Here is a 497,514-nt window from a genome sequence, read left to right as displayed (position 1 = left end):
ATGGATGGATGTGAGATAGATATGGCATAGATAGATATGAGATAGATAGATAGATAGGTGTGAGATAGATAGATATGAGATGAGAGAGATAGATAGATAGATACATAGATAGATATGAGATAGATAGATAGATAGATAGATATGGGATAGATAGATATGGGATAGATAGATAGATATGAGATAGATAGATAGATAGATATGGGATAGATAGATAGATAGATATGAGATAGATAGATATTAGATATGGGATAGATAGATAGATATGAGATAGATAGATATTAGATATGGGATAGATAGATAGATAGATAGATAGATAGATAGATATTAGATAGATAGATATTAGATATGGGATAGATAGATATTAGATATGGGATAGATAGATAGATAGATGAGAGATATATATATATACATATAAAGACGAAAGCCCTCACTGACTCACTCACTCAATGACTCACTCAATGACTCACTCAATGACTGACTGACTGACTCGCCAAAAGTTCTCCAACTTCCCGATGTCGTAGAAACATGAAATTTGGCAGAAGCATAGATTATCTCCGAAATAGGAAAAGTAATTGGGTACCAACCCGATTATTCAATTCTAGCGCTAAAAAATTAGCGTCAAAATTTAACGTACATAATCTAAATCTCTCACTTCCCAATGTCATAGAAACGTGAAATTTGGCACGAGCATTGATTATGTCAGAAATAGGAAAAGCTAATGGGTCCCAACTCGATTGTTCAATTCTATGCGCAAAAGAATTAGCGTCCAAATTTTACGTACGGAATGTAATTTTCTCACTTTCCGGTGTCATAGAAATGTGAAATTTGGCACGAGCATTGATTATGTCATAAATGGGAAAAGTTAATGGGTCCCAACTCCATTATTCAATTCTATGCGCAAAAGAATTAGCGTCCAAATTTTACGTGCGGAATGTAATTTCTTCACTTTCCGGTGTCATAGAAACAGGAAATTTGGCACGAGCATTCATTATGTCATAAATAGGAAAAGCTAATGGGTCCCAACTCGATTGTTCAATTCTATGCGCAAAAGAATTAGCATCCAAATTTTACGTACAGAATGTAATTTTCTCACTTTCCGGTGTCATAGAAACGTGACATTTGGCACGAGCATTGATTATGTCATAAATGGGAAAAGCTAATGGGTCCCAACTCCATTATTCAATTCTATGCGCAAAAGAATTAGCGTCCATATTTTACGTGCGGAATGTAATTTCTTCACTTTCCGGTGTCATAGAAACAGGAAATTTGGCACGAGCATTGATTATGTCATAAATAAGAAAAGCTAATGGGTCCCAACTCGATTATTCAATTCTATGCGCAAAAGAATTGGCGTTGAAATTTTACGTACATAATCTAAATCTCTTACTTCCCAATGTCATAGAAATGTGAAATTTGGCACGAGCATTGATTATGTCATAAATGGGAAAAGCTAATGGGTCCCAACTCCATTATTCAATTCTATGCGCAAAAGAATTAGCGTCCAAATTTTACGTGCGGAATGTAATTTCTTCACTTTCCGGTGTCATAGAAACAGGAAATTTGGCACGAGCATTGATTATGTCATAAATAGGAAAAGCTAATGGGTCCCAACTCTATTATTCAATTCTATGCGCAAAAGAATTGGCATCCAAATTTTACGTGCGGAATGTAATTTTCTCACTTTCCGGTGTCATAGAAACGGGAAATTTGGCACGAGCATTGATTATGTCATAAATAGGGAAAGCTAATGGGTCCCAACTCCATTATTCAATTGTATGCGCAAAAGAATTAGCGTCCAAATTTTACGTACATAATCTAAATCTCTCACTTCCCAATGTCATAGAAACATGAAATTTGGCACAAGCATTGATTGTCATAAATATGAAAAGCTAATGGGTCCCAACTCGATCATTCAATTTTTAGCGCAAAAGAATTATTGTCCAAATTTTATGTATGTAATCTAATTCTCTCACTTCCTGATGTCATTTTATATAAAGGAAACGTCGCATGGTTACCTCCCCGTGGTGTTTCCTGGGTAACGCAGAGAACTATGCAAAATGGTAAACATATGTTTTTCCTCAGTATCTCTAAAGTAACCACGACTTCATAAGATTTTCCGTGTGAACACCAGATAAATACCAGTACCAAATTAACTCGGGCGAAGGTGGGTATATCAGCTAGTATGTGTATATATAGATAGATAGATAGATATGGGATAGATAGATAGATAGATAGATAGATAGATAGATAGATAGATAGATAGATAGATAGATAGATATGGGATAGCTAGATATGAGATAGATAGATACATAGATATGAGATAGATAGATAGATAGATAGAGAGATATGGTTGGTATAGTTCGTCTGTGTCTTCTGTCCTCCTAGCTAGGGCGAGGGCGGCCTTTATTAGTACTTCCTTTCTTATTCTTACAGGCTGCGTACTTATTTGCCATAGAAACTCCCCAATAAATATGAAAGAGGGACCTAAAAATGGGTTTTATAGTTTTGCCTGTATGGTAAACAGATAGATAGATTACAGTACTTATCACCTCCTCAGGTCTCCTCCGCTCAACAACACTGCTGGCGTGTGATTGGTCAGTGCACCGCTGGCTACACCAATCACAGCTGCAGTCTCTCAGTGGAAGGGGGGGGGGGAACAGGGGGAGGGTGCAAGCCTGTAATTGGCTGGGTTACAGACCTCCCCTCCCCCGGCGTCACCCACAACTAGCCCTTGGGCCGCAAGGGGAGACTGTATCTGGCAAGGGGCCTGTGGGTCCACATTTGCTTATGGGCCGGGTTACAATTGCGACTCCTAGCGGTACTCCAGTGACCCTCTGTTATTGAATGCTGGAGGACTGATGACATCACAGAGGGAGGTCAATCTCGTTGTTAACTGCTTAAATACCACACTCAACATTAATAGCAACATGAAAGGGTTTAGCGGTGGGCATTGGCACTCTCTTCCATCCCCATCGTTGATTATTTTATTTAGCCTAGTGCCATTTTCAGCTATTTTCCCACTAGTCATGTATGTAGTCCTTCTAGTCCTGCTTGTTGAGGACGGCATCCCGTGTGGCGTTGTAGTAGCAGGATGTTTTCTGTTTTTCACAGTCCTGCTGACTTCTATTGTCTTGCTTATATAGCCAAAAGGTCCCTTACATGGGCCAGGGATTGGGCATGAACGTTTGGGTGAATATTCGCTTGCCCGATCTTATGACCATCTGAATATGCCACCGATCAGCTGATTGACAAGCAAACACTTGTTCCTCAACTATTTGGATTGTTAGTTGTCAGCATCAGATCTCTGTTCTGCAGGCAACTCACATCCGTGGGACCAACAATCGTATTAACAATCGTTGGCTTCGCTACTACCTAATCTCTCCTTCATGTGACTGGTAGTACTGATCGCCCGTCGACGTGCTTGTTATAACAGAGTGCACTGCGCAAAAGGGCCCTAAGAGCGCGTCTACCAAGTACCGGGTGCTGCACCTCCATAGACCTCTGGCTGCATGCAGACACATGGGATGTATGGTCACATACTCTGTATAATCGTAGGCTGTGCCATCAGACCTGGCGTGCATGGAACGCTGTGTCCTACAAGCTTTGTTTCCAGCGGGAAGCCTCACACATCCAGGCTCTGCTCTGCGCCTCTGCAAATGTTTAACTGAATAGTCTACTGATTTCCTTAGATTTGGTTAAACATGCTCCTTGTGGCCGACCTTAAACCCTCAATGCAAATACTTGTAATGGAGCCGTTTGCACTTAATGATGTGGAAGTAATGGGGCAGTTTGGAAAATGCTTGGCTTGTTCTCCGTTAGTAGTAACATATCTTTTTTTTTAATTGCAGTTAGAGAACTGGCTTTTAGATGGGGCCGTGTAGGCTTGTAATGAATGTGCTGGGGACATATGTAGGTGTGCAAACTAGCAAGTAAATCGCACATCTTGCACACGGACGGTTTTTCCATCCGATTTTTGGACCAAAAAAATCTTTCAGAAAATCAGACAGAAATAGAACCCATTCATTTTGTGCGCGGACGGTCAGTCAGAGGAAAAAATAAAGAAATAAACAAAATCGCCAAAGGTTCCATTCTGGTCCGATTTTCAAGAGATTAGCACATGTCAATGTGCGGTGTCCGGAGAGTCTCGGACACAACTTTTAAACTGCCTGTGTGCAAGCAGCCTTAATGTAAGCGATAACCTTCAATCTAACAAATCCATCATGTACTTATTTGTAGTGTTTGTGATATTTTTCGAGTAGTCTTAATTTAGTCCTTATTCACACGGGCTACAAAATCACGTGATTGTGGCGCTATAAAAATGCATGTATATGAAGCCTGTGGTTTCCAACGGGTTCGTTCACATGAGATGTTTTGTAGCCTGAAAGAACCCGTTGGAATCCATCAGCTTCACATACATGTGTTTTTGTTGCGCTACAAAGTCGTGCAAATTTGTAGCCCGTGTGAATAAGGCCTTTATAAAGAAAATGTTCCTTGAATCTCTCCTAGAATTCTTTGTAGAAACAAGAATCCGCATGAGCGCGTCACATACAGAACGGCCTGAGACACTCAGGGTGCTTTCACACGGGCAGTTTGGCCGAAAGATACTGTTACATTCGTGTGGGCAACTAAGCACCAGGCCACATGGACGTGACCCGAAGACATGGGTTAGGGACAACTGACGGGAGATGACTTGGCCCTACCTATAAGCAGAGCAATCGCCTCATTAAAGGCGGCCCCATGCTGAAACCTCGGCCCCACTCTCCCTGAAAGGGTGACACACTCAACCCGGCGGAACTAACACATTAAATGCACAAACTCACTTGTCACACAACCTCGCACACTAAAGCAGATGGTAAAGCTGAATATAAAATCAAAGGGATTAGTTCGTACATTGGTCAATGAACTTAAGCTGCAAGGCCACGACAAGGCTTCTCTTGTCTTGCAGTCTCTACTCTAGAAAGACACAAAACAGGCAGCACAAGACACTACACACCCAGCAAGCTGCAAGCTGACCATACACTATACGCACAGCAGACAAGACTGAGGAAATGCAGTTTCCTCATTGCAGAGGGGCTGGTGTATATATCTACACCCAGACCACGGGCATTGGCTGACCTGAACAACCACACACAGCCAGCTCAATTAACCCTCACCCATGCAGGTGTGCTCCTGGAACCCTGTAGAACAACAAACTCCAGCAGCACAATCTAACAGATACACAGCAACATGTGGAAATTTCTGTACCAAAATCAGCCGATCTTGACATATAATTAAAAATAGCTTAGTTCTGCCAGCAATTCCATATCAAAATCTGCATTTAGACATATGAGATTTGGTGCAGAGTTCTGCAGGAGTGGATTCAGCTGCATGTTGTGGTCGAATTCCACCAGTATGAAGGACGGAATATCCCACAACAGTATAGCAGAATATGCCGTCCTGGGACTGCATGCCAGAATCTGCATAGCTAAGGCCAGGCTCACACGAGCGGGTCAGCTTGAGCATGCGGACATTCACAGTAGAATACATGCGAATGATTGTGGAAATGAATTGTGTATAGTTATATATGCATGCGGTTTTCCAAAGGTCCTGATGATCCTGATGATGATGCTTGCCAATCAGAGCTTGCCAGCGCTGATTGGCTGAGACAGTCAATGAAGGGCTGTGATTGGGCATCGAGCAAGCACCGACAACCAATCACAGCACTCTATTGCCGGAGGCGGGGTTCTCAAGCCTGGCCTAGGGCAATAGACTTGTGAATGCAGGGGAAGCCCGGATCAGCGGCAGAGACCAGCGGCCGTGACCCGGACTGCAGCGGCTAGGTGAGTATTAACTTTCTTTTTTTCTCTCTACCTAGCTGGGGCAGATTTTCGGGGTAGGGCTTCTATTACAAGCCCTCACCCCGAAAATCGGCGAGCGGTTAACGCTGCCAAAAACGCGGCACCAAGTGTTGCCGCGTTTTCAGCAGTGCTAAAACCGCTGCCCATTCATTTCAATGGGCGACGCAGGGCTGAAAACGCCCCAAAATAGAACATGCATCGCTGTCAAAGCGCAGCGTTGCAAGGCGCTGCGTTTTCAGCCCTGTGTGAGCAGCCCCATTGAAATGAATGGGAGTGTTGTACAGCGTTTAGCGCTGGGCTGAAAAGGCAGCGCTAAACGCTGTATAAAACGCCCTGTGTGAGGGAGGCCTAAATCTCCCCTGATACGACCTTTAACTGTACAGACTGAATGTGTTCAGTAACTCCTTTCAGGCCGCCGTTTTCCTCATTTCGTTTTTGTTCTCGGTTCTAGGAGAGGAACAATGAGTGCCTATAGATATATTTATTTTATTGCCTCAGACAAACTTCAAAAATACTGTGTGCTTTAATCTAATGAAAGCCTACGGCATAATGGCGACTGCCGCTGCAACAGGAGTCACATGACCAAAGATCGCAGTGTAGTCCTGCGACCTCACAATCCCGTTGAGGTCAATGGTGTTTTGGTGCAACTCTGTGACCTACTGATCGCCACAACCTGCAAGTTGCACTGCGGCACCACTGACCCCAAGGAGAATGCAAGGTTGCCGGGCTACACAATGATGTTTGATAGCCGCAGTCAGAAGAATTCCAACACTTGAACCGTAGATCAATTATGCAGGGATGTCCTGATTCTAGCCTACACGTCCCTGACAGCACCCTTATCCTTGGTCATGACTAAGTGCTGCTAGAAACACGTCCCTTCACAGTATAGATTAAGTAAGAAAAACTAAATGTTACTGTAATTCATTAAAATACACCCCATAGGGCGCACCAAACAAACATGTGCAGCCCTCCAGGACTAGGTGGGGATGTTATTCCCCCATTCTAATCAGTAGGCCGCCATGATGTATATTAGTGGAGCGAGATCAATTATGTTCCAACACCCCACTTAATGCTGATTACTGGTTATTAAGCAATCGGGTAACCTCCCATCACTCATACCAATTCTTCATGAACGTGGATAGTGGATGTTATCCTTCATAGATACCTGCCACTATTCTCCCATGGGTGCTGCTGATATAGCTTATTGTCTCACCAAACAACAGTCTGGACTTCGTGTCTCACTTCATATATATCTTCTGTATATCGTATCAAACTCCATATATACCTTCAACGCGTTTCCCCGCTAGTTACGCAGTTCATCAGGAAGTATATTTACTCCCTTATAGACGGGTTTAGGAAATAAACACAGAATATATCTCTAATAGATAGTATCTTCTTAATCGACACATTTAGGTCGTTCTGCTCAATCGACCATAAGATGAATCATGCCCAATATTCCACTTAATCCCTTAAATGTTATTGGGGGTGGTATAATGCCTCATTTGGTAATGTGGCTCGTCAGGAGGAGGGGGTTTATATAGTGTAAAGGTGGACCATGGATAAACTAATGTCGTGTATGACTGATTAGTCTCCAACTGGTCAAACCTAGGACATATTTGTGGCTTTTATCGCTTAAACCACTCAGTTCACCAATATCCCCAATTAATAGGTCTCGGCTCCTCTGGTTTTGGTGTGAGCTCCGTATTACTGTGTTGCTGTAGTGTAACCTTATTCGTATGGATTCCTCAGAGGGGATGATATACAATAGGAGGGATCAATAAGTTTCACTATGCCTATTGGAGAAGTGGTTTATTAAAATATTATCCCTGCCCTAAGATGTTGGAATCAGGGAATCCTCAGCAGAGTGGATGCTGTAACCAGAGGATAAAGCCACCCGGCAGGATGGTGGATAATATCCCCCCAGAGGTGGTTACAAGAGGATGTTCTGTGTGAATTCTTAGCGTATATCTTGTATTGTTTGGCTTTATGATGCAAGTCCCTACATTGAGGTAAAGCCCAATCTCCGATCACTAGGGCTACATATATGAGGCTACGTAATTCACTCTTTACTAAACAGTCCTGGATTTTGCTGGCTGTGTAGAACATATTGTCCCCTTCTCCAGCAAAGGTTCCCCCCATAAGCAAACAGATAGAAGGTTAAAGAAAAAGCTGGCAGCTCATAGCCTTGATGGTAGGTTACAGTATATATATATATAGACGGCAGCTCATAGCCTTGATGGTAGGCTAGGCTATATATGAGGCTCCCATGCATTCTCAAGCTTTATATAGCTACCTCAGGACCACCCATGGGTTGGGCTTAATGCCCATTGTCCAATCATAGGTTGTCCTGCAATTTACATGTGTTTCACGACAATCCTTTTGCCCAACTAATCGCCACTTATTATGCCCCCAGTTTGGTTTATATAGGTTAAAATGCAGTAAACTACTGCTATAAATGTCAGCTGGGTCGCCTTATATCCACCGCGTGTCATTATTCATCTGGGTGAACGCTGCTGTAGTTTACTGTTACCATGGTAACACATGGGGCAGGGTTAACTTATCCACTTCTTCCTTCACAGCGGTCACGTGATCGGAGTCTACCTGCCCTTGTGACCCGGTCACAGGACTGGAGATTGGGGACAGGGTGCCATCTTGGAAACTGGCAATAATGGCATGAGGAGATTATTTTCCTTTATCGCTTAACTAAGTAGCAAAACGGATGTACTCCAGTATGTAAATCATTCATTATAATTCCTACCAGGAGATATTTATGGGCGATCTTTATGCACATTGTAGGCAGTTGGGAACATGTTTATATACTGAGGTTATAATTATCTGTATTTAGAATAGTGGCAGGTATCTATGAAGGAGAAAATCTACTTCTTCTTAAAAAGGAAAACCACTCTCCCCGTTTATGAAGAATTGGTATGAGTGATGGGAGGTTACCCCATCGCTTAATAACCAGGAACCAGTAGAACGTTCCCAGAAGTGGGGTGTTGGAACATAATTGATCTTGCGCCACTAATCTACATCAGGGTGGCCTACTGATTACAGTTTTTTCTCCTCATGCACTGAATGGGGGAATAACATCCCCACGTAGTCCTGGAGGGCTCCATATGTTAGTACGTTTGTTTGGTGCTCCCTATGGGTTGTATTTTAATGAATTACAATAACATGTAGTTTTAATGATTTAATCTATGCTGTGAGGGGCCTTAGTACTTGAATCGATTTTGCCTCTGTGATTAATTACTGTTAGAAACACGTGGGGTACCCTTAAGCTTGGCACCCGTGGGACTCTCACCATGCTGCATGTGATCGGGCGGAGGGGCGCACTCTTGGCCAATGTCATCATGTAGCACCAGGCCTATGGTTTACTTGAATGGCCTGCTGGCACAAACAGCTGATCATACAGCTCCCAGCTAGAACAGCAATCAGGGATTGGTTAGTGATGCCCCCAAATAAGGCGGCAGCAGTGAAGCTATAGAGTTATTTTAAAGTATTTCTAAACCTCCAGCTGCTTGTAGAGTGAACTCATTAACGTGTTGTGTGCGTGTTTAGGGACAATTTCATACTCCGTTAACCTTGTAAAGCTGGAAGGAACCTACTGTCAACCGGCCGTTAAGGACCATATAAAACATGTAGCACTTCAGTAAATGACTTTTGCCGATCACTTTCTCATTAAGGTTAATAGCCTTGACATATTAAACTAATTGCTGCTTGTAATGATTGCGGTGAGGTTTATGTGCGCTCACGCCCGCTCCTAATGTACAGTATATGCGCCCAGTGTAACGCAGTAGGAGTCCTTGCGGACACATACGGTATTTTGATGGATCCCGTTCTTTATTAGCTTTCATGGTTTTTGTTCCGGCTCCGTCAGGAACTATTTTTTTCTTCATATAAGATTCCTTCAGGCCAGTTTTACCACCTGGGGAATTATACTAAAGCACGGCAGTTCCAACTACAGACTTGGTGCGACTTACCCCGCTGCATCGGATACATGAACAGCTGCAGGCCTCCTCATATATTTAGCGCATCCCAGCAGGTCCAGGCGTCTTTTCAGAAAGGACCAGGTGTGTGGCGCTGCAGAGTCATGCCACCTTGTAGCCCTCTTTTGCTGGGATTTTTCAGGGGGAAATGAGGGGGGGGGGGAGGGGGGGCTTGAAATATAAGCCCTACCCTGAAAATGTGCCCTAACAGGCGCTGTCCGCTCCGCCGCCTATCTCCTTTGCAGCTCCAGCAGACTTGCTTGTAGTTTTCCCTCAGCGCTTCCTAGTTTAAAATTGGTGATTAGTTCATCGAGTACTGCAGTGATTGGCTGAGCCACGGTGCTTGGGAACCAATCACAGCCATTGCATTGAATGGTGATGTGTATTTTTTATTTTTTAACGCAGCTAGGGCTGGTATTAGTGTTTCTTGACACCACCAGTAAGTCCTGGTGGAGTCAAGATTGACAGTGGGGTCACGCCCCCTGTCAGTGATTGGCTGCTTATCTGCTTGGCCTGTAGGTTTTGGAAGGCCACTAAGCATTCCACCGGGATGGCAGCCGGGACATAGCAGAGAGGAGTCGGCGGGCGGCCGGCTGTCCCGCTGCTGGAGCAGCACATTTGTGCCCAGCGGCAACGTTGTCACTGGATGAGAGGGGAAGCGTGCGGCTGTGATAACAGAGACTGTGGCCGCAGCCGGAACGCAGCAGTGAGGGGGCGGGTGGCCGGCTCTTCAGGCGACGCAGCATGGGTGGCGCGTACTTTTGCAGTGGTGAGGAGGTGGGTCAGCCGTCAGGGGACAGAGAGCCGGGGGCGGCTGCCAGGACAAAGCGGTCAGCTGCCGGCCGCCCATCCCGCCGGCGGAACAGATGCGCGGCCAGCGGCAACATCGCGGCGAGTGGCTGTCATGGAGCAGCACTGGGTGGCAGCTGCCTGGGAGCTGGGGGAGCGTCTGTCATGGAGCAGCACTGAGGCGGCGGCCGCCTGGAAGACGGGGACGGCCGCTCCACTGACAATGGTCGCTGCAGCGTGTACATTGATGACCGGCTGCTCTGCTGCCTTAGCCTAACGGTTGCTTCTCATTATTACATGTTAATGCTGGCAGCTTACACCAGTAACATTGAAGTAAGCGTCAGCCTAAGGCACCAAGCCAGCCAATCATCAATGTACACTGTGCTGCTAGGACCTTTGTGTCTTGACCCTGTCGGGAGCTGGGGGTGTGACAGGGGCGTTTCTCCTGTCAAACCACTAGCTTCTGGTGGCGTCAAGATACTCTAATACCGCTAGGGCTTTACAGTAGTACTTCCTATTGTAAAAGTTGCATCGCACCATACGAAAAACGCATTTTCTTGTGATGCAACAGAAAGGAAGGCTCCATAGGAAAACATGGCCTACAAAACATTGCAAATCGCAGCTGTATACAGCGTTCAGCAATTTTGTTTTCTCACAAAGTAGCAGCCTACAAAATGTCACTCGTGAAGGAACCCATTGCAAAGTATGGGCTTCACATACATGCGATTTGTAGCGCTGTTGCATCGCAAGAAAATCACACAATTTTGTTGCCTGGGTGAAACCGGCCTAAAGTTACAGAAACTGAGCAGAAGACCAAAATATGTTAATCGCACTAACCTGCAGGAAACCGTTCCCATGAACGCACAACGCCAGAAGTAGCGGCTTTTATCACCAAGTCCCCACAAGTTCTACACCAAAGTGTCACCAATAAACTACAGCTGGTAAAACAAGAAGCCTCATGGCCCCGGCGAAGGAGAACCGACCCGTGTGAGCGCAGCCTCAGGCCGGCTTCAGGTGAGTAGACTGTATATGACAACCGGATGGCATCTGCATCGCATCGGTTTTTGCCTCTGTATATTTTATTTTCTGCTGACAAATACGGATCCGCACTTACCAACAGGAGATAATAGCAATAAGCAGGAAAAACTGACAAAAAAAAAATGGATCATGCTGTGTTTAAAAAAAACAACTAAAGTCTGTGAAAATCATGGCCATGTGAATAGATGCATAGACTTATATTGGCTCCGTGTTATGGTCCACAAGCATGGATCTACTGCAGAGAGAAGATGTTGCAAAGTGGCCTTAAAGGGGTTTTCCGACCACCTAATCTGACCAGGACATGTGACTGTAGCAGCCAATCAGTGGCTGTAGGAGGTCACTGCTGTGGTTAGTGATTGGCTGTGGTAGTCACATGTCCTGGTCAGCAGCAACCAGGAAGGACAGAGCGGCTGTGGAGCAATGGGAAAACCTCTTTAACCCCTTAACACTCCAGGACATACATTTATGTCCTGCAGCGTTGGGGTATGTATGAAGAGAGATCGCAGGATGACCAGTGTGCTACTTGTGCAATGTATGCGGTCCTTGATCAGCCGATCAAGTACCGGCAAAATTAATATAAAGAACAAAAACAACGGTATAAATTGTATGGCAACGAATGCAAGAAGTCTGATTAGCAAAGTGGGTGAGCTTGAAGCGAGAATGGCTGATGAAAACTACGATATAGTGGGAATAACTATCTTACCCAACTGGTGCAGGAGCCAACTAGAGGGAAGGCCACTCTGGACTTAGTACTAACAAACCAGACCGAATAATGGGGGTGCAGGTGGAGGGGCACTTGGGGAACAGTGACCACAATATAATTAACTTCCAGCTGTCATTCATTAGGAAGCCTTATCAGGGAGCGACAAAGAAACTAAACTTCAGTAAAGCAAAATCTGATCAGCTCAGAACTACTATCGGTAACATTAATTGGGACAACATCCTCAAAAATATCAGTACAGAGGACAAATGGGAGGAGTTTAAAAGGATCCTAATCACCTCATATGAGCTGGTCATTCCCTTTAAAAATAAAAGAACTTCAAGTAAAAGGAAACCAATGTGGCTTGGCAAGACTGTAAGGGGGGCAATAAGCGAAAAAAAGAAAGCGTTTAAACTACTAAAGCAAGAAGGCAGCGAAGAAGCGCTAAAATCATACAGGGAAAAAACAAAATATATAAAGGAAATATCCAAATTGCTAAGGAGGAAGCAGAAAGACGGATCGCCAAAGAGAGCAGAAACAACCCGAAACTATACTTCAATTATATTAACAGATTTGCACTGAGAGCACTGGCCCTTTAACAAATAATGCAGGAGAAATCATAGACGATGGGAGGAAGGCAAACCTAATAAATGGTTTCTTTTTCAGGTATATTCACGAATGAAAAGGAAATGTCACATGAGATGCAGGGGAATAAAATGAACCCCTCACAAAATATTGCATACCTAACACAGAAAAAAAGTGCAGAGTCGGTGAAAGAGGATTAAAATTTGTAAATCGCCAGGTCCAGATGGAATACACTCCAGGGTTCTAAGGGAACTAAGTGATGTGATAGCTAGACCGCTATTTCTTATATTTATAGACACTATCAAGACCGAGGTTATGCCATTGGATTGGTGCATTGCCAATGTAGTTCCAATATACAAAAAAGTGCTCCAAAAGAGAGCCTGGTAACTACAGGCCAGTAAGTCTCACTTCAGTAACTGGAAAAATATTTGAGGGGTTTCTGAGAGACGCCATCGATGAGTACCTCAAGGAGAACAAGGGAATAACTCCTCACCAGCATGGGTTCATGAAGGGTCGCTCATGTCAGACCAATCTGATCAGCTTCTACGATGAAGTAAGCTCTAGGCTGGACCTGAGAGAGTCTATTGATCTCGTATATCTGGACTTCTCTAAAGCATTTGACACCGTGATGCATAATAGGCTGATATATAAAATAAGACAGCTTGGATTGCGTGAAAACGTGTGTAATTGGGTAAAGAACTGGCTCAGAGGTAGAAAGCAGAGGGTGGTAATAAATGGTTCGTACTCTGATTGGACCACAGTCGCTAGCGGGGTGCCACAGGGTTCAGTATTAGGCCCCATTCTGTTCAATATATTTATCAACGACCTGATAGAGGGGCTGCACAGCAAAATATCAATATTTACAGATGACACAAAATTATACAATAAAATCAATACAACGGAGGACAATGTGCGGCTACAAATGGACCGAGATAAGCCGGGGGCTTGGGAAGAAAAATGGGGAATGAAGTTCAGTGTTCATTGCCCACATGACGTAACGTTATGTCCTGTCACATTAAGTACCATGCTGCCATAACGTAACCTTACATCCTGTGGCGTTAAGGGGTTAAAAGGCATCACATGACATTTGCATGTCGCTTTCAGGAAGGTCTGCTAATTGTGCAAGAAAAAGGTCAGCTGCAGCTGCTGACCCCAAGTGCCGAGCTGTCACCGCGAGAGACCACCGGAGAGAACAGACCGACCGCCAGTGTGGATACTCCGGTTTCAGTATTGCCATCACACAGGCTCCTCGCCACGAAAACAGATTCTCTTGACTCCCTCACTGTACAGCCTCCCCAAAGGTCCTGCGCTCATAATTTGCACAGTGGACCATGATTGCAGCTTTCAGTTAGCGGATTTAGTCATTTGGTTAACCCAAGTTGCTCCAAGCCTAAGTCACTTCAGGGGAGACCCGTACTTTCAACCACCATAGGGCATATTTGCCGCTGTCCGGGGTAAACCATCGATTGACTGATGGTTCATAGGATACAGACCGCGTTATATCGTTACTCGGAAGCTGTATGCGTGGCACCGAAATAGCACTGCTGTATGTTAATGCCGTATTGTCAGGGGCATGAACTGACTAACAGATTCTTACATGCGCTCCGCAGGAGGGACTTCACTGTTACATATGGCGTTACATTGGACTGGCAAGGCGCTTCACCCTCGCGGATCTAAACATGGAACATCCCCTCATCACATAACTTCTCCATGGCCCATAGTGCCCCCATGAAGCACTTTGCAGACCCCTCCATCCTTTGCGGTACATCAGTACCCCGCATACCCACTACAGCATATTGACCTAATGTATAATCAATACGAACAAGCAGTTAACCCCCACATAACCATTTTCCTTTTTTAACCACATATGTCCATCATAGTCCAACAGTCCGTTAAGTGTCGCACATTTACTCATTGTAGGCTGGCCTCACATCTGGCAGCTTTTGATGGCCGGATCCATTTTGCCTGCCTCTACTTCTGGACCCAGCCCTTGTGGGAAGGGAGTCTCCTTCTTCCACGCGGTCTGTGTCGTTGTAGCGCTATCCCTTTACGATATTGTTTATTGGACGCTCTGTAAAACTTTATTTGCCCAGCTGAGCTGGTGGGAAGCCTCCACCACCGGTGGTTAGTCCTGGGCTGCCTTGGGTGTGTTGGCCTCCCTCCCTGCCGACAGCTCAGTATCCCCGATTAGTATGTATGCGCAGATCCTGGGCCGTCAGTGTACACTGCGCAAATAAGCTTCTACCGCAGATACTTTTGGTCAACTTTTGTCTCCCTTGTTATGGACGGTGTTAGATACTGTTTTATCATTTCCTATTATTTACTGTTGATTGTTCGCCTTAATCAGTTGAATAGATTGAATCATTCTTTCTCATTTTCAGTTGTCGGGCTGAACCTGCAAGCGCTGGTGCGGCCCAACAATCAGCACTGTTAATGGCGCTTTGGGTGTTTGGTTTGCTTAGACCACATTCAGTGATGATATAGATTTTCTCTTGACTATGCAGTGACTATAAGTGTTGGCTTGCTAGGTGACAGTTTTTCATGATATTTTTAGGTGTATACTCCTTTCTTCTGTATCACTCTATTATTATTGTTGCCCTTGTATTTGATTCTTTTACAGTTAGATATTGTCCCTTCAGTATATTATTATCCCCCGAGGATGATGATGGTTGTTACATCCTGACACTTGTTCTGTTAGTGACTTGGATATTTATGTATTTACTTAATAATTAGGTAATGTATTTCTTGGTCTGATTTATTATTTTATCTCTGCATAGATTTGTGTGGCCAACCGTATCTGTATGACCGTATTGATTTGGTAATTTTACCCTCGTCCCCACGACAGCACATCAGAGATCGCTGCCTCCTGATCGGGCAGGAACACAGAGGTTTTTAGCTCCCCCTCTTCCTGCCCTACTCAGTGGTTTCGGTCCTGCCAGGAGTCACCAGGTATTATTGTATCTTGTCATCACCGCCAGCTCGGGGTTTGACAGGGCTTCCATGGAGGAATGGCCCAGTCACACCCCTAGCTCCCGATTCGTAGACGTATTTCAGGTCCTGGAAGGTCCTAGCAGCGTGGTGATCTTCACCCCGCTGCTCCACAGTTCACACTCACCCCTTCCTGCTATCGTCGATGTGCTCCACTGGCTTGCCCCCTTCCCGTGGCTGTTTACCAGCGCTCTTCCGTCTCCCTGGCAATAGTCCATGTGCAACGTGGCTTCCCTCTCCTCCATCACCCCGGCCATCTGGATTGTGCTGCGCTGCTGCCCAGCTGTGAATGAGCGTTGCCACCAGCTCTCAACCTTGCTCGGCAGTTAGAGAGGATGCGGCTGCTGTCGGCTACCCCGCTCCCCTGCCTCCTCTCCCTTCAGCATGTGTCAGAGGCGCCGCTGCTGAGAGGCGGCTGGGGAGTGGAGTAGCCCTCAGTGCCCGCATCTCAGCGATACAGCACGGGGTACAGCAGCGGCGTCGGGGTGTATGTTACCCAGCTGCAAAACTGTGTTCCTGGCTGGCCACCCTGCTGCACAGTATTCTTTGCACTACACCATAGGGGAGCACAGCGTCTGTACTGATTGTAGCATGCCCTGGAGGGTTAGGGATTAGTATTCCAGTTAGGCTTGCATTATAAACTGTAAATGCTTCCATATTAGCGCTGTAACATGAAAGCATTTACAGCACATACTCTAAGCTTAACTGGAATACTAATTCCTAACCCCGACCCTCCAGGACATTCTACAATATATACCGACGCTGGTAGGACGTTAAAAATGTTTACCAATCAGGAGCTAGGGTTGTGACAGGGGTGTTTCTCCATGAAAGCCCTGTCAAACCCCGATCTTCCTGGTGGCGACAAGATACAATAATACCGAGGCACTAGAGGTGCTGGGAGCTCTCAGGAGTTCCTGGCATGAAGATACAACATACTTACCGGATCAGAGGCAGCAGGCGCTGTTCTCCCTTCCTGAGGATCGTCTCCCAGGTCTCTGCAGGGGCAGTTATCCCAGGCCGGGTTCCAAGGTGGTTCTAGGTGAGGGATGTGTGGCATCTTCTTCTCCTCTGGCGCTGCTGGTCCGTTTGGCTCATTGGTCCTGCTGTAGGAGTAGTCGCTTTGATGCGCTGTTATGCAGTACTGATGCTGGGGTCGGGGCCTGTAGACCCATGTGACTGGCATGATGACGTGATCACATCAGAGGGGCAAATTCAAAAGGCTAAAAAGCAATCCTAGAGAAGACAAGAAGCTTATGTATAGGTCCTAGTCTCCGTACAGCATCCTGTCCATGTGACTGCAGTGCTAAGCACTCCAGTGTCAGAATTTCCTGAACCGGCTGCTACCTTTGGTGTTGTAAGTAGCCTGTTGGGTACCTCATACAGACAAATGTATTTGTGTATATACATTTATATTCTCTTCCCTGTTAATTTACCAGGGGGATAAAAATGTGGCAGGATCTACAAAACCCAAAAGGAAAAAAAAAGCGTGACTTGCATGAAAAAAATGACCACTAGCATATCCTAAGCCGTTATGCAAATTATGCATAGCCCAGATCATTAAGGAGGAATCTGGAGACTTTATGGAGGATATTAGGCTATTGGTTAGAGACTAGGTTCCCTCAGCCCTAGCGTTCCAGGATGCACCACCATCTACGTCCTCTGTTCAGAGACAGGAGAAGAGGTCAAGTAGATCGGGTGTTTATTCCGACTCTGAAAAAAGTATAATATTTTCAGAGGTTGAAGAAGATGTAAATTCAAATTTAGTTCTCAGACGACAATGAGGATTATAAAAATGTTCTCTTCAATCCAGTGGACATAAGTGAGCTAATAAAAGCAGTCAGGGCTGCCATCAATATGGAAGAGTACAGGAAGCTCAGAACCATACAGGGCGAAATGTTTGGAGGGCTAGGCAAGAGACGCAGACATACATCCCTCGTCCGTGGTAATATCCAGAAATTGATACTGAAACAATGAAGCAAACATGAAGCAGGCTATTTTGTCTCCAAGAGTATTAAAAGGCACCACCCCTTCTCAGGGGAAGAGTGCGCTGACTAAGAGGCGATGCCCAAGGTAAACGTACCAGTAATGAAATCACAGGAGGCAGCCTCAAGCCTTCTCAGACCTGGTGTGGCAGCCACTTGCGTAGCCAGAATGCTCAATGTTTATCTGGGTCAACAGGAAATGCGCATTCAGAATAAAACCCCACAAGAACAAATTTTTGACTCGCTACTGGTCCTGAATATGGCAACTAGCTTCTTAGCGGAAGCTTCTGCTGCATCTGTTAGACTGTCTGATCACACAGCAGCTCTATATAACTCCACTTGCAGATTCTTATGGCTTAAATTCTGGTCGGGAGACAAGGCCTTCAAGAATAAGTTGTGCGACTTACCCTTTTACGGACAATTCTTGTTTGGAGAAGACTTATACAAAATTCTGGACAAGACCGCAGATAAGAAGGGTTTTACTGAAGAAAGACCGCCAAGAAAAAGACCCTTTTCTCATGCCTCTGATCAGCAAACAGAGTTGTTTAGAGGCATGGGGAAGACAGGCCGCTAGAGCTACGCAAAGGGAGGCAGAGTAAGAAGTGCCTATTTTAACTCCAATCAGGGAAAACCTCATGAATCAAAACCATAACGCCATTCCAGTGGGCGCAAGATTGTACGCCTTTTCAGAGATATAGGCACAACTCTGCAAGAAGACCTGGTTCCCCAAATTTTAAAAGAAGGTTATCAGAATTTCTCTCTTGCCCCGTACAGATCTTTCTGATAACCTCAGGTGCGAAAACCCCAATTGCATCTTCTTCAACAGGGGGTGCGGGACCTGTTGCAGTTACAAGCAGTAACTCCAGTTGCCTTGGTCGAGCAAAATACGGGCCATTATTCCTTGTTATTTCTAATTACAAAAAAAAAAACGGCAAAAACCACATGATCATAAATCTAAAACCCCTAAACACTGCAATAAAATACTGGAGTTTCAAAATGGAGACCATAAACTCCGATTCCCAGAGGTTCCTCAGATTTGCGTTACCAATGGGAGAGAAGATACGTCACTTCCAATTCACGTGTCTACCATTCGGAATATCTTCGGAGCTCGGTGTCTTCACAAAGATTATGGAGGATCTGAGAACCAATCTAAGGCAAAGATCAATTCTAATAGTCCCATCCCCAAACGACATCTCAGTGGTAGCCAAAACCAGAGAACTCTTGAGGGACAACCTAGCTACAACCATCCAGCTTTTGCAACATCTAGGCAGGACCTACAATTTCAAATCTGGCGGTTCCAGAGGCAGAGGGTCTGTTCCATCCAGTTGGCTATGTCTCTACTAGAGAAATTAACCTTTTGTATCCCAACAGTAGCCTGAGCCCAGTCCCACACAAGTACTTCCGGAAACAATTCTCTCAGTCTGGGACAAAAAGCACTCCACTCTGGGTGAGGCCCAGCCTGAGCAGAGTAAAAGGGGAAATTGTTACCTATGGTCTTAGATGTTAGCTAAATTATTGGTTATGGGTGTGGCAGGGGGGGGCTCCACTCTCGAGCCATACACTCAGGTCCGAAGAGAAGCGGAACTGGTTCCATATTATCCATGTAGTAAAGCACTTGTCGTGTCTCATTTCATCCTTGGCGCAGAGCTCTTCCACATATTTTAGGTGATCTAGTGCTTCTAGCCACATCAATCTCGAGGGTGGTGTTGTAGATCTCCACCTCCTGGGGATTATCTGGCGCTTGGCCAATATGAAAGATCTGAGCAGAGAACCCTTAGGGCTCCCACCCACTGGCGTTTTTTTCTCCACTGTGCTGCGAGAGTAAAGGAAAAGTCTTGCGTCGCAGTGCAAGAAAAAAACTGGCATCACGCCGGGATATCGTCAGTCTGTTCAATGGGGCTAGCGGCAGCAGCGTTAGCCCATTGAAAAGAGATGGAGAATGTTGCGGACTTCTGCCACAGCTACAGCAGCACAGCTGTGGCAGAAGTCCGCGGCATGCTATCCCATTGCTTTCAATGGGATCGGCACTGCTGCCGATCCCATTGAAAGCACTGCTTTCTGGCAAACCCCGCAGTATGATTATTGGGGAAGGGCTTGAAATATAGGCCTTTCCCCGATAATCATCAATAAGTGGTAAAAAAAAAAAAAAAAAAAAAATTACTCATCTCTCCACCTCCTGAAAGGGCTGTGCTGATTGGCTGAGGGCTCAGCCAATAGCAGCTAGTGCTTAGCTATTGGCTGAGCGCTCAGCCAATGACAGATAGCCCTTAGCTATTCATTCATGAATAGCAATATCTTAGCTCCACCAACATCCAATACAATATTGATATCTTATGTTGGTTTGTGGGGGTTGAGACACATATCTTCTTAAAGGGGTTGATAGGGCGTCTCATCTGTTGTATATCCCCTAAGGACCTGATATAGTGGCATAGCTACAAGTACTGAAACCACGCTCTGGCTGGGGATCTCCGTTCCTCAAGTATCTCGCACATCTGTTTAAGTCCGTCATTTGAGATCAAGTCTCGAACCATGAGGATTGTGTTTGAAATATTGTCCGTCAAGGGGGAACCCCTTAGAAAGGTGGGAGCATTCTGATTTCCTACCAGAGGAGTACGTGGGTCCGGCCTTGAGATCATTCCCACTTTAGTTGTGGGACCTATCCAAGCCGTCACCAAGTCCTCCAGGAATGGAGATAGAAGCACAGAGGTCTAGGGCTATCTGCCTGGTAACCATATGAGACCCAGACATTTAAAGAGAGCTGAGTCTTGCTCTATCTCCACCCAGGACTTCCCACCCCACCCTCACCCTAGAAGCCGGGTGTACAACACGTCCACATGGATGCTATCGATGGCGTCGCGAAACCATGCGGACGCCGTCCAGGGCAGTCCTGTGTACCAACACACACCAGCTACAGCAGCACAGGATGTCTGATTAATACCTGTGTGAGGACATCTACATTATAGGGGTAAGATTTGCTAAGATTTGCTGAGATTCTTTTCCAAGAATTCTCCTATAAATTGAAAAATAACACCCACGTAGGGGAGTGACTAAACGGACCAGCCTCTCCCCCTCCCCTCCCTCTCCTCTCCCCCCGCCCCCCTCCTTCCTGTCCTTCCACCCTCTTTTCCTCTTCATTTGTATGTTAACTATAAATAGAGACAACTTGTAATCTGCTCACTATGCTTGAGAAAGGCTTGGCATAAGCCGAAACGCTTCGCAGCATTGTCAATTCGTTTTAAACATGTTAAATTTGATCTATAAGAACACGTTCTTCTCAGCTGGGCTTTTCTGCTTCTCTGGATGCGAGGGGTGCCAGGAGATCGGGCACCCCCTAACAAGTAAGATCCTGATGTACATCGATACAGATTAACGGAGCGCGAAAGTTTTTTCTTTATTCTGATTCCACCCAGGACTTCCGTGATCTGCCATGGAACAGGTCCAGGATCCGTCTTGTTAGTGATGCTCTGTAGTATGGGGACATATTTGGAATACTCATGCCCCCTGACTCTCTAGGGCCAGTAAGGGCTTTCCAGTTGCGCCTGGGCCTGCAACCCCCCCTAAACAAAACTCATTACAGATTTTCTGGTACGTGACAGAAATGTCCTGGGCACAGTCTGGAGTATATATAGGAACCTTGGCAAAGCATTCTTCTTTACTGTGCTGATCCTGCCAAACCAGGACAGGGTGACAACTCTCTACTTATTAAGGTCCACTTCCAATGCGGTTAGGAGTGGTTTATAATTTTTCATGAAAAGTTTACCCATGTCTTTGGTGATCACCATGCCTAAGTATTTGAGCTCCTCTGTTTTCCATCTACATGGAAGCAGAGGCGTAACTTGAAGCTTCTAGGCCCCAATGCAAAACCTGTAATGGGGCCCCCAACTATAATGCTTTATTCATAGTACTGGGCTTCCTATATGGATTTGTGATATATATTAATAAGTCGTCTGCATACAGGGCTACTTTATGTTTGTTTTCGCCTATCTTAACCCCGCGTATATTGATGTTTGCCTGAAGGGTGTTCGCCAGGGTCTCCATCACCAGTATATACAGGGAGGGAGACAAGGGGCACCCCTGCCAACGTGCCATTGCATATTCGTATTGGGTGAGATAGTTGACCATTGATTTGGAGACCATGCAGAGGGGTCTTGATACAAGGCCATTATCCAGTTCCTGAATTTGGGACAAAAGCCCACTCATCATTTATACCCAAGGTAGCATCATCCTACCATAGATCCAAGGATATAATAATCCCCTCCTTTGGTAACAACCCAAAAAGCAACCAAGAGCAGAAGTTTTATTGCCTTGACGTCCGGAAAGCTGTTCCGCAGTACATCAGTTTCACAAGTCAGTGGAGGCTGGACAGCAATCTGTTCATCCAGTTCTTTGGCCCCAATAAGGGAAGAAGGCAGCTCAAAGCTCTATCGCTAGCTGGATCCGCCTAGCCATCATGGAAGCCTACGGAACGCTAGATAAAACAGCCCTAAAGGGACTTAAAGCCCACTCTACTAGGGCAATATCCACTTTGTGGGCAGAACAGGCCTCTGCTTTCATAGAGCAGATATATAAAGCAGTGATATGGAAGAATCCGCTCACCAGTAACCGGTTTTTAAGGAAGTTTTGCTGACAGCACTCCTACATTCCCCCTCCAAATACTTGACTTCAGTTTTTCAAAGCATAGCGTTATAGGTAGTTGTTTTAGTTAGGCTCCTACACTTGTCTGTCGTAAATTACCGAGGAGGGTGGCAAAGGGGAGGAGCTTTAAACCTCTGTTCCTGTCCTATCAGAAGGAGGTGATCTCAGGTGTGCTGTCATGGGGACTTCCTGAAATACCGATTACCGGTAAGTCTTATCTACCCTTGTCATTCCATTTTTTTCTCAACCTTTCGCTTTTTATATTCATGCTAATTGTATTGGTGTTCAGTCCAGCATGTCTGAGGTGCAAGCCTTGAAATAAGGCTTATTGGTTCATAAGAGAGAAGTCAGGTTTACAATTTGACTCTATGGTTTCCTCTTTAAAATCACTGAAAAGGGAAATATAAAAACAGACAAAAAGATCCCATAAATCCACCAAGTACCTACTGATCTACTGATACAAGAGGGCAGGTATAACCCCACATCCCAAGCATGCAGCCAGCCCGACTGCTGTACGGAGGAGCCACCGCACTGATCATTAACCACTCACACACCGTCCTTAAACTGAGGAGGGCGCTTCTCAGTACTAGACCTGCACACAGGATGCCAGGCCGCATGGTATGGATGGTCCACCATGCAGGCTTACCACGTATTAGTAGGTGGTCCAGCGGACGGCTCTGCACCTCATAGGTGAACCACACCGCCCCTTCCCCCCTGGGCTCACCCAGTGTTCACAGCCGCACTGCATGTCACTGATAAATATGAGGTATTGGTTGATATTTTGGCCAATGTCAGGGGTCTTCGTTCTGTTGTTCATCAGTATCCTCAGCTGTGTGGTGGCGCCTCCATGTAGCAGTATGGCTGTCTGCATGCTGAGGGTTGTGATGCTTCTGCCTGCCCTCTTGTATCAGTGAGTATATGGACACGTTTTCATGGTTTTCTCTTTGGTCTCTACCATCTGAATTCACGCTGTGAAAGCTTCTGCATAAGGTTACCTCCATGCGGACCGCTATAACTATGCCCTTTATACAAAGCCGGCAAGAAGCAGATTCATGCTACAACTTCTAATGCTTCAGTATGGTTGTATGACCATCCAATACTCTCTCCTTGGCCTGCCTCCATACTCCCTAACTGTAACCTTCACAACTCTTCATCCCAATGTACATCTTGGCATGGGGTCAAGCTGTGTAATATTTGACTCCCTTTGTTTGACAAGTTATCAAGTTATTTGCCATATTATCTGATAAGTTCAGTTTCTATCTAAATTCTGAGAATCTATAGCTTGCTCTATATTTGTGCAGCAAACAGAAGTCAACATCCGTCGCTCGAGTGGGTCCGCTAACCTCAGTTTGGTCACGGTGGTGGTTATGTTGTCTAAGATGGTGACTCGTGCCACAGGCGGATTGCAATTGAATTTGTGCCAATAACTATTAACAGTTCAGGTATTGTCCAATGTGATGCCATAGACATTGAATGAGTTTGGATGACAAAAAATGTAGGCCCTATATGGGACCCAATAGGAATGGGCATAAACCCACTAGTGTGGTTTTTCTGGGACAGTGGCAACCGGCTTCTCCAACCCCTTCTCCTGATTGTCTCTTTCAGGGCCTCGGAACACAAAAGAAAAATTAAGGTTGGGGTACATGACAACATAGGGCCTCCAATTTTCAACTACGGCCTCAAGGGCCTCCATCTTATCCTCATTGATGAGGATCCCGGAGGGTACCGGGAGAGAACAGGTCCGGTTGGAGTGGCATACGGGACATGTTTCTTGTTTACAGGGACCCTGGAATGAGCAACGGGGTCCGTCTGCACCATGATGGGAGCTGTGGACTCAACCTGGAATGGAGCACTTGTTGCGCCCGCTTTCGTGGGAGCAGCAGCCGCCTGTGGAGTTATCAGGGGGGCCTACGCCATGGGAGAAGTTCCTTACCCCCCTCTGATGGTAGTAGGGTAACAGCAGATTGCATCAGCCATAGTCTGGGCATTGGCGTAGTCTGCCTATGGGTGGTAGCATCTGGAGAACTCCTTGCGGGAACGGCACCAGCATCCCCAACTTCCTCTGCGGCGAATGGCACTGTAGCAGGTTCTGTTGGAGCTGGCAGCAGTGCTAAACATCCAGCTTGTCCCCGAAGTACCAGTGGGAACACCCTTTGTTGCCATTACAGGACTGGGGGCTATAGCACAGCCCTGCTACCTCTTCGGCTCCTCACTCTTCTCCTGCTCTCTGCACTCCCTCACTTGCGAGGCGCTCTCCGGAGACTCTGCCAAGGGGCGAGTCCTCGCTGACCTCTCACAGTCCACTCAGGTGGGGAGGTCATGTCTCCTACTTTTTCCATCCTGGCAACAAGAATTTGCAGGCTTTTGAGGCAGCGCTAGTGAAGACAAATAAGCACCATCTTGGTGCATCATAAAGTTGCTTGCTGTCCACCGCCATCTTGTAATGTCAAATCACCAAACAATATCACACGATCCTCCTTCAACATATACAGCATTTTAGCACACATTTCCATGGGGGAAATCACTCAACTCTGTGGATTGTCCATGAAAGTCTTCATCTGTGGAACATTTCCTTTGTACATACAAGCCACACCAATCAGACAGTTTGCGTGCCTCAGAGTGAGAGGTTCCCTTTATGCCTTCAAAATGTTACAGTGCTTATTTTTGAGCCTTGTTATGTAATAGTTCCTCTCTTTTGCCCCCCATTATATAATAGTGCCCCTTTTTTCTGCCATAATGTGATAATCTCCGCTTGTACTCCTAGAATATAGAAGTACCCACACAATGGAACAGTATCCTCTTTGTGCCACCATAAGATAATATTGCCCAATGTATGCTTTCATGAGGTAATACTGCCCTCTTTATGCACCTATGAGAGCTACACCGCTGCCACACTAGTGAGGTTTACTGATGCTCACCTTGCTTCACATGGATGTACAGATTGATTTCTTTGCACAACACACAGAACTCACAAATACTTTAATCCAGTATTTCCAACAGGTTAATTTTTGTGGGCATTTTTCCTCTTGTAATCATAATGTGAGACAGAAAAACTGCAGAACTTGTTACAGTCCTGGGTATATTAGATGATAAGAGAGATCTCTGTACTGACCCCTGATATATTATACATAGTTATTAGAGCTCCCTCTTGTTACAGTCCTGGGTATAATAGATGATGGGAGAGATCTCTGTACTGACCCCTGATATATTATACATAGTTATTAGAGCACCCCCTTGTTACAGTCCTGGGTATAATAGATGATGGGAGAGATCTCTGTACTGACCCCTGATATATTATACATAGTTATTAGAGCTCCCCCTTGTTACAGTCCTGGGTATAATAGATGATGGGAGAGATCTCTGTACTGACCCCTGATATATTATACATAGTTATTAGAGCTCCCCCTTGTTACAGTCCTAGGTATAATAGATGATGGGAGAGATCTCTGTACTGACCCCTAATATATCTATACATAGTTATTAGAGCGCCCTCATGTCACAGTCCTGGGTATAATAGATGATGGGAGAGATCTCTGTATTGTCCCATGATATATTATACATGGTTATTAGAGCGCCCTCTTGTTACAGTCCTGGGTATAATAGATGATGGGAGAGATCTCTGTACTGACCCCAGATATATTATACATAGTTATTAGAGCGCCCCCTTGTTACAGTCCTGGGTATAATAGATGATGGGAGAGATCTCAGTATTGTCCCATGATATATCTATATGTAGTTATTAGAGCGCCTTTCAGTTAAATATTGGCCACAATACAGGGGTTGCAGCGGAAGCTGCTGCTCCAACCCCCGTGTAGTGGCCAATATTTAACTGAAAGCGCAGCTTTTTTTGAGATGGAAAAAAAAATGAAAATACTTTCTTCCTGAACCTTATTTATATGTTTTGACATATTTAAGTTTTGGTCATGTCCCTTTTTTTCCTCCAGACTATACAAATTAAGTTCTTTAGGTCTTTAGAGTTTTGTACTTGAGACCTTCCACCATTTTTGTAACTCATCTTTGAACTTGTTCTGTTTTTATCAATGCCTTTCTGTAGGTGAGGTTTCCAGAATTGAACACTGTGTTCTAGGAAGATGCAACAATATCTCTTCAGCGCCACCTATTGGATGGCAGCAATCCTTTAAATCAAGTCAGACATTGCTGCCATCCAATATGTGGCGCTGCAGAGGTATTGTTCCATCTCCCTTATTGGCATATATTTCCCAGAATGATGATACCCCTCCCGACCCACGGCACAGGCCTCTCACTAGCCAGAAACCTACTGCACACTGAGGGGCAAAACCCCAAAACAGCCAATCATAATCAGCTCTTTGAGCAGGAGGGGATTTTAAATCCCCGCCTGCTGACAGATCAGCACTAGAGAGCCAGGGACAGCAGAGAGAAGACCTGGCTGAACCCCAGCAGCTGAAGGGAGGTCAGTATTTTTTTTTTTAACACTATTTTTTCTGGATTTTCAGGGAAGAGCTTATATTTAAAGCCCTTCCCTGAAATCCAATGACGGTGTGCCGGCAGCATGATCCTCTACAGCAGATGTCATGTGTGACAGCTGTGGTAGGGAATTGAAGAATTCCTCTGCTGCATCTGTCACAGGTGTGGCAGGGAATTCTTCTTACTAGCGGGATGAAGGAAACATCTGCTGCATGCGGCAGATGTGTTCTTCATCCCCGCGGGGGTCACAGCAGCGGCGGAGAGGTAAGTTTTTTAAATTTATTTACTTTTTACACTAATCCTTGTTTTTCAGGGAAGGGCTTATATGTAAAGCCCTTCCCTGAAGAAGAATGCAGGGGTGACGGCAGAGCATTGGTTTCAATGCAGCCGCCGTCAGCAGCCGCGGCTCCATTAAAGGCAATGCACAGACCAACATTCACGCATGTTTTTGCATGTACATGGGTGCGCACTTATGTACACGCAAAACCCCCATGTGAAGCCACCCAAAACAGAGGGAAAATGCTTATTTTGTTTTGCCTCCCAAAAGACTCAATAAAAGTGATCAAAAAAGCCATATGAATCCCAAAATAGTAGCAATAAAAGCAGTCCCCGCAAGGATGAAGGAATCGCCTGCCATAGCTGTCACAGATGTGTCAGGGGAGCACAATGTACTCCCTATGTTTTCAATGGGGCTGGCGCTGCTGCAACTGGCCACTTTGAAAACAATGGGCGATAGTGCAGATTTTTCTTTGCCCTGCGAGGCTTCAGTGAAAACATCGTAAATGAGAATAAAACCATTGAAAATCATTGGTTTCATTATCATGCGCTTTCACTCAGTCTCGCATCGCAGGAAAGTCTATCGCCAGTGGGGAAGAGCATTTACTCACAAGAAAAAAATTAATAAAAGTTTTACAATCTATATATATATATAAAGACGAAAGCCCTCACTGACTGACTCACTCCCTGACTCACTCCCTGACTCACTCCCTGACTCACTCCCTGACTGACTCCCTGACTGACTCCCTGACTGACTGACTCCCTGACTCACTGACTGACTCCCTGACTCACTGACTGACTCCCTGACTCACTGACTCCCTGACTGACTGACTCACTGACTCACTGACTGACTCACTGACTGACTCACTCACTCACTGACTCACTCACTCACTCACTCACTGACTCACTGACTGACTCACTGACTGACTCACTGACTGACTCACTGACTGACTCACTGACTGACTCGCCCCTAATTCTCCAACTTCCCAATGTCATAGAAACATGAAATTTGGTACAAGCATTGATTATGTCATAAATAGGAAAAGGAAAATAGGATTGCGTACTAAATATTGGAAATTTAAAGGGTTGCAACTTGATTATTGAATGCTATGCATAAAAGTAAGTGACCCCCTATGTAATGTAACTAATAACACATCTGTCAGGACAGTGTCCGGGATATGGGGGTTCCTGAGATATCCCGCAACCCCTGTCCCTGCCTTCTTGCCCCCCTGGGCTAACCCCCAGGGTGACAACTGGGCGGCGGTCCCTACCCTCACTAGGGAAGCGGGACACGGGAAGACAAACAGACACTGAAGACAAACAAACGGTAGAATGGTCAGGCAATCCGGGTCGGCAACAGGAGGGTACGCAGTACAGAGGGGAAGGCAAAACGTAGTCAAGTCCAGAAGCAGAAGTCAGAAAAGCTGGGGTCACAAACAGGAGTCAAAACAATACGCGGGTGCAGCTGGAAGACCAAACTAACACTGGCAAGGGCTGAAAGGAAAACACACATATTTAAATGCTGTCAGCGCTCCCGCCCCTGAAGCTGATTGGGGCGGGAAGCCTGACAGCAGCAGGGCTAATCAGGGAGGTGCTGGGGACACGCCCCCAGTCTGCTGCACAGACAGTTACTAGGGAAGCCAGCCTGGTAGTCAAGTGACTAGAGAAGCACCTGCTGCCTCCCTAGCAACCCGGCGGCGACCAGTCTTACAGCGGCCCGGGGAGATCACAAGAACCGGGGCTCCCCTATGCCGCACTCCTGTAACCCGGGTGGCAGGACCGGTGGTGTGGGCACGGCGGCCCCAAGAGTTGCAGGTTCTGACAGTACCCCCCCTTCTACGGGGGGACACTGGACCCCCATGGCCAGGAGCGGGCTTAAGCGGGAAAGCCCTGTGGAATGACTGGACTAGGCGTGGCGCATGAACATCCCTGGCAGGGACCCACGTCCTATCCTCAGGGCCAAAACCTCTCCAGTGGACCAGGTACTGCAGCACACCTCTAACCCGTCGGGCATCAACAAGCCTTTCTACTTCATACTCCAGTTCCCCCTGTACCAGAGAAGGAGGGGGCGGGTTCTGGGTGGGTAGAACTGGAGTCACATACTTCTTAAGCAAGCTTTTGTGAAAAACCTTGTGGACCTTCCAGGAGTCAGGAAGTGACAACTTATATGACACCGGGTTGATAACCTGCGAAACAGTAAATGGGCCAATGAACCGAGGAGCAAGTTTCAGGGAGGGAACCTTAAGTCTCAGATTCTTGGATGACAATAAAACTTGCTCCTCGACCACAAAAGGTGCCGAGATAGTACATCTTTTATTTGAGTATTTACGCAGTTTCTCTTGGGAACCCTGAAGGTTCTTCCGAACCTGGGCCCAAACTGTGCACAGTTCCTCAGAGGATATGTCAGCGGCCGGATTGTTCGAGACAAAAGGAGTAGAAAGCGAGAACCGGGGATGGAACCCATAGTTACAAAAAAAAGGTGACAATTGGGTCGACGAGTTAACATGGTTGTTAATAGCAAATTCGGCGAGAGGTAAGTAGTAGGCCCACTGATACTGGTTATCAGAGACAAAAAGTCGCAGGTACTGGATAAGTTCTTGATTCATCCGTTCCGTTTGTCCGTTACTCTCGGGATGGAAAGCAGAGGAAAAAGACAAATTAACATTTAGATTTTTACAGAAAGCTCGCCAGAAGCGAGCGACGAACTGAACCCCTCTATCTGACACAATATCCTCGGGGATTCCATGTAGCCGAACAATCTCCTTGATGAACATTTCAGACAGAAGTTTGGCGTTAGGCAACTTGCAAAGCGGAACAAAATGTGACATTTTAGAGAAACGGTCAACTATTACCCAAATGACCGTATTCCCCAGCGAGGATGGCAGATCCGTAATAAAATCCATGGACAAATGGGACCATGGCCTGGACGGAATGGGCAAGGGAAGAAGAGGACCCTCAGGACGTCTCCTGAGATTCTTCCCCCTTGCGCAAACCGGGCACGCGGACACAAATAACCGTACATCCTTGGCCATATGCGGCCACCAATAGAGTCTGGATACTAACTCTAGAGTACCCCTGATGCCGGGGTGTCCCGCTAGGACTGAAGCATGTGTCTCCTCTAACACTTTCAATCTCAGTGACAACGGGACAAATAATTTGCCTTCCGGAAGGGCTTCAGGAGCTGATTGTTGAGCGGCGTGTATGAGAGGTGAAAGGTCGGAGGAGACAGCAGCGAGGACCACCCCAGGGGAGAGAATGCTCTCAGGCTCAGACTCGGAAGGTTCCGGAGAACCAAAACTCCTAGACAGGGCATCAGCCTTGACATTCTTAGAACCGGGTCTATAGGTAACAACAAAATTGAACCGAGAGAAAAACAAGGCCCAGCGGGCTTGCCGAGCATTTAACCTCTTAGCAGAATCTAAATAGGTGAGGTTTTTATGGTCTGTGAGTACCGTGATCTGGTGACGAGCTCCTTCCAAAAAATGCCTCCACTCTTTGAAAGCCCACTTAATAGCCAGCAATTCCCGGTTGCCTATATCGTAGTTCCGTTCAGTGGAAGAGAACTTTCTAGAAAAATAGGCACACGGTCTAAGGTTAGTGAGTGTGGAGGGACCTTGGGATAGTACCGCTCCCACACCAAACTCTGAGGCATCTACCTCCACCACAAAAGGGCAGGACAGATCCGGTTGTACTAGGACGGGCGCAGAAGAGAACGCCGCCTTTAGGGTATCGAAGGCCCTCAGAGCCTCAGAAGACCAGGTACTCACATCTGCTCCCTTTCTGGTGAGATCCGTTAGAGGTTTAGCCACCACGGAGAAGTCTTTAATGAACTTGCGATAGTAGTTGGCGAAGCCGAGGAAGCGTTGAAGGGCTTTCAAGGAACCTGGCTGGGCCCACTCCGTGATGGCTTTCACCTTCCCAGGATCCATCTGGAAGTCGCATGGCGTGATGATATACCCTAAGAATGATATCTTTTGTACCCCGAAAACACATTTCTCGAGTTTAGCAAACAGCTTGTTATGTCTGAGTCGAGCTAGCACGGTCTGAACATGAGTACGGTGACTCGGCAAGTCGGAGGAAAAAATCAGAATGTCGTCTAGATATACAACAACGAACACCCCCATGATATCCTGAAACACTGAATTCATGTACCCCTGAAAAATGGCGGGGGCGTTACACAATCCAAAAGGCATAACTAGGTATTCAAAATGACCGAGGGGCGTATTGAAGGCGGTTTTCCACTCATCCCCCTCCCGAATGCGAATGAGGTTGTATGCTCCCCTGAGATCAAGTTTAGAAAACCATTTGGCCCCAGCGACCTGGTTGAGGAGGTCAGGAATGAGTGGAAGAGCATACTGGTTTCTGACTGTGATTTTATTTAGCTCTCTATAGTCAATACAGGGCCGGAGACCCCCATCCTTTTTCTCGACGAAGAAAAACCCGGCACCCACCGGGGATTCTGAGGGCCGGATGTGCCCCTTGGCCAAGCTGTCCTGGATATAGTCCCTCATGGATTCTCTCTCTGGAACCGTAACATTATAAATGCGGCCCTTAGGAAGTTTGGCCCCAGGAATCAAATCGATTTTACAGTCCCATTCCCTATGAGGGGGCAGAGCTTCAGATAATTGCTTGGAGAACACGTCTGAAAACTCGGAGAGGTAATCTGCTAGGGGAATCCCCTCGCAGGTGGAGATTCCCACCTCCACTGGACAAAGGTGGTTGGCACAGCGGGGACCCCACTCTACCAGTTCCAACGTGTCCCAATTTACTACCGGGTTGTGCTCCCGGAGCCAGGGGAGACCTAGGACGACGTCCACAGACAAATCTCTCATCACCAGAAATGTGCAGGTTTCAACGTGTAGGGCTCCTATAGTAAACCTTACTTCAGGGGTAACCAGATTAACAACCCCTGCTTGCAATGGAGTGGAGTCCACTCCTGAGACAAAAATCGGAGTCTCTAAACGTAGCAAAACCCTGGACAGATGAGCAACGAAATTAAAGTTAACAAAATTAGCAGCAGCCCCAGAATCAACGAAGGCTTGCCCAGTACGGTGGAAAGAATGGAATTCTAGGGTGCAGGGCAATAACATTTTGGACAATACAGGGAGTACCTTGGCTCCTAGACAGTCCTCCCGACAACTGCCTAGGAGCGGAAGTTTTCCTGCCGTGGCTTCTTAGCGCAGGTTGCAATGCGGTGACCCGGCTCCCCACAGTAGAAGCAGAGATTCTTCTTCAGGCGATATTCCCGTCGTTGCTTGGGGTTCATGGCTCCCAGCTCCATGGGCTCGGTGGTGGGAGGTGAGAAAGTCAGGTCAGTAGAAGAAGTGAGCGTGGGGAGTGGAGTGGTCCGAGCGGCGTGTCTGGCCCTCAAACGTCGGTCGGCCCGAATAGCAAGCGTCATGGCTTGCTCCAGGGTTCTCGGCTCTGGGTGGGCCACGAGTAGGTCCTTAAGACCCTCAGACAGACCGGTTAAAAATAGGTCTTTTAGGGCGGCATCATTCCACCCGGATTCCGTACAATGTTGGCGGAATTGGGAACAGTAGTCCTCCGCCATCTTGCAACCCTGGCGCAGGGCCAGAAGCTTGGAGACTGCGTAGCCAGCCCGGTCGGGTTCGTCATAAATTTGACCCAAGGCGGAAAAAAAGGCGTCAAGGGATAGTCGGGCGGGAGAGCCAGCTGGTAACGAGAAAGCCCAATTTTGGGGATCTCCCCTCAGGCGGGTAATTACAATTCCCACTTTCTGGTATTCAGTACCAGAGGAGTGGGGTCGGAGATCAAAGTAGAGCTTGCAGCTCTCTCGAAATGCAAAGAACTGACCTCTCTCTCCGGAGAAGCAATCCGGAAGCGTGGCTCGGGGTTCTGACATTGTTCCTGGAGCGGAAGGGGGCTGCATGGGACCTGCAGCCGCCACTTGTTCCTGTAGCTGCATGCGGGCGGTTAGGTCTTGGACAAGGTTTGTAAGGACCTGGACCTGGTTCGCTAAAGCAGCCACGGCCTCCATCGAGGGATTTAACGTTGCCGGGCGGATGCACGGGTCTGACCTGCCTTCGGCCAGTGTTACTGTCAGGACAGTGTCCGGGATATGGGGGGTCCCTGAGATATCCCGCAACCCCTGTCCCTGCCTACTTGCCCCCCTGGGCTAACCCCCAGGGCGACAACTGGGCGGCGGTCCCTACCCTCACTAGGGAAGCGGGACACGGGAAGACAGACACTGAAGACAAACAAACGGTAGAATGGTCAGGCAATCCGGGTCGGCAACAGGAGGGTACGCAGTACAGAGGGGAAGGCAAAACGTAGTCAAGTCCAGAAGCAGAAGTCAGAAAAGCCGGGGTCACAAACAGGAGTCAAAACAATACGCGGGTGCAGCTGGAAGACCAAACTAACACTGGCAAGGGCTGAAAGGAAAACACACATATTTAAATGCTGTCAGCGCTCCTGCCCCTGAAGCTGATTGGGGCGGGGAGCCTGACAGCAGCAGGGCTAATCAGGGAGGTGCTGGGGACACGCCCCCAGTCTGCTGCACAGACAGTTACTAAGGAAGCCAGCCTGGTAGTCAAGTGACTAGAGAAGCACCTGCTGCCTCCCTAGCAACCCGGCGGCGACCAGTCTTACAGCGGCCCGGGGAGATCACAAGAACCGGGGCTCCCCTATGCCGCACTCCTGTAACCCGGGTGGCAGGACCGGTGGTGTGGGCACGGCGGCCCCAAGAGTTGCAGGTTCTGACAACATCTGTACTGCACAAACTTGAAATTTGGCTTGACCATTCCTATGTTATGTAACTAATAACATATCTGTACCTGCAATATATGAGACAGTTATCTTCTCAGCAAAACAAAACGCATTTAGAAATATGAGTATTTAGTGACTGGAATAAAACTGACTGCCATATGTATTGAAAGGCTGTAAAGTACAAAAGGAAGTGGACATGGACTGCTGGAATGGAGTATGCCTTTAAGTATAACAAGGGGCTGCAAACTTCAGTCTGGGTAGGAAATTTGAATAAAAAGGGGTGTTACCTTTCAGGGTAAAAATGAGAGTGTGTGTGAGGTGGACATTCTGTGGGGTGACATTATCACATACAGTCTGAGATAAATCTCCTATCTGCCTATACACTGAGAGGAATCTATATGAACTGTGTGTAATGAGCAGAGTGTGTGAGGTGGACATTCTGTGGGGTGACATTATCACATACAGTCTGAGATAAATCTCCTATCTGCCTATACACTGAAAGGAATCTATCTGATATGTGTGTTATGAGCAGAGTGTGTGAGGTGGACATTCTGTGGGGTGACATTATCACATACAGTCTGAGATAAATCTCTCTCCTATCTGCCTATACATTAAGAGGAATCTATCTGATCTGTGTGTTATGAGCAGTGTTTGTGAGGTGGACATTCTGTGGGGTGACATTATCACATACAGTCTGAGATAAATCTCTCCCCTATCTACCTATACACGGAGAGGAATCCATCTGACCTGTGCGTTATGAGCAGCGTGTGAGGTGGACATTCTATGGGGTGACATTATCACATACAGTCTGAGATAAATCTCTCTCTTATCTTCCTATACACTGAGTGGAATCTATCTGAGCTGTGTGTTATGAGCAGCATGTGAGGTGGCACATTCTGTGGGGTGACATTATCACATACAGTCTGAGATAAATCTCCTATATGCCTATACACTGAGAGGAATCGATCTGATCTGTGTGTTATGAGCAGCTTGTGTGAGGTGGACATTCTGTGGGGTGATATTATCACATACAGTCTGAGATAAATCTCTCTTTTATCTTCCTATACACTGAGTGGAATCTATCTGAGCTGTGTGTTATGAGCAGCATGTGAGGTGGCACATTCTGTGGGGTGACATTATCACATACAGTCTGAGATAAATCTCCTATCTGCCTATACACTGAGAGGAATCTATCTGATCTGTCTGTTATGAGCAGCCTGTGAGGTGGACTTTCTGTGGGGTGACATTTTCACATACAGTCTGAGATAAATCTCTCTGCTATCTGCCTATACACTGAGAGGAATCTATCTGATCTGTGTGTTATGAGCAGCGTGTGTAAGGTGGACATTCTGTGGGGTGACATTTTCACATATAGTCTGAGATAAATCTCTCTCCTATCTGCCTATACACTGAGTGGAATCTATCTGATCTGTGTGTTATGAGCAGCGTGTGTGAGGTGGACATTCTGTGGGGTGGCATTTACATATACAGAACAAGCCCACATATGGCTACGTCAACAGAAAAATTGGTTATGGCTTCTGAAAAGTGGAGATGAAAATCCCCCAAAAGTCGTTGCGTTCTTTTGGCCAAAATAGGCCACGTCACTAAAGGGTTAAACTTCAGAGGTAAACAAATCTATATATATAAAATTGAATGTATGCGTGTATGTCTGTCTGTCTGTATGCGTGTATGTCTGTCTGTCTGTGTGTCTGTTTGTGTGTTTGTCCTTTATGCGCTACTACACCATTCATCCGATCACCATGAAACTTTGGGAAGTTGTTGAGTACACTCCTGGGAAGATTATAGGCATAGTAAAACTATCCTACGATGAATGGCGCGAGTGCGAGCGTCGTTGACAGTTGCGCCCCCCCCCAAGTAGATCGTTTAATTTCCATCACTGCCACTAATTCTCTCACTTCGCGATGTCATAGAAACTTGAAATTTGGCACGAGCATTGATTATGTCATAAATAGGAAAAGGTAATGGGTCCCAACTCGATTATTCAATTCTATGCGCCAAAGAATTAGCGTCCAAATTTTACGTACGGAATCTAATTTTCCCGCTTCCCAATGTCATAGAAACTTGAAATTTGGCACGAGCATTGATTATGTCATAAATAGGAAAAGTTAATGGGTCCCAACTCGATTATTCAATTGTAAGCGCCAAAGAATTAGCGTCCAAATTTTACGTACGGAATGTAATTTTCTCACATAGAAACTTGAAATTTGGCACGGGCATTGAATATGACATAAATAGAAAACGCTAATGGGTCCCAACTTGATTATTCAATTCTATGCGCCAAAAAATTAGCGTCCAAATTTTACGTACGGAATATAATTTTCTCACATTAAAACTTGAAATTTGGCACAAGCATTGAATATGTCATAAATAGGAAACGCTAATGGGTCCCAACTCGATTATTCGATTCTATGCGCCAAAGAATTAGCGTCCAAATTTTACGTACGGAATGTAATTTTCTCACATAGAAACTTGAAATTTGGCACAGGCATTGAATATGTCATAAATAGGAAAAGCTAATGGGTCCCAACTCCATTATTCAATTCTATGCGCAAAAGAATTAGCGTCCAAATTTTTTGTACGGAATGTAATTTTCTCACATAGAAACTTGAAATTTGGCACGAGCATTGATTATGTCATAAATAGGAAAAGCTAATGGGTCCCAACTCGATTATTCAATTCTATGCGCAAAAGAATTAGCGTCCAAATTTTACGTACGGAATCTAATTCTCTCACTTCCTGATATATATAGATGAATGTCTGTCTGTCTGTCTGTCCTTTATGCATTACTACACCATTCATCCAATCACCATGAGACTTTGGGAAGTTGCTGAGTACACTCCTGGGAAGATTACTGGCATAGTACATCTATCCTACGATAGGTGCCGCGCGTACGAGCATTATCAACAGTTATGCCCCCCAGACAAAGATCGTTTGATTTCCATCTCAAGCACGAAAGCAAAAGGCATTACGAGCAACGGGATGGGTGTTCAACCAGAAAATGATGCATCCGCCGAACGTTTCGCAAGACAATTGCTGGATATTGAGAATGCTGAGGTAAAATGAAAGCTGTGCTGTGATTGGTTGCTATTTCTTATACTGCTGAGGTAACATGAAAGCTGTGCTGTGATTGGTGGCTACTTCTTATACTGCTGAGGTAACATGAAAGCTGTGCTGTGATTGATGGCTACTTCTTATACTACTGAGGTTGCATGAAAGCTGTGCTGTGATTGGTTGTTATATATTATACTGAGGTAACATGAAAGCTGTGCTGTGATTGGTTGTTATATAGTATACTGCTAAGGTAACATGAAAGCTGCGCTGTGATTGGTTGTTATCTAGATATATAAAAACGAATGAATGTATGTCTGTCTGTCTTCGCAGCAACGCGCGACGGGTAAGCTAGTATATAATAAAAGGTAAGGTGAACACACGTCCCGATTTAGGTGAGACAGTCTCGCTTTGGCGGTACAACAGGTACTAGAGCCTCCATGCTCACCTGTATCACATCTTGTATCCAAGCTAGAGGAGATACAACAGGGTACTAGAGCCTCCATGCCTGCCCATATCACATCTTGTATCCAAGCTAGGGACAGTACAACAGGTTACTAGTGCCTCCATGCTCCCCGTATCACATCTTGTATCCAAGCTAGAGGTGGTACAACAGGGTACTAGAGCCTCCGTTCAAGGGGTCAGTTTTCCAGAATAATTAATCCTTTTGCTCTGATATTGGAATTACTTATATCAATGTTACAATCACACAAAGTGTCATGCACTTCTGACAACTTCTAGTGGAGGGATTTAAAAAAAAAAGGTTGCATATTACAAGATTGATGATACACAGGCTCATAAATAAATGAGCATAATGTGTATGTAAGTTAGGTGCGCTTTAAACGCAGAGAGAATCCCATCAGCGCATCCAGTAAGGGACCCTACGTAATGCACTCTGCTCTCCACTAGGGCATCTTAAATATCGAGGATATCAGTAACTTTTTATTGCAGTAATACGGGGAAAATCGCATTGCCAAAGTCTGAAGACAAACTTAAAATGCAGAGATTGTATAAAGATAAATGTGGATTAGAATAGAAGATACAGAATCCTGAGCAAATTAAAGCTAAATCTGTTAAGAACAAGAAAATATGGAGAAAGACAAAAATCACAAAGGAAATCTGTCTAATCCAAGGATTCCACATCGAGGAGAAATGATGCAAATTGTTATTACGGAGGCCAAAAAGCTTTTCATAAACCCAGTGCTCAGAGACCAAATGTATTAGGGCGCCGACATAGGGGGACAAGGGAGACTTCCAGTTCCTAGGCAGTAAAAGCTTGGCGCTAAGGAAAGTATGGTATATCAATTTTCTAAACGTGGGTGGCAATAAACTGGTGTCAAGTGATAACGAGGCAACGATAACGATAGACTTCATAGGGAAAATGGTGCCAGTAATCTTTTGGATGAGAAGAAACACAATCCTCAAGAAGGGGGTCAAGATAGGACAGTCCCAAAAGATATGGCATATGGAGCCAGTATAACCACAATTTCTCCAAAAAAGGGCGTTAGACCCTGGGAAACATTTGACCAACCTAAGAGGGACGAAGTACTATCTAGTCTATAACTTCTAGTAGACTGCAAAGTGTAGAAAGGTTAAAGGTCGTGATCCATTGTTTAACCCCTTGAGTGGCACGCCCGGAAAATTTCCGGGACGAGCTCCACTGCTCATAGCAACATAGCCCGGAAGATTTCCGGGCTATGTATCACTATGGGAGCTGCAGAGCACAATGCCACAAGCTGTGGCAGTGTGCTCTGCTTGCACAGACCCACAGAAAACAAAGCAAGGGCTTTGAAAAACCAGCAGAAGATATTGCCGATACGCCGCAATCTCCTGCTTTGTTTACAGGTTGCCATAGAGACCATCGACTTGTCAGAAGCAAGTCGATGATCTCTGTGGCAGGGAGAGCTGGTTGTTAGCTGTCAGAGGACAGCTAGGTACTAGCTCTTACAGCAGAGATCAGAGAAAACCTCCGATCTCTGCTGTGTTAATCCTTTACATGCGGCAGTCTATGTGACTGCAGCATGTAAAGGGCTGTCACTGCAGCATGTAAAGGGCTGTCACCATCGGACAGGGGGTTCTGTGATCAGGGGGTCCTGATGGGTCCCTGTGGAAGTCCCCTAAAGGGACAAAAATAAAAAATAAAAAAAAAGTTAAAAAAATGATAAAAAAAATAATAAAAACACTTGTCTCCCTTTACTTTGTAAAAAAATCAAAAATACAATCACACATGTGGTATCCATGCGTCGTAATGACCCAGAGAAGGAAGTTAATACATTATTTAACCCCTTAATGACGTGGCCTCTTTTTTTCTTTTTTCCCCATTTCTGTTTTTCCTCCCTCCTGTTTAAAAAATCACAACTTGTCCCGTAAAAAACAAGCCCTTATATGGCCATGTCAATGGAAAAATGAAAAAGTTATGGCTCTTGAGACGCAACTGCAAAATTAGTTGAAATTCAATGATTAGACCATTTTAAAAAACCTGCCCTGGTGGGCACGACAGGGTGGTAGGAAACCCGCCACTCAAGGGGTTAAGGGAGATTCTAACATTGAAGTCTTTCTCCCAGTTAAGAAGATGGGCCTTTTTGGAGTCTCTAAAATCTCCTGTAAATGCATTGTAAAACATGCAAACAGCTGACTTCGAGAAAGGCTGAGCATTAAACAGTACCATATGTAAAGAGAGGACTAGAACCTCATGGACATGAGATGACTTAATGCAGGAGCAAATCTGAGAATATTTAGAGATATCTTTATTTAAGATTCCAAACAAGATGTAGCAATTGTTTTTGAAACTTGTCTATAGTTGAATAAAGAGATGGAACGAGTAAGGTGTGGAAATAATGCAACGTTTTTGGTAACATCAACATCTTAACCCCTTAAGGACATGGCCCACTTTTTTCCATTTTTCATTTTTTCTCCCCCCTTTTAAAAAATCATAGCTCTTTTATTTATCCATTAACATAGATGTCTGAGGGCTGCTTTTTGCCCCACAGCTTGTCCAATCTAAACGGGCAATTAGGGAATGTGGTGGATCTGAAAGTGTCAATAAGATAATCCAATTGTCTGTTGTTGTAAGCCGGCTGAACCACCCCTGATACTTAGATTTCTCATGATTTGTTCTGCAAGAGATTCAATCACCAAAGTAAAGAGCAATAGGGATAAGAGGTATCCCTGACATGCTTCATTTGTGATGAGCAACGAGTTGGAAAGAACCCCATCAACAATAACTGAAACAAGGGAGCGCTACATAGAGCTTGTATGGCGTTGAAAATGTTGTCCTGGAACCTAAATTGTGATTTCAAATTTGCAACCCTTCAGAAATTCAATCTATCAAATGCCTTCTCCTCATCAAAAGTAAGAAGCAGAAGAGGCATTCAAGAGACTCCCATCTTCATAATAAGACTTAGCACTCATCTAGTTCTGTCATTGGCCTGTCTTTCCATCATAAAACCAACCTGATCACTATGAATAATGTTGGGGAGAACTGTAAGACGTCTTTGGTCTAGAAGAGTAGATTTTTGTGTCACAGTTAAGGTAATTGGGCTCCAGTTGGCTGAGGTATTAAAAGTTTTACCCGATCTGGGTATCAGGACAATAGTAGCTTGGAGCAGCCCATCTGACAAATAGCCACATGACATTGTTTTGTTAAATCTCGTAGATAAATGAGGGGATAGCATAGAAGCAAAAATATTGTTGTATTTGATAGCAAAGCCACCTGGGCCCGGAGTTTTATGAGATCTAAGGGAGTTGATTACTTGTATAACTTTAGACGGATGAACCAAAGAGTTGAGACAGTTAGGCTCTGGTAATGAAAGCTAAGGGAGATGAAATCCCCAAAGAAACTAACTGAGCATTGATAGAGAAGGCTGGGGGTTGTAGAGCTGTAGAGGTAAGAGCTAAATTCATCCGCTATGTTTTTAGGGTAAAGCATATTTGTATGTGGATTATCAGATTTCATTATATAGGGGATTTTTGCTTTAGGTTGGTGTTTAACTTTTTTGGCCATTAATCTCGTAGCTTTGTCAGACGTAGAGTAAAACATGCACTGGTTTTAGACTCTTATCCCAATCCTCTAGATGCAGAAGCTGTAGCTCATGTCTTGATTCTAAATAGTTCTTTATGAAGAGAATCTGAAGGAGAAGAATGGAGTAATAGCTCTGATTTGTGTGAGGAGGTCGTCAACACTTAAGAGCTTTTCTCTTTTGTGTTATGAGTTTAGTTTAATGAGAACCCCTAGGATGAAGGCCTTATGTGCCTTCCAGATTGAGAAAGAATCTGTTCAGGGATCGCATTCATTGATAAATATTCCTTTAGAAATAAAGTCTTTATGAAGTGGTATTTTCATGAGAAATTTGTCTTCTCCAAGGGCTGGCGTGGCTCATGGGAGGGTTCAGTGACACATTCAATATTATAGGGCAGTGTACTTTGAGCACTGTTGCCACTTTTTGGTTTCTGCTTGCAGTATGTTGTGGCTGTGGTTTAACGTTCACCTATAGATTTCTAGTTGGGAAGTGCAGACTTATTTCTTTTTTTGATCCTATGACAAGTTTTGTAATGGAAGTGAATGACACCAACTTGTTGTGCATTCCTGCCCATCTACCCCCTGTCCCTTTTAATTGGACCATATAAATTCGGTATCCTACTTTCCTTGGTTTTATTTGTAGGTTTAGGCCCAAGAGAGATGCATTCTTAAGGTAGGTACCCATCTTTCCCAGGCTAAGATTAAACCACCTGGTATTAGTGTTAGGACCCTTCTGAAAGCTTGGTTACCTGGATGTTAGTGGATGGGCCAATATACTTTGATCCAGTTATATACTAAGAATAGAGATGAGCGAGCGTACTCGGAAAAGCACTACTCGCTTGAGTAATTTGCTTTATCCGAGTATCGCTGTGCTCGTCCCTGAAGATTCGGGTGCCGGCACGGAGCGGGGAGCTGCAGGGGAGAGCGGGGAGGAACGGAGGGGAGATCTTTCTCTCCCTCTCTCCCGCCCGCTCTCCCCTGCTCCCCGCTGCGACTCACCTGTCAGACGCAGCGACACCCGAATCTTCAGGGACGAGCACAGCGATACTCGGATAAAGCAAATTACTCGAGCGAGTGGTGCTTATCCGAGTACGCTCGCTCATCTCTAACTAAGAACCTTGCATTATTTTATGTGGTTAATGTATACATCGTAATTATGTATTTTTCTAATAAATTGTATCTTGAGTGCTGTTGCCACTTCTTGGTTTCTGCTTGAACAGTATGTTGCGGACGCGGTTTAATGTGCACCTATAGATTTCTGTTTGGAAAGGGCTGATTTATTTCTTTTTTTTTACTTACAACAAGTATTATAGGGGAGTGGTCAGACCACGTGGCTGTACCTTTCTGAGAATACATAGTATTGGAGAGAGTCCATCTACCCTCTAAAAATAAGTCGAGCAGAGGTAGCTGGAGTGGGTGGTTTTAGTTTACACTTGGTCACAGTGGCAGCTTCTCTGACAAATATGGCGCAGGCGGTTGGTAAGATTCTGTGTGGTTTAGGTAGTGACTGCTGATATCTGTATGTGACGCCAGTGCCTTTATATGAGAAAAACCTTACTTATTGTAATGAAAGAACCAGACCAGTCCAATTGGATGCCAGTAAACTGAAGGCCTGCAGTTTTATTATGTGATGTCTGGTCATAGAGACAGTTCACTCTTGTGGATTTGGGAGCAATGATAACAACAGTTACATTTGTATCCACATTGACAGGGTCAGATTTCTTACTTCTCTACAATAAGGCCCCCTGTCCACGGCTGTTGCAGAATATCGCCAGTGATATTCCGCCACAGGGGACGAGGGCGGAGTGCTACCAGGTCTCAGAAGTGAGCCTATTTGACAGAGTTTTAAGGCATCTTTCCAAACAAAAGATCTCTTAAAAGGAAAGTTAAGCCCGCTTGTGTTAAAACGCAAAATTTTAAGTGACATAAGAAATAAGGAAAAAGCAACATACGTTGTGGTAACTTTAGTCACGGCCTACAACAGAAGAAAAATAACACACAGAATAATGAACAATATAAAACAGTGCAATTCTCCCTGGGTGGATAGGGGATAAGACAGGCTACACACCCAGGGCCCCGAGACCTTAAAGGGGTTGTCCCGCGAAAGCAAGTGGGGGTATACACTTCTGTATGGCCATATTAATGCACTTTGTAATATACATTGTGCATTAATTATGAGCCATACAGAAGTTATTCACTTACCTGTTCCGTTGCTAGCGTCCCCGTCTCCATGGTGCCGTCTAATTTCAGTGTCTAATCTCCCGATTAGACGCACTTGCGCAGTCCGGTCTTCTCCCTTCTGAATGGGGCCGCTCGTGCCGGAGAGCTGCTCCTCGTAGCTCCGCCCCGTCACGTGTGCCGATTCCAGCCAATCAGGAGGCTGGAATCGGCAATGGAACGCACAGAGCCCACGGTGCACCATGGGAGAAGACCTGCGGTCCACCGTGGGTGAAGATCCCGGCGGCCATCTTCGCAAGGTAAGTAAGAAGTCACCGGAGCGCGGGGATTCGGGTAAGTACTATCCGTTTTTTTTTTTTTAAACCCCTGCATCGGGTTTGTCTCGCGCCGAATGGGGAGGCTATTGAAAAAAAAACAAACCCGTTTTGGCGTGGGACAACCCCTTTAACATATAGAATTAAGAAAAGGACACAAGTCCTGGTAGGAAAAAATGCCTGCATGAGGTGTGTGGGGGGGGAGTTTGTCTGACACTGAAGAGGTTCCTCCCTAACATAATAATATAATAATCTTTATATAGCGCCAACGTATTGCGCAGTGCTTGCAAAAACAGGGGGATACATTGATGCATGATGGTTATTACCGTAATGGGAAGAAGTCTTGTGAGTCCATTCCTGGGTCACTTTTGCTGATCTTCTTGCAGAGGAGCTTTGTGGTTGATCAAACATTTATAGGCCCCAGAAGTTCAACAAATTAGGACTGTTCTCTGGTTTGGATAGGATATGGGAACAACAAACTTTCTGAATTATTTACTTGATAGGGAAACCCCATTTGTATGGGATTTTAGCTTGATGTAAAGCACAGGTGACACCAAAGAAGACCCTTCTTGCTTGAAGATAAATCCGGATAGCTGGATATCTGTATAAAGACTTGGAAGAGGGTTAGTTTTGAGAGCTGAAAACCGTGTATCTTGGCAGTGACGTTGCGGGGAGTATTTTCAGATAGGTACTTCAGTTTAGGAAGCCTGTGAGCTCTGCCAATAAGGAGCTCATGGTGAGTTAGGAGGCAGCAGAGCTTTCATCAGCAGAAGTAATCTTTTAGCTGTGATGTGGAAATCCTTTTCCGAAATGCCTCAGAATTTCACATATTCCTCTCACTCCTATCCTCAAGGTCCGCCATCTTACTTTTCATAAAATTGATGTCCTTGACCAGTGAATAGTGGGTGTCAATCAGATCGTTGTGAGATTTCGTCAGTTCGCTCATTTTATTTTCCGTATTGCTAGCTCTGTCTCCAAGATTGTTTATAGAAACATTAAAAGTGGATGACATGTGATATAACATTTTGAATTGACCCTCTCAGTGCCATCACCATTTCTTTAATAAATATTTCAGTAGCAGGTTGGCCGGAGGACTGGACTTTATATAGAGGATCTCCAGAATCTGCTATTGGGGGCTACTGAGGGCTGATTGGTTCCAATCTGGGTTTCTCTGGGCTAGCTGTAGGGAACACAGCATGATCCTCAGGAGCACGGCATTATGCATCACTCACTTCTCAAGATGTACTTCTAAGACTCTTCTTTGCTCTTGGTGCTAGTGGAACCAGAAGGGATCTCTCTTTCATAGAACCACTGGCTGAGGAGGAGGAAAAGGCTTCTGCTTCAGATGTACGCCGAGCATGGAGAAGAATTCAGTGAGGCATTTCGGCTGCGCCTTAGAAGCTCTCCTGCAAGTCATGGCCGCAGCCGCCAGGCTGAAGAGGAGTTCCTCGACTGAGCATCCCACTATGGGAATCGCTGGGGAGCCTCTGCACGAAGAATATACCGAGAGGAGCTTGCTAGCAAGCGGCTGTCTCGGCACCCGGTTAGTCCATGCGCTTCATCCCCCAAAACTTACATTCTCTTGATCACATGTTATTGTTTAACCTATCATAATCTACACTTAATCACTTGGCACAGCCATTCATTCCCTAACCCCAATAAAGGAAATAGATTTGCAAATGAGAATCAAACCCATTTATCTCCTCCTTAGGCCACTCACACATGCCGCCAGCAAAATGTCGTTTTGCCACATTTTTACCACCAGGTTACTGCCTCTGATAGCGGGTTTTAGCGCACCCCATCATTCTGATGAGTCATGAGGTGCATTAATCACGGTAAAATAGAGCAGACAGCACTTGAAAATCGCAGCGTTAGAAATTGTCGCAATCAAGTACATGTCTGCGAAGCTCCATTGAAATCATTGGGAATTTCGTACCGTGATTACCGCGGTGTTCAAAATTCCATGGTAAAAGCAGTAAAAAAACGGATGTGTGAGAGCCGCCTTAAAGTTCTCTAAACACTAATGAATTGGTGCGGACTGTCTTCTCACTATGGGGATACTCACACACGGCAGAACCCCACAGATGAGGAACCCACAGCAGCATCTGGCGCAGACCCTGACAAACAAACGCAGTCATCCCACCCGCAAATAGACTAAGCTGATAGAACAAAATCCTCCACAGAACAACACCAAAATCTGCATGAAACGTGGTGGACCCTGACGCCACAAACCACAGCAAACCCGTCAAGTGGGAACATGCCCCCAAAAAGGAGATATTCTAGGCCACTTCATTCCTTGTTTTCTGCTACTGTCATGGGTTTGCCTCTAATCCTCACTGCGCTCCTAATTCATAATCCTCACTGCGCTCCTAATTCATAATCCTCACTGCGCTCCTAATTCACTACAAAGATTCTACTGTTGGAAAATGACAGGTTTCTGATTCACAACGTGAGTCACCCTTCATATTACAATTTTTGAAGCCTCATGGGAAATGAAACTAGTAATCTGTAACGGCCTTTTATTCCTACATCCTTACGGACACAGCATCCCTTATGGAAACATTCCACTCAATGTGAACTGCACAGCCCAGGCTGTGGGCCCCACAAACAGCCGTTTCATGAGGATCTTGAGTGGTGGACACCAGCCGATCAACTATTGATGATCTATGCTGAAGACAGGTCATCATTAGAAAAGTCCGGGGCGATGACTTTAATCTGATGTGTATGACCAGCTTTATAGCCCTTTTTACACGGGATGATAATTTTTCAGATTCTGCGCTCCCGCAGGAATTTGCATGATGATCATTTCATGTAAACTCGCTGTCTGGCATTACTTGCCTACAGCTGGCCCCATGTAAAAGGGAGCCTCTATTGAACTTGGCTCCTTTGATTGCTGGAATATTCCATCACTGATTGGTCAGGGTTTGACGTCTACTATGAAAGAGTTGCACAACCCCTTCACATGGATATTACCCGGCAAGCTGCTGAACTGCGCAGCACAGTTCATCTCCGTTATGTTGTGTAACATGGTCATGCTGTAATCCTTCATCTCAGCCCATTTACTTGAACGTTAGTCAGGATGTATACAGATTAGATTATTGATTTATTAGATTATCTGCACAGGCACTTTTATGTCATTAACAGTGACCAATCAGATACTAGAATGAACAGATATGTATGTAGACCATGTTATATGCATAAAATATAAAGCAGCAATGTATATTTATAGTATATTAATGGGTTCCTCCACCCAAGACTAAACCTGGCACTGTGCTCCATTAGTCTCTCACCTGTTCCTAGAAATTTATATTATAGATAAGTTTATACAGACTTACGGCCCTTTTACACACAATCATTATGGCTCAAAATTCGCTCAAAAGCCATCTTTTGAGTGATAACCGTTGCGTGTAAATGTGCCCATCTTTCACTTTTCTGCCGAATGATGATTTTATGTTTGCCATAAAATCCATCATTCAGCAGAAGAGCTGATAGCAGGGACTTCACACTGTGTTCTTCCTGGGGAGCGCTGATAATATTGTCTCAGCTGTCAGACCTGTGCAGAACAAAGGGAATGTATTCAGAGAACAGACCACCCGCTGTTCTCTGAATATAGTTCCTGGCGGCTCACATGGATTAATAAGCTACTAATTGGCATTAGAACTAATTAGTAGTTTATGCAAATGTTCGCTCAAAAGCCATCTTTTAAGCAGTCATCTTTGTGTGTAAATGGGCCCTAAGACTCCCTTCATATCTGGGGGTTCAAACAGTTATTTGGAATTCCATAGTTACCAAGATAAAGTGGAAAGTTAATATACCCTACAGTCAATTCAAACAGATTCAGAGAAATTGCTCTTCTATCTATATCTATAAAGAACAGCCTGAGATCGTCAAATCCCATTTCAGAGAGAGGATATCCTCCAAGTCTTATTGAGTCCGTATGTAACATAGTCTTGAATGAAGGCAGTTTTTTTGTTTTAGTAAGAAAACAACAAAAAGTAATGATTTTCTGCACAAAACTCTTTTTACAACATCTTCAGTCTGTCATTGTGATGGAAAATCCTTCTTAGCAAAACATTGGGAAATCCTTAGGAGGGGCTAAAATTCCAGAAAAACCATTACAAGTGTTCTGTAGAGCAAAAACTATCCTTGCCCCTTCTTGCCCACGCCTTACGTCGCCTGCTAAGTTTGTAAGTACAGCGGTAGGTGCATTTAAGGTGCCTATAAATGTGCCACAAGAAAATGTAAATGTTGTTCAAGTTACAGCATGGGAGAAAAGGGATTTCCATGGATTTGGGCCAAGATCCACTTCTACACTGTGGACCAACCAACGAGATCTATTGGCCGTACTGCCTACACAGAACCAGAATCGATGAACACCACTGTAATAGTGTGTACAACTGCTCTAAACCAAGCGTCTCCAAGCCTTAGGGCTTTACCACAACATCCTCGTCTCTTGAACGTAACACCCTTTAGATAAAACCACTACAGGTACATCTACACGCCTTAGGAATATAGAAATGTCCTGGATGTTTTGATCCCCTATGGGCTCAATGAGGTTTTAGAAACAATAATGAATATATTTTAATCCTCATTATGAGAAGCTTTTAATGATCTGCTATAATTCCTCCAGTGTCTTCATTATATGGTCTTTTCGGTGGGGGGGATTGTCATGTGGACCCTTCTTGATGTGTGGCATTGCTATTCAGAATGTTCCACTGCATGTGACTTTACTTTACATATACTGATACACTATTAACACTCTCCACCCTTTAATATATCTTCTTCACTGTTTGTCTTATAAAGGTATTTCATTATATTGTAGAAATATTTAATAAAACAAATTTAGTTCTAACAGATATATAAAGAATGTTATATTCACCATTGTATGTGCATCGGCAATAACTAATCCTATAATAATATATATACTTTGTTTCACACTGTTTATTACTGAGCGCCCACCGATTCGTCATCAATGTTCTGCATAGCCCCTCCTTCATATATGAATTCTTGCAGATTCGATCTGTGCCCGTATTCCTTTGTTATCCGCTCATTGTGTATGTGTAACCTGCATTCTATTTCTTGTAACTAGATGGACCTGATCTTCGCTACACGAACATAAAATAATAGGAAAAATACTTGTAAATGTTTTAAGAAATGTTTATTTTAATTGGCAAGGACTTCAGGATAAACTACATGGTCAGGGGACCGACTTCCATCTGCGCGTCCGTTTTGAATCGAATCAGGGTATACTTTGACTTTTAAGTTCTGTTTCTTGGTGACTCTCATAAATGCTACATGCAGCATTCCATGAAGGAGCCCAGGGCGCGGAAGGTAAATGCCAACATTGTTGAAAGTCTGTCCCTGAGATTTGTGGATTTTTGAATTGGATGAGCTCCGCTAATTCATAAATGCCGCCTGCACGACACGCGGGTTACGATTGGTTCATTGGTTGAATTATCACTTCAGCACCGCCACTGTCCCTGCATCACCGCCCGCTCTCCCTTCAGCACCAACCCTCTCCTTCAGCGCCGCCTCCTGTCCTTTTAGCGGTGCCTGCTGTCCCTCCAGTACTGCCCCTCTCCTTCAGCGCCACCCACTGTCCCTTCAGCACCACCTGCTCTTCTTCAGCACCGCCCGTCCCTTTCACACCGCCCACTCTCCTTCTGCGCCGCCCGCTATCCTTCAACTCCACCCGCTCTTCTTTAGGGCTGCCCCCTGTCTCTTCTGTGCTGCCCCACTGTCTTTCAGCGCCATCTGCTGTCCTTCAGCGCCGCCCCCTCCTGCTCTTCAGTATCGGCCACCCCCCTTCAGCACCGGGCGCTCTGCTTCAGTACCGCCCGCTCACGCTCGCTTAGCAACAGTTCACTGTCCCCAGGCACGCACCCATAGACATAACATGAGAAGTTTGGGCTGCACTCACAGGTCACTCGATGTACCAATCTCCAATTTTAGGATTGTGCGGCGCCTGTGAGGATGTCACTAATCTAATGACACCAAAATCGTCCACCAAAGGTCAGACAAAGGGGTCAAAGTGTGGTGCAGGAAGAAGTCTGTAGGCTTACTTATATTAGATTATCTATCCCTTATCCCTATCTCTAATGATGTCTATTACAGATCCCAACTGTCATGTGCATCATACATGAGTTTAATAAAGCTTACCCTATCAAATGGTGGGCGTGTCACCGACCGCTCTCCATCACTGTGGCAAACACCGCCAACCCGTAAGGTCTGGCTGACCAACTGTGTCTGAACCACGCCTACCCACAGCAACCAATGGCCGCCTGATTTGTCATTAAATCGAGTAGCCATTAGTCACTATAGGCGGGGTGGCTTGGCCGCATATAGCAGTCGCACTGTGTGGACTTGGCCTTAGGCTAATTTCACACAACTGAGCACGATATCAGGCCGTGACACTCGGCTCATGCGATGGCTTTATGGATGGAAGGCGGTTACTTCAGTACAGGAGCTGCTTCACTCCCCGCACCACCATGGGGGAAACAAACTGCTCATGCGTATGACTCAAAAGAATGGGGACCATATTCATGCGAGATTTGTGCGTCTCACAACACCCAAATGTCGCATGATTTTTCTCAGCGGCCTAAGACTTCAGTCAGGTGGCTGTATACCAGCTGTGGGGAAGAATGAGGAGTGCAGCTCGTATGGGACGTGTGCGCTGTCGGCGGACGTCGGACGTCCTGCTCTCATCCATAATGCGATGCAATGACATTCCTCACAGACCATTGGTCCACACGAAAGAGAACTTGTGAATAACCTCAAAGGCTATAATGGAGCCGCGTGCTGGCCGTGAATCACAGCCAAGAAGATAAGCTATGACGGTTTGAATGAGGCCTCATGCTCTCACCTAGTTTTGCTAAAGGTACAACTCCCAGCATCCTCTGAATGTCTGCAACTGTCAGAGCATGCTGGGACTTGTGGTTCTACCAAAATGTGTGTCTTCCATTTGCTGAGCTTTTGACTTAACTGTGAGTTCCAGCACGCAGTTGCAGACTGATGACATGCTGGGAGTTGTAGTGGGCAGAGCCTCAGAGGCAAATGCTTGCAGAAGCCATTCCCCAGACTACATGAAGCTCTGATGGGAAACTCACCACTGCCTCCTGACCACCTCGCCGGGTGCCATGGAAACAGCCGAGGCGGCAGCCTTGCACTCTTTAGGTAGCTGCCATTGAAAAGTATAGTCGTTGAAGCGCACAGGTAGGAAGACGCCTTCAGTCTATGGCTGAAAGACATAAAGAAACAAACCCCATGCAAGTAGCGAATACAAATGCCTGCAAGAAGGGTTCAGGGCTGAAGACCTATGGAGTCGGGGCCACAGCACTTTACGTGACGCTGGTTGAGGGGAGGAATCCGCTAGTCTGCCTACAAGTGACATCATCGCGCTGGGTGCAGCTAGGGGTGTGGTCACAAACTGCTGATATTGTGGACAGAAGACGGGTAGATTGTGGCACTCCCAACTGTCAGCAGCGGTAAGCCTTCGGAGGAGGTGAGTGGGAGCGCCACATGGCATGGAATCAGCTGCGGAAACGCGCCTGAATTCAAGTCACTATCTGCACCAATGTGGACGATTCTGGTTAATTATCCAAATGGCTCTGCATGTTCACAGAACCTGCTTCTTGTTTTTCTCTCCCACGTGCTTCCCGGGTGTCGATCCAGATAGGCAAATTTCCCTTTTTCTTTCTGTATCCACCCTAAAATTTATAAATAAAGAATTTCTACAAAAAAAAATCCCCACCAACGGTTCAGATTGTGACTGTTTTGGATGCAGAAATGCTGCAGAATTTGCAGCAGACATTTCTGTTGTGGGCACTCCGCAGTATTTCTGCCACGTGTAAACATACCCTAAGTAAGCTAGAGGTACGCTGCCACATGTGCAGTGGCCTCAGTAGTAATATTGTCCCCTATATCGTCCCTAGTAGTAATAGTGACCCCCACAGTGGCTCCAGTAGTAATGGGGACCCCCACAGTGGCCCCAGTAGTAATGTGGACCCCCACAGTGGCCCCAGTAGTAATGGGGACCCATACAGTGGCCCCAGTAGTAATATGGGACCCCCACAGTGGCCCCAGTATTAATAATGAACCCCATAGTGGCCTCAGTAGTAATAGTTTCCCCCACAGTGGCCCCACTAGTAATGCTGACCCCCACAGTGGCCCCACTAGTAATGCTGACCCCCACAGTAGCCTCAGTAGTAATAGTGACCCCCCCACCACCACCACTGTGACCTCGGTACTAATACTAGTACTACTGGGGCTGATATAGGGGACACTATTACAAATAGCGTCCCGTATATAGATCCCAGTAGTAACAGTGACCCCCCACAGTAGCCACAGTAGTAATAGAGCCCCACATACACTTACCTTCTCCTCATCTTCAGAATGCCACCGCTCCTCTTCCTAGCGCTACTGCGGGCAGAACTGTGTACACCCACCGCAGTGGCTCCTCCCTTCTCCTCTCCCCATATGGAACTAGGGAAAAGAGGTAGGGAGAGGAGGGGAAGACGATCCTGGATGCACACACTGCCATCAGTGTGTCCATACAGCAGAGTGATTACCAACCGGGAAGCTGTGGCACCGCAGCTGGTAATCACTTTAATGATGGCCCCGTGTCCCCAAGGTGGGGCACAGGTGGGACAAACCTTTAAGAAGCACAACAAATGGCTGTTCCTGGGGGAAAGCAGGACACAGGGTACTAAAGCGGGACTGTCATGCCTAATTGGGGATGTCTGGTCAGCTTACTTTTTATCATCCGTTTGTGTTACAGTAGCTCTTGTAGGATTGGAGCAGACGCGCTAGTCTGTGATCCCATAGATGGCCATGAACCTTGGAAGCCCATGACCTTGTCACTGGACTGGTTGCCTTTCCTCTGACCACTTTAGATGGGTACTAACTACAGCATACCAAAAACACAAGACCTGCAGTTTTAGAGTCAGTTATGCAAGATTTTGTTGTTTTGAAATGAAGAGGTGAATCGGAATGGATTTTTTCCACAGATTCCAAGAAGGACCTTCAACATTCCGCATCACGTCAGGTTTTTCACAAATCACGAAAATGTGAAAATTACAAAAAAATTAAATTTTTTAATGACATTCATTTATGTGACAACACATTTAACGTTTGTAACATGTAAGAATGCAAACATACCCAATATTTACCACTTGGCTCGCCTTGAAGTTTCCTTTTTTCGGATTTCTTCGGTGTTCGTCCGTCCCCTTTCCCTGATATTCCTTTTCCATCACTTTAACGCCTTAACGCCACAGCGCGTAACTGTACGTCCTGGCAGGGTGGTACTTCGTGCAACAGGTTGTATCCTTACGCCCTGTAGATAGTGCGGGATCTCTTCTGATCTTGCGCTATCTGGCAGTGGGAGTCGGCTGTCACTGATAGCCGGCCTCCTGCTGCAACAGTGGGGGTGCATTAGGAGAGCGACCCCTGCTGTTAACCCCCTACACGCCACGATCTATGTTGATCGCGGCATGTAAAAAGTTTACAGAGTGAGCGTGCTCCCTCTGTGACGTCATCGGACTCTCGTGATGTAATCGCAGAGACCCCGACAGGTTCTTATGGCATTAAGACGCCTGATAGAGCATCCTGCATAGCCAGTGCCTATGATCACTATAATAAGTGATAAGGCATTGCAGGACGTAAAAAGTAAAAAATAGACATTAAATTTTTTCTTAATTATTTTCTGCTGCCATCTTCTGCACTCAATAACTTTTTTATTTTCCCGTCCTCATAGTTGTGCGGGGCTCATTTCTTGTGAGATGTCCTGTAGTTTGTGTTGCTACCATTTTGGATATGTGCAACTTTTTGATCACTTTTTATTGCATTTTTTTCTTGAAGACAGAATGACCAAAAAAGTGCATTTCCGGCGTTCTTAATTTTTTTCGGATGGCGTTCACAATGTGGGGTAAATAATGCGCTACTTTGATAGATCGGACTGTCATGGACGCAGTGATACCAAACATGTATTTTTGTTTTATGAGTTTGACTCTTATTTAGTCTAACCAATGACCTGTAAACACAGATCATTAATGACAACTTACTGGCGGATGATCCGCAGTGTTTATGCCATGTGGAAACATACCCTATATGTTACATAAACCTACCCTTATAGTGTTCAGTCAGCGCGGTGTGTAACAGTGATTGTGAAATAGTTGCGCATTCGCTTTTGTTATTCTTTTTATTAAGCAGGTTAATGGCGAGCCGACTGGATGAGATTGTAGAGGCAGATTTCCAAAAAATACGATACAACTGCAACTGGTTTATATTCTTCCGCATAACTGGAAAACCTTGCGTGGCAGAAAAAAATGGATCTCATATTTGAATTCAGCGCACTGAAGTTACTATAAATCACCGATCTACTTATGTTACAGATATTATGTTGCACAGTGTAATCGTTGCGTCTTAATGCACCTTAGCTCATCAGTACACTTCTAGCAGTTGAGGTCCGGCACCTTACAATATGTTGTTCAGCATCACTCCAGTATCATGAAAATTTAATCTAAAAGCTTCCTTTTTATTTCAACACATTTGACTGATGAGGCTGGAAGTACAATAAACTGGAATATTACAGGAGTGATTTCTTTCTCTTTACAGTTTTCCACATATCCCACAAGGTGACTACTGTGGTGCCGGAGAGCTGTCTTCTGATTGTGCTTGGTCTGCTGCTGGGCGGTGTAGTCTGGGCTGCTGACCACATCGCTTCCTTCACCCTGACACCAACTGTATTCTTCTTTTACTTATTGCCGCCGATTGTGTTGGATGCTGGGTACTTCATGCCAAACCGGCTGTTCTTTGGAAATCTGGGCACCATTCTCCTGTATGCAGTTGTTGGAACAGTATGGAATGCTGCCACAACAGGTCTATCGCTATATGGAGTTTACCTAACTGGAATAATGGGTAAGGCCTCTTTTATGAATTATATTGCTGAAAAAACATTTGTAGAAATAATGATAATATGTTAATATAGTGGCCCAGAGTTAACAGGGCCCCTCCATAATGTTAAGTGTTTCTCCTGTGCAATGGTATTGTCAGTGTCTTCTGTGTTGTATGCATTTGATGTGCATTGCACCTCTGCAGCACTGAATGGGTTAACGTCTGGGTTATGTCTGAAAATGTATCATGTTGTATGTCATGTGACCATGTTAGATATATGCGTTTGCAAGGGGAATGCAAGACAGTCTGTGAGGCAGTCCAAGATAGAAGACCCTCTGTTGCATAAACTAGTCTGTCTTCTTGCAAAAGAGAGTGTGGAGTCTGCTTCTAGTCAGTGAGTGAGCCGCACAGACACCCATCGGTCGGTGTGTGAGTGTGAAGAATGGAGGAAGCTGAGCTATTCCCTACTGCTTGTCCTGGGACTGTGCTGCCTGGGATGTATCGGCGCTACCACTCAATACTGAGTGAGGAAGGAATCATTGCTTGGAGAAGATAGGCACAGGAAACGTGAGTGTGTACCGGTAGAGAGTTGGAGAGAGAGAGAAAGAGAGTCACCGGGAGCGGGATCACACAGATAACTGCCACTGTGAATTGTCGGGATTGCCCCGAGTAACCTCCCTGTCACACCACCCTCTCTTCTTGTATCTGTGCCAAATACACTGTTGAACGGTTATCAAGCTACAGTAAACGGACATTACCGCCCGTTCCTGGTTTGTCCATAAAGTTATCCCTGTGTGTGGACTAAGTTATTTCCTACAATGAGTTTCACTGCAGAGGATGGGACGGTGACGTCACGAAAGACAGAAAGATTCAAGGTAACCGCTAGTTGCCCTTTTCCTGTGACCTCCCAGCAGTAACTTAAACGGGTCCTGAGCTACTCTCAGGGGAGGAGATGATAGAGCCACCCATGACAGAAATCCCTTATCTATCCCGCCATCTCATTGGCTTTGAGCCGGCTCCTCGGAAGCTGCACCAAAACCTAAAATGATTTAAAGGGGTTGTCTCGCGAAAGCAAGTGGAGTTCAGCACTTCTGTATGACCATATTAATGTACTTTGTAATATACATCGTGCATTAAATATGAGCCATACAGAAGTTATTCACTTACCTTCCCTGCGCTGGCGTCCCCGTCTCCATGGCTCCGTCTAACTTCAGCGTCTAATCGCCCGATTAGACGCGCTTGCGCAGAAGGGTCTTCTGCCTTCGGCTCGGTTCGGCAGCAGTGGCGTTCTGGCTCTGCCCCCTTCTACGCGTCTTCGCGTAGCTCCGCCCCGTCACGTGTGCCGATTCCAGCCAATCAGGAGGCTGAACCCCACTTGCTTTCGCGAGACAACCCCTGTAATAACAAATCACTCAATAATGTCATACCTCTCAACAGTATATAATCCAACATTATACATATGTCCCACATTGCAGTATAGACTTGGCCTCACAGTACATTTTTCTTTCCCTCCAACAGTATATTTGGAAAGTCTTGAGACCTTTTCAATTTTTTAACATGTTGTTGTGGCCTTGTGCAAATTGAAAAAAAGTGTTTCCCATCATTCTGCACTCAGTACCCCGCAATGACAAAACAGTGAAAACAGAATTTTAGAATTCTTTGTAAATTAAAAAAAATGGAAAACTAACTTTTGACATAAGTATTCATATCCAGTATTTAGTTGAATCACCTTTGGCAGCTATTCCAGTCTCCAGTCTTCTTGAGTATAATACCACAAGGTCTGCACCCCTGGATTTGTAGATATTTTGCTCTCTGTCAGGTTGGATGGGGGTCGTCTGTGGGCAGCCATTTTTAAGTCTCTCCAGAGATGTTCCTTTGGGTTCCTGTCAGGCTTCCGGCTGGACCACTCGGGGACATTCCCAGAGTTGTTGCTAAGCCACTTCTGTATTGTCTTGGCTGTGTGCTTAGGGTCATTGTGAGAGTGGCGGGAGATAACTTTGATTATGCTGGTTATCACCAACACTTTCCTCCACCAGTAGCACCTGCAGTGGGCGAAATGCGGGTTTATGCTATTTGCAATAAATGATAATGGTGATGCCAGTGCTGGGCAACACAATGATGGAATTAATAGCTATAATGCAGAAGGAGAGGAAGGTGGAATCAGTAGGGGTCATGTTTACTGACACTTGTAGATATCCACTGAATTACAACCTTCATAATGCATTGGGATTGAAACTGGTAAATATTTGTGTACAAACAGAAGTGATGGAAGATGGCAGACTGTGGGAGATTTAGTAGGAATCCACTGGCTGAACTGACTGTGAGCCCAATTGGATTTCTTAGATAGCGCAGAGCGGTGTTTAACTGTAGAAATGGCCTTAGTGCTCGGAACAGACCTGTGAGGGGTTCTCCAGCTCTGTTACTAAGGCCTCGTTCACACGGGCGACACACCATCACTGCAAGAAAGTCGCAACAATATCACATCGCTCGTCCGTGCAATATCACTGCGGTTCCTCACAGTGATACCGCGACTTTGTAGTTCTACAAAGTCGTGCGACTTTGTAGCACCACATGCAAGGATTTTCGGTGAGGGGAGGCTTGTAATATAAGCCCTACCCCAAAAATAAGCCATAGCTGACGAAAAACTTTTAAAAATAGTATACATCACGTAGAAGCGTTGTCCGTGGCTCACCTGCAGCTTCTTCCTGCTCCCCGGAACTGGTCTCCTTCTCTTCTGGCCAGGTATTGAAAAATCCACGCCTTCTGGAAGTGCTGGCTGTGATTGGCTGACACTTAGCCAATCACAGCCTGCACTCTATGAATTGCTGTGATTGGTTCATCGAGTGCTGGCTGTGATTGGCTGATGCTTAGCCAATCACCAAATTTTTGGTTATATTTATGTCTTGTTCATTCGCTGTGCTTTAAGCTGTTGACAAATTATATCTGCTGCTTCCTTCGCTATCCCAGGATGTCATTTATCTGACCTTGAGACTTGAATAGCTAAGTGTTCCCTCACCATCTCTCTGCGTATAGATAGCCTACATTATTTTATTCCCCCAATAGCACAGGGAAGATCAGTTGATGTTACATCTACTTTCTGAGAGAAAACAGATACAAAATAGGAATCTAAAGTTCAACCTTCTCAACATCATTCTTAACCAAGTCACCATATTCATCCTGGAAGCATCCAATAGAATCTTTGACTTTTCTTTTGCTTTTTACCCCACACCCCAAACCCTTTTTTATTGCTTTTGGCCTCTAACAAGCCTCAATTCACTATTGGCTTTAGCTTTTCTGACACTTGCCCTACAGTTTCTGCAGACCCCATTATATTCTTTTTTAGCTATTCCCCCTCTTTCCATTTGATAAACATATTTTCTTCCTTTATAACATGTGTACAAGTTCTTTGTTCATCCATCCTGGTCTCTTTAAATGCTTCCCATTCTTCCTTCTTTTAGTGATTGTTAATGATTGTGCTTTGAGAATCTCATTTCACAATATTTCCCAACCATCTTGGACATTTCTGTCCTTAAGAACATCCAGCCATTGGATTCTTCCTACGCTCTATTTGAGTCCATTAAAATCTGCCTTTCTGAAATCCAACCTTGAGGTCTGAGTCTTCTCAGGTCTTCCTCCCCTTGTTATGCAACATCCAAGGATATCATGATCACTGCCTCCTAAGGTCCCAGCCACCCTTACTTCCTCAACTATTTCCTCCCTGTGGGTAAGAATTAGGTCCAAGATAGCAGATCCCCTTGTTTTCTCTTCGACCTTCTGGAAGATAAAGTTGTCAGCAAGAGCAGATAAGAATTTGTTGGACCCACAATTCGGGGCTTGTACCAGAGCACTTTACCTTTACTTGTAAGGTGCAACCCATCTATAGCAAGCAGTCCATCATATAGGTAATTCACTCCATGGTCTAGAAATCCAAATCTTTGCTGACGGCACCATTAACGTAGCCAGTTGTTCACTACTAGAATCCTGTTCCATCTTCTTATTCCATGGCCATCCACTGGGAGGATGGATGATAAGATCACCTGTGCTCCTAGTTCCTTCACCTTCTTTCCAAGGTATTCAGACTCTCTGCAGATAGTTGCAAAGTCCTTCTTTGCAGTATTTGTTGCTACATGTATTAGTAGAAATGGGTAGTATAGGGGCCCGAAGTCTATATTTCTGGCCCCTCCATAATTGTTATAAATGTCATGTCTTCAATGTGGATGAACTGTGCAAATGTTATGTGTATTGTACAGCTGCAGCACGTGAGAGGTTAATGTCTAAATGTGGCTGGGATATGTCTAGAAAAATATCAATTTATGTCCTGTCACGAGTCTGCCATGCAGAGCTGCTTGCATATACTGAGTGAGTGTCTGTGGAGTGTTCCTACCCTCCTCCTCCTCCGGAGTGTTCCCCTTCCAGGAGTGGTACCTTAGAGATAACGTGGCCTGTAGGACCGGTGTCATCATGTGTCTCTTCTCTGACCTCACAGTCTTTACTGAACTGGCATGTGTAACGTTGTACTCTGACAAGCTTCCAGTAAAGTTTTCCGGTTACTGCCCATTCCCAGTGACTTAGGTATTCAAGTTTCAACTGTGTGTGTGGACTCTCTTTATTTATCTGTCGGGTGCAAGCTACGGTGAGAAGTAACAGTGGCGTCACACGTGACAATCTCAAGTCTACCACATGTATACAGGTAACCGCTGTCCCACCGTTGCCTGGAAGAGGCCTAGCGGTACTTGAGCCGAATTTTTATGCATCCCTCTGAGGAGAAGTCTGGTAGAGCCACCGTGACAAGTGCCAACTCTACCATGCCAGCTCCTCAGTGTGGGCCTCATGTCTAGGTGGCCGCTGCAGTAGTGTTCTGTAGGACTGAAGAGTCTTGACAGCCTATCAGACACATCTTTGATTTGTGCACCTGGGAGACAGCAGCCCTCTCGTGAGGTGTCAGGTCTGCAGACAGCGGCCTCAATTCCTCTTGGTAGGGAATCCCTATCTTCCTAATGAGATATATATATAATATCCCCTCCTCACAGTATATACCACTTCCTGCCCATAGTATATTTCTTCCACAACAGTATAAATCCCTCCACAGATTAAATCTCTCTCACAACAGTATATATATATTTCCTCCTCCCCACTGTATATACAGTACCGATACTATATCTCAACTATATATCACTCACCCACAATATATCTTTGTTCCACCTCACAGTATATACCCTACCAAACATAATTGGACTCCTGAGCAAGAATCAAAAACAGTTTTTATTTCCATTGGTTAATACTTAGTAGAGTTTCTTTGGCCCTAATGACATCCGATATTCTCTGTGGAATGCTTTCTACCAGCATCTGCTTTACTTCAGCTGGTATTTCCCTCTATTTATCCTGCAAATATCTGACAAAGTCTCTCAAAGAAGATCCGGTTCCAGTTTGTCCCACAGATGTTCAGTCGGGCTCAGGTAGGGACTCTAAGCAGGCCGAAGCACTCATGGAACATCCATATCCTCAAACTTATGTAAAGTAGTGTTGGATTTGCGAGAAGGCACATTGTCTTGTTGGAAGTATGGCTGACCATTCCTAGAGTATTGCCACATTATCACCAACTAACAAATCGAGACTGTGCCACATAAAACATCCCCAGACCATAGAGGGACCTCTGCAGTACTCAACTGTTGGCACAACACATCAATAATGCTTGGAGTGGTCAGCGGCAGAAGATGTCCTGGCTGCCAAAGAATGCGCTGGCTTGATACTATCACACAGTGGCTTAACTATAGGGGATCCGGGGGATTCCGTTGCACACGGGCCCATAAGACCTCTTCTCTCCATATAGGAAGCCCAGTACTATGAATAAAGCATTATAGTTGAGGGCTCTGTTATAGGTTTTGCATTGGGGCCCCGGAGCTTCACTTTACGCCGCTGGTATCACAGCCGACCATAACAAGCAAATGATCGAACTGAAAGAAGGCATACAAACCAAATCCACGTGGAGAGAGCTGATCCATAAATGGTCCGAGAATCGGCCCGACTAAACATATATAGATAGATTGGAAGCAGTAAAAAAGGTCTTTCTGACAATAACTTAAGCAGCTTTTTCACTTGACTTGTCTCATTTGTATTTTTCTATGGATGCATTTGTAGCTTTTTGTTTCTCTTACAGGGGATCTGTCGATTGGTGTGTTGGAGTTTCTGCTTTTTGGAAGCCTCATTGCTGCTGTTGACCCAGTCGCTGTTCTTGCTGTATTCGAGGAGGTCCATGTCAATGAAGTCTTATTTATCATTGTTTTTGGCGAATCTCTCCTGAATGATGCCGTTACTGTGGTAAATTCATTTTTACTGTTTAATCACACATTACATATAAATATATTTTGATTATCGACACTTTATAGCAGTGGTCTACAACCTGTGGCCCTCCAGCTGTTGGGAAAGATCTCTCAGAAGCAGAATCATGATTTACAATACTACAGGAATATTTACTACAACACATTTCAGATCCTCCATGGCCCTAAAGATCTGCAGAATTAAAAACATTACAAGATGAGGATCTAAGAGGAGTTTCCTGGGTAAAATGGATTGGTGGTTGATCCATTCCACTGTCTTCACCGCCAGTTACATGACAATGAGACTTTCGCATCCGTGCAGAGTCCGAGCACACGCTCAGCACGATCGGGCGGTGGTGATAACCACAATAGTACGGACCGTGAGACACCAGAATACACCACACCGCACGGTGACACGGAATGTACAAAAGGTGGAAAAACCGTAAATGCCGTAATGCGGGATGGTGGCACCAACTCCAGGGGAGGAAGGAAGCCTGGCCTTAACTAGCTGAGAGGGTGACAGGTCCCTACCTAAAGCGAAAAAGACGTCCCAGCGGTCTTCTTTCTGGGGCCTGAATGTCCCTATAAGAACCCCTGGAGAAACGCACTGACACGCAAAGTTAACAGAATAGACAAACAACAAAAGAAACTGAAGGACCCAGCAACTACTTATCTGCAGTTGCGGAACACCCGACACAGTAAAGCTCCAACTCCATGTACTCCACTGTGTATGAAAATAAGCAGCACTGATAACCAGGAGGGCAGAGAATAAATAGCTACTCCACACCTGAAACCATGGCAGAGTGAATAGAGAACCACACCTCCACACTACTTTCAGGCATGGCTTATCCAACAGCAATAGCCGATACTGCACATGATGCATTAACCTTTGGCCTGCTTAACCAGGCAACCATGCCACGACGTTGTCGTGACTGACAAGCCGTGACAGACTCTGTTCTTCAGCTTTGGGAGGATAAAGTGGGTGGTTCACCGAGCGATTTTTCAGTCTTCTCATGAACTTCTCCTCTGGGTCTTTCCGTGTCAGTTCAACCAACGCTCCCGGTCGACCATCTCAGATTTCAATGAAACTTTGCACAAAGATAGAACCTTACCCTAAACTAAGATAGCCAGAATATTAGGCTTCAAAGTGCTTTGGTTCACGAGCTACAGGTCTTAATCTAGGGGGTTGTCATGTGATTACAGCGCGCAACCTGAAAAAAGTTGCGATTTCAATCCATTGCCAAGCCAGTTCCAATGACTCTAGAGCAATGAAACTTCACACACTAGGAGAACTTTTGGTGCTGAATCCAGCTAAGCTACTCAGACTGCCACTCTTATCATCATTCTGCCACCATTGCATGTCAAAGTAGCTGAAAAATTCTATCGCGCAAAATAAAACTCATATTTTAAGCAGTAATAACTCATAATCAATGCGATCCAACTCAGCTCTGAATGTATCAATGTGTACTCCATAGAAATGTTTCTCATTATTCCCATTATGGACCGAAAAGGATGCATAGCTCTTAAGATACAATGAGTCAAAAATGGCAAAAAACACTTTTTTGCTAATTCTTCCCTTTTTCAAAGGCGAAAATCGGAATGTACTCCATTTTTTTTTTTCATTTTTGTTCTATTTGGAAGAGAATTTTTTGCTCTACAAGATTCTATTTTTTTCATTTTGTTCCCAGACCTTCTAGATGGGAAAATATCAATGCCTGTGAAGGTCCTATGCACTCGTGGAGGTCAAATATCAATGCCTGTGAAGGTCCTATGCACTCGCGGAGGTCAAATAATAAAATAAGTGTAAGTTTTGCATGGATGTATAATTAGTTTAGAAATCATGAGAAGGTAAATTATTTTTGGAATGAGACAACTTTTTGTGCTCAAGAAACTTATGTGATCAAAAATTGCATGGCGAGTTCAGGTGAGCCACAAGCTTTGGCCTAAGATGGTCAGAATATCATTGAGTGTTGCATAATGATTGTGGTATATTACAGTGATCACTGGGCTTATTTAGCACTCTATCCATATTGGATACTAAGATTATCTAAGGCTAGCATTTGTGTAATAAATAACATTTATTACTAGAGATGAGCGAACACCAAAATGTTCGGGTGTTCGTTATTCGGAACGAACTTCCCGCGATGCTCGAGGGTTCGTTTCGAACAACGAACCCCATTGAAGTCAATGGGCGACCAGAGCATTTTTGTATTTCGCCGATGCTCGCTAAGGTTTTCATGTGTGAAAATCTGGGCAATTCAAGAAAGTGATGGGAACGACACAGCAACGGATAGGGCAGGCGAGGGGCTACATGTTGGGCTGCATCTCAAGTTCACAGGTCCCACTATTAAGCCACAATACCGGCAAGAGTGGGCCCCCCCCCCTCCCAACAACTTTTACTTCTGAAAAGCCCTCATTAGCATGGCATACCTTTGCTAAGCACCACACTAGCTACAACAAAGCACAATCACTGCCTGGATGACACTCCACTGCCACTTCTCCTGGGTTACATGCTGCCCAACCGCCCCCCCTCCCCCCCCCACAGCGCACACCAAAGTGTCCCTGGGCAGCCTTCAGCTGCCCTCATGCCACACCACGCTCATGTCTATTTAGAATTGCGTCTACCATGACGAGGGACCGCAGGCACACACTGCAGAGGTTGGCACGGCTAGGCAGCGACCCTCTTTAAAAGTGGCGGAGCGATAGCCCACAATGCTGTACAGAAGCAATGAGAAATAGAATCCTGTGCCACCGCCATCAGGAGCTGCACACGTGGGCATAGCAATGGGGAACCTATGTGCCACACACTATTCATTCTGTCAAGGTGTCTGCATGCCCCAGTCAGACCGGGCTTTTTAATTCATAGACACAGGCAGGTACAACTCCCTATTGTGAAGTCCCTGTCGACCCACAGCATGGGTGGCTCCCTGGAACCCACCGGCGGTACACAGAAATATCCCATTGCATTGCCCAACACAGCTGAGGTAGTAATGTTGTGCTTAACCCTTTCCAATCCAATTTGTATATGGTTTTCCTAGGGGGCTTACTCTTTTTCTGCTGTTATACAACGGCGCTATATGCTGGCTAAAGCCAGTACTGCATGAGCTGACACGTAGGATAGGCTCCGACAGCAGAGAGGCTGGCAATATACAGTAAGAGAACCCCGACGGACGTCTACCAACAACGGAGCTGTACAGCCTTAAACCCTAATGTCTTCACAGGTCACACAGTGGACTGGAAAGGGTTAATGCAGGTGGGTTTCGGCCCACACTGCATGCCCCAGTCAGACTGGGGTTCTTTACAAGTGGACACATGTAGGTTAAACTCCCTGTGGACCCACTGCCTGGGTGGGTGCCAGGAAGCCACCGGCGGTACATAGAAATATCCCATTGCATTGCCCAACACAGCTGAGGTAGTAATGTCGTGCGTAATACAGGTGGGCTTCGGCCCACACTGCATGGCCCAGTCAGACGGGTTCTTTAGAAGTGTACAGATGTATTAAAAACTCAGTGTGCACCTACAGCATGGGTGGCTCCCTGGAACCCACCGGCGGTACATAAAAATATCCCATTGCATTGCCCAACACAGCTGAGGTAACGTCAGCTGTAATGCAGGTGGGCTAAAAATTAATTTGATTACACTGTAGGCGAGGGCCCACAAAAATTGCTGTATCAACAGTACTAATGTACATCCCAAAAATTGGCCATGGCCAGCCAAGAGGGCAGGTGAAACCCATTAATCGCTTTGGTTAATGTGGCTTAAGTGGTAACTAGGCCTGGAGGCAGCCCAGTGTAACGAAAAATTGGTTCAAGTTAAAGTTCCAATGCTTTTAAGCGCATTGAAACTTATAAAAATTGTTCTGAAAAATTATTTGAGTGAGCCTTGTGGCCCTAAGAAAAATTGCCCGTTCAGCGTGATTACGTGAGGTTTCAGGAGGAGGAGCAGGAGGAGGAGGAGGAGGAATATTAGACACAGATTGATGAAGCAGAAATGTCCCCGTTTTGGATGGTGAGAGAGAACGTAGCTTCCATCCGCGGGTGCAGCCTACGTATTGCTTACGTATCGCTGCTGTCCGCTGGTGGAGAACAGAAGTCTGGGGAAATCCAGCCTTTGTTCATCTTGATGAGTGTTAGCCTGTCGGCACTGTCGGTTGACAAGCGGCTACGCTTATCTGTGATGATTCCCCCAGCTGCACTAAACACCCTCTCCGACAAGACGCTAGCCGCAGGACAAGCAAGCACCTCCAGGGCATACAGCGCTAGTTCAGGCCACATGTCCAGCTTCGACACCCAGTAGTTGTAGGGGGCAGAGGCGTCACCAAGGATGGTCGTGCGATCCGCTACGTACTCCCTCACCATCCTTTTACAGTGCTCCCGCCGACTCAGCCGTGACTGGGGAGCGGTGACACAGTCTTGGTGGGGAGCCATAAAGCTGGCCAGGCCCTTAAAGACTGTTGCACTGCCTGGGATGTACATGCTGCTCGATCTACGCACATCCCCTGCTACCTTGCCCTCGGTACTGCGCCTTCTGCCACTAGCGCTGTCGGCTGGGAATTTTACCATCAGCTTGTCCGCAAGGGTCCTGTGGTATAGCAACACTCTCGAACCCCTTTCCTCTTCGGGAATCAGAGTGGGCAGGTTCTCCTTATACCGTGGATCGAGCAGTGTGTACACCCAGTAATCCGTCGTGGCCAGAATGCGTGCAACGCGAGGGTCACGAGAAAGGCATCCTAACATGAAGTCAGCCATGTGTGCCAGGGTACCTGTACGCAACACATGGCTGTCTTCACTAGGAAGATCACTATCAGGATCCTCCTCCTCCTCCTCCTCAGGCCATACACGCTGAAAGGATGACAGGCAATCAGCCGGTGTACCGTCAGCAGCGGGCCAAGCTGTCTCTTCCCCCTCCTCCTCATCCTCCTCATGCTCCTCCTCCTCCTCCTGTACGCGCTGAGAAATAGACAGGAGGGTGCCCTGACTATCCAGCGGCATACTGTCTTCCCCCGCCCCCGTTTCCGAGCGCAAAGCAGCTGCCTTTATGGTTTGCAGGGAATTTCTCAAGATGCATAGCAGAGGAATGGTGACGCTAATGATTGTAGCATCGCCGCTCACCACCTGGGTAGACTCCTCAAAATTACCAAGGACATGGCAGATGTCTGCCAACCAGGCCCACTCTTCTGAAAGGAATTGAGGAGGCTGACTCCCACTGCGCCGCCCATGTTGGAGTTGGTATTCGACTATAGCTCTACGTTGTTCATAGAGCCTGGCCAACATGTGGAGCGTAGAGTTCCACCGTGTGGGCACGTCGCACAGCAGTCGGTGCACTGGCAGCTTAAAGTGATGTTGCAGGGTGCGCAGGGTGGCAGCGTCCGTGTGGGACTTGCGGAAATGTGCGCAGAGCCGGCGCGCCTTTACGAGCAGGTCTGACAAGCGTGGGTAGCTTTTCAGAAACCGCTGAACCACCAAATTAAAGACGTGGGCCAGGCATGGCACGTGCGTGAGGCTGCCGAGCTGCAGAGCTGCCACCAGGTTACGGCCGTTGTCACACACGACCATGCCCGGTTGGAGGCTCAGCGGCGCAAGCCAGCGGTCGGTCTGCTCTGTCAGACCCTGCAGCAGTTCGTGGGCCGTGTGCCTCTTATCGCCTAAGCTGAGTAGTTTCAGCACGGCCTGCTGACGCTTGCCCACCGCTGTGCTGCCACACCGCGCGTCACCGACTGCTGGCGACATGCTGCTGCTAACACATCTTGATTGCGAGACAGAGGAGGAGGAGGAGGAGGAGGGTGCTTTAGTGGAGGAAGCATACACCTCCGCAGATACCAGCACCGAGCTGGGGCCCGCAATTCTGGGGGTGGGTAGGACGTGAGCGGTCCCAGGCTCTGACTCTGTCCCAGCCTCCACTAAATTCACCCAATGTGCCGTCAGGGAGATGTAGTGGCCCTGCCCGCCTGTGCTTGTCCACGTGTCCGTAGTTAAGTGGACCGTGGCAGTAACCGCGTTGGTGAGGGCGCGCACAATGTTGCGGGAGACGTGGTCGTGCAGGGCTGGGACGGCACATCGGGAAAAGTAGTGGCGACTGGGAACTGAGTAGCGCGGGGCCGCCGCCTCCATGATACTTTTGAAGGACTCAGTTTCCACAACCCTATACGGCAGCATCTCAAGGCTGATGAATTTTGCTATGCGGACGGTTAACGTTTGAGCGTGCGGGTGCGTGGCGGCGTACTTGCGCTTGCGCTCGAACACTTGCGCAAGCGACGGCTGAACGGTGCGCTGAACTACACTGCTGGATGGGGCCGAGGACAGCGGAGATGAGGGTGTGGGTGCAGGCCATGAGGCGGTAGTGCCTGTGTCCTGAGAGGGGGGTTGCATCTCAGTGGCAGGTTGGGGCACAGGGGGAGAGGCAGGGGTGCAAACCGGAGGCGGTGAACGGCCTTCGTCCCACCTTGAGGGGTGCTTGGCCATCATAAGTCTGCGCATGGTGGTGGTGGTGAGGCTGTTGGTGTTGGCTCCCCGGCTGAGCTTTGCGCAACAAAGGTTGCACACCACTGTTCGTCGGTCGTCAGGCGTCTCTGTGAAAAACTGCCAGACCTTAGAGCACCTCGGCCTCTGCAGGGTGGCATGGCGCGAGGGGGCGCTTTGGGAAACACTTGGTGGATTATTCGGTCTGGCCCTGCCTCTACCCCTGGCCACCGCACTGCCTCTTGCAACCTACCCTGCTGATGCCCTTGACTCCCCCTCTGAAGACCTGTCCTCCTGAGTAAGCGTTGCACACCAGGTGGGGTCAGTCACCTCATCGTCCTGCTGCTCTTCCTCCGAATCCTCTGTGCGCTGCTCCCTCGGACTTACTGCCCTTACTACTACCTCACTGCAAGACAACTGTTTCTGATCGTCATCGTCCTCCTCACCCACAGAAAGTTGTTGAGACAGTTGGCGGAAGTCCCCAGCCTCTTCCCCCGGACCCCGGGAACTTTCGAATGGTTGGGCATCAGTGACGATAAACTCCTCTGGTGGGAGAGGAACCGCTGCTGCCCAATCTAAGCAGGGGCCCGAGAACAGTTCCTGGGAGTGTTCCCGCTCCTGAGCAGGTGTTATTGTAGTGGAGTGAGGAGGCTGGGAGGAAGGAGGAGCAGCAGACAGAGGATTCGGATTGGCAGCAGTGGACGGCGCAGAACTGCGGGTAGACGATAGGTTGCTCGAAGCACTTTCTGCCATCCAGGACAGGACCTGCTCACACTGCTCATTTTCTAATAACCGTCTCCCGCGTGGACCCATTAATTGGGCGATGAATGTGGGGACGCCAGAAACGTGCCTCTCTCCTAATCACGCAGCAGTCGGCTGCGACACACCAGGATCAGGAGCTCGGGCTGTGCCCACACCCTGACTTGGCCCTCCGCGTCCTCGGCCGCGTCCACGTCCTCTAGGCCTACCCCTACCCCTCAGCATGCTGTATTACCAGTGATTTGATTTCACAGGCAGGAAATAAATTGGCGCAAGACTGCAGGCCAAATATAATTTTTGCCCTTTTTGGAAAACGAAAGGCCCCACTGCCTCTAGTGAATGAATTATCTAAGTTTAATAACTGTGCTGTGTCCCTGCTAATGTGTCACAGAACATGAGGGTAGCAGAGTTATTAACTCTGGCAGAGCAGGTATTTTTTTCCCAATTAAGGAAAGCAAATGGCGAAGCCAGCAGTAAAGCGTAGCTGGGTGCGTCTGATTTAGCAATGTTGTTCACGCAGCTCACACGTGTCCACCGCCCTTAGGACGGACAGAGGCTGGACAAATAGATTTGTTTTCAGTTTTTTTCCACCAAAAGGCAGCACTGCGTATATTCAATGAACATGAGAAGTTTAATAACTGTGCTGTGTCCCTGCTTATGTGTCACAGAACGTGAGGGTAGCAGAGTTATTAACTCTGGCAGAGCAGGTATTTTTTTCCCAATTAAGGAAAGCAAATGGCGAAGCCAGCAGTAAAGCGTAGCTGGGTGCGTCTGATTTAGCAATGTTGTTCACGCAGCTCACACGTGTCCACCGCCCTTAGGACGGACAGAGGCTGGACAAATAGATTTGTTTTCAGTTTTTTTCCACCAAAAGGCAGCACTGCGTATATTCAATGAACATGAGAAGTTTAATAACTGTGCTGTGTCCCTGCTTATGTGTCACAGAACGTGAGGGTAGCAGAGTTATTATAACTCTTGGAGAGCAGGTATTTTTTTCCCAATTAAGGAAAGCAAATGGCGAAGCCAGCAGTAAAGCGTAGCTGGGTGCGTCTGATTTAGCAATGTTGTTCACGCAGCTCACACGTCTCCACCGCCCTTAGGACGGACAGAGGCTGGACAAATAGATTTGTTTTCAGTTTTTTTCCACCAAAAGGCAGCACTGCGTATATTCAATGAACATGAGAAGTTTAATAACTGTGCTGTGTCCCTGCTTATGTGTCACAGAACGTGAGGGTAGCAGAGTTATTAACTCTGGCAGAGCAGGTATTTTTTTCCCAATTAAGGAAAGCAAATGGCGAAGCCAGCAGTAAAGCGTAGCTGGGTGCGTCTGATTTAGCAATGTTGTTCACGCAGCTCACACGTGTCCACCGCCCTTAGGACGGACAGAGGCTGGACAAATAGATTTGTTTTCAGTTTTTTTCCACCAAAAGGCAGCACTGCGTATATTCAATGAACATGAGAAGTTTAATAACTGTGCTGTGTCCCTGCTTATGTGTCACAGAACGTGAGGGTAGCAGAGTTATTATAACTCTTGGAGAGCAGGTATTTTTTTCCCAATTAAGGAAAGCAAATGGCGAAGCCAGCAGTAAAGCGTAGCTGGGTGCGTCTGATTTAGCAATGTTGTTCACGCAGCTCACACGTGTCCACAGCCCTTAGGACGGACAGAGGCTGGACAAATAGATTTGTTTTCAGTTTTTTGGCACCAAAAGGCAGCACTGCGTATATTCAATGAATAACAACTGTGTTGTCGCCCTGCCTATACAATTCTTTCCCTGCAGTATCAATGGAGGGTGCAATGGTCTGCAGAGGCGATTTTGAGAAGCAAAAAAAAATGCAGCACAGCTAACAGCAGCCTGGACAGTACTGCACACGGATAAATATGGCCCTAGAAAGGACCGTTGAGGTTCTTGAAGGCTACACTCACTCCTAACACTCTCCCTGCCTATGCAGCACTTCTGTCCCTAATGCCAGGTGCAACGGTCTGCAGAGGCGATTTTGAGAAAAAAAAATTTGCCACTGCTAACAGCAGCCAACACACAGCTATCAGTGGCCCTAATAAGGACCTTTGGGGGGTCTTGAAGCCTACACTAACTACCAATTCTTTCCCTACAGCAGCTCCGGTACAAACAGCACTGTCCCTCAGCTAACTCACACCGCATCTGAGGCGAACCGCGGGAGGGGCCGACTTTTATGTTCGGGTGACACCTGATCTTCCCAGCCACTCACAGCAGGGGGGTGGTATAGGGCTTGAACGTCACAGGGGGAAGTTGTAATGCCTTCCCTGTCTTTCAATTGGCCAGAAAAGCGCGCTAACGTCTCAGGGAAGGAAGTGAAAATAACCAGAACACCGCATGGTGTTCGTTACGAATAACGAACATCCCGAACACCCTAATATTCGCACGAATATCAAGCTCGGAAGAACACGTTCGCTCATCTCTATTTATTACACAAATAACTAGAAATAACGATTTCTAAACTAATTATACATCCATGCAAAACTTACACTTATTTTATTATTTGACCTCCGCGAGTGCATAGGACCTTCACAGATATTGATATTTTCCCATCTAGAAGGTCTAGGAACAAAATGAAAAACATCGAATCTTGTAGAGCAAAAAATTCTCTTCCAAATAGAACAAAAATGAAAAAAAAAAAATGGAGTACATTCCGATTTTCGCCTTTTCAAAAAGGGAGAAATTAGCAAAAAAGTGATTTTTGCCATTTTTGACTCATTGTATCTTAAGAGCTATGCATCCTTTTCGGTTCATAATGTGAATAATGAGAAACATTTCTATGGAGTACACATTGATAAATTCATAGCTGAGTTGGATTGCATTGATTAGGAGTTATTACTGCTTAAAATATGAGTTTTATTTTGCGCAATAGAATTTTTCAGCTACTTTGACATGCAATGGTGGCAGAATGATGATAAGAGTGGCAGTCTGAGTAGCTTAGCTGGATGCAGCACCAAAAGTTCTCCTAGTGTGTGAAGTTTCATTGCTCTAGAGTCATTGGAACTGGCTTGGCAATGGATTGAAATCGCCACTTTTTTCAGGTTGCGCGCTGCAATCACATGACAACCCCCTAGATTAAGACCTGTAGCTTGTGAACCAAAGCACTTTGAAGCCTAATATTCTGGCTATCTTAGTTTAGGGTCAGGTTCTATCTTTGTGCAAAGTTTCATTGCAATCTGAGATGGTCGACCGGGAGCGTTGGTTGAACTGACACGGAATGACCCCTCTTCTTCCACACAGCCCTTTCCTTCTCTCAATCTATGCAGCACAGCCTATACCCCTCCTCGCAATGCCTGACCCAGGAGGGAAGCTAGGAGGACATGAAAGGATGCTGTATTTCGGTCACATGCCATTGTGACAGGCCAACCACTGTAGGCATGTTTAGTTCAGTGACATAGGAAACACTTAGGCTGGCTTCACATGGGGTGGGTGAGGTCTGGATTCCGCATGTGGGAAGCCTGCAGTGGATTCCAGCTGTGAGCCAGTCTGGCTGTCCGGCTGGCGAACCTGCGTACCTGTGATTTTTGTAATATTGATGACAGTGGCGGCTCACCGTCCATCATGTGCAGTACAGTTTGTTTTTTTAATGTGTGTATTTCCTGCGCTGTTGCTTGGCGATGATGCGAGTATTCACAGCCTGTGCGCAATTTTAATTGCATATGGGCTGCAGGTCAGATGGACTCCATTGACTTCAATCAGTGTAGTGTTAGTGTAGTGTAATCATTATATTACAATAGTTGGTAAAGTGTGATCAGTCAGTGTAGTGTTAGTGCAGTGTGATCAGTATATTAGTGTAGTTAGTGTAGTGTGATCAGTCAGTGTAGTGTGATCAGTATATTAGTGTAGTGTGATCCGTCATTGTAGTGTTAGTGTAGTGAGGTCAGTCAGTGTAGTGTTAGTGTAGTGTGGTCAGTCAGTGTAGTGTGATCAGTATATTAGTGTAGTTAGTGTAGTGTGATCAGTCAGTGTAGTGTTAGATCAGTGTAGTGTTAGTGTAGTGTGGTCAGTCAGTGTAGTTTTAGTGTAGTGGGATCAGTATATTAGTGTAGTTAGTGTAGTGTGATCAGTCAGTGTAGTGTTAGTGTAGTGTGATCAGTATATTAGTGTAGTTAGTACAATGTGATCAGTCAGTGTAGTGTTAGTGTAGTGTGATCAGTCAGTGTACTGTTAGTGTAGTGTGATCAGTCAGTGTAGTGTTAGTGTAGTGTGATCCGTATATTAGTGTAGTGTTAATGTAGTGTGATCAGTCAGTGTAGTATTGGTGTAGTAAAATCAGTCAGTGTAGTGTTAGTGTAGTAAGATCAGTCAGTGTAGTGTTAGTGTAGTGTGATCAGTCAGTGTTGTGTTAGTGTAGTGTGATCAGTCAGTGTAGTGTTAGTGTAGTGTGATCAGTATATTAGTGTAGTTAGTACAATGTGATCAGTCAGTGTAGTGTTAGTGTAGTGTGATCAGTCAGTGTAGTGTTAGTGTAGTGTGATCACTCAGTGTAGTGCTAGTGTAGTGTGATCAGTATATTAGTGTAGTGTGATCAGTCAGTGTAGTGTGATCAGTCAGTGTAGTGTTAGTGTAGTGTGATCAGTATATTAGTGTGGTTAGTGTAGTGTGATCCGTATATTAGTGTAGTATTAATGTAGTGTCATCATTCAGTGTAGTGTTGGTGTAGTAAGATCAGTCAGTGTTGTGTTAGTGTAGTGTGATCAGTATATTAGTGTAGTGTGATCAGTCAGTGTAGTGTTAGTGTAGTATGATCAGTCTGTGTAGTGTTAGTGTAGTGTGATCAGAATATAAGTGTAGTGTGATCAGTCAGTGTAGTGTTAGTGTAGTGTGATCAGTATATTAGTGTAGTTAGTACAGTGTGTTCAGTCAGTGTAGTGTGATCAGTATATTAGTGTAGAGTTAGTGTAGTGTGATCAGTCATTGTAGTGTTAGTGTAGTGTGATCAGTATATTAGTGTAGTTAGTGTAGTGTGATCAGTCAGTATAGTGCTAGTGTAGTGTGATCAGTATATTAGTGTAGTGTTAGTGTAGTGTGATCAGTCAGTGTAGTGTTAGTGTAGTATGATCAGTTAGTGTAGTATAATCAGTCAGTGTAGTGTTAGTGTAGTGTGATCAGTATATTAGTGTAGTTAGTATGGTGTGATCAGTCAGTGTAGTGTTAGTGTAGTGTGATCAGTATATTAGTTTGGTTAGTGTATTGTGATCCGTATATTAGTGTAGTGTTAATGTAGTGTGATCAGTCCGTGTAGTGTTGGTGTAGTAAGATCAGTCAGTGTAGTGTTGGTGTAGTGTGATCAGTCAGTGTAGTGCTAGTGTAGTGTGATCAGTATATTAGTGTGGTTAGTGTAGCTTGATCCGTATATTAGTGTAGTGTGATCAGAATATAAGTGTAGTGTGATCAGTCAGTGTAGTGTTAGTGTAGTGTGATCAGTATATTAGTGTAGTTAGTACAGCGTGTTCAGTCAGTGTAGAGTAAGTGTAGTGTGATCAGTATATTAGTATAGTGTGATCAGTCCGTGTAGTGTTTTGTGTGATCAGTCAGTGTAGTGTTAGTGTAGTGTGGTCAGTCAGTGTAGTGTTAGTGTAGTGGGATCAGTATATTAGTGTAGTGTGGGTGTAGTGTGATCAGTATATTAGTGTAGTTAGTGTAGTGTGATCAGTCAGTGTAGTGTTAGTTTAGTGTGATCAGTTAGTGCAGTGTTAGTGTAGTATGATCAGTCAGTGTAGTGTTAGTGTCGTGTGATCAGTATGTTAGTGTAGTTAGTATAGTGTGATCAGTCAGTGTAGTGTTAGGGTAGTGTGCTCAGTCAGTGTAGTGTAAGTGTAGTGTGATCAGTATGTTAGTGTAGTTAGTATAGTGTGATCAGTCAGTGTAGTGTTAGTGTAGTGTGATCAGTATATTAGTGCAGTTAGTACAGTGTGTTCAGTCAGTGTAGTGTTACTGTAGTGTGATCAGTATATTAGTGTAGTTAGTGTAGTGTGATCAGTGTATTAGTGTAGTGTTAGTGTAGTGTGATCAGTCAGTGTTGTGTTAGTGTAGTATGATCAGTCAGTGTAGTGTTAGTGTAGTGTGATCAGAATATAAGTGTAGTTAGTATAGTGTGATCAGTCAGTGTAGTGTTACTGTAGTGTGATCAGTATATTAATTCAGTTAGTGTGGTATGATCAGTCAGTGTAGTGTTAGTGTAGTGTGATCAGTATATTAGTGTAGTTAGTATAGTGTGATCAGTCAGTGTAGTGTTACTGTAGTGTGATCAGTATATTAGTGTAGTTAGTACAGTGTGATCAGTCAGTGTAGTGTTACTGTAGTGTGATCAGTATATTAGTGTAGTTAGTGTAGTGTGATCAGTCTATTACTGTAGTGTTAGTGTAGTGTGATCAGTCAGTGTAGTGTTAGTGTAGTATGATCAGTCAGTGTAGTGTTAGTGTAGTGTGATCAGAATATAAGTGTAGTGTGATCAGTCAGTGTAGTGTTAGTGTAGTGTGATCAGTATATTAGTGTAGTTAGTACAAAGTGTTCAGTCAGTGTAGTGTGATCAGTTTATTAGTGTATTTAGTGTTGTGTGATCAGTCAGTGTAGTGAAGTTAGTGTAGTGTGATCCGTCAGTGTAGTGTTAGTGTAGTGTTATGAGTCAGTGTAGTGTTAGTGTAGAGTGATCAGTTTATTAGTGTACTTAGTGTAGTGTGATCAGTCAGTGCAGTGTGATCATTATATTAGTGTAGTTAGTGTATTGTGATCAGTCAGTGTAGTGTTAGTGTAGTGTGATCAGTCAGTCTAGTGTTAGTGTAGTGTGATCAGTATATTAGTGTAGTTAGTATAGTGTGTTCAGTCAGTGTAGTGTTAGTGTAGTGTGATCAGTATATTAGTGTAGTTAGTGTAGTGTGATCAGTCAGTGTAGTGTGATCCGTATATTAGTGTAGTGTTAGTGTATTATGATCAGTCAGTGTAGTGTTAGTGTAGTGTGATCAGTCAGTGTAGTGGTAGTGTAGTGTTGCCAGTATATTAGTGTAGTGTGTTCAGTCAGTGTAGTGTTAGTGTAGTGTGATCAGTCAGTGTAGTGTCAGTGTAGTGTGATCAGTCAGTGTAGTGTCAGTGTAGTGTGATCAGTATAATAGTGTAGTTAGTACAGTGTGATCAGTCAGTGTAGTGTTAGTGTAGTGTGATCAGTATATTAGTGTAGTGTTAGTGTAGTGTGATCAGTATATTAGTATTGTTAGTGTAGTGTGATCAGTCAGTCTAGTGTTAGTATAGTGTGATCAGTATATTAGTGTAGTTAGTATAGTGTGATCAGTCAGTGTAGTGTTAGTGTAGTGTGATCAGTATATTAGTGTAGTTAGTACAGTGTGTTCAGTCAGTGTAGTGTTAGTGTAGTGTGATCAGTATATTAATTCAGTTAGTGTGGTGTGATCAGTCAGTGTAGTGTTAGTGTAGTGTCATCAGTATATTAGTGTAGTTAGTATAGTGTGATCAGTCAGTGTAGTGTTCCTGTAGTGTGATCAGTATATTAGTGTAGTTAGTACAGTGTGATCAGTCAGTGTAGTGTTAGTGTAGTGTGATCAGTATATTACTGTGGTTAGTGTAGTGTGATCCGTATATTAGTGTAGTGTTAGTGTAGTATGATCAGTCAGTGTAGTGTGATCAGAATATAAGTGTAGTGTGATCAGTCAGTGTAGTGTTAGTGTAGTGTGATCAGTATATTAGTGTAGTTAGTACAAAGTGTTCAGTCAGTGTAGTGTGATCAGTATATTAGTGTAGTTAGTACAAAGTGTTCAGTCAGTGTAGTGTGATCAGTTTATTAGTGTAGTTAGTGTTGTGTGATTAGTCAGTGTAGTGTAGTTAGTGTAGTGTGATCAGTCAGTGTAGTGTTAGTATAGTGTGATCAGTATATTAGTGTAGTGTGATCAGTATATTAGTGTAGTTAGTGTAGTATGATCAGTCAGTGTAGTGTTAGCATAGTGTGATCAGTATATTAGTGTAGTTAGTGTAGTGTGATCATTCATTGTGGTGTTAGTGTAGTGTGATCAGTCAGTGTATTGTTAGTGTAGTGTGGTCAGTCAGTGTAGTGTGATCATTATATTAGTGTAGTTAGTGTATTGTGATCAGTCAGTGTAGTGTTAGTGTAGTGTGATCAGTATATTATTGTGGTTAGTGTAGTGTGATCCGTATATTAGTGTAGTGTTAGTGGAGTGTGATCAGTCAGTGTAGTTTTAGTGTAGTGTGATCAGTATATTAGTGTAGTGTGATCAGTCAATGTATTGTTAGTGTGTTCCGTCAGTGTAGTGTTAGTGTAGTGTGATCAGTATATTAGTGTAGTGTTAGTGTAGTGTGATCAGTCAATGTAGTGTTAGTGTGATCAGTTAGTGTAGTGTTAGTGTAGAGTGATCAGTCTATTAGTGTAGTTAGTATAGTGTGATCAGTCAGTGTAGTGTTAGTGTAGTGTGATCCGTATATTAGTGTAGTGTTTGTGTAGCGTGATCAGTCAGTGTAGTGTTGACAGTATATTAGTGTAGTTAGTACATGGGATCTTACGCTTTATTAAAACCTTACCAAACTCTTGTAAATAACCGACACAGACACCAATATTGGATAAAGAAGGCCACGGTGTTTATTAACGGGGTTACAAACATTGGCGAGAAATAAAACCAATTATAACCATAACACTTGCTGTAAACTCTGTTACAGACCCAAGTTTATTAACCAATCAATAACCATAACAGTTCATGTAAACTCTGTCTTACAGACACGAGTTTACCACCACCAAACTCTCCCCAAGTTTACCTGCCCACCCGCCTAATGCGGGCGACAATCCCCCACCAGGCCATGGCATCCACTAATGACCTGGCCCCCCCAACACCCGCAGCCTCCTCAATCATCTACACAACTCGATAATAAAAATATCCAACACAATCTCTGACAAGTATACTATATCATTCCTATGGAAGCCTGGAACGAAACCTTCCATATCAGCATGCCTAAAAAGAAAACATCCACTCCTGGCGTGAGCTCTACCACCAGGTTACCCTTCTCCGAATTCTCTCGCTATATACAGACCTCGGCAATGACCCTAATAATCGAGGAACAATATTTGAAAAAACTATCACTGTATCTGAACCTTGTCTAATGCTCCACATCTCCCTTTCAATGTCCCATGACACATCAATGTGTTCTCTTCTATGTCATTAACCCCTAAGTGTAAAATCAAAACATCTGGACAGGGCCCACGTGATTCTCCAAACCCACGTGACCCTCCAAGCCCATGTGACTCTTTATACATCAGTTCCGCCATTAATCCACTCCACCTCCTACATCTGCAACCGCACCAAAAAATTTCAAACTGTGATATGTAGAATTCCAAATTTTCAGAACAACAGCTATCCGATGCCCTTCTCCAGCCCGGTACACAAAGGAGGGTCCAACAAACCACACAATACTTTTCTTAATTCCTAAAATGAAAAAAAGAATTAGTACACCATATTATTCAGGCGCCTGTACAACTTAAACTGAGATGAACCCCATCTGTTTACTTGTTCTCCAATAAAACCACACCTGTAAACAATTAAGCACCATTATATATTAAAAGCAAGATAATGACTGTCCATCATCCCTGTCTCCCCGAAAACAAGACAGGGTCTTCTACTAATTTTGCTCCACAAGATCTTACTTTTGCCATGTATAACTGCCTGCACACTATTTCCTTTTTTTTTTTTTTTTTAATTATTTAACTGCAACTATGGCTTAATTTTGGAATAGGGCTTAAAGTTCAAGCATCCTGAAAAATCCTGCTAGGGTTTATTTCAGGGTAGGTAGGTTTTATCACCGGAGAAACAGGGTACATGGATCAACAAAGAACCTGGTGCTTGCAGGCATAGCCACATAAACGCCTGCAAATTCCTAAGCAAGCATATATTCTCATGAAAATGAGCAAACCAGCAAATTCACACCCCTTTACCCATTTCGTTTTTTTTTCTTTTATTATTATTATTATTATAAAGCTCCCATGGTTGGACAAATCCTTAAGGCCCCAAAGTCACATCTAAACAGCCGTACCTCATATGCTGATCTACACACTTCAGGCAATACTTTCACCAACTTCCCTTGTAAGCTCAATGTGATAGCAGAACGTTGATCAACGGCATACACTACTGCCTTACAGCCCCTGATCAGCGGCATCAGCTACTGCCTTACAGCCCCTGATTAGCGGCATCAGCTACTGCCTTACAGCCCCTGATCAGCGGCATACACTACTGCCTTACAGCCCCTGATCAGCGGCATACACTATTGCCTTACAGCCCCTGATCAGCGGCATACACTACTGCCTTACAGCCCCTGATCCGCGGCGTACACTACTGCCTTACAGCCCCTGATCAGTGGCATACACTACTGCCTTACAGCCCCTGATCAGCGGCATACACTACTGCCTTACAGCCCCTGATCCGCGGCGTACACCACTGCCTTACAGCCGCTGATCAGTGGCGTACACTACTGCCTTACAGCCCCTGATCAGTGGCATACACTACTGCCTTACAGACCCTGATCCGCGGCGTACACCACTGCCTTACAGCCGCTGATCAGCGGCGTACACTACTGCCTTATAGCCCCTGATCAGCGGCGTACACTACTGCCTTACAGCCCCTGATCAGCGGCATACACCACTGCCTTACAGCCCCTGATCAATCGCTCTACCTGAAAAACAATTAATATGTACCAGATTATACCATCTTTGAAAAAAAAACCATACCCAACATTACCTTCCAAACTGAGCTATATGAGCCGCATCCTAAATGTTGGACTCTTCTTCCCTGAATTGCTGCATCCGCAAACCAGTCTATAAGATTGCAGCTGCATTAATCTCACACCGACCATCTCTAACCCTCAGTAAGAGGTTATATGTTAGACCTAATCTGATTAGCATACGAATTAACTGGTGCCGACCGGCTCTTACCAACAATCACTCCATAATCATTATCCACTGATGTCAGCACCTAATGATAACTCCTCCGCTTCCACAAGCTCCCATCACCAAGCTGACTGACCATTAAAGTCAAAGATACCAACCATACCACTAGATCCTGCTTCAGCTCCCTTGACATCTGCACATGCGATGTATGGGCCTTCCAACCACACATCACCACACAAAACCTGCCGGAATACCTGCAACCAATAATAATCACCTGTGAAGCCGAACAGGACCGACCTGCTAACCGCTGCAACTCCGTCCATGTAATCGTCCTTCATACGTAATGTCTGACTAATTAAACCCATAAACTATACACCCCTGACATTGGCAATTAGAAAAACCATCACAATGCTATCAATTATATACCTAAAAACTCCAACCGAGTACATGGCCATACAATTTTTTCCGTTTGCCAGCGGCACCCCAAAAATCCTCCATCCTGACCACATGCCCTCTAAAACTTGTGCATACCCTCATTACCCTGATGCCCCATAAACAACAATCATCTAAGTAGTGTATTACACCAACATCAGGGGATTCCTTCCTAACACCTACTCTAAAAATGAGGATAGTCCTAAATAATAGTAGGATGCCTTAGATCCCATCGGTAACACCAAACCGGAAACCCAAAGAATTAACACCCCAACCAATAAGAAGATATCCGAATAATGCATCACATGACCGAAGGGCCATAATAAAGCCAATGTAGTCACATGATGCATATCTTAATGCTCAGGAGCGCCTCAGCATTCAGAGACAACTGCTTGGGGTAAGATAGATGATAAATCACTGAGAGGAGATAGACTCTGTCTGTGGTATCACGCTTAAAGGGGACAACCTCAAAGGGGGGGATCAAAATGACCGGCAACTCTGCCCTCAGCTATGTGCTTAGCAGTTTAACTACCTCAGGATCATAAATAACTGAAATTAACTTATTAACCCCTTCACAGCTGAGTCCCTTTAACTCATGCACATGTAAGCCATACCGGGATCCTTCTTTAATGAGCCGGGCCTACTTCCAATACGAGAGCCTCACTGGAGTCTGGCCCTATTGCAGAAAATTCTCTATTTCCTGGATGCAAGGAATTTGTACTGATTTCTGACTATAACAACCATAAATGGATGAGAGCGGCCCAATATGAGCCCTCATGGCAGTACCCACAGCTCTTACCTCAGCACCCACTCTGTTCCTCCGGTCATCATTAGATTCTGATTCTTTTTATATGAAAGTAACCGTTATAAAATAACAAGTAATTATAAACCAAATCTGATTAACAGCAGCAGCCGTCTCAACCACAGACTGCGGGTAGTAGTTACCTCAGAGCTGATAGGTGACCAGTTATCTCACCGCTGACAGATACCAAGCAGTGGTTAGAGCTGACAGTCTGCATACAGTGGTTACCTCAGAATAGTCTCCTGCAGTGCTCAGTCACCTCAGAGCTCAGTCACCTCAGAGCTCAGTCACCTCAGAGCTCAGTCACCTCAGAGCTCAGCCACCTCAGAGCTCAGCCACCTCAGAGCTCAGCCACCTCAGAGCTCAGCCACCTCAGAGCTCAGCCACCTCAGCGCAGCGCTCAGTCACCTCAGAGCTCAGTCACCTCAGAGCTCAGTCACCTCAGAGCTCAGTCACCACAGAGCTCAGTCACCCCAGAGCTCAGTCACCCCAGAGCTCAGTCACCCCAGAGCTCAGTCACCCCAGAGCTCAGTCACCCCAAAGCTCAGTCACCCTAGAGCTCAGTCACCCTAGAGCTCAGTCACCCTAGAGCTCAGTCACCCCAGAGCTCAGTCACCCCAGAGCTCAGTCACCCCAGAGCTCAGTCACCCCAAAGCTCAGTCACCCTAGAGCTCAGTCACCCTAGAGCTCAGTCACCCTAGAGCTCAGTCACCCCAGAGCTCAGTCACCTCTGTCTATAAACCACCTAACTAGTCAGACATGACACCATTAATAAAACACAATTGTTAAGCAGACATACCTTCCCCCTCATCCCCTGACTAAGCCCTCTCTTTACAGCCTAGTAAGGGTTAACACTAACACATTAAAACTGACAAATCTACCTTAGGGGGTGCTCACACGACGGCCCCGATGCCCAGCACCTTGTGAGCCAAAGCCAGGAGCAGAGAGGAAGCATAATGGAAAGATTTGCATGTCTCCCCTATAATGGACCCACTGCTGGCTCCGGCCCGCCAAATCCGAGCACAAAAACCGCCGTGCGAAATCGTTCCCAACTGGTACACAAGCTAAACCCATCTACACACAGGTGCCAGTAACTAGGAGTACCACCTGGTTACCGGGGGTCTCACCACTTGTAGAGCTTCACCTGCACCCTGCAAATGCAGCAGCACAGGACTTGGCAGAGGGGCCGTCGCCATCTTGTAGAGCTTCATCCGTACCCTGCACTCACAGCAGTACAGGACTTGGTGTTGGCATCTGGTGGCACTGTTCCTGCTGGTGTTGGCATCTGGTGGCACTGTTCCTGCTGGTGTTGGCATCTGCTGGGCACTGTTCCCGCTGCCAGGTTTCAGTCGCCTCCGATTGGATGAAGGTAACGGCAGCCCCTGCGTTCTCTTCGCTGGTGACAAGTCCTCCTCAGATACAAGCGTTCACACAATGTCCTCTGCAGCTCCTCCGGGCCGACGCTGCTGACAAGTCCTAAGCTGAAGTGCAGGGGATTCCAGAAATCTGTGAAACTGTTCCTCACTGACCACTTCATCCTCGCTGACGATCAGCCGCTGAAGAAAGTCCTTCATCTTCACAGAGGGTCTGAAGCTGTGACAGGAATTGTGAGGGGAACTGACAGGAATTGTGAGGGGAGCTGACAGGAACAGGGAGCTGTCACCTGGATGCTGCTTGCTGGTTCCTTTCCAGATGATGATGGCCCACATCTCTGCACCTCCATATCTCACTGCTGCTCCTCTCAGCTTGTTCCTCTGGACCAATCACCAGCCACTGTCAGGCCACCAGATTCTGCCTGACAACCACAGGCATTACCCGCCATTTTTCTTCAACCAATCATCTGCTGATGCCAACCAATCCATCACTGGGCAGAACTCAATCGGTGCCATCTCATCTGACTCAGTAATGACCTTTGTAACATATCTTGGTTAACCAGAAAACCTTCTCCATAGAAGGTGACACATCATCCATCCATCATGTACATAAAGCTCCCAGATCCCATGAGGCTTTCCCTCCTAACTGTCCCTCAAGCCTTACAGTGTGTTCAGTCAGTGTAGTGTTAGTGTAGTGTGATCAGTCAGTGTAGTGTTAGTGTAGTGTGATCAGTATATTAGTGTAGTTAGTGTAGTGTGATCAGTCAGTGTAGTGTTAGTGTAGTGTGATCAGTATATTAGTGTAGTTAATACAGTGTGATCAGTCAGTGTAGTGTTAGTGTAGTGTGATCAGTATACTAGTGTAGTTAGTACAGTGTGATCAGTCAGTGTACTGTTAGTGTAGTGTGATCAGTATATTAGTGTAGTGTTAGTGTAGTGTGATAAGTATATTAGTGTAGTGTTAGTGTAGTGTGATCAGTATATTAGTGTAGTGTTAGTGTAGTGTTAGTGTAGTGTGATCAGTCAGTGTAGTGTTAGTGTAGTGTGATTAGTCAGTGTAGTGTTAGTGTAGTGTGATCAGTCAGTGTAGTGTTAGTGTAGTGTGATCAGTATAATAGTGTAGTTAGTACAGTGTGATCAGTCAGTGTAGCGTTAGTGTAGTGTGATCAGTATATTAGTGTACTATGATCAGTCAGTGTAGTGTTGGTGTAGTAAGATCAGTCAGTGTAGTGTTAGTGTAGTGTGGTCAGTCAGTGTAGTGTTAGTGTAGTGTGATCAGTATATTAGTGTAGTGTTAGTGTAGTGTGATCAGTATATTAGTGTAGTGTTAGTGTAGTGTGATCAGTATATTAGTGTAGTGTTAGTGTAGTGTGATCAGTATATTAGTGTAGTGTTAGTGTAGTGTGATCAATATATTAGTGTAGTGTTAGTGTAGTGTGATCAGTATATTAGTTTAGTTTGTGTAGTGTGATCAGTATATTAGTGTAGTTTGTGTAGTGTAATCAGTATATTAGTGTAGTGTTGGTGTAGTGTGATCAGTATATTAGTGTAGTGTTGGTGTAGTGTGATCAGTCAGTGTAGTGTTAGTGTAGTATGATCAGTCAGTGTAGTGTTAGTGTAGTGTGATCAGTATATTAGTGTAGTTAGTATAGTGTAATCAGCCAGTGTAGTGTTAATGCAGTGTGATCAGTATATTAATTCAGTTAGTGTTGTGTGATCAGTCAGTGTAGTGTTGGTGTAGTGTGATCAGGATATTAATGTAGTTACTGAAGTCTGATCAGTATATTAGTGTAGTTAGTATAGTGTAATCAGTTAGTGTAGTGTTAGTGTAGTGTGATCAGTCAGTGTAGTGTTAGTGTAGTGTAATCAGTATATTAGTGTAGTGTGATCAGTCAGTGTAGTGTTAGTGTAGTGTGATCAGTATATTAGTGTAGTTAGTATAGTGTGATCAGTCAGTGTAGTGTGATCAGTTAGTGTGGTGTGATCAGTCAGTGTAGTGTTCTTGTTGTGTGATCAGTATATTAGTGTAGTTAATACAGTGTGATCAGTCAGTGTAGTGTTAGTGTAGTGTGATCAGTATATTAGTGTGGTTAGTGTAGTGTGATCCGTATATTAGTGTAGTGTTAGTGTAGTGTGATCAGTCAGTGTATTGTTAGTGTAGTATGATCAGTCAGTGTAGTGTTATTGTAGTGTGATCTGTATATTAGTGTAGTTAGTGTAGTGTGATCATTCATTGTGGTGTTAGTGTAGTGTGGTCAGTCAGTGTAGTGTTAGTGTAGAGTGATCAGTATATTAGTGTAGTATAGTGTGATCAGTCAGTGTAGTGTGATCATTCTATTAGTGTAGTTAGTGTATTGTGATCAGTCAGTGTCGTGTTAGTGTAGTGTGATCCGTATATTAGTGTAGTGTTAGTGTAGTGTGATCAGTCAGTGTAGTGTTAGTGTACTGTGGTCAGTCAGTGTAGTGTTAGTGTAGAGTGATCAGTATATTAGTGTAGTTAGTGTAGTGTGATCAGTCAGTGTAGTGTTAGTGTAGTGTGATCATTATATTAGTGTAGTTAGTGTACTATGATCAGTCAGTGTAGTGTTAGTGTAGTGTGATCAGTATATTAGTGTGGTTAGTGTAGTATGATCAGTATATTAGTGTAGTTAGTACAATGTGAGCAGTCAGTTTAGTGTTAATGTAGTGTGATCAGTCAGTGTAGTGTTAGTGTAGTGTGATCAGTCAGTGTTAGTGTAGTGTAATCAGTATATTAATGTGGTTAGTGTAGTGTGATCCGTATATTAGTGTAGTTTTGATGTAGTTCGATCAGTCACTGTAGTGTTAGTGTAGTGTGATCAATATTTTAGTGTAGTTAGTAGAGATGAGCGAGCACCAAAATGCTCGGGTGCTCGTTACTCAGGACGAAATTTTCGCGATGCTCGAGGGTTCGTTTCGAGTAACGAACCCCATTGACGTCAATGGGTGACTCGAGCATTTTTGTATATCGCCGATGCTCGCTAAGGTTTCCATTTGTGAAAATCAGGGCAATTCAAGAAAGTGATGGGAACGACACAGCAACGGATAGGGCAGGCGAGGGGCTACATGTTGGGCTGCATCTCAAGTTCCCAGGTCCCACTATTAAGCCACAATAGCGGCAAGAGTGGGCCCCGCCCCCCCTGGGCCCCGCCCCCCCTCTCCCAACAACTTTTACTTCTGAAAAGCCCTCATTAGCAATGCATACCTTAGCTAAGCACCACACTACCTCCAACAAAGCACAATCACTGCCAGCATGACACTCCGCTGCCACTTCTCCTGGGTTACATGCTGCCCCCTCCCCCCGCGCACGACGCAGTGTCCACAGCGCACACCAAAGTGTCCCTGCGCAGCCTTCAGCTGCACTCATGCCACACCACCCTCATGTCTATTTATAAGTGCGTCTGCCATGAGGAGGAACCGCAGGCACGCACTGCAGAGGGTTGGCACGGCTAGGCAGCGACTCTCTTTAAAAGGGGCGGGGCGATAGCCCACAATGCTGTACAGAGGCAATGAGAAATATAATCCTGTGCCACCGCCATCAGGAGCTGCACACGTGGGCATAGCAATGGGGAACCTATGTGCCACACACTATTCATTCTGTCAAGGTGTCTGCATGCCCCAGTCAGACCGCGGTTTTTTATAAATAGTCACAGGCAGGTACAACTCCGCAATGGGAATTCCGTGTGCACCCACAGCATGGGTGGCTCCCTGGAACCCACCGGCTGTACATAAATGTATCCCATTGCAGTGCCCATCACAGCTGAGGTAACGTCAGATTAAATGCAGGTGGTCTTCGGCCCACACTGCATGCCCCAGTCAGACTGGGGTTCTTTAGAAGTGTACACATGGAGTTACAACTCCCTGTGGACCGACAGCATGGGTGGGTGTCAGGAACCCACCGGCAGTACATAAATATATCCCATTGCATTGCCCATGACAGCTGAGGTAATGTCATGTTTAATGCAGGTGGGCTTCGGCCCACACTGCATGCCCCAGTCAGACTGGGGTTCTTTAGAAGTGGACACATGCAGTTACAACTCCCTGTGGACCCACAGGTGTAACGTCAGCTTTAATGCAGGTGGGCAAAAAATTAATTGGATTACACTGTAGGCGAGGGCCCCAAAAAATTGGTGTACCAACAGTACTAATGTACGTCAGAAAAATTGCCCATGCCCAACCAAGAGGGCAGGTGAAACCCATTAATCGCTTTGGTTAATGTAGCTTAATTGGTAACTAGGCCTGGAGGCAGCCCAGTTAAAATAAAAATTAGTTCAGGTGAAAGTTTCAACGCTTTAATGAGCATTGAAACGTATAAAAATTGTTTACAAAAATTATATGACTGAGCCTTGTGGGCCTAAGAAAAATTGGCCGTTCGGCGTGATTACGTGAGGTTTCAGGAGGAGGAGCAGGAGGAGGAGGATGAATAGAATACACAGATTGATGAAGCAAAAAGTTCCCCGTTTTTGATGGTGATAGAGAACGCTGCTTTCATCCGTGGGTGCAGCCTACGTATTGCTTAGGTATCGCTGCTGTCCGCTGGTGGAGAAGAGAAGTCTGGGGAAATCCAGGCTTTGTTCATCTTGATGAGTGTAAGCCTGTCGGCACTGTCGGTTGACAGGCGGGTACGCTTATCCGTGATGATTCCCCCAGCCGCACTAAACACCCTCTCTGACAAGACGCTAGCTGCAGGACAAGCAAGCACCTCCAGGGCATACAGCGCGAGTTCAGGCCACGTGTCCAGCTTCGACACCCAGTAGTTGTAGGGGGCAGAGGCGTCACCGAGGACGGTCGTGCGATCGGCTACGTACTCCCTCACCATCCTTTTACAGTGCTCCCGCCAACTCAGCCTTGAATGGGGAGCGGTGACACAGTCTTGCTGGGGAGCCATAAAGCTGGCAAAGGCCTTGGAGAATGTTCCCCTGCCTGCGCTGTACATGCTGCCTGATTTCTGCGCCTCCCCTGCTACCTGGCCCTCGGAACTGCACCTTCTGCCACTAGCGCTGTCGGATGGGAATGTTACCATCAGTTTGTCCGCCAGGGTCCTGTGGTATAGCATCACTCTCGAACCCCTTTCCTCTTCGGGTATGAGAGTGGAAAGGTTCTCCTTATACCGTGGGTCGAGCAGTGTGTACACCCAGTAATCCGTAGTGGCCAGAATGCGTGTAACGCGAGGGTCACGAGAAAGGCATCCTAACATGAAGTCAGCCATGTGTGCCAGTGTACCTGTACGCAACACATGGCTGTCCTCACTAGGAAGATCACTTTCAGGATCCTCCTCCTCCTCTCCCTCCTCTGGCCATACACGCTGAAAGGATGACAGGCAAGCAGCATGGGTACCCTCAGCAGTGGGCCACGCTGTCTCTTCCCCCTCCTCCTCATGCTCCTCCCCCTCCTCCTTAACGCGCTGAGATATAGACATGAGGGTGCTCTGACTATTCAGCGACATACTGTCTTCCCCCGCCTCCATTTCCGAACGGCCTTCGTCCCACCTTGTGGGGTGCTTGGCCATCATATGCCTGCGCATGCTGGTGGTGGTGGCTCCCCAGCTGATCTTGGCGCGACAAAGGTTGCACACCACTGTTCGTCGGTCGTCAGGCGTCTCTGTGAAAAACTGCCACGCCTTAGAGCACCTTAGCCTCTGCAGGGTGGCATGGCGCGAGGGGGCGCTTTGGGAAACAGTTTGTGGATTATTCAGTCTGGCCCTGCCTCTACCTCTGGCCACCGCACTGGCTCGGCCTGTTCCCACTCCCTGACTTGGGCCTCCGCGTCCTCGCCCGCGTCCACGTCCTCTAGGCCTACCCCTACCCCTCAGCATGCTGTATTACCAGTAGTGCAGAAACAGAACGCTGTAATTAAATGTGCCGCTTATTGGCCTGTGGTTGGAGGCTGACTTCGCTTACGGAACGCACAGCAGAGGCAGGAAAGAATTTTGCGCAAGCCTGCTGTAACACTTAGCTGGCTGTGTATGAATTAGGACAACTACCCCCAGCAGAGACCCAGTACACTTGTGGACAGGAATACAGCGGTGATGTAAGAGGCAACACAGAGGCAGGAAAGAATTTTGCGCAAGCCTGCTGTAACACTTAGCTGGCTGCGTATGAATTAGGACAACTACCCCCAGCAGAGACCCAGTACGCTTGTGGACAGGAATACAGCGGTGATGTAAGAGGCAACACAGATGCAGGAAAGAATTTTGCGCAAGCCTGCTGTAACACTTAGCTGGCTGCGTATGAATTAGGACAACTACCCCCAGCAGAGACCCAGTACACTTGTGGACAGGAATACAGTGGTGATGTAAGAGGCAACACAGAGGCAGGAAAGAATTTTGCGCAAGCCTGCTGTAACACTTAGCTGGCTGCGTATGAATTAGGACAACTACCCCCAGCAGAGACCCAGTACACTTGTGGACAGGAATACAGCGGTGATGTAAGAGGCAACACAGAGGCAGGAAAGAATTTTGCGCAAGCCTGCTGTAACACTTAGCTGGCTGCGTATGAATTAGGACAACTATCCCCAGCAGAGACCCAGTACACTTGTGGACAGGAATACAGTGGTGATGTAAGAGGCAACACAGAGGCAGGAAAGAATTTTGCGCAAGCCTGCTGTAACACTTAGCTGGCTGCGTATGAATTAGGACAACTACCCCCAGCAGAGACCCAGTACACTTGTGGACAGGAATACAGCGGTGATGTAAGAGGCAACACAGAGGCAGGAAAGAATTTTGTGCAAGCCTGCTGTAACACTTAGCTGACTGCGTATGAATTAGGACAACTACCCCCAGCAGAGACCCAGTACACTGAGGACGGTCACAGGCAGCCCAAATAGATTTTTTTCCCCAAATGTTTTTGGAAAGGCCCACTGCCTATATACACTAAATATGTCTTCTGTCCCTGCCTCACCACTACTGGCCCTGGACAATCTAAAATTACTGCAGGACGCAATGCTCTGCACGGCCGATATACAAAAAAAAAAAATGTTCAACACTGCAAAAAGCAGCCTCCACACTACTGCACACGGTTAGATGTGGCCCTAAGAAGGACCGTTGGAGTTCTTGAAGCCTAAAATAACTCCTAACGCTCTCCCTATAGCAGCTCCGGCACCAGCAGCACTGTCCCTGATCTCTGTCAGAATGCATCTGTGGCGAGCCGCGGGAGGGGCCGATTTATATACTCGGGCGACACCTGATCTCGCCAGCCATTCACTGCAGGGGGGTGGTATAGGGCTTGAACGTCGCAGGGGGAAGTTGTAATGCCTTCCCTGTCTTTCTATTGGCCAGAAAAGCGCGCTAACGTCTCAGAGATGAAAGTGAAAGTAACTCGAACATCGCGTGGTACTCGCCTCAAGTAACGAGCATCTCGAACACGCTAATACTCGAACGAGTATCAAGCTCGGACGACTACAATCGCTCATCTCTAGTAGTTAGTACAATGTGATTAGTCAGTGTAGTGTTAGTGTAGTGTGATCAGTATATCAGTATAGTGTTAGTGTAGTGTGATCAATCAGTGTAGTGTTAGTGTAGTGTGATCAATCAGTGTAGTGTTAGTGTAGTGTGATCAATCAGTGTAGTGTTAGTGTAGTATGATCAGTCAGTGTAGTGTTAGTGTAGTGTGATCAGTCAGTGTAGTGTTAGTGTAGTGTGATCAGTATAGTAGTGAAGTGTGATCAGTCAGTGTAGTGTTAGTGTAGTGTGATCAGTATATTAGTGTAGTTAGTACAATGTGATTAGTCAGTGTAGTGTTAGTGTAGTGTGATCAGTATATTAGTGTAGTTAGTGTAGTGTGATCAGTCAGTGTAGTGTTAGTGTAGTATGATCAGAATATTAGTGTGGTTAGTGTAGTGTGATCCATATATTAGTGTAGTGTTAGTCTAGTGTGATCAGTCAGTGTAGAGTTAGTGTAGTGTGATCAGTATATTAGTGTAGTGTTAGTGCAGTGTGATCAGTCAGTGTAGTGTTAGTTTAGTGTGATCAGTCAGTGTAGTGTTAGTGTAGTATGATCAGTCAGTGTAGTGTTAGTGTAGTGTGATCAGTATATTAGTGTAGTTAGTATAGTGTAATCAGCCAGTGTAGTGTTAGTGCAGTGTGATCAGTATATTAATTCAGTTAGTGTGGTGTGATCAGTCAGTGTAGTGTTGGTGTAGTGTGATCAGTATATTAATGTAGTTACTGTAGTGTGATCAGTATATTAGTGTAGTTAGTATAGTGTAATCAGTCAGTGTAGTGTTAGTGTATTGTGATCAGTATATTAGTGTAGTTAGTGTAGCATGATCAGTCAGTGTACTGTCAGTGTACCATGATCAGTCAGTGTACTGTTAGTGTAGTGTGTTCAGTCAGTGTAGTGTTAGTGTAGTGTGATCAGTATATTAGTGTAGTTAGTAAAGTGTGATCAGTCAGTGTAGTGTTAGTATAGTATGATCAGTCGGTGTAGTGTTAGTGTAGCAAGGTCAGTCAGTGTACTGTTAGTGTAGTGTGATCAGTCAGTGTACTGTTAGAGTAGTGTGATCAGTCAGTATATTAGTGTAGTTAGTGTAGTGTGATCAGTCAGTCCTGTGTTAGTGTAGTGTGATCAGTATATTAGTGTAGTTAGTGTAGTGTGATCAGTCAGTGTAGTGTTAGTGTCGTATGATCAGTATATTAGTGTGGTTAGTGTAGTGTGATGAGTCAGTGTAGAGTTTGTGCAGTGTGATCAGTATATTAGTGTAGTGTTGGTGTAGTGTGATCAGTCAGTGTAGTGTTAGTTTAGTGTGATCAGTCAGTGTAGTGTTAGTGTAGTATGATCAGTCAGTGTAGTGTTAGTGTAGTGTGATCAGTATATTAGTGTAGTTAGTATAGTGTAATCAGTCAGTGTAGTGTGATCATTATATTAGTGTAGTTAGTGTATTGTGATCAGTCAGTGTAGTGTTAGTGTAGTCAGATCATTATATTAGTGTGGTTAGTGTAGTGTGATCTGTATATTAGTGTAGTGTGATCAGTCAGTGTAATGTTAGTGTAGTGTGGTCAGTGTAGTGTTAGTGTAGAGTGATCAGTATATTAGTGTATTTAGTGTAGTGTGATCAGTCAGTGTAGTGTTAGTGTAGTGTGATCATTATATTAGTGTAGTTAGTGTAGTATGATCAGTCACTGTAGTGTTAGTATAGTGTGATCAGTATATTAGTGTGGTTAGTGTAGTGTGATCCGTATATTAGTGTAGTGTTAGTGTAGTGTGATGAGTCAGTGTAGTGTTAGTGTAGTGTGATCAGTCAGTGTAGTGTTAGTGTAGTATGATCAGTCAGTGTAGCGTTAGTGTAGTGTGATCAGTATATTAGTGTAGTGTGATCAGTCAGTGTAGTGTTATTGTAGTGTGATCAGTATATTAGTGTAGTTAGTACAGTGTGTTCATTCAGTGTAGTGGTGTAGTGTGATCAGTATATTAGTGTAGTTAGTGTAGTGTGATCAGTCAGTGTAGTGTTAGTATAGTGTGATCAGTATATTAGTGTAGTGTGATCAGTATATTAGTGTAGTGTGATCAGTCATTGTTGTATTAGTGTAGTGTGATCAGTCAGTGTAGTGTTAGTGTAGTATGGTCTGTCAGTGTGGTGTTAGTGTAGTTTGATCAATATATTAGTGTAGTTAGTACAATGTGATCAGTCAGTGTAGTGTTAATGTAGTGTGATCAGTCAGTGTACTGTTAGTGTAGTGTGATCAGTCAGTGTAGTGTCAATGTAGTGTGATCAGTATATTAGTGTAGTGTTAGTGTAGTGTGATCAGTCAGTGTAGTGTCAGTGTAGTGTGATCAGTTTAATAGTGTAGTTAGTACAGTGTGATCAGTCAGTGTAGTGTTAGTGTAGTGTGATCAGTATATTAGTGTAGTGTTAGTGTAGTGTGATCAGTATATTAGTGTAGTGTGATCAGTCAGTCTAGTGTTAGTGTAGTGTGATCAGTATATTAGTGTAGTTAGTATAGTGTGATCAGTCAGTGTAGTGTTAGTGTAGTGTGATCAGTATATTAGTGTAGTGTGATCAGTCAGTGTAGTGTTAGTGTAGTGTGTTCAGTATATTAGTGTAGTTTGTGTAGTGTAATCAGTATATTAGTGTAGCGTTGGTGTAGTGTGATCAGTATATCAGTGTAGTGTTAGTGTAGTGTGATCAGTCAGTGTAGTGTTAGTGTAGTGTGATCAGTCAGTGTAGTGTTAGTTTAGTGTGATCAGTCAGTGTAGTGTTAGTGTAGTATGATCAGTCAGTGTAGTGTTAGTGTAGTGTGATCAGTATATTAGTGTAGTTAGTACAGTGTGATCAGTCAGTGTAGTGTTAGTGTAGTGTGATCAGTATATTAATTCAGTTAGTGTGGTGTGATCAGTCAGTGTAGTGTTGGTGTAGTGTGATCAGCATATTAATGTAGTTACTGAAGTGTGATCAGTATATTAGTGTAGTTAGTATTCTGTAATCAGTCAGTGTAGTGTTAGTGTAGTGTGATCAGTCAGTGTAGTGTTAGTGTAGTGTAATCAGTATATTAGTGTAGTTAGTACAGTGTGATCAGTCCGTGTAGTGTTAGTGTAGTGTGATCACTATATTAGTGTAGTTAGTGTAGTGTGATCAGTCAGTGTACTGTTAGTGTAGTATGATCAGTCAGTGTAGCGTTAGTGTAGTGTGATCGGTATATTAGTGTAGTGTGATCAGTATATTAGTGTAGTTAGTATAGTGTGATCAGTCAGTGTAGTGTTAGTGTAGTGTGATCAGTATATTAGTGTAGTTAGTACAATGTGATTAGTCAGTGTAGTGTTAGTGTAGTGTGATCAGTATATTAGTGTAGTTAGTGTAGTGTGATCAGTCAGTGTAGTGTTAGTGTAGTATGATCAGAATATTAGTGTGGTTAGTGTAGTGTGATCCATATATTAGTGTAGTGTTAGTCTAGTGTGATCAGTCAGTGTAGAGTTAGTGTAGTGTGATCAGTATATTAGTGTAGTGTTAGTGCAGTGTGATCAGTCAGTGTAGTGTTAGTTTAGTGTGATCAGTCAGTGTAGTGTTAGTGTAGTATGATCAGTCAGTGTAGTGTTAGTGTAGTGTGATCAGTATATTAGTGTAGTTAGTATAGTGTAATCAGCCAGTGTAGTGTTAGTGCAGTGTGATCAGTATATTAATTCAGTTAGTGTGGTGTGATCAGTCAGTGTAGTGTTGGTGTAGTGTGATCAGTATATTAATGTAGTTACTGTAGTGTGATCAGTATATTAGTGTAGTTAGTATAGTGTAATCAGTCAGTGTAGTGTTAGTGTATTGTGATCAGTATATTAGTGTAGTTAGTGTAGCATGATCAGTCAGTGTACTGTCAGTGTACCATGATCAGTCAGTGTACTGTTAGTGTAGTGTGTTCAGTCAGTGTAGTGTTAGTGTAGTGTGATCAGTATATTAGTGTAGTTAGTAAAGTGTGATCAGTCAGTGTAGTGTTAGTATAGTATGATCAGTCGGTGTAGTGTTAGTGTAGCAAGGTCAGTCAGTGTACTGTTAGTGTAGTGTGATCAGTCAGTGTACTGTTAGAGTAGTGTGATCAGTCAGTATATTAGTGTAGTTAGTGTAGTGTGATCAGTCAGTCCTGTGTTAGTGTAGTGTGATCAGTATATTAGTGTAGTTAGTGTAGTGTGATCAGTCAGTGTAGTGTTAGTGTCGTATGATCAGTATATTAGTGTGGTTAGTGTAGTGTGATGAGTCAGTGTAGAGTTTGTGCAGTGTGATCAGTATATTAGTGTAGTGTTGGTGTAGTGTGATCAGTCAGTGTAGTGTTAGTTTAGTGTGATCAGTCAGTGTAGTGTTAGTGTAGTATGATCAGTAAGTGTAGTGTTAGTGTAGTGTGATCAGTATATTAGTGTAGTTAGTATAGTGTAATCAGTCAGTGTAGTGTGATCATTATATTAGTGTAGTTAGTGTATTGTGATCAGTCAGTGTAGTGTTAGTGTAGTCAGATCATTATATTAGTGTGGTTAGTGTAGTGTGATCTGTATATTAGTGTAGTGTGATCAGTCAGTGTAATGTTAGTGTAGTGTGGTCAGTGTAGTGTTAGTGTAGAGTGATCAGTATATTAGTGTATTTAGTGTAGTGTGATCAGTCAGTGTAGTGTTAGTGTAGTGTGATCATTATATTAGTGTAGTTAGTGTAGTATGATCAGTCACTGTAGTGTTAGTATAGTGTGATCAGTATATTAGTGTGGTTAGTGTAGTGTGATCCGTATATTAGTGTAGTGTTAGTGTAGTGTGATGAGTCAGTGTAGTGTTAGTGTAGTGTGATCAGTCAGTGTAGTGTTAGTGTAGTATGATCAGTCAGTGTAGCGTTAGTGTAGTGTGATCAGTATATTAGTGTAGTGTGATCAGTCAGTGTAGTGTTATTGTAGTGTGATCAGTATATTAGTGTAGTTAGTACAGTGTGTTCATTCAGTGTAGTGGTGTAGTGTGATCAGTATATTAGTGTAGTTAGTGTAGTGTGATCAGTCAGTGTAGTGTTAGTATAGTGTGATCAGTATATTAGTGTAGTGTGATCAGTATATTAGTGTAGTGTGATCAGTCATTGTTGTATTAGTGTAGTGTGATCAGTCAGTGTAGTGTTAGTGTAGTATGGTCTGTCAGTGTGGTGTTAGTGTAGTTTGATCAATATATTAGTGTAGTTAGTACAATGTGATCAGTCAGTGTAGTGTTAATGTAGTGTGATCAGTCAGTGTACTGTTAGTGTAGTGTGATCAGTCAGTGTAGTGTCAATGTAGTGTGATCAGTATATTAGTGTAGTGTTAGTGTAGTGTGATCAGTCAGTGTAGTGTCAGTGTAGTGTGATCAGTTTAATAGTGTAGTTAGTACAGTGTGATCAGTCAGTGTAGTGTTAGTGTAGTGTGATCAGTATATTAGTGTAGTGTTAGTGTAGTGTGATCAGTATATTAGTGTAGTGTGATCAGTCAGTCTAGTGTTAGTGTAGTGTGATCAGTATATTAGTGTAGTTAGTATAGTGTGATCAGTCAGTGTAGTGTTAGTGTAGTGTGATCAGTATATTAGTGTAGTGTGATCAGTCAGTGTAGTGTTAGTGTAGTGTGTTCAGTATATTAGTGTAGTTTGTGTAGTGTAATCAGTATATTAGTGTAGCGTTGGTGTAGTGTGATCAGTATATCAGTGTAGTGTTAGTGTAGTGTGATCAGTCAGTGTAGTGTTAGTGTAGTGTGATCAGTCAGTGTAGTGTTAGTTTAGTGTGATCAGTCAGTGTAGTGTTAGTGTAGTATGATCAGTCAGTGTAGTGTTAGTGTAGTGTGATCAGTATATTAGTGTAGTTAGTACAGTGTGATCAGTCAGTGTAGTGTTAGTGTAGTGTGATCAGTATATTAATTCAGTTAGTGTGGTGTGATCAGTCAGTGTAGTGTTGGTGTAGTGTGATCAGCATATTAATGTAGTTACTGAAGTGTGATCAGTATATTAGTGTAGTTAGTATTCTGTAATCAGTCAGTGTAGTGTTAGTGTAGTGTGATCAGTCAGTGTAGTGTTAGTGTAGTGTAATCAGTATATTAGTGTAGTTAGTACAGTGTGATCAGTCCGTGTAGTGTTAGTGTAGTGTGATCACTATATTAGTGTAGTTAGTGTAGTGTGATCAGTCAGTGGACTGTTAGTGTAGTATGATCAGTCAGTGTAGCGTTAGTGTAGTGTGATCGGTATATTAGTGTAGTGTGATCAGTATATTAGTGTAGTTAGTATAGTGTGATCAGTCAGTGTAGTGTTAGTGTAGTGTGATCAGTATATTAGTGTAGTTAGTACAGTGTGATCAGTCAGTGCAGTGTTAGTGTAGTGTGATCAGTATATTAGTGTAGTGTTAGTGTAGTGTGATCAGTCAGTGTAGTGTTAGTGTAGTGTGATCAGTATATTACTGTAGTTAGTGTAGTGTGATCAGTCAGTGTAGTGTTAGTGTAGTATGATCAGCCAGTGTAGTGTTAGTGCAGTGTGATCAGTATATTAATTCAGTTAGTGTGGTGTGATCAGTCAGTGTAGTGTTGGTGTAGTGTGATCAGCATATTACTGTAGTTAGTATTGTATAATCAGTCAGTGTAGTGTTAGTGTAGTGTGATCAGTCAGTGTAGTGTTAGTGTAGTGTAATCAGTATATTAGTGTAGTTAGTACAGTGTGATCAGTCAGTGTAGTATTAGTGTAGTGTGATCAGTATATTAGTGTAGTTAGTGTAGTGTGATCAGTCAGTGTAGTATTAGTGTAGTGTGATCAGTATATTAGTGTAGTTAGTACAGTGTGATCAGTCAGTGCAGTGTTAATGTAGTGTGATCAGTATATTAGTGTAGTGTGATCAGTCAGTGTAGTGTTAGTGTAGTGTGATCAGTATATTACTGTAGTTAGTGTAGTGTGATCAGTCATTGTAGTGTTAGTGTAGTGTGATCAGTATATTAGTGTAGTGTGATCAGTCAGTGTAGTGTTAGTGTAGTGTGATCAGTATATTTGTGTAGTATGATCAGTCAGTGTAGTGTTGGTTTAGTGTGATCAGTATATTAGTGTAGTTAGTATAGTGTAATCAGTCAGTGTAGTGTGATCATTATATTAGTGTAGTTAGTGTATTGTGATCAGTCAGTGTAGTGTTAGTGTAGTCAGATCATTATATTAGTGTGGTTAGTGTAGTGTGATCTGTATATTAGTGTAGTGTGATCAGTCAGTGTAATGTTAGTGTAGTGTGGTCAGTGTAGTGTTAGTGTAGAGTGATCAGTATATTAGTGTATTTAGTGTAGTGTGATCAGTCAGTGTAGTGTTAGTGTAGTGTGATCATTATATTAGTGTAGTTAGTGTAGTATGATCAGTCACTGTAGTGTTAGTATAGTGTGATCAGTATATTAGTGTGGTTAGTGTAGTGTGATCCGTATATTAGTGTAGTGTTAGTGTAGTGTGATGAGTCAGTGTAGTGTTAGTGTAGTGTGATCAGTCAGTGTAGCGTTAGCGTAGTGTGATCAGTATATTAGTGTAGTGTGATCAGTCAGTGTAGTGTTATTGTAGTGTGATCAGTATATTAGTGTAGTTAGTACAGTGTGTTCATTCAGTGTAGTGGTGTAGTGTGATCAGTATATTAGTGTAGTTAGTGTAGTGTGATCAGTCAGTGTAGTGTTAGTATAGTGTGATCAGTATATTAGTGTAGTGTGATCAGTATATTAGTGTAGTGTGATCAGTCATTGTTGTATTAGTGTAGTGTGATCAGTCAGTGTAGTGTTAGTGTAGTATGGTCTGTCAGTGTGGTGTTAGTGTAGTTTGATCAATATATTAGTGTAGTTAGTACAATGTGATCAGTCAGTGTAGTGTTAATGTAGTGTGATCAGTCAGTGTACTGTTAGTGTAGTGTGATCAGTCAGTGTAGTGTCAATGTAGTGTGATCAGTATATTAGTGTAGTGTTAGTGTAGTGTGATCAGTCAGTGTAGTGTCAGTGTAGTGTGATCAGTTTAATAGTGTAGTTAGTACAGTGTGATCAGTCAGTGTAGTGTTAGTGTAGTGTGATCAGTATATTAGTGTAGTGTTAGTGTAGTGTGATCAGTATATTAGTGTAGTGTGATCAGTCAGTCTAGTGTTAGTGTAGTGTGATCAGTATATTAGTGTAGTTAGTATAGTGTGAGCAGTCAGTGTAGTGTTAGTGTAGTGTGATCAGTATATTAGTGTAGTGTGATCAGTCAGTGTAGTGTTAGTGTAGTGTGTTCAGTATATTAGTGTAGTTTGTGTAGTGTAATCAGTATATTAGTGTAGTGTTGGTGTAGTGTGATCAGTATATCAGTGTAGTGTTAGTGTAGTGTGATCAGTCAGTGTAGTGTTAGTGTAGTGTGATCAGTCAGTGTAGTGTTAGTTTAGTGTGATCAGTCAGTGTAGTGTTAGTTTAGTGTGATCAGTCAGTGTAGTGTTAGTTTAGTGTGATCAGTCAGTGTAGTGTTAGTGTAGTATGATCAGTCAGTGTAGTGTTAGTGTAGTGTGATCAGTATATTAGTGTAGTTAGTACAGTGTGATCAGTCAGTGTAGTGTTAGTGTAGTGTGATCAGTATATTAATTCAGTTAGTGTGGTGTGATCAGTCAGTGTAGTGTTGGTGTAGTGTGATCAGCATATTAATGTAGTTACTGAAGTGTGATCCGTATATTAGTGTAGTTAGTATTCTGTAATCAGTCAGTGTAGTGTTAGTGTAGTGTGATCAGTCAGTGTAGTGTTAGTGTAGTGTAATCAGTATATTAGTGTAGTTAGTACAGTGTGATCAGTCCGTATAGTGTTAGTGTAGTGTGATCACTATATTAGTGTAGTTAGTGTAGTGTGATCAGTCAGTGGACTGTTAGTGTAGTATGATCAGTCAGTGTAGCGTTAGTGTAGTGTGATCGGTATATTAGTGTAGTGTGATCAGTATATTAGTGTAGTTAGTATAGTGTGATCAGTCAGTGTAGTGTTAGTGTAGTGTGATCAGTATATTAGTGTAGTTAGTACAGTGTGATCAGTCAGTGCAGTGTTAGTGTAGTGTGATCAGTATATTAGTGTAGTGTTAGTGTAGTGTGATCAGTCAGTGTAGTGTTAGTGTAGTGTGATCAGTATATTACTGTAGTTAGTGTAGTGTGATCAGTCAGTGTAGTGTTAGTGTAGTATGATCAGCCAGTGTAGTGTTAGTGCAGTGTGATCAGTATATTAATTCAGTTAGTGTGGTGTGATCAGTCAGTGTAGTGTTGGTGTAGTGTGATCAGCATATTACTGTAGTTACTGAAGTGTGATCAGTATATTAGTGTAGTTAGTATTGTGTAATCAGTCAGTGTAGTGTTAGTGTAGTGTGATCAGTCAGTGTAGTGTTAGTGTAGTGTAATCAGTATATTAGTGTAGTTAGTACAGTGTGATCAGTCAGTGTAGTATTAGTGTAGTGTGATCAGTATATTAGTGTAGTTAGTGTAGTGTGATCAGTCAGTGTAGTATTAGTGTAGTGTGATCAGTATATTAGTGTAGTTAGTACAGTGTGATCAGTCAGTGCAGTGTTAATGTAGTGTGATCAGTATATTAGTGTAGTGTTAGTGTAGTGTGATCAGTCAGTGTAGTGTTAGTGTAGTGTGATCAGTATATTACTGTAGTTAGTGTAGTGTGATCAGTCATTGTAGTGTTAGTGTAGTGTGATCAGTATATTAGTGTAGTGTGATCAGTCAGTGTAGTGTTAGTGTAGTGTGATCAGTATATTTGTGTAGTATGATCAGTCAGTGTAGTGTTGGTTTAGTGTGATCAGTATATTAGTGTAGTTAGTATAGTGTGATCAGTCAGTGTAGTGTTATTGTAGTGGGATCAGTATATTCGTGTAGTTAGTACAGTGTGATGAGTCACTGTAGTGGTAGTATAGTGTGATCAGTATATTAGTATAGTATATTAGTGTAGTGTGATCGGTATATTAGTGTAGTATAATCAGTTTATTAGAGCTCTTTCATATGAGCAGAAGCGCAACGTGTTTGCACAGTGCAAATTCTGTGCAGGCACCGCTACTTAACATGGGTTAGGTAATCGCTCCACTCTAATTTATCTGGCTTTTGGGTAAGTGGCCAATTTTGAGTCAAAATCTGCACCAATTGTGGATCTTGAATTTATTTTGGATGCAGAATGCTGTATAATCTTCAGTGGAATTTCCGCGCAGACATTCTACAGCAAATAGAATTTTATTTGAGGAAACCCAAGCTCCCCAAAACCCCACAAATGGCCCCTGTGGATGTATCAGAAATCACAAAATTGAGGCATTGTATTATGTATGACCATGGAACACTGATATTTCCTTCCCCATCCAATATTCTGCATGGTTATGGCAAGAATGCATTCTGAAGCAATCATAAACTTCCTGCATTATAATGAGAATACGCAGCGCCCACCCAGTGATGGCCACAACTAGGATGGCTTATATAAAATCAGGTTGGTAATAAACTATGCCAATGCTGTGTGGCCCCTGAGGAAAACATTTCTGTATATGAGTCCCTGGTGCATTTCAAGGGAGCCTTTGGTAGCGCCAGTACTTGCCCAGGAAGAGGGCACAGTATGGAGTGAAAATGTACAAGCCGTGCGAGAGCAAATCAGGGGACACCCATAAGTTCTGGATTTATGAAGAGAACGACACCAACATTGAGCTCCCACGTCCCCCCCCTTCTGGCAATTACAGGAAAAATTATATGGAAATTGGTGCCCCCACCACTGGACCCGGGTTCCCACCTATATCTGGATAAGCTTTACCCGAGTGTTCTCCTCTTTCAGAGCCTCACTTCCAGAAGAAATGTGGCATGTGGCACTGTTAGAAAAAATAGAACAGCCCCTTCCCTGCCCCAAGTTTCCGCTTGGGCAAACTCTCAGAAGGGGTGAGAGCCGGGCACTTTGCAGCGACAATATATTGTGTGTCAAATATAAGGACAAGAGGATGTCCTTATATTGAGCACAATACACACCAATAGCAGTACCCCATGCCCAGTAAGCGGTACCAGTACAGAGACCCCTAAGTCAAACTGTGTCATTGGTGACAATAGATACATGGGAGGAGTTGACCTGTTATCAAGTCCTCAGTCCATACGTTGCCATGCAAAAGACAAGGGTGTGGTATAAAAAACTGCCCATGCCCATCATACAGGTGGCACCTTATAATGCCTAGGTGCTGTTTCGATGTGCAGGCCAGAGGGGCAGCTTTCTTGAACTCCAGGAGATTGTCATCAAGGCCCTAATATTTGGGTACCAGGAAGGGGGACGTCCAGTACTTCTGGAAGCGAGCCCACACATAATGTACCTTGGTAACCCGTTCCTACTGGTAGGGAGGAAAGGACCCAAACTTGGTGCAGAGTCTGTTAAAAACAATTCATCACTCTAAACTTGCCCCACACAACCCGTCTGGGCATGAAAGATTGCTACTAATTATCCCACATGTCCTTGGAATTTTAATGACATTATTGCGTTAAACCGCTGCTGTATGATTGGACTCCACACAGGTTATACATAAAGCCAAGTGCCGCTCCTCCCTTCTGAGCCCTCTGTGTGTCCAAACAGCAGTTTATCTCCACATATGGGGCATCCGTGCTCGGGAGGAATTGGCTAACACTTTGTGGGGTACTTTTTCTCCTTTTGCCCCTGAAAGAAATTACAAATCTAGCGCTAAATCTACATATTACTGGAAATATTGGAACTTTTCATTTTCAAATCAAATCGTTAAAGTAACAAATCACCTGTGAGGTCAAAACGCTCAGCACACCCCTTGATGGATTCCCTGAGGGGTCTAGTTCCCAAAATAGTTAGTTCTTGGGGGTTTCAATTGTACTGGTACCGCAGGGGCTGCAAACACTACATGGGGGCTGAAAGTCATCCCAGCAAAATCTGCATTCCAAAAGCCAAATAACTCTCCTTTCCTTCTGCGCCCGGCCGTGTGCCCAAACAGCAGTTTACGTCCGCATGTAGGGCATTTCTGAAAACTGCAGGGTCCGGGTAATAAGTTCAGAGTTTGGTTTCCTGCTCTGTTATAGAAAAGTGGTTTTAAATTAAAAATTCTAAAAAAATGGACCTTTCTAATTTCTGATGCGCTTTTCTTTAATTCCTGTGAAACATCTAAAAGGGTTAATAAACTTCCTAAATGTCATTTTGAGGTGTGCCGTTTTTAAACGGGGTGAATCATGGGGGTTTCTGACACTTAGGCCATTAAAATCCAGAACTGAAATGATCCTTAAAATAATTTCCTTCTAAATGTGAAAAATTATTGCTAAACTTCCATACTTTGTGGAGTTCTAAAAAAAAAATAGTACTTAAAAATGATTTTGATCTAAAGTAGGCCCGTGGGAAACGTTAATTATTAACTATTTTGTGGTTTTTTACTATCTGTCTAAGGCCTTTTTTACACCAGCGTATATTGGCCACACGTGACAACGCCAGCCGAAATGCTACCATCTGAGCAGTTCCCCCTTCCTTCCCCCTCACCGTCTCTCTGCCTCTCTCTTCCACTCCAGTGTTTGCAATGGGATGGGGCGGGGGCGGAGCTAAGCTGCGCTCTGTTCCGCCCACTCCCACTGCTGGCTGAGGATAAGGGTCGGGGAGGAGGCAGGAGCTTAGCTCCACCACCATCCCGTCCCCTCACATTGCAAACAGCCGGAGGGGAGGAGAGAGGTAGAGAGCCGGTGGGGGGAGGGAAGGGGGGACTGCTCAGATCAAAGCCTATATTGGCTGGCTGTGAAAACGCCGTCCAATATACGCTCGTGTAAATAAGCCCTAACAGGGAGAAAAACTCAGTTTGAAAATTGGGAGTTTTTCAAAAGTAAATTTTGATATTTTTTTTATATCAATTAAAGCAATTTATTGATGAAAATTTACCACTAACAAACTTCAATGCGTCACACAGAATCACATCGATAAGTAAATCTGCGTCTTCCCAGACAGTTGTGTAATTGTAGGTGTGTGCACTGTGGGTGGCATTTACTAATACCAAACGTGCCAACTCCCTGGGAATGGGAGGGAAAGTCCTGGAGAAGGGGAAGGGCGGGGTCTCCGGGACTTCCAGAAGAACCTGCAAGTATCCTGGGTGCTGCATCCTTTTTGGCACATACTTACCTCTCACCGCACCTGAAGCCTCTTCACTGGCCACCATCTTGCACCAGGATGTTGTCTGCAGACTGTGTTGACATCAGGAACTAAAGAGGACCATACCGATACCCATACCCATACCTAAACTACACTGCGTACAGCTGCAAAACTAATTTCCATCCATGATCTGTCCCTTAGCGTAAGCTTTACAAACATGATTCATTTCCTGGACTACATGAAAATTTGTTTGTAGCCCCTTAGAACACGTTCAGACTACCGAGAAAATCGTGCAAGATTTGTGCGTTGCGAGATGCATACATCACGCACGAATATGAACCCCATTCTTTTGAATGCGATCATACACATGAGCGATCCCCCCCCCCCCCCACATCATGGTGTAGGAAAATATTGTGGCATGTCCTGTCTTTGGGTGTTCCCTTGGAACGCCTTGCGTCACCTATTGTTTTCAGTGGGGCCGGCACAGCATCACATGACGTAGAGGCGCACGCGAGAGCGGCGCAATGTTTCCCCCATTGAAAACAGTGGGAAACACTTGTCCCTCGCCGAAGTGATGCAAGTTGGTTTTAACACCAAAATGCCTTGCATCCGCGGAGACATTGCACATTGGCGAGTGCGGTATCGGGCTGAGTTTCACGACCCAATATTGCACTCGGCCGTGTGAAATTAGCCTTAGCTGGTCACGTTTTTTGTTGCATTTTTGAACCACAATTAAAATTACATCAAAAAAGCAGATAACTGCATTCACTAATAAAAACCGCATGTGGATTTAAACAATACATGCAGTTTTTTAATGCGTTTTTTAATTGTGTGTAAAGTGTGCAATTATATAGCGGAGAACCCCAGGTTATACCAGCCTGGTCTATGCACATATACATCTCCTTTATACAGTGATATCAACCATGTTCGTGTAAGATGGGTTTCACATCTGCGTCGGAACCTCTGGACGGAGATTCTGTCACATATCCGGCTCAAAAGACTGGTATATAGTGATATGGAGCATGCTGGTACAACCTGGGTATCTCCTGTATATAATTATATATGTACAGCTGGTATAAGTTATACATGCTGTATATAGTGATATGGACCATGCTGGTATAACCTGGGGATCTCCTGCATATAATTATATATGTACAGCTTGTATAAGTTATACATCCTGTATATAGTGATATGGAGCATGCTGGTATAAGCTGGGTATCTCTTTTGTATATAATTATATATGTACAGCTGGCATAACCTGGGTATATACGGTATATAATTATGCATGTACAGCTGGTATAAGCTAGACATCCTGTATATAGTGATATGGAGCATGCTGGTATAACCTGGGTATCTTCTGTATATAATTATATATGTACAGCTGGTATAAGTTATACATGCTGTATATAGTGATATGGACCATGCTGGTATAACCTGGGTATCTCCTGCATATAATTATATATGTACAGCTTGTATAAGTTATACATCCTGTATATAGTGATATGGAGCATGCTGGTATAAGCTGGGTATCTCTTTTGTATATAATTATATATGTACAGCTGGCATAACCTGGGTATATACGGTATATAATTATGCATGTACAGCTGGTATAAGCTAGACATCCTGTATATAGTGATATGGAGCATGCTGGTGTAACCTGGGTATCTCCTGTATATAATTATATATGTACAGCTGATATAAGTTATACATCCTGTATATACTGATATGGAGCATGCTGGTACAACGTGGGTATCTCCTGTATATAATTATATATGTACAGCTGGTATAAGTTATACATCTCCTGTATATAATTATATATGTACTGCTGGTATAAGTTATACACCCCCTGTATATAGTGATATGGAGCATGCTAGTATAACCTGGGTATCCCCTGTATATTATTATATATGTACAGCTGGTAGAAGTTATACATCTCCTGTATATAATTATATATGTACAGCTGGTATACGTTATACATCTCCTGTATATAGTGATATGGAACATGCTGGTATACCGTGGGTATTTCCTGTATATAATTATATATGTACAGCTGGTATAAGTTATACATCTCCTGTATATAGTGATATGGAGCATGCTGGTATAACCTGGGTATCTCCTTATATAATTATATATGTACAGCTGGTATAAGTTATACATCCTGTATATAGTGATATGGAGCATGCTGGTATAACCTGGGTGTCTCCTGTATATGATTATATATGAACAGCTTGTATAAGCTAGACATCCTGTATATAGTGTAGTAGTGCAGTACACAGAAGGGCCTGTAGAGGGCTGCAGACAGGACTTCTGGTGGGAGGGTTAACACAAAGGGGTGGAGCAGGAACTAGAAAAGGGCCAGTTCCTGCCAGAATCAAGTTAGAAGAGAGAGGACCAGTGCAGCAGAGCTGAGGTGCTGTAGGCGGGTGAGGGTGAGGGTGAGGGTGAGGGTGAGGGTCAGGGTCAGGGTCAGGGTCAGGGTCAGGGTGAGGGTCAGGGTCCAGGGTCCGACAATCCTGGACTCACACCCAAGGTGGGGTGCATATGGATGATATTGCTGTGTTTTGTGATTGCGTTGATGACAAATAAAGGCTGGCAGGAGCCAGATAAAGAAATCCACATCTTCTGGGCAGTTTCTACACGTGTGGTGTGCCATTTTCATGTGCAAGAGGTCAGCGATCCACAGGAAAGTGTACCCCAACTTGTGCTGGTGTAACCTGGGTATCTCCTGTATATAATTATATATGTACAGCTGGTATAAGTTATACACCCCCTGTATATAGTGATATGGAGCATGCTGGTATAACCTGGGTATCTCCTGTATATATTTTTATATATGTACAGCTGGTATAAGTTATACATCTCCTGTATATAGTGATATGGAGCATGCTGGTATAACCTGGGTATCTCCTGTATATAATTATATATGTACAGCTGGTATAAGTTATACATCTCCTGTATATAGTGATATAGAACATGCTGGTATACCGTGGGTATTTCCTGTATATAATTATATATGTACAGCTGGTATAAGTTTTACACATCCTGTATATAGTGATATGGAGCAGTGTACATATGGTGGAGGATGCGCTGGCAAGATCTGGAGTGGCGCACAAAGCTGCAGGAACTACACATGGATGTTCGCTGGGAGCAGAGCTGCCGTATGCAGAGTTTAAAGGGCCAGGAGGCTGAGTGTGCGGTTGTGCTGGATGCCGTTTAAAGGGCCAGGAGGCTGAGTGTGCGGTTGTGCTGGATGCCGTTTAAAGGGCCAGGAGGCTGAGTGTGCGGTTGTGCTGGATGCCGTTTAAAGGGCCAGGAGGCCGAAGTTTGCTGTTGCTGTGGGAGCACTAGAGGACCAGGCAGAGGAAGTCTGTGGGGCAAGTTAGTGAATTTGTTTGTGTATTATGGACTGTGCAGTCAAGATGGCGGGTGGTGCAGGAGGCAACCAGAAAGAGCCATGCTGGGTGTGTTTGCAGATGGACTTGCGTATGTTCGGATGTCCAGTGGCAAAATGGCCAGTAAAACACCACTGGTCTGTGTTGGAGGCTAACTGCAGAGCTTTGAGGGCACAGCAGGAGGTGTCCCCGCCAAAGGACTGTAACAGAGATCTGGAGAAGAATCCATGGAGTGGTGAGGCCACTAAAGAGACTGTGGGTTCTGGGTAGTATGGACTTGAGAGGGGAAGAATTGATGCCAATGTGGTTAAAATGCTGCATAACTGCAGTTTTCTCAGTACTCTCCGGCAAGGAAAACATTCTGTGTCTGCACTGGATGCAAAAAAGTTCAAAAACCGTACGGTACATAATGTGTTGCATGATACGTTTTCTGTGCACGATGATCCCATGAAAGCTGCACAGTGTGCACGGACATTTAAGGAAAATTTGTCTGAGAACTGTGTTGCTGACCGGGTGGTGCAAGAAAAGACCATTAACCCTGAAATGTCATGTGTGGGGGATGGTGGGATGTATTCTGTGCCTAATATGTGTAGATATGTTTCCCAAATAAAGCCAGGATGTGAACAGGGTGCAATGAGGAGTGCAGCCAACGCCCATGTGGGAGCCTGTGCAAGTATACCTCTAGTGTGAGGGGGAAGTAATAGTGAAGATAGGGGGTGTAAGACTAGAAATGCTGGAGTGAGTAGTACTATGCCTTTAGAGAGAAAGGATAGATTGTACTAAATCTGCAAAAAAGAGAAAAAAGAAGAAAAAGACTGCTGCTAGTGAGACAAGTGAGGTTGTCAGGGCAGATCCTGAGGTCTCGGGTGAGACAGCAAGAGAACGCTTGTTTAAAATTCAGGAGGGATTTGCACCAATGCAAGCTCAGGTGAAGTTTATTGAGGAAGCATTGCAAACTGCTATTGGAAATGATGGACTATCTTCCTATGATTCCTAAAAGGAAAGTATTCTCCAAGAAGCTGGGCAGCTGAAAACAGAGTGCAGCTCTCTTAAAGGGGAATGAGCATCTGGAGAGATTGCTAAGGAGGAAGCTGATCACCGGGTGTTGCTGGAACAGAAGAATGTTCAGTGTGAACAGAGCTTAGAAGAGATGAGAAGTGAGAAAAAGTATGAGGGATATCTTTCAACAGCCCATGAAGAGATACAAGACCTCAGAGATGTAACCAGAGATGAGGCTGATCGCAGAGTATGTCTGGAGGCACAATCTGTGCAGTATGAACAGGACTGTAAGAAACTGCAAATGAAAACCCAAGATATGGAGAGGACGTGTTGCGAGTTAGAAAGAGCCGAGGTGCTGCAGGCTGGTGGCGTAGCAGAGGCCAGAGTCCGTCAGGGTCGACAACCCTGTACTCACACCTAAGTGGGGTGCATATGGACGGTGTATATTGACGTTGGATGATATTGCTGTGTTTTGTGATTGCGGTGATGACAAATAAAGGCTGGCAGGAGCCAGATAAAGAAATCCACATCTCCTGGGCGGTTTCTACACATGTGGTGTGCCATTTTCATGTGCAAGAGGTTGGCGATCCGCAGGCAAGTGTACCCCAACTTGCTACAATAGTGATATGGAACATGCTGGTATAACCTGGGAATCTCCTGTATATTATATACTGTATGTACAACTGGTACAAGTTATATATCCTGTATATAGCGATATGGAGCATGCTGGTATAACCTGAGTGTCTCCTGTATATAATTATATATGAACAGCTTGTATAAGCTAGACATCCTGTATAGTGATATGGAGCATGCTGGTATAACCTGGAGATATCAAACTACTAACAACGACCTAATAATTACTAGTAATCTATATATATAAAGACGAAAGCCCTCACTGACTGACTGACTGACTCACCACTAATTCTCCAACTTCCAGATGTCGGAGAAACTTGAAATTTGGCACAAGCATAGATTATGTCCAAAATAGGAAAAGTAAAAAGGTCCCAACTCGATTATTCAATTCTAAGCACAAAAGAATTAGCATCCAAATTTTACGTACGAAATCTAATTCTCTCACTTCCCAATGTCATAGAAACATGCAATTTGCCATAAGCATTGAATATGTCATAAATAGGAAAAGCTAATGGGTCCCAACTCGATTATTCAATTCTAAGCGCAAAAGAATTAGCGTCCAAATTTTACGTACATAATCTAATGCTCTCACTTCCCGATGTCATAGAAACATGAAATTTGGCACGAGCATTGATTATGGACCTACTTAATATGTTGGGGATGTAACTGGCTCCACTCTTGGTGACATACAATTAGTTGGAGATATTACTGGTTGCACTCTGGGAGACATCTCATGCATTGGACATGTTACTGGCTGCACTTGCAGCGTCCAAGGAGTAGGCCCTCAAACCAGGAGACAGTGGGGTAGAGAAACAATCTTGTCACAGGGCTGTACTGTCTCCTCACTGTGGGTGGCTAAGAACCTGACCCCATTACTGACAAGGGGAGATCACAATTAGTTACCTGTTAGTCCTGTTTGTCACCGTGACACCAACGTTCTTTCTTCTGCGGCAGATCACCCAACTTAAATAAAGTAGTCCACACACAGATGGTATTTTCTGAGTGAAAACCGGAAGCCTTCAGTCCTGTCTGTTTACTCAAAGGCTGGGTTCACACGGAGCGGATTCCCGAAGCAAATCCCGCGGTTTGGCCGCAGAAAAAACTGAGATTTCCGCCGGGAGCACCGCCGCGGAAAAACCCGCGGCGGCTTTGAAGCAGCCCGGCCGCTCGCTCTTCTGCTGCGGCCGGCACTCCCATAGAGGAGAGCGCGGCCGCAGCGGAAAGAAAAAAAGAATGGACATGCTGCGGGTTGGCAAATCCGCGGCTGCGGTCAGCAAAGCCGCACCGCAGCGGTGGTTTCTGCCGGATTAGCCGCAGCGGATTTGCCATCCCATGTGGACGAGCTTTCTGAGAAATCTCGTCCACTTGGCTGGCTAATCCCGGGATTAGCGGCCGCATGCGGATTTGCTGTGGCGAAATTCCGCACGGAATTTCCCCGGCAAATCCGCTCTGTGTGAACCTAGCCTAACTCTTCATGAAGTAACAATAAAACGGTTCTTGCACAAAGCGACTTGTACATTGTAGAAGCAATGAGGATTCCCAGGGCATTATGCATGCACAGTCATAGTTATGTGTAGGCTTTTCCTCCTGGACCAACTCTCTCTGCTGCCAGACACTTACTATACTCGCACACTTGTGGCTTCTCTCTCTGGTTACATGCAGTCCCTGCGCTGTACCCCCACACGTTTCCATGGTGTCCAGCTTCTACACTCTGCAAAGGCAACCTCTAGAAGAAGGATTTCTGGCATGGCTACGCTCTGGCAGGACCATCATACCACCTCTCCTCTTCCTCCATTGCTCCCCGCCGACTCTCCTCAAGACCCCACTCTCTCTTCCCATCACGTGTACATAAACTCTGACACAGACACGTGACCTGACACACCTGGGAATAATGGAAACCTTGCTTGATAAGTGCGATTGGGCGGTAAATTTACAGGGCTGTAATCTCTTCAGAAGAGACCGTGGGAACCAGAAAGGGGAGGGGTATGTCTGTATGTTAAATCCTACGAGAAGATATAGGTGTAGGAGATGAACACGTGGAATCTCTGTGGATACAAATACAGGGAGAGAAAACAAACAAAATCCTGATAGGGGTTTTCTATAAGCCACCAAAAATAACATAAGAAACTGGAAAACTTATTATTAAAGGGGTTGTCCCGCGCCGAAACGGTTTTTTTTTTTTGTTTTTTCAACCCCCCCCCCCCCCCCGTTCGGCGCGAGACAACCCCGATGCAGGGGTTAAAAAAACAAACCGCTCAGCGCTTACCTGAATCCCGGCGGTCCGGCGTCTTCATACTTACCTGCTGAAGATGGCCGCCGGGGTCTGCTTCCTCCGTGGACCGCAGCTCTTCTGTGCGGTCCATTGCCGATTCCAGCCTCCTGATTGGCTGGAATCGGCACGTGACGGGGCGGAGCTACACGGAGCCGGCATTCTGCACGAGCGGCTCCATTGAAGAGAGCAGAAGACCCGGACTGCGCAAGCGCGGCTAATTTGGCCATCGGAGGGCGAAAATTAGTCGGCTCCATGGGAACGAGGACGCTAGCAACGGAGCAGGTAAGTAAAAAACTTCTTATAACTTCTGTATGGCTCATAATTAATGCACAATGTACATTACAAAGTGCATTATTATGGCCATACAGAAGTGTATAGACCCACTTGCTGCCGCGGGACAACCCCTTTAAGACAAATAGAAGAGGCGTCAAACCGCAACAAAGTAATTATCATGGGGGGCATTATTTCTCCGGATCTAATATGGGAAGACGAAAGCTACAAATTTCACAAGGGCAATAAGTTCTTGAGAACAATGAAAGAAACCTACCTTACCCAACTGGTGCAGGAGCCAACTAGAGGGAGGGCCAGTCTGGTCTAATTAATAACTAACAAACCAGAAAGAATCAAGGGGGTTCAAGGGCAGGGACACTTGGGAAACAGCAACCACAACATAATCAACTTCCAGCTGTCATTCATTAGGAAGCCTTATCAGGGAGCGACAAATAAACTAAACTTTTGTAAAGCAAAATTTGATCAGCTCAGAGTTACTATCAGTAACATTAATTGGGACAACATCCTCAGTACAGAGGACAAATAGTTAAAAGTTTAAAAACATCCTAATTACCTCATGTGAGCAGTTCATTCCCTTTTAAAAACAAAAGAACTACAAGTTAAAAAAAACATTGTGGACTAACAAGACGGTAAGAGGGGCAATAAACGATAAAAAGAAAGTGTTTAAACTACTTTAGCAAGAAGGCAGCAAAGAAGTACTAAAATCATACAGGGGAAAAAAACAAAATATGCAAAGAAAAGATCAAAATTGCTAAGGAGGAGGCAGAAAGACTGATCGCCAAAGAGAGTAAACATAACTAAACTATTCTTCAATTATATAAAACAGTAAAAGGATTTGCACTGAGAGCGCTGGCCCTTTAACAAATAATGCAGGAGAAATCATAGAAGATGATGGAGGGAAGGCAAACCTATTAAATAGTTGTTCTCAAGTTTATTTACGAATGAAAAAGAAATGTCACATGAAATGCAGGAAAATAAAACTAATCCTCCTGTGTTAGGTATGTATTTTGCGGGGGAAGTGCAGAGCCAATTAAAGAGAATTAAAATCGAAAAATCGCCCAGCCCACATGGAATACACCAAAGGGTTTTAAGGGAACTAAGTGATGTGATAGCTAGAAAGCTATTCCTTATATTTATGGACACTATCGAAACCAGGGTTGTACCACTGGATTGGCAAATTGCCAATGTGGTTCCAATATACAAAAAGGGGTCAAAAAAGAGCCTGGTAACTACAGGCCCGTAAGTCTCACTTCAGTAACGGGAAAAATTCAAGGGCTTTCTGAGAGATGCCATCCTACAATACCTCAAGAAGAACAACAGTATAATTCCTCACCAGTATGGGTTCATGAGGAGTCGATCATGTCAGACCAATCTGATCAGCTTCTACGATGAAGTAAGCTCTAGGCTGGACCTGGGGGAGTCTATTGATCTTGTATATCTGGACTTCTCTAAAGCATTTGACACCGTGCCGTGTAATAGGCTGATATATAAAATGAGACAGCTCGGATTGGGTGAAAACGTGTGTATCTAGGTAAAGAACTGGCTCAAAGATAGAAAGCAGGGTGTGGTAATAAATGGTTCATACTGATTGGGTCAACGTTACTAGTGGGGGGCCACAGGGTTCAGTACTAGGCCCCATTCTGTTCAACATATTTATCAAAGACCTGATAGAGGGGCTGCACAGTAAAATACCAATATTTGCAGATGATACAAAATTATACAAGATAATTAATACAACGGAGGACAATGTGCGGCTACAAACGGACCGAGATAAGCCGGGGGCTTGGGGAGAAAAATGGCAAATGAAGATCAATGTTGATAAATGTAAGGTTCTGCACATGGGCAGGAGAAACGGATGTCACCAATATACATTAACTGGGGTACTGCTAGGCAAAAGACCTGAGGGTACTAGTGGACTGTAGATCTAACTGGAGCAATCAATGCCAGTCAGCTGCTGCAAAAGCTAATAAAGTCTTGGGGTGCATTAAAAGAGGTATAGGGGCGAGGGACGAGAACATTATCCTTCCACTATATAAGGCACTTGTCAGACCTCACATGGAATACTGCGCACAGTTCTGGACACCGGTGCTCAGGAAAGCTGTTACAGTGCTGGAGGGGGTTCAAAGAAGGGCAACTAAACTAATACATGGAATGAAGGGACTGGAATACCCAGAGAGGCACCAAAACTGGGATTATTTACCCTGGAAAAAAGACAGTTAAGGGGCGACCAAATAACGCTGTATAAATACATGAGGGGACGATACAAGGATCTCTCCCGGGATCTGTTTATACCCAGGACTGCGACGGTAGCAAGAGGGCATTCTCTACGTCTAGAAGAAAGCAGGTTTCATCACCAACACAGAAGGGGGTTCTTTACTGTAAGAGCAGTGAGACTGTGGAACTCTCTGCCTGAGGACGTGGTGATGGCAAAATCCATAGAAGAGTTTAAGAGGGACTAGATGTCTCTCTAGAGCGCTACGATATTACAGGATATAGACAATAGGTGACCCGCAGGTTGTTGATCCGGGTCTTAGAGTCAGGCAGGAACTAAAATGTTGAATCCAGGGATTATTCTGACTGCCATATGGAGTCGGAAGGATTTTTTTGACCAAGAGGGGGTGGGGGTGGGGTTATAGCGGATGGACATTGTCTTCATTCAGGCTAACTTACTATGTTACCCCTTAATGTAAGGGAAACTATCACTTTTTTTAGGATGATATTTAATTCTCTTTATATCGATTTAAAACAAAATGTAATTTTGGGGATGGATGCTTTATAAATGTCCTTTACTGTCTATAGGGTTTAGAATTAATGAATCCACACAAAAGCAAATAAGTTTCTTTCAACATGCTAATTTATGCTACATGCTTTATTTCAGGTACTGTATAACGTGTTTGACTCTTTTGTTGCCATTGGTGGTGAAAATGTGACTGGTGTGGATTGTGTCAAAGGTGTCGGTATGTATGTTCATAATCCTAGAAATAAAGTTTCATTTAGTTTAAAAGTGCATTAAAGGAACATGGCAGCAGATGCATGCTGCCTGAACCACGGCTGGATGATCCCAGGAGAGCTTCGCACTGCCCCACTGCCCCATGTCATTTTGTAATGCTGTAGCGTTTCAGGATAAACACTTTTAGGCCTCATGTCCACGGGCAAAAGAAGAATTAAAATCCGCAGCGGATTTTAACTCTTCTCCTGCCCGCGGATCCGCACCCCATAGGGATGCATTGACCACCCGCGGGTAGATAAATACCCACTGATGGTCAATAAAAGTGATTTTAAAAAAATGGAGCATGAAAAAATCTGGACCATGCTCCATTTTCGTGCGGGTCTCCCGCGGGGACGGCTCCTGCAGGCTTCTATTGAAGCCTATGGAAGCCGTCCGGATCCGCGGGAGACAAAAATCGGAATTTACTCACCCGCTCCGGTTCTTGCCTTCGCTGCAGCGCCATCTTCTCTCCGTCGCGGCCGGATCTTTTTTTCTTCGGGCTGGCGCATGCGCAGGGCACGTCACCGAAGAAAGAAGATCCGGCCGCGACGCAGAGAAGATGACGCCGCGGCGAAGGGAAGAACCGGAGCGGGCGGGAGGTAAGTTTTATTCTTATTTTCAGCGCTCATGTCCGCGGGGCAGGAGGGACCCGCTACGGATTCTCCATGGAGAATCCGTAGCGGGCCTGATTTTCCCCGTGGACATGAGGCCTTAAGCTCTGAGTCCAAGAGCCGGCCGTGGCGCCCTCTCCCTTCCCGCAGTGTGTAGAGTCACAGCTCTGTATAGGGAGAGAGCTGTCAGTCACATGATCGGGGCAGAACAGCCAACCTCTTTGACTCGGAGTTTAACTTTGAAGTGTGTTTATTCTGACACGCCATTTCCGTACAGCACTTGCATGGAGGGGCTCTGTCCCGGGTTCATGCTGCCCAAGGAGGCAGGATGGATCTGCAGACAGGTTCTCTTTTTGCTAAAGCCAAATGTATTCTTTTCTTCATGATTTTGGAGTAAATGACAATAAGTTACCTTTAACCCCTTACTGACTGGACCAATTTAGGACCTAAAGCTCGACAATTTTTCAGTTTAATTCTCGTATTCCAAAAGCAGTAACGCTTTTTATTTTTCCATACAGATAGCCGTATGAAGGCTTGGTTCTTTGCTCTATTTTCTTAACAGCATCATTTTGGAATACATATAATATATTGTAGAACTTCGGTTTTGTTTTATTTTTTTGTGGGGGTGGGAGGTAGATGACATAAAAAATAGAAACTCTGCCATTGTGTTTTAAGTCTTGTTTTTATGGTGTTCACCATGCAGTTTGAATAACATGAAAGCATTATCCTCTGTGTCAGCATAGTTACAGCAGTAGCAGTACCAAGTTTATATAGGTTTTTTTCTTAGATTTTATGACTTTTGTACTGTGCACACTAAAACTGTGTGTGTGTGTGTATATATATATATAGCTATTTGTAGAGCGCCAACTTATTACGCAGCGCTTTCAGGTAATTTTTATTCATTACCCCCCCACACCAAACTGGGTTCTCATTTCACCGACCCCGGAAGGATGGAAGGCTGAAGTCAATCATGCGTCAGCTACCTGAACCATTCGGGGATTGAACTTGCTACCTTCAGGTTCTGAGCGAGAGCTTACACTCTGCGCCACACAAGGCTAATTATATATATATATATATATATATATATATATAATATATATATATATATATATATATATATATATATATATATATATATATATATATATATATATATATATATATATATATAGCCTGGTCAAACATTTTAGGATGCCTCAATCTTTCCAGTTAGTTTTTACATTAACTCAGTTCAAGTCTGGCAAAATGGTCGAATCATTCAAAAATAAATTAAAAACCTAAAAATATTATGTAATTTTAACCTGAAATGCAACAATAGTCTTAATTTATGATTTTTATAAAGCGCTTTTTTCAGGGCAGAAAGGAAATTGTGATTTAAAATTGGATGCAAACTATTCCTATAGGTGTCTCAACGTTTGTAGATTACTTCCAGACCCTGTGATTCTATATAAGCAGTGTTGGTACAGATGGCATTCCACCCTCTAGGGCAGGGCTTGGACAGTTGTGGTCTTCAGGACTGAGCATATTACTATCAGAATGGCAAGAGAAAGGCAATTCACCAAATAAGACAGGCAGACAATTATAACTCTTTTGAAGTGTAGATGTGATCTACAGAGACTATTTGTCACTGAAAGTGCCTGAAACTAAAATATAACCTTTATTAATATTAATGATAAACCATTACTGCTAAGGCAGGATGGTTCCGACCCAAACGGACACAAAATGACAGACAACCATACAAAACAACCACAAAATTAATTGCCTATGGGGTTAGCGCAATTTGCTTAAGTAATTAGAATGACTCAAATACAGAATTTTAATATATTATTTAAATTGATAATGATAAGAGGGGCTACCAGATAAGGTGGTGACCGTAGCGGGCCGTTATCAGGTATACAAGGGACCAGAAAGTGGTAGCGCCTACTGAGATAACTCCATGTTGTTATGCATTAATAAGAACATGCCTATTGATGGAAAGACACTGTTCCAAAACAACTAGAGAGCGTCACTCATAAAACCCTAAGTGGTGGATAATGACAATTAGATCATCCACACTAGACAAATATTATACTAGTACACTCGCTTATGGGAGCACTGTACTGAGTCCGTAACCTTATTTGTTACTAGACTTATTCACTTCCCCATAGGGTCATCGATCTGACAAGACCCAGTTCTTAAATTAGGTCAAAGTCTATATCATCGGAAACAGGCTAGAAGGCTGGACTTGTAATGACAATTAAGTCAGGAGAAGTCCAAGCTACTTATAATATATGTCAATTCGCAAAATTGCGACTTTGATGAACATATAAATAGTTAGCTGAAATCCAATGTGGACCAGGGCGAACAAGATCGTCCGTAATCGTCTAATCGTCAACGCGTTTCCGCAGCGCAAGACAGATTATTTGGCGCGATGCTTCATCAGGACGAAAATAAGACTGAATGATGCACAAAAATTGTGCGATGCCAATCAACTGCACACAATTCTTGTTGCAATGGGTTCGAATAGCAAACAGCAGTTGCACAAAAATTGCGCGTAAGAACTGGTTTTTTAATGCGCCGATGTAAGAAGGCTGGTAGATTAATTGCACATTATGTAAAAGCAAATAGAATGATTTTTAGTGTAGTGTAATTAATAACACTGCTTTACACTAAACAGACGACTGTGGAGGCTGATTTACACAAACAGATTGATTTGCGATTATAATGCAATCAATCTTGTTGCCTTACACTAGACAGTCGACCTGTAAAGGCAACCCGATTGGTTTGCAAATAGTGCAATTGACCATGCTGTTTTGTAATGAACAGACAGCTGACATAGCAATCCTTATGTTAGATAGGTCCATTAATTGAACACTATTCAACAAACATAGGTGCTAGTGATTAAACAGTCTGAACACCTGATACTTGGCGTTTGTTGTCCCAGACTGACAAAAGAGCCAGGGAGGTCAATTAGAAATTGTGATGATAAATTTGCTAACCTGGCTAAAGTACAATACGGTCCTAGATGGTGACCGCTATCTAAACTACACTACCAGCCCCTGGGAGGCATTACTTCAAACTGACAGACCTGAAACAAACAGACATTGCTAAGAAAGTCAAGGCAGTCAGTACAGTTTCCTATACCACTAATAGACGATTGGAAACTGGAGAAAACTCAGACTAGAAGAGATCTGGCAGACCAAAGGCCACTATAAAAATCAGATGACAAGTTTTCGAGATTCAACAGTTTGTCTGATCGGCAGCTCACAGCACAAAATCTTGAAGCGCAGCTTAATACAGCAAAAAAATAGACAAGTTCTTTTCATGGTTGGAAACTTGTATATCTGCAGGTTTGTCAGGTAGGGTAACAGTAAGAAAGCCACTGTTAAGATTACAAAATAAAGAAAAAGACTTGCCTGGGCCAAACAGCACATCCAGTAGACTACTGAAGAGTGGAAGAAGGTATTATGGACTGATGAATATACATCTTTGGTACATCATACAGTGTTTTTTGTACAGTGTTGAATATGTGAAAGGATGGTTCTGGTTTCCAGTGCTTCTGGGTTGTTGTTTTCCCAAGACAGCTCATGGCTGCTGCTCCTGCAGTCTCCTCTGTGGCAACCTATCTCCAGCCTGCACCTGCTCACATCCTTGGTTCCACTTCCTGCTTCGTACGACCTGTTCCTGTTGTAGTGCTATGGATTGGTGCTAATATACCTAATGAATATCTGCCCCCTTCCTGATTAAAAGGTTCAAGGCCTGACACCTGCGCATGTATGGAAGAATCACACGCTGACACACTTGCTGTTCAGCTGAATGACACTGCTTTATTCTAATCAAGCTGCATGGGGTTTTATAGAAAGTGTGCATAGTTAGTACGTCATGAAGTACTGATTAGTGATTGTCCTATATGAGTCTCTTCCTCCAAGTCCTGACGTCCTTATCTTGGAATTCCTGGATGAGGTAGTCGCCATATTGAGTGGACGATGGAAGGGGGTGAAGAGGGGGTTAGTCAGCACTTTCAGACAGGCAGCTGTGTTAGTAGTGAGGAAAATAAACACATATTTGCAATAGACATTTTACATAGTTTATTACAATCCATTACAGCAGGGCTTTGACGGGGTTATTTAGCTCCCAGGTTCCTGCTCGGGGCCGTCCTGGTCAGGACGATTTCTCCACTTACGTTTGGAAGGGATTTCCTATTTCTCACCAGCCCAGGGCTAGGTCAGTCCTAGTTTCTGTCTCATACCAAGCCACGCACTGAGAAGCGAGCATCTGTCCTCTGGGTCAGCTGTCGGTCCTGCCGATCATTGTCCACCTGCCCGAGGGCCGACATAATGGTTCCACACTAACATACGTAACAAAAAGGGAAGGGGTTGCAACTTCAATATTCAATTTTAAGTGTGAAAAATTCTGAAAATTTGGGATACATGACACAATTCTTGATACAGATTTGTATACTGAGGAGAATCTACCTCACCTCTATGTGTATATACTGAGGAGAATCTACCTTCCCTCTATGTGTATATACAGAGGAGAATCTACCTCACCTCTATGTGTATATACAGAGGAGAATCTACCTCACCTCTATGTGTATATACAGAGGAGAATCTACCTCACCTCTATGTGTATATACTGAGGAGAATCTACCTTCCCTCTATGTGTATATACAGAGGAGAATCTACCTCACCTCTATGTGTATATACTGAGGAGAATCTACCTCACCTCTATGTGTATATACTGAGGAGAATCTACCTCACCTCTATGTGTATATACTGAGGAGAATCTACCTCACCTCTATGTGTATATACAGAGGAGAATCTACCTCACCTCTGTGTGTATATACAGAGGAGAACCTACCTCACCTCTGTGTCTATACTGGGGAGAATCTACCTCCTCTCTGTGTCTATACTGGGGAGAATCTACCTCCTCTCTGTGTATATACTAAGGCAGAATCTAATGCCCCTCTATGTGCATATACTGAGGAGAATCTACCTCACCTCTATGTGTATATACTGAGGAGAATCTACCTCACCTCTCTGTGTATATACGGAGGAGAATCTACCTCACCTGTATGTGTATATACTGAGGAGAATCTACCTCACCTCTATGTATGTATATACTGAGGAGAATATAACTGACCTCTGTGTATATACTGAGGAGAATCTACCTCCCCTCTATGTGCATATACTGAGGAGAATCTACCTCACCTCTGTGTATATACGGAGAAGAATCTACCTCACTTCTACGTGTATATACTGGCGAGAATCTACCTCACCTCTAGGTGTATATACTGAGGAGAATCTAATGCCCCTCTATGTGTATATACTGAGGAGAATCTACCTCACCTTTGTGTATATACTGAGGAGAATCTAATGCTCCTCTGTGTATATAGTGAGGAGAATCTACCTCACCTCTATGTGTATATACTCAGGAGAAGCTAATGCACTCTATGTCTATATACTGAGGAGAATCTACCTCACCTCTATGTTTATAAACTGAGGATAATCTAATGCCCCTCTGTGTATATACTGAGAAGAATCTACCTCCCTTCCATGTGCATGTACTAGGGAGAATCTACCTCACGTCTATATGTATATACTGAGGAGAATCTAATGCCCCTCTATGTGTATATACTGAGGAGAAGCTAATGCCCCTCTGAGTATATACTGAGGAGAATCTACCTCACTTCTACGTGTATATACTGAGGAGAATCAAATGCCCCTCTATATGTATATACTGAGGAGAATTTATGCCCCTCTATATGTATATACTGTGGAGAATCTAATGCGCCTCTATGTGTATATACTGAGGAGAATCTAATGCGCCTCTGTGGAAATACTGAGGAGAATCTAATGCCCCTCTATGTGTATATACTGAGGAGAATCTAATGCCCCTCTATGTGTATATACTGAGGAGAATCTAATGCCCCTCTATGTGTATATACTGAGGAGAATCTAATGCCCCTCTATGTGTATATACTGAGGAGAATCTAATGCCCCTCTATGTGTATATACTGAGGAGAATCTAATACCCCTCTGTGTATATACTGAGGAGAATTTAATGCCCCTCTATGTGTATATACTGAGGAGGAGCTACCTCACCTCTGTGTATATACTGAGGGGAATCTACCTCAACTCTCTGTGTATATCCTGAGGAGAATATAACTGACCTCTATGTGTATCTATTGAAAGGCTGTAAAGTACACAAGGCAGCAGCCATGGACTGCACAGTGGAGCATGCCTTTAAGGCTTAGAAGGGGCTGCAGCCTCCAGTCTGGTGTTAAATTTGAATAAAAGGGGCATTACCTTTTAAGGGTAAAAGTGAGGAAAGAGGGAGGGGCTGCACATTCAGCAGAGGGACATTGGTACATGGAGTCTGAGGAGAATCTAACGCTCCTCTATGTGTATATGGATTTTATTCCTTGTTTCCTCTGAAGTAACCATGACTTCATGAAAATTTTCGTGCGAACAGATAAACAACTGAACCAAATTAACTCGGGCAAAGTCGGGTATATCAGCTAGTATGTGTGTGTAGGTGTATGTGTGCATATATATATTACGCACACATACGGTGACATGCCAACAATCATAGAATAGCAGAATGCAAATTTATGACGTGGCATTAGCTGAAGTGATGGCTTGGGACTGCCCACACCTGTATTAATTGTGAGGTGCTATCTACTGCGCGAGGTTGAACACTGGCAGCATGATCATGGAAGGGAGATGCGAGTTATCGGAATGTGAACGAGGCCTGATGGCAGGTGTCAGACAGATGGGACACTCCATTTGTGGGGCATTTAACATTTCTGGATCCACGATATCCCCTGTGTACTGGGAATATGTCAGAGAAGGCATTACTAACCACAGTAGACAGTGAAGTGGCCACCTATGGAATATCCATGTGATAATATTGTGCAAAATATTAGTTACCGTGCCATGACTGGATATACTGTATATAATATGACGAGTGCCTGCTTTATTTTTTGGGAACAATGAACTTCGTTTTAACAACTTCAGGCTTTTTTTTTTTTTACACTTTGTTGCAAAAATTTGGCATGTAGTTCCATCTCCGACGGATCTGTAAATGCTGATAGTTGTGGTAATTAGATGGACGGTCTTGTCACCGGAGGCCCTAAAAGTGGTTCCACCCATGGCCTATAGAGGCTCTTGGAGGCTCCTTGTGTGTAGTGACCTCTTCTTCCGCTTGTGTAGAGCTTGTTGACAACTAGTGCCTCTACAATGCAGTGAAGAGATTTCACCCCATTACCAGAGTCTGAGAGGGGCGCATTATTGGGATGTGAGATGCTGGATGGTCGTATTGATGAATTTCAGGCCACCTGGGCCATTGGGGTCAGACTGCTAGGAGGCATTGGGGCCACTGGATATGTGAGGGCACACAAGGCGACCGGGCTTAGGACGCCCCTGATAGACCACCAGTAGAGAGGATCATCTGACAAGCACCAGCAGCTCCAACTGTTCCATTGTCTGCCATCCAAAGAAGGTGGTGCATCATTAAACCCCTGTGTTTATCTGAACAGTTTGCAGGCGTTTGGCTGAAGGATATTTGTCTTATGGGCACTGACTAGGGCCATGTTCGTGTCTGGAGATCTAGCGTTGAGCGCCTCAATCCTACCTTTCCTGTGGAGTGACACACTGCCCCGATTGCTGGTGTGATGGTCTTGTCATATGACAATCACCCGTTTTGGTACGAGGGACAATGACAGCTCAGCTATATGTTTAGGACATCCAGCAGCCACATGTGTTCCTCTCATGGCGGCTTCCAGCAGGATAATGCTCAGCAGCACACACAAGGGGGTCACAGGAATGTCCCTACAGCATTGTCACACTTCAGTGGCCGGTCATCAGATTTATCACCAATAGAACATGTATGGGACCATCTGGGATAGCAACTTCGATAGAAGCTCAGTTACAGCAAATGTGGAGCAATATGCTGCAGGAAACCATATGGAACCTGTGTGCCTCTATCCTGCCTGTATCACATCTTGTATCCAAGCAAGAGGCAGCCCAACAAGGTACTAGAGCCTCCATGCCTGGGCGCATCACATCTTGCATTCATTGTAGAAACGGTACAACAAGGTATAAGAGCCTACATTCCCACTCGTATCACATTCTGTATCCAAGCTAGAGGTGGTACAACAGGGTACTAGATCCTATGTACCCACCAGTATTGCATCTTGTATCCAAGCCAGAGGCTGCCCAAAAGGGCACTAGAGCCTCCATGCCCACCCGTATCGCCTCTTATATCTATGTTAGAGGCAGTACAACAGGGTACTAGAGCCTTCATGCCCACCTGTATCACATCTTGTATCCAAGCCAGAGGCTGCCCAAAAGGGTACTAGAGCCTCCATGTCCACAGGTATCACATCTTGTATCCAAGCTAGAGACAGTACAACAGGGTACTAGAGCCAACATTCTCGCCCATATCACATCTTGTATCCAAGTTAGAGTCTGCCCAAAAGGGTACTAGAGCCTCCATTCCCACCCGTTTCACATCTTATATCTATGTTAGAGACAGTACAACAGGGTACTAGAGCCTCCATGTCTGCCTGTATCACATCTTGTATCCAAGCTAGAGGCAGTACCACAGGGTACTAGAGCCTCCATGTCTGCAGGTATCACATCTTGTCAAAACATCATGGTCAAATTTGTGGATCAAAAAAGAATTCTGAAACTCCATGCAAACAGTGTTATTTTTTTGCCTCGGTTTTTCACTTATTGGCTGTGTTTTGGGTCAGTGGTGTATTTTCAGTTGTAGCAAGCTATTGGTTTGGCATGGTTTCTGGGGTTTTGCTATAGATCTCTCCAAAGAAAGTCCGTCCCCCCCCCTCCCCCCTGGCAATGCGATCGGCGCCATTCGCATTAAAATGAAGAAAAAGTTTTTAAAAAGTTAGAGATTCAGCTGTCCTCATGGATCGGATCCATGGGGGCAGTTGAGATTACTCACCCCGGTCCTCCGTGCTGTCCCCTGCTGATCTGGGTGTAGTTTTTACAATGGGGTCATTTGTGGGGGTCTCCATCATTCTGACACCTATGAGCCTTTGCAATCTTGGCTTGGTGCAGGAAAACAAAGTGTTCCTCAAAATATTGATAATCAATGTTAAATTTGTACGGCTCCTAAATGGTTAAAAAACAAAACGAAAGCTTTTCAAATGTGCGTCCAGAATAAAGTAAACGGATGGAAATATATCTTAGCAAAAATTTGTACGGTATGTTTGTACATATTTGATTTATTACAATTGAAAATGTGAAAAAATGATCATTTTTTTAAAAAAATTTCCAATTTTGGTCCTTTTATAAATATACACAAATTCTATCAGTCTATCTTTACCAGATAAATAAAGTACAACATGTGGTGAAAAAACACTGTCAGAATCACTGGGATCTGCAAAACCTTTACGGAGTTATTCTATGTAAAAGAATGTCAGATTTCCAAAATTTGGCCTGGTCATTGAGGCACAAACAGGCTTGGTCACTAAGGGGTTAAAGGCCCCTGTTATCAGGCCTGAGTCGCTTAAACTACATTATGGGGCACGAAAGTGATGGAGCAGGGAGTCTGTGGAGGTGTGTTTCATACTTGGAGCTGAATGGGAGATGCGTACAGAGCCACACGGTGTGACTTCACAGGAACGCAGGACTGAAATGGGGCGGCTGCTGAATATACAACACAGCTCCTTAGGCTCCCCGGGTATTATTGTACCTTGTCACTACCAGAAGTGTGGGTGGTGACAAGATACAGGCTGCTTGACAGCCTGGGCACAACCCCAGTTTTTAATTGGCTGCAGGGCTGCCTCCCCCTGCTCGGGCTCTCAGGTCCTGGCAGTGACTGATAGTGGCTTCCCCTGCGGCACAGTGGCTTCTTCTTTTTTTTTTTATCTGGCGGTGACAGCGGCGTCCCTGATGGCCCCCGCCTGCACTGGCAGCATACGTGGGAGCAGAGAGAGGTGGCGGACAGTGAGGGAGCGGCATCGGGTAGTCTTACAGCAGTGTGCCCGCTCCCCTCCAGCTTTCCCCACATCTTCCCTGTCCCCATTCTCTGTGTACAGTGTCGAATGCCAAACCGCTGCCGCTTCCTCAGTGTCCGCTGCAGCTTCCCCGCCGACACAGCAGCTTTGTATCTGGTCGTGACAGCGCCTTCTGTGCTGGTCTTCCTGCACTTGCAGCACACCTAGGAGTAGAGAGCAGCGGCGGAGAGTGGGGGAGTGGCAGCACGGCATCGGGCTGTCATACTGCAGTGTCCCCACTCCCCTGCAGCCCTCCCGTCCCCTTCCTCACTGTCACCCTGCGCTTTCTGCAGGGGAAGCCGCTGTTAGGCACTGCCAGGACCTGAGAGCCCGAGCAGGGCGAGGCAGCCCTGCAGCCAATTAAAAACTGGGGTTGTGGCCAGGCTGTCAAGCAGCCAGTATCTTGTCACCAGCCACACTTCCGGTGGTGACAAGATACAATAATACTGGCTCCCTGTTCCCTCTGCTTTGAGCCCCATATTGTAGTTTATGGGGCTCAAACGTGATGACAGGAGAAGAATAAGACCTTCCTTTATATCTCCCATATCTCTTGAATCCACTTCTGGCCCTACGGATATATGCTGTGAGTTCAGGTCGATAGACTAATGATTGGAGTGGGACTTGTCCATGAGCGGTCTGCTAATCATGTCCTATGAAGAATGGTTAAAGATTCTGGGAATGTGTATAACGTGTAAGGACTGCACATTCCATAATTAAATGTGAAATCTAATAAATATGTATGTTACTTTATAAAATGTTAATTTATTGTTGGCCAGCCACACTTGGCTCTGAAAAGCTCAACCTAAACTATAGGCATGAGTCAGGCAATCAGGAGATAGACAGCCTGTAATTGGTAGATAGATCCTCTGCACGGGTTGGTTGAGAGTAGTTGGTATAAAATAGAGGGGTGTGGTAATCTAGGGAGTTCTAACAAGTCCAGAGAGAGTTCTATAGGAGGAGAGCAGCAAAGACCAGAGAAGGAGGATGGACCATCCTGTTCCCCTCCATAGATGTCATACATGTCTGTCTTATGTAGATGTACTGTGCAAAGCTTGTCCTGTTATATCCAGTGTGTGTGTTGCACAGCTGCAGCGCTTGAGAGGTTACAACATTTGTAAAGCAGCAAAAAAAGTCTCACCTCGTCTTATCCACTTCAGCTTGCAGCATATATTTCACATGTAGGAGTATACTCCCATACTTTATTAACCACTGGATCCGGAGGTATTTATATGTAAAGCAGAATCAAACAGGTGGGAACTTGAAGTGCCGTGAATAAAAACTCCTTTTATTGTAATCTTTTATTGTAATTTTATTGATCACCTCTTACAAATAACATTGCTAGCCTATTTAAATAGTGAAACTAGATAAAAACAACACCTGATTATTAACCCTTGGTTTCTTCTTTCAAAACACCTCTGACCCTGTTCCCTAAGGGTGGAAGTCATTTTGTTTGAAAAAAATCACTTAATCACAATTTTATGGATACACATAATGCACAATCTGTTAGAAAAGAGTTCTAGCCCAAAACACATGTCTATCAAAAAGATTATACTAGTATAGAACATTTGTCTTTATACAACAGTGGTAGATGGATTCCATATTATTCAATAGCATACTTGTTATAAACGGCAATGAATTATTATTACCTGTTATTCCAGCGAATACTTATCTTAAATAGCCAAAACATGATTTTTTGTCTGTATTCTAAAGTTAGACCCAAATACTTCATTTCATGCAAAATTCATCAATATAAAACTCATTTGATAATATATAGTATAAGGAATATCTGGGCATATAGGCATATATTCATAATACATTTAGCTTTTTATAACTATAGGCATATGTTCGTTCATATTTAGAGATGAGCGAACGTAGCCGTCCGAGCTTGATATTCGTTCGAGTATTAGCGTGTTCGGGATGCTCGTTACTCGTGACGAGTACCACGCGTTGTTCGGGTTACTTTCACTTTCCTCTCTGAGACGTTAGCGCGCTTTTCTGGCCAATTGAAAGACAGGGAAGGCATTACAACTTCCCCCTGTGACGTTCAAGCCCTATACCACCCCCCTGCAGTGAGTGGCTGGCGAGATCAGGTGTCACCCGAGTATAAAAATCGGCCCCTCCCACGGCTCGCCTCAGATGCGTTGTGAGATAGCTGAGGGACAGTGCTATCGTGTTGGAGCTGCTGTAGGGAGAGCGTTAGGAGTTAGTGTAGGCTTCAAGAACCCCAACGGTCCTTCTTAGGGCCACATCTAACAGTGTGCAGTAGTGTGGAGGCTGCTTTTAGCAGTGTTGCACATTTTTTTATTTTTGGTATATCGGCCGTGCAGAGCATTGCGCCCTGCAGTAATACTCCAGGGATAGAATTGTGTAGGCAGGGCCAGAAGACATATTAGATTGAATATACGCAGTGGTCCTTTAGAAAAAAATATTTGGAAAAAATCTATTTGGCCTGCCTGTCACTGTGCTCAGTGTTCTGGGTCTGTGTGTGCTGGGTGTAGTAGTTCTACAAATAAATACGCAGCCAGCTAAGTGTTAAAGCAGGCTTGCGCCAAATTATTTCCTGGCATTCCGTAAGCGAAGTCCGCCTCCAACCACAGGCCAATAAGCGGCACATTTAATTACAGCATTCTGTTTCTGCACTACTGCTAATACACCATGCTGAGGGGTAGGGGTAGGCCTATAGGACGTGGACGCGGGCGAGGACGCGGAGGCCCAAGTCAGGGTGTGGGCACAGGCCGAGCCACTGCGGTGGCCAGGGGTAGAGGCAGGGCCAGACCGAATAATCCACCAACTGGTTCCCAAAGCGCCCCCTCGCGCCATGCCACCCTGCAGAGGTCAAGGTGCTCTACGGTGTGGCAGTTTTTCACAGAGACGCCTGATGACCGACGAACAGTGGTGTGCAACCTTTGTCGCGCCAAGATCAGCTGGGGAGCCACCAGCCTCACCACCACCAGCATGCGCAGGCATATGATGGCCAAGCACCCCACAAGGTGGGACGATGCCCGTTCACCGCCTCTGGTTTGCACCACTGCCTCTCCCCCTGTGCCCCAACCTGCCACTGAGATCCAACCCCCCTCTGAGGACACAGGCAGTACCGTCTCCTGGCCTGCACCCACACCCTCACCTCCGCTGTCCTCGGCCCCATCCAGCAATGTCTCTCAGCGTAGCATCCAGACGTCGCTAGCGCCACAGTTTGAGCGCAAGCGCAAGTACGACGCCACGCACCCGCACGCTCAAGCGTTAAACGTGCACATTGCAAAATTGATCAGCCTAGAGATGCTGCCGTATAGGCTTGTGGAAACGGAGGCTTTCAAAAGCATGATGGCGGCGGCGGCGGCCCCGCGCTACTCGGTTCCCAGTCGCCACTACTTTTCCCAATGTGCCGTCCCAGGCCTGCACGACCACGTCTCCCGCAACATTGTACGCGCCCTCACCAACGCGGTTACTGCCAAGGTCCACTTAACAACAGACACGTGGACAAGCACAGGCGGGCAGGGCCACTATATCTCCCTGACGGCACATTGGGTGAATTTAGTGGAGGCTGGGACAGAGTCAGAGCCTAGGACCGCTCACGTCCTACCCACCCCCCGAATTGCGTGCCCCAGCTCGGTGGTGGTATCTGCAGGGGTGTATGCTTCCTCCACTAAAGCACCTTCCTCCTCCTCCTACGCAACCTCTGTCTCGCAATCAAGATGTGCCAGCAGCACGTCGCCAGCAGTCGGTGTCACGCGGCATGGCAGCACAGTGGTGGGCAAGCGTCAGCAGGCCGTGCTGAAACTACTCAGCTTAGGAGAGAAGAGGCACACGGCCCACGAACTGCTGCAGGGTCTGACAGAGCAGACCGACCGCTGGCTTGCGCCGCTGAGCCTCCAACCGGGCATGGTCGTGTGTGACAACGGCCGTAACCTGGTGGCGGCTCTGCAGCTCGGCAGCCTCACGCACGTGCCATGCCTGGCCCATGTCTTTAATTTGGTGGTTCAGCGCTTTCTGAAAAGCTACCCCCACTTGTCATACCTGCTCGGAAAGGTGCGCCAGCTCTGCGCACATTTCCGCAAATCCCACACGCACGCTGCCACCCTGCGGACCCTGCAACATCGGTTTAATCTGCCAGTGCACCGACTGCTGTGCGACGTGCCCACACAGTGGAACTCTACGCTCCACATGTTGGCCAGACTCTATGAGCAGCGTAGAGCTATAGTGGAATACCAACTCCAACTTGCGCGGCGCAGTGGGAGTCGGCCTCCTCAATTATTTACAGAAGAGTGGGCCTGGTTGGCAGCCATCTGCCAGGTCCTTGGAAAATTTGAGGAGTCTACCCAGATGGTGAGCGGGGATGCTGCAATCATTAGCGTCACCATTCCTCTGCTATGCCTCTTGACAAGTTCCCTGCAAAGCATAAAGGCAGACGCTTTGGAATCAGAAACGGAGGCGGGGGAAGACAGTATGTCGCTGGATAGTCAGAGCAACCTCATGTCTATATCTCAGTGCGTTGAGGAGGAGGGGGAGGAGCATGAGGAGGAGGGGGAAGAGACAGCTTGGCCCACTGCTGAGGGGACAGATGCTGCTTGCCTGTCATCCTTTCAGCGTGTATGGCCAGAGGAGGAGGATGAGGAGGAGGGGGAGGAGCATGAGGAGGAGGGGGAAGAGACAGCTTGGCCCACTGCTGAGGGTACAGATGCAGCTTGCCTGTCATCCTTTCAGCGTGTATGGCCAGAGGAGGAGGAGGAGGATCCTGAAAGTGATCTTCCGAGTGAGGACAGCCATGTGTTGCGTACAGGTACCATGGCACACATGCCTGACTTCATGTTAGGATGCCTTTCTCGTGACCCTCGCGTTACACGCATTCTGGCCACTACGGATTACTGGGTGTACACACTGCTCGATCCACGGTATAAGGAGAGCCTTTGCACTCTCATTCCCGAAGAGGAAAGGGGTTCGAGAATGATGCTATACCACAGGGCGCTGGTGGACAAACTGATGGTAAACTTCCCATCCGACAGCGCTAGTGGCCGAAGGCGCATTTCCGCGGCCCAGATAGCAGGGGAGGTGCAGAGATCAGGCAGCATGTACAGCACAGGCAGGCCAACACTCTCTAAGGCCTTTGACAGCTTTATGGCTCCCCAGCAAGACTGTGTCACCGGTCCCCAGTCAAGGCTGAGTTGGCGGGAGCACTGTAAAAGGATGGTGAGGGAGTACGTAGCCGATTGCAGCACCGTCCTCGGTGACGCCTCTGCCCCCTACAACTACTGGGTGTTGAAGCTGGACACGTGGCCTGAGCTCGCGCTGTATGCCCTGGAGGTGCTTGCTTGTCCTGCGGCTAGCGTCTTGTCAGAGAGTGTGTTTAGTGTGGCTGGGGGAATCATCACGGATAAGCATACCCACCTGTCAACCGACAGTGCCGACAGGCTTACACTCCTCAAGATGAACAAAGCCTGGATTTCACCAGACTTCTCTTCTCCACCAGCGGACAGCAGCGATACCTAAGCAATACGTAGGCTGCACCCGCGGATGGAAGCATCGTTCTCTATCACCATCCAAAACGGGGACCTTTTTGCTTCATCAATCTGTGTATAATATTCATCCTCCTCCTCCTGCTCCTCCTCCTGAAACCTCACGTAATCACGCCGAACGGGCAATTTTTCTTAGGCCCACAAGGCTCAGTCATATAATTTTTCTAAACAATTTTTATACGTTTCAATGCTCATTAAAGCGTTGAAACTTTCACCTCAACCAATTTTTATTTTAACTGGGCTGCCTCCAGGCCTAGTTACCAATTAAGCCACATTAACCAAAGCCATTAATGGGTTTCACCTGCCCTCTCGGTTGGGCATGGGCAATTTTTCTGACGTACATTAGTACTGTTGGTACACCAATTTTTGTGGGCCCTCGCCTACAGTGTAATCCAATAAATTTTTGGCCCACCTGCATTACAGCTGACATAACATCAGCTGTGATGGGCAATGCAATGGGATATTTTTATGTACCGCCGGTTGGTTCCAGGGAGCCACCCATGCTGTGGGTCCACAGGGAGTTGTAAATGCATCTGTTTCCACTTCTAAAGAACCCCAGTCTGACTGGGGCATGCAGTGTGGGCCGAAGCCCACCTGCATTAAGCACAACATTACTACCTCAGCTGTGATGGGCAATGCAATGGGATATATTTATGTACCGCCGGTGGGTTCCAGGGAGCCACCCATGCTGTGGGTCCACAGGGAGTTGTAAATGCATCTGTTTCCACTTCTAAAGAACCCCAGTCTGACTGGGGCATGCAGTGTGGGCCGAAGCCGACCTGCATTAAACATGACATTACCTCAGCTGTGATGGGCAATGCAATGGGATATTTTTATGTACCGCCGGTGGGTTCCAGGGAGCCACCCATGCTGTGGGTGCACACGGAATTCCCATTGCGGAGTTGTACCTGCCTGTGACTATATATAAAAAAACGCAGTCTGACTGGGGCATGCAGACACCTTGACAGAATGAATAGTGTGTGGCACATAGGTTCCCCATTGCTATGCCCACGTGTGCAGCTCCAGATGGAGGTGGCACAGGATTGGATTTCTCATTGCTTCTGTACAGCATTGTGGGCTATCGCCCCGCCACTTTTAAAGAGGGTCTCTGCCTAGCCGTGCCAACCCTCTGCAGTGTGTGCCTGCTTTTCCTGTGGCAGACGCACTTATTAATAGACATGAGGGTGGCGTGGCATGAGGGCAGCTGAAGGCTGGGCAGGGACAGTTTGGTGTGCGCTGTGGACACTGGGTCGTGGGGGAGGGGGGGATTTGGCAGCATGTAACCCAGGAGAAGTGGCAGCGGAGTGTCATGCAGGCAGTGATTGTGCTTTGTTGGAGGTAGTGTGGTGCTTAGCTAAGGTATGCATTGCTAATGAGGGCTTTTCAGATGTAAAAGTTGTTTGGGGGGGGGCACTCTTGCTGCTATTGTGGCTTAATAGTGGGACCTGTGAACTTGAGATGCAGCCCAACATGTAGCCCCTCGCCTGCCCTATCCGTTGCTGTGTCGTTCCCATCACTTTCTTGAATTGCCCAGATTTTCACAAATGAAAACCTTAGCGAGCATCGGCGATATACAAAAATGCTTGGGTCGCCCATTGACCTCAATGGGGTTCGTTACTCGAAATGAACCCTCGAGCATCGCGAAAATTTCGTCTTGAGTAAAGAGCACCCGAGCATTTTGGTGCTCGCTCATCTCTATTCATATTGCATTTTCACTTTGTGAGTGTATTTATCCAATACCAGAGGTTGTTATATTCCTATTAAACATATGAACCATAATATCTTGTTAAGTGCATAATCTCTTATAACTTTGAAATTAAACCAAATTTATTAAAAATAAATATTAATTCTAGTATATAGCGACAATCAGCCTGCAACAAAAAAAAAAAATTATTTTTTTTTATAGAGAAATATGCAACACAACCAAAACTGATATGTTACACATAGTTGCCTAATATGACAAAATAATTAATATATATACACAACAAATCAGCTTTGGAATTCAATCCCTTTGGATATCTGGTGTCCAGAGTTAGGATCCAGTAACCCTCCTGTTTTAGAACAGAAAACTTATCTACATGTTGTTTTCTTTTATTTTTACATTTAACCTTTTCAATGCCAAAGTAAGAGAAATTTGTCAGACTACCACCATGTTCTTCTAAAAAATGTCTTACAGCGCCAGAATGCTCGGCATTTTTATTTTTGATATTTCTGACATGCTCAGCTATTCGTGTTCTTAGTTTTCGTATTGTGCATCCGACGTAACATTTCTCACAAGCTGTACATTTGATGACATATATGATATTGGTGGAGTTACAATTAATGTATTCTTTTATTGGGAATTCTTTAGTTTTGGAACTATTCTCTAAGGGGTTACATTGTTTTGCCATATGGCAGGTGCTACATCTGGTGTGTCCACATTTTGCAAATCCCTTAAAGGGTAACCATTAGAGATGAGCGAACGTACTCGTCCGAGCTTGATGCTCGGGCGAATATTAGGGTGTTCGGGATGTTCGGGTTACTTTAACTTTCTTCCCTGAGAAATCTTTTCTATATGCGCTCAATGGGGCCGGCGGCAGCAGCGCCAACCCCATTGAGAACATATAGAAGACAAATCCTTCTTCTCTGCCACAGCTGTAACAGCTGTGACAGAGAAGAACGATGTTTGCCCATTGAGAGCTGCCTGAGCCAATCAGAGGCAGCCCTCACTCACCCATTCATGAATTCATGAATGGGTGTGAGTGAGGGCTGGCCTCTGATTGGTCAGGCTGTGACCATTCAGAGGCATCTTATTCAGCAGGCGGGGATTTTAAATCCCCGGCTGCTGAATACTACTCACAGCTGTTCAGAGCAGTTCAGGAGAACTGCAGCCTGCCGCGCTGAACTCCGTCTGCCGGCACCAGGTGAGTGTATATATATATTTTTTATTTTTACACATTTCTGGATGAATTGCAGGAAAGGGCTTATATATTTAACCCCTTTCCGGCAATTCATCCCGCGATCGCCGGCAGCCCATTGCATTCAGTGGAGTCGGCTGTATTGACGGCTCCATTGAATTCAATGGGCTAACATCGTTCTTCTCTGCCACAGCTGTTACAGCTGTGGCAGAGGAGAACTTGCTGTGTCGTTCCCATCATTTTCTTGAATTGCCAAGATTTTCACACATGAAAACCTTAGCGAGCATCGGCGAAATACAAAAATGTTCCGGTCGCCCATTGACTTCAATGGGGTTCGTTATTCGAAACGAACACCCGAACATCGCGGGAAGTTCGTTTCGAATAACGTGAACCCGAACATTTTGGTGTTCGCTCATCTTTAGTAACCATGTACCTTTATTTTCTGTATGTTCAAACGAGAAAAAACTTGGGCACAACATGTTCCCCAGATTCCTATTTTTCTGGCTACAACCTTTATACCTTTATCCAGAATATCACTTGTGGTTTTATCTTGGCAGAGAACAGGAATGTATTTCTTAAATATTCTTTTTATAGCATTAAATTCCCTACTGTAAGCAGTGGAGAAGACTAAAAAATCTGATCTTGAATGCTTCTCCTTTTTTCTGAATAATAATTCATCTCTGTCTATTTTACTAATATTTTTTGATACTTTATAGAGATAATTTTTATTCTACCCCCTTTCTGTGAGTCTATTGATAATTCCTTCTTCAGTTTCTTTATAATCTTTTTGTAGGGTACAAGCTCTGCGAGCTCGGATCATCTCACCAACCAGTATAGCTTTTTTTACATGGTTTGGATGTCCACTATCAGCGTGTAAGATAGTGTTGCCAGCTGTGGTTTTTCTATAGGACTTGAACTCTATTCTACCTGTCACATCATTGCCTTTTAGCACTAGATCTAAAAACGGAACCACATCAATCCTCCCTTCTCCTGTGAACCTTAATCCCATATCATTATTATTGATATATTGGAAGAATTCTTTGATTTTTTTTTTTTTTTTCTCTACTATCCATTATGGAATCCTTATTCCAAATTATCACTGTCCTCTATGTAACGTGCATACCACACCATGCGGCCCTCAAACGGATTATTATCACTAAAAATAAACAAAGACTCCCAATAACTCATAGTAAGATTTGCAATAGTGGGAGAAAAACGAGAGCCCATCGGGGCTCCCGATATCTGTAAAAAAAATTAATTATTAAATGTGAAAAAATTATGCTTTAATAAAAAATCAACTGCCAATAAAATAAACTCTTTTAGTTCCTTAGTATAATTACTGTAATTATTTAAATGAAATTTGACAGATGTCAGTGCCGCATGGTGTGGTATGCACGAATACAGATCTATTACATCACACAGAACCCAACTGTTATTATTGTTCCATGAAAATTCGCTCAACTGCTGCATGACAGATTTACTGCCTTGCAAAAACCCAGGAACCCTTTTGACCAACGGTTGCAGGGACCGATCCACCCATGCGCTAAGACGTTCACAGGGTGAATCGATCCCTGCAACTATGGGCCGAAAGGGCGGGGGAAATACATTTTTATGTAATTTGGGTAGCCCATGAAAAATAGCTAATGTAAGATTCTCTGGGCACAGGAACGCTGTCTCTTTCTTCTAAGACTCCTAATGTGAGTCCCATATTCAAAAGGTCTTTCAACTTTTTTAGACAGTCCTGTGTCGGATCATTAGGTAATTTCCTATAAATTTTTTCATTGGACAAGATGGAATTCATTTGTATTGCATAAAAATTTGCATCCATGGCAGTGATGTTTCCACCCTTGTCTGATTTTCTAATCACCAAATTTTTGTTAGATGATAATTTTTTGAGTTCCCTCATTTCTTTAAAGGCCGCATGGTGTGGTATGCACGTTACATAGAGGACAGTGATAATTTGGAATAATTATTCCATAATGGATAGTAGAGAAAAAAAAATCAAAGAATTCTTCCAATATATCAATAATAATGATATGGGATTAAGGTTCACAGGAGAAGGGAGGATTGATGAGGTTCCGTTTTTAGATCTAGTCCTAAAAGGCAATGATGTGACAGGTAGAATAGAGTTCAAGTCCTATAGAAAAACCACAGCTGGCAACACTATCTTACACGCTGATAGTGGACATCCAAACCATGTAAAAAAAGCTATACTGGTTGGTGAGATGATCCGAGCTCGCAGAGCTTGTACCCTACAAAAAGATTATAAAGAAACTGAAGAAGGAATTATCAATAGACTCACAGAAAGGGGGTATAATAAAAGTGATCTCTATAAAGTATCAAAATATTAGTAAAATAGACAGAGATGAATCAGAAAAAAGGAGAAGCACATAAGATCAGATTTTTTTAGTCTTCTCCACTGCTTACAGTAGGGAATTTAATGCTATAAAAAGAATATTTAAGAAATACATTCCTGTTCTCTGCCAAGATAAAACCACAAGTGATATTCTCGATAAAGGTATAAAGGTTGTAGCCAGAAAAAATAGGAATCTGGGGAACATGTTGTCCCTGAGTTTTTTCTTGTTAGAACAAACAGAAAATAAAGGTACATGGTTACCCTTTAAGGGATTTGCAAAATGTGGACACACCAGATGTAGCACCTGCCATATGGCAAAACAATGGAACCCCTTAGAGAATAGTTCCAAAACGAAAGAATTCCCAATAAAAGAATACATTAATTGTAACTCCACCAATATCATATATGTCATCAAATGTACAGCTTGAGAAATGTTACGTCGGATGCACAATACGAAAACTAAGAACACGAATAGCTGAGCATGTCAGAAATATCAAAAATAAAAATGCCGAGCATTCTGGCGCTGTAAGACATTTTTTAGAAGAACATGGTGGTAGTCTGACAAATTTCTCTTACTTTGGCATTGAAAAGGTTAAATGTAAAAATAAAAGAAAACAACATGTAGATAAGTTTTCTGTTCTAAAACAGGAGGGTTACTGGATCCTAACTCTGGACACCAGATATCCAAAGGGATTGAATTCCAAAGCTGATTTGTTGTGTATATATATTAATTATTTTGTCATATTAGGCAACTATGTGTAACATATCAGTTTTGGTTGTGTTGCATATTTCTCTATAAAAAAAAATAATTTTTTTTTTTTTTTGTTGCAGGCTGATTGTTATGTCGCTATATACTAGAATTAATATTTATTTTTAATAAATTTGCTTTAATTTCAAAGTTATAAGAGATTATGCACTTAACAAGATATTATGGTTCATATGTTTAATAGGAATATAACAACCTCTGGTATTGGATAAATACACTCACATAAAATGAAAATGCAATATGAACGAACATATGCCTATAGTTATAAAAAGCTAAATGTATTATGAATATATGCCTATATGCCCAGATATTCCTTATACTATATATTATCAAATGAGTTTTATATTGATGAATTTTGCATGAAATGAAGTATTTGGGTCTAACTTTAGAATACAGACAAAAAATCATGTTTTGGCTATTTAAGATAAGTATTCGCTGGAATAACAGGTAATAATAATTCATTGCCGTTTATAACAAGTATGCTATTGAATAATACGGAATCCATCTACCACTGTTGTATAAAGACAAATGTTCTATACTAGTATAATCTTTTTGATAGACATGTGTTTTGGGCTAGAACTCTTTTCTAACAGATTGTGCATTATGTGTATCCATAAAATTGTGATTAAGTGATTTTTTTCAAACAAAATGACTTCCACCCTTAGGGAACAGGGTCAGAGGTGTTTTGAAAGAAGAAACCAAGGGTTAATAATCAGGTGTTGTTTTTATCTAGTTTCACTATTTAAATAGGCTAGCAATGTTATTTGTAAGAGGTGATCAAGGCTCATGAGGAGCTGAAACTAGTCCTCTGGACCTGTGATTTTTATATGCACAGATATACAATAAAAGGAGTTTTTATTCACGGCACTTCAAGTTCCCACCTGTTTGATTCTGCTTGAGAGGTTAACAGTAATAAAATCATTGCCTGCATGTAAATGTGTCAAAAAATCACAGGTGAGAAAAAATGTTCAAAGACACAACTCACAGAAAAAGAGGCCCGATACAAGATATACACTACAGGAAATGCTCAAGCGCTGTTTGACCTGATAGCATGCAGCAAGCCAGATTGCTATATAGAGGAGCAAAAATGTTCAGGTACTTTGGATTGCCCTGCATTAAAAAGGTGTCCCACACAGGCATGCCAGCCTTTTTAATGCAGGGCAATCCACTGCTTTGTCAGTGCGGATTGTACCCCTGCATGTGTGGCCCACATATCTATGGCAGTCATCCTAGTATCAGTTTATAATGTGCGGGCTGGGTCTGTTGGCAGTCACCCCTCCCCTACGCTGAGTTGAGTTGACCTGCACCTGAACATTTTTGCTCCTCTATAAAGCAATCTGGCTTGCTGCATGCTATCAGGTCAAATGACGATTGAGCATTTCCTATAGTACATATCTTGTATCTGGCCTATTTTTCTGTGAGTCATGTAGATGTATCAGTTTGTCATGTCATGTGGTATGAGTAAAGGTATAAATGTGAGAGCTTGAGAGTGGGAAGAGGTCTTTCATCTTGTCTACTGAGAGAGTGCTAACACAAAGCCACATGGAAGCACCTTCTGCGTCCATGTAGGTGAAGATGGAGGAAGAGGAGCAATATCCCGTAGTATGTGAAGTTTGGATGTGAATGGAGTGAGTCCCAAGATCCTTGAGAGAGAGAGAGGGCACTTCTAATAGTTCTGTATAGAGGAGCCCATCGCACAGGTACCAATTCACACTACAGGTTTTTCCTGTCCGGACGTCCAAAGTTAGGATCACCGCACAGAGGTACGCTACTGAGTCACACTCGCACACCTGCCTTGTGGGGTGTTTATTGTTTAAGCCTTCCTTTAAATAATTGTCTGCTGGAGAGTCTGTGGAGTGACCACTACCCCCCTTCCTCCTCTGGAGTGTTCCCAATCCAGGAGCAGTGCCGTACAGATAACGTGGACTGTAGGACCGTTTTTATCCTGTGTATCTTTCCTGACCTTTGAGCTCTAGTCTATTTGCACTTAAGAGAATTGTACCTGCATTGCTCTGAATACCTGTGTTGTAAAAGTTTATCCTTTAAGTAAAAGTTATACCGGGCCCTAACCGTTCCTGGGGACCCGAGGTACTATACACAAGTCTCTGTGTTCTTTTCTCCACCACATAGCATACCGGTGAGTGGGAACAGTGGCATCACAAGTGATAACTGCTACTACCCCCATCATCCCGCTTATTAGCATTCCTTACCCTAGGGGTGTCGAAGGTGGCCTGAAGTCCTGCTCTGGCCTTGGCTACGTGTCATCCCTCAGGGACCAGAGCCTGGTAAGTGGCACTGTGACAAACCAACTCTTATCCCTCCCAGCTCTACACAGTAGTCAAGTTTCCGGGGAAATCCCTCTGGGGTGTTGCAGCAAGAAGGAGTAAGAGCTGAGAGACAGTGCGGTTGGAAGGTGGACAGAAAGTGTGAATACCCAAAGTTACGTAATATCTACAGAGAAAAGTAAAAAAAACTAAAGTTAACATAGGAGTTTCAGCAGCCTACTGGAGCATAGTCAAAGACGAAAGAAATCAACCAGGACCTAAGGTAACTGTAATGCACTAAAAGAGAATCTTGATACCTGAAAGAATAAAAGAATCAGCAAGGACCTAAAGTACCTATAATGTGCTAGAAAGGGGAGATCAATGAGTGGAACAGGTTGCCACAGGAGGTGGTGAGTTCTCCTTCTACGGAAGTCTTCAGAGGCCGGATAGACATCTGTCTGGGATGATTTAATGATCCTCCATTGAGCAGGGGGTTGGACCTAATGACCCCAGAGGACCCGATGACCCTTCCAACTCCACTGTTCTATGATTCTATGAATATGGGCCTCAAAAATGCACCTGTATCTCAACTGAAAAACGTGATCTTCAGGCAGTTTAGAGCCAAAATAAGACCTGTCAATTGAAAATGATATGAGAATCATAGGGCTAATTGTAATACACATGAAATGTATGGTGCATTCATGAGTCTTAGCCGCTTCTTATAAATGGTTCTCGAATCTTGATGTTACTTATGGTGTTCCTTTCTCCTTGCAGTGTCTTTTTTTGTGGTGAGCATTGGAGGAACCTTGGTGGGCATTGTTTTCGCGTACCTTCTTAGCCTGGTCACACGATTCACCAAGCATGTGAGAATAATTGAGCCTGGCTTTGTTTTCGTTATCTCCTATCTGTCCTACCTGACATCAGAGATGCTCTCCTTGTCTGCAATTCTGGCGTAAGTAGTTTGTTTTGGGAGGAAAAATTCAACAAATGTAACAATCTATTTCTTGGATAACACATCTGCTATATCCTTCCCAGTGTGATATTTAGAATGACAGACATATCCACTTGCTGTATGGATGTGTCCTTCCTTACTTTTTTATTGGCTAGATATATTTAGATGTGTGTCAGTGGTGGCTGTGGGGGGAGGGGAAAATTAGTACTCACCTCTTTACTGTTCCGCCACTCATATTCTCTGCCCTTTTCTTCACGTTTGCTGCAGCAGACAGGTGACCGCTACAGCCAATAGGAGGCGCCAAAACTGGTTGTTCTTAGTGACTTCCCATAACCACGCCAAAACCTGAGCTAAGAAGCCCATGAGCCTTGTTTATGGGTTGTCACCAGAGCCAGAAGACTCGGTGGTGTCACATGTCATGGCGCCCCACTCCAGCGCCACACGGAGTTAATTGGAAAGACTATTGTTTGGGGTGGGGAGAGGGTTAATATTTAAAAAAAGAAAGGTGAGAAAACTCCTTTGAATGCACTGATGGATTGTCCTTCTGGGCCTTACCATACTCTAATACATGCCTGAGTGGCCAGCCAGTGGTTGTGCTGTGTCGAGGGTTTTGCTACCATTTGATATTGTATTAAATTAGTTTAATAAGAAATAGACATTCTTGAAAGTTTGTACCAAGAGTATATTTTTTAATTTTGAATCACTGAATCAAAAACCCATAACTTTATTTTTCCATAAACAGAGGGGTGTACTGCCTTGTTTTTTATTGACAAGTTAATGTTTTTTTGGGGCCACTTTTGGCTTTTTGATCACGTTTATTGCATTTTCTGGGAGGTGCGATAAACAAGAGCATTTTGTTCTTCTTTTTTTTTTTTTTCTTTCTTTTTTTTAATAGTTTTTTCTGTGTAGGATAAAAGTGTTGTCAGTTTATTGTTCAGGTCGTTACAGATGTGGCAATAGTAATCCTATGTCATTTTGAAAATAAATTTAGTTTTTTAAACCAAACAGAAAAAAGTACAAAAAGGGGTTTTATTATTCAACGAGGATTTTTTAAAAAAATATCTGTATTTCTTTCACCTTTTTTATGACCCTTTAAGGGACTTGAACCTGCGACATTATTCTCATATAGCTCTACTGCAATATATTATTGTTATTCATTTATATTGATAGACATGGAGGCCACTGTTAAGCCTCTGGTTACCATGGCAACCCATCAATCCTCTGCGATTTCATGGCAGAGGACCGATGACATCATAGAGGAAGTTCCCTCTCTCTGTTAACGCTGTACATGCTGCAGTCAACAGTGATTGAGACATGTAAATGGTTACAGCGGGAATCCGTGTTCTTGCCAATCCCCACCATTGTAGTTTGATACTAGCTATCGGTCACAGCCAGCTGCGCCAACCACATATTGTAAATGCACAGTATCTTGTGGTAACCCGTTTCCACCTATGACATATATGTTATGGGGCAGGAAGGGGTTAATTGACATTCTTAGGGCGCCCACCCACTGGCGTTTTTTTGCCTGCAAAATTCGCAGCATTTTTTTCTCTGCAGGGGTCTATGGGACTTGTAATGTTAAAATCGCGATCGCGCAAAATCGCAATTTCGCGGTAAATTGCGATTTTGCGCGATCGCGATTTTAACATTACAAGTCCCATAGACCCCTGCAGAGAAAAAAATGCTGCGAATTTCGCAGGGAAAAAAAACGCCAGTGGGTGGGCGCCCTAAGTTTGGTTTAACTCTCTTAAATAAAATTAAAGACTAGACTTACTTTTACAACCAAATGCTTTATTGTTCCAGTGGAACATCCGGCAGGTTTGCAGGTTTCTGCTGCTGCTTGCTGATTTCCATGTTTGCGGGCTACCAGCAAACCTCCTGTAGCTTGATTCTGCATTCACACTAGCCCCCATCTGTCCTCTCCTGGCTACTAAGGCAGCGTTCACACAGGAAGCGACAGAATTAAAAATGTCCAAAATCTGCCCGCAATTCCAAATCAAGATCTGCATTTAGGCGTGTGGATTTCTGCAGTGGCCAATTCTGTCCGTGTGACAGAGCCCACATACATGTGGTAGGTCCACAAACCTTGAAGACGATATTCATGTATTTACGTGGTAACTTCAGTTGACAATGACTGCGGTAAGCTTCACCGGTATTACTGCAGCATGTGTCCACTGGAAAGCATTGCAATTTGGCATGTGCCAACGTAAGATCTTCAGTGAAGAACGGGCAAGAAGTAATGTCAAACATTGAGGAATCAAAAAGAAGCATTGGCATCTCAAGATAATAGAAATCGCCTTGCTTCCATTTGTTTCCTTCCTCGAGTGGCCGGGTAACAAAGTCTGTGACGTCTGCGCATTTTTCTGAGTATTTTGTTTTTTTCGTGGCCCCAACGGGACTCAATGTGGGCGTTTGTTCATTTAAAATCGCTTCCTTCAGCATGGATTGTGTTTGCTTCACTAATAAAGCTTCTGCCCAGAGATCCAGAACAGCTGAAGCCGCCTTTATGGAAAGAAGGAACACAACTCGTTTATCTGCGATGTAGCGCGGGTTTCACCACCAACGACAGCGTTTTTGGCAGACCTGAATTTTCTACATTTTGTACAGCAAAATCCTTCAGTCTTTCCCTCGGCCGGCACGATGCTTTGTTGCCGGATGAACAGCGATTGGTTCCCGGAAAGCATTGCTGCTGTTGCGGCTCAAGATGCGCCACAGAAAGGAGCAAGTTATGATGCTGGACAAACTACGTTGCTGATTCCTCCATAGCGATCCAACATACCGGGATCAACAGCCATAATCTGAGCAGTCAAACTGATCTCAAGCAGTAGCAGCGAGCAACCAATCACAGCTGAGCTCTCATTGTACCACCGACACATGTGGACACATGCTGTAGTACTACCGCTCGCCGATATTAGCTATGAGGATATGTGGGGGACATCTATTCCAGTGAATGTAAGCGGTCTTACGGGATCAGCAAATAGTACTTATCCTTTATAGAGCCAAAGCGTTTTCAGTATATTCTGTATTAATTTATTATTTTCAGGATCTCTGCTTGCAGTAATCTAGAAACCTTCATGTATCCGGCCAGTGCATGGCAATCTGTGCTCATGTCACAGATGTCCTGTACGAGCCAACCCTCCATAGCTATCCTCCCCTCTTCCTCGTGTGCAGGACTCCTGCGGCCGACCCCCGTCCGCTAATGTCTGTCGTCATAACCTTTCATCTTGCTTCTGTTATTCACACAGAATAAATAGTACTGCAAGCTGCGCTCTTTGTTCATTTAAAGGGGTTGTACCAGAAACACAAGTTATTCCCTATCCCCCACTATTATTCCCAGTCTCACCACTGTGACCCCCACCAATCCCGAGGAACCCATTCTCCTCGGTGTGGGCTTACTGGGCCCTCCGTGAATGGGGAGCTGGTTGTGCATGTGCGCTGCTGCGCCATTCACTTTTACTAGATTGACCCGATGTCACTACACGAACATAAAATGTTTCAGAAGTGATTGTGAACTTCTATATCTACTGGTTAGGGGATTATTTAGTGTCACTTTCTTTTTGGAGCAGATATCTAATATAAAAAACTCTCCTTTTGCCTCTCTTTCTCTCCCTTTCTATCTCTCTCTGTTTTTCTATCGCTCTTTCTCTGTCTGTTTCGCTCTGTGTCTCTATTGCTATCTTTCTCTGTCTCTCTACCGCTCTCTCTGTCTATCGGTCTCTGTCCCTCTAAGCTCTCTCTCTGTATTTCTCTGTCTATCGCTATCTCTGTCTCTCTATCACTCTGTCTCTCTCTATTCTCTCTGTCTCACTATCTTTCTGTCTATTTCTCTCTGTGTATATCACTCTTTCTCTCACTGTCGCTCTCTCTATCACTCCCTGTCTTTATGGCTCTCACTCTCCCTCTATCGCTGTCTCTCTCTCTGTTTCTCTATTGCTCTCTGTCTCTATCGCACCCTCACGCTGTGTCTCTATCGCACCCTCACGCTGTCTCTCTATCGCGCCCTCACGCTGTCTCTCTATCGCGCCCTCACGCTGTCTCTCTATCGCGCCCTCACGCTGTCTCTCTATCGCGCCCTCACGCTGTCTCTCTATCGCGCCCTCACGCTGTCTCTCTATCGCGCCCTCACGCTGTCTCTCTCTCGCGCCCTCACGCTGTCTCTCTCTCGCGCCCTCACGCTGTCTCTCTCTCGCGCCCTCACGCTGTCTCTCTCTCGCGCCCTCACGCTGTCTCTCTCTCGCGCCCTCACGCTGTCTCTCTCTCGCGCCCTCACGCTGTCTCTCTCTCGCGCCCTCACGCTGTCTCTCTCTCGCGCCCTCACGCTGTCTCTCTCTCGCGCCCTCACGCTGTCTCTCTCTCGCGCCCTCACGCTGTCTCTCTCTCGCGCCCTCACGCTGTCTCTCTCTCGCGCCCTCACGCTGTCTCTCTCTCGCGCCCTCACGCTGTCTCTCTCTCGCGCCCTCACGCTGTCTCTCTCTCGCGCCCTCACGCTGTCTCTCTCTCGCGCCCTCACGCTGTCTCTCTCTCGCGCCCTCACGCTGTCTCTCTCTCGCGCCCTCACGCTGTCTCTCTCTCGCGCCCTCACGCTGTCTCTCTCTCGCTCCCTCACGCTGGCTCTCTATCGCTCCCCAACCCAACTATTCTAGCAGTTGCTAAATGCTACTCACAAGCCCTGATTTGAGGATATTCTAGAGAGAGCACCTGCAACAAACTGTTACAGAAATATACACCTAAATCACACTGGATCTCAATGAACAAAAAGATTTAAGCTGAAAATCTTTACTGATATAAATTGCATAATGTAATGAGAAGCAAATTACGTATCAATGTTCAATAGAAGCCAAAATCATCAACCAGCTGAGGACTGGATTCAAAATGAATCAGAAAACCAATTTTTCTGTCAAATGCCAATCTAGCTGCCTGTTGCTGGACTGTGAGCGCAGGTCCTACTAAAGAGTCTGGGCCCTTATGGAGTCTGTTTCTGACAGTTTGGTTAGACACATGCAGACCAGATGCCCCTTGGAGGTAACGGTACAGGTTCTGGCAGAGAGTTCCACAGTCTCACTGCTCTTACAGTAGCGAACCCCTTCTGTGTTGGTGATGAAACCTGCTTTCTTCTTGATGTAGCAGATGCCCTCTTGTTACCGTCGTAGTCCTGGGTATACACAGATCATAGCAGAGATCCTTGTATCGTCCCCCCATGTATTTATACATGTTATTTGGTCGCCCCTTAGCCGTCTTTCTTCCGGGCTGAATAATCCCAGTTTTGATGCCTTTCTGGGTATTCCAGTCCCTTCATTCCATGTATTAGTTTAGTTGCCCTCCAGCACTGTAACCTCTTTCCTGAGCACCGGTGACCAGACCTGTGCGCAGTATTCCATGTGAGGCCTGACAAGTGCCTTATTTAGTGGAAGAATAATGTTCTCGTCCATCGCCCCTATCAAACTACTAAGGACCACTTGTCAGTTAGTATGCGAGTGCTTTTCCTGCTCCGCCCCTGGTGACATCATTGCAGGTCTTACAGGATATATAAAACAGAGAGCCTGATTGACAGAAGAACAACACAGTTAGGGCTCTTGGAAGGGCAGGACAAAAATAACAAACTGAGAATACAACTAAGCCGGTATTATATCAGACACAACTCAGCAGTCCTGACAGAAGACACCGACCTACCGCCACCACAGAGATCCGGTGGGCAGAAGGTCACTGCTGTGGGAGGAGCCATTGTGCAGCTTGGTAGAAAGTACTGTATACTGGATAAACCGACAGCAGCTATTACCAGGATCTGTAATGACATCACAGTCCATGTGATCACATGTGTGGGTGGAGTAAGAAATCACTTGACCAGGAGTGATCACAGTATCTAGGAGTCTGGTGATGTGTGGAATAGCAGAGCTGTGTGTGTGATGTGTGTGGTCAGGATGGATGTAAAAGGATGTACAATGTAGCAGAGCTATGTGTTGAATGTGTGGGGTCAGGATATATGTAGTGGAACTGTGTGTGTGATGTCTGGGGATCATAATGGATGTACCATGTAGTACAGCTGTGTGATGCATTGCTCCACCAGAAACGCTAGTATTAAAATGTCCTAATAATTACTAAAAATTAATGCACCCCAACACTTTATTAGCTTTGGCAGCAGCTGACTGGCATTGGTTGCTCCTGGTACGTCTACAATCCACTAGTACTCCCAGGTCTTTCTCCATATCACTTTTCCCTAGCAGTACCCCATTTAGTGTATATTGGTGACATCCGTTTCTCCTGCCCATATGCAGAACCTTCCATTTATCAATATTGAACTTCATTTGCCATTTTTCTGCCCAAGCCCCCGGCTTATCTCGGTCCGTTTGTATCCGCACGTTATCCTCCGTTGTATTAATTATCTTGTATAATTTTGTGTCATCTGCAAATATTGATATTTTACTGTGCAGACCCTCTATCAGGTCATAAATATATTGAACAGAATGGGGTCCAATACTGAACCCTGTGGCACCCCACTAGCGACTGTGGCCCAATCAGAGTACGAACCATTTATTACCCCCCTCTGCTTTCTATCTCTGAGCCAGTTCTTTACCCAGATACACACGTTTTTACCCAATCCGAGCTGTCTTATTTTATATATCAGCCTATTATGCGGCACGGTGTCAAATGCTTTAGAGAAGTCCAGATATACAAGATCAATAGACTCTCCCAGGTCCAGCCTAGAGCTTACTTCATTGTGGAAGCTGGTCACATAAGTCTGACATGATCGACCCCCTCATGAACCCATGTTAATGAGGAGTTACTCCATTGTTTCCTTGAGGTATTCCAGGATGGCGCCTCTCAGAAACCCCTTGAATATTTTTCCAATTATTCAAGTGAGACTTACCGGGCTGTAGTTACCTGGCTCCCTGTTAGACCTCTTTTTGTATACTGGAACCACATTGGCAATACCCCAATCCAGTGTTACAACCCCGGTCTCTATAGTGTCCATAAATATAAGAAATAGCGGTCTATCTATCATGTCACTTAGTTCCCTTAGAAATCTTGGGTGTATTCTATCTGGGCCTGACGATTTATTGATTTTCATGCTTTTTAACCAGCTCTGCACTTCCTCCTGTGTTAGGCAGGTGATTAGCGGGGGGTTCGTTTTTTTCCCCCTGTGTCTTGTGACATTTCTTTTTCCTTCATGAAAAACTATTTAATAGGTTTGCCTTCCCCCTTCATCTTCTATGATTTCTCCTGCATTATTTGTTAGAGGTCCAGTGCTCTCAGTGCAAATCCTTCTACCATTTATATAATTGAAAAATATTTTAGGGTTATTTTTGATCTCTTTGGCGATCAGTCTCTCTGCCTCCTTCTTGGCAGTTTTTATCTTTTTCTTACATAATTTGTTTTAATAATTTAAACGCATTCTTTTTTTCTTATTGCCCCCCCCCCCCCTTACAGTCTCGTTGAGCCACATTGGTTTCCTTCTACTTGTAGTTCTTCTGTTTTCAAAGTGTATGAACCGCTCATATGAGGAAGTTTTTAAACTTCTCACATTTATTGCCTGTACTGTTATTTATGAGGATGTTGTCCCAATTAATGTTACCGATAGTAGTTCTGAGCTGATCAAATTTTGCTTTACTAAAGTTTAGTTTTTTTGTCGCTCCCTGATAAGGCTTCCTAATGAATGACAGCTGGAAATGAATTATATTGTGGTCACTATTTCCCAAGTGCCCCTCAGTGTGCACCCCCATGATTCTGTCCAGTTTATTAGTTAATAATTAGACCAGAGTGGCCCTCGCTCTAATTGGCTCCCGCACAAGTTGGGTAAGGTAGTTATCTTTAATTGTTCTAAAAAAAAGTGTTGCCCTTGTGAGATTTGCAGGTTTCATCTTCCCATATTATATTCGGATAATTAAAGTCCCCCATAATAATTACTTCATTGCGGTTTGACGCCTCTTCTATTTGTCTTAATAATAAGTTTTCAGTTTCTTCTGTTATTTTTGGTGTCCTGTGGAAAACCCCTATCAGGATTTTGTGAGTTCTCTCCCTGTATTTGTACCCACAGAGATTCCACATGTTCATCTCCTGCACCTATATCTTCCCGTAGCCTCGGCATTAAGTTCCCACGGTCTCTTCTGATTGCAACCCTGTAAATTCACCACCAAATCAAACTTATCATCAAGCCATATTTCTGTTATTCCTACTATGTCAGACTTTTCTTCAGGCATTCTCGCTTCACGCTCCCCCCGCTTGACCCCCATTCCCAATACTTGGTCCCAGGTCGCTATCTACACTGTCTACCCCCTTGTTACTCTTTTTGCCCTCCTCCCAGTCCCTAGCTTAAACACTCCTCCAACCTTCTAGCCATCTTCTCCCCCGCACAGCTGCACCCTCCCCATTGAGATGCAGCCCATCCCTATGGTAGAGCCTGTAGCCGACAGCAAACTCAGCCTTTTTGTCCAGAAACCCAAACCCCTCCTTCTGGAGCCACTTGTTTACTTCCCTAATCTCCCACTGCCTTTGTAGTGTGTCTCGTGGTACATGCAGTATTTCCAAGAAAACTACCTTGTATGTCCTCGCCCTAAGCTTAGCTGCTAGATCCCTGAAATCATTTTTGAGGGCCCTCCATTGGCCTCTAACTTTCTCATTAGTGCCAATGTGCACCATGACCGCACATGTACGAAATGACTCGCGGGCCTCTGCCCGTGCGCGATGACTCGCGGGCCTCTGCCCGTGCGCGACGACTCGCGGGCCTCTGCCCGTGCGCGACGACTCGCGGGCCTCTGCCCGTGCGCGACGACTCGCGGGCCTCTGCCCGTGCGCGACGACTCGCGGGCCTCTGCCCGTGCGCGACGACTCGCGGGCCTCTGCCCGTGCGCGACGACTCGCGGGCCTCTGCCTCTTGCACACTCGCTTACTCTTACACTCCCTCACTTGCACACTCACTTACTCTTACACTCCCTCACTTGCACACTCACTTACTCTTACACTCCCTCACTTGCACACTCACTTACTCTTACACTCCCTCACTTGCACACTCACTTACACACCTTTACTTACACACGCAGATGGATGTGCCTTCTTGGAGGATTACATGTACAACTTAATGTCAGGTGGCACCTGCAACAAAATCATCAGTAGTGAGAAGAACACCAGTATCTTTCTGTTTGCCTGCACATGCTCTGTTCATATAGCTGTGTTTGCTATGTTTTGGGCATGCTCAGTTAATGCGGATAGAATTCAAGTGCCCGCACCTGTTCCATTGAACTAGCTGCATTTGCTATTTTCTAAGTCCTTAGGCACACTCAGTTGTTTTGATACAGAGGTACTGTGGGTGTCGTGGGTGCGGTGGGGTACTGTGGGTGCCGTGGGTGCGGTGGGGTACTGTGGGTGCCGTGGGTGCGGTGGGGTACTGTGGATGCCGTGGGTGCGGTGGGGTTACTGTGGATGCTGTGGGGTACTGTGGATGCTGTGAGGTACTGTGGATGCTGAGGGGTACTGTGGATGTTGTGTGTGTGCAGTGGGGTACTGTGGATGCGGTGGGGTACTGTGGATGTTGTGTGTCCAGTGGGGTACTGTGGATGCTGTAGGTGCGGTGGGGTACTGCGGATGCTATGGGTGCAGTGGGGCACTGCGGATGCTGTGGGGTACTGTGGATGCTTTGGGCATGGTGGGGTACTGTGGATGTTGTGGGTGCAGTGGGGTATTGTGGATGCTGTGGGGTACCGTGGAGTACTGTGGATGCCATGGGGTACTGTGGGAGCCGTGAGGTACTGTGGATGCTGCGGGTGTGGTGGGGTACTATGGATGCTGTGGGGTATTGTGGATGCTGTGTGTGCGGTGGAGTACTGTGGATGCCGTGGGTGCAGTGGGGTTCCTTTCGATGCTTTGGGGTACTGTGGATGCCGTGGGGTACTTTGGGTGCCGTGGCTTACTATGGATGTTGTGCGTGTGGTGGGGTACTGTGGGTGCGGTGGAAACTGTGGATGCTGTGGGTGGGTTGGGGTACTGTGGGTGCTGTGGGGTCCTGTGGATGCCGTGGGGTACTGTGGGTGCAGTGGGTGCGGTGGGGTACTGTCAGTACTGTGGGTGCAGTGGGTGCATTGGGGTACTGTGGATGCCATGGGTGCAGTGGATGCAGTGCGTGTGGTGGGGTACTGTGGATGCCGTGGGGTACTGTGGATGCCGTAGGGTACTGTGGGTGCCGTGGGGTACTGTGGGTGCCATGGGGTACTGTGGGTGCCATGGGGTACTGTCGGTATTGTGGGTGCTGTGGGGTACTGTGGATGCCATGGGTGCTGTGGGGTACTGTGGATGCCATGGGTGCAGTGGGGTACTGTGGATGCCATGGGGTACTGTGGATGCCGTGGGGTACTGTGGATGCCGTGGGTGCTGTGGATGCTGTGCGTGCGTCGGGGTACTGTGGGTGCCGTGGGGTATTTGAGTGCTGTGGGGGTACTGTGGGTGCTGTGGGGTACTGTGGGTGCCGTGGGGTACTATGGGGTACTGTGAGTGCCGTGGGGTACTGTGAGTGCTGTGGGGTACTGGGGGGTACTGTGAGTGCCGTGGGGTACTGGGGGTGTGGTGGGGTACTGTGGGTACGGTGGGGTACTATGGATGCTATGGGGTACTGTGGCTGCTGTAAGTGCGATGGGGTACTATGGGTATTGTGGGTGCTGTGTGGTACTGTGGATGCTGTGCATGCAGTGGGGGACTGTGGGTGCAGTGGGGTACTGTGGGTACTATCGGTACTGTGGGTGCAGTGGGTGCTTTGGGGTACTGTGGATGCCATGGGTTCTGTGGATGCCATGGGTGCAGTGGATGCAGTGCGTGCGGTGGGGTACTGTGGATGCTGTGCGTGCGGTGGGGTACTGTGGGTGCCGTGGGGTACTGTGGGTGTGGTGGGGTTCTGTGAGTGCCGTGGGATACTGTGGATGTTGTGGGTGCGGTGGGGTACTGTGAATGCTGTGGGTGCGGTGGGGTTCTGTGGGTGCGGTAGATGCCGTAGGGTACTGTGGGTGCCGTGGGGTACTGTGGATGTTCTGCATGCGGTGGGGTACTTTGGGTGCTCTGGGGTACTGTGGATGCCGTGGGTGCAGTGGGGTACTGTGGGTGCCATGGGGTACTGTCGGTATTGTGGGTGCAGTGGGGTACTGTGGATGCCATGGGTGCTGTGGGGTACTGTGGGTGCCGTGGGGTACTGTGAGTGCCGTGGGGTACTGTGGATACAGTGGGTGCTGTGGGGTACTGTGGATGCTGTGGGTGCCGTGGGGTGCTGTGGGTGCCGTGGGGTACTGTGAGTGCTGTGGGTGCCGTGGCTGCCGTGGGGTACTGTGGGTACTGTGGGTGATTGGGGTACTGTGAGTGTCATGGGGTACTGTGGGTGCCGTGGGTGCTGTGGGGTACTGGGGGTGTCGTGAGGTACTGTGGATGCCATGGGTGCAGTAGGTGCCGTGGGGTACTGTGGATGCCATGGGTGCAGTAGGTGCCGTGGGGTACTGTGGGTGCAGTAGGTGCCGTGGGGTACTGTGGGTGCCGTGGGGTACTGTGGGTGCCGTGGGGTACTGTGGATGCCATGGGTGCAGTAGGTGCCTTGGGGTACTGTGGATGCCATGGGTGCAGTAGGTGCCGTGGGGTACTGTGGGTGCCGTCGGTGCAGTGGGTGCCGTGGGGTACTGTGGGTGCCGTGGGGTACTGTGGGTGCCGTGGGGTACTGTGGATGCCATGGGTGCAGTAGGTGCCTTGGGGTACTGTGGATGCCATGGGTGCAGTAGGTGCCGTGGGGTACTGTGGGTGCCGTCGGTGCAGTAGGTGCCGTGGGGTACTGTGGGTGCCATGGGGTGTGTATTACATTTGCTGATTCTATTGTTTAACTTTCAAACAATTATTTTAATGTTCAAAATGCAAAGCGATATGAAGTGACTTTTCTGCCCTTCTGTGCTCTATTCCTCTATTACTTGTGTTAGGATTTATTGCATGACCAGATTTTCAAAATTAACTATTTATTTTTTCAGCATTACGTTTTGTGGAATTTTCTGCCAGAAATATGTAAAGGCGAACATTTCCGAACAATCTGCAACTACTGTGAGATACACGATGAAGATGTTGGCAAGTGGGGCAGAAACTATTGTCTTCATGTTCTTGGGCATCTCAGCTGTGGATCCGGACATCTGGGTGTGGAACACCCCCTTCATCCTCCTCACCCTCCTCTTCATCTCTGTCTATAGGATTATTGGTGAGTGAATCGTTGGGGCCGATTATATATTTGATATCATTTACAAGGAGTTTTAGAGGGAACCTGTCGGTGGTGTCATGCAGCCCGACCCACGCAGCGCACGGACCCGGACGGGTATGCCCTTTGCCCCATGTATGTGCTACAGCAGGTCAGAATAAACAGTTCTCTAAGCTTGACACGGATTGGAGCTCCGAGTCACAGACGCGGGCGGCGCGGCCTCTCCCGCAGCATGGAGAGTGGTCAGTCTACATACTGGAGGCGGGGACAGGGGGTTGTGGCCCGCCTCTTTGACTTCAAGTCAAACTTAAGTGTGTCTATTCCGAAAAGCTGTGTCAGGGGCAGTTGGCATACCCATCCGGGGTTCAGGCTGCCTGTGGGAAGGATGGCAGGACCAGTTCCCTTTAAAGGGGGATTTCCAGAAGTCATTTCCATCACCTATCCACAGAATAGTTGATAAATGGCTGATTGCTGGGGGTCCCACTTCTGGAGGTCCCAGCAGTCATGAGTACAGATGCTGCCTTGCCACCTCCCTGCGGCTCCAGTCCCCAGTCCACTCTTCACTTCATTCAACACTAAGGCCCCCTGCACACTGGCCATTTTCGAGCGATGCAAGAGCGAGTGAAAACGCAGATTAGGAAACCAATGATTTCCATTGGTTTCATTCTCATTTGCGATGTTTTCAGTCACGCGATGCTGCGATGTTTTTTATTTTGTTTAAATCACAACATGCCCTATCTTTCTGTGTGTTGCGTTTTTTTTTTTTAAATCGCCCATGTTTCTCTATGGAGCCTCCTTTTTATCGCACCGCAATGTATGAACAATTTTCGTGCGATGCGTTTTTAACATTAGAAATTGCTATTTACTTTCAAGCTAAATAATCCTGGTAAAAATCAGAAGCGGCAGCAAATTTTTTGCGAGAAAAAGCAGCGCTAATGCTCTAAAATCGCAGGAACAAAGACGTGCTTTTTCCCATTATTTGCTCATGGCGATATCACGGTCAGCAGTGTGAAGGAGCCCTTGGGGACTGATAAAAGTAAGCTTTGCACAGTGGCTAACTTCGGCAGTCCCGATTTGCATACTTGGCTGCTGTTCAACTCGAGTGCCACCCAAGGCCCAATATCCACAGGAGAACCTGATTTGCGGAATCCGCACGTGGCACCTGCGCGTGAGATCTGCAAATCAAGCTGCCCATAGGGAAGCATGGGGGGGGGGGGCAGACTTCATTTAACACCTGTGGATTTGTTTTTATTTGATTTGCGGATGCTACGCGTAGATTATAAATCACAGCACGCTCCATTTTACCGCGGATCACACGCGGATGTGCTCCATTCATCTCTATGGGAGCTTACGATCCACGGTGCATCCGGAAATACATTTGAGAATCACTGCGGATTGGAAGGTTAAAATCAATTAGGGAGGTGCGGAACAGGCTGGATGTGGGGTGGGGAACAGGCTGGATGTGGGGTGGGGAACAGGCTGGATGTGGGGTGGGGAACAGGCTGGATGTGGGGTGGGGAACAGGCTGGATGTGGGGTGGGGAACAGGCTGGATGTGGGGTGGGGAACAGGCTGGATGTGGGGTGGGGAACAGGCTGGATGGGGTGCGGAACAGGCTGGATGTGGAGTTGCGGATTCTTTCCGCACAGATAATCCACAGTGCATCCGTGCAGAAAAAAACGCAGTCCGCGATCTCCTGCAAGCAATAAAAAATCAATTTAATGATTACTTGCAGTGCATCGGCATGAACAATCTGCGTGTGCCGTGGACATGAGGCCTAACTGTAAGGAGTGTAGTGAGGAGCGCAGTGATGCACAGGATCCCCATTATTCTGGTCAGCGGGAATACCAACGGTGGGAGTCCCAGCAATCAGACATTCAGTCTGGAAATACTACTTTAATTTTATCCAGTTGTTTATCCTGGAAAGCATATGGCGCCTCCAGCCACGTATTTCACCTGCATCGCACGCCGCGCAGCATACGCTTTGCACATTTCTTGTGAGATCTTGTGTATTGAAAAGTAGGTAGTGTAACTACAGAGAAAAGGCCAAGCTGATGCAAATACTGCTAAACGTGTGCCAAAGGGACACTCACTTGGTATACAACATGGTGGACCCATTAGAGATGGGGAATATACACCGCAGCATGGGCCAACCTGTTCAGGTTCTGCAATACTGCCTAATCTTCAAATATTGTGACATTAGGGAATTAGTCACCACTTAGGACTGCCGCCATCTCCTCACAAAATGGTGCTGGGCCGTCACTCTCAGAAACTTCAACTCACAACCAGACATTTTTTTTATATCTGGGGTCTGTCTTCTTTTTCATCCCAACAAAGGATTACAGCACATCACATTTGACAGTAAACCAGTACATGAATAAACAGCTGGCCACCTAGCCTCTAGCTATACTAGCTATATAACTAGCTAACAGGCCTATTGCCTTAGGGCTCACACCCACTGGCGATAGATTTTTCTGCGATGCGAGAGCGAGTGAAAACGCATGATAATGAAACCAATGATTTTCAATGGTTTCGTTCTCATTTGCAATGTTTTCACTAAGCCTTGTAGGGCTAAGAAAAATCTGCTATATCGCCCATTGCCTTCAATGGGACCAGTGGCAGCAGTGCCAGCCCCATTGAAAACATAGGTAGTACATTACGCTCCCCTGACAACTGTGACAGCTATGGCAGGGGATTCCTTCATCCCCACAAGGACCACGCGGATAAAGGAATGCCCCGTCACTGCTGTGGTAGAGGTCCGCGATGCTATCCCATTGCCTTCAATGGGGCCGGCACTGCTGCAGCCCCATTGAAAGCAATGGAATGAAGGCCACCACCGCGGTGATGATTGAAATATAAGCCCCTCCCTCAAAAATCAGCCCTAGCTGTAAAAAAAAAAAAATTAGAAGAGCTCTTCTCTCTGGGCCCGGCAGTCGTCTCCTGTCTTCTGAAAGCCAGGGATTAAAAAAGTCCTCGCCCCCAGAAAGTGCTGCCTCTGATTGGCTGAGCGCTGTGACCAATCAGAGGCAGTGCCCAGCCATCATTCAATGACAGCTGAGCACTGCCTGTGATTGGTCAAAGCACTCAGCCAATCACAGCAGCTCTTCTAGGTGAGTTAATTCCTTTTTTTTTTTTTTTTTTTTTTTTTTTTTTACAGCTAGAGCTGATTTTCCCCGAAAAATCATCACCACAGTGATGGCATTTGTTCCATTGCTTTCAATGGGGCTGCAGCAGTGCCGGCCCCATTGAAAGCAATGGGATAGCATTGTGGACCTCTACCACAGCTGTGACACGGCATTTCTTCATCCCGCGAGAATGAAGGAATCCCGTGCCATAGCTGTCACAGCTGTGTCAGGGGAGTGCGATGTACTACCTATGTTTTCAATGGGGCTGGCGCTGCTGCCACTGGTCCCGTTGAAGGCAATGGGCGATATTGCTGATTTTTCTTAGCTCTGCGAGGCTTAGTGAAAACATCGCAAATGAGAATGAAACCATTGAAAATCATTGGTTTCATTATCATGCGTTTTCACTCAGTCTCGCATCGCAGAAAAATCTATCGCCAGTGGGGAAGTGGCCTTAACATATCACATCCACTTAAACCAAAGTTAATAACCATCTTGTTCTACAGTATGGACTTGGTCAATCCTGCCCCCTGCTGGTGTGATGGTCTGGGGGCCATCGCATACAACAGTCGGTCCCCCCTAGTAGTGGTACAAATGACAATGACCGCTCAGCGATATGTTCAGGACATCCTGCAGCCACATGTGTTCCTCTCATGGTGGCTTCCAAGAGGCAGCAGGATAATGCTCGGCCGCACACACAAGGGGGTCACAGGAGCCCCCACAACATTGTCACAGGAGCCCCCACAACATTGTCACACTTCCATGGCTGCCCGGTCGCCAGATGCATCGCCAATAGATACATGCCCACCCATATCACATCTTGTATTCACGCTAGAGGCGGTACAACAGGGTACTAGAGCCTCCATGCCCACCTGTATCACATCTTGTATTCAAGCTGGAGGCGGTACAACAGGGTACTAGAGCCTCCATGCCCACCTGTATCACATCTTGTATTCAAGCTGGAGGCGGTACAACAGGGTACTAGAGCCTCCATGCCCACCTGTATCACATCTTGTATTCAAGCTGGAGGCGGTACAACAGGGTACTAGAGCCTTCATGCCCCCGTATCACATTTTGTATCCAAGCTAGAGGTGGTACAACAGGGTACTAGAGTCTCCATGGCTTCCGTATCACATGTTGTATCCAAGATAGAGGCAATACAACAGGGTACTAGAGCCTGCATGCTCGCCTGTATCAGATCTTGTATCCAAACTAGAGGCGGTACAACGGGGTACTAGAGCCTCCATGCCCATCTGTATCACATGTTGTATCCAAGCTAGAGGCGGTACCACAGGGTACTAGAGCCTCCATGGCTTCTGTATCACATGTTGTATCCAAGCTAGAGGCAGTACAACAGGGTACTAGAGCCTCCATGCCCGCCCATATCACATGTTGTATCCAAGCTAGAGACTGTACAACAGGGTACTAGAGCCTCCATGCCTCCTGCATCACATGTTGTATCCAAGCTAGAGGTGGTACAACAGGGTACTAGAGCCTCCATGCTCGCCCGTATCAGATCTTGTATCCAAGCCAGAGGCGGTACAACCGGGTACTAGAGCCTCTATGCCCCCGTATCACATTTTGTATCCAAGCTAGAGGCGGTACAACAGAGTACTAGAGTCTCCATGGCTTCCGTATCACATGTTGTATCCAAGCTAGAGGCAGTACAACAGGGTACTAGAGCCTCCATGCTCGCCCATATCACATCTTGTATCCAAGCTAGAGGCGGTACAACAGGGTACTAGAGCCTCCATGCCTCCTGTATCACATCTTGTATCCAAGCTAGAGGCGGTACAACAGGGTACTAGAGTCTCCATGCCTCCTGTATCACATGTTGTATCCAAGATAGAGGCAGTACAACAGGGTACTAGAGCCTTCATTCCTGCCTGTATCAGATCTTGTATCTAAGCTAGAGGCAGTACAACAGGGTACTAGAGCCTCCATGCCTTCATTCCTGCCTGTATCAGATCTTGTATCCAAGCTAGAGGCGGTACAACAGGGTACTAGAGCATCCACGCCCACCTGTATCACATCTTGTATCCAAGCTAGAGGCGGTACAACAGGGTGCTAGAGCCTCCATGCCCACCTGTATCACATCTTGTATCCAAGCTAGAGGCGATACCACAGGGTACTACAGAGGATTCGCTCAATTTATTGCATATATGTAGGACGTAATGTAAGCCGAGGATAGATATATATGTGTATTTCACTCCTAATCAGGGTTTTCTTGTGACAAAAAATAATCAAGCCCCACAACATTTTAACTTCAGTCAAAAACTCTTCAACTTAACACCTTGTCTGTGCCCTCAATATTACCAGCCACCCCAAAGTCCGTCCTCTGCGGTGAGCACTCCTGTGTAGCTCTGTAATGGTCTGGTTGAAGACGTATGTTGCTTTGGGTAAAACCTGGACTGAACAGGAAGGAATGACAAGCTTCTCATGCAATCTGTCAGTCGTTCCACAAAATTCCAGTCTCCTTTCTAAATTTATACAGCAGGACTTTAGGGGAAAATGGCAACATTCTTTCACTTTCCTTGTCACGGTCTCACATCCCTGTACTGTTTGTTTGAACCTGTGTGGACAGACACCTCTGGCCACAAAACAGTCTGTCGTGGACCAAGCATGTGCATACCCCTGCAGATTAGATAAGGTGGGACTACTGTGTGGGACACTATTACTACTGATGCCACTGTGGGGGACACTATTACTACTGGGACCACTGCAAGGGGTCACTATTACTACTAGGGCCACTGCAAGGGGTCATTATTACTACTGGGGCCACTGTGCTGGTCACTATTACTACTGAGGCCGATATAGGGTATACTTACTACTGGAACGAAAATATGGGGCACTATTACTACTGAGGCCACTATGGGGGAACACTATTACTACTGGGACCACTGCAGGGGGTCACTACTACTGGGGCCACTGTGGGGGTCACTATTACTACCCAGACCACTGTGTTAGTCACTATTACTATTGGGGACACTGTGGGGGTCACTTTTACTACTGTAGCTACTGTGGGGGTCACTATTACTACTGAGGCCGATCTAGGGGACACTTACTCCTGGAACCTGAGACACTATAACAACTGAGGCCACTGTGCTGGTCACTATTATTACTACTGGGGCCACTGTGGAGTTCACTATTACTTTTGGGGCCACTGTGGGGGGCACTTTTGCTACTGAAGCCACTGTGGGGGTCACTATTACTACTGAGACAGATATAGGGGATACTTACTACTGAAACCTGGGACACTATTACAACTGAGGCCACTGTGCTGGTCACTATTACTATTGAGGCCACTGTTGGGCTCACTTACTACTGGAGCTTCTGTAGGGGTCATTATTATTACTGGGCCACTGTGTGGGTCACTTACTAATGAAGCCACTGTGGGGGTCGCTATTAGTATTAAAGCTACTGTCGGGGTCATTATTACTATGGGGGCTACTGTGAGGGTCCATATTACTACTGGGGCATATATTGGGGACACTGTTACCACTGAGGCCAATCTGCACGTGGCAGCATAACTCTAGCTGACTTAGGGGGACACTATTACTACTAAGGGCCACTGTGGGGGTCCCTATTAGTACTGGGGCTGATATTGGGGACACTATTACTACTGAGGCCAATCTGTACGTGGCAGCATAACTAGCTGACTTAGGGGGACACTTACTACTGGGGCCACTATGGGGGTCACTATTACAACTGAGGCCACTGTGCTGGTCATGATTACTACTGGGGCCACTGTGGAGTTCATAATTACTATTGAGGCCACTGTGGGGGTAACTTACTACTGGAGCTTCTGTGCTGGTCACTATTACTACTGGGGCCACTGTGTAGTTCACTATTACTACTGGAACCACTATGGGGGTCAGTATTACTACTGAGGCTGATATAGGGGACACTTACTACTGGAACCTGGGACACTATTACTACTCAGGCCACTGTAGGGGGTCACTATTACTAATGAAGCCACTGTGGGGATCACTTACTAATGAAGCCACTGTGGGGGTCACTATTACTATTAAAGCCACTGTGGGGGTCACTATTACTGAAGCTACTGTGAGGCACAATATTACTACTGAGGCCACTATGGCGGTCACTATTACTACTGGAGGTACTGTGGCCAACATAGGGGTCACTATTACTATGGAGGCCACTATGGGGGTCCATATTACTACTGGGTCATATATTGGGGACACTTAGTACTGAGGCCAATCTGCACGTAGCAGCATAACTCTAGCTGACTTAGGGAGACACTATCACTACTGAGGACACTGTGAGAGTCACTATTACTACTGAGGTTGATATAGGGGGCACTTCCTACTGGAACCTGGGACACTATTACAACTGAGGCCACTGTGGGGGGTCACTATTACTATTGAGGCCACTGTGGGGGGTCACGTACTACTGGAGCTTCTGTGGGGGTCACTATTACTACTGGGGTCACTGTAGGATCACTATTACTATTAAAGCCACTGTGAGGGTCACTGTTATTACTGAGGCCACTGTGGGGGACAATATTACTACTGAGGCCACTACGGCGGTCACTATTACTACTGGAGGTACTGTGGCCAACATAGGGCTCACTATTACTATGGGGGCCACTGTGGGGGTCCATATTACTACTGGGGCATATATTGGGGACACTGTTACTACTTAGGCCAATCTGGATGTGGCAGCATAACTCTAGCTGACTTCGGGGGACACTTATTACTGGGGCCACTGTGGGGGTCCCTAGTACTACTGGGGGTTAAAATTGGGGATACTGCTACTACTGAGGCCAATCTGCACGTGGCAGCATAACTCTAGCTGACATAGGGAGACACTATCACTATTTGGGCCACTGTGGGAGTCACTATTACTACTGGGGCTACTTTGGGGTCGCTATTACTACTGGGGCTACTGTGGGGTCACTATTACTACTGGGGCTACTGTGGGGGACCCTTACTACTGAGGGTCACTGTGGTTTACATGTGGCAGAAATGCCACGTAGTGTCTGCAGCCGAAATTTTCGTGGCAAATTCTGCAACCTTTCCGCATCCAAAAACCATTTTGACTGGAAATCTGCTGCATAACCGCAGCTGGTTTTATACTATGCGGCGCTCCCCCTTACCTCGTCCGTAGGCTTCCCGCTGTCAGCGCTACCCGTCTTTTACCTGAAGGTTTTCTTCCATCTGTATTTTCACTTGGAAAAACTCCTCTTCCTTCAGTCGTCTTTGTTTCAGAGACTCTCCATCGCCTTGTTGTGCTTTTGCCGCTCACTCTCAGGGCTTCTTCACATGGGCGTGATTTCACATAACGGGACGGAACAAAACCATTGATTTCATCAGTTAATACTACAGTAAGTGCGGGAAAGATAGGGCAGGGCTTGTCTTCCTGCTGTTCTTCTCAAACTCACGTGCTATAGCGCAGAGTTTGAAAAGTCAGAGATAAAAAAAAGCGGCGGTGTGTTTTTGCCCTCAGAGGTTTGTTTCCGTTGCAGGATTGCTCTTCCAGTAATTCTCTTTGCTCAGCTTCATCTTTGGCTAATCTTCTGAGGTGGTTCTTGTCGGCTACCTTCTTCATCAAGGTAATCTCAGCTTTGGTCTTCTACTGTTACATGGTTGACCATCCAGTGTAGATGAAATGTTCTTTTTATTCTGTGGGTCAATGTAATTACAATAATATAGGATTTATATGGGTTTTTATGTTATTATATTTCTACAATAGGAACACTTAAAAGTTGTATTTGCATCGCTGCATTCCAAGATCCGTAACCTTTTTATTTTCCGCCAGTGGAGCGGTGTGAGGCATTGATTTTTTCTGGATGAATTGTAGTTTCCATTGGTGCCGTTTTGGGATAACTGGAAATTTTTTATTGTTTTTATTGTGTTTTTTGCAAGACAGCTGAAGAACAGCAGTTCTGGCATTTTTTTTTTTGCACTTACCGTATAAATAATATGCTAGTCAATATAATTGTAGAAATACCAATTTATATAAATGTAGTTTGTCTTACTTTGTCACAATAAAAGTCATTTTTATAAAAGTGTTGGAGTCACGGGTGACTTTAGGGGCGTAGAGTACGAACCACGTGGCAGCTATTGTCTAAATAAATGATCTCATAAGTGCAGGTTTGAATTTAGTTTTTGAAACTTCATTTCTTAATTCTAACCAAATTTTAATCTTCCCAACAAAGTGGATGTACGATAGATTATAGTAAGAGATGTACGATGGGTCTGTGATATGGGAAGTATCATACATATAATAAGAGCTGCACGACGGGTCTGTGATATGGGAAGTACTATACATTTAATAAGAGATGTACGATGGGTCTGTAATATGAGAAGTATCATACATATAATAACAGCTGCACGACGGGTCTGTGATATGGGAAGTACTATACATTTAATAAGAGATGTACGATGGGTCTGCGATATGAGAAGTAACATACATATGGTAAGAGATGTATGACAGGTCTGCGATATGGGAAGTAACATACATATGGTAAGAGATGTACGATGGGTCTGTGATATGGGAAGTATCATACATATAATAAGAGATGTACGACGGGTCTGTAATATGGCAATTTCCAAGTGCGCAATACAAAAAGAGCCGGAACACGCCCACTCCGCCGGTTTGTCACAGCTTGGCTCCAACTAACTGTTTTACGATGGTACGCCCCCCCCCCCCCCCCCCGCGCACGCGTGCGCGCGGTGGGATCAGGGGAGCTGTGCAGGTGTCATGGCACCTGGGGACCTTCTGAAAGGCCCCAGGGCTGCCTTGAGAGACTGCCTATCAAGCCATCCCTGTGGGGTGGCTTGATAGGCTGCCTGTCAGAATGCAGTATGCCGTAATGCCGTAAGGCAACGGTGTGGTAGGAGCTCCTGAGCCCGCGGTAGGCGGTGGGACAGTGCGGCAGCTGAAGCGTGGAGGGCCATGGTCGGCATCGGAGGTGCACACCAGGGGCCGTCATAATTCCTCCAGCACAGTGGTGAGCAAGCGCGGCGCCCCGGGGGGCGGGGCACCGGCACGTGGCCACCAGGATGTAAGCGGAGCACTTCCGGGTTGCGGCCCGAGCTTTCGGGGCAAGTCACGCCCCCTCCGACCGCGGGAAGCTGAAAAGGAGTGGCCGGAGGACAGTATGGCCGCTCCTGTCAACGGCACTTGCTTTTTTTGGGCAGAAGCCAGCCCTGTGTTGTAGCACAGACCACCTTCCTGCAGCAGTATGACCTCCACCATCTTCCTGCTGCAGCACCGTTTATCGGCCACTACAGGTGTCAGAGGAGCCGGTGGAGGAAACCCCGGCTACAGTATCTTTTAAACGCCAGAAACGGCCACGACAGGTTTTCCCGGACAACCAAGATTTCACAGATGTTGTAGAGAAAGATTGGCAAAACCCAGACAAGAGGTTTAAGCACCCGGGAAAAACCTGGGAAGTCACATACCCGTTCCCAGGTAACCTTGTGAAAAAGTGGTCAGCACCCCCAGTGGTAGATCCACCAGTGTCGCGTCTGTCCAGGGGCACAGCGCTACCAGCAGCCGAGGTCGGGACATTAACGAACCCACAGGAAAGAAAGCTCGACACAGTAGCAAATTCGGCTTTTCAGTCAGCAGGCACGGCACTGCAACCCATTTTTGCGGCCGCATGGGTAAGCAAGGCTTCCGTGGCCTGGGCTCAACAACTTCGGAAGGATATCCTGGCAGGCGCCCCACCCAGCGAGCTGGTGGAGGCCAGGGATAACATTATACAGGCAGGCAAATTTGTGTGCGCGGCAGAATTTGACGCAGCAAGATTTGTGACCCGGGCGTCCGCCGCATCAATCGCGACATGGCAAACCCTCTGGTTAAAAGGGTGGTCGGTGGACGCAGCATCAAAGATGGTCCTCACGAAACTACCCTTCGAGGGCGACAGGCTCTTCGGAGCCAGGCTGGATGACTTAATCAAGGACGCCACAGGCGGCAAAAGTACTTACCTTCCACAAATACCTGTAAGAAGTGATAAAGCCCCATCGAAAAAAAGGCTGTTTTTTCGGTCCTTTCGACGGTTCACGTCCCGGCCTGTTACGGGTCAGTGGCCCCAACCCAGAAGGGCCCCAACGGATCAGGGGAAGGGCCCCGCCTTTAATTCAAGACCAACCTCGCGGTCCTGGTCAGGAACCACCAGGGGCTCTGGTCCAAAGAACACAGCATGAGTTGGTGGGGGGCAGGCTCTCCCTATTCCGGGAGATATGATGGAGCCGCGTGACCGATGCATGGGTACGGGAAATCGTGGCCGTCGGGTACTCGATCGAGTTCATGACTCTACTGCAAGATTCTTTCCTCAGGTCCAGGGTGCCGGCGACTCCGGAAGGAGCGGCCAAATTACAACTGGCGGTGGAGAACCTGCTGGCACAGGGGGTAGTGAAACCGGTGCCGACTGCGCAAAGAAAACTAGGTTTCTATTCAAACCTAGTGCCCAAAAAGAACGGCAGGGTCAGGCCAATACTAGACCTAAGACGACTGAACCGGTATGTCAGGACAAGGCATTTTCGGATTGAGTCCCTCAAGTCCGGATAGCCTCCATGAATTTTTGTCCTCAGTGGACATCAGGAACGCATATCTTCATATTCCCATCCAGGAAGCGCATCAGAAGTTTCTACACTTCGAGGCACAAGGAAGACACTTCCAGTTTATGGCCCTACCATTTGGCCTTTCGACATCTCCAAGAGTATTCACAAAAGTCCTGGCAGCGGTAATGGCACTTCTCCACACAAGGGGCATAGTGGCCATCCCATATTTAGACGATATACTGATAAAGGCGGCATCGCGGAACAGCAACCTCGAGAGTCTACAGATCACGATACAAACACTGGAGGAGTTCGGCTGGATAATAAATCGCGGCATATCCTGCTTAGTGCCAGCACAGTACATGGAGTTTCTGGGGATGGTGTTCAATACCAAACAGAACCGGATTCAGCTACCCCGGGCCAAGGGGGAAAAACTTCGCCGCAGCATCAGATTTCTGATGCAGGAAAGATCAGCAACCGTCAGGCAGTGCATTAGGGTACTAGGCCAGATGGTAGCAGCCTTCGAGGCCGTACCATTTGCACAATTCCGCTCAAGGGCCTTCCAACACCTGATCCTGTCACACTGGAACAGGTCCTTGTTGTCGCTGGAGCATCGAATTCGGGTGACCCCACCCCCCCACCCCCACCCCCCGAGTCTGAGATACACTAAACTGGTGGCTGAACCCCGGGAGGCTTCAGATGGGTCGAGCATTGGGCCCAAACCATTGGGTGATAGTGACTACGGACGCCAGCTCAGGCTGGGGCGGGACTCTGGGGAGCCAGTCCACTCAGGGACTACGGTCTCAGACAGAGGCAAAACTACCAATCAATGTCCTGGAACTACGAGCCATACGCCTGGCGCTCCGACATCTTGGAACAAGCCTCAAAGGGAAAGACGTGCGAATACAAACGGACAATGCAACAGCAGTAGCGTATGTCAATCACCAAGGGGGTACGCGAAGCACAGGGGCAATGAACGAGGCAGCCGGCATACTCAGTTGGGCAGAGAACCATCTATGATCCAGCTCAGCAGTATACATCCCGGGCCTCGACAACTGGGTGGCAGACTTTCTCAGTCGGGAGACTGTGGATCCCGGCAAGTGGGGATTACACCCAGACTTCTTCCAGGCGGTCTGTCAGAGATTGGGCACCCCGGGCGTAGACCTGATGGCATCCCGGATGAATTACAAGGTCCGTCCATTCGTAGCCCGGTCATGGGACCCGCAGGCGGCAGCAGCAGATGCGCTAACCATCCCATGGGGAGGCTTCAGGCTCCCGTATATTTTCCCCCCGCTTCCTCTCATCCCAAGGGTGTTAGGGGAAGTCAAAAGGGAAGGACGACCAGTAATATTGATAGCACCGGACTGGCCAAGAAGAAGTTGGTACGCGAGCATCATGGAGCTTCTGTCCGACGTGCCGTGGCAGCTGCTGGAGCGGGAGGATTTTCTGTCCCAAGGACCCCTCTTCCACCCGGATTCCAAGTCGCTATGTTTGACGGCCTGGCCGTTGAGACCGAAATATTGAGGCGGCAAGGCTTCTCGGAGGGTGTTGTCCGAACGATAATACAAGCCAGGCAGCTGGCTTCGTCTGCAATTTACTACCGGGTTTGGAGACGGTTCTTTGGCTGGTGTGAGGATCGGCACATGCAGCCCATGCAGTTCTCTCTAGCGAATATCTTGGCATTCTTACAGTCAGGCCTCGAGGCAGGGCTGAAACTGGGTTCATTAAGAGGCCAGGTATCCGCACTTGTGGTACTCTTTCAGAGGCCAGTTGCGACTAGGCTGGCGGTGCGGACTTTCCTCGAGGGAGTCGCCCATGCGTCTCCACCATTCAGGTGGCCCTCTCAGACTTGGGACCTTAATCTGGTGTTGGAAGCTATGCTAGCTCACCCACTTGAACCCCTGAGAGAAATCCCTCTGCGGCTTCTATCCTGGAAGGTAGTGTTCTTGGTCTCGATTACCTCGATTCGTAGAGTCTCTGAGTTGGCGGCCCTGTCAGTAGAGCCACCCTACATGATGTGTCATCAAGATAAGGTGGTGTTAAGGCCGGCCCCAGAGTTCCTCCCAAAGGTGGTGTCGCCGTTTCACATCAATGAAGAGATCATGCTACCATCCTTCTGTCCGACACCGGTACATGCAAGGGAGAAAGAGCTGCACCGCTTGGACCTGGTAAGGGCATTGAAAATTTATGTAAAAAGAACCAGAGAGTTCCAGCGGACGGATACTCTTTTTGTGATTCCGCAGGGGCCCCGCAAGGGCTTGGCGGCTTCCAAGGTAACCATTTCAAAATGGGTAAGAGCCTTGATATCGGAGGCATACCGCGCTTCCGGGCGCTCGCCGCCTTTTCGGATTACGGCCCACTCCACGCGGGCAGTGGGGGCCTCTTGGGCAGTTCGCCACGGCGCCTCGGTGTTACAGGTATGCAAGGCAGCCACTTGGACCTCCTTACATACGTTCTCAAAATTCTATAAAGTCTACACGTCTGCATCATCAGACGCCGCTCTCGGCCGGCAGATTTTGCAGGCGGTGGTCCTTTTGATCGCTTTTTAGTCAAACTTGTAAATAGCCCACCCCATTCTATTTCGGGGCTGCTATTTGACGTCCCATGGTCTAGGCTGTGGCCCCCAATGATACGGACAAGAAACGGATATTTTTGGTATAACTTACCGTAAAATCTCTTTCTCGTCACGTTCATTGGGGGACACAGCACCCTCCCCTTTCTTTAAAGAGTCGTTGCTGGAATTTTCTTTTCTTCGGTCATAGATGGCGTAAGATGAGTCCGAAAACATTATATGTTGGATATGTATGAAAAATGCATTGTTTTGTGGTTGTACTCCCACTGGCTGCTCCTACTGCTTGCATATGGACTAATTAGCTGAGTGCCTGCAGGGGGGATATAGCCAGTGAGAGGAGCTAACACTTGTGCTTGGTGTCGCCTCCTAGTGGCAGTGGCTATATCCCATGGTCTAGGCTGTGTCCCCCAATGAACGTGATGAGAAAGAGATTTTATCGTAAGTTATACTAAAAATATCCGTTTTTTTCATTTTACTCCACTTAGAATTCTTTTATGGTTTTTCAGTACATTATATGGTACAATAAATGGCACCATTGAAAACTACAAGTCGTCCCGCAAAAAACAACAAGCCTTCATACAGTGACGTCGATGGATAAATGAAGGAGTTACGATTTCTTTAAAGGGGGGAGGAAAAAACAAAATTGAAAAAAAAGGGCCGCGTCATTAAGGGGTTAATGCTGGTGATGAGGTAGCCTGAAAGAGATGATTAGTTAAGGCAACAAAGAAACAAAAAGGGTAATCAACAATTTAATTGAAAAAGTTCTCCAAGTAGTCTCTTGGGGTGCAAACTTTAGAACATAGTCTATGAGTAGTCTCTCAAATAAAAGTCTCAATATTTATAAGTCCAGGGAGGAAACAAATTGTAATCCAAAGGAAAAATTGAAAAAACACACCAAAAAAATTAGGAACAAAAACAAACTCCACTAGGAAAAATGAAAACATAAACAGTTACTCGTGCTAACCAGTTGGTAGCTGTACTCTGCTGGGAGTCTTCTCCGGGGTGAAGGTGTAGAATGAGTAGGAATGGGTGTGTACCCAGTGGAACATTGGGGGTGTTGTAAATAAATATCAGTTCTGGTAGGAGTGCTGGCCAGTCAGCTCTTTAGTCGGCAGGAATTATTCTCAACAATTCAGGAATAGTTTTGATTGGCTTTCTCACAAAGTTCATTTCCTTGAGGATGGTAGGTGGTGTTTCTCATTTTCTTACAACCATACAGTTGAAATAACTTGTGGAACAGTTAGGATTAGAGATGAGCGAGCACCAAAATGCTCGGGTGCTCGTTACTCGGGACGAACTTTTCGCGATGCTCGAGGGTTCGTTTCGAGTAACGAACCCCATTGAAGTCAATGGGCGACCCGAGCATTTTTGTATTTCGCCGATGCTCGCTAAGGTTTCCTTGTGTGAAAATCTTGGCAATTCAAGAAAGTGATGGGAACGACACAGCAACGGATAGGGCAGGCAAGGGGCTACATGTTGGGCTGCATCTCAAGTTCACAGGTCCCACTATTAAGCCACAATAGCGGCAAGAGTGGGCCCCCCCCCCTCCCAAAAACTTTTACTTCTGAAAAGCCCTCATTAGCATGGCATACCTTAGCTAAGCACCACACTACCTCCAACAAAGCACAATCACTGCCTGCATGACACTCCACTGCCACTTCTCCTGGCTTACATGCTGCCCAACCGCCCCCCCTCCCCCCCACAGCGCACACCAAAGTGTCCCTGCGCAGCCTTCAGCTGCCCTCATGCCACACCACCCTCATATCTATTTAGAAGTGCGTCTGCCATGAGGAGGAGGAACCGCAGGCACACACTGCAGAGGGTTGGCACGGCTAGGCAGCGACCCTCTTTAAAAGGGGCGGCAGATAGCCCACAATGCTGTACAGAAGCAATGAGAAATAGAATCCTGTGCCACTGCCATCAGGAGCTGCACACGTGGGCATAGCAATGGGGAACCTATGTGCCACACACTATTCATTCTGTCAAGGTGTCTCTGCATGCCCCAGTCAGACCGGGCTTTTTAATTCATAGACACAGGCAGGTACAACTCCCTATAAGTCCCTGTCGACCGACAGCATCGGTGGCTCCCTGGAACCCACCGGCGATACACAAAAATATCCCATTGCATTGCCCAACACAGCTGAGGTAGTAATGTCGTGCTTAATGCAGGTGGGCTTCGGCCCACACTGCATGCCCCAGTCAGACTGGGGTTCTTTACAAGTGGAAACAGATGCATTTATAATTCCCTGTGGACCCACAGCATGGGTGGGTGCCAGGAAGCCACCGGCGGTACATAGAAATATCCCATTGCATTGCCCAACACAGCTGAGGTAGTAATGTCGTGCTTAATGCAGGTGGGCTTCGGCCCACACTGCATGCCCCAGTCAGACTGGGGTTCTTTACAAGTGGAAACAGATGCATTTATAATTCCCTGTGGACCCACAGCATGGGTGGCTCCCTGGAACCCACCGGCGATACACAAAAATATCCCATTGCATTGCCCAACACAGCTGAGGTAGTAATGTCGTGCTTAATGCAGGTGGGCTTCGGCCCACACTGCATGCCCGAGTCAGACTGGGGTTCTTTACAAGTGGAAACAGATGCATTTATAATTCCCTGTGGACCCACACCATGGGTGGCTCCCTGGAACCCACCGGCGATACACAAAAATATCCCATTGCATTGCCCAACACAGCTGAGGTAGCAATGTCGTGCTTAATGCAGGTGGGCTTCGGCCCACACTGCATGCCCCAGTCAGACTGGGGTTCTTTACAAGTGGAAACAGATGCATTTATAATTCCCTGTGGACCCACAGCATGGGTGGGTGCCAGGAAGCCACCGGCGGTACATAAAAATATCCCTTTGCATTGCCCAACACAGCTGAGGTAGTAATGTCCTGCTTAATACAGGTGGGCTTCGACCCACACTGCATGCCCCAGTCTGACTGGTAATATGTACCTTAACAGTAACCTCGTTGGTGGTAATGTGGTGGTGACTGCGGACCTGGTAGCGCGGTTTAATGTAGTTGGTTTTCGGAATGTGGCCAGGATTAAGTGGGCCGTGGCGGGGGATGTTTTTGAGGCACTACGTGTCCTCTCCACATGTCCGTGGTTATATGCACCTTAACAGTAACAGCGTTGGTGGGAAATAGCCTCGCCGCCATCATGTCTTTGGGAAGCCTCTGTTTCCACACCCCAGAGACATACCATTAGCAGCGGTATAGGCAGAGCCCAGAATTAGTAACATTTCAGCCGTAGCATTAGCGACAGGCCCCACTAACATATCACTAGCAGCATTATAGGGGGAGCACAGTCTTCGTTCCATTTCAGTAATAGTAGCAGCCTACACAGGCCCCAGTAACAATTCCGAAGCAGCAGTATAGTGGGAGCGCAGTCTTCGTTCCATTTCAGTAATAGTAGCAGCCTACACAGGCTCCAGGAACAATTCCGAAGCAGCAGTTCAGTGGGAGCGCAGTCTTAGTTCCATTTCAGTAGCTGCAGTATAGCCAAGGCCCAAGTTACATTTATGTAGCTAAAGTGTAGGCCAACCCCACACACACTTCTGTACCATGGGTGCAGGCGAAGAACATACAAATTGCTATGATTACACTGTAGGTGAGGGCCCAAAAAAATTGGTGTACCAACAGTACTAATGTACCTCAGTAAAAATTGGCCATGCCCAACCAAGATGGCAGGTGAAACCCATTAATCCCTTTGGTTAATGTGGCTTAAGTGGTAACTAGGCCTGGAGGCAGCCCAGTTTAACGAAAAATTGGTTCAAGTTAAAGTTTCAACGCTTTTAAGAGCATTGAAACATATAAAAATTGTTTAGAAAAATTGGATGAGTGAGCCTTGTGGCCCTAAGAAAAATTGCCCGTTCAGCGTCATTACGTGAGGTTTCAGGAGGAGGAGCAGGAGGAGGAGGAGGAATATTATACACAGATTGATGAAGCAGAAATGTCCCCGTTTTGGATGGTGAGAGAGAACGTAGCTTCCATCCGCGGGTGCAGCCTACGTATTGCTTACGTATCGCTGCTGTCCGCTGGTGGAGAAGAGAAGTCTGGGGAAATCCAGGCTTTGTTCATCTTGATGAGTGTTAGCCTGTCGGCACTGTCGGTTGACAGGCGGGTACGCTTATCTGTGATGATTCCCCCAGCCACACTAAACACCCTCTCTGACAAGATGCTAGCCGCAGGACAAGCAAGCACCTCCAGGGCATACAGCGCTAGTTCAGGCCACGTGTCCAGCTTCGACACCCAGTAGTTGTAGGGGGCAGAGGCGTCACGGAGGACGGTCGTGCGATCGGCTACGAACTCCCTCACCATCCTTTTACAGTGCTCCCGCCGACTCAGCCTTGACTGGGGAGCGGTGACACAGTCTTGCTGGGGAGCCATAAAGCTGTCCAGGCCCTTAAAGACTGTTGCACTGCCTGGGCTGTACATGCTGCTCGATCTACGCACCTCCCCTGGTACCTGGCCCTCGGAACTGCGCCTTCTGCCACTAGCGCTGTCGGAAGGGAATTTTACCATCAGCTTGTCCGCCAGGGTCCTGTGGTATAGCAACACTCTCGAACCCCTTTCCTCTTCGGGAATGAGAGTGGGAAGGTTCTCCTTGTAGCGTGGGTCGAGCAGTGTGTACACCCAGTAATCCGTAGTGGCCAGAATGCGTGTAACGCGAGGGTCACGAGAAAGGCATCCTAACATGAAGTCAGCCATGTGTGCCAGGGTACCTGTACGCAACATATGGCTGTCCGCACTAGGAAGATCACTTTCAGGATCCATCTCCTCCTCCTCCTCCTCCTCAGGCCATACACGCTGAAATGATGACAGGCAAGCAGCATGGGTACCGTCAGCAGTGGGCCAAGCTGTCTCTTCCCCCTCCTCCTCATCCTCCTCATGCTCCTCCTCCTCCTCCTCCTGAACGCGCTGAGATATAGACAGGAGGGTGCTCTGACTATCCAGCGACATACTGTCTTCCCCCGGCTCTGTTTCCAAGCGCAAAGCGGCTGCCTTTATGGTTTGCAGGGAACTTCTCAAGATGCATAGCAGAGGAATGGTGACGCTAATGATTGCAGCATCGCCGCTCACCACCTGGGTAGACTGCTCAAAGTTTCGAAGGACCTGGCAGATGTCTGCCAACCAGGCCCACTCTTCTGAAAATAATTGAGGAGGCTGACTCCCACTGCGCCGCCCATGTTGGAGTTGGTATTCCCCTATAGCTCTACGCTGCTCATAGAGCCTAGCCAACATGTGGAGCGTAGAGTTCCACCGTGTGGGCACGTCGCACAGCAGTCGGTGCACTGGCAGATTAAACCGATGTTGCAGGGTGCGCAGGGTGGCAGCGTCCATGTGGGACTTGCGGAAATGTGCGCAGAGCCGGCGCACCTTTACGAGCAGGTCTGACAAGTGTGGATAGCTTTTCAGAAAGCGCTGAACCACCAAATTAAAGACGTGGGCCAGGCATGGCACGTGTGTGAGGCTGCCGAGCTGCAGAGCCGCCACCAGGTTACGGCCGTTGTCACACACGACCATGCCCGGTTGGAGGCTCAGCGGCGCAAGCCAACGGTCGGTCTGCTCTGTCAGACCCTGCAGCAGTTCGTGGGCCGTGTGCCTCCTATCTCCTAAGCTGAGTAGTTTCAGCACGGCCTGCTGACGCTTGCCCACCGCTGTGCTGCCACGCCGCGCGACACCGACTGCTGGCGACGTCCTGCTGCTGCTGACACATCTAGATTGCGAGACAGAGGTTGAGGAGGAGGAGGGTGCTTTAGTGGAAGAAGCGTACACCGCCGAACATACCACCAGCGAGCTGGGGCCCGCAATTCTGGGGGTGGGTAGGACGTGAGCGGTCCCAGGCTCTGACTCTGTCTCAGCCTCCACTAAATTCACCCAATGTGCCGTCAGGGAGATGTAGTGGCCCTGCCCGCCTGTGCTTGTCCACGTGTCCGTAGTTAAGTGGACCTTGCCACTAACCGCATTGGTGAGGGCGCGTACAATGTTGCGGGAGACGTGGTCGTGCAGGGCTGGGACGGCACATCGGGAAAAGTAGTGGCGACTGGGAACTGAGTAGCGCGGGGCCGCCGCCGCCATCATAGCTTTGAAAGCCGCCGTTTCCACCACCCTATACGGCAGCATTTCAAGGCTGATAAATTTGGCTATGTGGACGGTTAACGATTGAGCGTGCGGGTGCGTGGCGACGTACTTGTGGTTGCGCTCCAACACTTGCGCTAGCGACGGCTGGACTGTGCGGTGCGAGACATTGGTGGATGGGGCCGAGGACAGCGGAGGTGAGGGTGTGAGTGCAGGCCATGAGACGGTAGTGCCTGTGTCCTGAGAGGGGGGTTGGATCTCAGTGGCAGGTTGGGGCACAGGGGGAGAGGCAGCGGTGCAAACCGGAGGCGGTGAACGGCCTTCGTCCCACCTTGTGGGGTGCTTGGCCATCATATGTCTGCGCATGCTGGTGGTGGTGAGGCTGTTGGTGGTGGCTCCCCGGCTGATCTTGGCGCGACAAAGGTTGCACACCACTGTTCGTCGGTCGTCAGGCGTCTCGGTGAAAAACTGCCAGACCTTAGAGCACCTCGGCCTCTGCAGGGTGGCATGGCGCGAGGGTGTGCTTTGGGAAACAGTTGGTGGATTATTTGGTCTGGCCCTGCCTCTACCCCTGGACACCGCACTGCCTCTTGCAACCTGCACTGCTGCTGCCCGTGCCTCCCCCTCTGAAGACCTGTCCTGTGTAGGCGTTGCACACCAGGTGGGGTCAGTCACCTCATCGTCCTGCTGCTCTTCCTCCGAATCCTCTGTGCGCTCCTCCCTCGGACTTACTGCCCTAACTACTACCTCACTGCAAGACAACTGTGTCTCATCGTCATCGTCCTCCTCACCCACTGAAAGGTCTTGAGACAGTTGCCGGAAGTCCCCAGCCTCATCCCCCGGACCCCGGGAACTTTCCAATGATTGTGCATCAGTGACGATAAACTCATCTGGTGGGAGAGGAACCACTGCTGCCCAATCTGAGCAGGGGCCCGAGAACAGTTCCTGGGAGTCTTCCCGCTCCTGAGCATGTGTCATTGTAGTGGAGTGAGGAGGCTGGGAGGAAGGAGGAGCAGCAGACAGAGGATTCGGATTTGCAGCAGTGGACGGCGCAGAACTGTGGCTGGATGATAGCTTGCTCGAAGCACTTTCTGCCATCCAGGACAGGACCTGCTCACACTGCTCATTTTCTAATAAAGGTCTCCCGCGTGGACCCATTAATTGGGCGATGAATGTGGGGACGCCAGAAACGTGCCTCTCTCCTAATCGCGCAGCAGTCGGCTGCGACACACCTGGATCAGGAGCTCGGCCTGTGCCCACACCCTCACTTGGCCCTCCGCGTCCTCGGCCGCGTCCACGTCCTCTAGGCCTACCCCTACCCCTCAGCATGCTGTATTACCAGTGATTTGATTTCACAGGCAGGAAATAAATTGGCGCAAGCCTGCAGGCCAAATATAATTTTTTAACTTTTGTTAAAAAGGAAAGGCCCACTGCCTCTAGTGAATGAATAATAAGTTTAATAACTGTGTTGCAGCCCTGCAAAAGTGTCACAGAACTTTACTGTTGCAGAGTTATTAACTGTGGCAGAGCAGGTATTTCCCAGGCAGGAAAGAAATTGGCGCAAGGCTGCACTCAACCGTGGCTGGTTGCGTCTGATTTTTTTACGTTCTCCACGCAGCACACACGTACCCAGAGCCCTGACGGCTGTCAGAGGCAGGGCAAATATACTTTTTTCCCTTTTGTTTAAAAGGATAGGCCCACTGCGTCTATTCACTGAATAATAATTTTAATAACTGTGTTGCAGCCCTGCAAAAGTGTCACAGAACTTTACTGTTGCAGAGTTATTAACTGTGGCAGAGCAGTAATTCCCAGGCAGGAAAGAAATTGGCGCAAGGCTGCACTCAACCGTAGCTGGTTGCGTCTGATTTTTTTACGTTCTCCACGCAGCACACACGTACCCAGAGCCCTTAGGACTGACAGAGGCAGGGCAAATATAATTTTTTCCCTTTTGTTTAAAAGGAAAGGCGCACTGTGCCTATTCAATGACTAATATAACTGTGTTGCGGCCCTGCAAAAGTGTCACAGAACTTTACTGTTGCAGAGTCATTAACTGTGGCAGAGCAGGTATTTCCCAGGCAGGAAAGAAATTGGCGCAAGGCTGCACTCAACCGTAGCTGGTTGCGTCTGATTTTTTTATGTTCTCCACGCAGCACACACGTACACAGAGCCCTTAGGACTGACAGAGGCAGGGCAAATATACTTTTTTCCCTTTTGTTTAAAAGGAAAGGCCCACTGTGCCTATTCAATGACTAATAACTGTGTTGTGGCCCTGCCTACACAATTCTGTGCCTGTAGTATCAATGCAGGGTGCAATGCTCTGCACCGCCGATTTTGAGGAAAAAAAAAAAAGCAACACAGCTAACAGCAGCCTGCACAGTACTCCACACAGTTAAATGTGGCCCTAGAAAGGACCGTTGAGGTTCTTGAAGGCTACACTCACTCCTAACACTCTCCCTGCCTAAGCACCACTTCTGTCCCTAATGCCAGGTGCAATGCTCTGCACTGCCGATTTTGAGAAAAAAAAAAAAAATTCTCCACTGCTAACAGCAGCCTGCACACACGTAGATCTGGCCCTAAGAAGGACCGTTGGGGTTCTTGAAGCCTACACTCACTACAAACACTCTCCCTACAGCAACTCCAATAGAACAGCACTTTCCCTCAGCTAACTCACAAGGCATGTGTGGCGAGCCGCGTGAGGGGCCGACTTTTATACTCGGGTGACATCTGATCGCCTCAGCCACTCACTGCAGGGGGGTGGTATAGGGCTTGAACGTCACAGGGGAAAGTTGTAATGCCTTCCCTGTCTTTCAATTGGCCAGAAAAGCGCGCTAACGTCTCAGAGAGGAAACTGAAAGTAACCGGAACACCGCGTGGTACTCGTTACGAGTAACGAGCATCCCGAACACCCTAATATTCGCCCGAGCATCAAGCTCGGGCGAGTACGTTCGCTCATCTCTAGTTAGGATTCAAAAGCAGCACCTATGTCAAATAGGACCTTCTTTCGACAGCTGTAGGGAATTAGGAAATTCTTCCAAACCAGCTGGGCAGTGGTTTGTGCAGTCAACTCCTTCACGGGGATGGCAATGGTGTGTTTTGTGTAGTAATCGATCATGGTGAGAACACAGCTGTAACCGTTTCTGCTGGGCTCAATCTTTAGATGGTCGATGGCAAGAATCTTGAAGGGATATGTGGGTTCGATGGGATGTAGAGGAGCTTTTTGGTCTGTTTTGACTCTTCTGGTTTCGCACACTGTACACTCTTGGCACCATTTCTCGATGTCAGCTCTCATGCCAATCCAATAGAAACATCTACTAATAGTGGCTTCAGTCTTTTGTACACCAAAGTGTTGTGATTAGTCATAAGTGGTCATAATCACACTTGCATCTCACCGGGCAATCAATATTTGTTGCACTCGGTGACCAGTAACAGGATCAGTAGAATTTCGACATAACAGATTTCTTCTGAGGAACAGTCTCTCTTTCTTTGTCGCCATAGTCGCGTTAGTTCTGGATCTGGATGGCCTTGTCTAATTCTTCTGGGTGTGTTACCTGAAGAAAGGTAGTCTAGGAGTTCACTGAAGATTCGACTTTCTGATTGCAGAGTGAACCAGTGTTGATCTTTTTATATTGCTGGTAAGGCATCTTTGGCTTGAAGAGTGTTCAGACGAGCAGTTTTGGCACCGAAATTGGGTAATTCTATTTCTTCCCATTGATCATTGTCATCGTCTGCCCAGTCTCTAGCGTAAGGCAAACAGGATAAGGCATCAGCATTAACATTACTTTTTCCAGCATGGAACTGGATTGTGAAGTTGAAATTGGCAAGACGGGAGACCCACCGTTGCTCTAAGGCACCCAATTTGGCAGCGTTCAGGTGAGCTAGGGGGTTGTTGTCAGTGAAGGCAAAAAAGGTAGCTGAAGCAAGATAGTCTTTAAATCTCTCGTGATGGGCCAAACCAGCACCAGGAATTTCAACTCGAAGGCACTGTAGTTCTGCTCATTTTTTACGGTATTTCTAAGGGACCGACTGGTGAAGGTGATGTCTTTCTTGCCAGTCTTGCACTTAGCTGAGTACTGCACCTAAACCTGAAAACTAGCATCAGTGTACAGGTGAAATGGCAAACTGTAGTTAGGATAAGCTAAAATAGGAGTAGTAGTTAGTCTCTCTTTAAGAACTGGAAAGCCTGTTCCTGCTCCCCCTCCGCTCCCCCCAGTGTATAGCCACTGGTTTACGTGATGGAATTTTGGGATGCCCTCTCAGTAGTTCTTGTAAAGGCACTGCAATAGTGGCAAACTTCAGGATAAGCCTCCTGTAATACCCTACAAAGCCTAAGAAACTGCGTACATCTTTGATTGTCTTTGGTGGAGGCCACTTACTTACTGCCTCTTTCTTAGAAAATCAAAGTTGAAAAACATTGAGTATAGAACTGCGTACCTCTTGTTTAAAAATTACTTCTAGACTGTGGACTTATTTATTCGATTTGAATGACTCATTACTTGGAAGGGGCACTGGCGTCACGTGAAACAGTAAGTCATAAATTTTCTTAGCATGGCTGCTAACTTTACCCCTGCATGTGGCCAGTCCAGGCCACATGTTGGATGTATCAGTCGGAGATGGCAGAGCCACCATAGACAGCCATCATTATTCACCGCTGTCTTTTCCACTAAAAGGTCTGACATTCGGCTGCTGCACATGTTGTACAGTCATTAAGATCTTCTCGATGGTTAGCTCTATGGCACCTCCAAGGTAAATCTCTCTGCTCCGCAGCTACCTGCTGTCAGTGTTAGTTACCTTTTAACAACCACAAAATTGTCCCACATGCTAGTTGACTTTTTCACCATAAGTCCTCCAATAGGGGAAAGTCTCTTCCCATTATCAGAGTGTGCATTAGCAGCTTAAGAACAGACTTGCATGGGCAAGTGTGATATCGGGCCGAGAAACTCGGTCCGATATTGCGCTTTCCAATATGCATTTTTCATGACAAGAGGCGGTTTTCATTCAAAACGCCTCTTATCTCTTCTGTGAAATTACAATCCTCAGGTACGTGTTTTAGGCACTTCAGAGGATCTCAAGTGTTTCCCACTGATTTCAATGGGAAACATCACATGGCACCCACATGCACATCTTACAAGATGCGAATCCCATGAGACGTCTTTTAAGGTCCCATTGAAAACTATGGACAAGGCGTTACGAATAGAAAAAAAAAATCGCTACGAGGGGGGAAAAAAAATACTCATGTGAATAAGTCTATTCAAAAGAATCGGGTTCATATTTGTGCATCTCGCAACGCACAAACCTCGTGCAAGATTCTCACCTGTGTGAATGTAGCTTAAACCTGTCCACTTTGTAACAAGCGACACCACTGGGAGTCTTCATCATGACCATGACAGATGGGTACTCTCTGAGGACACAACACCCGAACAGTGCATCACTCTGTCCCAGGGTCTATGACACAAACATGTGCCAGGGTCACTAAGCTCACAGAGTACAACTATGCAATGACTTCACATCCCCCTACTGACACAGCTCAGATTTGGGGTTCAGTTTCTGACAGTCTTTGCAACCTTAACTGGGCATGCAAACAGACACATCTATATCAATGGCGCTCTGATGTCTAAGTCGTAAGGGGACGCCTGATAGCCACATGCCCCAGTTTATGAAACCGCCAATACAATATACAGCATTGGTCTGCATTTTTAGACCATGACCTAATCCACAACGTCTCAGCAGTATTTGACATGGGTTCATGCCCCACTCTGAGCCAAAGACATTCATGAGCCAATTAGCAAAAGGAACAATCTCACCAAGGAGCTTTGACTCCTTGTCCCGAGGCTGCTACATCCTGAAGTCATTGGGAGAAGCTCCTCTGTTGCATCACTCTGGACATCACTGGCCACATCCTTCATATCTATCTGGCTCAACATGTAACAGCCATCTGTTAATCTGATCGATCTTTTTACAATGTCCGAGAGTCGCAGGGCTGCCGCCGATGGATTTAAGATGTATTGGAGTTTAAAAAAAAAAAAATTCAAAATCAGCCGAGGTCTTCATTAGCTGCTTTGGTGCTATTTGCGTCCAGGCTGAGCTCTAGCAATTCAGTTTTTCATGTAGAGTTTCCTATTTTTCTGCTGCCTTGCTGTTTGCATCCACTGGTGTAGAAAACCAAATGAGCTGTAAAACATGTGTACACTCCAGATGACTAATAGCTGAATAAGGGCCCTTTCACACTGGCAAGAAAATTGTGCGAGATTTGTGCGTTGCGAGAGACACAAATCTTGCACAAATATGAAACCCATTCTTTTGAATAGGTTCATTCACATTTGCGATGTTTTCCTGCATTGCGCTGCATTGTGAAGCGATGCAGAAAACACATTGTAGCATGCTCTTTCTTTTAGAGATATCACCACTTGTTCTCAATGGGGTCGGCGGCAACAGCACCAGCTCCATTGAAGTCATTGGGAGCAGATTGCAAAACAACCTGCAGGGCTGAAGGAATCCTCCATAGCGAGGAGAGAGGGAGGGGTGGAGCTACAGGTGATCTCATATTTGGAGAGATAGGGGCGGGGCTAAAGGGCTTCCCCAAGAGTGGGGGCTAGAGGGGGTTCTCATAGTGATTCCTCTCTAGCCAACAGCCAGATCTGCCCTCTAGCCCTGCCCTCTCTCAGGGGAGTCTTCTAACCCCGCCCTCTAAATTTGGAGAGCTCTCTAGGAGATCCCCTGTAGCTCCACCTCCCTATCTCTCCTTGCTATGGGGAATTCCTTCAGCCCCGCATGGATGGGATTCTGTTTTCATGTGAAAATGCCTCGCATCCAGAGTTTTTTAGAAGGATTGCGAGGGCGATATTGGGCTGTGAAGCACGCCCTCGGCAGTACGCAGGAGCCCTCTAGTGTGACCAGAGGAACGGATTCTTTACTTGAGCGAGGAGACTGCTATAGCTGGCGGTCTCCTCCATATCCAGGTTAGCATGTAAAAGGAAATCAGCAACACATGGAGATGTCAGAAATCTTTCATCTGTGCAAAACACAGGTAGCAAACACATGGAAACTCTCTGGGGAGAGAACTGCGCTGCAACACAGCCGCTGTGCACACATTCAGATAAATGGCTGCTGTCTTCATATGATTTTTGGACCAATTTCTGGGTTCGAAAATCGGATGGCAAAAAGGCCTGTGTGCATGTACTTGGCCACTGATTGCACACACATATGTACTTATACGGTCGTCTAAAATAAGGAAGCTCCTGCCAAATTCTAGAACGGCTAGTGGTCACTAGAAGCTTAATAATGCATTAATTAGCCTTAATGATTTATCTGTAGATTCGTTTAACTGTCCATTGTTTAATAGTGCCTAAAATTCTACATAGTAATTAGAGATGAGCGAGTACCAAAGTGCTCGGTACTCGAGTCAAACTTTTTGTAATGCTCGTTTCGAGTGACGAACCCCATTGAAGTCAATGGGGGACTCGAGCATTTTTGTATGGGACTGATGATCCGCATAGGTGACGACTTGTGAAACACCACAAAACATCAGAAAGTCATGGAAACACCACAGAAATGTCTATTTATAAGTGCGTACTGGATGAGGAAGAACTGGAGGCACACACTGCAGAGGGTTGGCAGGGCTAGGCAGCGACCCTCTTTGAAAGTGTGGGTGATAGCCCACAATGCTGTTGAGAATTGATGATAAATTGACGTACGATCATCATTCCAATCCCGTGCCACCTCCGTCACAAAATTGTCAGGAGCCGCAAACGTGGGCATAAAGGGCACTCAGGTGCCAGCACTTCTACACATCTCCACAATGCAGCAATACTCTGTGTGGGAAGCATGTGAGCGTGCCCAGGGTCAGGCTCGGTCCCAGCCTCCACCTTGTGTGACCCAAGGTGCCGCGAGTTACATAGCAATGGGAAATCCATGTGTCCCCACACAACTCATTCTGTGTAGGTGTCAGATAGCTTAACACCGCAATGGGAAGTCTTTGAGTTCTTTGGGCTCGCCTATGCTGTCGGTGCACAAAGATGGTATTACACAAGTAGAAATCAGAGCGCCCAAACATGGCAGTTTCACCCCGCGAAGGACCTCGGCCTCGGCACACATTTCTGCCCTAGTCAGTCAGTGTATTTGTGCCAGACAGGTAAAACAACGCAATGGGAAGTCTTTGTGCACTTACAGTATAGGCGAGCCCCTGGAACCCAGGGACAAAATTAAACAGGAAGAAAAGAGAGTGCCCAAACATGGCAGAGTTTCATCCCGCCCAGGACCTTGTCCCACACTTGTGCTCCAGTCATCCAGTGTATTTGTGCCAGATAGGTAAAACACCGCAATGGGAAAGCCGTCTGCACCCTAGCCTAGTCAGTCAGTGTATTTCTGCCAAACAGGTAAAACAACGCAATGAGAAGTCTTTGTGCACCCACAGCATAAGCAAGCCCATGAATCTCAAAGACGGTATTACACATAAAAAAATCAAAGCACCCAAACAAGGCAGTTTCAACCCGCCAAGGACCTCGGCCTCGGCTCACACCCTCAGTAGTCATGGGCATAAAGCGGACTCGGATGCTAGTACAGCTGTGAACGTCTCTTTAAATCAGTAACTGTTGCTTTCATCGCTCCAAAGACTGGATGAACCACAAAGAAGTTCAACAGGCCATACCTGGCGCAGTTGATCCCCCCCCCCCCCCAGGACCTTGGCCTCTGCCCAAACCCTCAGTAATCGTGGGCCTCAAGCGGACTCGGAAGCTAGTGCAGCTATGAATGGCTCATTAATGCAATAACGCTCCTTTTGTTTTGCCCAAACCACTCTCTCAAATAACTGTGGTAACATGAGAGAAAATACATGTTGCCCAGTGCTGATTCCATGACCCTAAGCAAGAGAAGGAGGTGGCGTAGTAAGGCCGAGAAACCATAAGCGAGGTAGGAGCCGCAATGCTCTGTGAGGGAAGTACGTGAGCGGGCCCTGGGTCAGGCTCGGTCCCAGCCTCCACCTTGTGTGACCCTAGGTGCCGTAAGATAAATGACTATGGGAAATCCATGTGTCCCCACACACACTTCATTCTGTGTATGTGTCAGGCAGCTAAATACCGCAATGGGAAACCTTTGTGCACCCACAGTATAGGCGGACCACAGTAACATTTCTGTAGCAGGAGTATAGGTGGACCCCTGTAACATTAGCAGGAGTATAGGCGGACCCCAATAACATTTCTGTAGTAAGAGTATAGGCGGACCTCTGTAACATTTCTGTAGCACCCCTGTAACATTTCTGTAGCAAGAGTGTAGCTGAACACCTAAAAAAAGTTGGTTAGCAAGAGTGTGGGCGAAGGCCGGAAAAATTAGTTAGATAACAGTATAGGCGAGGGCCAGAAACATTGGTGTACCAAGAGTACAAGTGTACCCCAATCACATTTATGTAGCAAGTGTAGAGGCGGACTCCTGTAACATGTCTGTAGCAAGAGTATAGGCGGACCCCTGTAACATGTCTGTAGCAAGAGTATAGGCGGACCCCAATAACATTTATGCAGCAAGAATATAGGCAGACCCCTGTAACATTTATGCAGCAAGAATATAGGCAGACCCCTGTAACATTTATGCAGCAAGAGTATAGGCGGACCCCTGTAACATTTCTGTAGCAAGAGTATAGGCGGACCCCAATAACATTTCTGTAGCAAGAGGATTGGCGGACCCCTGTAATATTTCTGTAGCAAGAGGATAGGCGGACCCTAGTAACATTTCTATAGCAAGAGTATAGGAGAACCCCTGTAACATTTCTGTACCAAGTGTATAGGTGGACCCCTCTAACATTTCTGTAGCAGAAGTATAGGCAGACCCCTGTAACATTTATGTAGCAAGAGTATAGGCGAACCCCTGAAACATTGGTGTACCATGAGTGTAGGCGAAGTCCGGAAAAATTAGTTAGATAACAGTATAGGCGAGGGCCTGAAAAATTGGTATGCCAAGAGTACAAGTTCCCCCCCCCCCTAAAAAATTGCTCAACCGCGAGGGCAGGTGAGACCCATAAACATTTTTTAAAGATACAGCTCACTGTTTCTTAATCTGTAACAGAGCCTGGAGGCAGCCCTGTGAAAAATTGTTTTTTGTTGAAGTATAAATACTTTTGAAACTTTGAAAAAGTGTAAAAAACTTTTAAACAGAGCCTTTTGGGCTGCAGAAAAATTGGCAGTTCAGCATGATGACATGCTGTTTTAGGAGGAGGAGGAGGAGTAATAATATGTGAAAGTGATTGACAAAGCTAATTCCCCTTTTTTTGTGATGATAGAGGATGCATTTTTCTCCTGTTGCAGCGAAAAGAATCTTTAGGTTCCGCTGCTCTCTGCCGGTGGAGAAGAGAAGTTTTGGGGAAATCCAGCCTTTGTTCATCTTTATGACTGTAAGCATGTCGGCACTGGCAGTTGACAGGCGGGTACGCTTATCCGTGATGATTCCCCCAGCTGCATTAAACACCCTCTCTGAAAAGACGCTAGCGGCAGCGCAGGCCAGCACCTCCAGGGCCTACAGCGCAAGTTCGTGCCACGTGTCCAGCTTTGACACCCAATAGTTGTATGGAGCAGAGGCATCACGGAGGACGGTGGTACGATCAGCTACGTACTCCCGCACCATCTTTTTACAGTGTTCCCTCCTACTCAGACTAGACTGGCGAGTGGTGACACAGTCTTGCTGGGGAGCCATGAAGCTGGCAAAGGCCTTGGAGAGTGTTCACCTGCCTGCGCTGGACATGCTTCTTGATCCCCCTCCTCCCCTGCTACTTGGCCCTCAGAACTGCCTCTTCTGCCACTAGCACTGTCAGATGGAAACTTTAGCATCACTTTTTCCACCAGGGCCCTGTGGTATTGCATCACTCTCGTACTCCTTTCCTCTTCGGGAATGAGAGTGGAAAGGTTCTCCTTATACCGTGGGTCTAGAAGGGTGTACACCCAGTAATCTGTGTTGGCCAGAATATGTCTAACGCGAGGGTCACAGGAAAGGCAGCCTAACATAAAGTCAGCCATGTGTGCCAGGGTCCCAATACGCAACACATCGCTGTCCTCACTAGGAAGATGACTTTTAGGATCCCCCTCCTCCTCCTCCTCCTCCTCCTCTTTAGCCCATACACGCTGAACAGATGAGAGGCAAGCAGCATGGGTACCCTCTGCAGTGTGGCTAGCTGTCTCTTCCCCCTCCTCTTCCACAACGTGCTGAGATATAGACATGAGGGTGGTCTGACTATCGAGCGACATACTGTCATCCACCATCTCCTGTTCCAACCGCAAAGCGTCGGCCTGTATGTTTAGCAGCAAACTTCTCAAAGTTTCTGAGGACCTGGCAGATATCTGGCATCCATGCCCACTCCTCAGTAAAGAATTGCGAAGGCTGACTACCACTCCACCGCCCATGTTGCAGCTGGTATTCGATTATTGCTCTACGCTGCTCGTACAGCCTGGCCAACATGTGCAGCGTAGAATTCCAGCGTGTGGGCACGTCCCACAGCAGTCGGTGCTCTGGCAGCTGAAACAGACGTTACAGGGTCCTCAGGGTGGCAGCATCCGTGGTGGACTTGCGGAAATGTGCGCAGACACGGTGCACCTTGCCGAGCAGGTCAGACAAGTTGGGGTAGTTTTTCAGAAACCGCTGAACCACTAGATTGAAGACGTAGGCCAGGCATGGCACGTCTGTGAGGCTGCCGAGCTGCAGAGCCACCACCGGGTTACTGCACTCAGACGCTGCAACAGCTTGGGGGCCGTGTGCCTCTTGTCACCTAAGCTGATTAGTTTCAGCACGGCCTGTTGAAACTTGCCCACCGCTGTGCTGCCGCGCGCTACCGACTGCTGGCGATGTGCTCACACTTCTTAATTGAGAGGTAGACGTGGCAAAGGAGGAGGAGGGGGAGGGTTTGGAGGACGTGGCATAAAACGCCGCAGATACCAGCACCGAAGTAGGACCCGCTATTCTGGATGTGGGTAGGACGTGAGCGGTCCCAGACTCTGACTTGGTCCCAGCCTCCACCAAGTTCACCCAATGTGCTGTCAGGGAGATATAGTGGCCCTGCCTGCCAGTACTTGTCCACGTGTCCATGGTTAAGTGGACCTTCCCAGTAACCGCGTTGGTGAGGGCACAATTTATGTTGCGGGAGACGTGCTGGTGCGACGCGGGGACGGCACACGGGGAAAAATAGTAGCGACTGGGGACCGAGTAGTGCGGGACCGCCGCCATCATGTTTTTGAAAGCCTCCGTTTCCACAAGCCTGTACGGCAGCATCTCCAGGATGATTAATTTGGCAAGGTGCACGTTTAAAGCTTGTGCATGCGGGTGGGTGGCGGCATATTTCCGCTTTTGCTCCAACGCTTGTGGTAGCGACAGCTGAACGCTGCGCTGAGAGACATTGCTGGATGGAGTGGAGGATGGTGGAGGTGAGGGTGTGGGTGCAGGCTGGGAGGCGCTCGTGCCTGTATCCTGGGAGAGGGATTGGATCTGTGTGGCAGGTTGGGGCACAGGGGAAGAGGCAGTGGTGTGACCCGGAGGCGGTGAATGGCCTTCGTCCCACTTTGTGGGGTGCTTGGCCATCATATGCCTGCGCATGCTGGTGGTGGTGAGGCTGGTAGTGGTGGCTTCCTGGCTGATCTTGGTGCGACACAGGTTGCACACCACTGTTTGTCCGTTGTCCGCACTCTCACTAAAAACATCCACACCTTTGAACACCTAGCCCTCTGCACGAAGGCTTGGCGCGAGGGGGTGCTTTGGGAAACAGTTGGGGGATTCTTCGCTCTGGCCCTGCCTCTCCCCCTGCCCACCCCACTGCCTCATCCAACCTGTCCTGCTGCTGCACTTGCCTTCCCCTCTGAAGCCCTGTCAGTAGGCTTAGCAAACCAGGTGGGGACAGTCACCTCATCGTCCAGCGGCTCTTCCTCCGAATCCTCTGTGCGCTCCTCCCTCGGACTTACTGCCCTTACTACTACCTCACTGACAGACAACTGTGTCGCATCATCATCATCATCATCATCCTCACCCACTGAAAGCTCTTGAGGCAGTTGCCGAAGTCCCCAGCCTCATCACCCGGACTCCGGGAACTTTCCAAAGGTTGGGCATCGGTCACGACAAACTCCTCAGGTGAGAGAGGAACCGTTTTTTCCCACACATGGCAGGGACCCGAGAACAGTTCCTGGGAGTCTACCTGCTCAGAATATGTCATTTTCGTGAAGGGAGGAGGCTGGGAGGAAGGAGAAGCAGCAGCCAGAGGATTCAGAGTTGCAGTCCCTAGGCCGTGAATAGTGGACTGCGTAGAAGACTGGGTGGTCGATACATTGCTGGATGCATTTTCTGCCATCCACGACAGGACCTGCTCACACTGCTCTGTTTGTAATAAAGGTCTACCACGCAGACCTGTAAATTGAGATGTGAAGCTGAGGAGCCCAGAAACTTGCCTCTCTCCTAATCCCGCAGCAGCTGGCTGTGATTCACCATGCCCAGGAACTCAGCCTGTGCCCACACCCTCACTTGGACGTCCACGTCCACGTCCTCGATCCTTACTAGAGATGAGCGAACGTACTCGTCCGAGGTTGATACTCGTTCGAGTATTAGCGTGTTCGAGATGCTCGTTACTAGAGGCGAGCACCACGCGATGTTCGAGTTACTTTCACTTTCATCTCTGAGACGTTAGTGCGCTTTTCTGGCCAATAGAAAGACAGGGAAGGCATTACAACTTCCCCCTGCGACGTTCAAGCCCTATACCACCCCCGTGCAGTGAGTGACTGGCGAGATCAGGTGTCACCCGAGTATATAAATCGGCCCCTCCCGCGGCTCGCCACAGATGCATTCTGAAAGAGATCAGGGAAAGTGCTGCTGGTGCCGGAGCTGCTATAGGGAGAGCGTTAGGAGTGATTTTAGGCTTCAAGAACCCCAACGGTCCTTCTTAGGGCCACATCTGACTGTGTGCAGTACTGTTGAGGCTGCTTTTAGCACTGTTGCACAATTTTTTTTTTTTTTTTGTATATTGGCCGTGCAGAGCATTGCGTCCGCAGTCTGCAGTCATTGTACAGAGTATAGGGCCAGTACTGGTGAGGCAGGGAAAGAGATATTCAGGCTATATAGGCAGTGGGCTTTTTCCAAAAAGTGGGGAAAAATACTATATTTGGGCTGCCTGTGACCATCTTCAGTTTACTGTGTGTCTGCTGGGGGTAGTAGTCCTAATTAATACGCAGCTAAGCGTTACAGCAGGCTTGCGCAAAATTGTTTCCTGGATCTGCTGTCTCTGTTACATCAGCGCTGTCATCCCGCCAGAGGAAAACAGTATACATAATATTATACGCTGCCTACAGTATTTATCTGCTGGGGGTAGTAGTCCTAATTAATACACAGCTAAGCGTTACAGCAGCCTTGCGCAAAATTGTTTCCTGGATCTGCTGTCTCTGTTATATCAGCGCTGTCATCCCGCCAGAGGGAAACAGTATACATCATATTATACGCTGCCTACAGTATCTATCTGCTGGGGGTAGTAGTCCTAATTAATACGCAGCTAAGCGTTACAGCAGCCTTGCGCAAAATTGTTTCCTGGATCTGCTGTGCGTTCCGTAAGGGAAGTCGGCCTCCAACCACAGGCCAATAAGCGGCACATTTAATTACAGCGTTCTGTTTCTGCACTACTGGTAATACAGCATGCTGAGGGGTAGGGGTAGGCCTAGAGGACGTGGACGCGGGCAAGGACGCGGAGGCCCAAGTCAGGGTGTGGGCACAGGCCGAGCTCCTGATCCAGGTGTATCGCAGCCGACTGCTGCGGGATTAGGAGAGACACACGTTTCTGGCGTCCCCACATTCATCTCACAATTAATGGGTCCACGCGGTAGACCTTTATTAGAAAATGAGCAGTGTGAGCAGGTCCTGTCGTGGATGGCAGAAAGTGCATCCAGCAATCTATCGACCACGCAGAATTCTGCACCGTCCACTGCTGCAACTCTGAATCCTCTGGCTGCTGCTCCTCCTTCCTCCCAGCCTCCTCACTCCATTACAATGACACATTCTGAGGAGCAGGCAGACTCCCAGGAACTGTTCCCGGGCCCCTACCCAGAATGGCCAGCAATGGTTCCTCTCCCACCGGAGGAGTTTGTCGTGACCGATGCCCAACCTTTGGAAAGTTCCCGGGGTCCGGGGGATGAGGCTGGGGACTTTCGGCAACTGTCTCAAGAGCTTTCAGTGGGTGAGGAGGACGATGACGATGAGACACAGTTGTCTATCACTCAGGTAATAGTAATTGGAGTAAGTCCGAGGGAGGAGCGCACAGGGGATTCGGAGGAAGAGCAGCAGGACGATGAGGTGACTAACCCCACCTGGTTTGCTAAGCCTACTGAGGACAGGTCTTCAGAAGGGGAGGCAAGTGCAACAGCAGGGCAGGTTGGAAGAGGCAGTGCGGTGGCCAGAGGTAGAGGCAGGGCCAGACCGAATAATCCACCAACTGTTTCCCAAAGCGCCCCCTCACGCCATGCCACCCTGCAGAGGCCGAGGTGCTCAAAGGTCTGGCAGTTTTTCACTGAGTGCAGACGACCGACGAACAGTGGTGTGCAACCTCTGTCGTGCCAAGATCAGCCGGGGAGCCACCACCACCAGCCTCACCACCACCAGCATGCGCAGACATATGATGGCCAAGCACCCCACAAGGTGGGACGAAGGCCGTTCACCGCCTCCGGTTTGCACCGCTGCCTCTCCCCCTGTGCCCCAACCTGCCACTGAGATCCAACCCCCCTCTCAGGACACAGGCACTACCGTCTCCTGGCCTGCACCCACACCCTCACCTTCGCTGTGCTCGGCCCCATCTACCAATCTCTCTCAGCGCACCGTCCAGCCGTCGCTAGCGCAAGTGTTAGAGCGCAACCGCAAGTACGCCGCCACGCACCCGCAAGCGTTAAACGTGCACATAGCCAAATTTATCATCCTGGAGATGCTGCCGTATAGGGTTGTGGAAACGGAATCTTTCAAAGGTATGATGGCGGCGGCGGCCCCGCGCTACTCAGTTCCCAGTCGCCACTACTTTTCCCGATGTGCCGTCCCAGCCCTGCACGACCACGTCTCCCGCAACATTGTACGCGCCCTCACCAACGCGGTTACTGCCAAGGTCCACTTAACAACGGACACAAGGACAAGCACAGGCGGGCAGGGCCACTATATCTCCCTGACGGCACATTGGGTGAATTTAGTGGAGGCTGGGACAGAGTCAGAGCCTGGGACCGCTCACGTCCTACCCACCCCCAGAATTGCGGGCCCCAGCTCGCTGGTGGTATGTTCGGCGGTGTACGCTTCTTCCACTAAAGCACCCTCCTCCTCCTCAACCTCTGTCTCGCAATCTAGATGTGTCAGCAGCAGCAGGACGTCGCCAGCAGTCGGTGTCGCGCGGCGTGGCAGCACAGTGGTGGGCAAGCGTCAGCAGGCCGTGCTGAAACTACTCAGCTTAGGAGAGAAGAGGCACACGGCCCACGAACTGCTGCAGGGTCTGACAGAGCAGACCGACCGCTGGCTTGCGCCGCTGAGCCTCCAACCGGGCATGGTCGTGTGTGACAACGGCCGTAACCTGGTGGCGGCTCTGCAGCTCGGCAGCCTCACGCACATGCCATGCCTGGCCCACGTCTTTAATTTGGTGGTTCAGCGCTTTCTGAAAAGCTACCCACGCTTGTCAGACCTGCTCGAAAAGGTGCGCCGGCTCTGCGCACATTTCCGCAAGTTCCACACGGACGCTGCCACCCTGCGCACCCTGCAACATCGGTTTCATCTGCCAGTGCACCGACTGCTGTGCAACGTGCCCACACGGTGGAACTCTACGCTCCACATGTTGGCCAGGCTCTATGAGCAGCGTAGAGCTATAGTGGAATACCAACTCCAACATGGGCGGTGCAGTGGGAGTCAGCCTCCTCAATTCTTTACAGAAGAGTGGGCCTGGTTGGCAGACATCTGCCAGGTCCTTGGAAACTTTGAGGAGTCTATCCAGATGGTGAGCGGCGATGCTGCAATCATTAGCATCACCATTCCTCTGCTATGCCTCTTGAGAAGTTCCCTGCAAAGCATAAAGGCAGACGCTTTGCGCTCGGAAACAGAGGCGGGGGAAGACAGTATGTCGCTGGATAGTCAGAGCACCCTCCTGTCTATATCTCAGCGCGTTGAGGAGAAGGAGGAGGAGCATGAGGAGGAGGGGGAAGAGACAGCTTGGCCCACTGCTTAGGGTACCCATGCTGCTTGCCTGTCATCCTTTCAGCGTGTATGGCCTGAGGAGGAGGAGGAGGATCCTGAAAGTGATCTTCCTAGTGAGGACAGCCATGTGTTTCATACAGGTACCCTGGCACACATGGCTGACTTCATGTTAGGATGCCTTTCTCGTGACCCTCGCGTTACACGCATTCTGGCCACTACGGATTACTGGGTGTACACACTGCTCGACCTACGGTATAAGGAGAACCTTTCCACTCTCATACCCGAAGAGGAAAGGGGTTCGAGAGTGATGCTATACCACAGGACCCTGGCAGAGAAACTGATGGTAAAATTCCCATCCGACAGCGCTAGTGGCCGAAGGCGCAGTTCCGAGGGCGAGGTAGCAGGGGAGGCGCGGAGATCAGGCAGCATGTACAGCACAGGCAGGGGAACACTCTCTAAGGCCTTTGATAGCTTTCTGGCTCCCTAGCAAGACTGTGTCACCGCTCCCCAGTCAAGGCTGAGTCAGCGGGAGCACTGTAAAAGGATGGTGAGGGAGTGCGTAGCCGATCGCACGACCGTCCTCCGTGACACCTCTGCCCCCTACAACTACTGGGTGTTGAAGCTGGACACGTGGCCTGAACTCGCGCTGTATGCCCTGGAGGTGCTTGCTTGTCCTGCGGCTAGCGTCTTGTCAGAGAGGGTGTATAGTGCGGCTGGGGGAATCATCACAGATAAGCGTACCCGCCTGTCAACCGACAGTGCCGACAGGCTTACACTCATCAAGATGAACAAAGCCTGGATTTCCCCAGACTTCTCTTTTCCACCAGCGGACAGCAGCGATACCTAAACAATACGTAGGCTGCACCCGCGGATGGAAGCATCGTTCTCTATCACCATCAAAAACGAGGACCTTTTAGCTTCATCAATCTGTGTATAATATTCATCCTCCTCCTCCTGAAACCTGACGAATTCACGCTGAACGGGCAATTTTTCTTAGGCCCACAAGGCTCAGTCATATAATTTTTCTAAACAATTTTTATACGTTTCAATGCTCAATAAAGCGTTGAAACTTTCACCTGAACCAATTTTTATTTTAACTGGGCTGCCTCCAGGCCTAGTTACAAATTAAGCCACATTAACCAAAGCGATTAATGGGTTTCACCTGCCCTCTTGGTTGGGCATGGGCAATTTTTCTGACGTACATTAGTACTGTTGGTACACCAATTTTTGGGGGCCCTCGCCTACAGTGTAATCCTAGTAATTTTTTTGCCCACCTGCATTAAAGCTGACTTTACATCAGCTGTGATGGGCACTGCAATGGGATACATTTATGTACAGCCGGTGGGTTCCAGGGAGCCACCCATGCTGTCAGTCCACACGGAGTTGTAACTGTATGTGTTCACTTCTAAAGAACCCCAGTCTGACTGGGGCATGCAGTGTGGGCCGAAGCCCACCTGCATTAAACATGACATTACCTCAGCTGTGATGGGCAATGCAATGGGATATATTTATGTACCGCCGGTGGCTTCCTGGCACCCACCCATGCTGTCGGTCCACAGGGACTTCACAATAGGGAGTTGTACCTGCCTGTGTCTATGAATTAAAAACCCCGGTCAGGTTGGGGCATGCAGTGTGGGCCGAAGCCCACCTGCATTTAATCGGACGTTACCTCAGCTGTGATGGGCACTGCAATGGGATACATTTATGTACAGCCGCTGGGTTCCAGGGAGCCACCCATGCTGTGGGTGCACACGGAATTCCCATTGCGGAGTTGTACCTGCCTGTGACTATTTATAAAAAAACGCGGTCTGACTGGGGCATGCAGACACCTTGACAGAATGAATAGTGTGTGGCACATAGGTCCCCCATTGCTATGCCCACGTGTGCAGCTCCTGATGGCGGTGGCACAGGATTATATTTCTCATTGCTTCTGTACAGCATTGTGGGCTATCGCCCCGCCCCTTTTAAAAAGGGTCGCTGCCTAGCCGTGCCAACCCTCTGCAGTGTGTGCCTGCGGTTCCTCCTCATGGCAGATGCACTTATAAATAGACATGAGGGTGGTGTGGCTATGAGGCCAGCGTATGGCATGAGGGCAGCTGAAGGCTGCGCAGGGACACTTTGATGTGCGCTGTGGACACTGCGTCGTGCGGGGGGGGGGGGGGGGTTGGGCAGCATGTAACCCAGGAGAAGTGGCAGTGGAGTGTCATGCAGGCAGTGATTGTGCTTTGTTGGAGGTAGTGTGGTGCTTAGCTATGGTATGCATTGCTAATGAGGGCTTTTCAGAAGTAAAAGTTGTTGGGGGAGGGGGGGGGGCCACTCTTGCCGCTATTGTGGCTTAATAGTGGGACCTGTGAACTTGAGATGCAGCCCAACATGTAGCCCCTTGCCTGCCCTATCCGTTGCTGTGTCGTTCCCATCACTTTCTTGAATTGCCCAGATTTTCACAAATGGAAACCTTAGCGAGCATCGGCGATATACAAAAATGCTCGGGTCGCCCATTGACTTGAATGGGGTTCGTTACTCGAAACGAACCCTCGAGCATCGCGAAAATTTCGTCCCGAGTAACGAGCACCCGAGCATTTTGGTGCTCGCTCATCTCTAATCCATACCGCTACTCCTCATCATGGCGGATTAAGAATAGAGTAGGGCCCAAATAAATTACCCCACTGTACAGCACTGACAACTGTGGCTAATTCACTGCACACAGAGACTTGTAGATAGCGGAGGCTCTATGCTGTGACTTGAAAAAAATTAACCCGCTGTCTTGCACTGATACCTAGGGGTAATTTACAGCTCGCAGAGACTTGTAGATTATAGAGGCTGTGTGGAGTGGGAGAAGACTCTAAAGTCAGTGGATAGTGCTGGTAACTGCGGTGATCTCAACCCCACCAAGGAAAGGGTATTGTGAGATGCTCTGCACAGCGGCAGAGCTGAAATACTTTGCAGTGGCCATGGAAATTTTACAGAACTGTTTAGCAGTGAGACCGCTGTCTAATGCACTGCAGACACAGAACGGTATAAATGAAGTAGTTTGCAGCAGGCTAGGAATAATTTGAGTGCAGAAAAATTGATGCACTACTGCTCCCAGCCAGCCACAACTATAATGCACACGGTGAGATGTAGCCCTAAGAAGGAGCATTGTGGTTCTTGTACGGAGGATCAGGACTGTAAAACTTTCCCTATATAAGCAGCTCTGTCCCAACACTCTGTCTAATGCACTGCACACAAAGAACGGTATAACTGAAGTCGTTCGCAGCTGGCTAGGAAATGTTAGAGAGCAGTATCACAGTGAGAGCTGGTTGTGCGGCACTGCAGGCTGAGAACGCTAATATGGAAAGGCTGGGAACAGGCCTAGATGTGTAATACAAAAGTTGGTGCACTACTGCTCCCAGCCAGCCACAAGTATAATGCACACGGTCAGATGTAGCCCTAAGAAGGACCGTTGGGGTTCTTGAAGAGAGGATCCTACTCTAACACTATCCCTATAGCAGCAGCAGCAGCACTATCCCTAACCTCTGCCAGCATGCGTCTAAGGCGAGCCGCGGGCGGGACTGCTTTAAAGGGGTTGTCCCGCGGCAGCAAGTGGGTCTATACACTTCTGTATGGCCATATTAATGCACTTTGTAATGTACATTGTGCATTAATTATGAGCCATACAGAAGTTATCAAAAGTTATTCACTTACCTGCTCCGTTGCTGGCGTCCTCGTCTCCATGGTTGCCGTCTAATTTTCGCCGTCTAATGGCCAAATTAGACGCGCTTGCGCAGTCCGGGTCTTCTGCTTTTCTCAATGGGGCTCCGTGTAGCTCCGCCCCGTGCCGATTCCAGCCAATCAGGAGGCTGGAATCGGCAATGGACCGCACAGAAGCCCTGCGGTCCACTGAGGGTGAAGATCCCGGCGGCCATCTTTACCAGGTAAGTAAGAAGTCACCGGAGCGCGGGGATTCAGGTAAGCACTGTCCGGTGTTCTTTAACCCCTGCATCGGGGTTGTCTCGCGCCGAACGGGAGGGGGGGGGGGGGGTTGAAAAAAAAAAAAAAAAACGTTTCGGCGCGGGACAACCCCTTTAAGTACTCGCCGGTCACCTGATCGGCCCAGCCACTCACTACTGTGTTGGCGGGCAGAGGGCTGGCATGTCACAGGAGGAAGTGGTAATGCCTTCCCCGCATGTCTATTGGCTAGAAAATGGCGCTAAACATGCGGGGAAGGAAATGCAATTGACCCGAGTACCGCGTGGTGTTCGACTCGAGTAACGAGCATGTCGAGTACCCTAATACTCAACCGAGCATCAAGCTCGGACAAGTGTGTTCGCTCATCTCTAATAGTAATTAATGTTAGCACAGTGCTGATACATGTGGTGCCAGGAAGAATGCGGGTCACTCGAGTGCTTGCTCTTATGTAGCACCAGGAAATGTCTGCATTACAAAATACTGAGAGCCTTCCTTACAAGAAACCTCCGAAGGTGCCTTGTACAAGTGTTGGTCAAAGTATTACGATTGTTTTACAATCTGCATTATGGTGTCTTGCCAACTCAAATATGTGGCGTCTGGCTGTTCCATTATGAGCTGCACATATCTGCCCTAAGTCAACAGAAGATAGCCGGATGAATGGGAGTTTGCGGAGCATTGTACTTGTATTGATTTTTGGAATAAGTTTTAGAGTCATTGTTTTGTGCTTACATAACTGAGGGGATCTCACATCTCCCCAGGGGGTTCTGGCTTCCTGTTCGGGGAGTGTAGGGGCCCAGGGTTGGGGCCCCTTCATCCTTAAATCTGTTTGTCTCCTGTCACTGCTGAGAGTGGTGTATGATGCAGTGTTACCTGTATTAACGCAAACAGGGCATGAAAGAGTTAATTGGGAATTGTATCAGTCTAGTCTAGTTATATGTATGGTCTGTCCTAATTTATGTGTGCGTGTGCTGTAGTGCGTCAGGTGTTAGGGGGAGGAGTTACAGTGAGAGGAGAAGAGTCAGGAGCAAGATGGGAGAGAGGGAAGTTGAGAGAATGTAGATGGAGGAGAGGTGGGCTGCTCTGCCGGGGGTAAGCCAGGGCGATGTCTCTCCTTGTGAGAGGTTCATCCCCTCTGGGGACTGGAGTGCAAGAAATGCAGGTTAGGAGTTGGTGCGAGAGTGCAGTACCGCCCGCTCTCCCGCTGAACCGCAACTCAAAGAAACCAGTAAGAAACGAATTCCAGCTAGTAACAGATGTGAAAGTGTTTGAAAGGCCGTGAAGCTTAATAGTGTTTCTCCCAGGAGAAGTGTCCATCAGATAACAACCACTGAGGATGCGTGTGCCTTGGGTAGAAGAACTGTCCGTTATTTAATGAGTCAAAAGTTATTCTGAAGCATTGAATGCCGTATTTTGCAAAACACAAGTAAGTGTCTGTAGCTGAAAAATGACCAAGTTAACTGTGAGTAAAAGACAACCGCATGTCCCCGGTTTTGAAAGCATTTTGTTTGTTGGGCTGATCTTTATTGAGGGTGGTTAATTCATCACCTATGGACACTGGCGTCACAACGACAATCAGGAACTACTCTGTGGTAAGCAAGTTACACACTCATCTCCCCTGCTGGTGGCTGGGCTAGGTTACTCTTCAGCCATTTGGGAAAGTAGATGGTAGAGCCACCATGAAATATTGCCATATTGTACCCCACTGTCTCCTCGGCTGAAGGCCTGGTTCCCGGTCACTGCAGGAAAGGGGAATCCCTGTGGCCGAACACCTCTGTCTCAGGACGAAGTCCAACAGTGCTGAACTGTCCCCATTGACTGTAATGGGGTCCACCCCTTTCCCGTTCAGATTTTGACAGAATCGGTGCTGCATACAGAGCTCTTTCTTCCAGTATTTTCAGCCACACCTGTGACAGTACCTCCACCCGGGGCTCCAACGCAGATGTGGAACTGGCCAGGCAGTCTTATTCTCTTCAAACTGAGTCTAAGATAAGGGCTGCAATGAGTATATATGTTATTGTGCCTCTCAATCATTTACATGTATTCACCAATGTTCCTCTTTTTGGCCATAATTTCACTGATTAAAGTAGCAGTTTGTGTTTCCAAGCTGCAGCTCTATCTGCTATTATAGTGCGCCATTTCCAGAGCCTACGGAGAACTGACTATCATGCAGTCACCTGGATACAGGTATGCACGCTGAGCTTGCTTTCTCCTTTCTACATGCCATGTCCCATAACACAAGGCTTGGTTCAGCTTCTGCAGCAGTGGCTAGATGCATTTTCCTTTCCATCCGAGCTTGTATTTTTCCCGACTTCTAACACTTTATCTCTTGATGATCCTCCTTACTTGTTCCGAGCATCTACTACTTTCAGTAAATATTATCTCCTGACGTTGCTTCTGATTTTCCCCCAACTAATCTCAGATTGAGCCCCCTCATTCTAGTCTTTAGCTTCCTAATAAAAACACTTGACATGTGACTAACCACTGTTTGATAATTGCTACTGTTAGGTAACCCTGTGCCACGGCGTACAACTGGGCCAGGCCCTTTGCCACCATTGTTGAGAGAGATTGCAGCGCCACCTATGACATCCATCTTGTTTACCCGTGGTCTCCCTCACATTGGCCTGCCTACGCTCGGGCAGCCTTTGCACAGCCCTGTTCTAGTTTGGCATTTGTTTCTATGTGTTCTCATCTGAGTGCCCATATTGGTAATATCATTTGAACAGAATGGCACACTTTGAGTAGCTACGATGAAAACATTCCCAAATTTCCAGCACCTCCCTGACCTGCATGTAGGTCTGCTAAAAATGCATGTGATCTCTTGGCATGCTGATGTGGGTCCGTTGAGGCATGCCTTTAAATGTCACTCCGTGTGCACAGTCTGACTGCTTGAGAAAAGCTCTGTATGATCTGGGTGTGAATTAAAGGGGTTGTCTCGTGAAATCAAGTGGGGTTCAGCACTTCTGTATGGACATATTAATGCACTTTGTAATATACATCGTGCATTAATTATGAGCCATACAGAAGTTATTCACTTACCTGCTCCGTTGCTGGCGTCCCCGTCGCCATGGATCCGTCTAAATTCGCTGTCTTCTGGCGTTTTTAGACGCGCTTGCGCAGTGCGGTCTTCTCCGTGGTGAATGGGGCCGCTCATGCCGGAGAGCTGGTCCTCGTAGCTCCGCCCCGTCACGTGTGCCGATTCCAGCCAATCAGGAGGCTGGAATTGGCAATGGACCGCACAGAGCCCACGGTGCACCATGGGAGAAGACCCGCGGTGCATCATGGGTGAAGATCCCGGCGGCCATCTTGGTAAAGGAAGAAAGAAGTCGCCGCAGTGCAGGGATTTGGGAAAGTAATAAACTTTTTTTTTTTTTAACCCATCCCTTGGGTTTGTCTCGCGCCGAACGGGGGGCCTATTGAATAAAAAAAAAAACGTTTCGGCGTGAGACAACCCCTTTAAGGTTCTGCGGAGGGCATCCCCCGGGCTGCTTGTATTTATAATGGGAAGACTTTCTTGAGCATCCTTATATTTTGGGTTTCCAGTGCTGCTGTCTGTCTTATAGGCCTGTTCAGTGTGGTGCTGGGGAAACACATCCCCGGGTGCCATGATTGGTGGGCAACCTGATGACAGATAGAACCGACCAACATTGCAACCGGAATGCAAGTTTAGCATGATGCAGAAGATCGGTCTGGGGCATCTCTGGGCTGCGGAAGAAGATTGAGATACTACAGTGCCAGTCTGCATACCGGTCTCTGCCCAACAAGGAGTCACGCTGTTGGGGCAGCTTTGTTGGGTAATAGTGTTATGAGGCGTTCGTGTCCTGGCTCGGGCCACAATAAATCTGGTTTGGGCTGTGGCTCTGAAATTAGCACGGGGCAACGCGGCCGGTCTTATATGCCGTGAGTAACTGACAGGCATCAGAAACCTTCCATGCTGAAAACAACCTTATTTTAGCAGTGCAAGGAGCACAATGGAGGTCAAGGACGTATACAGGCCAACGATCAGTAAAGTCCTATTACCGGGTCGCCGAAGTTCAGAAGCCCTTTCTCCCTTCTCTGGGAGGATAATAGGCGAACAGTCAGTTATTGCATCAGTTCTTCACGGTCCGACCTTATTTGTGAAGATCATCCAACTCAGTGTTAATCAACTCGTAGAGCAGAAGTGTGAGGACACGGGGTGCAGCGATCTCCTAATCATGCAGATGTTTCATCAATCAACTTCAGCCCATGGGGCTTTGCAATCATCCCACACTCACCCATAGGGCTCACTGCAGCGTTGCTGTATCCTGTGCAGCAGCATGCTGCTCACAACCTCACAGCACACACTACACTTTAGCCGCCCTCGCCGCACGTACCCCACTTTAGCCGCCCTCGCCGCACGCACCCCACTCTAGCCGCCCTCGCCGCACGCACCCCACTCTAGCCGCCCTCGCCGCACGCACCCCACTCTAGCCGCCCTCGCCGCACGCACCCCACTCTAGCCGCCCTCGCCGCACGCACCCCACTCTAGCCGCCCTCGCCGCACGCACCCACCCCACTCTAGCCGCCCTCGCCGCACGCACCCCACTCTAGCCGCCCTCGCCGCACGCACCCCACTCTAGCCGCCCTCGCCGCACGCACCCCACTCTAGCCGCCCTCGCCGCACGCACCCCACTCTAGCCGCCCTCGCCGCACGCACCCCACTCTAGCCGCCCTCGCCGCACTCTAGCCGCCCTCGCCGCACGCACCGCACTCTAGCCGCCCTCGCCGCACGCACCGCACTCTAGCCGCCCTCGCCGCACGCACCGCACTCTAGCCGCCCTCGCCGCACGCACCGCACTCTAGCCGCCCTCGCCGCACGCGCCGCACTCTAGCCGCCCTCGCCGCACTCTAGCCGCCCTCGCCGCACGCGCCGCACTCTAGCCGCCCTCGCCGCACGCGCCCCACTCTAGCCGCCCTCGCCGCTCGCGCCCCACTTTAGCCGCCCTCGCCGCTCGCGCCCCACTCTAGCCGCCCTCGCCGCTCGCGCCCCACTCTAGCCGCCCTCGCCGCTCGCGCCCCACTCTAGCCGCCCTCGCCGCACGCGCCCCACTCTAGCCGCCCTCGCCGCACGCGCCCCACTCTAGCCGCCCTCGCCGCACGCGCCCCACTCTAGCCGCCCTCGCCGCACGCGCCCCACTCTAGCCGCCCTCGCCGCACGCGCCCCACTCTAGCCGCCCTCGCCGCACGCGCCCCACTCTAGCCGCCCTCGCCGCACGCGCCCCACTCTAGCCGCCCTCGCCGCACGCGCCCCACTCTAGCCGCCCTCGCCGCACGCGCCCCACTCTAGCCGCCCTCGCCGCACGCGCCCCACTCTAGCCGCCCTCGCCGCACGCGCCCCACTCTAGCCGCCCTCGCCGCACGCGCCCCACTCTAGCCGCCCTCGCCGCACGCGCCCCACTCTAGCCGCCCTCGCCGCACTCTAGCCGCCCTCGCCGCACGCGCCCCACTCTAGCCGCCCTCGCCGCACGCGCCCCACTCTAGCCGCCCTCGCCGCACGCGCCCCACTCTAGCCGCCCTCGCCCGCACGCGCCGCACTCTAGCCGCCCTCGCCGCACGCGCCGCACTCTAGCCGCCCTCGCCGCACTCTAGCCGCCCTCGCCGCACGCACCGCACTCTAGCCGCACGCACCGCACTCTAGCCGCACTCTAGCCGCCCTCGCCGCACTCTAGCCGCCCTCGCCGCACTCTAGCCGCCCTCGCCGCACGCACCGCACTCTAGCCGCCCTCGCCGCACGCACCGCACTCTAGCCGCACGCGCCGCACGCACCGCACTCTAGCCGCACGCGCCGCACGCGCCGCACTCTAGCCGCACGCGCCGCACTTTAGCCGCCCTCGCCGCACGCACCGCACTTTAGCCGCCCTCGCCGCACGCACCGCACTTTAGCCGCCCTCGCCGCACGCACCGCACTTTAGCCGCCCTCGCGGCACGCACCGCACTTTAGCCGCCCTCGCGGCACGCATCGCACTTTAGCCGCCCTCGCCGCACGCACCGCACTTTAGCCGCCCTCGCCGCACGCACCGCACTTTAGCCGCCCTCGCCGCACGCACCCCACTTTAGCCGCCCTCGCCGCACGCACCCCACTTTAGCCGCCCTCGCCGCACGCACCCCACTTTAGCCGCCCTCGCCGCACGCACCCCACTTTAGCCGCCCTCGCCGCACGCACCCCACTTTAGCCGCCCTCGCCGCACGCACCCCACTTTAGCCGCCCTCGCCGCACGCACCCCACTCTAGCCGCCCTCGCCGCACGCACCCCACTCTAGCCGCCCTCGCCGCACGCACCCCACTCTAGCCGCCCTCGCCGCACGCACCCCACTCTAGCCGCCCTCGCCGCACGCACCCCACTCTAGCCGCCCTCGCCGCACGCACCGCACTCTAGCCGCCCTCGCCGCACGCACCGCACTTTAGCCGCCCTCGCCGCAGCCACCACACTTTAGCCGCCCTCGCCGCAGCCACCACACTTTAGCCGCCCTCGCCGCAGCCACCACACTTTAGCCGCCCTCGCCGCAGCCACCACACTTTAGCTACACTCTGCTCCCTTCTGGAATGCAGGTCCAGGGTTACACAGAAAATCTCTGCATCTTGCCCCTCCCCCTCACAGAGTCAAATGCACAAATTCAGGCCCAATGCTCGCAGACAACCTCCACACAGCAGATAATACATGCCCTGTTACACGTGAGCATGGATGGGCTGTGCTTGGTGGAGTCAGAGAGTCAGTGTGTGAAAGGAGTAAGAAGAGTGTGATACAGAAACCCCAACGGGTTATGGTCCTGGACGCACTGATGCTAGGTGCATATTCCCCTACAAAGAAGTGTAGTATAGTGCAGGGGTCCCCAACTCCAGTCCTCAGGGACCACCAACAGGTCATGTTTTCAGGCTCTCCTATAGTAAGAACACCTGTGGCAATGTCTGAGGCACCGACAATAATTACATCACCTGTGCAATACTGAGGAAAACCTGAAAACATGACCTGTTGGCGGTCCCTGAGGACTGGAGTTGGGGAACACTGGTATAGTGTCATGCCCAGACGACCAATGGAAGGGTGCAGCATACAGCTTGGCTAGAGCAGGGGTCCCCAACTCCAGTCCTCAGGGACCACCAACAGGTCATGTTTTCAGGATATCCTATGGTAAGATCACCTGTGGCAATGTCTGAGGCACCGACAATAATTACATCACCTGTGCAATGCTGAGGAAATCCTGGAAGCATGACCTGTTAGTGGTCCCTGAGGACTGGAGGTGGGGAACACTGGGCTAGAGGACTGAGATCTGCAACAGCCACGGGCCACGTTATTCAGGACTGTGACTGGAGCAACGCGCATCATGTCTGCAATCATTAAAGACAGAGCGGTCCCTGACAGCAGCGAACGGGAAGTACTGCAGCAGTACTGCGGCTCTCCGCTGCACACGACTATATTCTCTTGTACTGACTAGAGATCCTGCCCCCCTAAGGAAGCATAGGCTTACATCATAGCAGCTAGCTGTCACCCCCTCAGCCAAAAACTGACTATCAGCAGTTAAAGGGGTTGTCTCGCGCCGAAATGGTTTTTTTTTTCCATAGGCCCCCTGTTCGGCCCAGGACAACCCCAAAGGATGTGTTAAAAAAAAAAAAATTTATTACTTACCCGAATCACCGCTCTGCGACGTCTTCCTTCTTCCTTCACCGCCGGAATGGATCTTCACCCACGATGCACCGCGGGTCTTCTCCTATGGTGCACCGTGGGCTCTGTGCGGTCCATTGCCAATTCCAGCCTCCTGATTGGCTGGAATCGGCACATGTGATGGGGCGGAGCTACGCGATGATGCGTAGAAGGGGGCGGAGCCAGAACGCCGCTGCTGCCGAGCCGAAGGCAGAAGACCCTTCTGCGCAAGCGCGTCTAATCGGGCAATTAGACGCTGAAGTTAGACGGAGCCATGGAGACGGGGACGCCAGCGCAGGGAAGGTAAGTGAATAACTTCTGTATGGCTCATAATTAATGCACGATGTATATTACAAAGTGCATTAATATGTCCATGCAGAAGTGCTGAACTCCACTTGCTGCCGTCGGACAACCCCTTTAAGCCTACAGAAGACAAAAAAGGCCAACAATGCAGGATGCAAGTCCTATAAGGACCAGAATTGTCGCCCCCCCCCCCCCCCCCCTCCCCGCACATGCACACATGACAGCCTATTCTGAAAAGTCATCGGGAAGTTTAGTTACACTTTTAACAGTTACTAATGTGACTTGTAAAGCCTCTAGACTCTTCTAGCGTTGACTTTCATGGACGGTGGCGGCATGAACAGCCTCTGCCCTAATCATTCTTATGGCTGTTGATCTGTAGAAGTCTGTAAAGAGTTGATGATTGTACAAAAGCCATTCAATGCTGTTACACAACTACATGAAGCGGGCAGCGAGCGTTCAAGCAGAAGAGTGTTACATAATGTCATTCCAGCATACATTATGTTTATTCTGTAGGACTGAACTGTTTTCTCTTTCTCAGGTGTGATTGTCCAAACATGGATTTTAAACCGCTACAGAATGGTACAGCTGGAAATCATAGATCAAGTCGTCATGTCCTACGGCGGGCTGAGAGGGGCTGTTGCATTTGCTTTAGTTGCTCTACTAGATGGTAGAAGAGTCAAGGCCAAGAACCTGTTTGTCAGCACCACTATAATTGTTGTATACTTTACAGTCATATTTCAGGTATGTTGCTGAGACAACAACGTTTCCAGACTTTCTTTCCTCTCCTTCTCTCTCAGTCTGTACTGCACATAGCTGCTCTGCTTTGTATTTAAAGGGCTTCTCCAACTTTCTACTATTCATGACCGATCCTCCACTTTCAGCACAAAGACAGCTCCGTACCGACAGTGACCAGCCCAGGGATCAGCTGATCCCCACCAATGTGATACTGATTACCTATTCTGAGGATGGGTCATCAATAGTTAAAAGTGGGACAACCTCTTTAAGTATTGAATTTTGAATCGGCTATTTTGAGAGCTGTGAAAAATATTGTCTAATTGTCATTTCTAGTGATGAGCAAATAGTGGCCCACTTGTGCCAAAATCATCGTGAATACCATGAAAGTCAGTGGGAGTAAAAATCGGGTTTACTAATTTGCCCTCCAGAAAATCCCCAATGCAGTCAAAGCCCAACAAATTGTATAGGAATACAGACACCAACAGAACACTGTGTTCCTCCCAAAAATTGCTAAAAAATAGTGTACATTGGTGTGGGGGTCAATCATAGCACAGGGGTGTCACTGAAAACAAAAGAAGGCCTAAATAGGGTCTCCTAGATCAAAAATGACGCTAAGGAGGACAGCAGGTGGGCTGCTAGTTTTAAAAGCAATGTCATAAATTCTGCCAGGTGAACAGAACAGCCGAGCTCGGGCCTTCTCCAAGGAACAGCTGTAGAGCTACAGATGTGTCTTGTGCTTTAGATACTCCTACACGGATGCAGAAGAACCCAGATCACAGCCCACGTGCATCCTCGGCAGTAGGAATGCAACAGCCTTGTTTTAGGATGTCAGTCAGACAAGTATGTATAGTAAGGTCGATATGACACATTTGTTGCAGTTTTTGCATACCTTTTATTTTTAGGCCAAAATCCAGATAAAAATGAAGTGTATACAGAATATCTTGGTGGGGGTCTGACTTGCACCTACTCCAACCAATAAGCTGCTTCAAGGAGTGCTGCAGACACATTGTATACCAGGCACAACAACATACATTACATAGCTGCAGTGCCTGGTATTGCAGCTCAGTCCCAAGCACTTGATTGGCACCGAGCTGCAGAAAGGCCATATTGCCAATATCCTTGACATCAGAAGCTGAAGAGGCAGTGGCATTCATCCAACTATCAGAGCTAATCAGCAGAGGTGCTGGCAGTCATACCTCCACAATCTGATATTCATGACCTATGCTACGGATAGGTCAGCAATATTTAACCCCTTAAGGACCAGACACTTTTTAGAGTTTTTACCCATGTGGCGGTTTTACTGCCCTATTTTTTTTCCGTGACATATAGGGCGATTCTTTTTTTTACTGACTTTTTTTCCGTTTTCCAGTTTTATTGGGGGTAAAAAGCTAAGAAATTTTTAAAAAAAATATTTCTGGTTATTTTTTTTAAATTAGTATATTTAGACTAAAATAAAGTACGGGAACGGGTTCCTTATTTTGTTTTGGATGTTTTGATATATAATATTATGGTTTTGGATTACAGGGCGCTTATAGCGACATTTTAGGTCGGCATCGGTTTGGGGTTATTTTCTTTCTTATGTATGGATTGTTGTTTTATTCTGGAATTTTCTTTTACTTGTGTATGTAATTATGTTTTTTTCTATATGTCCCCCATGATGTCATATAAGACCTCTGGGGGACATTCACATGTTTTTTATTTGACATTTTCCATGCAGTCTGAGAAAGCTGTCCTAGGTTGGAGGAGTGCATCTCTAAACCTGTGGAGGGGCGGGGCCACAAGTGGAGTGAAGTCTAATGTCACACTGAGCATTCCTGTCAAGCTTACCATTAGCTTAACGGAATTGAATAGTCTGGCTTTAAGCTCTCCCCCCACCTTTAGCCCTAACCTCGCCCACTTACCCATCCAATCTAGAGATGCATTTGCCCATTCTAAGATGCTTTCTCATAGGCTGCCTGGATGGTGGATTTGTTTGAATTCCTAAACAGTCCCTTTAAGTCCCAGATAACCCCTTAAAAATTTTCAACTTATTTTTAAAAATACACCAAGTTCCATGCTCCAGATTTGCTGCTGCTTTGTACTTTCTTTCATGTCTGTAAGTTCTGATTTTCAGTTGGTGTTCCGTATTTTTCTGTTGTTCTGTTGTTTGCAATCCAATTTTCGGTAGAGGGTGTATAGCAAGTCTACCATGTGCCCAGTAGTTCACTGTCATGACTTCCTTGCCCTTACTTTCAATGCTGCATTGCACTGTTTCTGGTCCAATCAGCAAGAGGCAGTATGTGAATGCCCGCCCCTCTGTTCTCCTAGGACGATCATGCATTTTTAGAAACATTCTGGCCAAATCCTGCTGTAATGTATGTATGTATGTATGTATGTATGTGTAATGTGTGCACGCACAGACACAAACCTACATGCCATAACAGCAGGAGAGGCAGAGATCGTTATCACAATGTCTGCAGATCTGTCAGTCTGCAACCTGAGTTATGATCATCTTTTCCAGTATTGTTGCACCATCTATATCTAGAGTATACAACCTACATAGAAGTTATAGGGAACCCATCACCAGGTTCATGCGGCCCGAACTAGAGGCAACATGAACCCGGGACAGGTAAGTCTATTATCCTCATGTAGTTGTTCTCTCCTACGGACAAAGAGGCAGAGAGCTGTCAACATGCTGCGGGGCAGGGGCTGGCCCGGCCACCTCTGTGACTCGGAGCTCCATCCTGAATCAGACTTCAAAGTGAGTTTCAGAATAACAACTGCATGGGGGCAGTAGGCGTAGCGGTCGGGTCACCATGAACCAGATTATACCATTCACCAGTTATTTCCTCACCGCCCGTCTGTTCTGGGAGGACCAGCCACTGGTAGCTGCTGCTCACATAATACGCATTTTAGTAAATCCTCATTTCTCAAATTATCTGATTTTTGTCACAGCGATTGTTGTATATTTTTCTCACTCTTGAATACAAGACGCCTTAATTTAATGATCTTTATCAATTGCAAACAGGGCTTAACTATTAAACCATTGGTGCAGTGGTTGAAAGTGAAGAGGAGTGAACATCACGAACGGAAGCTGAATGAAAAACTGCATGGCAGAGTAAGGATTTATATCCCCTTCATCTGAATATTGCTGAGCGGCAGTTGGATCTCCTTCTGTGCTGTAGATATTAGCTTATGTAAGCGGGTCTCCCACAAATGTTCCTGTGTAGATGTGCTACATCCATCCTTCTCTCCGGTGGCTCGCCGGACTCTGTGCGCCATACTTATAGTCCAGCCTGCGCAGAAAGGAGCTTTTTGCGTTCATAAGACTGTTTTAATGCTCATAATTTCAGCAAAACTATAAGTACAGATATTTACAAACTTCTCTTACTTTCCTGTTTACCCATTATGAAGTGAAGATGAATCTATACAAAGCATGCTATATGTGGAATGTATAATGTATATAGATAGTAATGTGTGTGTAAATATACAAATAGCTTGGGCACGGTGTAGCTGCAGGCTCATGGGCCCACCTACTGTCTCCCACCAACAACACCCGCCACCACGTAGCTGCTTAGCTCTGGTCCACCCCAACCAATATATATAATCAGACAGCATATCTATAAGAGAACCTTTATAATACAACAACTTATATCCAGGTTCCAGTAACCTCTACATAATGCGGTTACCATATAATAGTCAGATACATAGTGAGGCCTTAGTCAGACGGGCGTTTTTTCGCGCGATTTGCGGATCGCATGAATGATGCGCATCCGCAAATCGCGTGACCGGTGCCCGAAAATCGCCAAAAAATCTGCTCCTAGCCGCGTTTCATTAGAAACGGGCCGGAGCTGTCCAGCGCATTGCATTCAATGGAGCCGGCAATACAGCCGGCCCCATTGAAAGCAATGCGCTGCGGGCGAGTGTGGGATGAATTGTCGGGAAGGGCTTAAATATATAAGCCCTTCCCTGCAATTCATCCAGAAAAGTGTTAAAATAAAAAAAATATATATACTCACCTTGTCCCGGCAGCCGGAGTTCAGAGCTCCGGCCTGCAGTGGGTGTGAAGAGGGTGTGAGTCAGACCTGCCCCCTGATTGGCTCAGCCTGAGCCAATCAGAGGCAGGACTCACTCACACCCATTCATGAATTGAGCGCATTGAGTGCATATAGAGAAGAGAACAGGAATCGCAGATAGGTGCGATCTGCGATTTCTGTTCTATAATTTATAAAAAGCGCTCATGTGTCTGATACCATTGCAAAGCAATGGTTTTAAAAAAAAAAAAAATCGCCAGACACATGCGCAAATCGCGCAAAAAAACGCACGTCTGACTAAGGCCTGATAGTGATTACAAGGCAATTGCCTTTATTGATCACAGGCGATCTCTTCTTCGATTGGTGGTGTTCACTTTCCATTTTCTTCTCCATGTGGCTGTTGTCACGTCCACCCAGGACGTGTTGGATCCATAACCTGTCGATCTCACACAAATGTGCGCAAGTTGTGTAACAACAAAAACAAACCAAAATATGGGGACTCTTTCACTATCTAAATAACCTCAGGGACAGGGACCTGCCTAAACGCAGGCAATTTGCCCTGACAAGGGCGTACCTGACCTTGTACCTCGGCCTTTAGTTAACCCTACGTGGCACAGAGGAAACAAACAACACAAATACAAAATAAACACTAACTTAGCTTAGATGCAGCAGGCAAATAAACGATCCAGAAGAGAGCTCTGACTGAGACCACAGTCAGAGCTAGACCGAAGATTCAACGGCAATTCTGTCCAGCCTCAGCCAGACTAAATAGCCTGACAATTAGCCAAAGGTGTCGCTAAGCATGTCTCATCTAATACCACACCCACTAGGGCCAGAAGATGGAGAACACCTGCAAAACCTGCACCAGACTATCAGCATGGCAGCAATCCCAGAACCGCCGCAACAGCTATAAAGATTTCTTAAAGCTGCGACTCACCTCTACACACTCTACCCATCCTGCGCTCCCACCGTGCCCCTCACAGTGTCGCCCACAGTAAAAATTCTCTCTTGGGCTGTACAATGTAATACTGCTCAATGCTGTAATAGTTCCCCTCTGTTACCTCCACAAAGTAATAATGACCACTTTGTGCCCCAGAAAAGTAATACTACCCCCAATGCTCACAAAGTAAACATTCTGTGGTTTGTGCCTCTGAGTTACATATTTTTAAACTCCTCTCCAGCTCTCCGCACCTTCAGTGCTGCAGTCTGTCCTCCGCGTTGGGTCTGTGTTAACAGTCAGCCTGTTCATGGGACATCAGACGCTGCTACAGCCAATCACAGGGGTCAGCGATTGACTGCAGCAGCCTGTGATGTCCCATACATATGCTGCTGCAGGCTGTCCACACAGCATCATAGTAGAGCCCTGAAAATTTGGCACTGGAGTTGTAGGGAGCCGAAGAGGAGAGTATACTAGTATTATGTCTATACATGGGGAGCAGGAGGTTTCATTTTTTTTTAATTAATTCTGACAACCCTTTTAAAGTAATAGAGCCCCCCTGTCCCCCTATATATTAATAGAGCCCCCTGTTCCTCTATCTATTAATAGAGCACCGTGTTCCCCTATATATATTAATAGAGGCTCCTTGTTCCCCTATATATTAAGAGCCCCCTGTTCCCCCATATATTAATAGAGCCCCCTTGTTCCCCTATATATTACTAGAGCCCCCTTGTTCCCCTATAAAGTAATTGAGACCCCTTGTTCCCCTTTAAAGTAATTGAGCCCCCCTGCTCCCCTATAAAGTATAGAGCCCCCCTGTTTCCCTATATATTAATAAAGCTCCGCTGTTCCCCTATATATTAATAGAGCCCCCCTGCTCCCCTATATATTAATAGAGCCCCCTGCTCCCCTATATATTAATAGAGCCCCCCAGTTCCCCAATATATTAATAGAGCCCCTTGCTCCCCTATATATTAATAGAGCCCCCTCGTTCCCCTATATATTAATAGAGCCCCCTTGTTCCCCTATATATTATTAGAGCCCCCTTGTTCCCCTATATAATAATAGAGCCCCCTTGTTCCCCTATAAAGTAATTGAGCCCCCCATTTCCCCTATATATTATAAGAGCCCCCTGTTCCCCTATATATGAATAGTTCCTTGTTCCTCTATAAAGTAATAAAGCCGCCTTGTTCCCCTATAAAGTAATAGAGCCCCCTTGTACCCCTATAAAGTAATAGAACCCCCTTGTTCCCCTATACATTAATAGAGGCTCCTGTTCCCCTATATATTAATAGAGGCTCCTGTTCGACCTATAAAGTAATAGAGCCCCCTTGTTCCCCTATATATTAATAGAGCCCCCTTGTTCCCCTATATATTAATAGAGCCCCTTGTTCCCCTATATACTAATAGAGCCCCTTGTTCCCCTATATATTAATAGAGCCCCCTTGTTCCCCTATAAAGTAATTGAGCCCCCTTGTTCCCCTATATATTAATAGAGCCCCCTTGTTCTCCTTTAAAGTAATTGAGCCCCCTTGTTCCGCTATATATTAATAGAGCCCCCTTGTTCCCCTATAAAGTAATAGAGCCCCCTTGTACCCCTATAAAGTAATAGAACCCCCTTGTTCCCCTATATATTAATAGAGGCTCCTGTTCCCCTATAAAGTAATAGAGCCCCCTTGTTCTCCGAAAAAGTAATAGAGCCCCCTTGTTCCCCTATAAAGTAATTGAGCCCCCTTGTTCCCCTATATATTGAACCCCCCCCCTGTTCCCCTATATATTAATAGAGGCTCCTGTTCACCTATAAAGTAATCGAGCCCCCTTGTTCCCTTATATATTAATTGAGCCCCCTTGTTCCCCTATAAAGTAATTGAGCCCCCTTGTTCTCCTATAAAGTAATTGAGTACCCTTGTTCCCCTATATATTAATAGAGCCCCTTGTTCCCCTATAAAGTAATAGAGCCCCCTTGTCCCCCTATATATTAATAGAGCCCCCTTGTTCCCCTATAAAGTAATTGTGCCCCCTTGTTCCCCTATAAAGTAATTGAGCCCCCTTGTTCCCCTATAAAGTAATTGAGCCCCCTTGTTCCCCTATAAAGTAATTGAGCCCCCCTGTTCTTCTATCAAAAATCACAGTGGTATTCCGAATCTATATAGCCTTAGAAATGCCCTTCACAGATATAGACGAAATTAAAATAGATACCTTTTATTGATAACTTGTTTAAAATTAGGGCCACATAAATCATATAACAAACACTAACATACGTGGACTAACAACATGAATCGTACTGTGTGACTCAGTGACCGGATGGAGTAAGGGTCTAAGTTCCCCCCTAGGTATCCAGTCAGGTTAACCCCTATTAACAGAATTAGGGGACTGGGTCACTGGTTTATAGCGGTATGTCACAATAAGAAGGTTCCCAATCTAGCGTGGCTGGTTCCCAGCCGGAAACCCCTTGACCGTTATTATCGCTATTTTCAATAAGGATCATATGGTTGATCAAAAGATCTATGTTACACCATACTAGATACGTCGTCACTTGTGGTACGTATATTTTGACGTTAATGATGGGGGAATTAAACCCCTCAGTGGATGATAGCTCAGATATTAATATAGGTGTTCCAACGTCAATAGCTGGGTAGTCACTCAGTGCTCACTCAAGCATTCTTTTCATGTCTTGAGATAATTCCTCAGCAGATAGGTGACTACTCAGATGGCTTGCAATGTTTCGGCACTTATAAACGTACTACTTCAAAGTTGTGTATTGATTTCACACAGCGAGTGACTGCTCAAGTATTTAGTGTACGTATTACGAATGGTCACTATAGTGGTCACTTAGACGTACATCAGTTTGGAGCAACGGAATAATTACTCCAAGAGTGCGTGATCACTTCCGTGGCCATTCACGGCGGACCTGAAGATCATCAAGCCCCATAAAAAACGCCCCAACTTATCGCAAGGGGAGAGTATAGCATTACAAAGACTCAAAGCAAATGAAGATCTAATAATTAAATCAGCGGACAAGGGGGGGAATGTCGTTGTTATGAATAGGGATGATTATAAGCAGATGTGTCATCATCTGCTTGATGATCCTGCCACATACAAAGTCCTCACCACGGACCCAACATCACACTTCCAGAGGGAACTAAAGGAACTCCTCTATAAGGCCCGAGAGACAGAATGCATCGATAGGAATGAATTCATATATATGAATCCAACACATCCAACTGTGGCCACGTTCTACGCCTTACCTAAGGTCCACAAAGGGACAAATCCCCTGCGTGGTAGGCCCATTGTGATACCATGGATGTTCTCAGAATCATTGATGGGATTTCTGTCGACTCCGATACTCTCCTCGCCACATTGGATGTGGAATCTTTGTACAGTTCCATCCCCCATGAGGGAGGTCTAATGGCCACACGGTTCTTTCTGGAACAAAGAGGGACACAGTTTCTGCAACATAACCAGTGCGTTCTGAATTTTCTATCATTTATTTTGACCCACAATTTTTTTCTGTTCGATACCCAGTACTTCCACCAGCTCAGGGGGACTGCGATGGGGACATCTTGTGCCCCATCGTATGCCAATCTCTACCTGGGCTGGTGGGAGGAAAAGTACATATACCCAAATGAAGAATGGGCTGAAAACATCACCCTCTGGTTGCGTTTTATTGACGATATTTTGGTCTTCTGGAGAGGTTCTGAGGTATCCTTCCATAGATTCGTAGAAACACTCAATACCAATAACTTAAATCTTAAACTCACCTCGGAAATCAATTGCGAATCAATCACCTTTCTTGATTTATCGATTCAGAAAAATATCGATGGATCAATTACATCGACACTGCATCGTAAAGCAACGGCGACAAATAGTCTCCTTAAATGGGATAGTTACCACCCCTTTACCTTAAAGAAAGGAATCCCAAAAGGGCAGTTCCTTAGAGTCAAACGGAACTGCTCGAGGGAACAAGATTTCCAGAGAGAGAGCGAAAGTTTGAAGCAACGTTTCTTGGAAAGAGATTACCCATGCGATATAATTGAAGACGCACTGAAACATGCAGAACTACAGCCGAGATGCGATCTCTTAGTCCCTAGACAACGTAACAACTTGAGATCCTCAAGGATCATCGGGACCTTCGATACAGGAACGAGAGAGGTTCGCCATATCCTGGAACACTACTGGACCATTCTCTCCAATGACCCTGACCTAAGAGACATTATACCAACATACCCGATGATTACATTCCGGAGGGGTCATAACCTTAGGGATCACCTTGTCAAGAGCCATTTAACCCCTTGTTCAAAGGAAAACTGGTTGGGTAGCCTAAAACCATGTGGGACATTTCCCTGCCATGATTGCGAGGCGTGCACCTTTATATTGAAAAGCAAGACGTTTACAAGCGCCAGTACCAACAGAATCTATTCCAACAGAAGTTTTATTAACTGTAAAACACGGAATATCGTTTACATCATTAACGTCAAAATATACGTACCACAAGTGACGACGTATCTAGTATGGTGTAACATAGATCTTTTGATCAACCATATGATCCTTATTGAAAATAGCGATAATAACGGTCAAGGGGTTTCCGGCTGGGAACCAGCCACGCTAGATTGGGAACCTTCTTATTGTGACATACCGCTATAAACCAGTGACCCAGTCCCCTAATTCTGTTAATAGGGGTTAACCTGACTGGATACCTAGGGGGGAACTTAGACCCTTACTCCATCCGGTCACTGAGTCACACAGTACGATTCATGTTGTTAGTCCACGTATGTTAGTGTTTGTTATATGATTTATGTGGCCCTAATTTTAAACAAGTTATCAATAAAAGGTATCTATTTTAATTTCGTCTATATCTGTGAAGGGCCCCTGTTCTTCTATATATTAATAAAGCCCCCCTGTTCCCCTATATATTAATATAGCCCCCCTGTTCCCCTATATGTTAATAGAGACCCCTGTTCCCCTATATATTAATAGAGACCCCTGTTCCCCTATATGTTAATAGAGACCCCCTGTTCCCCTATAGGTTAATAGAGACCCCTGTTCCCCTATAGGTTAATAGAGCCCGTCTGTTCCCCTATATATTAATAGAGCCCCCTTGTTCTCCTATAAAGTAATAGAGCACCCCGTTTCCCCTATATATTTATAGTGCCACCTTGTTCACCTATATAGTAATAGAGCCCCCTTGTTCCCCTATATATTAATAGAGCCCCCTTGTTCCCCTATATAGTAATAGAGCCCCCTGTTCCCCTATATATTAATAGAGGCTCCTTGTTCCCCTATAAAGTTATAAAGCCCCCTTGTTCCCCTATATATTAATAGAGCCCCTTTGTTCCCCTATAAAGTAATTGAGCCCCCTTGTTCCCCTATAAAGTAATTGAGCCCCCTTGTTCCCCTATAAAGTAATTGAGCCCCCTTGTTCCCCTATAAAGTAATAGAGCCCCCTTGTACCCCTATAAAGTAATAGAACCCCCTTGTTCCCCTATATATTAATAGATGCTCCTGTTCCCCTATAAAGTAATAGAGCCTCCTTGTTCTCCTATAAAGTAATAGAGCCTCCTTGTTCCCCTATAAAGTAATTGAGCCCCCTTGTACCTCTATAAAGTAATTGAGCCCCATTGTTCCCCTATATATTAATAGGGGCTCCTGTTACCCTATAAAGTAATTGAGCCCGCCTGTTCCCCTATATATTAATAGAGGCCCCTGTTCCCCTATAAAGTAATTGAGCCCCCCTGTTCCCCCATATATTAATATAGGCTCCTGTTCCCCTATATATTAATAGAGCCCCCTGTACCCCTATATATTAATGTAGGCTCCTGTTCCCATATATATTAATAGAGCCCCCTTGTTCCCCGATATATTAATAGAGCCCCCTTGTTCCCCTATATATTAATAAAGCCGCCTTGTTCCCCTATAAAGTAATAGAGCCCTCTTGTACCCCTATAAATTAATAGAACCCCCTTGTTCCCCTATATATTAATAGAGGCTCCTGTTTCCCTATATATTAATAAAGCCCCCCTGTTCCCCTATATATATTATTAGAGCCCCCTGTTCCCCTATAAAGTAATAGAGTGCCCCCGTTTCCCCTGTATGTTAATACAGCCCCCTTGTTCCCCTATATAGTAATAAAGCCCCTTTGTTCCCCTATATATTAAGAGAGCCCCCTTGTTCCCCTATAAAGTAATTGAGCCCCCTTGTTCCCCTATAAAGTAATTGAGCCCCCCTGTTCCCCTATATATTAATAGAGCCCCCCGTTCACCTATATATTAATAGAGCCCCCCTGTTCCACTATATATTAATAGAGCCCCCTGTTCCCCTATATATTAATAGAGCCCCCTGTTCCCCTATATATTAATAGAGACCCCCTGTTCCCCTATATATTAATAGAGACCCCTGTTCCCCTATATATTATTAGAGCCCCTCTGTTCCCCTATATATTAAGAGCCCCCTTGTTCTCCTATAAAGTAATAGAGCACCCCCGTTTCCCCTATATATTTATAGTGCCACCTTGTTCACCTATATAGTAATAGAGGCTCCTTGTTCCCCTATAAAGAAATAAAGCCCCTTGTACCCCTATAAAGTAATAGAGCCCCTTGTACCCCTATAAAGTAATAGAACCCCCTTGTTCTCCTATAAAGTAATAGAGCCCCCTTGTTCCCGTATATATTAAGAGGCTCCCTTTCCCCTTTAAAGTAATAGAGCCCCCTTGTTCTCCTATAAAGTAATAGAGCCCCCTTGTTCTCCTATAAAGTAATAGAGCCCCCTTGTTCTCCTATAAAGTAATAGAGCCCCCTTGTTCCCGTATAAAGTTATTGAGCTCCCTTGTTCCCCTATATATTAATTGAGCCCCCTTGTTCCCCTATAAAGTAATAGAGCCCCACTGTTCCCCTATATATTAATAGAGCCCCTTGTTCCCCCATATATTAATAGAGGCTCCTGTTCCCCTTTAAGGTAATTGAGCCCTCCTGTTACCCTTATATATTAATAGAGCCCCCTGTTACACCATATATATATATATATATATATATATATATATATATATATATATATATATATATATATAGGCTCTTGTTCCCCTATATATTAATAGAGCCCCCCTGTTCCCCTATATATTAATAGAGGCTCCTGTTGCCCTATATATTAATATAGCCCACTTGTTCCCCTATATATTAATAGAGGCTCCTGTTCCCCTATAAAGTAATAGAGCTCCCTTGTTCCCCTATACATTAATAGATCCCCTTGTTCCCCAATATATTAATTGAGCCCCCCTGTTCCCCTATTTATTAATAGGGCCCCCTTGTTCCCCTATAAAGTAATAGAGCCCCCCTGTTCCCCTATATAATAATTGAGACTCCCTGTTCCCCTATAAAGTAATAAAGCCACCTTGTTCACCTATAAATTAATAGATCCCCCTTGTTTCCCTATATATTAATAGAGGCTCCCGTTCCCCTATAAAGTAATAGAGCCCCTTGTTCCCCTATATATTAATAGAGGCTCCTGTTCACCTATAAAGTAATCGAGCCTCCTTGTTTCCCTCTATATTAATCGAGCCCCCTTATTCCCCTATAAAGTAATACAGCCCCCCTGTTCCCCTATATATTAATAGAGCCCCCTTGTTCCCCAATATATTAATAGAGCCCCCTTGTTCCCTTATAAAGTAATAGAGCCTCCCTGTTCCCCTATATACTAATAAAGCCCCCTGTTCCCCTATATATTAATAGAGCCCCCTTGTTCCCCTATAAAGTAATAGAGCCCCCCTGTTCCCCTATATATTAATAGAGGCTCCTGTTCCCCAATAAAGTAACAGAGCTCCCCTGTTGCCCTATATATTAATAGAGCCCCACTGTTCCCCTATATATTAATATAGGCTCATGTTCCCCTATATATTAATAGAGCCCCTTGTTCCCCTATATATTAATTGGGGCTCATGTTGCCCTATATATTAATAGAGCCCTCTTGTTCCCCTATATATTAATAGAGGCTCCTGTTCCCCTATACATTAATAGAGCTCCCTTGTTCCCCTATACATTAATAGAGCTCCCTTGTTCCCCTATATATTAAGTTCCCCTTGTTCCCCTATATTTTAATAGAGCCCCTGTTCCCCTATATATTAATAGAACCCCCCTTCCCCTATATACTAATTGAGCCCCCCTGTTCCCCTATATATTAATAGAGCCCCCCTTGTTCCCCTATAAAGTAATAGAGCCCCCCTGTTCCCCTATATATTAATTGAGACCCCCTGTTCCCCTATAAAGTAATAGAGCCCCCTTGTTCCCCTATAATTTAATAGAGCCCCCTTGTTCCCCTATAATTTAATAGATCCCCCTTGTTTCCCTATATATTAATAGAGGCTCCCCTTCCCCTATAAAGTAATAGATCCGCTTGTTCCCCTATATATTAATAGAGGCTCCTGTTCACCTATAAAGTAATCAAGCCCCCTTGTTCCCCGCTATATTAATAGAGCCCCCTTGTTCCCCTATAAAGTAATAGAGCCCTGTGTTCCCCTATATATTAATAGAGCCCCCTTGTTCCCCTAAATATTATTAGAGCCCCCTTTTCCCCCTATAAAGTAATAGAACCCCCCTTGTTCCCCTATGTATTAATAGAGCCCCATTGTTCCCCTATATATTAATAGAGGCTCCTGTTACCCTATAAAGTAATTGAGCCCCCCTTTTCACCTATATATTAATAGAGCCCCCTTGTTCCCCTATATTAATAGAGGCTCCTGTTCCCCCTATATATTAATATAGCCCCCTTGCTCCCCTATATATTAATAGAGCCCCCCTGTACCCCTATATATTAATGTTGGCTCCTATTCCCCTATATATCAAGAGCCCCCTTGTTCCCCTTTATATTAATAGAACCCCCTTGCTCCCCTATATATTAATAGAGGCTCCTGTTCCCCCATATATTAATAGCCTTCTTGTTCCCCTATATATTAAGAGCCCCCCTGTTCCCCTATATATTAATAGAGCTCCTTGCTCTCCTATAAAGTAATAGAGCACCCCCGTTTCCCCTATATATTTATAGTGCCACCTTGTTCACCTATATAATAATAGAGGCTCCTGTTACTCTATATATTATTAGAGCCCCCCTGTTCCCCTATATATTATTAGAGCCCCCTTGTTCCCCTATATAGTAATAAAGCCCCCTTATTCCCCTATATATTAATAGAGCCCCCTTGTTCCCCTATAAAGTAATTGAGCCCCCTGTTCCCCTATATATTAATAGAGCCCCCCTGTTCCCCTATATATTAATAGAGCCCCTGTGTTCCCCTATATATTAATAGAGCCCCCTGTTCCCCTATATATTAATACAGCCCCCTTGCTATCCTATAAAGTAATAGAGCACCCCGTTTCCCCTATATATTTATAGAGGCTCCTGTTCCCCTATATATTATTAGAGCCCCCTGTTCCCCTATATATTATTAGAGCCCCCTGTTCCCCTATATATTATTAGAGTGCCCCTGTTTCCCCTATATATTAATAGAGCCCCCTTGTTCCCCTATATAGTAATAAAGCCCCTTTGTTCCCCTATATATTAATAGAGCCCCTTGTTCCCCTATATATTAAGAGGCTCCTGTTCCCCTATAAAGTAGTAGAGCCCCCTTGTTCTCCTATAAAGTAATAGAGCCCTCTTGTACCCCTATAAAGTAATAGAACCCCCTTGTTCCCCTATAAAGTAATTGATCCCCCTTGTTCCCCTATATATTAAGAGGCTCCTGTTCCCCTATAAAGTAGTAGAGCCCCCTTTTTCACCTATATAGTAATAGAGCCCCTTGTTCCCCTATATATTAATGGAGCCCCCTTGTACCCCTATAAAGCAATAGAACCCCCTTGTTCCCCTATATATTAAGAGGCTCCTGTTCCCCTATAAAGTAGTAGAGCCCCCTTGTTCTCCTATAAAGTAATAGAGCCCTCTTGTACCCCTATAAAGTAATAGAACCCCCTTGTTCCCCTATATATTTATAGAGGCTCCTGTTTCCCTATATATTATTAGAGCCCCCTGTTCCCCTATATATTATTAGAGCCCCCTGTCCTCCTATATATTATTAGAGTGCCCCCGTTTCCCCTATATATTAATAGAGCCCCCTTGTTCCCCTATATAGTAATAAAGCCCCTTTGTTCCCCTATATAGTAATAAAGCCCCTTTGTTCCCCTATAAAGTAATTGAGCCCCCTTGTTCCCCTATAAAGTAATTGAGCCCCCTTGTTCCCCTATAAAGTAATTGAGCCCCCTTGTTCCCCTATAAAGTAATTGAGCCCCCTTGTTCCCCTATAAAGTAATTGAGCCCCCCTGTTCTTCTATATATTAATAGAGCCCCCCCTGTTCTTCTATATATTAATAGAGCCCCCCCTGTTCCCCTATATATTAATAGAGCCCCTCTGTTCCGCTATATATTAATAAAGCCCCCTTGTTCTCCTATAAAGTAATAGAGCACCCCCGTTTCCCCTATATATTTATAGTGCCACCTTGTTCACCTATATAGTAATAGAGCCCCCTGTTCCCCCATATATTACTAGAGGCTCCTTGTTCCCCTATAAAGAAATAAAGCCCCCTTGTCCCCCTATATATTAAGAGTCCCTTGTACCCCTATAAAGTAATAGAGCCCCTTGTACCCCTATAAAGTAATAGAGCCCCTTGTACCCCTATGAAGTAATAGAACCCCCTTGCTCCCCTATATATTAAGAGGCTCCCTTTCCCCTATAAAGTAATAGAGCCCCCTTGTTCTCCTATAAAGTAATAGAGCCCCCTTGTTCTCCTATAAAGTAATAGAGCCCCCTTGTTCCCCTATAAAGTAATTGATCCCCCTTGTTCCCCTATATATTAATTGAGCCCCCTTGTTCCCCTATAAAGTAATAGAGGCGCCTGTTCCCCTTTCAGGTTATTGAGCCCCCTGTTACACTATATATATATATATATATATACGATCCTGTTCCCCTATATATTAATAGAGCCCCCCTGTTCCCCTATATATTAATAGATGCTCCTGTTGCCCTATATATTAATATAGCCCCCCTGTTCCCCCATATATTAATAGAGGCTCCTGTTGCCCTATATATTAATATAGCCCACTTGTTCCCCTATATATTAATAGAGGCTCCTGTTCCCCTCTAAAGTAATAGAGCTCCCTGTTCCCCTATATATTAATACAGCCCCTTGTTCCCCCATATATTAATAGAGCCCCCTGTTCCCCTATATATTAAGAGAGGTGCCTGTTCCCCTTTAAGGTAATTGAGCCTTCCTGTTACCCCTATATATTAATAGAGCCCCCTGTTACACTATATATATATATATATATATATATATATATATATATATATATATAGGCTCCTGTTCCCCTATATATTAATAGAGCCCCCCTGTTCCCGTATATATTAAGAGGCTCCTGTTGCCCTATATATTAAAATAGCCCCCCTGTTCCCCTATATATTAATAGAGGCTCCGGTTGCCCTATATATTAATATAGCCCACTTGTTCCCCTATATATTAATAGAGGCTCCTGTTCCCCTATAAAGTAATAGAGCTCCCTGTTCCCCTATACATTAATAGAGCTCCCTTGTTCCCCTATATATTAATAGATCTTCTTGTTCCCCTTTATATTAATAGAGCCCCTCTTCCCCTATATATTAATTGAGCCCCCCTGTTCCCCTATTTATTAATAGAGCCCCCTTGTTCCCCTATAAAGTAATAGAGCCCCCCTGTTCCCCTATATAATAGACTCCCTGTTCCCCTAGAAAGTAATAGAGCCCCCTTGTTCACCTATAAATTAATAGATCCCCATTGTTCCCCTATATATTAATAGAGGCTCCTGTTCACGTATAAAGTAATCGAGCCTCCTTGTTTCCCTCTATATTAATAGAGCCCACTTATTCCCCTATAAAGTAATAGTGCCCCCCTGTTCCCCTATATATTAATAGAGCCCCCTTGTTCCCCTATATATTAATAGAGCCCCCCTGTTCCCCTATATATTAATAGAGCCCCCTTGTTCCCCTATAAAGTAATAGAGCCCCCCTGTTCCCCTATATACTAATAAAGCCCCCCTGTTCCCCTATATATTAATAGAGCCCCCTTGTTCCCCTATAAAGTAATAGTGCCCCCTGTTCCCCTATATATTAATAGAGCCCCCCTGTTCCCCTATATACTAATAAAGCCCCCCTGTTCCCCTATATATTAATAGAGCCCCCTTGTTCCCCTATAAAGTAATAAAGCCCCCCTGTTCCCCTATATATTAGTAGAGGCTCCTGTTCCCCAATAAAGTAACAGAGCTCCCCTGTTTCCCTATATATTAATAGAGCCCCACTGTTCCCCTATATATTAATATAGGCTCATGTTCCCCTATATATTAATAGAGCCCTCTTGTTCCCCTATATATTAATAGAGGCTCCTGTTCCCCCATAAAGTAATAGAGCCCCCCTGTTCCCCTATACATTAATAGAGCCCTCTTGTTCCCCTATATATTAATAGTTCCTCTTGTTCCCCTATATTTTAATAGAGCCCCTGTTCCCCTATATATTAATAGAACCCCTCTTCCCCTATATATTAATAGAGCCCCCTTGTTCCCCTCTAAAGTAAGAGTCCCCCTGTTCCCCTATATATTAATTGAGACCCCCTGTTCCCCTATAAAGTAATAGAGCCCCCTTGTTCCCCTATAATTTAATAGATCCCCCTTCTTTTCCTATATATTAATAGAGGCTCCCCTTCCCTTATAAAGTAATAGATCCCCTTGTTCCCCTATATATTAATAGAGGCTCCTGTTCACCTATAAAGTAATCAAGCCCCCTTGTTCCCCGCTATATTAATAGAGCCCCCTTGTTCCCCTATAAAGTAATAGAGCCCCCTGTTCCCCTATATATTATTAGAGCCCCCTTGTTCCCCTATATATTATTAGAGCCCCTTTTCCCCCTATAAAGTAATAGATCCCCCCCTTGTTCCCCTATAAAGTAATTGAGCCCCCCTGTTTCCCCCATATATTAATAGAGCCCCCTATTCCTCCATATATTAATAGAGCCCCCTGTTCCCCTATATATTAATATAGGCTCCTGTTCCCCTATACATTAATAGAGCCCCCTTGTTCCCCTATATTAATAGAGGCTCCTGTTCCCCCTATATATTAATAGAGCCCCCTTGTTCCCCTATATATTAATAGAGGCTCCTGTTCCCCTATAAAGTAATTGAGCCCCCCTGTTCCCCCATATATTAAAGGAGATGTCCCGCGCCGAAACGGGTTTTTTTTTTTTTAAACCCCCCCCCCCGTTCGGCGCGAGACAACCCAGATGCAGGGGTTAAAAAAACCACCCGCACAGCGCTTACCTGAATCCCGGCGGTCCGGCGTCTTCATACTCACCTGCTGAAGATGGCCGCCGGGATCCTCTGTCTTCGTGGACCGCAGCTCTTCTGTGCGGTCCACTGCCGATTCCAGCCTCCTGATTGGCTGGAATCGGCACGTGACGGGGCGGAGCTACACGGAGCCGCTCTCTGGCACGAGCGGCTCCATAGAAGACTGCTGAAGACCCGGACTGCGCAAGCGCGGCTAATTTGGCCATCGGAGGCCAAAAATTAGTCGGCACCATGGAGACGAGGACGCTAGCAACGGAGCAGGTAAGTAAAAAACTTTTTATAACTTCTGTATGGCTCATAATTAATGCACAATGTACATTACAAAGTGCATTATTATGGCCATACAGAAGTGTATAGACCCACTTGCTGCCTCGGGACAACCCCTTTAATAGAGCCCCCTATTCCTCCATATATTAATAGAGCCCCTGTTCCCCTATATATTAATAGAGCCCCCCTGTTCCCCCATATATTAATATAGGCTCCTGTTCCCCTATACATTAATAGAGCCCCCTTTTCCCCCTATATTAATAGAGGCTCCTGTTCCCCCTATATATTAATAGAGCCCCCTTGTTCCCCTATATATTAAGAGCCCCCCGTTCCCCTATATATTAATGTTGGCTCCTATTCCCCTATATATCAATAGAGCCCCCTTGTTCCCCTATATATTAATAGAACCCCCTTGCTCCCCTTTATATTAATAGAGGCTCCTGTTCCCCCATATATTAATAGAGCCTTCTTGTTCCCCTATATATTAAGAGCCCCCTTGCTCTCCTATAAAGTAATAGAGCACCCCCGTTTCCCCTATATATTTATAGTGCCACCTTGTTCACCTATATAGTAATAGAGCCTCCTGTTCCCCTATATATTAATAGAGGCTCCTTGTTCCCCTATAATGTAATAGAGCCCCCTTGTACCCCTATAAAGTAATAGAACCCTTTTGTTCCCCTATATATTAATAGAGGCTCCTGTTCATCTATATATTAATAGAGCCCCCCTGTTCCCCTATATATTATTAGAGCCCCCTTGTTCCCCTATAAAGTAAGAGTACCCTCGTTTCTCCTATATATTAATAGAGCCCCCTTGTTCCCCTATAAAGTAATTGAGCACCCTTGTTCCCCTATAAATTAATAGCGCCCCCTGTTCCCCTATATATTAATAGCGCCCCCTGTTCCCCTATATATTAATAGAGCCCCCTGTTCCCCTATATATTAATACAGCCCCCCTGTTCCCCTATATATTAATACAGCCCCCTTGCTATCCTATAAAGTAATAGAGCACCCCGTTCACCCTATATATTTATAGTGCCACCTTGTTCACCTATATAGTAATAGAGCCCCCTGTTCCCCTATATATTAATAGAGGCTCCTTGTTCCCCTATAAAGTAATAAAGCCCCCTTGTTCCCCTATATATTAATGGAGCCCCCTTGTACCCCTATAAAGCAATAGAACCGCCTTGTTCCCCTATATATTAAGAGGCTCCTGTTCCCCTATAAAGTAGTAGAGCCCCCTTGTTCTCCTATAAAGTAATAGAGCCCCCTTGTTCTCCTATAAAGTAATAGAGCCCCCTTGTTCCCCTATAAAGTAATTGATCCCCCTTGTTCCCCTATATATTAATTGAGACCCCTTTTTCCCCTATAAAGTAATAGAGCCCCCCTGTTACCCCTATATATTAATAGAGCCCCCCTGTTACCCCTATATATTAATAGAGCCTCCTGTTCCACCATATATTAATAGAGCCCCCTGTTCCCCTATATATTAATAGAGCCCCCCCTGTTCCCCCATATATTAATATAGGCTTCTGTTCCCCTATGTATTAATAGAGGCTCCTGTTCCCCTATAAAGTAATTGAGCCCCCCTGTTCCCCCATATATTAATATATGCTCCTGTTCCCCTATATATTAATAGAGCCCCCTTGTTCCCCTATATATTAATTGATGCTCCTGTTGCCCTATATATTAATAGAGCCCTCTTGTTCCCCTATATATTAATAGAGGTTCCTGTTCCCCTATAAAGTAATAGAGCCCCCCTGTTCCCCTATAAAGTAACAGAGCCCCCTTGTTCCCCTATATATTAATAGAGCCCCTTGTTCCCCTATATATTAATAGAGCCCCCTTGTTCCCCTATATATTAAGAGGCTCCTGTTCCCCTATAAAGTAATAGAGCCCCCTTGTTCCCCCTATAAAGTAATAGAGCCCCCCTGTTCCCCTATATATTAATTGAGCCCCCCTGTTCCCCTATAAATTAATAGATCCCCCTTGTTCCCCTATATATTAAGAGGCTCCTGTTCCCCTATATATTAATTAAGCCCCCCTGTTCCCCTATAAAGTAATAGAGCCCCCGTCTGGCTGAGCAGTAAGAACACAGACGACTTCCTGCTCCATCTCACAGCGGTTCTGCAGTCGCACTGCCCGTTGGGTTAGGCGGCGAGATTCCGCGTGGCTTTTCCACAGTTGCACGCTGCCATAGGATTGCACGCACCTAATCCTATGCAGGCAGACGCGATTGTGATCACAGAAAATCCGCACAGTAACAAATTCGCGGACGAGTAAGCGAGAGGTCACTGCAGGAGGCCGGGTTGCATCCCCGCTGCGAGTATCACAGTCAGAATCCAACCCGGCCGTGTGCATGAGGTCTTATACGGCCAGAGCGTAGGACGACTCCTCCCTCCCTTCCTGCTCAGTATGTGCTCCTCGCGCCAAACATCAGAAGGGGGAGGAGTCATCCTACGCTCCGCATAACCCAACAGGCTTCTGTGATCTTACTGCTGGGCTGAATAGGTCCACAGTGAAAGAAGCCCAGCAGTGTTAGTGGTGAGGGGGGCTTCTGTGCCCCTCTAGCTTAGGGGCCCGTCACATCTTTCACACCTGCAACCAATGCATTTAGACCACATGTGCAAAACGCAGAATGGACCCCACTCTGCACCATGAGTTCAGCCAAAGTCTACTGCACCCGCCAGCCATTCTGGTTCTGCACAGAGGAGTCATTTCATACCAGCAGAGGGAATCTGTTTTATGCAGAATATTTATTGCTCGGACTTCAGATATCATTACTAAAGATTTCTTGTGCTAAAAAATGAGTAAATGTTGCCGATCCTATGCTGGAATCTACAAGGAGGGCGGTTGGGGCGATGTTAACGAGATGGAGCCGCAGAGTCAGTGTGCCGCAGTGCGATCCGCGGCTGTGATGTTGTGTAGTGCACCCCAAAGAAAGGCCCGGAGAGCCTACCAGACCCCCTTTACTTGGACCACCCTTGTTATCAGCTGTGGCACGCTCCCCGTTTCCTCACAATAGGCCGGGCTGACATGACTGGACGCTCGTGGGGTATTACCTGCGCAGTTCTCCTGTAATGTGTAGTAGTATAATCTCTCATACACTTTCATTGTGTCGCTCACACAAGCTATGCGAAAAACTCACAGCGTGTTCTATCTTGGCTTGTATTACATGCACACGCCAAGATAGTGTATGGGGATTGGCGTCACGCAGAAAACTCCATATTGTCATTGCATAGTTGCCAAGTGGTCACATGAGCCCGGCCTTACTGGACAATATTCTGCTGGGGACTCTTCATGTTTCTGGCCAGTCTTCTACTCTGTACGGTTAGGTGTAGCGCCTCATTGCTAATAGCATCTAAGGGGCTTAATTACAGCGCTATGTCCTTCTCTCCCCTTGTCTGAGGGTACACTAATAGACCTGCGCTGTGGTACCAGACATGGCTGTCCCCGTCTCCACGCTCTGTCCTTCTCTCCCCTTGTCTGAGGGTACACTTATAGACCTGCGCCGTAGTACTGCACATGGCTGTCCCCGTCCCCGTGCTCTGTCTTTCTCTCCCCTTGTCTAACCGTACACTAATAGACCTGCGCCGTAGTACCGCACATGGCTGTCCCCGTCTCCACACTCTGTCCATCTCTCCCCTTGTCTGAGGGTACACTAATAGACCTGCGCCGTGGTACCAGACTGGGTTGTCCCCGGCCCCGCGCTCTGTCCTTCTCTTCCCTTGTCTGACAGTACACTAATAGACCTGCGCCGTAGTACCGCACATGGCTGTCCCCGTCCCTGCGCTCTGTCCTTCTCTCCCCTTGTCTGAGGGTACACTAATAGACCTGCGCCGTAGTACCGCACATGGCTGTCCCTGTCCCTGCGCTCTGTCCATCTCTCCCCTTGTCTGTCGGTACACTAATAGACCTGCGCCGTAGTACTGCACATGGCTGTCCCCGTGCTCTGTCCTTCTCTCCCCTTGTCTGACAGTACACTAATAGACCTGCGCCGTAGTACCGCACATGGCTGTCCCCGTCCCTGCGCTCTGTCCATCTCTCCCCTTGTCTGACAGTACACTAATAGACCTGCGCCGTAGTACCGCACATGGCTGTCCCTGTCCCTGCGCTCTGTCCATCTCTCCCCTTGTCTGACAGTACACTAATAGACCTGCGCCGTAGTACCGCACATGGCTGTCCCTGTCCCTGCGCTCTGTCCATCTCTCCCCTTGTCTGACGGTACACTAATAGACATATGCCGTAGTACCGCACATGGTTGTCCCCGTCTCCACACTCTGTCCATCTCTCCCCTTGTCTGAGGGTACACTAATAGACCTGCGCCGTGGTACCGGACTGGGTTGTCCCCGGCCCCGCGCTCTGTCCTTCTCTTCCCTTGTCTGACAGTACACTAATAGACCTGCGCCGTAGTACCGCACATGGCTGTCCCCGTCCCTGCGCTCTGTCCTTCTCTCCCCTTGTCTGAGGGTACACTAATAGACCTGCGCCGTAGTACCGCACATGGCTGTCCCTGTCCCTGCGCTCTGTCCATCTCTCCCCTTGTCTGTCGGTACACTAATAGACCTGCGCCGTAGTACTGCACATGGCTGTCCCCGTGCTCTGTCCTTCTCTCCCCTTGTCTGACAGTACACTAATAGACCTGCGCCGTAGTACCGCACATGGCTGTCCCCGTCCCTGCGCTCTGTCCATCTCTCCCCTTGTCTGACAGTACACTAATAGACCTGCGCCGTAGTACCGCACATGGCTGTCCCTGTCCCTGCGCTCTGTCCATCTCTCCCCTTGTCTGACAGTACACTAATAGACCTGCGCTGTGGTACCAGACATGGCTGTCCCCGTCCCCGCATTCTGTCCTTCTCTCCCCTTGTCTGACGGTACACTAATAGACATATGCCGTAGTACCGCACATGGCTGTCCCCGTCTCCACACTCTGTCCATCTCTCCCCTTGTCTGAGGGTACACTAATAGACCTGCGCTGTGGTACCAGACATGGCTGTCCCCGTCCCCGCACTCTGTCCTTCTCTCCCCTTGTCTGACGGTACACTAATAGACATATGCCGTAGTACCGCACATGGCTGTCCCCGTCTCCACACTCTGTCCATCTCTCCCCTTGTCTGAGGGTACACTAATAGACCTGCGCTGTGGTACCAGACATGGCTGTCCCCGTCCCCGCACTCTGTCCTTCTCTCCCCTTGTCTGACGGTACACTAATAGACATATGCCGTAGTACCGCACATGGTTGTCCCCGTCCCCGCGCTCTGTCCTTCTCTCCCCTTGTCTGAGGGTACACTTATAGACCTGCGCCGTGGTACCGGACAGGGTTGTCCCCAGCCCCGCGCTCTGTCCTTCTCTCCCCTTGTCTGAGGGTACACTTATAGACCTGCGCCGTGGTACCGGACAGGGTTGTCCCCGTCCCCGCGCTCTGTCCTTCTCTCCCCTTGTCTAATGGTACACTAATAGACCTGCGCTGTAGTACCGCACATGGCTGTCCTCGTCCCCGCGCTCTGTCCTTCTCTCCCCTTGTCTGACGGTACACTAATAGACATATGCCGTAGTACCGCACATGGCTGTCCCCAGCCCCGCGCTCTGTCCTTCTCTCCCCTTGTCTGAGGGTACACTTATAGACCTGCGCCGTGGTACCGGACAGGGTTATTCCCGTCCCCGCGCTCTGTCCTTCTCTCCCCTTGTCTAATGGTACACTAATAGACCTGCGCTGTAGTACCGCACATGGCTGTCCTCGTCCACGCACTCTAGATAGTTAGAGGGACAAAGCAGAACCTCACACTCACATCTCAAAGATTTTTCCCAAGCTTTTGCAGTTCCCTGGAATGTGCTACCCCGAGGATCGCAGGAATCCCCAATACCCACAGCTTTATATATGCCTTAAGGGAAGTCTATCAGATTTGCTAACGTGATTGTCTTCCCCATTTACCCCTCGTCTACATCCCCCCTGATCGCAGTGTTCCCCACGTATCCCATACATTGTACATATACAGATACTGGCGGGCGGCGGTCACAGATCCATGTATATAGGCTGTGCTGCATACTTAAAAGATGGCTGGACTGTTGTACAGAACAAGCAATGCTTCCTCTTGTGTCCGCTGTTCCCTCATAGATTTTAAGTAGAGATGAGCGAGCATGCTCGGATAAGTCAGTTACTCGAGCGAGCCTCGCTCTTCTCTAGTAACTGCATTCTTGTTTGAGCGTGCTCGGGGGGCGGCGGGGATAGCGGGGGAGAGAGTGAGAGAGATCTCTCTCTCCCCCCCGATGCTCCCCGCTCACCCCTGCCGCCCCCCGAGCACTCTCGGACAAGAATGCAATTACTAGAGAACAGCGAGGCTCGCTCAAGAAACTGACTTATCCGAGCATGCTCGCTCATCTCTAATTGTAAGCTCTTGTGCGCAGGGTCTGAGTTTGTATACGTGCCCTCTAATTTGGAAAGCGCCTTGGACAATGTTGGTGCTATAGGAATAAAGGCCGCGATAGTTCAGGACTGGACACCCCAGAGAGAGAACGTGATGCTAATGGGATTTTCTTTTTCTGCAAGGCATTCGATCACATTTGCACGGCGATTGAAGACGTCTCGGGGCAGATTGGACACAATTACATGAGAGAGAAGTAAGTGACCAGAATCTCCGTCTGCGCGGTCCGCATTCTATTACTGAACAGCTAGTTGTGCGATGAATCCTGGAAGTGCTGCTCACTGCCTGAAGTCAACCGACCAGACGAGCCCCAGATGGGTTCTTCTTTTCACAGAATTGCCCAGACTCCTCTGGCGCCCCCTGGTGTGAAGAATTAGAGCAGGTTCTATTGTCTGCGCACAAAAACAGAAAATGTGTACGAACCCATTTATACCCTTGTGTGAAGCCGCCCCTGAGACCGCTCTCATACCAGACGCTTATTACTGCAATTAGCGTGGCGTCCCAAATGCCGTGCAAACCGCAGAACTACCCCGCCATTGATTCAATGGGGCCTCACAGACCAGCTCTCGAACGTGGCATTTCTCACACCGTGATTTATGAGTGCTGTCTGCTCTAGTGCTTTTTAACTCACCTCATCACCCATCACAGTGATGGGTTGTGGTAAAAAAAGCTGTGAAACACCGTAACATACGTTCGAAAATACAGCACGGAGTTGCGTTAAAATGCCGCCGTTTCACAAGGCATTTTCTGAACAGTGAGAGCAGCCTTAGAGCAGTGAAGCACAAGCCAATGCTGTTGTAACCACCCTAACAAAGAAAAAGCAGCCACTTCCCTCCGGTACGGTGCAGCGAGTGCGGCCACTTCCCTCCGGTACGGTGCAGCGAGTGCGGCCACTTCCCTCGGTACGGTGCAGCGAGTGCGGCCACTTCCCTCCGGTACGGTGCAGCGAGTGCGGCCACTTCCCTCCGGTACGGTGCAGCGAGTGCGGCCACTTCCCTCCGGTACGGTGCAGCGAGTGCGGCCACTTCCCTCCGGTACGGTGCAGCGAGTGCGGCCACTTCCCTCCGGTACGGTGCAGCGAGTGCGGCCACTTCCCTCCGGTACGGTGCAGCGAGTGCGGCCACTTCCCTCCGGTACGGTGCAGCGAGTGCGGCCACTTCCCTCCGGTACGGTGCAGCGAGTGCGGCCACTTCCCTCCGGTACGGTGCAGCGAGTGCGGCCACTTCCCACCGGTACGGTGCAGCGAGTGCGGCCACTTCCCACCGGTACGGTGCAGCGAGTGCGGCCACTTCCCACCGGTACGGTGCAGCGAGTGCGGCCACTTCCCACCGGTACGGTGCAGCGAGTGCGGCCACTGCCCACCGGTACGGTGCAGCGAGTGCGGCCACTGCCCACCGGTACGGTGCAGCGAGTGCGGCCACTGCCCACCGGTACGGTGCAGCGAGTGCGGCCACTGCCCACCGGTACGGTGCAGTTTCCTGCACATTATAGTATATCAGAATGAGGAGAAGACGCACACCTAGAGCAAGACAGTTGGCCCAGGCTGTCAGTCCCGTGTGGTTTGCCTGTGAAGTGCAGGGTAGCCTGTCTGGCTTTATCGTATTGGGCATCATTGATGGGCTATAAGCCTGCATGGTGGACCACACATATCAGGGGTACTGGCACTCTTTCTATGCCTTATCTAGGGGCCAGTATAACACTAAGCAGCCATTCCCCCTAATATGTGGTAGGGATGTGAGTGGTTGTTCATCAGTTTTTTGCACCTGCACAAGGACCTCCATATAGCAATTTTCCTGCCTGCATTCTGTTGGGAAGTGCTGCCTACCTACCTGCCCTTACATCTCTGTATGGTTATATCCGTAAGTATGGCCACTGGTAGTAACTTTTTTTTTTTTTTTTTGATTTGTCCTTTTTCAGAGATTTGTTTGTAGAAATGATGATGTGTAGTTATTCACACTTAATGTCATCTCGGATTTCTTTTTGTTTTCCATCTGACTCAGCCACCATGACATCGTTGCCCGGTGACGACTCGTCTCTGCAGAGTTTACCACATAGATGACTTTGGTGCCTTGTTTTTTTCAAATCCATCACACCTATATTAAAGTTAACCTGTCACTGGCTGAGAGTACCCTAAACTAAGTTATGGCGCTCACATGGCAGGTTCCTAGGAGCCCAGGAAGGTATTTTTTCTACTTTCCCATGCCACCATTGACGAAAGTCAGCATGTGGACCCTGCAATCAGACTCAAACCTCCAGGCTGTAGGTGCGCACTCCCATTGATCCCTATCTGAGTCCGCTACATGGTCTGTGCGCTGACATCATGAGGTGGGTAAGTACAAAAGATACCTTCCTGTAAACTTGTCTCATGCAACCCTTTAAAAGCCGCAGTCAATTCTGTTTTTTAGGGCTCCGGCCAGCTCCCATGCGGTGGGATCGCAGGGTGCCGTTCAGTTGTCGAGGAAGCTGAGGGGCCTTATGAAGGCTTCCAGGGCTGCCATTGCAGATTGCCTATGGTGTTGCTTGGTAGACTGCCTGTCAGCAGTATAATGTAATGTTATGGTGTTACAGATGATTGAAGGTCATCTGGCTCAAAAGTTTTATTAAGTATTTATTTTAAAAAAATGGTGATGCTCCAGAATGTTCCAATCCCCGCCCCGTTGCCCTCATGCCGCACGCCAGCAGAATTCCTTTAAAGATCATATAAAAATGCATTGCGACAATTGTAGAATGGGGACTGCCGGATGTTCAAGCTGGCTTCCACAAAGGACGTGGCACCAGAGACTAAATGGCAAACCTGCGCTGGATCATGGAGAAGACCCGGGAGCATCATCAGGACTCTACATGTGTTTCATCGACTACAGCAAGGCATGTGATTGTGTCAAACATTCATTCGAGTACTTCACTACTCGGGTGAAAAGTACTCGGGTGCGCCGGGGGGCGGGGGGGGGGGGGGACGCGGTGGAGCGGGGGTAGCAGCGGGGAACAGGGGGGAGCCCTCTCTCTCTCCCTCTCCCCCACACCCCCCTCTGCAACCCCCCGCTCACCCCTGGCGCACCCGAGTACTTTTCACCGGAGTAGTGAAGTACTCGAAAATCGTGGTGCTCGATTGCGAAATCGCCCTTACCGAGTAAGTTCGCTCATCTCTAATATACAGCTTATAAGGTCGCTTTACAACCAAGAAGCAACAGTCAGGACGGCTTATGGAAACACGGATTGGTTCAGAATCAAGAAAGGCGTACGGCAAGGCTATATTCTATCACCAGTTCTTTTCAATCTGTACGCAGAAATCATCAGGAGGCGCCGCAATCTGGATGAATTAGAAATCAGAGTCAAAATAGGTGGCAGAAATGTCAACAACCTCCGATATGCAGATGACACCACCCGGCTTGCGGAAAGTGAGAGGGACCTGGAATACCTTATCCAACGGGTGCAGAAGAACAGCCAACGCATGGGACTGTACCTCAACAGCAAAAAACGAAAGTCATGACCGCTGTAGGCAACGGGACAGGGAGCATGAACATCAACAACGAAGAAGTCGAGACGGTCTAAGATTTCATTTTTCTTGGATCCAATATCAATTGTGATAGGGATAAAATCCATGTTACGTTAATATGCTGTGGGGCTCCAAATCAGAGCTGGTTATGCCGGCCACCATGAGAAAGCAATAGACACAGGCATCACGGTCGTGTCTTAGAGCAATCTGAGTTTATTGTGTACTTTGTCTTTCTTATACAAAAAATAGTAGGCGTATCAGAGGTTGAACTGCTTTACAGAGGTCGACCTGTTTTACTGGTACATAATTTTGTCTTCTTTATAAACAATGCTTTATTTGTTTGTATGTAGACATCGTGTCTGGTATCCTGATTATCATCACACTCTACATTAACAAAGCATTCCATACAACCTTTTGATCAGTGTAACGAGATAAACAAGCTCTTGGAGACATGATGGACGCTTAAGATTACACCTGTACTTAATTTAGCAGAGCTTTTCATAGGACACAGAATAGAGTGTACAATTTAGGCCTACAGCCTCCGGAAACGTATATCAAAGATACATACATATATAAATTAATATGTTCATAACCCTCACAATTGCAACGGGGAATCTGGACCTGAGATCAAGAGACGGATTACACTTAGTAGGAATGCAATGCAAGGAATGGGAAAGATCTGGAAAAGCAAGGATATTAGCATTGCAACAAAAACCAGACTGGTCAATGCAATCGTCTTTCCCATAACGACGTATGGCTGCGAAAGTTGGACGCTCAAGAAAACAGAAGATAAGTGATGCATTTGAACGCTGGTGCTGGAGGGGAATGCTCGGATACCTTGGACTGCCTCGACAATGAACAAGGTAGCGTTAGATCGCATCAAACCAAAAATATCACTAGAGGGCAAAATCGTCAGACAGTGGCTCTCTTTTTTGGCCATGTGATGCGCACGAACTCGCTGGAAACAGTACTGATGCTTGGCAAGGTCAGTGGGAAGAGAAGATGAGGACAACAAAGAACAAGATGGTGAGATACAACCAAGGCCAACATGAACACGTCAATCGTGGAACTGAAAGAAGCGGTGAAAGACAGGAATGTGTGGAGAACATTGGTCCATGGAATGATCGAAGGTCGGATGTCACTGAACGGATAATCATCAATTACCTGAAAGCGCTGCGGAATAAGTTGGCACCCTACAAATAACAAGTACCCCCCCCACCCCCCACTTTCCCCCTTATGTTTTGATTTAGATTTTTTTAAATTCTATTTGGTATCGCTGCGTCCATAAGAGTCCGATCTATTGAACTGAAGCATTACGTATTCCGCACAATGAATGTCATCAGAAAAAAATACATATGCCAAAATTGCGCTTTTTTAGTCGCCCCCGTCTCCAAGAAAAAATATAATAAAAAAGCGATCAAAAAGGTCATATGGACTCCAAAATGCTACCACTAGAAACTACCGGACACAACAAAAACAATCCCTCACACAACTATAGCGATGGCGGTCAGAAGATGGCGGCTGAAAATAAAATTTTTTCCCAAAGATATTATATTTCTTAGTAGTCCAGCAAAACAAAGACTAGATACATTTGTATTGTTGTGCTTGCTGCAGTGCGTGCGTCATTATGTTTAACCCAGAATGCTACTTTAAAGGGCTAAGGTATACAGTACCAGCCAGTACAGGGCGGGGTGCGGAATGCCGCCAGTGCAGGCCGGGGTGCGGAATGCCGCCAGTGCAGGGCGGGGTGCGGAATGCCGCCAGTGCAGGGCGGGGTGCGGAATGCCGCCAGTGCAGGGCGGGGTGCGGAATGCCGCCAGTGCAGTGCAGGCCGGGGTGCGGAATGCCGCCAGTGCAGGCCGGGGTGCGGAATGCCGCCAGTGCAGGGCGGGGTGCGGAATGCTGCCAGTGCAGTGCAGGCCGGGGTGCGGAATGCCGCCAGTGCAGGGCGGGGTGCGGAATGCCGCCAGTGCAGGGCGGGGTGCGGAATGCCGCCAGTGCAGGGCGGGGTGCAGAATGCCGCCAGTGCAGGGTGGGGTGTGAAAGACATTATGAGACCCTGATTTAAAGTGAACAGAAAAGAGAGTGTAATATGTGTCCATGTTCCTACTCTGCTTACATTGTCGCTGTCGCCCGGCGCGGGTTGTCAGCATCTTGTAATAAACGCCTTTGGTTTCTCTTTCTCTAGAATTTGTAAATTTGATGCAAAATTTCTCAGCAAAGTATTTATGAGAAAATCAGCCCAAAAAACCCAAGACCGGATCCTGAATGTTTTCCACGAGCTGAATATGAAGGATGCAATCAGTTATGTTGCGGAGGTAAGCAGATGATACGTTCCGTAGTTGTAGCAGTCCTGGTTGTTATTCCTGCGGATCCCCGGCCGCTGACTGTGTTGTAGTCCCTGAGAGACCTCTTACCTCGGTATTAGGCCGGCTGCACCCCCAGGTCAGAGCCCGCAGCGCAACCCAACCCTGTGCCCGGTGGATGGTTCTAGTGGGGAAGGGCTGTGGCTTGGCAGGGCCGCCTGTGTGGAGCCCGCACGTGTGCAGGAAAAAGGGGTTTTCAATAGCATTTTATGGGTGGTATTTGCTGTGGAATCCAGAGGCGGGCGCCGCTCCGGGTCCTGCGATGCATGTATGCCTGCGTGGCGCCAGCCTCCACACGGCCGGATGTGTTTATACATTCGCCTGCACACTGTACAATCACATAAATGAAGATTTGCCGTGATCGAGTACCAATCTATATTCACGTATTTCATGCCATTCACACGGCAGCGGCTCCGTATATGCAAAAAAATACACAGAACTATGCAGAGCGGCGTACAATCCTCAAAATGCCCGATAACGCCTAATTATGGCAGCCACCTCCTTCTTTTCCCAGCGTTGTCCGCAGGGTAACTCCCTCCTCCTCTCTTCTTTCTGGTTTCCATAGAAGTCTATGGGAGCTGCTGTATATCACATAAACAGATGGGACAAGTCATATCTCTTCACGCGGCGTATAAAAGCGCTCACTGAAAACGGCCGCAATTATTCTACGCTGCAAAAAATCGTTCACCTGAATGAAGTGATTGAAATCCATGGCTTCGCGTGGGCGCGGGTTTTTCAGGAATTTCCCTTTTCTTACCCCGGTTACGTACGTATATATAAGCCCTTGGGGCGGATTCAGACAAACCTGTTATTACTCCTGTTACGTGGCCATATAGCGGGACAGGACCGCTGATCTCTATGGGATTTCATCTTCACTAGAGGGATTCTTGTCCGTGAATTGCACGGGTGTGAACAGACAGGACCCGCCCCTCCTTCCCACACGTAGGGAATACACGGTGCCCGGAAGATCGGGTGGCACCGATGAGGAAGATGAAGTTCCCCTCGTTCAGGCGCAGCTTCGCTCCCTGCCAGTGAATGGCGTTACACCTCCAGTCGTCTGAAACCGCCCTTACTCTGCTGACGAGAGTTGGTGATACCAGCCTTGTACCCACCACTATCTGTAGACCCAGCTGCCCGCACCACTACTCTGTAGACCCAGCTGCCCACACCACTACTCTGTAGACCCAGCTGCCCACACCACTACTCTGTAGACCCAGCTGCCCGCACCACTACTTTGTAGACCCAGCTGCCCGCACCACTATCTGTAGACCTAGCTGCCCGCACCACTATCTGTAGACCTAGCTGCCCGCACCACTATCTGTAGACCTAGCTGCCCGCACCACTATCTGTAGACCTAGCTGCCCGCACCAGTATCTGTAGACCTAGCTGCCCGCACCACTACTCTGTAGACCCAGCTGCCCGCACCACTACTCTGTAGACCCAGCTGCCCGCACCACTACTCTGTAGACCCAGCTGCCCGCACCACTACTCTGTAGACCCAGCTGCCCGCACCACTACTCTGTAGACCCAGCTGCCCGCACCACTACTCTGTAGACCCAGCTGCCCGCACCACTACTCTGTAGACCCAGCTGCCCGCACCACTACTCTGTAGACCCAGCTGCCCGCACCACTACCCTGCAGACCCAGCTGCCCGCACCACTACTCTGTAGACTCAGCTGCCCGCACCACTACTCTGTAGACCCAGCTGCCCACACCACTACTCTGTAGTCCGGGGATGCGTCTCACAACAGTTAATAATCGTCTATTACTACATGTCCGTTTTAATCTTTATTTTTTCTGTCTGCATCCTTCAGGGAGAACGAAGAGGTTCTTTGGCTTTCATTCGCTCCCCAAGCATGGAGAACATGGCCAACGTTGATTTTAGCAGCCCGCGCCCGTCTCTTTCCGAGCCGTCCGTGTCCTACTTCCTGTAAGTGGTGGAGTTCTCGCTCTGCTCTGTTTATCTGCTTCTCATCGCTCCTTTGTTTCCTCTATTTCTAAAAGTAACAGTAATGACTAACGGGTGCAAACGGGCGCCAACACGACGCCATGAGACCCGTCCAGGACGCGGACAGCTGGCTTCTGTTTGCACCACCCTCCATGTTTTCTTTCCCTCGTTCTCAGCTGCTCGTTGTAGAAGAAAAACCCGACGTCCGTCCCGTGAGATGGAAGTAAAACAGGAGAAATGGAAACAAAGGGGGTCAAAATCCGCCAAAAGGGGGTTACTGGACCGGTTTTATCTACTCTTAGGACAGAACAAAAATAAGTGGCAAATCAAGTGTTAATGTGAACGTGTCCTAATGCGGATGTTTTAACCCCTTAACGACATGTACTGTATTTGGGGGGTGTATGGAGGAGTATCGGGGGGCGATCCATGCAATGTGAATGCTGGCTGTTTCTCACAGCTGACACCCACCAGGAACAGCTGCAATCAGTTGTCACACTGATCCCCGCTGTTAGCCTTTTAAATGCTGCCCTCCATTCTGACAACGGCATTAGAAGGCCACGATACGGGGTTCGGGTTCCTGAATAGCTCCCTGCCATGAGATCACGGGGTGCCATTTGGTTGCCATGACAGCCAAGGGCCTTCCAAAAGCCCCCAGGGCTGCCATCACAGATTTCATATCAAGCCATGCCTGTGGCACAGCTATTAGACTGCCTGGCAGACCAAACCATCACAAGTTCAAGTCCTGTATGGGGACTAAAGCCAAATTGTAAAAATCTATTTTAAAAAGTTTCATTAATTAAAAAAAACCCTCTTACTATATTTATAATAAAAACACTACATATATATTGGCTTGACTGCGATCTATCCCAGTGCCGCATTACTTAGCCGGCACGGTGAACATGGTCGCCAATAGAAACTACAGGTTGTTTCACAAAAAGGAGTCGGCGCACCGCCGTGTCAGCGGAAAAATAAAGTGCCGGCTGTCAGAAGATGGCGGCAGGAAGTCAGTTCATGTTTTCCCAAAGATATTTTATGTTTTAATAGTACAGAAAAAAAACGCTCCATAAGTTTGTATCGCAGTAATCGTACCGACCCGCAGAATAAAGGTACCAGGTCATTCTTGCTGCAGTGCGTACGCCGTAGAAATAACCCCCCAAAGATGGCGGACATGCACTTTTTTTCCATTTCACTCCAATTATAACTTTTTTCAGTTATTTTAGTACATTATATGTTACATTTAAAAAATCCAACTCCTAGTGCTAAGAGCAGACAGCCGCGCTGATGAATGCGCAGTCCTTAAGGGGTTAAAGGAGAAAATGTTTCAGAAGACGCGGGTGTACAGTGTAGCGGTCTCTCTGGTTACTGGTGCATTCACTGGGCTGTAGACTCAAGAAACCACTTCAAGCTGAAGCTTTAGACTGAACCCAACTCGGAAGAAGCGATCTTTCCACTGCAATGACTTCAGAAGTTCGGAGTTACAGGAAGTCACCCCGCTGTTTCCTGTAAACTACTTGTGGGTCAGAATGGGAAAACAAATGTACCCCCATCACGTTCAGATGCCGCAATGCAGCGAGATGGTCTCTTCCGCACTTCCCACAGAGGATTACGTAGGCGGACGTGTAGAATGAGATGACTAGTCCTCCCTATGAAGTCTGCCAGGTGCCTACAGCGGGGGAACACCGAGGAGGGTAAGCAATGATCACGGAGCGCTGTCATTGGCTGCTTGTTTGTAGATGGGCTGAGTGTGGGAAGTGAGACCGGAGGACAGACGGGGGGAGCGGGCAGGCTGAGTAACTGCTCACCTGTTATCCTACTGTATGGGGGTTTGCATAACTCAGACAACCCATTTAACCATAAACCATATTATTATTGGGGCGACTCTTCTAAGTTTAAATTAGCAGTTAATTTACTTCTGATTGAAGTTTTAGGTACCAATTATATGAAGAGCGGTGGTGGAGATGCCGCTATGAGTAAATGTCCCCGTCTGTTTTATGCTTGAGCTGAACTTCTCCTGCCACTTAGTGGCTATCGCTGGTACAGATCATGTTATCTGCAGCAGAGATTCTCCTGAACCAAACCACTCTGGTCAGTTCATGGCCGTCATCCCTTTAACGTTGTTCTTCCAGACCTTCCGCCGCTGATCGCAGGACCTCTCAAGGACGGCACAAGCTGCTGCCAACTACTCTGATCTCTGAACACATTATCGCATTGCCCAGAAGGAAGTGGACATTAGGGCTGTCCGCACATTCTGCTCCCTAGAGCTCTAGGACATGTCACAAGCATTGGGCCATCATAGCTCTGGAGTCTCCAGTCTGCAGAAGACGTAGGAGACGAGACTAATGGCGGTCCACAAATATCTGAAGGGCTGTCACAGTGCAGAGGGATCAGCCCTATTCTCATCTGCACAAGGAAAGACTAGAAGCCATGGGATGTACCGGACAGATTAGACGGCACACGAAGCATGCGTAACATTCCTGTGCTCTCAACACTTTTATGTGTTCACAAAGGGGGCGGCGGTACGGGGTAGAAGGGGGCGGCTGTCCCGAGTCGGGGAAAACATGGCGCTGCATCTAAAGTAGGATTTGGACTTCATGTTACTTGCATCTGTTTAATTACAAATGTGTAATGCTTTTCAGATGCTCCGTAACATGGTGGCATCGCGGATACAATTGGTGACGGGTTCCCTTTAAGTTATGGTGCTCACAGGGCAGTTTCACAGGAGCCTGGAGAGGTATTGTTATACTCAACTGCCTCCCGGTGCCGGCACCGTCCGCCCTGAACGTTGGCATCCAGAGTGCAAACTGTATCATGTGCTCCCATCGAGATCAGTGGGAGTGTGCTCACGCAGCCTGTAGCTTTGAATCCGATGGCACAGCTCATGTGCCTACTGTCGGGGAGGGCAGTGCGGGCACAGGGAGGTAATAGAGTAGACAAATACCTCTCCTGGCTCCTCGGAACCTGCTCTATCAGCACCATTTCTTAGTTCATAGCGCTGCAAGGTGATGACAGGCTTCCTTTCAGAAAACTGCGTTAAACTTCTTTGCTACGCTCCTACCTCAGAGGCTCAAGGTCTTTATCGATAGAATTCATAGAGCTCTTGCTCTTTCACTTCTTAAATTCCTCCAAGTGAGACCTTTCCTAGTTTGCTGGGTTTCTGCTGGTTTTCCCGGTACCACGTCGGTCTTGTGGTGGATTGCTTACATATAGCAGAAATGACTTCAGCTAGTTCCATGTTTCTCCACAGGTCACAGTAGGAACATGGCTTGAGCCGACGCACGCGGTGGCTTGCGGGATGATATGTTGCCCTCATCCCTGCATAGTTCTTTGGTTCTTGGACCGAGATCTTTAAATATTTGCTATGGTTGTTGTCCCACTGACCCCTCTTTCCTCATCACTGTGACCCCCTATACAGGTGACCCACCAAGTAAGGCAAATCCTTTAATACCCTTAACACCTTTCATAGGGGCTATTAGATTACTTCTTGGCTTCTCCAAACACAGATCAATTGGTGCCCATTCTTTCTTGTAATGTAAGGGATGCCATTCCCCATCTAGACGATGACGTGCCCTCACTACTTATGTAAATCATCAACTGGATATTCTAGGTCAACAGGAATCCCAACTATCCTCCTCTTCTCCCCTTCCATCCACAGTACACCCATTATCATTTAGCAAATGCCCCTACAAAGCCCAGAGGGGTGCTAATACCATTGCCCAACACTCTACCATTCAGGTGGGCATTGATTAAAGGGGCTCTTTATGTGGGAAGCCACTCTTGTGAATTCTTCTGCCCCCTGAAAACCCTCTTCGCACTTTGTGTAATGATCGCTGCAAACTACAGACCTTCTACGGCTCTGGGGTCATAATCTGGTCTTTACCTGCACCGTAATCATGTCCGTCCTGATAGACTATGGAAAGCTCAGCACATATGTAATATAAAGGAGCCTGCAGGCTTGTTCTTGCACGGCAGTTTGACCGCTTTGCATAACCTTTGGTGGATGATTTTGGTGTCATTAGATTTGTGACAGTCTCACCACCGCCCTAAAATCATCAAATATGAGTTAGATACATGGAGTGACTGTCAGGCCGGGTCAAAGTATCTATATTAACTCTAGTGGCATGGTTGTGCTTCAGCCAACAGCGCCGCTAGGGAGAGTCACCGGGCTCCTTCACACTGTCAAGGGCGGTACGGGCAGTGAATCACAGCCCCCTATCGCTCTTACCATCCATGTGGAATCCTCCGGATGTGAGACGTTTTCACATGGAGTCCCCCGGTGTGACTATCACAGCCGCCGCAGTAGATCACGGTGTTCTCTCATGGTTTTCAATGGGGCCCGTACTGCTACCACTGTCAGCTTCATTGAAAACAATGGGTGATATCGCAAAAAAAAAAAAAAGGACACCCTGCAACTTTTTTTTCCTGCATAGCATCACAAAGCAGCGGCATGCAGGAAACCATGGCGAATGTGAATGAGCCCATGTTATGTTCATGTCGTGAACATCGCGTCAATCTAGTTAGTAGTAAGGATCTTGCATTGTTGCCTTCTGGCTGACACTTGGTGGGATACCCTACTGCTCTGGAGCCAAGAATTCCAGAAGAGACTTCCACATCTCTTGCCTGACGTGGCCTTCAGTATGTTCCTTGGTTTTGGTCCATGGCATGCTGCTGATCTCATTAGTCGTTGGTCCTTTACAACCTGCACCTTATCCATGGCTAGCGAACAAATCTCTTCTAATCCAGTGATTAAAACGGAAATTATTAATCTCTTGACTAAATATTCTTCTAAGGACACCAGCCAACAGCCTTTTTGTTTCCGGTATGTGATACATCAATTCCTACGGATTTTTGGATGTCGAATCCACATTTTCCTTTAGAAATTATGTATCACGTAAGACTTTTATGTGATTTAGATTTTATAATATATGTTTTACGTTTTGTGCTTGTGCTATCCTTTTATGTATATAGAATTGAAGCAGTGACTAAGCTAAACTCTTTATTTGTATGTAATACACAGTGGATGAAGTGCTAAAAATGGTCACTAGATGATAGAACAATGTAGTTGTGCGGGAAGGGTACCGGCATTAGCCCATAGAGGTGCTGCTGTTTAGTGCATGTTGATCTGCATGAAGCACTTCTTCTCATTGTTACCTCAGCGTATCGTTATTTTCGAGTTTCCGTTACCTCAGTTTGTGTTTATCGGTGTGAGTGAAACATTCTGACATATGACAGTTATCGTTAGTATTGTGGCTACTGGTAAACTTCACTCCAAAAACCCAAAGGAAGCCAATCAGTGATTTAGCGAGAGGCTTGTATAGTGGTATTTTATGCTCTCGGGGATCAGGATAAAGTCTTTGCCCCTCATATTGCTGGTACAACCTGCACAACTACTCTAACAGAACGGATGAAAGGAAAGCGCCGAGCCGGTGCCGTTGGCTCACACCAAACCATTGGAGCAGCAGACTAATCATGCGAAGTGTTACTGTTGCCTCCCAGATATTGCAGGACATTCCAGACATAAGCTATAGAGCTGTGTCCTTAGCGCCCCATGGGGAAGGCGCAACCATTCCTGCCCGTAACCTGCAAACCGCTGCATCGGACCCATCAGAGGAAAGTGAATCAGAAGATGCCGACCTGCTGAAGAGTCCAACCCTGAATCTCATGACTATCGCCTCACCTCATAGAACAGAAGGAACTACAGGATTTGGTCGTGAGTTACAACTTTCTGAACAGGGAGCTGAACTATTGGGTTCTAGATTGAAAATCAATGGAAATTTGTAGCTGAAGGGATAAAACTTCTAGATGAAGAGTCTGCTGTATTATACTGAATGCTGCACTCCGATATATTGAGATGTGTGTGTACATGTGAAGGGTTGGATGACGGAGCCGGGAGTTCAGCATAACTCACAGGAGCGGCAACTATTCATTGACTCCAGTACAACCAGCTTAAAAGCAGCGCTATTGTATAATGGTGTAGTGGCCCCGAAGTAGTGGGCCCCACAGCACTTGTGACTAATCTTTTCTGGGGAGTCTGTCACTCTGGGTTTTGTCTTGTGTAGATCTCTGTATCATTAACAGCCCTCGTCTGGTGTTGGGATAGTTCTGTTGTGTTTTGTCCGGGAAGGAAGAAAAGCGAATGATCTTGGGCACAGCAAGCATTACAAAGATGGCTTCCGCTACTAGAAATCACAAATTAGCATCCCCGATGGTTGGCCCTAGTAAACTCATTAGGGATATGAAAACACCGCTGCAGTCATGTAGTTCTATGGGTTTCCAGGAGCAGACTGCTGCAGGGGTGGGTGGTTTGGCTGACTGATGATGGAGTTCTCCTGCCAATTACCACCGGTCTGCTGCTCATAAATACCGGCCGCTATTACCAGTTGGGGCCGCTCATTGATTCTTTTCCCTCTCAGCGCTCTGGTGTTTGCAGCCTTGTGTATAATGAGGTTCTTAGCGCTTCTTCACACAGGCGTATGCACAACTACGCTCGCCGCTACGGAGCATAAGTTCAGCATTGACCAGGTCAAAAATCCTTTTTTTTTCTTTTGAATTTTCAAACTCCCCGCTATTCTGTGTGAGTTTCAAAAAAAACCAGGAAGATAAGTCCTTGTTAAGGTCCTACATCTGGGCGAGAAAAATGAAAAAAAAACCCATATAGAATGGGAGAAATTGGGCTAAGAAGCAGCGAAAAAGGGCAAATACAGTTCTATAACAAGACAAGCATAGAGTCTAGATCACGTGAGGTCATTATCCTCCTCTACTCTTCCTTAGTCAGACCTCATCTGGAATACTGGGTCCAGTTCTGGGCACCCCAATTTATACAAGACAGACTGGAGCAAATTCAGAGAAGAGTTACCAAGATGGTGAGCGGTCTGCAAATCATGTCCTATGGGGAACAGTTAAAGGATCTGGGAATGTTTAGCAGAAGAGAAGGCTGAGAGGAGACTTAATAGCTGTCTACAAATATCTGAAGGGCTGTCACAGTGCAGAGGGATCAGCCCTATTCTCATTTGTACAAGGAAAGACTAGAAGCAATGGGATAAAAACTGAAAGGGAGGAGACACAGATTAGATATTAGACAGTGAGGGGGATCAATGAGTGGAACAGGTTGCCACGGGAGGTGGGGAGTTCTCCTTCAATGGAAGTGTTCAAACAAAGGCTGGACAGACCTCTGTCTGGGATGATTTAGTGATCCTGCACTGAGCAGGGGGTTGGACCCGATGACCCCGGAGGACCCTTCCAACACTGCCATTCTATGATTCTATGAACTCTAAGCAGAAAAGACTCCAGAAGGCGATTCCCTTTCTAAACAAGAACACTTCCTTCTCTCACCCTTCCTTACAAAGTGTAAGATGATGTTTTGTTTCATATTTATAATACTGTACTGATTAAATTGTATTCAAAGAAAACCCATCTTTTTTACATATGTAAAATACTATGAATAATAGAGGTAGTTGGCCTTCGCTGGCTGCCGGAACCAATTACACACCAGCACTTGACCTGATCGGCACGCGACCCGCCTTCCAGAACACATCTACAACTGGGCGTTGGCTTCACAGGGATTGTAACATCAGTGGAGCAATGAACACTTTATAATGGCCACTGAGTTACTGGCCACTCGTGGCTGAAATCATGCATTCTGATGAACTTGATATATATGGTCACATTAAAACTTAAACTGACTGAATGACTAAGGCTGAATTCATACAGGCAATTTTCACACACAAGTTCTGTTGAGTCCGAGATAGACATAACTCGTATAGATAAAGAACCTGAATGGGTTAATTCACACATGTGTAACACCCCAATACACCCACAGTGGGTATGGCCGGAGGCCTTTGGTTGTCACGGTGATGCCACACTCTATTTGGACACTCCGGATGATGATGACACAGAAATAACGAAGACTAGTCCAGTATAGCTTAGTAAACGGAGAGTGAGCAGTTTTACTAACTTTGGTTTTGGCAAATAACAGGTTAACTTTACAACTTTCTGCAGAGGGCTTTATCTTAGGTGAACAAGGATGCCATATAAGAGAGGCAAGATAAAGTAAACTTGGTTTGATGATTTGCTGGTATTCAACGCTCTCCCTATTACTTAGCTGAGGACTGATTTACTAGACCATTTTCCCCACAAGTGAAGTTAGGTGAACAGATTGGAGTTTGCTTTAACTGAAGGTCTATTGGTGAAGCAGTGAGACTAGTGACAATATGCTGATCCTGGCTGTGTTTTCTCCGGGTAGCTGTAACTGTTTGATGAAGATGCACCTGGGAAAGGGTCTTCTGGAGCTCTGCTGTAGATTAGCAAGGGAGCAGGTTGTCCACTACACTCTACCTCGGCTAGGAATAACTTGCTGAATACTCCTCCTCCTTACTCTCTCCTGGCTGAGTCTACTAACTGCTCTGCGTCACTTCCCTATATCATCTCTCTCTCTACCCACCCACTTGCATAGGGACTTGTATATTTGCTTCCCACCCTTTTGGCTCTGCACCAGTGAGATTTAACCTGACTGTCATCCAATGAGAGGCCCACTGACGTCAGTGATGAGCTCTAGCTTAGAGCAGAAGGGGAGACACAGGGACTCTCCCACAGACGGCACCTTCTGTAACCAGGGACGGCATATAGACCGGTGAGACAGGACAAGTGTGCTGCTAGTGTCCTGTAATGCCCGTTGGGCCACTATACATGCGATTTTTGAATCCGACCAATAGTCCAAGTTTGAAAAATTGCTGCATGGCCTATTTTTGTGTTATTCTTATTCAAGAATTGCCCATTTTTTCTATGGAAATGCTCAAAAAATGAATTGCACTCACATACAATGTGAAAGCATGTGCGTGCAATCTTTTTTTTTTTCTTTTATGTGGTCCCCATAGCAACTTGCAATTAAAAAATGAGTACAGAGCAGTGAAAAACAGTTGCAAATTGCACGTAAATTACAAACGCATGGCACACTCATGAAAAATCACGTTAAAATTGCACTTGCCCAAGTGAATCCAGTCTGGGGGTGAACATATTGGCAATACGCAGAGAACAGAACCTGTTGATTGCAGAGGCCCCTCAGGAGACTATGGGGGGTGCTCAGATGTACGCCTGATTCTCATGTAGTTGTGCAAGGGAACGTGCATGATAGCATTACGTTTATGGCTCAAACGTTGCACTGTCGTGTGCGTTTTTGCTTAACGGTTCCAAAACCTAGACCAGGTTGTCACTCATAGTAGTAAGCCGTACTCCGTCACTAGCAGTAGGAACCCAGCCTAGGGTCGAAAACACGTAAGCCGCTTTATCCTCCCACACAAATGCACAGATGGCTGTTTTTAACATTTCTAAATACACTGACATGCCAAACATCCTGGGAAGGAAGTAAAGTGGCGTTACTGGAGGTGATGGCCAAGGAAGGTCCACGCCTGTAGAAGTTGTGAGGGGTCATCTAGTGAGTGAGGTTGAACACCGACCACCGTGATTATGCCAAGGCGATGTGAATCATCAGAGTTCGAGGCCTGATGGGGGCGCCAGACAGATGGAGCATTCCATTTCTGTGGTTCTGCAGGTATTTAACATTCCACAATCCAGAGTCATGTTTTTACTGGGAATATGCCATAGAAGGCATTGCCACCCACAAGGGACAGCGCAGCGGCTTCCATAGGTGGTTAATGAGTGTCTGGGTAGAACTGTCTATTCCATCAGGCAAGGGACTCCGGCACAAGTCACATCCACATTCAATGCATATTAGGCAGGCTAGTGCAGAGCTCTTTAGCTTCCATGAGATATGGGGGCACAAGACCTACCAGAGTACATTTGCTACTACCTCAACATTCGACACAACATTATGAGCTCATGAAGTTGCTAGTTCAACCATAGAGGATTGGCAACATGTGGCATGGTCTGATGAGTCATGGTACAAATTGCTTCGGGCTGATGGTAGGAATGGTGTATAGCACAGACCCCATGAAGTCATGGACCCCGGTTGTCAATAAGGTATTGTGCAGGCTGGTGGTGGCTCCATACTGGTGTAGGTTGCGTCCACTTAGACACGTCATTAACTGGTGCCTAGTATCTTTCATTGCTTGGTGACCATTTGCAACTCTTTATGAACTTCATGTCCCTCCACAATGATGGGATATTGCAGAAGGATAATGCACCGTTCCATCGGGCCCAGGTTGTGCAGGAATAGACTAAGTAGCATTCTGGAGAGCTTCTACTAATGGTGTGGCCTGCACATTTGCCTGACATGAGCACAATTGAGTATTTATGGGATGTAGAGCAGAGGTCTATTCGTACCCAAGATCTTGCACCTACTAATACCATGGATTTGCGGGGGGCTATCCAAAGTCTTCCGACCACTTATGGAATCAATGCCACATCAAGTTGCTGCACTTTGCCAGGCCAGAGGGGATCCTACACGATGTTAGTTCTTGCCTGTGGCTTTCCATATGTCCGTGTTAATATGGATTTTTAATCATATTGAACCATAGCGCTTGCTGCGATCTTTGAGGTGGAGCTCCATATTACCCAAGAACCGCTTTGGCAGATTGTTTCCTTTCCATCAATGAATGAACAACCCATTATTTATTGCATATAATAGTTACTAAATAGTCCTTAAAATGTGAACTAATTGATGGCCGCGCTCCTTTATAGAGTTTTATCAGCTATGTCACGTGTTTTCTGTTTCAGGAGAGAAAATGTTAGTGCAGTATGCCTAGATATGCAGGCCTTGGAGCAACGGCGCAAAAGTGTACGAGATTTAGAAGACATTTTAAGTCACCATACATTGCAGCAATATCTGTATAAACCAAGACGGCAGGTACGTTGTTTCAATAAGCTTGTGTTCTACAATGTCATTGACACTTCTGTTGCCTGAGGAAAAGGTGAAATTCCCTGTTCTGTTTAAAAAACTTGCCAGGGCGTTCCATTTATGGTATAAGTATACATGTACTCCGTCACAATGCGGAAGTCCCAAGTCTGTCGAGTGTCATTGTATAGAAGCAGGAGATAAAAGTAAAACCTGTATGGTTGTGAGTGGCCCAGAGAGGAGGCGAGGGTCGAAGAGGAGTGTGCAAGGTGTAAAGGAGGTGCTGCCAACCAGATACTTCTCCACCTAAGTGGGCGTGGGTGACCGGAGGGATGCAGCAAGAGAACAGGTGACTTGGCGCAACGCTCCAAAGACAGTCAGATCATTAGAAGCGTTAAGTTAAAACATCTCCTTTTATCTGGTTAAACAGCCAACATAGGAAAACGTGTTTCGGGGCAAAAGCTCTTTATCAGTTCAGGCTGATAAAATACTAAAACTAGGCAGTAAGAGATTGGGATAGAAAAAGATAAAAAGTACATAAAACAGACGTGAGGTCCAAAACAGAAAGGTAAAGTGACAGAATAAAAGAAGTCTATTAGAAAAAAGGCTACAAAAACAAATTGCAGTACAAGCAATAAACACGATAAAATCGGCTGGAGGGAGAGCAGTAGTTGGTGTCAACGAGAAGTGTGAGGGCTGCTGACAAGTTGTGACACCATGAAACCCAGGAGGGTAAGCTGGTGTTATCGTCGGGTGTACAGCCTGTGCCGTAAGCACCTTCTTGGAGGAAGACTTTGGCCAGACAATCAGTCTGCAACATTTGAAGGGCCAGATTTGTCACAATGTGACCAGGGCTTTGGGCAACTGAGAGACTTGGGCCCCATGCACATGCTGAGGAATCCCCCATTCGCCTTCATCCTGCAACACAATTGCGGCATGCTGATGGGTTCGTGTAGAGCCTGGAGTCTAGGGAGGGTCCCATGGCTGCCATGTATTGCAGGCAGAGTTTAATAGGTAAAGTCCACTGGTGCAAGCCCCGAGTTATGACTGACTCCTAGGGTGACGTTGCATCGTGACATTTTCTTGGTAGACTATTTTTGCGTGGTGGTTTGCCGTTGCCTCCCCAGTCATCTTTTACCCCCCACCAAGTTGGGTGCTCATTTTACCGACCTGAGAAGGATGGAAGGCTGAGTCATCCTTGAGTCGGCTGCTTGAACCACGCTTATTTTTGCCACATCTATATATATAAAGACGAAAGCCCTCACTGACTCACTCACTGACTGACTGACTCGCCAAAAGTTCTCCAACTTCCCGATGTCGTAGAAACATGAAATTTGGCACACGCATAGATTATCTCCAAAATAGGAAAAGTAATTGGGTCCCAACTCGATTATTCAATTCTAGCGCAAAAGAATTGGCGTCGAAATTTTACGTACGTAATCTAAATCTGTCACTTTCCAATGTCATAGAAACTTAAAATTTGGCACGAGCATTGATTATGACATAAATAGGAAAAGCTAATGGGTCCCAACTCGATTATTCAATTCTATGCGCAAAAGAATTAGCGTCCAAACTTTACGTACGGAATCTAATTATCTCACTTTCCGGTGTCATAGAAACGTGAAATTTGGCAGGAGCATTGATTATGACATAAATAGGAAAAGCTAATGGGTTCCAACTCAATTATTCAATTCTATGCACAAAAGAATTAGCGTCCAAACTTTACGTACGGAATGTAATTTTTTCACTTTCCGGTGTCATAGAAACGTGAAATTTGGCACGAGCATTGATTATGTCATAAATAGGAAAAGCTAATGGGTCCCAACTTGATTATTCAATTCTATGCGCAAAAGAATTAGCGTCCAAATTTTACATACAGAAGCTAATTTTCTCACTTTCCGGTGTCATGGAAACGTGAAATTTGCCCCGAGCATTGATTATGTCATAAATAGGGAAAGTTAATAGGTCCCAACTCGATTATTCAATTCTAGCGCAAAAGAATTGGCGTCCAAATATTACGTGCAGAATGTAATTTTTTCACTTTCCGGTGTCATAGAAACGTGAAATTTGGCATGAGCATTGATTATGTCATAAATAGGAAACGCTAATAGGTCCCAACTCGATTATTCAATTCTATGCGCAAAAGAATTAGCGTCGAAATTTTACGTGTGGAATGTAATTTCTTCACTTTCCGGTATCATAGAAACGGGAAATTTGACACGAGCATTGATTATGTCATAAATATTAAAAGCTAATGGGTCCCAACTTGATTATTCAATTCTAAGCGCAAAAGAATCAGCGTCCAAATTTTACGTACGGAATCTAATTTTCTCACTTTCCGGTGTCATAGAAACGTGAAATTTGCCCCGAGCATTGATTATGTCATAAATAGGAAAAGCTAATGGGTCCCAACTCCATTATTCAATTCCATGCGCAAAAGAATTAGCGTCCAAATTTTACATGCGGAATCTAATTTTCTCACTTTCCGGTGTCATAGAAACAGGAAATTTGGCACAAGCATTGATTATGTCATAAATAGGAAAAGCTAATGGGTCCCAACTCCATTATTCAATTCTATGCACAAAAGAATTAGCGTCCAAATTTTACGTACATAATCTAAATCTCTCACTTCCCAATGTGATAGAAACATGAAATTTGGCACGGGCATTGATTATGTCATAAATAGGAAAAGTTAACAGGTCCCAACTCGATTATTCAATTCTAGCGCAAAAGAATTGGCGTCGAAATTTTACGTGCGGAATGTAATTTTTTCACTTTCCGGTGTCATAGAAACGGGAAATTTGGCAGGAGCATTGATTCTGTCATAAATAAGAAAAGCTAATGGGTCCCAACTCCATTATTCAATTCTATGCGCAAAAGAATTAGGGCTCATGTCCACGGGGAAAATAGGATTTAGGATCCGCAGCGGATTTCCTGCATGCGGATCCGCATCCCATAGGGATGCATTGACCACCCGCGGGTACATAAATACCCGCGGATCGTCAATAAAAGTGATTTAAAAAAAAATGGAGCATGAAAAAATCCGGACCATGCTCCATTTTCATGCGGGTCTCCCGCGGGGACGGCTCCCGCGGGCTTCTATTGAAGCCTATGGAAGCCGTCCGGATCCGCGGGAGACCTAAAATAGGAATTTAAAGCATTTACTCACCCGCAGCGGACCGCGAAGCTCTGCTCTTCCTCACGGCCGCATCTCCCCTGGTTCGGCTCGGCGGATGTGCCCGGCGCATGCGCGCGGCACGTCGACGACGTGCCGGCGACGTGCCGGCGACGTGCCGCCGGCGTCAGGAATTCATCCGCCGGCCGAAAATGAAGATCTGGCCGTGAGGAACAGCTGATCTTCGTCGCCCGCGCCGGAAAGGTAAATGCTTTAAATTGCTATTTTCGGCGCTCATGTCCGCGGGGCAGGAGGGACCCGCTGCAGATTCTACATGGAGAATCTGCAGCGGATCTGATTTTCCCCGTGGACATGAGGCCTTAGTGTCCAAATTTTATGTACGTAATCAAATTCTCTCACTTCCTGATGTCATCTATATATATAAAGCTGAAAGCCCTCACTGACTGACTGACTGACTGACTGACTGACTGACTGACTCACTGACTGACTGACTGACTCACTGACTGACTGACTCACTGACTGACTGACTGACTGACTGACTGACTGACTGACTGACTGACTCACTGACTGACTGACTCACTGACTGACTGACTCACTGACTGACTGACTCACTGACTGACTGACTCACTGACTGACAGACTCACTGACTGACAGACTCGCCAAAAGTACTCCAACTTCCCGATATCGTAGAAACATGAATTTTGGCACGAGCATAGATTATCTCCAAAATAGGAAAAGCTAATGGGTCCCAACTCGATTATTCAATTCTATGCGCAAAAGAATTAGCGTCCAAATTTTACGCACGGAATCTAATTTTCTCACTTTCCGGTGTCATAGAAACAGGAAATTTGGCACGAGCATTGATTATGTCATAAATAGGAAAAGTGCATAGGTCCCAACTCGATTATTCAATTCTATGCGCAAAAGAATTGGCGTCAAAATTTTACGTGCGGAATCTAATTTTCTCACTTTCCGGTGTCATAGAAACGGGAAATTTGGCACGAGCATTGATTATGTCATAAATAGGAAAAGCTAATGGGTCCCAACTCCATTATTCAATTCTATGCGCAAAAGAATTAGCGTCCAAATTTTACGTACGGAATGTAATTTTTTCACTTTCCGGTGTCATAGGAACGGGAAATTTGGCACGGGCATTGATTATGTCATAAATAGGAAACGCTAATGGGTCCCAACTCGAGTATTCACTTCCTGATGTCATTTTATATAAAGGAAACGTCGCATGGTTGCCTCCCCGTGGTATTTCCTAGGTAACGCAGAGAACTATGCAAAATGGTGAACATATGTTTTTCCTCGGTATCTCTAAAGTAACCACGACTTCATAAGCTTTTCCGTGTGAACACCAGATAAACACCAGTACCAAATTAACTCGGGCGAAGCCGGGTATATCAGCTAGTCTATATATATAAAGCTGAAAGCCCTCACTGACTCACTGACTGACTCGCCAAATGTTCTCCAACTTCCCAATGTCGTAGAAACATGAAATTTGGCGCGAGCATAGATTATCTCCAAAATAGGAAAAGAAATTGGGTCCCAACTCGATTATTCAATTCTAGCGCAAAAGAATTGGCGTCGAAATTTAACGTACATAATCTAAATCACTCACTTCCCAATGTCATAGAAACGGGAAATTTGGCACGAGCATTGATTATCTCATAAATAGGAAAAGTTAATGGGTCCCAACTCGATAATTCAATTCTATGCGCAAAAGAATTAGCGTCCAAATTTTACTACGGAATCTAATTTTCTCACTTTCTGGTGTCATAGAAACATGAAATTTGGCACGAGCATTGATTATGTCATAAATAGGTAAAGTTATTAGGTCCCAACTTGATTATTCAATTCTAGCGCAAAAGAATTGGCGTCCAAATTTTTCATACGGAATGTAATTTTCCCACTTTCCGGTGTCATAGAAACGGGAAATTTGGCAGGAGCATTGATTATGTCATAAATAGGAAAAGTGCATAGGTCCCAACTCGATTATTCAATTCTATGCGCAAAAGAATTAGCGTCCAAACTTTACGTGCGGAATGTAATTTTCTCACTTTCCGGTGTCATAGAAACGGGAAATTTGGCACAAGCATTGATTATGTCATAAATAGGAAAAGCTAATGGGTCCCAACTCCATTATTCAATTCTATGCGCAAAAGATTTAGCGTCCAAATTTTACGTTCGGAATGTAATTTTCCCACTTTCCGGTGTCATAGAAACGGGAAATTTGGCACGAGCATTGATTATGTCATAAATAGGAAAAGCTAATGGGTCCCAACTCGATTATTCAATTCTAGCGCAAAAGAATTGGCGTCGAAAGTTTACGTGTGGAATCTAATTTCTTCACTTTCCAGTGTCATAGAAACAGGAAATTTGGCACGAGCATTGATTATGTCAAAAATAGTAAAAGCTAATGGGTCCCAACTCGATTTTTCAATTCTATGCGCAAAAGAATTAGCCTCCAAATTTTACGTGCGGAATCTAATTTTCTCACTTTCCGGGGTCATAGAAACGGAAAATTTGGCACGAGCATTGAGTATGTCATAAATAGGAAAAACTATTGGGTCCCAACTCGATTATTCAATTCTATGCGCAAAAGAATTAGCGTCCAAATTTTACGTGCAGAATGTAATTTTCTCACTTTCCGGTGTCATAGAATCGGGAAATTTGGCACGAGCATTGATTATGTCATAAATAGGGAAAGCTATTGGGTCCCAACTCCATTATTCAATTCTATGCGCAAAAGAATTAGCGTCCAAATTTTACGTACATAATCTAAATCTCTCACTTCCCAATGTCATAGAAACATGAAATTTGGCACAAGCATTGATTGTGTCATAAATATGAAAAGTTAATGGGTCCCAACTCGATTATTCAATTCTAAGCGCAAAAGAATTAGTGTCCAAATGTTATGTACGTAATCTAATTCTCTCACTTCCTGATGTCATTTTATATGACGGAAACGTCGCATGGTTACCTCTACGTGGTGTTTCCTGGGTAACGCAGAGAACTATGCAAAATGGTGAACATATGTTTTTCCTCAGTATCTCTAAAGTAACCACGACTTCATAAGATTTTCCGTGTGAACACCAGATAAACACCAGTACTAAATAAACTCGGGCGAAGCCGGGTATATCAGCTAGTATATATATATATAAAAACGAAAGCCCTCACTGACTCGCCAAAAGTTCTCCAACTTCCCGATGTCGTAGAAACATGAATTTTGGCACAAGCATAGATTATCTCCAAAATAGGAAAAGTAATTGGGTCCCAACTCGATTATTCAATTCTAGCGCAAAAGAATTGGCGTCGAAATTTAACATACATAATCTAAATCTCTCACTTCCCAATGTCATAGAAATTTAAAATTTGGCACGGGCATTGAATATGTCATATATAGGAAAAGTTAGTGGGTCCCAACTCGATTATTCAATTCTATGCGCAAAAGAATTAGCGTCGAAATTTTACGTGCAGAATGTAATTTTCTCACTTTCCGGTGTCATAGAAACTTAAAATTTGGCAAGCGCATTGAATATGTCATAAATAGGAAAAGTTAATAGGTCCCAACTCGATTGTTCAATTCTATGCGCAAAAGAATTAGCGTCCAAATTTTACGTACGGAATTTTCATTCTCTCACTTCCCGGTGTCATAGAAACTCAAAATTAGGCATGAGCATTGATTATGTCATAAATAGGAAAAGCTAATGGGTCCCAACTCGATTATTCAATTCTATGCGCAAAAGAATTAGCGTCCAAATTTTACGTGCGGAATTTTCATTCTCTCACTTCCCGGTGTCATAGAAACTCAAAATTAGGCATGAGCATTGATTATGTCATAAATATTAAAAGCTAATAGGTCCCAACTCGATTATTCAATTCTATGCGCAAAAGAATTAGCGTCCAAATTTTAAGTGCGGAATGTAATTTTTTCACTTTCCGGTGTCATAGAATCAGGAAATTGGCACGAACATTGATTATGTCATAAATAGTAAAAGCTAATGGGTCCCAACTCCATTATTCAATTCTAAGCGCAAAAGAATTAGCGTCCAAATTTTATGTACGGAATCTAATTTTCTCACTTCCCTGTGTCATAGAAACGGGAAATTTGGCACGAGCATTGATTATGTCATAAATAGGATAGGTTCCAACTCGATTATTCAATTCTAGCGCAAAAGAATTGGCGTCGAAATTTTATGTGCGGAATGTAATTTTTTCACTTTCCGGTGTCATAGAAATTTGGCACGAGCATTGATTATGTCATAAATAGGAAACGCTAATGGGTCCCATCTCCATTATTCAATTCTATGTGCAAAAGAATTAGCGTCCAAATTTTACTTGTGGAATGTAATTTTCTCACTTTCCGGTGTCATAGAAACGGGAAATTTGGAAGGAGCATTGATTATGTCATAAATAGGAAAAGCTAATGGGTCCCAACTCCATTATTCAATTCTATGCGCAAAAGAATTAGCATCCAAAATTAACGTACATAATCTAAATCTCTCACTTCCCAATGTCATAGAAACATGAAATTTGGCACGGGCATTGATTGTGTCATAAATATGAAAAGTTAATGGGTCCCAACTCGATTATTCATTTGTAAGCACAAAAGAATTAGTGTCCAAATGTTATGTACGTAATCTAATTCTCTCACTTCCTGATGTCATTTTATATAAAGGAAACGTCACATGGTTGCCTCCACGTGGTCTTTCCTGGGTAACGCAGAGAACTATGCAAAATGGTGAACATATGTTTTTCCTCAGTATCTCTAAAGTAACCACGACTTCATAAGATTTTCCATGTGAACACCAGATAAACACCAGTACCAAATTAACTCGGGCGAAGCCGGGTATATCAGCTAGTATATATATAAAGGTGAAAGCCCTCACTGACTGACTGACCGACTGACTGACTGACTCGCCACTAATTGTCTAACTTCCCAGGGTCCTATGAACATGAAATTTGGCACGAACATTCTTTAGGTCCCAAATGGGAAAAGTAAAGGGGTCACAACTTAATTATTCAATGCTAACTGCAAAAGTAAGTGCCCACCTATGTAATGTAACTTCCCGATGTCGTACAAGCATGAAATTTGGCACAAGCATTCTTTAGGTCCTAAATGAGTAGAGTGGGAGGGGCTGCACATTCTGCAGAGGGCCATCGGTGCATGCAGACTGAGGAGAATCTAACGCTCCTCATGTGTATACAGATTTTATTCTTCGGTTACTCTGAAGTAACCACCACTTCATAAAATTTTCCATCCAAACAGGCAAACACTTTAGGACCAAATTAACTCGGGCGAGGCCGGGTACATCAGCTAGTTTACCATGAAAGAATCTAAATGATAAAATAGAAATGCATATTTGGGATCGCTGCAGTCGTAAAAGTCCGATCCATCAAAGTAATGCATTATTTACTGCGCACATGGAGCGTCGTCTGAAACAAAAAAAAATAAAGAACGCCAGAAATACGCTTTTTGGTCACCTTGTCTTCAAGAAAAAATGCAATAAAAAGCGATCAAAAAGTCGTATGTATTCCAAGATGGTGCCAACGCAAACTACAAGACGTCCTGCAAGAAATGAGCCCCACACAACGACGTCGACAGAAAAATAAAAAAGCTGTTGTGCGCAGGAGATGGCGGCAGGAAATAATTAAAAAAAAATGTATTTGAAAAAATGAAAGTAGTGCAGCAAAAATATATATATAAATTTGGTATTGCAGTAAACGTACCGACCCGCAGAATAAAGCTATCAGGTCATTTATGTTGTAGTTGGTGCGCCGTAGAAACAAGATGCACTGAAAGATGGCGGAAGTTCGGTTTTTTTGCATGTTACTCCACTTAGAATTTTTAACATTTTGTACATTAAATAAAGGCAATTGAAACATACAACTTGTCCCGCAAAAAACACCCGCAGACCGCGACAGCGATGAGTTAATAAAGGAGTTAGGAGGGGAGAGGAAGAAGCGAAAGTGGGAAAAAAATAGGCCGCGTCATAAAGGGGTTAAGGACGCAGGTTTTTTTCCCACTTTTAGCTCTTCACACAGGAGCAATAACTGCCCTGTTAATGGAGGCGGAGCACAGCGCCATTCACCGTGAACAGGCACCATTGGGTTTCTATGTACGACGAACAATAAGCAGATGAATGATCATGTCCGATCCTTGTCTGTCTTCATGATGGACGGTTGTGGTTCAGCTTCACACAACCTGCTGATTATCTGACTGATAACGGTTCTGTGTTAAAGGGCCCCTGTTGCCGGCAGTAGCGTCGGTGGCCTCACTGCTTAAAGGTGGCTTTACACGGGCTGCTAGCCACCTGAACAGTTGCTCAAACTGCACTTAAGGGTGACTGATGCCCTGTATACACACGGCCATGACAGGGCACTACGCAAGAAGTCGCCCAGTAGTCGCCAAGTCACACTGAAACCGAATACCTACCGAGTGACTTCTCACTTGGTGTAAGTGCGAGGGCCGTTCAGTCAGTGAGTGACTTCTGTTTCGGGCTGCTATCCATTAGCGTTTTTTAACGCTGCGATATCGCTGCATTTTTTAACACGAATGTCAATGGGACTTTCTAACGTTAAAATCGCAATGCGATTCGTGCTTTGTGATGTTTCTGCAATGCGATTTTAACATTAGAAGGTCCTATTGACATTCGTGTTAAAAAATGCAGCGATATCGCAGCATTAAAAAAACGCTAGCGGGTGGGCGCTCTTACTGTGAATGGCGGCGGGCGGAGATCTCCGGATGCTCCACCCCATTATCTGACTATCTCTCCTATGTAAAAGCAAGGTGCAATGGTCGCAGGGACGGCTGTCGGGCGTGTACGTGCTCACAGTCATCCTGTGTAAAAGGTACTTTAACCCCTTCCTCACTAGCAGGATGACAACAGCAGAAAATAGGTCTTTTCTCATTCTTGCCAATCTGCTTTAAACTTCATAGCCCAGAAACAAAATCAAAAGTTTCATATTTATTAATAATGGTTAAAACTGGCTGCAGCTGTCAAAGTTTGCCTGATTAGTATGTACTGCACTCATTGATCTCTGTGGGCTTGACCAATCACAGAGCAGCTTAGGATCAGGCTGCAGAACTAACCAATGAAATGAATGAGTGCCGTGTATCTTATAATTTGGCACAATTTCAGGCAGTCGCCTCCCTTCAGATTAAGCAGGCAATCGTTCCCAGGTAAGTGGTCGCCTGTTTACACGGGCCGGTATCCATAAAAGGAAGATGAACAATAAATGAACGAATAATCATTGGATCGCTGCCATGTTTACACGGAACAATTCTCATTTCCATGATCCATGCTTACCTGACTGATCGTCCCGTGTATAAGGGCCCTAGCTGTAGAAACACATCCCTTTAACCAGGGGAATGGAAATGCCCAATTATGTGTCCAAAGGTCCCTAGGAGGAAGGGCAGAGGGAGGGCATTGTGCAAGCTTAAATGAAAAGTTGCTACACAATTTCCACAGACTGCGCTAATTTTTCTGATGAGTAACCATAATGGACAGAAGCCGACTGAAAGAATTCTGTTTTTTTGGAAAATCCATTAAAATAAATGGTGGGAAAAATGGAAAGTCCTAAAACTTCCGTGAAGGAGCCCTAACTTAAATCTTTATACAATGTGAAGAAAAGAAAAAACATTCAAATATCCACAAATGATAAAATCTTGAGCTTTACCTAAATTTGTGTTTCTGGCAGCAAAAACACCTGTACAGCCGCCACGAGGTCAGCATCGATGAAGATAAGGCACAGACCAAGGAGATATTTCAGAGGACCATGAAGAAGCGCCTGGACTCCTTCAAATCAACTAAGTTTGGTCGTAAACAAGCAAAACACCTAAACAAGAACTATAAAAGAGAGAGAGGACAAAGGGTAAGTACAGCGTGTGTGGTGGCCGTGTGGTGGCCATCTACAGCGCAGATGTGGGGCGCTCTTCCTCTGTGCCCTTTATCTTCAAGGACTTATGGAAGATCTGCTGCTTATAAACGTTCTTGTTTCCCTTTATTTAAAATGTTGCACTGTGTCAGGTTGTAGCTTTCATTGCTGTGTTCAGTTTTGGGTCCTCGGTAGGCAAGCTGCTCTGTGCATTAGGCTTGTAACAGGGGCTTGCCTCTCTAATACATGCTGGATGTGATGTCTGTGCCTTCCGGGTACTGCTGCCTTGGTTCTCATGTAGCAGTTTCATTCCTGCACAGCTCCGTCCTTCTACAGCTGTTCTTCTCCCTTGTGCTGATGGACTCTGTAAATGCTGCACCCTGATTCAGCCTGTTTGATCTGCCCTCCTGCAGACATGGATGCCTGCATCCCTCATATACAGACCGTTGCTTATGGGGTTATACTGTAAGCAAACCTTCCTGTAGATGCAGTAACCCTTTGTTGTTTCTGTCTAGTAGATTATACAGCTTTATAAGATCTGTAATATGTTGAGGATTAAACTGATGAACGTTTGTACTTTTGTATTTTTAGAGAAGCAGCAGTGTGGCGATGTTACAGAACGGGAATGTTCCTAGCGAGAGCAGAATACACGGTAAACGTGGCACAGGCTTCCATCCTCTGCAGAATGTTTTTGTCATTAGTTGTAACATCAGGCGTTCTTGCTGCCCGCAGCCGCTGTCTTGTGGGTTGGGTCTTAATTTGCCACTAAAATTCCACAAGGAACATCTGCAACAAATAGACCATAAATGAGGGGCTCTTCCATCTACCAATGGAATCCGTACAAACTACATACTTACGTTTTGAAAAGAAAACCTGGTTTTGCGAAGCCGATGTGAACGCTGTCCTCTGTATTACACTGCTGGATCACGCCTTGTTTACAATGATTCTTATTTACACGCACGCCTCTTGTAAGCATGTGCCTCAACATACACCATGTAGATGACATATACTTAGACCCTTTCTTGTGTGTTTGGTGATGAACGTACAATGTGGAGATCAGTGAGATTGGGTAATGCTGTAGCGGACATCAGTCCATAAACATGGGGCACTCTTTGGTATTAATGTGTCCATGAGTATTCTGAGGCTGATGGGACTGAGCGGGTCATTGTGATCATCCTCATTATACACTTCACAGTACTGCTGGGAGGGAGGTCAGCCAGTATCTGACCTACAGACATGTATGGCTTACACTCTTTACCAAGCAGTAGGATTTTCCAATTTGTCCATAAACACTGTTGGCTGCCCGTGATTTTTCAATACATTGTCCAGGAAACAAACATCAGGTTGGTCACCCCAACATTCAGTTCAAAAGCTCCATCAAAGTTGGAGGTGTGCAGTTCTACAGAACATTACTGTATGTTGTTGCTGTTAGTTGTTCACGACCCCCGGCGACCCTAAAGGCTCCTACCATGTTTTTCGGTTTTGCTTCTTTCAGTTGTGCGATATCCATGCCAGTATCAGCTCGAACCGTATCAGCCATCGTGTTCTTTGGCACCGGGTCGTCTTTTGCCACTGATCTGTCCAAGCATTATAGATTTTTCTAGTATCTCTGCTCGCGTTACATGGCCAAAATCCGTGAGTCCGAGTCTGCTCATATTTGCCTCCGTGAGCCTGAGCCCATTCATGATGCAAAGAGTTCGGGAATGTGATGCAGCTGCCTCTGATTGGCTGCAACAGTCACCTGACTTCCTGTGACATCAGTTGCAACATTTGAACCACAGCTGGGCTGCAGTGCTGGATCCCTGCGGCGGCGGAGAGGTAAGTACTGATCAGTTTATTTTTGACTAGAGGGAAGCTGCCTGGTAACGGGCATACTGTAAGTGAGGAGCAGAGTGCATTAGTGTTGCCTAGCAGTCAACTCCGTGCTGTACTTAACCATACTTTGCCAGCAATAAAGTTTAAGACATTTTCTAAATACTGTTCTAATGCTTTTATACTGCGAAATGTCTTCCCTGTCCAGTCCACCCCGTGTCTTGTACCTCCCCCAATTAGCCCTCTTTATAAACCCGGCCTGTTCCTTCCTTCCTTATGTGTTTATTGTGCTCTGTGCCTCTAACCAAGCGATCCTGCCACATTACCTGCTCCTCTACAACTGATCGTCCATCTTGTGTACCAGACCCCGACTATTCCTCTTGACTATGTTGCTGTGTAAACCCTCTGTGCTGCACCGGCCTCTTGTAGTTGGACCTACCGATTTTGGCATGGACTCCTGCAGCTGTGGCTGTAGCGGTGTCCTGCGGCGCGGAGTCTGTGCCTTAGAGATGAATCTTCTGAAGTCATAGTAGGAGGTATAGCTGATGATTGCTTTAGTGTGTGATCTGCTGGGTCTTCCTCTTCTCCTGGGATGAAGCAGTCCAGATCTCCATGTTGGCCTAATGCTCAAGGACCTTCAGTCTAGCCAAAGCAGCCGCTGTTTCCTTTTCTATTTGTAAGATTTTTAACCCCTTAAGGACACGGCCTCTTTTGGGCTTAAGGACGCAATGATTTTTGGTGGATTTTCATTTACATTTTTCAAAGTCCTATAACGTTTTTATTTTACAATGGACAGAGCTCTGTGTGGACTTGTTTTTTGCGTGGCGAACTGTAGTTTTTGATGGTGCCATTTTTGGGTACATAGACTATATTGTATAACTTTTATTCATTTTTTTTATTATCGCAGGGAGAGAAAAAACATCAGTTCTGCCATAGAGTTTTGGAGTTTGTTTTTACAGCATAAATGCCACAATACATTTTTTTTGCGGGTCGGTATGATTGCAATGATACTAAAATTCTTAATTTTTTTTAGGTTTTTTCACTTTTCCGCAATAAAACCCCCTTTTTAAAAAATTATTATTATTTTCTAAATCGCTGCATTCAAAGTCCTATAACTTTTTTTAATTTTTCCATGGACAGAGCTCTGTGAGGGCTTATTTTTTGCGAGACAAGTATAGTTTTTATTGGTACCATTTTGGGGTACATACGGCTTTTTGGATCACTTTTATGGCGTTTTTTGGGAGGCAAAACGAAAAAAAAAAGCATTTGGCTTCAGTTTTTTTTTTACGCTTTTTGCCATGTACCAAATATGTGTGATTTTAATAAAAAAAAAAAAATGTTATGCTAATATAAGGAAAAGACTTCTCTCCTGCAATGCCTTATCGCTTGTTACAGCAGTCATAGGCACTGGATATGCAGGATGCCGGTATCCGGTGTCCTGCTGCCATGGCAACCCGTCAGGCTGTCCACAATTATATCGCGAGAGTCCCATGATGTCACAGAGGCAGCGTGCTCCCTTTGTGAACCCTTTACATACCTCAATCTACATAGATCGCGACAAGGAAGGGGTTAACAGATCGCGGCAGGGAAGGAGTTAACAGGGCGGGCGCTGTCCTAATGCACCCCCTCTGTTGCAGGGGAAGCCCGGCTATCAGTGACAGCCGGCTCCTGCTGCCGGATAGCGTGAGATCTCTTCTGATCCCTCGCTATCCTCAGGGCGTAACTGTACATCCGGTTGTAATAAGTACCTCACTGCCAGGATGTACAGTTGCACCCTGTGGCAAAAGGGGTTAATTGGGTTTATGTCTCCATCTGTGCCATCTTTGTCTATACCTATGCTTCCTTTCTACCAAAGAAGCTTCCAAAGACCCATTTAGACCCAATGATTATTACTTAAAATTCGCTCAAAGGCAATCTTTTGAGCGATAATCGTTGTATGCATTTACACTGTAACATGATCGCTCAAACGGCAGTTTAAGTGACAGTTTTGAGCGTTCACTTTGCATAAGCTCTTAAGTAGCTGATTAGCTACTTAAGAGCTTATTAGTGTATACAGAAGACAGCTGGAGTGCTGTCATCTGCATATATCCTGCTGTGTTCTCAGGGAGCTCAGCCGTATACCAGCTGAGTGCTCCGAGCGGGGTATGCAGAACACTCTCTTCTGCATAATCCTGCTGTGTTCACGTAGTGCTCAGTTGGTATGCAGAACACAGCTGGAGCACTGTCTTCTGCATACTCCTGCTGTGTTCACAGAGCGCTCAGTTGGTATGCAGAACACAGCTGAATCACTGTCTTCTGCATACTCCTGCTGTGTTCATGGAGCGCTCAACTGGTATACACCTAAGCAATCCAAGCGAGGTATGCAGAAGATATCTGGAGTTCTGTCTTCTGCATACTCCTGCTGTATTCTCTGAGCGCTCAGCTGGTATGTAGAACATAGCTGGAGCACTGTCTTCTGCATACTCCTGCTGTGTTCATGTAGCACTCAACTGCTATACAGCTGAGCGCTCTGAGCGGGGTATACAGAAGACAGCTGGAGTGCTGTCATCTGCATACTCCTGCTGTGTTCTCAGGGCGCTCAGCTGTATACCAGCTGAGTGCCCTGAGCGGGGTATGCAGAAAACTCTCTTCTGCATAATCCTGCTGTGTTGACGAAGTGGTCAGTTGGTATGTAGAACACAGCTGGAGCACTGTCTTCTGCATACTCCTGTGTTCACAGAGCGCTCAGTTGGTATGCAGAACACAGCTGAATCGCTGTCTTCTGCATACTCCTGCTGTGTTCATGGAGCGCTCAACTGGTATACAGCTGAGTGCTCTGAGCGAGGTATACAGAAGACAGCTGGAGCGCTGTCTTCTGCATACTCCTGCTGTGTTCTCAGAGCGCTCAGCTGGTATCAAGCTAAGTGCTCCAAGCGGGGTAGGCAGAACACAGCTGGAGCGCTGTCTTCTGCATACTCCTGCTGTGTTCATAGAGCGCTCAACTGGTATACACCTAAGCAATCCAAGCAAGGTATGCAGAAGACATCTGGAGTGCTGTCTTCTGCATACTCCTGCTGCATTCTCTGAGCGCTCAGCTGGTATGTAGAACATAGCTGGAGCACTGTCTTCTGCATACTCCTGCTGTGTTCATGTAGCGCTCAACTGCTATACAGCTAAGCGCTCTGAGCGGGGTATACAGAAGACAGCTGGAGTGCTGTCATCTGCATACTCCTGCTGTGTTCTCAGGGCGCTCAGCTGTATACCAGCTGAGTGCCCTGAGCGGGGTATGCAGAACACTCTCTTCTGCATAATCCTGCTGTGTTGACGAAGCGCGCAGTTGGTATGCAGAACACAGCTGGAGCACTGTCTTCTGCATACTCCTGCTGTGTTCACGGAGCGCTCAGTTGGTATACAGCTGAGTGCTTTGAGCGGGGTATACCGAAGATAGCTGGAGCGCTGTCTTCTGCATACTCCTACTGTGTTCTCGGAGCGCTTAGCTGGTATCCAGCTAAGTGCTCCAAGCGGGGTATGCAGAACACAGCTGGAGCACTGTCTTCTGCATACTCCTGCTGTGTTCACAGAGTGATCAGCTGGTATACACCTAAGCAATCCGAGCGAGGTATGCAGAAGGCAGCTGGAGTGCTGTCTTCTGCATACTCCTGCTGTATTCTCTGAGCGCTCAGCTGGTATGTAGAACATAGCTGGAGCACTGTCTTCTCCATACTCCTGCTGTGTTCATGTAGCGCTCAGCTGCTATACAGCTAAGCGCTCTGAGCGGGGTATACAGAAGACAGCTGGAGCAATGTCTTCTGCATACTCCTGCTGTGTTCTCGGAGCGCTCAAATTGGTATGCAGAACACAGCTGAATCGCTGTCTTCTGCATACTCCTGCTGTGTTCATGGAGCTCTCAACTGCTATACAGCTGAGCGCTCTGAGCGGGATATACAGAAGACAGCTGGAGTGCTGTCATCTGCATACTCCTGCTGTGTTCTCATGGCGCTCAGCTGTATACCAGCTGAGTGCCCTGAGCGAGGTATGCAGAAGGCAGCTGGAGTGCTGTCTTCTGCATAATCCTGCTGTGTTGACGAAGCGCTCAGTTGGTATGTAGAACATAGCTGGAGCACTGTTTTCTCCATACTCCTGCTGTGTTCATGTAGCGCTCAGCTGCTATACAGCTGAGTGCTCTGAGCGGGGTATACAGAAGACAGCTGGAGCGCTGTCTTCTGCATACTCCTGCTGTGTTCTCGGAGCGCTCAGCTGGTATCCAGCTAAGTGCTCCGAGCGGGGTATGCAGAACACAGCTGGAGCGCTGTCTTCAGCATACTCCTGCTGTGTTCACAGAGTGATCAGCTGGTATACACCTAAGCAATCCCAGCGAGGTATGCAGAAGACAGCTGGAGTGCTGTCTTCTGCATACTCCTGCTGTATTCTCTGAGCCCTCAGCTGGTATGCAGAACATAGCTGGAGCACTATCTTCTGCATACTCCTGCTGTGTTCTCGGAGCGATCAGCTGGTATCCAGCTAAGTGCTCCGAGTGGGGTATGCAGAACACAGCTCGAGTGCTCTCTTCTGCATTCTACTGCTGTGTTCACAAAGCGCTTCAGCTGGTGTAAAGCTGAGCTCTCTGAGCAGGGTATCCAGATGACAGCTGGAGCGCTCTCTTCTGCATACTCCTGCTGTGTTCATGGAGCGCTCTGAGCAGGGTATGAGTGCTCTGAGCAAGGTATGCATAACACAGCTGGAGCTCTGTCTTCTGCATACTTCTGCTGTGCTATCGGAGCGCTCAGCTGGTGTCCCGCTGAGAGCTCCGAGCAGGGTATGCAGAACACAGCTGGAGCGCTATCATCTGCATACTCCTGTTGTGTTCTTGGAGCACTCAGCTGGTACACAGCTGAGTGCTTCAAGTAGGGTATGCAGAACACAGCTGGAGCGCTGTCTTCTGCATACTCCTGCTGTGTACTCGGAGCCCTCAGCTGGTGTCCCACTGAGCGGTCGAAGCAGGGTATGGTAAACACAGCTGGAGTGCTGTCTTCTGCATACTCCTGCTGTGTTCACGGAGCGCAAAGCTGGTATACAGCTGAGCGCTTTAATTGGGGTATGCAGAACACAGCTGGAGCACTGTCTTCTGCATACACCTGCTGTGTTCACGGAGCGCAAAGCTGGAATACAGCTGAGCTCTGCAAGTGGGATTTACAGAAGACAGCGGGAGTGCCGTCTTTTGCATACTCCTGATGTATTCTCGAGTGCTCTGCCGGTATACAGCTGAGTGCACCGAGCAGGGTATGCTGAAGACAGCTGGAGTGCTGTCTTCTTCATACTTTTGCTGAGTTCTCCGAGCAGGATACCAGCTGAAACAATAGTATCAGCGGTATCCCGCTAAGAACTCAGCACGCGGTCCTGATAAGACTTATCATTGTCTTTCAGCTAGCTGAAAGACAGCAATGAGCGAATTATTATCGAAAACTGCATGATGGCAGCACAGTTACACACGATTATCGCTCAAAAGATGGCTTTTCAGCTAATTTGGAGAGATAATTGTTGTGTCTAAATGGCACTTAACTCTGGCTTCTTCAGCTGTTGCGCGGACTTCTAAGAGTTTGTTGCATAATGTTGACCTTTTTGGATCGAGATGATCTGGAAGATCGAGTTGTACATGGAGATTCCAGGAATGAGGATGCAATGGTGAACTTCAGGTTGCTTATTTGACTGTAGCTTGAGTAGTTAAGTCGATAGAGTGAAAGGAAAATCCTCTCTCCAGGTCTGCCATGTCTGTCCTGTACAAAAAAGAGATGGCACTGCCCAGGGGCTGGATATAAGCCCACAAGAACTAGGAGGGCTTACATGTAGAAAAGAATTGTGGTAATAATAGTAACAACACTGTTTCCCTGAAAATAAGACAGTATCTTATATTAAGTTTTGCTCAAATAGATTTTATTTTTTTACATGAATAGCTGTCTGGGCACTATTTATATTGTCCTTTTTATTAATTGTAAATAAGGCTTAATTGTGGAGTAGGTATTATACTTCAAGCATCCTCAAAAATCCTGAAAAATCATTCTGCATCTTTAAAAATCATGCTAGGGCTTATTTTCAGGGTAGGGGTTATTTTCCAGAAAACAGGGAAGTATGCGTTAAACGAAAATATAACAATGGCCACAAGGTGGCAGCAAAGTATAAGGATATAGAGCAGTGAACACAAATAACTGCCTGTTATCTGGAACAGCACACAATCTGTCCCTGTACTGCCCCCCCCCCCCCTGAGGGCAGAGGCCCTAGTTTAACTCTTAGCAGGCCCCCAATGCTAGAATGGGCTTAGGCCTAAAAGGAATATTGTAAGGACCATAACACGTGAATGAGATTGCACAAATCTTCATATATGGTAGAATTTTTTCGCTGCAGATTTTCCAGAGATTCAACAGTCTGGCAGCAGGGCGACAGGATACAGTATATATCTAGTCCGCATTTACTTTGTAGGCAGAGACCTGTGTATATTTAGTTTCTTACTTTCATATTTGGGACCAAAACATATCTGGTCATTCACTGGTGTGGCCGTTGTATATTCACTGGTGGGGCCGTTGTATATTCACTGGTGTGGCCGTTGTATATTCTTTGGTGTGGCCGTTGTATATTCACTGGTGGGGCCGTTGTATATTCACTGGTGGGGCCGTTGTATATTCACTGGTGGGGCCGTTGCATATTCGCTGGTGGGGCCGTTGCATATTCGCTGGTGGGGCCGTTGCATATTCGCTGGTGGGCCCATTGCATATTCGCTGGTGGGCCCGTTGCATATTCGCTGGTGGGGCCGTTGTATATTCACTGGCGCGGCCCAGACATTCACTGGGGTTTTAAAACGTTCATTTTTATGCTTGAAAGTTTTTGTACATGATATTTATTGCAAGAACTTGGAATTCCTTCTCTTGTGAGTATTTCAGGATCTTATTGTAGGATTCATTTGCCTTTTTATCTAAAACAACCCGCCTACACCAATAGTCATATTAATTATGCACAGTAATGCAGAGAGACCTGTCAATCAGGAGCACAGGGCAGGGTAGATGGGGTAAGCTATGAATATTAATGAGTCTCCCCAGACCTATCTCTGAGACTCACTGCAAACTTTGAAATGTAAATTTTCAAAAACTCCTAGAGCGATCAGTAAAAGAGACAGATTGCTGAAATCAGCGTGTTTCTCACTATAATGTAGTGTCTGCAGTCTGGGCTCTATTTAAGACCTGACAGGTTCCCTTTAAAGAGAAATGACATCCATAGGCCTTACTTGTGACTCAGACATGCAATCCAAACTCAATGCTCAGTAGTAAACTCTGTAGCAATAGTTTCCCTATCCTAAATCTATATATATAAAATTGAATGTGTGTCTGTGTGTCTGTCTGTCCTTTATGCATTACTACACCATTCATCCCATCGCCATGAAACTTTGGGAAAATATTGAGTACACTCCTTGGAAGATTACTGGCATAGTACATCTATCCTGTGATAAATGGCGCGCGCGTGCGAGCATCGTCAACAGTTATGCCTTCTCCCACGTAGATCGTTCGATTTCCATCATTGCCACTAATTCTCTCACTTCCCGATGTCGTAGAAACATGAAATTTGGCACGAGCCTTGATAATAGGAAAAGCTATGGGTCCCAACTCGAATATTCAATTCTATGCGCAAAAGAATTAGCGTCCAAATTTTATGTACGAATCTAATTCTCTCACTTCCCGATGTCATAAAAACTCGAAATTTGGCAGGAGCATAGATTATGTCATAAATAGGAAAAGCTAATGGGTCCCAACTCGATTATTTAATTCTATGCGCAAAAGAATTAGCGTCCAAATTTTACGTACGACACTTTGCTATGACACTTTCCGGTGTCATAGAAACGTGAAATTTGGCACGAGCATTGATTATGTCAAAAATAGGTAAAGTTAATGGGTCGCAACTCGATTATTCAATTGTAAGCGCAAAAGAATTAGCGTCCCAAATTTTACGTACGGAATCTAATTCTTTCACTTTCCAATGTCATAGAAACGTGAAATTTGGCACGAGCATTGATTATGTCATAAATAGGAAAAGTTAATGGGTCCCAACATGATTATTCAATTCTAAGCGCAAAAGAATTAGCGTCCAAATTTTACGTACGGAATCTAATTCTCTCACTTTCCAATGTCATAGAAACGTGAAATTTGGCACGAGCATTGATTGTCAGAAATAGGTAAAGTTAATGGGTCGCAACTCGATTATTCAATTGTAAGCGCAAAAGAATTAGCGTCCAAATTTTACGTACGGAATCTAATTCTCTCACTTTCCAATGTCATAGAAACTTGAAATTTGGCACAAGCATTGATTATGTCATAAATAGGAAAAGCTAATGGGTCCCAACTCGATTATTCAATTCTATGCGCAAAAGAATTAGCGTCCAAATTTTAAGTGGGGAATGTAATTTTTTCACTTTCCGGTGTCATAGAAACGGGAAATTTGGCACGAGCATTGATTATGTCATAAATAGGAAAAGCTATTGGGTCCCAACTCTATTATTCAATTCTAAGCGCAAAAGAATTAGCGTCCAAATTTTATGTACGTAATCAAATTCTCTCACTTCCTGATGTCATTTTATATAAAGGAAACGTCGCATGGTTACCTCCCCGTGGTGTTTCCTGGGTAACGCAGAGAACTATGCAAAATGGTGAACATATGTTTTTCCTCGGTATCTCTAAAGCAGCCACGACTTCATAAGATTTTCCGTGTGAACACCAGATAAATACCAGTACCAAATTAACTCGGGCGAAGCCGGGTATATCAGCTAGTATATATATATATATATATATATATATATATGTCTAAAACACATTATTTTAGCACAGTCAAAATAGCTTTGCTGTGAAATAGAAGTGGGCTCGTTTATAGAGCTGGGCCGGTGTAGATAAATAATGGCAAAGAATGCGATAGTGAATAGGAATGAGGTGGTGGTGGTGGGGGGGGGGGGGGGCAGGGCCAACTGTAATGAATAAATCCAGTCCGACACTCCTCTACTCAGCACATTTGTTTCATCCAAAGGAGTAGAGTTGGGATGAACTGATGAACAGGCTTGGCTGATTGGATGGTACTATCCCCTCCAGTCACTAAAGAAGACTTAAAAATTCTTCTCGAAAACCAGTCATTTACTCTTACAATCTTGACAAGGAATCGCAAGCGACCCTTGTAAGATTCTCTCATTCAATGAGTGTCTCATACCAGAGCTCTGCCGAATCAATAACTCCTTGAACAATGTAATTATGGCCGTCCAGGAAGTTGCTGAGATGGCAGGGGGTTCTTGTAGGAGAGAGACCCTGGCTATCTTCAGCAGAAATATGAGGCACAGAGGGACCTGCCTTGGTATCGTCCTCAGGGACCGTTCATCAGGAACCTCCTTAAAACAAAAAAAGGAAAAAAATTGTCAAATATAAAAATTTATAGAAAAGATAAACCTTACAAATATTTTTGATGGCTGAATTAAAAGTATTCAGTAAGGATTTTCATGTTGTGTTTTCCTTCCTTCTTATCTTAGACGTTATTAGACCTTAATAGAGATGAGCAAGCGTACTTGTCCGAGCTTGATGCTCGTTCGAGTATTAGGGTGTTCGAGATGCTTGTTACTCGAGACGAGCACCACGCGGTACTCGAGTCAATTACATTTCTTTCCCTGAGAAATTTGTGCGCTTTTCTGGCCAATAGAAACACAGGGAAGGCATTACAACTTCCTCCTGTGACATTCCAGCCCTATCCCACCCCCCTGCAGTGAGTGGCTGGCGAGATCAGGTGTCACCCGAGTATATAAATCGGCCCCTCCCGCGGCTCGCCTCAGACACACACTGGGAGAGATCAGGGAAAGTGCTGTCTTGCTGTAGCTGCTATAGGGAAAGTGTTATTTTAGTCTTCAAGAACCCCAAACGGTCCTTCTTAGGGCCACATCTGACCGTGTGGTCAGCACTGTTGAGGCTGCTTTTAGCAGTTTTGCACAATTTTTTTTTTTTTGTATATCGGGCGTGCAGACCATAGCGTCCTCAGTCTGCAGTCATTTTACAGAGTATAGGGGCAGTACTGCTGAGGCAGGGACAGTGGTACAGGGAAAGAGATATACTGGCTATATAGGCAGTAGGCTTTTTCAAAAAAATTGGAAAAAAATACTATATTTGGGCTGCCTGTGACCGTCTTCAGTTTACTGCGTGTCTGCTGGGGGTAGTAGTCGCTGATTAATACCCAGCCTTGCGCATAATTTTTTCTGGCTGCACTGTGCTTTCAATAACCACAGTCATCCTCCAACAGGGAAATCCATATACAGGCTATATCACAGACAGTGGGCCTTTTCCCAAAAATTGGAAAAAATACTATATTTGGCCTGCCTGTGGCCGTCTTCAGTTTACGGCATGTCTGCTGGGGGTAGTAGTAGTTGCTGATTAATACCCAGCCTTGCGCATAATGTTTTCTGGCTGCACTGTGCTTTCAATAACCACAGTCATCCTCCAACAGGGAAATCCATATTCAGGCTATATAGGCAGTGGGCTTTTTCCCCAAAATTGTAAAAAAATACTATATTTGGCCTGCCTATGACCGTCTTCAGTTTACTGCGTGTCTGCTGGGGGTAGTAGTCGCTGATTAATACCCAGCCTTGCGCATAATTTTTTCTGACTGCACTGTGCTTTCAATAACCACAGTCATCCTCCAACAGGGAAATCCATATACAGGCTATATCACAGGCAGTGGGCTTTTTCCCAAAAATTGTAAAAAAATACTATATTTGGCCTGCCTGTGACCGTCTTCAGTTTACGGCGTGTGTGCTGGGGGTAGTAGTCGCTCATTAATACGCAGCCTTGCTCATAATTGTTTCCTGGCTCTGCTGTGTCCGTTACATGATCGCCGTCATCCCACCAGAGGGAAAGAGTATACATATATACGCTGCATACGGTGTCTGTCTGGTTTTTCACCTCACCATTTTAAAAAATTGAAGCAAAATACTTAAAGGGGTTGTCACGCGCCGAAACGGGTTTTTTTTCTTTTTTAACCCCCCCCCCCCCCGTTCGGTGCGAGACAACCCCGATGCAGGGGTTAAAAAAACAAACCGGGTAGTACTTACCCGAATCCCGGCGGTCCGGCGTCTTCATACTCACCTGCTGAAGATGGCCGCCGGGATCCTCTCTCTCTCTGTGGACCGCAGGGCTTGTGTGCGGTCCATTGCCGATTCCAGCCTCCTGATTGGCTGGAATCGGCACGTGACGGGGCGGAGCTACACGGAGCCGGCATTCTGCACGAGCGGCCCCATTGAAGACAGCAGAAGACCCGGACTGCGCAAGCACGGCTAATTTGGCCATTAGAGGCCGAAAATTAGTCGGCTCCATGGGAACGAGGACGCCAGCAACGGAGCAGGTAAGTATAAAACTTTTGATAACTTCTGTATGGCTCATAATTAATGCACAATGTACATTACAAAGTGCATTAATATGGCCATACAGAAGTGTATAGACCCACTTGCTGCCGCGGGACAACCCCTTTAAGGCCTACCACTGGCCTTTGGCCACTTGACTGGTTCTGCGCTGTGAATTCCAGCAGCTCAGTCATACGCACCTAGGTCTGACTACAGGCTTGCACATAATTGTTTCCTGGCTCTGCTGTGCGTTCCATAAGCAAAGTCAGCCTCCAACCACAGGCCAATAAGCGGCACATTTAATTACAGCGTTCAGTTTCTGCTCTACTCGTAATACACCATGCTGAGGGGTAGGGGTAGGCCTAGAGGACGTGGACGTGGACGCGGGCGAGGACGCGGAGGCCCAAGTCAGGGTGTGGGCACAGGCCGAGCTCCTGGTCCAGGTGTATCGCAGCCGAATTGCTGCGGGATTAGGAGAGAGGCAAGTTTCTGGGGTCCCCAGATTCATCTCACAATTAATGGGTCCACGCGGTAGACCTTTATTAGAAACTGAGCAGTGTGAGCAGGTCCTGTCGTGGATGGCAGAAAGTGCATCCAGCAATCTATCGACCACCCAGTCTTCTACGCCATCCACAGCTGCAACTCTGAATCCTCTGGCTGCTGCTCCTCCTTCCTCCCAGCCTCCTCACTCCATTACAATGACACATTCTGAGGAGCAGGCAGACTCCCAGGAACTGTTCTCGGGCCCCTGCCCAGATTGGGCAGCAATGGTTCCTCTCCCACTGAAGGAGTTTGTCGTGACCGATGCCCAACCTTTGGAAAGTTCCCGGGGTCCGGGGGATGAGGCTGGGGACTTCCGGCAACTGTCTCAAGAGCTTTCAGTGGGTGAGGAGGACGATGACGATGAGACACAGTTGTCTATCAGTGAGGTAGTAGTAAGGGCAGTAAGTCCGAGGGAGAAGCGCACAGAGGATTCGGAGGAAGAGCAGCTGGACGATGAGGTCACTGACCCCACCTGGTTTGCTAAGCCTACTGAGGACAGGTCTTCAGAGGGGGAGGCAAGTGCAGCAGCAGGGCAGGTTGGAAGAGGCAGTGCGGTGGCCAGGGGTAGAGGCAGGGCCAGACCGAATAATCCACCAACTGTTTCCCAAAGCGCCCCCTCGCGCCATGCCACCCTGCAGAGGCCGAGGTGCTCAAAGGTCTGGCAGTTTTTCACTGAGAGTGCAGACGACTGACGAACTGTGGTGTGCAAGGTGTGTCGCGCCAAGATCACCCGGGGAGCCACCACCAGCAGCCTCACCACCAGCATGCGCAGGCATATGATGGCCAAGCACCCCACAAGGTGGGACGAAGGCCGTTCACCGCCTCCGGTTTGCACCACTGACTCTCCCCCTGTGCCCCAACCTGCCACTGAGATCCAACCCCCCTCTCAGGACACAGGCACGACCGTCTCCCGGCCTGCACCCACACGCTCACCTCCGCTGTCCTCGGCCCCATCCAGCAATGTCTCTCAGCGCAGCGTCCAGCGGTCGCTAGCGCAACTGTTTGAGCGCAAGTTCGCCGCCACGCACCCGCACGCTCAAGCGTTAAACGTGCACATAGCCAAATTGATCAGCCTGGAGATGCTGCCGTTTGGGTTGTGGAAACGGAGGCTTTCAAAAACATGATGGCGGAGGTGGCCCCGCGCTACTCGGTTCCCAGACACCACTACTTTTCCCGATGTGCCATCCCAGCCCTGCACGACCACGTCTCCCGCAACATTGTACGCTCCCTCACCAACGCGGTTACTGGCAAGGTCCACTTAACAACGCACACGTGGACAAGCACAGGCGGGCAGGGCCACTATATCTCCCTGACGGCACATTGGGTGAATTTAGTGGAGGCTGGGACCGAGTCAGAGCCTGGGACCGCTCACGTCCCACCGACCCCCAGAATTGCGGGCCCCAGCTCGGTGCTGGTATCTGCGGCGGTGTATGCTTCCTCCACTAAACCACCCTCCTCCTCCTCCTACGCAACCTCTGTCTCGCAATCAAGATGTGTCAGCAGCAGTACGTTGCCAGCAGTCGGTGTCGCGCGGCGTGGCAGCACAGCGGTGGGCAAGCGTCAGCAGGCCGTGCTGAAACTACTCAGCTTAGGAGAGAAGAGGCACACGGCCCTCGAACTGCTGCAGGGTCTGACAGAGCAGACCGCTGGCTTTCGCCGCTGAGCCTCCAACCGGGCATGGTCGTGTGTGACAATGGCCGTAACCTGGTGGCAGCTCTGCAGCTCGGCAGCCTCACACATGTGCCAGGCCTGGCCCACGTCTTTAATTTGGTGGTTCAGCGGTTTCTGAAAAGCTACCCACGCTTGTCAGACCTGCTCGGAAAGGTGCGCCGGCTCAGCGCACATTTCCGCAAGTCCAACACGGACGCTGCCACCCTGCGGACCCTGCAACATCGGTTTAATCTGCCAGTGCACCGACTGCTGTGCGACGTGCCCACACGGTGGAACTCTACGCTCCACATGTTGGCCGGGCTCTATGAGCAGCGTAGAGCTATAGTGGAATACCAACTCCAACATAGGCGGCGTAGTGGGAGTCAGCCTCCTCAATTCTTTACAGAAGAGTGGGCCTGGTTGGCAGACATCTGCCAGGTCCTTGGAAACTTTGAGGAGTCTACCCAGATGGTGAGCGGCGATGCTGCAATCATTAGCGTCACCATTCTTCTGCTATGCCTCTTGAGAAGTTCCCTGCAAAGCATAAAGGCAGACGCTTTGCGCTCGGAAACGGAGGCGGGGGAAGACAGTATGTCGCTGGATAGTCAGAGCACCCTCATTTCTATATCTCAGCGCGTTTTGGAGGAAGAGGAGGGGGAGGAGCATGAGGAGGAGGGGGAAGAGACAGCTTGGCCCACTGCTGAGGGTACTCATGCTGCTTGCCTGTCATCCTTTCAGCATGTATGGCCTGAGGAGGAGGAGGAGGAGGATCCTGAAAGTGATCTTCCTAGTGAGGACAGCCATGTGTTGCGTACAGGTACCCTGGCACACATGGCTGACTTCATGTTAGGATGCCTTTCTCGTGACCCTCGTGTTACACGCATTGGTATAAGGAGAACCTTTCCACTGTCATACCCGAAGAGGAAAGGGGTTAGAGAGTGATGCTATACCACAGGACAATAGGCGGACAAACTGATGGTAAAATTGCCATCCGACAGCACTAGTGGCAGAAGGCGCAGTTCCGAGGGCCAGGTAGCAGGGGAGGCGCGGAGATCAGGCAGCATGTACAGCGCAGGCAGGGGAACACTCTCCAAGGCCTTTGACAGCTTTATGGCTCCCCAGCAAGACTGTGTCACCGCTCCCCTGTCAAGGCTGAGTCGGCGGGAGCACTGTAAAAGGATGGTGAGGGAGTACGACCATCCTCCGTGACGCCTCTGCTCCGTACAACTACTGGGTGTCGAAGCTGGACACATGGCCTGAACTCGCGCTGTATGACCAGAAGGTGCTTGCTTGCCCTGCAGCTAGCGTCTTGTCAGAGAGGGTGTTTAGTGCGGCTGGGGGAATCATCACGGATAAGCGTATCCGCCTGTCAACCGACAGTGCCGACAGGCTTACACTCATAAAGATGAACAAAGCCTGGATTTCCCCAGACTTCGCTTCTCCACCAGCGGTACCTAAACAATACGTAGGCTGCACCCGCGGATGGAAGCATGGTTCTCTATCACCATAAAAAACGGGGGACCTTTTAGCTTCATCAATCTGTGTATTATATTCATCCTCCTCCTCCTGCTCCTCCTCCTGAAACCTCATGTAATCACGCCGAACGGGCAATTTTTCTTAGGCCCACAAGGCTCAGTCATATTACTTTTGTAAACAATGTTTATACGTTTCAATTCTCATTAAAGCGTTGAAACTTGAACCTGAACCAATTTTTATTTTAACTGGGCTGCCTCCAGGCTTAGTTACAAATTAAGCCACAGTAACCAAAGCGATTAATGGGTTTCACCTGCCCTCTTGGTTGGGCATGGGCAATTTTTCTGAGGTACATTAGTACTGTTGGTACACCAATTTTTTTGGGCCCTCGCCTACAGTGTAATCCTAGTAATTTTTATGGGCTTCGCCTGCACTCATGGTACAGCAAGGTGTGTGGGGTTGGCCTACACTTTTGCTACATAAATGTAACTGGGGCCTTGTCTATACTGCAGCTACTGAAATGTGAAAGAGACTGTTATCTCCCTAAACTGCTGCAACGGGAATATTACTGTGGCCTGTCTTGACTGCTACTACTACTGAAATGGAACTAATACTGTGCTCCCCCTATACTGCTGCTTCAGAATTGTTACTGGGGCCTGTCTTGACTGCTACTATTACTGAAATGGAACTAATACTGTGCTCCCCCTATACTGCTGCTTTGGAATTGTTACTGGGGCCTGTCTTGACTGCTACTATTACTGAAATGGAACTAATACTGTGCTCCCCCTATACTGCTGCTAGTGATGTTACTGGGGCCTGTCTAGACTGCTACTACTACTGAAAGGGAACTAATACTGTGCTCCCCCTATACTGCTGCTAGTGATATGTTACTGGGGCCTGTCTAGACTGCTACTACTACTCAAATGGAACTAATACTGTGCTCCCCCTATACTGCTGCTAGTGATATGTTACTGGGGCCTGTCTAGACTGCTACTACTACTCAAATGGAACTAATACTGTGCTCCCCCTATACTGCTTCTAGTGATATGTTACTGGGGCCTGTCTAGACTGCTACTACTACTGAAATGGAACTAATACTGTGCTCCCCCTATACTGCTGCTAGTGATATGTTACTGGGGCCTGTCTAGACTGCTACTACTACTGAAAGGGAACTAATACTGTGCTCCCCCTATACTGCTGCTAGTGATATGTTACTGGGGCCTGTCCAGACTGCTACTACTACTCAAATGGAACTAATACTGTGCCCCCCCTATACTGCTGCTAGTGATATGTTACTGGGGCCTGTCCAGACTGCTACTACTACTGAAATGGAATTAATACTGTGCTCCCCCTATACTGCTGCTTTGGAATTGTTACTGGGGCCTGTCTTGACTGCAACTACTACTGAAATGGAACTAATACTGTGCTCCCCCTATACTGCTGCTTTGTAATTGTTACTGGGGCCTGTCTTGACTGCAACTACTACTGAAATGGAACTAATACTGTGTTCCCCCTATACTGCTGCTAGTGATATGTTACTGGGGCCTGTCCAGACTGCTACTACTACTCAAATGGAACTAATACTGTGCTCCCCCTATACTGCTGCTAGTGATATGTTACTAGGGCCTGTCTAGACTGCAACTACTACTGAAATGGAACTAATACTGTGCTCCCCCTATACTGCTGCTTTGGAATTGTTACTGGGGCCTGTCTTGACTGCTACTGAAATGGGCAGTTGGGCAGCATGTTACCCAGGAGAAGTGGCAGCGGAGTGTCATGCAGGCAGTGATTGTGCATTGTTGGAGGTAGTGTGGTGCTTAGCTAAGGTATGCCTTGCTAATGAGGGTTTTTCAGAAATAAAAATTGTTGGGGCGGGGGCACTCTTGCTGCTATTGTGGCTTAATAGTGGGACCTGGGAACTTGAGATGCAGCCCAACATGTAGCCCCTCGCCTGCCCTATCCGTTTCTGTGTCGTTCCCATCACTTTCTTGAATTTCCCATATTTTCACAAATGAAAACCTTAGCGAGCATCGGCGATATACAAAAATGCTCGGGTCGCCCATTGACTTCAACGGGGTTCGTTACTCGAAACGAACCCTCGAGCATCGCGGGAAGTTCGACTCGAGTAACGAGCACCCGAGCATTTCGGTGCTCGCTCATCTCTAGACCTTAACCTACTTGTGGGCTATTTACCTTTTGATATTACAAGAGGCATTGACTCAATACAAATTGCAGTCACGAAACATAGAAAAAACTTTTGGCAATTTTTTCTAAGGCATTAGGGTCATTCCGTGTCAGTTCAACCAACGCTCCCGGTCGACCATCTCAGATTTCAATGAAACTTTGCACAAAGACAGACCCTGACCCTAAACTAAGATAGGCAGAATATTAGGCTTCAAAGTGCTTTGGTTCACGAGCTACAGGTCTTAATCTAGGGGGTTGTCATGTGATTACAGCGCGCAACCTGAAAAAAGTTGTGATTTCAATCCATTGCCAAGCCAGTTCCAATGACTCTAGAGCAATGAAACTTCACACACTAGGAGAAATTTTGGTGCTGAATCCAGCTAAGCTACTCAGACTGCCACTCTTATCATCATTCTGCCACCATTGCATGTCAAAGTAGCTGAAAAATTCTATCGCGCAAAATAAATTATTGGATACTAAGATTATCTAAGGCTTGCATTTGTGTAATAAATAACTAGTTATGTGATCAAAAATTGCATGGCGAGTTCAGCTGAGCCACAAGCTTACACTTATTTTATTATTTGACCTCCGCGAGTGCACAGGACCTTCACAGGCATTGATATTTGACCTCCACGAGTGCATAGGACCTTCACAGGCATTGATATTTTCCCATCTAGAAGGGCTGGGAACAAAATGAAAAACATCGAATCTTGTAAAGCAAAAAATTCTCTACCAAATAGAACAAAAATGAAAAAAAATAAAAATGGAGTACATTCCGATTTTTGCCTTTGAAAAAGAGAAAAATTAGCAAAAAAGTGTTTTTTGCCATTTTTGACTCATTGTATCTTAAGAGCTATGCATCCTTTTGGGTCCATAATGTGAATAATGAGAAACATTTCTATGGAGTACACATTGATACATTCAGAGCTGAGTTGGATTGCATTGATTAGGAGTTATTACTGCTTAAAATATGAGTTTTATTTTGCGCGATAGAATTTTTCAGCTACTTTGACATGCAATGGTGGCAGAATGATGATAAGAGTGGCAGTCTGAGTAGCTTAGCTGGATTCAGCACCAAAAGTTCTCCTAATGTGTGAAGTTTCATTGCTCTAGAGTCATTGGAACTGGCTTGGCAATGGATTGAAATCGCCACTTTTTTCAGGTTGCGCGCTGTAATCACATGACAACCCCCTAGATTAAGACCTGTAGGCTGTAATCACATGACAACCCCCTAGATTAAGACCTGTAGCTCGGGAACCAAAGCACTTTGAAGCCTAATATTCTGGCTATCTTAGTTTAGGGTCAGTGTCTATTTTTGTGCAAAGTTTCATTGAAATCTGAGATGGTCGACCGGGAGCGTTGGTTGAACTGACACGGAATGACCCATTAATATTTTGAGGTTTCTCGTTTATGTTAAGTAGGGCATATCGGGAAATTCTTTTCTTTGTTTAGACTTATACAACTTGAACAATTTCTGAGTATTTGGCAGTTGAATATTAAAACATCCTCACAATTTGTTATATTGAGGAACATTTTTCTGACATTGTTCCACAATTTTTTGGCTCCGTTTTACAGATTAGTGAACCTCTGACTATCTTTGCTTTGAGAGACTCAGCCTCTCTAACATGCTCTTTTTATACACAGTCATGTGACTTAGTACAAAATTGACCCTCCAGCTGTTCTTCAGCCGTGCCGCTTACTTTTTCAGCCTTTTGTTAACCCTGTTCTAATTTTTTTGAGATGCGTTGCTGCCATCAATCTCTTAATTAGTTAATTTTTAAAAATTAAATGGAAAAAGGTCTCGCTTTCACCTTCTGATGTGTGTTCTACAACCACATTGCATCACGCAATCTCATTGTAGGCGAGCTGCTCAAGTTGAAGAGAGCTAATAGCCATGATCAGCATGAATACTGATGCCGGATGTTGCCGGTGCGTGGCAGAGACAGCCGACAGTCGCCATGTATTGAGCACCATCCCACTGAATACAAGCTCCTTCGCATGTATGCCCTAAAGCATCAAGGTGTTAATAAATTGAAATAACGTCATACCAGTATGTGATGTTCAAGTAAAACAAATCCTAATCTAGCTAGATTCAAATCTTTGCAAATCCCATCCATAGGAAGAGGTTGTTCTTCTCTGCATCCTTGATGTTTGCAGACTAGTTATTTGGCATCAACAACAAGTAAACAGTATTAAGTTGCATTGGTCACAAGCAGCCGGGTATATGCACGTATGCTTCCATCCATGGGCGCCAGCGTCTGGCTTTCTGCAGCAATGCAAGGCAGTTTCAGAAAGTTTTACTTCTGTTCTTTGTTTCTTTACAGAAATGGATCTCGGACTGGAAGATACCATTGAATATGATACTCAGTTTGATGGCTGTATTACTTTTCTAACAAATATAACAGAAAATGAAGGAATAACAGATCCAGCATTTGGTAATATGATTACTAATACATTAAAAAGTACAATGTTAACTTGTCTGTTTACATTATTATTGTCAATACAATGCTATAATTTAAAAAAAAAAAGGAAGAACTATCCAAGGATGCTGACCATAGACAATGTAGAATTGGGGGAGTCTGGTGAATTCATTAATGCGATCATGACAGAATAGGAATGATGCCCAATTATCTGGTTGTGAGGGTATGAAATGTCCCAGGAATGTCTCTAGGGTTTGGTTGGTTTGTTTCACTTGGTGTTAGCCTGTGGATGACAGACAGAAGAAACATCCAGTTTCACCTCTAGAAGGCCAGCAGAGCTCTCCAGAAATGAGAAGTGAAGTGGACTTTCTAATCTGAGACAATAGGGAGAGGAAAACCGTGGTATTGGAAGATATGATGAATGAACAACTGTGCTAAAACGAAGTCTCTGACATCCCCAGACAATGTAGGCCAATAGTGGTGAGAAATAAATGTAAAGGTTCTGCATGTTCTTGCATCAATGGCTAGCATGACAGTATGTTCCCAACAGAGAATCTTTGGACTTTGCCCAGAAGGAACAAAAGATTTGTCTTCTGTTGAAGGGCATTCGACATTACTAATTTGTAGGGATAGTAACATAGTAAGGTAATGTGCGAGGCTGAAAAATGTCCATCTAGTTCAGCCTATTACTTCCACAATGTTGATCCATATAAAGGCAAAAAATGCATAAGAAGCCAATTTTCTCATTTTAGGAGAAAAAATTCCTTCCTGACTCTAATCTGGATCAATGAGATACTGTGGTTCTTGGTGGTCTTCCGTGACTTCAAAACACCTTGAAAACATGTCTGCTTTGATATTTTTCACAGCAGGCTTAAAATGTAGATAGAAATACAATCTGCTGAAGAATAAGAACCAATGGGCCTGTCACAGGTTGAGGCATTCAGCAGTTTGAAGATGGCTGAGTTTTTTATGGTTGGTGTGCGGGAAAAAATTAGAGATTATGTGTGCGCGAAAAAAAAAACTCTTTAGCAGTTGGCGCCATTATTCAAGGGCCTGCTTCATACTTGGTAACTCCTGATTGCCAAAGAATTTTTTTTTTCAGCAGAAGAGAACAATCTAGAGAAAAAAACCGATGCATTCACCTTGAGATGAAAGAGTTTGGATGTATTGGGTTAATCGAGTCAGTGTCGCCATGGGAGCTGTAAGGGTGGAGAATTGGGTATTAATTGCTGATAGTACTTTGTAAAGCCTAGAAATTGTACAACTTTCACACCTTGGGCTGGGGCCAGTCCAGGACTATGGACAGCTTCTCAGGCTCCATACGTAGGCCAGTAGCAGAAATAATGTAACCAAGAATGGAAGGGAAGACTTCTTTGTGGAGGCACTTTTCTAACTTGGCTTATAGTCCGTAGGCACATAATCATTGTACCACTTCTCTAACATGCTTGCAATGGCAGAGCTAATCAGAAAAGAAAATCAAGATCTCATCAAGATAGATGATCACTGAAGAGCACAGATGATCAGGTATTCATAGTGACTGCCACGAGTGTTGAATGCTGTCTTCCATTTGTCTCCTTCATGAATCCGAATAAGACTGTATGCCACTTGTAAGTCCAATTTAGTGAAGACCTCAGCATCCGCTAATCTGTCAAAAAGGTTGGAGAGCAGGAGCAAGTGGATATGTATTCTTGACAGTGATGGCATTAAGTCCTCGATAATCAATACAGGGCTGCAGACATCCATCCTTAATGAAAAAGAAACTTTCCTCAGCAAAAGAGAGACTTCTCTTCCAGCAGAAGAGAAAGACTTTCTGATAAATCTGCATTCAAGATTTTCTGTAATGTAGGTGGACACAGCCTTCATCTCCAGCAGAGAGAGCTGGTAAATATGTCTACGATGTGGTGCATATGAATGGTCAAACAATGGAAACTGCAGTTCAAGGTTTCTAAATTTATAATATCGCACTCGGGGAGAAGGAATAATCGGACCGAGTATAATATCGGCTGTTCTGTGTTATCCAGGACTTCAGAAGAGAAGGATTTAGGGGTTTGGATTTCCGACTGCCTTAAAATGAGTCCACAGTGTAGTCAGGCAGCAGGGAAAGCAAGTAGGGTGCTTGGCTGCATATCCAGAAGAGGTATGACCAGTAGAAAGAGGGAGATTGTAATCCACATCTACAATACTAACATTTTGATCATGCCCCCCTCTCCCTTATTTTCTTCAGGCTATAGAGATTAAGTTTAAGTCTTTCCTGATACTCTCCACTATTTTTGTACTTCATCTTTGGACTTGTTCTACAGAAACAGATTGATAAAATAGAACAAGTCCAAAGATGGGGTACAAAATGGTGGAAGGTCCCAAGAACAAAACCCATCAGGAAAGACTTAACCCCTTAATGACACGGCCTATTTTGGCGTTGAGGACCAAGCGATTTTTTTGGTATTTTTCCATCTCCATTTTTCAAAAGCCATAACTTTTTTATTTTTCCATGGACGCGGCCGTATAAGGGCTTGTTTTTTGCATGGCGAGCTGTAGTTTTTATCGGTGCCACTTTTGGGTACATAGACAATATCGTAAAATTTTTTAATTTTTTTTTTATGATAACAGGGAGAGAAAACGCATCAATTCTGCCATAGATTTTTTTTTTTACAGCGTTAATCATGCAGCATAAATGACACACTAAATTTTTTCTGCGGGTCGGTACGGTAACAACGATACCAAAATTGTTTTTTTTTTTTTAGGTTTTTACACTTTTTTGCAATAAAACCCCCTTTTTTTTGGAAATCTTTTTTTTCCTCTATAGCTGCATTCAAAGTCCTGTAACTTTTTTATTTTTCTATGTACGGAGCTCTATGAGGGCTTATTTTTTACGAGACGAGCTGTAGTTTTTATTGGTACCATTTTGGGGAATGTACAGCTTTTTTGATCACTTTTATTGCATTTTTTGGGAGGCAAAATGCTAAAAATTAGCATTTTGCCTCTGTTTTTTAGCGTTGTTTTTTACGCTTTTTATCGTACAAAATAAAATGTGTGTTCAACTTTTTGTACACTTCGTTACGGACGCGTCAATACCAAATATGTGGGGGTTTTTCCCTTTTTTTATGCTAATATTAGAAAAAGCATAAAAAAAGGGTTTTTTTTTAATTTTTTTTTACATTTTTCTTTTTTTACACTTTTCTTTCTTTTTTTTTTATACTATTTGAGTCCCTCTGAGGGACTTACAACACTGTGCCTATGATCGCTGTCATAAGGCATGGCAGAGCCTTATCGCTTATACAGCGATTATAGGCACAGGCAATACAGGACGCCAGTGTCTGGCGTCCTGTTGCCATGGCGACAGGCCGGGCTCTCGCGATGACATCGCGAGTTCCGGCCGGAGACACAGAAGGAGCGCGATCCCTCTGTGAACTCTTTCCCTGCCGCGATCTACTTAGATCGCGGCAGGGAAGGGGTTAACAGCGGGCGGCGCATCTCCGATGCCCCCCCGCTGTTACAGCGGGACGCCGGCTGTGACTGACAGCCGGCTCCCGCTGCGGGATAGCGCTGGATCTTATGTGATCCCGCGCTATCTCCAGGACGTACCGGTACGCCCTGTTGCGGGAAGTACCAGGCTGCCAGGACGTACCGGTACGCCCTGGAGCGGGAAGGGGTTAAAAAACTTAATCCGTATAGCCTGGGGGAAAGAAGGGAGATGGGGTGAGTGGGGGGAGGTGGAGAGACATGATCACATTTTAAATATGTTACGTTATGAATAAGGTTCAGGAGGAAAGTATATTTATTAGGAAGCTAAAAAGAAGAACGAGGGGCTCAAGTGGAGAATAGTTGGAGGCAAATATCAGAATCAATATCAGGAAATATATTTTTACTGAAATAGTAGTAGATGCTTGAAACAAACTTCCCACAGACATGGTTGGAAAATCAAGAAGAAATTAATTCTAGTGTGGTGTCCTACAGCAACCAAGACACAAGGCACACGCTGAAGAGATGGCGGGGGTAGAGATGTCACGGTGGCTCGACCAAATTCTTCCCCCCAGAGGGACGTGCCCAACCTCAGCCAAGGCACCGCTAGGCCTCTTCCAGGCAACGCTAGGACAGCGGTTACCTGTATAGATGTGTAGTGGACTAAAGAAGTTGGCACTCGTCGTGCCACTGTTTCTTCACACCGTTGGTTGCATAGCGGAAAATAATAGTCCACACATGATTCTAGTTGAATACCTCAATCACTGGGAACGGGCGGTGACTGGAACTTTACTTCTTCAAATATAACTTTCACACAACAGTTCAGGAAGAACAGTTAAGCAAGATTAAGGAGGAGAACACAGGATGACACCAGTCCTACAGTCTGAGTTATGTGTATGACTCCTCTCCTGGACACACACACTCCAGGACACAGGATGACACTGGGCCTACTGACTGAGTTACCTGTATGACTCCGCTCCTGGACACACACACTCCGTGACACAGGATGACACCAGGCCTACAGACTGAGTTATCTGTATGACTCCGCTCTTGGACAGACACACCAGAGGTGGGAAGAACACTCTGCTGACACTCACTTGTAGACAGAACACTGCACAGCAGGCTCCTTACTTCCATTCACTCAAGGTAGGGGTCCAGGGATGGGAACTTCAGGATACCTCTCCTCAGCCTCCATTCCTCACCACATGAGGGTTGAAGGTACCCTCATGTAGCTGGTACTCTCTCTCAAGGAAACCAAAAGAGCAGACAGCCAGAATAGAAGCCCTTTGCACACCTCTTGCAAACACATATATATCATACGACATCACGTGACAAGACAGTTTGATACAATTTCAAGACATATCCCAGCCATTCACAGACATTAACCTTTTACATGCTGCAGCTGTGCAATACACATAACTAGAAACAGAACAATTTGCACAGCGCATCCACACTGAAGACATGATATGTATGACTATTATGGAGGGGCCAAATATATAGACTTCGGGCCACTACACTAGCACAGGTCTATCCCAAGAGAAAAATAAAAAGGAAATAATATAAGTGCTTACTAGGTGGATCATGTGGTCTTTTTCTGCTGTCAATTTTCTAAGTTTTTCATCCAGTTAATGGGACAGTTGTAAGGAGCAGGCAGACCCATTAGATCTTTGGGCACAGAGGTATTCTGTACTAGAGTCACCAGATAAGGCCAATACAAATAACCACAGGATCCCAACTGGGATACTTGAGTTCCAATACAGAACTGGTGAGTGGAAGTGAAGCCAGGGAAGGCCTAACAGACCTAAGTAGATAATGTCTGTTCTGATGACCATACAGAAAGAAGTGCTCGGTGCATTATCCCTGACATTCAGTAGGAGATGACTGGGCTCTCTAACTCCATAAGAACTTCGCATAAGGCTTCTGAGTCCGTTGTATACAATGACACAACATTGGCTGTACATGTATAGCAAGTATTGGAAAGCGGTTAAAGAAGTTTTCCAGGACTATATAATTGATAAACTATCCTATCAAGGTCATCGATATCGGATCAATCAGTGTGGTACGACACCCATGACCCCCGTCGATCAGCTGTTTACCAGAGCGATCAGCTAGAAAGAACACAGCTTGGTACATGATGAAGTGCGCCAGCTGATGACATTCCATCTAATCATGTTTGCTGCAGCCGATCACTGACCGCTACTGCCACCAATTGCAGTGGTCTCTGGGTTGGCTACAACATGATCACCTGCAGGGGCGTATAGAGACTGGCGTGGGACGACAAGGAGTTGGATCAGTATGATGAGTAGAGTTGTTGCTAAGATTGAATTACCTTGTTGTGAATTATTAAAGGGATTATCCATGAAACTCGTTTCTATTTACCCTACTAGGTAACTCCAAGGTAATAGGGTGGATCCTCTCTCCTGGATCCTCTTCTTTTAGTCCGAGTGAAGAATAGTTACAAACTGCATCCGTTGCTCTGGAGAATCTTTCAAAGACTTGTTTTACACAGGCAACCAATTGATTTCAGTGAGAGTTCTGCAAACCTTGATTTTCCCTGTGGTGGCTCTACGGGGTGATTGAAGGTTTCCCCATAGATGATAGCTCATCACTGAGGTCCCATTAGGGGACACTTTGTAATCAACCTATTGCCATGGGACCCTTCTGACAAGTAGGGTTTGTCCAAAAAGTAGATCCCCCCTCCGGACTTTTCACACCGGACAAAATCTGCCCTCCTGTGGAATATTCAGCCCCCAAATCTGCACTGACAACATTTTGGTGTGGAACTGAAGATAGTAGAATCCTGCTGGCAAATCCACATCAAAATCCACAGTCAGCCATGTGGAATTCAGAGATGGCATGTTCCATCCCATGTGAAAGGTCCCTTAAGGAACCATGCATGGAATTATTAAACAAGATCATTTACAACATAGCAGAATAGATGCAAGACACATGACGGCTTCCAGCCCGGAGCCAGCCTCAATGTACAATTCTTGTCAATGAGATTGGCAACGAACGATCTGGATTTCACTTGTGGGAACCCGCAGCGGAATCCGTCTGTGACTCCAGCCGGTGATGCCGTGTACCTGCTATTTCTGTCCAGAGGATGACCATGGACGCTTGCCATTCGTCATGTGCAGTACAGATTTCTTAAAAAAAATATTTGCATTTCTTGCTCCATCGCTAGGCGATGACACGGGTATCCGCCACACATCCGCCATGTCAATAGCAGATGGGCTGCGGGCCGGACGGCTTTTATAGTGTTCAATGGAGGCTGTCTATGTGGAGTCTGCAGCAAAATAGAGCATTCCTCCGCTCGCAGATTACACAATTTGTATCCGAAAGTGTGAAGGAAAAAGCGAAAGTACATGCCTTCCCATGTATGCCATTTGCTGCGGATCCTCTGTGCGGACGCCGACCGTGGATTCCGCAATAGGAATCCGGACGTGTGCAGCCGGCCATTGTCTGATTCCCATAGTATTATTTCCATGGTATGAAGTAATTGAGCTCAGTCACTAGATGACATAAACACCGTATCTGTCTTCATTCAATAAGTAGTTGCAGATCTTACATAATATTAAAGTCTGTTTAATTGTTTATTTTAGGAATTGATAATCCGATATTTTCAACTAATGATGAGCAAAATATGTCAATGAAGTTCACCCCGTGGCTGCACAATGAAGACGCCGTGGTCCCGTCCCAAAGAGCCCGCCTGCAGATACCAACTTCTCCAAGCAACTTTAGAAGGCTGACTAATCTGCGTGTTAGCAACAGATCAGTAGATTCCTTCATGATAGATGATGGGACGGAGGAGCGCCCAAAGTCCTTCCTACCAGAGGCGACACACATGTAATCGGGCAACAGGTAATGGTAAAGCATTTCTAACTCATTGGACACAAATGGTGGAACAGTTTCTGGACAGTTCAATGATATTGGAAGCCACAGGTTGAACGAGGTCCATGATTGTAGCTTCTTTCACAAATAATACTTTCTGCTCATACATGAAACAAGGTCCTTGTGAACGCTCATACAACTTCTGCTGACCTACTTTGTGGATTTCTCCCTTTAGTCTATGGTCACATGACAGCTTTCGCCACATAATCCAGGTCCTAAAGTGTCCCATTGATTACAGTGGAAGCCACCCCAGAGTCTGCATAGTGCAGATTTTAAATCCATGTCATTATAAAAAGGTCCGATCTTACTTCTAGATGCAGAATATGTGCCTGAAAATCTGCATATGGTTTTTTCTCATTGACTGGGCTAAATCCGCATGGGGATAAGCTAAAGACCATAAGACTAGAGTCAGGAGCATGAACTGTCCTCTAATTCATTTTCACAGGAGCTTTTGAATCATCATCTGCAATGTAATAGATGTTTGTGTCCCCCAGCCCCCCATGAAGAGCCTGTGTGGGAAGTCCATGTAATTCCATACTACAGAATGTCCTGATGAATGAAATAGTGGCCCCTTAAAGGGGTTTTGAAAAAAAACCCCAATACTTACCTATTCCTCCCCCGTCAGTCTTTTTACTGCATCTTCTACCCGCCGATCTTCTCCTGGCTCCTGCAGTCCCCTCACCTCCAACCAGCCGGATCCTCTTCTTCCTGTGATGAAGCGTACATTCTCTGCATTTTCATTCCGGCAGCTCAGTGTACCCGGTAACTAGTGACGTAACGTTCACTGCCTAGCAGAGAACGCCGAACTATTGCTGAGACTGTGTATGCGCACTGTCTCACCGCGAGTGTTCATATACTATTGTCGCGAGATAGCATGCATGCGCAGTCTCTGCAATAGCTCAGCATTCCCTGCTAGGCAGTGAATGCTACGTCACTAGTGACCGGGTACACTGAGCTGCTGGAAGGAGAATGCCAAGAATGTCTGCTTCATCACAGGAAGAAGAGGATCCGGCCGGCTGGAGGTGAGGGGACTGCAGAAGCCAGGAGAAGATTGGCGGGTAGAAGATGCAGTAAGAAGACTGATGGGGAGAGGAATAGGTAAGTATAGAATTTTTTTAATGACAGAACCCTTTTAACAGAATAAAGAGACAAGTAATTCCCAGGGGGTCACTATGACATCACATGCCCCAACTGTCATGTACACAGCTTTCTCGGCATGTGACGTGGCTACAACAATCATCTTACACCCTTCATCTCACACTCACTGCAAGACGGAGCAGAAATAACACCCCAGTGCAGTCCTACACACCCCAAAAATACCTGCTGCCATCACTCTTTACAAAATGAGCAAAGCATCCCAACATACATAAGGGGCAAAAACCAATTCTTCTTTAAAAAAGAATTCGCAGCGATCAATGATAATTCATAATAAAAATCATTTAATAGGTATAGTAAATTAAGGTACAAAGCCTTATATAAAATAAATAAAACAAGTAGAGATATACTTGCAAAGTGAAATATGCGACGCGTTTCGACGTACTAGACGTCTTTCTCAAGCATATACAAACACACATCAAGCCAGGTATATATAGCACCACAAATCATTGCATACTTTACCCTGAAAGGTCACCGGTGTTGTACCACGTTCCGGTGTCCGGCGCCATCTTGGGCCGTGGATGATGACGTAACTGGGGGCCGGCGTACAGGATTACTATTGGTAATCACGAATTTATATTTTGTACATATAGGGTCAGTAATGAATTTAATATCTTAATATTTTTATATTATATCAATATTTTAATAATTGTATATTTATTACTTATATACATGTTTATCTTTATTTGGTCATGTTTATTTATGTTGGTAATCCTATAGGACTCTTTATGTATATATGTATATCTATAAGAGTGTGTATATATATATATTTTTTTTTCATTTTCATTCCCCATTCCCTTCCTTATTTAGCCTTTTTTTCTTTTCCTCCTTAATAGCTTGTGGTTATTATGCCCACATGACCCAATTAAGTGTATTGAGGTAATTCATATCTAAATCAGTTTTATATACATTAATAGAGTTGATGGCTGCATATATACGCTTTCCCTTATTTAGTTGGCTGCGGGAAAAGAGTCCCGGGACTTAGCTTGATTTCATTATCGAGCTGTCACGTGACACGGCTCCTGGTTGCCGCCCACGGCCCGTTCTTTGCTTCATGGAACGCAGCGCTGCGTGTCATTCACGCAGCGCGACCCCACGTGGGGAGTCATGTGACGGGGCACAACACTCGGCCGCTGCCTTCGGTAAACCACCGAGGTATGGAACGCAGCGCTGCGTGCCTTTTGTACAACGTAGCTCCTGACTGGGGGTCAAGGGACGTAATCCTGTACGCCGGCCCCCAGTTACGTCATCATCCACGGCCCAAGATGGCGCCGGACACCGGAACGTGGTACAACACCGGTGACCTTTCAGGGTAAAGTATGCAATGATTTGTGGTGCTATATATACCTGGCTTGATGTGTGTTTGTATATGCTTGAGAAAGACGTCTAGTACGTCGAAACGCGTCGCATATTTCACTTTGCAAGTATATCTCTACTTGTTTTATTTATTTTATATAAGGCTTTGTACCTTAATTTACTATACCTATTAAATGATTTTTATTATGAATTATCATTGATCGCTGCGAATTCTTTTTTAAAGAAGAATTGGTTTTTGCTCCATATAAAGCAGCGCAGGAACCCCATTTTTCTCTTCATCTTCATTTCTGTGTGACCCGACCTCTTAGGAGGATCGGATTTCTCTGGGCAGTACCTGCAGCTCTCCATTGTATTATAATTCGGTGGATTTTTCTGTGATAGCAAAAAAGAAAAATGCTATATGCCTGCTTGGATACTAGGTGCTGACATGCCCACCCTAGGGTGTCATGTCTGGCGCCAGGTGAGTGAATAGAAGTTACCAACTCACATTTGAAAAGTGTTTGGCGCTCTTCCTGATTTCTTTTCTTTTATAACATACATAAGGGGTTAATGGGTTGTCCAGCTGAAAACTATTGATAGCCTATCCTCCATAAATCACTGCAGATTGGTGTGCCAGGAGCACCACCGTTCAGCTGTTCGGCCACCGCGCTCATGCACCGAGCTGATTTCTGTAGGAAACAGACAGCTCCGTTCCTATTGCAGTGACCTGGGTTGATATTGCTGGATAAGTTCCTATTCATTTGACTGCAATACCACATGGAGCCACTAAAGTGTGAACGCAACTGTTTCCTGCAGGAATCAGCTCAGTGCACAAGTGCCTTGGCCCAGCTAACTGAATGGTAGGTGCCCACCCATACTATTACAAAAATAAAAGGGACTAAAAGAATAATACAGATTGTTCACTAAACAGATCAGTTACAAGTCAAGTGCAAAAAGATACACTTAAAGGAATCGGTCATCATCTGTTTTCAGCTCTTTCTGAGGCAGCACGAAGTAGTGACAGGCGAACTGATTCCTATGTGGATATGTGTTCAGCGTCCGAAGAGCGGGCCCCAGTCTACGAGACAGTGGGGGTAGAGTAGTTCACTTTGAGGGTAACCAGGGACACGTCCAAGGGGTGAGGGTAGACTATTTTAAATAGGAAAACCCACTGGTGGATTAACTTGGTCCTTTTGTCACAGGTGACGCCACTGTTCCTTCCTCCACAATGATCTCTCAGAGAAACAAATAAGAGTACACACACACAGGGTGAAGTATAAAGGCCAAACCGGGAACAGTCAACAAGGCCGTTTACTGTAAATCAACTTGCGACAGTTCCAAAAATTAGAGTCCACTTTACATCCATCGGCAGTACAGTAGTGGGAGAACAGAGTGACTTACACAGGTCTAGTTATCAGTGGTTCCCTGGTCCCGGACACCGACTCTTGAATAACTCTACCGCTCCACTCTCACAGGATTTTGTAGGATTGTACTTATGGCGGCACTCCTCATATATTCCACTCCACACAGTGAAAAAAAAAGGGGTTCACGGCATTAACAGTCTATCCATTCAGTCTCTTCCATCTCTTCTAGTACTCAGACTGAAGGTGTCCAAGTACAGCCCAGGCTCTCTCTCTCCTTCTTGTTCTTCAAACAACACCAAAAGCAGCAACAGTTCCTGCGGCGTCTTTTTTTCTTTCCATCCACGCACCCACATATATATAACAAGGTCGCATGACAAACAAATAGATACATATCTAGACATCTCTCAGACAGTAACCCATTCAGTGCTACAAAGGTGCAATAAACATCATATTCATACACATAGAAGACAGTGGAAATACACATAAGCACATGACTACATACATCATTCAGAAACTTCTAGAACATATGCACATCAACTTCTGTACACTACATGTGCAGTAGTTTGGGAGAAACTTGCATGTTGTTATTAGCAGCCAGACACAGAACTAGTCCTGCATATTCATAAGCCGCAGCTAACCACACCCATTCCGCCCACCAGCCTTTGATCACTGATTGGCTGCTGTCTGAAATAGCACAGTAATAGGCAGAGAGCAGGTAAACATTTGCCAGAGGGTGGGCCGGATGAAGCTGGCCTGCAGAACATGAATATTGAAGACTACTTCCTGTATTCTTCTAGTCTCCTTACTACTAATAAATTGCAGATTTATCTAAGACTACTTTATAGATACACACAGGAGATCTATGCAGTGTCCAAGGAGTTCACCCACAGCCGAGGAGATGGCAGGGTAGGTAAGGATTTCTGTCACGGTGGTTCTACCATTTCCTCCCCTGAGGGTGGTGTTGATGAATACTTCTCAGCTCCTTACATAGTGGACCACACAGACCAGACAGTGTCTTTGTGGCTCACTTGCAGAACTACACTTTAATTCACTTGCAAACTGGACGGACTGACTGACTCCCTTTGCACAGCATCCTCGCAAACACATATATGTAACATGGTCACATGACATACAACATGATACATTTCTCAGACATAATCCAGACATTAACCTATTCAGTGCTGCAGAGGTGCAATACACAATAAAATGCATACAACATAGAATAGAAGACACTAATAATACCACTGCACAAGACAAACATTTAACATTATAGCGGGGCCCATTAACTCTGGACCACTACAGAGTGAATATTCCGGAGTTGGTCTTTTTCAGTGTTCTACTTAATTATCATATTAGAGAACCATCTGTGCAGTCATGGAGTGTGCAAGGCGAAGCCTGTAAACACGTACTCCCCCTTTGGTTACTACTCAGAGCTTACCCATTCCGGTGTACTCAGACTAGCTAAGATGCTACTTTCCTTGTAAAGTCGTAATATATGACAGCATGTACACAAAGTGCTATGGCCATAGCCATGTGAAAATACCGTTCGGCTGGACAGAATCTAGGATGCACTAATATTGTTACAGGGCACTTGCATAACTCTTCTCCCCAAAGACTAAAGAAGAAAAATACAACACTGTAGCTAGACAAAAGAATAGAAAAGAGTTGACTGGCAGGACTAGAAAAATGAGGGGTAAGTGGAATGGACATCACTTCCTTGGAGTCTCGTGAAAGGTGGTAGCTAAAAGTCAATACCCCTAACTGAGCTGATTAATGAAAAATGATAATGAGGCTGTATCTTCTGAGACAGACAAGATAACAGCCAGACATTGGCGCACTTAAGTGGATTAGTAGGGTGTCCTATCAAAACCTCCTAACTCATCCAGACATCATTCAAACTCAGGCAGTTAAGTGCAAGCAGTTTTACTTCTCATACTCTCTCCTGCACATTAACATAAACATTGTCAATGTTACGTTTCAACATTATGCAATCTGGTTATGCATTTTAAACTTCAGCAACATAAAACATTTGCATTATTTAAGTATGCAAGGGGAACATAATTAGCTCTAAAGTCTTTTCTGGGCTTAATAAAAATAAGCAGGAGTCTCTGGAAAAGAATACAAACATATAGAGACCAACACAGTTGAAGTCTCTTAACACCGCATCACCTTTTTCACAATTGGTGGCCTGGTGGGTTCCTCCGACTCCGATCCCGAAGAAAACCCTGTCAGCGTGGTGCTGCTGTATTCCAACCGAGGAACAGAGTGAAGGACTGGTACATAAGAAAGCATTTACTTCACAGTCCTCTGAAGGGTTGTCCTCTAATGGCTCAGAACAGTCTGGAGACTGCCGTCGCTGTGCAGAAGAATCCACAGTATCAAGAGTCTTTTTCTGTGCAGGTCTCCAATGGACTATGCATTCCGGAACAGGCAATGTCCTAGACGCAATCCACGGGGCACGCACCAGTCTCTCTCAGGGTATGGTAGTAGGGACAACACATGGGGATCCACTTGGAAGTTCCCACTGCTCATCCACAAAGGTGAATGAAAAGTTCCTATCTCCATATTCCTGGATGAAAGGCAGAAGGTGTGCTGGAAAAGCGTCCTTTACCTCCTAGTTGTCATGGTGGATAAGAATCTATGGGGGGTAACAGCTGTCTATGAATCCATCCCCAGCTCGGAATCACTGCAGACTTCGAGTCTTTCTCGTGTTGGAAGAACATTATAAATGGGAGCAACACGTCTCGGAGAAATGGGGTCCAAGTTCAGAGGCTCCCCTAATCTTCTCACCAGCACAGGTGAAATAGAAGAAATATGAGGTAGCCAGGCCAACATCTCCTGCTCGTCACTCAGCCAAGCTTGAGGTTCAGGCCGTGGACCAATGTAGTCATCTGGACTAGCACTACAGGATAAAAGTACTTTACCTGCAAGTTAAGAGCAACTGTTCTAACTACCAGCTCATTTAACAAAGTGTAGTTAGGCTGGACTTCATTTAATAAGAGGAGGCAGTCAGAAAACTAAAAGAGTTAAATTTGTTCAGGCACCATGGTAAATCAGTTATCTGATAAGCTGTGACTGACTCCTGGAGTAAAGGATAAAGCTGGGGGTTCCGGTTCATTTTGTATTTTGTTCTTAGAAACTGATAACACTGTTAGAAGATGGATGTGAAAGGCAGTATGGAGTCAGACAGTGAAGAGGTCACTCAGTAGCCGAGATGGATCTAGAGGAAGCAGGCGGATAGCCATGTGAAGACCCGGCTTCTTCCTTCTCCCCTGTCCTGCAGTAATTAGAGCCCAGTTATGTAAATTTTCAATGAAAACAAAGATCTGGTACCGTGTTAGCCAGTAGAGCAAAATGTGATTGTTCTCAGCAAGAGAAACGACGTAATCTTGTAGATATGAGACCCTTTAATGGCTAACAGAAATACATGATGTAATAATAGCGAGCTTGCGAACCAACGCAGGGTTCTTCTTCAGGCTTATGGATTGGATATGAAGAGGCTTAATGGATATTTATACACACTTATAACACACATACTTATGACAAGGCACAGACATGGATATATATATATATATATATATATATATATATACATATGACAAGGCACAGACATGGATATATATATATATATATATATATATATATATATATATATACACACACACACATACTTATGACAAGGCACAGACATGGATGGGATTGGTTCGCACTTAAAAGGAATTCTGCAACAGCAAACAAACTTTTTTTTGTCTAGGCACTGATAGCAGAGTTTATTTAGGGACCATAAAACTTTCACTCCGCTATCCGTGCCTAGACAAAAAAAGTTTGTTTGCTGTTGCAGAATTCCTTTTAAGTGCGAACCAATCCCATCCATGTCTGTGCCTTGCCATAAGTATGTATGTTATAAGTGTGTATAAATATCCATACCTCTTCAGATCTATTCCATTTTAGCCTGAAGAAGAACCCCTGTGTTGGTTCAGAAGCTCGCTATTACATCATGTATTTCTGTTAACCATTAAAAGGTGTCATATCTACAGGATTACGGGGTTTCTCTTGCTGGGAACAATCACAGTAAACTTTCAAGAAATCCTGTGTGCAGCAGCCCATAAATTACCCCAATGCAAAAAGAGAGACTGCTTGTTTTTTCAAACCTGATGTCCATTCAAGCCAGTTCTGCTTTCTACTGGACGACAACTTCAGACAAGAAGTAGAGAATCTTCATGGAAGTTTGTGAGTCCTAAAGAAAACGTGAGCACAATGTTTCAGGAATGGCAAAACTGTTAGTGGGGTTTATAAGGGGTATTTCTTGTCAGTTCTCTCTTAATAGCTCTTCCTTAGCTCAGATGCTGCCTCCTCAGAGTTTGTTTATCTGGGTATAAAGTGTTAAACAGAATGTATGCAATTTCTATATGCAATTTCTGGAGCTTAATGTTAATATAGACAACCACGGGTCTGAAAGTAAATACTGTGCCTGTCATTTACCTACATACGTGTGCTAGTTTTATTTTGCTACCAAGCGCTCTTAATCCAGGCACTGGCATCACGATCACCTAATTCCATTAATTGTTCAGATCCTGTTGTATACCTTCAATGGTGCACAGGATTACAAAAAGCGTGCTGCACTAATTGCCACCGTGACATGGTTCCTCAGCCACATCTTAGAAACCGCTCAGAGAGTGCAGGCTTCTTCCCACTTGTCATCCGTTGCACCAACAGGGAGCATTTTTCTAGGTCCCAGAACTATCTCGCTTACAGGAGTGCTCTCGCTGGTCTGATAAGACAAATGCAGGGGCTCACTCACCGAACTTGGTGACTCCTCCTCTGGGCAGTCCTCAGCTTGCAGCTGTGACATTGGCTCTTGCTCTTGCTCCACGGTGGGGGGTGACCCCCCCCCCCCTACTTTTCCCTCAGCCACGGTGGGAACTGAGTGGTGGGAAAGTTTCTTTGGTTCTGTGAGGGCAAGAGAAGAAGAAGCTTGGGCACCATCTTGGTCTCCATTTTGCTTCTTTTTGAATAAACTGTAACACAGGCAATTCCACTCTATCCAACTATACCACACGTTTTCTTCTCAGGGTATAACGCATCCTCGACACATGAGAATGAAGATTAAAGTCCTTTTTGCTCTGCATTTTCTTGCGGGTGACTCAGACTTGACTCTATAACTTGACTGGAACTGGACACAACTAGACAGTCCTTGTAAACTCAGGCACGGGTACACTTCCTCTCCGTGTCTGGAAAAAGTGGAGACGCTTTTTCTCTGTGTTTTCTCAGGAAGGTGCGGAGGGAAATGACAGGCAAGTGTCCGTCCAGGGGCTGCTGTGATATGCATCATAGATTGCCTATGGCTTTGCTAGCATGCCAGGATAATGTATTGGCTTCACAAAAAATTGCAGTCGTTAACTAGATCCAGACTACAGTAAGACTCAACACATCTGTAGGTCGGCTGTAAACATATGAAACCAGTAATGCGTCAATGTAACGTCCAATAATGGCGTCCAAAGCAGCTTTCAGTGGAGTACAATTGTACTGGAGACTTCTAGCCCCAGAAATCCATCTAGAGAAGTGTTCGGGCATGCTGACTTGTAACTCAGGATCTAGTATGGATGCTTGTTTATAGTCCTTGTGTAATTGATAGATAATAATGATTGCTTTCTCTATCTACATACAGAATAATGCAACTCCAATGCCCGGTGTGCTTCAGGACTCCAAAAGACATTCGATATCTAGAGATCTTCAATGTTTGTGTCCTCTTTCAACACCGCGTCTTCCTCGAATGAAAGAGAAACTACAGAAACACTAATGAGGAAATGGATTTTCTCTAAAATGTGAAATTGTCTTGTTTGTTAATGAACTTCAGGTTCCCCCGAAAACAACTATTTGCAGTCCATTAATTCTGCCTTCTCTACTAGTTCTTTAACCTGCTGCTGCCCCTTCATTGCAGTGCTCCTCGCCCTATACCTCAATGAATAGATCTCGGTAGGCATATGACGATACATAGAAGTTTCGCCAAAGTTCTGTATGTAGTTGGGACATGAATATTAGCAAGACTAACATCGGTGCCATTTCCACAGACACAAACAGACAAAACACTTCTTCCACCAATACCCCATGTGCTGTGTACGTAAGGAACAGTCCAGTTACCTACCCAAAAATCTGCAGTAGTATTTGTTATCCAGGTTGTAACACGCTTCTCATAAAAAGGTAAAGCAAAAGATATCTTAAAAATCTATTAATCATGAGTGTGTTGTTAAATGTGAAGCTTTAACAGGAGTAGCCACAGGATATGCCGTGAACGGCTGATGAAGGTGGCCCACCTCTTGACCTGCACCTATCTCTATTTCTGGCCCCAGCTGCCCTCGCCTAGCTGAATTCAGTGGTCAGGAAACGCCTAGTGGGTTTTGCTCCTCTGTTTGGTAACTCCTATAGAAGTGAATGCGAGTTCTGGAAAGGGTGCAGTGGAGCCCCCGAGCTCTGGAAACCCTGCAGCTCGCTGTGCTACGTGGTTTGCATATCTCCTGTTGAAAGCAGCATAATGAAGCTCCCTTGGCCGTTTTCCTAAATCCCGACTACCAGCAGCCATTGCATTCAGCAAAGCCATAAAGGTCTCAGGTTGGAATAGCTCTTTAAATCTGTGCAAAAACACTACTGCGCATTCAAATTATTACAGACAGGAAACTCGTCACATCGGACCAGCATCACAAACTAAGTTATGGTGCTATTCCTGTAGGTGACGGGGAGTCACGGGATGTCATGTTTCTACTCCCCGGTTCTTGCACTGTCCACCGGGCACAAAGATATGGCTCCTCTCAGAATGACATGCATAGACTGGTATGGGGGAGCGCATGCATCACCGTTGGAACCAGGGAGAAGGTCAGTATAAAAATTACATTCTCCATGCCCTGTCGCCAACTTAGTATATGGTGCTGCTCCAACAAGACAGGTTCCCTTTAAAGGGGTATCCAGCAACAAAAAGGTTTTTTTAAATCTGCTGAGCCTGGTGTAAAATGATAGAAGACTACTGGCTCCCCACTTTCCACAGACTCCACTCTCCTTCTCTTCTCTGCCTCCTGCTGCAGTGCTGCTAGTTGCGGGCACGCTGTTGCTGCTGCAGTGCTGCTAGTTGCGGGCACGCCGTTGCTGCTGCAGTGCTGATAGTTGCAGGCTCGCTGTTTCTGCTGCAGTGCTGATAGTTGCGGGTTCGCTGTTTCTGCTGCAGTGCTGATAGTTGCGGGCGCGCCGTTGCTGCTGCAGTGCTGATAGTTGCAGGCTCGCTGTTTCTGCTGCAGTGCTGATAGTTGCGGGTTCGCTGTTTCTGCTGCAGTGCTGATAGTTGCGGGCGCGCCGTTGCTGCTGCAGTGCTGATAGTTGTGGGCGCGCCATTTCTGCTGCAGCAGGAAGTGGGGACTACGCTCTGTCGGAACAGAAATGCTGAGCAGCTTTAAGAAAATGTTGCTGGGAAATCCCTTTAAGATCCCAAGTAGAAAACCTGTACTGTGTAGATTCAAATGTCATCCCTGAAAAAGCATTTTATTGCATTCTTGCTAAACTCTTAATAAATATGCCATATGGCTACTCAGAGAGCGGCTCGGCACCATGTACTGCTGGCTCTGTGCGCAATTCTGTACGTTGTTTCTGTCCTGGTTTTCTGTCATAAAATTACAGAAACCATCATGGAAACTGCATAGAAGCCATAACAGTTCATGGTAGCATAGGTCTTTATTCGACCCTACATACTATGTCCATGCAGTTCCGCCCTTTACCCCCACTGTTCTCACTGGCACCGTGGAAATAACGCATCCAAAATGCTTTTTTTATTCATTGTCCTGTTCCATAATGGAATAGAAGGACATATATGCGGACAGAGCCTCGCCCTGCGGTATAAGACCGCTGTAGGGTCACGGGGACTCTATACATTATAGTATTCACACCGCTGAACTGTCAATCAAGTCATTAGACATTCTCAAGCACAGATGGGACCCGCCTGCTGAACCGCCTCTGCCACCACGTCTTCTCCCGGGGCATTCATGTAACGTGGTCTTGTATAGATCTGAATCCCACAGTCTTTGTCTCAGTAGTGTGATGTCCAGCATGCAGAGAAGGAAGCCAGAAATTAGTCTTAGAGCAGTGAAAGAGAATCTAAATGAAAATGGGGACTAATATGTCCCCTGAGTGTGGTGCAGCTCCACCGACCACCACATGTACTAACTGCTCCTCCGTGTCGTGTACTAACCTCCATCCAGTAGTCCCTCTTATATCCTATTATGTGTGTTTCATTGGAGAAAATGTGCTGACCAGTAAATGGGGATTTGCCAAAAATTTGTGAAATCACATAAAATTGTATTCCTTCTTTTTCAATGTTGGCTTGCTATAACGAATATATTGTAAGTGGCAATAATTACTATTTGTATCACTGACCTTCAGTGCTGCTGATCGTCACGCAGTTATTGCAATCAAGAAGATTTTAATAAACTACTGAGATTTTGAAAATTTAAAAGACAGAATTTTTCAAAAACCTCTTAAATGCATTGCAAACATAAATGGCCTAAACAACCCTCGGACTACAACCTCTCCTGCCGCAAACTACTGCCATTATAATCGCCAGATTTGGGTAGAATTGGAAAAGCAACTATCCTGTTCATTTTCTGCAAACCCTGAGGCCGCATGTCCACTGGAAAAATAGAATTAGCAAATCTGCGCGTTTTGTCCGCGGGTGAGATCCGCAGTCAGATTTGCCCATAGGGAATCATTGGCCGTCCGCGGTTGCCCATAGGGAATCATTGGCCGTCCGCGGTTGCCCATAGGGAATCATTGGCCGTCCGCGGTCAATTAAATTGAATTTTATACCGGTGGATGTGATTTAATTTGATTTGTGGATTTTACGCTCGGAAAAAAAAATGCAGCGTGCTCCATATTACTGCGGACCACGTGCGGATAGGCTCCATTCAACGCATTGCTTATGGTCTCCCGCAGGCAATAAAAAATCTAATTAAGGGTGACTACCCACTACAGTTTTTTTTTACTGCGAAATTCGCAGCGTTTATTTTTCTGCAGGGGCCTACGGGGCTTGTAATGTTAAAATCGCGCTCTTGCAAAATCGCAATTTAGCGCGAAATCGTGATTTTAACATTACCAGTCCCATAGACCCCTGCAGAAAAAAAAAAACGCTGTGAATTTCGCATTGAAAAAAAACTGTAGTGGGTAGTCACCCTAATAGTGACCCGCAGTGCATCCTCTGGGGAAAAAGTGTATTTTTCTAGTGGACATGAGGCCTTTGAAATCGTAATCCAGCAGATCATCCACTTGGAGGATCCAACTTGAATCCAGCAGATCACCCAGAGGATCTACTTTGTTCACTAAGGGAAACTAGAGATGAACACTGAAAACCCCGATGGCCAAAAACCTGCAGAGAGCTGGCTGTTAAAGGGACAAATACATTGCAGAAGAGGTCCAAACTAAGGGCTTGTTCACGCAAGCGTACTTGTGTAGGGTAACGCACAGTGAATAGTACCACTCATTTCAATGGGTTCGTACAAATTAGCGTATTTTTTCATGCCAAGTTGAGTCGCATGAAGAAATACACGGCATGTCCTGTTTTGGCCCATGTTAGGCAGAACAATAGGCCATTGAAGAGAATAGGCTGAACTACGCAGTGAATATGCAGAAACCCTACATATTCATGGCACATTTACCCAGCAAACACATAGTATTTACACACACCAAACCCCACAGGAGCGGCGAAATACGTAGCTGTAAGATTTACAGTCGCACAACTACACAAGATATTCACGCAACCGAAATGCGCCTGCGCCGGTGTGAATGAGCCCTAACTTTCTAGAGTTACCGAGTATTATGCATGGTGATGCAAGAGCAGATTCTTGACAGCTTGTTTACATCAGAAAAGCAGGAAGCAGAAAAAAAAACGTTTAAATATAGTAGGATTGGGAAAAATGCTGCGTTTTTTGTGGGAAAAGGCACCGCAGCTGGAGCTTAGTCAACAGGAAGCTATAAAGAGCAGCACAAACATTGGGGCATCTCTTGTACCAGTTTTAAGATGTACAAAAGTGATGATTTTTGCGCACAATCCAAAAATTGCAACTTTGCAGATCTAGACCGAGTTTTGTCACTTTTTCAAAAATAGGGTGGGGCCTAGCATTAGAGGGTGTGTCATCGTGCAGTCCATCACTTTTACTATTGTAGTACGAGGACTTATTGTCACATCCGTGCGGCACACAAACACCACGCTCAGCACAGACGCAGGGTGACGTTCACAACCACTGCAGTTGACAATACCATGCACTGTAGAACAGTGCGCACCACGCGATGCTGAACAGTAGCACCACTCCAGGAGAAGGAAGCCTGGCCCTAACCTAGCAGGTGAGTGAAGGGTCCCTGCCTAGAAGTGGAGTAATCACATTGATAGAGGGTGGCCCATGGTCTTCTTCCTAGACCCTGATTGTCCCTATAGAGGCCCTGGAGAGATGAACCAAACAGCAAAACAACTGAAAATAGAAATACAACTAAAAAGTAAACCGCAGCAAGTTATCTGGATGTAGCAGTACACCCAGCACAGAGGAACTCCAATCTCCACTACTCTACGGAGCTGAATAAGCATCAGTGAGGAAAGGGAGGGGTGAGAATATTAAGCTACTCTACACCTTAGGACTGGCAGAGCAATAAGAGAACCCCACCTCCAACCTTTTCCCAGGCATGACTAATCAAGCATGCATCCATGCAGTAAAGAGAGACAGCACCCAGCAGTCTCTGCACATGGTGCAATGACCCTTGTCCTGCATAACAAGACAACAGACCTTGGCCTGCATCGAGGCCACCATGCCACAATGCTGTCGCGACCGACAAGCTGCGACATTAGGTCCCCTCTGAGGAGGGGGCCTCTGGACCCTTAGGTCCTGGTTTATCAGGATTCCACTTATGAAAATTCCTGACTAAACGGTCTGCGTTGACCTCAGCCGCTGGAACACACGTCCTCTCCTCCGGACCATACCCCTGCCAATGCACCAGATACTGCAGCGAGTTCCTGACTTGATGTGAGTGAATGATACAGCTGACCTTGAACTGCAGATTCCCGTCAACCAACACTGGCAGAGAGGTGACGACCCAAGTCTGGGATTCACCACCTTCTTAAGTAACGACTTGTGAAACACATCGGTGATTTTTAGTGATCTGGGAATCTCCAATCTAAAGGACACAGGGTTAATGCTCTCAGTGATCTTCAAAGGACCAATGAACCATAGACCCAGCTTAAAAGATGATTATTTAAGCTTGATGTTCCTTGTGGGTAACCAGACCAATTCACCCACTTGAAAGCTAACCCCCTCTGACAGCTTGTTATCCGCCACCCTCTTATAGCTTCTGACTGATCTCTTGATATTTCTCTGCACCTCCTCCCAAACTGCCTTGCGGCTGGATGAAACTTCACTCTCTTGCGGTACCAAAGAGCCAAAACATGGATGGAACCCATAATTACAAAAGAAAGGAGATGTGTCTGTAGACTCCTAAAATCTGTTGTTCAGAGCAAATTCTGCCAGAGGTAGGTACCCAGACCAGCAATTCTGATTCTCCAAAACAAAACATCATAGATACTGCTCGAGACTCTGGTTACATCTCTCCATCTGGCCATTTGTCTCAGGATGGTAAGCAGATAAAAAGGAAAGTTGTATGCCTAACTGGCAACACACAAAATGCTAGAACCCAGATACAAACTGCACCCCTCGATGAGAGACAATGTTAGATGGTACCCCGTGTAACCTAATAACATGAACTATGAACAGCTTAGCCAATTTCTTAGCGTTAGGTAGGCGGGGCAGAGCCACAAAATGACACATCTTGCTGAAATGATAAACCACCACCCAGATAACTGTGTTTCCCTCGGAGAAAGGTAAGTCCATGATAAAATCCATGGACAGATCAGGTCAGGGTCTCTCCAGTACCGGTAGAGGCAACAAGGGAGATGCCGAGGCGATTTGGCTCTAGCACAGACCTCACATGCTGACACAAAACAAAAAACATCACATCTTAAAGACAGACACCAAAAAGCTGGACTTATTAACTTAGGAGTATTATTGATGCCAGGATGACCTGCCAGAACAGAGCTTTGCATTTCCGAAAGTACCTGAAACCTCAAATGTAGCGGAACAAAAAGTTTGTCTTTAGGCAAGCCAGCAGGCACCAAATCTTATGCCTTATGGAGCTGCTCCTCAAGATCCAGGGACACCGTGGACACCACCACCTCCTCCGATAGAATGGGTGCAGAAGGTTCATCAGAGACCACCGGAACAAAACTCCTAGAGCATCCGCCCTAATATTACCTGGTCTGCCAGGTCGGTATGTGACCACAAAATTAAACTGAGCAAAAAACAATGACCACCGAACTTGTCTAGGGTCAAGTCTTTTCACTGATTCTAAATAAATCAAATTATTGTGATCGGTGATAATTGTCACCCTATGTTGAGCCCCTTCCAGAAGATGTCACCATTCCTCGACCGCCCACTTAATGGCCAACAACTCTCTGTCCCCAATGTCATAGTTCTGTTCCGTAGAGGAAAATTTCCATGAAAAAAATGCACAAGGATGAAGATCCTTTAATTCGCCAGCGCTTTGAGACAGAACAGCCCCTACCTCTGAAGTGTCCACCTCAACATCAAAAGGCTTGGACAAGTCTGGCTGTACAAGAATGGGGGCAGATGCAAAACACCTCTTCAAAGTCTCAAATTTGAGAATTGCTTTAGGAGACCATTCAGGAGTAAAAGACCCTTTTTTGTCATATCAGTCAAAGATTTGACCCTCTCCGAAAACCCACATATAAACTTACGATAGCAATTCGTGAATCTCAAGAATTTTTGAAGGGCCTTCAAATTCTTAGGCTGAACCCAGTCCAAAACAACTCGGACCTTCCTTAGAATTCATCTTAAATCCCTCTAGGGTAATATACCCCAGAAAAGAAATCTCCTGTACTGCAAAAGTACACTTCTCTCGCTTGGCAAATAGGTCTTTTTCATGGAGAGCTTGCAACACCTGCCGAACGTGCAGAATATGACAATCATAATCAGTGGAAAAAATAAGAATGTCATCCAAATAAAGCAACACAAAAACGTCTAATGAACTTCTGAAGAACCTCATATATGAAAGCCTGAAAAATTGCGGGGGCATTGTGTTAGGGAAATTCAATCGTTCCATCAATATGCTGTGAGGCTCCAAATCAGAGGGGGTTATGGCGGCCGCCGTGAGAAAGCAATGGACACAGAGATCAGGACTGTGTCTAAAAGCAATCTAGCTGTATTACAAAGCATCTTCCTGTATATAGTATTTTAAAGGAGAGTGGTCTATTGTCACTATGTGTACATTTCAGTCAGTCACATGCTTTTACATAGATAACAGTTAATCATTAAGGCATTGTCTTTGCCTTAAGTATTATGTATTGGTTACATATACTTTTGCTGAGTACTATTCTCTAGTTCTATTCCTGTAACAATGCAATCTTGCTGTGCAAACAACATATGAATAAGAGTATATCAGTATATCAGAAATGTTCATAGGAGACAGAATGAAAAATATATGTATATGTTTAGGCCCATAGCCTTCATAATCCCCCATTTGAAACAGTCCACCTTGAAAAGAGCCTTTGTGGTGGTACTTTCAAGGGTTCTAAGCCACCCCTGCCGGTCTTTCTTTATTGTCTTCTTTGCCAGATCCCCACTGTTGTTGCTCTTTACGTATGACTGTTTCAAGGATATCGTAGGGGGAGCGATTCCAAATAATTTGCTTGTCTCCGTATTCCACAGAATGTCCAGAAATTGCAAGCACTCTAAAGAATGAACAAAAGAAACAGTATTAGTAATGGGTGAAACATAAAATACATCATCTTTCTGCCAGTAGGTGACCGTCCAGTAAAAATATCATACCAGTGCTACTCTGTGTCTACCTGGATCTAAGTACCTAGGCTGACCAACTTATCTCCTAGCCATACAGTTTGTTTTTCTAATTCCATAAGGGAGAGGTTAGTAACATCCAAATGCTTTTGAAGGTGTTCAGTATCTTTTATTAGTCTTACAATTCTACCCAAGGATACAGTCAGATTTGACATAGGGATAGTATCTGGGTGCCAGTAGTACCTTAATGCAGCTTCAGCATCTGGCAAAAAGGTGTAAGTTTCTGTAAGCCAATGTATCACCTATATGTTTTGTAAACATCCAGAAAATGGAGTGGTGAGATTATACATACTGGTGCTGTTAGTTTGGTTGGTAACAAAGCATATATATTGGGGGCCAACTTCTATCAGCATATGGAAAGAAGCAGGTAGCACCGTCCAATCACATATGTTGACTGAAGGATGCAGGAAACATGGCTCATATGCAGCTGTACTCCGTCCGCATACTAGGCCATCCAGTGTGTCTTCACAGTTCTCTATGTCATGGGTTTTATTTTCACTATCACTCATAGTACCTGTGAACTTGGGCAACCAATATTGGAAGGAATATAGAGGCGGTCCAAACACCACAAGTAGTACTACAAACTTACACATCAGGCTTGTGTCCTTAACCTCATAAAGTCATTTCTCCAGTGCAATACTCATCAGAGCATCCTACACTATCAGCCCGGGGCCGTATCCAAGATGCTACTGGAATTACATTCTTCAGAATATTTCTCCACAATTTTTCATTATTTGTCATCAAATCTGATTGTGCTTTGTCCTTCTCGTTAATCATATATATATATATATATATATATATATATATATATATATATAAAATTTTGCAGGCTACATTGTGTATAGTTTATGAATTTACTCATATTTAAAAAACAAATTATTTTGAACCACAAAACTCAGATTAAAAAGCGTTAATACATCCTTATTAGAGACGAGTGAGCACCAAAATGCTCGGGTGCTCATTGCACGAGTCGAACTTTTCGTAATGCTCGAGAGCTCGTTTCGAGTAACGAACCCCATTGAAGTCAATGAGGGACTAGAGCATTTTTGTATGGGACCGATGCTCCGCATAGGTGATGACTTGTCAAACACCAGAAAATATCAGAAAGTCACGGAAACACCACAGAAACGGATAGGAAACGGCAGGGGCAGCATGCATGGCTACATCTGAAGCTCCTAGGCCCCACTATTAAGCCAAAATGGGGACAAAAGCCTGGCGTCACCCCCCTAACAATTTACTTCGGACAAACCCTCATTAGCAAGGCACACGCACTGGCACATCTTAGCTAAGCACCACACTACCTGCAACCAAGGACAATCACTGCCTGCGGGTGACATCGCTGCCTCTTTTCCTTGGTTACATGCTGGCATTGCAGTCCAACCCCCCCCCCCCCCCACACGACCCTGCATCCACAGCGCACACAAAAGTTTCCCTGCACAGCAATCAGCTGGCCTCATGCCACACGCTCGCTTCATAGCTACACCACCCTCATGTCTATTGAGGAGGAACCGGAGGCACACACTGCAGAGAGTTGGCAGGGCTAGGCAGCGACCCTCTTTGAAAGTGTGGGTGATAGCCCGCAATGCTGTTGAGAATTGATGATAAATTGACGTACGATCATCATTCCCATCCCGTGCCACCTCCGTCACAAAATTGTCAGAAGCCGCAAACGTGGGCATAAAGGGGACTCAGATGCCAGTACTTCTACACATCTCCAGAATGCAGCAATACTCTGTGTGGGAAGCACGTGAGTGGGCCCATGGTCAGGCTCGGTCCCAGCCCCCACCTTGTGTTACCCAAGGTGCCGTGAGTTACATAGCAATGGGAAATCCATGTGTCCCCACACAATTCATTCTGCGTAGGTGTCAGATAGCTCAACATCACAATGGAAGTCTTTGAGTTCCTTGGGCTCGCCTATGCTGTGGGTGCACAAGGATAGTGTCAGACAGGTAAAACACCGCGATGGGAAGTCTTTGTGCACCCACAGCATAGGCGAGCCCAAGGAATTGAAAGATGGTATTACACATGAGGAAAACAGAGTGCCCAAACATGGCAGAATTGCCCCCCGCCAAGTGCCTCAGCCCACATTTCTGCCCTAGTCAGTCAGTGTATTTGTGCCAGACAGGTAAAACACCGCCATGGGAAGTCTTTGAGCACCAACAGCATAGGCGGACCCCAGTAACATTTCTGTAGCAAGAGTATAGGCGGACCCCTCAAACCTTTCTGTAGCAAGAGTATAGGCGGACCACTCAAACCTTTCTGTAGCAAGAGTATAGGCAGACACCAGTAACATTTCTATAGCAAGAGTATAGGCGAACCCCTGTAAAATTTCTGTAGCAAGAATATAGGCGGACCCCTGTAACATTTCAGTAGCAAGAGTATAGGCGAACCCCTCAAACCTTTCAATAGCAACTGCATAGGCAGACCCCAGTAACATTCCCCAATCACAGATGGAAGTGTCAACTGGGATCCTATATCCCCAAATTCAATGGAGTATGTATTCACTTTGAGATATATAGAATCCTAGGGTCATATATCTGGCTGGAACAGATGAATAAGTCATCACAATAGATGATTTGTAAATCCTGGGTTCTTATTTTATGGTAACCCACATATACCTACAATCATCAAGGGATGGATACACATCCCAAAGTCCAATGGTGCATATTCAAAAGGATGGCTTATGAATTTATAGAGCGATGATGACAGGAATAGCCAAAAGGCAAAGTTCTGGCCATCCAAAGTCTATGTAACAAAGATCAAAGGTTTTTTCTTTGATTCATATAGAGAACTCCTTTCAGAGGAAAAATATATACTGATCTGAGATATAACTACAGATCATATATATTACTCTGAGATATAACTTCAGATCATTTAGCTGTTAGTATAAGTGACTTCTGTCATATTACTGCAGGGGTACACTTAAAGTTTTTATGTGTGCCAAGCAGTAAAATACCTATGTGATTATTGTGGCAAAAAGCCAACTACTGATATTAATCACATTAGGTAAAAACCTTTTGCATCAAATCACTGCTGGGGTGCACTTTAAGATTTTTATATGTGCACAGCAGCAGAGTCCCTAAGTGATTAGTTTGGCACAAAGCCAACCACTGATAATAATCACTTTAGGCAGAAAGCTCTTTCTCCATCTACGCGTTTCTGCTGTCAGAGACTATCTGGCAGCGTCATCAGGATGGATTTTATGCTAGAGACAGGATATTAAAGCCACACAGCATCGTGGCTGATGAAAGATCTGCACAGCACGGTGGCTGTGGAAAGGATGAGCATTCTTTCCACAGCCACCGTGCTGTGCAGATCTTTCATCAGCCACGATGCTGTGTGGCTTTAATATCCTGTCTCTAGCATAAAATCCATCCTGATGACGCTGCCAGATAGTCTCTGACAGCAGAAACGCGTAGATGGAGAAAGAGCTTTCTGCCTAAAGTGATTATTATCAGTGGTTGGCTTTGTGCCAAACTAATCACTTAGGGACTCTGCTGCTGTGCACATATAAAAATCTTAAAGTGCACCCCAGCAGTGATTTGATGCAAAAGGTTTTTACCTAATGTGATTAATATCAGTAGTTGGCTTTTTGCCACAATAATCACATAGGTATTTTACTGCTTGGCACACATAAAAACTTTAAGTGTACCCCTGCAGTAATATGACAGAAGTCACTTATACTAACAGCTAAATGATCTGAAGTTATATCTCAGAGTAATATATATGATCTGTAGTTATATCTCAGATCAGTATATATTTTTCCTCTGAAAGGAGTTCTCTATATGAATCAAAGAAAAAACCTTTGATCTTTGTTACATAGACTTTGGATGGCCAGAACTTTGCCTTTTGGCTATTCCTGTCATCATCGCTCTATAAATTCATAAGCCATCCTTTTGAATATGCACCATTGGACTTTGGGATGTGTATCCATCCCTTGATGATTGTAGGTATATGTGGGTTACCATAAAATAGGAACCCAGGATTTACAAATCATCTATTGTGGTGACTTATTCATTTGTTCCAGCCTGATATATGACCCTAGGATTCTATATATCTCAAAGTGAATACATACTCCATTGAATTTGGGGATATAGGATCCCAGTTGACACTTCCATCTGTGATTGGGGCACTTAGTAATCCCTGTCAACATCTACACATCTCCCCTTCGACTACATTATCTGATACTCTGGATAATAGGAGAATTGATTTAAACCAATTCCCACCAACTTAGAAGGGAGAGAGAGTTTATGTATCACATAGAGTTCCCAATGGGTCATATAAGATTTCTTTCTTAAAGGGAATATCTGGACTTTAAGAAAGCAATCAGTATACATATGAGACCTCCTAGTCTTATCATTATATCAGCATAGATCTATTCTATCATTTTATATCGCACAATATTTTCTTTTTCTTTTTATCTAACTAATAAAAGTTATATTTTATATTTCTTGTGGTTCCCTGCGGTGAAATATATTTCTTCAACGGGAACTTGGCTGCCTCGGTGATATACTCAGTAACATTTCTGTAGCAAGAGTATAGGCGGACCCCTGTAACATTTCTGTAGCAAGAGTATAGGCAGACCCCAGTAACATTTCTGTAGGAAGACTATAGGCGGACCCCTGTAACATTTCTGTAGCAAGAGTATAGGCGAACCCCTCAAACCTTTCTGTAGCAACTATATAGGCGGACCCCAGTAACATTTGTGTAGCAAGAGTATAGTCAAACCCCTGTAAGATTTCTGTAGTAAGAGTATAGGCGAACCCCTCAAACCTTTCTGTAGCAACTGTATAGGCAGACCCAAGTAACATTTCTGTAGCAAGAGTATAGGCAGACCCCTGTAACTATTATGTAGCAAAAGTATAGGCGAACCCCTGTAACATTTCAGTAGCAAGAGTATAGGCGGACCCAGTAACATTTCTGTAGCAAGAGTATAGGCAAACCCCTGTAACATTTATGTAGCAAGAGTATGGGCGAACTCCTCAAACCTTTCTGTAGCAACTGTATAGGCAGACCCAAGTAACATTGATGTAGCAAGAGTATAGGCGGACCCCAGTAACATTTCTGTAGCAAGAGTATAGGCGGACCCCGGTAACATTTCTGTAGCAAGAGTATAGACGAACCCCTCAAACCTTTCTGTAGCAACTATATAGGCAAACCCCTGTAACATTTATGTAGCAAGAGTATAGGCGGACCCCTGTAACATTTATGTAGCAAGAGCATAGGCGGACCCCTGTAAGATTTCTGTATCAAAAGTATAGGCGGACCCCCCAAACCTTTCTGTACCAAGAGTATAGGCAAACCCCTGTAACATTTATGCAGCAAGAGTATAAGCGGACCTCAGTAACATTTCTGTAGCGAGAGTATAGGCGGACCCCTGTAACATTTCTGTAGCAATAGTATAGGCAGACCCCAGTAACCTTTCTGTAGAAAGAGTATAGGCAGACCCCTCAAACCTTTCTGTAGCAAGAGTACAGGCGGACCCCAGTAACATTTCTGTAGCAAGAGTATAGGCAAACCCATGTAACATTTCTGTAACAAGAGAATAGGCGAACCCCTCAAACCTTTCTGTAGCAACTGTATAGGCGGACCCCAGTAACATTGATGTAGCAAGTGTTTAGGAGGTCCCCAGTAACATTTCTGTAGTAAAAGTATAGGCGAACCCCTGTAACATTTCTGTAGCAAGAGTATAGGCGGACCCCAGTAACATTTCTGTAGCAAGAGTATAGGCCGACCCATATAACATTTATGTAGCAAGAGTATAGGTGGACCCCAGAAACATTGATGTAGCAAGAGTATAGGCGGACCCCAGTGACATTTCTGTAGCAAGAGTATAGGGAAACCCCTCAAACCTTTCTGTAGCAAGAGTATAGGCAGACTCCAGTAACATTTGTGTAGCAAGAGTATAGGCAAACCCCTGTAAGATTTCTGTATCAAAAGTATAGGCGGACCCCCCAAACCTTTCTGTACCAAGAGTATAGGCAAACCCCTGTAACATTTATGCAGCAAGAGTATAAGCGGACCTTAGTAACATTTCTGTAGCGAGAGTATAGGCGGACCCCTGTAACATTTCTGTAGCAATAGTATAGGCAGACCCCAGTAACCTTTCTGTAGAAAGAGTATAGGCAGACCCCTCAAACCTTTCTGTAGCAAGAGTACAGGCGGACCCCAGTAACATTTCTGTAGCAAGAGTATAGGCAAACCCATGTAACATTTCTGTAACAAGAGAATAGGCGAACCCCTCAAACCTTTCTGTAGCAACTGTATAGGCGGACCCCAGTAACATTGATGTAGCAAGTGTTTAGGAGGTCCCCAGTAACATTTCTGTAGTAAAAGTATAGGCGAACCCCTGTAACATTTCTGTAGCAAGAGTATAGGCGGACCCCAGTAACATTTCTGTAGCAAGAGTATAGGCCGACCCATATAACATTTATGTAGCAAGAGTATAGGTGGACCCCAGAAACATTGATGTAGCAAGAGTATAGGCGGACCCCAGTGACATTTCTGTAGCAAGAGTATAGGGAAACCCCTCAAACCTTTCTGTAGCAAGAGTATAGGCAGACTCCAGTAACATTTGTGTAGCAAGAGTATAGGCAAACCCCTGTAAGATTTCTGTATCAAAAGTATAGGCGGACCCCCCAAACCTTTCTGTACCAAGAGTATAGGCAAACCCCTGTAACATTTATGCAGCAAGAGTATAAGCGGACCTTAGTAACATTTCTGTAGCGAGAGTATAGGCGGACCCCTGTAACATTTCTGTAGCAATAGTATAGGCAGATCCCTGTAACATTTCTGTATCAAAAGTATAGACAGACCCCTGTAACATTTCTGTAGCAAGAGTATAGGCGGACCCCAGTAACATTTCTGTAGCAAGAGTATAGGCGGACCCCAGTAACATTTAAGTAGCAAGAGTATAGGCGAACCCCTGTAACATTTCTGTAGCAAGAGTATAGGCTGACCCCCCAAACCTTTCTGTAGCAAGAGTATAGGCGGAACCCAGTAACATTTCTCTAGCAAGAGAATAGGCTGACCCCTCAAACCTTTCTGTAGCAAGAGTATAGGCAGACCCCAGTAACATTTCTGTATCAAAAGTATAGGCACACCCCAGTAACATTTCTGTAGCAAGAGTATAGGCGGACCCCAGTGACATTTAGGTAGCAAGAGTATAGGCGAACCCCAGTAACATTTCTGTAGCAAGAGTATAGGCGGACCCCTGTAACATTTCTGTATCAAAAGTATAGGCACACCCTAGTAACATTTCTGTAGCAAGAGTATAGGCGGACCCCAGTAACATTTAGGTAGCAAGAGTATAGACGGACCCCAGTAATATTTCTGTAGCAAGAGTATAGGCGGACCCCTGTCAGATTTATGTAGCAAGAGCATAGGCGAACCCCAGTAACATTTCTGTATCAAAAGTATAGGCGGACACCAGTAACATTGATGTAGCAAGAGTATAGGCGGACCCCAGTGACATTTCTGTAGCAAGAGTATAGGCGGACCCCAGTAACATTTCTGTAGCAAGAGTATAGGCGGACCCCAGTAACATTTCTGTAGCAAGAGTATAGGGGGACCCCAGTAACATTTCTGTAGTAAGAGTATAGGCGGACCCCAGTGAGATTTCTGTACCAAGAGTATAGGCGGACCACAGTAACATTTCTGTAGCAAGAGTATAGGCGAACCCCAGTAACATTTCTGTTGCCAGAGTATAGGCGAACCCTTGTAACATTTCTGTAACAAGTGTATAGGCGGACCCCAGTAACATTTCTGTAGCAAGAGTATAGGCGAACCCCTCAAACCTTTTTGTAGCAAGTGTATAGGCGGACCCCAGTAACATTTCTGTAGCAAGAGTATAGGCGAACCCCTCAAACCTTTTAGTAGCAACTGTATAGGCGGACCCCAGTAACATTTCAGTAGCAATAGTATAGGCGAACCCCTGAAACATTTCAGTAGCAATAGTATAGGCAAACCCCTGAAACATTGGTGTACCAATAGTATAGGCGAAGCCCGGAATAATTAGTTTGCTAACAGTATTGGCAATGGCCTGAAAAATTGGTGTACCAAGAGTACAAGTGCACCCCTGAAAAGTTTCTGAACGCCAAGGGCAGGTGAAATCCATAAACATTTTTAGAAGATACAGCTTGTTATTGGGTAATTTGTAACAGCGCCTGGAGCCAGCCCTCCGCAAAAATTTGTTTAAGTTTAACTTTTAAAACTTAAAAAACTTATAAAGCTTTTAAACAGAGCATTTTGGCCCGCATAGAAATTGGCTGTTCAGCGTGATGACATGGTGTTTCAGGAGGAGGAGGAGGAGGAGGAGAAGAGGAGTAATAATATCCTAGAAGGATATACAAAGCTAATTCTCTCTTTTTTAGGGTGATAGAGGATGCATTTTTCTCCTGTTGCAGCAAAAAGATTCTTTAGGATCTGCTGCTTTCTACCGGTGGAGAAGAGAAGACTGGGGAAATCCTGCCTTTGTTCATCTTTATGAGGGTAAGCATGTCGGCGCTGTCAGTTGACAGGCGGGTATGCTTATCAGTGATGATCCCCACAGCAGCATTAAACACCCTCTCTGACAAGACGCTAGCGGCAGGGCAGGCCAGCACCTCCAGGGTGCAAGTTCGTGCCACGTGTCCAGCTTTGACACCCAATAGTTATATGGAGCAGAGGCATCACGGAGGATGGTGGTACGGTCAGCTATGTACTCCCTCACCATCTTTTTACAGTGCTCCCTCTGACTCAGTCTTGACTGGGGAGTGGCGACACAGTCTAGCTAGGGAGCCATAAAACTGGCAAAGGCCTTGCTGCATGATCCCCGCGCCTCCCCTGCTAGTTGGCCCTCTGAACTACATCTTCTACCACTAGCTGTCAGATGGGAACTTTAGCATCACTTTTTCCACCAGGGCCCTGTGGTATTGCATCACTCTCGAACCCCTTTCCTCTTGGGGAATGAGAGTGGAAAGGTTCTCCTTATACCGTGGGTCGAGAAGGGTGTACACCCAGTATTCTGTGTTGGCAAGAATGCGTCTAATGCGAGGGTCACGGGAAAGGCAGCCTAACATGAAGTCAGCCATGTGTGCCAGAGTCCCAGTATGCAACACATCGCTGTCCTCACTAGGAAGATGACTTTTAGGATCCTCCTCCTTCTCCTCCTCCTCCTCCTTCTCCTCTACAGCCCATACACGCTGAACAGATAAGAGGCAAGCAGCATGGGTACCCTCTGCAGTGTGCCCAGCTGTCTCTCCCCCCTCCTCCTCCTTCCCCTCCAAAATGCGCTGAGATATAGACATGAGGGTGGTCTGGCTAGCAAGCAACATACTGTCATCCCCCATTTCCTGTTCCAACCGCAAAGCGTCGGCCTTTATGTTTAGTAGCGAACTTCTCAGCAGGCAAAGCAGTGGGAGAGTAACACTAATGATTGCCGCATCGCTGCTTACCATCTGGGTAGACTCCTCAAAGTTTCCAAGGACCTGGCAGATATCTGCCATCCATGCCCACTCCTCAGTAAAGAATTGCGGACTACCACACCCAGGCCCATAGCCTTCACATATCTAATAAAACTCACACGAGATTCTTGTGCGTAAGCCCTAATAAAGATGAATTGACAATTTACAGGGTTTTTCTGGGACTTAATAAGCAATATTCAGCATAGGTCATCAATACTTGATCAGCGGGTTTCACTGCTCAGGACCCCCGGCAGTCAGCTGATTTAAGTGACAGCTGTGTTGGGGTTAGTGCTGCGCCCACTTCAGTCCGTACCTGGAATAGCGCCCTAAATTATATAGCGGCTCAAACCCACTGGTACTGGTGTATCTTGTCTCCACCGGAATTATGGGTGGAGACATGGGTTAGCCGCTGTCAGCTGGAGGGGAAGGACAGATGATGTGCACAGGTTGTGATTGGGTGAGATGCCGACCCCGCAGCTGCCAGTGTGGCTTGGCGACCCCGATGCTGGTAGTGTTGCATCTCCCAGGTTCCCTGGGAGTGTGACATATGCGCTGCCGACCCGGTCTCAGTGTGGCCGCTAGCTGTGGCCTCAGTACCGGCTGTGCTCCCAGCCCTGCTGCTGCTTCCCTGTGACTATAGTCCTCTCCCCTCCCGTCTCAGCACATGGCGCCCAAATTTACAGTCCCCGGCGTCTTCCCTTCTCTGCTGGTGGCCCCACTCTCACCGTTATCACTGCATTGTCATGTGTCTCCGCTGCCGGCAGAAGACAGGAGAGACAGCGGGCCAGGATAGCTTGACGGTAGCCGGCAAAAAACAGGATAGACAGTGGGGCTGTATAACCTGACGGCAGCTCACAGCGATTGTGCTAGGGGAGACACACAGCGGTCCATTGCTGCTCCTGCTGCTCTCTGCCCTCGCCCCTGATGGATGGGCCATGCGCTATCCTAGCCGACCAGTGCAGCTGCTCTTTGCCCTCACCCGTGGCTGACAGGTGTTGGGGCAAGTCTCTCTTGCTGTCTTTTGCTGCCCCCACTGCTGCTGTGTGGCTACTGTCAGCCACCATCCATGGAGTCCGGAGCTGTGGGGAGGGGACAGCCGACAAAGCTGCAGCCAATTGGAACCTAAGGGTCTGACAGGGGCGTTCCCTCCTGCTAAGTGCTGTCACACCCCTAGCTTCTGGTGTCGACAAGGTACAACAGTACCAACCCCATTCACACGCCTGAGAAGAAGCTGTGGCGCTCACCAAGCAGCGCTCTTCCGACAGCTGGTTTGCGAGGATCCCTAGCGGCCGGCCCCACTGATCAATTTATTGATGACCGATCCTTAATACTTTTCTAATTCTCCTGTGTGACGAAATCAAGAATTATCACATTGTATAATATATAATGTCTCTACATCACTGTATTCTAGCTTTAAATGTATCTCCCTCCCTTACCTTCTCACCGCGGCCTCTGGATGTGGATGACAATCCTCCCAAGTGCAAATGCGCAAAAGCTGATCCGATCGGGCTAGTAGAGCATTGATGCCGTGTTAATAGCTGTATGTCTAACAGTGCTCAACATTCACAAACCCAGCGCTTAATACGAGCACTGCGATCAGGGCTCTTTGTGACGGACCTGATTATCCAGGTTCCCTGTGTCATGGATTTCCTTTTGCGTCCAACGACTTACTCAATTAGGAATGTTTACACCCTTCCAGATTAATTATGAATTGATTATGCACATAAGAAGATTTCACACTGACACAGGCTCAGCATGTATAAGCTTCCTCAATTCTGCTTTATTGTTGGGTGCGCAGCCTCTTTTAAAGAGTTTAACATATCTGCCCATCTGGGCAGGTCAAAGATTACATAGATACAACGTATTGTTTAATTATTGGATAAGCATCTTGAAATTCTTCCATCCTCTGGTCATCTGTCTTCAGTAGAAAGAATCTTTATTCCCAAAACGACCAGATTACAGCAACATTTCGACTCACAAAGGTAGAGTCTTTCTCGACAGCTTGAGAAAGACTCTACCTTTGTGAATCAAAACGTTGCTGTAATCTGGTCGTTTTGGGAATAAAGATTCTTTCTACTGAAGACACATGGATTGTGCTGGATTTATCATGTGATTTTTACAATACAACATTGCCTGGTGCTGCTCTCTTATATACTGCATCTCTGGATTTATTGAGGACATTGGTCCAGTCCTTTGGAGAAGCCTGCGCCTATGTGCTTTCTACATTGAGTAAAAAAAGAAAAAAAACCCTCCTGAGTAGGATTTGTCAGTGAGTGCTGCTGCCTATACATTGCTTGTTTTCCTCTGGTCATCTGTGATTGGCCATCATGTGGTAGCAGGACGAGATGAGCGGGTTGTCTTGGACCCACGTGTGGTTCCTCCGATATGATTGGATATTACAGCTTGAACTATTAATTGCATAAATTTCCCGTGTTATTTGCATACGTTTCCAGTAAAACTGCTTGGGTTATTATTGCGGTAGCTGCTTCAGACTGCAGTTATTTATGTCTGACTTTACTTCTTCTAAAGTTACAAAACAGATGGAAAAAATATAGCGTGTTTATGTTAAATATTATCTTGTCAGCAGAGTTTAGAGAATAGAAGTTATATTAAAGGAAGTAGATATATTGCATACATGTAAGAATATATATATATATTTGTATCAGAACAGCCAGCAATGGAAAAGTACTGTCATTTATTATACAGAATGCTAAACCTATAAAAACAGGTTCACTGTCCACTACAAAGGTCCACAACCCAATATAGATATATTGGGTTTCCACTACAAACCCCCCTTGAAACTATCTGTTTCACTAAACTCACTACACTACGTGTCCCTACTCTGTCCCACCCTAATCCCCCACCATTGACCCTAGATCTGCATTGTGTTGTAGACTGGGGCTATCACTGCATGGGGGTATAGGATGGTTCGACATCATAACATTCTGGATCCAAGATGACGACATTTGCACTGACAGTGGGCTTTTTGTTGGACCTCATAGTGAAACAGGTGGACCAGGTAGTCATCAGGGTCGGAATACACTGTATGCAACAACAAACAGATATTAGGATGACTATAAAGGTGACAAATATAATTAATTAGCTGATATACCCGGCTTCGCCCGAGTTAATATGGTACTGGTGTTTACCTGGTGTTCACATGGAAAATCTTATGAAGTCGTGGTTACTTTAGAGATACTGAGGAAAAACATATGTTCACCATTTTGCATAGTTCTCTGCGTTACCCAGGAAACACCACGTGGAGGCAACCATGCGACGTTTCCTTTATATAAAATGACATCAGGAAGTGAGAGAATTAGATTACGTACATAAAATTTGGACACTAATTCTTTTGCGCTTAGAATTAAATAATCGAGTTGGGACCCATTAGCTTTTCATATTTATGACACAATCAATGCTTGTGCCAAATTTCATGTTTCTATGACATTGGGAAGTGAGAGATTTAGATTATGTACGTAAAATTAGGACGCTAATTCTTTGCGCATAGAATTGAATAATCGCGTTGGGACCCATTAGCTTTTCCTATTTATGACATAATTAATGCCCGTGCCAAATTTGCCGTTTCTATGACACCGGAAAGTGAGAAAATTACATTCTGCACGTAAAATTTGGACGCTAATTCTTTTGTGCATAGAATTGAATAATGGAGTTGGGACCCATTAGCTTTTCCTATTTATGACATAATCAATGCTCGTGCCAAATTTCCCGTTTCAATTACACCGGAAAGTGAGAAAATTACATTCCGCACGTAAAATTTCGACGCCGAATCTTTTGTGCTAGAATTGAATAATCGAGTTGGGACCTATGAACTTTTCGTATTTATGACATAATCAATGCTCGTGCCAAATTTCCCGTTTCAATTACACCGGAAAGTGAGAAAATTACATTCCGCACGTAAAATTTCGACGCCGAATCTTTTGTGCTAGAATTGAATAATCGAGTTGGGACCTATGAACTTTTCGTATTTATGACATAATCAACGCTCGTGCCAAATTTCATGTTTCTATCACATTGGGAAGTGAGAGATTAAGATTATGTACGTAAAATTTGGACGCTAATTGTTTGCGCATAGAATTGAATCAAGTTGGGATCTATTAGCTTTTCCTAATTATGACATAATCAATGCTCGTGCCAAATATACCGTTTCTATGACACCAGAAAGGAAGAAAATTACATTCCGCACGTAAAATTTGGACGCTAATTCTTTTGCGCATAGAATTGAATAATGGAGTTGGGACCCATTCGCTTTTCCTATTTATGACATAATCAATGCTCGTGCCAAATTTCCCATTTCTATGACACCGGAAAGTGAGAAAATTACATTCCGCACGTAAAATTTGGACGCTAAGTCTTTTGCGCATAGAATTGAATAATCGAGTTGGGACCCATTAGCTTTTCCTATTTATGAAATAATCATTGCTCGTGCCAAATTTCCCGTTTCTATGACACCGGAAAGTGAGAAAATTAGATTCCGTACGTAAAATTTGGACGCTAATTCTTTTGCGCATAGAATTGAATAATCGAGTTGGGACCCATTAGCTTTTCCTATTTATGACATAATCAATGCTCTTGCCAAATTTCCTGTTTCTATGACACCGGAAAGTGAAAAAATTACATTCCGCACGTAAAATTTGGACGCTAATTCTTTTGCGCATTAAATTGAATAATCGAGTTGGGACCCATTAGCTTTTCCTATTTATGACATAATCAATGCTCGTGCCAAATTTCCCGTTTCTATGACACCGGAAAGTGAGAAAATTAGATTCCGTACGTAAAATTTGGACGCTAATTCTTTTGCGCATAGAATTGAATAATGGAGTTGGGACCCATTAACTTTTCCTATTTATGACGTAATCAATGCTCGTGCCAAATTTCCCGTTTCTATGACACCGGAAAGTGAGAAAATTACATTCCGCACGTAAAATTTGGACGCTAATTCTTTTGCGCAAAGAATTGAATAATCGAGTTGGGACCCATTCGCTTTTCCTTTTTATGACATAATCAATGCTCCTGCCAAATTTCACGTTTCTATGACATTGGAAAGTGAGAGATTTAGATTATGTACGTAAAATTTTCACGCCAATTCTTTTGCGCATAGAATAGAACGATCGAGTTGGGAACTAATAACTTTTCCTATTTATGACATAATCAATGCTCGTGCCAAATTTCCCGTTTCTATGACATTGGGAAGTGAGTGATTTAGATTATGTACGTTAAATTTCGACGCCAATTCTTTTGCGCTAGAATTGAATAATCGAGTTGGGACCCAATTTCTTTTCCTATTTTGGAGATAATCTATGCTTGCGCCAAATTTCATGTTTCTACGACATCGGGAAGTTGGAGAAATTTTGGCGAGTCAGTGAGTGAGTGAGTGAGTGAGTGAGTGAGTGAGTCAGTGAGGGCTTTCAGCTTTATATATATAGACTAGCTGATATACCCGGCTTCGCCCAAGTTAATTTGGTACTGGTATTTATCTGGTGTTCACACGGAAAATCTTATGAAGTCGTGGTTACTTTAGAGATACCAAGGAAAAACATATGTTCACCATTTTGCATAGTTCTCTGCGTTACCCAGGAAACACCACGGGGAGGCAACCATGCGACGTTTCCTGTATATAAAATGACATCAGGAAGTGAGAGAATTTGATTACGTACGTAAAATTTGGACACTAATTCTTTTGCGCTTAGAATTGAATAATCGAGTTGGGACCCATTAGCTTTTCCTATTTATGACATAATCAATGCTCCTGTCAAATTTCCCGTTTCTCTGACACCGGAAAGTGAAAAAAATTACATTCCGTACGTAAAATTTGGACGCTAATTCTTTTGCGCATAGAATTGAATAATCGAGTTGGGACCCATTAGCTTTTCCTGTTTATGACATAATAAATGCTCGTGCCAAATTTCCCGTTTCTATGCCACCGGAAAGTGAAAAAATTACATTCCGCACGTAAAATTTCGACGCCAATTCTTTTGCGCTAGAATTGAAAAATCGAGTTGGGACCTATTAACTTTTCCTATTTATGACATAATCAATGCTCGTGCCAAATTTCCTGTTTCTATGACACCGGAAAGTGAGAAAATTACATTCCACACGTAAAATTTGGACGCTAATTCTTTTGCGCATGGAATTGAATAATGGGGTTGAGAGCCATTAGCTTTTCCTATTTATGACATAATCAATGCTCGGGGCAAATTTCACGTTTCTATGACACCGGAAAGTAAAAAAATTACATTCCGCACGTAAAATTTCGACGCTAATTCTTTTGCGCATAGAATTGAATAATCGAGTTGGGACCTATTAGCGTTTCCTATTTATGACATAATCAATGCTCGTGCCAAATTTCCCGTTTCTATGACACCGGAAAGCGAAAAAATTACATTCCGCACGTAAAATTTCGACGCTAATTCTTCTGCGCTAGTATTGAATAATCGAGTTGGGACCCATTAGCTTTTCCTATTTATGACATAATCAATGCTTGTGTCAAATTTCCCGTTTCTATGACACCAGAAAGTGAAAAAATTACATTCCGCACGTAAAATTTGGACGCTAATTCTTTTGCGCATGGAGTTGAATAATGGAGTTGGGAGCCATTAGCTTTTCCTATTTATGACATAATCAATGCTCGGGGCAAATTTCACGTTTCTATGACACCGGAAAGTAAAAAAAATTACATTCCGCACGTAAAATTTCGACGCTAATTCTTTTGCGCATAGAATTGAATAATCGAGTTGGGACCTATTAGCGTTTCCTATTTATGACATAATCAATGCTCGTGCCAAATTTCCCGTTTCTATGACACCGGAAAGTGAAAAAATTACATTCCGCACGTAAAATTTCGACGCTAATTCTTCTGTGCTAGTATTGAATAATCGAGTTGGGACCCATTAGCTTTTCCTATTTATGACATAATCAATGCTCGTGCCAAATTTCCCGTTTTTATGACACCAGAAAGTGAAAAAATTACATTCCGCACGCAAAATTTGGACGCTAATTCTTTTGCGCATGGAATTGAATAATGGAGTTGGGAGCCATTAGCTTTTCCTATTTATGACATAATCAATGCTCGGGGCAAATTTCACGTTTCTATGACACCGGAAAGTGAAAAAATTACATTCCGCACGTAAAATTTCGACGCTAATTCTTTTGCGCATAGAATTGAATAATCGAGTTGGGACCTATTAGCGTTTCCTATTTATGACATAATCAATGCTCGTGCCAAATTTCCCGTTTCTATGACACCGGAATGTGAGAAAATTAGATTCCGTACGTAAAATTTGGACGCTAATTCTTTTGCGCATAGAATTGAATAATGGAGTTGGGACCCATTAGCTTTTACTATTTATGACATAATCAATGCTTGTGCCAAATTTCCTTTTTCTATGACACTGGAAAGTAAAGAAATTACATTCCGCACGTAAAGTTTCGACGCCAATTCTTTTGCCCTAGAATTCAATAATTGAGTTGGGACCTATTAACTTTTCCTATTTATGACATAATCAATGCTCGTGCCAAATTTCATGTTTCTATGACACCAGAAAGTGAGAAAATTAGATTCCGTACGTAAAATTTGGACGCTAATTCTTTTGCGCATAGAATTGAATAATCGAGTTGGGACCCATTCGCTTCTCCTACTTATGACATAACCAATGCTCGTGCCAAATTTCCCGTTTCTATGACACCGGAAAGTGAGAAAATTACATTCCGCAAGTAAAATTTCGACGCCAATTATTTTGCACTAGAATTGAATAATCGAGCTGGGACCCATTCGCTTTTCCTATTTATGACATAATCAATGCTCGTGCCAAATTTCACGTTTCTATGACACCTGAAAGTGAGAAAATTACATTCCGCACGTTAAATTTGGACGCTAATTCTTTTGCGCATAGAATTTAATAATCGAGTTGGGACCCATTAGCTTTTCCTTTTTATGACATAATCAATGCTCCTGCCAAATTTCATGTTTCTATGACATTGGGAAGTGAGAGATTTAGATTATGTACGCAAAATTTTGACGCCAATTCTTTTGCGCATAAAATAGAACGATCGAGTTGGGAACTAATAACTTTTCCTATTTATGACATAATCAATGCTTGTGCCAAATTTCCCGTTTCTATGACATTGGGAAGTGAGTGATTTAGATTATGTACGTTAAATTTCGACACCAATTCTTTTGCGCTAGAATTGAATAATCGAGTTGGGACCCAATTTCTTTTCCTATTTTGGAGATAATCTATGCTTGCGCCAAATTTCATGTTTCTACGACATCGGGAAGTTGGAGAAATTTTGGCGAGTCAGTGAGTGAGTGAGTGAGTGAGTGAGTGATTGAGTCAGTGAGTCAGTGAGGGCTTTCAGCTTTATATATATAGACTAGCTGATATACCCGGCTTCGCCCAAGTTAATTTGGTACTGGTATTTATCTGGTGTTCACACGGAAAATCTTCTGAAGTCGTGGTTACTTTAGAGATACGAAGGAAAAACATATGTTCACCATTTTGCATAGTTCTCTGCATTACCCAGGAAACACCACGGGGAGGCAACCATGCGACGTTTCCTGTATATAAAATGACATCAGGAAGTGAGAGAATTTGATTACGTACGAAAAATTTGGACACTAATTCTTTTGCGCTTAGAATTGAATAATCGAGTTGGGACCCATTAGCTTTTCATATTTATGACATAATCAATGCTCCTGCCAAATTTCCCGTTTCTCTGACACCGGAAAGTGAAAAAATTACATTCCGTACGTAAAATTTGGGCGCTAATTCTTTTGCGCATAGAATTGAATAATCGAGTTGGGACCCATTAGCTTTTCCTGTTTATGACATAATAAATGCTCCTGCCAAATTTCCCGTTTCTATGACACCGGAAAGTGAAAAAATTACATTCCGCACGTAAAATTTCGACGCCAATTCTTTTGCGCTAGAATTGAAAAATCGAGTTGGGACCCATTAACTTTTCCTATTTATGACATAATCAATGCTCCTGCCAAATTTCATGTTTCTATCACAGTGGGAAGTGAGAGATTTAGATTATGTACGTAAAATTTCGACGCTAATTCTTTTGCGCATAGAATTGAATAATCGAGTTGGGATCTATTAGCGTTTCCTATTTATGACATAATCAATGCTCGTGCTAAATTTCCCGTTTCTATGACACCGGAAAGTGAAAAAATTACATTCTGTACGTAAAATTTCGACGCCAATTCTTCTGCGCTAGTATTAAATAATCGAGTTGGGACCAATTAGCTTTTCCTATTTTTGACATAATCAATGCTCGTGCCAAATTTCACGTTTCTATGACACCGGAAAGTGAGAAAATTAGATTTCGTACGTAAAATTTGGACGCTAATTCTTTTGCGCATAGAATTGAATAATCGAGTTGGGACCCATTAGCTTTTCCTATTTATGACATAATCAATGCTCGTGCCAAATTTCATGTTTCTATGACACCTGAAAGTGAAGAAATTACATTCCGTACGTAAAATTTGGATGCTAATTCTTTTGCACATAGAATTGAATAATCGAGTTGGGACCCATTAGCTTTTCCTACTGATGACATAATCAATGCTTGTGCCAAATTTCCTGTTTCTATGACACCGGAAAGTGAAAAAATTACATTCCGTACGTAAAATTTGGAAGCTAATTCTTTTGCGCATAGAATTGAATAATTGAGTTGGGACCTCTTAACTTTTCCTATTTATGACATAATCAATGCTCGTGCCAAATTTCCCGTTTCTATGACATTGGGAAGTGAGTGATTTAGATTATGTACGTTAAATTTCGACGCTAATTCTTTTGCGCTAGTATTGAATAATCGAGTTGGGACCAAATTTATTTTCCTATTTTGGAGATAATCTATGCTTGCGCCAAATTTCATGTTTCTACGACATCGGGAAGTTGGAGAAATTTTGGCGAGTCTGTCAGTGAGTGAGTGAGTGAGTGAGTCAGTGAGTGATTGAGTCAGTGAGTCAGTGAGGGCTTTCAGCTTTATATATATAGACTAGCTGATATACCCGGCTTCGCCCAAGTTAATTTGGTACTGGTATTTATCTGGTGTTCACACGGAAAATCTTCTGAAGTCGTGGTTACTTTAGAGATACCAAGGAAAAACATATGTTCATCATTTTGCATAGTTCTCTGCGTTACCCAGGAAACACCACGGGGAGGCAACCATGCGACGTTTCCTGTATATAAAATGACATCAGGAAGTGAGAGAATTTGATTACGTACGTAAAATTTGGACACTAATTCTTTTGCGCTTAGAATTGAATAATCGAGTTGGGACCCATTAGCTTTTCCTATTTATGACATAATCAATGCTCCTGCCAAATTTCCCGTTTCTCTGACACCGGAAAGTGAAAAAATTACATTCCGTACGTAAAATTTGAATGCTAATTCTTTTGCGCATAGAATTGAATAATCGAGTTGGGACCCATTAGCTTTTCCTGTTTATGACATAATAAATGCTCGTGCCAAATTTCCCGTTTCTATGACACTGGAAAGTGAAAAAATTACATTCCGCACGTAAAATTTCGACGCCAATTCTTTTGCGCTAGAATTGAAAAATCGAGCTGGGACCCATTCGCTTTTCCTATTTATGACATAATCAATGCTCGTGCCAAATTTCACGTTTCTATGACACCAGAAAGTGAGAAAATTACATTCCGCACGTTAAATTTGGACGCTAATTCTTTTGCGCATAGAATTGAATAATCGGGTTGGGACCCATTAGCTTTTCCTTTTTATGACATAATCAATGCTCCTGCCAAATTTCATGTTTCTATGACATTGGGAAGTGAGAGATTTAGATTATGTACGTAAAATTTTGACGCCAATTCTTTTGCGCATAGAATAGAACGATCGAGTTGGGAACTAATAACTTTTCCTATTTATGACATAATCAATGCTCGTGCCAAATTTCCCGTTTCTATGACATTGGGAAGTGAGTGATTTAGATTATGTACGTTAAATTTCGACGCTAATTCTTTTGCGCTAGAATTGAATAATCGAGTTGGGACCAAATTTCTTTTCCTATTTTGGAGATAATCTATGCTTGCGCCAAATTTCATGTTTCTACGACATCGGGAAGTTGGAGAAATTTTGGCGAGTCTGTCAGTGAGTGAGTGAGTGAGTGAGTCAGTGAGTGATTGAGTCAGTGAGTCAGTGAGGGCTTTCAGCTTTATATATATAGACTAGCTGATATACCCGGCTTCGCCCAAGTTAATTTGGTACTGGTATTTATCTGGTGTTCACACGGAAAATCTTCTGAAGTCGTGGTTACTTTAGAGATACCAAGGAAAAACATATGTTCATCATTTTGCATAGTTCTCTGCGTTACCCAGGAAACACCACGGGGAGGCGACCATGCGACGTTTCCTGTATATAAAATGACATCAGGAAGTGAGAGAATTTGATTACGTACGTAAAATTTGGACACTAATTCTTTTGCGCTTAGAATTGAATAATCGAGTTGGGACCCATTAGCTTTTCCTATTTATGACATAATCAATGCTCCTGTCAAATTTCCCGTTTCTCTGACACCGGAAAGTGAAAAAATTACATTCCGTACGTAAAATTTGGATGCTAATTCTTTTGCGCATAGAATTGAATAATCGAGTTGGGACCCATTAGCTTTTCCTGTTTATGACATAATAAATGCTCGTGCCAAATTTCCCGTTTCTATGACACCGGAAAGTGAAAAAATTACATTCCGCACGTAAAATTTCGACGCCAATTCTTTTGCGCTAGAATTGAAAAATCGAGTTGGGACCTATTAACTTTTCCTTTTTATGACATAATCAATGCCCGTGCCAAATTTCATGTTTCTATCACATTGGGAAGTGAGAGATTTAGATTATGTACGTAAAATTTGGACGCTAATTCTTTTGCGCATAGAATTGAATAATGGAGTTGGGACCTATTAGCTTTTCCTATTTATGACATAATCAATGCTCGTGCCAAATTTCCTGTTTCTATGACACCGGTAAGTGAGAAAATTACATTCCGCACGTAAAATTTGGACGCTAATTCTTTTGCGCATAGAATTGAATAATCGACTTGGGACCCATTAGCTTTTCCTGTTTATGACATAATCAATGTTCGTGCCAAATGTCATGTTTCTATGACACCTGAAAGTGAAGAAATTACATTCCGTACGTAAAATTTGGACGCTAATTCTTTTGCGCATAGAATTGAATAATCGAGTTGGGACCCATTAGCTTTTCCTACTGATGACATAATCAATGCTTGTGCCAAATTTCCCGTTTCTATGACACCGGAAAGTGAAAAAATTACATTCCGTACGTAAAATTTGGACGCTAATTCTTTTGCGCATAGAATTGAATAATTGAGTTGGGACCTATTAACTTTTCCCATTTATGACATAATCAATGCTCGTGCCAAATTTCATGTTTCTATCACATTGGGAAGTGAGAGATTTAGATTATGTACGTAAAATTTGGACGCTAATTCTTTTGCGCATAGAATTGAATAATGGAGTTGGGACCCATTAGCTTTTACTATTTATGACATAATCAATGCTCGTGTCAAATTTCCTGTTTCTATGACACCGGAAAGTGAAAAAATTACATTCCGCACGTAAAATTTCGACGCCAATTGTTTTGCGCTACAATTGAATAATCGAGTTTGGATCTATTAACTTTTCCTATTTATGATATAATCAATGCTCGTGCCAAATTTCACGTTTCTATGACACCGGAAAGTGAAAAAATTACATTCCTCACGTAAAATTTCGACGCTAATTCTTTTGTGCATAGAATTGAATAATCGAGTTGGGACCCATTCGCTTTTCCTATTTATGACATAATCAAGGCTCGTGCCAAATTTCCCGTTTCTATGACACCGGAAAGTGAAAAAATTACATTCCGCACGTAAAATTTGGACGCTAATTCTTTTGCGCATAGAATTGAATAATCGAGTTGGGACCCATTAGCTTTTCCTGTTTATGACATAATCAATGTTCGTGCCAAATGTCATGTTTCTATGACACCTGAAAGTGAAGAAATTACATTCCGTACGTAAAATTTGGACGCTAATTCTTTTGCGCATAGAATTGAATAATCGAGTTGGGACCCATTAGCTTTTCCTACTGATGACATAATCAATGCTTGTGCCAAATTTCCCGTTTCTATGACACCGGAAAGTGAAAAAATTACATTCCGTACGTAAAATTTGGACGCTATTTCTTTTGCGCATAGAATTGAATAATTGAGTTGGGACCTATTAACTTTTCCCATTTATGACATAATCAATGCTCGTGCCAAATTTCATGTTTCTATCACATTGGGAAGTGAGAGATTTAGATTATGTACGTAAAATTTCGACGCTAATTCTTTTGCGCATAGAATTGAATAATGGAGTTGGGACCCATTAGCTTTTACTATTTATGACATAATCAATGCTCGTGTCAAATTTCCTGTTTCTATGACACCGGAAAGTGAAAAAATTACATTCCGCACGTAAAATTTCGACGCCAATTGTTTTGCGCTACAATTGAATAATCGAGTTTGGATCTATTAACTTTTCCTATTTATGATATAATCAATGCTCGTGCCAAATTTCACGTTTCTATGACACCGGAAAGTGAAAAAATTACATTCCTCACGTAAAATTTCGACGCTAATTCTTTTGTGCATAGAATTGAATAATCGAGTTGGGACCAATTAGCTTTTCCTATTTATGACATAATCAATGCTCGTGCCAAATTTCCCGTTTCTATGACACCGGAAAGTGAAAAAATTACATTCCGCACGTAAAATTTGGACGCCAATTCTTCTGCGCTAGTATTGAATAATCGAGTTGGGACCAATTAGCTTTTCCTATTTATGACATAATCAATGCTCGTGTCAAATTTCCCGTTTCTATGACACCGGAAAGTGAAAAAATTACATTCCGCACGTAAAATTTCGACGCCAATTCTTTTGCGCTACAATTGAATAATCGGGTTGGGACCTATTAACTTTTCCTATTAATGACATAATCAATGCTCGTGCCATAGTTCACGCTTCTATGACACCGGAAAGTAAGAAAATTAGATTCCGTACGTAAAATTTGGACGCTAATTCTTTTGCGCATAGAATTGAATAATCGAGTTGGGACCCATTAGCTTTTCCTACTTATGACATAATCAATGCTCCTGCCAAATTTCCCGTTTCTATGACACCGGAAAGTAAAAAAATTACATTCCGTACGTAAAATTTGGACGCTAATTCTTTTGCGCATAGAATTGAATAATCGAGTGGGGACCCATTAGCTTTTCCTATTTATGACATAATCAATGCTCGTGCCAAATTTCCCGTTTTTATGACAACGGAAAGTGAAAAAATTACATTCCGCATTTAAAATTTCGACGCCAATTCTTTTGCGCTAGAATTGAATAATCGAGTTGGGACCTATTAACTTTTCCTATTTATGACATAATCAATGCTCGTGCCAAATTTCATGTTTCTATCACATTGGGAAGTGAGAGATTTAGATTATGTACGTAAAATTTGGACGCTAATTCTTTTGCGCATAGAATTGAATAATGGAGTTGGGACCCATTAGCTTTTACTGTTTATGACATAATCAATGCTCGTGTCAAATTTCCTGTTTCTATGACACCGGAAAGTGAAAAAATTAGATTCCGCACGTAAAATTTCGACGCCAATTCTTTTGCGCTACAATTGAATAATCGAGTTGGGATCTATTAACTTTTCCTATTTTGGATACAATCAATGCTCGTGCCAAATTTCACGTTTCTATGACACCGGAAAGTGAAAAAATTACATTCCGCACGTAAAATTTCGACGCTAATTCTTTTGCGCATAGAATTGAATAATCGAGTTGGGATCTATTAGCGTTTCCTATTTATGACATAATCAATGCTCGTGCTAAATTTCCCGTTTCTATGACACCGGAAAGTGAAAAAATTACATTCTGTACGTAAAATTTCGACGCCAATTCTTCTGCGCTAGTATTGAATAATCGAGTTGGGACCAATTAGCTTTTCCTATTTTTGACATAATCAATGCTCGTGCCAAATTTCATGTTTCTATGACACCTGAAAGTGAAGAAATTACATTCCGTATGTAAAATTTGGACGCTAATTCTTTTGCACATAGAATTGAATAATCGAGTTGGGACCCATTAGCTTTTCCTACTGATGACATAATCAATGCTTGTGCCAAATTTCCTGTTTCTATGACACCGGAAAGTGAAAAAATTACATTCCGTACGTAAAATTTGGAAGCTAATTCTTTTGCGCATAGAATTGAATAATTGAGTTGGGACCTATTAACTTTTCCTATTTATGACATAATCAATGCTCGTGCCAAATTTCATGTTTCTATCACATTGGGAAGTGAGAGATTTAGATTATGTACGTAAAATTTGGACGCTAATTCTTTTGCGCATAGAATTGAATAATGGAGTTGGGACCCATTAGCTTTTACTATTTATGACATAATCAATGCTCGAGTCAAATTTCCTGTTTCTATGACACCGGAAAGTGAAAAAATTACATTCCGCACGTAAAATTTCGACGCCAATTCTTTTGCGCTACAATCGAATAATCGAGTTGGGATCTAATAACTTTTCCTATTTATGATATAATCAATGCTCGTGCCAAATTTCACGTTTCTATGACACCGGAATGTGAGAAAATTAGATTCCGTACGTAAAATTTGGACGCTAATTCTTTTGCGCATAGAATTGAATAATGGAGTTGGGACCCATTAGCTTTTACTATTTATGACATAATCAATGCTTGTGCCAAATTTCCTGTTTCTATGACACTGGAAAGTAAAGAAATTACATTCCGCACGTAAAGTTTCGACGCCAATTCTTTTGCCCTAGAATTGAATAATCGAGCTGGGACCCATTCGCTTTTCCTATTTATGACATAATCAATGCTCGTGCCAAATTTCACGTTTCTATGACACCAGAAAGTGAGAAAATTACAATCCGCACGTTAAATTTGGACGCTAATTCTTTTGCGCATAGAATTGAATAATCGGGTTGGGACCCATTAGCTTTTCCTTTTTATGACATAATCAATGCTCCTGCCAAATTTCATGTTTCTATGACATTGGGAAGTGAGAGATTTAGATTATGTACGTAAAATTTTGACGCCAATTCTTTTGCGCATAGAATAGAACGATCGAGTTGGGAACTAATAACTTTTCCTATTTATGACATAATCAATGCTCGTGCCAAATTTCCCGTTTCTATGACATTGGGAAGTGAGTGATTTAGATTATGTACGTTAAATTTCGACACTAATTCTTTTGCGCTAGTATTGAATAATCGAGTTGGGACCAAATTTCTTTTCCTATTTTGGAGATAATCTATGCTTGCGCCAAATTTCATGTTTCTACGACATCGGGAAGTTGGAGAAATTTTGGCGAGTCTGTCAGTGAGTGAGTGAGTGAGTGAGTCAGTGAGTGATTGAGTCAGTGAGTCAGTGAGGGCTTTCAGCTTTATATATATAGACTAGCTGATATACCCGGCTTCGCCCAAGTTAATTTGGTACTGGTATTTATCTGGTGTTCACACGGAAAATCTTCTGAAGTCGTGGTTACTTTAGAGATACCAAGGAAAAACATATGTTCATCATTTTGCATAGTTCTCTGCGTTACCCAGGAAACACCACGGGGAGGCAACCATGCGACGTTTCCTGTATATAAAATGACATCAGGAAGTGAGAGAATTTGATTACGTACGTAAAATTTGGACACTAATTCTTTTGCGCTTAGAATTGAATAATCGAGTTGGGACCCATTAGCTTTTCCTATTTATGACATAATCAATGCTCCTGCCAAATTTCCCGTTTCTCTGACACCGGAAAGTGAAAAAATTACATTCCGTACGTAAAATTTGGATGCTAATTCTTTTGCGCATAGAATTGAATAATCGAGTTGGGACCCATTAGCTTTTCCTGTTTATGACATAATAAATGCTCGTGCCAAATTTCCCGTTTCTATGACACCGGAAAGTGAAAAAATTACATTCCGCACGTAAAATTTCGACGCCAATTCTTTTGCGCTAGAATTGAAAAATCGAGTTGGGACCTATTAACTTTTCCTATTTATGACATAATCAATGCCCGTGCCAAATTTCATGTTTCTATCACATTGGGAAGTGAGAGATTTAGATTATGTACGTAAAATTTGGACGCTAATTCTTTTGCGCATAGAATTGAATAATCGAGTTGGGACCCATTAGCTTTTCCTATTTATGACATAATCAATGCTCGTGCGAAATTTCCTGTTTCTATGACACCGGAAAGTGAGAAAATTACATTCCGCACGTAAAATTTGGACGCTAATTCTTTTGCGCATAGAATTGAATAATCGAGTTGGGACCCATTAGCTTTTCCTGTTTAAGACATAATCAATGTTCGTGCCAAATGTCATGTTTCTATGACACCTGAAAGTGAAAAAATTACATTCCGCACGTAAAATTTCGACGCCAATTCTTTTGCGCTAGAATTGAAAAATCGAGTTGGGACCTATTAACTTTTCCTATTTATGACATAATCAATGCCCGTGCCAAATTTCATGTTTCTATCACATTGGGAAGTGAGAGATTTAGATTATGTACGTAAAATTTCGACGCTAATTCTTTTGCGCTAGAATTGAATAATCGAGTTGGGACCCATTAGCTTTTCCTACTGATGACATAATCAATGCTTGTGCCAAATTTCCCGTTTCTATGACACCGGAAAGTGAAAAAATTACATTCCGTACGTAAAATTTGGACGCTAATTCTTTTGCGCATAGAATTGAATAATTGAGTTGGGACCTATTAACTTTTCCTATTTATGACATAATCAATGCTCGTGCCAAATTTCATGTTTCTATCACATTGGGAAGTGAGAGATTTAGATTATGTACGTAAAATTTCGACGCTAATTCTTTTGCGCTAGAATTGAATAATCGAGTTGGGACCAATTAGCTTTTCCTATTTATGACATAATCAATGCTCGTGCCAAATTTCCCGTTTCTATGACACCGGAAAGTGAAAAAATTACATTCCGCACGTAAAATTTGGACGCCAATTCTTCTGCGCTAGTATTGAATAATCGAGTTGGGACCAATTAGCTTTTCCTATTTATGACATAATCAATGCTCGTGTCAAATTTTCCGTTTCTATGACACCGGAAAGTGAAAAAATTACATTCCGCACGTAAAATTTTGACGCCAATTCTTTTGCGCTACAATTGAATAATCGGGTTGGGACCTATTAACTTTTCCTATTTATGACATAATCAATGCTCGTGCCATAGTTCACGCTTCTATGACACCGGAAAGTAAGAAAATTAGATTCCGTACGTAAAATTTGGACGCTAATTCTTTTGCGCATAGAATTGAATAATGGAGTTGGGACCCATTAGCTTTTCCTACTTATGACATAATCAATGCTCCTGCCAAATTTCCCGTTTCTATGACACCGGAAAGTGAAAAAAATTACATTCCGTACGTAAAATTTGGACGCTAATTCTTTTGCGCATAGAATTGAAAAATCGAGTTGGGACCCATTAGCTTTTCCTATTTATGACATAATCAATGCTCGTGCCAAATTTCCCGTTTTTATGACAACGGAAAGTGAAAAAATTACATTCCGCATTTAAAATTTCGACGCCAATTCTTTTGCGCTAGAATTAAATAATCGAGTTGGGACCTATTAACTTTTCCTATTTATGACATAATCAATGCTCGTGCCAAATTTCATGTTTCTATCACATTGGGAAGTGAGAGATTTAGATTATGTACGTAAAATTTGGACGCTAATTCTTTTGCGCATAGAATTGAATAATGGAGTTGGGACCCATTAGCTTTTACTATTTATGACATAATCAATGCTCGTGTCAAATTTCCCGTTTCTATGACACCGGAAAGTGAAAAAATTACATTCCGCACGTAAAATTTCGACGCTAATTCTTTTGCGCTACAATTGAATAATCGAGTTGGGATCTATTAACTTTTCCTATTTTGGATATAATCAATGCTCGTGCCAAATTTCACGTTTCTATGACACCGGAAAGTGAAAAAATTACATTCCGCACGTAAAATTTGGACGCCAATTCTTCTGCGCTAGTATTGAATAATCGAGTTGGGACCAATTAGCTTTTCCTATTTATGACATAATCAATGCTCGTGTCAAATTTCCCGTTTCTATGACACCGGAAAGTGAAAAAATTACATTCCGCACGTAAAATTTCGACGCCAATTCTTTTGCGCTACAATTGAATAATCGAGTTGGGACCTATTAACTTTTCCTATTTATGACATAATCAATGCTCGTGCCATATTTCACATTTCTATGACACCGGAAAGTAAGAAAATTAGATTCCGTACGTAAAATTTGGACGCTAATTCTTTTGCGCATAGAATTGAATAATTGAGTTGGGACCCATTAACTTTTCCTACTTATGACATAATCAATGCTCGTGCCAAATTTACCGTTTCTATGACACCGGAAAGTGAAAAAATTACATTCCGTACGTAAAATTTGGACGCTAATTCTTTTGCGCATAGAATTGAATAATCGAGTTGGGACCCATTAGCTTTTCCTACTTATGACATAATCAATGCTCCTGCCAAATTTCCCGTTTCTATGACACCGGAAAGTGAAAAAAATTACATTCCGTACGTAAAATTTGGACGCTAATTCTTTTGCGCATAGAATTGAAAAATCGAGTTGGGACCCATTAGCTTTTCCTATTTATGACATAATCAATGCTCGTGCCAAATTTCCCGTTTTTATGACAACGGAAAGTGAAAAAATTACATTCCGCATTTAAAATTTCGACGCCAATTCTTTTGCGCTAGAATTAAATAATCGAGTTGGGACCTATTAACTTTTCCTATTTATGACATAATCAATGCTCGTGCCAAATTTCATGTTTCTATCACATTGGGAAGTGAGAGATTTAGATTATGTACGTAAAATTTGGACGCTAATTCTTTTGCGCATAGAATTGAATAATGGAGTTGGGACCCATTAGCTTTTACTATTTATGACATAATCAATGCTCGTGTCAAATTTCCCGTTTCTATGACACCGGAAAGTGAAAAAATTACATTCCGCACGTAAAATTTCGACGCCAATTCTTTTGCGCTACAATTGAATAATCGAGTTGGGATCTATTAACTTTTCCTATTTTGGATATAATCAATGCTCGTGCCAAATTTCACGTTTCTATGACACCGGAAAGTGAAAAAATTACATTCCGCACGTAAAATTTGGACGCCAATTCTTCTGCGCTAGTATTGAATAATCGAGTTGGGACCAATTAGCTTTTCCTATTTATGACATAATCAATGCTCATGGCAAATTTCCCGTTTCTATGACACCGGAAAGTGAAAAAATTACATTCCGCACGTAAAATTTCGACGCCAATTCTTTTGCGCTACAATTGAATAATCGAGTTGGGATCTATTAACTTTTCCTATTTTGGATATAATCAATGCTCGTGCCAAATTTCACGTTTCTATGACACCGGAAAGTGAAAAAATTACATTCCGCACGTAAAATTTCGACGCCAATTCTTTTGCGCTACAATTGAATAATCGAGTTGGGACCTATTAACTTTTCCTATTTATGACATAATCAATGCTCGTGCCATATTTCACATTTCTATGACACCGGAAAGTAAGAAAATTAGATTCCGTACGTAAAATTTGGACGCTAATTCTTTTGCGCATAGAATTGAATAATTGAGTTGGGACCCATTAACTTTTCCTACTTATGACATAATCAATGCTCGTGCCAAATTTACCGTTTCTATCACACCGGAAAGTGAAAAAATTACATTCCGTACGTAAAATTTGGACGCTAATTCTTTTGCGCATAGAATTGAATAATCGAGTTGGGACCCATTAGCTTTTCCTATTTATGACATAATCAATGCTCGTGCCAAATTTCCCGTTTTCATGACACCGGAAAGTGAAAAAATTACATTCCGCATGTAAAATTTCGACGCCAATTCTTTTGCGCTAGAATTGAATAATCGAGTTGGGACCCATTAACTTTTCCTATTTATGACATAATCAATGCCCGTGCCACATTTCCTGTTTTTTATGACACCGGAAAGTGAGAAAATTACATTCCGCACGTAAAATTTGGACGCTAATTCTTTTGCGCATAGAATTGAATAATCAAGTTGGGACCCATTAGCTTTTCCTATTTATGACATAATCAATGCTCGTGCCAAATTTCCTGTTTCTATGACACCGGAAAGTGAAGAAATTACATTCCTTACGTAAAATTTGGACGCTAATTCTTTTGCGCATAGAATTGAATAATCGAGTTGGGACCCATTAGCTTTTACTATTTATGACATAATCAATGCTCGTGCCAAATTTCCCGTTTCTATGACATTGGGAAGTGGAAAAATTACATTCCTTACGTAAAATTTGGACGCTAATTCTTTTGCGCATGAAATTGAATAATGGAGTTGGGACCCATTAGCTTTTCCTATTTATGACATAATCAATGCTCGTGCCAAATTTCCCGTTTCTATGACATTGGGAAGTGAGTGATTTAGATTATGTACGTTAAATTTCGACGCCAATTCTTTTGCGCTAGAATTGAATAATCGAGTTGGGACCCAATTTATTTTCCTATTTTGGAGATAATCTATGCTTGCGCCAAAATTCATGTTTCTACGACATTGGGAAGCTGGAGAACTTTTGGCGAGTCAGTCAGTGAGTCAGTGAGTCAGTCAGTGAGTCAGTGAGGGCTTTCGTCTTTATATATATAGACTAGCTGATATACCCGCCTTCGCCCGAGTTAATTTGGTACTGGTGTTTATCTGGTGTTCACACGGAAAATCTTATGAAGTCGTGGTTACTTTAGAGATACTGAGGAAAAAGATATGTTCACCATTTTGCATAGTTCTCTGCGTTACCCAGGAAACACCACGGGGAGGTAACCATGCGACGTTTCCTTTATATAAAATGACATCAGGAAGTGAGAGAATTTGATTACGTACATAAAATTTGGACACATTCTTTTGCGCTTAGAATTGAATAATCGAGTTGGGACCCATTAACTTTTCCTACTTATGACATAATCAATGCTCGTGCCAAATTTCCCGTTTCTATGACACCGGAAAGTGAAAAAATTACATTCCCTACGTAAAATTTGGACGCTAATTCTTTTGCGCATAGAATTGAATAATCGAGTTGGGACCCATTAGCTTTTCCTATTTATGACATAATCAATGCTTGTGCCAAATTTCCCGTTTTTATGACACCGGAAAGTGAAAAAATTACATTCCGCATGTAAAATTTCGACGCCAATTCTTTTGCGCTAGAATTGAATAATCGAGTTGGGACCCATTAACTTTTCCTATTTATGACATAATCAATGCCCGTGCCACATTTCCTGTTTTTATGACACCGGAAAGTGAGAAAATTACATTCCGCACGTAAAATTTGGACGCTAATTCTTTTGCGCATAGAATTGAATAATCAAGTTGGGACCCATTAGCTTTTCCTATTTATGACATAATCAATGCTCGTGTTAAATTTCCTGTTTCTATGACACCGGAAAGTGAAGAAATTACATTCCTTACGTAAAATTTGGACGCTAATTCTTTTGCGCATAGAATTGAATAATCGAGTTGGGACCCATTAGCTTTTACTATTTATGACATAATCAATGCTCGTGCCAAATTTCCCGTTTCTATGACATTGGGAAGTGGAAAAATTACATTCCTTACGTAAAATTTGGACGCTAATTCTTTTGCGCATAGAATTGAATAATCGAGTTGGGACCCATTAGCTTTTCCTATTTATGACATAATCAATGCTCGTGTCAAATTTCCCGTTTCTATGACACCGGAAAGTGAAAAAATTACATTCCGCATGTAAAATTTCGACGCCAATTCTTTTGCGCATAGAATTGAATAATCGAGTTGGGACCCATTAACTTTTCCTATTGATGACATAATCAATGCTCGTGCCAAATTTCACGTTTCTATGACACCGGAAAGTGAGAAAATTAGATTCCGTACGTAAAATTTGGACGCTAATTCTTTTGCGCATAGAATTGAAAAATCAAGTTGGGACCTATTAACTTTTCCTATTTATGACATAATCAATGCCCGTGCCAAATTTCATGTTTCTATCACTTTGGGAAGTGAGAGATTTAGATTATGTACGTAAAATTTGGACGCTAATTCTTTTGCGCATGGAATTGAATAATCGAGTTGGGACCCATTAGCTTTTCCTATTTATGACATAATCAATCCTCGTGCCAAATTTCCTGTTTCTATGACACCGGAAAGTGAGAAAATTACATTCCACACGTAAAATTTGGGCGCTAATTCTTTTGCGCATAGAATTAAATAATCGAGTTGGGACCCATTAGCGTTTCCTATTTATGACAATCAATGCGCGTGCCAAATTTCCCGTTTCTATGACACCGGAAAGTGAAAATATTACATTCCGCACGTAAAATTTCGACGCCAATTCTTTTGCGCATAGAATTGAATAATCGAGTTGGGACCCATTAGCTTTTCCTATTTATGACATAATCAATGCTCGTGTCAAATTTCCTGTTTCTATGACACCGGAAAGTGAGAAAATTACATTCCACACCTAAAATTTGGACGCTAATTCTTTTGCGCATAGAATTAAATAATCGAGTTGGGACCTATTAGCGTTTCCTATTTATGACATAATCAATGCTTGTGCTAAATTTCCCGTTTCTATGACACCGGAAAGTGAAAAAATTACATTCCGCACGTAAAATTTCGATGCCAATTCTTTTGCGCTAGAATTGAATAATCGAGTTGGGACCTATGAACTTTTCCTATTTATGACATAATCAATGCTCGTGCCAAATTTCCCGTTTCTATGACATCAAGAAGTGAGAAACTTAGATTCCGTACGTAAAATTTGGACGCTAATTCTTTTGTGCATAGAATTGAATAATCAAGTTGGGACCCATTAGCTTTTACTATTTATGACATATTCAATGCTCGTGCCAAATTTCCTGTCTCTATGACACCGGAAAGTGAAGAAATTACATTCCGTACGTAAAATTTGGACGCTAATTCTTTTGCGCATAGGATTGAATAATCAAGTTGAAACCTATTAACGTTTCCTATTTATGACATATTCAATGCTCGTGCCAAATTTTAAGTTTCTATGACATTAGGAAGTGAGTGATTTAAATTATGTACGTAAACTTTCGACGCCAATTCTTTTGCGCTAGTATTGAATAATCGAGTTGGGACCCAATTACTTTTCCTATTTTGGAGATAATCTATGCTTGTGCCAAATTTCATGTTTCTACGACATCGGGAAGTTGGAGAACTTTTGGCGAGTCAGTGAGTGAGTGAGTGAGTCAGTGAATGAGTCAGTGAGGGTTTCGTCTTTATATATATAGAAGACGAAAGCCCTCACTGACTCACTCACTGACTCACAGACAGACTGACTGACTCACTGACTGACTCGCCAAAAGTTCTCCAACTTCCCGATGTCGTAGAAACATGAAATTTGGCAGAAGCATAGATTATCTCCAAAATAGTCCCAACCCGATTATTCAATTCTAGCACAAAAGAATTAGCGTCGAATTTTAACGTACATAATCTAAATCTCTCACTTCCCAATGTCATAGAAACGTGAAATTTGGCACGAGCATTGATTATGTCATAAATAGGAAAAGCTAATGGGTCCCAACTCAATTATTCAATTCTATGCGCTAAAGAATTAGCGTCCAAATTTTACGTACAGAATGTAATTTTCTCACTTTCCGGTGTCATAGAAACGTGAAATTTGGCACAAGCATTGATTATGTCATAAATAGGAAAAGCTAATGGGTCCCAACTCGATTGTTCAATTCTATGCGCAAAAGAATTAGCGTCGAAATTTTATGTACGGAATCTAATTTTCTCACTTTCCGGTGTCATAGAAACGGGAAATTTGGCACGAGCATTGATTGTCATAAATAGGAAAAGCTAATGGGTCCCAACTCCATTATTCAATTCTATGCGCAAAAGAATTAGCGTTCCAATTTTACGTGCGGAATGTAATTTCTTCACTTTCCGGTGTCATAGAAACGGGAAATTTGGCTCGAGCATTGATTATGTCATAAATAGGAAAAGGTAATGGGTCCCAACTCGATTATTCAATTCTATGCGCAAAAGAATTGGCGTCGAAATTTTACGTACAAAATCTACATCTCTCACTTCCCAATGTCATAGAAACGTGAAATTTGGCATGAGCATTGATTATGTCATAAATAGTAGAGATGGGCGAGCACCAAAATGCTCGGGTGCTCGTTACTCAAGTCGAACTTTCAGTGATGCTCGAGAGTTCCTTTCGAGTAACAAACCCCATCGAAGTCAATGGGCGACTCGAGCATTTTTGTATATCGCCCATGCTTGCTAAGGTTTTCATTTGTGAAAACCTGGGAAATTCAAGAAAGTGATGGGAACGACACAGAAACGGATAGGGCAGGCGAGGGGCTATATGTTGGGCTGCATCTCAAGTTCCCAGGTCCCACTATTAAGCCACAATAGTGGCAAGAGTGAGACCCCCCCCCCCCCCCCCCCGCACCATCAGCATAAAGATCAATCAGCACAAAAATCAGATTGGTCCCTGCACTGAGCCAATGAGAGGCAGCAGTCAGTCACCCATTCATGAATTCATGAATGGGTGTGTGAGTGAGATCTGCCTCTGATTGGTCAGGCTGTGACCAGTCAGAGGCAGCTCATTCAGCAGGCGGGGATTTTAAATCCCCGGCTGCTGAATACTAATCACAGCTGTTCAGAGCAGTTCGGGAGGACTGCAGCCGGCCGCGCTGAACTCCGTCTGCCGGGACCAGGTGAGTATATATATATTTTTTATTTTTACACATTTCTGGATGAATTGCAGGGAAGGGCTTATATATTTAAGCCCTTCCCGACAATTCATCCCGCGATCGCCGGCAGCCCATTGCTTTCAATGGAGCCGGCTGTATTGCCGGCTCCATTGAATTCAATGGTCAGTGCTTGTTTAATCGAGACGAGTACCACGTGGTGCTCGTCTCGAGTAACGAGCATCTCGAGCACCCTAATACTCGAACGAGCATCAAGCTCGGACGAGTATGCTCGCTCATCTCTATCTATTACCGAGGGGGTTAATATTATTACTGAGGGGGTTTATATTACTGATGGGTTATTACTGAGGGGGTTAATATTATTGCTGTGGGGGTTAGTATTACTGTGGCTACTGTGAGGTTAATATTACTGAGGGGGTTATTATTACTGATGGGTTATTACTGAAGGGGTTAATATTACTGTGGCTGCTGATAGGGTTAATATTTCTGAGGGGATTAATATTACTGATGGGTTATTACTGAAGGGGTTAATATTACTGTGGCTGCTGATAGGGTTAATATTTCTGAGGGGATTAATATTACTGATGGGTTATTACTGAGGGGGTTGATATTATTAATATGGCTACTGAGGGGATTCATATTATTATCGAGGGGGTTAATATTACTGGGGCTAATATTATTACTGAGGGGGGTTAATACTACTGGGGCTGCAATAGGGGTCACCTATTACTACTGGGGCTGCAGTAGAGGTCACTTATTACTACTGGGGCTGCAATAGGGGTCACCTATTATTATTGGGGCCGCAATAGGGGTCACCTGTCACTACTGGGGCCGCAATGGGGGTCACCTATCACTACTGGGGCTGCAATGGGGGTCACCTATTACTACTGGGGCCAATATAGGGGGTCACCTATTACTACTGGGGACAATATAGGGGTCACCAATTACTACTGGGGCTGCAATAGGGCTCGCTTTTACTACTGGGACCAATACAGGAGATACTATCACTACCGGGTCCACCAGAATAGGGGATCACTATTTCTACTGGGGCAACCAATATAGGGGGTCACTATTACTACCTGGGCCACAATAGGGGTCGCTATTACTACACAGGGCCAATATAGGGGGTCAATATTACTACTTGGGCCACAATAGGTGTTGCTATTACTACACAGGGCCAATATAGGGTGTTACTATTACTACTGGGGCCAATATAAGGGTCACCTATTACTACTGGCGCCCATACAGGGGTCACCTATTACTATCGGGGCCACCAATATAGGAGGTCACTATTACTCCCGGGGCCACCAATATAGGGGGTCACTATTACTACTTAGGCCACAATAGGGGTCTCTATTACTACACAGGGCTAATATAGGGCGTCACTTTTACTACTGGGGCCAAGTAGGGGTCACCTATTACTACTGGGCCGATATAGGGGTCACCTATTACTACTGGCGCCCATACTGGGGTCACCTATTACTATCGGGGCCACCAATATAGGAGATCACTATTACTACCGGGGCTACCAATATAGGGGGTCACTATTACTACTGAGGCCACCAATATAGGGGGTCACTATTACTACCGGGGCCACCAATATAAGGGGTCACTATTACTCCTGGGGCCACCAATATAGGGGGTCACTATTACTATATGGGGCGGATTTGTTATGGAATTTACAGTTTGCTGTTGTAGCAAGATGGATGAGATTTTGAAAATCATCCACAACCTGTGGAAAAAATCTGCACAAAACCCGTGGGGATACTGACATGTGGAGGATTTATTCCGCAGTGTGTTAATTTAAAATAGAATGTATATTGATAGCCCATCCAGCGCTCCTCCCTGTTATTTTTTTCAAGCGGCCCTGTCCTTTTTATAAAGATGGAGGTAAAAATAATATGTTGTGATGAGCCACACCCCTAGCCACGCCCCGTAACACACCCCTAGCCACACCCCTGACCACACCCTCGGGGCTCCACGAGAAACTTTTGCTTCAAAAAGGGCTCCATGGCTGAAAAAGTTTGGGAACCCCTGATCTAGATAAATGAGGAACTCCATCCATACTTACACCCAGGAAGATGGACATGTCTTACATAACATCTGCTCAGTGTAACCAGCAGCTGTTTTACGGTTCAGTGCAGGACAGAGCAGCTGCATTACTATATTAGCCTATATATCACATGATCTGTTGTTAGGGACAGATATTCCCAAGCTATATTCCTGCTGATGTGAAAGCTTATTTTGGAGAAAGCAGAGAAAGAAACTGCATCATGTATTTTATGGCTCTATGTACGGCCGGCTCCAGGTTTATGTGGGCTCTTGTACCGCCTTCTCCATTATACACCGTGTGTCCCCTTCTCCATCATAAAGATGCCACCATGAGCCCCTTCTGTATTATAAATGCCACCGTGTGCCCCCTTCTATATTATAAATGCCACCGTGTGCCCCCTTCTCCATCATATAGACGTCACCAGGTGCCCCTTCTATATTATAGATGCCACGTGTGCCCCTTCTATATTATAGATGCCACCGTGTGCCCCTTCTATATTATAGATGCCACCGCATGCCCCCTTCTCCATCATATAGACGCCACCATGTGCCGCTTCTATATAATAGATGCCACCGTGTGCCCCTTCTATATTATAGATGCCACCGTGTGCCCCCTACTCCATCATATAGACGCCACCATGAGCCCCTTCTATATTATATATGCCACCGTGTGCCCCCCTTCTCCATCATATAGACATCGCCGTGTGCCCCTTCTATATTATAGATAGCACCGTGTGCCCCCTTCTCCATCATATGGATGTAAGCATGTACCCCCTTCTTCGTTATAGATGCCACTGTGTGCCTTGTGTCCCCTTTTATATGACAGATGCCACCTTGTGTCCTTTATCTTAAATTCATATAAAAAACAAACGTGAACTATATTTTACTAAGCAATATTACTTTGAAATGGGCAATCAATTTAGTCATTTATACTATGTGGAATTGTGTTTACATAACAGATTTTGGTCTGCATCACCGGCTCTAGCTCCCACTTTTATCCTCTCCTCAATCTGAATCTAGAACCTAAAATTGTGTTATTTGGTTTATTGGATGAGGATGTTGCTATCCCAGTTGCTGCCGTTGGGCCGTCCGTCAGGAGACAGCGAGAGAAGTCAGAGGTTCGCTGTCGGGAGACTGTTATCACCCTCCAACAATTTTCATTTTCCATAAAGTGGAGGCTTTTTGTAAGAGACCCCGCGTTAGCCCCCAAGTTAACCCCTTGTTTCCAAGGACCTAAAAGTTCTCCCTTTTCATAGTTCATCATATGTTTTCTTTTCATATTGAAATGTTTTATATGCCAGTACATGTTCTGCAACGTTTATACTGTTTAGTGATGTGCAGGAGGAAGAGGAGTGCAGTGCTTATTATTGTCCTTGCCTAATTTATAGTAATTGTATACTCTTAGAATGTGATATGCTAATTCAAATATGCTTAGTTTAAATACACCACCATATGCATGAACCCGTATGCATGGTATGTATGATTTATGTGTATGGCTGGAGGTTTCACGTTCCCCATGTAGCGTCTTAGTGTTAGTCTGCCGTCTAGTCTGTTCCAGTAGGCAGGGCCTTCCTTTCACCTTGTTCTACTTTTTCAGGGAGAGTGATGGTTATTCCACTTGTCTCTTGCTTTTCCTGCCAGTCACCCTTTCTAATTTTTGTGTTGGTAGTGGTGTGTTTTAGTTCTTCACTAAAGAAAGTGATGGTCATAACACTTATTTCAGTTCTTTTGTCTTTGGGGAAAAGAGTAATGAATAGCCTCATAGCTATACTAGTGTTCCTGAATTCTGTTGAGCCTAGTAGAAAATTCAAATTTACTTGCAAGTCATATTCCCTACACGCTGTCATAAACAAAAAGCCATACTCAAAAATGACATACTCGATAGTCTCATTGCATTGGGAGTGGGTTAATCCTTTTTATGGGTAACCAGGAGTAGGAGATGTTTTTACAGGTTTCGCCTTGCACACTCCGTGACTGTGCAGACGCCTCTCAGGTAAATTGGAAGTAAGAAACTGAAGATGGCTCAACTCCGGATCTTACACTCTGTTTTGGAGGTGCCGGGGTCGGCTTATTTTTAAGTAGGGGACAACTGTAGTGGCCCAGTACATACTCTCCTGGCCCCCTCCATAATGTCATACATGTATATCTTATGTAGATGCTCTGTGCCAAACTTGTCTTGTCATTCTGTTATGTGTATTGCACAGCTGCAGCAAGTGAGAAGTTAAGTGTTTGCAAAGCTTGGAAACTACCTGTAAATGTATTAATTTATGTCCTGTGATGTGGTATGAGTGAGATTATAAATGTGAGTGCTTGAGAGTGGAAGAGGAGTTCCGTGTCTTCTGGGATCCTGATAATACATTGAGAAGTGGGAGGGTAAGATGCAGGTTTGTCACAGCGGCACCTGAAGCGACGTACGTAGCCTTGGCCAGGGCAACGCTGAGCCTCTTCTGGACACCCCTAGGAGAGGGATGCTCAATAAATGATAGAACAGGGATAGTAGTTGTCATGGGTGACACCACCTTTCCGTTACACATTGGAATGACCTTCGGTGGAGAATAAATGAGCTGCAGACAGATTTAACGTACCTCAGGTCCTTGGGAATGGTCAGGGCCTGGCAAAACTTTACTTGAATATAATTCCAACAGTACAAGGCAAAGTAGACAATATTCCAAGCGCAGGCATTTAGACAGACTTGATTAGAAGTACCTCCACACGGCGATCCCAGGCTTCCAGATGCCCGTGTGAGGACATTTGACTGGGCCTTGGGAAAAACTCACACTTTGCTCATGCTCTCTGTCTCTACACTTGGGACTCACTCTTCTCTCATGCTAGAACAGTCAGTCCAGGAAACCTCTCTTCTTCTTCCACTCTTCACTACATGAGGGTTAAAGGTACCCTCATGTAGCCGGCACTCTTTATCAGGAACCCAGAAGACATGGACCTCTTCCCACTCTCAGACACTCCTATGTATAATAACACTCATACCATGTGACAGGTCATAAATTGATACATTCACAGGGAATCTGCAGGCTCTTGCAAACACTTAACCCATCACACGTTGCAGCTGTGCAATACACATAACAGAATGACTAGACAGATTTGCACAGCGCACCAACATAAGACATGACATGTATGACATTATGGAGGGGGCCAGGAGAGCATGTACCTGGTCACTACACTCACCTTCACTCAGCCCGGACGGTATGGATTCCTCTGAAGCAAATGATCACGGAGCTCAGGCTTGCACCGCTCAGCGCCAGCAGGTAATCAGCAAAAAGGTAGGAGAAGAAAAGCCAGCTTCACGTGCAAAATGCTTTATTACAAAATAGTGCTTAAGACATCAGAGTCACAAAAGAACGCATTTCAACCTACAGAGCTCTTGTTCACCTTTGAGACCTGTATTGCAACTGATCCGTCAAGTACTTTAAAGTGCATTAAAACCAAATAAAAACAGCTGATGACTTAACCCAATGCAAACAAAATGCAGGATTGCACCCAGGATTCAAATGGTTGGTATATTTAACCCATGCACTGCTGGTATGCAGAATAACATTGCATCATTATGCAATAGGATAATAACATATAACCATAATTAAATTAGAGCTGCCATTATATCTAAACTCCAGTTTTATAAGCATAACTTAACTGACACTTCATAGTAATAAAAATATTTCAATATTTCCCTTATAGCACAGATTTTGTATTAAACATCAGACATTATCTGTATAATGAAAAAACTATACAAGTACCGTATATAATCGAGTATGAGCCGAGATTTCCAGCACAAAATATTGTGCTAATACCTCCCCTCCCCCCCCCCCTCCCTCCCGGCTTATACTCCAGTGAGGTAAAAAAAAACGTCAATACTCTCCTATCAGCTGGTGTCTGTGTCCCTGTCGCAATGCTGACATCGGCGGTGCGGCCAGCTGCTGCAGTCTTCTCGCTGGGGTCAGCATCATGCTGGGGACACAGACGCCGACTGATAGGTGAATATTGCTTTTTTGTTTTTACCTACTATATACTCCAGTATAGCTCGGCTTATACTCGAGCCAATAACTTTTACCAATTTTTTGTGGTAAAACTCATTGACTCGGCTTATACTCGGGTTGGCTAATACTCCAGTATATACAGTATATATTATTAAAAGTAAAAACTACATATATATATATATATATATATATATATATATATATATATACTTCTATGGTTTACATTATAAAGATAACATCACTGGCGTACTGTGAGGGGTTGCAGGGGTCGCAATGGCAACCCGCCACTGCGCTGAGGGGGCCCAGAGGCCCCACCATATTCAAAATGCACAGTGTGTGCATTACCGGCCATGTCGGCCACGTGATCGCTGCAGCTGACAGTGTGTTTGTAGTGGAAACCAAAAATGGCAACAGCACGCAACATACATTTACTATCAGAGGTATACATACCTATAATCAATACTCTAACCACATTAATAATGCAAGGTTCTTGGTATATAATTCGATTGAAGTGTGTTTGTAGTGGGGAGGTAGCGCTGCAGGTCGGCACCGGCAGAGGGGAGGGTTGTTACACATGGAGTCGGCAGCCAATTACAGGCTGTACAGGCTGCAGCTGTGAGTGGTCACAGCTGCAGTCTATCAGTTACTGCCGGCCAGTCATTACCAGGGGGAGGGGCTAGTGCGGCTCTACTCACCTCCACAACGATGGATGCACAGCCGGTAGCATGAAAGTGCAGGAGGACCTGTGATTGCAGATCACATGAGCCGGTTATGTGATCAAAGGACCCGGACTTTCATTTACAGGCTGCCCACACACTGCTGCAGAGGTGAGTAGATGAAGAAGTGTAATTACATATGTATAGCTGGTATAAGTTATACCAGCTGTACATATATAATTATATACAGGAGATAAACAGGTTACACCAGCATGGGACATACCACTATATACAGGGATACAGGGGGATATACAGCCTGTATATAGTGATATGGACCATGCTGGTGTAACCTGTGTATCTCCTGTATATAATTATATATGTACAGCTGGTATAAGTTATACATCCTGTATATAGTAATATGGAGCATGCTGGTATAACCTGGGTACCTCCTGTATATAATTATATCAGTACAGCTGGTATAACCTGGGTATATACTGTATATAATTATATATGTACAGCTGGTATAACATGGGTATCTCCTGTATATAATTATATATGTACAGCTTGTATAAGTTATACCTCTCCTGTATATAATTATATATTGTAGGGGTGCGCTAAAGAGGATGGCCTGTAGGGGGCAACAGACAATCAGTCTGGTGCCTGAGGTAAGAGGGAAAGCACCCACAGGTGTGGCCAGTGAGATAAAAAGTCTTGTTCCTGCTGAAGTGGGAGAGTGTTTGGCTGAGAGAGCCAGGAAGACAGCTCAGTGGAGCTGGAGGACTGCTAGCCCAGAGTGTGTGGCTTAGAAGGCCAGAGGTTGACAGGGAGACGCCCCTAACCTCAACACCTAGGAGAGATGTGTGTCTGGGAGAACCAGACTTCAGCTAAGGCTGTATTGCGACCAGACTGCTGGTTAGAGAAAACTCCTCTGGTGAGCAGAGAGACATTATGGATCAGGAACTACGTGGTTCCAGCAGGACCCCTGGGGTATGCCTGCCCTTGGACTAAGGGTCTGAAGGCACTAAGGACTTAAGGACCAGCTGCGCTCTGGACATCCCCAGGTCTATGCAAATCAAATGGACTTGTTATTGCTGTTTCCTTCAACCCTGTGGAGGATGATATTGAAGGGACTTTAAAAAGAGACTTTGTTGTTGCAAAACGTTTATTATTGCCATGGAGACCGAGTCGTCTATGTTTCTGTTAAAGAGTGTATGAATAAACCAAACAAGAAGGAAAGTGACCGTTTGGCGTGCTATTTAACCCCCCGGTGTGCTATTTAACCCCCGTGTTGTCACATATGGTGGAGGATGCGCTGGCACAAGCAGTGTAGGTCCCAGCTCAAAGACGCCAGTGAAGAGGCAGACAACCTCTATGAGCATGGAGGAATTGCTGAAGCAGTTGTTACAAAAGAGCGCGCAGCAACAGGAGGCGATGCAAGTTCAGCTGGAGGAAAGGCAACTCCTAATAAAGCAGTTGGCTGCACTGACAGAGTCAGTCAAAACTACAGAGACTGAGCACCTCATAAGAGAGTGAAACTGATCACAGGGCGTTGTTGGGAGAACAAATCCATAAGTGTGAACAAGACTGTAAAATGTTGAAGACAAAGTCAGCAAAGAGAAATATTCAATGGGAAGTTCAGGTAAAACAGCTCAAAGAAAAGCTGGAGATGGAGAAAGCTGCCTGCAGCAAAGCAGAAAAGCAAGCAGAGGTATTGAGAGGTATACTGGACTTCAAGAAAGCCCAAGAAGCTCGTCAGGAGCAGGTGCTGACCCAGCTGCAGATAAGCAGGGATGAAGAAATAGAGCTATATGAAGCTCAGATCCAGAACCTTAAGCAAACGCATGCGCTAGCTAAGAGTGAACTGTCCCAACGATTAGAACAAACTGTGCGGTGTGAACAGGACTGTAAGAAAATGCAAATGAAAACCCAAGAGTTGGAGATGACGTGTTGCGAGTTAGAAAGAGCTTCTACAAATGCACGTAATCAAACTACAGGTTTACAGAATCAAGTTGCAGAGTTGAAAATGCTGTTAGCAAAGAAAAATGGTGACTTGGAGTGCTAAGTAAGTCAGCTCAAGGAAGAGCTGGAAATACAGAAATCTGCTTACAGTCAGGCAGAGAAGCAAACAGAGATCTTGAAAGACTTACTGGGTGACAAAGAAAACCAGGAAACGCTGCGTGAGAGTCTGGTGTCCCAGCTACAGATGAGCTTGGATGAGAAAGCTGAAATACATGGAGCCCAAATCCAAGAGCTGGAATGGAGTCATGCTGTAGTTGTGGGGAAACTGTCCAAGCAGTTGAAGCAAATTGAAAAAGCGAAAGAAACATGGAAAGGCGAGTGTCTTGAGCTGACCCAAAAGGTGAAGGGGTTGTTGGAAGACAAGTGTGCATATGAATGCCAGAAAAATACAGTAGGGATGCAGCTTCAAGAGCTACAAGTAAAAATAACTGAAGGTGACAGTGTGCAGACAGCATTGTCTGAGCAGGTGTGCAGGCTGCAGGTGAAGCTGGAAGCTCAGAGTGAAGAGATCCAGAAGTTACTGCAAGAAGAGACGCAGCAGAGACTTGGTCTCAGTGTAGACCTGAAGACTATGCAAGGTGATGCGGCCTACGGCCTTCATCAAGGGGGAGGGATATGTAGGGGTGCGCTACAGAGGATGGCCTGTAGGGGGCAACAGACAATCAGTCTGGTGCCTGAGGCAAGAGGGAAAGCACCCACAGGTGTGGCCAGTGAGATAAAAAGGCTTGTTCCTGCTGAAGTGGGAGAGTGTTTGGCTGAGAGAGCCAGGAAGACAGCTCAGTGGAGCTGGAGGACTGCTAGCCCAGAGTGTGTGGCTGAGAAGGCCAGAGGTTGACAGGGAGACGCCCCTAACCTCAACACCTAGGAGAGATGTGTGTCTGGGAGAACCAGACTTCAGCTAAGGCTGTATTGTGACCAGACTGCTGGTTAGAGAAAACTCCTCTGGTGAGCAGAGAGACATTATGGATCAGGAAATACGTGGTTCCAGCAGGACCCCTGGGGTATGCCTGCCCTTGGACTAAGGGTCTGAAGGCACTAAGGACTTAAGGACCAGCTGCGCTCTGGACATCCCCATGTCTGTGCAAATCAAATGGACTTGTTATTGCTGTTTCCTTCAACCCTGTGGAGGATGAAGGGTCTTTAAAAAGAGACTTTGTTGTTGCAAAACGTTTATTATTGCCATGGAGACCGAGTCGTCTATGTTTCTGTTAAAGAGTGTATGAATAAACCAAACAAGAAGGAAAGTGACCGTTTGGCGTGCTATTTTTTTTTTTTTATTATTCTGTATTTATTCAAGAAAGGCATGTACAAGTTCAACCGACAGGGTTGTAATAAACATTTGTTACAGAGAAAAATAGTTGAACAATGTTAATTGTTACAGAAGCAAAACGTTTCTTGATTATTTTTTTTTTTTAACGGAGGTTGGGATGGTGAAAAAGGTGAGGGTAGGAAGGGTGTGTGGAAGGGAGGGGGGGTAGGGAGGGGGAGAGCATCTATTATTATATTATAACCTCTAACTCCAAAAGAAAATCATGAGACGAGTGAGATATGCAAGTTCTGTTTGAATTAAATTGTAGCTAAAGAGACTTTTATGCCATTTAGTGGGATGTAGAGGAGGGGGTGCCTGGCCATTGGCCCCATATTTTTTTGAATTGTTCGTGTGTTCTACATGACCAGCTTGTCATTTCTTTGAAGCGGCGAATTTCGTTTACCTTCGCTTTCAATTCTGTGTAGGTGGGAGCTGTAGGTTGAAGCCATGCTAGTGGGATTATAACTTTCGCTGCTGATATGAGATGAGTAATCAGATTGGTTTTTGAGGGCTTATAGGTTGCTGACGGTTTTGCTAAGAACACATGTTCCGAGTGGAGAGTAAATGATCTGCGGGTTATTTTGCGTATTTTATTTTCGACTTGGCTCCAAAAGGGCCTAATTTGTGGACATGACCACCATATGTGTATAAAGGAGCCTACATGCTCATTACATCTCCAGCACAGATTTGTGTTAGAAAGTTTATATGTGTAAAGCCACTCATGGGTTTTATACCATCTAGTGATAAGCTTATAGTGGTTCTCTTGTAATTCGGTGCATCTTGAATATCCATGTGAGTTGTTCAATATGAATTTCACCTCTTTGTCTGATAAGTTAATTCTGAGCTCCATCTCCCAGGATCTGATGTATGCTGGTCTAGATGTTTCTTGATGGGTTATGAATTTCTTTTTTAGGAGAGCTAATTTTCTACTTTGAGTGGTTCGAGTTTCGACATTTTTCTCAAAATCTGTAAGAAGACGTGTCGATGGGAACTTTTTATTGAATTTGTCGAGGATTTTGGTTATGTGTAGGGTTTGAAGTTGGTTGAGTTGAAGGCCCGGTATTGAAGCTAGCAGTTTTTCAGTTAGATGCGTGTTTTTGAGGTCTCGTTGGGACCAAAGGTCTGCTATTGAAAGTTTGTCTAGATTAGTCCAGACCTGTGTAGTGTGTTTGTCTAAGTCCATATCTAGGTACTCTGGCACAAGGGATAAAGGCGCTATGGGGGATGGATGGGGAGCTATTTCTTTTTGAAGCGAAGCCCATGTTTCGCATATTCCTTTCAAGAGAAGGTCGTTGTTTTTTTTTTAATGTGGGTTTTATGAGGGGGGCGCCATAGATCTCCTTTGAGGGATTTTCCATATAACGCTTGTGCTAGTGCACTTACAATTAGGTTTTTTGAGGGTTTGATTAATTCCAGCCATCTGTTGAGCTGTATTGCTTTATAATATTGTTCCATATCTGGGAGGTTTATGCCTCCATGCTCTTTTCTCTGGGCTAGGAGTTTATGTGAAAGCCTGGGTCTTCTACTGTTCCATAGGAATCTGGAGAGTGATGATTTAATGCGTTTGAAAAAGGAGCTTGGCAAGTGGATCGGTATCATTTGTAGTTTGTATAGTATTTTAGGTACGATATATGTTTGGATCAGATTTTTCCTGCCAAACCAAGTAAGGAATGGCAGGTCATATGTTCGAAGAAGTGCTACTATTTCTTCTGTTAGGGGAGCGAAGTTTTTGTTATATAGGTTTTCTAGGTTTTTTGTTATGAGGATCCCTAAATATTCTATATGGGTTTCAGCCCAGCTAAAAGGAGAGGTTAATTTGAGTTTTTTTGTGGCTGATGGCGGAATGGTAATGTTTAATATAGTAGATTTTGAGACATTTACTTTAAAGTTCGAAATTGAGCTGTATGTTTGTAATATTTTGTTAATTTTAGCGAGGCTTTCTTTTGGGTTTGTTAGGATGAAAAGTATGTCATCAGCAAATGCTACTGTTTTTATTGAGTAGTGGTCCAGTTCTATTCCTTTGTTTTCATTACTCTGTCTTACCATCTGTAGCAAAATTTCCAGTGTAAGTATGAATAGGGTAGGGGACAGGGGGCAGCCCTGCCTAGTGCCGTTGGTGATTGAAAAAGTCGGCGAGAATATATCATTCACTTTTATTTTTACACTAGGATTTGAGTATAGTGTGAATATTGCTTGAATTAATGTAGGTGGGAAGTTGAATTTTTCTAGCACCGCATGCATGAAAGACCAATCTACGCGGTCAAAGGCTTTTTCCGCGTCAATGCCTAGGAATATTAGTGGGATTTTTATTTGTTGCGCGTATTTTATAATGTGTAGGAGACGAATTGAATTGTCTTTACCTTCGCGTCCCGCCACGAATCCTGACTGTTCTTCATGTATTAATTTTGGGGTGATTTTATTAATTCTGCTGGAAAGTAGTTTAGTCCATATTTTAATATCTTGGTTTAATAAAGATATAGGCCTATAACTGCCACATAGTTGGGAGTCTTTCCCCTCTTTATGTATCAATGTAATAAAAGCTTCTTGAGTTTGTTTGGACAGCTGTGCTCCACTCAATAGAGCGTTAAACGTGGAGACTAGTTGTGGTAATAATATTTCTGAGAATTTTTTATAGTATACCAGAGGGAGGCCATCTGGGCCTGGGCTTTTGTGTAAAGGGAAGCTATTTAGTATTAGTGTCAGTTCTTCGATGGTGACTGGTTTTGCTAATTCAGAGGCTTCGTTGCTGCTCAGTTCGGGGAGAGTTAAAGAGGATAGGAGTTTCTCTATTTTTTCTTTTTTGTCTTCATTTTTGTGGTTATCTGAATTGTTTAACCCCTTAGTGACAAAGCCTGTTTGCGCCTTAGTGACGGAGCCAAATTTTGGAAATCTGACATGCGTCATTCAACGTAGCATAACTCCGTAAAGGCTTTACATATCCAAGTGATTCTGACATTGTTTTTTCGCCACATGTTGTACTTCATTTTGGTTGTAAAAAGAGACCGATAGAATTTGTGTATATTTATTAAAAGTACCAATATTAGAAAAATTTTGAAAAAATTGTCATTTTTTCAAATTTTCAACTGTAATATCTCAAATATGTCCAAACATACTGTACAAATTTTTGATAAGTTATATATTTCCATCTGTTTACTTTATTCTGAATTCACACTTGAAAAACTTTTGTGTTTTTTTTAACCATTTATAGGACGTACAAATTTAACATTACTTTTCAGCATTTTGAGGAACACTTTGTTTTCCTGCACCAAGCCAAGTTTGCAAAGGCTCGTGAGTGTCAGAATAATAGATACCCCCAAAATGACCCCATTTAAAAAACTACACCCCTTAATGTATTCACTGAGGGGTGTCATGAGTATTTTGACCCTACCAGTTTTTTTCAGGAATTAATTCAATTTAGAGGAGAAAAAATAAAATGTCATAGTTTTGCAAATACGTTTTTCATTTTTTTGGCAATTTTGTCAATTTAAAAACAGTTTTTTTTGTACAGTTTACATAGGAATGAAGACCTTCACCCCAAAATGGATACCCCCTTTTGTCCCGTGTTCAAAAACATACCCATTGTGGCCCTAATCTACTAATAGGACACATGGTTAGGCCTGTAATGCAGGGAACACTCCTTCGATTTCAGGGCAGAACTGAATAAATTCAAGGCCCCATTGTTCATTTGTACGGAATAAAAATTGACTCCCTAAAAATCCCCCGCCCCTCCCCCACACACTCCGCGCCCTTTTTGGCGTTCCCCAAATCTTAGATAAAAGTAATAATGTGAACTGTGTGGTATTTCCGAAGACAGGGGTAATTACGGAGGCTGGTTGGGATGGGTACATGGGGCAATAAAACCGTGTATCCCCCCTCCTCTCATGCTTTTTGGGGGTCATTTCTTGACCTCAGTGGTGGGTATAGGGTGTAAAAAGTGGCACTCTGTGAGTCTCCGTAAGCTTGATGAGGTGCGGCGGTCTTGCACAGAAGACGCTCAACAAGCTGCTCCTGGAACTGCAGGAAGGCGAGCGTTCCCGGGGCTTCTTGTAAATTGCGTATTACAGGTAGCGGTCTGAATAATGCCAGGCTCACACGGCCATAGGTGGAATCCGCTTGCGGAGGCCCGCAGCGGATCCCAGCTGTGAGCCCGGCTGTGTCCCTGCGTACGGCCGCCTATTGTACTGCGCATAACTGTCTACTCACACGGGCGGTCATTCGCAGTACTTTTTTTAAATTTGTATTTCTAGCACAGTCGCTTAGCGATGACCCGGGTACCCGCAGCCCGTATACAACGTAGTTGCGTATGGGCTGCGGGTATATCCGCGACCATGGAGCACAATGGGCTCTATGTTGCGGATATCCACGGTAAAATAGAACCTGCTGCGTTCTCTTTTCTGCGAGTGGATTACACAATTCCGACCCACTAATGTGAGCAGAATTGTGTGATCCAATGCGCTTCCTCTGCGTATTACCGCGGATCAGACGCATGCGGAATCCGTAATTCCTATCCGGTCATGTGAGACCGGCCTAAGGTAGATCGTTACCTTTTTATTGCGTGACCGGGGACCGCTCAACGAGGCCACCCCTCAATGCTCCAGGCTCTCGGCGACCGTTGGTCGCTGGGAGCAAGGAGATTTTAAATTTCCTGTGCTCCCCGACTCCTGCGCATGTGTTCGCTGTTTTGCCGGCGGTCGCATGTGCAGAATCCGGGTAAGTTCACGGAGGAAGATCGCGTCGGGATGCAAATACGGAGGCCTCCGGTAAAAAGTTTCATCTCCTCTCACCGATCACATCGGTGAGGGGAGATGAAGCTTCACCTTTTTTTTACTTTTACGTGATCGCCATTATCCATTGGATAACGGCGAACACGTGACGAGGAACCGCTCACCGTGGCCCCCGTGAAATCTCCAGGCTCTCGGCTTAGTTTTGCACTTAGGTGAGTATTTTCACCTCCCCTCATGGATCCGATCCATGAGGGGAGGTGAAACTGACTTTTTAAAAAAACTTTTTCGCGATCGCGGCTATCCAATGGTTAGCGGCGATAGCGTGCCCGGGGACCGCTCACTGCGGTCCCCGGTAACACCTCCTGGTTCCCGGCTACCTTCAGGAGCTGGGAGCCAGGAGATTTCAAATTTGCCGGGGGCTCCCAGGCTTCTGCGCATGTGACTGATGTCATCGCCTGGCGTGCATGCGCAGAAGACCGCCGGCGAGTCCGGGAGGACCCGATCTACGGGGGACACCGCCGACAAGCCAGGTAAGAATTTTCAGCTGCTCTGATGGATCCGATCCATCAGGGCAGCTGAATATCTAACTTTTTAGGCACTTTTCTTTACTTTTTTGCGATTGGCGCTATCCATTGGATAACGCCGATAGCAATGCTGGGGGGGGGGGGGGGGACAGCCCGCATCCTGGCATGACAGCTCCATGCTGTCGGCTACCTGTGGGCACCGACAGCATGGAGCTGTCACGTCCTCAGGCCAGTGGGCATTAATCCAAAGAGGATGCATAAAACTACGTCCTCTAGGATTAAAGACCACTTACTGAGGACGTAGTTTCCCGATGGGGCAGTCGTTAAGGGGTTAAGTTATATAATTCTTTATAGAATTCTTGAAAGATCTGGGCTATTTTGGTGGAATTGTTGTGTGTGTTTCCCATGTGATCTGTAATGCTGGATATATGTGTTTTACTTTTGGCTTTTTTAATTAATGAGGTCATGAGTCTGCCTCCCTTGTTGCCATGTGAGTAAAGCTGGTGTTTAAAGTAGAGCATAGATTTTGCGAATTTGTTGTTAAGTATGTCTTTCAGTTGTTCTCTTAATTCTGTTAATTTTGTTTGGGCTTCTTGTGCCTTTTTTTGTTTTGATTTTTGCTCTAGAGAGGATATTTGTGTGAGTAGGTCGTCGATGACTTTTTGATTGCGTTTTTTATGTGCTGCGCCTAATGATATAAAAAGGCCTCTAATGTACGCCTTGTGGGTCTCCCACACTAAAGGGTGTTTGTCAAAAGACTGGATATTGTCTTTGAAGAAAAATTCTAAGTTTTTCGATATGGTTTCGGTTACTTCGGTGCCTTGTTTAATCTCCAACTCTAGCTCTGCGTGTTGATCCCATTAGGGTGAGAGATGCTGTTACTGGGGCATGATCGGAGACTGTTATGTTTCCTATACTGGGATTCTTTATTTGGTGCATTAGAGATGAGGACATAAAAAGGTAGTCTATTCTTTGGTGTGTTTTGTGTACCTGTGAGTAAAAGGAGTAATCTTTGGTTGATGGGTTAAATGTCCTCCAGGTATCTATGACTTGGATCTCTTGTAATGCATGTAGAAGTTTTTTCCTTGCTTTTTGGGGTATTTGGGATTTCCCGGAGGAAGAGTCTAAGATAGGGTTTAAAGTAAGGTTGAGATCAGTTCTGAGAATTATTTTTCCTTCTGCAAATATTTTAAGTTTATTTAGAGCTTCTAGTAGCCAGGGGATCTGATTTTTATTTGGTGCGTAAAGATTCGCTAAAGTGATTGTTTCAGAGTATAATTTGCCTTTTAAGAAAAGCATTCTGCCCTCTGAATCTACAAGTTTTTTTTCCAGAATAAATGGAATAGAGGAGTGGAGTGCTATGGCTACTCCTTTAGATGTGCTCGTGGGGTGATTGTTGAAGTGCCATTTGTCAAATGGTCTTTTTGGGAACTTGGGTATTCTTTCGCCTTTGAGGTGTGTCTCTTGTAAGAATACCAGCTGTGCTTTTAGCTTTTTTAAAAGCCACATGACTTGGCTCCTTTTTTGGGGTAAATTTAATCCTTTAGTATTAAAAGTGGCGATGTTGATTTCTTCAGCCATTTGGTGTTGTATTGTGGAGTTTCGTGTTGGTGCTAGATTCTTTCGGTATTTAGATGTTCTTTGAGGATGAGTATGTTCTGGTCTGGGATTTAGATGGGGGGGAAGGGGTTGTGAAAAGGGAAAACCTTAATTTGCAGCATATGCCAGGGATGTAATCCGGGTTTGATGTGATGCGACACAGTCTGACAGGGGAAAGGTCAGTGGTATTGGTGTGTAGTTTGTTCTGAATAAATTGTGCCCTACATAAAGCAGTAGGCAAATACATTAAACTTTGAACTTGTCTAAACTGCTAAGTTTCCTATATTTCGTCTGTGTTCTAAGCTTTCTAAGACAACATAACTAAACAGCTTAGGTAATACATTTTAAGTGAAAAAAGAAAATAACGTGTGACCCCCTGTCACCCTCCATACAAGGAGAGACAGAGGCTCACAGGCATGTCTTGGAGATTATTTCAGCGCCTCGACCTTACTCAGTAGCGTCCGCCCGCCACCGGGTCGTCTAGGAGGGTCAGGCGCACCGCAGGGGGAAGATGCCCCCACGAGTGCGCCCAAGCCAACTACCCAAGCCGGGGGAAGGGAGAAAAAATGTCCTCAGACGGGGGAGGCTATTTCAACAATTGCATCAGATATAAATATGCATTGATACTCATCAACTGTTGCTCGGCGTCATTTTCCGGTCGAGTCTCTTCTCCAGGAGGAAGAGGCCTATTCATAGTGCGGACGTCTTTCTGAAGTCTCTGGCTATGAATGAAGTCCAATAAAAATGCGAGAAGAAATGGGCATTGTCTGAAGACAATGTAAACAATCAACAGGGTATATGTGAAGAGAACGTTCTGTTACTGACATATGTCAGAACAAGTCGGTCCTTTTACTGTACCATATTCTCATTTCATGCGAGAACTTTATTGATCTTGCGGGGTATGAGTTTCTGCAGGTTGCAGTTGCTGAAAATCGAGTCTGGCTCTAGAGCGACTGTTCTTTGGCGATTTAGAGCGTGACACTTCCTTCCAGGGTGTCTGTTTTTCTGTTTTCTTGTATTCTTCTTTTTCTCCTAGAGGCATCCATGAGGGGACCTGAATTGGTTCTATGTTCAGTGCCTTCCAGACTTTCTCTAGATCTGTTGGTGTATGTATGGTAATGCGTTTGCCATCTTTAAGTATCGCCAGTCCAAATGGAAACAACCATGTTTATTGCAGATTTTTTGCTCTAAGCACCTCAAGAAGGGGTTTCAGTTGTCTTCTTTTTGCGAGGGTGGAAGGTGCTAGGTCTTGGTATAACTGGATGTCATCATCTTGATATTTTATTTGGTCTCTGTTTCTGGAGGCCGTCAGGATTGCCTGTGTGTCATTGAAGGAGAGGAGACCACAAATTACATCCCTTGGGGGATCTCCCACTCTTGGTTTGGGCCTGAGTGCTCTATGAATCCTTTCGATAGTGATCAATTTGGCACGTTCCTCACCTAGTAGATCGGAGAACATGGATGTGGCCATATTTCTGAGGGATTCAGATGTGACAGATTCAGCGAGGCCTTTAATTCTGATGTTGTGTCTGCGGCTCCTGTTCTCCTGGTCTTCGATCAGAGTTAATGCTCTGTCAATCTGATCTCTCTGCGTTTCCATGCGGTCCGATAGATCATTTGATTGTGTGATAAGGTCTGTGCAGGTGTTCTCTAAGTCTTCCACTCTGTTGCCTATTTGCAAAATTTCTGCTTTTATTTCTGTTAATTCCTTTAGGACTGGATGTATAGCTTGTGCTAGTGCCTTTTTGAGGAAGTTCTTAGATATATTGGATCTATGTGCGCCATATATTTCTGTTTCGTTGTCACTTTCTATTTCTGATGCTGTGAGATTTTCATCTTCTGTTGTTAGTGGAGGGTTCTTTTTGGATGAACCGGCCGGTGACTGGGCGCTTCTCTTTTTTAGATAGCGTTGCAGGTCCGCTTGGTTTTTAGTAGTAGACATCTGTCCAGTTGCTGCTGACGTTTTTTCTTTAGTTGTCTTGACCATTGTGCCGTTTATTATGAGCTGTTGCTTTAACGTAGGGCACCGGTATGGGTGCCTATTCAGAACATAGTTGATGCACAACTTTTTTGCTTGTAGTAAATTGAAAGAGTCTTATAAGTGCTTATGGTAGTGCACTTTGTGGGGGGATTGCCGTTTGCTGTGGATCAAGTATGTACAGCTTGTATGCACGGCGTGTGTATGCAGCGAGTGGGGGATGTGGGTCTTCACCACTGGATAAGAGAGCCTGCGCTAGGTTGTTCAGGTAGCTTGGTCCACAGATGTGTTCCTAGGTGAGCTTTCACTAGTAATTTGCAGGGTGAATGCTTGTGCAGACCTATTGGGGCCAGCTATTGTTAATGGATCTTTGCTCAGTCTCTTCCAGGGATGGGACACTCGGCCTCTGTATGGGGGAGAGGTTGGCTCTTTTCTGAGCTTGCAGAGTGAGAGGGTTCTAAGGCCCACCGGCACTGACACTTGCTTGCTCCGGTCAGTGACAGGGGTTTGTGCTCTAGCGGGTATTTCATTTCCCCTCCGTACCTGCTGTCACCACAGAGGTGCCTCCTCTCTTCTCCTTTCTCTGTTGGAGGTCTGTCGCTGTGGGATTCGGTGTGGAAGCGTTCTCTTGTCAGGTAGGGTGCTTCAGCTGATATGCGATGTGCGATCGGCCGCGGCCGTTAGCGGCCGAAAATTTAGCCCCCGGCTTCTGTGGGCCCACCAGGCCTCACCCGCGGCAGCGTCTTTAAGCTGTCTTCCGGCGCTGCAGGTCCTCCGGTGGTTCTCTCTGCCTCCCTGAGACCTTATTGTGGTGTGGGGAGCTATGAGGTAGCGGTAGAATTGTGTTAATCAACACAATTTACAAGGTTCTCCGACGAGCTCTCCTTTAGTGCGACCTTCCGCTATGGTCTTCTTTACCAGTTTTGACCATTTTTACTGTTTCTGTTATCAAGTCACAGCTGCGTAGGGCACAGTATGTAGTTAGGGATTAGGGCATATCAGCTCCCGGGGACCGGTTGCTTCAGAAAGGAAACTTGTGTTTGGGATTTTCGGCTTCTTTGTTTTAAATTTCTACTTCCCCCCCCTCTTTTTCTCTCTCCTCCTATTCTTCTTTATGCTCTTCCTCCCTCCTTTCCTTTCTTTTGTTTTAGGATATGATTTTAGGTAGTATAAAGTAGATATAGGTTGGTTGGTGGGGGTCAGTTGCTTTCCAAGAAGAGGGACTGCACCAGGTATGTTCAGTGATGTGAGATAAGTCCCAGCTCTCTTTGGTTTTTATTAAAGCCTTTTGTAAGGCTAGGTTATAGTGTCCCTGTGTTATCTGTAATCTGAGATGTGGAGAGCTGGTTTCTTATGTCCCTGGTGAGGGCTGTGAGCTCAGATGGAGGGAGAATCATAGACACAGAGTAGCTGCTGTCAGATCTGAGAGATAAAGCTCTGTTCTCTCTGTTATCAGCACTCTGTATGTTCAGGCCGGTGTGTTATCTTTTGCTGAACTCTCCTGACAGGGAGAGTCAGCTTCTATGGAGTTATGAGCACTGAGACGTCCTGTGGGGAGGTTTGCAGTATGTTTCTATAGCGTGGCTGTCTCCCTGCACGCTGCTCTCGGCCGCGGCTGCTAGAACTAAGATGGCGTTCCCGCCTCAGTGACCTACCCGGTCTCAGGCTACAATGCCTCTCCCAGTGTCTCAAACGGCTCTGCGATGTTCCTCTTTTCCTCTCCGGTGAGTGCAGGAGGTACCCTGAAGTCTGGTAAGCTCTTCACTTTAAATGAGCCTCGTGTGGCGCAGAGTGTAAGCTCTCGCCTACGACCTGAAGGTTTGATCCCCGTGTGAGTCAGGTAGCCGGCTCAAGGTTGACTCAGCCTTCCATCCTTCTGAGGTCGGTAAAATGAGAACCCAGCTTGGTGGGGGGTAATAAGTAATAATTACCTGAAAGCGCTGCGGAATAAGTTGGCGCTATACAAATACCAAGATTTATTTTTATTTAAATACAGCTGTCTTTACAACGCTGGTTTGTGTCGGCAGCAGGAGAGCTGTTTCTCATGCGTCTTCACTCTTCTGCGTCTAGACCGTTTGGCGTGCTATTTAACCCCCCGGCGTGCTATTTAATTCCTGTGTTGTCACAATATGTACAGCTGGTATGACCTGGATATATACTGTATAATTATATATGTACAGCTAGTATAAGTTATACATCTCCTGTATATAGTGATATGGAGCATGGTGGTATAACCTGGGTATATCCTGTATATAATTATATATGTACAGCTGGTATAAGTTATACATCTCCTGTATATAGTGATATGGAGCATGCTGGTATAACCTGGGTATCTCCTGTATATAATTATATATGTACAGCTGGTATAAGTTATACATCTCCTGTATATAGTGATATGGAGCATGCTGGTATAACCTGGGTATCTCCTGTATATAATTATATACATACAGCTGGTATAAGCTCTACATCCTATATATACTGATATAGACCATGCTGGTGTACCCTGGCCCAGGTTATACGAGCATGCTCTATATCACTATATACAGAATGTATAACTTATACCAGCTGTACATATATAATTATATACAGGAGATACCCAGGTTATACCAGCATGCTCCATATCACTATATACAGGATGTATAACTTATACCAGCTGTACATATATAATTATATACAGGAGATACCCAGGTTATACCAGCATGCTCCATATCACTATATATAGGGTGATGTATAACGTATACCAGCTGTACATATATAATTATATACAGAAGATATCCAACTTTGGGAGGTTTCACATCTGCACTGGGGAATACCGCTTTCCTGTTCTGTTTGGGGAGCAGGAAAGGGGAATCCCTGCGCATGCATGATCCGTCTGTGGACAGAACCAAACAGCGCCGGAAGGACTCCATTGACTATAATGCGATCTGTCCAATTTCGGCCCGGCTTTTGGACGGAAGAATAACGTGGTACGCAGCACTTTTTTCCCTGTATTTGGTGCCGTATCCGTGAGGTCCCGATGCAGATGTGAGACCGGCCTTATACCAGCATGGCCAATATCATTGTATACAGGAGATGTATATACTTATACATCTTCTGTATGTACCATGCTGGTGAAACCTGGAGACCTGCTGTATATAATTATATATGTACAGCTGGTATAACCTGGGTATATACTGTATATAATTATATCTGTATAGCTGGTATAAGTCATGCATCTCCTGTATATACTGATTTGGACCATGCTGGTGTAACCTGGAAATCTCCTGTATATAATTATACTAGCTGATATACCCGGCTTTGCCCGAGTTAATTTGGTACTGGTGTTTATCTGGTGTTCACACGGAAAATCTTATGAAGTCATCGTTACTTTAGAGATACCGGAAAAAAATATGTTCACCATTTTGCATCGTTCTTTGCGTTACCCAGGAAACACCATGTGAGAATTAGATGACGTACGCAAAATTTGGACGCTAATTCTTTTGCGCTTAGAATTGAATAATCGAGCTGGGACCCTTTAACTTTTCCCATTTATGACAAAATCAATGCTCGTGCCAAATTTCACGTTTCTAGGACACCGCAAAGTTATACATCTCCTGTATATATTGATATGGAGCATGCTGGTATAACCTGGGTATCTCCTGTATATAATTATATATGTACAGCTGGTATAAGTTATACATATCCCTATATATAGTGATATGGAGAATGCTGGTATAACCTGGGGATCACCCTATATAATTATATATATCAGCTAGTAAAAGTTATACATCTCCTGTATATAGTAATATGGAGCATGCTGGTATAACCTGGGTATTTTCTGTATATAATTATATATGTACAGCTGGTATAAGTTATACATCTCCTGTATATAGTGATATGGAGCATGCTGGTATAACCTGGGTAACTTCTGTATATAATTACTAGCTGATATACCCGGCTTCGCCCGAGTTAATTTGGTACTGGTGTTTATCTGGTGTTCACAGGGGAAATCTTATGAAGTCGTGGTTAATTTAGAGATACTGAGGAAAAACATATGTTCACCATTTTGCATAGTTCTCTGTGTTACCCAGGAAACACCACGTGGAGGCAACCATGCGACGTTTCCTTTATATAAAATGACATCAGAAAGTGAGAGAATTAGATTACGTACGTAAAATTTGGACGCTAATTCTTTTGCGCATAGAATTGAATAATCGAGTTGGGACCCATTAGCTTTTCCTATTTATGACATAATCAATGCTTGTGCCAAATTTCATATTTCTATGACATTGGGAAGTGAGAGATTTAGATTATGTACGTAAAATTTTGACGCTAATTCTTTTGCGCATAGAATTGAATAATCGAGTTGGGACCCATTAGTTTTTCCAATTTATGACATAATCAATGCTCGTGCCAAATTTCCCGTTTCTATGACACCGGAAAGTGAGAAAATTACATTCTGAACGTAAAATTTGGACGCTAAGTCTTTTGCGCATAGAATTTAATAATCGAGTTGGGACCCATTAGCGTTTCCTATTTATGACATAATCAATGCTCGTGCCAAATTTCCCGTTTCTATGACACCGGAAAGTGAAAAAGTTACATTCTGCACGCAAAATTTCGACGCCAATTCTTTTGCGCTAGAATTGAATAATCGAGTTGGGACCTATGAACTTTTCCTATTTATGACATAATCAATGCTCGTGCCAAATTTCACGTTTCTATGACACCGGAAAGTGAGAAAATTAAATTCTGTACGTAAAATTTGGACGCTAATTCTTTTGCACATAGAATTGAATAATCGAGTTGGGACCCATTAGCTTTTCCTATTTATGACATAATCAATGCTCCTGCCAAATTTCCCGTTTCTTTGATACAGGAAAGTGAGAAAATTAGATTCCGTACGTAAAATTTATACACTAATTCTTTTGCGCTTAGAATTGAATAATCGAGTTGGGACCCATTCGCTTTTCCTATTTATGACATAATCAATGCTCGTGCCAAATTTCCTGTTTCTATGACACCGGAAAGTGAAGAAATTAGATTCCGCACGTAAAATTTGGACGCTAATTCTTTTGCGCATAGAATTATATAATGGAGTTGGGACCCATTAGCTTTTCCTATTTATGACATCATCGATGCTCGTGCCAAATTTCACGTTGCTATGACATCGGAAAGTGAGAAAAATACATTCCGCACGTAAAATTTGGACGCTAATTCTTTTGCGCTTACAATTGAATAATTGAGTTGTCTCTGACTGTAGGTTTAGAAGGTCCTCTCCCCTTTCTGGTAGATGCCAGAGCAGCCACTAGTGTAATACACAGCAGACATGTCAAAGAGACTGACGTCAGTAAACAAATCCTTTCATGTGTAGGACTAGATGAAACACCAAAAGAGACTCCTTTGTCTAAGCCAATGGAAGTGAAGTTCACAACCAATTACTCTCTGACTACTCGATTGTTGGTTAGTGAAACCCCTCCTCTCAACCTATTAGGAGCGGATTTGTTGCAGAAAATCCACACCTCTTAGAGTTCAGGGAGGATGGGTCAGTTAAAATCACAGGTCAGTTAGCAGAGAAATAAATCTGTATACTAGCTGCATTTTGTCAGTCTTCAGAAACCCCTATAGCCGTATGCACACCTTTGTTGTCAAAGGAGGAGCTGGAACAATGCTTACAAGTTTCTAGCCCCGCCTTTGGAGTAAGGGAACAACAGATATAGGCAGACTAGCAGTACTTCCAGTTCAGGTTAGGTTGAAACCAAGAATTCCATTGCCATGTATTTCTCTATGCCTCTGTATAAAAGACCAAAGTGTGCAAAATTAGGGTAGCGCTCCAGAGTTACGGGTATATCACTGTTTATGTTATACTCCACAATATAAAGAGTGCACTCACCCGGTGTTCAATGGAGATCCTTCCTGAATGATCTCCACTGACACCCCATATCCGGATAATCCTTCAATAAATATCGGTCGTCCCCTTGTATCTTGCCGGGCTAGACAGCAGGAGAGCTGCGTTGGAATTGGAAGGTGAAAATAACAGAATCATCTCACGGACCCATTTCAAAACCGTAGATACAAACAGTTATTTGAATTACCGAAGCTGACACCATAGAAACTGGAGGAATAATATACCCTTCGGCCAATTCCAACGAATCAAAAGAAACTGTACCAGAAGGGACGATTTCAAAGTACAAGCGAAAATTATTGGAAAGCGATTTTTAGACAAGGGCTACCCCAAAACACTGGTGGAAGCAGCTTATACTAAGGCATTGAAACAGGGTAAAAAGATGGATCGGAGTAAGGATACATCAAAAGAAAAATATGAAGCGGCATTCATAACGAAATTCAGCACTCAATCGGGTATAATCAATCGCATCTTGAGAAAGAACTGGACCATTTTGAAAGAAGATCCATTTCTGGAAAAAAGGTTGCCAAAAATTCCTTCATGCATCTTTCGAAGAAACAAAACGTTAAAAAACCTTATAGCACCATCATGCCCCAAAAAAGAAAAAAACAAAAGAAAAAATCAAGAAAAAGGAGGTGAAGGAGGAGTCTACAAATGCAAAGAAAAGAGATGTATGTGTTGTACAAATATCACCCACGGAACAAAAAGTATAGAACTACCAAGCGGAGAGAATTTTATGATCCAACAACAGAAGTCATGCAAAGTGAAGAATGTCGTTTATATGTTGGAATGTCCTTGCGGATTGAAATATGTAGGAAGGACTATAAATATGCTAAAAGAGAGATTAAACCAACACCGCAGCAACATAAGAAAAGGATATATAAAACACAGCATATCACGACATTTTTTTAACCAACACGATAAAGATCCCTCAGGTTTACGTGTCACCCCGATAGAATGTATCCAGAACAGATCCACGGAAAAACTAAGAGAAAAAGAGATGTTCTGGATATTCAGACTGAACGCTCTAGTCCCCAAAGGGTTAAACGAGATTCTGGAAAAACTACAATAAACACACACTATTTTAAGAATGATTTTTATTCAGATTCAGACACTAATTTATTAAGAAGGAAAATATTAATAGCATATTTATGTATATTTTATATGAACAAAGAAAGTACTTTTATATATATATATACTAGCTTACCCGTCGCGCGTTGCTGCGAAGACAGACATACATACATACATTCTTTTTTATACACTACCGTTCAAAAGTTTGGGGTCACATTGAAATGTCCTTATTTTTGAAGGAAAAGCACTGTACTTTTCAATGAAGATAACTTTAAACTAGTCCTAACTTTAAACAAATGCACTCTATACATTGCTAATGTGGTAAATGACTATTCTAGCTGCAAATGTCTAGTTTTTTGTGCAATATCTACAAAGGTGAATAGAGGCCCATTTCCAGCAACTATCACTCCAGTGTTCTAATGGTACAATGTGTTTGCTCATTGGCTCTGAAGGCTAATTGATGATTAGAAAACCCTTGTGCAATCATGTTCACACATCTGAAAACAGTCTAGCTCGTTACAGAAGCTACAAAACTGACCTTCCTGTGAGCAGATTGAGTTTCTGGAGCATCACATTTGTGGGGTCAATTAAACGCTCAAAATGGCCAGAAAAAGAGAACTTTCATCTGAAACTCGACAGTCTATTCTTGTTCTTAGAAATGAAGGCTATTCCATGCGAGAAATTGCTAAGAAATTGAAGATTTCCTACAACGGTGTGTACTACTCCCTTCAGAGGACAGCACAAACAGGCTCTAACCAGAGTAGAAAAAGAAGTGGGAGGCCGCGTTGCACAACTAAGCAAGAAGATAAGCACATTAGAGTCTCTAGTTTGAGAAACAGACGCCTCACAGGTACCCAACTGGCATCTTCATTAAATAGTACCCGCAAAACACCAGTGTCAACATCTACAGTGAAGAGGCGGCTGCAGGATTTTGGGCTTCAGGGCAGAGTGGCAAAGAAAAAGCCATATCTGAGACTGGCCAATAAAAGAAAAAGATTAAGATGGGCAAAAGAACACAGACATTGGACAGAGGAAGACTGGAAAAAAGTGTTGTGGACGGATGAATCCAAGTTTGAGGTGTTTGGATCACAAAGAAGAACGTTTGTGAGACGCAGAACAAATGAAAAGATGCTGGAAGAATGCCTGACGCCATCTGTTAAGCATGGTGGAGGTAATGTGATGGTCTGGGGTTGCTTTGGTGCTGGTAAGGTGGGAGATTTGTACAGGGTAAAAGGGATTCTGAATAAGGAAGGCTATCACTCCATTTTGCAACGCCATGCCATACCCAGTGGACAGCGCTTGATTGGAACCAATTTCATCCTACAACAGGACAATGACCCTAAACACACCTCCAAATTGTGCAAGAACTATTTACAGCAGAAGCAGGCAGCTGGTATTCTATCGGTAATGGAGTGGCCAGCGCAGTCACCAGATCTGAACCCCATTGAGCTGTTGTGGGAGCAGCTTGACCGTATGGTACGCCAGAAGTGCCCATCCAACCAATCCAACTTGTGGGAGATGCTTCTAGAAGCGTGGGGTGCAATTTCACAAGCTTACCTCAACAAATTAACAGCTAGAATGTCAAAGGTGTGCAATACTGTAATTGCTGCAAAAGGAGGATTCTTTGACGAAAGCAAAGTTTGATGTAAAAACAATGTTATTTCAAATACAAATCATTATTTCTAACCTTGTCAATGTCTTGACTCTATTTTCTATTCATTTCACAACGCATGGTGGTGAATAAGTGTGACTTTTCATGGAAAACACAAAATTGTTTGGGTGACCCCAAACTTTTGAACGGTAGTGTATATCTAGATAACAACCAATCACAGCGCAGCTTTCACGTTACCTCAGTGGTATAATATATAACAACGAATTGCAGTGCAGCTGTCATGTAACCTCAGTAGTATAAGAAGTAGCAACCAATCACAGCACAGCTTTCATTTTTGGACGCTAAATTCTTTTGCGCTTAGAATTGAATAATCGAGTTTGGACCCATTAGCTTTTCCTATTTATGACATAATCAATGCTTGTGCCAAATTTCAAGTTTGTATGACATTGGGAAGCGAGAAAATTAGATTCCGTACGTAAAATTTGGACGCTAATTCTTTGGTGCTTAAAATTGAATAATCGAGTTTGGACCCATTAATTTTTCCTATTTATGACATAATCAATGCTCGTGCCAAATTTCATGTTTCTACGATATCGGGAAGTGAGAGAATTAGTGGCAATGATGGAAATCGAACGATCTACGTGGGGGGGGGGGGTAACTGTCGACGGTGCCCGCACGCGCGGCATTTATCATAGCATAAATGTACTATGCCTATAATCTTCCCAGGAGTGTACTCAACAACTTCCCAAAGTTTCATGGCGATCGGATGAATGGTGTAGTAGCGCATAAAGGACAAACAGACACGCACATAGACATACATTCAATTTTATATATATAGACTAGCTTACCCGTCGCGCGTTGCTGCAAAGACAGACAGACATACATTCATTCGTTTTTATATATCTAGATAACAACCAATCACAGCGCAGCTTTCATGTTACCTCAGTGGTATAATATATAACAACCAATCACAGCGCAGCTTTCATGTTACCTTAGCAGTATAAAATATAACAACCAATCACAGCGCAGCTTTCATGTTACCTCAGCAGTAAGAGAAATAACAACCAATCACAGCGCAACTTTTATTCTGCCTCAGCAATATAAAAAATAGCAACCAATCACAGCACAGCTTTCATGTTACCTCTGCAGTATTATATATAGCAACCAATCACAGCGCAGCTTTCATGTTACCTCAGTGGTATAATATATAACAACTAGAGATGAGCGAACGTGCTCGGCCCCGCCCCTTTTTCGCCCGAGTACCGCGATTTTCGAGTACTTCCGTACTCGGGCGAAAAAATTCGGGGGGCGCCGTGGCGGCGCGGGGGGTTGCGGCGGGGAGTGGGGGGGAGAGGGAGAGAGAGAGGGCTCCCCCCTGTTCCCCGCTGCTACCCCCCGCACCGCCGCGCCTCTCCCCGCCCCCCGGCGCCCCCCGAATCTTTACGCGCGAGTACAGAAGTACTCGAAAATGGCGGTACTCGGGTGCGTAAGTACTCATTACGAGTACGTTCGCTCATCTCTAATAACAACCAATCACAGCACAGCTTTCATGCAACCTCAGTAGTATAAGAAGTAGCCACCAATCACAGCACAGCTTTCATGTTACCTCAGCAGTATAAGAAGTAGCCACCAATCACAGCACAGCTTTCATGTTACCTCAGCAGTATAATATATAACAACCAATCACAGCACAGCTTTCATTTTACCTCAGCATTCTCAATATCCAGCAATTGTCTTGTGAAACGTTCGGCGGATGCACCATTTTCTGGTTGAACACTCATCCCGTTGCTCGTAATGCCTTTTGCTTTCGTGCTTGAGATGGAAATCAAACGATCTTTGTCTGGGGGGCATAACTGTCGACGATGCTCGTACGCGCGCCACCTATCGTAGGATAGTTGTACTATGCCAGTAATCTTCCCAGGAGTGTACTCAGCAACTTCCCAAAGTCTCATGGCAATTGGATGAATGGTGTAGTAATGCATAAAGGACAGACAGACAGACATACATTCATTTATATATATCAGGAAGTGAGAGAATTAGATTCCATACATAAAATTTGGACGCTAATTGTTTTGCGCTTAGAATTGAATAATCGAGTTGGGACCCATTAGCATTTCCTATTTATGACATATTCAATGCCCGTGCCAAATTTCAAGTTTCTATGTGAGAAAATTACATACCGTACGTAAAATTTGGACGCTAATTCTTTTGCGCATAGAATCGAATAATCGAGTTAGGACCCATTAGAGTTTCCTATTTATGACATATTCAATGCCCATGCCAAATTTTAAGTTTCTATGTGAGAAAATTAGATTCCGTACGTAAAATTTGGACGCTAATTCTTTTGCGCATAGAATTGAATAATCGAGTTGGGACCCATTAGCATTTCCTATTTATGACATAATCAATGCTTGTGCCAAATTTCAAGTTTCTATGACATTGGGAAGCGAGAAAATTAGATTCCGTACGTAAAATTTGGACGCTAATTCTTTGGCGCTTAGAATTGAATAATCCAGTTGGGACCCATTAGCTTTTCCTATTTATGACACAATCAATGCTCCTGCCAAATTTCCTGTTTCTGCAACATCGGGAAGTGAGAGAATTAGTGGCAACGATGGAAATCGAACGATCTACGTGGGGGGGCGTAACTGTTGACGACGCACGCATGCACGCCATTTATCATATGATAGTTGTACTATGCCTATAATCTTCCCAGGAGTGTACTCAACAACTTCCCAAAGTTTCATGGCGATCAGATGAATGGTGTAGTAGCGCATAAAGGACAAACACACACACAGACACGCATACATTCAATTTTATATATATAGATGAATAATGTAAATAGAAATTAATTGATTTATTAATATATATATATTTATTTTTTATATACAAATAAGTTTAATTAATAAGATATTGGTGTAGGCTAGACACCAATACTGATGTTTTTATTGCAAATTTTGCATTTCAAGATTAGCAGTCTGGGCCATCTTCACTCTCTCCCATACAAGGAGCAGCGCTCGAGCAGGTGACATCAGCGCACCACGTGACTATGCGTCATCAGACACGCACACACGGGGCGGGACGCCGCAGGACGCTGGAGGAGACATGGGACGGCGCGGACACCAAGGGATAAGATAATCAACGTTTTTAACTATAAATATAGCGATTGTAATATGTTCTATTATGTATTATGTACTTGACAAAGTCCTATCACTAGGACGAAACGCGTTGTACGGAATAAATTATTAATAGTAGTATTAGCGATATCGGAGTGTGTTCCTGAGCGCGGGTCCAGGTTTTTTCTTCTACATTATATCTGTATAAAAGACAGTCGGTATTTGTTTGCTTTCACACATAGGCGAGCAATATACCTGGGTTGTGATGCTGCAGGGAGCTCAGATATCACGCTCCCTTTTCTCACAGCTCATGGGTCAAGTATTGGAAGGCTGACAACCTGAATCATAGGCTGTTGTTTTGTTACAATACATTGATGACCTTTTGCTCTGTGCTCCAGACAAAGCTACATGCGTAGAAGCTTTAATTTCTCTTCAATTCCTGGTAAAGAACGGATGTAAGGCGTCAAAGAAGAAGCTCCAGTTCTGTTGTTCATCTGTGACTTTTCTTGGACATTGTCTCATGTCAGGAGCTCGTCATCTCACCCAGCACCGTAAATCTGCCGTTATGGAAATTAAGGTACCCGCTTCTGTCTCTAAACTACGTACCTTTCTAGGACTTGTTTCTTATTGTAGACTATGGACTGTGAATGCTTCACAGCTGATGTAGCCGCTGTATGACTGTCTCAAGAAAGAACCCTTCCAATTTACAGAAGTAGCCATCTTGGTAGCCCCAGCCCTGGGCTTACCCAACTACAACAAACCCTTCAGGCTCTACTGCAATGAGAACAATGGACACACAGCAGCACAGAGGGCACCAACGACTCGCAGCCTACTACTCCAGCAGGTTAGACCCCCGTGTAGTAGCGGCAGTCTCCAGGATGTTGGACAAGTCAGCAGACCTACTTCTGGATCATGAGGTACAACTGTTAGCACCGCATGATATCTCTGCCATTCTAACACAGGTTCAGCCCAAGTACTTGTCTGCAGCCCGTTGCCTGAGACTCCAATGTGCCCTCTTGATGCCTGCCAACGTTACCATCACCCGCTGTTAGACTTTGAATCCTGCTACTCTTTTACTGGAACAAGATGACACTGAGCAAGCAACTCAAGAAGAACTTCGCAACTGCGCCCAGCTCATGCAGATGGAAACTTCTGGTTTTGATTCCATCAAGGACACTCCACTACTTAGTCCTGATTTAACCTTGCTGAGTGATGACTCCAGGTATGCTGTAGATGGACAATTTCACACTGAATATGCGGACATCACACAGACGCCTGTCCTTCATCAACAGTCATTACTTGCACACGTCTCAGCCCAACAAGCTGAACTGTAGGCCCTTACACACCCCTGTATGCTGGCACAAGACAGCTAACATTTACACGGACTCTAGATATGCCTTGGCAGACCAAGCAACCAAAAGAAGCAGCCCTGCTACCCTTCACACCAGCAGCTCTGGCCACCTGCCAAGAAGAAGATGACATGTCACCATCGCTAAATGTCTCACAGCATCTTCTTTTGTCTTTTCAGAAACAAGCATCTTCCCATGAAGTGTCAGGTTGGTAAGCAAAAGGAGCCACTTCAGATTCCAGTGGCATGTGGACACTTCACGGGAAGCCTCGTCTTCCAAGAGCCTTGTTTCTAGTGCTAGCCTCCATAACACGTGACCTCATGCATGCCTCAAAAATTGCAATGTGTAATCTTGTTTCCAGGTATTGGTATGCGCCCGGTTTTTCGGTAGTTACTGTCTCTTATACTCAGGGATGAATGACTTGTGCATTGTCCAACTCAGGTAGTACTGTGAAAACCCCTTCTAAACACACTCCTAGGCCCTTGTACCCCTTCCAGAGGTTGCAGATTAACTACATACAACTTCCTCAAAAATGGACCGTTTCAATCCGTCCGTGTATGTATTGCTCTCTTCTCTGGCTTGAGTCTTACCCCGTTTCTGCGGCTAATGCCAAAAATACAACCAAAAGCTTCTTTCTGAAGTGGTCTGTAGGGTTGGTGTCCCAGAAACCATTGAGAGTGACCGTGGTACTCACTTTACTGAGATGGCAGGGATGTTAGGCATAGAACAGGCATTCCACACACCCTACCATCCTCAAAGCAGTGGGGGAGTAGAGAGGCTAAATGGGACCAGAAAAAAAAAATTAAATAAGATAACATTTTAAAAGCAATGACCGAATTGAATAGACCTTGGCCTGAGTGTCTTCCCTTGTCTCTCTTGTCAATAAGACACAAGCCCACCAAACAGACAGGTCTCAGTCCTTATGAGATTCTGTTTGGTTCAGCCCCTTGTCTAGGCCTATACTTTCCTCAGCTATTACAGGTTCAATTTGAACATATGTTACCTCCATTGCAGGACGTCTGGTGGATTTGTGGTGATAGTAGGATGTGTGCAACCCTGCCCAAATTTTGGAAAGGTAAGTGCGCACCTACAAAAGTACTCCTCCCCTTTCAGCTGTTCGCAGCTGGGTGGACAGGACACACAAAGGCACCCCCACCAGGTGATAAATAATATCTTCGTGGACTGCCATGTAATCTCCCTGGTGGATCTTTTGATTCAGGTATTTATATTGATGAAATAGGGGTACCCAGGGAAGTACCAAATGAGTTTAAAGTCAGAAACCAGATTATAGGAGGAATCTAATTTGTCTTTTGTCCTCGGTGCACAATTAATAAAAATATTGATTGGATTAATTATATAAATTATAATCAACAGAGATTTGTAAACTACACCAGAGATGCCATACCAGAATTAGTGGTATGTCTATCTATTGAACTTTCGGGAAAAAATTCTGGTGTTTCTGATCCATTTACATCATGGTTGGAGGACATTTTTGGACAATGGAGTGCTTGGATCACGTCTGTTCTTACCACTTTGACTATTATAGTAATTGCTTTTGTAGTAGTAGGTTGTTGTGTAGTATCTTGTATACGCCGCAGATTAGCAAAATCTGCTAAAAAGGTGATACCCACTATGATAGCACAAAATGGTATGTATGCCCAGCTCTTATGCTCACCCGGCTATGATTATTCTTGTATTGGTCAAAACAATAGTGAAATGTTATTGAAAAAGGCTGGCAGACATCACTAGGATGGACTGAAGTACTTCAAATGTTTACTGTTGTTCTGGGACAAGATAAGAAACAAAAGGGGGAAATGTCATGGAATATAAAGTGTTAAGTTTCAGAATGCAATAAGTGTATGTTTCTTACCTTGTATTGGACTATTAGCCCTCAAATAGAAGACTAAAACCTATGCTTTGTAGTGCCGGGAACTAGGATTTTAAGATAAGTAGTCAACAGACAAATTAAATAAGGTTAAGCTATGTTAACAGAGAAGATACACAGCTATGGCAGAAATTGTGTCTAATGCAACAGCAATATCCTGACTTAGGTAATTGAGAGTTTTGAGATTTTTTGATAGATGTTAATAAGTCTTGTGATCAATAAGTATTTTCACCTTTGTAACAGTAAGCTATGTAACACTAATCTTTGTACCAGGCAACATTTGTATACGCCCATTCTTTCTGTATAAGAGTTGGCAATGTTGACAATAAAGTAGAATTCATTCATTGATTCTTACTGGAGGTGTCTTGACATAACATGGAGTGATTTCATGCTATTGATAGATAATGCTAGCAAAATCTCCTCATCACGGGCTTCCATATCTACCAATTTGGCACCTGGCAACGAGGTCATCAGATCGGTACCAGTGTGGTCCGATAACACTGATATACGCGGCTTCGCCCAAGTTAATTTGGTACTGGTGTTTATCTGGTGTTCACACAGAAAATCTTATGAAGTCGTGGTTACTTTAGAGATACCGGGAAAACATATGTTCACCATTTTGCATAGTTCTCTGCGTTACCCAGGAAACACCACGGGGAGGTAACCATGCGACGTTTCCTTTATATAAAATGACATCAGGAAGTGAGAGAATTAGATTCCATACGTAAAATTTGGATGCTAATTCTTTTGCACTTAGAATTGAATAATCGAGTTGGGACCCATTAAGTTTTCCTATTTATGACATTCTCAATGCCCGTGCCAAATTTCAAGTTTCTATGACACCAAGAAGTGGGATAATTAGATTTCGTACATAAAATGTGGACGCTAATTCTTTTGCGCTTAGAATTGAACAATCGAGTTGGGACCCATTAACTTTTCCTATTTATGACATAATCAATGCTCGTGCCAAAGTTCACATTTCTATGACACCGGAAAGTGAGAAAAGTACATTCCGTACGTAAAATTTGGACGCTAATTCTTTTGTGCATAGAAATGAATAATCGAGTTGGGACCCATTAGCTTTTCCTATTTATGACATAATCAATGCTCGTACAAAATTTCACGTTTCTATGACACCGGAAAGTGAGAGACGAGCCAGGCCTCTGCGGAGACTTGCCTGGCCTCTGTAGAAACTCGCCCGGCCTCTGTAGAGAGTCGCCCAGCCTCTGGAGAGACTTGCCCGGCCTCTGTAGAGACTCGCCCGACGTTGGGAGAGACTCGCCCGGCCTCTGGAGAGACACGCCCGGCCTCTGGAAAGACTTGCCCGGCCTCTGGAAAGACTCACCTGGCCTCTGTACAGACTCGCCCGGCCTCTGTACAGACTCGCCCGGCCTCTGGAGAAACTCGCCCGCCTCTGGAGAGACTCGCCCGGCCTCTGTAGAGACTCGCCTGGCCTCTGGAGAAACTCTCCCAGTCTCTGGAGAGACTTGCCCGGCCTCTGCAGAGACTCGCCCGGCCTCAGTACAGACTCGCCCGGCCTCTGGAGAAACTCGCATGGCCTCTGCAGAGACTCACCTGGCCTCGGCAGAGACTCGCCCGGCCTCTGTAGAGACCCGCCCGGCCTCTGGAGAGACCCGCCCGGCCTCTGTAGAGACTCGGCCGGGCCTCTGTAGAGACTCGCCCGGCCTCTGTACAGACTCGCCCGGCCTCTGGAGAGACTCACACGGCCTCTGTACAGACTCGCCCTGCCTCTGTACAGACTCGCCCGGCCTCTGTAGAGACTCGCCAGGCCTCTGGAGAAACTCGCCCGGCCTCTGGAGAGACTCGCCCGGCCTCTGGAGAGACTCGCCCGGCCTCTGGAGAGACTCGCCAGGCCTCTGGAGAAACTCGCCCAGCCTCTGACGAGACTCGCCCGGCCTCTGAAGAGACTCGCCCGGCCTCTGTACAGACTCACCCGGCCTCTTGAGAAACTCGCCTGGCCTCTGGAGACACTCGCCCGGCCTCTGCAGAGACTCGCCCGGCCTCTGGAGAGATTCGCCCGGCCTCTGGAAAGACTCGCCCGGCCTCTGTAGTGTCGCCCGGCCTGTGAAGTGACTCGCCAGGTCTCTGTGGAGACTCTCTTGGCCTCTGGCGAGACTCTCCCGGCCTCTGAAGAAACTCTCCCAGCCTCTGGAGAGACTCGCCCGGCCTCTGGAGAGATTCGCCCGGACTCTGGAGAAACTCGCCCGGCCTCTGCAGAGACTCGCCTGGCCTCTGCAGAGACTCGCCTGGCCTCTGCAGAGACTCGCCTGGCCTCTGGTACTCGCTCGGCCTCTGTAGAGACTCGCCCGGGCCTCTGTAGAGACTCGCCCGGCCTCTGTACAGACTCGCCCGGCCTCTGGAGAAACTCGCCCGGCCTCTGTACAGACTCGCCAGGCCTCTGTACAGACTCGCCCGTCCTCTGTACAGACTCGCCCGGCCTCTGGAGAGACTCGCTCGGCCTCTGTACAGACTCGCCCGGACTCTGGAGAGACTCGGCCGGCCTCTGGAGAGACTCGCCCGGACTCTGGAAAAACTCGCCTGGCCTCTGCAGAGACTCGCCTGGCCTCTGCAGAGACTCGCCTGGCCTCTGCAGAGACTTGCCTGGCCTCTGGTACTCGCCCGGCCTCTGTAGAGACTCGCCCGGGCCTCTGTAGAGACTCGCCCGGCCTCTGTACAGACTCGCCCGGCCTCTGGAGAAACTCGCCCGGCCTCTGTACAGACTCGCCAGGCCTCTGTACAGACTCGCCCGGCCTCTGTACAGACTCGCCCGGCCTCTGGAGAGACTCGCTCGGCCTCTGTACAGACTCGCCCGGACTCTGGACAGACTCGCCCGGCCTCTGGAGAGACTCGCCCGGCCTCTGGTCAGACAAACCCGGCCTCTGGAGAGACTCGCCCGGCCTCTGCAGAGACTCGCCCGGCATCGGGAGAGACTCGCCCGGCCTCTGGAGAGACTCGCCTGGCCTCTGCAGAGACTCGCCGGGCCTCTGGAGAGACTCGCCCAGCCTCTGTACAGACTCGCCCGGCCTATGGAGAGACTCGCCCGGACTCTGGAGAGACGAGCCCGGCCTCTGGAGAGACGAGCCCGGCCTCTAGACAGACTCGCCCCGCCTCTAGAGAGACTCGCCAGGCCTCTGGACAGACTAGCCCGTCCTCTGCAGAGACTTGCCCGGCCTCTGGAGAGACTCACCCGGCCTCTGTAGAGAGTCTCCCAGCCTCTGTAGTGACTCGCCCGGTCTCTGTACAGACTCGCCCGGCCTCTGGAGAGACTCGCCCGGCTGCTGGAGAAACTCGCCCGGCCTCTGTACAGACTCGCCCGGCCTCTGGCGAAACCCGCCCGGCCTCTGCAGAGACTCGCCCGGCCTCTGTACAGACTCGCCCGGCCTCTGTACAGACTCGCCCGGCCTCTGGAGAAACTCGCCCGGCATCTGGCGAAACTCGCCCGGCCTCTGGAGAAACTCTCCCAGCCTCTGGAGAGACTGGCCCGGGCCTCTGTAGAGACTCGCCCGGGCCTCTGTAGAGACTCGCCCGGGCCTCTGTAGAGACTCGCCCGGGCCTCTGTAGAGACTCGCCCGGACTCTGTACAGACTCGCCCGGCCTCTGGAGAAACTCGCCTGGCCTCTGCAGAGTCTCGCCTGGCCTCTGCAGAGACTCACCCGGCCTCTGCAGAGACTCGCCCGGCCTCTGTAGAGACTCGCCCGGGCCTCTGTAGAGACTCGCCCGGACTCTGTACAGACTCGCCCGGCCTCTGGAGAAACTCGCCCGCCTCTGAAGAGACTCGCCCGGCCTCTTTAGAGACTCGCCCGGCCTCTGGAGAAACTCTCCCAGCCTCTGGAGAGACTTGCCCGGCCTCTGCAGAGACTCGCCCGGCCTCAGTAAAGACTCGCCCGGCCTCTGGAGAAACTCGCCTGGCCTCTGCAGAGACTCGCCTGGCCTCGGCAGAGACTCGCCCGGCCTCTGGAGAAACTCGCCCGGCCTCTGGAGAGACTCGCCCAGCCACTGGAGAGACTCGCCCGGCCTCTGGAGAGACTCGCCAGGCCTCTGGAGAAACTCGCCCAGCCTCTGACGAGACTCGCCCGGCCTCTGAAGAGACTCGCCCGTCCTCTGTACAGACTCACCCGGCCTCTTGAGAAAGTCGCCTGGCCTCTGGAGACACTCGCCCGGCCTCTGCAGAGACTCGCCCGGCCTCTGGAAGAGATTCGCCCGGCCTCTGGAGAGACTCGCCCGGCCTCTGTAGTGTCGCCCGGCCTGTGAAGTGACTCGCCCGGCCTCTGAAGAGACTCGCCCGGCCTCAGTAAAGACTCGCCCGGCCTCTGGAGAAACTCGCCTGGCCTCTGGAGAGACTCGCCCGGCCTCTGCAGAGACTCGCCCGGCCTCTGGAGAGATTCGCCCGGCCTCTGGAGAAACTCGCCTGGCCTCTGCAGAGACTCGCCTGGCCTCTGCAGAGGCGCGCCCGGCCTCTGGTACTCGCCCGGCCTCTGTAGAGACTCGCCCGGGCCTCTGTAGAGACTCGCCCGGCCTCTGTACAGACTCGCCCGGACTCTGGAGAGACTCGGCTGGGGTCTGGAGAAACTCGCCCAGCCTCTGTAGAGACACGCCAGGCCTCTGGACAGACTCACCCGGCCTCTGGAGGGACTCGCCCGGCCTCTGGTCAGACAAACCCGGCCTCTGGAGAGACTCGCCCGGCCTCTGCAGAGACTCGCCCAGCGTCGGGAGAGACTCGCCCGGCCTCTGGAGAGACTTGCCCGGCCTCTGCAAAGAATCGCCTGGCCTCTGTAGAGACTCGCTTTTCCTCTGGAGAGACTCGCCCGGCCTCTGCAGAGACTCGCCCGGCCTCTGTACAGACTCACCCGGCCTCTGGAGAGACTCTCCCGGCCTCTGGAGAAACTCTCCCAGCCTCTGGAGAGACTCGCCCGGCCTCTGCAGAGACTCGCCCGGCCTCTGGAGAGATTCGCCCGGCCTCTGGAGAAACTCGCCCGGCCTCTGCAGAGACTCGCCTGGCCTCTGCAGAGACTCGCCTGGCCTCTGCAGAGACTCACCTGGGCCTCTGTAGAGACTCGCCCGGCCTCTGTACAGACTCGCCCGGCCTCTGGAGAAACTCGCCCGGCCTCTGTACAGACTCACCAGGCCTCTGTACAGACTCGCCCGGCCTCTGTACAGACTCGCCCGGCCTCTGGAGAGACTCGCTCGGCCTCTGTACAGACTCGCCCGGACTCTGGAGAGACTCGGCCGGGGTCTGGAGAAACTCGCCCAGCCTCTGTACAGACTCGCCCGGCCTCTGTACAGACTCGCCCGGCCTCTGGAGAGACTCGCTCGGCCTCTGTACAGACTCGCCTGGCCTCTGCAGAGAGTCGCCTGGCCTCTGCAGAGACTCGCCCGGCCTCTGCAGAGACTCGCCCGGCCTCTGCAGAGACTCGCCCGGCCTCTGCAGAGACTCGCCCGGGCCTCTGTAGAGACTCGCCCGGGCCTCTGTAGAGACTAGCCCGGGCCTCTGTAGAGACTCGCCCGGGCCTCTGTAGAGACTCGCCCGGACTCTGTAGAGACTCGCCCGCCCTCTGGAGAAACTCGCCCGCCTCTGAAGAGACTCGCCCGGCCTCTGTAGAGACTCGCCCGGCCTCTGGAGAAACTCTCCCAGCCTCTGGAGAGACTTGCCCGGCCTCTGCAGAGACTCGCCCGGCCTCAGTAAAGACTCGCCCGGCCTCTGGAGAAACTCGCCTGGCCTCTGCAGAGACTCGCCAGGCCTCTGGACAGACTCACCCGGCCTCTGGAGGGACTCGCCCGGCCTCTGGTCAGACAAACCCGGCCTCTGGAGAGACTCGCCCGGCCTCTGCAGAGACTCGCCCAGCGTCGGGAGAGACTCGCCCGGCCTCTGGAGAGACTTGCCCGGCCTCTGCAAAGACTCGCCTGGCCTCTGTAGAGACTCGCTTTTCCTCTGGAGAGACTCGCCCGGCCTCTGCAGAGACTCGCTCGGCCTCTGTACAGACTCACCCGGCCTCTGTAGAGACTCTCCCGGCCTCTGGAGAAACTCTCCCAGCCTCTGGAGAGACTCGCCCGGCCTCTGCAGAGAATCGCCCGGCCTCTGGAGAGATTCGCCCGGCCTCTGGAGAAACTCGCCCGACCTCTGCAGAGACTCGCCTGGCCTCTGCAGAGACTCGCCTGGCCTCTGCAGAGACTCACCTGGGCCTCTGTAGAGACTCGCCCGGCCTCTGTACAGACTCGCCCGGCCTCTGGAGAAACTCGCCCGGCCTCTGTACAGACTCACCAGGCCTCTGTACAGACTCGCCCGGCCTCTGTACAGACTCGCCCGGCCTCTGGAGAAACTCGCTCGGCCTCTGTACAGACTCGCCCGGACTCTGGAGAGACTCGGCCGGGGTCTGGAGAAACTCGCCCAGCCTCTGTACAGACTCGCCCGGCCTCTGTACAGACTCGCCCGGCCTCTGGAGAGACTCGCTCGGCCTCTGTACAGACTCGCCTGGCCTCTGCAGAGACTCGCCCGGCCTCTGCAGAGACTCGCCCGGCCTCTGCAGAGACTCGCCCGGCCTCTGCAGAGACTCGCCCGGGCCTCTGCAGAGACTCGCCCGGGCCTCTGCAGAGACTCGCCCGGGCCTCTGTAGAGACTCGCCCGGGCCTCTGTAGAGACTCGCCCGGACTCTGTACAGACTCGCCCGGCCTCTCGAGAAACTCGCCCGCCTCTGAAGAGACTCGCCCGGCCTCTGTAGAGACTCGCCCGGCCTCTGGAGAAACTCTCCCAGCCTCTGGAGAGACTGGCCCGGGCCTCTGTAGAGACTCGCCCGGGCCTCTGTAGAGACTCGCCCGGGCCTCTGTAGAGACTCGCCCGGACTCTGTACAGACTCGCCCGGCCTCTGGAGAAACTCGCCCGCCTCTGAAAAGACTCGCCCGGCCTCTGTAGAGACTCGCCCGGCCTCTGGAGAAACTCTCCCAGCCTCTGGAGAGACTTGCCCGGCCTCTGCAGAGACTCGCCCGGCCTCAGTAAAGACTCGCCCGGCCTCTGGAGAAACTCGCCTGGCCTCTGCAGAGACTCGCCAGGCCTCTGGACAGACTCACCCGGCCTCTGGAGGGACTCGCCCGGCCTCTGGTCAGACAAACCCGGCCTCTGGAGAGACTCGCCCGGCCTCTGCAGAGACTCGCCCAGCCTCTGCAGAGACTCGCCCGGCCTCTGGAGAGACTTGCCCGGCCTCTGCAAAGACTCGCCTTGCCTCTGTAGAGACTCGCTTTTCCTCTGGAGAGACTCGCCCGGCCTCTGCAGAGACTCGCCCGGCGTCTGGAGAGATTCGCCCGGCCTCTGGAGAAACTCGCCCGGCCTCTGCAGAGACTCGCCTGGCCTCTGCAGAGATTCGCCTGGCCTCTGCAGAGACTCACCTGGGCCTCTGTAGAGACTCGCCCGGCCTCTGTACAAACTCGCCCGGCCTCTGGAGAAACTCGCCCGGCCTCTGTACAGACTCACCAGGCCTCTGTACAGACTCGCCCGGCCTCTGTACAGACTCGCCCGGCCTCTGGAGAGACTCGCTCGGCCTCTGTACAGACTCGCCCGGACTCTGGAGAGACTCGGCCGGGGTCTGGAGAAACTCGCCCAGCCTCTGTACAGACTCGCCCGGCCTCTGTACAGACTCGCCCGGCCTCTGGAGAGACTCGCTCGGCCTCTGTACAGACTTGCCTGGCCTCTGCAGAGACTCGCCTGGCCTCTGCAGAGACTCGCCCGGCCTCTGCAGAGACTCGCCCGGCCTCTGCAGAGACTCGCCCGGGCCTCTGTGAAGACTCGCCCGGGCCTCTGTAGAGACTCGCCCGGGCCTCTGTAGAGACTCGCCCGGCCTCTGTACAGACTCGCCCGGACTCTGGAGAGACTCGGCCGGGGTCTGGAGAAACTCGCCCAGCCTCTGTAGAGACACGCCAGGCCTCTGGACAGACTCACCCGGCCTGTGGAGGGACTCGCCCGGCCTCTGGTCAGACAAACCCGGCCTCTGGAGAGACTCGGCCGGCCTCTGCAGAGACTCGCCCAGCGTCGGGAGAGACTCGCCCGGCCTCTGGAGAGTCTTGCCCGGCCTCTGCAAAGACTCGCCTGGCCTCTGTAGAGACTCGCTTTTCCTCTGGAGAGACTCGCCCGGCCTCTGCAGAGACTCGCCCGGCCTCTGTACAGACTCGCCTGGCCTCTGGAGAGACTCTCCCGGCCTCTGGAGAAACTCTCCCAGCCTCTGGAGAGACTCGCCCGGCCTCTGGAGAGATTCGCCCGGCCTCTGGAGAAACTCGCCCGGCCTCTGCAGAGACTCGCCTGGCCTCTGCAGAGACTCACCTGGCCTCTGCAGAGACTCACCTGGGCCTCTGTAGAGACTCGCCCGGCCTCTGTACAGACTCGCCCGGCCTCTGGAGAAACTCGCCCGGCCTCTGTACAGACTCACCAGGCCTCTGTACAGACTCGCCCGGATTCTGGAGAGACTCTGCCGGGGTCTGGAGAAACTCGCCCAGCCTGTGTAGAGACACGCCAGGCCTCTGGACAGACAAACCCGGCCTCTGGAGAGACTCGCCCGGCATCTGCATAGACTCGCCCAGCGTCGGGAGAGACTCGCCCGGCCTCTGGAGAGTCTTGCCCGGCCTCTGCAAAGACTCGCCTGGCCTCTGTAGAGACTAGCTTTGCCTCTGGAGAGACTCGCCCGGCCTCTGCAGAGACTCGCCCGGCCTCTGTACAGACTCGCCCAGCCTCTGGAGAGACTCTCCTGGCCTCTGGAGAAACTCTCCCAGCCTCTGGAGAGACTCGCCTGGCCTCTGCAGAGACTCGCCCGGCCTCTGGAGAGATTCGCCCGGCCTCTGGAGAAACTCGCCCGGCCTCTGTACAGACTCGCCAGGCCTCTGTACAGACTCGCCCGGCCTCTGGAGAGACTCGCTCGGCCTCTGTACAGACTCGCCCGGACTCTGGAGAGACTCAGCCGGCCTCTGGAGAAACTCGCCCAGCCTCTGTAGAGACACGCCAGGCCTCTGGACAGACTCACCCGGCCTCTGGAGAGACTCGCCCGGCCTCTGGTCAGACAAACCCGGCCTCTGGAGAGACTCGCCCGGCCTCTGCAGAGACTCGCCCGGCCTCTGGAGAGACTTGCCCGGCCTCTGCAAAGACTCGCCTGGCCTCTGTAGAGACTCGCTTTGCCTCTGGAGAGACTCGCCCGGCCTCTGCAGAGACTCGCCCGGCCTCTGTACAGACTTGCCCGGCCTCTGGAGAGACTTGACCGGCCTCTGTGGAGACAAGCCCGGCCTCTGTACAGACTCGCCCGGCCTCTGTAGAGACTCGCCCGGCCTCTGGAAAGACTCGCCCGGCCTCAGTAAAAACTCGCCCGGCCTCTGGAGAAACTCGCCTGGCCTCTGCAGAGACTCGCCTGGCCTCGGCAGAGACTCGCCCGGCCTCTGGAGAAACTCGCCCGGCCTCTGGAGAGACTCGCCCAGCCTCTGGAGAGACTCGCCCGGCCTCTGGAGAGACTCGCCAGGCCTCTGAAGAAACTCGCCCAGCCTCTGACGAGACTCGCCCGGCCTCTGAAGAGACTCGCCCGGCCTCTGTACAGACTCACCCGGCCTCTTGAGAAAGTCGCCTGGCCTCTGGAGACACTCGCCCGGCCTCTGCAGAGACTCGCCCGGCCTCTGGAGAGATTCGCCCGGCCTCTGGAGAGACTCGCCCGGCCTCTGTAGCGTCGCCCGGCCTGTGAAGTGACTCGCCCGGTCGCTGTGGAGACTCTCCCGGCCTCTGGAGAGACTCTCCCGGCCTCTGGAGAAACTCTCCCAGCCTCTGGAGAGACTCGCCTGGCCTCTGCAGAGACTCGCCCGGCCTCTGGAGAGATTCGCCCGGCCTCCGGAGAAACTCGCCCGGCCTCTGCAGAGACTCGCCTGGCCTCTGCAGAGACTCGCCTGGCCTCTGGTACTCGCCTGGCCTCTGTAGATACTCGCCTGGGCCTCTGTAGAGACTCGCCCGGCCTCTGTACAGACTCGCCCGGACTCTGGAGAAACTCGGCCGGGGTCTGGAGAAACTCGCCCAGCCTCTGTAGAGACACGCCAGGCCTCTGGACAGACAAACCCGGCCTCTGTACAGACTCGCCCGGCATCTGCATAGACTCGCCCAGCGTCGGGAGAGACTCGCCCGGCCTCTGGAGAGACTTGCCCGGCCTCTGCAAAGACTCGCCTGGCCTCTGTAGAGACTCGCTTTGCCTCTGGAGAGACTCGCCCGGCCTCTGCAGAGACTCGCCCGGCCTCTGTACAGACTCGCCCAGCCTCTGGAGAGACTCTCCCGGCCTCTGGAGAAACTCTCCCTGCCTCTGGAGAGACTCGCCTGGCCTCTGCAGAGACTCGCCCGGCCTCTGGAGAGATTCGCCCGGCCTCTGGAGAAACTCGCCCGGCCTCTGGAGAGACTCGCCCAGCCTCTGGAGAGACTCGCCCGGCCTCTGGAGAGACTCGCCAGGCCTCTGAAGAAACTCGCCCAGCCTCTGACGAGACTCGCCCGGCCTCTGAAGAGACTCGCCCGGCCTCTGTACAGACTCACCCGGCCTCTTGAGAAAGTCGCCTGGCCTCTGGAGACACTCGCCCGGCCTCTGCAGAGACTCGCCCGGCCTCTGGAGAGATTCGCCCGGCCTCTGGAGAGACTCGCCCGGCCTCTGTAGTGTCGCCCGGCCTGTGAAGTGACTCGCCCGGTCTCTGTGGAGACTCTCCCGGCCTCTGGAGAGACTCTCCCGGCCTCTGGAGAAACTCTCCCAGCCTCTGGAGAGACTCGCCTGGCCTCTGCAGAGACTCGCCTGGCCTCTGGTACTCGCCTGGCCTCTGTAGAGACTCGCCCGGGCCTCTGTAGAGACTCGCCCGGCCTCTGTACAGACTCGCCCGGACTCTGGAGAGACTCGGCCGGGGTCTGGAGAAACTCGCCGAGCCTCTGTAGAGACACGCTAGGCCTCTGGACAGACTCACCTGGCCTGTGGAGGGACTCGCCCGGCCTCTGGTCAGACAAACCCGGCCTCTGGAGAGACTCGGCCGGCCTCTGCAGAGACTCGCCCAGCGTCGGGAGAGACTCGCCCGGCCTCTGGAGAGTCTTGCCCGGCCTCTGCAAAGACTCGCCTGGCCTCTGTAGAAACTCGCTTTTCCTCTGGAGAGACTCGCCCGGCCTCTGCAGAGACTCGCCCGGCCTCTGTACAGACTCGCCCGGCCTCTGGAGAGACTCTCCCGGCCTCTGGAGAAACTCTCCCAGCCTCTGGAGAGACTCGCCCGGCCTCTGGAGAGATTCGCCCGGCCTCTGGAGAAACTCGCCCGGCCTCTGCAGAGACTCGCCTGGCCTCTGCAGAGACTCACCTGGCCTCTGCAGAGACTCACCTGGGCCTCTGTAGAGACTCGCCCGGCATCTGTACAGACTTGCCCGGCCTCTGGAGAAACTCGCCCGGCCTCTGTACAGACTCACCAGGCCTCTGTACAGACTCGCCCGGCCTCTGTACAGACTCGCCCGGCCTCTGGAGAGACTCGCTCGGCCTCTGTACAGACTCGCCCGGACTCTGGAGAGACTCTGCCGGGGTCTGGAGAAACTCGCCCAGCCTGTGTAGAGACACGCCAGGCCTCTGGACAGACAAACCCGGCCTCTGGAGAGACTCGCCCGGCATCTGCATAGACTCGCCCAGCGTCGGGAGAGACTCGCCCGGCCTCTGGAGAGTCTTGCCCGGCCTCTGCAAAGACTCGCCTGGCCTCTGTAGAGACTAGCTTTGCCTCTGGAGAGACTCGCCCGGCCTCTGCAGAGACTCGCCCGGCCTCTGTACAGACTCGCCCAGCCTCTGGAGAGACTCTCCCTGCCTCTGGAGAAACTCTCCCAGCCTCTGGAGAGACTCGCCTGGCCTCTGCAGAGACTCGCCCGGCCTCTGGAGAGATTCGCCCGGCCTCTGGAGAAACTCGCCCGGCCTCTGTACAGACTCGCCAGGCCTCTGTACAGACTCGCCCGGCCTCTGGAGAGACTCGCTCGGCCTCTGTACAGACTCGCTCTGACTCTGGAGAGACTCAGCCGGCCTGTGGAGAAACTCGCCCAGCCGCTGTAGAGACACGCCAGGCCTCTGGAAAGACTCACCCGGCCTCTGGAGAGACTCGCCCGGCCTCTGGTCAGACAAACCCGGCCTCTGGAGAGACTCGCCCGGCCTCTGCAGAGACTCGCCCGGCCTCTGGAGAGACTTGCCCGGCCTCTGCAAAGACTCGCCTGGCCTCTGCAAAGACTCGCCTGGCCTCTGTAGAGACTCGCTTTGCCTCTGGGGAGACTCGCCCGGCCTCTGCAGAGACTCGCCCGGCCTCTGTACAGACTTGCCCGGCCTCTGGAGAGACTCGACCGGCCTCTGTGGAGACAAGCCCGGCCTCTGTACAGACTCGCCCGGCCTCTGTAGAGACTCGCCCGGCCTCTGGAAAGACTCGCCCGGCCTCAGTAAAAACTCGCCCGGCCTCTGGAGAAACTCGCCTGGCCTCTGCAGAGACTCGCCTGGCCTCGGCAGAGACTCGCCCGGCCTCTGGAGAAACTCGCCCGGCCTCTGGAGAGACTCGCCCAGCCTCTGGAGAGACTCGCCCGGCCTCTGGAGAGACTCGCCAGGCCTCTGAAGAAACTCGCCCAGCCTCTGACGAGACTCGCCCGGCCTCTGAAGAGACTCGCCCGGCCTCTGTACAGACTCACCCGGCCTCTTGAGAAAGTCGCCTGGCCTCTGGAGACACTCGCCCGGCCTCTGCAGAGACTCGCCCGGCCTCTGGAGAGATTCGCCCGGCCTCTGGAGAGACTCGCCCGGCCTCTGTAGTGTCGCCCGGCCTGTGAAGTGACTCGCCCGGTCTCTGTGGAGACTCTCCCGGCCTCTGGAGAGACTCTCCCGGCCTCTGGAGAAACTCTCCCAGCCTCTGGAGAGACTCGCCCGGCCTCTGCAGAGACTCGCCCGGCCTCTGGAGAGATTCGCCCGGCCTCTGGAGAAACTCGCACGGCCTCTGCAGAGACTCGCCTGGCCTCTGCAGAGACTCGCCTGGCCTCTGGTACTCGCCTGGCCTCTGTAGATACTCGCCCGGGCCTCTGTAGAGACTCGCCCGGCCTCTGTACAGACTCGCCCGGACTCTGGAGAAACTCGGCCGGGGTCTGGAGAAACTCGCCCAGCCTCTGTAGAGACACGCCAGGCCTCTGGACAGACAAACCCGGCCTCTGGAGAGACTCGCCCGGCATCTGCATAGACTCGCCCAGCGTCGGGAGAGACTCGCCCGGCCTCTGCAAAGACTCGCCTGGCCTCTGTAGAGACTCGCTTTGCCTCTGGAGAGACTCGCCCGACCTCTGCAGAGACTCGCCCGGCCTCTGTACAGACTCGCCCAGCCTCTGGAGAGACTCTCCCGGCCTCTGGAGAAACTCTCCCTGCCTCTGGAGAGACTCGCCTGGCCTCTGCAGAGACTCGCCCGGCCTCTGGAGAGATTCGCCCGGCCTCTGGAGAAACTCGCCCGGCCTCTGTACAGACTCGCCAGGCCTCTGTAAAGACTCGCCCGGCCTCTGTACAGACTCGCCCGGCCTCTGGAGAGACTCGCTCGGCCTCTGTACAGACTCGCCCGGACTCTGGAGAGACTCAGCCGGCCTCTGGAGAAACTCGCCCAGCCTCTGTAGAGACACGCCAGGCCTCTGGACAGACTCACCCGGCCTCTGGAGAGACTCGCCCGGCCTCTGGTCAGACAAACCCGGCCTCTGGAGAGACTCGCCCAGCCTCTGCAGAGACTCGCCCGGCCTCTGGAGAGACTTGCCCGGCCTCTGCAAAGACTCGCCTGGCCTCTGTAGAGACTCGCTTTGCCTCTGGAGAGACTCGCCCGGCCTCTGCAGAGACTCACCCGGCCTCTGTACAGATTTGCCCGGCCTCTGGAGAGACTCGACCGGCCTCTGTGGAGACAAGCCCGGCCTCTGTACAGACTCGCCCGGCCTCTGTAGAGACTCGCCCGGCCTCTGGAAAGACTCGCCCGGCCTCTGGAGAAACTCGCCTGGCCTCTGCAGAGACTCGCCTGGCCTCGGCAGAGACTCGCCCGGCCTCTGTACAGACTCGCCCGGACTCTGGAGAAACTCGGCCGGGGTCTGGAGAAACTCGCCCAGCCTCTGTAGAGACACGCCAGGCCTCTGGACAGACAAACCCGGCCTCTGGAGAGACTCGCCTGGCCTCTGCAGAGACTCGCCCGGCCTCTGGAGAGATTCGCCCGGCCTCTGGAGAAACTCGCCCGGCCTCTGGAGAGACTCGCCCGGCCTCTGGAGAGACTCGCCCGGCCTCTGGAGAGACTCGCCAGGCCTCTGAAGAAACTCGCCCAGCCTCTGACGAGACTCGCCCGGCCTCTGAAGAGACTCGCCCGGCCTCTGTACAGACTCACCCGGCCTCTTGAGAAAGTCGCCTGGCCTCTGGAGACACTCGCCCGGCCTCTGCAGAGACTCGCCCGGCCTCTGGAGAGATTCGCCCGGCCTCTGGAGAGACTCGCCCGGCCTCTGTAGTGTCGCCCGGCCTGTGAAGTGACTCGCCCGGTCTCTGTGGAGACTCTCCCGGCCTCTGGAGAGACTCTCCCGGCCTCTGGAGAAACTCTCCCAGCCTCTGGAGAGACTCGCCCGGCCTCTGCAGAGACTCGCCCGGCCTCTGGAGAGATTCGCCCGGCCTCTGGAGAAACTCGCCCGGCCTCTGCAGAGACTCGCCTGGCCTCTGCAGAGACTCGCCTGGCCTCTGGTACTCGCCTGGCCTCTGTAGAGACTCGCCCGGGCCTCTGTAGAGACTCGCCCGGCCTCTGTACAGACTCGCCCGGACTCTGGAGAGACTCGGCCGGGGTCTGGAGAAACTTGCCCAGCCTCTGTAGAGACACGCCAGGCCTCTGGACAGACTCACCCGGCCTGTGGAGGGACTCGCCCGGCCTCTGGTCAGACAAACCCGGCCTCTGGAGAGACTCGGCCGGCCTCTGGAGAGACTCGCCCAGCGTCGGGAGAGACTCGCCCGGCCTCTGGAGAGCTTCGCCCGGCCTCAGGAGAAACTCGCCCGGCCTCTGCAGAGACTCGCCTGGCCTCTGCAGAGACTCACCTGGCCTCTGCAGAGACTCACCTGGGCCTCTGTAGAGACTCGCCCGGCCTCTGTACAGACGCGCCCGGCCTCTGGAGAAACTCGCCCGGCCTCTGTACAGACTCACCAGGCCTCTGTACAGACTCGCCCGGCCTCTGTACAGACTCGCCCGGCCTCTGGAGAGACTCGCTCGGCCTCTGTACAGACTCGCCCGGACTCTGGAGAGACTCGGCCGGGGTCTGGAGAAACTCGCCCAGCCTCTGTAGAGACACGCCAGGCCTCTGGACAGACAAACCCGGCCTCTGGAGAGACTCGCCTGGCATCTGCATAGACTCGCCCAGCGTCGGGAGAGACTCGCCCGGCCTCTGGAGAGACTTGCCCGGCCTCTGCAAAGACTCGCCTGGCCTCTGTAGAGACTCGCTTTGCCTCTGGAGAGACTCGCCCGGCCTCTGCAGAGACTCGCCCGGCCTCTGTACAGACTCGCCCAGCCTCTGGAGAGACTCTCCCGGCCTCTGGAGAAACTCTCCCAGCCTCTGGAGAGACTCGCCTGGCCTCTGCAGAGACTCGCCCGGCCTCTGTAGAGATTCGCCCGGCCTCTGGAGAAAATCGCCCGGCCTCTTTACAGACTCGCCAGGCCTCTGTACAGACTCGCCCGGCCTCTGTACAGACTCGCCCGGCCTCTGGAGAGACTCGCTCGGCCTCTGTACAGACTCGCCCGGACTCTGGAGAGACTCAGCCGGCCTCTGGAGAAACTCGCCCAGCCTCTGTAGAGACACGCCAGGCCTCTGGACAGACTCACCCGGCCTCTGGAGAGACTCGCCCGGCCTCTGGTCAGACAAACCCGGCCTCTGGAGAGACTCGCCCGGCCTCTGCAGAGACTCGCCCGGCCTCTGGAGAGACTTGCCCGGCCTCTGCAAAGACTCGCCCGGCCTCTGCAGAGACTCGCCCGGCCACTCCAGAGACTCGCCGGCCTCTGTAGAGACTCGCCCGTCCTCTGCAGAGAATCGCTTGGCCTCTGGAGAGACTCCCCAGCCTCTCCGGAGACTCGCCAGGCCTCTGGACAGACGAGGCAGGCCTCTGCGGAGACTCGACCGGCCTCTGCGGAGACTCGCCCGGCCTCTGTACAGACTCGCCCCGCCTCTGGAGAGACTCGCCCGGCCTCTGGAGAGACTCGCCCGGCCTCTGGAGAGACTCGCCTGGCCTCTGCAGAGACTCGCCCGGCCTCTGCAGAGACTCGCCCGGCCTCTGCAGAGACACGCCCGGCCTCTGTACAGACTCGCCGGGCCACTGGAGAGACTCGCCCGGCCTCTGCAGAGACTTGCCCGGCCTCTGTACAAACTCGCCGGCCTCTGAAGAAACTCGCCCGGCCTCTGGAGAGACTCGCCCGGCCTCTGCAGAGACTCGCCCGGCCACTCCAGAGACTCGCCCGGCCACTCCAGAGACTCGCCCGGCCTCTGTAGAGACTCGCCCGTCCTCTGCAGAGAATCGCTTGGCCTCTGTACAGACTCGCCCGGCCTCTGCAGAGACTCGCCCGGCCACTCCAGAGACTCGCCCGGCCTCTGTACAGACTCGCCCGGCCTCTGGAGAGACTCGCTCGGCCTCTGTACAGACTCGCCCGGACTCTGGAGAGACTCGGCCGGGGTCTGGAGAAACTCGCCCAGCCTCTGTAGAGACACGCCAGGCCTCTGGACAGACAAACCCGGCCTCTGGAGAGACTCGCCTGGCATCTGCATAGACTCGCCCAGCGTCGGGAGAGACTCGCCCGGCCTCTGGAGAGACTTGCCCGGCCTCTGCAAAGACTCGCCTGGCCTCTGTAGAGACTCGCTTTGCCTCTGGAGAGACTCGCCCGGCCTCTGCAGAGACTCGCCCGGCCTCTGTACAGACTCGCCCAGCCTCTGGAGAGACTCTCCCGGCCTCTGGAGAAACTCTCCCAGCCTCTGGAGAGACTCGCCTGGCCTCTGCAGAGACTCGCCCGGCCTCTGTAGAGATTCGCCCGGCCTCTGGAGAAAATCGCCCGGCCTCTTTACAGACTCGCCAGGCCTCTGTACAGACTCGCCCGGCCTCTGTACAGACTCGCCCGGCCTCTGGAGAGACTCGCTCGGCCTCTGTACAGACTCGCCCGGACTCTGGAGAGACTCAGCCGGCCTCTGGAGAAACTCGCCCAGCCTCTGTAGAGACACGCCAGGCCTCTGGACAGACTCACCCGGCCTCTGGAGAGACTCGCCCGGCCTCTGGTCAGACAAACCCGGCCTCTGGAGAGACTCGCCCGGCCTCTGCAGAGACTCGCCCGGCCTCTGGAGAGACTTGCCCGGCCTCTGCAAAGACTCGCCCGGCCTCTGCAGAGACTCGCCCGGCCACTCCAGAGACTCGCCGGCCTCTGTAGAGACTCGCCCGTCCTCTGCAGAGAATCGCTTGGCCTCTGGAGAGACTCCCCAGCCTCTCCGGAGACTCGCCAGGCCTCTGGACAGACGAGGCAGGCCTCTGCGGAGACTCGACCGGCCTCTGCGGAGACTCGCCCGGCCTCTGTACAGACTCGCCCCGCCTCTGGAGAGACTCGGCCGGCCTCTGGAGAGACTCGCCCGGCCTCTGGAGAGACTCGCCTGGCCTCTGCAGAGACTCGCCCGGCCTCTGCAGAGACTCGCCCGGCCTCTGCAGAGACACGCCCGGCCTCTGTACAGACTCGCCGGGCCACTGGAGAGACTCGCCCGGCCTCTGCAGAGACTTGCCCGGCCTCTGTACAAACTCGCCGGCCTCTGAAGAAACTCGCCCGGCCTCTGGAGAGACTCGCCCGGCCTCTGCAGAGACTCGCCCGGCCACTCCAGAGACTCGCCCGGCCACTCCAGAGACTCGCCCGGCCTCTGTAGAGACTCGCCCGTCCTCTGCAGAGAATCGCTTGGCCTCTGGAGAGACTCCCCAGCCTCTCCGGAGACTCGCCAGGCCTCTGGACAGACGAGGCAGGCCTCTGCGGAGACTCGACCGGCCTCTGTGGAGACTCGCCCGGCCTCTGTACAGACTCGCCCGGCCTCTGGAGAGACTCGCCCGGCCTCTGGAGAGACTCGCCCGGCCTCTGGAGAGACTCGCCTGGCCGCTGCAGAGACTCGCCCGGCCTCTGTACAGACTCGTCCGGCCTCTGCAGAGTCTCGCCCGACCTCTGTACAGACTCGCCCGGCCTCTGCACAGACTCGCCCGGCCTCTGGAGAGACTTGCCCGGACTCGGGAGAGACTCGACCGGCCTCTGGAGAGACTCGCCTGGACTCTGCAGAGACTCGCCCGGCCTCTGGAGAGACTCGCCCGGCCTCTGTACAGACGCGCCCGGCCTCTGGAGAGACTCGCCCGGCCTCTGTACAGACGCGCCCGGCCTCTGGAGAGACTCGCCCGGCCTCTGGAGAGACTCGCCCGGCCTCTGGAGAGACTCGCCCGGCCTCTGGAGAGACTCGCCCGGCCTATGGAGAGACTCGCCCGGCCTCTGGAGAGACTCGCCCGGCCTCTGGAGAGACTCGTCCGGCCTCTAGACAGACTCGCCCCGCCTCTAGAGAGACTCGCCAGGCCTCTGTACAGACTCGCCCGGCCTCTGCCGAGACTCGCCCGGCCTCTGCAGAAAATCGCCTGGCCTCTGCAGAGACTCGCCCGGGCCTCTGCAGAGACTCGCCCGGGCCTCTGTAGAGACTCGCCCGGCCTCTGGAGAAACTCGCCCGGCCTCTGTACAGACTCGCCCGGTCTCTGTACAGACTCGCCCGGCCTCTGCAGAGACTCGCCCGGCCTCTGGAGAAACTCTCCCATCCTCTGGAGAAACTCTCCCAGCCTCTGGAGAGACTCGCCCGGCCTCTGCAGAGACTCGCCCGACCTCTGTACAGACTCGCCCGGCCTCTGCACAGACTCGCCCGGCCTCTGGAGAGACTCGCCCGGCCTCTGTACAGACGCGCCCGGCCTCTGGAGAGACTCGCTTGGCCTCTGTACAGACGCGCCCGGCCTCTGGAGAGACTCGCCCGGCCTCTGGAGAGACTCGCCCGGCCTCTAGACAGACTCGCCCCGCCTCTGGAGAGACTCGCCAGGCCTCTGGAGAGACTAGCCCGTCCTCTGCAGAGACTCGCCCGGCCTCTGGAGAGACTCGCCCGGCCTCTGTACAGACTCACCCGGCCTCTGGAGCAACTCGCCTGCCCTCTGGAGACACTCGCCCGGCCTCTGCAGAGATTGCCCGGCCTCTGGAGAGATTCGCCCGGCCTCTGGAAAGACTCGCCCGGCCTCTGCAGAGACTCACCAGGTCTCAGGAGAGACTCGCCTGGCCTCTGAAGAGACTTGCCCGACCTCTGCAGAGACTCGCCCGGCTTCTGTACAGACTCGCCCGGCCTCTGTACAGACTCGCCCGGCCTCTGGAGAAACTCGCCCGGCCTCTGCAGAGACTCGCCCGGCCTCTGTAGAGACTCGCCTGGCCTCTGTAGAGACTCGCCCGGCCTCTGGAGAAACTCGCCCGCCTCTGTAAAGACTCGCCCGGCCTCTGTACAGACTCGCCTGGCCTCTGTAGAGACTCGGCCGGCCTCTGGAGAAAGTCGCCCGGCCTCTGTAGAGACACGACTGGCCTCTGTACAGACTCGCCTGGCCTCTGGACAGACTCACCCGGCCTCTGGAGAAACTCGCCCGGCCTCTGGAGAGACTCGCGCGGCCTCTGTAGAGACTCGCCCGGGCCTCTGTAGAGACTCGCCCGGCCTCTGTACAGACTCGCCCGGCCTCTGGAGAAACTCGCCCGGCCTCTGTACAGACTCGCCCGACCTCTGGAGATACTCGCCCGGCCTCTGTGGAGACTCGCCCGGACTCTGGAGAGACTCGGCCGGCCTCTGGAGAAAGTCGCCCGGCCTCTGTAGAGACACGACTGGCCTCTGTACAGACTCGCCTGGCCTCTGGACAGACTCACCCGGCCTCTGTAGAGACTCGCCCGGCCTCTGTGGAGACTCGCCCGGCCTCTGTACAGACTCGCCCGGCCTCTGGAGAGACTCGCCCGGCCCCTGCAGAGACTCGCCCGGCCACTCCAGAGACCCGCCCGGCCTCTGTAGAGACTCGCCCGTCCTCTGCAGAAAATCGCTTGGCCTCTGGAGAGACTCCCCAGCCTCTCCGGAGACTCGCCAGGCCTCTGGACAGACGAGGCAGGCCTCTGCGGAGACTCGACCGGCCTCTGCGGAGACTCGCCCGGCCTCTGTACAGACTCGCCCCGCCTCTGGAGAGACTCGCCCGACCTCTGGAGAGACTCGCCCGGCCTCTGGAGAGACTCGCCTGGCCTCTGCAGAGACTCGCCTGGCCTCTGCAGAGACTCGCCCGGCCTCTGGAGAGACTTACCCGGCCTCTGTAGAGAGTCTCCCGCCCTCTGGAGTGACTCACCCGGTCTCTGTGGAGACTCGCCCGGCCTCTGGAGAAACTCTCCCAGCCTCTGGAGAAACTCTCCCAGCCTCTGGAGAGACTCGCCCGGCCTCTGCAGAGACTCGCCCGACCTCTGGACAGACTCGCCCGGCCTCTGGAGAAACTCGCCCGGCCTCTGGAGAAACTCGCCTGGCCTCTGCAGAGACTCGCCTGGCCTCTGCAGAGACTCGCTTGGCCTCTGGAGAGACTCGCCCGGCCTCTGGAGAGACTCGTCCGGCGTCTAGACAGACTCACCCCGCCTCTGTAGAGACTCGCCAGGCCTCTGGACAGACTAGCCGTCCTCTGCAGAGACTCGCCCGGCCTCTGTAGAGAGTCTCCCGGCCTCTGGAGTGACTCGCTTGGTCTCTGTACAGACTCGCCCGGCCTCTGGAGAGACTCGCCTGGTCTCTGCAGAGACTCGCCCGGCCTCTGTACAGACTCGCCCGGCCTCTGCAGAGACTCGCCCGGCTTCTGGAGATACTCACCCGGCCTCTGTAGAGAGTCTCCCGGCCTCTGGAGTGACTCGCTCGGTCTCTGTGGAGACTCGCCCGGCCTCTGGAGAGACTCGCCCGGCCTCTGGAGAAACTCTCCCAGCCTCTGGAGAAACTCTCCCAGCCTCTGGAGAGACTCGCCCGGCCTCTGCAGAGACTCGCCCGACCTCTGTACAGACTCGCCCGGCCTCTGGAGAAACTCGCCCGGCCTCTGGAGAAACTCGCCTGGCCTCTGCAGAGACTCGCTTGGCCTCTGTAGAGACTCGCCCGGCCTCTGTAGAGACTCGCCCGGGCCTCTGTGGAGACTCGCCCGGGCCTCTGTAGAGACTCGCCCGGGCCTCTGGAGAAACTCGCCCGCCTCTGTAAAGACTCGCCCGGCCTCTGTACAGACTCGCCCGGCCTCTGTACAGACTCGCCCAGCCTCTGGAGAGACTTGCCGAGCCTCTGTAGAGACTTGCCCGGCCTCTGTAGAGACTTGCCCGGCCTCTGGAGAGACTCGCCCGGCCTCTGCAGAGACTCACCCGGCCTCTGTACAGACTCGCCCGGCCTCTGGAGAGACTCGCCCGGCCTCTGGAGAGACTCGCCAGGCCTCTGGAGAGACTCGCCCAGCCTCTGTAGAGACTCGCCCGGCCTCTGTAGAGACTCGCCCGGCCTCTGTAGAGACTCGCCCGTCCTCTGCAGAGAATCGCTTGGCCTCTGGAGAGACTCGCCAGCCTCTCCGGAGACTCGCCAGGCCTCTGGACAGACGAGGCAGGCCTCTGCGGAGACTCGACCGGCCTCTGCGGAGACTCGCCCGGCCTCTGTACAGACTCGCCTGGCCTCTGCAAAGACTTGCCCGGACTCGGGAGAGACTCGACCGGCCTCTGGAGAAACTCGCCTGGACTCTGCAGAGACTCGCCCGGCCTCTGGAGAGACTCGCCCAGCCTCTGTACAGACGCGCCCAGCCTCTGTACAGACTCGCCCGGCCTCTGCAGAGACTTGCCCGACCTCTGTACAGACTCGCCCAACCTCTGGAGAAACTCGCCCGGCCTCTGGAAAAACTCGCCTGGCCTCTGCAGAGACTCGCCTGGCCTCTGCAGAGACTCGCTTGGCCTCTGTAGAGACTCGCCCGGCCTCTGTAGAGACTCGCCCGGGCCTCTGTGGAGACTCGCCCGGGCCTCTGTAGAGACTCGCCCGGGACTCTGGAGAAACTCGCCCGCCTCTGTAAAGACTCGCCCGGCCTCTGTACAGACTCGCCCGGCCTCTGTAGAGACTCGCCCAGCCTCTGGAGAAACTTTCCCAGCCTCTGGAGAGACTTGCCCGGCCTCTGTAGAGACTCGCACGGCCTCTGTAGAGACTTGCCCGGCCTCTGGAGAGACTCGCCGGGCCTCTGCAGAGACTCGCCCGGCCTCTGTAGAGACTCGCCCGGCCTCTGGAGAGACTCGCCCGGCCTCTGTAGAGACTCGCCCGTCCTCTGCAGAGATTCGCTTGGCCTCTGGAGAGACTCGCCAGCCTCTCCGGAGACTCGCCAGGCCTCTGGACAGACGAGGCAGGCCTCTGCGGAGACTCGCCCGGCCTCTGCGGAGACTCGCCCGGTCTCTGTACAGACTCGCCTGGCCTCTGTACAGACTCGCCCGGCCTCTGGAGAGACTCGCCCGGCCTTTGGAGAGACTTGCCCGGCCTCAGTACAGACTCGCCCGGCCTCTGAAGAAACTCGCCCGGCCTCTGGAGAGACTCGCCCGGCCTCTGTAGAGACTCGCCTGTCCTCTGCAGAGAATCGCTTGGCCTCTGGAGAGACTCCCCAGCCTCTCCGGAGACTCGTCAGGCCTCTGGACAGACGAGGCAGGCCTCTGCGGAGACTCGACCGGCCTCTGTGGAGACAAGCCCAGCCTCTGTACAGACTCGCCCGGCCTCTGGACAGACTCGCCCAGCCTCTGTAGAAACTCGCCCGGACTCTGGAGAGACTCGCCCGGCATCTGCAGAGACTCGCCAGGCCTCTGCATAGACTCGCCCGGCCTCTGCAGAGACTCGCCCGGCCTCTAGACAGACTCGCCCCGCCTCTGGAGAGACTCGCCAGGCCTCTGGACAGACTAGCCCGTCCTCTGCAGAGACTCGCCCGGCCTCTGGAGAGACTCGCCCGGCCTCTGTACAGACTCACCCGGCCTCTGGAGCAACTCGCCTGCCCTCTTGAGACACTCGCCCGGCCTCTGCAGAGATTGCCCGGCCTCTGGAGAGATTCGCCCGGCCTCTGGAAAGACTCGCCCGGCCTCTGCAGAGACTCACCAGGTCTCAGGAGAGACTCGCCTGGCCTCTGAAGAGACTTGCCCGACCTCTGCAGAGACTCGCCCGGCTTCTGTACAGACTCGCCCGGCCTCTGTACAGACTCGCCCGGCCACTGGAGAAACTCGCCCGGCCTCTGCAGAGACTCGCCCGGCCTCTGTAGAGACTCGCCTGGCCTCTGTAGAGACTCGCCCGGCCTCTGTACAGACTCGCCCGGCCTCTGGAGAAACTCGCCCGCCTCTGTACAGACTCGCCCGGCCTCTGTACAGACTCGCCTGGCCTCTGTAGAGACTCGGCCGGCCTCTGGAGAAAGTCGCCCGGCCTCTGTAGAGACACGACTGGCCTCTGTACAGACTCGCCTGGCCTCTGGACAGACTCACCCGGCCTCTGGAGAAACTCGCCCGGCCTCTGGAGAGACTCGCGCGGCCTCTGTAGAGACTCGCCCGGGCCTCTGTAGAGACTCGCCCGGCCTCTGTACAGACTCGCCCGGCCTCTGGAGAAACTCGCCCGGCCTCTGTACAGACTCGCCCGACCTCTGGAGATACTCGCCCGGCCTCTGTGGAGACTCGCCCGGACTCTGGAGAGACTCGGCCGGCCTCTGGAGAAAGTCGCCCGGCCTCTGTAGAGACACGACTGGCCTCTGTACAGACTCGCCTGGCCTCTGGACAGACTCACCCGGCCTCTGTACAGACTCGCCCGGCCTCTGGAGAGACTCGCCCGGCCCCTGCAGAGACTCGCCCGGCCACTCCAGAGACCCGCCCGGCCTCTGTAGAGACTCGCCCGTCCTCTGCAGAAAATCGTTTGGCCTCTGGAGAGACTCCCCAGCCTCTCCGGAGACTCGCCAGGCCTCTGGACAGACGAGGCAGGCCTCTGCGGAGACTCGACCGGCCTCTGCGGAGACTCGCCCGGCCTCTGTACAGACTCGCCCCGCCTCTGGAGAGACTCGCCCGGCCTCTGGAGAGACTCGCCTGGCCTCTGCAGAGACTCGCCCGGCCTCTGGAGAGTCTTACCCGGCCTCTGTAGAGAGTCTCCCGCCCTCTGGAGTGACTCACCCGGTCTCTGTGGAGACTCGCCCGGCCTCTGGAGAAACTCTCCCAGCCTCTGGAGAAACTCTCCCAGCCTCTGGAGAGACTCGCTCGGCCTCTGCAGAGACTCGCCCGACCTCTGGACAGACTCGCCCGGCCTCTGGAGAAACTCGCCCGGCCTCTGGAGAAACTCGCCTGGCCTCTGCAGAGACTCGCCTGGCCTCTGCAGAGACTCGCTTGGCCTCTGGAGAGACTCGCCCGGCCTCTGGAGAGACTCGTCCGGCGTCTAGACAGACTCACCCCGCCTCTGTAGAGACTCGCCAGGCCTCTGGACAGACTAGCCGTCCTCTGCAGAGACTCGCCCGGCCTCTGTAGAGAGTCTCCCGGCCTCTGGAGTGACTCGCTTGGTCTCTGTACAGACTCGCCCGGCCTCTGGAGAGACTCGCCTGGTCTCTGCAGAGACTCGCCCGGCCTCTGTACAGACTCGCCCGGCCTCTGCAGAGACTCGCCCGGCTTCTGGAGATACTCACCCGGCCTCTGTAGAGAGTCTCCCGGCCTCTGGAGTGACTCGCTCGGTCTCTGTGGAGACTCGCCCGGCCTCTGGAGAGACTCGCCCGGCCTCTGGAGAAACTCTCCCAGCCTCTGGAGAAACTCTTCCAGCCTCTGGAGAGACTCGCCCGGCCTCTGCAGAGACTCGCCTGACCTCTGTACAGACTCGCCCGGCCTCTGGAGAAACTCGCCCGGCCTCTGGAGAAACTCGCCTGGCCTCTGCAGAGACTCGCCTGGCCTCTGCAGAGACTCGCTTGGCCTCTGTAGAGACTCGCCCGGCCTCTGTAGAGACTCGCCCGGGCCTCTGTGGAGACTCGCCCGGGCCTCTGTAGAGACTCGCCCGGGCCTCTGGAGAAACTCGCCCGCCTCTGTAAAGACTCGCCCGGCCTCTGTACAGACTCGCCCGGCCTCTGTACAGACTCGCCCAGCCTCTGGAGAAACTCTCCCAGCCTCTGGAGAGACTTGCCGAGCCTCTGTAGAGACTCGCCCGGCCTCTGTAGAGACTTGCCCGGCCTCTGGAGAGACTCGCCCGGCCTCTGCAGAGACTCACCCGGCCTCTGTACAGACTCGCCCGGCCTCTGGAGAGACTCGCCCGGCCTCTGGAGAGACTCGCCAGGCCTCTGGAGAGACTCGCCCAGCCTCTGTAGAGACTCGCCCGGCCTCTGTAGAGACTCGCCCGTCCTCTGCAGAGAATCGCTTGGCCTCTGGAGAGACTCGCCAGCCTCTCCGGAGACTCGCCAGGCCTCTGGACAGACGAGGCAGGCCTCTGCGGAGACTCGACCGGCCTCTGCGGAGACTCGCCCGGCCTCTGTACAGACTCGCCTGGCCTCTGCACAGACTCGCCCGGCCTCTGGAGAGACTTGCCCGGACTCGGGAGAGACTCGACCGGCCTCTGGAGAGACTCGCCTGGACTCTGCAGAGACTCGCCCGGCCTCTGGAGAGACTCGCCCAGCCTCTGTACAGACGCGCCCGGCCTCTGGAGAGACTCGCCCGGCCTCTGGAGAGACTCGCCCGGCCTCTGTACAGACTCGCCCGGCCTCTGGAGAGACTCGCCCGGCCTATGGAGAGACTCGCCCGGCCTCTGGAGAGACTCGCCCGGCCTCTGGAGAGACTCGTCCGGCCTCTAGACAGACTCGCCCCGCCTCTAGAGAGACTCGCCAGGCCTCTGGACAGACTAGCCGTCCTCTGCAGAGACTCGCCCGGCCTCTGGAGAGACTCTCCCGGCCTCTGTAGAGAGTCTCCCGGCCTCTGGAGTGACTCGCTTGGTCTCTGTACAGACTCGCCCGGCCTCTGGAGAGACTCGCCTGGCCTCTGCAGAGACTCGCCCGGCCTCTGTACAGACTCGCCCGGCCTCTGCAGAGACTCGCCCGGCCTCTGGAGAGACTCACCCGGCCTCTGTAGAGAGTCTCCCGGCCTCTGGAGTGACTCGCCCGGCCTCTGTGGAGAGTCGCCCGGCCTCTGGAGAGACTTGCCCGGCCACTGGAGAAACTCTCCCAGCCTCTGGAGAAACTCTCCCAGCCTCTGTACAGACTCGCCCGGCCTCTGCAGAGACTTGCCCGACCTCTGTACAGACTCGCCCAACCTCTGGAGAAACTCGCCCGGCCTCTGGAAAAACTCGCCTGGCCTCTGCAGAGACTCGCCTGGCCTCTGCAGAGACTCGCTTTGCCTCTGTAGAGACTCGCCCGGCCTCTGTAGAGACTCGCCCGGGCCTCTGTGGAGACTCGCCCGGGCCTCTGTAGAGACTCGCCCGGGACTCTGGAGAAACTCGCCCGCCTCTGTAAAGACTCGCCCGGCCTCTGGAGAGACTCACCCGGCCTCTGTAGAGAGTCTCCCGGCCTCTGGAGAAACTTTCCCAGCCTCTGGAGAGACTTGCCCGGCCTCTGTAGAGACTCGCACGGCCTCTGTAGAGACTTGCCCAGCCTCTGGAGAGACTCGCCGGGCCTCTGCAGAGACTCGCCCGGCCTCTGTACAGACTCGCCCGGCCTCTGGAGAGACTCGCCCGGCCTCTGGAGAGACTCGCCAGGCCTCTGGAGAGACTCGCCCGCCTCTGTAGAGACTCGCCCGGCCTCAGTAGAGACTCGCCCGGCCTCTGGAGAGACTCGCCCGGCCTCTGTAGAGACTCGCCCGTCCTCTGCAGAGATTCGCTTGGCCTCTGGAGAGACTCGCCAGCCTCTCCGGAGACTCGCCAGGCCTCTGGACAGACGAGGCAGGCCTCTGCGGAGACTCGACCGGCCTCTGCGGAGACTCGCCCGGTCTCTGTACAGACTCGCCTGGCCTCTGTACAGACTCGCCCGGCCTCTGGAGAGACTCGCCCGGACTCGGGAGAGACTCGACCGGCCTCTGGACAGACTCGCCTGGACTCTGCAGAGACTCGCCCGGCCTCTGGAGAGACTCGCCCGGCCTCTGTACAGACGCGCCCGGCCTCTGGAGAGACTCGCCCGGCCTCTGGAGAGACTCGCCCGGCCTCTGTACAGCCTCGCCCGGCCTCTGGAGAGACTCGCCCGGCCTATGGAGAGACTCGCCCGGCCTCTGGAGAGACTCGTCCGGCCTCTAGACAGACTCGCCCCGCCTCTAGAGAGACTCGCCAGGCCTCTGGACAGACTAGCCCGTCCTCTGCAGAGACTCGCCCGGCCTCTGGAGAGACTCACCCGGCCTCTGTAGAGAGTCTCCCGGCCTCTGGAGTGACTCGCTTGGTCTCTGTACAGACTCGCCCGGCCTCTGGAGAGACTCGCCCGGCCGCTGGAGAAACTCTCCCAGCCTCTGGAGAAACTCTCCCGTCCTCTGGAGAGACTCGCCCGGGCCTCTGTAGAGACTCGCCCGGGCCTCTGTAGAGATTCGCCCGGGCCTCTGTAGAGACTCGCCCGGCCTCTGTACAGACTCGCCCGGCCTCTGGAGAGACTCGCCCGGCCTCTGTAGAGACTCGCCCGGCCTCTGGAGAGACTTGCCCGGCCTCTGTAGAGACTCGCACGGCGCTGTAGAGACTTGCCCGGCCTCTGGAGAGACTCGCCGGGCCTCTGCAGAGACTCGCCCGGCCTCTGCAGAGACTTGCCCGACCTCTGTACAGACTCGCCCAACCTCTGGAGAAACTCGCCCGGCCTCTGGAAAAACTCGCCTGGCCTCTGCAGAGACTCGCCTGGCCTCTGTAGAGACTTGCCCGGCCTCTGGAGACACTCGCCGGGCCTCTGCAGAGACTCGCCCGGCCTCTGTACAGACTCGCCCGGCCTCTGGAGAGACTCGCCCGGCCTCTGGAGAGACTCGCCAGGCCTCTGGAGAGACTCGCCCGCCCTCTGTAGAGACTCGCCCGGCCTCTGTAGAGACTCGCCCGGCCTCTGGAGAGACTCGCCCGGCCTCTGTAGAGACTCGCCCGTCCTCTGCAGAGATTCGCTTGGCCTCTGGAGAGACTCACCAGCCTCTCCGGAGACTCGCCAGGCCTCTGGACAGACGAGGCAGGCCTCTGCGGAGACTCGACCGGCCTCTGCGGAGACTCGCCCGGTCTCTGTACAGACTCGCCTGGCCTCTGTACAGACTCGCCCAGCCTCTGAAGAGACTCGCCCGGACTCGGGAGAGACTCGACCGGCCTCTGGAGAGACTCGCCCGGCCTCTGGAGAGACTCGTCCGGCCTCTAGACAGACTCGCCCCGCCTCTAGAGAGACTCGCCAGGCCTCTGGACAGACTAGCCCGTCCTCTGCAGAGACTCGCCCGGCCTCTGGAGAGACTCACCCGGCCTCTGTAGAGAGTCTCCCGGCCTCTGGAGTGACTCGCTTGGTCTCTGTACAGACTCGCCCGGCCTCTGGAGAGACTCGCCCGGCCGCTGGAGAAACTCTCCCAGCCTCTGGAGAAACTCTCCCGTCCTCTGGAGAGACTCGCCCGGGCCTCTGTAGAGACTCGCCCGGGCCTCTGTAGAGACTCGCCCGGGCCTCTGTAGAGATTCGCCCGGGCCTCTGTAGAGACTCGCCCGGCCTCTGTACAGACTCGCCCGGCCTCTGGAGAGACTCGCCCGGCCTCTGTAGAGACTCTCCCGGCCTCTGGAGAAACTCTCCCAGCCTCTGGAGAGCCTCGTCCGGCCTCTGGAGAGACTCGTCCGGACTCTGGAGAGACTCGCCCGACCTCTGCAGAGACTCGCCCGGCCTCTGCAGACTCGCCCGGCCTCTGTACAGACTTGCCGGCCTCTGGAGAGACTCGCCCGGCCTCTGCAGAGACTCACCCGGCCTCTGGAGAGACTCGCCCGGCCTCTGTACAAACTCGCCGGCCTCTGGAGAGACTCGCCCGGCCTTTGGAGAGACTTGCCCGGCCTCAGTACAGACTCGCCCGGCCTCTGAAGAAACTCGCCCGGCCTCTGGAGAGACTCGCCCGGCCTCTGTAGAGACTCGCCTGTCCTCTGCAGAGAATCGCTTGGCCTCTGGAGAGACTCCCCAGCCTCTCCGGAGACTCGTCAGGCCTCTGGACAGACGAGGCAGGCCTCTGCGGAGACTCGACCGGCCTCTGTGGAGACAAGCCCAGCCTCTGTACAGACTCGCCCGGCCTCTGGACAGACTCGCCCAGCCTCTGTAGAAACTCGCCCGGACTCTGGAGAGACTCGCCCGGCCTCTGCAGAGACTCGCCCGGCCTCTGTAGAGACTCGCCCGGGCCTCTGTGGAGACTCGCCCGGGCCTCTGTAGAGAATCGCCCGGGACTCTGGAGAAACTCGCCTGCCTCTGTAAAGACTCGCCCGGCCTCTGTACAGACTCGCCCGGCCTCTGTAGAGACTCGCCCAGCCTCTGGAGAAACTTTCCCAGCCTCTGGAGAGACTTGCCCGGCCTCTGTAGAGACTCGCACGGCCTCTGTAGAGACTTGCCCGGCCTCTGGAGAGACTCGCCCGGCCTCTGCAGAGACTCGCCCGGCCTCTGTACAGACTCGCCCGGCCTCTGGAGAGACTCGCCCGGCCTCTGGAGAGACTCGCCCGGCCTCTGGAGAGACTCGCCCGGCCTCTGTAGAGACTCGCCCGGCCTCTGTAGAGACTCGCCCGGCCTCTGGAGAGACTCGCCCGGCCTCCGTAGAGACTCGCCCGTCCTCTGCAGAGAATCGCTTGGCCTCTGGAGAGACTCGCCCGTCCTCTGCAGAGATTCGCTTGGCCTCTGGAGAGACTCACCAGCCTCTCCGGAGACTCGCCAGGCCTCTGGACAGACGAGGCAGGCCTCTGCGGAGACTCGACCGGCCTCTGCGGAGACTCGCCCGGTCTCTGTACAGACTCGCCTGGCCTCTGTACAGACTCGCCCAGCCTCTGAAGAGACTCGCCCGGACTCGGGAGAGACTCGACCGGCCTCTGGAGAGACTCGCCCGGCCTCTGGAGAGACTCGTCCGGCCTCTAGACAGACTCGCCCCGCCTCTAGAGAGACTCGCCAGGCCTCTGGACAGACTAGCCCGTCCTCTGCAGAGACTCGCCCGGCCTCTGGAGAGACTCACCCGGCCTCTGTAGAGAGTCTCCCGGCCTCTGGAGTGACTCGCTTGGTCTCTGTACAGACTCGCCCGGCCTCTGGAGAGACTCGCCCGGCCGCTGGAGAAACTCTCCCAGCCTCTGGAGAAACTCTCCCGTCCTCTGGAGAGACTCGCCCGGGCCTCTGTAGAGACTCGCCCGGGCCTCTGTAGAGACTCGCCCGGGCCTCTGTAGAGATTCGCCCGGGCCTCTGTAGAGACTCGCCCGGCCTCTGTACAGACTCGCCCGGCCTCTGGAGAGACTCGCCCGGCCTCTGTAGAGACTCTCCCGGCCTCTGGAGAAACTCTCCCAGCCTCTGGAGAGCCTCGTCCGGCCTCTGGAGAGACTCGTCCGGACTCTGGAGAGACTCGCCCGACCTCTGCAGAGACTCGCCCGGCCTCTGCAGACTCGCCCGGCCTCTGTACAGACTTGCCGGCCTCTGGAGAGACTCGCCCGGCCTCTGCAGAGACTCACCCGGCCTCTGGAGAGACTCGCCCGGCCTCTGTACAAACTCGCCGGCCTCTGGAGAGACTCGCCCGGCCTTTGGAGAGACTTGCCCGGCCTCAGTACAGACTCGCCCGGCCTCTGAAGAAACTCGCCCGGCCTCTGGAGAGACTCGCCCGGCCTCTGTAGAGACTCGCCTGTCCTCTGCAGAGAATCGCTTGGCCTCTGGAGAGACTCCCCAGCCTCTCCGGAGACTCGTCAGGCCTCTGGACAGACGAGGCAGGCCTCTGCGGAGACTCGACCGGCCTCTGTGGAGACAAGCCCAGCCTCTGTACAGACTCGCCCGGCCTCTGGACAGACTCGCCCAGCCTCTGTAGAAACTCGCCCGGACTCTGGAGAGACTCGCCCGGCCTCTGCAGAGACTCGCCCGGCCTCTGTAGAGACTCGCCCGGGCCTCTGTGGAGACTCGCCCGGGCCTCTGTAGAGAATCGCCCGGGACTCTGGAGAAACTCGCCTGCCTCTGTAAAGACTCGCCCGGCCTCTGTACAGACTCGCCCGGCCTCTGTAGAGACTCGCCCAGCCTCTGGAGAAACTTTCCCAGCCTCTGGAGAGACTTGCCCGGCCTCTGTAGAGACTCGCACGGCCTCTGTAGAGACTTGCCCGGCCTCTGGAGAGACTCGCCCGGCCTCTGCAGAGACTCGCCCGGCCTCTGTACAGACTCGCCCGGCCTCTGGAGAGACTCGCCCGGCCTCTGGAGAGACTCGCCCGGCCTCTGGAGAGACTCGCCCGGCCTCTGTAGAGACTCGCCCGGCCTCTGTAGAGACTCGCCCGGCCTCTGGAGAGACTCGCCCGGCCTCCGTAGAGACTCGCCCGTCCTCTGCAGAGAATCGCTTGGCCTCTGGAGAGACTCGCCAGCCTCTCCGGAGACTCGCCAGGCCTCTGGACAGACGAGGCAGGCCTCTGCGGAGACTCGACCGGCCTCTGCGGAGACTCGCCCGGTCTCTGTACAGACTCGCCTGGCCTCTGTACAGACTCGCCCGGCCTCTGGAGAGACTCGCCCGGACTCGGGAGAGACTCGACCGGCCTCTGGAGAGACTCGCCTGGACTCTGCAGAGACTCGACCGGCCTCTGGAGAGACTCGCCCGGCCTCTGTACATTCGCGCCCGGCCTCTGGAGAGACTCGCCCGGCCTCTGGAGAGACTCGCCCGGCCTCTGTACAGCCTCGCCCGGCCTCTGGAGAGACTCGCCCGGCCTATGGAGAGACTCGCCCGGCCTCTGGAGAGACTCGCCCGGCCTCTGGAGAGACTTGTCCGGCCTCTAGACAGACTCGCCCCGCCTCTAGAGAGACTCGCCAGGCCTCGGGACAGACTAGCCCGTCCTCTGCAGAGACTCGCCCGGCCTCTGGAGAGACTCACCCGGCCTGTGTAGAGAGTCTCCCGGCCTCTGGAGTGACTCGCTTGGTCTCTGTACAGACTCGCCCGGCCTCTGGAGAGACTCGCCCGGCCGCTGGAGAAACTCTCCCAGCCTCTGGAGAAACTCTCCCGTCCTCTGGAGAGACTCGCCCGGGCCTCTGTAGAGACTCGCCCGGGCCTCTGTAGAGATTCGCCCGGACCTCTGTAGAGACTCGCCCGGCCTCTGTACAGACTCGCCCGGCCTCTGGAGAGACTCGCCCGGCCTCTGTAGAGACTCGCCCGGCCTCTGGAGAAACTCTCCCAGCCTCTGGAGAGACTCGCCCGGCCTCTGGAGAGACTCGTCCGGACTCTGGAGAGACTCGCCCGACCTCTGCAGAGACTCGCCCGGCCTCTGCAGACTCGCCCGGCCTCTGTGCAGACTCGCCGGCCTCTGGAGAGACTCGCCCGGCCTCTGCAGAGACTTGCCCGGCCTCTGGAGAGACTCGCCCGGCCTCTGTACAAACTCGCCGGCCTCTGGAGAGACTCGCCCGGCCTTTGGAGAGACTTGCCCGGCCTCAGTACAGACTCGCCCGGCCTCTGAAGAAACTCGCCCGGCCTCTGGAGAGACTCGCCCGGCCTCTGTAGAGACTCGCCTGTCCTCTGCAGAGAATCGCTTGGCCTCTGGAGAGACTCCTCAGCCTCTCCGGAGACTCGTCAGTCCTCTGGACAGACGAGGCAGGCCTCTGCGGAGACTCGACCGGCCTCTGTGGAGACAAGCCCAGCCTCTGTACAGACTCGCCCGGCCTCTGGAGAGACTCGCCCGGCCTCTGTACAGACGCGCCCGGCCTCTGGAGAGACTCGCTCGGCCTCTGGAGAGACTCGCCCGGCCTCTGTACAGCCTCGCCCGGCCTCTGGAGAGACTCGCCCGGCCTATGGAGAGACTCGCCCGGCCTCTGGAGAGACTCGCCCGGCCTCTGGAGAGACTTGTCCGGCCTCTAGACAGACTCGCCCCGCCTCTAGAGAGACTCGCCAGGCCTCGGGACAGACTAGCCCGTCCTCTGCAGAGACTCGCCCGGCCTCTGGAGAGACTCACCCGGCCTCTGTAGAGAGTCTCCCGGCCTCTGGAGTGACTCGCTTGGTCTCTGTACAGACTCGCCCGGCCTCTGGAGAGACTCGCCCGGCCGCTGGAGAAACTCTCCCAGCCTCTGGAGAAACTCTCCCGTCCTCTGGAGAGACTCGCCCGGGCCTCTGTAGAGACTCGCCCGGGCCTCTGTAGAGACTCGCCCGGGCCTCTGTAGAGATTCGCCCGGGCCTCTGTAGAGACTCGCCCGGCCTCTGTACAGACTCGCCCGGCCTCTGGAGAGACTCGCCCGGCCTCTGCAGAGACTCGCCCGGCCTCTGGAGAAACTCTCCCAGCCTCTGGAGAGACTCGCCCGGCCTCTGGAGAGACTCGTCCGGACTCTGGAGAGACTCGCCCGACCTCTGCAGAGACTCGCCCGGCCTCTGCAGACTCGCCCGGCCTCTGTACAGACTCGCCGGCCTCTGGAGAGACTCGCCCGGCCTCTGCAGAGACTCGCCCGGCCTCTGGAGAGACTCGCCCGGCCTCTGTACAAACTCGCCGGCCTCTGGAGAGACTCGCCCGGCCTTTGGAGAGACTTGCCCGGCCTCAGTACAGACTCGCCCGGCCTCTGAAGAAACTCGCCCGGCCTCTGGAGAGACTCGCCCGGCCTCTGTAGAGACTCGCCTGTCCTCTGCAGAGAATCGCTTGGCCTCTGGAGAGACTCCCCAGCCTCTCCGGAGACTCGTCAGGCCTCTGGACAGACGAGGCAGGCCTCTGCGGAGACTCGACCGGCCTCTGTGGAGACAAGCCCAGCCTCTGTACAGACTCGCCCGGCCTCTGGACAGACTCGCCCAGCCTCTGTAGAAACTCGCCCGGACTCTGGAGAGACTCGCCCGGCCTCTGCAGAGACTCGCCCGGCCTCTGCAGAGACTCGCCCGGCCTCTGCAGAGACTCGCCCGGCCTCTAGACAGACTCGCCCCGCCTCTGGAGAGACTCGCCAGGCCTCTGGACAGACTAGCCCGTCCTCTGCAGAGACTCGCCCGGCCTCTGGAGAGACTCGCCCGGCCTCTGTACAGACTCACCCGGCCTCTGGAGCAACTCGCCTGCCCTCTGGAGACACTCGCCCGGCCTCTGCAGAGACTTGCCCGGCCTCTGGAGAGATTCGCCCGGCCTCTGGAAAGACTCGCCCAGCCTCTGTAGTGTCGCCCGGCCTGTGAAGTGACTCGCCCGGCCTCTGCAGAGACTCGCCCGGCCTCTGTAGAGACTCGCCCGGCCTCTGTACAGACTCGCCCGGCCTCTGGAAAAACTCGCCCGGCCTCTGTACAGACTCGCCTGGCCTCTGGAGAGACTCGCCCGGCCTCTGTAGAGACTCGCTCGGACTCTGGAGAGACTCGCCCGGCCTCTGGAGAAAGTCGCCCGGCCTCTGTAGAGACACGACTGGCCTCTGTACAGACTCGCCTGGTCTCTGGACAGACTCACCCGGCCTCTGTAGAGACTCGCCCGGCCTCTGTGGAGACTCGCCAGGCCTCTGTACAGACTCGCCCGGCCTCTGGAGAGACTCGCCCGGACTCTGGAGAGACTCGCCCGGCCTCTGGAGAGATTCGCCCGGCCTCTGGAGAGACTCGCCCGGCCTCTGGAGAAACTCGCCCGGCCTCTGGAGAAACTCGCCTGGCCTCTGCAGAGACTCGCCCGGCCTCTGGAAAAACTCGCCCGGCCTCTGTACAGACTCGCCTGGCCTCTGGAGAGACTCGCCCGGCCTCTGTAGAGACTCGCTCGGACTCTGGAGAGACTCGCCCGGCCTCTGGAGAAAGTCGCCCGGCCTCTGTAGAGACACGACTGGCCTCTGTACAGACTCGCCTGGCCTCTGGACAGACTCACCCGGCCTCTGTAGAGACTCGCCCGGCCTCTGTGGAGACTCGCCAGGCCTCTGTACAGACTCGCCCGGCCTCTGGAGAGACTCGCCCGGACTCTGGAGAGACTCGCCCGGCCTCTGGAGAGATTCGCCCGGCCTCTGGAGAGACTCGCCCGGCCTCTGGAGAAACTCGCCCGGCCTCTGGAGAAACTCGCCTGGCCTCTGCAGAGACTCGCCTGGCCTCTGCAGAAACTCGCTTGGCCTCTGTAGAGACTCGCCCGGCCTCTGGAGAGACTCACCCGGCCTCTGTAGAGAGTCTCCCGGCCTCTGGAGAAACTTTCCCAGCCTCTGGAGAGACTTGCCCGGCCTCTGTAGAGACTCGCACGGCCTCTGTAGAGACTTGCCCAGCCTCTGGAGAGACTCGCCGGGCCTCTGCAGAGACTCGCCCGGCCTCTGTACAGACTCGCCCGGCCTCTGGAGAGACTCGCCCGGCCTCTGGAGAGACTCGCCAGGCCTCTGGAGAGACTCGCCCGGCCTCTGTAGAGACTCGCCCGGCCTCAGTAGAGACTCGCCCGGCCTCTGGAGAGACTCGCCCGGCCTCTGTAGAGACTCGCCCGTCCTCTGCAGAGATTCGCTTGGCCTCTGGAGAGACTCGCCAGCCTCTCCGGAGACTCGCCAGGCCTCTGGACAGACGAGGCAGGCCTCTGCGGAGCCTCGACCGGCCTCTGCGGAGACTCGCCCGGTCTCTGTACAGACTCGCCTGGCCTCTGTACAGACTCGCCCGGCCTCTGGAGAGACTCGCCCGGACTCGGGAGAGACTCGACCGGCCTCTGGAGAGACTCGCCTGGACTCTGCAGAAACTCGCCCGGCCTCTGGAGAGACTCGCCCGGCCTCTGTACAGACGCGCCCGGCCTCTGGAGAGACTCGCCCGGCCTCTGGAGAGACTCGCCCGGCCTCTGTACAGCCTCGCCCGGCCTCTGGAGAGACTCGCCCGGCCTATGGAGAGACTCGCCCGGCCTCTGGAGAGACTCGCCCGGCCTCTGGAGAGACTCGCCCCGCCTCTAGAGAGACTCGCCAGGCCTCTGGACAGACTAGCCCGTCCTCTGCAGAGACTCGCCCGGCCTCTGGAGAGACTCACCCGGCCTCTGTAGAGAGTCTCCCGGCCTCTGGAGTGACTCGCTTGGTCTCTGTACAGACTCGCCCGGCCTCTGGAGAGACTCGCCCGGCCGCTGGAGAAACTCTCCCAGCCTCTGGAGAAACTCTCCCGTCCTCTGGAGAGACTCGCCCGGGCCTCTGTAGAGACTCGCCCGGGCCTCTGTAGAGATTCGCCCGGGCCTCTGTAGAGACTCGCCCGGCCTTGGTACAGACTCGCCCGGCCTCTGGAGAGACTCGCCCGGCCTCTGTAGAGACTCGCCCGGCCTCTGGAGAAACTCTCCCAGCCTCTGGAAAGACTCACCCGGCCTCTGGAGAGACTCGTCCGGACTCTGGAGAGACTCGCCCGACCTCTGCAGAGACTCGCCCGGCCTCTGCAGTCTCGCCCGGCCTCTGTACAGACTCGCCCGGCCTCTGGAGAGAGTCGCCCGGCCTCTGCAGAGACTCGCCCGGCCTCTGGAGAGACTCGCCCGGCCTCTGTACAAACTCGCCGGCCTCTGGAGAGACTCGCCCGGCCTTTGGAGAGACTTGCCCGGCCTCAGTACAGACTCGCCCGGCCTCTGAAGAAACTCGCCTGTCCTCTGCAGAGAATCGCTTGGCCTCTGGAGAGACTCGCCCGGCCTCTGTAGAGACTCGCCTGTCCTCTGCAGAGAATCGCTTGGCCTCTGGAGAGACTCCCCAGCCTCTCCGGAGACTCGTCAGGCCTCTGGACAGACGAGGCAGGCCTCTGCGGAGACTCGACCGGCCTCTGTGGAGACAAGCCCAGCCTCTGTACAGACTCGCCCGGCCTCTGGACAGACTCGCCCAGCCTCTGTAGAAACTCGCCCGGACTCTGGAGAGACTCGCCCGGCATCTGCAGAGACTCGCCCGGCCTCTGCATAGACTCGCCCGGCCTCTGCAGAGACTCGCCCGGCCTCTAGACAGACTCGCCCCGCCTCTGGAGAAACTCTCCCAGCCTCTGGAGAGACTCGCCCGGCCTCTGGAGAGACTCGTCCGGACTCTGGAGAGACTCGCCCGACCTCTGCAGAGACTCGCCCGGCCTCTGCAGTCTCGCCCGGCCTCTGTACAGACTCGCCGGCCTCTGGAGAGAATCGCCCGGCCTCTGCAGAGACTCGCCCGGCCTCTGGAGAGACTCGCCCGGCCTCTGTACAAACTCGCCGGCCTCTGGAGAGACTCGCCCGGCCTTTGGAGAGACTTGCCCGGCCTCAGTACAGACTCGCCCGGCCTCTGAAGAAACTCGCCTGTCCTCTGCAGAGAATCGCTTGGCCTCTGGAGAGACTCGCCCGGCCTCTGTAGAGACTCGCCTGTCCTCTGCAGAGAATCGCTTGGCCTCTGGAGAGACTCCCCAGCCTCTCCGGAGACTCGTCAGGCCTCTGGACAGACGAGGCAGGCCTCTGCGGAGACTCGACCGGCCTCTGTGGAGACAAGCCCAGCCTCTGTACAGACTCGCCCGGCCTCTGGACAGACTCGCCCAGCCTCTGTAGAAACTCGCCCGGACTCTGGAGAGACTCGCCCGGCATCTGCAGAGACTCGCCCGGCCTCTGCATAGACTCGCCCGACCTCTGCAGAGACTCGCCCGGCCTCTGCAGTCTCGCCCGGCCTCTGTACAGACTCGCCGGCCTCTGGAGAGAATCGCCCGGCCTCTGCAGAGACTCGCCCGGCCTCTGGAGAGACTCGCCCGGCCGCTGGAGAAACTCTCTCAGCCTCTGGAGAAACTCTCCCGTCCTCTGGAGAGACTCGCCCGGGCCTCTGTAGAGACTCGCCCGGGCCTCTGTAGAGACTCGCCCGGGCCTCTGTAGAGATTCGCCCGGGCCTCTGTAGAGACTCGCCCGGCCTCTGTACAGACTCGCCCGGCCTCTGGAGAGACTCGCCCGGCCTCTGCAGAGACTCGCCCGGCCTCTGGAGAAACTCTCCCAGCCTCTGGAGAGACTCGCCCGGCCTCTGGAGAGACTCGTCCGGACTCTGGAGAGACTCGCCCGACCTCTGCAGAGACTCGCCCGGCCTCTGCAGACTCGCCCGGCCTCTGTACAGACTCGCCGGCCTCTGGAGAGACTCGCCCGGCCTCTGCAGAGACTCGCCCGGCCTCTGGAGAGACTCGCCCGGCCTCTGTACAAACTCGCCGGCCTCTGGAGAGACTCGCCCGGCCTTTGGAGAGACTTGCCCGGCCTCAGTACAGACTCGCCCGGCCTCTGAAGAAACTCGCCCGGCCTCTGGAGAGACTCGCCCGGCCTCTGTAGAGACTCGCCTGTCCTCTGCAGAGAATCGCTTGGCCTCTGGAGAGACTCCCCAGCCTCTCCGGAGACTCGTCAGGCCTCTGGACAGACGAGGCAGGCCTCTGCGGAGACTCGACCGGCCTCTGTGGAGACAAGCCCAGCCTCTGTACAGACTCGCCCGGCCTCTGGACAGACTCGCCCAGCCTCTGTAGAAACTCGCCCGGACTCTGGAGAGACTCGCCCGGCCTCTGCAGAGACTCGCCCGGCCTCTGCAGAGACTCGCCCGGCCTCTGCAGAGACTCGCCCGGCCTCTAGACAGACTCGCCCCGCCTCTGGAGAGACTCGCCAGGCCTCTGGACAGACTAGCCCGTCCTCTGCAGAGACTCGCCCGGCCTCTGGAGAGACTCGCCCGGCCTCTGTACAGACTCACCCGGCCTCTGGAGCAACTCGCCTGCCCTCTGGAGACACTCGCCCGGCCTCTGCAGAGACTTGCCCGGCCTCTGGAGAGATTCGCCCGGCCTCTGGAAAGACTCGCCCGGCCTCTGTAGTGTCGCCCGGCCTGTGAAGTGACTCGCCCGGCCTCTGCAGAGACTCGCCCGGCCTCTGTAGAGACTCGCCCGGCCTCTGTACAGACTCGCCCGGCCTCTGGAAAAACTCGCCCGGCCTCTGTACAGACTCGCCTGGCCTCTGGAGAGACTCGCCCGGCCTCTGTAGAGACTCGCTCGGACTCTGGAGAGACTCGCCCGGCCTCTGGAGAAAGTCGCCCGGCCTCTGTAGAGACACGACTGGCCTCTGTACAGACTCGCCTGGCCTCTGGACAGACTCACCCGGCCTCTGTAGAGACTCGCCCGGCCTCTGTGGAGACTCGCCAGGCCTCTGTACAGACTCGCCCGGCCTCTGGAGAGACTCGCCCGGACTCTGGAGAGACTCGCCCGGCCTCTGGAGAGATTCGCCCGGCCTCTGGAGAGACTCGCCCGGCCTCTGGAGAAACTCGCCCGGCCTCTGGAGAAACTCGCCTGGCCTCTGCAGAGACTCGCCCGGCCTCTGGAAAAACTCGCCCGGCCTCTGTACAGACTCGCCTGGCCTCTGGAGAGACTCGCCCGGCCTCTGTAGAGACTCGCTCGGACTCTGGAGAGACTCGCCCGGCCTCTGGAGAAAGTCGCCCGGCCTCTGTAGAGACACGACTGGCCTCTGTACAGACTCGCCTGGCCTCTGGACAGACTCACCCGGCCTCTGTAGAGACTCGCCCGGCCTCTGTGGAGACTCGCCAGGCCTCTGTACAGACTCGCCCGGCCTCTGGAGAGACTCGCCCGGACTCTGGAGAGACTCGCCCGGCCTCTGGAGAGATTCGCCCGGCCTCTGGAGAGACTCGCCCGGCCTCTGGAGAAACTCGCCCGGCCTCTGGAGAAACTCGCCTGGCCTCTGCAGAGACTCGCCTGGCCTCTGCAGAAACTCGCTTGGCCTCTGTAGAGACTCGCCCGGCCTCTGGAGAGACTCACCCGGCCTCTGTAGAGAGTCTCCCGGCCTCTGGAGAAACTTTCCCAGCCTCTGGAGAGACTTGCCCGGCCTCTGTAGAGACTCGCACGGCCTCTGTAGAGACTTGCCCAGCCTCTGGAGAGACTCGCCGGGCCTCTGCAGAGACTCGCCCGGCCTCTGTACAGACTCGCCCGGCCTCTGGAGAGACTCGCCCGGCCTCTGGAGAGACTCGCCAGGCCTCTGGAGAGACTCGCCCGGCCTCTGTAGAGACTCGCCCGGCCTCAGTAGAGACTCGCCCGGCCTCTGGAGAGACTCGCCCGGCCTCTGTAGAGACTCGCCAGCCTCTCCGGAGACTCGCCAGGCCTCTGGACAGACGAGGCAGGCCTCTGCGGAGCCTCGACCGGCCTCTGCGGAGACTCGCCCGGTCTCTGTACAGACTCGCCTGGCCTCTGTACAGACTCGCCCGGCCTCTGGAGAGACTCGCCCGGACTCGGGAGAGACTCGACCGGCCTCTGGAGAGACTCGCCTGGACTCTGCAGAAACTCGCCCGGCCTCTGGAGAGACTCGCCCGGCCTCTGTACAGACGCGCCCGGCCTCTGGAGAGAATCGTCCGGCCTCTGGAGAGACTCGCCCGGCCTCTGTACAGCCTCGCCCGGCCTCTGGAGAGACTCGCCCGGCCTATGGAGAGACTCGCCCGGCCTCTGGAGAGACTCGCCCGGCCTCTGGAGAGACTCGCCCCGCCTCTAGAGAGACTCGCCAGGCCTCTGGACAGACTAGCCCGTCCTCTGCAGAGACTCGCCCGGCCTCTGGAGAGACTCACCCGGCCTCTGTAGAGAGTCTCCCGGCCTCTGGAGTGACTCGCTTGGTCTCTGTACAGACTCGCCCGGCCTCTGGAGAGACTCGCCCGGCCGCTGGAGAAACTCTCCCAGCCTCTGGAGAAACTCTCCCGTCCTCTGGAGAGACTCGCCCGGGCCTCTGTAGAGACTCGCCCGGGCCTCTGTAGAGATTCGCCCGGGCCTCTGTAGAGACTCGCCCGGCCTTGGTACAGACTCGCCCGGCCTCTGGAGAGACTCGCCCGGCCTCTGTAGAGACTCGCCCGGCCTCTGGAGAAACTCTCCCAGCCTCTGGAAAGACTCACCCGGCCTCTGGAGAGACTCGTCCGGACTCTGGAGAGACTCGCCCGACCTCTGCAGAGACTCGCCCGGCCTCTGCAGTCTCGCCCGGCCTCTGTACAGACTCGCCCGGCCTCTGGAGAGAGTCGCCCGGCCTCTGCAGAGACTCGCCCGGCCTCTGGAGAGACTCGCCCGGCCTCTGTACAAACTCGCCGGCCTCTGGAGAGACTCGCCCGGCCTTTGGAGAGACTTGCCCGGCCTCAGTACAGACTCGCCCGGCCTCTGAAGAAACTCGCCTGTCCTCTGCAGAGAATCGCTTGGCCTCTGGAGAGACTCGCCCGGCCTCTGTAGAGACTCGCCTGTCCTCTGCAGAGAATCGCTTGGCCTCTGGAGAGACTCCCCAGCCTCTCCGGAGACTCGTCAGGCCTCTGGACAGACGAGGCAGGCCTCTGCGGAGACTCGACCGGCCTCTGTGGAGACAAGCCCAGCCTCTGTACAGACTCGCCCGGCCTCTGGACAGACTCGCCCAGCCTCTGTAGAAACTCGCCCGGACTCTGGAGAGACTCGCCCGGCATCTGCAGAGACTCGCCCGGCCTCTGCATAGACTCGCCCGGCCTCTGCAGAGACTCGTCCGGACTCTGGAGAGACTCGCCCGACCTCTGCAGAGACTCGCCCGGCCTCTGCAGTCTCGCCCGGCCTCTGTACAGACTCGCCGGCCTCTGGAGAGAATCGCCCGGCCTCTGCAGAGACTCGCCCGGCCTCTGGAGAGACTCGCCCGGCCTCTGTACAAACTCGCCGGCCTCTGGAGAGACTCGCCCGGCCTTTGGAGAGACTTGCCCGGCCTCAGTACCGACTCGCCCGGCCTCTGAAGAAACTCGCCTGTCCTCTGCAGAGAATCGCTTGGCCTCTGGAGAGACTCGCCCGGCCTCTGTAGAGACTCGCCTGTCCTCTGCAGAGAATCGCTTGGCCTCTGGAGAGACTCCCCAGCCTCTCCGGAGACTCGTCAGGCCTCTGGACAGACGAGGCAGGCCTCTGCGGAGACTCGACCGGCCTCTGTGGAGACAAGCCCAGCCTCTGTACAGACTCGCCCGGCCTCTGGACAGACTCGCCCAGCCTCTGTAGAAACTCGCCCGGACTCTGGAGAGACTCGCCCGGCATCTGCAGAGACTCGCCCGGCCTCTGCATAGACTCGCCCGACCTCTGCAGAGACTCGCCCGGCCTCTGCAGTCTCGCCCGGCCTCTGTACAGACTCGCCAGCCTCTGGAGAGAATCGCCCGGCCTCTGCAGAGACTCGCCCGGCCTCTGGAGAGACTCGCCCGGCCTCTGTACAAACTCGCCGGCCTCTGGAGAGACTCGCCCGGCCTTTGGAGAGACTTGCCCGGCCTCAGTACAGACTCGCCCGGCCTCTGAAGAAACTCGCCTGTCCTCTGCAGAGAATCGCTTGGCCTCTGGAGAGACTCGCCCGGCCTCTGTAGAGACTCGCCTGTCCTCTGCAGACAATCGCTTGGCCTCTGGAGAGACTCGCCAGCCTCTCCGGAGACTCGCCAGGCCTCTGGACAGACGAGGCAGGCCTCTGCGGAGCCTCGACCGGCCTCTGCGGAGACTCGCCCGGTCTCTGTACAGACTCGCCTGGCCTCTGTACAGACTCGCCCGGCCTCTGGAGAGACTCGCCCGGCCTCGGGAGAGACTCGACCGGCCTCTGGAGAGACTCGCCTGGACTCTGCAGAGACTCGCCCGGCCTCTGGAGAGACTCGCCCGGCCTCTGTACAGACGCGCCCGGCCTCTGGAGAGACTCACCCGGCCTCTGGAGAGACTCGCCCGGCCTCTGTACAGCCTCGCCCGGCCTCTGGAGAGACTCGCCCGGCCTATGGAGAAACACGCCCGGCCTCTGGAGAGACTCGCCCGGCCTCTGGAGAGACTCGTCCTGCCTCTAGACAGACTCGCCCCGCCTCTAGAGAGACTCGCCAGGCCTCTGGACAGACTAGCCCGTCCTCTGCAGAGACTCGCCCGGCCTCTGGAGAGACTCACCCGGCCTCTGTAGAGAGTCTCCCGGCCTCTGGAGTGACTCGCTTGGTCTCTGTACAGACTCGCCCGGCCTCTGGAGAGACTCGCCCGGCCGCTGGAGAAACTCTCCCAGCCTCTGGAGAAACTCTCCCGTCCTCTGGAGAGACTCGCCCGGGCCTCTGTAGAGACTCGCCCGGGCCTCTGTAGAGACTCGCCCGGGCCTCTGTAGAGATTCGCCCGGGCCTCTGTAGAGACTCGCCCGGCCTTGGTACAGACTCGCCCGGCCTCTGGAGAGACTCGCCCGGCCTCTGTAGAGACTCGCCCGGCCTCTGGAGAAACTCTCCCAGCCTCTGGAGAGACTCGCCCGGCATCTGCAGAGACTCGCCCGGCCTCTGCATAGACTCGCCCGGCCTCTGCAGAGACTCGCCCGGCCTCTAGACAGACTCGCCCCGCCTCTGGAGAAACTCTCCCAGCCTCTGGAGAGACTCGCCCGGCCTCTGGAGAGACTCGCCCGGCCTCTGTACAGCCTCGCCCGGCCTCTGGAGAGACTCGCCCGGCCTATGGAGAGACTCGCCCGGCCTCTGGAGAGACTCGCCCGGCCTCTGGAGAGACTCGCCCCGCCTCTAGAGAGACTCGCCAGGCCTCTGGACAGACTAGCCCGTCCTCTGCAGAGACTCGCCCGGCCTCTGGAGAGACTCACCCGGCCTCTGTAGAGAGTCTCCCGGCCTCTGGAGTGACTCGCTTGGTCTCTGTACAGACTCGCCCGGCCTCTGGAGAGACTCGCCCGGCCGCTGGAGAAACTCTCCCAGCCTCTTGAGAAACTCTCCCGTCCTCTGGAGAGACTCGCCCGGGCCTCTGTAGAGACTCGCCCGGGCCTCTGTAGAGATTCGCCCGGGCCTCTGTAGAGACTCGCCCGGCCTTGGTACAGACTCGCCCGGCCTCTGGAGAGACTCGCCCGGCCTCTGTAGAGACTCGCCCGGCCTCTGGAGAAACTCTCCCAGCCTCTGGAAAGACTCACCCGGCCTCTGGAGAGACTCGTCCGGACTCTGGAGAGACTCGCCCGACCTCTGCAGAGACTCGCCCGGCCTCTGCAGTCTCGCCCGGCCTCTGGAGAGACTCGCCCGGCCTCTGTACAAACTCGCCGGCCTCTGGAGAGACTCGCCCGGCCTTTGGAGAGACTTGCCCGGCCTCAGTACAGACTCGCCCGGCCTCTGAAGAAACTCGCCTGTCCTCTGCAGAGAATCGCTTGGCCTCTGGAGAGACTCGCCCGGCCTCTGTAGAGACTCGCCTGTCCTCTGCAGAGAATCGCTTGGCCTCTGGAGAGACTCCCCAGCCTCTCCGGAGACTCGTCAGGCCTCTGGACAGACGAGGCAGGCCTCTGCGGAGACTCGACCGGCCTCTGTGGAGACAAGCCCAGCCTCTGTACAGACTCGCCCGGCCTCTGGACAGACTCGCCCAGCCTCTGTAGAAACTCGCCCGGACTCTGGAGAGACTCGCCCGGCATCTGCAGAGACTCGCCCGGCCTCTGCATAGACTCGCCCGGCCTCTGCAGAGACTCGCCCGGCCTCTAGACAGACTCGCCCCGCCTCTGGAGAAACTCTCCCAGCCTCTGGAGAGACTCGCCCGGCCTCTGGAGAGACTCGTCCGGACTCTGGAGAGACTCGCCCGACCTCTGCAGAGACTCGCCCGGCCTCTGCAGTCTCGCCCGGCCTCTGTACAGACTCGCCGGCCTCTGGAGAGAATCGCCCGGCCTCTGCAGAGACTCGCCCGGCCTCTGGAGAGACTCGCCCGGCCTCTGTACAAACTCGCCGGCCTCTGGAGAGACTCGCCCGGCCTTTGGAGAGACTTGCCCGGCCTCAGTACAGACTCGCCCGGCCTCTGAAGAAACTCGCCTGTCCTCTGCAGAGAATCGCTTGGCCTCTGGAGAGACTCGCCCGGCCTCTGTAGAGACTCGCCTGTCCTCTGCAGAGAATCGCTTGGCCTCTGGAGAGACTCCCCAGCCTCTCCGGAGACTCGTCAGGCCTCTGGACAGACGAGGCAGGCCTCTGCGGAGACTCGACCGGCCTCTGTGGAGACAAGCCCAGCCTCTGTACAGACTCGCCCGGCCTCTGGACAGACTCGCCCAGCCTCTGTAGAAACTCGCCCGGACTCTGGAGAGACTCGCCCGGCATCTGCAGAGACTCGCCCGGCCTCTGCATAGACTCGCCCGACCTCTGCAGAGACTCGCCCGGCCTCTGCAGTCTCGCCCGGCCTCTGTACAGACTCGCCGGCCTCTGGAGAGAATCGCCCGGCCTCTGCAGAGACTCGCCCGGCCTCTGGAGAGACTCGCCCGGCCTCTGTACAAACTCGCCGGCCTCTGGAGAGACTCGCCCGGCCATTGGAGAGACTTGCCCGGCCTCAGTACAGACTCGCCCGGCCTCTGAAGAAACTCGCCTGTCCTCTGCAGAGAATCGCTTGGCCTCTGGAGAGACTCGCCCGGCCTCTGTAGAGACTCGCCTGTCCTCTGCAGAGAATCGCTTGGCCTCTGGAGAGACTCGCCAGCCTCTCCGGAGACTCGCCAGGCCTCTGGACAGACGAGGCAGGCCTCTGCGGAGCCTCGACCGGCCTCTGCGGAGACTCGCCCGGTCTCTGTACAGACTCGCCTGGCCTCTGTACAGACTCGCCCGGCCTCTGGAGAGACTCGCCCGGCCTCGGGAGAGACTCGACCGGCCTCTGGAGAGACTCGCCTGGACTCTGCAGAGACTCGCCCGGCCTCTGGAGAGACTCGCCCGGCCTCTGTACAGACGCGCCCGGCCTCTGGAGAGACTCACCCGGCCTCTGGAGAGACTCGCCCGGCCTCTGTACAGCCTCGCCCGGCCTCTGGAGAGACTCGCCCGGCCTATGGAGAAACACGCCCGGCCTCTGGAGAGACTCGCCCGGCCTCTGGAGAGACTCGTCCTGCCTCTAGACAGACTCGCCCCGCCTCTAGAGAGACTCGCCAGGCCTCTGGACAGACTAGCCCGTCCTCTGCAGAGACTCGCCCGGCCTCTGGAGAGACTCACCCGGCCTCTGTAGAGAGTCTCCCGGCCTCTGGAGTGACTCGCTTGGTCTCTGTACAGACTCGCCCGGCCTCTGGAGAGACTCGCCCGGCCGCTGGAGAAACTCTCCCAGCCTCTGGAGAAACTCTCCCGTCCTCTGGAGAGACTCGCCCGGGCCTCTGTAGAGACTCGCCCGGGCCTCTGTAGAGACTCGCCCGGGCCTCTGTAGAGATTCGCCCGGGCCTCTGTAGAGACTCGCCCGGCCTTGGTACAGACTCGCCCGGCCTCTGGAGAGACTCGCCCGGCCTCTGTAGAGACTCGCCCGGCCTCTGGAGAAACTCTCCCAGCCTCTGGAGAGACTCGCCCGGCATCTGCAGAGACTCGCCCGGCCTCTGCATAGACTCGCCCGGCCTCTGCAGAGACTCGCCCGGCCTCTAGACAGACTCGCCCCGCCTCTGGAGAAACTCTCCCAGCCTCTGGAGAGACTCGCCCGGCCTCTGGAGAGACTCGTCCGGATTCTGGAGAGACTCGCCCGACCTCTGCAGAGACTCGCCCGGCCTCTGCAGTCTCGCCCGGCCTCTGTACAGACTCGCCGGCCTCTGGAGAGAATCGCCCGGCCTCTGCAGAGACTCGCCCGGCCTCTGGAGAGACTCGCCCGGCCTCTGTACAAACTCGCCGGCCTCTGGAGAGACTCGCCCGGCCTTTGGAGAGACTTGCCCGGCCTCAGTACAGACTCGCCCGGCCTCTGAAGAAACTCGCCTGTCCTCTGCAGAGAATCGCTTGGCCTCTGGAGAGACTCGCCCGGCCTCTGTAGAGACTCGCCTGTCCTCTGCAGAGAATCGCTTGGCCTCTGGAGAGACTCCCCAGCCTCTCCGGAGACTCGTCAGGCCTCTGGACAGACGAGGCAGGCCTCTGCGGAGACTCAACCGGCCTCTGTGGAGACAAGCCCAGCCTCTGTACAGACTCGCCCGGCCTCTGGACAGACTCGCCCAGCCTCTGTAGAAACTCGCCCGGACTCTGGAGAGACTCGCCCGGCATCTGCAGAGACTCGCCCGGCCTCTGCATAGACTCGCCCGGCCTCTGCAGAGACTCGCCCGTCCTCTGCAGAGATTCGCTTGGCCTCTGGAGAGACTCGCCAGCCTCTCCGGAGACTCGCCAGGCCTCTGGACAGACGAGGCAGGCCTCTGCGGAGCCTCGACCGGCCTCTGCGGAGACTCGCCCGGTCTCTGTACAGACTCGCCTGGCCTCTGTACAGACTCGCCCGGCCTCTGGAGAGACTCACCCGGACTTGGGAGAGACTCGACCGGCCTCTGGAGAGACTCGCCTGGACTCTGCAGAGACTCGCCCGGCCTCTGGAGAGACTCGCCCGGCCTCTGTACAGACGCGCCCGGCCTCTGGAGAGACTCGCCCGGCCTCTGGAGAGACTCGCCCGGCCTCTGTACAGCCTCGCCCGGCCTCTTGAGAGACTCGCCCGGCCTATGGAGATACTCGCCCGGCCTCTGGAGAGACTCGCCCGGCCTCTGGAGAGACTCGTCCGGCCTCTAGACAGACTCGCCCCGCCTCTAGAGAGACTCGCCAGGCCTCTGGACAGACTAGCCCGTCCTCTGCAGAGACTCGCCCGGCCTCTGGAGAGACTCACCCGGCCTCTGTAGAGAGTCTCCCGGCCTCTGGAGTGACTCGCTTGGTCTCTGTACAGACTCGCCCGGCCTCTGGAGAGACTCGCCCGGCCGCTGGAGAAACTCTCCCAGCCTCTGGAGAAACTCTCCCGTCCTCTGGAGAGACTCGCCCGGGCCTCTGTAGAGACTCGCCCGGGCCTCTGTAGAGACTCGCCCGGGCCTCTGTAGAGATTCGCCCGAGCCTCTGTAGAGACTCGCCCGGCCTTGGTACAGACTCGCCCGGCCTCTGGAGAGACTCGCCCGGCCTCTGTAGAGACTCGCCCGGCCTCTGGAGAAACTCTCCCAGCCTCTGGAGAGACTCGCCCGGCCTCTGGAGAGACTCGCCCGGCCTCTGTAGAGACTCGCCCGGCCTCTGGAGAAACTCTCCCAGCCTCTGGAGAGACTCGCCCGGCCTCTGGAGAGACTCGTCCGGACTCTGGAGAGACTCGCCCGACCTCTGCAGAGACTCGCCCGGCCTCTGCAGTCTCGCCCGGCCTCTGTACAGACTCGCCGGCCTCTGGAGAGAATCGCCCGGCCTCTGCAGAGACTCGCCCGGCCTCTGGAGAGACTCGCCCGGCCTCTGTACAAACTCGCCGGCCTCTGGAGAGACTCGCCCGGCCTTTGGAGAGACTTGCCCGGCCTCAGTACAGACTCGCCCGGCCTCTGAAGAAACTCGCCTGTCCTCTGCAGAGAATCGCTTGGCCTCTGGAGAGACTCGCCCGGCCTCTGTAGAGACTCGCCTGTCCTCTGCAGAGAATCGCTTGGCCTCTGGAGAGACTCCCCAGCCTCTCCGGAGACTCGTCAGGCCTCTGGACAGACGAGGCAGGCCTCTGCGGAGACTCGACCGGCCTCTGTGGAGACAAGCCCAGCCTCTGTACAGACTCGCCCGGCCTCTGGACAGACTCGCCCAGCCTCTGTAGAAACTCGCCCGGACTCTGGAGAGACTCGCCCGGCATCTGCAGAGACTCGCCCGGCCTCTGCATAGACTCGCCCGGCCTCTGCAGAGACTCGCCCGGCCTCTAGACAGACTCGCCCCGCCTCTGGAGAAACTCTCCCAGCCTCTGGAGAGACTCGCCCGGCCTCTGGAGAGACTCGTCCGGACTCTGGAGAGACTCGCCCGACCTCTGCAGAGACTCGCCCGGCCTCTGCAGTCTCGCCCGGCCTCTGTACAGACTCGCCGGCCTCTGGAGAGAATCGCCCGGCCTCTGCAGAGACTCGCCCGGCCTCTGGAGAGACTCGCCCGGCCTCTGTACAAACTCGCCGGCCTCTGGAGAGACTCGCCCGGCCTTTGGAGAGACTTGCCCGGCCTCAGTACAGACTCGCCCGGCCTCTGAAGAAACTCGCCTGTCCTCTGCAGAGAATCGCTTGGCCTCTGGAGAGACTCGCCCGGCCTCTGTAGAGACTCGCCTGTCCTCTGCAGAGAATCGCTTGGCCTCTGGAGAGACTCCCCAGCCTCTCCGGAGACTCGTCAGGCCTCTGGACAGACGAGGCAGGCCTCTGCGGAGACTCGACCGGCCTCTGTGGACACAAGCCCAGCCTCTGTACAGACTCGCCTGGCCTCTGGACAGACTCGCCCAGCCTCTGTAGAAACTCGCCCGGACTCTGGAGAGACTCGCCCGGCATCTGCAGAGACTCGCCCGGCCTCTGCATAGACTCGCCCGGCCTCTGCAGAGACTCGCCCGGCCTCTAGACAGACTCGCCCCGCCTCTGGAGAGACTCGCCAGGCCTCTGGACAGACTAGCCCGTCCTCTGCAGAGACTCGCCCGGCCTCTGGAGAGACTCGCCCGGCCTCTGTACAGACTCACCCAGCCTCTGGAGCAACTCGCCTGCCCTCTGGAGACACTCGCCCGTCCTCTGCAGAGATTGCCCGGCCTCTGGAGAGATTCGCCCGGCCTCTGGAAAGACTCGCCCGGCCTCTGTAGTGTCGCCCGGCCTGTGAAGTGACTCGCCCGGCCTCTGCAGAGACTCGCCCGGCCTCTGTAGAGACTCGCCCGGCCTCTGTACAGACTCGCCCAGCCTCTGCAGAGAATCGCCTGGCCTCTGTACAAACTCGCCCGGCCTCTGGAGAAACTCGCCCGGCCTCTGTACAGACTCGCCCGGCCTCTGGAGAGACTCGGCCGGCCTCTGGAGAAAGTCGGCCGGCCTCTGGAGAAAGTCGCCCGGCCTCTGTAGAGACACGACTGGCCTCTGTACAGACTCGCCTGGCCTCTGGACAGACTCACCCGGCCTCTGGAGAGACTCGCCCGGCCTCTGTGGAGACCCGCCCGGCCTCTGGAGAGACTCGCGCGGCCTCTGTAGAGACTCGCCCGGGCCTCTGTAGAGACTCGCCCGGCCTCTGTACAGACTCGCCCGGCCTCTGGAAAAACTCGCCCGGCCTCTGTACAGACTCGCCTGGCCTCTGGAGAGACTCGCCCGGCCTCTGCATAGACTCGCCCGGCCTCTGCAGAGACTCGCCCGGCCTCTAGACAGACTCGCCCCGCCTCTGGAGAGACTCGCCAGGCCTCTGGACAGACTAGCCCGTCCTCTGCAGAGACTCGCCCGGCCTCTGGAGAGACTCGCCCGGCCTCTGTACAGACTCACCCGGCCTCTGGAGCAACTCGCCTGCCCTCTGGAGACACTCGCCCGGCCTCTGCAGAGATTGCCCGGCCTCTGGAGAGATTCGCCCGGCCTCTGGAAAGACTCGCCCGGCCTCTGTAGTGTCGCCCGGCCTGTGAAGTGACTCGCCCGGCCTCTGCAGAGACTCGCCCGGCCTCTGTAGAGACTCGCCCGGCCTCTGTACAGACTCGCCCGGCCTCTGCAGAGAATCGCCTGGCCTCTGTACAAACTCGCCCGGCCTCTGGAGAAACTCGCCCGTCCTCTGTACAGACTCGCCCCGCCTCTGGAGAGACTCGGCCGGCCTCTGGAGAAAGTCGGCCGGCCTCTGGAGAAAGTCGCCCGGCCTCTGTAGAGACACGACTGGCCTCTGTACAGACTCGCCTGGCCTCTGGACAGACTCACCCGGCCTCTGGAGAGACTCGCCCGGCCTCTGTGGAGACCCGCCCGGCCTCTGGAGAGACTCGCGCGGCCTCTGTAGAGACTCGCCCGGGCCTCTGTAGAGACTCGCCCGGCCTCTGTACAGACTCGCCCGGCCTCTGGAAAAACTCGCCCGGCCTCTGTACAGACTCGCCTGGCCTCTGGAGAGACTCGCCCGGCCTCTGTAGAGACTCGCTCGGACTCTGGAGAGACTCGCCCGGCCTCTGGAGAAAGTCGCCCGGCCTCTGTAGAGACACGACTGGCCTCTGTACAGACTCGCCTGGCCTCTGGACAGACTCACCCTGCCTCTGTAGAGACTCGCCCGGCCTCTGTGGAGACTCGCCAGGCCTCTGTACAGACTCGCCCGGCCTCTGGAGAGACTCGCCCGGACTCTGGAGAGACTCGCCCGGCCTTGGCAGAGACTCGCCCGGCCTCTGGAGAGACTCGCCCGGCCTCTGGACAGACTCGCCCGGCCTCTGGAGAGACTCGCCTGGCCTCTGCAGAGACTCGCCCGGCCTCTGTACAGACTCGCCCGGCCTCTGGAGAGACTCGCCCGGCCTCTGGAGAGACTCACCCGGCCTCTGTAGAGAGTCTCCCGGCCTCTGGAGTAACTCGCCTGGTCTCTGTGGAGACTCGCCCGGCCTCTGTAGAGACTCGCCCGGCCACTGGAGAAACTCACACGGCCTCTGGAAAAACTCGCCTGGCCTCTGCAGAGACTCGCCTGGCCTCTGCAGAGACTCGCCCGGCCTCTGTAGAGACTCGCCTGGGCCTCTGTGAGGACTCGCCCGGCCTCTGTACAGACTCGCCCGGCCTCTGTAGAGACTCGCCCAGCCTCTGGAGAAACTTTCCCAGCCTCTGGAGAGACTTGCCCGGCCTCTGTAGAGACTCGCACGGCCTCTGTAGAGACTTGCCCGGCCTCTGGAGAGACTCGCCCGCCCTCTGCAGAGACTCGCCCGGCCTCTGTACAGACTCGCCCGGCCTCTGGAGAGACTCGCCCGGCCTCTGGAGAGACTCGCCCGGCCTCTGGAGAGACTCGCCCGGCCTCTGTAGAGACTCGCCCGGCCTCTGTAGAGACTCGCCCGGCCTCTGGAGAGACTCGCCCGGCCTCCGTAGAGACTCGCCCGTCCTCTGCAGAGAATCGCTTGGCCTCTGGAGAGACTCGCCAGCCTCTCCGGAGACTCGCCAGGCCTCTGGACAGACGAGGCAGGCCTCTGCGGAGACTCGACCGGCCTCTGCGGAGACTCGCCCGGTCTCTGTACAGACTCGCCTGGCCTCTGTACAGACTCGCCCGGCCTCTGGAGAGACTCGCCCGGACTCGGGAGAGACTCGACCGGCCTCTGGAGAGACTCACCCTGCCTCTGTAGAGACTCGCCCGGCCTCCGTGGAGACTCGCCAGGCCTCTGTACAGACTCGCCCGGCCTCTGGAGAGACTCGCCCGGACTCTGGAGAGACTCGCCCGGCCTTGGCAGAGACTCGCCCGGCCTCTGGAGAGACTCGCCCGGCCTCTGGACAGACTCGCCCGGCCTCTGGAGAGACTCGCCTGGCCTCTGCAGAGACTCGCCCGGCCTCTGTACAGACTCGCCCGGCCTCTGGAGAGACTCGCCCGGCCTCTGGAGAGACTCACCCGGCCTCTGTAGAGAGTCTCCCGGCCTCTGGAGTAACTCGCCCGGTCTCTGTGGAGACTCGCCCGGCCTCTGGAGAGACTCGCCCGGCCACTGGAGAAACTCACCCGGCCTCTGGAAAAACTCGCCTGGTCTCTGCAGAGACTCGCCTGGCCTCTGCAGAGACTCGCCCGGCCTCTGTAGAGACTCGCCCGGGCCTCTGTGAGGACTCGCCCGGCCTCTGTACAGACTCGCCCGGCCTCTGTAGAGACTCGCCCAGCCTCTGGAGAAACTTTCCCAGCCTCTGGAGAGACTTGCCCGGCCTCTGTAGAGACTCGCACGGCCTCTGTAGAGACTTGCCCGGCCTCTGGAGAGACTCGCCCGGCCTCTGCAGAGACTCGCCCGGCCTCTGTACAGACTCGCCCGGCCTCTGGAGAGACTCGCCCGGCCTCTGGAGAGACTCGCCCGGCCTCTGGAGAGACTCGCCCGGCCTCTGTAGAGACTCGCCCGGCCTCTGTAGAGACTCGCCCGGCCTCTGGAGAGACTCGCCCGGCCTCCGTAGAGACTCGCCCGTCCTCTGCAGAGAATCGCTTGGCCTCTGGAGAGACTCGCCAGCCTCTCCGGAGACTCGCCAGGCCTCTGGACAGACGAGGCAGGCCTCTGCGGAGACTCGACCGGCCTCTGCGGAGACTCGCCCGGTCTCTGTACAGACTCGCCTGGCCTCTGGAGAGACTCGCCCGGACTCGGGAGAGACTCGACCGGCCTCTGGAGAGACTCGCCTGGACTCTGCAGAGACTCGCCCGGCCTCTGGAGAGACTCGCCCGGCCTCTGTACAGACGCGCCCGGCCTCTGGAGAGACGCGCCCGGCCTCTGGAGAGACTCACCAGGCCTCTGGAGAGACTCGCCCGGCCTCTGTAGAGACTCGCCCGGCCTCAGTAGAGACTCGCCCGGCCTCTGGAGAGACTCGCCCGGCCTCTGTAGAGACTCGCCCGTCCTCTGCAGAGATTCGCTTGGCCTCTGGAGAGACTCGCCAGCCTCTCCGGAGACTCGCCAGGCCTCTGAACAGACGAGGCAGGCCTCTGCGGAGCCTCGACCGGCCTCTGCGGAGACTCGCCCGGTCTCTGTACAGACTCGCCTGGCCTCTGTACAGACTCGCCCAGCCTCTGGAGAGACTCGCCCGGACTCGGGAGAGACTCGACCGGCCTCTGGAGAGACTCGCCTGGACTCTGCAGAGACTCGCCCGGCCTCTGGAGAGACTCGCCCGGCCTCTGTACAGACGCGCCCGGCCTCTGGAGAGACTCGCCCGGCCTCTGGAGAGACTCGCCCGGCCTCTGTGCAGCCTCGCCTGGCCTCTGGAGAGACTCGCCCGGCCTATGGAGAGACTCGCCCGGCCTCTGGAGAGACTCGCCCGGCCTCTGGAGAGACTCGTCCGGCCTCTAGACAGACTCGCCCCGCCTCTAGAGAGACTCGCCAGGCCTCTGGACAGACTAGCCCGTCCTCTGCAGAGACTCGCCCGGCCTCTGGAGAGACTCACCCGGCCTCTGTAGAGAGTCTCCCGGCCTCTGGAGTGACTCGCTTGGTCTCTGTACAGACTCGCCCGGCCTCTGGAGAGACTCGCCCGGCCGCTGGAGAAACTCTCCCAGCCTCTGGAGAAACTCTCCCGTCCTCTGGAGAGACTCGCCCGGGCCTCTGTAGAGACTCGCCCGGGCCTCTGTAGAGACTCGCCCGGGCCTCTGTAGAGATTCGCCCGGGCCTCTGTAGAGACTAGCCCGGCCTTGGTACAGACTCGCCCGGCCTCTGGAGAGACTCGCCCGGCCTCTGTAGAGACTCGCCCGGCCTCTGGAGAAACTCTCCCAGCCTCTGGAGAGACTCGCCCGGCCTCTGGAGAGACTCGCCCGGCCTCTGTGGAGACTCGCCAGGCCTCTGTACAGACTCGCCCGGCCTCTGGAGAGACTCGCCCGGACTCTGGAGAGACTCGCCCGGCCTTGGCAGAGACTCGCCCGGCCTCTGGAGAGACTCGCCCGGCCTCTGGAGAGACTCGCCCGGCCTCTGGAGAAACTCGCCCGGCCTCTGGAGAAACTCTCCTGGCCTCTGCAGAGACTCGCCTGGCCTCTGCAGAAACTCGCTTGGCCTCTGTAGAGACTCGCCCGGCCTCTGGAGAGACTCACCCGGCCTCTGTAGAGAGTCTCCCGGCCTCTGGAGAAACTTTCCCAGCCTCTGGAGAGACTTGCCCGGCCTCTGTAGAGACTCGCACGGCCTCTGTAGAGACTTGCCCAGCCTCTGGAGAGACTCGCCGGGCCTCTGCAGAGACTCGCCCGGCCTCTGTACAGACTCGCCCGGCCTCTGGAGAGACTCGCCCGGCCTCTGGAGAGACTCGCCAGGCCTCTGGAGAGACTCGCCCGGCCTCTGTAGAGACTCGTCCGGCCTCAGTAGAGACTCGCCCGGCCTCTGGAGAGACTCGCCCGGCCTCTGTAGAGACTCGCCCGTCCTCTGCAGAGATTCGCTTGGCCTCTGGAGAGACTCGCCAGCCTCTCCGGAGACTCGCCAGGCCTCTGGACAGACGAGGCAGGCCTCTGCGGAGCCTCGACCGGCCTCTGCGGAGACTCGCCCGGTCTCTGTACAGACTCGCCTGGCCTCTGTACAGACTCGCCCGGACTCTGGAGAGACCCGCCCGGACTCGGGAGAGACTCGACCGGCCTCTGGAGAGACTCGCCTGGACTCTGCAGAGACTCGCCCGGCCTCTGGAGAGACTCGCCCGGCCTCTGTACAGACGCGCCCGGCCTCTGGAGAGACTCGCTCGGCCTCTGGAGAGACTCGCCCGGCCTCTGTACAGCCTCGCCCGGCCTCTGGAGAGACTCGCCCGGCCTATGGAGAGACTCGCCCGGCCTCTGGAGAGACTCGCCCGGCCTCTGGAGAGACTCGTCCGGCCTCTAGACAGACTCGCCCCGCCTCTAGAGAGACTCGCCAGGCCTCTGGACAGACTAGCCCGTCCTCTGCAGAGACTCGCCCGGCCTCTGGAGAGACTCACCCGGCCTCTGTAGAGAGTCTCCCGGCCTCTGGAGTGACTCGCTTGGTCTCTGTACAGACTCGCCCGGCCTCTGGAGAGACTCGCCCGGCCGCTGGAGAAACTCTCCCAGCCTCTGGAGAAACTCTCCCGTCCTCTGGAGAGACTCGCCCGGGCCTCTGTAGAGACTCGCCCGGGCCTCTGTAGAGACTCGCCCGGGCCTCTGTAGAGATTCGCCCGGGCCTCTGTAGAGACTCGCCCGGCCTTGGTACAGACTCGCCCGGCCTCTGGAGAGACTCGCCCGGCCTCTGTAGAGACTCGCCCGGCCTCTGGAGAAACTCTCCCAGCCTCTGGAGAGACTCGCCCGGCCTCTGGAGAGACTCGTCCGGACTCTGGAGAGACTCGCCCGACCTCTGCAGAGACTCGCCCGGCCTCTGCAGTCTCGCCCGGCCTCTGTACAGACTCGCCGGCCTCTGGAGAGAATCGCCCGGCCTCTGCAGAGACTCGCCCGGCCTCTGGAGAGACTCGCCTGGCCTCTGTACAAACTCGCCGGCCTCTGGAGAGACTCGCCCGGCCTTTGGAGAGACTTGCCCGGCCTCAGTACAGACTCGCCCGGCCTCTGAAGAAACTCGCCCGGCCTCTGGAGAGACTCGCCCAGCCTCTGTAGAGACTCGTCTGTCCTCTGCAGAGAATCGCTTGGCCTCTGGAGAGACTCCCCAGCCTCTCCGGAGACTCGTCAGGCCTCTGGACAGACGAGGCAGGCCTCTGCGGAGACTCGACCGGCCTCTGTGGAGACAAGCCCAGCCTCTGTACAGACTCGCCCGGCCTCTGGACAGACTCGCCCAGCCTCTGTAGAAACTCGCCCGGACTCGGGAGAGACTCGCCCGGCATCTGCAGAGACTCGCCCGGCCTCTGCATAGACTCGCCCGGCCTCTGCAGAGACTCGCCCGGCCTCTAGACAGACTCGCCCCGCCTCTGGAGAGACTCGCCAGGCCTCTGGACAGACTAGCCCGTCCTCTGCAGAGACTCGCCCGGCCTCTGGAGAGACTCGCCCGGCCTCTGTACAGACTCACCCGGCCTCTGGAGCAACTCGCCTGCCCTCTGGAGACACTCGCCCGGCCTCTGCAGAGATTGCCCGGCCTCTGGAGAGATTCGCCCGGCCTCTGGAAAGACTCGCCCGGCCTCTGTAGTGTCGCCCGACCTGTGAAGTGACTCGCCCGGCCTCTGCAGAGACTCGCCCGGCCTCTGTAGAGACTCGCCCGGCCTCTGTACAGACTCGCCCGGCCTCTGCAGAGAATCGCCTGGCCTCTGTACAAACTCGCCCGGCCTCTGGAGAAACTCGCCCGGCCTCTGTACAGACTCGCCCGGCCTCTGGAGAGACTCGGCCGGCCTCTGGAGAAAGTCGGCCGGCCTCTGGAGAAAGTCGCCCGGCCTCTGTAGAGACACGACTGGCCTCTGTACAGACTCGCCTGGCCTCTGGACGGACTCACCCGGCCTCTGGAGAGACTCGCCCGGCCTCTGTGGAGACCCGCCCGGCCTCTGGAGAGACTCGCGCGGCCTCTGTAGAGACTCGCCCGGGCCTCTGTAGAGACTCGCCCGGCCTCTGTACAGACTCGCCCAGCCTCTGGAAAAACTCGCCCGGCCTCTGTACAGACTCGCCTGGCCTCGGGAGAGACTCGCCCGGCCTCTGTAGAGACTCGCTCGGACTCTGGAGAGACTCGCCCGGCCTCTGGAGAAAGTCGCCCGGCCTCTGTAGAGACACGACTGGCCTCTGTACAGACTCGCCTGGCCTCTGGACAGACTCACCCTGCCTCTGTAGAGACTCGCCCGGCCTCTGTGGAGACTCGCCAGGCCTCTGTACAGACTCGCCCGGCCTCTGGAGAGACTCGCCCGGACTCTGGAGAGACTCGCCCGGCCTTGGCAGAGACTCGCCCGGCCTCTGGAGAGACTCGCCCGGCCTCTGGACAGACTCGCCCGGCCTCTGGAGAGACTCGCCTGGCCTCTGCAGAGACTCGCCCGGCCTCTGTACAGACTCGCCCGGCCTCTGGAGAGACTCGCCCGGCCTCTGGAGAGACTCACCCGGCCTCTGTAGAGAGTCTCCCGGCCTCTGGAGTAACTCGCCCGGTCTCTGTGGAGACTCGCCCGGCCTCTGGAGAGACTCGCCCGGCCACTGGAGAAACTCACCCGGCCTCTGGAAAAACTCGCCTGGCCTCTGCAGAGACTCGCCTGGGCTCTGCAGAGACTCGCCCGGCCTCTGTAGAGACTCGCCCGGGCCTCTGTGAAGACTCGCCCGGCCTCTGTACAGACTCGCCCGGCCTCTGTAGAGACTCGCCCAGCCTCTGGAGAAACTTTCCCAGCCTCTGGAGAGACTTGCCCGGCCTCTGTAGAGACTCGCACGGCCTCTGTAGAGACTTGCCCGGCCTCTGGAGAGACTCGCCCGGCCTCTGCAGAGACTCGCCCGGCCTCTGTACAGACTCGCCCGGCCTCTGGAGAGACTCGCCCGGCCTCTGGAGAGACTCGCCCGGCCTCTGTAGAGACTCGCCCGGCCTCTGTAGAGACTCGCCCGGCCTCTGGAGAGACTCGCCCGGCCTCCGTAGAGACTCGCCCGTCCTCTGCAGAGAATCGCTTGGCCTCTGGAGAGACTCGCCAGCCTCTCCGGAGACTCGCCAGGCCTCTGGACAGACGAGTCAGGCCTCTGCGGAGACTCGACCGTCCTCTGCGGAGACTCGCCCGGTCTCTGTACAGACTCGCCTGGCCTCTGTACAGACTCGCCCGGCCTCTGGAGAGACTCGCCCGGACTCGGGAGAGACTCGACCGGCCTCTGGAGAGACTCGCCTGGACTCTGCAGAGACTCGCCCGGCCTCTGGAGAGACTCGCCCGGCCTCTGTACAGACGCGCCCGGCCTCTGGAGAGACTCGCCCGGCCTCTGGAGAGACTCGCCAGGCCTCTGGAGAGACTCGCCCGGCCTCTGTAGAGACTCGCCCGGCCTCAGCAGAGACTCGCCCGGCCTCTGGAGAGACTCGCCCGGCCTCTGTAAAGACACGCCCGTCCTCTGCAGAGATTCGCTTGGCCTCTGGAGAGACTCGCCAGCCTCTCCGGAGACTCGCCAGGCCTCTGGACAGACGAGGCAGGCCTCTGCGGAGCCTCGACCGGCCTCTGCGGAGACTCGCCCGGTCTCTGTACAGACTCGCCTGGCCTCTGTACAGACTCGCCCGGCCTCTGGAGAGACTCGCCCGGACTCGGGAGAGACTCGACCGGCCTCTGGAGAGACTCGCCTGGACTCTGCAGAGACTCGCCCGGCCTCTGGAGAGACTCGCCCGGCCTCTGTACAGACGCGCCCGGCCTCTGGAGAGACTCGCCCGGCCTCTGGAGAGACTCGCCCGGCCTCTGTACAGCCTCGCCCGGCCTCTGGAGAGACTCGCCCGGCCTATGGAGAGACTCGCCCGGCCTCTGGAGAGACTCGCCCGGCCTCTGGAGAGACTCGTCCGGCCTCTAGACAGACTCGCCCCGCCTCTAGAGAGACTCGCCAGGCCTCTGGACAGACTAGCCCGTCCTCTGCAGAGACTCGCCCGGCCTCTGGAGAGACTCACCCGGCCTCTGTAGAGAGTCTCCCGGCCTCTGGAGTGACTCGCTTGGTCTCTGTACAGTCTCGCCCGGCCTCAGGAGAGACTCGCCCGGCCGCTGGAGAAACTCTCCCAGCCTCTGCAGAGACTCGCCCGGCCTCTGTAGAGACTCGCCCGGGCCTCTGTGAAGACTCACCCGGCCTCTGTACAGACTCGCCCGGCCTCTGTAGAGACTCGCCCAGCCTCTGGAGAAACTTTCCCAGCCTCTGGAGAGACTTGCCCGGCCTCTGGAGAGACTCACCCGGCCTCTGTAGAGAGTCTCCCGGCCTCTGGAGAAACTTTCCCAGCCTCTGGAGAGACTTGCCCGGCCTCTGTAGAGACTCGCACGGCCTCTGTAGAGACTTGCCCAGCCTCTGGAGAGACTCGCCGGGCCTCTGCAGAGACTCGCCCGGCCTCTGTACAGACTCGCCCGGCCTCTGGAGAGACTCGCCCGGCCTCTGGAGAGACTCGCCAGGCCTCTGGAGAGACTCGCCCGGCCTCTGTAGAGACTCGTCCGGCCTCAGTAGAGACTCGCCCGGCCTCTGGAGAGACTCGCCCGGCCTCTGTAGAGACTCGCCTGGCCTCTGCAGAAACTCGCTTGGCCTCTGTAGAGACTCGCCCGGCCTCTGGAGAGACTCACCCGGCCTCTGTAGAGAGTCTCCCGGCCTCTGGAGAAACTTTCCCAGCCTCTGGAGAGACTTGCCCGGCCTCTGTAGAGACTCGCACGGCCTCTGTAGAGACTTGCCCAGCCTCTGGAGAGACTCGCCGGGCCTCTGCAGAGACTCGCCCGGCCTCTGTACAGACTCGCCCGGCCTCTGGAGAGACTCGCCCGGCCTCTGGAGAGACTCGCCAGGCCTCTGGAGAGACTCGCCCGGCCTCTGTAGAGACTCGTCCGGCCTCAGTAGAGACTCGCCCGGCCTCTGGAGAGACTCGCCCGGCCTCTGTAGAGACTCGCCCGTCCTCTGCAGAGATTCGCTTGGCCTCTGGAGAGACTCGCCAGCCTCTCCGGAGACTCGCCAGGCCTCTGGACAGACGAGGCAGGCCTCTGCGGAGCCTCGACCGGCCTCTGCGGAGACTCGCCCGGTCTCTGTACAGACTCGCCTGGCCTCTGTACAGACTCGCCCGGCCTCTGGAGAGACCCGCCCGGACTCGGGAGAGACTCGACCGGCCTCTGGAGAGACTCGCCTGGACTCTGCAGAGACTCGCCCGGCCTCTGGAGAGACTCGCCCGGCCTCTGTACAGACGCGCCCGGCCTCTGGAGAGACTCGCCCGGCCTCTGGAGAGACTCGCCCGGCCTCTGTACAGCCTCGCCCGGCCTCTGGAGAGACTCGCCCGGCCTATGGAGAGACTCGCCCGGCCTCTGGAGAGACTCGCCCGGCCTCTGGAGAGACTCGTCCGGCCTCTAGACAGACTCGCCCCGCCTCTAGAGAGACTCGCCAGGCCTCTGGACAGACTAGCCCGTCCTCTGCAGAGACTCGCCCGGCCTCTGGAGAGACTCACCCGGCCTCTGTAGAGAGTCTCCCGGCCTCTGGAGTGACTCGCTTGGTCTCTGTACAGACTCGCCCGGCCTCTGGAGAGACTCGCCCGGCCGCTGGAGAAACTCTCCCAGCCTCTGGAGAAACTCTCCCGTCCTCTGGAGAGACTCGCCCGGGCCTCTGTAGAGACTCGCCCGGGCCTCTGTAGAGACTCGCCCGGGCCTCTGTAGAGATTCGCCCGGGCCTCTGTAGAGACTCGCCCGGCCTTGGTACAGACTCGCCCGGCCTCTGGAGAGACTCGCCCGGCCTCTGTAGAGACTCGCCCGGCCTCTGGAGAAACTCTCCCAGCCTCTGGAGAGACTCGCCCGGCCTCTGGAGAGACTCGTCCGGACTCTGGAGAGACTCGCCCGACCTCTGCAGAGACTCGCCCGGCCTCTGCAGTCTCGCCCGGCCTCTGTACAGACTCGCCGGCCTCTGGAGAGAATCGCCCGGCCTCTGCAGAGACTCGCCCGGCCTCTGGAGAGACTCGCCTGGCCTCTGTACAAACTCGCCGGCCTCTGGAGAGACTCGCCCGGCCTTTGGAGAGACTTGCCCGGCCTCAGTACAGACTCGCCCGGCCTCTGAAGAAACTCGCCCGGCCTCTGGAGAGACTCGCCCAGCCTCTGTAGAGACTCGTCTGTCCTCTGCAGAGAATCGCTTGGCCTCTGGAGAGACTCCCCAGCCTCTCCGGAGACTCGTCAGGCCTCTGGACAGACGAGGCAGGCCTCTGCGGAGACTCGACCGGCCTCTGTGGAGACAAGCCCAGCCTCTGTACAGACTCGCCCGGCCTCTGGACAGACTCGCCCAGCCTCTGTAGAAACTCGCCCGGACTCTGGAGAGACTCGCCCGGCATCTGCAGAGACTCGCCCGGCCTCTGCATAGACTCGCCCGGCCTCTGCAGAGACTCGCCCGGCCTCTAGACAGACTCGCCCCGCCTCTGGAGAGACTCGCCAGGCCTCTGGACAGACTAGCCCGTCCTCTGCAGAGACTCGCCCGGCCTCTGGAGAGACTCGCCCGGCCTCTGTACAGACTCACCCGGCCTCTGGAGCAACTCGCCTGCCCTCTGGAGACACTCGCCCGGCCTCTGCAGAGATTGCCCGGCCTCTGGAGAGATTCGCCCGGCCTCTGGAAAGACTCGCCCGGCCTCTGTAGTGTCGCCCGGCCTGTGAAGTGACTCGCCCGGCCTCTGCAGAGACTCGCCCGGCCTCTGTAGAGACTCGCCCGGCCTCTGTACAGACTCGCCCGGCCTCTGCAGAGAATCGCCTGGCCTCTGTACAAACTCGCCCGGCCTCTGGAGAAACTCGCCCGGCCTCTGTACAGACTCGCCCGGCCTCTGGAGAGACTCGGCCGGCCTCTGGAGAAAGTCGGCCGGCCTCTGGAGAAAGTCGCCCGGCCTCTGTAGAGACACGACTGGCCTCTGTACAGACTCGCCTGGCCTCTGGACGGACTCACCCGGCCTCTGGAGAGACTCGCCCGGCCTCTGTGGAGACCCGCCCGGCCTCTGGAGAGACTCGCGCGGCCTCTGTAGAGACTCGCCCGGGCCTCTGTAGAGACTCGCCCGGCCTCTGTACAGACTCGCCCGGCCTCTGGAAAAACTCGCCCGGCCTCTGTACAGACTCGCCTGGCCTCGGGAGAGACTCGCCCGGCCTCTGTAGAGACTCGCTCGGACTCTGGAGAGACTCGCCCGGCCTCTGGAGAAAGTCGCCCGGCCTCTGTAGAGACACGACTGGCCTCTGTACAGACTCGCCTGGCCTCTGGACAGACTCACCCTGCCTCTGTAGAGACTCGCCCGGCCTCTGTGGAGACTCGCCAGGCCTCTGTACAGACTCGCCCGGCCTCTGGAGAGACTCGCCCGGACTCTGGAGAGACTCGCCCGGCCTTGGCAGAGACTCGCCCGGCCTCTGGAGAGACTCGCCCGGCCTCTGGACAGACTCGCCCGGCCTCTGGAGAGACTCGCCTGGCCTCTGCAGAGACTCGCCCGGCCTCTGTACAGACTCGCCCGGCCTCTGGAGAGACTCGCCCGGCCTCTGGAGAGACTCACCCGGCCTCTGTAGAGAGTCTCCCGGCCTCTGGAGTAACTCGCCCGGTCTCTGTGGAGACTCGCCCGGCCTCTGGAGAGACTCGCCCGGCCACTGGAGAAACTCACCCGGCCTCTGGAAAAACTCGCCTGGCCTCTGCAGAGACTCGCCTGGCCTCTGCAGAGACTCGCCCGGCCTCTGTAGAGACTCGCCCGGGCCTCTGTGAAGACTCGCCCGGCCTCTGTACAGACTCGCCCGGCCTCTGTAGAGACTCGCCCAGCCTCTGGAGAAACTTTCCCAGCCTCTGGAGAGACTTGCCCGGCCTCTGTAGAGACTCGCACGGCCTCTGTAGAGACTTGCCCGGCCTCTGGAGAGACTCGCCCGGCCTCTGCAGAGACTCGCCCGGCCTCTGTACAGACTCGCCCGGCCTCTGGAGAGACTCGCCCGGCCTCTGGAGAGACTCGCCCGGCCTCTGTAGAGACTCGCCCGGCCTCTGTAGAGACTCGCCCGGCCTCTGGAGAGACTCGCCCGGCCTCCGTAGAGACTCGCCCGTCCTCTGCAGAGAATCGCTTGGCCTCTGGAGAGACTCGCCAGCCTCTCCGGAGACTCGCCAGGCCTCTGGACAGACGAGTCAGGCCTCTGCGGAGACTCGACCGTCCTCTGCGGAGACTCGCCCGGTCTCTGTACAGACTCGCCTGGCCTCTGTACAGACTCGCCCGGCCTCTGGAGAGACTCGCCCGGACTCGGGAGAGACTCGACCGGCCTCTGGAGAGACTCGCCTGGACTCTGCAGAGACTCGCCCGGCCTCTGGAGAGACTCGCCCGGCCTCTGTACAGACTCGCCCGGCCTCTGGAGAGACTCGCCCGGCCTCTGGAGAGACTCGCCAGGCCTCTGGAGAGACTCGCCCGGCCTCTGTAGAGACTCGCCCGGCCTCAGCAGAGACTCGCCCGGCCTCTGGAGAGACTCGCCCGGCCTCTGTAAAGACACGCCCGTCCTCTGCAGAGATTCGCTTGGCCTCTGGAGAGACTCGCCAGCCTCTCCGGAGACTCGCCAGGCCTCTGGACAGACGAGGCAGGCCTCTGCGGAGCCTCGACCGGCCTCTGCGGAGACTCGCCCGGTCTCTGTACAGACTCGCCTGGCCTCTGTACAGACTCGCCCGGCCTCTGGAGAGACTCGCCCGGACTCGGGAGAGACTCGACCGGCCTCTGGAGAGACTCGCCTGGACTCTGCAGAGACTCGCCCGGCCTCTGGAGAGACTCGCCCGGCCTCTGTACAGACGCGCCCGGCCTCTGGAGAGACTCGCCCGGCCTCTGGAGAGACTCGCCCGGCCTCTGTACAGCCTCGCCCGGCCTCTGGAGAGACTCGCCCGGCCTATGGAGAGACTCGCCCGGCCTCTGGAGAGACTCGCCCGGCCTCTGGAGAGACTCGTCCGGCCTCTAGACAGACTCGCCCCGCCTCTAGAGAGACTCGCCAGGCCTCTGGACAGACTAGCCCGTCCTCTGCAGAGACTCGCCCGGCCTCTGGAGAGACTCACCCGGCCTCTGTAGAGAGTCTCCCGGCCTCTGGAGTGACTCGCTTGGTCTCTGTACAGTCTCGCCCGGCCTCAGGAGAGACTCGCCCGGCCGCTGGAGAAACTCTCCCAGCCTCTGGAGAAACTCTCCCGTCCTCTGGAGAGACTCGCCCGGGCCTCTGTAGAGACTCGCCCGGGCCTCTGTAGAGACTCGCCCGGGCCTCTGTAGAGATTCGCCCGGGCCTCTGTAGAGACTCGCCCGGCCTTGGTACAGACTCGCCCGGCCTCTGGAGAGACTCGCCCGGCCTCTGTAGAGACTCGCCCGGCCTCTGGAGAAACTCTCCCAGCCTCTGGAGAGACTCGCCCGGCCTCTGGAGAGACTCGTCCGGACTCTGGAGAGACTCGCCCGACCTCTGCAGAGACTCGCCCGGCCTCTGCAGTCTCGCCCGGCCTCTGTACAGACTCGCCGGCCTCTGGAGAGAATCGCCCGGCCTCTGGAGAGACTCGCCCGGCCTCTGTACAAACTCGCCGGCCTGTGGAGAGACTCGCCCGGCCTTTGGAGAGACTTGCCCGGCCTCAGTACAGACTCGCCCGGCCTCTGAAGAAACTCGCCCGGCCTCTGGAGAGACTCGCCCGGCCTCTGTAGAGACTCGCCTGTCCTCTGCAGAGAATCGCTTGGCCTCTGGAGAGACTCCCCAGCCTCTCCGGAGACTCGTCAGGCCTCTGGACAGACGAGGCAGGCCTCTGCGGAGACTCGACCGGCCTCTGTGGAGACAAGCCCAGCCTCTGTACAGACTCGCCCGGCCTCTGGACAGACTCGCCCAGCCACTGTAGAGCCTCGCCCGTACTCTGGAGAGACTCGCCCGGCATCTGCAGAGACTCGCCCGGCCTCTGCATAGACTCGCCCGGCCTCTGCAGAGACTCGCCCGGCCTCTAGACAGACTCGCCCCGCCTCTGGAGAGACTCGCCAGGCCTCTGGACAGACTAGCCCGTCCTCTGCAGAGACTCGCCCGGCCTCTGGAGAGACTCGCCCGGCCTCTGTACAGATTCACCCGGCCTCTGGAGCAACTCGCCTGCCCTCTGGAGACACTCGCCCGGCCTCTGCAGAGATTGCCCGGCCTCTGGAGAGATTCGCCCGGCCTCTGTAAAAAAGACTCGCCCGGCCTCTGTAGTGTCGCCCGGCCTGTGAAGTGACTCGCCCGGCCTCTGCAGAGACTCGCCCGGCCTCTGTAGAGACTCGCCCGGCCTCTGTACAGACTCGCCCGGCCTCTGCAGAGAATCGCCTGGCCTCTGTACAAACTCGCCCGGCCTCTGGAGAAACTCGCCCGGCCTCTGTACAGACTCGCCCGGCCTCTGGAGAGACTCGGCCAGCCTCTGGAGAAAGTCGGCCGGCCTCTGGAGAAAGTCGCCCGGCCTCTGTAGAGACACGACTGGCCTCTGTACAGACTCGCCTGGCCTCTGGACAGACTCACCCGGCCTCTGGAGAGACTCACCCGGCCTCTGTGGAGACCCGCCCGGCCTCTGGAGAGACTCGCGCGGCCTCTGTAGAGACTCGCCCGGGCCTCTGTAGAGACTCGCCCGGCCTCTGTACAGACTCGCCCGGCCTCTGGAAAAACTCGCCCGGCCTCTGTACAGACTCGCCTGGCCTCTGGAGAGACTCGCCCGGCCTCTGTAGAGACTCGCTCGGACTCTGGAGAGACTCGCCCGGCCTCTGGAGAAAGTCGCCCGGCCTCTGTAGAGACACGACTGGCCTCTGTACAGACTCGCCTGGCCTCTGGACAGACTCACCCTGCCTCTGTAGAGACTCGCCCGGCCTCTGTGGAGACTCGCCAGGCCTCTGTACAGACTCGCCCGGCCTCTGGAGAGACTCGCCCGGACTCTGGAGAGACTCGCCCGGCCTTGGCAGAGACTCGCCCGGCCTCTGGAGAGACTCGCCCGGCCTCTGGACAGACTCGCCCGGCCTCTGGAGAGACTCGCCTGGCCTCTGCAGAGACTCGCCCGGCCTCTGTACAGACTCGCCCGGCCTCTGGAGAGACTCGCCCGGCCTCTGGAGAGACTCACCCGGCCTCTGTAGAGAGTCTCCCGGCCTCTGGAGTAACTCGCCCGGTCTCTGTGGAGACTCGCCCGGCCTCTGGAGAGACTCGCCCGGCCACTGGAGAAACTCACCCGGCCTCTGGAAAAACTCGCCTGGCCTCTGCAGAGACTCGCCTGGCCTCTGCAGAGACTCGCCCGGCCTCTGTAGAGACTCGCCCAGGCCTCTGTGAAGACTCGCCCGGCCTCTGTACAGACTCGCCCGGCCTCTGTAGAGACTCGCCCAACCTCTGGAGAAACTTTCCCAGCCTCTGGAGAGACTTGCCCGGCCTCTGTAGAGACTCGCACGGCCTCTGTAGAGACTTGCCCGGCCTCTGGAGAGACTCGCCTGGCCTCTGCAGAGACTCGCCCGGCCTCTGTACAGACTCGCCCGGCCTCTGGAGAGACTCGCCCGGCCTCTGGAGAGACTCGCCCGGCCTCTGGAGAGACTCGCCCGGCCTCTGTAGAGACACGCCCGGCCTCTGTAGAGATTCGCCCGGCCTCTGGAGAGACTCGCCCGGCCTCCGTAGAGACTCGCCCGTCCTCTGCAGAGAATCGCTTGGCCTCTGGAGAGACTCGCCAGCCTCTCCGGAGACTCGCCAGGCCTCTGGACAGACGAGGCAGGCCTCTGCGGAGACTCGACCGGCCTCTGCGGAGACTCGCCCGGTCTCTGTACAGACTCGCCTGGCCTCTATACAGACTCGCCCGGCCTCTGGAGAGACTCGCCCGGACTCGGGAGAGACTCGACCGGCCTCTGGAGAGACTCGCCTGGACTCTGCAGAGACTCGCCCGGCCTCTGGAGAGACTCGCCCGGCCTCTGTACAGACGCGCCCGGCCTCTGGAGAGACTCGCCCGGCCTCTGGAGAGACTCGCCAGGCCTCTGGAGAGACTCGCCCGGCCTCTGTAGAGACTCGCCCGGCCTCAGTAGAGACTCGCCCGGCCTCTGGAGAGACTCACCCGGCCTCTGTAGAGACTCGCCCGTCCTCTGCAGAGATTCGCTTGGCCTCTGGAGAGACTCGCCAGCCTCTCCGGAGACTCGCCAGGCCTCTGGACAGACGAGGCAGGCCTCTGCGGAGCCTCGACCGGCCTCTGCGGAGACTCGCCCGGTCTCTGTACAGACTCGCCTGGCCTCTGTACAGACTCGCCCGGCCTCTGGAGAGACTCGCCCGGACTCGGGAGAGACTCGACCGGCCTCTGGAGAGACTCGCCTGGACTCTGCAGAGACTCGCCCGGCCTCTGGAGAGACTCGCCCGGCCTCTGTACAGACGCGCCCGGCCTCTGGAGAGACTCGCCCGGCCTCTGTACAGCCTCGCCCGGCCTCTGGAGAGACTCGCCCGGCCTATGGAGAGACTCGCCCGGCCTCTGGAGAGACTCGCCCGGCCTCTGGAGAGACTCGTCCGGCCTCTAGACAGACTCGCCCCGCCTCTAGAGAGACTCGCCAGGCCTCTGGACAGACTAGCCCGTCCTCTGCAGAGACTCGCCCGGCCTCTGGAGAGACTCACCCGGCCTCTGTAGAGAGTCTCCCGGCCTCTGGAGTGACTCGCTTGGTCTCTGTACAGACTCGCCCGGCCTCTGGAGAGACTCGCCCGGCCGCTGGAGAAACTCTCCCAGCCTCTGGAGAAACTCTCCCGTCCTCTGGAGAGACTCGCCCGGGCCTCTGTAGAGACTCGCCCGGGCCTCTGTAGAGACTCGCCCGGGCCTCTGTAGAGATTCGCCCGGGCCTCTGTAGAGACTCGCCCGGCCTTGGTACAGACTCGCCCGGCCTCTGGAGAGACTCGCCCGGCCTCTGTAGAGACTCGCCCGGCCTCTGGAGAAACTCTCCCAGCCTCTGGAGAGACTCGCCCGGACTCTGGAGAGACTCGCCCGACCTCTGCAGAGACTCGCCCGGCCTCTGCAGTCTCGCCCGGCCTCTGTACAGACTCGCCGGCCTCTGGAGAGAATCGCCCGGCCTCTGCAGAGACTCGCCCGGCCTCTGGAGAGACTCGCCCGGCCTCTGTACAAACTCGCCGGCCTCTGGAGAGACTCGCCCGGCCTTTGGAGAGACTTGCCCGGCCTCAGTACAGACTCGCCCGGCCTCTGAAGAAACTCGCCCGGCCTCTGGAGAGACTCGCCCGGCCTCTGTAGAGACTCGCCTGTCCTCTGCAGAGAATCGCTTGGCCTCTGGAGAGACTCCCCAGCCTCTCCGGAGACTCGTCAGGCCTCTGGACAGACGAGGCAGGCCTCTGCGGAGACTCGACCGGCCTCTGTGGAGACAAGCCCAGCCTCTGTACAGACTCGCCCGGCCTCTGGACAGACTCGCCCAGCCTCTGTAGAAACTCGCCCGGACTCTGGAGAGACTCGCCCGGCATCTGCAGAGACTCGCCCGGCCTCTGCATAGACTCGCCCGGCCTCTGCAGAGACTCGCCCGGCCTCTAGACAGACTCGCCCAGCCTCTGGAGAGACTCGCCAGGCCTCTGGACAGACTAGCCCGTCCTCTGCAGAGACTCGCCCGGCCTCTGGAGAGACTCGCCCGGCCTCTGTACAGACTCACCCGGCCTCTGGAGCAACTCGCCTGCCCTCTGGAGACACTCGCCCGGCCTCTGCAGAGATTGCCCGGCCTCTGGAGAGATTCGCCCGGCCTCTGGAAAGACTCGCCCGGCCTCTGTAGTGTCGCCCGGCCTGTGAAGTGACTCGCCCGGCCTCTGCAGAGACTCGCCCGGCCTCTGTAGAGACTCGCCCGGCCTCTGTACAGACTCGCCCGGCCTCTGCAGAGAATCGCCTGGCCTCTGTACAAACTCGCCCGGCCTCTGGAGAAACTCGCCCGGCCTCTGTACAGACTCGCCCGGCCTCTGGAGAGACTCGGCCGGCCTCTGGAGAAAGTCGGCCGGCCTCTGGAGAAAGTCGCCCGGCCTCTGTAGAGACACGACTGGCCTCTGTACAGACTCGCCTGGCCTCTGGACAGACTCACCCGGCCTCTGGAGAGACTCGCCCGGCCTCTGTGGAGACCCGCCCGGCCTCTGGAGAGACTCGCGCGGCCTCTGTAGAGACTCGCCCGGGCCACTGTAGAGACTCGCCCGGCCTCTGTACAGACTCGCCCGGCCTCTGGAAAAACTCGCCCGGCCTCTGTACAGACTCGCCTGGCCTCTGGAGAGACTCGCCCGGCCTCTGTAGAGACTCGCTCGGACTCTGGAGAGACTCGCCCGGCCTCTGGAGAAAGTCGCCCGGCCTCTGTAGAGACACGACTGGCCTCTGTACAGACTCGCCTGGCCTCTGGACAGACTCACCCTGCCTCTGTAGAGACTCGCCCGGCCTCTGTGGAGACTCGCCAGGCCTCTGTACAGACTCGCCCGGCCTCTGGAGAGACTCGCGCGGACTCTGGAGAGACTCGCCCGGCCTTGGCAGAGACTCGCCCGGCCTCTGGACAGACTCGCCCGGCCTCTGTACAGACTCGCCCGGCCTCTGGAGAGACTCGCCCGGCCTCTGGAGAGACTCACCCGGCCTCTGTAGAGAGTCTCCCGGCCTCTGGAGTAACTCGCCCGGTCTCTGTGGAGACTCGCCCGGCCTCTGGAGAGACTCGCCCGGCCACTGGAGAAACTCACCCGCCCTCTGGAAAAACTCGCCTGGCCTCTGCAGAGACTCGCCTGGCCTCTGCAGAGACTCGCCCGGCCTCTGTAGAGACTCGCCGGGCCTCTGTGAAGACTCGCCCGGCCTCTGTACAGACTCGCCCGGCCTCTGTAGAGACTCGCCCAGCCTCTGGAGAAACTTTCCCAGCCTCTGGAGAGACTTGCCCGGCCTCTGTAGAGACTCGCACGGCCTCTGTAGAGACTTGCCCGGCCTCTGGAGAGACTCGCCCGGCCTCTGCAGAGACTCGCCCGGCCTCTGTACAGACTCGCCCGGCCTCTGGAGAGACTCGCCCGGCCTCTGGAGAGACTCGCCCGGCCTCTGAAGAGACTCGCCCGGCCTCTGTAGAGACTCGCCCGGCCTCTGGAGAGACTCGCCCGGCCTCCGTAGAGACTCACCCGTCCTCTGCAGAGAATCGCTTGGCCTCTGGAGAGACTCGCCAGCCTCTCCGGAGACTCGCCAGGCCTCTGGACAGACGAGGCAGGCCTCTGCGGAGACTCGACCGGCCTCTGCGGAGACTCGCCCGGTCTCTGTACAGACTCGCCTGGCCTCTGTACAGACTCGCCCGGCCTCTGGAGAGACTCGCCCGGACTCGGGAGAGACTCGACCGGCCTCTGGAGAGACTCGCCTGGACTCTGCAGAGACTCGCCCGGCCTCTGGAGAGACTCGCCCGACCTCTGTACAGACACGCCCGGCCTCTGGAGAGACTCGCCCGGCCTCTGGAGAGACTCGCCCGGCCTCTGGACAGACTCGCCAAGCCTCTGGAGAGTCGAGCCCGGCCTCTGGAGAGACGAGCCCGGCCTCTGGAGAGACAAGCCCGGCCTCTAGACAGACTAGCACGTCCTCTGCGGAGACCCGACCGGCCTCTGTGGAGACTTGCCCGTCCTCTGTACAGACTCGCCCGGCCTCTGGAGAGACTCGCCCGGCCTCTGGAGAGACTCGCCCGCTCTCTGTAGAGACTCGCCCGGACTCTGGAGAGACTCGCCCGACCTCTGCAGAGACTCGCCCGGCCTCTGTACAGACTCTCCGGCCTCTGGAGAGACCCGCCCGGCCTCTGGAGAGACTCGCCCGGCCTCTGGAGAGTCTCGCCCGGCCTCTGTACAAACTCGCCGGCCTCTGGAGAGACTCGCCCGGCCTTTGGAGAGACTTGCCCGGCCTCAATACAGACTCGCCCGGCCTCAGAAGAAACTCGCCCGGCCTCTGGAGAGACTCGCCCGGCCTCTGCAGAAACTCGCCCGGCTACTCCAGAGACTCGCCCGGCCTCTGTAGACACTCGCCCGTCCTCTGCAGAGAATCGCTTGGCCTCTGGAGAGACTCCCCAGCCTCTCCGGAGACTCGCCAGGCCTCTGGACAGACGAGGCAGGCCTCTGCGGAGACTCGACAGGCCTCTGCGGAGACTCGCCCGGCCTCTGTACAGACTCGCCCGGCCTCTGGAGAGACTCGCCCGGCCTCTGGAGAGACTCGCTTGGCCTCTGGAGAGACTCGCCTGGCCTCTGCAGAGACTCGCCCGGCCTCTGTACAGACTCACCCGGCCTCTGCAGAGACTCGCCCGGCCTCTGGAGAGACTCACCCGGCCTCTGTAGAGAGTCTCCCGCCCTCTGGAGTGACTCGCACGGTCTCTGTGGAGACTCGCCCGGCCTCTGGAGAGACTCGCCCGGCCTCTGGAGAAACTCTCCCAGCCTCTGGAGAAACTCTCCCAGGCTCTGGAGAGACTCGCCCGGCCTCTGCAGAGACTCGCCCGACCTCTGGAAAAACTCGCCCGGCCTCTGTACAGACTCGCCTGGCCTCTGGAGAGACTCGCCCGGCCTCTGTAGAGACTCGCTCGGACTCTGGAGAGACTCGCCCGGCCTCTGGAGAAAGTCGCCCGGCCTCTGTAGAGACACGACTGGCCTCTGTACAGACTCGCCTGGCCTCTGGACAGACTCACCCTGCCTCTGTAGAGACTCGCCCGGCCTCTGTGGAGACTCGCCAGGCCTCTGTACAGACTCGCCCGGCCTCTGGAGAGACTCGCGCGGACTCTGGAGAGACTCGCCCGGCCTTGGCAGAGACTCGCCCGGCCTCCGGACAGACTCGCCCGGCCTCTGTACAGACTCGCCCGGCCTCTGGAGAGACTCGCCCGGCCTCTGTACAGACTCACCCGGCCTCTGTAGAGACTCGCCCGGCCTCTGGAGTAACTCGCCCGGTCTCTGTGGAGACTCGCCCGGCCTCTGGAGAGACTCGCCCGGCCACTGGAGAAACTCACCCGGCCTCTGGAAAAACTCGCCTGGCCTCTGCAGAGACTCGCCTGGCCTCTGCAGAGACTCGCCCGGCCTCTGTAGAGACTCGCCCGGGCCTCTGTGAAGACTCGCCCGGCCTCTGTACAGACTCGCCCGGCCTCTGTACAGACTCGCCCAGCCTCTGGAGAAACTTTCCCAGCCTCTGGAGAGACTTGCCCGGCCTCTGTAGAGACTCGCACGGCCTCTGTAGAGACTTGCCCGGCCTCTGGAGAGACTCGCCCGGCCTCTGCAGAGTCTCGCCCGGCCTCTGTACAGACTCGCCCGGCCTCTGGAGAGACTCGCCCGGCCTCTGGAGAGACTCGCCCGGCCTCTGGAGAGACTCGCCCGGCCTCTGTAGAGACTCGCCCGGCCTCTGGAGAGACTCGCCCGGCCTCCGTAGAGACTCGCCCGTCCTCTGCAGAGAATCGCTTGGCCTCTGGAGAGACTCGCCAGCCTCTCCGGAGACTCGCCAGGCCTCTGGACAGACGAGGCAGGCCTCTGCGGAGACTCGACCGGCCTCTGCGGAGACTCGCCCGGTCTCTGTACAGACTCGCCTGGCCTCTGTACAGACTCGCCCGGCCTCTGGAGAGACTCGCCCGGACTCGGGAGAGACTCGACCGGCCTCTGGAGAGACTCGCCTGGACTCTGCAGAGACTCGCCCGGCCTCTGGAGAGACTCGCCCGACCTCTGTACAGACACGCCCGGCCTCTGGAGAGACTCGCCCGGCCTCTGGAGAGACTCGCCCGGCCTCTGGACAGACTCGCCAAGCCTCTGGAGAGTCGAGCCCGGCCTCTGGAGAGACTCGCCCGGCCTCTGGAGTAACTCGCCCGGTCTCTGTGGAGACTCGCCCGGCCTCTGGAGAGACTCGCTCGGCCACTGGAGAAACTCACCCGGCCTCTGGAAAAACTCGCCTGGCCTCTGCAGAGACTCGCCTGGCCTCTGCAGAGACTCGCCCGGCCTCTGTAGAGACTCGCCCGGGCCTCTGTGAAGACTCGCCCGGCCTCTGTACAGACTCGCCCGGCCTCTGTACAGACTCGCCCAGCCTCTGGAGAAACTTTCCCAGCCTCTGGAGAGACTTGCCCGGCCTCTGTAGAGACTCGCACGGCCTCTGTAGAGACTTGCCCGGCCTCTGGAGAGACTCGCCCGGCCTCTGCAGAGACTCGCCCGGCCTCTGTACAGACTCGCCCGGCCTCTGGAGAGACTCGCCCGGCCTCTGGAGAGACTCGCCCCGGCCTCTGGAGAGACTCGCCCGGCCTCTGTAGAGACTCGCCCGGCCTCTGGAGAGACTCGCCCGGCCTCCGTAGAGACTCGCCCGTCCTCTGCAGAGAATCGCTTGGCCTCTGGAGAGACTCGCCAGCCTCTCCGGAGACTCGCCAGGCCTCTGGACAGACGAGGCAGGCCTCTGCGGAGACTCGACCGGCCTCTGCGGAGACTCGCCCGGTCTCTGTACAGACTCGCCTGGCCTCTGTACAGACTCGCCCGGCCTCTGGAGAGACTCGCCCGGACTCGGGAGAGACTCGACCGGCCTCTGGAGAGACTCGCCTGGACTCTGCAGAGACTCGCCCGGCCTCTGGAGAGACTCGCCCGACCTCTGTACAGACACGCCCGGCCTCTGGAGAGACTCGCCCGGCCTCTGGAGAGACTCGCCCGGCCTCTGGACAGACTCGCCAAGCCTCTGGAGAGTCGAGCCCGGCCTCTGGAGAGACGAGCCCGGCCTCTGGAGAGACAAGCCCGGCCTCTAGACAGACTAGCACGTCCTCTGCGGAGACCCGACCGGCCTCTGTGGAGACTTGCCCGTCCTCTGTACAGACTCGCCCGGCCTCTGGAGAGACTCGCCCGGCCTCTGGAGAGACTCGCCCGCTCTCTGTAGAGACTCGCCCGGACTCTGGAGAGACTCGCCCGACCTCTGCAGAGACTCGCCCGGCCTCTGTACAGACTCTCCGGCCTCTGGAGAGACCCGCCCGGCCTCTGGAGAGACTCGCCCGGCCTCTGGAGAGTCTCGCCCGGCCTCTGTACAAACTCGCCGGCCTCTGGAGAGACTCGCCCGGCCTTTGGAGAGACTTGCCCGGCCTCAATACAGACTCGCCCGGCCTCAGAAGAAACTCGCCCGGCCTCTGGAGAGACTCGCCCGGCCTCTGCAGAAACTCGCCCGGCTACTCCAGAGACTCGCCCGGCCTCTGTAGACACTCGCCCGTCCTCTGCAGAGAATCGCTTGGCCTCTGGAGAGACTCCCCAGCCTCTCCGGAGACTCGCCAGGCCTCTGGACAGACGAGGCAGGCCTCTGCGGAGACTCGACAGGCCTCTGCGGAGACTCGCCCGGCCTCTGTACAGACTCGCCCGGCCTCTGGAGAGACTCGCCCGGCCTCTGGAGAGACTCGCTTGGCCTCTGGAGAGACTCGCCTGGCCTCTGCAGAGACTCGCCCGGCCTCTGTACAGACTCACCCGGCCTCTGCAGAGACTCGCCCGGCCTCTGGAGAGACTCCCCGGCCTCTGTAGAGAGTCTCCCGCCCTCTGGAGTGACTCGCACGGTCTCTGTGGAGACTCGCCCGGCCTCTGGAGAGACTCGCCCGGCCTCTGGAGAAACTCTCCCAGCCTCTGGAGAAACTCTCCCAGCCTCTGGAGAGACTCGCCCGGCCTCTGCAGAGACTCGCCCGACCTCTGTACAGACTCGCCCGGCCTCTGGAGAAACTCGCCCGGCCTCTGGAGAAACTCGCCTGGCCTCTGCAGAGACTCGCCTGGCCTCTGCAGAAACTCGCTTGGCCTCTGTAGAGACTCGCCCGGCCTCTGGAGAGACTCACCCGGCCTCTGTAGAGAGTCTCCCGGCCTCTGGAGAAACTTTCCCAGCCTCTGGAGAGACTTGCCTGGCCACTCCAGAGACTCGCCCGGCCTCTGTAGACACTCGCCCGTCCTCTGCAGAGAATCGCTTGGCCTCTGGAGAGACTCCCCAGCCTCTCCGGAGACTCGCCAGGCCTCTGGACAGACGAGGCAGGCCTCTGCGGAGACTCGACAGGCCTCTGCGGAGACTCGCCCAGCCTCTGTACAGACTCGCCCGGCCTCTGGAGAGACTCGCCCGGCCTCTGGAGAGACTCGCTTGGCCTCTGGAGAGACTCGCCTGGCCTCTGCAGAGACTCGCCCGGCCTCTGTACAGACTCACCCGGCCTCTGCAGAGACTCGCCCGGCCTCTGGAGAGACTCACCCGGCCTCTGTAGAGAGTCTCCCGCCCTCTGGAGTGACTCGCCCGGTCTCTGTGGAGACTCGCCCGGCCTCTGGAGAGACTCGCCCGGCCTCTGGAGAAACTCTCCCAGCCTCTGGAGAAACTCTCCCAGCCTCTGGAGAGACTCGCCCGGCCTCTGCAGAGACTCGCCCGACCTCTGTACAGACTCGCCCGGCCTCTGGAGAAACTCGCCCGGCCTCTGGAGAAACTCGCCTGGCCTCTGCAGAGACTCGCCTGGCCTCTGCAGAAACTCGCTTGGCCTCTGTAGAGACTCGCCCGGCCTCTGGAGAGACTCACCCGGCCTCTGTAGAGAGTCTCCCGGCCTCTGGAGAAACTTTCCCAGCCTCTGGAGAGACTCGCCCGGCCTCTGGAGAAACTCTCCCAGCCTCTGGAGAAACTCTCCCAGCCTCTGGAGAGACTCGCCCGGCCTCTGCAGAGACTCGCCCGACCTCTGTACAGACTCGCCCGGCCTCTGGAGAAACTCGCCCGGCCTCTGGAGAAACTCGCCTGGCCTCTGCAGAGACTCGCCTGGCCTCTGCAGAAACTCGCTTGGCCTCTGTAGAGACTCGCCCGGCCTCTGGAGAGACTCACCCGGCCTCTGTAGAGAGTCTCCCGGCCTCTGGAGAAACTTTCCCAGCCTCTGGAGAGACTTGCCCGGCCTCTGTAGAGACTCGCACGGCCTCTGTAGAGACTCGCCCGGCCTCTGCAGAAACTCGCCCGGCCACTCCAGAGACTCGCCCGGCCTCTGTAGACACTCGCCCGTCCTCTGCAGAGAATCGCTTGGCCTCTGGAGAGACTCCCCAGCCTCTCCGGAGACTCGCCAGGCCTCTGGACAGACGAGGCAGGCCTCTGCGGAGACTCGACAGGCCTCTGCGGAGACTCGCCCGGCCTCTGTACAGACTCGCCCGGCCTCTGGAGAGACTCGCCCGGCCTCTGGAGAGACTCGCTTGGCCTCTGGAGAGACTCGCCTGGCCTCCGCAGAGACTCGCCCGGCCTCTGTACAGACTCACCCGGCCTCTGCAGAGACTCGCCCGGCCTCTGGAGAGACTCACCCGGCCTCTGTAGAGAGTCTCCCGCCCTCTGGAGTGACTCGCCCGGTCTCTGTGGAGACTCGCCCGGCCTCTGGAGAGACTCGCCCGGCCTCTGGAGAAACTCTCCCAGCCTCTGGAGAAACTCTCCCAGCCTCTGGAGAGACTCGCCCGGCCTCTGCAGAGACTCGCCCGACCTCTGGAGAAACTCGCCCGGCCTCTGGAGAAACTCGCCTGGCCTCTGCAGAGACTCGCCTGGCCTCTGCAGAAACTCGCTTGGCCTCTGTAGAGACTCGCCCGGCCTCTGGAGAGACTCACCCGGCCTCTGTAGAGAGTCTCCCGGCCTCTGGAGAAACTTTCCCAGCCTCTGGAGAGACTTGCCTGGCCACTCCAGAGACTCGCCCGGCCTCTGTAGACACTCGCCCGTCCTCTGCAGAGAATCGCTTGGCCTCTGGAGAGACTCCCCAGCCTCTCCGGAGACTCGCCAGGCCTCTGGAAAGACGAGGCAGGCCTCTGCGGAGACTCGACAGGCCTCTGCGGAGACTCGCCCAGCCTCTGTACAGACTCGCCCGGCCTCTGGAGAGACTCGCCCGGCCTCTGGAGAGACTCGCTTGGCCTCTGGAGAGACTCGCCTGGCCTCTGCAGAGACTCGCCCGGCCTCTGTACAGACTCACCCGGCCTCTGCAGAGACTCGCCCGGCCTCTGGAGAGACTCACCCGGCCTCTGTAGAGAGTCTCCCACCCTCTGGAGTGACTCGCCCGGTCTCTGTGGAGACTCGCCCGGCCTCTGGAGAGACTCGCCCGGCCTCTGGAGAAACTCTCCCAGCCTCTGGAGAAACTCTCCCAGCCTCTGGAGAGACTCGCCCGGCCTCTGCAGAGACTCGCCCGACCTCTGTACAGACTCGCCCGGCCTCTGGAGAAACTCGCCCGGCCTCTGGAGAAACTCGCCTGGCCTCTGCAGAGACTCGCCTGGCCTCTGCAGAAACTCGCTTGGCCTCTGTAGAGACTCGCCCGGCCTCTGGAGAGACTCACCCGGCCTCTGTAGAGAGTCTCCCGGCCTCTGGAGAAACTTTCCCAGCCTCTGGAGAGACTTGCCCGGCCTCTGTAGAGACTCGCACGGCCTCTGTAGAGACTTGCCCAGCCTCTGGAGAGACTCGCCGGGCCTCTGCAGAGACTCGCCCGGCCTCTGTACAGACTCGCCCGGCCTCTGGAGAGACTCGCCCGGCCTCTGGAGAGACTCGCCAGGCCTCTGGAGAGACTCGCCCGGCCTCTGTAGAGACTCGCCCGGCCTCAGTAGAGACTCGCCCGGCCTCTGGAGAGACTCGCCCGGCCTCTGTAGAGACTCGCCCGTCCTCTGCAGAGATTCGCTTGGCCTCTGGAGAGACTCGCCAGCCTCTCCGGAGACTCGCCAGGCCTCTGGACAGACGAGGCAGGCCTCTGCGGAGACTCGACCGGCCTCTGCGGAGACTCGCCCGGTCTCTGTACAGACTCGCCTGGCCTCTGTACAGACTCGCCCGGCCTCTGGAGAGACTCGCCCGGACTCGGGAGAGACTCGACCGGCCTCTGGAGAGACTCGCCTGGACTCTGCAGAGACTCGCCCGGCCTCTGGAGAGACTCGCCCGGCCTCCGTACAGACGCGCCCGGCCTCTGGAGAGACTCGCCCGGCCTCTGGAGAGACTCGCCCGTCCTCTGTACAGCCTCGCCCGGCCTCTGGAGAGACTCGCCCGGCCTATGGAGAGACTCGCCCGGCCTCTGGAGAGACTCGTCCGGCCTCTAGACAGACTCGCCCCGCCTCTAGAGAGACTCGCCAGGCCTCTGGACAGACTAGCCCGTCCTCTGCAGAGACTCGCCCGGCCTCTGGAGAGACTCACCCGGCCTCTGTAGAGAGTCTCCCGGCCTCTGGAGTGACTCGCTTGGTCTCTGTACAGACTCGCCCGGCCTCTGGAGAGACTCGCCCGGCCGCTGGAGAAACTCTCCCAGCCTCTGGAGAAACTCTCCCGTCCTCTGGAGAGACTCGCCCGGGCCTCTGTAGAGACTCGCCCGGGCCTCTGTAGAGATTCGCCCGGGCCTCTGTAGAGACTCGCCCGGCCTCTGTACAGACTCGCCCGGCCTCTGGAGAGAAACGCCCGGCCTCTGTACAGACTCGCCCGGCCTCTGGAGAGACTTGCCCGGCCTCTGTAGAGACTCGCACGGCCTCTGTAGAGACTTGCCCGGCCTCTGGAGAGACTCGCCGGGCCTCTGCAGAGACTCGCCCGGCCTCTGTACAGACTCGCCCGGCCTCTGGAGAGACTCGCCCGGCCTCTGGAGAGACTCGCCAGGCCTCTGGAGAGACTCGCCCGGCCTCTGTAGAGACTCGCCCGGCCTCTGTAGAGACTCGCCCGGCCTCTGGAGAGACTCGCCCGGCCTCTGTAGAGACTCGCCCGTCCTCTGCAGAGATTCGCTTGGCCTCTGGAGAGACTCGCCAGCCTCTCCGGAGACTCGCCAGGCCTCTGGACAGACGAGGCAGGCCTCTGCGGAGACTCGACCGGCCTCTGCGGAGACTCGCCCGGTCTCTGTACAGACTCGCCTGGCCTCCGTACAGACTCGCCCGGCCTCTGGAGAGACTCGCCCGGACTCGGGAGAGACTCGACCGGCCGCTGGAGAGACTCGCCCGGCCTCTGGAGAGAGACTCGCCCGGCCTCTGGAGAGACTCGTCCGGCCTCTAGACAGACTCGCCCCGCCTCTAGAGAGACTCGCCAGGCCTCTGGACAGACTAGCCCGTCCTCTGCAGAGACTCGCCCGGCCTCTGGAGAGACTCACCCGGCCTCTGTAGAGAGTCTCCCGGCCTCTGGAGTGACTCGCTTGGTCTCTGTACAGACTCGCCCGGCTTCTGGAGAGACTCGCCCGGCCGCTGGAGAAACTCTCCCAGCCTCTGGAGAAACTCTCCCGTCCTCTGGAGAGACTCGCCCGGGCCTCTGTAGAGACTCGCCCGGGCCTCTGTAGAGATTCGCCCGGGCCTCTGTAGAGACTCGCCCGGCCTCTGTACAGACTCGCCCGGCCTCTGGAGAGTCGCCCGGCCTCTGTACAGACTCGCCCGGCCTCTGGAGAGACTTGCCCGGCCTCTGTAGAGACTCGCACGGCCTCTGTAGAGACTTGCCCGGCCTCTGGAGAGACTCGCCGGGCCTCTGCAGAGACTCGCCCGGCCTCTGTACAGACTCGCCCGGCCTCTGGAGAGACTCGCCCGGCCTCTGGAGAGACTCGCCAGGCCTCTGGAGAGACTCGCCCGGCCTCTGTAGAGACTCGCCCGGCCTCTGTAGAGACTCGCCCGGCCTCTGGAGAGACTCGCCCGGCCTCTGTAGAGACTCGCCCGTCCTCTGCAGAGATTCGCTTGGCCTCTGGAGAGACTCGCCAGCCTCTCCGGAGACTCGCCAGGCCTCTGGACAGACGAGGCAGGCCTCTGCGGAGACTCGACCGGCCTCTGCGGAGACTCGCCCGGTCTCTGTACAGACTCGCCTGGCCTCCGTACAGACTCGCCCGGCCTCTGGAGAGACTCGCCCGGACTCGGGAGAGACTCGACCGGGCTCTGGAGAGACTCGCCCGGCCTCTGGAGAGACTCGCCCGGCCTCTGGAGAGACTCGCCCGGCCTCTAGAGAGACTCGCCAGGCCTCTGGACAGACTAGCCCGTCCTCTGCAGAGACTCGCCCGGCCTCTGGAGAGACTCACCCGGCCTCTGTAGAGAGTCTCCCGGCCTCTGGAGTGACTCGCTTGGTCTCTGTACAGACTCCCTCGGGCCCCTGGAGAGACTCGCCCGGCCGCTGGAGAAACTCTCCCAGCCTCTGGAGAAACTCTCCCGTCCTCTGGAGAGACTCGCCCGGGCCTCTGTAGAGACTCGCCCGGGCCTCTGTAGAGACTCGCCCGGGCCTCTGTAGAGACTCGCCCAGGCCTCTGTAGAGATTCGCACGGGCCTCTGTAGAGACTCGCCCGGCCTCTGTACAGACTCGCCCGGCCTCTGGAGAGACTCGCCCGGCCTCTGTAGAGACTCGCCCGGCCTCTGGAGAAACTCTCCCAGCCTCTGGAGAGACTCGCCCGGCCTCTGGAGAGACTCGTCCGGACTCTGGAGAGACTCGCCCGACCTCTGCAGAGACTCGCCCGGCCTCTGCAGACTCGCCCGGCCTCTGTACAGGCTCGCCGGCCTCTGGAGAGACTCGCCCGGCCTCTGCAGAGACTCGCCCGGCCTCTGGAGAGACTCGCCCGGCCTCTGTACAAACTCGCCGGCCTCTGGAGAGACTCGCCCGGCCTTTGGAGAGACTTGCCCGGCCTCAGTACAGACTCGCCTGGCCTCTGAAGAAACTCGCCCGGCCTCTGGAGAGACTCGCCCGGCCTCTGTAGAGACTCGCCTGTCCTCTGCAGAGAATCGCTTGGCCTCTGGAGAGACTCCCCAGCCTCTCCGGAGACTCGTCAGGCCTCTGGACAGACGAGGCAGGCCTCTGCGGAGACTCGACCGGCCTCTGTGGAGACAAGCCCAGCCTCTGTACAGACTCGCCCGGCCTCTGGACAGACTCGCCCAGCCTCTGTAGAAACTCGCCCGGACTCTGGAGAGACTCGCCCGGCATCTGCAGAGACTCGCCCGGCCTCTGCATAGACTCGCCCGGCCTCTGCAGAGACTCGCCCGGCCTCTAGACAGACTCGCCCCGCCTCTGGAGAGACTCGCCAGGCCTCTGGACAGACTAGCCCGTCCTCTGCAGAGACTCGCCCGGCCTCTGGAGAGACTCGCCCGGCCTCTGTACAGACTCACCCGGCCTCTGGAGCAACTCGCCTGCCCTCTGGAGACACTCGCCCGGCCTCTGCAGAGATTGCCCGGCCTCTGGAGAGATTCGCCCGGCCTCTGGAAAGACTCGCCCGGCCTCTGTAGTGTCGCCCGGCCTGTGAAGTGACTCGCCCGGCCTCTGCAGAGACTCGCCCGGCCTCTGTACAGACTCGCCCGGCCTCTGCAGAGAATCGCCTGGCCTCTGTACAAACTCGCCCGGCCTCTGGAGAAACTCGCCCGGCCTCTGTACAGACTCGCCCGGCCTCTGGAGAGACTCGGCCGGCCTCTGGAGAAAGTCGGCCGGCCTCTGGAGAAAGTCGCCCGGCCTCTGTAGAGACACGACTGGCCTCTGTACAGACTCGCCTGGCCTCTGGACAGACTCACCCGGCCTCTGGAGAGACTCGCCCAGCCTCTGGAGAAACTCTCCCGTCCTCTGGAGAGACTCGCACGGGCCTCTGTAGAGACTCGCCCGGGCCTCTGTAGAGATTCGCCCGGGCCTCTGTAGAGACTTGCCCGGCCTCTGTAGAGACTCGCCCGGCCTCTGTAGAGACTCGCCCGGCCTCTGGAGAGACTCGCCCGGCCTCTGTAGAGACTCGCCCGGCCTCTGTAGAGACTCGCCCGGCCTCTGGAGAGACTTGCCCGGCCTCTGTAGAGACTCGCACGGCCTCTGTAGAGACTTGCCCGGCCTCTGGAGAGACTCGCCGGGCCTCTGCAGAGACTCGCCCGGCCTCTGTACAGACTCGCCCGGCCTCTGGAGAGACTCGCCCGGCCTCTGGAGAGACTCGCCAGGCCTCTGGAGAGACTCGCCCGGCCTCTGTAGAGACTCGCCCGGCCTCTGTAGAGACTCGCCCGGCCTCTGGAGAGACTCGCCCGGCCTCTGTAGAGACTCGCCCGTCCTCTGCAGAGATTCGCTTGGCCTCTGGAGAGACTCGCCAGCCTCTCCGGAGACTCGCCAGGCCTCTGGACAGACGAGGCAGGCCTCTGCGGAGACTCGACCGGCCTCTGCGGAGACTCGCCCGGTCTCTGTACAGACTCGCCTGGCCTCCGTACAGACTCGCCCGGCCTCTGGAGAGACTCGCCCGGACTCGGGAGAGACTCGACCGGCCTCTGGAGAGACTCGCCCGGCCTCTGGAGAGACTCGCCCGGCCTCTGGAGAGACTCGTCCGGCCTCTAGACAGACTCGCCCCGCCTCTAGAGAGACTCGCCAGGCCTCTGGACAGACTAGCCCGTCCTCTGCAGAGACTCGCCCGGCCTCTGGAGAGACTCACCCGGCCTCTGTAGAGAGTCTCCCGGCCTCTGGAGTGACTCGCTTGGTCTCTGTACAGACTCGCCCGGCCTCTGGAGAGACTCGCCCGGCCGCTGGAGAAACTCTCCCAGCCTCTGGAGAAACTCTCCCGTCCTCTGGAGAGACTCGCCCGGGCCTCTGTAGAGACTCGCCCGGGCCTCTGTAGAGACTCGCCCGGGCCTCTGTAGAGATTCGCCCGGGCCTCTGTAGAGACTCGCCCGGCCTCTGTACAGACTCGCCCGGCCTCTGGAGAGACTCGCCCGGCCTCTGTAGAGACTCGCCCGGCCTCTGGAGAAACTCTCCCAGCCTCTGGAGAGACTCGCCCGGCCTCTGGAGAGACTCGTCCGGACTCTGGAGAGACTCGCCCGACCTCTGCAGAGACTCGCCCGGCCTCTGCAGACTCGCCCGGCCTCTGTACAGACTCGCCGGCCTCTGGAGAGACTCGCCCGGCCTCTGCAGAGACTCGCCCGGCCTCTGGAGAGACTCGCCCGGCCTCTGTACAAACTCGCCGGCCTCTGGAGAGACTCGCCCGGCCTTTGGAGAGACTTGCCCGGCCTCAGTACAGACTCGCCCGGCCTCTGAAGAAACTCGCCCGGCCTCTGGAGAGACTCGCCCGGCCTCTGTAGAGACTCGCCTGTCCTCTGCAGAGAATCGCTTGGCCTCTGGAGAGACTCCCCAGCCTCTCCGGAGACTCGTCAGGCCTCTGGACAGACGAGGCAGGCCTCTGCGGAGACTCGACCGGCCTCTGTGGAGACAAGCCCAGCCTCTGTACAGACTCGCCCGGTCTCTGGACAGACTCGCCCAGCCTCTGTAGAAACTCGCCCGGACTCTGGAGAGACTCGCCCGGCCTCTGCAGAGACTCGCCCGGCCTCTGCATAGACTCGCCCGGCCTCTGCAGAGACTCGCCCGGCCTCTAGACAGACTCGCCCCGCCTCTGGAGAGACTCGCCAGGCCTCTGGACAGACTAGCTCGTCCTCTGCAGAGACTCGCCCGGCCTCTGGAGAAACTCTCCCGTCCTCTGGAGAGACTCGCCCGGGCCTCTGTAGAGACTCGCCCGGGCCTCTGTAGAGACTCGCCCGGGCCTCTGTAGAGACTCGCCCGGCCTCTGTACAGACTCGCCCGGCCTCTGGAGAGACTCGCCCGGCCTCTGTAGAGACTCGCCCGGCCTCTGGAGAAACTCTCCCAGCCTCTGGAGAGACTCGCCCGGCCTCTGGAGAGACTCGTCCGGACTCTGGAGAGACTCGCCCGACCTCTGCAGAGACTCGCCCGGCCTCTGCAGACTCGCCCGGCCTCTGTACAGACTCGCCGGCCTCTGGAGAGACTCGCCCGGCCTCTGCAGAGACTCGCCCGGCCTCTGGAGAGACTCGCCCGGCCTCTGTACAAACTCGCCGGCCTCTGGAGAGACTCGCCCGGCCTTTGGAGAGACTTGCCCGGCCTCAGTACAGACTCGCCCGGCCTCTGAAGAAACTCGCCCGGCCTCTGGAGAGACTCGCCCGGCCTCTGTAGAGACTCGCCTGTCCTCTGCAGAGAATCGCTTGGCCTCTGGAGAGACTCCCCAGCCTCTCCGGAGACTCGTCAGGCCTCTGGACAGACGAGGCAGGCCTCTGCGGAGACTCGACCGGCCTCTGTGGAGACAAGCCCAGCCTCTGTACAGACTCGCCCGGTCTCTGGACAGACTCGCCCAGCCTCTGTAGAAACTCGCCCGGACTCTGGAGAGACTCGCCCGGCCTCTGCAGAGACTCGCCCGGCCTCTGCATAGACTCGCCCGGCCTCTGCAGAGACTCGCCCGGCCTCTAGACAGACTCGCCCCGCCTCTGGAGAGACTCGCCAGGCCTCTGGACAGACTAGCTCGTCCTCTGCAGAGACTCGCCCGGCCTCTGGAGAAACTCTCCCGTCCTCTGGAGAGACTCGCCCGGGCCTCTGTAGAGACTCGCCCGGGCCTCTGTAGAGACTCGCCCGGGCCTCTGTAGAGACTCGCCCGGCCTCTGTACAGACTCGCCCGGCCTCTGGAGAGACTCGCCCGGCCTCTGTAGAGACTCGCCCGGCCTCTGGAGAAACTCTCCCAGCCTCTGGAGAGACTCGCCCGGCCTCTGGAGAGACTCGTCCGGACTCTGGAGAGACTCGCCCGACCTCTGCAGAGACTCGCCCGGCCTCTGCAGACTCGCCCGGCCTCTGTACAGACTCGCCGGCCTCTGGAGAGACTCGCCCGGCCTCTGCAGAGACTCGCCCGGCCTCTGGAGAGACTCGCCCGGCCTCTGTACAAACTCGCCGGCCTCTGGAGAGACTCGCCCGGCCTTTGGAGAGACTTGCCCGGCCTCAGTACAGACTCGCCCGGCCTCTGAAGAAACTCGCCCGGCCTCTGGAGAGACTCGCCCGGCCTCTGGAGAGACTCGCCTGTCCTCTGCAGAGAATCGCTTGGCCTCTGGAGAGACTCCCCAGCCTCTCCGGAGACTCGTCAGGCCTCTGGACAGACGAGGCAGGCCTCTGCGGAGACTCGACCGGCCTCTGTGGAGACAAGCCCAGCCTCTGTACAGACTCGCCCGGTCTCTGGACAGACTCGCCCAGCCTCTGTAGAAACTCGCCCGGACTCTGGAGAGACTCGCCCGGCCTCTGCAGAGACTCGCCCGGCCTCTGCATAGACTCGCCCGGCCTCTGCAGAGACTCGCCCGGCCTCTAGACAGACTCGCCCCGCCTCTGGAGAGACTCGCCAGGCCTCTGGACAGACTAGCTGGTCCTCTGCAGAGACTCGCCCGGCCTCTGGAGAGACTCGCCCGGCCTCTGTACAGACTCACCCGGCCTCTGGAGCAACTCGCCTGCCCTCTGGAGACACTCGCCCGGCCTCTGCAGAGACTTGCCCGGCCTCTGGAGAGATTCGCCCGGCCTCTGGAAAGACTCGCCCGGCCTCTGTAGTGTCGCCCGACCTGTGAAGTGACTCGCCCGGCCTCTGCAGAGACTCGCCCGGCCTCTGTAGAGACTCGCCCGGCCTCTGTACAGACTCGCCCGGCCTCTGCAGAGAATCGCCTGGCCTCTGTACAAACTCGCCCGGCCTCTGGAGAAACTCGCCCGGCCTCTGTACAGACTCGCCCGGCCTCTGGAGAGACTCGGCCGGCCTCTGGAGAAAGTCGGCCGGCCTCTGGAGAAAGTCGCCCGGCCTCTGTAGAGACACGACTGGCCTCTGTACAGACTCGCCTGGCCTCTGGACAGACTCACCCGGCCTCTGGAGAGACTCGCCCGGCCTCTGTGGAGACCCGCCCGGCCTCTGGAGAGACTCGCGCGGCCTCTGTAGAGACTCGCCCGGGCCTCTGTAGAGACTCGCCCGGCCTCTGTACAGACTCGCCCTGCCTCTGGAAAAACTCGTCCGGCCTCTGTACAGACTCGCCTGGCCTCTGGAGAGACTCGCCCGGCCTCTGTAGAGACTCGCTCGGACTCTGGAGAGACTCGCCCGGCCTCTGGAGAAAGTCGCCCGGCCTCTGTAGAGACACGACTGGCCTCTGTACAGACTCGCCTGGCCTCTGGACAGACTCACCCGGCCTCTGTAGAGACTCGCCCGGCCTCTGTGGAGACTCGCCAGGCCTCTGTACAGACTCGCCCGGCCTCTGGAGAGACTCGCCCGGACTCTGGAGAGAATCGCCCGGCCTTGGCAGAGACTCGCCCGGCCTCTGGAGAGACTCGCCCGGCCTCTGGACAGACTCGCCCGGCCTCTGGAGAGACTCGCCCGGCCTCTGCAGAGACTCGCCCGGCCTCTGTACAGACTCGCCCGGCCTCTGCAGAGACTCGCCCGGCCTCTGGAGAGACTCACCCGGCCTCTGTAGAGAGTCTCCCGGCCTCTGGAGTGACTCGCCCGGTCTCTGTGGAGACTCGCCCGGCCGCTGGAGAAACTCTCCCAGCCTCTGGAGAAACTCTCCCGTCCTCTGGAGAGACTCGCCCGGGCCTCTGTAGAGACTCGCCCGGGCCTCTGTAGAGACTCGCCCAGGCCTCTGTAGAGATTCGCCCGGGCCTCTGTAGAGACTCGCCCGGCCTCTGTACAGACTCGCCCGGCCTCTGGAGAGACTCGCCCGGCCTCTGTAGAGACTCGCCCGGCCTCTGGAGAAACTCTCCCAGCCTCTGGAGAGACTCGCCCGGCCTCTGGAGAGACTCGTCCGGACTCTGGAGAGACTCGCCCGACCTCTGCAGAGACTCGCCCGGCCTCTGCAGACTCGCCCGGCCTCTGTACAGACTCGCCGGCCTCTGGAGAGACTCGCCCGGCCTCTGCAGAGACTCGCCCGGCCTCTGGAGAGACTCGCCCGGCCTCTGTACAAACTCGCCGGCCTCTGGAGAGACTCGCCCGGCCTTTGGAGAGACTTGCCCGGCCTCAGTACAGACTCGCCTGGCCTCTGAAGAAACTCGCCCGGCCTCTGGAGAGACTCGCCCGGCCTCTGTAGAGACTCGCCTGTCCTCTGCAGAGAATCGCTTGGCCTCTGGAGAGACTCCCCAGCCTCTCCGGAGACTCGTCAGGCCTCTGGACAGACGAGGCAGGCCTCTGCGGAGACTCGACCGGCCTCTGTGGAGACAAGCCCAGCCTCTGTACAGACTCGCCCGGCCTCTGGACAGACTCGCCCAGCCTCTGTAGAAACTCGCCCGGACTCTGGAGAGACTCGCCCGGCATCTGCAGAGACTCGCCCGGCCTCTGCATAGACTCGCCCGGCCTCTGCAGAGACTCGCCCGGCCTCTAGACAGACTCGCCCCGCCTCTGGAGAGACTCGCCAGGCCTCTGGACAGACTAGCCCGTCCTCTGCAGAGACTCGCCCGGCCTCTGGAGAGACTCGCCCGGCCTCTGTACAGACTCACCCGGCCTCTGGAGCAACTCGCCTGCCCTCTGGAGACACTCGCCCGGCCTCTGCAGAGATTGCCCGGCCTCTGGAGAGATTCGCCCGGCCTCTGGAAAGACTCGCCCGGCCTCTGTAGTGTCGCCCGGCCTGTGAAGTGACTCGCCCGGCCTCTGCAGAGACTCGCCCGGCCTCTGTACAGACTCGCCCGGCCTCTGCAGAGAATCGCCTGGCCTCTGTACAAACTCGCCCGGCCTCTGGAGAAACTCGCCCGGCCTCTGTACAGACTCGCCCGGCCTCTGGAGAGACTCGGCCGGCCTCTGGAGAAAGTCGGCCGGCCTCTGGAGAAAGTCGCCCGGCCTCTGTAGAGACACGACTGGCCTCTGTACAGACTCGCCTGGCCTCTGGACAGACTCACCCGGCCTCTGGAGAGACTCGCCCAGCCTCTGGAGAAACTCTCCCGTCCTCTGGAGAGACTCGCACGGGCCTCTGTAGAGACTCGCCCGGGCCTCTGTAGAGATTCGCCCGGGCCTCTGTAGAGACTTGCCCGGCCTCTGTAGAGACTCGCCCGGCCTCTGTAGAGACTCGCCCGGCCTCTGGAGAGACTCGCCCGGCCTCTGTAGAGACTCGCCCGGCCTCTGTAGAGACTCGCCCGGCCTCTGGAGAGACTTGCCCAGCCTCTGTAGAGACTCGCACGGCCTCTGTAGAGACTTGCCCGGCCTCTGGAGAGACTCGCCGGGCCTCTGCAGAGACTCGCCCGGCCTCTGTACAGACTCGCCCGGCCTCTGGAGAGACTCGCCCGGCCTCTGGAGAGACTCGCCAGGCCTCTGGAGAGACTCGCCCGGCCTCTGTAGAGACTCGCCCGGCCTCTGTAGAGACTCGCCCGGCCTCTGGAGAGACTCGCCCGGCCTCTGTAGACTCTCGCCCGTCCTCTGCAGAGATTCGCTTGGCCTCTGGAGAGACTCGCCAGCCTCTCCGGAGACTCGCCAGGCCTCTGGACAGACGAGGCAGGCCTCTGCGGAGACTCGACCGGCCTCTGCGGAGACTCGCCCGTTCTCTGTACAGACTCGCCTGGCCTCCGTACAGACTCGCCCGGCCTCTGGAGAGACTCGCCCGGACTCGGGAGAGACTCGACCGGCCTCTGGAGAGACTCGCCCGGCCTCTGGAGAGACTCGCCCGGCCTCTGGAGAGACTCGTCCGGCCTCTAGACAGACTCGCCCCGCCTCTAGAGAGACTCGCCAGGCCTCTGGACAGACTAGCCCGTCCTCTGCAGAGACTCGCCCGGCCTCTGGAGAGACTCACCCGGCCTCTGTAGAGAGTCTCCCGGCCTCTGGAGTGACTCGCTTGGTCTCTGTACAGACTCGCCCGGCCTCTGGAGAGACTCGCCCGGCCGCTGGAGAAACTCTCCCAGCCTCTGGAGAAACTCTCCCGTCCTCTGGAGAGACTCGCCCGGGCCTCTGTAGAGACTCGCCCGGGCCTCTGTAGAGACTCGCCCGGGCCTCTGTAGAGATTCGCCCGGGCCTCTGTAGAGACTCGCCCGGCCTCTGTACAGACTCGCCCGGCCTCTGGAGAGACTCGCCCGGCCTCTGTAGAGACTCGCCCGGCCTCTGGAGAAACTCTCCCAGCCTCTGGAGAGACTCGCCCGGCCTCTGGAGAGACTCGTCCGGACTCTGGAGAGACTCGCCCGACCTCTGCAGAGACTCGCCCGGCCTCTGCAGACTCGCCCGGCCTCTGTACAGACTCGCCGGCCTCTGGAGAGACTCGCCCGGCCTCTGCAGAGACTCGCCCGGCCTCTGGAGAGACTCGCCCGGCCTCTGTACAAACTCGCCGGCCTCTGGAGAGACTCGCCCGGCCTTTGGAGAGACTTGCCCGGCCTCAGTACAGACTCGCCCGGCCTCTGAAGAAACTCGCCCGGCCTCTGGAGAGACTCGCCCGGCCTCTGTAGAGACTCGCCTGTCCTCTGCAGAGAATCGCTTGGCCTCTGGAGAGACTCCCCAGCCTCTCCGGAGACTCGTCAGGCCTCTGGACAGACGAGGCAGGCCTCTGCGGAGACTCGACCGGCCTCTGTGGAGACAAGCCCAGCCTCTGTACAGACTCGCCCGGTCTCTGGACAGACTCGCCCAGCCTCTGTAGAAACTCGCCCGGACTCTGGAGAGACTCGCCCGGCCTCTGCAGAGACTCGCCCGGCCTCTGCATAGACTCGCCCGGCCTCTGCAGAGACTCGCCCGGCCTCTAGACAGACTCGCCCCGCCTCTGGAGAGACTCGCCAGGCCTCTGGACAGACTAGCTCGTCCTCTGCAGAGACTCGCCCGGCCTCTGGAGAAACTCTCCCGTCCTCTGGAGAGACTCGCCCGGGCCTCTGTAGAGACTCGCCCGGGCCTCTGTAGAGACTCGCCCGGGCCTCTGTAGAGACTCGCCCGGCCTCTGTACAGACTCGCCCGGCCTCTGGAGAGACTCGCCCGGCCTCTGTAGAGACTCGCCCGGCCTCTGGAGAAACTCTCCCAGCCTCTGGAGAGACTCGCCCGGCCTCTGGAGAGACTCGTCCGGACTCTGGAGAGACTCGCCCGACCTCTGCAGAGACTCGCCCGGCCTCTGCAGACTCGCCCGGCCTCTGTACAGACTCGCCGGCCTCTGGAGAGACTCGCCCGGCCTCTGCAGAGACTCGCCCGGCCTCTGGAGAGACTCGCCCGGCCTCTGTACAAACTCGCCGGCCTCTGGAGAGACTCGCCCGGCCTTTGGAGAGACTTGCCCGGCCTCAGTACAGACTCGCCCGGCCTCTGAAGAAACTCGCCCGGCCTCTGGAGAGACTCGCCCGGCCTCTGTAGAGACTCGCCTGTCCTCTGCAGAGAATCGCTTGGCCTCTGGAGAGACTCCCCAGCCTCTCCGGAGACTCGTCAGGCCTCTGGACAGACGAGGCAGGCCTCTGCGGAGACTCGACCGGCCTCTGTGGAGACAAGCCCAGCCTCTGTACAGACTCGCCCGGTCTCTGGACAGACTCGCCCAGCCTCTGTAGAAACTCGCCCGGACTCTGGAGAGACTCGCCCGGCCTCTGCAGAGACTCGCCCGGCCTCTGCATAGACTCGCCCGGCCTCTGCAGAGACTCGCCCGGCCTCTAGACAGACTCGCCCCGCCTCTGGAGAGACTCGCCAGGCCTCTGGACAGACTAGCTCGTCCTCTGCAGAGACTCGCCCGGCCTCTGGAGAGACTCGCCCGGCCTCTGTACAGACTCACCCGGCCTCTGGAGCAACTCGCCTGCCCTCTGGAGACACTCGCCCGGCCTCTGCAGAGACTTGCCCGGCCTCTGGAGAGATTCGCCCGGCCTCTGGAAAGACTCGCCCGGCCTCTGTAGTGTCGCCCGACCTGTGAAGTGACTCGCCCGGCCTCTGCAGAGACTCGCCCGGCCTCTGTAGAGACTCGCCCGGCCTCTGTACAGACTCGCCCGGCCTCTGCAGAGAATCGCCTGGCCTCTGTACAAACTCGCCCGGCCTCTGGAGAAACTCGCCCGGCCTCTGTACAGACTCGCCCGGCCTCTGGAGAGACTCGGCCGGCCTCTGGAGAAAGTCGGCCGGCCTCTGGAGAAAGTCGCCCGGCCTCTGTAGAGACACGACTGGCCTCTGTACAGACTCGCCTGGCCTCTGGACAGACTCACCCGGCCTCTGGAGAGACTCGCCCGGCCTCTGTGGAGACCCGCCCGGCCTCTGGAGAGACTCGCGCGGCCTCTGTAGAGACTCGCCCGGGCCTCTGTAGAGACTCGCCCGGCCTCTGTACAGACTCGCCCTGCCTCTGGAAAAACTCGCCCGGCCTCTGTACAGACTCGCCTGGCCTCTGGAGAGACTCGCCCGGACTCTGGAGAGACTCGCCCGGCCTCTGGAGAAAGTCGCCCGGCCTCTGTAGAGACACGACTGGCCTCTGTACAGACTCGCCTGGCCTCTGGACAGACTCACCCGGCCTCTGTAGAGACTCGCCCGGCCTCTGTGGAGACTCGCCAGGCCTCTGTACAGACTCGCCCGGCCTCTGGAGAGACTCGCCCGGACTCTGGAGAGAATCGCCCGGCCTTGGCAGAGACTCGCCCGGCCTCTGGAGAGACTCGCCCGGCCTCTGGACAGACTCGCCCGGCCTCTGGAGAGACTCGCCCGGCCTCTGCAGAGACTCGCCCGGCCTCTGTACAGACTCGCCCGGCCTCTGCAGAGACTCGCCCGGCCTCTGGAGAGACTCACCCGGCCTCTGTAGAGAGTCTCCCGGCCTCTGGAGTGACTCGCCCGGTCTCTGTGGAGACTCGCCCGGCCGCTGGAGAAACTCTCCCAGCCTCTGGAGAAACTCTCCCGTCCTCTGGAGAGACTCGCCCGGGCCTCTGTAGAGACTCGCCCGGGCCTCTGTAGAGACTCGCCCAGGCCTCTGTAGAGATTCGCCCGGGCCTCTGTAGAGACTCGCCCGGCCTCTGTACAGACTCGCCCGGCCTCTGGAGAGACTCGCCCGGCCTCTGTAGAGACTCGCCCGGCCTCTGGAGAAACTCTCCCAGCCTCTGGAGAGACTCGCCCGGCCTCTGGAGAGACTCGTCCGGACTCTGGAGAGACTCGCCCGACCTCTGCAGAGACTCGCCCGGCCTCTGCAGACTCGCCCGGCCTCTGTACAGACTCGCCGGCCTCTGGAGAGACTCGCCCGGCCTCTGCAGAGACTCGCCCGGCCTCTGGAGAGACTCGCCCGGCCTCTGTACAAACTCGCCGGCCTCTGGAGAGACTCGCCCGGCCTTTGGTGAGACTTGCCCGGCCTCAGTACAGACTCGCCTGGCCTCTGAAGAAACTCGCCCGGCCTCTGGAGAGACTCGCCCGGCCTCTGTAGAGACTCGCCTGTCCTCTGCAGAGAATCGCTTGGCCTCTGGAGAGACTCCCCAGCCTCTCCGGAGACTCGTCAGGCCTCTGGACAGACGAGGCAGGCCTCTGCGGAGACTCGACCGGCCTCTGTGGAGACAAGCCCAGCCTCTGTACAGACTCGCCCGGCCTCTGGACAGACTCGCCCAGCCTCTGTAGAAACTCGCCCGGACTCTGGAGAGACTCGCCCGGCATCTGCAGAGACTCGCCCGGCCTCTGCATAGACTCGCCCGGCCTCTGCAGAGACTCGCCCGGCCTCTAGACAGACTCGCCCCGCCTCTGGAGAGACTCGCCAGGCCTCTGGACAGACTAGCCCGTCCTCTGCAGAGACTCGCCCGGCCTCTGGAGAGACTCGCCCGGCCTCTGTACAGACTCACCCGGCCTCTGGAGCAACTCGCCTGCCCTCTGGAGACACTCGCCCGGCCTCTGCAGAGATTGCCCGGCCTCTGGAGAGATTCGCCCGGCCTCTGGAAAGACTCGCCCGGCCTCTGTAGTGTCGCCCGGCCTGTGAAGTGACTCGCCCGGCCTCTGCAGAGACTCGCCCGGCCTCTGTACAGACTCGCCCGGCCTCTGCAGAGAATCGCCTGGCCTCTGTACAAACTCGCCCGGCCTCTGGAGAAACTCGCCCGGCCTCTGTACAGACTCGCCCGCCCTCTGGAGAGACTCGGCCGGCCTCTGGAGAAAGTCGGCCGGCCTCTGGAGAAAGTCGCCCGGCCTCTGTAGAGACACGACTGGCCTCTGTACAGACTCGCCTGGCCTCTGGACAGACTCACCCGACCTCTGGAGAGACTCGCCCAGCCTCTGGAGAAACTCTCCCGTCCTCTGGAGAGACTCGCACGGGCCTCTGTAGAGACTCGCCCGGGCCTCTGTAGAGATTCGCCCGGGCCTCTGTAGAGACTCGCCCGGCCTCTGTAGAGACTCGCCCGGCCTCTGTAGAGACTCGCCCGGCCTCTGGAGAGACTTGCCCGGCCTCTGTAGAGACTCGCCCGGCCTCTGTAGAGACTCGCCCGGCCTCTGGAGAGACTTGCCCGGCCTCTGTAGAGACTCGCACGGCCTCTGTAGAGACTTGCCCGGCCTCTGGAGAGACTCGCCGGGCCTCTGCAGAGACTCGCCCGGCCTCTGTACAGACTCGCCCGGCCTCTGGAGAGACTCGCCCGGCCTCTGGAGAGACTCGCCCGGCCTCTGTAGAGACTCGCCCGGCCTCTGTAGAGACTCGCCCGGCCTCTGGAGAGACTCGCCCGGCCTCTGGAGAGACTCGCCAGGCCTCTGGAGAGACTCGCCCGGCCTCTGTAGAGACTCGCCCGGCCTCTGTAGAGACTCGCCCAGCCTCTGGAGAGACTCGCCCGGCCTCTGTAGAGACTCGCCCGTCCTCTGCAGAGATTCGCTTGGCCTCTGGAGAGACTCGCCAGCCTCTCCGGAGACTCGCCAGGCCTCTGGACAGACGAGGCAGGCCTCTGCGGAGACTCGACCGGCCTCTGCGGAGACTCGCCCGGTCTCTGTACAGACTCGCCTGGCCTCCGTACAGACTCGCCCGGCCTCTGGAGAGACTCGCCCGGACTCGGGAGAGACTCGACCGGCCTCTGGAGAGACTCGCCCGGCCTCTGGAGAGACTCGCCCGGCCTCTGGAGAGACTCGTCCGGCCTCTAGACAGACTCGCCCGGCCTCTGGAGAGACTTGCCCGGCCTCTGTAGAGACTCGCACGGCCTCTGTAGAGACTTGCCCGGCCTCTGGAGAGACTCGCCGGGCCTCTGCAGAGACTCGCCCGGCCTCTGTACAGACTCGCCCGGCCTCTGGAGAGACTCGCCCGGCCTCTGGAGAGACTCGCCAGGCCTCTGGAGAGACTCGCCCGGCCTCTGTAGAGACTCGCCCGGCCTCTGTAGAGACTCGCCCGGCCTCTGGAGAGACTCGCCCGGCCTCTGTAGAGACTCGCCCGTCCTCTGCAGAGATTCGCTTGGCCTCTGGAGAGACTCGCCAGCCTCTCCGGAGACTCGCCAGGCCTCTGGACAGACGAGGCAGGCCTCTGCGGAGACTCGACCGGCCTCTGCGGAGACTCGCCCGGTCTCTGTACAGACTCGCCTGGCCTCCGTACAGACTCGCCCGGCCTCTGGAGAGACTCGCCCGGACTCGGGAGAGACTCGACCGGCCTCTGGAGAGACTCGCCCGGCCTCTGGAGAGACTCGCCCGGCCTCTGGAGAGACTCGTCCGGCCTCTAGACAGACTCGCCCCGCCTCTAGAGAGACTCGCCAGGCCTCTGGACAGACTAGCCCGTCCTCTGCAGAGACTCGCCCGGCCTCTGGAGAGACTCACCCGGCCTCTGTAGAGAGTCTCCCGGCCTCTGGAGTGACTCGCTTGGTCTCTGTACAGACTCGCCCGGCCTCTGGAGAGACTCGCCCGGCCGCTGGAGAAACTCTCCCAGCCTCTGGAGAAACTCTCCCGTCCTCTGGAGAGACTCGCCCGGGCCTCTGTAGAGACTCGCCCGGGCCTCTGTAGAGACTCGCCCGGGCCTCTGTAGAGATTCGCCCGGGCCTCTGTAGAGACTCGCCCGGCCTCTGTACAGACTCGCCCGGCCTCTGGAGAGACTCGCCCGGCCTCTGTAGAGACTCGCCCGGCCTCTGGAGAAACTCTCCCAGCCTCTGGAGAGACTCGCCCGGCCTCTGGAGAGACTCGTCCGGACTCTGGAGAGACTCGCCCGACCTCTGCAGAGACTCGCCCGGCCTCTGCAGACTCGCCCGGCCTCTGTACAGACTCGCCGGCCTCTGGAGAGACTCGCCCGGCCTCTGCAGAGACTCGCCCGGCCTCTGGAGAGACTCGCCCGGCCTCTGTACAAACTCGCCGGCCTCTGGAGAGACTCGCCCGGCCTTTGGAGAGACTTGCCCGGCCTCAGTACAGACTCGCCCGGCCTCTGAAGAAACTCGCCCGGCCTCTGGAGAGACTCGCCCGGCCTCTGTAGAGACTCGCCTGTCCTCTGCAGAGAATCGCTTGGCCTCTGGAGAGACTCCCCAGCCTCTCCGGAGACTCGTCAGGCCTCTGGACAGACGAGGCAGGCCTCTGCGGAGACTCGACCGGCCTCTGTGGAGACAAGCCCAGCCTCTGTACAGACTCGCCCGGTCTCTGGACAGACTCGCCCAGCCTCTGTAGAAACTCGCCCGGACTCTGGAGAGACTCGCCCGGCCTCTGCAGAGACTCGCCCGGCCTCTGCATAGACTCGCCCGGCCTCTGCAGAGACTCGCCCGGCCTCTAGACAGACTCGCCCCGCCTCTGGAGAGACTCGCCAGGCCTCTGGACAGACTAGCTCGTCCTCTGCAGAGACTCGCCCGGCCTCTGGAGAAACTCTCCCGTCCTCTGGAGAGACTCGCCCGGGCCTCTGTAGAGACTCGCCCGGGCCTCTGTAGAGACTCGCCCGGGCCTCTGTAGAGACTCGCCCGGCCTCTGTACAGACTCGCCCGGCCTCTGGAGAGACTCGCCCGGCCTCTGTAGAGACTCGCCCGGCCTCTGGAGAAACTCTCCCAGCCTCTGGAGAGACTCGCCCGGCCTCTGGAGAGACTCGTCCGGACTCTGGAGAGACTCGCCCGACCTCTGCAGAGACTCGCCCGGCCTCTGCAGACTCGCCCGGCCTCTGTACAGACTCGCCGGCCTCTGGAGAGACTCGCCCGGCCTCTGCAGAGACTCGCCCGGCCTCTGGAGAGACTCGCCCGGCCTCTGTACAAACTCGCCGGCCTCTGGAGAGACTCGCCCGGCCTTTGGAGAGACTTGCCCGGCCTCAGTACAGACTCGCCCGGCCTCTGAAGAAACTCGCCCGGCCTCTGGAGAGACTCGCCCGGCCTCTGTAGAGACTCGCCTGTCCTCTGCAGAGAATCGCTTGGCCTCTGGAGAGACTCCCCAGCCTCTCCGGAGACTCGTCAGGCCTCTGGACAGACGAGGCAGGCCTCTGCGGAGACTCGACCGGCCTCTGTGGAGACAAGCCCAGCCTCTGTACAGACTCGCCCGGTCTCTGGACAGACTCGCCCAGCCTCTGTAGAAACTCGCCCGGACTCTGGAGAGACTCGCCCGGCCTCTGCAGAGACTCGCCCGGCCTCTGCATAGACTCGCCCGGCCTCTGCAGAGACTCGCCCGGCCTCTAGACAGACTCGCCCCGCCTCTGGAGAGACTCGCCAGGCCTCTGGACAGACTAGCTCGTCCTCTGCAGAGACTCGCCCGGCCTCTGGAGAGACTCGCCCGGCCTCTGTACAGACTCACCCGGCCTCTGGAGCAACTCGCCTGCCCTCTGGAGACACTCGCCCGGCCTCTGCAGAGACTTGCCCGGCCTCTGGAGAGATTCGCCCGGCCTCTGGAAAGACTCGCCCGGCCTCTGTAGTGTCGCCCGGCCTGTGAAGTGACTCGCCCGGCCTCTGCAGAGACTCGCCCGGCCTCTGTAGAGACTCGCCCGGCCTCTGTACAGACTCGCCCGGCCTCTGCAGAGAATCGCCTGGCCTCTGTACAAACTCGCCCGGCCTCTGGAGAAACTCGCCCGGCCTCTGTACAGACTCGCCCGGCCTCTGGAGAGACTCGGCCGGCCTCTGGAGAAAGTCGGCCGGCCTCTGGAGAAAGTCGCCCGGCCTCTGTAGAGACACGACTGGCCTCTGTACAGACTCGCCTGGCCTCTGGACAGACTCACCCGGCCTCTGGAGAGACTCGCCCGGCCTCTGTGGAGACCCGCCCGGCCTCTGGAGAGACTCGCGCGGCCTCTGTAGAGACTCGCCCGGGCCTCTGTAGAGACTCGCCCGGCCTCTTTACAGACTCGCCCTGCCTCTGGAAAAACTCGCCCGGCCTCTGTACAGACTCGCCTGGCCTCTGGAGAGACTCGCCCGGCCTCTGTAGAGACTCGCTCGGACTCTGGAGAGACTCGCCCGGCCTCTGGAGAAAGTCGCCCGGCCTCTGTAGAGACACGACTGGCCTCAGTACAGACTCGCCTGGCCTCTGGACAGACTCACCCGGCCTCTGTAGAGACTCGCCCGGCCTCTGTGGAGACTCGCCAGGCCTCTGTACAGACTCGCCCGGCCTCTGGAGAGACTCGCCCGGACTCTGGAGAGAATCGCCCGGCCTTGGCAGAGACTCGCCCGGCCTCTGGAGAGACTCGCCCGGCCTCTGGACAGACTCGCCCGGCCTCTGGAGAGACTCGCCCGGCCTCTGCAGAGACTCGCCCGGCCTCTGTACAGACTCGCCCGGCCTCTGCAGAGACTCGCCCGGCCTCTGGAGAGACTCACCCGGCCTCTGTAGAGAGTCTCCCGGCCTCTGGAGTGACTCGCCCGGTCTCTGTGGAGACTCGCCCGGCCTCTGGAGAGACTCGCCCGGCCACTGGAGAAACTCTCCCAGCCTCTGGAGAAACTCTCCCAGCCTCTGTACAGACTCCCCCGGCCTCTGCAGAGACTTGCCCGACCTCTGTACAGACTCGCCCAACCTCTGGAGAAACTCACCCGGCCTCTGGAAAAACTCGCCTGGCCTCTGCAGAGACTCGCCTGGCCTCTGCAGAGACTCGCTTGGCCTCTGTAGAGACTCGCCCGGCCTCTGTAGAGACTCGCCCGGGCCTCTGTGGAGACTCGCCCGGGCCTCTGTAGAGACTCGCCCGGGACTCTGGAGAAACTCGCCCGCCTCTTTAAAGACTCGCCCGGCCTCTGTACAGACTCGCCCGGCCTCTGTAGAGACTCACCCAGCCTCTGGAGAAACTTTCCCAGCCTCTGGAGAGACTTGCCCGGCCTCTGTAAAGACTCGCATGGCCTCTGTAGAGACTTGCCCGGCCTCTGGAGAGACTCGCCCGGCCTCTGTACAGACTCGCCCGGCCTCTGGAGAGACTCGCCCGGCCTCTGGAGAGACTCGCCAGGCCTCTGGAGAGACTCGCCCGGCCTCTGGAGAGACTCGCCCGGCCTCTGTAGAGACTCGCCCGGCCTCTGGAGAGACTCGCTTGGCCTCTGGAGAGACTCGCCAGCCTCTCCGGAGACTCGCCAGGCCTCTGGACAGACGAGGCAGGCCTCTGCGGAGACTCGACCGGCCTCTGCGGAGACTCGCCCGGTCTCTGTACAGACTCGCCTGGCCTCTGTACAGACTCGCCCGGCCTCTGGAGAGACTCGCCCGGATTCGGGAGAGACTCGACCGGCCTCTGGAGAGACTCGCCTGGACTCTGCAGAGACTCGCCCGGCCTCTGGAGAGACTCGCCCGGCCTCTGTACAGACGCGCCCGGCCTCTGGAGAGACTCGCCCGGCCTCTGGAGAGACTCGCCCGGCCTCTGTACAGCCTCGCCCGGCCTCTGGAGAGACTCGCCCGGCCTATGGAGAGACTCGCCCGGCCTCTGGAGAGACTCGCCCGGCCTCTGGAGAGACTCGCCCGGCCTCTGTACAGACGCGCCCGGCCTCTGGAGAGACTCGCCCGGCCTCTGGAGAGACTCGCCCGGCCTCTGTACAGACGCGCCCGGCCTCTGGAGAGACTCGCCCGGCCTCTGGAGAGACTCGCCCGGCCTCTGTACAGCCTCGCCCGGCCTCTGGAGAGACTCGCCCGGCCTATGGAGAGACTCGCCCGGCTTCTGGAGAGACTCGCCCGGCCTCTGGAGAGACTCGTCCGGCCTCTAGACAGACTCGCCCCGCCTCTAGAGAGACTCGCCAGGCCTCGGGACAGACTAGCCCGTCCTCTGCAGAGACTCGCCCGGCCTCTGGAGAGACTCACCCGGCCTCTGTAGAGAGTCTCCCGGCCTCTGGAGTGACTCGCTTGGTCTCTGTACAGACTCGCCCGGCCTCTGGAGAGACTCGCCCGGCCGCTGGAGAAACTCTCCCAGCCTCTGGAGAAACTCTCCCGTCCTCTGGAGAGACTCGCCCGGGCCTCTGTAGAGACTCGCCCGGGCCTCTGTAGAGACTCGCCCGGGCCTCTGTAGAGATTCGCCCGGGCCTCTGTAGAGACTCGCCCGGCCTCTGTACAGACTCGCCCGGCCTCTGGAGAGACTCGCCCGGCCTCTGTAGAGACTCGCCCGGCCTCTGGAGAAACTCTCCCAGCCTCTGGAGAGACTCGCCCGGCCTCTGGAGAGACTCGTCCGGACACTGGAGAGACTCGCCCGACCTCTGCAGAGACTCGCCCGGCCTCTGCAGACTCGCCCGGCCTCTGTACAGACTCGCCGGCCTCTGGAGAGACTCGCCCGGCCTCTGCAGAAAATCGCCCAGCCTCTGGAGAGACTCGCCCGGCCTCTGTACAAACTCGCCGGCCTCTGCAGAGACTCGCCCGGCCTCTGGAGAGACTCGCCCGGCCTCTGTACAAACTCGCCGGCCTCTGGAGAGACTTGCCCGGCCTCAGTACAGACTCGCCCGGCCTCTGAAGAAACTCGCCCGGCCTCTGGAGAGACTCGCCCGGCCTCTGTAGAGACTCGCCTGTCCTCTGCAGAGAATCGCTTGGCCTCTGGAGAGACTCCCCAGCCTCTCCGGAGACTCGTCAGGCCTCTGGACAGACGAGGCAGGCCTCTGCGGAGACTCGACCGGCCTCTGTGGAGACAAGCCCAGCCTCTGTACAGACTCGCCCGGCCTCTGGACAGACTCGCCCAGCCTCTGTAGAAACTCGCCCGGACTCTGGAGAGACTCGCCCGGCCTCTGCAGAGACTCGCCCGGCCTCTGCATAGACTCGCCCGGCCTCTGCAGAGACTCGCCCGGCCTCTAGACAGACTCGCCCCGCCTCTGGAGAGACTCGCCAGGCCTCTGGACAGACTAGCCCGTCCTCTGCAGAGACTCGCCCGGCCTCTGGAGAGACTCGCCCGGCCTCTGTACAGACTCACCCGGCCTCTGGAGCAACTCGCCTGCCCTCTGGAGACACTCGCCCGGCCTCTGCAGAGACTTGCCCGGCCTCTGGAGAGATTCGCCCGGCCTCTGGAAAGACTCGCCCGGCCTCTGTAGTGTCGCCCGGCCTGTGAAGTGACTCGCCCGGCCTCTGCAGAGACTCGCCCGGCCTCTGTAGAGACTCGCCCGGCCTCTGTACAGACTCGCCCGGCCTCTGCAGAGAATCGCCTGGCCTCTGTACAAACTCGCCCGGCCTCTGGAGAAACTCGCCCGGCCTCTGTACAGACTCGCCCGGCCTCTGGAGAGACTCGGCCGGCCTCTGGAGAAAGTCGGCCGGCCTCTGGAGAAAGTCGCCCGGCCTCTGTAGAGACACGACTGGCCTCTGTACAGACTCGCCTGGCCTCTGGACAGACTCACCCGGCCTCTGGAGAGACTCGCCTGGCCTCTGTGGAGACCCGCCCGGCCTCTGGAGAGACTCGCGCGGCCTCTGTAGAGACTCGCCCGGGCCTCTGTAGAGACTCGCCCGGCCTCTGTACAGACTCGCCCTGCCTCTGGAAAAACTCGCCCGGCCTCTGTACAGACTCGCCTGGCCTCTGGAGAGACTCGCCCGGCCTCTGTAGAGACTCGCTCGGACTCTGGAGAGACTCGCCCGGCCTCTGGAGAAAGTCGCCCGGCCTCTGTAGAGACACGACTGGCCTCTGTACAGACTCGCCTGGCCTCTGGACAGACTCACCCGGCCTCTGTAGAGACTCGCCCGGCCTCTGTGGAGACTCGCCAGGCCTCTGTACAGACTCGCCCGGCCTCTGGAGAGACTCGCCCGGACTCTGGAGAGAATCGCCCGGCCTTGGCAGAGACTCGCCCGGCCTCTGGAGAGACTCGCCCGGCCTCTGGACAGACTCGCCCGGCCTCTGGAGAGACTTGCCCGGCCTCTGCAGAGACTCGCCCGGCCTCTGTACAGACTCGCCCGGCCTCTGCAGAGACTCGCCCGGCCTCTGGAGAGACTCACCCGGCCTCTGTAGAGAGTCTCCCGGCCTCTGGAGTGACTCGCTCGGTCTCTGTGGAGACTCGCCCGGCCTCTGGAGAGACTCGCCCGGCCACTGGAGAAACTCTCCCAGCCTCTGGAGAAACTCTCCCAGCCTCTGTACAGACTCGCCCGGCCACTGCAGAGACTTGCCCGACCTCTGTACAGACTCGCCCAACCTCTGGAGAAACTCACCCGGCCTCTGGAAAAACTCGCCTGGCCTCTGCAGAGACTCGCCTGGCCTCTGCAGAGACTCGCTTGGCCTCTGTAGAGACTCGCCCGGCCTCTGTAGAGACTCGCCCGGGCCTCTGTGGAGACTCGCCCGGGCCTCTGTAGAGACTCGCCCGGGACTCTGGAGAAACTCGCCTGCCTCTTTAAAGACTCGCCCGGCCTCTGTACAGACTCGCCCGGCCTCTGTAGAGACTCACCCAGCCTCTGGAGAGACTTTCCCAGCCTCTGGAGAGACTTGCCCGGCCTCTGTAGAGACTCGCACGGCCTCTGTAGAGACTCGCCCGGCCTCTGGAGAGACTCGCCCGGCCTCTGCAGAGACTCGCCCGGCCTCTGTACAGACTCGCCCGGCCTCTGGAGAGACTCGCCCGGCCTCTGGAGAGACTCGCCAGGCCTCTGGAGAGACTCGCCCGGCCTCTGGAGAGACTCGCCCGGCCTCTGTAGAGACTCGCCCGGCCTCTGGAGAGACTCGCCCGGCCTCCGTAGAGACTCGCCCGTCCTCTGCAGAGAATCGCTTGGCCTCTGGAGAGACTCGCCAGCCTCTCCGGAGACTCGCCAGGCCTCTGGACAGACGAGGCAGGCCTCTGCGGAGACTCGACCGGCCTCTGCGGAGACTCGCCCGGTCTCTGTACAGACTCGCCTGGCCTCTGTACAGACTCGCCCGGCCTCTGGAGAGACTCGCCCGGATTCGGGAGAGACTCGACCGGCCTCTGGAGAGACTCGCCTGGACTCTGCAGAGACTCGCCCGGCCTCTGGAGAGACTCGCCCGGCCTCTGTACAGACGCGCCCGGCCTCTGGAGAGACTCGCCCGGCCTCTGGAGAGACTCACCCGGCCTCTGTACAGCCTCGCCCGGCCTCTGGAGAGACTCGCCCGGCCTATGGAGAGACTCGCCCGGCCTCTGGAGAGACTCGCCCGGCCTCTGGAGAGACTCGTCCGGCCTCTAGACAGACTCGCCCCGCCTCTAGAGAGACTCGCCAGGCCTCGGGACAGACTAGCCCGTCCTCTGCAGAGACTCGCCCGGCCTCTGGAGAGACTCGTCCGGCCTCTAGACAGACTCGCCCCGCCTCTAGAGAGACTCGCCAGGCCTCGGGACAGACTAGCCCGTCCTCTGCAGAGACTCGCCCGGCCTCTGGAGAGACTCACCCGGCCTCTGTAGAGAGTCTCCCGGCCTCTGGAGTGACTCGCTTGGTCTCTGTACAGACTCGCCCGGCCTCTGGAGAGACTCGCCCGGCCGCTGGAGAAACTCTCCCAGCCTCTGGAGAAACTCTCCCGTCCTCTGGAGAGACTCGCCCGGGCCTCTGTAGAGACTCGCCCGGGCCTCTGTGGAGACTCGCCCGGGCCTCTGTAGAGATTCGCCCGAGCCTCTGTAGAGACTCGCCCGGCCTCTGTACAGACTCGCCCGGCCTCTGGAGAGACTCGCCCGGCCTCTGTAGAGACTCGCCCGGCCTCTGGAGAAACTCTCCCAGCCTCTGGAGAGACTCGCCCGGCCTCTGGAGAGACTCGTCCGGACTCTGGAGAGACTCGCCCGACCTCTGCAGAGACTCGCCCGGCCTCTGCAGACTCGCCCGGCCTCTGTACAGACTCGCCGGCCTCTGGAGAGACTCGCCCGGCCTCTGCAGAGAATCGCCCAGCCTCTGGAGAGACTCGCCCGGCCTCTGTACAAACTCGCCGGCCTCTGGAGAGACTCGCCCGGCCTTTGGAGAGACTTGCCCGGCCTCAGTACAGACTCGCCCGGCCTCTGAAGAAACTCGCCCGGCCTCTGGAGAGACTCGCCCGGCCTCTGTAGAGACTCGCCTGTCCTCTGCAGAGAATCGCTTGGCCTCTGGAGAGACTCCCCAGCCTCTCCGGAGACTCGTCAGGCCTCTGGACAGACGAGGCAGGCCTCTGCGGAGACTCGACCGGCCTCTGTGGAGACAAGCCCAGCCTCTGTACAGACTCGCCCGGCCTCTGGACAGACTCGCCCAGCCTCTGTAGAAACTCGCCCGGACTCTGGAGAGACTCGCCCGGCCTCTGCAGAGACTCGCCCGGCCTCTGCAGAGACTCGCCCGGCCTCTGCAGAGACTCGCCCGGCCTCTAGACAGACTCGCCCCGCCTCTGGAGAGACTCGCCAGGCCTCTGGACAGACTAGCCCGTCCTCTGCAGAGACTCGCCCGGCCTCTGGAGAGACTCGCCCGGCCTCTGTACAGACTCACCCGGCCTCTGGAGCAACTCGCCTGCCCTCTGGAGACACTCGCCCGGCCTCTGCAGAGACTTGCCCGGCCTCTGGAGAGATTCGCCCGGCCTCTGGAAAGACTCGCCCGGCCTCTGTAGTGTCGCCCGGCCTGTGAAGTGACTCGCCCGGCCTCTGCAGAGACTCGCCGGGCCTCTGTAGAGACTCGCCCGGCCTCTGTACAGACTCGCCCGGCCTCTGGAAAAACTCGCCCGGCCTCTGTACAGACTCGCCTGGCCTCTGGAGAGACTCGCCCGGCCTCTGTAGAGACTCGCTCGGACTCTGGAGAGACTCGCCCGGCCTCTGGAGAAAGTCGCCCGGCCTCTGTAGAGACACGACTGGCCTCTGTACAGACTCGCCTGGCCTCTGGACAGACTTACCCGGCCTCTGTAGAGACTCGCCCGGCCTCTGTGGAGACTCGCCAGGCCTCTGTACAGACTCGCCCGGCCTCTGGAGAGACTCGCCCGGACTCTGGAGAGACTCTCCCGGCCTTGGCAGAGACTCGCCCGGCCTCTGGAGAGACTCGCCCGGCCTCTGGAGAGACTCGCCCGGCCTCTGTAGAGACTCGCCCGGCCTCTGTACAGACTCGCCCGGCCTCTGGAAAAACTTGCCCGGCCTCTGTACAGACTCGCCTGGCCTCTGGAGAGACTCGCCCGGCCTCTGTAGAGACTCGCTCGGACTCTGGAGAGACTCGCCCGGCCTCTGGAGAAAGTCGCCCGGCCTCTGTAGAGACACGACTGGCCTCTGTACAGACTCGCCTGGCCTCTGGACAGACTCACCCGGCCTCTGTAGAGACTCGCCCGGCCTCTGTGGAGACTCGCCCGGCTTCTGTGGAGACTCGCCCGGCCATGGCAGAGACTCGCCCGGCCTCTGGAGAGACTCGCCCGGCCTCTGGAGAGACTCGCCCGGCCTCTGGACATACTCGCCCGGCCTCTGGAGAGACTCGCCAGGCCTCTGCAGAGACTCGCCAAGCCTCTGGAGAGTTGAGCCCGGCCTCTGGAGAGACGAGCCCGGCCTCTGGAGAGACAAGCCCGGCCTCTAGACAGACTAGCACGTCCTCTGCGGAGACCCGACCGGCCTCTGTGGAGACTTGCCCGGCCTCTGTACAGACTCGCCCGGCCTCTGGAGAGACTCGCCCGGCCTCTGGAGAGACTCGCCCGCTCTCTGTAGAGACTCGCCCGGACTCTGGAGAGACTCGCCCGACCTCTGCAGAGACTCGCCCGGCCTCTGCAGAGACTAGCCCGGCCTCTGGAGAGACCCGCCCGGCCTCTGGAGAGACTCGCCCGGCCTCTGGATAGTCTCGCCCGGCCTCTTTACAAACTCGCCGGCCTCTGGAGAGACTCGCCCGGCCTTTGGAGAGACTTGCCCGGCCTCAATACAGACTCGCCCGGCCTCAGAAGAAACTCGCCCGGCCTCTGGAGAGACTCGCCCGGCCTCTGCAGAAACTCGCCCGGCAACTCCAGAGACTCGCCCGGCCTCTGTAGACACTCGCCCGTCCTCTGCAGAGAATCGCTTGGCCTCTGGAGAGACTCCCCTGCCTCTCCGGAGACTCGCCAGGCCTCTGGACAGACGAGGCAGGCCTCTGCGGAGACTCGACAGGCCTCTGCGGAGACTCGCCCGGCCTCTGTACAGACTCGCCCGGCCTCTGGAGAGACTCGCCCGGCCTCTGGAGAGACTCGCTTGGCCTCTGGAGAGACTCGCCTGGCCTCTGCAGAGACTCGCCCGGCCTCTGCACAGACTCACCCGGCCTCTGCAGAGACTCGCCCGGCCTCTGGAGAGACTCACCCGGCCTCTGTAGAGAGTCTCCCGCCCTCTGGAGTGACTCGCCCGGTCTCTGTAGAGAGTCTCCCGCCCTCTGGAGTGACTCGCCCGGTCTCTGTGGAGACTCGCCCGGCCTCTGGAGAGACTCGCCCGGCCTCTGGAGAAACTCTCCCAGCCTCTGGAGAAACTCTCCCAGCCTCTGGAGAGACTCGCCCGGCCTCTGCAGAGACTCGCCCGACCTCTGTACAGACTCGCCCGGCCTCTGGTGAAACTCGCCCGGCCTCTGGAGAAACTCGCCTGGCCTCTGCAGAGACTCGCCTGGCCTCTGCAGAAACTCGCTTGGCCTCTGTAGAGACTCGCCCGGCCTCTGGAGAGACTCGTCCGGCCTCTAGACAGACTCGCCCCGCCTCTAGAGAGACTCGCCAGGCCTCTGGACAGACTAGCCGTCCTCTGCAGAGACTCGCCCGGCCTCTGGAGAGACTCACCCGGCCTCTGTAGAGAGTCTCTCGGCCTCTGGAGTGACTCGCTTGGTCTCTGTACAGACTCGCCCGGCCTCTGGAGAGACTCGCCTGGCCTCTGCAGAGACTCGACCGGCCTCTGTACAGACTCGCCCGGCCTCTGCAGAGACTCGCCCGGCCTCTGGAGATACTCACCCGGCCTCTGTAGAGAGTCTCCCGGCCTCTGGAGTGACTCGCTCGGTCTCTTTGGAGACTCGCCCGGCCTCTGGGGAGACTCGCCCGGCCTCTGGAGAAACTCTCCCAGCCTCTGGAGAAACTCTCCCAGCCTCTGGAGAGACTCGCCCGGCCTCTGCAGAGACTCGCCCGACCTCTGGAGAGACTCGCCCGGCCTCTGGAGAAACTCGCCCGGCCTCTGTACAGACTCGCCCGGCCTCTGCAGAGACTCGCCCGGCCTCTGCAGAGACTCGCCCAGCCTCTGGAGATACTCACCCGGCCTCTGTAGAGAGTCTCCCGGCCTCTGGAGTGACTCGCTCGGTCTCTGTGGAGACTCGCCCGGCCTCTGGAGAGACTCGCCCGGCCTCTGGAGAAACTCTCCCAGCCTCTGGAGAAACTCTCCCAGCCTCTGGAGAGACTCGCCCGGCCTCTGCAGAGACTCGCCCGACCTCTGTACAGACTCGCCCGGCCTCTGGAGAAACTCGCCCGGCCTCTGGAGAAACTCGCCTGGCCTCTGCAGAGACTCGCCTGGCCTCTGCAGAGACTCGCTTGGCCTCTGTAGAGACTCGCCCGGCCTCTGTACAGACTCGCCCGGCCTCTGGAGAGACTCGCCCGGCCTCTGGAGAGACTCGCCCGCTCTCTGTAGAGACTCGCCCGGACTCTGGAGAGACTCGCCCGACCTCTGCAGAGACTCGCCCGGCCTCTGTACAGACTCTCCGGCCTCTGGAGAGACCCGCCCGGCCTCTGGAGAGACTCGCCCGGCCTCTGTGGAGACTCGCCAGGCCTCTGTACAGACTCGCCCGGCCTCTGGAGAGACTCGCCCGGACTCTGGAGAGACTCGCCCGGCCTTGGCAGAGACTCGCCCGGCCTCTGGAGAGACTCGCCCGGCCTCTGTAGAGACTCGCCCGGCCTCTGTACAGACTCGCCCGGCCTCTGGAAAAACTCGCCCGGCCTCTGTACAGACTCGCCTGGCCTCTGGAGAGACTCGCCCGGCCTCTGTAGAGACTCGCTCGGACTCTGGAGAGACTCGCCCGGCCTCTGGAGAAAGTCGCCCGGCCTCTGCAGAGACACGACTGGCCTCTGTACAGACTCGCCTGGCCTCTGGACAGACTCACCCGGCCTCTGTAGAGACTCGCCCGGCCTCTGTGGAGACTCGCCAGGCCTCTGTACAGACTCGCCCGGCTTCTGTGGAGACTCGCCAGGCCTCTGTACAAACTCGCCCGGCCATGGCAGAGACTCGCCCGGCCTCTGGAGAGACTCGCCCGGCCTCTGGAGAGACTCGCCCGGCCTCTGGACATACTCGCCCGGCCTCTGGAGAGACTCGCCAGGCCTCTGCAGAGACTCGCCAAGCCTCTGGAGAGTTGAGCCCGGCCTCTGGAGAGACGAGCCCGGCCTCTGGAGAGACAAGCCCGGCCTCTAGACAGACTAGCACGTCCTCTGCGGAGACCCGACCGGCCTCTGTGGAGACTTGCCCGGCCTCTGTACAGACTCGCCCGGCCTCTGGAGAGACTCGCCCGGCCTCTGGAGAGACTCGCCCGCTCTCTGTAGAGACTCGCCCGGACTCTGGAGAGACTCGCCCGACCTCTGCAGAGACTCGCCCGGCCTCTGTACAGACTCTCCGGCCTCTGGAGAGACCCGCCCGGCCTCTGGAGAGACTCGCCCGGCCTCTGGAGAGTCTCGCCCGGCCTCTGTACAAACTCGCCGGCCTCTGGAGAGACTCGCCCGGCCTTTGGAGAGACTTGCCCGGCCTCAATACAGACTCGCCCGGCCTCAGAAGAAACTCGCCCGGCCTCTGGAGAGACTCGCCCGGCCTCTGCAGAAACTCGCCCGGCAACTCCAGAGACTCGCCCGGCCTCTGTAGACACTCGCCCGTCCTCTGCAGAGAATCGCTTGGCCTCTGGAGAGACTCCCCAGCCTCTCCGGAGACTCGCCAGGCCTCTGGACAGACGAGGCAGGCCTCTGCGGAGACTCGACAGGCCTCTGCGGAGACTCGCCCGGCCTCTGTACAGACTCGCCCGGCCTCTGGAGAGACTCGCCCGGCCTCTGGAGAGACTCGCTTGGCCTCTGGAGAGACTCGCCTGGCCTCTGCAGAGACTCGCCCGGCCTCTGTACAGACTCACCCGGCCTCTGCAGAGACTCGCCCAGCCTCTGGAGAGACTCACCCGGCCTCTGTAGAGAGTCTCCCGCCCTCTGGAGTGACTCGCCCGGTCTCTGTAGAGAGTCTCCCGCCCTCTGGAGTGACTCGCCCGGTCTCTGTGGAGACTCGCCCGGCCTCTGGAGAGACTCGCCCGGCCTCTGGAGAAACTCTCCCAGCCTCTGGAGAAACTCTCCCAGCCTCTGGAGAGACTCGCCCGGCCTCTGCAGAGACTCGCCCGACCTCTGTACAGACTCGCCCGGCCTCTGGAGAAACTCGCCCGGCCTCTGGAGAAACTCGCCTGGCCTCTGCAGAGACTCGCCTGGCCTCTGCAGAAACTCGCTTGGCCTCTGTAGAGACTCGCCCGGCCTCTGGAGAGACTCGTCCGGCCTCTAGACAGACTCGCCCCGCCTCTAGAGAGACTCGCCAGGCCTCTGGACAGACTAGCCGTCCTCTGCAGAGACTCGCCCGGCCTCTGGAGAGACTCACCCGGCCTCTGTAGAGAGTCTCTCGGCCTCTGGAGTGACTCGCTTGGTCTCTGTACAGACTCGCCCGGCCTCTGGAGAGACTCGCCTGGCCTCTGCAGAGACTCGACCGGCCTCTGTACAGACTCGCCCGGCCTCTGCAGAGACTCGCCCGGCCTCTGGAGATACTCACCCGGCCTCTGTAGAGAGTCTCCCGGCCTCTGGAGTGACTCGCTCGGTCTCTTTGGAGACTCGCCCGGCCTCTGGGGAGACTCGCCCGGCCTCTGGAGAAACTCTCCCAGCCTCTGGAGAAACTCTCCCAGCCTCTGGAGAGACTCGCCCGGCCTCTGCAGAGACTCGCCCGACCTCTGGAGAGACTCGCCCGGCCTCTGGAGAAACTCGCCCGGCCTCTGTACAGACTCGCCCGGCCTCTGCAGAGACTCGCCCGGCCTCTGCAGAGACTCGCCCAGCCTCTGGAGAGACTCACCCGGCCTCTGTAGAGAGTCTCCCGGCCTCTGGAGTGACTCGCTCGGTCTCTGTGGAGACTCGCCCGGCCTCTGGAGAGACTCGCCCGGCCTCTGGAGAAACTCTCCCAGCCTCTGGAGAAACTCTCCCAGCCTCTGGAGAGACTCGCCCGGCCTCTGCAGAGACTCGCCCGACCTCTGTACAGACTCGCCCGGCCTCTGGAGAAACTCGCCCGGCCTCTGGAGAAACTCGCCTGGCCTCTGCAGAGACTCGCCTGGCCTCTGCAGAGACTCGCTTGGCCTCTGTAGAGACTCGCCCGGCCTCTGTACAGACTCGCCCGGCCTCTGGAGAGACTCGCCCGGCCTCTGGAGAGACTCGCCCGCTCTCTGTAGAGACTCGCCCGGACTCTGGAGAGACTCGCCCGACCTCTGCAGAGACTCGCCCGGCCTCTGTACAGACTCTCCGGCCTCTGGAGAGACCCGCCCGGCCTCTGGAGAGACTCGCCCGGCCTCTGGAGAGTCTCGCCCGGCCTCTGTACAAACTCGCCGGCCTCTGGAGAGACTCGCCCGGCCTTTGGAGAGACTTGCCCGGCCTCAATACAGACTCGCCCGGCCTCAGAAGAAACTCGCCCGGCCTCTGGAGAGACTCGCCCGGCCTCTGCAGAAACTCGCCCGGCCACTCCAGGGACTCGCCCGGCCTCTGTAGACACTCGCCCGTCCTCTGCAGAGAATCGCTTGGCCTCTGGAGAGACTCCCCAGCCTCTCCGGAGACTCGCCAGGCCTCTGGACAGACGAGGCAGGCCTCTGCGGAGACTCGACAGGCCTCTGCGGAGACTCGCCCGGCCTCTGTACAGACTCGCCCGGCCTCTGGAGAGACTCGCCCGGCCTCTGGAGAGACTCGCTTGGCCTCTGGAGAGACTCGCCTGGCCTCCGCAGAGACTCGCCCGGCCTCTGTACAAACTCACCCGGCCTCTGCAGAGACTCGCCCGGCCTCTGGAGAGACTCACCCGGCCTCTGTAGAGAGTCTCCCGCCCTCTGGAGTGACTCGCCCGGTCTCTGTGGAGACTCGCCCGGCCTCTGGAGAGACTCGCCCGGCCTCTGGAGAAACTCTCCCAGCCTCTGGAGAAACTCTCCCAGCCTCTGGAGAGACTCGCCCGGCCTCTGCAGAGACTCGCCCGACCTCTGTACAGACTCGCCCGGCCTCTGGAGAAACTCGCTCGGACTCTGGAGAAACTCGCCTGGCCTCTGCAGAGACTCGCCTGGCCTCTGCAGAAACTCGCTTGGCCTCTGTAGAGACTCGCCCGGCCTCTGGAGAGACTCACCCGGCCTCTGTAGAGAGTCTCCCGGCCTCTGGAGAAACTTTCCTAGCCTCTGGAGAGACTTGCCTGGCCACTCCAGAGACTCGCCCGGCCTCTGTAGACACTCGCCCGTCCTCTGCAGAGAATCGCTTGGCCTCTGGAGAGACTCCCCAGCCTCTCCGGAGACTCGCCAGGCCTCTGGACAGACGAGGCAGGCCTCTGCGGAGACTCGACAGGCCTCTGCGGAGACTCGCCCAGCCTCTGTACAGACTCGCCCGGCCTCTGGAAAGACTCGCCCGGCCTCTGGAGAGACTCGCTTGGCCTCTGGAGAGACTCGCCTGGCCTCTGCAGAGACTCGCCGGCCTCTGTACAGACTCACCCGGCCTCTGCAGAGACTCGCCCGGCCTCTGGAGAGACTCACCCGGCCTCTGTAGAGAGTCTCCCGCCCTCTGGAGTGACTCGCCCGGCCTCTGCAGAGACTCGCCCGACCTCTGTACAGACTCGCCCGGCCTCTGGAGAAACTCGCCCGGCCTCTGGAGAAACTCGCCTGGCCTCTGCAGAGACTCGCCTGGCCTCTGCAGAAACTCGCTTGGCCTCTGTAGAGACTCGCCCGGCCTCTGGAGAGACTCACCCGGCCTCTGTAGAGAGTCTCCCGGCCTCTGGAGAAACTTTCCCAGCCTCTGGAGAGACTTGCCCGGCCTCTGTAGAGACTCGCACGGCCTCTGTAGAGACTTGCCCAGCCTCTGGAGAGACTCGCCGGGCCTCTGCAGAGACTCGCCCGGCCTCTGTACAGACTCGCCCGGCCTCTGGAGAGACTCGCCCGGCCTCTGGAGAGACTCGCCAGGCCTCTGGAGAGACTCGCCCGGCCTCTGTAGAGACTCGCCCGGCCTCAGTAGAGACTCGCCCGGCCTCTGGAGAGACTCGCCCGGCCTCTGTAGAGACTCGCCCGTCCTCTGCAGAGATTCGCTTGGCCTCTGGAGAGACTCGCCAGCCTCTCCGGAGACTCGCCAGGCCTCTGGACAGACGAGGCAGGCCTCTGCGGAGACTCGACCGGCCTCTGCGGAGACTCGCCCGGTCTCTGTACAGACTCGCCTGGCCTCTGTACAGACTCGCCCGGCCTCTGGAGAGACTCGCCCGGACTCGGGAGAGACTCGACCGGCCTCTGGAGAGACTCGCCTGGACTCTGCAGAGACTCGCCCGGCCTCTGGAGAGACTCGCCCGGCCTCCGTACAGACGCGCCCGGCCTCTGGAGAGACTCGCCCGGCCTCTGGAGAGACTCGCCCGTCCTCTGTACAGCCTCGCCCGGCCTCTGGAGAGACTCGCCCGGCCTATGGAGAGACTCGCCCGGCCTCTGGAGAGACTCGTCCGGCCTCTAGACAGACTCGCCCCGCCTCTAGAGAGACTCGCCAGGCCTCTGGACAGACTAGCCCGTCCTCTGCAGAGACTCGCCCGGCCTCTGGAGAGACTCGCCCGACCTCTGTACAGACACGCCCGGCCTCTGGAGAGACTCGCCCGGCCTCTGGAGAGACTCGCCCGGCCTCTGGACAGACTCGCCAAGCCTCTGGAGAGTCGAGCCCGGCCTCTGGAGAGACGAGCCCGGCCTCTGGAGAGACAAGCCCGGCCTCTAGACAGACTAGCACGTCCTCTGCGGAGACCCGACCGGCCTCTGTGGAGACTTGCCCGTCCTCTGTACAGACTCGCCCGGCCTCTGGAGAGACTCGCCCGGCCTCTGGAGAGACTCGCCCGCTCTCTGTAGAGACTCGCCCGGACTCTGGAGAGACTCGCCCGACCTCTGCAGAGACTCGCCCGGCCTCTGTACAGACTCTCCGGCCTCTGGAGAGACCCGCCCGGCCTCTGGAGAGACTCGCCCGGCCTCTGGAGAGTCTCGCCCGGCCTCTGTACAAACTCGCCGGCCTCTGGAGAGACTCGCCCGGCCTTTGGAGAGACTTGCCCGGCCTCAATACAGACTCGCCCGGCCTCAGAAGAAACTCGCCCGGCCTCTGGAGAGACTCGCCCGGCCTCTGCAGAAACTCGCCCGGCTACTCCAGAGACTCGCCCGGCCTCTGTAGACACTCGCCCGTCCTCTGCAGAGAATCGCTTGGCCTCTGGAGAGACTCCCCAGCCTCTCCGTAGACTCGCCAGGCCTCTGGACAGACGAGGCAGGCCTCTGCGGAGACTCGACAGGCCTCTGCGGAGACTCGCCCGGCCTCTGTACAGACTCGCCCGGCCTCTGGAGAGACTCGCCCGGCCTCTGGAGAGACTCGCTTGGCCTCTGGAGAGACTCGCCTGGCCTCTGCAGAGACTCGCCCGGCCTCTGTACAGACTCACCCGGCCTCTGCAGAGACTCGCCCGGCCTCTGGAGAGACTCACCCGGCCTCTGTAGAGAGTCTCCCGCCCTCTGGAGTGACTCGCACGGTCTCTGTGGAGACTCGCCCGGCCTCTGGAGAGACTCGCCCGGCCTCTGGAGAAACTCTCCCAGCCTCTGGAGAAACTCTCCCAGCCTCTGGAGAGACTCGCCCGGCCTCTGCAGAGACTCGCCCGACCTCTGTACAGACTCGCCCGGCCTCTGGAGAAACTCGCCCGGCCTCTGGAGAAACTCGCCTGGCCTCTGCAGAGACTCGCCTGGCCTCTGCAGAAACTCGCTTGGCCTCTGTAGAGACTCGCCCGGCCTCTGGAGAGACTCACCCGGCCTCTGTAGAGAGTCTCCCGGCCTCTGGAGAAACTTTCCCAGCCTCTGGAGAGACTTGCCTGGCCACTCCAGAGACTCGCCCGGCCTCTGTAGACACTCGCCCGTCCTCTGCAGAGAATCGCTTGGCCTCTGGAGAGACTCCCCAGCCTCTCCGGAGACTCGCCAGGCCTCTGGACAGACGAGGCAGGCCTCTGCGGAGACTCGACAGGCCTCTGCGGAGACTCGCCCAGCCTCTGTACAGACTCGCCCGGCCTCTGGAGAGACTCGCCCGGCCTCTGGAGAGACTCGCTTGGCCTCTGGAGAGACTCGCCTGGCCTCTGCAGAGACTCGCCCGGCCTCTGTACAGACTCACCCGGCCTCTGCAGAGACTCGCCCGGCCTCTGGAGAGACTCACCCGGCCTCTGTAGAGAGTCTCCCGCCCTCTGGAGTGACTCGCCCGGTCTCTGTGGAGACTCGCCCGGCCTCTGGAGAGACTCGCCCGGCCTCTGGAGAAACTCTCCCAGCCTCTGGAGAAACTCTCCCAGCCTCTGGAGAGACTCGCCCGGCCTCTGCAGAGACTCGCCCGACCTCTGTACAGACTCGCCCGGCCTCTGGAGAAACTCGCCCGGCCTCTGGAGAAACTCGCCTGGCCTCTGCAGAGACTCGCCTGGCCTCTGCAGAAACTCGCTTGGCCTCTGTAGAGACTCGCCCGGCCTCTGGAGAGACTCACCCGGCCTCTGTAGAGAGTCTCCCGGCCTCTGGAGAAACTTTCCCAGCCTCTGGAGAGACTCGCCCGGCCTCTGGAGAAACTCTCCCAGCCTCTGGAGAAACTCTCCCAGCCTCTGGAGAGACTCGCCCGGCCTCTGCAGAGACTCGCCCGACCTCTGTACAGACTCGCCCGGCCTCTGGAGAAACTCGCCCGGCCTCTGGAGAAACTCGCCTGGCCTCTGCAGAGACTCGCCTGGCCTCTGCAGAAACTCGCTTGGCCTCTGTAGAGACTCGCCCGGCCTCTGGAGAGACTCACGCGGCCTCTGTAGAGAGTCTCCCGGCCTCTGGAGAAACTTTCCCAGCCTCTGGAGAGACTTGCCCGGCCTCTGTAGAGACTCGCACGGCCTCTGTAGAGACTCGCCCGGCCTCTGCAGAAACTCGCCCGGCCACTCCAGAGACTCGCCCGGCCTCTGTAGACACTCGCCCGTCCTCTGCAGAGAATCGCTTGGCCTCTGGAGAGACTCCCCAGCCTCTCCGGAGACTCGCCAGGCCTCTGGACAGACGAGGCAGGCCTCTGCGGAGACTCGACAGGCCTCTGCGGAGACTCGCCCGGCCTCTGTACAGACTCGCCCGGCCTCTGGAGAGACTCGCCCGGCCTCTGGAGAGACTCGCTTGGCCTCTGGAGAGACTCGCCTGGCCTCCGCAGAGACTCGCCCGGCCTCTGTACAGACTCACCCGGCCTCTGCAGAGACTCGCCCGGCCTCTGGAGAGACTCACCCGGCCTCTGTAGAGAGTCTCCCGCCCTCTGGAGTGACTCGCCCGGTCTCTGTGGAGACTCGCCCGGCCTCTGGAGAGACTCGCCCGGCCTCTGGAGAAACTCTCCCAGCCTCTGGAGAAACTCTCCCAGCCTCTGGAGAGACTCGCCCGGCCTCTGCAGAGACTCGCCCGACCTCTGTACAGACTCGCCCGGCCTCTGGAGAAACTCGCCCGGCCTCTGGAGAAACTCGCCTGGCCTCTGCAGAGACTCGCCTGGCCTCTGCAGAAACTCGCTTGGCCTCTGTAGAGACTCGCCCGGCCTCTGGAGAGACTCACCCGGCCTCTGTAGAGAGTCTCCCGGCCTCTGGAGAAACTTTCCCAGCCTCTGGAGAGACTTGCCTGGCCACTCCAGAGACTCGCCCGGCCTCTGTAGACACTCGCCCGTCCTCTGCAGAGAATCGCTTGGCCTCTGGAGAGACTCCCCAGCCTCTCCGGAGACTCGCCAGGCCTCTGGACAGACGAGGCAGGCCTCTGCGGAGACTCGACAGGCCTCTGCGGAGACTCGCCCAGCCTCTGTACAGACTCGCCCGGCCTCTGGAGAGACTCGCCCGGCCTCTGGAGAGACTCGCTTGGCCTCTGGAGAGACTCGCCTGGCCTCTGCAGAGACTCGCCCGGCCTCTGTACAGACTCACCCGGCCTCTGCAGAGACTCGCCCGGCCTCTGGAGAGACTCACCCGGCCTCTGTAGAGAGTCTCCCACCCTCTGGAGTGACTCGCCCGGTCTCTGTGGAGACTCGCCCGGCCTCTGGAGAGACTCGCCCGGCCTCTGGAGAAACTCTCCCAGCCTCTGGAGAAACTCTCCCAGCCTCTGGAGAGACTCGCCCGGCCTCTGCAGAGACTCGCCCGACCTCTGTACAGACTCGCCCGGCCTCTGGAGAAACTCGCCCGGCCTCTGGAGAAACTCGCCTGGCCTCTGCAGAGACTCGCCTGGCCTCTGCAGAAACTCGCTTGGCCTCTGTAGAGACTCGCCCGGCCTCTGGAGAGACTCACCCGGCCTCTGTAGAGAGTCTCCCGGCCTCTGGAGAAACTTTCCCAGCCTCTGGAGAGACTTGCCCGGCCTCTGTAGAGACTCGCACGGCCTCTGTAGAGACTTGCCCAGCCTCTGGAGAGACTCGCCGGGCCTCTGCAGAGACTCGCCCAGCCTCTGTACAGACTCGCCCGGCCTCTGGAGAGACTCGCCCGGCCTCTGGAGAGACTCGCCAGGCCTCTGGAGAGACTCGCCCGGCCTCTGTAGAGACTCGCCCGGTCTCAGTAGAGACTCGCCCGGCCTCTGGAGAGACTCGCCCGGCCTCTGTAGAGACTCGCCCGTCCTCTGCAGAGATTCGCTTGGCCTCTGGAGAGACTCGCCAGCCTCTCCGGAGACTCGCCAGGCCTCTGGACAGACGAGGCAGGCCTCTGCGGAGACTCGACCGGCCTCTGCGGAGACTCGCCCGGTCTCTGTACAGACTCGCCTGGCCTCTGTACAGACTCGCCCGGCCTCTGGAGAGACTCGCCCGGACTCGGGAGAGACTCGACCGGCCTCTGGAGAGACTCGCCTGGACTCTGCAGAGACTCGCCCGGCCTCTGGAGAGACTCGCCCGGCCTCCGTACAGACGCGCCCGGCCTCTGGAGAGACTCGCCCGGCCTCTGGAGAGACTCGCCCGGCCTCTGGAGAGACTCGCCTGGCCTCCGTACAGACTCGCCCGGCCTCTGGAGAGACTCGCCCGGACTCGGGAGAGACTCGACCGGCCGCTGGAGAGACTCGCCCGGCCTCTGGAGAGACTCGCCCGGCCTCTGGAGAGACTCGTCCGGCCTCTAGACAGACTCGCCCCGCCTCTAGAGAGACTCGCCAGGCCTCTGGACAGACTAGCCCGTCCTCTGCAGAGACTCGCCCGGCCTCTGGAGAGACTCACCCGGCCTCTGTAGAGAGTCTCCCGGCCTCTGGAGTGACTCGCTTGGTCTCTGTACAGACTCGCCCGGCCTCTGGAGAGACTCGCCCGGCCGCTGGAGAAACTCTCCCAGCCTCTGGAGAAACTCTCCCGTCCTCTGGAGAGACTCGCCCGGGCCTCTGTAGAGACTCGCCCGGGCCTCTGTAGAGATTCGCCCGGGCCTCTGTAGAGACTCGCCCGGCCTCTGTACAGACTCGCCCGGCCTCTGGAGAGTCGCCCGGCCTCTGTACAGACTCGCCCGGCCTCTGGAGAGACTTGCCCGGCCTCTGTAGAGACTCGCACGGCCTCTGTAGAGACTTGCCCGGCCTCTGGAGAGACTCGCCGGGCCTCTGCAGAGACTCGCCCGGCCTCTGTACAGACTCGCCCGGCCTCTGGAGAGACTCGCCCGGCCTCTGAAGAGACTCGCCAGGCCTCTGGAGAGACTCGCCCGGCCTCTGTAGAGACTCGCCCGGCCTCTGTAGAGACTCGCCCGGCCTCTGGAGAGACTCGCCCGGCCTCTGTAGAGACTCGCCCGTCCTCTGCAGAGATTCGCTTGGCCTCTGGAGAGACTCGCCAGCCTCTCCGGAGACTCGCCAGGCCTCTGGACAGACGAGGCAGGCCTCTGCGGAGACTCGACCGGCCTCTGCGGAGACTCGCCCGGTCTCTGTACAGACTCGCCTGGCCTCTGTACAGACTCGCCCGGCCTCTGGAGAGACTCGCCCGGACTCGGGAGAGACTCGACCGGCCTCTGGAGAGACTCGCCTGGACTCTGCAGAGACTCGCCCGGCCTCTGGAGAGACTCGCCCGGCCTCCGTACAGACGCGCCCGGCCTCTGGAGAGACTCGCCCGGCCTCTGGAGAGACTCGCCCGGCCTCTGGAGAGACTCGCCTGGCCTCCGTACAGACTCGCCCGGCCTCTGGAGAGACTCGCCCGGACTCGGGAGAGACTCGACCGGCCGCTGGAGAGACTCGCCCGGCCTCTGGAGAGACTCGCCCGGCCTCTGGAGAGACTCGTCCGGCCTCTAGACAGACTCGCCCCGCCTCTAGAGAGACTCGCCAGGCCTCTGGACAGACTAGCCCGTCCTCTGCAGAGACTCGCCCGGCCTCTGGAGAGACTCACCCGGCCTCTGTAGAGAGTCTCCCGGCCTCTGGAGTGACTCGCTTGGTCTCTGTACAGACTCGCCCGGCCTCTGGAGAGACTCGCCCGGCCGCTGGAGAAACTCTCCCAGCCTCTGGAGAAACTCTCCCGTCCTCTGGAGAGACTCGCCCGGGCCTCTGTAGAGACTCGCCCGGGCCTCTGTAGAGATTCGCCCGGGCCTCTGTAGAGACTCGCCCGGCCTCTGTACAGACTCGCCCGGCCTCTGGAGAGTCGCCCGGCCTCTGTACAGACTCGCCCGGCCTCTGGAGAGACTTGCCCGGCCTCTGTAGAGACTCGCACGGCCTCTGTAGAGACTTGCCCGGCCTCTGGAGAGACTCGCCGGGCCTCTGCAGAGACTCGCCCGGCCTCTGTACAGACTCGCCCGGCCTCTGGAGAGACTCGCCCGGCCTCTGAAGAGACTCGCCAGGCCTCTGGAGAGACTCGCCCGGCCTCTGTAGAGACTCGCCCGGCCTCTGTAGAGACTCGCCCGGCCTCTGGAGAGACTCGCCCGGCCTCTGTAGAGACTCGCCCGTCCTCTGCAGAGATTCGCTTGGCCTCTGGAGAGACTCGCCAGCCTCTCCGGAGACTCGCCAGGCCTCTGGACAGACGAGGCAGGCCTCTGCGGAGACTCGACCGGCCTCTGCGGAGACTCGCCCGGTCTCTGTACAGACTCGCCTGGCCTCCGTACAGACTCGCCCGGCCTCTGGAGAGACTCGCCCGGACTCGGGAGAGACTCGACCGGCCTCTGGAGAGACTCGCCCGGCCTCTGGAGAGACTCGCCCGGCCTCTGGAGAGACTCGCCCGGCCTCTAGAGAGACTCGCCAGGCCTCTGGACAGACTAGCCCGTCCTCTGCAGAGACTCGCCCGGCCTCTGGAGAGACTCACCCGGCCTCTGTAGAGAGTCTCCCGGCCTCTGGAGTGACTCGCTTGGTCTCTGTACAGACTCCCTCGGGCCCCTGGAGAGACTCGCCCGGCCGCTGGAGAAACTCTCCCAGCCTCTGGAGAAACTCTCCCGTCCTCTGGAGAGACTCGCCCGGGCCTCTGTAGAGACTCGCCCGGGCCTCTGTAGAGACTCGCCCGGGCCTCTGTAGAGACTCGCCCAGGCCTCTGTAGAGATTCGCACGGGCCTCTGTAGAGACTCGCCCGGCCTCTGTACAGACTCGCCCGGCCTCTGGAGAGACTCGCCCGGCCTCTGTAGAGACTCGCCCGGCCTCTGGAGAAACTCTCCCAGCCTCTGGAGAGACTCGCCCGGCCTCTGGAGAGACTCGTCCGGACTCTGGAGAGACTCGCCCGACCTCTGCAGAGACTCGCCCGGCCTCTGCAGACTCGCCCGGCCTCTGTACAGGCTCGCCGGCCTCTGGAGAGACTCGCCCGGCCTCTGCAGAGACTCGCCCGGCCTCTGGAGAGACTCGCCCGGCCTCTGTACAAACTCGCCGGCCTCTGGAGAGACTCGCCCGGCCTTTGGAGAGACTTGCCCGGCCTCAGTACAGACTCGCCTGGCCTCTGAAGAAACTCGCCCGGCCTCTGGAGAGACTCGCCCGGCCTCTGTAGAGACTCGCCTGTCCTCTGCAGAGAATCGCTTGGCCTCTGGAGAGACTCCCCAGCCTCTCCGGAGACTCGTCAGGCCTCTGGACAGACGAGGCAGGCCTCTGCGGAGACTCGACCGGCCTCTGTGGAGACAAGCCCAGCCTCTGTACAGACTCGCCCGGCCTCTGGACAGACTCGCCCAGCCTCTGTAGAAACTCGCCCGGACTCTGGAGAGACTCGCCCGGCATCTGCAGAGACTCGCCCGGCCTCTGCATAGACTCGCCCGGCCTCTGCAGAGACTCGCCCGGCCTCTAGACAGACTCGCCCCGCCTCTGGAGAGACTCGCCAGGCCTCTGGACAGACTAGCCCCTCCTCTGCAGAGACTCGCCCGGCCTCTGGAGAGACTCGCCCGGCCTCTGTACAGACTCACCCGGCCTCTGGAGCAACTCGCCTGCCCTCTGGAGACACTCGCCCGGCCTCTGCAGAGATTGCCCGGCCTCTGGAGAGATTCGCCCGGCCTCTGGAAAGACTCGCCCGGCCTCTGTAGTGTCGCCCGGCCTGTGAAGTGACTCGCCCGGCCTCTGCAGAGACTCGCCCGGCCTCTGTACAGACTTGCCCGGCCTCTGCAGAGAATCGCCTGGCCTCTGTACAAACTCGCCCGGCCTCTGGAGAAACTCGCCCGGCCTCTGTACAGACTCGCCCGGCCTCTGGAGAGACTCGGCCGGCCTCTGGAGAAAGTCGGCCGGCCTCTGGAGAAAGTCGCCCGGCCTCTGTAGAGACACGACTGGCCTCTGTACAGACTCGCCTGGCCTCTGGACAGACTCACCCGGCCTCTGGAGAGACTCGCCCAGCCTCTGGAGAAACTCTCCCGTCCTCTGGAGAGACTCGCACGGGCCTCTGTAGAGACTCGCCCGGGCCTCTGTAGAGATTCGCCCGGGCCTCTGTAGAGACTTGATCGGCCTCTGTAGAGACTCGCCCGGCCTCTGTAGAGACTCGCCCGGCCTCTGGAGAGACTCGCCCGGCCTCTGTAGAGACTCGCCCGGCCTCTGTAGAGACTCGCCCGGCCTCTGGAGAGACTTGCCCGGCCTCTGTAGAGACTCGCACGGCCTCTGTAGAGACTTGCCCGGCCTCTGGAGAGACTCGCCGGGCCTCTGCAGAGACTCGCCCGGCCTCTGTACAGACTCGCCCGGACTCGGGAGAGACTCGACCGGCCTCTGGAGAGACTCGCCCGGCCTCTGGAGAGACTCGCCCGGCCTCTGGAGAGACTCGTCCGGCCTCTAGACAGACTCGCCCCGCCTCTAGAGAGACTCGCCAGGCCTCTGGACAGACTAGCCCGTCCTCTGCAGAGACTCGCCCGGCCTCTGGAGAGACTCACCCGGCCTCTGTAGAGAGTCTCCCGGCCTCTGGAGTGACTCGCTTGGTCTCTGTACAGACTCGCCCGGCCTCTGGAGAGACTCGCCCGGCCGCTGGAGAAACTCTCCCAGCCTCTGGAGAAACTCTCCCGTCCTCTGGAGAGACTCGCCCGGGCCTCTGTAGAGACTCGCCCGGGCCTCTGTAGAGACTCGCCCGGGCCTCTGTAGAGATTCGCCCGGGCCTCTGTAGAGACTCGCCCGGCCTCTGTACAGACTCGCCCGGCCTCTGGAGAGACTCGCCCGGCCTCTGTAGAGACTCGCCCGGCCTCTGGAGAAACTCTCCCAGCCTCTGGAGAGACTCGCCCGGCCTCTGGAGAGACTCGTCCGGACTCTGGAGAGACTCGCCCGACCTCTGCAGAGACTCGCCCGGCCTCTGCAGACTCGCCCGGCCTCTGTACAGACTCGCCGGCCTCTGGAGAGACTCGCCCGGCCTCTGCAGAGACTCGCCCGGCCTCTGGAGAGACTCGCCCGGCCTCTGTACAAACTCGCCGGCCTCTGGAGAGACTCGCCCGGCCTTTGGAGAGACTTGCCCGGCCTCAGTACAGACTCGCCCGGCCTCTGAAGAAACTCGCCCGGCCTCTGGAGAGACTCGCCCGGCCTCTGTAGAGACTCGCCTGTCCTCTGCAGAGAATCGCTTGGCCTCTGGAGAGACTCCCCAGCCTCTCCGGAGACTCGTCAGGCCTCTGGACAGACGAGGCAGGCCTCTGCGGAGACTCGACCGGCCTCTGTGGAGACAAGCCCAGCCTCTGTACAGACTCGCCCGGTCTCTGGACAGACTCGCCCAGCCTCTGTAGAAACTCGCCCGGACTCTGGAGAGACTCGCCCGGCCTCTGCAGAGACTCGCCCGGCCTCTGCATAGACTCGCCCGGCCTCTGCAGAGACTCGCCCGGCCTCTAGACAGACTCGCCCCGCCTCTGGAGAGACTCGCCAGGCCTCTGGACAGACTAGCTCGTCCTCTGCAGAGACTCGCCCGGCCTCTGGAGAAACTCTCCCGTCCTCTGGAGAGACTCGCCCGGGCCTCTGTAGAGACTCGCCCGGGCCTCTGTAGAGACTCGCCCGGCCTCTGTACAGACTCGCCCGGCCTCTGGAGAGACTCGCCCGGCCTCTGTAGAGACTCGCCCGGCCTCTGGAGAAACTCTCCCAGCCTCTGGAGAGACTCGCCCGGCCTCTGGAGAGACTCGTCCGGACTCTGGAGAGACTCGCCCGACCTCTGCAGAGACTCGCCCGGCCTCTGCAGACTCGCCCGGCCTCTGTACAGACTCGCCGGCCTCTGGAGAGACTCGCCCGGCCTCTGCAGAGACTCGCCCGGCCTCTGGAGAGACTCGCCCGGCCTCTGTACAAACTCGCCGGCCTCTGGAGAGACTCGCCCGGCCTTTGGAGAGACTTGCCCGGCCTCAGTACAGACTCGCCCGGCCTCTGAAGAAACTCGCCCGGCCTCTGGAGAGACTCGCCCGGCCTCTGTAGAGACTCGCCTGTCCTCTGCAGAGAATCGCTTGGCCTCTGGAGAGACTCCCCAGCCTCTCCGGAGACTCGTCAGGCCTCTGGACAGACGAGGCAGGCCTCTGCGGAGACTCGACCGGCCTCTGTGGAGACAAGCCCAGCCTCTGTACAGACTCGCCCGGTCTCTGGACAGACTCGCCCAGCCTCTGTAGAAACTCGCCCGGACTCTGGAGAGACTCGCCCGGCCTCTGCAGAGACTCGCCCGGCCTCTGCATAGACTCGCCCGGCCTCTGCAGAGACTCGCCCGGCCTCTAGACAGACTCGCCCCGCCTCTGGAGAGACTCGCCAGGCCTCTGGACAGACTAGCTGGTCCTCTGCAGAGACTCGCCCGGCCTCTGGAGAGACTCGCCCGGCCTCTGTACAGACTCACCCGGCCTCTGGAGCAACTCGCCTGCCCTCTGGAGACACTCGCCCGGCCTCTGCAGAGACTTGCCCGGCCTCTGGAGAGATTCGCCCGGCCTCTGGAAAGACTCGCCCGGCCTCTGTAGTGTCGCCCGACCTGTGAAGTGACTCGCCCGGCCTCTGCAGAGACTCGCCCGGCCTCTGTAGAGACTCGCCCGGCCTCTGTACAGACTCGCCCGGCCTCTGCAGAGAATCGCCTGGCCTCTGTACAAACTCGCCCGGCCTCTGGAGAAACTCGCCCGGCCTCTGTACAGACTCGCCCGGCCTCTGGAGAGACTCGGCCGGCCTCTGGAGAAAGTCGGCCGGCCTCTGGAGAAAGTCGCCCGGCCTCTGTAGAGACACGACTGGCCTCTGTACAGACTCGCCTGGCCTCTGGACAGACTCACCCGGCCTCTGGAGAGACTCGCCCGGCCTCTGTGGAGACCCGCCCGGCCTCTGGAGAGACTCGCGCGGCCTCTGTAGAGACTCGCCCGGGCCTCTGTAGAGACTCGCCCGGCCTCTGTACAGACTCGCCCTGCCTCTGGAAAAACTCGTCCGGCCTCTGTACAGACTCGCCTGGCCTCTGGAGAGACTCGCCCGGCCTCTGTAGAGACTCGCTCGGACTCTGGAGAGACTCGCCCGGCCTCTGGAGAAAGTCGCCCGGCCTCTGTAGAGACACGACTGGCCTCTGTACAGACTCGCCTGGCCTCTGGACAGACTCACCCGGCCTCTGTAGAGACTCGCCCGGCCTCTGTGGAGACTCGCCAGGCCTCTGTACAGACTCGCCCGGCCTCTGGAGAGACTCGCCCGGACTCTGGAGAGAATCGCCCGGCCTTGGCAGAGACTCGCCCGGCCTCTGGAGAGACTCGCCCGGCCTCTGGACAGACTCGCCCGGCCTCTGGAGAGACTCGCCCGGCCTCTGCAGAGACTCGCCCGGCCTCTGTACAGACTCGCCCGGCCTCTGCAGAGACTCGCCCGGCCTCTGGAGAGACTCACCCGGCCTCTGTAGAGAGTCTCCCGGCCTCTGGAGTGACTCGCCCGGTCTCTGTGGAGACTCGCCCGGCCGCTGGAGAAACTCTCCCAGCCTCTGGAGAAACTCTCCCGTCCTCTGGAGAGACTCGCCCGGGCCTCTGTAGAGACTCGCCCGGGCCTCTGTAGAGACTCGCCCAGGCCTCTGTAGAGATTCGCCCGGGCCTCTGTAGAGACTCGCCCGGCCTCTGTACAGACTCGCCCGGCCTCTGGAGAGACTCGCCCGGCCTCTGTAGAGACTCGCCCGGCCTCTGGAGAAACTCTCCCAGCCTCTGGAGAGACTCGCCCGGCCTCTGGAGAGACTCGTCCGGACTCTGGAGAGACTCGCCCGACCTCTGCAGAGACTCGCCCGGCCTCTGCAGACTCGCCCGGCCTCTGTACAGACTCGCCGGCCTCTGGAGAGACTCGCCCGGCCTCTGCAGAGACTCGCCCGGCCTCTGGAGAGACTCGCCCGGCCTCTGTACAAACTCGCCAGCCTCTGGAGAGACTCGCCCGGCCTTTGGAGAGACTTGCCCGGCCTCAGTACAGACTCGCCTGGCCTCTGAAGAAACTCGCCCGGCCTCTGGAGAGACTCGCCCGGCCTCTGTAGAGACTCGCCTGTCCTCTGCAGAGAATCGCTTGGCCTCTGGAGAGACTCCCCAGCCTCTCCGGAGACTCGTCAGGCCTCTGGACAGACGAGGCAGGCCTCTGCGGAGACTCGACCGGCCTCTGTGGAGACAAGCCCAGCCTCTGTACAGACTCGCCCGGCCTCTGGACAGACTCGCCCAGCCTCTGTAGAAACTCGCCCGGACTCTGGAGAGACTCGCCCGGCATCTGCAGAGACTCGCCCGGCCTCTGCATAGACTCGCCCGGCCTCTGCAGAGACTCGCCCGGCCTCTAGACAGACTCGCCCCGCCTCTGGAGAGACTCGCCAGGCCTCTGGACAGACTAGCCCGTCCTCTGCAGAGACTCGCCCGGCCTCTGGAGAGACTCGCCCGGCCTCTGTACAGACTCACCCGGCCTCTGGAGCAACTCGCCTGCCCTCTGGAGACACTCGCCCGGCCTCTGCAGAGATTGCCCGGCCTCTGGAGAGATTCGCCCGGCCTCTGGAAAGACTCGCCCGGCCTCTGTAGTGTCGCCCGGCCTGTGAAGTGACTCGCCCGGCCTCTGCAGAGACTCGCCCGGCCTCTGTACAGACTCGCCCGGCCTCTGCAGAGAATCGCCTGGCCTCTGTACAAACTCGCCCGGCCTCTGGAGAAACTCGCCCGGCCTCTGTACAGACTCGCCCGGCCTCTGGAGAGACTCGGCCGGCCTCTGGAGAAAGTCGGCCGGCCTCTGGAGAAAGTCGCCCGGCCTCTGTAGAGACACGACTGGCCTCTGTACAGACTCGCCTGGCCTCTGGACAGACTCACCCGGCCTCTGGAGAGACTCGCCCAGCCTCTGGAGAAACTCTCCCGTCCTCTGGAGAGACTCGCACGGGCCTCTGTAGAGACTCGCCCGGGCCTCTGTAGAGATTCGCCCGGGCCTCTGTAGAGACTTGCCCGGCCTCTGTAGAGACTCGCCCGGCCTCTGTAGAGACTCGCCCGGCCTCTGGAGAGACTTGCCCGGCCTCTGTAGAGACTCGCCCGGCCTCTGTAGAGACTCGCCCGGCCTCTGGAGAGACTTGCCCGGCCTCTGTAGAGACTCGCACGGCCTCTGTAGAGACTTGCCCGGCCTCTGGAGAGACTCGCCGGGCCTCTGCAGAGACTCGCCCGGCCTCTGTACAGACTCGCCCGGCCTCTGGAGAGACTCGCCCGGCCTCTGGAGAGACTCGCCCGGCCTCTGTAGAGACTCGCCCGGCCTCTGTAGAGACTCGCCCGGCCTCTGGAGAGACTCGCCCGGCCTCTGGAGAGACTCGCCAGGCCTCTGGAGAGACTCGCCCGGCCTCTGTAGAGACTCGCCCGGCCTCTGTAGAGACTCGCCCAGCCTCTGGAGAGACTCGCCCGGCCTCTGTAGAGACTCGCCCGTCCTCTGCAGAGATTCGCTTGGCCTCTGGAGAGACTCGCCAGCCTCTCCGGAGACTCGCCAGGCCTCTGGACAGACGAGGCAGGCCTCTGCGGAGACTCGACCGGCCTCTGCGGAGACTCGCCCGGTCTCTGTACAGACTCGCCTGGCCTCCGTACAGACTCGCCCGGCCTCTGGAGAGACTCGCCCGGACTCGGGAGAGACTCGACCGGCCTCTGGAGAGACTCGCCCGGCCTCTGGAGAGACTCGCCCGGCCTCTGGAGAGACTCGTCCGGCCTCTAGACAGACTCGCCCGGCCTCTGGAGAGACTTGCCCGGCCTCTGTAGAGACTCGCACGGCCTCTGTAGAGACTTGCCCGGCCTCTGGAGAGACTCGCCGGGCCTCTGCAGAGACTCGCCCGGCCTCTGTACAGACTCGCCCGGCCTCTGGAGAGACTCGCCCGGCCTCTGGAGAGACTCGCCAGGCCTCTGGAGAGACTCGCCCGGCCTCTGTAGAGACTCGCCCGGCCTCTGTAGAGACTCGCCCGGCCTCTGGAGAGACTCGCCCGGCCTCTGTAGAGACTCGCCCGTCCTCTGCAGAGATTCGCTTGGCCTCTGGAGAGACTCGCCAGCCTCTCCGGAGACTCGCCAGGCCTCTGGACAGACGAGGCAGGCCTCTGCGGAGACTCGACCGGCCTCTGCGGAGACTCGCCCGGTCTCTGTACAGACTCGCCTGGCCTCCGTACAGACTCGCCCGGCCTCTGGAGAGACTCGCCCGGACTCGGGAGAGACTCGACCGGCCTCTGGAGAGACTCGCCCGGCCTCTGGAGAGACTCGCCCGGCCTCTGGGGAGACTCGTCCGGCCTCTAGACAGACTCGCCCCGCCTCTAGAGAGACTCGCCAGGCCTCTGGACAGACTAGCCCGTCCTCTGCAGAGACTCGCCCGGCCTCTGGAGAGACTCACCCGGCCTCTGTAGAGAGTCTCCCGGCCTCTGGAGTGACTCGCTTGGTCTCTGTACAGACTCGCCCGGCCTCTGGAGAGACTCGCCCGGCCGCTGGAGAAACTCTCCCAGCCTCTGGAGAAACTCTCCCGTCCTCTGGAGAGACTCGCCCGGGCCTCTGTAGAGACTCGCCCGGGCCTCTGTAGAGACTCGCCCGGGCCTCTGTAGAGACTCGCCCGGCCTCTGTACAGACTCGCCCGGCCTCTGGAGAGACTCGCCCGGCCTCTGTAGAGACTCGCCCGGCCTCTGGAGAAACTCTCCCAGCCTCTGGAGAGACTCGCCCGGCCTCTGGAGAGACTCGTCCGGACTCTGGAGAGACTCGCCCGACCTCTGCAGAGACTCGCCCGGCCTCTGCAGACTCGCCCGGCCTCTGTACAGACTCGCCGGCCTCTGGAGAGACTCGCCCGGCCTCTGCAGAGACTCGCCCGGCCTCTGGAGAGACTCGCCCGGCCTCTGTACAAACTCGCCGGCCTCTGGAGAGACTCGCCCGGCCTTTGGAGAGACTTGCCCGGCCTCAGTACAGACTCGCCCGGCCTCTGAAGAAACTCGCCCGGCCTCTGGAGAGACTCGCCCGGCCTCTGTAGAGACTCGCCTGTCCTCTGCAGAGAATCGCTTGGCCTCTGGAGAGACTCCCCAGCCTCTCCGGAGACTCGTCAGGCCTCTGGACAGACGAGGCAGGCCTCTGCGGAGACTCGACCGGCCTCTGTGGAGACAAGCCCAGCCTCTGTACAGACTCGCCCGGTCTCTGGACAGACTCGCCCAGCCTCTGTAGAAACTCGCCCGGACTCTGGAGAGACTCGCCCGGCCTCTGCAGAGACTCGCCCGGCCTCTGCATAGACTCGCCCGGCCTCTGCAGAGACTCGCCCGGCCTCTAGACAGACTCGCCCCGCCTCTGGAGAGACTCGCCAGGCCTCTGGACAGACTAGCTCGTCCTCTGCAGAGACTCGCCCGGCCTCTGGAGAAACTCTCCCGTCCTCTGGAGAGACTCGCCCGGGCCTCTGTAGAGACTCGCCCGGGCCTCTGTAGAGACTCGCCCGGGCCTCTGTAGAGACTCGCCCGGCCTCTGTACAGACTCGCCCGGCCTCTGGAGAGACTCGCCCGGCCTCTGTAGAGACTCGCCCGGCCTCTGGAGAAACTCTCCCAGCCTCTGGAGAGACTCGCCCGGC

The 497,514-nt window shown here is 50.5% G+C and overlaps 1 protein-coding gene across 1 annotated transcript; it reads left to right on the top strand.

Moving 5' to 3' along the window:
* The first annotated feature begins 10,727 nt into the window (after positions 1-10,727).
* SLC9A3 (solute carrier family 9 member A3) lies at positions 10,728-295,982 on the top strand. Its single transcript, XM_066579077.1, has 18 exons — positions 10,728-10,770; positions 11,456-11,626; positions 54,182-54,484; positions 60,618-60,778; positions 112,502-112,580; positions 137,794-137,971; positions 149,953-150,173; positions 200,074-200,276; positions 203,278-203,367; positions 225,374-225,444; positions 230,930-231,059; positions 232,922-233,037; positions 243,724-243,853; positions 254,685-254,858; positions 255,453-255,513; positions 276,228-276,338; positions 283,385-283,643; positions 293,157-295,982. Exons 1-17 carry the CDS (start codon positions 10,728-10,730, stop codon positions 283,630-283,632), a joined length of 2,490 nt encoding a protein of 829 aa, XP_066435174.1. The 3' UTR covers positions 283,633-283,643; positions 293,157-295,982.
* Positions 295,983-497,514: the final 201,532 nt, after the last annotated feature.

The sequence above is a fragment of the Eleutherodactylus coqui genome, chromosome 9 (assembly GCF_035609145.1).
Source record: "Eleutherodactylus coqui strain aEleCoq1 chromosome 9, aEleCoq1.hap1, whole genome shotgun sequence".
Classification (NCBI taxonomy): Eukaryota; Metazoa; Chordata; class Amphibia; order Anura; family Eleutherodactylidae; genus Eleutherodactylus; species Eleutherodactylus coqui.
The sequence above is the reverse complement of the archived record's forward strand: the minus strand, read 5'-3'. Positions and strand labels throughout refer to the sequence as shown.

Bases quoted from the DNA above. Each gene is read 5' to 3' on its own strand.
- SLC9A3 (XM_066579077.1), top strand. From the start codon at position 10,728: ATGGAGCAGCACTGGGTGGCAGCTGCCTGGGAGCTGGGGGAGC. The intron at 150,174-200,073 runs GTGAGTGAATCG...TCTCTTTCTCAG, and splicing joins CTCTGTCTATAGGATTATTG to GTGTGATTGTCCAAACATGG. The intron at 203,368-225,373 runs GTAAGGATTTAT...TTTTTCTGCAAG, and splicing joins ATGAAAAACTGCATGGCAGA to GCATTCGATCACATTTGCAC.